Genomic DNA, 576,716 nt, shown 5'->3' on the forward strand with positions numbered 1-576,716 from the left:
GCTAGCACTCTAAAGACAAAAGGGGAAGACAACACAGGGGAATTACAACTTCGCTTTAGAAGAAACTCCAACAGGGCACACGGCCTCAAGACTCCAAAGAGGACGTGATGCTGCTTCAGCCAAGTTCCAAGTAGAAATGAGTATACCCTGCGACGCCAACATAGACACACCAGGTATATATACACCCAGACTAAATGGAGGTAGAATCTGGGTCCTAAACACAGCCTCCCATCTAGGCAGATGTCTGCATTGCCAAACGTGGAGATCACTTGCAAACCCCTGCAGGGCGACTGTCTGTCACCTCTGACACACCTTGACACCCAACCATGGTGTATTTCGCCCAAATGCCCCCTCCACACTCCTCTTAGACTGCATCTTGGTCGTGCATACATAATCTAGGAGGTAGGGGCATGTGGCCACATATACAAGTCCTGAGGTTTTACAGTTGGAATAATCCCTCTGGAAAAAGGTTTCACCTGTAGAGGAACTAGAGAAAGATTTACATGGTCTCATTCAATTACAGTGCTAGCCAAAAGTATTGGCACCCCTGCAATTCTGTCAGATAATACTCAGTTTCTTCCTGAAAATGATTGCAATCACAAATTCTTTGGTATTATTCTCTTCATTTAATTTGTCTTCAATGAAAAAAACACAAAAAGAATTGTCCTAAAGCCAAATTGGATATAATTCCACACCAAACCTAAAAAAGGGGGTGGACAAAAGTATTGTCACCCTTTGAAAAATCATGTGATGCTTCTCTAATTCGTGTAATTAACAGCACCTGTAACTTACCTGTGGCACCTAACAGGTGTTGGCAATAACTAAATCACACTTGCAGCCAGTTAACATGGATTAAAGTTGACTCAACCTCTGTCCTGTGTCCTTGTGTGTACCACATTGAGCATGGAGAAAAGAAAGAAGACCAAAGAACTGTCTGAGGACTTGAGAAACCAAATTGCGAGGAAGCATGAGCAATCTCAAGGCTACAAGTCCATCTCCAAAGACCTGAATGTTCCTGTGTCTTCCGTGCGCAGAGTCATCAAGAAGTTTAAAGCCCATGGCACTGTGGCTAACCTCCCTAGATGTGGACGGAAAAGAAAAATTGACGAGAGATTTCAATGCAAGATTGTGCGGATGGTGGATAAAGAACCTCGACTAACATCCAAACAAGTTCAAGCTGCCCTGCAGTCCGAGGGTACAACAGTGTCAACCCGTACTATCTGTCGGCGTCTGAATGAAAAGGGACTGTATGGTAGGATACCCAGGAAGACCCCACTTCTTACCCCGAGACATAAAAAAGTCAGGCTGGAGTTTGCCAAAACTTACCTGAGAAAGCCTAAAACGTTTTGGAAGAATGTTCTCTGGTCAGATGAGACAAAAGTAGAGCTTTTGGGGAAAAAGCATCAACATAGAGTGTACAGGAAAAAAAAAAGAGGCATTCAAAGAAAAGAACACGGTCCCTACAGTCAAACATGGCGGAGGTTCCCTGATGTTTTGGGGTTGCTTTGCCGCCTCTTGCACTGGACTGCTTGACCGTGTGCATGGCATTATGAAGACTGAAGACTACCAACAAATTTTGCAGCATAATGTAGGGCCCAGTGTGAGAAAGCTGGGTCTCCCTCAGAGGTCATGCGTCTTCCAGCAGGACAATGACCCAAAACACACTTCCAAAAGCACTATAAAATGGTTTTAGAGAAAGCACTGGAGACTTCTAAGGAGTCCAGACCTGAATCCCGTAGAACACCTGTGGAGAGATCTCAAAATGGCAGTTTGGAGAAGGCACCCTTCAAATATCAGGGACCTGGAGCAGTTTGCCAAAGAAGAATGGTCTACAATTCCAGCAGAGCATTGTAAGAAACTCATTGATGGTTACCGGAAGCGGTTGTTCGCAGTTATTTTGGCTAAAGGTTGTGCAACCAAGTATTAGGCTGAGGGTGCCAATGCTTTTGTCCGGCCCTTTTTTGGAGTTTTGTGTGAAATGATCAATGATTTGATTTTTGCTTCATTCTCTTTTGTGCTTTTTCCTTGCAAGCAAATTAAATGAAGAGAATAATACCAAAGAATTTGTGATTGCAATCATTTTCAGGAAGAAACTGAGTATTATCTGACAGAATTGCAAGGGTGCCAATACTTTTGGCCAGCACTGTACATGTACAACTTTCTACACATCTAAATAAACCACAGATTCTTCTATCCAGTCAAGTCCCCTTGGGTGCAGTTTTTTTTTTTAGAAACTATGCACTAAACGGTCCCTAATTGACCAACCCTTTCTGAAAGTTATTGTGGGAGTAGATCACACAGCACCCTCAGGTCCAGGTCGGCCACAAGTACATCCTAGTGTTTTCTGAGGATATTAAAGATATGGTCACTCTGATTGTCACAAGTTCCTATTACTTGTGTTATCCCATATTTTTCTTGGTCTCTTGGTTAGGTATGGAGGAATGTTTGTCTCTCTCTGTTTTTCTGCAAACAATCGTGCGGAATCCAAAATGTACTGTGGATACCTTTTTCCCTGAATCTGGTGTTTATGTCTATTGCCTGTATATTAATATCTGTGACATTAGAGCAGTTTCTTCGCAACTGTAAACATTAGCACTTGGATATTGTTTTTTTTTTTTTTTTTTAAGGAGGATGGGGTGGTGGCTATCCCACTTTAATAGTTTATGGTAGATGAGTGTCCCTAGGGTCCAAACCAGGGCTGTGGAGTCGGAGTCGGTGCCCATTTTGGTGGAGTCGGATTTGGAGTCGGTATAAAAGGGACCCACTCCGACGCCTAAAATATGTAGTAAATTGGGTACAATAGTTCAATGCAGTTTGTGAGGAATATTTTTTCATAAGAATTTGGGAAAGTTATGAAATGTCCTATAAATGTCTTTCCTATTCCTGATCTAAGGGTCTAGATTTTTAGCTGAGAAAAATGTGTCCTACTGTAAATTTATCACTTAAACATGAGCCATGTATGAGGGAGTCAGAGTCGTGAAGTCGGAGACGGTGTCATGGAAATTTAGGAGTAGGAGTCGAAGGTTTGGCTTACCGACACCACAGCCCTGGCTCCCATCCCGTACTTTCTTGATTGGTACATTCAGGAAAGGCAACTGGTAATAATTAAACTCTGATATAAATCTAAGGCCCAATCTATGGATATTGAGTTCCCTGACAAATTCAAGAAATTGTTCACTCGTCCTTGACCAGATGATAAAAATGTTGTCTATATATCTATATCATGCCCTAATATATGGTTGCCACCACTTATGATCATCGCTGAGTATTTTGGTTTCCTCCCACCAGCCCAGGAATAGATTAGCAAATGAGGGGGCACAGGGGCCCCCCATCGCAGTGCCCCTGAGCTGGAGGAAGTACTTCCTGTCAAAAGAAAGACGTTATGAGTAAGAATAAATTTTAGAAGATCCTCCATGAAGTCATTATGTCTGCTACACTCTACGGATCTCGATTTCTATAAACATCTTACTCCTCTGATATATTACTGTACAAAGCCTCGATATCTAGTAAGGCCTGCTCCCCTACATGCAAGTATACATGCTCGAGGGTCTACATGTAGGGGAGCAAGCAAAGGGAAAACCATTGCCGGAGGGATTATTCCAACTGCAGGACCTCAGGCGATACTGTGGGAACATTATACTGTGTGAGGGCATCATCCATACTGCATAAGGGGCATAATGGGGGGCATCATACATACTGCATAAGGGGCATAACGGGTGCATTACACTGTGTGGGGCATCATACATACTGCATAAGGGCATAATGGGGGAATTACACTGTGTGGGGCATCATACATCCTGCATAAGGGGCATAATGGAGGCATTACACTGTGTGGGGCATCATACATACTGCATAAGGGGCATAATGGGGGCATTACACTGTGTGGGGGCATCATACATCCTGCATAAGGGGCATAATGGAGGCATTACACTGTGGGGGGCATCATACATCCTGCATAAGGGGCATAATGGGGGCATTACACTGTGTGGGGCATCATACATACTGCATAATGGACATAATGGGGGCATTACACTGTGTGGGGCATCATACATACTGCATAAGGGGCATAATGGGGGCATTATACATACTGCAGAAGGGGCATAATGGAGGCATTACACTGTGGGGGGCATCATACATCCTGCATAAGGGGCATAATGGGCGCATTACACTGTGTGGGGGCATCATACATCCTGCATAAGGGGCATAATGGGGGCATTACACTGTGGGGGGCATCATACATCCTGCATAAGGGGCATAATGGGGGCATTACACTGTGTGGGGGCATCATACATCCTGCATAAGGCGCATAATGGGGGCATTACACTGTGTGGGGCATCATACATCCTGCATAAAGGACATAATGGGGGCATTACACTGTGTGGGGCATCATACATACTCCATAAGGGGCATAATGGGGGCATTACACTTTGTTGGGCATCATACATACTGCATAAAGGGCATAATGGGGGCATTACACTGTGTGGGGCATCATACATACTGCATAAGGGGCATAATGGGGGCATTACACTGTGTGGGGGCATCATACATACTGCAGAAGGGGCATAATGGAGGCATTACACTGTGGGGGGCATCATACATCCTGCATAAGGGGCATAATGGGGGCATTACACTGTGTGGGGGCATCATGCATCCTGCATAAGGGGCATAATGGGGGCATTACACTGTGGGGGGTATCATACATCCTGCATAAGGGGCATAATGGGGGCATTACACTGTGTGGGGGCATCATACATCCTGCATAAGGGGCATAATGGAGGCATTACACTGTGTGGGGCATCATACATCCTGCATAAGGGGCATAATGGGGGCATTACACTGTATGGGGGCATCACACTGTGGGGGGCATCACACATCCAGCATAAGGGGCATAATGGGGGCATTACACTGTGTGGGGGCATCATACATCCTGCATAAGAGGCATAATGGGGGCATTACACTGTGTGGGGGCATCATACATACTACATAAGGGGCATAATGAGGCATTACACTGTGGGGCATCATACATCCTGCATAAGAGGCATAATGGGGGAATTACACTGTGTGGGGCATCATACATCCTGCATAAGGGGCATAATGGGGGAATTACACTGTGGGGGCATCATACATCCTGCATAAGGGGCATAATGGGGGCATTACACTGTGTGGGGGCATCATACATCCTGCAGAAGGGGCATAATGGAGGCATTACATTGTGGGGGGCATCATACATCCTGCATAAGGGGCATAATGGGGGCATTACACTGTGTGGGGGCATCATACATCCTGCATAAGGGGCATAATGGGGGCATTACACTGTGGGGGGCATCATACATCCTGCATAAGGGGCATAATGGGGGCATTACACTGTGTGGGGGCATCATACATCCTGCATAAGGGGCATAATGGGGGCATTACACTGTGTGGGGCATCATACATACTGCATAAGGGGCATAATGGGGGCATTACACTGTGTGGGGCATCATACATCCTGCATAAGGGGCATAATGGGGGCATTACACTGTATGGGGGCACCACACTGTGGGGGGCATCATACATCCAGCATAAGGGGCATAATGGGGGCATTACACTGTGTGGGGGCATCATACATCCTGCATAAGAGGCATAATGGGGGCATTACACTGTGTGGGGGCATCATACATCCTGCATAAGGGGCATAATGAGGCATTACACTGTGGGGCATCATACATCCTGCATAAGGGGCATAATGGGGGCATTACACTGTGTGGGGGCATCATACATACTGCATAAGGGGCATAATGGGGGCATTACACTGTGTGGGGGCATCATACATACTGCATAATGGGGGCATTACACTGTATGGGGGCATCACACTGTGGGGGGCATCATACATCCAGCATAAGGGGCATAATGGGGGCATTACACTGTGTGGGGGCATCATACATCCTGCATAAGAGGCATAATGGGGGCATTACACTGTGTGGGGGCATCATACATCCTGCATAAGGGGCATAATGGGGGCATTACACTGTGGGGGCATCATACACACTGTATAAGGGGCATAATGGGGGCATTACACTGTGGGGCAGTAAAGGGGTCCTGTACTATGAGAACAATATGTTTCCTCCCTTCCTGTCTCTATAGTTGGGTCATATGTACCTCTTCCGACAAGCCTACAACCTGCAGTAAACACCACTGCACGACCAGCTCTACCCTCACCTACTGTATCCTCACCCATCCCTCGTAGACTGTGAGCCCTCGCGGGCAGGGTCGTCGCTCCTCCTGTACCAGTCGCTGACTCGTTTTGTTAAGATTATGTAAATGCTTTTGTTATGTATATCCCTATCACATGTAAAGCGCCATGGAATAAATGGCGCTATAATAATAAATAATAATAATAATATGTATCTATTACAGGAAACAGAACAAAAACCTTATGATTCTTATAAAGGGGCAACACAAGACCCCAAAAGAGTCTCCGTGCTGAAGGGGTTAATGCCCCCTGCGCCCAGTAATGGGGGATCTCCACATACCTCCACCTGCAGAGCCGCCACCACATATATGGCTGCTCTGTGCGCACAGGAGCTGTGATGAGGTCACAGGAGGGGAGGAGTCAGGGGTCACATGATCAGGGGCCTCAGTGGATGCAGGACTCTGCTGTGCTGGTTGTCATGGTGCTGGATGAGCTGAAGTTTATGTGTGGGGTCAGGAGGGGTTTACAGTGTGGATGTAGCAGAGCCGTGTGTGTACGAGGTGTACGGAGCGAAGCCGCGTGTGTACGAGGTGTACGGAGCGGAGCCGTGTGTGTACGAGGTGTACGGAGCGAAGCTGCGTGTGTACGAGGTGTACGGAGCGAAGCCGCGTGTGTACGAGGTGTACGGAGCGAAGCCGCGTGTGTACGAGGTGTACGGAGCGGAGCCGCGTGTGTACGAGGTGTACGGAGCAAAGTCACGTGTGTACGAGGTGTACGGAGCAGAGCCGTGTGTGTACGGAGCGGAACCGGGTGTGTACGAGGCGTACGGAGCGGAGCCGTGTGTGTACGAGGTGTACGGAGTGGAGCCGTGTGTGTACGAGGTGTATGGAGTGGAGCCGCTCGCGTACAAGGTGTACGGAAAGGAACAGCGTGTGTACTGAGCGGAGCCGTGTGTGTATGAGGTGTGCATATCTGTGCGCTGTAAGGTGGCTGCCGGACAGGTCATGGACGGGAGGTTTGTGTCCCCGAAGTACCAAGCTTCGGTGATGTAGGACCAGGAGAAGCAGGCTCCAGCACACATAGTGCTGAGAGGGAGTTAATGGGCTCGGATTAAAGGGCCGGGTTTTACGAGCAGCTGAAAAAGCTGGGGGAGAGGAACAGCGTGTGAGCGAGGTTTATGGAGCAGAGTCGTGCGTGTACGAGGTGTGCGTATCTGTGCGCTGTAAGGTTGCTGCCGGACAGGTCGTGGACGGGAGATATGTGTCCCTGAAGTACCAAGCTTCGGTGATGTAGGACCCGGAGAAGCAGGCTCCAGCACACATAGTGCTGAGAGGGAGTTAATGGGCACAGATTAATGGGCCGGGTTTTACGAGCAGCTGAAAAAGCTGGGGGAAAGGAACAGCGTGTGAGCGAGGTTTATGGAGCAGAGTCGTGCGTGTACGACGTGTGCGTATCTGTGCGCTGTAAGGTTGCTGCCGGACAGGTAGTGGACGGGAGGTATGTGTCCCTGAAGTACCAAGCTTCGGTGATGTAGGACCCGGAGAAGCAGGCTCCAGCACACATAATGCTGAGAGGGAGTTAATGGGCCCAGATTAAAGGGTCGGGTTTTAAGAGCAGCTGAAGGAGCTGGGCGGGATCAGCTGCTCACTTACCTCCAGTCCAGGTCTTGGAGGGCCTGATTTAAGACAGCTGCGCCTGTCTCAATGTGTTGTGTGTTGTGCAAGGTGAGCAGACCTTGCATGTACTCCTCAGAGTCTGCTGGAGACAGAGAAAAGTACTACATTTAAACGGCTGAAGCCGTGCTGCATATGGACGGGTTATTTTGAATTTTGTTCTATTATACCTTTTGTGCCAGAAAAAGCTGTTATGTTTTGTTTTCCTGGTTGGTTTATGGACATTTAATAAACCACCAGTTTGCTTTGGAACCTGAGGACTGCATTCCTGTGTGAACCTGCACCTACCCGAGAGCTAATCTGTCACAAATTGATGGAGAATGCGGGCACAAATCCCAAGGGGCAGTGTGACTGCTACAGGAAAACGTATATGTCCTGGGTGAAGGCCGCATGGAGGAGCTGATAAAGCAACTGGTGCAGGCGAATATGCATCAGCAGCAAGCTCAGCAGGAGACTAACACATTGATAGTACAACAGTTCCAGCTTCAACAGCAATAGATGCAGCAGTAGGAACAGATGACGCTCCTGGTGGAGGCCCTCCGTATCAGTGAAGCCGCACCACCTCCAGGCCAAAGCGACAAGACCCAGGTGAGGAAAACCGTGAGAGGGGCGTTGCAAACGATGACTCCGGGGGATGACGTTGAGGTGTTCCTGGCCGTGTTTGAGAGGGTGGCGGACCGTGAGAGACTACCACCGGAGCAGTGGGCGGAGGATCTTGTGCCATATCGGATCGGGGAACCACAGAAGGCGTATTTTGATCTGGCACTGCAGGATTCTAAGGAGTATAGCAAGTTTAAAGCTGAGATCCTGGCGCGGCTGGGCATAACCTTGCAGTCAGAGTACAACGAGTCCACCTCTGGGACTTCCACAGGGACAAACCTCCTTGGTCACAAATGTTTGATCTTCTGCACCTGGTACAGAAGTGGCTGCAGCTAGAGACTTGTTCCCCAGCCAGATGGTCGAGAGAGTGGTCATAGATTGGTTTATCCACTCTCTGCCAAAGCCGATTTAGTCCACTGTTGCCCAGGGAGATCCCCAAGATGCAGACAACCTGGTGGGCCTAGTAGAGAGGTACCGGGCGGTAGAGGGTTCCTTGGGTGGTCAAGCAGTGGTTAGGTCACCTTTCTGGGGCTCCAAAAGAAGGGGACTAAATCTTCTTCACTGGGAGTTCGTCCAAAGTCCAAGAGGCAGATGAATCGCAGCTGGGGAATCAGTCCCAATCCATCCTCTGTTGTAGTTGTCATGCCCCTGGCCATATAGCTGCTCGGTGGCCCAGGAACTCTGAGCCAATGGACTGCAGCGTAGGCCGGCATTGCTCCTACTTTGCCTACCATGCCTGTAGCGCGGTTCATCAACACGGCGAGAGCCCTCAGGCGTGCTCAGTGTTCGTGAACGGATGCAAGTGTCTGGACTGCTGGACTCAGGAAGTTTGGTAACCCTGATAAGCGCCAAACTCCCTCATTGGCTGGTTCCTGAGAAGGTGGTGGGTGTCCGGTGTATCCATGGGGACGCTAAAATATGTCCTGTTGCCCGGGTGGATGTAAATGCGGACTGTGGCACCACAGCTCAGGAAGTGGGGGTCGTTAAAGACTTGTTGCACCTGATAATAATCGGACGGGACTGTGCATTATTCTGGGACGTGGGGGAAAGTGGTGACACCTGGTTGCTCAGATGACAGCCAGAACACCCCTGAAGAAACCTCGCCGCAGGCCGTAACCGAAGAGTTTCCCATGTGTGTTTGTGGGCGATGAGGATGGGGCAGCATCCCCTGACGCCAACATCCCTGAGCTGGAGGTATCCGAGGGAAACTTTAGAACTGCCCAACTCAGGGATTTAACTCTTAAAGGGACATTTGATAATGTGTCTATACTTAACGTTGTTGCTCAAGAGCCGGGGGTGACACCAGATACCCATACTTTGCCGTCAATGGGGACTTGCTATACCGAGTCACCAAGGTGAGAGGGGAGCTCGTCGAGCAGTTGCTGGTGCCGGGAACATACAGTCGTAAGGTATTAGACATGGCCCATGCACATGTGTTAGGTGGTTGCCTGGGGGTAGAAAAAACACAGGAACTAATCCTCCAGAGGTTCTATTGACCCGGTTGTCACCGAGAAATTGTAAATTATTGTAGGTCCTGTCCCACCTGCCAGCTGACCTACCGCCTCCGGTGCCGTCACCTATCATTGAGGTGCACTTTGATCGCATAGCCATGGATCTGGTGGGGCCCCTGTTAAAGTCCCCCAGAAGGCATCAGTATATCCTGGTGGTACTCGACTATGCGACATGGTATCCGAAAGCTACCTCCAAGTGTATAGCTCGGGAGTTGGTCCATTTTTTTTCTAGAACGGGGTTACCTAAGGAGATCCTAACTGATCAAGGGACCCCATTTATGTCAAAGGTGATGAGAAAGTAGTGCAAAACTCTGCAAATCACACAACTACGGACCTCAGTCTACCATCCACAGACGGATGGCTTGGTGGAAAGGTTCAACAAAACCTTCAAGGCCATGTTAAAGAAGGTCGTAGAGAAGGACGGCCGAGACTGGGACTGCCTACTTCCGTACATTCTCTTCTCCATCAGAGAGGTATCACAGTCCCTTACTGGATTCTCCCCTTTTGAACTGTTGGATGGCTGACACCCCAAGGACTCCTGGATGTGGCAAAGGAGACCTGGGAGGCGGAGTCTATACCCTACAGGAGTGTAATCGAAGACGTGGCCCAAATGCAAGCGAGAATTGCCAGGGTGATGCCCATCGTGAAAGAGCACCTCCTCCAAGCACAAGAGGCGCAATATAGGGTGTACAATAGATCAGCACGATTGAGACTCTTCAACCCTAGGGATCGGGTACTGGTACCTACAGTGGAGAGAAAATTCCTGGCGAAGTGGCAGGGCCCCTACGAAATAGTTGAAAAGGTTGGTGAGGTCAACTATAAACTCCACCAGCCAGAGAGAAGGAAGCCCTACCAGGTGTACCACGTCAACTTGATTAAGCCATAGCGAGATAGGGAACCCGTGGAAGCTTTGTGTTTAGTGACTGAGCCTGACGCTGATGTGAAAGAGGTCAAGGTGGCAGAGTCACTGTCACGTGCCCAAAAGCAACAGTGCAAAGAGTTGCTACAGCAAAATAAAGACCTGTTTTCAGAGTTGCCAGGACTCACTCAGGTCATAGAGCAGGGGTCCTCAAACTAAGGCCCGCGGGCCACATACGGCCCGCGGAGGACTTCTATCCGGCCCGCCGGGCTGTGGGCAGAGGAGAGCGGTGTCAGCGCCCGCCCTTCCCCCCGCTTTCTCAGAGCCCCGGCAGCCCGATACTTACCTCTCCCCGTGCCTCTGCAGATCCGCTGTCTTCCTGGTCTGCGCTCCCTGTGACGTCTCAGGTCAGAGGGCGCGGTGACGTCTTCATCCCGCGCCCTCCCGAGTGCTGTCACAGGCAGCGCAGAGCGGGACAACGCCGGAGACGCTGGAGTCCGGACCTGGGCAGCAGGCAAGGAGGGAGGTGAGCAGTGGATTTTTTTTTTTTTAATGTATGGGACATAATATTAGGGGTGACATCCTGAATGGGGCATTATATGGGGGGGGGTGACATCCTGAATGGGGCATTATATGGGGGGGGGGTGACATCCTGAATGGGGCATTATATGGGGGGGGGGTGACATCCTGAATGGGGCATTATATTGGGGGGTGACATCCTGAATGGGGCATTATATTGGGGGGGGGGGGGGGGTGACATCCTGAATGGGGCATTATAAAGACAGGGGAGTGATATCTTGCACGGGGCATTATATGGTGGGGGGGTGAAATCCTGAATGGGGCATTATATGGGGGGGGGGGGGTGACATCCTGAATGGGGCATTATAAAGACAGGGGAGTGATATCCTGCATGGGTCATTATATGGGGGGGTGACATCCTGAATGGGGCATTATATGGGGGGTGACATCCTGAATGGGGCATTATAAAGACAGGGGAGTGATATCTTGTGCAGGGCATTATATGGTGGGAGAAAGGGAAATCCTGCATGGGGCATAATAAGGGGGGAACAGCCTGCATAGGGCACTATAAGGGGGAAACAGCTTGCCTATTGAGGACCTATGCTGCCTATTGGTGACATTTACCTGCCTATTGGGGACATTTACTTGCCTATTGGGGATATTTACCTGCCTATTGGGGACCTATGCTGCCTCTTTGGGACATTTACCTGCCTATTTGGGACATTTACCTGCCTATTGGGGACCTATGCTGCCTATTGGGAACATTTACCTGCCTATTGGGGACATTTACCTGCCTATTGGGGACCTATGCTGCCTATTGGGTACATTTACCTGCCTATTGGGGACCTATGCTGCCTATTGGGGATATTTACCTACCTATTGGGGATATTTACCTGCCTATTGAGAACCTATGCTGCCTATTGGGGACATTTACCTGCCTATTGAGGACCTATGCTGCCTATTGGGTACAGTTACCTACCTATTGAAATACCGGTTGATTTAACTTTACTTGTTCTTCGCTTTAAATATTGCATTTGTTCCTGTATTGTTTTTTTTTACTACAAAATAAGATATGTGCAGTGTGCATAGTAATTTGTTCATAGTTTTTTTAAAAAAAACTATATTCCGGCCCTCCAATGGTCTGAGGGACCGTGAACTGGCCCCCTGTTTAAAAAGTTTGAGGACCCCTGTCATAGAGCATGAAGTACTCACAGAGCCTCATGTTCGTGTCAACCTAAAATCATATCGGAGACCAGAGGCCTGCAGAGAGGTGATCTCGAAAGAGGTGAAGCGGATCCTGAACCTGGGAGTCATTGAGGAGTCCAAGAGTGGCTGGTCCTGTCCTATAGTCTTAGTGCCGAAAGCAGATGGAGAATCACGGTTTTGCAACGACTATAGGAAGCTGAACGAGGTCTTGAAGTTCGACGCCTACCCAATGCCTAGGTTAGATGAGCTTATTGAAAGGCTAGGACCCGCTCGCTACATCACCACCCTGGACCTCACCAAAGGATACTGGCAAATTTCCCTGTCCAAAGAGGCCAAGGAGAAGATGGCCTTCTCGATGCCAGACGGATGTTATCAATATGTCAGGATGGCGTTTGGGTTGCAGGGAGCTCCGGCCACCTTCCAGAGAGCCATGGACTGGATCTTAGCACCCCGCAAAAAGTATGCAGCAGACTACCTTGATGACATCATCATATTCAGCCAGGACTGGTAAAGTATTTTTGGAAAAGTTCAAGCCATACTTGACACCCTAAGGAAGGCGGCTTTACCATCAACCTGAAGAAATGTGCCATGGAGATTGAGGAAGCAAAGTATCAGGGCTATGTGGTTGGTAGAGAGGAAATAAAACCACAAATAAATAAGGTTGAGGCGATCCTGAACTGGCCACAGCCCCTCTCGAAGATGCAGGTCAGGGCATTTCTAGGCATCGTGGGCTACTATCGAAGATTTGTCCCTAACTTTGCCCTGATAGCAGACGGATCTGCTGAAAGGGACGAAGTCAGCTATGGCCAAGTGGTCCACGGAAGCTGAAGTGGCCTTCCAGGAATTGAAACTGGCCCTTTGTAAACAGCCAGTCTTGGTGGCACCCAACTTCTATAAAGAGTTTGTGGTCCAGATGGATGCAACGGATGTTGGGGTGGGAGAAGTCTTGTCCCAGCAGATTAACAGAAAGGAACACCCTCTAATGTACCTCAGTCGGAAACTGTCCACATGCGAGAAGAACTACTCTATAGTGGAAAAAGAATGTTTAGCCATCAAGTGGGCGTTGGACACTCTGAGATATTACCTGTTAGGTAGAAGGTTCAGGTTAGTGTCGGACCATGCCCCACTGCGGTGAATGTGAGAAAAGAAGGGGAACAATGCCCGAGTAACTAGATGGTTCCTAGCCCTTCAAGATTTTAGTTTCCAGGTAGAGCATAGGCCTGGGAAACAACATGGGAATGCTGATGCCCTGTCAAGGGTCTATTGTATGGTGGCAGAAGGTGCCAAGGCCCCCGCTTTGGGTAGAAGGGGGGTATGTAAGGTTGCTACCGGACAGGTCGTGGACGGGAGGTATGTGTCCCCGAAGTACCAAGCTTCGGTGATGTATGACCCGAAGAAGCAGGCTCCAGCACACATAGTGCTGAGAGGGAGTTAATGGGCCCTGATTAAAGTGCCGGGTTTTACAAGCAGCTGAAAAAGCTGAGGGAGAGGAACAGCTGCTCACTTACCTCCAGTCCAGGTCTTATAAGGCCTGATTTAACCCTCCGTCAGGGGCAACTGATCTGACAGGCGCAGCTCACTTAGTTTCATTTCTCTATTTTCAGTGGTTTGTCTGGGAAACACCCTCCTCCCAGTACCTTCCTAACTTTAAAGGCTGTGTGATTATGTGTATTCTCATTTATTACATTCTTATTAAGGTAACTGATCACTTTTAGAGCATTGAAATTTTAAAAAAAGGAAAATATAGCCAATTTTCTAGCCTGTGCCTGACATGCACAATGCCCCTAAACTCGTTATGAAACATATTGCCCCTGACGGAAGGTTAAGACAGCTGCACCTGTCTCAGTGTACTGTGTGTTGTGCAAGGTGAGCAGACCTTGCATGCGCTGCTCAGAGTCTTCTGGAGACAGAGAAAAGCACTACATTTAAACGGCTGAAGCCGTGCTGCATATGGACGGGTTATTTTGAGCTTTGTTCTGTTATACCTTTTTGTTCTAGAAAAAAGACTGTTATATTTTGTTTTCCTGGTTGGTTTATGGACATTTAATAAACCACCAGTTTGTTTTTGAACCTGCAGGCTGCATTCCTGTGTGAAACTGCGCCTACCCAATAGCTGATCCGTCACAGCATGTAAAAGGGGTACGAAGCGGAGCCGTGCGTGTACGAGGTGTGCATAGCTGTGCGTGTACAAGGCGTACGTAGTAGAGCTTAACGTGTACGAGGTGTACGGAGCGGAGCCGTGCGTGTACGAGGTGTACGGAGCAGAGCCATGTGTTGTGGTTACAAGGCGTTCTTTATACTCCATTTAAAGTCTGGCAGTTGTGTGTTGTTCCAAACTATTCACACTTGGTTGCTGACCAATACCATACTACAAGGCCAGTACCTAAAACCGTGGTCGTCATATATATCAGATATTACTGCGATACTAATCCAGAAATTTTTAGGGAACGTGTCAAATATTCCCTCGCCTACTGTATCCTCACCCATCCCTTGTAGATTGTGAGCCCTCGTTGGCAGGGTTCTCACTCCTCCTGTACCAGTCGGTGACTAATTTTTGTTCAAATTATTGTACTCGTTGTTTGCTATGTATACCCTTTTACACATGTAAAGCGCCAAGGAATTAGTGGCACTATAATAATTATACTCCGTTTAACCCCTTAAGGACTGAGCCACTTTTGTAGGTTAGTGACCAGGCCATTTTTTTTAAAATTCTGACCATTGTCACTTTATGAGGTAATAACTCTGGAACGCTTCAACGGATCCCCCTGATTCTGAGACTGTCTTTTTTTTTTGTGACATGTTGTACTTCACAACATTGGTAAAATTTCTTTGACATGACTTACGTTTATTTGTGAAAAAAAAAGTGGAAATTTGGCGAAAATTTCGAAAATGTCACAATTTTCATACTTTGAATTCCTATGCCTTTAAATCAGAGAGATATTTCACAAAAAAATAGTTAATAAATAACATTTCCCACATGTCTACTTTATATCAGCACAATTTTGGAACCAATTTTTTTTTTTTATTAGGTAGCTATAAGGGTTAATAGTTGACCAGCGATTTTTCCAACAAAATTTACAAAACCATTTTTTTTGGGACCACATCACATTTGAAGTCACTTTGAGGGGTCTATATAACAGAAAATACCCAAAAGTGACACCATTCTAAAAACTGCACCCCTTAAGGTGCTCAAAACAACATTCATGAAGTTTATTAGCCCTTCAGGGGCTTCACAGGAACTAATGGAATGTGAATGGGAAAAAAATGAACATTTTATTTTTTCCCACAAAAATTGTATTTTGTCCAAAATTTTGCATTTTCACAAATCTAACATGAGAAAATGGACCATGCAATTTGTTGTGCAATTACTCCTGAATACGCTGGTATCCCATATGTGGTGGAAAACTAATGTTTGGGGCACGGCAGGGCTCGGAAGGAAAGGAGCACCATTCGACTTTTGCAACAAAAAATTGGCTGGAGTCGGTAGCGGACGCCATGTTGCGTTTCAAGAGCCCCTGATGTGCCTAAATAGTGGAAACCCCCTACCAGTGACCCCATTTTGGAAACTAGACACCTCAAGGAATTTATCAAGATATGTAGTGAGCACCTTGAACCCACAGGTGCTTCACAGAAGTTTATGACGTTGAGCCGAGAAAATAAAAAATCTTATTATTACCACAAAACTTCTGTTTTATGCCCAAATTTAGCATTTTCAGAATAGGAAAAAGAGAAAATGCACCACACCATTTGTTGTGCAATTTCTCCTGAATACGCTGATACCCCATATGTGCTCCGTACGCCTCGTACACACGCGACTCCGCTCCGTACATCTCGTAAACGCGCGACTCCGCTCCGTACACCTCGTACACGCGCGGCTCCGCTCCGTACACCTCGTACACGCGCGGCTCCGCTCCGCATACCTCGTACACGCGCGGCTCCGCTCCGTACACCTCGTACACACGCGGCTCCGCTCCGTACACCTCGTACACACGCGGCTCCGCTCCGCACACCTCGTACACGCGCGGCTCCGCTCCGCACACCTCGTACACGCGCGACTCCGCTCCGCACACCTCGTACACGCGCGGCTCCGCTCCGCACACCTCGTACACACACGGCTCTGCTCCGTACACCTCGTACACGCGCGGCTCCGCTCCGCACACCTCGTACACGCGCGGCTCTGCTCCGTACACCTCGTACACACGCGGCTCTGCTCCGTATACCTCGTACACACGCGGCTCCGCTCCGTACACCTCGTACACACGCACGGCTCTGCTACATCCACACTGTAAACCCCTCCTGACCCCACACATAAACTTCAGCTCATCCAGCACCATGACAACCAGCACAGCAGAGTCCTGCATCCACTGAGGCCCCTGATCATGTGACCCCTGACTCCTCCCCTCCTGTGACCTCATCACAGCTCCTGTGCGCACAGAGCAGCCGTATATGTGGTGGCGGCTCTGCAGGTGGAGGTATGTGGAGACCCCCATTACAGGGCGCAGGGGGCATTAACCCCTTCAGCACGGAGACTCTTATAAGAATCATAAGGTTGTTGTTATGTTTCCTGTAATAGATACATACGACCCAACTATGGAGACAGAAAGGAGGAAACGTATTGTTCTCATAGTACAGGACCCCTTTACTGGCCCCACAGTGTAATGCCCCCATTATGCCCCTTATACAGGATGTATGATGCCCCACACAGTGTAATGCCCCCCATTATGCCCCTTATGCAGGATGTATGATGCCCCCACACAGTGTAATGCCCCCATTATGCCCCTTATGCAGGATGTATGATGCCCCCACACAGTGTAATGCCCCCATTATGCCCCTTATGTATGATGCCCCCCACAGTGTAATGCCCCCATTATGCCCCTTATGTATGATGCCCCCCACAGTGTAATGCCCCCATTATGCCCCTTATGCAGGATGTATGATGCCCCCCACAGTGTAATGCCCCCATTATGCCCCTTATGCAGGATGTATGATGCCCCCCACAGTGTAATGCCCCCATTATACCCCTTATGCAGGATGTATGATGCCCCCACACAGTGTGATGCCCCCATTATGCCCCTTATGCAGGATGTATGATGCCCCCACACAGTGTAATGCCCCTTATGCAGGATGTATGATGCCCCCCACAGTGTAGTGCCCCCATTATGCCCCTTATGCAGGATGTATGATGCCCCTACACAGTGTAATGCCCCCATTATGCCCCTTATGTAGTATGTATGATGCCCCACACAGTGTAATGCCCCCATTATGCCCCTTATGCAGTATGTATGATGCCCCACACAGTGTAATGCCCCCATTATGCCCCTTATGCAGGATGTATGATGCCCCACACAGTGTAATGCCCCATTATGCCCCTTATGCAGGATGTATGATGCCTCCACACAGTGCCCCCATTATGCCCCTTATGCAGGATGTATGATGCTCCCACACAGTGTAATGCCCCCATTATGCCCCTTATGCAGGATGTATGATGCCCCCCACAGTGTAATGCCCCCATTATGCCCCTTATGCAGGATGTATGATGCCCCCACACAGTGTAATTCCCCCATTATGCCCCTTATGCAGGATGTATGATGCCCCCACACAGTGTAATTCCCCCATTATGCCCCTTATGCAGGATGTATGATGCCCCCACACAGTGTAATGCCCCCGTTATGCCCCTTATGCAGGATGTATGATGCCCCCACACAGTGTAATGCCCCCATTATGCCCCTTATGCAGGATGTATGATGCCTCCCACACAGTGTAATGCCCCCATTATGCCCCTTATGCAGTATGTATGATGCCCCCACACAGTGTAATGCCCCCATTATGCCCCTTATACAGTATGTATGATACCCCCACACAGTGTAATGCCCCCATTATGCCCCTTATGCAGGATGTATGATGCCCCACACAGTGTAATGCCCCCATTATGCCCCTTATGCAGGATGTATGATGCCCCACACAGTGTAATGCCCCCATTATGCCCCTTATGCAGGATGTATGATGCCTCCACACAGTGTAATGCCCCCGTTATGCCCCTTATGCAGGATGTATGATGCCCCCACACAGTGTAATGCCCCCGTTATGCCCCTTATGCAGGATGTATGATGTCCCCACACAGTGTAATGCCCCCATTATGCCCCTTATGCAGGATGTATGATGCCTCCCACACAGTGTAATGCCCCCATTATGCCCCTTATGCAGTATGTATGATGCCCCCACACAGTGTAATGCCCCCATTATGCCCCTTATGCAGTATGTATGATGCCCCACACAGTGTAATGCCCCCGTTATGCCCCTTATGCAGTATGTATGATGCCCCCACACAGTGTAATGCCCCCATTATGCCCCTTATGCAGTATGTATGATGCCCCCACACAGTGTAATGCCCCCATTATGCCCCTTATGCAGTATGTATGATGCCCCCACACAGTGTAATGCCCCCATTATGCCCCTTATGCAGTATGTATGATGCCCCCACACAGTGCAATGCCCCCGTTATGCCCCTTATGCAGGATGTATGATTCCCCCACGCAGTGTAATGCCCCCATTATGCCTCTTATGCAGGATGTATGATGCCCCCACACAGTGTAATGCCCCCATTATGCCCCTTATGCAGGATGTATGATGCTCCCTAACAGTGTAATGCCCCCATTATGCCCCTTATGCAGGATGTATGATGCTCCCATACAGTGTAATGCCCCAATTATGCCCCTTATGCAGTATGTATGATGCTCCCACACAGTGTAATGCCCCCATTATGCCCCTTATGCAGTATGTATGATGCCCCCACACAGTGTAATGCTCCCATTATGCCCCTTATTCAGGATGTATGATGCTTCCACACAGAGTAATGCCCCCATTATGCCCCTTATGCAGTATGTATGATGCCCCCACACAGTGTAATGCCCCCATTATGCTCCTTATGCAGTATGTATGATGCCCCCACATAGTGTAATGCCCTTTATGCAGGATGTATGATACCCCCACACTGTGTAATGCCCCCATTATGCTCCTTATGCAGGATGTGTAATGCCCCCATTATGCCCCTTATGCCGGATGTATGATGCCCCCACATAGTGTAATGCCCCCATTATGCCCCTTATGCAGGATGTATGATGCCCCCACACAGTGTGATACCCCCACATAGTGTAATGCCCCATTATGCCCCTTATGCAGGATGTATGATGCCCCCACATAGTGTAATGCCCCCATTATGCCCCTTATGCAGGATGTGTGCATAGTGTGGCCCCCATGCTCCACTGACCTTAACCCCATTGAGAACCTCTGGAGCATCATCAAAAGGAGTGTCTATGATGGCGGGAGGCAGTTCACATCTAAGCAACAGCTCTGGGAGGGTATTCTATCCTCATGCAAAACAATTGTAGCAGAAACCATCCAAAACCTGACAAATTCAATGGACGAGAGAGTTCAGAAGCTCCTTTCGAACAAGGGGTCCTATGTGCAAATGTGACATCACCTAGAATAAAGTTTTGAGGTGAAAACTGTTTGATTTCAGTTTGTAATAACCTGCTAATGCTTATAATTGCAAAAATGACCATTTTTTTGTTCTTTATTAAAATGAAAAGGTTGAAAACTCTGCTGTGTATAATAATTTGGAACATGCATTTTGAGTGCAGTTTGAGTGTTTTATTTTTTTAAAAAATATACTGTTATCATAGGCAGTTTGTACAAAAACCTTTCAATTGTACTCTAATAGTTATTTGACTGGAAAATTACAATGACTGCACTTCATATAGGTAATTTGGGAAAATCTGAGAAAATATTATTTGCATAATAATTTGGAACACAGTGTAGAGGGATGTACTACATTTTGGGATATAGTCAGCAGTGGGGTGCCGCAGGGATCTGTACTAGGACCGATTCTTTTTAACCTCTTTATTAATGACCTTGGGGATGGGATTGAGAGTAAAGTGTCAGTTTTTGCTGACGACATCAAACTATGCAGAATATTAAAATCTGATCTTGACATTATGATATTGCAGAACGATCTGGATAAGATGACTGAATGGGTTAACACTTGGCGGATGAGGTTTAATGTAGAGTAATGCAACTAGGTCGGAGTAATCCTATTGCTGCATATACATTATATGGAAGTATACTTGGGACTACAGAACAGGAAAAGGACTTGGGTATTCTGTAAGTAAGCTGAGCAGCAGTACTTAATGTCAAGCAGCAGTACTTAATGTCAAGCAGCAGCCGCAAAAGCAAGCAAGATTTTAGGATGTATAAAAAGATAAGGAAGGTTGAACTGGATGCACCTACTGTAGGTCTTTATTCAACCTACATTACTATGTTGGTATGAATGTGTGTCCGAGGACACACATCTAGCTGAAACAGGGGCTAGCATTGGCTAGGCCGGGTCGTAGCGGTGACCGCGGTCATTAAGTCTCTAGATAAAATACTCCCACAGTACCTACAGCATATACAGTTACAGAAAATAAAAGGGATTAAGAAGAGAACTTACTACACCGATAGCAGAGACGATTCAGTTTAGCTGAAGGAGAGCACTTCAAATGGCCGTTTCGTGAACGGGGGTTCCTGCATACATGATGTGTATCTCTCATACATGGGCCAGGATGTGGGCTTGTCTCAGCACTTCATGATTTTATGGAATCCCCAACTTATGTGATAACGCCTCTCTGGATGATCGCAGAAGTTGTAGATTGGCACCATATTTTCCATCAGGATTTTATTTTTACTTAGAGACCAAAAATGGCATAGCTGTTGTCAGTCATGTGTCCACTGTGCATTTATGACTCATTGGCAGAGGTGCTACAGTTATGAGAAAATATGTATCCTTTTCTCTGGCTAGCCCATGTGCTGGAAATGTATTTCTAATTAATATTGGATTTATGTATATTCCAATATTCTATATTTTCATTTGGAGACATCCTGACTGCTGAAGCTGTGCTGATGAAAGGAATGTGTATGCTGGGTGACCATGGCTATTTCTAAAGAGTGTGAGATATCCCTTTTATCCCTGATAGACCTTTTCCTGTCTGAACAGATAGGTTAATCTGCACTCTTTGACTATGCACAATACACACCCTCATAGTCTTTTCCCTACAAGAAGCTCTTGCATGTTAATTAAGCTGATTCACTGTTCGGCCACATTCAATTTCTTACTGGTATTAGTTTCTTGTCTAAGTCTTGGAGACTGTCAGCTGTTTGTCTTACTGGAAAATCTTGTGAGGTGTTTACTTTAATCCTCTTACTTCACAAGGGACGGCCTGCATGTTGATTAGGCTGTTCAGCATAGTTTGGCAAGTTGAAAACGACTTTCTTGAAGGCCGACCATGCTACATGTTCTGCACCATGCAGAAGACCATCAAAGAAAGGCTGCATGCCCACTATGCGTTTTTCAAGCAGACCGATAGTACCTATGAAAAAAAGAATTGAAAATAAAAATAAAGATTATACTTGCCTTCCGGTGGCCCCCGGTCTCCTCAGCGATGCGTCCGGTGTGTTGGGCGGCTCATGGAAGGTCCTTTTAGACCATCGCGAGCCGCCCAACACACCGGTCGCATCGCTGAGGATACCGGGGGCCATCGGAAGGTAAGTATAATCTTTATTTTTTATTTTTTACCATTCTTATTCTTTTTTTTTTTTAACTATTACTTGGTCACACTATATAAATCCATGCCGGTTGCATGGATTTATATAGTGTGATCAAGTTGTCAAGCACTTTTCCAAGTGATGCTAAAATCGCTTGGAAAAGTGCTTGATAACCCGCATGCAGAAATGCATGCAAAAACGCTTGACAAACGCTTCTACCTGGCAGGAAAAACGCATGTAAAATCCGCATGCTTTTTTCCTGCCAGGGAGATGCGGAAAAAATATGCAGCATTTCTGCATCGTGGGCACTTAGCCTTACTATCATTTACTAGCTCTCGGATTTGTGGGCCAATGAAAACACCCTCTTTTATCTTGGCATCACTGATGCATGGAAACTTCTGTCGCAAGTAAGCAAAGACTTCAGTTTGCTTGTTCATTGCTTTGACAAAGTTCTTCATGAATCCCAGTTTGATGTGCAAAGGTGGAAGGAATATCATCTTTTCATCTACCAATGGTTCGTGTTTAACATTCTTCTGCCCTGGAATAAATTTATTGCGTAGTGGCCAGTCCTTCCTGATATAGTGCGAGTCTCTTGCGCGACTGTCCCATTCCCAAAGGAAACTACAGTACTTAGTGTATCCCATCTGTAAACCTAATAAAATTGCAACTACCTTGAGATCACCACATATATTCCATTTGTACCTTGAGTATTGAATGTGCATCTGCATATTCTCATAGGTCTCCTTCATACTGATCGACATGTCCGATAGGTATCGAAGAGTAGACATTGTCATTGTGTAGCAAGACAGCCTTCAAACTTAAGGCCAATGAATCAATGAACAGTCGCCATTCCCTTGGGTCATGGTCAACTCCAAGGACAGAAAACAATCCAGTAATATCACTGCAAAAAGTGAGACAGTCAGGTTGACTGAAATATTTGGTTAAATCTTCATGATGACTGCAAAATACTGAGATTTCTGTACCTGGCTGCAACAGATGCCACCCTTGCAACCTTGATCCAAGTAGTTCTGCCTGACTCTTTGATAAACCCAAATCTCTGACCAGATCGTTGAGTCTTGCTTGAGATATTAAACGTGGAGCAGTTGATATTGATGGTTCGAAATCTGAATCAGCAGCAGGTTCCATCTCTAATGAATCAACCATTATTTCATCGCCCTCTTCTATTCTCCACACCGGCGGTGGTTTTGGAACTGGCAGACTTTCATCGTGCGCCACTGGTCAAATTGCAGAAGCAAGGTTGGGATATTCAATAGACCTCCTGTTCTTAGAAGGAAAAACCGGATACATTCATCGTGCAGAAGTAACAATCGGTTATATGGTCCTTCTGCTCCCTCCCAATCATTGGAATGACAAACGGCATCTATGGTCGCACACCCTTCAGCCAAGACCTCAAACTCGTAGCGCAAGATGAGCAGCATATATGAGTAGCCCTTGCTCTGTCTTGGTCACCAATTTAGCCTCCAAAATATAACTCCTATGCCTTCTTAACAACTGCAGTTATACTCCTTTTCTGGGCTTTAAGGGTATAATCTCCACATATATAACAAAAGAGCTCATTACTATTGCGACATTGACGCGATATTCTACAACTCATTACTTATTAAACAGTTTTGCTCCTTTATGAAATTTTCTCAAAACAGAAGAAACTCATGAAGATTACAGCGTCGTTACTGCTGCTATTATATAATGCTACCAAAGTCTGACGGTTGTGTCTGGACGTGCCTGAGAGTGCACAACTAATGCAATGCATGATTGGACAGGACTAAGTGCTGTATATTATAATAAAGACAGTCCATATTATGAATTTTTATTGGTTATTTCTACAAAAAATACGCTTCTGAAATAAAAAGTTTAATATAAGTGCCAATTTATTATGTACTGTCCTTATCATTATAATCATAAACTTAAACTATCTCGGGAATGGTACATGCTACAGAAATTCTGATTTACATTTCTGAAATCAGCGCCTCAAAATACATGGACAACATATTTTAAAACAGGAAACAGAAAAAAAGTTACAATTTGTTGACCAGTGTAATTTGTACAATCCTCCACCTAAGAGTGTCAGCTCAGATTGCAAATGACAGAGGGAAGGAGGGAGGCGATTAACTTCAGAGATTTTTAATATTTTCTATGACCTATCCAGAAAAAAAAAACACCGTACATGGAGACATTAGCTTCAAATCACTCCTGTGTTGGTGTTCTTACAAGCAAACTTTTATACATGAGATCTAATTTGATAAAAAGATTACAGCCGGGGAAAGATGGAAAACTTTCATATAGATGACTAGTGGTGATGTAGTCAGTGAAGGACTCTGGCCAAATATGTTTCTGGAGTTATAGTAGAAGATGTCGTCCTCATCATGAAGTAGTTATTTCTCATGTCACGTGTAATGAATATCTCCTGCAGTATTGCTAATGCCGATTCCAATGTCGGTAAATGAGACGATAATTAACGTTATGGAAGATAAGTCTATGAGAAACTTATTCAGCTGCAGACTCCGAGGAAGAAACTGCTTGTTGTCTGTGGCCTAAAATATATAGGTTTCATTAGTACATGACAGGGTAAAAAGCAGAATGTTGTAAACCAATAAGAATACCATTGCTGCTTGGGTCCCCCACCAGTCTCTGTATTTCCTGCGTACTTGTGATTACAGCTACCGCTAATCAGTTGGCTAAGCAGTGGTCAACTTAGCCAGTGATTGGGAGCATGGAGGAGATGTCTTTTTCTGCAATTCAACTTATGTTCAAATCCATACAAGACTAGAGAATACAACATCTACACCTTCTATCTCCTGATATATTTCCCCTTATTGTGTCCAGTAATTGTATTATTACACGGAATTCTTTATGATGTTCCATCGTCTCATTGTCTTCCTATTTAGGTCACTACAATATCAGATCCTCTCAGTGGACATCTTCTATATTGACAGAATTTTTGTGAATCACCCATCAAGGATGGATATGGACAGAGACAAGATGGCGGAGAGGATATTACACCTCACCCTAGAGATCATCTTCCGGTTTACTGGAGAGGTGAGAGATTCTGATGGCGTCACATTACATCATTCTTATCTATGGGAATAACAGATGGACAGAACTGGAGAGGTGAGGACTCTGGAAATGTCTATAGTGAGATTTATTAATGTGTCTCTCCATAACCAGGATTACACAGTAGTGAAGAAGACCTCTAGTGAGCGCTGTCAGGATCCTGTGTCTGAGGGATGGGGAAGACCCCTAAGCCCAATCATAGGGCCTCCATCTCAAGCCTTGATACATGAGGACATCAATGACCAGAAGATCGTAGAACTCACCTATAAGATGATTGAGCTGCTGACTGGAGAGGTGACACTGCTGGGAATGCTGGGACATTATACAGTAACACTATTAAGGGATTGGGGGGATGACGGTATCATTGTATGTGTCAGGTTCCTATAAGGTGTCAGGATGTTGCTGTCTATTTCTCCATGGAGGAGTGGGAGTATTTAGAAGGACACAAAGATCTGTACAAGGGCGTCATGATGGAGGTTCCCCAGCCCCTCACATCACCAGGTAATAGACAGGACTAAATACACACGGCCTATAATTATCTGTATGTAAAGAATGAATTCAGTCCCTGTATGTGTTTCCTCCAGATCTATCCAGTAAGAGGACAACACCAGAGAGATGTCCCCGTCCTCTTCTTCCACAGGACTGAAAACAAGAAGATCCCAGTGTTCCTCAGGATCATCAGGTAGACGGAGAGAAGGTGTCATGAGATCTCCCCTATGATGTGTAGACGGCTGTGATGGTCTGGTGTTCAGTCTTGTTTTATCCACCAGTATTATATGTTTTATACTTGTGTAATGAGGACGGTGGAGATGGCAGGATTAGAGCTGATCATAAATGGGACTTCTCCATCTGTTTGTGACTTTTACAATATTTGTTTCAGGGTGAAGATCTGACCCATATTAATACTACAGACACATATGTGAGGGGTGATGAGTGGTGTAAAGAGGAGATTCCTACATATGACTACCCAGGTGAGTAGTGACCACTAAATGCAGAGAAGTCACAGATTCTTCTCTGTCACCAGCTATGGCTGCTTTATCGGTGATGTAGTCTGGCCATATCATAATCGTGTGATCGCCATTTTGCCGCTAGAGCATAACATTCGCCTCCATATGAAAAATGTTCTAATTACTTGGGGAAATTGTGAAAGCTCTTTTCTATGGAACTTACAATCTGAAAGATCCACCTACCCCCTGGAATTAGAAGATGCTGACCGTTACCTGCCCAGATGACAGCGTACGTAGAATGTGCTGACAAGTTAGAAAATCACTTGAAGAAAAATATTATGATGGGCCTGTAAGAGAAAGCGGAGGGTAATGATGCTGTTGGCTTCCTACAACCCTGATATCTTATTAGTTGAATCTACCTTCTCTGCCTTCTGTGCTGCTGAATGTGCCCATATGGTCCCTACAAGACCAGGTCCAGTCTTTCTGGCCAAACTTCACTTTTATGATCGACAACATTAAATGTGCAGTGACGGCCAAGTGTGAATTTCTGTACAATAACTACAGAGTTTCCCTTTATCCTGACTTTACACTTTATTTTAAAACCAACTAACTTCAAACAGGATTGTGATAAACTATACAGAAAACATTACACCTGTGCCATGATATATCTCTAAGCTGTGCCTGGCTGATGGCTGTAATATACATTTATTCCCGCCTGCAGGAGATGTGTTGGCATAGCTCGAGCCCTGGTTTCATGGATTCACTCCACGTCATAAATTCCATTATGTTTTCGATCCTAAGGAATTCAGATTACTGCACAATCTCTCCTGAAATGGGGGCACTAATACTTTCTCTACTCTTCTGGTCAGGACTCATAGTAGCTCCAATGGTCCACCATAAATGAGTGCAACTCCGTTTTAGTGTTGGAGTTCTCCCCTTATACATAGGTTGTTGTTGGGGATGTAACAGATTAAAAAAATTATTTTTTTCACAGGTTCCTTCGCACTCCGCAGACAGTTTTGTGTTCCTAATCAGGCCCCATTTTTCAAATCTGACGTGTGTCACTTTATGTGGTGATAAGTTTGGAATTCTTAACAAAGGATAATAGGAAGCAAATGGACCTTACTAATTATTTTCCAGCTTATTTATTTATTTTACTCGCTTATATACCGTCATTAATTCCACAGCGCTTTACAGACATTATCGGCACTGTTCTCATTGGGGCTGACAATCTAAATTCCCTATCAGGATGTCTTTGGAGTGTGGGAGGAAACCGGACAACCTGGAGGAAACCCACGCAAACACAGGGAGAACATACAAACTCCTTTGTTGTCATTGGTGGGATTTGAACCCTGGACCCCAGCGCTGCAAGGCTGCAATTCTATAGTCAAAGTATTGTCTGATCTCATCAGACAGTACTCACAAAGGTGAACACCACCAAATTACAAGTAAACAATTAGGAAAGGGAAAAGGGTGTGAGTAAAAGTGAAATTCTTTATTAAATAATAATATTAAAACCTAGTAAATCATACATCTCATTAGGAATGTATAATGGATCATGATTATATAAATGGAGTCATGATCCACTAAATTACTGATAGTCAGACGGTGAATCAAATTATTAATAAAATAAGCCCCTAGCCAATGTCCCTTATAATTGATGGCTGGGTTTATGCTTATAAAATGAATGCCATAGATTATATCAAGGGTGTGCTGAATTATGATAGTATCCTCAGCCAGGAGAGATTTTATTAAATAAAGGCTCAATTTGCCAGTGTGAATTCAATAGTAAAAAATTATCCTAGCCCGTTGGATACACTCCCCATATTATAAAGTGACTTCAAAAGTGTGGCAGGTCTGATAGATATAAGTGTAATGAGCCCTTGTACAGAGATTATCAGGGCACACTATTGCACCTGTCACACAATCTGTGTAATGGATCCTTAATAATTCCACTCGCATCTCCAGTAGTGCTGTCGGCAGTGAAATAACTCCAGCAATATAACAGACTTAGCCAGCTTAAGAGCACAAGCGGCTCAGCTATGCCACTGACCGTCTCTCTCACGCTGTCTGCACAAGAATTGATGGTCAGCAGGAGAAGCAAGCGATCCAACTAAGTCACGATCTCCTGGTTGTGTAGGAGATCCAACAATCTTTCTGCCGATTTAGATATCAGATGTGGCTAGCATATGCCACTATCGGCCTCTCCCACGCTGTCAACACGTGTGTGGGTATGATCAGCGTGAGAGACAATTTCAACTATGTCAACAGTCTGTCAGATCTAACAGAGCTGACAGCTAAAATGGGGTAAATCTGGTTTTATGCAGCACTCTATAGTGCGGTCAAATATGGCATAATACTGTCTGATGAAACTATCAGGGGTCATCCCTGACGCGCGTTTCGCCGGGGGTTCCGGATTTTTCTAAGGCTGCAGTGCTAACCACAGAGCCACCGTGCTGCCCATGGTGGCTCTTGATCCCACAATACCCTATATACTGTTATACACTACTGTCTGAGCACATGGCAGGTTAAGAAGGGAAGGAGCGACACTTAGCTATTTGAATGCAGATCTTGCTGGAATAGTTTGCAGACACAATGTATTGGGGTCACTGTTCATGGTCACCTGGCAGCTCAAACATGGCCACCACGAACAGGCTTGGCGCTATCTCCTTTGTTTTCTAGAGCCCAGGGATTGGTTGGCTCAACATTCTTTAACCCCTTTACATGGATCTGGAGTTACAGAGACCGCTAGGCTTGGGCCACGGTGTTACCTGCTGTTCTGTGGAGTGAGATAGTCAGGTAGCCGGGTCAGAACCAGGAGGGCAGAGAAAATACAAAATTAGAAGACACAAGAGTAGTCAGTAAATGGGCCGAGGTCACAACATGAAACAAATACACAAGCCGGGAGCTGAGCACAGAGGACTGAACCAGAGGAGAACAAGGCTGTATCTGGCAGCTTCCAGCAATATGCTTCCAGCTTTAGTAGCGTGCGGTGCTTTCCAAATGGCTGAAGCAGGGAGCAGATTACTCCAGCTGGACAGCGCACACACCCATACTGCCAGACTGGATGGTACTACAGGTCCCAGGCACCCTAATCTTAGTGGCTGGACAGAGCCTGCCCCACCCAGAGCTTCTGGTTCTGACGTCTCCTCCATCACCCGCGCAGTCTGCAGGATGAATATCTGTAGGTAGTGATTCACCGCACAATCCTTTTGGTATGCAAACAGTTTATTTCACATATGGTGATTCAGACATAAGCGCTGACCTAAAAAGGTGCAGGGATATGCGACACATATCAATTTTAATGTTTCGACCCTGTCAGAGTCTTATTCGTAATGTCGCTGTGAAAAAAGAGAAACAATACATAAATGTGAAGACACTTATATATATTTACATATATACAGAAATTATATACATGAGCCTTTCATATGCTCATCATGAATGTACTTGTAATTGTGTGACAATCTTCAGCGGCTTCTAGGACATCCGTCCTGCAGGTAAGCATTGCTGATATTCTGGCTGCATGGTTAGTCATTGGTAAAAATATGGGACAATGGAAGCAAAAAGATTAATGATTAAGTGGAGGAGCAAAGGAGCCGGAGGAGGACCAAGGAGAAGAATGATAAAGCTTAGGTGGTAAAGAAGTTAGGTATCAGGGCAGAGACATAAGGAAAATGGGTCACCAAATAGATGCGTATAAAGTTATGTTAGGTATGGGGCAGAGACATATGAGGAATATAGGTCCCCACTCAGATAAGAAATAAAGCTTAAGTAACAGGGCAGAGACATATAGGGAGTACAGGTCCCCAAACAGATCAGTATAGAGGCATGTGGCCAGGTGGCTTGCCTGACGGCTCAAAATGTGCTGGTTGGGTACCTTTAATGGAGCTGTGAACAGACGCTCCCGCACCTTCATCTTGTGCATCTGTCTCTTGTTGCAGTTGGAGGGTTTATGTATGTTTCCGTGATTACCGCCAGACCGTAAGTGCGTGCGCTCAAACTCGCCCCCCCCCCCCCCCTGGAAGTTGCGTCACAGGCAGGTGATGTGGCAGAGAGAGTGGGTCTGTTGGGGCAGGCCTGTCCTCCCGTATGGCCGTGTCACATGTGTAGCATATCCATGGCGTCTGGTGAAGACTGCGCATGCGCGTTAGGCTATATGCGATAGTTCTGTTATGGTAATTTTTTTAGAGAGGAGTAGCGCTGGCAGGTAGGCCTATTATTCCTGGTGCAAGTGGGACAGTATCCTCACACTGTCGGGGAAAGTGAATGTACAAAGTATGTATAATAATTCACTAGCGCTGGAATAAGACTGGAGATATACTAATGAGATAAAATGTACGAATGTATTAGTATTTGTTTAAAATACATTACAAAAGTAAAATCAGGGGTATAAAAAGGATAAAATATAGCCTGTCGGAGATACGGTCAAACGTGGAGGGAAGAGTGGTGGGATAGTAATTTTCCTCCTGTATTTCAGATAATTTGTCCGGTTGAGGTTGAGGTTAAGGTCCTGGTAGTAGTTTCTTTCCTTTTGAAGACAAATGGTTTAGAATGTGGTGTGCAGATAGCAGGAGTAACCGATCTTACCCGCTGGTGAGGAAGGAAGGATGGTTAGTGGTCCTCTGTGTTGGTGTATTTTCTCGGTGGTAGAGAAAGCTAAAATATTGAAAATTAGTTAATTTCAAAATTATGTCTACAGGTAAGGGTTTGGTGGTACCACACCTACCGGGAAGAAAAAGAGGATGTTGGTAGATAGCTTTTTAAGAAGCGAGTTACTATTGTCCAAGTGGTCTTTTTGGTCCGGTGACTTTTAGAATCAAAGAAACAATATAGGTAAGGTAAAATAGGTTAGAATAAAGAACATATAATTTTATTAGGAATTGTAACTTTTAATTAAATCAATTACCTCAGGAAAGAGTCCAGGGGTGACTTGGAGAGAAAAGTCCTTATTATGGCACGTTTGTGGTGTAATCCATTTTAAACCGATAAAATATACAAATTTATTAGTATATCTCCAGCCTTATTCCTGCGCTAGTGAATTATTATACATACTCAGTTCTGTTATGTTGTCATCATGGTGTATCGATGAGGGGCAAAAGTGAGGTTGATCTGGGTGGGGGAATAAAATTGTGCTGGTTGGGTCAATTGGTGCTGTGGATGAAAGGAATAATGGAGGGGGGTGGTGTAAGGAATATATGGAGTCCTGCATGAAACTAAATAGTGTGAGGCCATGCCCCTTGTATGTAATTAGGTTTGCTAGAATGATATATGGGAGCTGTGTGTAAGAGGGTGAGGAGAAGGGAGAGGGGAAGGGGTGGAGACGGAGATTCGAAGGGGAAGCCAGGGGAGAGGGGAAGGGGGTTTCTGGAACTCGCCTGGAGAGGAGGAATAGGAGAGGTTGTAGAGCTGATCTAGTGTGTCTGAAAAAAAGATAATCAAGTTAGCCAATCTATTTCATGGTTGAGACCCTCTGTCAGTGTCTGGAGGGTGTGTATCCAGAACCACTCCCGTTGTTTAAGGAGTTTAATATGGTTACCACCTCGTCTGGGTACTTGTTCGATCACCTGGAACCTGAGTTGTGATACTGCATACCTGGCGCTTGAGAAATGATGGGGTAGTGGTAACAAGGTTTTGCCACAACAAATCGTGGATTTATGGCTGGCAATATGGTCCCTGATGTGTTGAGTAGTTTCCCCTACGAATAGTAGACAACATGGGCATTTGATTACCTACACCATAAAGTCAGATTCTCTGCAGAATGAATGAGGACAGGTATGGTGAAAGAAGCAGACGTCGCAGCAGCAGATCTCAGAGGAGATGGGTCACACCATTTGCAGAAGCCCTAATATGACAAAATGGCAGAAAACCAGAGCAGTAGAAATTCTCATAAAGTGACTCCATTTTGAATATTATAACCCTCAGTGAATTAATGTATAGGAGTAGTGACTATTTTGACTGCACAACCACTTTCCGGAAATTAACACGCAGTGCATGTTGGAGCGTGAAAATTGCAAATATACTATTTTATTTCCCAACACATAGTGCCCAGATTGTGCTCCAGGAGACACACACCTTAAATTAAGTGGGTTCTTCTCCCTATAGTAATGCCGAATACATGGATGCTAAATGTGGTTTGGGCACACTGCAAGGCTCTGAAGTGAGGGGGAGATCTGACTTTGGGAGAGCGGATATTGCTGGATTGGTTTATGGAAGCCATGTTACTTTTCAAGAGCCTTTGAGACCCTAATAATGTGGAAACTTCTGTTTTTCCACTGACAGATGATGGGCCTGAGTGGGGACTTGTTTTTTGTGAGATGAGTAGAAGTTTTTCTTGGTATTATTTTCCCCTACATAACATTGTTTGGTGGCTTTTGATTCCATATTTGGGATCCAGAATGAACAAACATTTGAACACCTCGCTCTACTGGTTCATCCTATGAGGTTTTATATTAGGCTGTGAACTGTCATTGTCTTGGTAAATCATTCACTGTTTTTACATAACTTGCCATTTCTACAGACACTTTAAGTAGAAATGCTCAAAAATATAAAACTCAAGGATATTTTATTCAAAAATAATAATTTGTTTTATTCTTGGCAGATGACTGGACCAGGAGATCAGAGGGACAGCTGACATCTTCAATTTTTAAATCTGATGATCTTGAGATCCCGCAGGATACAAATGAAGTGAATGCCATTACTCCAGATATCCCATCATGCCTTCACAGCGAAGATCGGTCATCTGATTCTTTAAAACAGGTCCTGTCTTCTGATTCATTACCGACTACTAAGGAAAATCATAGTCACAAAAGAGGCATTAAGAAACAAACTGCACCTAAAGCAACAAAGCCATTTTTACATTCAGAATATGGAAATAGTCTTCTCAAAAAGTCTTTTCTTAAACATCAAAAAACGTACACAGCAGAGAATAGATTTTTTTGTTTCAAGAAGGGGAAATGTTTTAACCATAAATCAGATCTTGATAGTCACCAGAGAAGTCACACAGGGGAGAAGCTATTTTCATGTTCAGAATGTCGGAAATGTTTTACAGAGAAATCAAGGCTAACCAAACATCTGAGAACTCACACAGGGGAGAAGCCTTTTTCCTGTTCAGAATGTGGAAAATGTTTTACAAGGAAATCAAATATTATCATACATCAGAGAACCCACACAGGGGAGAAGCCTTTTTCCTGTTCAGAATGTGGAAAATGTTTTACAGGGAAATCAGATCTGAACAAACATCAGAGAACTCACACAGGAGAGAAACCATTTTCATGTTTAGAATGTGGGAAATGTTTTGCAATTAAATCAACTCTTATTGCACATCAGAGAACTCACACAGGGGAGAAGCCATTTTCATGTTCAGAATGTGGGAAATGTTTTACAGAGAGATCACATCTTATCAAACATCAGAGAACTCACACAGGGGAGAAGCCTTTTTCATGTTATGGAATAACAAATGGACAGAACTGGAGAGGTGAGGACTCTGGAAATGTCTGGAGTGAGATTTATTAATGTGTCTCTCCATAACCAGGATTACACAGTAGTGAAGAAGACCTCTAGTGAGCGCTGTCAGGACCCTGTGTCTGAGGGATGGGGCAGACCCTTGCGCCCAATGACAGGGCCTCCACCTCACCCTCTGATACATGAAGACATCAATGACCAAAAGATCCTAGAACTCACCTACAAGATGATTGAGCTGCTGACTGGAGAGGTGACACTGGTGGGAATTCTGGGACATTATACAGTAATGCTATGAAGAGATCAGGGGGATGGCTGTATCGTATGTGTCAGGTTTCTATAAGGTGTCAGGATGTCACCGTCTATTTCTCCATGGAGGGGTGGGATTATTTAGAAGGACACAAGGATCTGTACAAGGACATCATGATGGAGGTTCCCCAGCCCCTCACATCACCAGGTAATAGACAGGACTAAATACACACGGCCTATAATTATCTGTATGTAAAGAATGAATTCAGTCCCTGTATGTGTTTCCTCCAGCTCTATCCAGCAAGAGGACAACACCAGAGAGATGTCCCCATCCTCTTCTTCCACAGGACTGTAAACAAGAAGATCCCAATGTTCCTCAGGATCATCAGGTAGATGGAGGGAAGGTGTCATGAGATCTCCCCTATGATGTGTAGACGGCTGTGAAGGTCTTGTGCTCAGTCTTGTTTTATCCACCAGTATTATATGTTTTATACTTGTGTAATGAGAACGGTGGAGATGGCAGGATTAGAGCTGATCATAGATGTGACTTCTCCATCTGTCTGTGACTTTTACAATATTTGTTTCAGGGTGAAGATCTGACCCATATTCATACTACAGAGACATATGTGAGGGGTGATGAATGGTGTAAAGAGGAGATTCCTACATATGACTACCCAGGTGAGTAGTAACCACTAAATGCAGAGAAGTCACAGATTCTTCTCAGTAACCAGCTGTGGCTGCTTTATCGGTGGTGTAGTCCAGCTGTATCACAATCGTGTGATCACCATTTTGCCTCCAGACCACAACATTCTCTTCCATCCAAAACTGTTCAAATAACTGGGCATTGAAAGACCTTTTCTGTAGATCTTACAACCTGGAGGATCCACCTCCCCCCGGGATTAGAAGATGCTGACCGTTACCTGCCCAGGTTTGTGAACTACAAAGCCAAATGACAGCGTACGTAGAATGTGCTGACAAGTTAAAAAATCACTTGAAGAAAAACATTATGATGGGCCTGTAAGAGAAAGTGGAGGGTAATGATGCTGTTGGCTTCCTAGATCCCTGATATCTTATTGGATGAATCTACCTTCTCTCCCTTCTGTGCTGCTGAATGTGCTCATATGGTCCCTACAAGACCAGGTCCAGTCTTTATGACCAAACTTCACTTTTATGATTTGTTATTGTCTATAGTCACAGTTTTTGACTACAGTATTTTGTGCCCAAAATACTCAGATTTATCCCCTTCCCACAGCCAGTTTTGCGTTTCTAATCAGGCCTCATTTTTCGAATCTGATGTGTGTCACTTTTTGTGATGATAACTTTGGAATTCTTCACAAAGGATAATTGGAAACAAATGGACCTTGCAAATTATTTTCCAACTTCTCTTGAATCCGACAATACCCTATATACGGTTGTACACTACTGTCTGGGCACATGGCAGGTTAAGAAAGGAAGGAGCGACATTTAGCTATATGAATGCAGATCTTGCTGGAATAGTTTGCAGACACCATGTATTGGGGGCACTATTCATGGCCACCTGGCAGCTCAAAAGATGGCCCCCACAAACAGGCTTGGCGCTATCTACTCCATTTCTTAGTGTTATCTTACGCCCTATTCTTAGTGACTGGACAGAGCCTGCATCGCCCAGAACTTCTGGTTCTGACTTCTCCACCATTACCAGCGACGCCTGCAGAATGAATAAGGCGTCTGGTGACAGAAGCAGACTTCACGGGAGCAGTTCCCAGAGAAGATGGGACACACCATTTGCAGAATCCCTAATATAACAAAATGGCAGAAACCAGAACAGTAGAAATCCCCATAAAGTGACTCCATTTTGGAAACTATAACCCTCAGTGAATTAATCTATAGGAGTAGTGACTATTTTGACTCCACATGCACTTTCCGGAAATTAGCACGTAGTGGATGTTGGAGAATGAATCTTGTACATTTGCCATTTTATTACCCAACTCAGTGTCCAGATTGTGCTCCAGGAGACACACACCGTAAATTAAGTGGGTTCTTCTCACTATAGTAATGCCAAATACATGGATGCTAAATGTGGTTTTGGCACACTGCAAGGCTCAGAAGCGAGGGGAAGATTTGACTTTGGGAGAGCAGATATTGCTGGATTGGTTTATGGAAGCCATGTTGCTTTTCAAGAGCCTTTGAGTCACTAATAATGTGGAAACCTCTGTTTTTCCACTGACAGATGATGGACCTGAGTGGGGACTTGTTTTTTATGAGATGAGTAGAAGTTTTTATTGGTATTATTTTAGCTTACATAACATTGGTGGCTTTTTATTCCATATTTGGGAAGCAGAATGAACAAATAGTTGAACACCACGCTCTACTGGTTCATTATATGAGGTTTTCTATTAAACTGTGATCTGTCAGTGTCTTAGTGAATAATTTCATATTTTTGCATAACTTGCTGTTTTTACAGACAGTTTAAGTAGAAATGTCATAATGTATAAAATTCAACGATATTTTATTCTAAAATAATAATTGGTTTTCTTCTTGGCAGATGACTGCACCAGGAGATCAAATGGACAGCTGACATCTTCAATTTTTAAATCAGATGATTTTAAGATCCCACAATATACAATTGAAGTGAATGCCATTACTCCAGATATCCCATCATACCTTCACAGCAAACATTTGTCATCTGATCCTTTGAAACAGGTCCTGTCTTCTGATTCATTACCGACTACTAAGGAAAATCAAAGTCACAAAATAAGCATTAAAAAACGAACTGATCATAAAGAAAATGAGTCATTTTCAAGTTCAGAATATGGAAATAATTTTCCCTTCGAAAAGTCCTTTCTTAAACTTGAACAATTTCACACAGCAGAGAATAGATTTTTTTGTTCCAAGTGTGAGAAATGTTATAACCAGAAATCAGATCTTGTAAGACACCAGAGAAGTCACACAGGGGAGAAGCCATTTTTATGTTCAGAATGTGGGAAATGTTTTAAACATAAATCGAGTCTTAATTGCCACCAGAGGACCCACTCAGGGGAAAAGCCCTTTTCCTGTTCAGAATGTGGGAAATGTTTTAATAGTAAAATGATTCTTGATAGACACAAGAGAACTCACACAGGGGAAAAGCCCTTTTCCTGTTCAGAATGTAGGAAATGTTTTAATCGTAAAATAATTCTTGATAGTCACAAGAGAACCCACACAGGAGAGAAGCCATTTTCCTGTTCAAAATGTGGGAAATGTTTTACGAGGAAATCAGGTTTGATTAAGCACCAGAGAACCCACACAGGGGAGAAGCCATTTTCCTGTTCAGAATGTGGGAAATGTTTTAATCGTAAAATGATTCTTGATAGTCACAAGAGAACCCACACAGGGGAGAAGCCTTTTTCCTGTTCTAGAATGTGGGAAATGGTTTAACCAAAAATCAAATCTTAATTGCCACCAGAGAACCCACACAGGGGAGAAGCCTTTTTCATGTTCAGAATGTGGGAAATGTTTTAACAATAACTCCGATTTTGTTAATCACCAGAGAACTCACACAGGGGAGAAGCCTTTTTCCTGTTCAGAATGTGGGAAATGTTTTAACGATAAATCAGATTTTATTAAGCACCAAAGAACTCACACAGGGGAGAAGCCTTTTTCCTGTTCAGAATGTGGGAAATGTTTTGTGAAGAAATCATCACTTCTTAGTCACCAAAGTAATCACACAGACGAGAAGCCATTTTCATGTTCTTAAAGTGGGAAATGGTTTACACGGAAATCAACGCTTAATAAACATCGGAGAAGTCACACAGGGGAGAAGGCTTTTTCATGATCAGAATGTTGGATATGTTTTAACATAAAAATGTATCTTTTTAAAGGGGTTGCCCACTACTAGGACAACCACTTGTAATTCCTCATGTTTGACCTCGTTAACATAAAAACATTCATACTCGTCTTCCTTGCCAGCTCCGTTGCTGCAGTGTCAGTACTCGTGTTCCCGGGGTTCGTGAGGTTGTTACATCACACGAGCCCTGCGCCCAATCAGCGCCACCTTCACTGTCCCCACCTTGGACGTATTGAACATCAACAGGAAGCCAGGGGTTTGACTGCTCTCCGATACCCTCTTAATGTTCGATTTGTCCGAAGTTGGGGACAGTGATGTCATCTTTTACTTTTTAAAAATTACAAAAAGTAAAATGGGCCCATGCAAAAGTTTGGGCACTGTGCATGGTTGCTACCTAGTAGCCAGCCAAGAGTCTTTCAATTCTTGTTTGAGGGATTTTCATCCATTTTTCCTTGGAAAATTCTTCCAGTTCTGTGAGATTACTCGGTTGTCTTGCATGCACTGCGATTGTGAGGTCTAGCCACATATGTTCAATGGTGTTCATATCAGTGCAGTTGTTAAACCTTTATCTTGCGCCTTTTGAGGGGTAGTCTATTGTGGATTTTGAGTTCTATTTTAACCTCATCGTTCCACAGGACTTGTTTCCAAAATGCATCAGGCTTGTTTTATATGTTCTTTTGCATACTTCTGATGCTGAATTTTATGGTGAGGATGCAGGACAGGTTTTCTTCTGATGAATCTTCCATGAAGGTGATATTTGTGCATGGGTCTCTGAACAGTAGAACAATGAACCACAACTCCTGAGCCTGCTAAATCTTTCTGAAGGTTTTTTGCAGTCAAGCAGGGGTTCTGATTTGCCTCTCTAGCAATAATACTAGTAGTTCTTACTGTAATGTTGCTTGGTCTTCCAGACTTTATCTTGACCTCCACTGTTCCTGTTAACTGTCATTTCTTAACTGAGGAAAGGGCAACTTGAAAACACTATGCTATCTTCTTAAAGCCTCCTGCTTTGTGCGCCTCCACCATTTTCATTTTTGGTGTACTAGGCAGGTGCTTAGAAGTACCCATGGCTGCTGTTTTTTAGCACAAGGTTAGAAAAGGCTGGGTTTTTATAAAGCTGCGAAATTTGCGTCTCCTAGCCTTTCCTAATGACGATAGTGAACAAGCTATAACCCTGACAGTCTAATTAAGGTCTGAAACCTTGGTCAAAGTTATCTGAGCACACAAATTTTCAAGGGTGCCCAAACTTTTGCATCAACCCATTTTCATTTTTGTAATTGCTAAATTGAAAAAAAATGGACTATATACAGTATATATATTTTTGCCTAAAACACAAAGGAAATGTGTCATCTTTAACTTTAGCCCTTTAAGACATTAGAGTAACAGTCATTTTGACCAGGTGTGCACAAACGTTTGCATGCCACTGTATAGAAGTTTTTATATGGTAGATTATATTTAATTGTACATGAAGAGAAGGAGGTTGATTTCTCCTTTTCATACAAATCTCCAATTGATTTAATACCCAAAAGTTACCAATTTTTAAGTTCAAGATCTGGATTGCATTGCTCTAAAGTTTCTATAGGTGCTTTTATAGAGCGCAGTTAGCATAGAACTTATTTTGTTAGTCAGTACACCCCTTACCTCTAATGCTGCATCTACCTTCAGTGATATACAGATTTTGTTTGTTGAGGTTCAAGATGTTGTATGAATAAAAGGAAGATGGGATATTGAATGTTCCTACTAAGTGTCTTTCAATTGTTAAGTAATATAAGGGATTTCATATAGCATGCACAAACAGTTATCTTCACATGAGTATGATCAGCTCACCCACCAAAGGACCCGACATGTGTTTCACCACAGCTTCGTCTGTGGTGAAACACGTGTCGGGTCCCTTGGTAAGTGACCTGATCATACCCATGTGAAGATAACTTTGTGCATGCTAAAAAGAAAAGAGGTGCGCTGCAAACCACTCATAAAATACTAAAAGAGTGATTCCTACCTGTCGTAGAGAAAATGGTAGTCCAAATGAAGATATACGCGTGCTGCTTCCAGGGGTCCTTTGAAGAAGTCACAACTGCAACTAGAGGTGATGGACAAGGGACGGAGTCTGTAGAAAATGGGTTCAAACGGCGTATTAACGCAGGAGATAGAGGACTACAAAGACTCTCAGAGACTCGGGCTTTCAGGTACATGCAGCCGTTGCACTAGGTGGATACAGGAATTTTAAAAATTGTCTGTGTCTGACCGTGAATGGAGCATACCACAGCTCCTGGGCGGGGGAGGAAGGAAAAGACAATACAGACATTACAGCAGGGGATCGCAGAGGATTCATTTTGTGAGGTAAAATATTGTTTAAAAGCAGTCAGTGAAATGTTTTACCTCACAAAATGAATCCTCTGCGATCCCCTGCTGTAATGTCTGTATAGTCTTTTCCTTCCTCCCCCGCCCGGGAGATGTGGTATGCTCCGTTCACGGTCAGACAATTTTTAAAATGAACTTTTGTTTGTGGGAAAACCCCTTTAAGACATCGTTAATCACTATGGACCACTAATTGGTTTGTGCAAAAGGGGTTTGCTCTGCCTAAATACGTTTTTATCTTTTACTACTGAAGAAAAGTTATTTTTGAGCATTAATAGACTTGCACATTGACCTGTACTTTATGGTTACCTACACTTGTTGGCTCCATGCACACTTGTACTTATGTTTACTTTGGCTCGCTCACCCACCCATTATTGCTTTTTGTTGTTTGTCCCTTTCTGTGCCTGGATTTCTTTGAATTGTGTTGTATTATGATTTTCTTTTAACTTTATCTAATAAAATCCATGTTCTTATTACAGACATTGTTGCACCTTTGTTCCTGGCACATTCCCTTTTTTTGGGGGGTTATATGCTTGCTTTGTGCCTATGGGAACCCCGAACTCAATTATTATATTCGGGTTAGATGAGACCTATCCGATTTATTCTATTCAATGGTATCACCATCATATGTGTACTTTTATTGTTTTTATTTTCATAATATTTATTTATGAGTACGGTATATTTTTATTTTTTGGGCATTATTTTTCTTCATTTTTTTTCTTCACTTTTTGACACTTTTTTTTACTTGTTCACTATGTCCCACTATGTGACTTTCACTTTTGGCAGCCTGATTGCTTATATAGCATAGAGATGCAGCAGCATCTCTGCTATATACAGTAAAGCCTGTTAGTGCTGCATGCAGAAGTTACTTTGGTCACGCACTGCGCATGACCAAGGTAACTTCTTGTCTTCTGGTGACCTGGATGTTGTCATGACAACACCGGATCACTATGACAACATCCGGGACCCAGCAGAGACGGCGCAGGACGTGGGAGAGGAGGTAAGTAATGGTGCTTGCTCCCGGAATGCTGCGATTGACTTTGATTGCAGCATTTCGGGGGTTAACGTGACAGCAGTAATGTTTGACCGCTCCTGGCACATAGCACCGGGTGTCAGCTGTGACAATCAGCTGACATACGGCGGCGATCGCCCCGCAGCGCTTGAGGGCGGGCGCGATCGCATTATGCGTATTAGTACGTAGCTGGTCCATAAGTCCCAGGGCGCAGCTACGTACTATTACTGACGTCGTTGGAAAGGGGTTAAAGAACAGTAACTGCCAGTTGGATCATTATCAGGGTGCGTTCACACAGTGTGATTTGTTGCAGAAACTATCTGCAGCAAAGTCCTCACCAGTAGACCTGCACTAAGTTGTTCAGATCTTGCAGACAATTGTTCTGTCTTCAGCAGTACCTGTTAAACACAACAACAAAAACATCCATGATATTCGCTTATACAACCAAGGTGTTAGGTCCTCCCAGTCCTCGGTGTATTCCGGCCTTCCATATGCCCCATGCAGCCTGATTAATTGCAGAGATCATATGGGACGAAACATTTTGTACAGTTTTATTGTAAAGTGACATAAGTTTCTTTTGGCTGAGGGTCTGACTGGTGGTACCCCCACTGTTCCATAGGACAGGCTCTGGAAGAGGTCATGCTACATATTTTACAGAGGGGTAAAAATACTCCTCTTAGCAATTTTGATGAGTATGTTTAGCCAACATGATTTGCAGTAACTCAAATCTATAGTACATGGATAGGTATAAATAATACTAAGATCTCACTATTAAGGGAAACCGTATCGTATAAACAAAGCTTACAAATGGTCCTCATTAAATATTTCAAACTGCAACCCATCCTTTTCATGTGTCAGGGTGGGTTGCAGACTTAAGAAACAGCTCAAGAAATGCAACAATTGTCAGAGGAGCACCACGGGGTAATTGTTGAACAACCATACGTCACTCGGCCACTGGGCAGGGCTGTGACATGAGAACAAATATAACCTCCCCGCTGACTGAGCACAACAGGGTTTTTTTCTCTCCAGACTCAGTTCTACATGCGCAGTCCGTCGCCATTCCCTGTTGTAACGCCGTCAGGCAGACAGAGCAGAACGGGTATACAGTTAAGCATAGAGGAGGATGAAGCAGAAGAAAAACCCCTGTTGTGCTCAGTCAGCGGGGGGATTTATTTTTTCTCATGTCACAGCCCTGCTCTTTGGCTGCGTGAGGTTTGTTTGTTCATGACGCTGCTTCTCTGAAAGTTGAGACACTTCTCAAGCTGTGTTTCTTCATTCTGCAACCCATCCTGACACGTGACTAGGACAGACTGCACTCTGAAATATGTGACAAAGGCCATCTTTATGACATTGCTGGAGAACCCCTGGAGAACAGTTTTATTGTTTTGGAATATTTGAATGCTGTATCACCCCATGCATTAAAAGGAGAACAAAGAACTAGTTTGAAGGCTGCGATTAGTTATCACCTAATCTTTAACCCCGTCATGACATTTGACATACCTATACATCATGGTCGGATGGGGTTCCCGACTGATGTTGTATAGGTACGACATGGGTATCATGCGTGGCACAGAAGCTGTGACAGCGTGATCGCTGCCGGGGTCTTGGCTACATGATAGCCAAGCCACAATTCTCATAGCCAGGTGCAGTGCCTGCACCTAGTGGTTTAACCCACTAAATGCTGCGATCGATATCAATCGCAATATTTAGTAGGCTAGGAGAGGTAAGGGATTCCCTCTCCTGTCCAATCATTGCCCCCAGAATGTCATCGAGAGGGCCCTATGGTTATCAATCAACCCGAGGTCGTCATGATGACATCCAGTCTGCCAGCAACAGTGGTCTGCTTGGATCATGCCAGTAGCATGGGTAACTATCCTCCTAAACGTGCCTCTCTTGGGCTATAAGCCTACAATTTTAAGTGGGCAGGTAGAAACCAACACTAATTAAAAGCACCCTTGGGCTGATGGGTGGAGTGCAGAGTCAGAAAAGGAGGCAGTCAAAACCTCCATGGTAAACTGCAAGAAAACAAAAAACCTGACCAGCACCTCCATAGAGTGTGAACAGGTGCACGCTGCATTGACTGCATAACATATAATAAGAAAGCACAGCAGCACACTGTAAGGGTCAAGACATATGCAAACACTGAGAACAGAAGAGCTAAACTGCATTATTGCTAAATAAAATGTACTTACAAAAAATTAAGGTTCTTAGGCTTGTAGCCCAAAAGAAGCATGTTTAGGAGGATAGTTACCCATCATGCGGAGGTCACCTTGCAGTGGTTGATGGGCATACATAAATTTGCCAATTTATGTGCTAAGAACCTTCATTTTTTTGTAAGATACCAGTAGCATGGTCTAAGAGACTTATGTCAGTGTAACACTGGTGTGATGCATTGCAGTGCATACAATTCTGTGACACACCTCTGGTGTCAATATGATCACTGCACCCATAGCTGTCTTCATTGAGAGTTGTCATTTATAAATGGGATCACTTTAGGGGTGGGGGGTCTATGAAAGAGTTAAGCTAGCACCAGGACACGTTCATCCAGAGCAGACGTCCTCAGGAGAGATTTGCTGCAGGATCAGCCTAGGGTCAGCGGTGCTAATACCCAGAGTCCATGTATATGCAGTAAGTGAATAGAAGAATGGTAGCACTCACCATAGGTATGTGGGATCTGCAATCTTTATTTGGATAAAGACATAAAGGAGAAGTGGTGCAGGAGGAGTGTGGAGGAGAATGTTACTGGACTACGGCCATTTCACGTTTGATTGTGCTTCTACAGGTCCACTGTACATTATACGGATGTAGACCCGTAGAAGCTAAATCAAGCGTGAAACATCCGTAGTCCAGTAACGTTCTCCCCCGCACTCCTCCTGCACCGCTGTTCCTTTATGTCTTTATCCAAATAAATATTGCAGATCCCGCATACTTATGGTGAGTGCTACCATTCTTCTATTCACTTAAGGGGGATTCTGCTGTTCTGGGACCAAAGGAGGGGCTCTGCCAATGTGACATGGCACCCACAAACCATAACAGAGAAATCTGCACTGTAAAATGGCGTTCCTTCCCTTCTGAGCTATGCACTGTGTCTCAAAAGTAGTTTTTGACCACGTATGGGGTACTGACCTATTCAGGAGAAATTGCATAATAAATTTTATTGTTTGTTTTCTTCAATTACAAACTTAGGGCCAAAGTAACATTTTAGTGGAAAAATGGTAATATTTCTTTTGCTCAGCTCAATGTTATACAATTCTGTGAATCGCCTGAGGGTTAAAAATGCCCACTACTCCCTTAGTTGAATTCCTCTAGAGGTGTAGTTTCCAAAATGGGGTCACCTGAGGGGGTTTCTGCTGTTTTGGCATGTCAGGGGCTCTTCAAATGAGACATGGCGTCCACTATCTATTCCAGCCAAAATGGCGTCCCTTCCCTTCAGAGCCGTGCAATGCGTTAGTTTTCCACCACATATGGGTTAACAGCTTACTCAGAAGAAATTGCACAACCAATTTTGGAGTCGATTTTCTCCTGTAACTTTTATTAAAATAAAAAAATTGGGGCTAAAAACATTTTTGTGAGGAAAATGAGTTTTTTTGTTATTTTCACGGCTCATGAAGCACCTTCGGGTTCAAGGTGCTCACCACACATTGGAAAAATTAGAAATTGATGATAAACTTTTAACCCTTCTAACTTCCTAACATAAAAAAAATATGGTGCTGATGTAAAGTAGACATGTGGGAAATGTTATTTATTAACTATTTTGTGTCGCAGAACTCTTAGGTTTAATGGCATAAAAATTAAAAATTTGAAAATTGTGAAACTTTCTCCAAATTTCTGATATTTTCACAAATAAAAGCAAAAAATATCGTCCTAAATTGACCACTAACCTGAAGAACAATTTGTCAAGAAAACTCAATCTCAGAATCACTGGGATCCGCTGAAGCTCCAGAGTTATTACCTCATAAAGTGAAGCTGCTCAGGAAGGTGAAAAAACAGGCTCTGGGGAGAAAGGGTTAATAGGGCTTACAGGAGGAACCGGTCCTGAAAGCAGAAGATCCATCAAGTACCTGCCACATACAGTATTCTGTAATAGAACTAGGAGATGGCGTTGTGGGAGGACTTCTCTGGGCTTCTGTCCTTCATCCTGCAGTCGTCTGAATGGATCTAATGTGGACGGGAACCAGCTAAGCCGCATTCTGCCCACAGCTGTTACCTCACTGTTCACACCACACAGAGACCCCGAAAGAGTCTCAGTGCTGAAGGGGTTAATGTCCCCTGCGCTCAGTAATGGGGAATCTCCACATACCTCCACCTGCAGAACCGGTGGAGAAACTTCGCAGTCAGTGACATTTCCGGCATTATTTGCCCCTCACTACTGGCACAATTACCCCGCGCCGCCTTTTCTACAGTTTTATGGGGGGAATGTAACGTGGGATTTTCCTGCTTGGAGACAAACAGATGACACATGAGGTGATTATTACCAGTTACCGGATGTCTACTATATGGCGGCATATGATTGTGCTATCGACTTCATACCAGGAGCTAAAAGGCAAAAATATCATTTGTTTAACCTCTTCCAGGGAGGGAGGCCTTGAAAAACTATATTCAGAAGAGTCCGGCTAAGGGCTCATACCCATATGTGTGGAAAAAAAATTCTGTATTCTGGACCGATATACGCAGCAATACGTAGTATGCTGCGATTTTTTTCTCAGTCCGATTTCAGCTGAGAAAAAAAACACAGATGAGATGTACCTCACAGATTAACATTGGTCAGAGTGCAATCCGATTTATTATCGGATTGCTCTCGTCCGTTTTTCTTGCATAGGGCTCATACTCATCTCGTGAAAAATGGATGAGTGAAATCCGATAAAAAATCGGATTGCACTCTGACCAATGTTAATCTACGAGTCCCTGCTCATCTATGATTTTTTTCTCAGCTGGAATCTGGATGAGAAATAAATCGAAGCATGCTGCGTTTTGCCACATATATCGGACAAGACTCGCCAATGCAAGTCAATGAGTGCAAGAAAAAAAAATGGCACACGGACCATCCATATGGCATCCAATTTTTACGGATACATTACCATTCTGTACCATAGAACACTGTAAATGGTCCTGTAAATGATTGTAGAATAATAGTTGCAGAGAAATAAAATGCATTGCATACGGATGTCATACGGATGCTAGGTGTGAAAAATCGCATTGTCCTCTCATGAAAATCGCATGACACATCCTATTTTTCGGTCCAGATATCGAAACGTTTTTTTCACACATATGGGTATGAGCCCTAAGGGTCATATACGGCCATCCACCTCTCCAGTCACAGAGGGGTGGGTGAAGATCTTAGGCAGCGCATTCAGGATGCTCAGGAAGGTTTACCTATGAACAAGCTTTATGTACTGCCCTCTTTACGTGTAGATCTTCTTAATGAAGAACAGGATTCCGTTTTAGCTGGGCACGCGGGTTCGTCTGCCACTTGGAGATCTCTTTCTAGGTCCTTTTGGTGGCAGAATGCTCTTAAGGATATTGGAGAGTATGTTTGGAAATGCAAAGTCTGTTCCAAGGCTAAAGCCTCTCATCAAGCTCAGTAGGTTCTCTCTTCCCTAACGATGTTTCGTTGCAGCCCTGGACCCACTTGTCCATGGACTTTGTCAATGATTTGCTTAACTCTGGTGGTATTACTGTCGTGTGGGTGGTGGTGGAACGTTTGAGCAAAAAGGTTCTTTTGGTCCCGCTTCAAAAGTTGCCAACTGCTAGGATCTTAGCAACTTTGTTCATTTCTCATATCGTTAAATTTCATGGTGTTCCCAAAAACATAATTTTGGATTGAGGGGTTCAGTTTCTGGCTAGTTTTTGCTTCAGATTTGATAGCATGCTGTTTTTTTCTCTCAGTCTATCATACCGAGACTAATGGTCAACCAGAAGGATGAACCAGGAAATAGAGCAGTATTAGTGATGTTTTGTCTCCTCTAATCAGGAAGACTGGGTGGAATTTCTGCCCCTTATAGAGTGTGCTCTAAATAACCGTTCCTCAAAAGCTACCGGGACCTTGCCCTTTTTTTAGCTGCTGTAATCCAGTGTTTGGGAATATTTCAGGATTACAATAATCCCTGGCAGAGGAGGAGAGATTTTGTCCCCAACTAATTAAGGTCTGGAGGGAAGACAAAGGGTATTTTTTGGTAGCTAGTGGCCAGGCCAAAAGTGGTGCTAACCACAGACGTAGGAATGCTTCTATCTTTAGGGTGGGGGATTTTGTGTGGTTGTCCTATAAAATTCACATCTAGAAAGTTTGAACCTAAATTTCTGAGGTTCTTATAAAATTATTACAAATTTAAATCCTGTGACAGTTAAGTTGCAACTTCTTATTACCTGAAAAATCATAATTCTTTCCACTCTTCTCTTTTAAAAAAAAATTGAGGAGACCTCAAGACATAAATGAGGTTGATTTGGAAGGGTGTCAGGAGTATGAGGTAGAGCGAGTTCTTAGTTCCAGGTGGGTCAGGCGCTGTCTGCACTATCTCGTTAAGTGGAAAGATTATGGTCCTTACAGTAGCTCCAATCATTAATATAGGGGATCTTCCTGCGATCAGATAAACAGATTATTGGGTGGGGCTGGGGAAAACCCAGCAGTCATGGTACACATTGGTTCCAATGACAAACTTAGAGGAAGGTGGAAGGTCACAGGGAATTAGGAGAGAAGCTGAAGTACAGGACCTCTAAGGTAGTGTTTGCAGAAATACTGCCGATTCCATTAGCGTCACTAGAAAGTTAGCGGGAACTTAAGGAGATAAATAAGTGGCAGGATAAAGGGTTTGGGTTCATGGAGAACTGGGCCTACTTCTGTCGGCTACAGGCTCTACGATAGAGACAGGTTTCACCTCAACTGGGAGGGTGCAGATGTGCTGCAGTGAAAAAATGGTCAGATGGATGGAGGAGCTTTTAAACTAGGATCTGGGGGGAGGGAGGGCAGTTGTGCAAATAAGGGGATAGACTAGACAGAGAGAGAGACAGTAGGGGTCAATGAGGATTTAGGGGGCTGGGACATTCAAGGAAAGTAAGGAGGCAAGTAGGAGTAATAAATAGTTAATAGTATTAATAGTATTAAATGTCTGCTGGCAAATGCAAGAGGTCTTGCAAACAAAATTAATGAATTAAGAGACTCTAATGTCAGCCACAGATTACGATGTGGTGGGCATTATGGAAACCTGGCTGGAAAGCCATGACTGAGTGACAAACATAGAGGATTACACTACATTCAAAAGGTTAGGAAAGAAAAAAAGGTAGAGGGGTGGGTATTTTCATTAAATCCAACTTAAGACCTCAAACTCAATGATGACATGGGGGGGAGCTTCGACAATGTAGAGTCAGTATGGGTAAATGTATATGGAAATGCCAATAATGTAACGCTGCTAATTGGAGTTTGCTACAAGCCTTCTAATATAGCTGAACATGTAGAGGATGAAATGCTGCAACAAATACAAGTCATGGTCAAAGTGTTGGCTCCCTTGAAATTGATCCAGAAAATGAAGTAATTCTCCCAGAAAATTATTGCAATTACACATATTTTGTTATACATGTTTATTTCCTTTATATGTATGGGAACAACACAAAAAAAAACAGATAAAAAAAAAGGCTAAGTGAACATAATTTCACACAAAACCACCAAAACTGGGCCGGTCAAAATTGTTGGCACCTTTTGTCAAAATTGTGGGGTGTGGGTAAACAACTTCATTTCAAGCATGTGAAACTCGTTCAAACTCAATTGTGGCAAGTAACAGGTGTGGGCAACATGAAAATCACACCTGAAACCAGATAAAAAGGGAGAAGCTGATTCAATCTTTGCATTGTGTTCATGCTTGTGCCACACTAAGCATGGAGAACAGAAAGAGAAGAAGAGAACTGTTTGAGGACTTGAGAACTAAAATTGTTCTAATCTTGAAATTCTTGATATTTTTCAAGTCCATCTCCAGAGATCCGGATGTTTCTTTGGCCATGGTGCACAACATAATCAATACATTTACAACCCATGTCACTGTAGCTAATCTCCCTGGATGTGGACAGAAGAGAAAAATTGACGAAAGGTTGCAATGCAGGATAGTCCAGATGGTGAATAAGTAGCCCCACCAAAGTTCCAAAAAAATTCAAGCTGTCTTGCATGCTCAGGGTGCATCAGTGCCAACATGAACTAACCGCTAACATTTGAATTAAATGAAACGCTATGGCAGGAGAATAAGGAGGACCCCACTGCTGACACAGAGGCATAAAAAAGCTACACTGCAGTTTGCCAAAATGTACATGAGTAAGCCGAAACCCTTCTGGGGAAGCGTCTTGTGGACAGAGGAGACCAATATAGAGCTTTTCGGTAAAGCACATCGTTCTACTGTTTAAACAGAATGAAGCATACAAAGAAAAGATCACAGTAACTACAGTGGAATATGGTGGAGGTTCAAAGATGTTTTGGAGTTGTTTTGCTGCCTCTGGCATTGGGTGCCTTCACTGTGTGCAAGTCATCATGAAATCTGAAGATTACCAAAGGATTTTGTGTGGCAATGTAGTGCCTAGTGTCAGAAAGCTGGGTTTGCGTTCTAGGTCATGGGTTGCCAGCATGGCAATGACCCCAAACATACATCAAGAAGCACCCAGAAATGGATGGAAACAAAGTGCTGGAGAGTTGTGAAGTGACCGCAAATGAGCTTGGATCTAAATCCCATTGAACACCTGTGGAGAAATCTTAAAATTGCTGTTTGGAGAAAAATATTAAAATTTGAGAGTCTCCAGTAGTTGATACCTTTGGCTAACTGAAAAGATGGTAACAAGTTGCAAAATTTCAAGACTACTCAGGTCTCTTCTTCAGACATAGTATAACACAACATCTGAAGTGTCACATATTTATACACAACAGGGCACAGGAATAATGCAATAGATAAGACAAGTGGCGTGAAGCAGAACTATTAGCATGGGAGAGGGAGAAGCAGTTGTGGCCATGAATATTGGAACAGTTCATTGATAAGGAGTGTGAAAGTTTTATTGTCCTGTGATTAAGGTCTGGTCCATGATTGCGATGCCCCAAAACGGTCTGAGGAGCACATTCCTTAGTTAATGTAGAAAGACATAAATCCATATGACACATTAACTCCTGATCTGTGAGTGTGTCAAAGATTGTCATAAGTTTGTAATTCCACATTTTTCTGTCTCTCTGAGATTTGAAGTTACCTTTTAATACAAGTAATTTCATGTCCATGATGCTGTGATCAGGGATAAAAAATGTTTGGCCACAGGTAGATCTAATCTTTTTTCTTTTATTATGTGGCGATGAGAATTCATCCTTGTTCTAAGTTTTTGCCCTGTCTCCCCTACATACAGACCGCCAGCTGGACATTTGGTACATATAATTAAGTACACTACATTAGATGTGATGCAGCTGAAAGTACCTGGGATCTTGTGGTTGTCTCCTGATTTGAGTTGGGAATCTTTATCTTGTCAGTGGTCATTATAAATAGACAGGTTTTACATTTTTTCTGGCTGCAGGGAAAAGTTCCTGTAGCTGTTGGAGAGGACAGGGAGTTTCTGATAATGATGCTTCTTAGATTTGGGGGCTGGCTAAATCACAGAAGTGGGGGGTCTGGAAATACAGATTGTAATCGGCATCTTTTTGTAATAATGGTTGTAATTTCCATGCAGCTCCCATTAGCATCTCCAGATTTGGATTGTAGGTGACTACTAGAGACTCCAGATTGCTTTCTTGTTTAGTTTTGAAATGTAGGAGATGATTCCTAGATATTCTGGTGGCTCTTGCAATCTGGTTTACAATTGTTCTTGTATGGTAGTCCTCGTTCAAAAAGGCCTTTCTGAGGCCACCAAGGTGTTGATTTCAGTACAGGAGTAGTTGAGTGTTAAGTTGATGGTGGGATGAAATTGATTAAAGTGTTCATGGAACGTCTTAAGCTGTTGCTGAGATTCTGTCCAGATGATTAAGATATCGTCAATGTAACGGTAGTAGGCAAGAGGCCTGATGGGACATGAGGACAAGAAGTCACTATAAAGCTTGACCACAAAAAGATTTGCGTACTGTGGAGCCATTTTACTTCCCATTGCTGTACCAGTCTCCTGTAGATAAATGTTATCAAATTCAAATAATAGTGGGTGAGGATGAATTTTGTAAGTTTCACCACAAAGGTGAAACAATCCTCCTTGTCTGTTTTCTTTCCCTCCCAATACCTTTTCTTTCTACCACGGTTAGGTTTCTGGGAGGTTATACTTGTTCCTTTTATTTTTGGTTCTCATTAGCTTGCCTTCTGTGCCCTATATGAATGTGTCTTAGTTTCTCACTCAGGGTTTTCATATCTTCACACTTTTCTTTCCCCTTGTTGACAGTGTGTTGCGGCCTCCCCTCTGATTCCTTAGGAGGTAAGAGAAACTCCTCAACGACTTATTAGGGAGTTAGGTCTGAGGTGTTATTTTTAGTTGTGCAGCTAGGGCCTGTCTGTACAGAGACTAATTGGGTGTAGTTGCTGCATTCTTCCCTGTGTGGGTACTCTGGTGGCTATCAAGATGTGCTTTCTGGTTAAAACATTTCCCAAATTTTGAACATGAAAAATGCTTCTCTGCCCGACTCTCCTGAATCTCTTTTGCTCTTTATGATCCCAACTAGTCTCACCAAATACAAAAGGTCTTTAGTAAGCTACCTTATACAGGCTGCTAAGAATATCATTCCTCGTCACTGGAAAAGTACTTCTCCACCTACTCTGGAGGAGTGGTTCTGTGACATAGCTCTTCTAAATAGGATGGAACATTTGATTGCCCGATCCCCCACTGATTGTGATAGATACTGTGAGACTTGGAGAGACTGGATTGAATTCCAGGAATCCGATGCCTACAGTCTTACATCACACTGATGTGACCCAACCTTTTCTCTGGTGCGTTTCTTCTCTGTCCGGATTGTGCTCTGCATTGGTTCTTGCCTGGCTGCACTACGTATGGTTTCCATTGGATTTTAGTAATAATTGTAATACTGATGGCCTAAAATGTTCCCAGCCTTCCCTTTTCTTCCTATAACTTGATGTTTTATTGGACATTATACTTATATTCTATGATATACTGATGCAGATATTGTCCTGGTTATTCTCTTTTTTTTTGTATTTTTGTAATTGAAAATTATTTAACCTTTCAATAAAAATTGAATTTTGAAAATGGCTTCTCCCCTGTGTGACTTCTCTGATGTTTATTAAGAGTTGCTTTCCGCGTAAAATATTTCCCACATTCTGAACATGAAAAAGGCTTCTCCCCTGTGTGAGTTCTGTAGTGTTCAACAAGATTGCATTTCTGTTTAAAATGTTTACCACATTCTGAACATGAAAAAGGCTTATCCCCTGTGTGAGTTCTCTGGTGTATAACAAGACTGTATTTCTGTATAAAATGTTTACCACATTCTGAACATGAAAAAGGCTTCTCCCCTGTGTGAGTTCTCTGGTGTATAACAAAACTGTATTTCTGTTTAAAATGTTTACCACATTCTGAACATGAAAAAGGCTTCTCCCCTGTGTGACTTCTCTGATGTTTATTAAGAGTTGCTTTTCGTGTAAAATATTTCCCACATTCTGAACATGAAAAAGGCTTCTCCTCTGTATGAGTTATCTGGTGTATAACAAGACCGTATTTCTGTTTAAAATGTTTACCACATTCTGAACATGAAAAAGGCTTCTCCCCTGTGTGACTTCTCTGATGTTTATTAAGAGCTGCTTTTCGTGTAAAACATTTCCCACATTCTGAACATGAAAAAGGCTTCTCCCCTGTGTGAGTTCCCTGGTGTTTAACAAGATCTGATTTCTTGTTAAAATATTTCCCACACTTGGAACAAGAAAATCTATTCTCGGCTGTGTGAATTTTTTGATGTTTAGAAAAAGATTTTTCGAGAGGAAAACTATTTCCATATTCTAAAAATGTCTTCTTTTCTTTAGGAGCAGTTTGTTTTTTAATGCTTATTTTGTGACTATGATTTTCCTTAGTAGTCGGTAATGAATCAGAAGACGGGACCTGTTTCATAGGATCAGAAGACAGATCTTTGCTGTGAAGGGATGATGGTATATCTGGAGTAATGGCATTCACTTCATTTGTATCCTGTGGGATCTCAAGATCTTCTGATTTAAAAATTGAAGATGTCAGCTGTCCCTCTGATCTCCAGGTACAGTTATCTGCGAAGATAAAAATCTATTATTTTTCAATAAAATATCCTTGGATTTTATTTTTTTCATTTCTACTTAAACTGTCTATAATAATGGCAAGTTATGTACCGTATTTTTTGGACTATAAGACGCACCGGACCATAAGACGCACCTAGGTTTTAGAGGAGGAAAATAAAAAAATAAAAATTTAAGCATAAAATGTGGTCATAATGCACTTTTAAGGGGGAGGGGGGTCTTCTGCTGACACTGGTACAGGGGTAATGTCCCCCAATTCTGACAATATCCCCCATCCTGGTATATATGCCGCCCCCTTCCTTTTATACGTGGTCCCCATCCCCATCCTGGTATGCCTGGCATCCCTCCATCCTGGTATGCATGGCACCCCTCATCCTTATCCTGATATGCATGGCACCCCTCATCCCTGTCCTAGTATGCATGGCACCCCTCATCCCTGTCCTGGTATGCAAGGCACCCCTCATCCCTGTCCTGGTATGCATGGCACCCCTCATCCCTGTCCTGGTATGCATGGCACCCCTCATCCCTGTCCTGGTATGCATGGCACCCCTCATCCCTGTCCTGGTATGCATGGCACCCCTCATCCCTATCCTGGTATGCATGGCACCCATCATCCCTATCCTGGTATGCATGGCACCCTTCATCCCTGTCCTGGTATGCATGGCACCCCTCATCCCTGTCCTGTTATGCATGGCACCCCTCATCCCTGTCCTCGTATGCATGGCACCCCTCATCCCTGTCCTGGCATGCATGGAACCCCTCATCCCTGTCCTAGTATGCATGGAACCCCTCATCCCTATCCTGGTATGCATGGCACCCCTAATCCCTATCCTGGTATGCATGGCACCCATCATCCCTATCCTGGTATGCATGGCACCCCTAATCCCTGTCCTAGTATGCATGGAACCCCTCATCCCTGTCCTGGTATGCATGGCACCCCTAATCCCTGTCCTGGTATGCATGGCACCCTTAATCCCTGCCCAAATATGCATGGCACCCCTAATCCCCATCATGCTGCACATTAAAAAAAAATAAACACTCCTACTCACCTCTCTTCTCTCTCCTCCAGCGCTGCGTCCTGTCTGCCTGCACTGATCTCTCCATGTGAGCCGTGCATGACGTCACTGCCATGCGCGGCTCACAAGGAGAGATTAGCTGCTGGAAGTCACTGATTCCCACGCCGGGACTGTGTGCACGGGGAGCAGTGACTTCACTCTCCTTCATAGCCGGCACATAGCGGAGCCGCGCTGCGGCTGCTGGCTATCTCCTGTGCCCGCTCATTAAAGGGAATGAATATTCACCCCTTCCCCATGCCCATAGGCGTGGAGAGAGGTTGAATATTCATGCCCTTTAACAGCGGGCATAGGAGAAAAAAAGGAGGAAAAAAGTGCGTCTTATAGTCCGAAAAATACATTGAATTAATTATTCACCAAGACACTGACATTTCAAAATCTAATAGAAAACCTCATAGGATGAACCAGTAGAGCGTGGTTTTCAACTGTTTGTTCATTCTGCCTCTCAAATATGGAATAAAAAGCCACCAAGTTATGTAGGCAACAATAATACCAATAAAAACTTCTACTCATCTCACAAACAACAAGCCCCACTCAGGTCCATCGTCTGTAAATGAAAAAAATCATAGTTACCGGTAACAGGATTTTACAGAGCCCATGATAGCACCATCTGAGAGATGGTATCCGCCCACCCAGGACAGGAAACCTGCTGAATAAAAAAGGCGGTACCTCTCCTCCACATCAGTTTTGTTTTAGAGCATGAGAGGACCTCCAGACAGTACGTTAGTACACAACTACCACCAATAAAACATTTCTCACTATACACCCATATATAGAGAACACCATAAGTGATCAAAAAAGGGGGGGCATATAAGGGTGCTGTCATGGGCTCTGTAAAATCCCGTTACCGGTAGGTAACTATGATTTTTTCCCCCTTATCCTATGACAGCACCACCTGAGAGATTTATATAGAACAGACACCTTAGGGATGGATCACCGCTTGCAACACCTTTCTCCCAAAGGATAGATCAGCAGATGAAGAAAGATCAAGCCGGTAATGGTAAGGTAGAAGGAGATTACCATGTTGCTACCTTACATATGTTATCAATGGACACTTCCGCCTTCTCAGCCCAGGAGGCTGCACCAGCTCTGTGGAATGGCCCTTCAGGTTCTCTGAAACTGGCACATTACTAGGGGAATATGCTAAGCTAACGGTGTCCCTGATCCATCTAACTATAGTTCCCCTTGTAACTTTAAGTCCCTTACTAGCTCCCTGGAAGGAGACAAATAAGGCATCACTTCTCCTCCAAGGCCTTGTTACCTCCAAATACTGAACCAAAACCAGTCTAACATCTAGAGTATGAAGCCTCTGTTCCCCTAAATCTGTTGGGTTAGGATACAATGAGGGGAGAATGATCTCCTGTGTTCTGTGGAATTTGGAGGCCACCTTCGGAAAATAGGCAGGGTCTGGTATTAATGTAACTCCATCTACAGTGATCTGTGTAAAAGGATGATTTACTGACAGAGCTTGTAAGTCACTAACTCTACGGGCTGATGTTAGCGCTATCAGTATCACTGTGTTCAGAGTGAGAGTTCTTTCTGTCACGCTTCCTAAGTGCTCAAAAAGGAGACTTAGTCAGGGCTTCCAGGACCAGGTTTAGATCCCAGGGAGGCATTCTCAGGGTAGCAATAGGTCTGGATCTATTGCACGCCTTTTTAAACCTGATAACCCATCTATCTGCTGCCAAATTATAGTTATATAAAGCTCCAAGCGCTAATACTTGCACCTAAAGGGTACTGGTAGCCAACCCCATATCTAAGACCCTTTGAAGAAATTCCAGAATAGCTTTATAGGAATTTTAACCTTAGCTGACAAACGAAATAGATAGGAATTTTGACCATGTCCTACAATAGATCTTAGTCGTCACACTGCTTTTGAGCAGAGTAGTTACTAGACCTAGGGAAAATCCTTCCTGGATTAGTAACGACCTTTCAAACTCCAGGCCATCAAATGCCCAACCTCTGAAGATGGAAGCCTGGGCCTTGCTTGAGGAGATCTGGAGTATCTGGAAGGACCCATGGATCTGACTGGGACATCCTCTTTTTCCAGGTGAACCAGGGTCTCTTGGGCCAGAATGGGGCGATTAGTATGACCCTTGCCTGCTCCTCTCAGATCTTCCTCAAAATTGTTGGCATTAACATTAGTGGGGGGAAAGCATAGGCTAGGCCAAAGCTCCAGGGTATTTGTAATGCAACTAATGCATAGGGTCTTTCTTTTGGATTTAAGGAGCAGAAGATCCTTGTTTTTCTGTTTCGTTTGTTTGCGAAAAGATCTATTTCTGATTGACCCCGGCGATCCACAATTTGCTGGAATACTGTTGGATTCAGCTCCCATTCGCCCTGCTTCAGTATATTCTGACTCAGAAAATCTGATCTTTAGTTTTCTTTGCCTCTTATTTGCAGAGCCGAGAGCATAAATTGATGTTGTTCTGCAAACTGTAGAATCTGCTCTTTCACGAACAGGAGAGGTCAGGATCTCGTGCCCCCTGATGATTGACATAGGCGACTGTTGTCCTGTTGTCTGACATAATTCAGATGTGTTGTCCCTGTAGTTGGGAACTGAACTTCATCACTGCATTCTTTACCGCCGACAGCTCCTTCATGTTTTGAGAAGGCTTTCTCGCTGTCCGACCAGATTCCTTGTATTACACGATCTCCCAGATGTGCTCCCAGCCATCTGAGCTTGAGTCCGCTGTAATTATGTCCCTGACCTGATACGACCAGGGAACTCTCTGTGACAGGTTCTCCCGATCCAGCCACCATGCGATTGAGCTGATGGCTGTATTGGAAAGGGTCATCTTCCTGTCCAAGTGTCCCCTGAGTTGTTTCTCCGCTGCTAGGATATCTTGCTGCAGATATCGGGAGTGTATCTGAGCCCACTGGACTGCTGGGATACATGATGTCATTGTACCTAAAAGAGACATTGCTTTCCTTAGGGTCATGGATGGATTCCGGACTACTCCTGAGGCTAGGGACGTAATTTTGTTTTTCTTGTCTTCCGGTAGCAGACAAGTCTATCCCTCGGAGTCCAAGATAAGCCCTATAAAAGACGGAACCTTCCGAAGCTCCAGGCTTGACTTCTCTAGATTCAGTATCCATCCAAGATTGATCAGGCTGGCTCTGACTCTTGTCAATGCGAGTTTTCAATGCTCTCTTGATCTGCATACTACCAGGAAGTCGTCCAGATAAGGGACAACTAGAGTATCTTGTTCTCTCAAATGCGCCATGACCTCCAGAATTATCTTCGTAAAGATTCTCGGAGCCATGGAGAGGCCGAAGGGCAGAGCTGTGAACTGAAATTGCCTCACATGATTGATGATATACACAGCTACTCTCAGATACTGCTGGTATCCTGTATGGATTGGTACGTGGTAATAGGCGTCCTTCAGGTCGAGGACACTCATAACAACCCGGGAACAACACCTTTATGGCTAATATTATAGATTCCATTTTGAAGGGTCTGTAGATTAGAAAGTTGTTTAGGCCCTTCAAGTTGATTATGGTTCTAAAGGAGCCATCCGGCTTCTTTATCAGAAACAGGGGCGAATAGAATCCTTTCCCCTGCTCGCTTATTAGTCTCTCTCAGAACCTTCTTTTCCACTAGGTTTAATACCTCTTGCTCCAGGGATGTTTGCTCTCTGGGCCTCCTGGGAGACAAAATCCTGAAGGTCTGCAGGGGAATGGATCTGAATTCCAGTTTCAGTCCTGTCTTTATAATCCCTAATATCCAGGCACTGGATGTAATTTTTTCCCAGGTAGGCAGGAAGTGGGACAGTCTTCCTCCTACCTGGGGAGGCCCATCACTTAGGGGTTTTTCTGTTCTCAAAGGAAGGACCTCCGAACATGAAGCCTCCACTCCTTGTCCTTCCATCTGCCCTGGTCTCTGGAAAATTTACCTATGCTATACTTCCTTTTACAAAAGGAAGTCTTGTACTGAGGCATCAACACACTGGAAAACCTGTGTTTCTTATCTGTGGCTTTATCCAGTATGTCATCCAGAGCTTTGCCAAAAAGAAACTCCCCTTCACACGGGATTGAACACAGTTTCATCTTAGACTGTACATCACCTGACCAGCTCTTGAGCCACAGAGCTCTGCGAGCTGCGATGGATAAATTCGCTGATCTGGCGGCCAGCCTTACTGAATCTGCCGATGCGTCCGCGAGGAGGGCAGCCGCCCCCTGCATTAGTGGAAGACTAGCCAGGATTTTTTCCCTTGGAATGTCCCCTTTAATCTGGTCTTCTAGATGCTGAAACCAGACCATCATTGACCTGGCTGTGCAAGTGGCTGCGACTTCCGGTTTCAATGCTCCCGCTGGTCACTCCCAGGTTTGTTTTAATAAGGTTTCCGCTTTTTTATCAAGAGGATCCTTGAAATCTCCTAAATCCTCAAACGGCAGGGTGGATTTTTTTTAGAGAATTTTGATACTGTCACATCAATTTTTGGGGTTTTATCTCACCTGGTTGATTCTTCTTCCTCAAAAGGGTATCTTCTCTTTGAAGGTGATGGTAACTGCCCTCTCCTATCAGGCCTTTTCTATTCCCTGTCGATAAACAATCCTCTCATTGACGGGGAATGTGCGCCTCTTCTTCTGATCCAGACCCCCAATCATGATGTCCTGAACAGTACTAGGGGTCTTGGTATCGGCTATGCCCATAGATGTTCTGATGGCTTTAATCAGCTTATCCGTGTTTTGCACTGGAAAACACGGCCTACCTCCTGTATCGCTATCTGAGGAAGATGATGATGATGAGGATGACGACGAGTAGGTAGGAGAGGAAACAGACTTCCCCTTGCCCTGTAATACTACAGATTCTTCTGAGTCTGATGTATGATGTCTCAGCTTCCTACTCTTTTTACGTATAGCCAACGTCTTTAGGGAGTCCCTAACCTCCGTCTGGATTAAAGATTTTAAATCCATAGCAAAATTAGGTGTTTCCTCTGATATGGTTTCTTGGATACAACTCGGGCTAAGCTTTTTAGTATAAGTGCTGGGAGAATTAACCCCGCACAGCGCACACTCCATGTTATTCCTCTTGGCACTACACTTTTTGGGTTTTTCCTAGTAGAAAAAATACATAGAAAAAAGGGACCCATCTACTATGGTGAACTTTCACATAGATCACTCACTACTCTGCCGTTCAGGGTACCGGAGATTGAGGCTGGATCAATTCATATGATCGCTCCCGGCTGGAGGTGGTGGACTCGCGACCTGCCCTGCTCCTCTGGCTGGTCTTGCTGCCGCTTGTCCGACTGACACTGCTGCGGCCTTGATGGAGCTGCTGTTGCTGCTGAGGCTGCTTTGGTGGCTTCTGCTGCTGCTCTGGTGACTGCGGCTCTTGCCGCAGGGAGCTTCACTTCTTGACACACGCTCTGCGTGTGCGCAGCCCCATGGACCAGCATTCCGGCGCGCAACGTCAGCAGGGTGCGGCGTAAGCTAACATGCGCCCTGCGTGTGTGTAGTCCTGGTCCCGGCATTCCGGCACGCTACGTCAGCAGCGCGCGCCGGAACCTCTTGACACGTGCCCTGCATGTGCACAGCCCCGGAAGTCCCACTTGCCAGCACGCTTAGCCACAGGGTGCATAATACCACTGCACTCCCGCGTGTACCCTTGGTGGGCGGATACCCTCTTTCAGGTGGTGAAAATGGGAAAAAACAGAGGTTTCCATAAAGGCTCTTGAAAAGCAACATGGCTTCCATAACCCAATCCAGCAATATCCGATCTCCCAAAGTCAGATCTCCCCCTCACTTCTGAGTCTTGCAGTGCGCCCAAACCACATTTAGCATCTATGTATTTGACATTACTATAGTGAGAAGAACCCACTTAATTGATGGTGTGTCTCCTGGAGCACAATCTGGACACTGTGTGTTGGGCAATGAAATGGCATAATTGCAATTTTCACTCTCCAACATCCACTGCGTTCTAATATCCGGAAAGTGCCAGTAGAATCGAAATAGTCACTACCCCTTTAGATTAATTCCCTGGGGATTAAAAATTACACAATGGAGCAATGGAGTCACTTTATGTGGATTTCACTGTGCTGCCCTGCTTAGGGCAGCACGATAGCTCAGTGGTTCGTACTGCAGCCTGGGGTCCTGGGCTCAAATCCCACCAAGGACAACATCTGCAAGGAGTTTGTATGTTCTCCCCGTGTTTCTCTGGTTTCCTCCCACACTTCAAAGACATACTACTGATAGGGAATTTAGATTGTGAGCCCCAATGGGGACAGCGATGATAATGTATGTAAAGCGCTGAGGAATATGTTTGCGCTATATATATATTATATATATATATATATATATATATATAAAGAAAATAAAGATTATTACTGCTGTGGTTTTCTGTTATTATGTCACATTAGGGCTTCTGCAAATGGTGTGTCCCATCTCCTCTGGGATCTGCTCCTGTGACGTCTGCTTCTCTCACCAGGAGCCGCCTTATTCATCCTGCAGGCGGCGCTGGTGATGGAGGAGACGTCAGAACCAGAAGCTCTGGGTGGCGCAGGCTCTGTCCAGCCACTAAGATTAGGGTTGCTGGGACCTGTAGTACCATCCAGTCTGGCAGTATGGGTGTGTGTTCTGTCCAGCTGGAGTAATCTGCTCCCTGCTTCAGCCATTTGGAGAGCACCGCACCCTACTAAAGCTGGAAGCATATTGCCGGAAGCTGCCAGATACAGCCTTGTTCTCCTCTGGTTCAGTCCTCTGTGCTCAGCTCCCGGCTTGTGTATTTATTTCCTGTTGTGGCCTCGGCCCGTTTACTGACTACTCTTGTGTTTTCTGATTTTGTATTTTCTCTGCTTTCCTGGTCCTGTCCCAACTACCTGACTATTCTTCTTCCCATCTCACTCCACAGAACAGCAGGTAACACCAAGGCTCAAGCCTAGGGGTCTCGGTGTAACGCCAGATCCATGTAGAGGGGTTAAAGGGTGATGCGCAAAACTGTGAGTATAGACAATAACACATCTCCTGAAATGATCAAACTCAACAGTCTCCATCAGTAATAAATGAGTAACTAATGGTGAAACCTCTCTGGGGTAATTATAGTATGTGGCTTGGTGGCTCTTGGCAATCTAAATTATTGTAAGGTCTAATAAATATTTTCTATCACATGAGATTCAAGAAAAAATATACTTTTATTAAAGAGAACTATTTATAATAGTGCAGAGCTGAAAATGTCTTAATTTTAGATCTCGGGCATCTGGGAGAGTCAATGGAGACCTTTTTTTTAAAGGCTACCAGGGAGTTACAGACTGACGTAAGTGAGGCCGGCTGATCCAAACACAATCAAACTATCATACAGAATGAACCTGGAAAAAATAACTTATTTTTTTATTCTATGTTACATCCTCAACAACAACATATGTATGAGAGGAGAACTACAAACTAAACTGGAGTTGCACTCATTTGTGGTGGACCATTGGAGCTACTATGAGTCCTGACCAGAAGAGTAGAGAAAGTATTAGTGCCCCCATTTCAGGAGAGATTGTGCAGTAATCTGAATTCCTTAGGATTGAAAACATAATGGAATTTATGACGTGGAGTGAATCCATGAAACCAGGGCTGGAGCCAACACATCTCCTGCAGGTGTGAATAAATGTATATTACAGCCATCAGCCACGCACAGCTTAGAGATATATCATGGCACAGGTGTAATGTTTTCTGTATAGTTTATCACAATCCTGTTTGAAGTTAGTTGGTTTTAGAAGAAATTGAAAACTCAGGATAAAGGGAAACTCTGTTGTTATTGTACAGAAATTCACACTTGGCCTCACTGCACATTTAATGTTGTCGATCATAAAAGTGAAGTTCGGCCAGAAAGACTGGACCTGGTCTTGTAGGGACCATATGAGCACATTCAGCAGCACAGAAGGGAGAGAAGGTAGATTCATCCAATAAGATATCAGGGATCTAGGAAGCCAACAGCATCATTACCCTCCACTTTCTCTTACAGGCCCATCATAATATTTTTCTTCAAGTGATTTTCTCACTTGTCAGCACATTCTACGTACGCTGTCATTTGGCTTTATAGTTTACAGATCTGGGCAGGTAACGGTCAGCGTCTACTAATCCCAGGAGGTAGGTGGATCCTCCAGGTTGTAAGTTCTATAGAAAAGGGATTTCAATGTCCAAAATGATTTGAACAGTTTTGGGTGGAGGAGAATGTTGTGGTCTAGAGGCAAAATGGTGATCACACGATTGTGATACGGCCGGACTACACAACCGATAAAGCAGCCACAGCCGGTGACTGAGAAGAATCTGTGACTTCTCTGCATTTAGTGGTCACTACTCACCTGGGTAGTCATATGTAGGAATCTCCTCTTTACACAGCTCATCACCCCTCACATATGTCTCTGTAGTATTAATATGGGTCAGATCTTCACCCTGAAACAAATATTGTAAAAGTCACAGACAGATGGAGAAGTCACATCTATGATCAGCTCTAATCCTGCCATCTCGACTGTTCTCATTACAATAGTCTATAATATAACCGGGGATGCGTGTCTCTGTCTGAAGCCTCGATAGACTGCGCATGCGCGATGCGCAGTCTGGCTCCAGACAGAATCAGGCATCCAGCCATTACAGGTAAGAGGGGTGTGTATGGCTCCGGAGATCGCTGTATGCGTAGGCACTGAACGCATACCGCAATCTCCGGCGCCATACTTACCTGATCGGGAGGAGCGTTGCCGCGGCGCCTCTCTTCGTCGGAGATGGGGCAGGAGTGAGGCGTCGGATCGGCGCATGCGCATAGCGCTATAACTGAAGACACATTTACAGTGTATGTTCAGCAAAATGGCGCCAGACAGCGCAGTGCTCCGGCGACGCACTCCTCCCCCGGCCTCCGGCAGAACAGGGCGCAGAAGCGCTGGAGCACAGAGAAGAAAGGTGAGTATAACTGTTTATTTTTTTGTATGTGTGTACAGTGTGAAAGGAATGAGGGGGCCACACATATCAGGATTGGGGGGTGAGGGGACCATGCATACCAGGATTGTGGGATGAGGGGGATCATGCATACCATGATGACGGGTACCACACATATCAGGATTGCGGGGTGAGGGGACCATGCATACCAGGATTGGGGGGTGAGGGGTACCATGCATACCAGGATTGGGGGTGAGGGGTACCATGCATACCAGGATGTGGGGGTGAGGGTTGCCATGCATACCAGGATTGGGGGTGAGGGGTGCCATGCATACCAGGATTGGGGGTGAGGGGTGCCATGCATACCAGGATTTGGGGGTGAGGGGTGCCATGCATACCAGGATAGGATGGTGGGGACAGGATGGGAGCAGCACAAATACCAGCATGGGAGACCATATACCAATAAAAATGCTCGCCACCTGGGCGTAGAATGGGTTCAATAGCTAGTATAAAACATATAATACTGGTGGATAAAACAAGACTGAGCACAAAACCTTCACAGCTGTCTACACATTATAGATCTCATGACACCTTCTCTCCATCTACCTGATGATTTTGAGGAACATTGGGATCTTCTTGTTTACAGTCATGTGGAAGAAGAGGACGGGGACATCTCTCTGGTGTTGTCCTCTTACTGGATATATCTGGAGGAAACACATACAGGGAATTCATTCTTTACATACAGATAGTTATAGGCTTCAGTCCGGTCTATTACCTGGTGATGTGAGGGGCTGGGGAACCTCCATCATGACGTCCTTGTACAGATCTTTGTGTCCTTCTAAATACTCCCACTCCTCCATGGAGAAATAGACGGCGACATCCTGACATCTTATAGGAACCTGACACATACAATGATACCGTCATCCCCGATCCCTTCATAGCGTTACTGTATAATATCCCAGCATTTCCAGCAGTGTCACCTCTCCAGTCAGCAGCTCAATCATCTTGTAGGCGAGTTCTAGGATCTTCAGGTCATTAATGTCCTCATGTATCAGGGGGTGAGGTGGAGGGCTCAGTGGTCTTCCCCCTCCCTCAGACACAGGGTCCTGACAGCGCTCACTAGAGGTCTTCTTCACTACTGTGTAATCCTGGTTATGGAGAGACACATTAATAAATCTCACTACAGACATTTCCAGAGTCCTCACCTCTCCAGTTCTGTCCATCTGTTATTCCCATAGATAAGAATGAGGTAATGTGACGTCATCAGAATCTCTCACCTCTCCAGTAAGCCGGAAGAGGATCTCTAGGGTGAGGTGGAATATCCTCTCCGCCATCTTGTCTCTGTCCATATCCATCTTTGATGGGTCAATAAGGATAATTCTCTTATATAGAAGATCTTCACTGAGAGGATCCGATATTCTAGGGACCTGAATGAGAAGATGATGAGCCGATGTAACATCATAAAAATCCTGTGTAATAATAAAATTACTGGAGATAATAAGGGGAAATGTGGTGGGCCACTGGGGAGGCGCCAGATGTTGCAGAAGGGCCAGCTGGGGTATGTAGTCTCAAAGGCAGCAGATAATGATGTCACAGTAATTGAAATGGGTCTCTGGACCCCTAAACACTTCCCTAGTGTTCACAACAATTGTCAAAAGCAGAAGGTGGCACTTGTGGATGGTATAGGACCCCCAGGGGGCACTCCTGTAGTTGTGGTGTCTGGGTGCAAGTTTGGAGTGCCCGTGATGTTTGTGCAAACTCAAGCAGCCAGACACACAGGTGAACTTGTAAACATAACAATTTTACTGAAGGAGGTAACGGGGTACAGTCTCTCTTGAAGGCAAAGTTTACAGTATTTTGTGCATGTGAAAGTAATGGTTCTCTCCCCATGAGACAAGCGAGGTTATGGCCTCTCAGGGCGGCTGGAGCCGAGTCCTCTTCACTTGCTAGTAGAGGAAATGCTATGCGCAGTCCAAGAAATATTACACTGATGGAGGGACCTTCACAGAATGGCTCTCCGTGGAAACACACTAAAGTCTGGGTGTGCTCACAGTTTTTAGCCCACCGTTCCCTTTCGCAGGGGGTAGGTTTAAACAAAAAGTCGGTGGTGTGGCCGCCACGTGGATCTGGTCCCGGCTAGAAGCAAACAGTATAACCAGCGTGCAGGAGAGCACACGAACAGCGTTATCTCTCCTGACTGGAAGACGCTTGTCTTTTTTGGAAGGAGATTATGTGGAGAAAAATGTCCCCCCAGCGAGGACTGGCATGGAAACTCTTCTGTGAGAAATAGTGTCTGTCTCCTATATCTTCATTAGGCAACGTGAACCCCCCACTACTGATTTGTACCAGTGCTCAGTCAGTGTGCGAGCCCTGAGCTGGGAGACTCCTCCCAGACATTTCTATGGCAGCTTATTGTGAGGAGAATCACTTACCTTTCATATACACACATTGGCCAGTAGATGGCAGGAAAGTCCAATTTACAATGCAATGTATTATATCTCCTAACTCACAGTGCCCACACTGGAACAAGTCTACTATCACACTACAACTGTCTGATTTAGCAGCAGTAGAACGTGAACCGGGATGCCACAGAAACATATGAGGAGATATATTATTTTACAGTACCGTATTTTTCGGACTATAAGATGCACCTAGGTTTTAGAGGAAGAAAATAGAAAAAAAAAATTAAGCAAAAAATGTGTTGACATTGCTGACACTGGTATAGGGGTAATGTCCTCAAATTCTAACAATATCCCCCATCTTGGTTTATATGCCCCCCTTCCTTTTATACGTGGCCCCCATCCCCATCCTGGTATGCCTGGCATCCCTCCATCCAGGTATGCATGGCACCCCTCATCCCTATCCTGGTATGCATGGCACCCCTCATCCCTATCATGGCATGCATGGCACCCCCCATCCCTATCCTGGCATGCATGGCACCCCCCATCCCTATCCTGGCATGCATGTCACCCCTCATTCCTGCCCTGGCATGCATGTCACCCCTCATCCCTGTCCTGGCATGCATGGCACCCCCCATCCCTGTCCTGGCATGCATGGCACCCCCCATCCCTGTCCTGGCATGCATGGCACCCCCCATCCCTATCCTGGCATGCATGGCACCCCCCATCCCTATCCTGGCATGCATGGCACCCCCCATCCCTATCCTGGCATGCATGGCACCCCCCATCCCTATCCTGGCATGCATGGCAACCCCCTCATCCCTGTCCTGGTATGCATGGCACCCCCCTCATCCCTGTCCTGGCATGCATGGCACCCCCCATCCCTATCCTGGCATGCATGGCACCCCCCTCATCCCTATCCTGGCATGCATGGCACCCCACATCCCGATCCTGGCATGCATGGCACCCCCCTCATCACTGTCCTGGTGGGCATGGCACCCCCCTCATCCCTGTCCTGATATGCATGGCACCCCTCATCCCTGTCCTGATATGCATGGCACCCCTCATCCCTGTCCTGATATGCATGGCACCCCTCATCCCTGTCCTGATATGCATGGCACCCCTCATCCCTGTCCTGGTATGTATGGCCCCCTCATCCTTATCCTGGTATGTATGGCCCCCTCATCCTTATCCTGGTATGTATGGTCCCCCTCATCCTTATCCTGGTATGTATGGTCCCCCTCATCCCCATCATGCTGCACATAAAAAAATAAAAATAAACACTCCTACTCCCCTTTCTTCTCTCCTCCAGCGCTGCGTCCTGTCTGCCCCACTGATCTTGTCATGTGAGCCACGCCTGGCGTCACTACCATGCGCGGCTCACAAGGAGAGATCAGCTCCCGGAAGTCACAGTGACTTCATGCTCCTTAATAGCCGGCACACAGCTGCAGAACAGCTCCTGCTGGGAGATCGCGTGTGCAAGCTATTAAAGGGCATGAATATTCACTCCCTCTCCACGACCATGAGCATAGAGACAGGTTAAATATTCATTCACGCTCCCATGGGCGTGGGGAGCACTGAATATTAATTTTCTTTAGCAGCGGGGACAGTGTAGGCTGCTGCCTCCTGTGCCCCACTCCTCCGCCGCTACCGCTCCCCCCACACATCATATATATACCCCCTCATCCCCCAACATTCGGACTATAAGACGCATCTCCTATTTTCCTCCAAAACTTTGGAGGAAAAAAGTGCGTCTAATAGTCCGAAAAATACGGTATTTAGTTTTCTGCTTTACATCTAGTAATAAAACATATATATTTTAGGCCACAGACAACAAGCAGTTTCTTCCTTGGAGTCGGTAGCTGACCACGTTTCTCAAAGACTCATCTTCCTTATTGCTAATTCTCGTCTCGTTTACCGACACTGGAATCAGCATTAGCAATACTGCAGGAGATATTCATTACACGTGACATGAGGAATAACTACTTCATCATGAGGACGACATCTTCATCTTCTACTACAGCTCTAGAAACATATTTGGCCAGAGTCCGTCACTGACTACATCACCACTGGCAGGCTATATGAATGTTTCCCATCTTCCCTGCACTGTAATCTTCTATCACATTAGATCTCATGTCTGATTCACACACAGAAGTTTCAGGCTTTGACACATGGTAAAGTTTTTAATATTAGACAGAGTAGGACTATCCCGAATAGGTTCACCTTGCCATGGTAGCTTTCATGCTATTTTTGATCAAAAACAGTGTTACTAAGAACCCTATTTTATTTAAATGCACTTTTGGTTTTTATTTATTTATTTACAGCAGGGTTTATGATCATTTTTCTTCTTGTAGTTTTTTTCTGATTAATGGCCATTGTAAACATGCATTATGTGCTGAATGTATGCCAATTTAAACCAAGCTCAAATTCTTGTTTTTCTCATGGGCACAATAGTGGCCGGGTGGGCTGCCGCTATGGATAATACGCCTCTAACTATCCAACTATGATGTAGTAAAAATCTCATAGGTTCTGGATTTATTAGTATCTGCACCAAGAATGGGGCTAAGTGAGTATTTATTAATCAGCACTGGGGTAGTCGGTGGAGTGGATGAAACCATATTGTGGGTGTAGGGGGCAGTACTGTGGGAAAACCTCCCTAAAGTAAAATCTTAAACATTTATTAAATATATGCATTAAAAACTGGACTAACAGCAGATATGTACTTAAAACTAGCAAAATTACAAGCTGAATGGCTTGTTGTGGATGTATATAAACAGATCTAAACAATGATGCTGCTAAATAATTGATACAGTCACTACCTTACCCTATCCTGTACCTAAACAAAGCTTATACTGCCTAGCCGACGAGGTTGGCACCCTCAACAATGGTGACCCCGCTCACTGGTGGCTGTACCTCAGAAGCCCTTGTGATCCCTTGCTGTTTTTGTAAGTTTGCCCACTGACAAAGACATGAACAGTCTATAATTTTACAGGTAGGTTAATTTTAACATTGAGAGATAGAATATCCAAAAAAAAGTCAAGAAAATCACATTGTATAAATTAGATATATTTATTTGCATTTTGCAGTGAGAAATAAGTATTTGATCCCCTACAAACCATTATGAGTTCTGGATCCTACAGGCCAGTTAGACGCTCCTAATCAACTCGTTACCTGCATTAAAAACAGCTGTCTTACATAGTCACCTGTATAAAAGACTCCTGTCCACAGACTCAATCAGTCAGACTCTAACCTCTACAACATGGGCAAGACCAAAGAGCTTTCTAAGGATGTCAGTGACAAGATCATAGACCTGCAGAAAGCTGGAATGGGCTACAAAATTGTAAGTAAGACGCTGGGTGAGAAGGAGACAACTGTTGGTGCAATAGTAAGAAAATGGAAGAAATACAAAATGACTGTCAATCGACATCTATCTGGGGCACCATTCAAAATCTCACCTTGTGGGGTATCCTTGATCATGAGGAAGGTGAGAAATCAACCTAAAACTACACAGGTGAACTTGTTAATGATCTCCAAGAAAACCATTGGTAACACATTACGCCTTAAAGGTTTAAAATCTAGCAGTGCCCGCAAGGTCCCCCTGCTCAAGGAGGCACATGGCAAACTTCAGACGAACCTGCACAATGAACACCTGGATGATTCTGTGAGTTATTGGGAGAAGGTGCTGTGGTCAGATGAGACAAAAATTTAGCTCTTTGGCATTAACTCAACTCGGTGTGTTTGGAGGAAGAGAAATGCTGCCTATGACCCAAAGAACACCGTCCCCACTGTCAAGCATGGAGGTGGAAACATTATGTTCTGGGGGTGTTGCTCTGCTAAGGGCACATGACGACTTCACCGCATCAATGGGAGAATGGATGGAGCCATGTGCCATAAAATCCTGAGTGACAACCTCTTTCCCTCTGCCAGGACATTAAAATGAGTCGTGGCTGGGTCTTCCATCAAGACAATGACCCAAAACATACAGCCAAGGCAACAAAGGAGTGGCTTAAAAAGAAGCACATTAAGGTCATGGAGTGGCCTAGCCAGTCTCCAGACCTTAATCTCATTGAGAACTTATGGAGGGAGTTGACGCTCCGAGTTGCCAAGCGACAGCCTCAAAATCTGAATGGTTTAGAGATGATCTGCAAAGAGGAGTGGACAATAATTCATCCTTACATGTGAGCAAACCTCATCATCAACTACAAAAAAAGTCTGACTGCTGTGCCTGCCAACAAGGGTTTTGCCACCAAGTACTAAGTGTTGTTTGCAAGAGGAATCAAATACTTATTTGTCACTACAAAATGAAAATAAATTTATCTAATTTATACAATGTATTTTTTTTTTTTGGATATTCTATCTCTCAATGTTAAAATTAACCTACCCTTAAAATTACAGACTGTTCATGTGATTGTCAGTGGGTAAACTTACAAAAACAGCAAGGGATCAATTATTTCCTTCACTGTATCCACATTTTTCCTCAATATCTGAAATTAAATCAGAATAAACCTTTCCCATTATAGGTCAATTAGGATTACCATAATTTTTAATATTTGTCAAATGCCAGAATAATGAGAGAGAGAGAATGTTTTAAGGCATATTTATTACTTACTGCAAAGTCAAAAGTTTACATACACTAAGATTACTATGCCTTTAAACAATTTTGGACTGCCCATATGATCATACTGTTACGGGTCCGGGTGGTGGAACCTCTGTGCTGAGATATGAGGAGGGACCAGAGGGGCGTAACTGGACCCTGGCTACACGGCGGCTTAATCGACTCCGTGAACCAAGGAGGGACGGAGAAGGTGGAACAGGTGCCACACTGGGACCGACCTCCAGTGAGAGCAGGCGACTCCCACGGGACTGATGGCTAAAGCCAAGAGGCACAACAGATGAGCATGGTTGATAGACAATGCAGGTAAACGGGCAGGCTTGGCAGGCAGACTGACAGGCGGACATGGCTGATAGACAGGCAGGCAGCACTGGGACCTGAGGGCTGGAAAGAGTGTTTAGAACACAAACCACAACTTTGCACAGGCACCTCCATTTTTGAGGAGGTGCTTTAAATAGGGGCAGTCCTCCGGCCATTGGCCAGGGACTTTTTAGGACGGCGCGCGCGGCCCCTTTAAGAGTACAGTGCCCGGGGGGATCTGCGCGCGGTGCACGCACCCTGGGAAGATGCTGCGGTGAGACCAGAGGAAATAGCGGGGAACGCCGAACCATAGCCACGGTGATGAGTGGATCGACGTCTCTGCTGCGCAGGAGGCAGAGACGCCGACAACACATATCACGTGTTTGGAAGCTTCCGTGTTTTTGGCAACATCTTAGTTATTTAGAGACACACGTATGGATGTATTTTAATACACACCTGACACACACTGCTTCTTTGTGTAGCATCATGCGAAAGTCTAAAGAAATCAGCCAAGATACCAGGAAGAGAATTGTGGACTTGCACAAGTCCAGCTCATCCTTGGGTACAATTTCAAGATACCTGAAGGTGCCTCATTCATCTGTACAAACAATTATACGCAAGTACAAACAAGATGGGAATGTCCAGCCATCATACCGCTCAGGAAGTAGGCGGTTCTGTGTCCCAGAGATGAACGTGCTTTTGGTCCAACATGTGCATATCAACCCAAGGACAAAAGCGAGAGACCTTGTGAAGATGATGGCGGAAGCTGGTAAGACTGTGTCAATATCCACAGTGAAACGAGTGCTGTATCAACATGGGCTGAAAGGCCACTCTGCCAAGAAGAAGCCATTACTCCAAAAGAAACCTAAAAAAGCCAGATTAATGTTGGCAAATGCTCACAGGAACAAAGACCTTAATTTTTGGAGGCATGTCCTGTGGTTTGATTAAACTAAAATTTTGGGCATAATTACCATTGTTACATTTGGAGGAAAAAGGGAGAAGCTTTGAAGCCTAAGAACACCATCCCAACTGTGAAACACGGGGGTGACAGCATCATGTTGTGGAGTTGTCTTGCTGCAGGAGGGACTGATGCACTTCACAAAATATTTGGAATAATGAGAAAAGAATATTATTTGGCAATACTGAAGCAACATCTCAAGACATTAGCCATGAAGTTAAAGCATGGGCAAAAAGGGTCTTCCAAATGGACAATGACCCGAAGCATACTGCCAAAATGGTAACAAAGTGGATTAAGGATAACAAAGTCAATGGTTTGGAGTGGCCATCACAAAGCCCTGATCTCAGTCTTATTGAAAATTTATGGGCAAAGCTGAAAAGGCTGCGAGCAAGGCGACCTACAAACCTGGATCAGTTATACCAGTTTTGTCAGGAGGAATGGGCCCAAATTCCGACCGAACTATTGTGAGAAGCTTGTGGAAGGATATCCCAAACGTTTGACCCAAATCATTCAGTTTAACCCCTTTACGCCCCAGGGTGGTTTGCACGTTAATGACCAGGACAATTTTTACAATTCTGACCACTGTCACTTTATGAGGTAAGAACTCTGGAATGCTTCAATGGATTCCCCTGATTCCGAGACTGTTTTTTCGTGACATATTGTACTTCATGACAGTGGTAAAATTTCTTTGATATCACTTGCGTTTATTTGTGAAAAAAATGGAAATTTGGGGAAAGTTATACAATTTTCAAACTTTGAACTTTCATGCCCTTACATCAGAGAGATATGTCACACACAATAATTAATAAATAACATTTCCCATATGTCTACTTTACATCAGCACAATTTTGGAAACAATTTTTTTTTTTAGGGAGCTATAAGGGTTAAAAGTTGACCAGCGATTTCTCATTTTTACAACAAAGTTTACAAACCATTTTTTGGGGTCCCCGTCACATTTGAAGTCACTTTGAGGGGTCTTTATGACAGAAAATATCCAAAAGTGACACCATTCTAACAACTGCACCCCTCAAGGTGCTCAAAACCACATTCAAGAAGTTTATTAACCCTTCACATGCTTCACAGCAATTAATTGAACGTGAAAGGAAAAAATGAACATTTAACTTTTTTTCACTAAAATTTTACTTTAACCCCCATTTTTTTTTTATTTTTACAAGCGTACCAGGAGAAATTGGAAACCAAAAGTTATTGTGCAATTTCTCCTGAGTATGCTGATACCCCATATGTGGGGGAAAGCCATTGTTTGGGCGCACGGCAGGGCTTGGAAGGGAAGGAGCGCCATTTGACGTTTTCAATGCAAAATTCGCTGGAATTGACAGCGGACCCCATGTGCCTAAACAGTGGAAACCCCCCACAAGTGACCCCATTTTGGAAACTAGACCCCTTAAGGAACTTATTTAGAAGTGTGGTGAGCACTTTGGACCCCCAAGCGTTCCGCAAAAGTTTATGACGTAGAGTCATGAAAAAAAAATATTTTTTTTTTCCACAAAAACGATCTTTTAGCCTAAATTTTTTTTTATTTTCCCAAGGGTACCAGGAGAAAGTGGACCTCAAAATCTGTTGTCCAATTCCTCCTGAGTACGCTGATACCCCATGTGTTGGAGAAAACTACTGTTTGGGTGCACGTCAGGGCTAGGAAGCGAAGGAGTGATGCTTTGGAATGCAGACTTTGATGGAATAGTCTGCGGGCATCATGTCACGTTCTCAGAGCCCCTAATGTGCCTAAACAGTGGAAATGGCCAACAAGTGCCCCCTTTTTGGAACGGATACCCGATTTGTGAATCTTATAATGTAGTGTCATACGTCAGTTGTGTAGTGTTCGTCAGGTTGTCATACGTCAGAAATTAATTTAGTAGTCCATGGAAGTATGGTACTTTTTGAAGCATTCTTTCATGCACAGGCCAGGTTTGTCGGGGCAGGTGTCACATTGATGAATGGTGTCCTTGCGTATTCACCTTTTATAAACACACTCGGCACTTCTTTTGTGACCTTTTTTTTTAGCTGTGACCCATCTGCCCTGGGAAATGCTGGTCTGGTACAATTCGAGGACCTTCAGTTCTGGAAGTACTGGGGCCCGTTCCGTCACCACTGCAAAATATCAGGGCCTTGATAACTACCTCCTGGAACTGAAGGTACAAAGTAGAAGTCTGGCCTTTACATTGTGATAGAAGGAAAGCGTTGTGCATTGCCATCTGTACAATGTGTACGGCCAACTTCTTGTACCACACCTTGGCCTTTCTCAAAGCACTGTACGGCAGGAGGACTTGATCAGAGAGATCAACTCCCCCCGTGTACTTGTTGTACCCCACTACACAATCTGGTTTGACGACCTGTGTAGTGGAACCTTGTACAGTGCTGAGGGTGCTGCCATCACCATGTATGGTGGTCAAGAAAAGGACATCCCTCTTGTCCTTGTACTTGACCACCAGAAAGTGGTCGCTACATTGGGCTCTGCTCTCACCCCTTCTGAGCAGCTGCCCAATTAGCGTCTTTGGGAGGCCTCTTTATTTTTGCGGACAGTATCGCAGGCTGCGGTACGTAGTGCAGAGAGGGACTTGAAGAGAGGGGCACCAGTATAAAAGTTAAAGTACAAGTGATAACCTTTATCCAGCAGTGTGTGCAACGAGTCCCACACAATTTTCCCACTCACTCCCAAAACAGGGAGGCATTCAGGGGATTTAATCCGGGAGTCCTTCCCTTCATAAACTCTAAACTTGTGAGTGTACCCTGAGGTACTCTCACAAAGTTTATACAGCTTGATTCCGTACCTGGTCTTATTATTGGGCAGGTACTGCCGGAATCCAAGCCGCTCCATAAAAGCCATTAAGGACTCATCCACGCAGATGTCCCTTTGGAGCACGTACACTTCAGCAAACTTGTTGTTGAAGTGGTCGATAATCGGCCGAACTTTGAAAAGATGATCAAAGTTCGGGTCATCACGTGCAGAACACCTTGCATTATCGTTGTAATGCAAGAACTATTGGATGGCCTAAAAACATTTCCGGGTCATGACCATTTGTAACACTGGAGTGTTATACAAAACGTCAACGCTCCAATATTGCCAAAGTTCTGGCTTCTTCAGGATCCCAGGCCCCAAAACTTCATTATTTCTACTGCGTGTATAGGAGACCAGTTAGAAAATGATGAAGAGGGGTTTTGCTCCAAAAATTGATGAGCGTATAAATTAGTTTGGCCCACCATGAGGTTTACAAGATCCTCAGAGAAAAAGACTTTGAAAAAGTCTAGTTCTGTCAGGCCGTTGGTGTCAAACTTGATTCCTAATTCCGCCACAAAATCAGGAATCAGTGGCTCATAATTTTGGGGGGGGGGCGAGGTCCACACGGGGTCAGTAGTGGGGGGAGGGCGCTGGTTCATCTTTTCTCCTGGGGCGTCTGAGTGGCGGTTCAGCAGCACCTGAAGGACTCCCGCTTTCCCGGCTCCATGTTTTAAAATTGTAAAGAATAAAGGATCTTCATATTCAATCGCTTGCTGGAGTGCCACCTTCTATCAGCTAACAGGATATCAAAGGAAAAATCTTTCTTTGGGCAGAGCACCTGCTGATTAGCGATCCCTGGCTATTTGTGACTGACGCTCACTGGACGGCAAAAAGGTATGCGATTGGAATAAGATCTGTGGTCACTGATCAGCGCTCGGCCGCTGCACGAAATGCAAAAAAAAAGAAAAACGGACAACAGTCGAGCGATGAAGTGATGATCAGCACTTGGAGGCAGAAAGGGGTATGGGAAGGGGGAGAGGAGGATTGGGGTGGATGAGGAGGGATCAAAAAATCCTACTTACAGTTGTTGTCTTTCAGATGTCGTCTATCAGATGTCTTCTGGAGCAGGAGCGGCGATTGTGGTGTCACAGGCTTCTGTGGCCCAGCACGGACCACAATCGGACAGCGTGACCGCCCTCTAGAAAAAAAAAAGGTGGGAGCCAGCATCTGAAGGAGAAGGACGTATCTCAGAGAGCTCCTGTGCCAGGGAAAAATCCACTTCAATCCCCTTATTCCTTCGGGTCCTTTCTCCCTCCCTGACTCATTTATATCCACCAGAGGTTCCCCCCAACCCATCTGGCCCAGAACTGAGGCTCTAACCTGGTCCACTCATACACAGAGAGCTGAGGCCTGCTGGTGGGCCGGGACCTGCGGCCCTCCCCACGTGTGCACGACGGACCCGAGGAGCGCGATTTGGAGCAGCAAGCCGGGCGCTACCTGACTCTCCCTCTGGTATCCAGACGAGCACCGGCGGTGAGTTCCTGCTGCTAGAGGACCCGATATCCACGTAGAGCCGAGGCCGCTGTGAGCGGAGCTGCGAGAGAGGGCTCGGCACGTGTCACGCTGGGGCCTGCAGTTTTCCCTGGACTGCGACGGAGGCCACACCGCTAAACCCGGCTGGGACAAAGGGGCACAGGAGAGAGCTGCGGATCTGACTGTAAGGTACTACAGCCCCCCGTCGGCGACACCCATAGAACGGAGGGGGAGAGCCGGCGGTACTCACAGCCCGGGACTCTGCTTCTGGAGGGCCCTTGTAGTGTTGTGGTGGCTAGTGCAGTTGTCCCCCTGGGATCTGGGACGTGTCGCTCCCTTGCACCAAAGACTGTGAGCCCCTTGTGTGTACCTGTCATAGACCTGTCCGAGGTTTAACCCCGCAGCGGCCTCCACTATCTTGCCTTGTTGCACACTGACAGTGAACTGTTGGGCCCTAGAGACAGAACCCAGATCTGGCACAGACATCCCCTCCCCTCCCCCTCAAAGAAAGCTGCAGAGAAGGAAGATAAGAGAGAAAAGGAGACCCAGCTATAGAACACAGACTCTCTTCTAATCTAAATTCCGGTCTCCCCTCAATCTTATAATCTGCACAGCTTTACAGCCCAATATATACCTACCTGCCCCTCTCTGGACTGGACACAATACCTTATGTGAAGAGACCAGTTTATTTTTTCTGCCCTTTTTCTTTTCTCTCATACTTTCAAAAAAAAAAAAAAAAAAAAAAAAGGAGAGAGAGAGAGAGAGAGAGAGAGAGAGAGAGAGAGAGAGAGAGAGAGAGAGAGAGAGAGAGAGAGAGAGAGAGAGAGAGAGAGAGAGAGAGAGAGAGAGAGAGAGAGAGAGAGAGAGAGAGAGAGAGAGAGAGAGAGAGAGAGAGAGAGAGAGAGAAAACTATATGCCAATTAATGGCTGTATAATGGCAACACCTAGTGACTGAAAATTAAAACAGCAACTTCATTTCTATAATAATTTTCCAGTTGTGGATCTTTCTCTAAAGGTCTGGGGCTGGTGTGCCAAAACCGTCCACTTAATTAAACATTATTTCCTCAGCGAATAATATGTAATCTTTACAAGTAGCTCAACACTGAACTCTAAATTTAAATCTATATCTAAGGAATTTCTTGAAAAATGGTCAAAATTGGAGGCGGCCCTTCCAGAAATACAAGCACGCATCCAAAAAATTTGAAAGGGGAAATGGAGAAATTTATCAATAAAAATAACAACCCCCCTTCTAGTTCTATTTCTTCTAATAGAACATCGCCATCTTCAAAGGCCTCTAACCCATCCTCAAAGACCCTCTTAAATGAAGAGCAAAATAGTGATGCAGAAGATACTCTACAGGACACAAGACCAGTGTCTCGCTCATTTATTCATAAGGCGCTACAGTCGGCACTGGATCCACTTATTAAAGAGCTAAAGGACTTAAAACAAGAAATTACACAAGTTGGATCTAGGGTTGACTCACTAGAAACAACACAAGAGTCACTGTGCAAATTTTCAGTAGATACTTCAGACGGCCTTAAGAAATGCCAGCACTACCTAAACTCAGCTTTTGAGGCTCTCGAGGATCAAGAAAATCGTGGTCGCCGCAATAACCTTCGTATAAGAGGCCTACCTGAAACTGTCCTGCCGGAAACCATTCCCTCAACGATTAAAACTCTCTTTATTCAGATTTTAGGAGGAGAATACCGGGAGGAGATTATCATAGAAAGAGCTCACAGAGCCCTCAGAAAAAAACCTAGACCCTCTGAACCACCCAGAGATGTAATTTGTCGCCTTCTGAATTACAAAGTCAAAGAAGACATCCTTAAAAGCTCCAGAAGCCCAGAGGGTATCTTTTTCGAAGAAACTCGTATCTTAATTTTCCAAGATATCTCCCCTCAGACTCTTCAAAAGAGAAGGATTCTAAAACCGCTCACAGATGTCTTAAGGCAAAAGAAAATCCTATACTCTTGGTTGTTCCCTTTTGGTATTTCATTTTCCATCGAAGGGAAAAGACTGACCATTCACAACAGAACAGAACTAAATGAAGCCCTAATACTTTTGGACATCCCGGATACACGCATTGAAGACTGGAGCTTCGTACAAGATTTATCGACAATACAAGCTGTACTTCCTCCACCTTCATGGGAAGCAGCTCCGACTGGACGCCCGGGCAAACAAAGAAAGCGACAAGAAAAGTTAGCACCTAAGCGTCTTATCACTGATTAACTCAGTACGGGACCCATTTAGAAAACTTTACCCCAGTTTCTAAACAATCAGACCGGAAACTCTATCTGTGGGCAAACCACCCGGAGTTCCTGACACTACTCTCCTTTTTAGAGAAAAAACTAGTGTCTATACTCTATTGGGCCTTTTTGGTTTCCCCCTTCGACCTTCCGGTCCAATTTGTAATAATTTCCTTTGACAGAAGTTGCTACTAGATTGAGTTCTAGTGTTGACAATGTTCTCATTGTATTCATACAAATGTTGTACAATGTATTTTTATGTGCCTTTAACAACATAAGAATAAGGTTCACTTGTTCTCTTGACATAATAGATGTTCCTGTTGAACATCTTAATGTTTCTCTCCCCCCTAATTTTCAGTCCTCCTATCTTCTTCTCTCCTTCCCCCCCCTTCTCCTTTTTCCCCAAATAGAGCAGCCGGTCTACATAAACAGACTCTCATGGCTCCCTCCAGGAGCAGCGTACTTGCGAACAGCCAGAGCCTTCACCATCTCTTGCCCTCCTCCGTCCTCTTCACCGCCGCCTGGAGTGTTCATCCAGCTGATCAAAAAACCCACTGATCCATATTTTTGTGAGTATGTCCCGCATTAAGATTTTGTCATATAATATCAGGGGAATCAACTCCCCTTCAAAAAGAGGTCAAGTCATCAAATTTCTCAAAAAGAGCAAGGTTGATTTCTGCCTAATACAAGAAACACATTTTAGAGACGGACATATACCCTCTTTTCATAACTCACCCTTCTCTAAATGGGTACATAGTCCCTCTGACTCTGGTAAATCGAAAGGAGTTAGTATCGGAATAAGCAACCAAGTCCCATTCACCCTCTCTGATCAACTGAGAGACAATGAGGGCAGATATATCTTTCTAAAGGGCAAAATTGGTTTGACTCCCCTCACCATCGCTAACATATATGCACCAAACACCGACCAGATTAATTGGCTTATTGAAACCCTTGATATTTTACAAGATTTTACAGATGGGATCCTCGTTCTGGGAGGGGATTTAAACATTGCATTAGAACCAAACTTAGACACCTCTTCAGGGAAATCCGCTATCTCCCAGAGAGCACTTGCTAAACTTAAACATAAACTACAGAACTCGCACTTAATAGACCTCTGGAGATTAGCCAACCCCACTGTGAAAGACTACACCCACTTCTCAGCCCCCCATAGCTCTTACCAAAGGTTGGATTATTTCCTAGTTCAATCGCAATATCTAAACCAATTCATTGATCCAAAAATAGGTTCTCATATATTTTCAGATCACTCTCCAGTAGAAGTTAGTCTGAATATCACTCACTTACCAAAAAAAGAATTCAGCTGGAAGCTTAATGATTATATTCTCAAAGAAACAGATAATAGTAAAAAAATTTCCCATAAGCTTCTCGAATTCTTTGAGATTAACGACAGTGGGGAAGTCCCAACACAAACAATATGGGAAGCCCACAAAGCATTCATCAGGGGAGAATTTATCTCATTAGTAGCCCATATTAAAAAACAAAAAGGGAAAGAACAACAAGATCTGCTAAATAAAATCCAACACATAGAAAAACAACATAAACAATCTGTGCTCGTCTCCCAACTTTCCCAACTCAATGAACTAAGATCCAAATTGAGCAACCTACTAAACCTTCAGTCTGCCAAGAATTATTTATTCTCCAAGTTCAAATACTACGCTCACGGTGACAAACCGACGAGATTTATGATGGCACAAATTAAACAGAGGAAAGCAAAATCATTTATATCACGACTAAAATCAGATGCTGGATCTATTATCTATAAAACAGAGGAGATAGCATCTGAGTTCAGGAAATATTACGAGAAGTTATATAACCTGAAAACCCCCTCTCAAGATCGGTCAGAGGATCAGAGATCAAATACTCAAAAATTCCTTAAATCAATTTCATTACCACAGATCTCAGAATCCCACAAGAATACCCTCTGCGCCCCAATTACAGAAAAGGAAGTTGCAGACATAATAATCGCAGCTCCTAAGAACAAATCTCCTGGACCGGATGGTCTCTCTTCCTTTTATTATAATGAATTTGGCCAAATTCTTCGCCCTTATTTAGTAAAATTATTCAATGAAGCCCTCAATGGGATCCCTTTCCATCCTCAAACGCTATCTGCTAAAATTTCTATAATCCCTAAAGAGGGCAAAGACAGTACCTTGTGTAGTAGTTATAGGCCCATATCCCTGTTAAACACAGATCTAAAATTTTCGCTAAGATTCTTGCCAATAGGCTGAGGGCCATACTCCCAGATATTATCAATATAGATCAAGTCGGCTTCGTTCCTGGCAGAGAGGGTAAAGATAACATTCACCGTGTAATTCAAATAATACACCTTTCCCAATCTACTTCCTCACCGTTAATTCTACTGGGGACGGATGCAGAAAAGGCATTTGATCGTGTGGACTGGCTGTTTATGCGGGAAACGCTGGCAGCATTTAATATCCCCAATCAGTTTACTGAAGCAATCTTCTCAATGTATAACAAGCCAACCGCGAAAGTATTAGTCAACGATGTTATGTCTTCATCTTTTAATATTTCTAACGGCACCAGGCAGGGTTGCCCGCTTTCCCCTCTCCTTTTTATTCTAACACTAGAACCTTTATTACAAAAGCTCAGAGAGGAGGGGAGGATCGTTGGCATCAAATCAGCTGGTGCTGAACATAAAGTCGCAGCATACGCAGACGATCTACTTATCATGACCTCTAACCCGAGAGTATCTGTTCCAGTTATCCTGACATTACTCAAGGAATATGGTGCACTATCAAATTTTAAGGTGAACCTTAGCAAATCTCAAGTCTTAAATATAAATATCCCAGAACCGCAAAAAACTCAAATGGCAATTGGGTCCCCCTTTAACTGGTCCCCCCCATCAATACGTTTCTTGGGAGCTGAGATTTCTCCAAACCTACAAGAACTTTATAAGTTAAACTTCCCACCGCTATTACAGAAAATCCAGAAACTTACCCCCAACTGGAATATCTCATACATCTCCTGGTTGGGTAGGAAAAATCTCCTTAAATGTATGATTTGGCCAAAAATAACCTACCTAGTGCAAGCCCTTCCAATCCACCTACCTAATTCTTTCTTCGTTGACATACGAAAATTCCTCAGCCGTTTTTTGTGGCACAACCAAAAACCCAGACTTCCTTTACACATATTATCCCTCCCACACTCTGAAGGAGGTATAGACCTGCCAGATCTAAAGATACTTCAACAAGCCACTCATCTCCAGAGAGTCGTGGATTGGATCAGACTCCCACCACAGAAGCAATGGATTGAAGTAGAAGAAACAACCCTTAAATTCCCCCTTAGACAACTCATCCTCACGCCCCCAAGTAGTATTAGCCATACATCAATTAAAAAAAACCCTTTCACAGCCACTACTTTTAAAATCTGGTCCAACCCCCATATAAGACAAATATGCTCCCCGTTTCCCTCCCCTCTCCTACAAGTTAGAGACCTAGTTCTCTCCACTTCTCCAGCCCATAATGCCACAATACATAACTCAATTCGCAACTTGACAACACCACTCCAAAAAATTACAGATAATGGGGTAATGCCCTCCTTGGCAGAACTCAATCAAATGCTAGATACAATCTCTTTTCACCCCTTTATGTACCAGAAATTTATGTCTAACTTAAAACTAGTCTTTAAAACTCCAAATTATACTAGGGAGATGACTGATTTTGAGAAACTTATAGCTGCAAAAAAAAAACAAAAAAGAACGTTATCTGCTCTACAAAAACAATTATGCTCAGCCAGAACCCCTAAGAAACTACCATATGTAACGAAGTGGGAACAAGATCTGAATAGATCTTTCACCCCATCTGAAATTAAAAGAATACTACTAGCACCTAAAGTCTCCTCTAGATGTGTTAGAGTACAAGAGAATGGCTATAAAGTTCTCTCCAGGTGGTATATGACTCCATCAAAACTTCAGAAATTTTACAAAGGACTTGATCCTAACTGCTGGAGATGCTCTTCAGATGTGGGCACTATGCTCCACATGTGGTGGAACTGCACACTGATTAAGCCCTTCTGGACAAAAATAATTCAAACTATTAATAAAATTTTAAACTTGCAACTCTTGACCTCGCCGGAGATATGTCTTCTTTTTCTGTTCCCAGACAACATCCCTAAAATAAAATTAACCCTTCTTAGACAGCTCCTGGCCTCGGCTAAGTTACTTGTGACATCCTTATGGAAATCTGCGAAGACCCCAAATATCTCACTCTGGGAAATGAAGGTCGAACAAATATACAGGCTGGAGGAACTGGCTAGTTGGGATGAAAAAAGGCATAAACAATTCTCGTTGATATGGTGTCCCTGGCACAAATATATTACAGACCACACAATACTAACCTAAAATACTTAGATCGCTAGCCCAGTCTAACCCCAATTCCCTTCCCCCCCCCTTCCCATCATCTATATCTTTGAGTCCCCCCCCCCATCTCATCTCCCCGTTTGTCCCACTTCCCTTTAATCTTCCCCTTTTCTCCAGTTTTTTTTTCCTTTCTGAAGTTTTATTTCCTAGATATCACAATAAACCTTCTTGAATATGAAAACAAGTTATGTGACCACAATTTTGTACTATGACATGGTCAAAAGAATTGAACCTCTCTTTTATATATATATTTTTTTTTCTTTTCTGAAACGTGTCAATGTTTGGCTGAAATTTATGCAGTCTGTATAATTTCTTTTCTTATAATCTATGTGATATCGATATTTTTGAATTGTTTCATTAACAATTGTGAATATTCTTTGTTCAATTGTTAACCTTCTTTAAAAAATCTTAATAAAAAGATGTTTGAAAGAAAAAAAAAAGGTTAGTTGAAAAAAAAAGGTAAAGTAGCAAGCACGAGTGCTGATCGGTGATTTTCGTCACCGATAAACTCTCGGTGGCTGCTGGATGTCCGCATGGAGGTGGTGCAAAGTGAGGGGGGAGGAGAAAGAATTGACAGGGATGAAATAAAGTCATGAAATGCAGCGACCTTGGACGTTGTTCAGTGACGTAGTCACTGGTTAGCGCTCGGTCGCTGCAGGACACACAAAACAAACAAACAAACTGGGGGCAGGGTGGGTAAAAAGGAGTGGTTTGGGGTGGATGAGGGGAGAACAGAGATGGACTTACCAAAGTCTTCTCTGTTCTTCTTTCAGCAGCAGGTCCAGGAGTAAGATCTGCAGCAGCAGGACATGGAGCAGGAGACCGCAGCAGGATGCCAGAGCAGCAGCGACTGGAGCAGGCGAGAAGGTCTTGTGGTGTCACAGATGCTTCTGTGGCAACACAAGGCCCAGCACAGAGGTGATCATACGTGACCGCTCCGTAGAAATCCTCACCATGTGTGAGAAACTGCAGGGCGGTCAAAGGGGGAATGATAGGGTAGTGACAGCCAGGTCACAGGCCAGTCACCTCCCAGTCAGGAACTCTGATTGGTGCGATCGATGATGGCATCGATCGCACCAGAGATGGCTGGGGCCTGGGCAGCATCACAGGGGGTCACAGGGAGGTGACAAGACGGTCACCGCCCTGTGACCGCCTTGTCACCTGTGTTCAGGTACTCTGATTGGAGAGATCGATGTCATCATCGATCGCTCCAATCAGAGCTGTCTGGGGCCTCTGCTGACATCACAAGGGGTTATGGGGTGTTGACAGGTAGGTCACAAGCCGGTCACCACCCCGTGACCGCCCAGTCACCAAGCGGTGGCGCTATGATCGGTGCGATCGATGTGATTGGCGATTACACCGATCATAGCGGGTTGGGGAGAGGGCTGGGGTCTCTTCGCAACAGCCTAGGATCGAAGCTCTTATGAGCACCGATCCCAGGCTGCACATCACTGTTTCCGGCAATCTGATTGCCAGAAATAGTGAGAAATGCTGTGATTGGCTGTTCAGAATTGTAAACTAAACGGTCCCTAATTGACCGACACTTTCTGAAAGTTATTGTGGGAATAGATCACACAGCACCCTCAGGTCTGGGTTGACTACAAGTACACCCTAGTGTTTTCTGAGGATATTAAAGATATGGTCACTCTGATTGTCCTAAGTTCCTATTACTCGTGTTATCCCATCATTTTCTTGGTCTCTTGGTTAGGTATGAAGGAGTGTCTGTACCCTTGTTCCATGAATCTGGTGTTCATGTCTATTGCCCGTATATTAAAATCTGTGACATTAGAGCAGTTTCTTCTCAACCATAAAAATTGGCCCATGGATATTGTTTTTTTTTTTGTTTTGTTTTTTAGGGGGATGAGGTGGTGGCTATCCCACTTCAATAGTTTACTAGTGCTTGTAAGTATTTTGTAGATAAGTGTCCCTAGGGTCCCATCCCGCTATATCTTATTTAGAACATCCAGGAAAGGCAACTGGTAATAATTAACCTCTGATGTAAATCTAAGGCCCACTCTATTGATGTTGAGTTCCCTGACAAATTCAAGAAACTTTTCACTCGTCCTCGAGCAGATAATAAGAATGTCGTCAATATTTCTATACTATGTCCCAGTATATGGATTCCACCACTTATGATCATTATGAATATTGTGGTTTCCTCCCACTAGCCCAGGAATAGGTTAGCATACGAGGGGGCACAGGGGCTCCCCATCACAGTACCGCTGAGCTCGGGGGAAGTACTTCCTGTCAAAAAGGAAGAAGTTATGAGTAAAAGTGAATTTTAGAAGATCCTCCATGAAGTCATTATGTCTGCTACACTCTATTGATCTCGATTTCAATAAACGTCTTACTCCTCTGATATCATCCTCATGTGATATATTACTGTACAAAGCCTCGATATCTAGAAAGGCCTGCTCCCCTACATGCATGTATACATGCTCGAGGGTATACATGGAGGGGAGCAGGGAAAGGGAAGACCATTTTCCAGAAAGTTTTTTCCAACCTCAGGCGGTACTGTGGGAACATTATACTGTGTGGGGGGCATCATACATACTGCATAAGGGGCATAATGGGGGCATTACACTGTGTGGGGGCATCATATATACTGTCTAAGGGGCATAATGGGGATATTACACTTTGTGGGGGTATCATATATACTACATAAGGGGCATAAGGGGGGCATTACAGTGTGTGGGGGCATCATACATACTGCATAAGGGGCATAGTGGGGGCATTACACTGTGTGGGGGCATCATACATACTGCATAAGGGGCATAATGGGGGCATTACACTGTGTGGAGGCATCATACATACTGCATAAGGAGCATAATGGAGGCATTACACTGTGTGGGGGCATCATACATACTGCATAAGGATCATAATGGGGGCATTACACTGTGTGGGGGCATCATACATCCTGCATAAGGGGCATAATGGGGACATTACACTGTGTGGGGGCATCATACACCCTGCATAAGGGGCATAATGGGGACATTACACTGTGTGGGGGCATCATACATCCTGCATAAGGGGCATAATGAGGGCATTGCACTGTGTGGGGGCATCATACATACTGCATAAGGGGCATAATGGGGGCATTACACTGTGTGGGGGCATCATACATACTACATAATGATCATAATGGGGGCATTACACTGTGTGGGGGCATCATACATCCTGCATAAGGGGCATAATGGAGGCATTACACTGTGTGGGGACATCATACATACTGCATAAGGGGCATAATGGGGGCATTACACTGTGGGGCATCATACATACTGCATAAGGGGCATAATGGGGGCATTACACTGTGTGGGGGCATCATACATCCTGCATAAGGGGCATAATGAGGGCATTGCACTGTGTGGGGGCATCATACATACTGCATAAGGGGCATAATGGGGGCATTACACTGTGTGGGGGCATCATATATACAGCATAAGGGGCATAATGGGGGCATTACATTGTGTGGGGGCATCATACATACTGCATAAGGTGCATAATGGGGGCATTACACTGTGTGGGGGCATCATACATCCTGCATAAGAGGCATAATGGGGGCATTACACTGTGTGGGGGCATCATACATCCTGCATAAGGGGCATAATGGGGGCATTACACTGTGTGGGGGCATCATATATACAGCATAAGGGGCATAATGGGGGCATTACATTGTGTGGGGGCATCATACATACTGCATAAGGTGCATAATGGGGGCATTACACTGTGTGGGGGCATCATACATCCTGCATAAGGGGCATAATGGGGGCATTACACTGTGTGGGGGCATCATACATCCTGCATAAGAGGCATAATGGGGGCATTACACTGTGTGGGGGCATCATACATCCTGCATAAGGGGCATAATGGGGGCATTACACTGTGTAGGGGCATCATACGTCCTGCATAAGGGGCATAATGGGGGCATTACACTGTGGGGGGCATCATGCATCCTGCATAAAGGGCATAATGGGGGCATTACACTGTGTGGGGGCATCATACATCCTGCATAAGGGGCATAATGGGGGAATTACACTGTGTGGGGGCATCATACATACTGCATAAGGGGCATAATGGGGGCATTACACTGTGGGGGGCATCATGCATCCTTCATAAGGGGCATAATGGGGGCATTACACTGTGTCGGGCATCATGCATCCTGCATAAAGGGCATAATGGGGGCATTACACTGTGGGGGCATCATACATCCTGCATAAGGGGCATAATGGGGGCATTACACTGTGGGGCCAGTAAAGGGGTCCTGTACTATGAGAACAATACGTTTCCTCCCTTCCTGTCTCCATAGTTGGGTCGTATGTATCTATTACAGGAAACAGAACAAAAAACCTTATGATTCTTATAAAGGGGCAACACAAGACCCCAAAAGAGTCTCCGTGCTGAAGGGGTTAATGCCCCCTGCGCCCAGTAATGGGGGTCTCCACATACCTCCACCTGCAGAGCCGCCACCACACATATGGCTGCTCTGTGCGCACAGGACCTGTGATGAGGTCACAGGGGGGAGGAGTCAGGGGTCACATGATCAGGGGCCTCAGTGGATGCAGGACTCTGCTGTGCTGGTTGTCATGGTGCTGGATGAGCTGAAGTTTATGTGTGGGGTCAGGAGGGGTTTACAGTGTGGATGTAGCAGAGCCGCGTGTGTACGAGGTGTACGGAGCAGAGCCGCGTGTGTACGAGGTGTACGGAGCGGAGCCGTGTGTGTACGAGGTGTACGGAGCAGAGCCGCGTGTGTACGAGGTGTACGGAGCAGAGCCGCGTGTGTACGAGGTGTACGGAGCAGAGCCGTGTGTGTACGAGGTGTACGGAGCGGAGCCGTGTGTGTCCGAGGCGTACGGAGCGGAGCCGCGCGTGTACGAGGCGTACGGAGCGGAGCCGAGCGTGTACGAGGCGTACGGAGCGGAGCCGAGCGTGTACGAGGCGTACGGAGCGGAGCCGAGCGTGTACGAGGCGTACGGAGCGGAGCCGCGCGTGTACGAGGCGTACGGAGCGGAGCCGCGCGTGTACGAGGCGTACGGAGCGGAGCCGCGCGTGTACGAGGCGTACGGAGCGGAGCCGCGCGTGTACGAGGCGTACGGAGCGGAGCCGCGCGTGTACGAGGCGTTGGGAGCGGAGCGGCGCGTGTACGAGGCGTACGGAGAGGAGCCGCGCGTGTACGAGGTGTAGGGAGCAGAGCCGCGTGTTTACAAGGTGTACAGATCGGAGCTGTGTGTACGGAGCGTAGCCATGTGTGTGCAAGGTGTACGGAGCAGCCAATAGCAAAGCCCTCGAGGTGTGATGAACATACGACCCCCTAAAGTGACCCCATTTCGGACACTGTACCCACCAGGGAAGTCATCTGAGGGTGTAATGGGCGTTCTTACGTTCTTATCCCACAGGTGTCTCACTGATTTCTTTACCACTCGGTTGTGTGTAAATAATATTGCATTTGCTCAGAGCCGCAGCGAGGGGTTCAGCCAGGGGTGGACACACCGCCGATGCAGCTGCACCCGGGCCCAGAGGTGAAGGGGGGCCCATGCAGGAAGAAGCGTAGTGCTCAGGCAGTAGACCACGCAGCTGCTATGGTGCCCCTTGATTGAGGGCTGATGCTGCTTAACCCCGTCCACTCCCACCCGTAAAGATTTTTGATACCCTGGGCAGAGTGTGGACAATGAAAAAGGGGGCATGTCATGCAGGAGAGAGGCCGCTGGCCAATGAACGCTTCCTCATCAGACTACTGAGAGCGCTCATTGGCTGCTGTGTTTGTCCTGCAGGGACTTACAGGGGGTCTTCTGTCTCCTGCTGTTCCTTTCCCAGCAGCATTTCCTCAAAGAGTAGAGGGTGGGGGAGGAGAGTCCACAGCATCGGACCGCACGCAGGGGCAGGAAGCTGAAATCAGTCCTGTCTGCTGTGTCCCCTCCTCCACAGTGCGTTCTGCAGCCCTCTCCAGAAGACCCTGATATCATAAAAGATTAGTATATGAGTGCATGTATATGTGTGCAGGGCTGGCACCAGGAATTTCAGGCCCCATACTGGCAAAAACTTTTTAGGCACCCTGGAGACTCCGCCCAGGCTCCACCCCAGCTCCACCTCCACTCCTCGAACCTTCCACAGTCACACAGGCCACTCTTGGAAAAACTCCAGTTCTGCACCACATCCTTATCAATCACACATTAAGTGTATGTGCCCACGCTCAGGAGGCGCCTGCAGCCCCGAAGCTGCGGGATAGCCGTGCGGCTTCTGCCCTCATTTTATGCAATTGAGTGGTGCAAATTTTTTTTTTTGTACATGTGGAGTTTCCTCATAGAAGTTAGACTGTGGAGAAAGTCCACATGTGGACCCGCAAGAGAAATTGGCATGATGCGGGTCTGAAAGATGCGACGCATGCCAGTTTTCGTGGGTGATCCATTGGTGCACAGAGTCGCATAGTGGACATGGGATTTCTAGAAATCCTATCCACTATGCTGTAACACCTGGCCGCTGCAGGTTTGTTGCTGCATAAGCTGCAGTGTCAAACCCGCAACAGCTCCTGACCATGTGCACATACCCTAACAGTTCCCATAGAACACCAGTTCACATACAGTGCCTTATGAAACTATTTGGCCCCCTTGAACTTTTCTACGATTTGCCACATTTCTGGCTTCAAACATAAAGATATAAAATTCTAATTTTTTTCGGAAGAATCAACGTGGGACGAAAATTATTGGATATTTTAAACTTTTTAAAAAATTAAAAAAGTGGGGCATGCAATATTATTCGGCCCCTATACTTTCAGTGCAGAAAACTCACTCCAGAAGTTCAGTGAGGATCTCTGAATGATCCAATGTTGTCCTAAATGACTGGTAATGATAAATATAATCCACCTTGTGTAATCAAGTCTCCGTATAAATGCATCTGCTCTGTGATAGTCTCAGGGTTCAGAGATGCAGAGAGCATCATGAAGACCAAGGAACACACCAGGCAGGTCCGAGATACTGTTGTGGAGAAGTTTAAAGCCGGATTTGGATACAAAAAGATTTCCCAAGTTTTAAACATCTCAAGGAGCACTGTGCAAGCGATCATATTGAAATGGAAGGAGTATCAGACCACTGCAAATCTACCAAGACCCGGCCGTCCCTCTAAACTTTCATCTCGAACAAGGAGAAGACTGAACAGAGATGCAGCCAAAAGGCCCATGATGACTCTGGATGAACTGCACAGATCTACAGCTGAGGTGGGAGTCTGTCCATAGGACAACAATCAGTCGTAAACTGCACAAATCTGTCCTTTATGGAAGGGTGGCAAAAAGAAAGCCATTTCTCAAAGATATCCATAAAAAGTCTCGTTTGAAGCTTGCCACAAGCTACCTGGGAGATACACCAAACATGTGGAATAAGGTGCTCTGGTCAGATGAAACCAAAATCAAACTTTTTGGCCACAATGCAAAACGATATGTTTGGCGTAAAAGCAACACAGCTCATCACCTTCAAAACACCATCCTCACTCTCAAACATGGTGGTGGCAGGATCATGGTTTGGGCCTGCTTTTCTTCAGCAGGGACAGGGAAGATGGTTTAAATTGATGGGAAGATGGAAGGAGCCAAATACAGGACCATTCTGGAAGAAAACCTGTTGGGAGTCTGCAAAAGACCTGAGGTTGGGAAGGAGATTTATCTTCCAACAAGACAATGATCCCAAACATAAAGCAAAATCTACAATGGAATGGTTCAAAAATAAACGTATCTTGGTGTTAGAATGGCCAAGTCAAAGTCCAGACCTGAATCCAATCGAGAATCTGTGGAAAGAGCTGAAAACTGCTGTTCATAAACGCCCTCCATCCAACCTCAATGAGCTCGATCTGATTTGCAAGGAAGAATGGGCAAGAATTTCAGCCTCTCGATGTGCAAAACGGATAGAGACATACCCCAAGCGACTTGCAGCTGTAATCGCAGCAAAAGGTGGAGCTACAAAGTATTAACTCAAAGGGGCCAAATAATATTTCACGCCCCACTTTTCAGTTTTTAATTTTTTTAAAAAGTTTAAAATATCCAATAAATTTCGTTCCACTTCACGATTGTGTCCCACTTGTTGATTCTTCCCCAAAAAATTTGAATTTTATATCTTTATGTTTGAAGCCAGAAATGTGGCAAAAGGTAGAAAAGTTCAAGGGGGCCAAATACTTTCACAAGGCACTGCACATAGCAGCAGCTTTTGTTTTGGCCAAAAGATTTTGTAAGCTGCCGCCACGACAAGGTAGACTCTTCTGGCAGGGCCCTACTCTACTCTAACCTATTAAACATTTCTTAAAATATCCAGTACTCTATCTAGGTATTTTTCTTTATTTTTCTTTAAGGGAATGTGTCACATACATTTTTTCAAATAATATCACATACAAAGGGACAAAAACCGTCACACCGTGGCCGGACCACATATTACCACCACATAGTGACCGAACACCACATACAAGGAAGAAATACCACCACACCATGACCAGACCACATATTACTACATACAAGTAATACTATATACAAGGAACATAGAATTAAACCTCATACTCTTGTTCGTGCATATTTGTGTCCCACCCTGTATATAAACTGTTTATTGCAGGAAATTTGTGTGAAAACTACCGATGTTAGGAAATACACCCGCATCTGATCTGGTGCAAAGCAGAATATCCTGGCAAAGGATCATAGAGCTGCAGATATACCGAGCATTATCAATCATTAACGGGAGGCAAATAGATGCATCATTGTAAAACAGACGAAAACAAGTATGTACAAAACACTGGTGAGATTACTGTAGAACATTGCAATGGTGAATCAGATTAGATGGAGCGTACAAATCCATGCTATCCAGGAGTTGGATGTATAACAGATCAATTGCAATGGGATATGTCTGCATAGTCTGATGCAAAACTTGATCGTGAGGCTATAGGTATAGCAAGCATTTCTATCTGTATCAATGAAAAACAGATTGTCATGGAAATATTGAAAATCTTTTCTTCTCCCCTGTCATAGATATTAAGAAGTCTCTCTCCCAGACTCCTCTTCCCTCCTCCCCTATAGTAATTGTCCACGGGAGAAGAGCTGATACTTTGGCCAGTTGCCTCTATGCAAATCAACACACACATGAGAAGGGCCTTGTAAGCAAATGCTGGCCCAAAAGTTGCTACCAAACCCAATTAACATAGGCTTGTGATAGATTTACAGCTAACTGAGAAGGTTGTATTCCCAGTGCTTCAAAGGGAATGTAACAAAGGCCTGCAGACGGCCCAAAGCCAATATGGAATAACTAAAGTTCCATAAGTCCGATAATAATGGGGCCTATATTTTGGATGGCAGGGTCAGCTAAGGAATAATATGGATATTTTCCTGTCTCTGTAAGCCTCTCTGGGGAGCTGTGCCGCAAAAGTAACAAAATAGCAGATGGCAGCTATACCGTGTGTGGTCTCTGGAGAAAGGTAAAATCATAACAGAACATATGGAGTCACTTTTGGGCCTCTACGATCAACCCACGATAAGTTATCGCAAAAAACAGATATGTAATAAGAATATAAAGGCTGGAGACTAGCCCCTGTGATGTCATCACAGGGGGTATGTGGGCAGGTCTCCCCTTAGGCATAAAAGAATCCACAGAGGATAGATCAGCACTTATGTTGGAAGTTACATATTTTGTGTAGCACGGGTCACATTCGCTGAACAGGATCGGAGTGCTTCCCTCCAACTATACTGAGACGCCCCTGCGAGCTGTATAGAGTAAGTTGAGAATTGGAAGACAATAGTAATGTGTTGCCTGACAAAGGTTTTCTATAGAGTGTCGTGTCCACTTTATGAGATGTTACTATCCCTGTCAGGAAAATATCCAGAAATGGAGTGGAAATCAAAGGTTCACTGACAGTGAATTTTAAATTTAAGGAATAGGAATTCAAATACAAAACAAAGTGTGACACTAACTGGGGTTCACCTCTCCATACCAAAAGTACATCATCAACATATCTACCAAACCAAAAAATGGATTATCATCAGAAAAAATGTAAATTTCTTCCCACCATGACATGTACAGCATAGCCAAAGATGATGAGAATTTGGAGTCCATGGGGGCTCCAAGTACTTGTAAATAATATTTAGAATCAAACATAAAATTTTTGTGGGACAACAAATATTTTATGTTATAATGAGCCTTTTTAAATTCACAGAATATCCACTATATTTATTTAAATGGTGTTGAACGGCAATGATGGCCAATGCATGAGGGATGGAGGAATACAGGTTGACAACATTGCTGGTGACAAACCTATATTCTTCCTGCCACACGAACCTGTCAAAAACCCTCAGGACAGACGTAGTATCTTTCACATAGCCTGGTGTTTGAATAACCAGAGGATACAAGTGTTCACCAGCCATTGGCTTAAATTCTCATTCAATGAACCCATACCCAAGATAATAGGGCGAAGGGGGGGGGGGGGAGAGATACCCTTGTGTGTTTTGGGGAGCCCATGAAAAATGGGATAATCAGGTAACAGCCAGCGCTGAATTTTGTTATTAAACACCGACAAATAAATGCCTTCCTCCAGAATAGTGGACAACATTGTTTTATACAAATTGATAGGATTCATAGAGAGCACCGGAGCAGATTTACAATATCAACAGTTCCAATACCACATACTCCGGGGGAACAAAACATTTTGTGTCCATACGTAATAATGATCTCACACATTTTTCTTTCTTTGGTCTTGAAAAAGTTAATTATCCGGTAAGGGGTGGAAAGAGACAGAAACACCTTAATATGCGTGAAGCCTTCTGGATCTGACCTGTAAATACTAAATACCCTTCGGGTAATGAATTTCCGCAATGACCTGTTTTACATCTATTGATGAAATTCATACTGGTTTATTCCCAGCAGACATCTACTGTCATGGCCAAAAGTATTGAGAATGAGACAAATAGTAATTTTTCCAAAGTTTACTGCTTCATTTTTTGTAATGGCAATTTGCATATACTCCTGAATGTCAAAGAGTGATCAGCTTAACAGCAATTACTGTACTTGCAAAGTCAATATTTGCCCAGAAAATGAACTTTAACCCCCAAAACACATTTCAACATCATTGCAGTCCTGCCTTAAAAGGAACAGCTAACATCGTTTTAGTGATTGATCCATTAACACAGGTGTGGGTGTTGATGAGGACAGGGCTGGCGATCAATCAGTCATGATTAAGTAAGAATGACATCACTGGACACTTTAAAAGGAGGCTGGTTCTTGGTATCATTGTTTCTCTTCAGTTAACCATGGTCATCTCTAAAGAAACATGTGCAGCTATCATTGCACTGCACAAAAATGGCCTAACAGGGAAGAGTATCGCAGCTACAAAGATTGCACCTCAGTCAACAATCTATCGCATCATCAAGAACTTCAAGGAGAGAGCTTCCATTGTTGTCAAAAAGGCTCCAGGGCGCCCAAGAAAGACCAGCAAGCGCCAGGACCGTATCTTAAAACTGTTTCAGCTGCGGGATCGGACTACCAGCAGTGCCGAGCTTGTTCAGGAATGGCAGCAGGCTGGTGTGAGTGCTTCTGCACGCACTGTGAGGTGGAGACTCTTTGAGCCAGGGCTGGTTTCAAGGAGGGCAGCAAAGAAGCCACTTCTCTCCAGAAAAAACATCAGGGACCGACTGATATTCTGCAAAAGGTACGGGGCGAGGACTGGGGCAAAGTCATTTTCTCTGATGAATCCCCTTTTCGATTGTTTGGGACATCTGGAAAACAGCTTATTCGGAGAAGAAGAGGTGACCACTACCACCAGTCTTGTCTCATGCCAACTGTAAAGCATCCTGAAACCATTCATGTGTGGGGTTGCTTCTCAGCCAAGGGAATCGGCTCACTCACAGTCTTGCCTAAAAACACAGCCATGAATAAAGAATGGTACCAGAATGTCCTCCAAGAGCAACTTCTCCCAACCGTCCAAGAGCAGTTTGGCGCCCAACAATGCCTTTTCCAGCATGATGGAGCACCTTGCCATAAAGCAAAGGTGATAACTAAATGGCTCATGGAACAAAACATAGAGATTTTGGGTCCATGGCCTGGAAACTCCCCAGATCTTAATCCCATTGAGAACTTGTGGTCAATCATCAAGAGACGGGTGGACAAACAAAAACCAACAAATTCTGGCAAAATGCAAGCATTGATTATGCAAGAATGGACTGCTATCAGTCAGGATTTGGTCCAAAAGTTGATTGAGAACATGCCAGGGAGAATTACAGAGGTCTTGAAGAAGAAGGGGCAACACTGCAAATATTGACTTGCTGCATTAACTCATTCTGTCAATATAACCTATTGGTACTCATAATATGATTGCAATTATATTTCTGTATGTGATATAAACATCAGACAAACACTAATAAAAACCAGAGGCCAGCAGATCATGTGAAAATATAATTTTGGGGTCATTCTCAAAACTTTTGGCCATGACTGTATATGGTGACATTCCAGGTTTTCTGAATTTATTTTGTGTTTTTCCAGTTATTATTTGCCGGTGTACTTATTTGCCTTTCTGTATATTGCGCTATCATCGCTGATTCATCTTCGCAGAACGCACATAAATGATGCAAATATCTTAAAGATTTTTCAGCAATGACGGAGTATTTCCAATGCAATGTTCTGCAGCTTATTTATCTTCCATTTCTCATATATTTATTTTTGTCAGTTTTTTCGCAATATAATTATTTGTTTTTCGTTGATACAGATAGAAATTCCCGCTACATCCACAGCTTCACGATTCAGTTCTGCATCAGATATTTGTTTTTGTCAGTTGTATTTTAATGTAATTACCTGTTTTTCGTTGATACAGATAGAAATGCTTGCTCCATCTATAGCCTCACGATCAGGTTCTCCATCAGACTCTATGCAGACGTCTCCCTTTGCCATTGATCTGTTATACATTCAGCTCTTGGATATCATGGATTTGTACGCTCCATCTAATCTGATTCGCCATTACAATGCTCCACAGTAATCTGATTCACCATTACAATGCTCCACAGTAATCTGATTCGCCATTACAATGCTCCACAGTAATCTCACCAGTGTTCTGTACTTGTTCTCGTCTGTTTTACAATGATGCATCTATTTGCCTCCCGGTGATATGACAGATAATGCTCGGTATATCTGCGGCTCTATGATCCTTTGCCAGGATATTATACTTTGCACCAGATCAGATGCGGGTGGATTTCCTTGTAAATCTTCTACTATGTAATCAATTTTGATTAGCATAATTTTTTCCCCTTTATATGTTCATTGTTATAGGTTTATAGTTTCTCCATATTGGTTATTGTGCATATTATTTTATATTATTTTTTACGCGTGTCAGATCGATAAGAACAATATTTCTATTCACAATTTAGACATTGATGCGTTTTCTCTGTTTATTGGACATTGTTATTGCGATGCTCTATACTGAATCTATCATCCATCTCATGTATACATGTTCCTGTCCCTCTATAATCAGTATATCCTCCCACCTTCCGTTGCTATAGTTGATGGCATTTGTGATGTTCTGACCCTGTGATCTCACACCTGTACACTTAATCCCGGTGTTGTGTTCCTATATGGGATAATCCCCTGGCAGCTAACACTGGTGGTCTTCACACAAATGTCCTGCAATAAACAGTTTATATACAGAGGGGGATACGGATATGCATGAATAAGAGCATGAGGTCTAATTCTATCTTATTTTTCACCATCATGGTGTTTTGCATTTCTGGCTTGTTGTGTGACGCTTGTAATGATCACCTTGTCTGTATTTGATCTCGTTGCCTTCAGTGTGAACTGTGGCCGGGATTTTCTTCACACCTTTTGCATGTCTAATTGATTTCTCATTTCGTGTCATGTGACTCCATTGTGCTTGTATATATATATATATGACTTCATTGTCCTTTTCTCATCTGCTATAACTATGGGCGCAACCCTAACGCCAGAAACGCATAAGAATTTTACATTTTTTGTTTTTTTTTTAAATGATCCAATACATTTTTTTCATATTTTACCTGTTGGAGTGCTGATTTTCTCCTTTTCGTTTTCTTCATATGTCTGTGCTCACCAGCCGGACCGGCACCCTTCAGTGGACTATCTTCACCCTGTTTGGATTCAGCGTTGCAGCTCCCTAACCCTCCCTCCTGTTTCTTCACAATATTGTAACACGTATCCTAGGCCTCGATGTTCTCCATACAAACTTGCTGTTAGAATTGTTAAGACGGGAGAAAAAGGTCTGAGGAACGCAGACCGGAAAGGTCTGAAATATATAAAGAAGATCTGGTAAAATGTCCATTTTGATCACACTAATACGACCAAACCAGAACAAGGGTTTCAAGTTATAATTCATTTGATTTTTAACCATTTGTTCAAGGATGGGGGATATAATTTAAAAGATACAGATCATTCAAGTTCCCCAGAATTTGTATACCCAGGTACTTAATTGTGTCTTTCTGCCACTTAAAGGGGAAGTTAGAAATTAGTTATTGTGTCAGTTCAGGGTTAAAAGTTATGTTCATGGCTTCTGTTTTAGAGTAGTTGGCTTTAAAATTGCTTACATGGCCGAGTTATTCGAATTCCTTTATTATAGAGGGAAATGAGATCATTGGGTTTGAAACATAGAGCAACAGGTCGTCTGCATGTAGAGCTAGTTTATAGTGATGTGAGTCTATAGTAACTCCATTAATATCTGGATTTGTGTGTAATGCTACCGCTAAATGTTCCATCACCAATGTGTATAGGAGAGGTGATAAGGGACACTCTTGTCTCGTCCCCTTTTTAATAGAAAATGTGTCATATAGAAGGCCGTTTACCCTATCGCTTTAGGGTCAGTGTAGAAGGATAGAATTTTAGATAACAAGAAAGAGTCCAACCTAATTTGTGGCAGGGTGCTCTTCAAGAAAGTCCAATGCACTGTGTCAAACGCTTTTTTAGCGTAGGCGGAAACAATGCACATTGGGAGCCCCTGTTTTTTGCATGTGAAATTAACAACGTTTTATTTTTATTATCACGAGCTTCTCTGCCCTTAATGAAGCCAACCTGATCGTTGCTAACAATTGAGGGTAGATAGTGGGAGAGCCGTGTTGTAATCACTTTAGAGAATATTTTGACGTCTACATTATTTAATGATATTGGATGAATATTAGGGCAGGTATTTGGTCTTTTTCCAGGCTTTGATAAAACCGTTATATGAGCCTTAAGTGATTGGGGGGCAAAAGGGGGAGTCTTCTGAGATATTATTGAACACTAATGGTAATAACTGGGGGGAAAACATCTTATAAAATCTATTATTGAATCCATCTGGCCCAGGGCTCTTCCCGATAGGAGAGACCGATAAATCATTCCCTATCTCTTGTTCAGTGAAAGCTTTGTCTAGTACCTCCTGCTCAGGGGTCTGTAAGGAAGGAACGGCAGTGTCCTTAATATACTTGTCATTTTTAGTTTCAAGAATATTAGGTGGCATGTCGTGGTATTGTCCATGAATATTATATAGCGAACTATAAAAGCAACTAAATGCTTCCGCTAGGTGCCATAAAGGAGTATAGTTTGTGTACTTTCCAATCCCTAGAATATTTTTACCCCTATCCCACACCTTATATATTAACTTTAGTGTACGACATTCTAAGTAATTTTCTCGAGGAGGCCCTATATCTAGTACTGAGAATGGAAGCTTCCAGTTTGTACCTTCCATAAGTAAATGCCCTGAAATTACACAACATTTGCGAGTACCCCATCCATGAAACTACTTTAGCTCCCTTCTAGCGTTAAGCCGGTCTGCATATACCTGGAGGGAAGCAGATCATTTATGTTGTTTGTCAAGGAGATCAATCCGCTCAAGCAAATGAGACTTTAGCTGTTCTCTCCTTTTTTTTAGCTTTTATCTATGTTTTATTATTATACTTCGCAGGACACATGTGAGTGCTTACCATTTAAATGGTAAGGCAGTTTCATCATGCTCATATATTTGAAGGAGTCTATAGTCTCAAGAAGGTCTGAGACACAGAGTGAGTCTTTCAGCAGATTATCATTTAGGTTCCAACATCTGAAGCCTTTGTGGAGTCCGGCATAGTCAGATCTATAATACAGCGGGAGATGCGTGTCTGTCTGAAGCCTTTATAGACAGCGCAAGCGCGACAAGCCTGCGCAGTCCGGCTCCAGACAGAAGCAGGCATGGAGCAGTTACAGGTAAGAGAAGCGTATATGGCGCCGGAGATCACAGTATGCGTAGACACTGAACGCATACCGCGATCTCCGGCGCCGTACTTACATACTTACCTGACCGGGAGGAGCGTTGCCGCGGCGGCTCTCTTCGCCGGAGACCGGGGCAGGAGTGAAGGTGTCGGAATCAGCACATGCACGTAGCGCTATTTGCAGTGTCTTCAGCAAAATGGTGCCAGACAGCGCGGTATGGGCATGCGCGTACTCTGGCGCCGCACTCCTCCCCCAGCCTCCGGCAAAACAGAACACCGCAGTGCTGGAGCACAGAGAAGAAAGGTGAGATTAAGTGTTTATTTTTTTGCATGTGTGCAACGTGAAAGGGATGAGGGGTGCCATACATACCAGGATTGGGGGGCGAGGGGGCAACACATATCAGGATTGGGGGATGAGGGGTACCAAGCATACCAGGATTGGGGGATGAGGGGTACCATGCATACCAGGATGAGGAATGGGGTGCCATGCATACCAGGATGAGGGGTACCACACATAGCAGGATTGGGGGGGTGAGGGGGTGCCATACATACCAGTATAGGGATGAGGAGTGTCATGCATACAAGGATTGGCGGGTGAGGGGACCATGCATACCAGGATTGGGGGGTGAGGGGTGCCATGCATACCAGAATAGGGATGAGGGGTACCATACATACCAGGATAGGGATGGGGTACCATGCATACCAGGATAGGGATGGGGTACCATGCATACCAGGATAGGGACGAGAGGTACCCTATATACCAGGATAGGAATGCGGGGTACCATGCATACCAGGATAGGGATGGGGTACCATACATACCAGGATAGGAATTCGGGGGTTACCATGCATACCAGGATGAAGGGTACCATGCATACGAGAATAAGGATGAGGGGTACCATACATACCAGTATAGGGATGAGGGGTGCCATACATACCAGGATAGGGGATGGGGTGGCATGCATACCAGGATAGGGATGAGGAAGCCATATATACCATGATTGGGGATGAGGCGTGCCATGCATACCAGGATAAGGGATTGGGTGCCATGTATACCAGGATAGGGATGAGGAAGCCATACAAACCAGAATTGGGATGAGGGGTGCCATGTATACCAGGATGAGGGATGTGGTGTCATGCATACCAGGATAGGAATGCGGGGTACCATGCATACCAGGATAGGGATGAGGGGTACCATGCATACCAGAATGAGGGGTACCATGCATACCAGAATAGGGATGAGGGGTGACATACATACCAGTATAGGGATGAGGGGTGACATACATACCAGGATAGGGGATGGGGTGCCATGCATACCAGGATAGGGATGAGGGAGCCATATATACCAGGATTGGGGATGAAGCGTGCATTGCATACCAGGATAAGGGATTGGGTGCCATGCATACCAGGTTTCTGGGATGAGGCCATACATACCAGAATTGGGATGAGGGGTGCCATGTATACCAGGATGAAAGATGAGGTGCCATGCATACTAGGATGAGAGGCACCATACATACCAGAATAGGGATGATGGTACCATGCATACCAGGATAGGAATGAGAGGCACCATGCATACCAGGATGAGGGGTGGGGTGCCATGCATACCAGGATTGGGGGATGAGTGGTGCCATGCATACCAGGATGAGGGATTGGGTAACATACATACCAGGATTGGAATGAGGGGTGCAATGTATACCAGGATGAGGGGTACCATACATACCAGAATAGGGATGAGGGGTACCATGCATACCAGGATAGGAATGAGAGGCACCATGCATACCAGGATGAGGGATGGGGTGCCATGCATACCAGGATTGGGGGATGAGTGGTGCCATGCATACCAGGATGAGGGATTGGGTAACATACATACCAGGATTGGGATGAGGGGTGCAATGTATACCAGATTTGGAATGAGGGGTGCTATGCATACCAGGATTGGGGGATGAGGAGGCCATACATACCAGGATTGGGGGATAAGGGGTGCCATACATACCAGGATGAGGGATGGGGTGCCATGCATACCAGGATTGGGGGATTAGTGGTGCCATGCATACCAGGATGAGGGATTGGGTACCATAATACCAGGATTGGGATGAGGGGTGCAATGTATACCAGATTTGGAATGAGAGCTGCCATGCATACCAAGATTGGGGATGAGGGGTGCCATGCATACCAAGATTGGGGATGAGGGGTGCCATGCATACCAAGAATGGGGATGAGGGGTGCCATGCATACCAGGATTGGGGATGAGGGGTGCCATGCATACCAGGATTGGGGATGAGGGGTGCCATGCATACCAGGATTGAGAATGAGGGGTGCCATGCATACCAGGATGGGGATGAGGGGTGCCATGGATATCAGGATGGGGATGAGGGGTGCCATGCATACCAGAATGGGATGGTGGGGACAGGATGGGGGCAGCAGAAATACCAGGAGGGGGGCAGCATATACCAGCATGGGAGACCATATACCAATAAAAATGCTCGCCACCCAGGCATAGAACGGGTTCAATAGCTAGTTACAATATACAGGAGCATGATCTGACCATACAGCAGTTCCTACCTGAGATGTAGGTTGCCATGTAGGCAAGTGACGGCTAATTAAGAAAAGGACTATATGGCTATGCATATTGTGTAAAGGAGAATAATAGGTATAATCCTTTACGTCTGGATGTAGTATCTTCCATACATCAACTGGTTGAGACCAAAGCACAATTAGCAAAGCTTTTGTTTGTGTTTTAGATTGGTGACTCCAGCCCCGGGACACATAAAAAGAAGGATCCAAGACAAAATTAACCCCTTTACAACCCAAGGTGGTTTGCACGTTAATGACCAGGCCAATTTTTACAATTCTGACCACTGTCACTTTATGAGGTAATTACTCTGGAACGCTTCAACGGATCCCCGATTCTGAGACTGTTTTTTCGTGACATATTGTACTTCATGATTGTGGTAAAATTTCTTCAATATCACTTGCGTTTATTTGTGAAAAAAATGGAAATTGGGCGAAAATTTTGCAATTTTCAAAATTTGAATTTTTATGCCCTTAAATCAGAGAGATACAGTACAGACCAAAAGTTTGGACACACCTCATTTAAAGATTTTTCTGTATTTTCATGACTATGAAAAGTGTACATTCACACTGAAGGCATCAAAACTATGAATTAACACATATGGAATTATATACTTTACAAGCAAGTGTGAAACAACTGAAAATATGTCTTATATTCGAGATTCTTCAAAGTAGCCACCTTTTGCTTTGATGACTGCTTTGCACACTCTTGGCATTCTCTCGATGAGCTTCAAGAGGTAGTCACCGGAAATGGTCTTCCAACAATCTTGAAGGCGTTCCCAGAGATGCTTAGCACTTGTTGGCCCTTTTGCCTTCACTCTGCGGTCCAGCTCACCCCAAACCATCTCGATTCTGTTCAGGTCTGGTGACTGTGGAGGCCAGGTCATCTGGCGTAGCACCCCATCACTCTCCTTCTTGGTCTAATAGCCCTTACACAGCCTGGAGGTGTGTTTGGGGTCATTGTCCTGTTGAAAAATAAATGATGGTCCAACTAAACGCAAACCGGATGTAATAGCATGCCGCTGCAAGATGCTGTGGTAGCCATGCTGGTTCAGTATGCCTTAAATTTTGAATAAATCCCCAACAGTGTCACCAGCAAAGCACCCCCACACCATCACACCTCCTCCTCCATGCTTCACGGTGGGAACCAGGCATGTAGAGTCCATCCGTTCACCTTTTCTGCGTCGCACAAAGACACGGTGGTTGGAACCAAAGATCTCAAATTTGGACTCATCAGACCAAAGCACAGATTTCCACTGGTCTAATGTCCATTCCTTATGTTCTTTAGCCTAAACAAGTCTCTTCTGCTTGTTGCCTGTCCTTAGCAGTGGTTTCCTAGCAGCTATTTTACCATGAAGGCCTGCTGCACAAAGTCTCCTCTTAACAGTTGTTGAAGAGATGTGTCTGCTGCTAGAACTCTGTGTGGCATTGACCTGGTCTCTAATCTGAGCTGCTGTTAACCTGCGATTTCTGAGGCTGGTGACTCGGATAAACTTATCCTCAGAAGCAGAGGTGACTCTTGGTCTTCCTTTCCTGTGGCGGTCCTCACGTGAGCCAGTTTCTTTGTAGCGCTTGATGGTTTTTGCAACTGCACTTGGGGACACTTTCAAAGTTTGCCCAATTTTTCGTAAAGGTGAACGGATGGACTCTACATGCCTGGTTCCCACCGTGAAGCATGGAGGAGGAGGTGTGATGGTGCTTTTCTGGTGACACTGTTGGGGATTTATTCAAAATTTAAGGCATACTGAACCAGCATGGCTACCACAGCACCTTGCAGTGGCATGCTATTTCATCCAGTTTGCGTTTAGTTGGACCATCATTTATTTTTCAACAGGACAATGATCCCAAATACACCTCCATGCTGTGTAAGGGCTATTTGACCAAGAAGGAGAGTTATGGGGTTCTACGCCAGATGACCTGGCCTCCACAGTCACCAGACCTCTACCCAATTGAGATGGTTTGGGGTGAGCTGGACCGCAGAGTGAAGGCAAAAGGGCCAACAAGTGCTAAGCATCTCTGGGAACTCCTTCAAGATTGTTGGAAGACCATTTCCAGTGACTACCACTTGAAGCTCATCAAGAGAATGCCAAGAGTGTGCAAAGCTGTCATCAAAGCAAAAGGTGGTTACTTTGAAGAACCTAGAATATAAGACATATTTTCAGTTGTTTCACACTTTTTTGTTAAGTATATAATTCCACGTGTTAATTCATAGTTTTGATGCCTTAAGTGTGAATGTACATTTTTCATAGTCATGAAAATACAGAAAAAATGTTAAATGAGAAGGTGTGTCCAAACTTTTTGTCTGTACTGTATGTGAGCAATTATATGCGTTTTTCATTGAAATCACCAGGACCCAACTCCCCTGCTTTCCTCACAATGGCCTCTTTTACATTGAAAAAATGTATGCGACAGATAATGTCCCTTGGACACTCAGGATCTGGGCCATGATTGCCTATTGTACGGTGCGCTTTTTCAATCTCCAGCTCCTTATCAATAGGATCACCAAGGATATTATTGAATAATGATCGCAGTGTTGGCATAATCACTTGTGCATTGATGCTTTCAGGTATACCCCTTATCCAGATATTATTGTGATTTTCTTCATCATCAACCATATTAAACAGATGGTTTATTTACTGGCTGTGAAGATCCAGTGTTAGTTTCTGAGCATTATGATGGCCTCTAACTTGGACGACATTATCCTCTAATCTCGGTACCTTGTCAGTAAGCTGTGACCGGATAGAAGTGAGGGGACGTATTTCAGTATTGTATGTGGCCTCCAGCCTCTGAATATATTGCTCCATATCTTCTTTAGTAGGGATAGACACAATCTGATATACAAATAAGTTATGTTGTTCCCCACATCAGAATAACCTGTGGCTGGGGGGTAAATGTCCCTGTGAAGCAAGCACTGCTCAGTATGTGGGCTTTGGTGAGAGTACAGGGAGATTTGTGGAGCTGTTTTCTTGTGAGGCCTACATTAAGAGAGAAGTTGGTGCAGGACTTACAGTCCGGAGCTGTCAGGCATCATGATGGTTAAGACTGCTTCTTTTTCCACGCTGAGGTGAGGCAGTAATAACTCCAGAGCAGGAAGATAAGACCTTCCATAAGAAACGCTGCATACCAGACATGCTGACAGAGGTGGAGGACCTCAGATGAACCTGTGATCTCTTCTTTCTTTCCCATATCGAAAGTCATGTTTGAGGCTGTAAATTGCTTATAATTCCCCCAGGAACACGGTCTGAAGAGAGTGCTTTCAGTGTGTGCATTCTCTTGATGCTGTGTCCAGGCCATGTCCTTCCTGTTGATGTACAATACGTCTGAAGTTGGCGTTGATTGGCAGCAGGATTGTGTGATGTAACAATCTTGTGTGATGTAACAGCCTTACGGAAACGCAAGTTGTGACACCAATGGAACGGCGCCAGAACAGTAAGTGCTCAATTTCGGGAAGTGAAGTGACAGGTATACAGCTTACACAGAAAGACTGGAGAAAAGGGAACTACATCAATCAGATGTCAAGAAATGAAACGAAATGGATATATGAAATGGACTCTTTGAAACCAAGAGGTCTCAACTGCGATGTAGAATTGTTTGCCTTTTATTAACTACACCTGCCAATCGTTACTCTCTGATTGAGAGGATACTTAAACAGGACCAGGAGACCAAAGGCTATCCCTGATGAAGGATACCGCGTATCCGAAACGCGTAGGAAAAGCCTTTTTGGTCCTCTCTGCTGCTGGTAGCACGTGATCGCTACCCGTGACGTCACACAAGGCCCTGCACGAAGGTCCTCGCTCTCTTTCAGCGTGTCCTCCAGGAAGCGCTCGCTGCACGCTGCATCGTGGTGTCGGAGTCTCCGGCCGGGACCCAGACACCTCTCTTCTCCTGCATCTCGTTCTCTCTCCTCTCACCCAGCAAGAAACCAGCGGAAGATAAGTACGTTCTCCGCAACTGAGTGACCAGAACCACTGGATACCACAAGACGACCATCAGACGCCCTGGCTTTACATTAAGGTACTGAACTGTATCACCAACGGGTGTTGAACCTTGAACCCTAAGGACACATAGAGGATTCTCCTCTTATATACTTCACCCCCTAATTCCCTTCCCATTATACATGCTTTTGAACTCATGTTTATTAAATAACCCTTTTTTTCACTAGCTACCTGCACCAGCCACCAGCTGGCAGCTCAACCCACAGCTACTCCCTCTGGTTTTAGGGTTCATCTGACGGGGATTACCACCTACCACACAGGTTGCTGCTCTACCTCTACAGAACTAAAATACCCAGATCAGGTTTCTATGCATCCACCAGCTTACCTGAACTGTACCAGGTAAACCCCTGTTCATTTATTAAGAGCCCCATATACTTCATAATTTTAATTATAATCCTAATTTCTATTTATCGATCCAAACCACAGGCTCTACCAGCTTTTTTAACCCAAATTAAGCTTCCATAACCCCACAGAAGCATATACTCATCAACGGAGGACACATCCCTGGGTATCTAATTAATATCTAGGATTACGCTCTTTTATGTAAGCCATCAATATAGAGGTATCTATAGTAAGATATAACTGGTAATTAAATATAAAATTCTTTTTATTACAGTAATCGCTTCAATATTTTATCTAATAAGAAGATCTATTATTCCGCTCCTATTCTCCTCCTCATCTTCCAATAAGATGCTCCTGCCATCCCAGGTAAATACATGCACAGTAGTTCTACAGAAAATCAACCAACTTATACAGGTCAGTAATTACAGTCCTTATCTATCCCACTACAGGTCCCAAACAGCTCTGGATCCCTGGAGGAACTACCCAATGCTCTATTTTTAACCCTTGTTTTAATGCTAATATGTAGCGATAACATTTTTACTATTGGTTCACAAAATAAAAATAAAAATATTAATATTCATCAACATTTGTATATTCTTCCATTACTACCCCCAGTAATCCTTACCTACTCCTCTCAGTACATCAGCGCAGTGGTTTTATATATTTTTGGTTTTAGTTTCTATAGTGGTCTATGGTGACACATACCATCTGCAGCAGATATACTGAGCTTACCTATCAGCGCCCCTGATTTTATATTTAATTCCCCTACTTCAGAACAGTAAGTGAGTATGAGTGTTTTTATTTTAACAAGGCCAAACATGAGGAATGAGAAGGAGTTGTCCTAGTAGTGGACAACCCCTTTATGAAGATACAATTTTCGGTTAAAAATGTAAAAGGCTTCTCTGAAGTTTGTTAAGAGTTGATTTCCGTGTAAAACATTTCCCACATTAAGAACATGAAAATGGCTTCTCGTCTGTGTGAGTTCTCTGGTGACTAAGAAGTGACGATTTCTTCACAAAACATTTCTCACATTCTGAACAGGAAAAAGGCTTCTCCCCTGTGTGAGTTCTCTGGTGATTAACCAAACCTGATTTCCAGCTAAAATACTTCCCACATTCTGAACAGGAAAAAGGCTTCTCCCCTGTGTGATTTCTCTGGTGATTAACCAAATCTGATTTCCAGCTAAAACATTTCCCACATTCTGAACAGCAAAAAGGCTTCTCTCCTGTGTGAGTTCTGTTGTGCTTAACCAAATCTGATTTCTGGATAAAACATTTCCCACATTCTGAACAGGAAAAAGGCTTCTCCCCTGTGTGACTTTTCTGGTGATTAACCAAAACTGATTTCCGGCTAAAACATTTCCCACATTTTGAACAGGAAAAAGGCTTCTCCCCTGTGTGAATTCTCTTGTGCTCAACCAAAACTGATTTCCAGCTAAAATATTTTCCACATTCTGAACAGAAAAAAGGCTTCTCCCCTGTGTGAATTCTCTGGTGCTTAACCAAACCTGATTTCTGGCTAAAACATTTTTCACATTCTGAACAGAAAAAAGGCTTCTCCCCTGTGTGAGTCCTCTGGTGATTAACCAAATCTGATTTCTGGTTAAAACATTTCCCACATTCTGAACAGCAAAAAGGCTTCTCCCCTGTGTGAGTTCTCTGATATTTGATTAAACTTGATTTGTCTGTAAAACATTTTTCACTTTCTGAACAAGAAAATGGCTTCTCCTCTGTGTGAGTTCTCTGGTGATTAACAAGATTTGATTTCTGGTTAAAAAATTTCCCACACTTGAAACAAAAAAATCTATTCTTCGCTTTGTGAATTTTTTGATGTTTAAGAAAAGACTTTTCGAGGGAAAAACTATTTCCATATTCTGAACATGAAAATGGCTTCTTTGCTTTAGGAGCAGTTTGTTTTTTAATGCTTATTTTGTGACTTTGACTTTCCTTAGTAGTCGGTAATGAATTAGAAGACAGGACCTGTTTCAAAGGATCAGATGACAGATCTTTGCTGTGAAGGGATGATGGGATATCTGGAGTAATGGCATTCACTTCAATTGTATTTTGTGTGATCTCAAGATAATCTGATTTAAAAATTGAAGATGTCAGCTGTCCCTCTGATCTCCTGGTACAGTCATCTGCCAAGAATAAAACCAATTATTTATGAATAACATATCCTTAAAATTTATATTGTTGAATATTTTTACTTAAACTCTCCGTAAAAATGTATTTTATGTAAAAGTATCATTATCTACCAAGAAAAGATCACAGAAAAATCAGCCTTACCAACACCAAATCAGATAACAAATGCATTAGCATTTTAGTGTTGGTTGGGTGTACTGGGGTGTCTGTCCATATGGGGTGCACTTATATAGTGCTGGGCACCCCTCCTGATCTAATAGTATGGGCATCATTAGGCTAAGCCAGACACTGTGCATCACGCCTACCTGTGTGACTGGCGTCCTATGCAAGCTTCATCTGTGTGCATCTTTAATACAAGGCAACCACCCTCTCCATGAATTGGTACGATTGTGAGTGGTTGCTCCATAAGTATTTTTCAGCTGCGCTGCCCCCACCTTTATCATGGGGGTCTGCGGCATCCTGCTAGTGCATTTGTTATATGATTTGGTGTTGGTAAGGCTGTATCTTTTTCTGTGATTTTCTGGAGTCACTTTATGGGGATTTCTACTGCTCTGGTTTTCTGCAATTTGGTCACATTAGGGCTTCTGCAAATGGTGTGTCCCATCTCCTCTGGGATCTGCTCCTGCGACGTCTGCTTCTCTCACCAGGAGCCGCCTTATTCATCCTGCAGGTGGCGCTGGTGATGTAGGAGACATCAGAACCAGAAGCTCTGGGCGGCGCAGTCTCTGTCCAGCCACTAAGATTAGGGTGCCTGGGACCAGTAGTACCATCCAGTCTGGCAGTATGGGTGTGTGTGCTGTCCAGCTGGAGTAATCTGCTCCCTGCTTCAGCCAATTGGAAAGCACCGCACCCTACTAAAGCTGGAAGCATATTGCTGGAAGCTGCCAGATACAGCCTTGTTCTCCTCTAGTTCAGTCCTCTGTGCTCAGCTAACGGCTTTTCTCTGACCTCCATGTTCTGACCCGGCTATCTGACTATTCTTCTTGCCATCTCACACCACAGAACAGCAGGTAACACTGTGGCACAATCTTAGACAGAGACCCCCTAAGTCCAAATCCATGTAGAGGGGTTAAAGGATGATGAGCAAGGCAAACCCGGGGATCTGGAAAATGGAGTAGATAGTGCCAAGCCTGTTTGTGGTGGCCATCTTTTGAGCTGCCAGGTGACAACGAACAGTGTCCCCAATACATTGTGTCTGCAAACTATTCCAGCAAGATCTGCATTCAAATAGCTAAATGTCGCTCCTTCCTTTCTTAACCTGCCATGTGCCCAGATAGTAGTGTACAACCGTATATAGGGGATTGTCGGATTCAAGAATAGGTGGAAAATAATTTGTAAGGTTCATTTGTTTCCTATTATCCTTTGTGAAGAATTCCAAAGCTATCACCATATAAAGTGACACACATCAGATATAAAAAATGGGCCCTGATAGGAACAGAAAACTGGCTGCAGGAAGAGGTTAAATCAGAGTATTTTGGGAACTAACCACTGTAGTCAAAAACTGTGAGTATAGACAATAACACATCTACTGAAATGATCAAACTCAACAGTCTTCATCAGTAAGTAGTAACTAGTGGTGAAACCTCTCTGGGGTAATTAGAGTATGGGGCTCGGTGGCTCTTGGCAATCTAAACTATCGTAAGGGACAATATTTTCTGTCAGATGAGTTTCAAGAAGAAATATTAGACATTCAAAGAAAACTTTTTATAATACTGCAGAACTGAGGCGTCTTAAATTTAGCTTAGAGATATGTCATGGCACAGGTCTAATGTTTTTTCTGTAGTTTATCACAATCTGGTTTGAAGTTAGTCGGTTTTATAAGAAATTGAAAAGTCAGGATAAAGGGAAACTCTGTTGTTATTGTACAGAAATTCACACTTGGCCTCACTGCACATTTAATGTTGTAGATCATAAAAGTGAAGTTTGGCCAGAAAGACTGGACCTGGTCTTGTAGGGACCATATGAGCACATTCAGCAGCGCAGAAGGGAGAGAAGGTAGATTCATCCAATAAGATATCAGGGTTCTAGGAAGCCAACACCATCATTACCCTCCGCTTTCTCTTACAGGCCCATCATAATGTTTTTTTCAAGTGATTTTCTGGCTTTGTGGTTTACAGATCTGGGCAGGTAACAGTCAGCGTCTCCTAAATCACAGTGAGTAGGTGGATCCTCCAGGTTGTAAGTTCTATGGAAAAGGGTTTCAATGCCCATAATTATTTGAACAGTTTTGGGTGGAAGAGAATGTTGTGGTCTAGAGGCAAAATGGTGATCACATGATTGTGATACAGCCGGACTACACCACCGATAAAGCAGCCACAGCCGGTGACTGAGAAGAATCTGTGACTTCTCTGCATTTAGTGGTTACTACTCACCTGGGTAGTCATATGTGGGAATCTCCTCTTTACACCACTCATCACCCCTCACATATGTCTCTGTAGTATTAGTATGGGTCAGATCTTCACCCTGAAACAAATATTGTAAAAGTCACAGACAGATGGAGAAGTCCCATCTATGATCAGCTCTAATCCTGCCATCTCCACCGTTCTCATTACACAAGTATAAAACATATAATACTGGTGGATAAAACAAGACTGAACACAAGACCTTCACAGCCGTCTACACATCATAGGGGAGATCTCATGACACCTTCTCTCCATCTACCTGATGATCCTGAGGAACATTGGGATCTTCTTGTTTACAGTCCTGTGGAAGAAGAGGACGGGGACATCTCTCTGGTGTTGTCCTCTTACTGGATAGATCTGGAGGAAACACATACAGGGACTGAATTCATTCTTTACATATAGATAATTATGGGCCGTGTGTATTTAGTCCTGTCTATTACCTGGTGATGTGAGGGGCTGGGGAACCTCCATCATGACGTCTTTGCACAAATCTTTGTGTCCTTCTAAATACTCCCACTCCTCCATGGAGAAATAGACAGCGACATCCTGACACCTTATAGGAACCTGACACATACAATGATACCGTCACCACCCCGATCCTTTCATAGCATTACTGTGTAATGTCCCAGCATTCCCAGCAGTGTCACCTCTCCAGTCAGCAGCTCAATCATCTTGTAGGTGAGTTCTAGGATCTTCTGGTCATTGATGTCCTCATGTATCAGGGGGTGAGATGGAGGCCCTGTGATTGAGCTCAGGGGTCTTTCCCATCCCTCAGACACAGGGTCCTGACAGCGCTCACTAGAGGTCTTCTTCACTACTGTGTAATCCTGGTTATGGAGAGACACATTAATAAATCTCCCTCCAGACATTTCCAGAGTCCTCACCTCTCCAGTTCTGTCCATCTGTTATTCCCATAGATAAGAATGATGTAATGTGACGTCATCAGAATCTCTCACCTCTCCAGTAATCCGGAAGAGGATCTCTAGGGTGAGGTGTAATATCCTCTCTGCCATCTTGTCTCTGTCCATATTCATCTTTGATGGGTCCATAAGGAAAATTCTCTAATATAGAAGATCTTCACTGAGAGGATCTGATATTGTGTAATAATACAATTACTGGAGATAATAAGGGGAAACATATGAGGACATATATTATTTTACAGTATTTAGTTTTCTGCTTTACATCTAGTAATAAAATCTATACATTTTAGGCCACAGACAGCAAGCAGTTCCTTCCTTGGAGTCTGTAGCTGAACACGTTTCTCAAAGACTCATCTTCCATAGCGCTAATTCTTGTCTCATTTATCAACACTGCAATCGGCATTAGCAATACTGCAGGAGATATTCATTACACGTGACATGAGAAATAACTACTTCATGATGAGGACGACATCTTCATCTTCTACTACGGCTCTAGAAACATATTTAGCCAGAGTTCTTCACTGACTACTAGTGTTGAGCGATACCTTCCGATATCAGGAAATATCGTATCGGATTGAATCGGACCGATACCCAAAAAGTATCGGATATCGCCAATTCCGATACCGGAAACCAATGCAAGTCAATGGGACACAAATATCGGAATGAAAATAAACCCTTTCTTTCCTTGTAGTTTAATTCTACATGAAGTAAAACAACTAAGAATAATGTAGAATGTATTACGCGAAAAGCCGGCAATTCATCAGCGGCATACACCGGTACCCGACAATTTACAACAGAAAGAATAGAGCTTCACACATAGATTAGATAGATAGAAACATGTCAGTCACATATATACGAAGTACAGTGACAGTGTTGCTTACTGTACTTGTCATTTAGTGTAAAGGATTTATTTAAAAAAATATTAGTGTTTTCATGCACCGTCTCTTTAAAAAAGCCGGCCGGCAATTCAGCAGCGGTACCCGACAATTTAGAATAGAAGGAATAGAGAATCATACATAGATTAGATAGATAGAAACATGTCAGTCACATATATATGAAGTACAGTGACAGTGTTGATTACTGTACTTGTCATTTAGTGTTAAAATAAAGGATTTATTAAAAAAAAAATTGGCGTGGGGTTCCCCTTAATTTTAGGCTCTAGCGGAGGTTAAGCAGACAGCTGGGGCAGATGTTTGAAGCCTGGGAAGGGGGTAATACCCACAGAGCTTCCCAGGCTACTAATATCAGCCCCCAGCTGAATACCTAGCCTTTACTAGCTATTAAAATGGGGGACCCCCCAAAAAAATTACGTGGGGTCCCCCCTAATTTAATAGCTAGCAAAGGCTAGGCAGACAGCTGGGGGCTGATATTAATAGCCCAGGAAGGGTGTCATGAATATTGGCCCCCTCCCAGGCTAGAAACACCAGCCGTCAGCCGCCCCAGAAATGGCGCATCCATAGGATGCGCCAATTCTGGCACTTAGCCTCGCTCTTCCCAATGAACTCAGCTCACCTCATGCACGTCACTGACAGCGTGGGAGAATTCTCACGCTGAGGCGCTGAGTGCAGGAGAATTTACCCACGCTGTCAGTGACGTGCATGAGGTGAGCTGAGTTCATTGGAAATGACCTCGGCTCATCTTTATGCCGTCACAGTGAGACACTGAGGAGCGCAATCATGCCTGCGCTTCTCAGTGTCTGCGGGATGACAGGCTGGATGGCAGCGTTCTGCTGCGGTCCAGCCTGGCATCTCGATGTAGCAGAGCTGAAGCTGTCGTGGGAACCATGGAAAGGTAAGGATGAGGTTGGTTTATTATTTTTCTTTTATTGCAGGAGATCGTTGGCTTCAGCTGGAATGGGCGTGATGGTAAGTATGGTTTAATTTAGAACAATAAAGAATTGTGTGTTTATTTCAATTAAAGGACTTTTTTCTGGGTGTTTGTGTTTTTTTTAAATACTTTACTAGAAATTCATGGTGGTCATGTCTAATATTGGCGTGACCCCATGAATTTCGGGCTTAGGGCCAGCTGATAATGCCAAGCTGGCCTTAACCCCTTTATTACCCAGTGAGCCACCGCACCAGGGCCCTGGATGAGTTGGGTACTGCGCCAGAAGATGGCGCTTCTATGAACGCGCCATTTTCCGGGGTGGCTGCGGGCTGCAATTTGCAGCGCGGGTGGCCCAGAAAGCTTGGGCCTCCCTGCGCTGCGGATTCCAGCCCCCAGCTGCCTAGTTGTACCTGGCTGGACACAAAAATAGGGCGAAGCTGCACGTATTTTTTTTTTTTTAAATTATTTCATGAAATTCATGAAATAATTAAGAAAAAAAGGGCTTCCCTATATTGTGGTGTCCAACCAGGTACAAATAGGCAGCTGGTGGTTGGGGGCAGCCCGTTCCTGCCTGCTGTACCTGGCTGGACACAAATATAGGGCGAAGCCCCACATCAATTTTTTATTTCATGAATTTCCTGAAATAATTAAAAAAAAATTGACGTGGGGCTTCGCACTATATTTGTGTCCAGCCAGGTACAGCAGGCAGGAACGGGCTGCCCCCAACCACCAGCTGCCTATTTGTACCTGGTTGGACACAACAATATAGGGAAGCCCTTTTTTTCTTTATTATTCCATGAATTTCATGAAATAATTTAAAAAAAAAATACGTGGAGCTTCTCCCTATTTTTGTGTCCAGCCAGGTACAACTAGGCAGCTGGGGGCTGGAATCCGCAGCGCAGGGAGGCCCAAGCTTTCTGCCCCCCCCCGGCTGCAAATTGCAGTCCGCAGCCACCCTGGAAAATGGCGCATTCATAGAAGCTGGATGCTGTACCTGGCTGGCATACAAAAATATGGCAAAGCCCACGTCAAAATTTTTGGGAAAAATTAATTAAAAAATAAATAAATAATAATTTAGGGACTGCATCTTTATTAACTCCTCAAATGTCATTTAGTGTTAAAATAAAGGATTTATTTTAAAAAAAATTGTCGTGGGATCCCCCATAATTTTAGTCTCTAGCGGAGGTTAAGCAGACGGCTGGGGCAGATGTTTGAAGCCTGGGAAGGGGGTAATACCCATGGAGCTTCCCAGACTACCAATATCAGCCCCCAGCTGAATACCTAGCCTTTACTAGCTATTAAAATGGGTGACCCCCCCAAAAAAAATGACGTGGGGTCCCCCCCATTTTAATAGCTAGCAAAGGCTAGGCAGACAGCTGGGGGCTGATATTAATAGCCCAGGAAGGGTGCCATGAATATTGGCCCCCTCCCAGGCTAGAAACACCAGCCGTCAGCCGCCCCAGAAATGGTGCATCCATAGGATGCGCCAATTCTGGCACTTAGCCTCGCTCTTCCACGCTGCCCTAGTGCGGTGGCAGGGGGTAATAGTGGTGGGGTTCATGTCAGCGCCAGCTGCCATGAAGCCCAGGTTAGTAATGATGGGCGTCTATAAGACACCCCCCATTACTAACCTACAAAGTGTTAAAAAGAAAAAAAACACACTACACCCAGAAAAAAAATAATTTATTTGAACTAAAACACACCATTTTATTTAATTCTTAGTTTACTAAAAAAAAAATAGTTACCTATCCACGTTCCTGCGCTGATCTCCCATGCACAGCTGTCACATCTGGAGATGGTGACAGCTGTGCATGGCTGCTGTAAGCTCACAATGCCGGGAACACGTCCGCTCCCGGCAGCGGGAGCCACTGACTGAGGTCACTGGAGTGCATTCAGGCAGCGCATCTCCGGAGACCTCCTTTACGGCACTGCTGTACCGTGGGAATTTCTCACGATACAGCAGGGCCGTAAAGGAGCTAACCGGAGCAGCGCTGCCTGAACTCCAGCGAACCCGCTTATGCAATGACGGGGCTGCTTTACGGCCCCGTCATTCTAGCGGCGGCAGCGGTTCAGAGCGGTCACACTCTATGTGGGTGCTCTAAACTGGAGATCTTCGTGGGACACTCGTGGACTACTATGGAGGGGTAAGGATAAGGTTGTGGTTTATTATTTTATTACAGGAGATCGATGGCTTCGGGGAATTAGGTGTCTAGGTGAGTATAGGTGTGTTTTTTTATTTTATTTTAGGTGGCGATCGGCGGGGACAGGTAATGTATAAACTAATTTATTGTAGGTAACCACTGGCCACCAATGACATGTATTTAAAATTTATTGGGGACACAGTAGGGCAATTTAAATAGCAGGATCAGGCTGATGGGAACTACTGCTCCCATCGAGCTGATCCTGCTGGCACGAGTGGACGGGGGACAGACATAGGCCGATGGGAGTAGTAGTGTCACATCGGCCTATGTCTGCCTGAACGCCCACACCCCCAGACATCGCACAGACACCGCGCACACATCGCACAGACATCGCACAGACACCCCGCACAGACACCCCGCACAGACACCCCGCACAGACACCCCGCACAGACACCCCGCACACACTCGCAGACACACGCACAGACACCCGAACACACCAATCATGACGGGCTGATGGTCTGGGAGGTGAGGCTGACCTGTGCGGCCGTGGGAAAGTTCATGTGAGTTCATGCAATGCAGTCAAGCATGAACTCACATGAACCCTCTGAGGGCACCGCGGCTACTTCAAATGAACAGCTGATCGGCATCACCTGATACCTCAGTCTTTTCACTGCCGACTTCCCCGCCCGGGTCCTTCGCTCCCCGCTCCTTGGTGCTGCGCTCCCCGCCCGGTCCTAACTTACGATCAGGATGGGAGGTGGCGAGGGGAGCGGAGGATCGGGGTGGGAGGCTGCGGGGAAGCAGTATGGGGCTGTGTGATTGTTTAAAAGCCGACGGCTTTTTACCGCCCGCCGGCTTTTAAACAATCAGGAGAATTCTCCCACGCTGGGATGGCATTCTGATGACAGGCTGGATCTCAGCTGAGCGCTGCCATCCAGCTTGTCATCCTTCAGAGACACTGCAGAGCGCAGGCATTATGGGAACTTCCGATTCCGGTATTCGATATTGTAGAAGTATCGGAATTAAGTATCGGAATTCCGATACCCGATATTTCAGTATCGGAATGCTCAACACTACTGACTACATCTCCACTGGCCGTCTATATGAATGTTTCCCGTCTTCCCCGGACTGTAATCTTCTATCACGTTAGATCTCATGTCTGATTCACACACAGAAGTTTGATACATGGTAAGGTTTTTTTATTAAACAGAGTAGGACTATCCCGCATGTGTTCATTTTACCATGGTGGGATAGCTTTCATGCTATTTTTGATCAAAAACAGTGTTACTAAGAACCCTATTTTATTTAAATGCACTTTTGGCTTTTATTTATTTATTTACAGCAGGGTTTATGATCATTTTTCTTCTTATAGGTTTTTTTTCTGATTTATGGCCATAGTAAACATGCATTTATGTGCTGCATGGATACCAACTTAAACCAAGCTCAAATTCTGTGTTTTTTTCACGGGCACCATAGTGGCTGTGTGGGTTGCTGCTATGGATGATACGCCTCTAACTATCCAACTATCATATGGTAAAAATCTCATAGGTCCTGGATTTATTAGTATCTGCATGAAGAATGGGGCTAAGTGAGTATTTATTAAAGGGAATCCACTCCCCACGGCCAGCAAGCATCAGAATCTTCACTGAATAAAAAGCCATTTCACAGCAAACAGACCTCTAATATGAGGCATACAGGTATGTATAGATTCACATTTATATCACCTGTATGCCAATATTAGAGGTCAGATAAGTCCCAGGGGGGTGACAGGTTCCCTTTCATCAGCCGTGGGGTAATCATAAAACCAGATAAGTATCAAGGTATTCTAAGGTGGTTAATGGTTGTGTAGTCAATGGGAGGCATGTGTCACAGAAATGGCTGGTCTCTGTGATGTAACCCGGAGTGTTTCTCTAGGGCAGATAAGCACTAAGAGGATCGTTTGGTGCACCTGGGAGACGGGTTACGGGTAGCTAGGAGAGAATGGGCGGGTCCAGCTACCCACATACCTCACCTCTGGGTGTGGTTAACAGCCTATAAAATGGAGGCAGTTGTTTGGCACATGGTCTGTGTGTTTGGAGGGAGAAGGCCTCCTGTGTATGTTTGTCTTCAGACCAAGCCAGGACATTGGACGCTACCCCAGCTTGTGTGCCACACAGGCCTGGCTGAGCAGAGACCTGCTAAGGACATTTACTTTGTTTGCCTGATCTAAAGGCTATTTTCTTTTCTGTTTGGCTTCTGGGTTTATGAAGCAATAAACCCACATGAACTTTTAAAGGAACATGCCTCCTGTTTTCCTCCCGTCACACCCAAGTGAGTAAAACCTCCACAATTAGTGTTAGACTTGCGGGTAGCATTACCAGCAGAGACGTGTGACTGCTACAGGATGGACTTCATACCCTGGGTGAAGTCTGTCGCAAGCCAGCAAGCATCGCCAGACAAAATGGAGGACCTGCTGAAACACCTGGTCCAGTCGCAGCAGCATCAACAGGAGACCAACAGGCTGTAGTTACAGAAGATCCAGCAGCACTAGCAGGAACAACATCAGCAGATGCAGCTTCTGGCAACCGCCATCCAGGACAGGATGAGCGCTCCAACTCCAGGTCCGACTGATGACTCCCATGTCCGGAAGGCGGCATGACGAGCTTTGCAGAAAATGACCCTGGGGGATGACGTTGAGACCTTCCTGATGGTGTTTCAAAGGGTCACCGAGAGGGAGAAATTTCCACAAGAGCAGTGGGCAGAGGTACTGTCACCATACTTCACTTGGAGAGCCCCAGAAGTAAGCGTACTATGGTTTAGCTTTGCAGGACGCCCTATTTAGGTTTGCATAGTACGCCCTATTTAGCTTTGCATAGCACGCCCAAAAGGCGTACTATGATTTAGCTTTGCAGGATGCCAAAGAGTATGGCAAGCTAAAAAGTGAAATTCTCGCACGCTTGCGGTTGACAATGACTATCAGGGCACAGTAGGTTCGTATCACTGGAACAAACCACCTCCATCCAAAATGTTTGACCTGCAGCACCTGGTCCAGAAGTGGCTGCAGCCAGAGTCCTCAATGCCTGCGCAGATGGTAGAGTGGGTGTTGATGGATCGGATTGTGCACTCCCTGCCGAGGCCCATACAGCCTTGGGTTGCCCAGGGTGATCCCTGGTATGCGGATGAACTGGTCGGACTGATCGAGAGATACCAGGGAGTTGAAGGTTCCTTGGGAAGGCAGCCCACTACATACTGGAGTCCCCAACAGGGGGTGGAGGCCCAAAAGGTGGTGGGACTTCCAAGGTCCAAATGGACGAGGGAGGTGGTGCCCAAGGTCCATACAGGTGATGTTGTTTGTTGGAGGTGCCACGGCCCAGGCCATATAGCCGCCCCTTGTCCCCTGACCCTTGAGCCGATGGACTGCAGCATAGGACAACGTTGTTCATATTATGCTTATCCGACTGCAGTGTGAACTGTCCACCCACCGAGGGGCTACAAGCATGCCACGTGAAGGTGAACAGATGGGAGGTAACGGCACTGCTAGACTCTGGGAGCCTGGTGACCCTTATGAGGGCCACCCTTCCTCTCCAAATTATCCCGGGGAAAAAAGTCGGCGTTCAGTGCATTCATGGTGATGCTAAAGACTACCCTACGGGCCAGAGTGGACATTGAAATGGCCCACGGTACAGAGTCCCACGAGGTCGGAGTCGTTCAGGACTTGTTGCACCTTATTATTATAGGCTGGGACTTTTGCTTGTTTTGGGATCTGTGCGGGAAGGGTTCTGGGTTCGCTGGCTCAGATCAGATAAGAAAAAAAATTAACCCTTATGGAGGTATCACCACACCCCCAGAGTCAGCCAGGTTTCCTTTTGGTGTCCTTGTGGGGGATGAGGAGGTAGTGCTCCCTGAGTCTGCCATTCCAGAGTTAGGGGTGACCAGCGAGAATTTGGGGTCTGCCCGACATAGGGACCCAATTCTGAAGGAAGCCTTTAATAATGTCACTACTATAAATGGGGTTGCACAGGAGTCGGGGCTGACACAAGGTTTCCCCATTTTATGATGAGTAAGGAGTTGTTGTACCGGGTCAAGAAAGTGAGGGAGGAGAGTGTGGAGCAGTTAATAGTGCCGGGCCCCTTTAGACGGAAGGTGTTGGACATGGCCCATTCACATGACTTGGGGGGACATCTGGAAGTGGAAAAAACGCAGGAACGGATCGTGCAAAGGTTCTGTTGGTGAACATTGGACATAATTTCAAAAAACATCACAGTAAAAGTTAATACCTTACCAACACCAGGTCAGATTGCCAATGCACTGCAAGATGCAGCAAGCCTACATGATAAAGGCAGGGCCAGCACATGTACAAAATACTGAAGTAGACAGCTACTCACTAACCTACCAAACTCATGGAGGGGGTGGCTGTGTAGTATTATTCATGCACACCGATGGATTCTGCATAGGGCGGGTGCCAGTCACACATATGTGTGAAGCACAGTGCAAAAAAGATGAAAAATAGTGAAGATAAATACACAATCAATAGGCTGCAAGCCAGACAATGTGCATCACTCATATCTGTGTGACTGGCACCCGTCCTATGCAGACTCCATCGGTGTGCATGTATAATACTACACAGCCACTCCCTCCATGAAATGGTAGGTTAGTGAGTGACTGTCTGCATCAGTATTTTGCACATGTGCTGGCCCCGCCTTTATCATTGAGGCTTGCTGCATCCTGCAGTGCATTGGTAATCTGACCTGGTGTTGGTAAGGCATTATCTTTTAGGCTATGTGCCCACGATGCAGAAATGCTCCGGATTTTTTCCTGAGCGTTTCTGCATCTCCCTGGCAGAAAAAATGCATGCAGATTGTACGGAAGTGAAGAGTTCTACACATGCATATCCGCATGCGGGTTGTCAAGCGCTTTCCAAGCGATTTTAGCATCACTTGGAAAGTGCTTGACAACTTGGTAACATTATATAAATCCATGCAACAGGTATGGATTTATATAGGGTGACTGAAAGAATGGTAAATAATAAAAAAATAATTACATACTTACCTTCTGATGGCCCCCGGTGTCTTTATCCGATGCGTCCTGGCTTGCCGGCAGCTCGCGGTAGACTAAAGGACCTGCCGACGTCAGAGGTGGCATGACCCGTCACATGATTAATTGACGTCATGGCAGGTCCTTTTCAGACCATCGCGAGCTGCCGGCAAGCTGAGACGCATCGTTAAGGACACCGGGGGCCATCAGAAGGTAAGTATAATGTATATTTTTTATTCTTTTTTTTTTTTTTACAGGTTCTATGGTACCTGGGTCCGGAGGAGAGTCTCCTCTTCTCCAAACCTGGGTACAATCCACACATTGAAACGCATGGATTCCGCATCTGCAGATGCAATGATGCGGATTCCATGCGTTCCAATGCAAGTCGATGGCGGTGAAAACGCCGCGCTAACGCTAAATAATTGGTAGTGCTGCGGATTTTTCCGCAATGATAATCCGCAGCGGAAATTTCCGCAGCATGTGCACAGCACATGGGATTATCATTGGGGAACATGGCAGACCTTCTACCAAGCGTTTTTTAAGCGTTTCTGCAGTGGAATTGCCGCTGCGGAAACGCTTAAAAAAAGGATAGTGGGAATACAGCCTTACTGTGATGTTTTTTGAAATTATGTCCAATGTTCACCATTTTTAATGTTTAGTGTTAGGACTCGCAAGTATGAGGACCCTTGACGTTTGGGCTTGCGAGCGTGTGTATTTTGGCCAAAATATCGACCAATACCTCATGTGGTGTATTTATCTTATACTCTATTTTTCATCTTTTTTGCACATTTTTTTGCAGGATGCGGCCAGGCCTCTTTAGTGTTGGCTGGGTGAATTGGGGCGTCTGTCTTGTGGCGGTGCACGTATATAGTGCTGGGCAGTCCGCCTGATCTAATAGTATGGGCGTCATCAACAAGCTGCAAGCCAGAAACTGTGCATCGCACATATCTGTGTGACTGGCGCCCTATGCAAACTCCATCGGTGTGCATGTATAATACTACACAGCCACCCCCTCCATGAATTGGTAGGTTAGTGAGTGGCTGTCTGCATCAGTATTTTGCACATGGGCTGGCCCCGCCTTTATCATGGAGGCTTGCTGCATCTGGTGTTGGTAAGGCATTATCTTTTACAAAGGTTCTATTGGCCTGGATGTCACCGGGAAATATTTAAGTATTGCAGGTCTTGCACTAAGTGCCAGTTAACCGCCCCCACCTCTCACTTTTGAAGTCCCCTCGTGCCATTGCCCATTATTGAAGTGCCGTTCAAGAGAATTGCTATGGACTTGGTCAGTCCCCTGGTTGAATCTGCTCATGGGCATCAATTTATATTGGTTATCCTGGACTATGCCACATGGTATCCTGAAGTGATTCCACTGAGAAACTCCTCCGCAAAGAATATATCCCGTGAGTTGGTCCACGTTTTTCCCCAACAGGCTTAGCAAAGGGAGATACTCACCGACCAGGAAATTCCCTCTATGAGTAAGGTGATGAGGGAGTTATGCAAAGCCCTCCAAATCTCCCAACTGAGGACTGCAGTATACCATCCTCAGACAGATAGCCTAGTCAAAAGGTTTAACAAGACTCTGAAGAGTATACTGAGGAAGGACATAGAAAGGGACAGGCCTCTACAGGGTTCTCGCCATTCGAACTTTTGTATGGCCGACATTCGCGGGGTCTTCTGGATGTCACAAAGGAAATCTGGGAAACCAAATTCACGCCCCACAGGAGCGTCATCGAGCACGTTGCTCTGATGCAGGAGAGGATTGTGCATGTGATGCCCATCGTAAAAGAACATCTCCCCCAGGCAATAGAAGCTTATGCCAGAGTCTACAACCGGTCAGCCAGAGTGAGGCAATTCAATCTGGGAGACCGGAGTCCTCACGCTAATTCCTACGGTGGAAATTAAGTTCTTGGCCAAGTGGCAAGGGCCATATAAGATGGTGGAAAAAGTGGGTGAAGTGAACTACAAGGTTCATCAACGGGGACGACGTAAGCCGTACCAGATATACCACATCAACCTCATCAAGCCGTGGCAAGACAGAGAGGCTGTGGAAGCACCATGCTTTCTGGGCAAGCTAAAAGGTGACGTTGGAGGAGTCGCAATAGCGGAAACGCTAACGAAGGCCAAGAAACAGCAGTGTCGGGAGTTGATGCAGAAGAACAGGGATCTGTTCTCGGAATTGCCGGGCTGCACAAGGGTCATAGAACACAAGGTTCTGACGGAGCCACATGTGCGGGTGAACTTGAAGCCCTATCTGATACCTGAGGCCCGACGAGAGTTGATATCCAAAGAGGTAGCTTGTATGCTGAAGCTCAGTGTCACTGAAGAATTCAAGAGCAGTTGGTCGAGCCTGATCGTCTTGGTCCCAAATCCCAATGGTGAGTGGAGATTCTGCAACGACTATCGGAAGTTGAATGAGGTTTCCAAATTTGATGCATATCCAATGCCACGCGTCGTCGAGCTGATCAAGAGGCTTGGGCCAGAAAGGCACATAACCACCTTGGATTTGACGAAGGGATATTGGCAGATCCCCATGGCACAGGTAGCCAAAGAGAAGACTGCGTTTTCTACGCCGGACGGATGCTTCCAGTATGCTCGGATGCCGTTTGGACTGCAGGGGGCCCCTGCAAAATTCCAGAGAGCTATGGATAGCATCATTGTATCCCATAAGAAATATGCCGCAACATACCTGGACAATACTATCTTCAGTCCAGACTGGGAGAGTCATCTGGAAAAGATTCAGGCTGTGTTTGATGCTCTGAGGAAGGTGGGGTTTTCAATAAACTCGAAGAAATGTGGCATGGGGAAATAAGAAGCCAAGTACTTCGGATATGTAGTGGGTAGAGTAGAGATAAAACCCCAAAATACTAAAGCAGAAGCAATCCAAAATTGGCTGAGACAGGTGTCGAAAAAGCAAGTCAGAGCCTTCCTGTGAATCGTGGGATACTACAGGAAATTCATCCCAAACTTCGCCATGATGGCCACACCTCTGACTGACCTCCTTAAAGGGACAAAATCAGCCAAGGCCAAGTGTACTGCAGAGGCGGAGACATCCTTTCAAAAGATGAAACTGGCTCTGTGTAGGCAACCGGTCCTGGTTGCCACGGACTTCAAAAAAGAGTTTATACTCCAGACAGATGCCTCAGATGTCGGGTTAGCAGCAGTCCTTTCCCAGGAGATACAAGGGGAGGAGCACCCTGTCCTCTACCTGAGTAGAAAGATGTCCTCCTGCGAGAAAAATTAGGTAATAGAGAAGGAACGCTTGGCTATAAAGTGTGCGGTGGACACCTTACCGTACTATCTGTTAGGTCGAAAATTTAGATTATTATCTGATTATGCTCCATTCAGATGGATGAGGAAAAAAAGTGAAAAAATGCCAGTCACCCTCGGGTTTTTAGCCCTACAGGACTCCTACTTCCCTGTAGAACATAGAGCAGGGAAGCTACATGGTAATGCCGATGATCTCTCGAAAATCCCCTGTCTGGTAGTAAAAGGTGTCAAGCCCACGGCTTTAGGCAGAGGGGGGGGGTATGTAAGGTGGCTAATGGTCGCATAGTCAATGTGAGGTATGTGTCACAGAGATGGCTGGTCTCTGTGATGTAACCCGGAGTGTTTCTCTAGGGCACATAAGTACTAAGAGGATAGTTTGGCGCACCTGGGAGCCGGGTTACGGGTAGCTAGGAGAGAATGGGCAGGTCCAGCTACCCAGATACCTCACCTTTGGGTGTGGTTAACAGCCTATAAAATGAAGGCTGTTGTTTGGCACATGGTCTGTGTGTTTGGAGGTAGAAGGCCTACTGTGTATGTTTGTCTTCAGACCAAGCCAGGACATTGGACGCTACCCCAGCTTGTGTGCCACACAGGCCTGGCTGAGCAGAGACCTGCTAAGGACATTTACTTTGTTTGCCTGATCTAAAGGCTATTTGCTTTTCTGTTTGGCTTCTGGGTTTATGAAGTAATAAACCCACATGAAATTTTAAAGGAACATGCCTCTTGTTTTCCTCCCATTGTGCCCCAGTGAGTAAAACCCCTACAATATGTATAAAGGAAAGGGTATGGTACTCACAGAATGTTTCAATAATCCGCCTCAATGCATTTTCCCAACAGGTTCATCAGGAGGCTTGATACAGGGATGATAATTTATGATGTTCAGCATAGTGTGCCTAATAGCCAGGTGTCCATGTCCATGTTTAAATATCCCACTTCATCCAAAACCCCTCCCAGACTAGGAGGCCCATTCCCATTCCTAGAGGTGAATTGTCACAGGATATACAGAATAGAGTCTGTCTACAATAATATACTGCGCCTACGCTACTTCTCATGAGCTAGAGGTTCGATAATGTCCATCACCTAGTGTGCATGTCGGGAAGTGACGTGCTTTATGCTGAAACACCAGATAAACTGATTGCCGCCGCGTCACTCGTACCTGTGACTGCGCATGCAAGCAGTTATCATTCCATCTAGGATCATTGTCCACAAATGTGCATGCCCAGATGTCTGCGTTCCACACCAGAGCGCATATGGTATTGGATTGCATTACACCAACAGAAAAATCCTCTCTCTGAGATCAGTATCATGGGAGACTAAAAACAAGTATTGCACATCCTCCCATCATGCAATAGGCATGTGGATCTACTTTATCACTACAAAATATATGGGATGGTGGCCCACAGTATACTCCTAAATGGTCATATTTGATCCCTATTGCATAATTAGAGATACACAAGGAACACCACACTTGTTAGTTACTAAATAGTATAATTGGGATATAACTGATAAGAAATAATTCTGATATAGAAGCTCAGATCTCTTGATGAAGTAAAACAACAGGGAACTGAGTAGCAATGGGTAGAGTATAAAATCCTAAAATGTAATCCAGAATGGGGCTGTATTCATACAAAACAGGCATAGGAAATTTGCTCATTCAGTCACTTAGGGGCTAGTGAATCCAGTCTGGAAATCCACTCACTTTCCTTTTTGAGGATACATCTATTGAGATCACCACCTCTCACATTGGGTTTAACCACCTCAATGATGCAAAAGGAGATGTCTCTTGTTTCACCTCAATGTGCACTGTTCATGTGTCTCACTAATGGGGTGTCCCGATGTCACGCCAGGTGTGAGGGCAACACAGAGGAGAAAGGGAGCCCAGATACTAGGGAAAAGGGGGAAGAGGTGACCTCCTAATCTGGACTAGCATCACCCTGTCTCCCCCTAATATCCCTATACAGTCTCAGCAGCTGTCGCCCATCACATGCCTCGCCCAACTATCCCTGGCATAAGGCTATAGCTGGGGGTGGAAGGAGATGAGCACTAGTCAACCCCCGCTAGCACTATAAAGACAAAAGGGGAAGACAACACAAGGGAATTACAACTTCGCTTTAGAAGAAACTCCAACAGGGCACACGGCCTCAACACTCCAAAGAGAACGTGATGCTGCTTCAGCCAAGTTCCAAGTAGAAATGAGTATACCCAGCGACGCCAACATAGACACACCAGGTATATATACACCCAGACTAAATGGAGGGAGAATCTGGGTCCTAAACACAGCCTCCCATCTAGGCAGCTGTCTGCATTGCCAAACGTGGAGATCTCCTGCAAACCCCTGCAGGGTGACTGTCTGTCACCTCTGACACACCCGTGACACCCAACCATGGCGTATTTCACCCAAATGCCCTCTCCACACTCCTCTTAGACTGCCTCTTGGTCGTGCATACATAATCTAGGAGGTAGGAGCATGTGGCCACATATACAAGTCCTGAGGTATTACAGTTGGAATAATCCCTCTGGAAAAAGGTTTCACCTGTAGAGGAACTCAAGAAAGATTTACATGGTCTCATCCAATTACATGTGCAACTTTCTACACATCTAAAGAAACCACAAATTCTTCTATCCAGCCAAGTCCCCTTGGGTGCAGTTTTTTCAGAAACTATGCGCTAAACGGTCCCTAATTGACCAACCCTTTCTGAAAGTTATTGTGGGAGTAGATCACACAGAACCCTCAGGTCCAGGTCGGCCACAAGTACATCCTAGTGTTTTCTGAGGATATTAAAGATATGGTCACTCTGATTGTCACAAATTCCTATTACTTGTGTTATCCCATATTTTTCTTGGTGTCTTGGTTAGGTATGGAGGAGTGTCCGTCTCTCCTGTTTTTCTGCAAACAATCGTGCGGAATCCAAAATGTACTGTGGGTACCTTTTTCCCTGAATCAGGTGTTTATGTCTATTGCCTGTTATTCATATCTGTGACATTAGAGCAGTTTCTTCTCAACTGTAAACATTGGCCCTTGGATATTGTTTTTTTTTTTTTTTTAAGTAGAATGCGGTGGTGGCTATGCCACTTTAATAGTTTATGGTAGATGAGTGTCCCTAGGGTCCAAACAAGGGCTGTGGAGTCAGTGCCCATTTTGGTGGAGTTGGAGTCGGTATAAAATTGACCCACTCCGGCGCCTAAAATATGTAATAAATTGGGTACAGTCGTTCAATGCAGTTTGTGAGGAATATTTTTTCATAAGAATTTGGGAAAGTTATGAAATGTCCTATAAATGTCTTTCCTATTCCTGATCTAAGGGTCTAGACTTTTAGCTGAGAAAAATTTGTCCTACTGTAAACTTATCACTTAAACATGAGCCATGTATGAGGGAGTCGGAGTCGTGAAGTCGGAGACAGTGTCATGGAAATTTAGGAGTAGGAGTCGAAGGTTTGGCTTACCGACTCCACAGCCCTGGCTCCCATCCCGTACTTTCTTGATTGGTACATCAAGGAAAGGCAACTGGTAATAATTAAACTCTGATATAAATCTAAGGCCCACTCTATGGATATTAAGTTCCAAATTCAAGAAACTGTTCACTCGTCCCTGACCGGATGATAAAAATGTTGTCAATATATCTATATCATGCCCCAATATATGGATGCCACCACTTATAATCATCCCTGAGTATGTTGGTTTCCTCCTACCAGCCCAGGAATAGATTAGCAGATGAGGGGGTACAGGGGCTCCCCATCGCAGTACCCCTGAGCTGGAGGAAGTACTTCCTGTCAAAAAGAAAGACGTTATGAGTAAGAGTGAATTTTACAAGATCCTCCATGAAGTCATTATGTCTGCTACACTCTACTGATCTCAATTTCTATAAACATCTTACTCCTCTGATACCATCCTCATGCGGTATATTACTGTACAAAGCCTCGAGATCTAGTAAGGCCTGCTCCCCTACATGCATGTATACATGCTCGAGGGTCTACATGTAGGGGAGCAGGCAGAGGGAAAACCAACTACAGCGGGATTATTCCAACTGTAAAACCTCAGGACGTATTCCACTGCAGGACCTCAGGCGGTACTGTGGGAACATTATACTGTGTGAGGGCATCATCCGTACTGCATAAGGGGCATAATGGGGGGCACTACACTGTGGGGGCATCATACATCCTGCATAAGGGGCATAATGGGGGCATTACACTGTGTGGGGGCATCATACATCCTGTATAAGGGGCATAATGGGGGCATTACACTGTGTGGGGCATCATACAAAATACATAAGGGGCATAATGGGGGCATTACACTGTGTGGGGGCATCATACACCCTGCATAAGGGGCATAATGGGGGCATAAAACTGTGGGGGGCATCATACATACTGCAAAAGGGGCATAATGGGGGCATTACACTGTGTGGGGGCATCATACATCCTGCATAAGGGGCATAATGGGGGGCACATACATCCTGCATAAGGGGCATAATGGGGGCATTACACTGTGTGGTGGCATCATACATACTGCATAAGGGGCATAATGGGGGCATTACACTGTGTGGGGGCATCATACATACTGCATAAGGGGCATAATGGGGGCATTACACTGTGTGGGGGCATCATACATCCTGCATAAGGGGCATAATGGGGGCATTACACTGTGGGGGACATCATACATACTGCATAAGGGGCATCATACATCCTGCATAAGGGGCATAATGGAGGCATTACACTGTGGGGGCCATCATACATCCTGCAAAAGGGGCATAATGGGGGCATTACACTGTGTGGGGGCATCATACATCCTGCATAAGGGGCATAATGGGGGCATTACACTGTGTGGGGGCATCATACATCCCGGATAAGGGGCATAATGGGTGCATTACACTGTGTGGGGGCATCATACATCCCGGATAAGGGGCATAATGGGGGCATTACACTGTGGGGGGCATCATACATCCTGCATAAGGGGCATTACACTGTGTGGGAGCATCATACATCCTGCATAAGGGGCATAATGGCGGCATTACACTGTGTGGTGGCATCATACATACTGCATAAGGGGCATAATGGGGGCATCATACATCCTGCATAAGGGGCATAATGGGGGCATTACACTGTGGGGGACATCATACATACTGCATAAGGGGCATCATACATCCTGCATAAGGGGCATAATGGAGGCATTACACTGTGGGGGCCATCATACATCCTGCAAAAGGGGCATAATGGGGGCATTACACTGTGTGGGGGCATCATACATACTGCATAAGGGACATAATGGGGGCATTACACTGTCTGGGGGCAGCATACATCCTGGATTTGGGGCATAATGGGGGCATTACACTGTGTGGGGGCATCATACATCCTGGATAAGGGGAATAATGGGGGCATCATACATCCTGGATAAGGGGCATAATGGGGGCATTACACTGTGTGGGGGCATCATACATCCCGGATAAGGGGCATAATGGGTGCATTACACTGTGTGGGGGCATCATACATCCCGGATAAGGGGCATAATGGGGGCATTACACTGTGGGGGGCATCATACATCCTGCATAAGGGGCATTACACTGTGTGGGAGCATCATACATCCTGCATAAGGGGCATAATGGGGGCATTACACTGTGTGGGGGCATCATACATCCTGCAAAAGGGGCATAACGGGGGCATTACACTGTGTGGAGGCATCATACATCCTGCATAAGGGGCATAATGGGGGCATACACTGTGTGGGGGCATCATACATCCTACATAAGGGGCATAATGGGGGCATTACAATGTGTGGGGGCATCATACATCCTGCATAAGGGGCATTACACTGTGTGGGGGCATCATGCATCCTGGATAAGGGGCATAATGGGGGCATTACACTGTGTGGGGGCATCATACATCCTGCATAAGGGGCATAATGGGGGCATTACACATCCTGCATAAGGGGCATAATGGGGGCATTACACTGTGTGGGGGCATCATACATCCTGCATAAGGGGCATAATGGGGGCATTACACATCCTGCATAAGGGGCATAATGGGGGCATTACACTGTGGGGGGCATCATACATACTGCATAAGGGGCATAATGGGGGCATCATACATCCTGCAAAAGGGGCATAAAGGGGGGCATTACACTGTGGGGGGGCATCATACATACTGCATAAGGAGCATAATGGGGGCATTACACTGTGTGGGGGCATCATACATACTGCATAAGGGGCATAATGGGGGCATTACACTGTGTGGGGGCATCATACATACTGCATAAGGGGCATAATGGGGGCATTACACTGTGTGGGGGCATCATACATACTGCATAAGGGGCATAATGGGGGCATTACACTGTGTGGGGGCATCATACATACTGCATAAGGGGCATTACACTGTGTGGGGGCATCATACATACTGCATAAGGGGCATAATGTGGGCATTACACTGTGGGGGGCATCATACATACTGGATAAGGGTATAGTAAGAGACAGAAACTCAGATGCAAACAACACAGTGAAGATAAATCTAATCCCAATGGACCCATGTTATTGCATATAGGACTAATAAAGAGAACGGGCCATCATCTTGTAACAATAAAGATAAGGGGGGATTGTTCGTCTGTGAAGCAGAGAAACAAAAAGATGGCCACACAAGTTCAAAATTGTAAAGAAGTAAGAAAATTCCTTTATTAACACATGTAGTAAACACAAATTACAAAGATAAATGCGGACGACAGAGTAGACACAGAGTGCTGGATCCACATGAATAAAACAATGTTAAAAACTGTGACACAGCGCCCGAAAGGTCAGCCTATATAGCAAGTGGAAATATAAGGGGGACAGCGACAGGGTCACATGTATTAATAAATATATACCACCCATCATGAATACCTTTTACAAATAGTACCCCCAAAACAATAATATCCCATCACAATCAAAATACCCAGAAACAAAAGGGTTAAAACCCTTATACAGATGGAAGTAATACAACCAATTGGTCATAAATAAGCTAAAATAGCTATGTACCTGGGTAAGGCCACCAGACAGGCTCTGCTACCATCACCCCGACGCACGTTTCGGTAGGAAAACCTTTTTCAAGGGGTAATACTGCACACCAACTATCCACCTTTTATACCCCCACATCCATATCTGCAGCGTGCACATGTTGCACAGTAAAGCGGAAGTGCCATGTAACTGACTTCCTGTTTCACTCACTGCATGTAACTGACTTCCTGCCTCACTCACAGCGTCTCCATGGAGAGGCGTCAACAGCCCTGTCATGTGGCTCCAGGCTCCACCCCCTCGCTTCACATGATCAAGCCCAAGTAACTGACTTCCTGTCTCACTCACTGCTTGTAACTGACTTCCTGCCACATTCACTACGTCTCCATGGCGAGGCATAAACAGCCCTATCATGTGGCTCCAAGTTCCACCCCCTCACTTCACATGATCAAGCCCGAGTAACTGGCTTCCTGTCTCACTCACTGCATGTGACTAACTTCCTGCCACATTCACTGCGTATCCATGGAGAGGCATCAACAGCCCTGTCATGTGGCTCCAAGTTCCGCCCCCTCGCTTCACATGATCAAGCCCAAGGTGCCACCCCCATGATCATGGGATATAAACACCACCGCTGCCCGGCCAAAAATGACGCGGAAACTCCGCCGCACCACAGGCGCACAGCGGCGTCGGCATCACAAGGACGTCGAGAGCCACTGGGTGCATGCGCGAAGCGGAGGGACCGCGTACCGGCCAGACAGCGATGGCGTGCACCGGAGTCACCACCAAGGCACCTGACAGCTGGCAGAAGACAAAGAAAGGGAACGAAAGAAGAAAGATTTAAAGGAGAAGGAGGAGAGGACAAAATTGACTCAGGTGGAACATAGGAGGCAGACAAGAAAGGGAGCAAATAGGAAATGTGTATACAAATAAGTACAGCAATCAAAAGTATTACCATAATAGATGGAAGACATATGTATATCCAAAACTGTTAACCTATATCCATATCAGTACATACAATATAGAGTACATAAATATCAATCCCATTAGAGCATTGTGCAATACAATCTTCTGCAGATTCGTCTCATTAGAAAAAATAATACATTGATGTAACAGCAAAAACCACATATATCTCTCAATATATGCTATATCGGTGAATTATGCAATCATCTTCTCATGGTGTCTGCAAGACTACATCATCACCATCCTCCATGGAATCCAGGTAGATAGCTGCATGATGTCAAACAATGGAGAACCGGGAGGTAAGGGCAACTCACTCATCACTGGTAACAGGGCAGACAATATGTCACGGGCAACAATCTAGTGGAGAGTCAATGTGTAGCATTAAAATAAGAACAATGATAAAATCTGAAATGCAAAAAAGAATATAAAAACAACTGAGGACATCACATGCAGACCGGAAATTAAAGAAATGGGACGAAGCTAATACTCTCGTTCAACCCCTTCGGTTGCAGGGTTTTAAGTGCCCATATCCATTTAGACTCCAGCTGGGCCAACCTCTGGGTCACTCGACCACCACGGATACCTACAACTATATTGTCTATACCTCTCACACTCAGCCCAGTGGAGTCACATCCATGGTATAATTTGAAGTGGCGTGGGATGGTCTTGAGGGTGGATGCATCAGTGTGGCCAAGTGCCGCCTCTATGCCCAGTACGTGTTCCCTTACCCGTGTTTTAAACTGACGAGTAGTCATGCCCACATAGATGAGACCACACGAACAGGTTGCATGGTATATCACGTACCGTGTTTGGCAGGTGATGTAACTAGTGATCGGAAGTCTATTACCATCAGAGTCCCAAAATTCATTACTTCGATCAATGTTGGGACAGGCGACACACCGGCCACATGGACTACATACACGCCGTACACCACCCACACCACTCAAAAAAGTCTGTCGGGGTACCCCCTCATAATGACTCCGCACGAGATGATCCCCTAAATTTTTAGCGCGTCTGAAAGTTATGCATGGTTTTTCAGACACATATCTCGTTAGAATCGGGTCATTCATGAGCACCGGCCATGCTTTCTCCAGTGCTCTCCTCATAGCCGGTGCTTGAGTGTGGTACTTAGTGATGAACCTAACGATCTCAGTGTTGGTATCATCTCTTGACCCATATAAGAGGTCATCTCGTGCAGAGTATTTAGCCCTATTAAAGGCCTTTTTCACAGATCTACGGCTATAACCACGGGCATAAAACCTCTCCATTAACTCCCTGGACTGAGTGAGAAAATCACTGTCCGTTGAGCAGAGCCGTCTTAAACGCAGAAATTGGCCCACCGGAACCGACCTTATCATGTGTTGTGGGTGGGATGACGATGCATGCAGCAATGTATTGGTGGATGTGGGTTTCCTGAATATATTGGTCTTAATGCTCTGATTCGCTTCTCTATTAAGAGTCACGTCCAGAAATTCTGCCCTGTTGGGATCACACTGATATGTAACGTGGATATTTACATTATTGCAATTGAGTTTGTCCATAAATTCAATTAAGCATTGCTGTGAGCCCTGCCAGATCAGGAAGATGTCGTCGATGTAGCGTGCCCAAAAGAGGACACGGTCCATCGACGACCCTAGATCTGACAGGGAGAGGTCTCTCTCCCACAGCCCCAGGAAGAGGTTACCGAAACGTGCGTCGGGGTGACGGTAGCAGAGCCTGTCTGGTGGCCTTACCCAGGTACATAGCTATTTTAGCTTATTTATGACCAATTGGTTGTATTACTTCCATCTGTATAAGGGTTTTAACCCTTTTGTTTCTGGGTATTTTGATTGTGATGGGATATTATTGTTTTGGGGGTACTATCTGTAAAAGGTATTCATGATGGGTGGTATATATTTATTAATACATGTGACCCTGTCGCTGTCCCCCTTATATTTCCACTTGCTATATAGGCTGACCTTTCGGGCGCTGTGTCACAGTTTTTAACATTGTTTTATTCATGTGGATCCAGCACTCTGTGTCTACTCTGTCGTCCGCATTTATCTTTGTAATTTGTGTTTACTACATGTGTTAATAAAGGAATTTTCTTACTTCTTTACAATTTTGAACTTGTGTGGCCATCTTTTTGTTTTTCTGCTTCACAGAGGAACAATCCCCCCTTATACTGCATAAGGGGCATAATGGGGGCATTACACTGTGGGAGGCATCATACATCCTGCATAAGGGGCATAATGGGGGCATTACACTGTGTCGGGGCATCATACATCCTGCATAAGGGGCATAATGGCGGCATTACACTGTGTGGGGGCATCATACATACTGCATAAGGGGCATAATGGGGGCATTACACTGTGGGGGCATCATACATACTGCATAAGGAGCATAATCAGGGCATTACACTGTGGGGGCATCATACATCCTGTATAAGGGGCATAATGGGGGCATTACACTGTGGGGGGCATCATACATCCTGCATAAGGGGCATAATGGGGGCATTACACTGTGTGGGGGGCATCATACATCCTGCATAAGGGGCATAATGGGGGCATTACACTGTGGGGGCATCATACATCCTGCATAAGGGGTATAATGGGGGCATTACACTGTGTGGGGCATCATACATCCTGCATAAGGGGCATAATGGGGCATTACACTGTGGGGCAGTAAAGGGGTCCTGTACTATGAGAACAATACGTTTCCTCCCTTCCTGTCTCCATAGTTGGGTCGTATGTATCTATTACAGGAAACAGAACAAAAACCTTATGATTCTCATAAAGGAGCAACACAAGACCCCAAAAGAGTCTCGGTGCTGAAGGGGTTAATGCCCCCTGCGCCCAGTAATGGGGTCTCCACATACCTCCACCTGCAGAGCCGCCACCACATATATGGCTGCTCTGTGGCACAGGAGCTGTGATGAGGTCACAGGAGGGGAGGAGTCAGGGGTCACATGATCAGGGCCTCAGTGGATGCAGGACTCTGCTGTGCTGGTTGTCATGGTGCTGGATGAGCTGAAGTTTATGTGTGGGGTCAGGAGGGGTTTACAGTGTGGATGTAGCAGAGCCGCGTGTGTACGAGGTGTACGGAGCAGAGCCGTGTGTGTACGAGGTGTACGGAGCGGAGCCGCGTGTGTACGAGGTGTACGGAGCAGAGCCGCGTGTGTACGAGGTGTACGGAGCAGAGCCGCGTGTGTACGAGGTGTACGGAGCGGAGCCGCATGTGTACAAGGTGTACGGAGCAGAGCCGCGTGTGTACGAGGTGTACGGAGCAGAGCCGCGTGTGTACGAGGTGTACGGAGCGGAGCCGCGTGTGTACGAGGTGTACGGAGCGGAGCCGCGTGTGTACGAGGTGTACGGAGCAGAGCCGCGTGTGTACGAGGTGTACGGAGCAGAGCCGCGTGTGTACGAGGTGTACGGAGCAGAGCCGCGTGTGTACAAGGTGTACGGAGCAGAGTCGTGTGTGTACGAGGTGTACGGAGCAGAGCCGCGTGTTTACGAGGTGTACGGAGCGGAGCCGCGTGTGTACGAGGTGTACGGAGCAGAGCCGCGCGTGTACGAGGTGTACGGAGCGGAGCCGTGTGTACGAGGCGTACGGAGCGGAGCCGCGTGTGTACGAGGTGTACGGAGCAGAGCCGCGTGTGTACGAGGCGTACGGAGCAGAGCCGCGTGTGTACGAGGCATACGGAGCAGAGCCGCGTGTGTACGAGGCATACGGAGCAGAGCCGCGTGTGTACGAGGTGTACGGAGCAGAGCCGTGTGTGTACGAGGCATACGGAGCAGAGCCGTGTGTGTACGAGGTGTATGGAGAGGAGCCGCGTGTACGAGGTGTACGGAGCGGAGCCGCGCGTGTACGAGGTGTACGGAGCGGAGCCGCGCGTGTACGAGGTGTACGGAGCGGAGCCGTGTGTGTACGAGGTGTACGGAGCGGAGCCGCGCGTGTACGAGGTGTACGGAGCAGAGCCGCGTGTGTACGAGGTGTACGGAGCAGAGCCGCGTGTGTACGAGGTGTACGGAGCAGAGCCGTGTGTGTACGAGGTGTACGGAGAGGAGCCGCGTGTGCGAGGTGTACGGAGCGGAGCCGCGCGTGTACGAGGTGTACGGAGCGGAGCCGCGCGTGTGCGAGGTGTACGGAGCGGAGCCGCGCGTGTGCGAGGTGTACGGAGCGGAGCCGCGCGTGTGCGAGGCGTACGGAGCGGAGCCGCGCGTGTACGAGGTGTACGAGGCGTACGGAGCGGAGCCTGGTGTACGAGGCGTACGGAGCGGAGCCGGGCGTGTACGAGGCGTACGGAGCGGAGCCGGGTGTACGAGGCGTACGGAGCGGAGCCGGGCGTGTACGAGGCCTGCGGAGCGGAGCCGGGAGTGTACGAGGCGTGCGGAGCGGATGCTGCCCCTCTCCAGGAGCGATCACAGCAGCACGGCATGAGACGTTCTTGTATTACACGGACTGTCCTGACAGAACACAGCTCGTCAGGACATAGCCCCGACCTCCAGCGACAGCCGGACAGTCCCATTGGATCTGGGACGGTTGGGAGGTTTCTGTATATAAGTTGTGTGCGATAATTGTAGAATTATTAATGTCTTAGCATAAAAGGATGTACCTGAGTGTTTGTGCCGGGGTCCACATGCATGGAGGGGTTGAGGCGGTGCTGGCTGTATTATGCAGACGGCATCTGCCTGTAACAGTAGTAACCAGAAACTACTAGAAACTCTGCACCAAAATGAAGCAAATCCTTATTCTGGGAGCTTCGCCTTGTACGTAACACCCCCGGATCCGGTACAAGCCGGGCAGATGGTCTCATTCATGTCATTTTCTGCTTAAGGTTCTGCGGTTTTCTGGCCAACTATGAAAAAGAAAAAGCGTAAAACAATATTTGTTTCTGCTGCATTGACATAAGTACAATCTTTCAGTATATATAAATCTATTACACGTCGGGTCAATGCTGTAAAGGACAGTAAAGTGCCATGGTTGTGGTTGTGGTTTTTGGGTCTCTCTAGTTCCCTCCCAAAAATGCAATCAGAAACTTGTAACTACTGATCTCTCCACAAGAAGAAGCCGACAACTCCATCAATGGGATCATTTTATAAAATTAGGTCTTCGTAAGATGAAAATGGTCTCACAAACCACATTTTTTTTTAAATGTTCATAAAAAAAAACCCCAAACAGACAAAAATAATAACCTTACTTTGCTTTTTCCCCCATTTTTCAATACTTTATGTGCTAAATTGAATGTTCTCATTCCAGACAACAACTAGTCCCACAAAACACAAGCCCTCCGTCTATGTGAATGAAAAAACAAAGTTATATTTTTTGGGAAAAAGGGGAGGAAAAAAACAAAAAATTGTTCTTGTCAGAATAATGTAATTGCTATATATATATTTTTTAAAAATTGAATAACTTTACCCCAAAATTGTGATCTGTTATAATATTATCATTCTTCATGCGAGATTAATCATTAGTCTGTAGATAAATCCAAACATCTGGAAGATGTAGAACAATATATCTGTGATTCTCTTCTGCCAGGATAAGCGCCTCCTTTCTGTGATTGAGAAAACGCTTGAAAGATTCAGAAAGTCCAATGAGTTTTTGGAGCTTATTGTAAAGGGCCTTAATGACGACCTGGGAAAGAAACCACCAGAAACAAAGGATCCAACCAGGTAAGTTCTAATTATCCCATCTGATAAAATGATCAGCTTTATTTCCATGGGATTGTTCTGTAGAAGAGATGGGACCTGCAGCATTTTGATCCTGAACTTCACTATGTAGAGATGTAGCAAAGCTTAATGTGACAATTCACACAGCGCAGTGATAAACTGTCTCAGAAGGTTAGCTCTCATAACAGAATTAACATCACTTATAGTGGAACTAAACTTACAATTTGTTTTCAGAATTGTGAAAATTATGGCACTTTGCAAAGCACTTCATTAGTTTCTTTGGTGTCATATCCATAAAATGATGATATTAAAGTGGCTTCCAGACCCTGCTTTTCCCCAGTGCATGAGCGTTGCTGGGGTCCTAAGAGATCAGGGACCCCAGCCCCAAAGTACATGTTTCCCCATATAACCTCCCTGCCACTTAAAAGAGGATTTATACATATATAATTACAGTATACCACTGTTACTAATCTAAAATACACTATACAAAGACCAATATTACCAAAATTACTACTATACAAGGCCAAAATGATCCTGCTACACAATGTCCTCTACCATCACCACCACACAGTGAGTCCATATATGAAAGAAAACCCCGCAGGGTAAAAGACCATCAAAGGAGTCCAGGAGTATAAAATCTATCATATTTATTCAGCAATAGAAGAATAGGATGATGGGGGAAGGGACACAACACATATGTGATTGTTAGACATGTAAGCGAAAAAAAGCAAGGCACGCAAGGAAGGGGCCATTCCAGGTATAATGGCTGTCTATAGTATCATCATGGGTATACTAAAATATCCCAAAATAGACACCGCATATATTCCACTGGGGGCAACAGTCATCATATGCAGGTGCATCTCACTAAATTACAATATCATCAAAAAGTTAATTTATTTCAAATCTTCAATACAAAAAGTGAAACTCCTATATTATATAGAGTCATTACACACAGAGAGATCTATTTCAGGTGTTTATTTCTGTTAATGTTGACGATTATGGCTTACAGCCAATGAAAACACAAAAGTCATTATCTCAGTAAATTAGAATAATTAACAAAAAACACCTGCAACGGCTTCTTAAGTGTTTAAAAATGACCCATAGTCTGTTTCAGTAGGCTCCACAATCATGGGGAAGACTGCTGACTTGACAAATGCCAAGAAGGCAGTCATTGACACCATCCACAAGGTCCCAGAGTTCCAATTTTCCTTTGGAAATCAAGGTCCCAGAGTCTGGAGGAAGAGTGAAGAGGCCACAATCCAAGCTGCTTGAGGTCTAGTGTGAAGTCTCCACAATCAGTGATGGTTTGGGGAGCCATGTCATCTGCTGGTGTAGGTCCACTGTGTTTTATCAACACCAAAGTCAGCGCAGCCGTCTACCAGGAAATTTTACAGCACTTCATGCTTCCCTCTGCCAACAAGCTTTTTGGAGATGGAAATTTCATTCTCCAGCAGGACTTGGCACCTGTCCACACTGCCAAAAGTACCAATAACTGGTTTAAAAACAACAGTATCACTCTGCTCAATTGGTCAGCAAACTCACATGACCTTAACCCCATAGAGAATCTATTATAGAGAATCTATGGGGTATTGTCAAGAGGAAGATAAGAGACACCAAACCCAACAATGCAGACGAGCTGAAGGCTGCTATCAAAGCAACCTGGGCTTCCATAACACCTCAGCAGTGCCACAGGCTGATCGCCTCCATGCCACGCCGCATTGATGCAGTAATTGATGCAAAAGGAGCCCTGACCAAGTATTGAGGGCATTTACTGAACATACATTTCAGTAGGCCAACATTTCGGATTTTAAAAACATTTTTCAAGCTGATGTTATAAAGTATTTTAATTTATTGAGATAATGACTTTTGTGATTTCATTGGCTATAAGCCATAATCAATGGCGTACCGCCAATGGTGGCAGGCCACACCACTGCTATGGGGCCCATGAGCCTCGGGGGAGCGAGGAGGATAGGTGAGTATTGGGGGGGGTGGGAGGTTGCCGCGGCGGAGGAGCGGGCACACGCAGTAGCGGCTCTGCTGTAGCTACCACGTGTGCCCGCTGCTAAAGGGACATGAATATTCCCTCTTCTCCACATCCATGGGCGTGGAGAAGAGGGAATATTCATTCTCTTTAGTAGCGGGCACGGAGGAGCGCTGAGCCGTGGCTCCTGCTTACAGTGCCCGCTACTAAAGAGAATGCATATTCACGCTTGTCAACGCTCATAGTCCCGGCGTTGAGAGGAGTGAATATGCCGGCAGCAGCAGCAGCTCACCTTGGCAACTGAGAGCGCGCGCTGCTCAGATACCAACATGAGCTGCTGGCAGACAGAACACAGCATCTCTGGAGCAGAGGTGAGGAAGGAAGGTGAGTATAAGTGTTTATTTTTTGTGTGTGCAGTGATGGGGCCACACATACCAGGATTGGGGAGTGAGGAGGACATACATACCAGGATTGGGGGGTGAGGAGGCCATACATACCAGGATTGAGGGATGAGGGGGCTATGCATACCAGGATTGGGGGATGAGGGGGCCACACATACCAGGATTGGGGGATGAGAAGGCCACACATACCATTTTTGACCCCATTTTTGGCGATCAGATATTTCCCTGGATCTCTTGTATCCTGCTGCATATTGCTGTATATAACGTAGGCTTACGTCATGTGAACAATGGCCAAATAGCTGTTGGCTGAGAACTCGTCCTATATGATAAAATCTGCGATGGAGGTTCCTAATATGGCTTCCAACGAAGATGTGAAATCATCCAAATGTGTATAAGAACTAGCGAGTGATAAAGGAGACAATGGCTGGTAGGTAATAAGTCATTACCTGTCTGCCAATATCTTCTGGAAGACTTCAAGATATCATGTATTACATATTACATATTATTCTGAAAGAGCACCATGTAATACCACATGTGTCCTGGAGAGGCCACTACGTCCAGCAAAACACAGCTGATTGCTGAGGGGGTTCACTGCCAGACCCCCGACTATCAACTGACCGCCTGCAAGTCCTCATTTGGGGACAGGAGCTGTTCACACTTGGCATATTTTGTGATTCATGAGGGGAGGACAGTAGCCGGATATAGACTTTCTCTATAAAGTCAGATTAAAGGGGTTTTCAGGAATGTTTTTATGTAATATATAGGAGGTTCCCAGTGGTAGAGAAAACACACAGAGCTTTACTTTCTCCTGCTGCTCCAGCTCTGGATCTTCAGCGCTTCCTGTGCTCTATTGTGACAGGCTGCAGGGGTGATGGCTCAACTTCAGCACACATCATTGCTGCAGCCAATCACTGAGCTTAGAAGCTCTGTCAGCATGGGCCACTGAGCCAAGTGATTAGCTGCAGAGCTGCAGTCATGATGTCACCCTTGAAGCCAGTGACTAAAGATCAGCGGCAGCGGTGAAGTGCTGGAGCTGGAGCAGGAGGTAGTAAAGCTTCATCTGTTCTACTTAAGTGACGATTTATAGGATTTATATTTAAGTGATGAAAAAAAATTCAGAAATTTGTAAAAATAATTTGCTTGTGTCGCCACTTTCCGAGATCTGAAAGCCGCGGCGTTTTCATGTTTCGGGAATGGGGCTGCGTGAGGGCTGGTTTTTTGCACCACAAACTGATGGTTATATTGATATCATTTTGGGGTATATACAATGTTTTGATTGTCTGTTATTATATATTTTTTTCTTGTTGCAACAAATGAAAATCTGTAATTCTGGCATTTTATGTAATGTTCTAGTTACGCCGTTTACTAAATGGATTCATTTATTTTATATTTTGATGGATCTGACTTTTACAAACGCAGCGATACCAAATATGTGTATTTTTTAAATGTTTTATATTTCTTAATTTTTAATGGTGGGAAAACTGGGATGATTTGAACTTTTATACTTTTTTCATTTTTTTTTTACTTTTCACTGTATTTGTTCGTCTCTTTAGGGGGCTTGAACCTGCAATCATCTGATTGCTTGTGCTATATACAGCATTGCTATATATAGCAGAAATCACGGTCTCCTATGAACACTAGCAACAGGCTGGCTGTCACAGGAATACAGTGATGACAGACAGTGTGCAGTGATGAGGCCCCACATACCGGGATTGGGGGGTGAGGAGGCCACACATACCAGGATTCGGGGATGAGGAGGCCACGCATACCAGGATTGGGGGATGAGGGGGCCACACATACCAGGATTGGGGGATGAGGGGGGCACGCATACCAGGATTGGGGGATGAGGGGGGGCACGCATACCAGGATTGGGGGATAAGGGGTGCCATGCATACCAGGATTGGGGATGAGTGGGGCCATATATACCAGGAATGGGGGATGAAGAGGCCATGCATACCAGGATTGGAGGATGAAGAGGCCATACATACCAGGATTGGGGGATGAGGAGACCATTCATATTAAGATTGGGGGATGAGGAGACCATGCATACCAGGATTGGGGGATGAGGGGGGGCCATGCTTGCCAGGATTGGGGGATGAGGGGTGCTATGCATACCAGGATTGGTGGATGAGGGGTGGCCATGCATACCAGGATTGGGGGATGGGGGGGCATGCATACCAGGATTGGGGGATGAGGGGTGCCATATGTACCAAGATTGGGGGATGAGGGGTGCCATACATACCAGGATGGTGAAATTTTCCAGTAGCTGCTGCATTTCCCACCCTAGGCTTATACTCAACTCAATACGTTTTCCCAGTTTTTTTGTGGTAAAATTAGGGGCCTCGGCTTATACTCGGGTCGTCTTTTTTAAAACATACGGTATTTTAAAATCAGTGAGTACGTGGTGCCCATAATACTGCAGGACTGTGTGGTGCATTATACTATATGGGGGCTGCATTTTACCCTTTGGGGTGTGAAATATACTGTATGGAGGACTATGGGGAGTGCATTATATTCTCTTGAGCACCATGGGAAGTTCATTATACTATATGGAGGATTATGGGGGGTGCATTATACTATATGGAGGATTTTGGAGGGTGCATTATACTATATGGAGGATTATGGGTGGCATATTATACTATATGGAAGTCTATGTGGGGCCATTATGATATTTTGAGGGCTATGTGGGGGGCTGTTATACTGTATGAAAGCAATTATACGATGTGAAGGTTTGTGTGGGGTCCATCATACTGTTTGGAGGGCTGTGTGGGGCCATTATACTGTTTGGAGGGCTAGTGTGGGCCATTATACTGTATGTAGGCCCATTATACTGTATGGGGGGCTGTGTGGGAGTCACAGTTGGGGGAATCATACTGTGTTAGGGTCACCATACTTTGCCTTGGTAGTTGAAGTGGGGTACAATAAGGTCATTATACTGTTCATGTAGAGGCTAATGTGGAGGAATGCACCATGGGGGTATCATACTGTGTTTGGGGGGCACTTTTATTGGTGTCATACTGCATGGGGGCAATGAAAGAGGGATCTAGGACTTCAGTAGGAGGAAAATTAGAAAAACGAAGTAAAGGCTGGAAAGTTGTGAGATCGGCTCTTCTGTGACACAGACAAATATTCATTTATTTTTTTTGGTGGGGGGGGGCCAATTAGAACTTCTGCTATGGGGCCCCATGATTTCTATGTGCGCCCCTGGCCATAATCATCAACATTAACAGAAATAAACACTTGAAATAGATCACTTTGATTGTAATGACTTTATATAATATATGAGTTTCATTTTCAGCATTGAAGAACTAAAATAAATAAACTTTTTGATGATTTTCTAATTTAGTTAGATGCACCTGTATATATAAGGGGTGTGGGTGCCATCATACTATAAGGGGCTATGGGAGTCATCATGCTATATATAAGGGGCAGTGGGGCCATCATATTATATAAAATGGGGAGTGGGTGCCAGAATACAGTTTATAAGGGGCTGTGGGGCCATCATACAGTATAAAGGGAGCTGTAGGGGCCATAATATAGTGTACAAGTGGGTGTGGGGGCCATCATACAGTATATATTGGGCTGCGGGGGCCATCATACAGTACTGTATATATGGGGCTGTGAGGGCCATTATACAGGATATAGGGAGTTGTAGGGACCATCATGCCAGTTATAAGGAGTTGTAGAGACCATCATACAGTGCATAGGGAGCTGTGGGGACCATTATGCAGTGCATAGGGAGCTGTGGGGACCATTATGCAGTGCATAGGGAGCTGTGGGGACCATCATACAGTGCATAGGGAGATGTGGGGACCATCATACAGGGCATAGGAAGCTGTGAGGACCATTATGTAGTGCATAGAGAGCTGTGGGGACCATTATGCAGTGCATAGGGAGCTGTGGGGACCATCATACAGTGCATAGGGAGATGTGGGGACCATCATACAGGGCATAGGAAGCTGTGAGGACCATTATGTAGTGCATAGAGAGCTGTCGGGACCATTATGCAGTGCATAGGGAGCTGTGGGGACCATCATACAGTGTATAAGGAGCTCTGGGGAGCATCATACAGTGTATAAGGAGCCGTGGGGACCATCATACAGTGCATAAGGCGCTGCGGAGACCATCATACAGTGCGTAGAGAGCTGTGGGGACCATCAGACAATGCATAGGGAGCTGTGGAGACCATCATACAGTGCCTAAGGAGCTGTGGAGATCATCATACAGTGCATAGGGAGCTGTGGGGACCATTATGCAGTGCATAGGGAGCTGTGGGGACCATTATGCAGTGCATAGGGAGATGTGGGGACCATCATACAGGACATAGAGAGCTGTGGGGACCATTATGCAGAGCATAGGGAGCTGTGGGGACCATCATACAGAGCATAGGGAGCTGTGGGGACCATTATGCTGTGCGTAGGGAGCTGTGGGGACCATTATGCAGTGCATAGGGAGTTGTGGGGACCATCATACAGAGCATAGGGAGCTGTGGGGACTATCATACGGTACATAAGGAGCTGTGGGGACCATCATACAGTGTATAAGGAGCTCTGGGGACCATCATACAGTGTATAAGGAGCCGTGAGGACCATCATACAGTGTATAAGGAGCCGTGGGGACCATCATACAGTGCCTAAGGAGCCGTGGGGACCATCATACAGTGCCTAAGGAGCTGTGGGGACCATCATACAGTGCATAGGGAGATGTGGGGACCATCATACAGGGCATAGGGAGCTGTGGGGACCATTATGCAGTGCATAGGGAGCTGTGGGGACCATCATACCGAGTGTAAGGAGCTGCAGGGACCATCATACAGTACATAAGGAGCCGTGGGGACCATCATACAATGTATAAGGAGCCCTGGGGACCATCATTCAGTGCATAAGGAGCTGCGGGGACCATCATACAGTGCGTAGAGAGCTATGAGGACCATCATACACTGCATAGGGAGCTGTAGAGACCATCATACAATGCATAGGGAGCTGTGAAGACCATCATACAGTGTATAGGGCACTGTGGGGACCATCATACAGAGCATAGGGAGCTGTGGGGACCATCATACAGAGCATAGGGAGCTGTGGGGACCATCATACAGAGCATAGGGAGCTGTGGGGACCATTATACAGTGTCTAGGGAGCTGTGGGGACCATCGTACAGTATCTAAGGAGCTGTGGGGACCATCATACAGTGCATAGTGAGCTGTGGGGACCATCATACAGTGCATAGGGAGCTGTGGGTTCCATCATACAGGGCATAGGGAGCTGTGGGGACCATCATACAGACTATAGAGAGCTGTGGGGAGCATTATGCAATGCATAGGGAGCTGTGGGGACCATCATACTGTGGATGGGGGAGCTGTGGGGATCATCATACAGTATCTAAGGAGCTCTGCGGACAATCATACAGTGTGTAGGAAGTTGTGGGGACTATCATACAGTGTCTAGGGTGCTGTGGGGACCATCGTACAGTATCTAAGGAGCTGTGGGGACCATCATACAGTGCATAGGGAGATGTGGGGACCATCATACAGGGCATAGGGAGCTGTGGGGACCATTATGCAGTGCATAGGGAACTGTGGGGACCATCATACCGAGTGTAAGGAGCTGCAGGGACCATCATACAGTACATAAGGAGCCGTGGGGACCATCATACAATGTATAAGGAGCCCTGGGGACTATCATTCAGTGCATAAGGAGCTGCGGGGACCATCATACAGTGCGTAGAGAGCTATGAGGACCATCATACACTGCATAGGGAGCTGTAGAGACCATCATACAATGCATAGGGAGCTGTGAAGACCATCATACAGTGTATAGGGCACTGTGGGGACCATCATACAGAGCATAGGGAGCTGTGGGGACCATCATACAGAGCATAGGGAGCTGTGGGGACCATCATACAGAGCATAGGGAGCTGTGGGGACCATCATACAGTGTCTAGGGAGCTGTGGGGACCATCGTACAGTATCTAAGGAGCTGTGGGGACCATCATACAGTGCATAGTCAGCTGTGGGGACCATCATACAGTGCATAGGGAGCTGTGGGTTCCATCATACAGGGCATAGGGAGCTGTGGGGACCATCATACAGACTATAGAGAGCTGTGGGGAGCATTATGCAATGCATAGGGAGCTGTGGGGACCATCATACAGTGCATGGGGGAGCTGTGGGGATCATCATACAGTATCTAAGGAGCTCTGGGGACAATCATACAGTGTGTAGGAAGTTGTGGGGACTATCATACAGTGTCTAGGGTGCTGTTGGGACCATCGTACAGTATCTAAGGAGCTGTGGGGACCATCATACAGTGTGTAGGGAGCTGTGGGGACCATCATACAGTGTATAGGGAGCTGTGGGGACCATCATACAGAGCATAGGGAGCTGTGGGGACCATGATACCAGTGCATAGGGAGCTATGGGGACCATCATACAGTGCATAGTGAGCTGTGGGGACCATCATACAGTGCATGGGGGAGCTGTGGGGATCATCATACAGTATCTAAGGAGCTCTGGGGACAATCATACAGTGTGTAGGAAGTTGTGGGGACTATCATACAGTGTCTAGGGTGCTGTGGGGACCATCGTACAGTATCTAAGGAGCTGTGGGGACCATCATACAGTGTGTAGGGAGCTGTGGGGACCATCATACAGTGTATAGGGAGCTGTGGGGACCATCATACCGAGCATAGGGAGCTGTGGGGACCATGATATCAGTGCATAGGGAGCTGTCGGGACCATCATACAGTGCATAGTGAGCTGTGGGGACCATCATACAGTGCATGGGGGAGCTGTGGGGATCATCATACAGTATCTAAGGAGCTGTGTGGACAATCATACAGTGTGTAGGAAGCTGTGGGGACTATCATACAGTGTCTAGGGAGCTGTGGGGACCATCGTACAGTGTGTAGGGAGCTGTGGGGACCATCATACAGTGCGTAGAGAGCTATGAGGACCATCATACACTGCATAGGGAGCTGTGGAGACCATCATACAATGCATAGGGAGCAGTGAAGACCATCATACAGTGTATAGGGCACTGTGGGGACCATCATACAGAGCGTAGGGAGCTGTGGGGACCATCATACAGAGCATAGGGAGCTGTGGGGACCATCATACAGAGCATAGGGAGCTGTGGGGACCATCATACATTGTCTAGGGAGCTGTGGGGACCATCTTACAGTATCTAAGGAGCTGTGGGGACCATCATACAGTGCATATTGAGCTATGGGGACCATCATACCGAGCGTAGATAGCTGTGGGGACCATCATACAGTGCATAGGGAGCTGTGGGTTCCATCATACAGAGCGTAGATAGCTGTGGGGACCATTATACAGTGCATAGGGAGCTGTGGGTTCCATCATACAGGGCATAGGGAGCTGTGGGGACCATTATGCAATGCATAGGGAGCTGTGGGGACCATCATACAGTGCATGGGAGAGCTGTGGGGATCATCATGCAGTATCTAAGGAGCTGTGGGGACCATCATACAGTGTGTAGGGAGCTGTGGGAACCATCATACAGTGTATAGGGAGCTGTGGGGACCATCATACAGAGCATAGGGAGCTGTGGGGACCATGATACCAGTGCATAGGGAGCTGTGGGGACCATCATACAGTGCATAGTGAGCTGTGGGGACCATCATACAGTGCATGGGGGAGCTGTGGGGATCATCATACAGTATCTAAGGAGCTGTGGGGACAATCATATGACTCGCCCCCTGGGCCGTGGGGCACTTGGATCCGGGCAATAGGGGAACGATGGGAGTAGTAGTGGCAACCCGGTTCCGTGGCTCAGGGTGGTCAGGCCTGTGGTAGTCCGTTATGTGCTATTGATTATGTCCGACTACGCCACCCGTGGATTTGCGGTCATTAGGAACCGCCGCTGCAAGGCAGACCGCTGGGGCTGATGATGTATGCAGCTGGGATGGTGTGACTCCCCACGGGAAGAGTGCGGCCCCAGGGCAGTGTAGTGGATGTTGGGAGTGGTGGTAGTGAGAGACCCAGTGCTGATAGTGCTGGAGGAGCAAGGAGCACGCAGACAACAGGTTGCAGTCCAGGGTCTTTACTAGAACTGGTAAATTGACCCACAAACAGTCCCAGCTAGGAGGGGACCTGGATGTCTGAGAGCAACGGCGAAATTGGCCCTGGTCAGGGTGAGGGTGTAGGCCTACCATGCTTTCTGCGCTCCTTCTGGCTATCTCCTCCTGATAGGGTAACAGCCCACGTTTCCGAGCTTTCCGTGTATTCTCGCCTGTATGGCCTGCGACGTGGGTTCCTTTCTGCTCCCAGCCTTGTACGGCTTTACTGGTCCCTTCGGTTGTGGCAGGGCCTCCAGGCTTCTTAAGCCAAGGAATATACAGTCCCTTGCGGACTGGTTCTCTGCTGGGGGATGTGGAATCCTTCCAGCCTCAGACACCAAAGTCTGGTAGATTAAGTCTGTTATCTGCCAAGACAGGCTCTCTTCGCCTCTTGTCTCTGGCTTGTGGCTCTCCTCCTGCCACACTTCCTCTTAGGTTACAATGCAACTGTCTGTCCCTGCTCTGCTGAGACACGTCTCAGTCCTGAGACAGGTCATCTGGTTCTCCCTAACCCTGCCCCCAGTACCAGCTTTTATAGGGGCAGCCAGCTCCCCCTACTGGCCTGAGACAGGAGGCATTGCATGCTAATGTTCCCCTGACTAGAGAACCTCCCCCTTGCTCTCAGACACAGCTTTAATTACACTTGTGGCATCCAGGCCAGGGTGACACATTCCCCCCTAGTGAAATTTAGTACTCCGGGACTAAACAATAAACAAAGACAATATGCATAACCACAAAACATTAATAGACAGATGACGCACAAATTGAGTTCTTTAGGTCACGGTGTGGCCTGTGACCGGGTGTCCATATCACCAGTACAACGGGGAACCTTAACCAGGTGGGGGTCTGTCCTACCCCAAGTCCTTTACAGTCTTAGTTCATTCCTTGTTTAGGCTCCAAACGCAGTCCATAGAAGGTCCCGGTTATAAAAAGTCCATAACCTTTGAGTCCTTACGGTAGCTGCAAGAAACTGAAACACGCTATTAATAATCATGCAGGTAACTTGGCAAACATTTCAACATTTTGCAACAGGGTTATTTACAATTTTAGTACACTCTATATTTTCCAGCGAGCGGGTATTTGCCCCTTTGTGCTCCTGGTTGACCTCCTTAACCCACTGTCTGGTGGTGGACCAACCTGGCTTTCCCCACTAGCGTTAGGGGTACAGCTACCAGCTGGGTGTACAGGTAGGGCAGGCAGCTGTCTGCGGGTTCTTTGGCTTACCGCAGGCATGGCAGGCTCACTGTCAGCAGAGGGTTGACTCTCCTGAGCTGCTGGTACAGGCTCTTCTGCCTCTGGAACCGCTTGCTCCTCTTCACCTTCCGGCTCTGGTGTTGGTTGTTGCTGTGCCGGTTGCAGGAATTGCAGGACGGGTACCACTATGGCATCATTTATGCGAGTCCAGGACTGAGGGAACTCTCCGAGAACAGTGCTGATCATTTCTTCCTTGTCCTCTGCGGGTTCAAGGTCACTCTGATCCTCTTCTGCACTACGGAGTTGCTCGGGGCATCTTTTGAGGTGGTCTCTGGAGACGGTACTAGTGGTTTCTCCTCCGTCCTTGGTGATCACGCACACCTTCGGGTTGTCGGGATCAGACTGCAGTACTGTGTAGGGTTCCCTTTCCCACTGGTCGTCCAACTTATGTAGCCTTCTCTTCCGCTTCAGTACCTGCTCACCAGGTTCCAGGGGACCAGCAGGGGCGTGTTGGTTGAAGAGTTTTTCTTGCCTTTCTCTCACCTGGGCCAGGCTCCTCTCCACACTCTCCTGTACCTTCTTGTACTGCATTTGCCTTTCCGTATCCCAGTCCGCATCCGGGGAGGTGTCCTCAGGTATTAGGACTTCCATCTCCAGGTCTACGGGCAGCTTACCCGGTCTGGGTCGCATCAGGTAAGCCGGGGTGCAGTTTGTAGCATTCACCGGGATATTGTTGTATAGGTCTATTAGGTCCGGCAGTTTTTCTGGCCACAGGCTACGTTCCTCCAGGGGCAACGTCTTCAGGAGATCAATGACTATATTGTTCATCTTCTCACGCATCCCGTTGGTTTGTGGGTGGTAAGGCGTTGTACGAATTTTCTTACAGCCATAGAGGTTGCAGAACTCCTGGAAGATTTCAGCCTCGAACGCTGGACCCTGGTCTGTCAGGACCTGTTCCGGATACCCGTGTGGACGGCAGAAGTATTGCTGGAAGGCTCTGGCCGCTGTTTGGGCTGTCAAGTCCTTTACCGGGACCACCACTAGAAAACGGGAATAGTGGTCCACGATTGTCAGGGCATAGATGTATCCTGACCGGCTGGGAGCCAATTTGACGTGGTCCAGAGCTACCAGCTCAAGAGGCTGCGTGGTGACGATGGGCCTCAAGGGTGTCTTCTGGCTGGTGCGGTCCTTCCTCCTTAGGTGACAAGGGCCACAGCCTCTGCACCATTTTTCTACAGCTCCTCTCATGCCGACCCAAAAGAACCTTCCTCTTAACAGGAACTCCAGTTTCTTCCAACCGAAGTGTCCCGCTCTGTCATGGTAAGCCCCCAGGACCATAGCTGCATCCCACCTTGGGACCACGACTTGCCAGGTCAGCTCGTGCGTCCGGTGGTTGACAATCCTTCTGCACAACTTGCCTTCGTAGAGGAACAGCTTGCTCTTCTCCTTCCATAGCTGCTTGGCTTCCTCTGGGGCATCTGGATCTAGGCGGGCGTCTTCCCGGGTCAGCAGATCTTTCACCAGGCGGACTGCAGGGTCACTATCTTGGGTCTCGGCCCAGCTGTGGTGAGGTAGGGGATTCATCATCACAGTTGTTAGATCCTCCTCCTTCACGCGGTGAGAGTGTTGAGCGGCTCCATACCGGTGAAACGCGGGGAGTTCTACCTCCTCCAGCTCTTCTGGGTCTTCGTCACCTTCAGGTAAGTGAGGCATTCTTGATAGGGCGTCCGCGTTGGCGTTGGTTTTGCCTGCCCGGTACTTGATCACGAAGTCATAGTTGGAGAGACGGGCCATCCACCGCTGTTCCAGGACACCCAGTCTTGCATTGTCCAGGTGTGTCAACGGGTTGTTGTCCGTGTACACGGTGAACTTTGCGGAGGCCAGGTAATGCTTGAAGCGTTCCGTCACGGCCCACACCACCGCCAAGAATTCTAGCTTGAAGGAGCTGTAATTCTCCGGGTTCCTCTCGGTGGGCCTCAGCTTCCGACTGGCGTATGCGATCACCCGTTCTCTGCCCTATTGGTTTTGGGACAGTACGGCTCCCAGTCCCACATTACTGGCATCAGTGTGGAGAATGAAAGGCTGGCCATAATCAGGGTAGGCCAGGATCTCATCCCTAGTGAGGGCCAACTTTAGCTGGCGGAAGGGCTCCTGTTCCGGTTTATCCCACTTGAAGGGTGGCTTTTGACTTCTGGACTTGGACTGTCCGATCAGGAGGTCCTGCATAGGAGCTGCCATCTTAGTGAACCCGGGGATTAACCTTCGGTAGTAGCCTACCAACCCGAGAAACTTTCTCACATCTTTGATGTTCGAGGGGCTTGGCCAGCTCTTGATTGCCGTGACCTTGTCAGGGTCGGGGGCCACTCCTTCCGCGCTTACCACGTGCCCTAGGTACTGGACCTTTGGTTTCAGCAGGTGACACTTCGATGGTTTAACCTTCAGGCCATAGCCTGCCAGGGCTTCGAACACCTCGGCCAGGTGCTTTAGATGGTCCTCGTAGGTCTTCGAATAGACGATCACGTCGTCCAGGTAAAGGAGGACCGTCTCGAAGTTTCGGTGCCCTAGACAGCATTCCATCAGCCGCTGGAAGGTCCCTGGTGCGTTGCAGAGCCCGAAAGGCATACAGTTGAATTCACTCAGTCCCATCGGGGTGGTGAAGGCGGTCTTCTCCTTGTCAGCCTCTGCCACAGGAACCTGCCAGTACCCGCTAGTAAGGTCCAAAGTAGAAAAGAAGTTAGCAGATTTTAGTGCGGCTAAAGACTCCTCTATTCTAGGCAGCGGATATGCGTCTTTGTGGGTGATACGGTTGATTTGTCTATAGTCCACGCACATTCTCATGGTGCCATCTTTCTTTTTGACCAGAACCAAGGGGGCTGCCCAGGGGCTACAGCTATCTCTAATGACCCCAGCTTCCTTCATTTCTCTTAGCATGCCCTTTGCGTTCTGATAATGTGCAGGGGGTACAGGTCGGTGTCTTTCTTTTATCGGTGGGTGGCTCCCTGTGGGGATGTGGTGTTCTATCCCTTTTACTCTGCCGAAGTCTAGCGGGTGCTTACTAAAGACTCTCTCGTACTCCTGTACCACCCGGTAGACTCCTTGTTTTTGGTGCAGGGGAGTGGAGTCAGCACCCACGTGGAGTTTCTGGCACCAGTCCTCCTTTTGTTAATGGGAGCCATTACCCTCCGCCTGTGGAGATGGAGGCAAGGGTTCCACGGCCCTGATAGCTTTGTGTTCGACAACAAACAGTTTGGCGAGTGTAGCGTACCTGGGTAAGTGTACCTCCCTCTCCCCAATGTTGAGGATACGGACGGGCACCCTCCCATGACGGACATCAACCACCCCCCGGGCTGTCAAAATGGTGGGCCTGCTGTCTGAGTACACGGGTTCTACCATGGCTTGGTAGTTTCTACCTCTCAACCCGATTGCAGTCCGACACCAGATCATCATTTCAGTTTTGGGAGGCATGGAAATGGGGAATGGGTCACTCAGTCTTACGCTACCGATCTCACCACCAGACAGTTCTACCTGCTGCCGTCTCATCAGGGCTTTTATCTCCTTGTTGAGGACTCTCTGTTGGCTGGAACTAGCATTTACCGCCACCTGTTGTAGAATTACAATTACCTCTGAAAGACAATTTTCAATTACGTTAGTACCCACAGTTATTTTAGGGTGACTTTCATGACGGTCAATGTCCACAATAATTACTCCCTGTGCCGGTAGTTCAACTTTACCAATTTTAATGGTCATCTCCTTGAACCCCATCTGCGGCACGGGTAAGCCATTACTGGCGATGATGCTCAAGTTACTGTCTGGATACCGTGTGATATCAGCATCAGTCCAATACTGCTTAAAAAGTACATAAGGGATAGTGGTTACTTGCGACCCAGTATCCAGCAAGGTGCTCATGGGGATACTGTCCAGCACCACGGGTAAAACCGGGCGCCCCCCAACGTACTTATTACGCCAATTGTAAGGGCCTGGTGATCTTATGCCTGGGGGTTGGCCCTCTGCCCCAGGTTGGACCCGTTTAAATTACAGTACCTGGAAATGTGTCCGGGCTGGTTGCATCGACGGCAAATGGGCTGTCCATCCTCTGCGTAGCGGTCTGTGGGCCTCCCTCGGAACGACGGGATCCTTCTTTGTTGACGCCACGGGACATCCTCCGGACTTGAAGCCAGCTCGATGGGTCTTGACGGGTCCACTTGCAACGTCTGGACGGTCCTGGTCAACGCCGCGACGCTCCTGGACTTGGTGGTGCAGGTCTTTCAACGGGGCTTGGTTCAGGGCCTGTGCATCAGCCCCCACGGGGTCCATAGAGGAGGGCGCCGCCTCCTGGTGGTAGGTGAGAGCAGGGCGCCGGGGGTTTATAGCGCCACTGGTTGCAGATTCACGGAGCACCCTTATGGCCCTGTCCTTAAATTGGGCAAAGGTCAGATCAGGGTTCTGAAAGAACATGAGGCGCAGCTGGGCCCGGTGGGCGCTGGACAGCAGTCCTTCTATGAATTGTTCTGTTAGCAGCTTATCCGTTTCCTGCACACTGCCAGGGTCAGTTTGTTGGATAGCCCTTAGGGCTTCCTGCAGATTTAGGGCATAGTCTCTGATGCTGTCCTGTGCCCGCTGCTTACATCCATAGAACCTCATTTTAATTTCAGCGGAGGTACGTGTGTCAAAGGTACCCCGCAGCCGGGCCAGAATACCCTTCACAGTCCTTTTCTCCTCAGTGGGCCATGATTTTACCTCCCTTTGGGCTGCGCCAGTTAACTGCCCTGTCAATATGCTGACCTTCTGCTCCTCTGTCAGGGGGTAAACCTGGAATAAACTGTACAGCCTTTCTTTAAAGTCAGTTAGGGCATGGGGCTCCCCTGAGTACTTGGGCAGCCAGGCCGCTCCAGGGATGTAGGGCAGGGAAAAGGGCATCACCGCTGCTGCAGCTGCGTTGGTGGTAGTGGGCGCTTCTGTGTCCGACATCTTCCTCCCCCCTAGTTAAGCGTGGCCTACCTTCCGACGATCCTCTTCTGTAGGCCGCGGCTCCGCTGCTGCTGCTATGGACGAGGACCTGGCGTCGCGTCCTGATGACGTCAGCGTCGCTCTCTCTCCCTTGCAGGACCTTGCGCAGCGTCGGTGCGTGGGGCGGAGCTTCGGATCTCGCGCGGTTTTGACGTCCACGCCCCTCTTCTTCCCGCGCGGCGTCCTGAAGATGGCGTCCGATGGCGGGAAGCAGCCGCGGATGGCGGGAAGACGGCAGAAGACGGCGGGAAACGGTCCAAGATGGCGTCCGATGGCGGGAATCGGCTCCGGATGGCGGGAAACGACTCCGGACGGCGGGAAACGGTCCAAGATGGCGTCTGATGGCGGGAATCGGCTCCGGATTGCGGGAAACTTCGCCACAGGTAAGTTTACAAAAGTCTTTTTCAGGCACGCAGTACCCGGTGGTTGCGGGCACGAAATCCTGCCGACTACGCCAAATCTGACTCGCCCCCTGGGCCGTGGGGCACTCGGATCCGGGCAATAGGGGAACGATGGGAGTAGTAGTGGCAACCCGGTTCCGTGGCTCAGGGTGGTCAGGCCAGTGGTAGTCCGTTATGTGCTATTGATTATGTCCGACTACGCCACCCGTGGATTTGCGGTCATTAGGAACCGCCGCTGCAAGGCAGACCGCTGGGGCTGATGATATATGCAGCTGGGATGGTGTGACTCCCCACGGGAAGAGTGCGGCCCCAGGGCAGTGTATTGGATGTTGGGAGTGGTGGTAGTGAGAGTCCCAGTGCTGATAGTGCTGGAGGAGCAAGGAGCACGCAGACAACAGGTTGCAGTCCAGGGTCTTTACTAGAACAGGTAAATTGACCCACAAACAGTCCCAGCTAGGAGGGGACCTGGATGTCTGAGAGCAACGGGGAAATTGGCCCTGGTCAGGGTGAGGGTGTAGGCCTACCGTGCTTTCTGCGCTCTTTCTGGCTATCTCCTCCTGATAGGGTAACAGCCCACGTTTCCGAGCTTTCCGTGTATTCTCGCCTGTATGGCCTGCGACGTGGGTTCCTTTCTGCTCCCAGCCTTGTACGGCTTTACTGGTCCCTTCGGTTGTGGCAGGGCCTCCAGGCTTCTTAAGCCAAGGAATATACAGTCCCTTGCGGACTGGTTCTCTGCTGGGGGATGTGGAATCCTTCCAGCCTCAGACACCAAAGTCTGGTAGATTAAGTCTGTTATCTGCCAAGACAGGCTCTCTTCGCCTCTTGTCTCTGGCTTGTGGCTCTCCTCCTGCCACACTTCCTCTTAGGTTACAATGCAACTGTCTGTCCCTGCTCTGCTGAGACACGTCTCAGTCCTGAGACAGGTCATCTGGTTCTCCCTAACCCTGCCCCCAGTACCAGCTTTTATAGGGGCAGCCAGCTCCCCCTACTGGCCTGAGACAGGAGGCATTGCATGCTAATGTTCCCCTGACTAGAGAACCTCCCCCTTGCTCTCAGACACAGCTTTAATTACACTTGTGGCATCCAGGCCAGGGTGACACACATACAGTGTGTAGGAAGTTGTGGGGACTATCATACAGTGTCTAGGGAGCTGTGGGGACCATCGTACAGTATCTAAGGAGCTGTGGGGACCATCATACAGTGTGTAGGGAGCTGTGGGGACCATCATACAGTGTATATGGAGCTGTGGGGACCATCATACAGAGCATAGGGAGCTGTGGGGACCATCATACAGTGTCTAGGGAGCTGTGGGGACCATCGTACAGTATCTAAGGAGCTGTGGGGACCATCATACAGAGCGTAGATAGCTGTGGGGACCATCATACAGTGCATAGGGAACTGTGGGTTCCATCATACAGGGCATAGGGAGCTGTGGGGACCATCATACAGTGCATAGGGAGCTGTGGGGACCATCATACAGAGCATAGGGAGCTGTGGGGACCATGATACCAGTGCATAGGGAGCTGTGGGGACAATCATACAGTGCATAGGGAGCTGTGGAGACCATCATACAGAGCGTAGGGAGCTGTGGGGACCATGATACAGTGCATAGGGACCTGTGGGGACCATTATGCAGTGCAAACGGAGCTGTGGGGACCATTATACAGGGTATAGGGAGCTATGGGGATCATCATGCAGTGCGTAGGGAGCTGTGGGGAACATCATACAGTGCGTAGGGAGCTGTGGGGACCATCATACAGTGTGTAGGGAGCTGTGGGGACCATCATACAGTGTCTAGGGGGCTGTGGGGAACATCATGCAGTGTATAGGGATCTGTGGGGACGATCATACAGTGCATAGGGAGCTGTGGGGACCATTATGCAGTGCATACAGAGCTGTGGGTACCATCATACAGGGTATAGGGAGCTATGGGGATCATCATACAGTGCGTAGGGAGCTGTGGGGACCATCATACAGTGTCTAGGGAGCTGTGGGGACCATCATGCAGTGTATAGGGATCTGTGGGGACCATCATACAGTGCATTGGGAGCTGTGGGGACCATCATACAGTGCATAGTGAGCTGTGGAACTATCATACAATATACAGGGTGCTGTGGGTGCACTCAGGACATTATTTCTTTTAAATGGGTGCATCATCAGAAATTTCTTCTTTCACCACCCCGAAATCATCGTCCATAGACTTGAAGAAGAACTTTGTAGTTGGGTGTAGTTTGATTGTGGCTTTAAGGGGGCTTTATTACTTAAAGGGGATTCTCAACGGTATTTGTTGCTTGGAGGGAACACTTCAGATACTGAAACTTTCATAAGAGCATATCTGGCATTATTACTTGCTAGGTAGCACAGTGGGGTCTTTACTACTTTCTATGGGGCGCTATTATTTTTATCGGTCCCCTCTATCTGGCACAGTCTTTGTAGCATTAATTGGTGGAGGGTAATCATAGTAATGACATCATTTTTGAAGTATTGAGGTTCCTATTCCACGTCGGAAGAGCAAGCAGCATGGGGAGGTTGTGCAGGGTGGGAATAGATGGGGACGGTGCTGGAAATGTGAGAAGTCAGATGGTCTTTGTACGGTGTGTTTTTTATGTAGAGGCAATGGTCATATCATAATACTATGTACTCACTGTGTAGTGTTGATGGTAGAGGGCATTGTGTAGCGGGATTATTATTGCCTTGTATAGAAGTCATTTTGGGAATATTGGTCTTTCAGTTGTGTATTTTAGGTTAGCAACAATGGTGTACTGTAATTATATATGTATAGGTCCTCTTTTAAGTGGCGGGGAGGTTGTATGGGGAAACACCTACTTTGGGGCTTTGGCCCCTGATCTTTTAGGACCCTAGCAACGTCCCGACATACAAGGGATATCGGGGGGCACAAAGTGTTCTGGCCGTTTCCTTTACAGTATGAAGCATTTTCCACACAGTATCCTTCCTCTGTAATATACTCCAGGACTGGTGAGGCGCACTGTCGCTCCCTATTTCGCCATAACTCGGCCTCAGCACTGCAGTGATGATCAGCAGGTCTGCTTACTTGTTCTTCGGTTTCGCGCACTATGTCTTCCACTACTGGCGCCCTTGAACCCTTGCACTCGTGACTCCCACTAGTACATCATATTCAGTGCTGCTTTGGGGTCCGTAACTCTGCGTCCAATCCAAGGACCTTTCTCTGTAAGGCCACTCTGTCTCATCGATCCAAAAAAGTCGGGCGCACTTCATGGCCGCTTATATAGAATCAATGGAGCAGCATTTTAGCATGCGGACCACCGTTCCAATCTAAAGGGGATGAAGGTTCCTGTAGATTGGAGCTTGTTTTCATTGGACAACCCCTTTAATTTTTCACCCACTGTTTCTGCATTTCAGTCTATTTTTTGGTAAATATTCGATGACCTGGTGTAATTTGTGATGTGTTGTTCTTCACCTGAGGTTGTATTGACCTCATTTTATAACTTCTAAGGACCAGAGTTTTTTTTTAATATATCCTGAATAGAGCACAATAGAATTGTATGGAAAACATTATTGTGTTCTTCACAATTCAAGGCAACGTGTCCTTATGAGATCTTTTTCTTGAAGGTATATGGCCCTCAGGTTCTTTATCACCATGCAATCTGAAGAGCCAACTTAGACTAAGAGTGGCCACCACTGGGCATACACCATGGTGCAGCAAGGGCTAGCAATCTGTCCCTCCAATTGTGTGGGTACTTATTGCTTAGGGAATGTCAGTCCAATTCTTCTTTTTAAGAGGGTTCACTGTCTGGGCATCTCTGTGCCCGAAGAATATTAACCTGGTGTTACTGTATTACTGCTGTTCCAAGTGGCAAGCACATGGTTCTCTTAGAGACAGGACCCTTGTTTAACCCCAAGTAGACTTGAATTGGAAAGGCCACTGGTCTGGACCAGGACTCTGGTTGTGTCCGGTGATGGTGGCATGCACGGTTTCTATGTACGTGTCTGTGTGTAGTCAGAAAAGCATTTCGGTGGTGGCCTAATAACTGCAAGGACCGGCGGAGGTGTTGGAGAAAGGTAAACGAGTGGCTGCAGAACGGTTGGTAAATGTGGCCACTTCATGCGAATATTGGCCACTGATGACTGAGGCCTCCCTCCTGGTTTGGTCCTGGAGCCCCCCGGCCACTTGTTGGACATCTTTCCTGTTTTTTACTGTTACACAAGACCCTGTGTCTCCTGTATTCTGCGGCTGCGTCCCGCTCTTCAGTCTTCTTTCTGTAGCATGGTGTGTACGACGTCCTGGATACAATGTTACTGCTCCATCACAGACTGAACCCCAGAACAATTGTCATGGAATTTGGTACCAGAGTTCTCTCTGTTTATGGAGCCCCCATATTTTGTGATTACTCTTATCATTCTCACTGTGTAAGGTGAAATCCAGGAAAAAAAACACACAAAACAATATATATATATATATAATTAATTTTTTTATTGAAATAGCAATAAGCAACATTGTAATGAAAATATTACTGGTCCTTTAAGAAATTAAACTATGGTCACAGTCACTCTCAGATTGGCCCCGGTGGAGACCACAAAACGAGCTGCTTTCATTGGGGACCACCTGAGAATCATTGGGACCCAAAGATCCAGAAGAAGGCAAAGAAACCCCCCAAAAGAATTCTGATTCAGGGGGGAAAAAAATTCCTTCCTGACCCCATTTCTGGCGATCGGATATTTCCCTGGATCTGGTGTATCCTGCTGCATATTGCTGTATATAACATAGGCTTACGTCATGTGAACAATGGCCAAATAGCTGTTGGCTGAGAACTCGTCCTGTATGATAAAATCTGCGATGGAGGTTCCTAATACGGCTTCCAACGAAGATGTGACATCATCCAAATGTGTATAAGAACTAGCGAGTGATAAAGGAGACAATGGCTGGTAGGTAATAAGTCATTACCTGTCTGCCAATATCTTCTTCTGGAAGACTTCAAGATATCATGTATTATATATTACATATTATTCTGAAAGAGCACCATGTAATACCACATGTGTCCTGGAGAGGCCGCTACGTCCAGCAAAACAGCTGATTGCTGAGGGTGGTCACTGCCAGACCCCCGACTATCAACTGATCGCCTGCAAGTCCTCATTTGGGGACAGGAGTTGTTCACACTTGGCATATTTTGTGATTCATGAGGGGAGGACAGTAGCCGGATATAGACTTTTTCTATAAAGTCAGATTAAAGGGGTTTTCAGGAATGTTTTTATGTAATATATAGGAGGGTCCCAGTGGTAGAGAAAACACACAGAGCTTTACTTTCTCCTGCTGCTCCAGCTCTGGATCTTCAGCGCTTCCTGTGCTCTATTGTGACAGGCTGCAGCGGTGATGGCTCAACTTCAGCACACATCATTGCTGCAGCCAATCACTGAGCTTAGAAGCTCTGTCAGCATGGCCCACTGAGCCAAGTGATCGGCTGCAGAGCTGCAGTCATGATGTCACCCTTGAAGCCAGTGACTAAAGATCAGCGGCAGCGGTGAAGTGCTGGAACTGGAGCAGGAGGTAGTAAAGCTTCATCTCTTCTACTTAAGTGACGATTTATATCATTTATTTTTAAGTGATGAAAAATAATTTGCTTGTGTCGCCACTTTCCGAGATCCGGAAGCCGCGGCGTTTTCATGTTTCGGGAATGGGGCTGCGTGAGGGCTAGTTTTTTGCACCACAAACTGATGGTTATATTGATATCATTTTGGGGTATATACAATGTTTTGATTGTCTGTTATTATATATTTTTTTCTTGTTCAACAAATGAAAATCTGTAATTCTGGCATTTTATGTAATGTTCTAGTTACGCCGTTTACTAAATGGATTCATTTATTTTATATTTTGATGGATCTGACTTTTACAAACGCAGCGATACCAAATATGTGTATTTTTTAAATGTTTTATATTTCTTAATTTTTAATGGGGGGAAAACTGGGATGATTTGAACTTTTATACTTTTTCCATTTTTTTTGTTACTTTTCACTGTATTTGTTCGTCTCTTTAGGGGGCTTGAACCTGCGATCATCTGATTGCTTGTGCTATATACTGCATTGCTATATATAGCAGAAATCACGGTCTCCTATGAACACTAGCAACAGGCTGGCTGTCACAGGAATCCAGTGATGACAGACACAGGGATCTTCAGTGATCAAGTCACGGGTGCGCCAATGAAGAGATGGAATGGTGCACCCCCTGCTGGCGCACATTAAATGCCGCTGTCACACACTGATAGCAAGATTTAATAGGCTAACTGTCGTGGGCAGAGCTCCGCTCAACCTGCGACTGTTAGAGGCATATGATTGCTGAATAACACAGCCATCATCTGCCGAGAAAGATGCAGACTCGGCGTGTGAGCCTGCAAGAAATGCGGGGAGCAGAATTATGACGGATATAGTCCTTCATAAGTCCTTCATAAGTTAAGATGCATTTCTGAGTTAAAGAGTGACCGTCATTAACTGTATTTTCTAGACTATATGACGCACTTTTTAACAACAAAAAATCTTGCTCAGTATTGTGTGCGTCCTATAGACCAGAAGCATCGTCCTATCAAGTATGCTTATCATGTGTCTGGCACCTGCCGGAGCAGATTTCAGCTGATCGTGGGGGTGCCAGGTGTCAGACCCTCCGATCTCATACTGATCAGCTATCTTACAGATAGGTCATCAATTCTTAAGTGCCAAATAACCATCACACAACCACCCCTTTTATTGATCGGGCCATAGAGACACACCCCTTCATTGCTGGGGGCACAGACACATATCCCTTTGGTGCTGAGGTCACACAAACAGACACAGACACACACCTTCAGTGCTGGGGCCACACACACAGCCCTTCAGTGCTGTATTTCATGGGACATGTACACGTGTGCCAAACACACGTTCACACACCCCTTCTGTGCTGCAGTGTTGAGGAAACAAGCACACACCCCATTAGTGCAGGGACACCCAAACCATCACACATCCACCCATTTATTGATGGGGTCACAGAGACACCCCTTCATTTCTGGGATCACAGACACACATCCCTTTGGTGCTGAGGTCACACAAACAGACACACACTTTCAGTGCTGGGGCCACACACACAGCCCTTCAGTGTTGCATTTCTGGAGACATGTACATGTGTGCCAAACACACGTGCACACACCCCTTCAGTGCTGCAGTGCTGAGGACACAAACACACACCCCATTAGTGCAGGTACTCACAAACCATCACACAGCCACCCCTTTATTGATGGGGCCATAGAGACACAGCCCTTCATTGCTGGGGTCACAGACACACATCCCTTTGGTGCTGAGGTCACACAAACAGACACAGACACACACCTTCAGTGCTGGAGCCACACACACAGCCCTTCAGTGCTGCATTTCAGGGGACATGTACACGTGTGCCAAACACACGTGCACACACCCCTTCAGTGTTTCAGTGATGAGGAAACAAGCACACACCCCATTAGTGCAGGGACACGCAAACCATCACACAGCCTCCCCGTTATTGATGGGGCCATTTAGACACACATCTTTATTGCCGGGGTCACAGACACACATCCCTTTGGTGCTGAGGTCACACAAACAGACACAGACACACACCTTCAGTGCTGGGGCCACACACATAGCCCTTCAGTGCTGCATTTCAGGGGACATGTACACTTGTGCCAAACACACGTGCATACACCCCTTCAGTGCTGCAGTGTTGAGGACACAAACACACACCCCATTAGTGCAGGGACACACAAACCATCACATAACCACCCCTTTTATTGATGGGGCCATAGAGACACACCCCTTCATTGCTGGGGTCACAGACACACATCCCTTTGGTGCTGAGGTCACACAAACAGACACAGACACACACCTTCAGTGCTGGGGCCACACACACAGCCCTTCAGTGCTGCATTTCTGGAGACATGTACACGTTTGCCAAACACACGTGCACACACCCCTTCAGTGCTGCAGTGTTGAGGAAACAAGCACACACCCCATTACTGCAGGGACACGCAAACCATCACACAGCCACCCCGTTATTGATGGGGTCACAGACACACACATCTTCAGTGCTGGGGTCACAGGCACACATCCCTTTGGTGCTGAGGTCACACAAACAGACACAGACACACACCTTCAGTGCTGGAGCCACACACACAGCCCTTCAGTGCTGCATTTCAGAGGATATGTACACGTGTGCCAAACACACGTGCACACACCCCTTCAGTGCTGCAGTGTTGAGGAAACAAGCACACACCCCATTAGTGCAGGGACACGCAAACCATCACACAGCCACCCCGTTATTGATGGGGTCACAGAGACACCCCTTCATTTCTGGGATCACAGACAGACATCCCTTTGGTGCTGAGGTCACACAAACAGACACAGACACACACTTTCAGTGCTGGGGCCACACACACAGCCCTTCAGTGCTGCATTTCTGGAGACATGTACATGTGTGCCAAACACACGTGCACACACCCCTTCAGTGCTGCAGTGTTGAGGACACAAACACACACCCCATTAGTGCAGGGACACACAAACCATTACACTGCCATCCCTTTATTGGTGGGGTCACAGGCACACACCCCTTTATTGGTGGGGTCACAGACACACATCCCTTTATTGGTGGGGTCACAGACACACATCCCTTTTTTGGTGGGGTCACAGACACACATCCTTGTAGTGCTGGGGTCACAGACACACTTCCCTTTAGATCTGGGGTCACACAAACCTTCAATGCTGTGCCTACACTCAGTCACATGCACGCACACCTACCTTCTTGCTGAATCCCAAAAAGTCTTCTCAGTTGATAATTGCCGGACGTATGATAGTTACTCCACAGATCTCAGAACAGCCTTGAGGAAGGTCAGGAAGAAAGAAAACAATGCAGCTAATAATCATCTGGAAATATCATGGGGATGAGGACACAGTCCATACAGCACACACTGCAGATCTCTTCCTGATCTTGCTCTGCTGTTTGTGCTGTGACACAATGCTGTGCAGCCAGTCCTCCTCCCTTTCCGAAGTGACCCGATCCCCAGCGTTCAGTGATGAGCTACTTACCTGGACTGGTCCTCTTCAAGCTGTGACACAAGATGGCTCAGGAATAGAACTTTGTACATTCTGTAGCAGTTATGATGTCATGTGAGGTCTATGATGTCATGTTCTCGGTGCTGTCATGTGCTTTGTGATGTCATCATAACGGACACTGCTGTTTTATGTATCAAGTTTACACTTCAGGAAAAAAATTACTAAACAAAAAAGTCACAGACTGCAAATATCCCACAGCCCCATGTTATAATTCATGACAGGTATTTAAATGAACCTTTATTTTAATCCATATAACCTACTGCTATATGAAAAAAACCTCGAGACATGAACTGGAATTTAAATTGTCGTGCATGCAGCATGTAAGAGCATATTCACACATGGCCACTAACCATAAAAAAACTAAGACAGAAATACAATACACAAACACCCTGCAGTAAATAAATAAATCGCAATAGTGCATGAAAATAATAAAGCGTACTTAGTTAACATAATTTTGATCTAAATAATGCGAAAGCCATCCTGCCTCGTCACGGCGACCCTTATGGGACAGTCCTAACTCTAATATTTAAAACTTTACCGTTATTTGTGTATTGTGTTTCTGTCTTTGTCTTCTACTGCTATGTGAGTTACAGGAAAACACTGGACTAAAATCACTGACTGCGGTGGAATCCCCAACAAAATGTACATTTTATTTCCTTAAATAACATTTTCCTATACACACCTTACCTAATAATCGTGACATTTTGTGGAGCGTGCCAAATATTACCCTCCATTTAAAGTCTGCCAGCTGTGTTTTGTTGAACCTATTCACACTTGGTCGCAGACCAATACCACACTACAAGACCAGTGCCTAAAACCGTGATTTATACAGCTGACATGTGCCCCCAACAGCCGCGGGTGGAATCGCGATCCACTTGCGGCTGTTAAACATGTTAAATGCTGCTGTCTGTAGCGTCGGCGTCCCTGCTAGTGTTGAGCCACCCCCGTAGTGTTCGAGTTCGGTTCGTCGAACACCCGTGTGTTCGCCGAACTGTTCGTCGAACTGTTCGTCGAACACCTTCGAACACCGTTAAAACCAATGGCAGGCAAACAAAAACACATAGAAACACATAGAAAACACCTTCAAAGGTGTCCAAAAGCTGACAAACTGCTCAGAAGACATAACTAACACATGGAAAAGTGACAAGTACATATAGTCATGCGAAAATAAAAGAGGTGGAGGAGTAAAAGGAGGGGTAGACACAGATATAGGCATGTCATGCCCTTCTAAAATCCAAAAAGTGAGAAGCCGACACGGCCAGTCCGCTCCTGCCCGTGCCACCTCCGTGTCGCCGGGTTTGTGCCAGAGCCGCGGTGAACCCTGACGGCCAGCCCCCCTCTCCCAATACTGGTGCCTGTCCGCTGGTGGGTCGAGCGAGCCCCCCTGTGGTGGAGGCAGCTCTAAGCTTTTTAATTTAAATTGTCTCTCTAATTTGAATGAATACACTTTAAATCCATTTACAAGGATCTATTGGAGGGCAAGTCTCATGCCAGCAGCCGCGTAATTCCAGCTCCAGTAGCGTCCACTAAAGCTGCTGCAGTTAAAAAGCTTTTATAAGGATCGAGCTCGGCTGTCCACCGCAAGGCATCCTACTGCCAGTCCCAGCCCCTATGCCTTGGGGTGCCTCCTGATGCTCTTCACTAAGTATCCCATGGTCCCGAAGCATTTCCTTTGAAAAAATTAAGTGTCTAAACTACAGGTGGTGCAGCTTGCTTAACAGCCGGGATAATCCGCTGACTAGCAGACACTGCTACTAGGCACAAAGTATTTCCTGGGCTAGATGCAGTTAAAAATTTGTAATTAGATACTCTCGTTGGATGCTGAGAAAGCATTCCATAGAGTCTCCTGGCACGCCATATATGATTCTCTTAAAAAGCTTGGGGTAGGGGTCTAGGGGACCCTTTTATAGCCAAAATCACGGCCCTGTATTGCAATACGTCACCTAGGCTGAAGATAAATGGAACTGTAGCACCCTGAGGGCTCGGTTGCTACAGACGTATTGCACCTCACCCAGAGGTGTGATATCTCACTCTCAGGTAAGGATGGAGTGTGGATCAGGACCCGACACCTGCATGCATTACACCACATTGCCGTGGGGCAGGGCGACCAATATGCCCCTGAGATGGGCACGACAGTCCCTGTCCCTGGCTGGAGTGGGGGGAGGGAACACTGAGGAAGGGGAACCCTGTAGTGCAGGAGCAGGGAGGAAGCAGTTCCTGGGTGCATTGAGAAGGGAGTATAAAAGGTGGGCACCATCTTAGTTCAGTGCAGAGAAGTCTGAGCAGAAGTGGGAGGGAGCAGGGGCTCTGCATGAGCTCTGCTCCGGAGGCGGGCCTAGTAACAGAGGCCCAGGCCTGGAAGAGGGAGAAGGAAGGAAGAGGAGCGGAGAAGGCTCCAGGAACGAGGAATGAAGGGATCCCAGGGGTGCGGACGGGTGAGTCGCCACCGCACGCCCGAATCCACCTGCGTGGAGGGGTCAGGCCAAAGGGGGAGACCGGTCCCCGAACTAGTGGAGGCAGGAAACGACCCTCAGCTAGAAACCGGAGGCTCTGACATTTTTTGTGGCGCAGCCCCTCGCTACACCCGCTAGGAAGGCACCACATAGGGTCAGGGAAACTGGCGCCAAGTTTACCAAGAGGAGGCCCGAGGCAGCCGGACAGAAGTGTTGGTAAGAAAGGCCAGACAAAGGACACACAAAGGGGGTGAGCACAGTACGACGTGGGCAGCCGTTACCTGCAGACGTGGTCTGGATAATAAGAACTGTGAGTAAAGGCCCTGAACTGCATCACTGACTCCGTGTCATTACTGCTGCTGCCCTGCACCATCACCCCCATCCTCCGCATACACTGCCCTGAGGCTATACTCCTCCCGTGGGGAGTTATGCTACGCTCTGCTGCACCCACAACACCAGCCTCAGCGGTCTGCCCTGTAGCGGCGGTTCACTCTGACCGCAATCCACGGGTGGCGTAGTCGGACATTTAAACATCAAAACCACATAAATAGTTCTGCCACTGGTTTGACCGCCCTGAGCCACGGAACCGGGTCGCCGCCACGAAGACTACAACCACCAGCATCCACCAAAAAGGGTCCGGCTCCGGGTGTCCCAAGGCCCAGGGGGTGCGTCAGAACATTTTCATCACCTTTCACAATCACCAATGGGACAAGGCAGTGATGTCCTCTGTCCCCTCTCTTATACATCCTAGTGACGGAGCACCTGCTCTCATCAATTCGCCATAACCCCAATATTAGGTGGATTGAGGTGGGAGGCACCGAGTACAAGTGCTCTCTATTTGCGGATGATGTCCTAGTATATATCACTCAATCACATATATCCATCCCTGCTGTTATGGCTGAAATAGATCACTTTGTTACATGGTAAAATTTTAAAATCAATGCAGCGAAGTCTGAGGCCCTCGATGTCTCCCTCCCCAAATCCATATAGGATTCCATCCAGTCCAACTTTCCCTTTGCCTGGCCCTCACAGGGTATCAAATACTTAGGAATTCCTATTCATAGAGACCTCTCCCATCTATGTTATCTTAATTTTGGGCCCTTTATTGAACAACTCCATACAGACCACGGTTGGCAAGTTAGAACTGTAAGATTCACTACGTGAACCACTGGTGTTTTGTGGAAAAGCACATGTACACTGCGTTCCAAATTATTATGCAAAAAGTGTTTAGGAGTGATAAGGGAAGAATTTGTTTGTTTGTCAGTTAAACTCATTGATGGTGATGTGTGTCAGGGCTCTTTATATCACTGTAAGCAATTGCAGACACCTGTGCTAATTAGTTTGGCAGGTGTGTCCAATGAAAGGCAAGACTACTTAAGAAGGCTCTCTCACATTATTAAGCAGCCTACATTTTCTGCCAAAATGGGAAAGAAAAAGGATGTGTCGGCTGCTGAGAAGCAACAAATTGTGGAGTGTTTAGGTCAAGGCATGACTACAATCAACATTGTGCGATGATCAGGATGAAGTGTCTTGGCAATCAAGAAGTATGTAGCTGATTCACAGTACACACGTCTGCGTGCTGATAAGGGCAAATTGAGGACTCTTTCCTACAGGCAATTACGTCAGGTTGAAAGAGCAGCGGCAAAAAAGCCTTGTCATAGCAGCAGACAAGTTTTTGAAGCTGCTTGTGCCTCCAACGTCCCCCGAAAAACAAGATGCAGGGTCCTTCAGAGGTTTGCAGCTGTGCATGCGCCATCCTGTCGACCTCCTCTATCCACTTCACACAAGCAGAAACGGCTCCAGTGGGCCAAACATTACATGAAGACTGATTTCAAAACTGTTTTGTTCACGGATGAGTGCCGTGCAGCGCTCGATGGTCCAGATGGATGGAGTGGAGGATGGCTGGTTGATGGACACCCCACGCAAACACGGCTACAGCGCCAACAAGGAGGAGGTAGAGTAATGTTTTGGGCTGGAATCATGGGGAGAGAGATTGTCGGCCCCTTTAGGATCCCTGAAGGCGCTAAAGATGAACTCCATAATGTATGTGGATTTTCTCAAACAGCACTTCCTGCCATGGTTCAAGAAGAAGAACCGTGTATTTCACAGCAAGATCATTTTTCTGCATGATAATGCACCATCTCATGCTGCACATAAAACATCTGCATCTCTGGCTGATATGGGCATAAAAGGGGACACAAACTTATGGTGTGACCCCCATGCTCCCCTGACCTCTACCCCATTCAGAACCTTTGGAGCATCATTAAAAGGAGTGTCTGTGATGGCGGGAGGCAGTTCACATCTAAGCAACAGCTCTGGGAGGGTATTCTGTCCTCATGCAAAACAATTGAAGCAGAAACCATCCAAAACCTGACAAATTCAATGGACGAGAGAGTTCAGAAGCTCCTTTCGAACAAGGGGTCCTATGTGAAAATGTAACATCACCTAGAATAAAGTTTTGAGTTGAAAACTGTTTGATTTCAGTTTCTAACAACCTGCTAATGCTTATAATTTCAAAAATGACCATTTTTTTGGTCTTTATTAAAATGAAAAGGTTGATCGAAAAGTTTGGGGGATCTAAGAGTGTGGCAACCCAGTAGTCATGATTACTTCGAATTCTGACAATATGAGGGTCATGCTGCAGGTAGTGCAGCAAGAAGGCACTTATGTGCCTTGCGCATCTCGGAGCCCCAAAATTATTTTCCGGGCTAGATGCAGCTAAAAATTATTTTTAATTTTAAATCTGGTGAAGCTTTAGTATAGATGGCCTAATAGGATCAGTGCTGCACACTGCTACAAAGCCCAAATTATTTTCCAGTCAAGATACAGATAAACATGATTAGTAATTTGAAAGCTTAAAACGGTTGGTAGGGTGATTTTAACCAATCATCAAGCTTTTACTCTCCCCAGGATGACACAGGGGTAGAAAAGTCGTTTCGGATCCATGATTTGTTCATCTTTATGAACGTGAGTCTGTCTACATTATCAGTGGAGAGCCGCGTGCGCTTATCTGTCAGCACACCACCAGCAGCGCTGAACACACGTTCAGACAGAATGCTGGCTGCGGGGCATGACAAGATCTCCAAGGCGTAAGTGGCTAGCTCCGGCCATTTATCCAGATTAGAAGCCCAAAAAGAGCAAGGGTCCAGTGACACAGTCGTGGCTTCAATGTTTACTTGGAGATACTCCTGTACCATCGTCTCTAGGCGTTGACTATGTGTCAGACTTCTTGTCTCCTGTGGCCTTGCAAAGGATGGGCTAAAAAAGTGGTGAAATGATTCCGCAAAATTGATGTTACCAGCAGATACTGTGGTTCTGTTACGGTTTGAGTGCTGAACACTTGACGGTCCCACGGTTGGCAAGTTGGAACTGTGAGATTCACTACGTGCACCACTGGTATTTTGTGGAAAAGCACATGTAAGATTCTGCAACAGTCTCTGCTGATACTCCTGCATGCGTGCATCCCTTTCTATGGCAGGAATAATTTCTGCAAATTTACTTTTGTAACGGGGATCTAAAAGTGTGGCAACCCAGTAGTCAGGATTATTTCTAATTCTCACAATTCGAGGGTCATGTTGCAGGTAGTGCAGCAAGAAGGCACTCATGTGTGTTGCGCATCCAGGAGCACCAAGTCCCTGTTGTGTTGGTGGCGAGGTAACAATCATGCTTCCTTCCTCTGTCCTCTCCCCCCAACCTCGCACAACAGAAATGTGATCAAGGTCTCCCTCATCTGATGAGTCTTCCATCAGTTCGTCCTCCACTTCTTCCTGGGCTCCTGCACCTTCCTCACTAGTTTGGCTGCTACCATGCGCCCTGGTAAAACCATCTCCCCCACCCTCACATGCCTGCCGCCTTGGTGCTGCCGACCGTCTGGACCTTGCAGATGTTAGCCCTTCCGCATACAACTCCTCCTCCTCTACTTCCTCCACCTCCTCTTGTGCCACCACCTGACTCCGAATTCTGTTTAACATGTGCTCCAGCATGTAAATCACCGGAATAGTCATGCTGATAATGGCATCGTCAGCACTAAACATCTTCGTCGCCATTTCAAAACTGTGCAGAAGGGTGCATAGGTCCCTGATCTGAGACCACTCCTCCAGCGTGATTTGCCCCACCTCTGAATCTCGTTGGCCCAGGCTATACGTCAGAACGTATTGCACCAGGGCTTGTCGGTGCTGCCACAGTCGCTGCAACATGTGCAGAGTTGAATTCCACCGGGTAGGCACATCGCATTTTAGCCGGTGAAGTGGCAGGCCCAACGACTTCTGTAGAGATGTAAGTCGCTGAGCTGCGGGATGCGAACGGCGGAAGTGAGCACACAGCGACCGTGCCCTCTGCAGAAGGCCATCTAGTCTGGGATAGTGGGCTAAAAATTGCTGGACAATCAGGTTCAACACGTGAGCCATACAAGGCACGTGTGTGACATTGCCCCGGCGAAGGGCCGCACCCAGGTTTGCAGCATTGTCGCACACGGCCTTCCCTGGTTTCAGGTCCAGTGGAGACAACCATTCATGAAATTGGTTCTCCAGAGCTGACCACAACTCCTCAGCTGTGTGACTCACATTTCCCAGACATTTCAATGTAAAAACCGCCTGACGACGTTGAGCCCTACTGCCAGCATAGTAAGGAGGTGTGCAGGATCCCTTCTGCGCAGTTAGAAAGCTTGTGGCATGACCAGACAGGCTTTGGGTGCAGGTGGAAGACCGAGAGGAGGTTGAGGAGGCAGAAGCAGTGGAGGAACTTTGACATAAAGAGGATTGACGCACAACTCGTGGGGACGGCAAGACTTGGACAGCAGCCCCTTGTCCTGCTGTCACCATAGTTACCCAGTGCCCAGTCAGCGACATGTAACGCCCCTGTCCATGCCTACTCGTCCAAGTGTCTGTGGTGAAATGCACCCTGTCACACACAGAGTTTCTCAAAGAAGCGGTGATGTTGTGTGCGACATGCTGGTGGAGCGCAGGCACACCTTTCTTTGAGAAGTAGTGCCGACTGGGCATCTGGTACTGGGGCACTGCGACGGACATAAGGTCTCGAAAATCCTCTGTGTCCACCAGGCGGAAAGGCAGCATTTCTGTAGCCAAGAGCTTGCAGATGGTGAAATTCAACCTCTTAGCTTTCTCATGGCTAGGAGGAAATGGTCTTTTACTTGTCCACATCTGAGGGACCGAGGGCTGGCTATTGTGCTTAGACGGGGTTGATAAGGGTGTCCCCGGCAAACTGCCGGTCTGTGAGGAAGATGCAGGCGGACATGTTAGGTTGCCTTGATCCAAAGGTGGTGCTATCGATGTCGGACAGCGCTCAACACCAGCTGGTGTTACCACCTCCAAAGAAAATGATGACCTGCCAATCACGCTGGCTGTTGCGGGTAAAGAGGTGGCAGGTCTGCGCCCCAAAATAGTTGTGACTGCTGTCCCCCCAGTCACAGAGGATGAAGAGGCCGCGGATGCACAAGATATGGCAGACGGTGGTTGGCCCGGCCGGCTAGGCCGCATTGTAGCTTCCCACTGCAACTTATGCTTCATGTCCATGTGCCGGTTCATGCATGAAGTACTCAAACTATGTATTTTTTGGCCTCTACTTAGCTTTTGCTGACAAATGTTACAGATAACACGAGTTGGGTCATCTTTATCGATCTGAAAAAATGCCCAGGCTATGCAAGGCTTAGCACCCATGCGACCTGAAAAGCCACCACGACTTGTGGTGAGAGGCAGAGTTGTGTTTGAGGATGCAGTTGTTGACGTGCTTCCAGTACTACGTCTCTGTCCAGGAAGGCGCAACCTGACCTCGTCGTCACTAGCATCTTCCTCCACCTCCTCTGCTGACCTCATCTCTTGGCTGACTGTGGGTTGACAGTAAGTGGGATCTCCGACCTCATCATCATCACCCTGTGCGTTATCACACCCGTCGTCCTCAGAGCCAACCTGTTCCTGCCCTGACAAAAAACTAAAGTTGTCGCTCCAATCAGGTATTTGAGTCTTATCATCGTCTTCCTCATTGTCTCCACCAACAGGAGTTACAGTTTGGGAATGAGGGTCTACATTATGGTCAGAACCTTCTGCGTCTGGTCCTGGATCCGACTCATAAAGATTCTGGGCATCAGTGCAGATCATTTCCTCGTCTGGATTCACAGAAGCGCTGGAGTCGACCTCTGATTCCCAGGCTATAGTATGAGTAAACAGCTCTGCAGACTCAACCATCTGTTCTACCTCATACTCAGACGGGCAGCTGGAGATTTGGGAGCTGTGAGGAAGCAAGTGCGATTTGGGTGACACCTTTGAGGACTGGAGTATTTGTGATGTTGAAGTTGATGTGGAGGAGAGCCCACTTAAAGGAGCACTTGATATCCGTTGAAGCACCTGCTGTTTTTGTGCCTCATCTGGAATTTGTAGCGATTGGCGTGGCCGTAAGAAAGGGATCTTATCACATTGTCCGCTAAAAGAAGTAGACATTTTAGTTTGGCTGGAAGATGTTACTGTTGCTTTAACACCTACCCCACGGACACAACCTTTTTTCCCCTTCCCAACACGCCTATTCCCCTTTCCACCAGCAGCAGGCCTTTTTCCACTCATTTTGGTGGTTAACTAATTCACAACTCTGGAGTTGTTTGCACAAAAAAACAATGGATGGTAACCGAGCAGAGCTGAGTGGCCAAACTGTGGTATTAGGCCAAAACTATTGGCTGGGTTAGATTCAGAAAAAAATTATTTTGAATTTGCAACCTGATGGAGGTCTGTATAGATGGATTAATAGAACAAGACCCACACACAGCTAGAAGCCCAATATTTTTTCAGAGGTAGATGCAGGAAAAAAATATATTCAGTTTGCAACCTGATGGAGGTCAGTATAGATGGACTAATACAACAAGTCCCACACACAGCTAGAAGCCCAATATTTTTTCAGAGGTAGATGCAGAAAAAAATATATTCAGTTTGCAACCTGATGGAGGTCAGTATAGATGGACTAATACAACAAGTCCCACACACAGCTAGAAGCCCAAATATTTTTTCAGAGGTACTGTAGATGCAGATAAAAATTAGTTTTAATTTGCAACCTGATGGAGGTCAGTATAGATGGACTAATAGAGAAAGTCCGACACACTACTAGAAGGCCAAATATTTTTTCAGAGCTAGATGCAGAAAAAAATTATATTCAGTTTGCAACCTGATGGAGGTCAGTATAGATGGACTAATAGAGAAAGTCCGACACACTACTAGAAGGCCAAATATTTTTTCAGAGCTAGATGCAGAAAAAAATTATATTCAGTTTGCAACCTGATGGAGGTCAGTATAGATGGATTAATAGAACAAGACCCACACACAGCTAGAAGCCCAATATTTTTTCAGAGGTAGATGCAGGAAAAAAATATATTCAGTTTGCAACCTGATGGAGGTCAGTATAGATGGACTAATACAACAAGTCCCACACACAGCTAGAAGCCCAAATATTTTTTCAGAGGTACTGTAGATGCAGATAAAAATTAGTTTTAATTTGCAACCTGATGGAGGTCAGTATAGATGGACTAATAGAATGATGCTATGCCCAAAAGATTTTACTTCACTAGGTGCAGTAAAAAAATTGGTATTCTATACACAGGTGGTATATTTTGCAACACAGATAGGCTACTCCACTGACTAACACACTCTGCAATAGGCCAAAAAGGATTAGCTTTGCTAGATTCAGCCAAATGCTGTGAAAAAAACTTGCACAGCACTGGCACAGACCTGCCTGGCAAAAACTGATAGGAACTGATGTAATCTAGTCCTGAAAAGGACTCCAATTACAATTAGTCTTTACTCCCAACCTATCTATTTAAGAGCACAGACCTCCCTGATAAAAGTCGTAGGAAATGCTGTAACCTAGTCCTTAAAAGGACTGCAATCACAACTATTCCCTACTCCCAAGCTATCTGTATATTTGTGCGAAAATTGGCTTGAAATTAACAAGGTATAGCGCACACAGCAACAGCGGTGCCGTCTAACACGCAGCTGCAGCAGTGAGAAAATGGTGGCGACGGGGAAAATGGCTTGGTCTTATAGGGCAAGGACATGTGACATACACTGCCAATGACACATGCCCTTGCTTGTGTGAAAAAAAGCACTTCGCTCCGTGTGTGCGCTGCTGATAGGCTGACAGATTGCACCTCCCCACTGCAAATGCGGGAAAGAGAAAAAAAAATGGAGATCTTCATTGTTCCTGCAGAGATCCATCCCCTGCCCCTCCCCCCACCCCGCTGTACACTCAAACTGCGTATTAACATTAATTTTCATCATTACTGAGAAAAAATCCAGTTATGATTTTGGTGCACGAACAGTTATCGAACATAACCTCGAACAGCCGAATTTTTCTCAAATTGTTCGTGTTCGCCGAACGGCTCGAACACCGCCCAAAACAGCTCGAATTTGAGATTGGCGAACAGTTCGAGTAGAACAACGCTCATCTCTAGTCTTTACTACTTTCTATGGGACGCTATTATTTTTATAGGTCCCCTCTATCTGGCACACAGTCTTTGTAGCATTAATTGGTGGAGGGTAATCATAGTAATGACATAATTTTTGAAGTATTGAGGTTCCTATTCCACATCGGAAGAGCAGGCAGCATGGGGAGGTTGTGCAGGGTGGGAATAGATGGGGACGGTGCTGAAAATGTGAGAAGTCAGATGGTCTTTGTACAGGGTGTTTTTTTATGTAGAGGCAATGGTCATATCATAATACTATGTACTCACTGTGTAGTGTTGATAGTAGAGGGCATTGTGTAGTGGGATTATTATTGCCTTGTATAGAAGTCATTTTGGGAATATTGGTCTGTAATTATATATGTATAGGTCCTCTTTTAAGTGGCGGGGAGGTTGTATGGGGAAACACCTGCTTTGGGGCTTTGGCCCCTGATCTTTTAGGACCTCAGCAACGTCCCGGCATACAAGGGATATGGGGCACAAAGTGTTCTGGAGGTTTCCTTTACAGTATGAAGCATTTTCCACACAGTATCCTTCCTGTGTAATATACTCCAGAACTGGTGAGGCGCACTGTCGCTCCCTATTTCGCCATAACTCGGCCTCAGCACTGCAGTGCTGATCAGCAGGTCTGCTTACTTGTTCTTCGGTTTCGCGCACTATGTCTTCCACTACTGGCGCCCTTGAACCCTTGCACTCGTGACTCCCACTAGTACAGGGGTCTCAAACTCGATAGAGTAAATGGGCCGCACTTAAAAAAAAATGTAAGCTGGCGGGCCGCATTCCTTTCAAATTTAATACAGTACAAAATTATAGTTAAACAATTATTTATTTGAACTACTATAACAATTCTACATTACTGTACTATAATACTGCTAGGTTTAAGCTTAATGGAAATTTGCCGGCTTACTCCACATGCTTATTTTAACAATCCAGTTTTCCACTTCAAGTGTCGCAGAATTCAGTCTGGCTGCTCAGTTGTCAGCGTTTGCCAGATACGAGAATGTCAAGATTGGGCTTGAAATCATGAGCGTCGGCCAATCGCAATGTTGCATGAAGATGTTCATCTGTAAGTCTTGACCATAATGCTGATTTGTTCAGCTTCATTGAAGAGAAAAACAGTTCGCATACATATGTACTTCCGAACATGGCCATGATCCTGGCAGCGGCTTTAAGAAGATTTGGAAATTTTTCTCGTGCGACAAACCTATAGAGATCTGGAACAGCAATGTCCATATACTTCTGTTTAAGAACAGCGTCGCATTGCAAGTCCACAATCTCCATCTGCAGATCTTCTGAAACACAAGCAATGTCTACCGCAAACGGAGTGGCGAAGAGTGTAAATTCAGCTTCAAGATCCTGAAACTCATGAAACCGTCTATCAAACTCTTGTAGTAACTGAGAAATTATATTGGAAGAGTAGTTCAAGCGTTCTGGTTCAGCTCGTACCAGCGACTGCATAGCTGAGAAATGAGCCAAATTGCCAGACTGCAGCTGCTGGGCCACAAAGACAGCTACATCTGATTGCTTTTATACCAGCAAACATCATTGTAATCATCTGCTTTAGGCCCCGGAGCTTCAGGTTGAGTGCGTTGAGGTGTTCTGTGACATCTGTTAGAAACGCTAAGTCAGATAGAAAAGCTGGGAAGGAAAGTTGGAAAGCGTCTTTATCTTTCAGCGCCATAAAAATCTACCTCCTGTCTCAAAGCTAAACATCTTTTCAACCCTCTTCCCCGACTCAACCATCTGACCTCGGTATGCTACAGCAAGTCTCCATATTCACTGTCCATATCAGACAGGAATGAAGTGAACGGCCTATGGTTAAGACCTCTTGCCCGTATAAAGTTACCAGTCTTAAGCACAAAGTCCATAACTTCTTTCATTTGTACACTTTTTCCGCACAGCGCCTCCTGGTGCAGAATGCAGTGTATAGCACTGAAAGGACCTGACAATGAACGCTGGCTTCGTTTTGCTTTCAATAATCCCACAACACCAATGTTTTCAGAACACATTGCTGGTGCCCCATCCGCTACCACAGACACCAGTTTATCCCATGGCGGTCCTGCTGGGTTAATACAACCTTCAAGCTCTTTAAAAATGTCCCGACCGGTCGTTGTGCCTTTCATTGGTAATAAATCCAATAATTCCTCGGTTATGTTTAGGTTTTCATCAACCCCACGAATGAACACAGCACAGTATGGAGTATCTGTTACCCTCAGTAAATGGTGGTGAATGTTTTGCTCTCATGTTACTGAGTACAAAACTCGCTTTTCCAGAAGCTTCACTTCACCTGTTAATACTTGGGAAGAAGTTTGGCTGTTTTTGAAGAGACGCTTTCATCTGCTGAAGCTTTTCCTCTCTGTTTGCCAGACATTGCTCCATGCTGTCCTCCATGCTGCGTCATGTAATGTCCACGCACATTGTAGTCCTTAAGCTGCGACAAATGAAGACAAATCAGACTCCGGGCTCTCTCTCCGACCTCTGTGACAAAATATAAGTTTTCCTACTTTTCCTGAAATATTCGTTTTTCATCAGCAATCTTGCGCTTTTTTGATGACGATGCCATTTATGATGTTAAACAGGTGCTTTGTGTATTGAAAAATATGTCTGTTAGCAACTCCGTCCTGCTCCCATAGAAATTCATCATAGTCTGCGGGCGTATGCAGAGTATGGACTATAATGGTGCTGGCCGAGTGAACATGCGCTCTGTCGTGCATCGCCTACTTGAGGCAGACACTCGGACATAGTAGACTTCGTCCAGTAGGTGTATACGCCCGAAAATGATGCAGGACAGAGCACACGTTGACTCTGTCAGCACCATTATATATTCTATGATCCTCGTTGGCACATATGTCCAAATCCCATTTTATATTGGTTCGGACATTAGCCCCGACGGGACCAACACACATGGGCAAGAACACAATGTGAAAGGGGCGTCAGCAATATATGAGGCTGCTGTGTTCTGCCCATACATTGCTTAGTTCACTGCCAGAGCAGTTTTCAACTGATAAAGGGGTGTGCCGGGCGCCCGCACCCCACTGATCTCATATCACTGATTTATTCAATGAAGTGGCCATTTAATCATTAAAGGGGTTGTCAGACAATTTTATTTTGATGGCCTATCATTAGAACAGGTGATCGATATCTGATCGGTGGGATGCAACATCCAGCTCCCCCCACTGATCAGCAGTTCCCGGTGCCCGTGGTATGTGCTCACTTGCGGAGCGGAACTTCACAGCTCCATCAACTGCATAGTGGGCACGGCTGGGCACTTCATATCCACTCTTATTGAGGCGTAGATTTGCATTACCCAGTTGCAGCCATTATAAAGGATAGGCCATCAATATAAAAGCAATGGACAATCCCTTTAAGTCCTGCAGAATCTCTTTATGTAGCTTCTCACCATAGCAATGCCATACATGTCAATATTAAAGAGAACCTGTAATGTCAGAAAACGCTATTTACCTGGTGATATAGAGTCAATCTGCAGGTAAATATCTTTACAATGCTACATGGCCGTCTTACTGTAAGTGCAGCTGCCAGGAAAGAATTAACTTATTTCCTCCCGGGAGCTATGGGCTTTCAGTCATAGAAGTTACATTCATCGCTCACAGCACTGCTCACTATACTGTAAGCACGCCCCAGAACTTTTGATTTTCTCCGCACAGATGCGCTGCACACTGAGCTGGCAATCCAAGTGCTGGAGCGTGCTTACAGCTACTACTCATAGTGTAGTAAGCCGGCTTAAGCAACTCCTTGCATGACTGAAAGCTGATGGCTCTTGAAAGAAATATAGTTCAGTTTCCCAGTAGCTGAACTTTTAGTAAAGCTGCCAGGAAACGTCGTAACACTATTTACCTGCAGATTATTCCTGTATCTGACATTTTCAGCTATACCATTTTTGGTATATGGCTTTTTGATAATTTTTTATTCTACTTTCTGTCAGTATGATGGAAAAGCTACATTTTTGGTGCATTTATTATTTTTTTATTCATCATAAGGCTATGATCACACATTACGTTTTTGCAGTGTTTTTTTCTGCAACCAAAATTTGCTCTTGCTTATAAGTGCTCTTTCACATGTCAGTATCTCCAATGCTGGAGACATTGATACAGGTAGACCCATTCAAATGAATTGGTCTGTGCACATCTCAGTGTGTTTCCACAGACCGTGTGTCCATGTGCTCCACATACTGACATGTCTGTTTTTTTGCAGATGCACGATCCGCAAAATGTACCACACGGATGACATCCGTGTGACACGTACCGGTGCCTGGGAATCAGCGCTACAGTTAGCGCTGTTCCCAAGCGCTGGGTGCTGAATGCTGCCCTCATCATGGTTCCCTGCCGGCGCTGCGATCAGCACCAGCAGGGACAATGATGACGGTAGTAGTGTCTGATCTTGCAGTTTCCAACTATAAAAATAATAAAATCCATATACTCACCTCTCCTAGGTGTCCCCGCTGTAATCCTCTGACCGATGTTGCCAAGGAGCAGGGGAGAATGAGCGGCTCCGGAGCTGTGCTCAGTGAGTAACAGGATACGGCTTCTGACCTCAGCTCTGGAGCCACTCATTCTCCCCGACTCCTCGGTATCAGAGGATTACAGCGGGGGACACCTAGAAGAAGTGAGTATATGGATTTTATTGTTTTATTCTTTGTTTTACACAGGGACACAGCAGGAGCAGACACTACTACTACCCTCATCCTTGTCCCTGCTGGTGCTGATTGCAGCGCAGGCAAGGAATCATGATGAGTGCAGCATTCAGCACCCGGCGCTTGGGAACAGCGTTAGCTGTACGCTGATTCCCTGGTGCCAGTATGTGTGATCCTGATGCAGCACATGGGCCGCACACGGATGCAACATGTAAAGCGGATATCTCCGGTAACGGAAATATATGCGAAACCGGCCTAAAAAACAGGTTTTGTGGCGTTTTTTGGTGGAGATTATAGGAATCTACAGTACGTTTAATAAAGTCAGTTTTATTCACCAAAAAACCTGCAAAATCAGTGTTTTGCCACTTTCTTATTGCTATGGGTGAAAAACGCTGCAAAAACGCTTTTGTTCAATGTCCCCATTGGGGCATACGTTCGAACCCTACAAGAAAACGGGATACGGATATTTGTGCCTACAGGGCCATAGACTGTAATGATGCCGGCAGAGCAAACGTGTGCTCTGCATAATTTTCTGGAGTGCACGCCTACAGGAGGTGGACAGTCAGACATAATAGACTGCATCTGAATGTCTGCTTCCAGTATGTGTACACTTCCGAAAATGATGCCAGCAGAATGCACGTTCGCTCTGTCGGCACCATTACAGTATATGGCCCCATAGGCACATATGTCTGAATCCCGTTTTGTGGGGGGGTCCGGACGTATGCCCCGATGGGGACATTGAGTGTAATGTGAAAGCACAGTAAGCCAGGGATATGGTACAGATTTATACCACAAATGTGTAATTTTTTTTTTTCACTTTCAAGTTTAGTAGCAGAATACTTTTATTTCATACTTTATTTAGATTTTTTTTACGTAGCTTTTAACTTTTACTTTACAGTCACTGATCTAATATCCTGCAATACTTCTGTACTGCAGAATATTAGGTCTGTCTGTCTTATATTGACAGTTCACATGTAGGACCCTGCATATTCCAGGCCCCAAAGATGGCTAACCCAAAGGCCATTAGTTGGCCTCAGGTTACCATAGGCTTAAGAGTAAGCCCCTCCCCTGAAATAGCCATCTAGATGCCGCTGTCACAATTGATGGCGGTATCTAAAGGGTTAAACGGCAGCGATCGGTGTTAATACCAATCGTGGCCATTAAAGTAGGTTGTCAGCTGTGATGTACAGCTTACCTCAGCGGATGATAGTGTCGGCTCTGCATGTGAGCCGGCGCTATCATCTTGCTGTACACGCACAGCCACAGCGTATGTCACCTGCAAAATCCAGCAATGGGGGGGAAAGTCACGCCTCCGCTCTCTGTGCACTGGCGTGATGTCATCACCCAGCGCCAGAGGGATGTCATAACGCAGGGCCACAGCCACTACAGAGCGGCGCACTCATCCTCTCTGCTAGGGTGAGACTTGTGGTGCACCGCGGGCTGCAGATGCCTGCCTCAGGGGACGCATGTGGCCCGCGGGCCGCGTGTTTGAGACCATTGCTTTAGATGGTAAGAAATCTACATATATGGTCATTTTGGAGATAGAAAGTCTGATGTGGAAGCTCCTTTAACATTAGTATTAATTGTAATAATTTAGATGATCTTTAATAAGATATTTTATTGTAATATCTATTTACTACAATATTATCCATGATCTGTGACATGGTTTCATTAACCAATTAAAATAAATTAATTATTTTAGATAAAACCCTCAACCTTTCAAATTTTAATATTTAGTTCTTATATAGATATATTTCCTATGATTAAGACAATTAACTATGGTACAATGATAATCTTTTAATATCCTATGTACAGGGTGGGCCATTTATATGGATACACCTAAATAAAATGGGAATGGTTGGTGATATCAACTTCCTGTTTGTGGCACATTAGTATATAGGAGGGGAAAAACTTTTCCAGATGGGTGGTGACCATGGCGGCCATTTTGAAGTTGGCCATTTTGGATCCAACTTTTTTTTTTCAATGGGAAGAGGGTCATGTGACACATTAAACTTATTGAGAATTTCATAAGAAAAACAATGGTGTGCTTGGTTTTAACGTAACTTTATTCTTTCATGAGTTATTACAAGTTTCTCTTTGTTTACAGCCATTGACATGTCACAGAGGTTAACACGTGAGGAGCGGATAGAAATTGTGTTGATGTTTGGTGAATGCAGTACCCGGGTCATTGCAGCAGATTTCAATGCAAGACACCCTATGAGACCACCCATCTCCCATGCTACATTTAGCAAATTGTTGCCAAATTTCATGAAACAGGTTCAGTGTTGGATTTGCCAAAATGTGGATGCAAGAAAACTGTCACTAATGAAGAAACATCAGTGGCTGTCCTACCTTCATTCAGCAAGAGCCCACAGCGTAGCACTCGTCGCATGTCACCTGAGAGTGGCATCAGTCAAACATCCCTTCGGTGGATATTAGCTACTCACAAATGGCACCATTACAAAATCCAGCTGCTGCAGCATCTCAACGAGGATGACCCAGATCGGCGCACTGAATTTGCAGAATGGGCAAAACAAAAATTGGAACAGGATCCTCAGTTTACACAGAACATTATGTTCAATGATGAGGCAAACTTTTTTTGTGAATGGTGAACAAAACCACCGCTATTGGTCTGACACTAGCGCACAGTTCATAGATCCCTCCAAGACTGTTGGAACACAAAAATTGATGGTATTGTGTGGTATATGGGGTACAAAGATAGTGGGGCCATTCTTCATCAATGGAAACCTCAATGCCACTGGATATCTGAAATTGCTACATGATGATGTGTTGCTCTCTTTATGCACTGAAGATGGCACGTTCCCTGAGTTTTTCCAACAAGATGGTGCACGATCACATTATGAGTGTCAGGTCCGAGCATTCCTACATGAACAGTTTCCTGGAAAGTGGATTGCTCGTCGTGGGTCAGTTGAATTGCCACCAAGGTATCCCGATCTGACCCCCTTACACTTTTATCTTTGAGGTCATCTGAAGGCAATTGTCTATGCTGTGAAGATACGAGATGTGGAGCATCTGAAACAACGGATACTGGAAGCCTGTGCTAGCATTTCTTCTTCGGTGTTGCTATCAGTGTGTCAAGAGTGGGAGAAGAGGGTTGCATTGACAATCCAACACAATGGGCAGCACTTTGAACACATTTTATAAGTGGTCATAAACTTGTATAACTCATGAAAGAATAAAGTTATGTTAAAACCAAGCACACCATTGTTTTTCTTATAAAATGCTCAATAAGTTTGATGTGTCACATGACCCTATTCCCATTGAAAAAAATAAAGTTTGGATCAAAATGGCTGACTTCAAAATGGCCGCCATGGTCACCACTCATCTGGAAAAGTTTTCCCCCTCCCATATACTAATGTGCCACAAACAGGAAGTTAATATCACCAACCATTCCCATTTTATTTAGGTGTATCATATAAATGGCCCACCCTGTATATTTTTTAGATGTCACAATTTTATCAAACTCCCGGAACATCGAGCATTTAGATCTCCATGAAGTGATTGTCTTTTTTTCTCAGAGTATAAAACTCCACTCATTGTAATTCCAGTCACTACTGTTTTACCTTCTGAGAGAATCCATGTAGCAAGCACGGGATTCCTCTGATGTTCCCCGTCCTCTATTACCTACAGTCCCTGATAACGAAGGCTTGTAGTAAAAAGAAAGATCTCCCTGACCGGATCCCCCCGTGACGTCACCACTGCCCTAGGTGACCCCTCAGCAGATGAAATCCTTCCAAGTTAAGCACATAGCCATATATTTACTCCAGCGGCCATATTCATGGACAGAGGTAAACCACGCTCTCTCCCCATATTTCACCATCACATTGTATGAGAAACTAAGTAATTAAAAAAGGAAGCGTGGAAATAATTTATAATGATATTTATTTTCCCTCTAATAAAATTATACAGGAATTGATAAAACACACTGATATCAGTATAATGACACAAAATAATATTCTGACATATGAAACACGACAAATGGACTGTAACAAATATAATAAACTAAAATAATATTTAGAGGAATTCGGATAAGAGCATTTGAGCTCATCAAAAAGACATTAAATAAAATAAAACAAGAATTTTTTGACATACAATGAACTACAAGTTCTTTACACACTTTTCTCCGACCCTTGGATTTGCTTTTCTTTTTAATCTTCTGTTAATTCCTAAATACACATAGCGGCTTAACGAGTAAAGAACACAGGACACAGTGGTTTTCCCTATAGAGACATAGGTTCTAACCCAACTCCTGCTATTAGAATAAGTGAATACATACATTTATTTTAGTGAGCATTTGAACTTATATATATACAGTTTTTAAATAATTTCGAATAGGTCTATAGTATATGAATTGTGATACATTTTTAGGAGGAATTTCTTTGTATAATTGAAATACACACAATTTTGTTATTTTCCGATGTAATCGTTTGCCAATCCAGTGAACTTTGACACAACTCAGACAGTCATGTGTTGATTTGGTGTCTTAATTCAAACCTCAAGCCTTCACATTGTCTTGCACGATTTTGTCTGTATGTGGTTGTCTCCTGAAGAAGAAGTGCTTGTCACTTTGAAACTCCTTGAATAAAAACAGCAATTTAATAAACCTTTCTGAATTGATGTCTTCAATAAACCAGCAGCGTGGGAAGTATCCACAAATATCTCCAGATCCGGATATTCAATGATATACCCTGCCAAGTTAAGGGTGGTAGCCCGAGGTACTGTGCACTTTATTCAAGATTCATAAACCCTTCACTGGCTGGATATGAATGAGAGGATCAAATATAAATACACCGGGATCACATTCGGGATGTTACAAGTTGAAGATCCTGTGGTATAAACACTAATTCTTCAAAAACCCAGTGATCCGTGAGTATATGGGAAGAAGTGTGTCCCTGCTTGTTGGACAGTTCTTTACAAATGTTGTTTTTTCTTCAGGTCCTATTATGATTATATCACAGTCCTTATGTATAATTGGGGTTGAATTATCTCCCAAGGAGACTTACATTCTAGTCAAGATTCTCTCATATGTTCAACAGTGACTGAGCCGCCATTTTTTTCTACTTTAATAGCGACAGCTATGGAAATACTTTGCCCAGTCTCTCACCCGGAGAAAGGTGTTTTATATCTGACTATTATGGTTGGGGTTTTATGGGTGGAGGTCTTTTTTTATTTTTTGGGGTATGTTTTATATTGTTGACAATCTTGTAATATGCGCTTAACTAGCTATGTAAAACGGAAATGCTCTGCTGATAGGATATTGGAGACGACATATAATACATTATGGTGGGGTCAGTGAAAATAAGTAGCTGTAATGTAAGGGGTCTTTCTTCTAGTGTTAAAAGACAGGTGATCTTTCAGTATCTTCAAATGGAAAAACCTGCCTTGATTTGTCTGCAAGAAACACATCTTACCTCTGAGAAACTTCATCTACTAAACAAGTAGTGGTTACAGCCGACTATCACTCCACGCACTATATTAGTACAACCGTTAAAGGGAAGGTGCCATCAAAAAATTATTTTTTCAACAAGTGAAAAAATGTAAAGTATTAATGTTATATTTTTTTTCAAAAATATTATCGTTTGTTTTTAATTAAATAAAATATGAAAAATAATTTTAAAAGGTTTGGTATTTCCACTTTTAAACACTGGGGGTAGCAGCTGCTGAGATTTGCCATGAAAACCTAGTGTACAACTAGCTCACATTACGGACTGCAGTAAATTGGGGCTGGATCTGCTCTTCTGTGTGTGATGTCGCTCCTCTCCTCCCTTTCTGGGTGTTTGTAACAGGATGGAGTTTAGGATCACAGTGTGGAGCCATTTTGTTGATGACTGCCAGTGATATTGATGAGTATAGTGTCACTGAAGATGGCTGGCAGCAACGATTCTGTTAGATGGTGCTGCTAGATGTATCATAAGCTGGGATTAGATACGCGGAGTGTATCATGTGTGATTAGATACAGGTCTCAATGTAGTGTTTCACATGCAGCTGATGTGGGGCCTGTCAGCCGGTTGAGGGGAGGGGCCCAGCTCCAGTTTCCCCGCCCATCCTCACAAATTGAACTGTATCGACTTGTTGCCGATACAGTTGAAAGCAATGTTGAGTGAGAGAGCGTGACGCTCAAATCAATCCCCCTCTGCGTCTTACATCACTGATGCAGCCACTGACAGCGGGCGCGATGACGTGACTACATGGAGTCCACTGTGCTGAGATGTGCGGGCCCCTCGCTACAGAGACCGGGGTAGCGGGAGAACAATGAGTTCATTATAGTGTATAGAGACCGATGGGGGGTGCATTCTACTCTGTGGAGGCCAATGGGGAGTGCATTCTACTCTGTGGAGGCCGATAGGGAGTATCGTGCATGATAATGGAATTGAATACATTGGTCTGGGGAACAACGCAAATGATGATGGGATTAGATACACCGCTCTGTCGAGTATCGTGTATGATGATTTGATTAGATACACGGGTCTGGGGAGTATCACACATGCAGGGATTAGATAGCTTTTCACTTTATACTGTATTTTTTACTTGAAGTTTCGATCATCTGATCTCTACTATACATAGCAAATTACACATGCGCTCATACATACAGGAAAATAGAAAAATTCTCACACACAGGAAAATATGCACGCTCACACACACTGAAAAATGCACACGCACGCTCACACACTGAAAAATACACATGCACGCTCATACACACAGGAAAAAACACATGCACGCTCATGCACACAGAAAAATACACATGTGGTGTAATACATTACCCCGCTCTGTCCACTCCTATGGGAGCAGTGGTGTAATATGTGACCCAGCTCCGTCCACTTCTATAGGTGCAAGGGTGTAATAAGATAGAATAGATAAATGTCCTGTAAATATATAATTTCACATGCCCCTACATATAATAAACTTGCACTCTTTAGTGCCTTTCATGTGGCACTAAAAGGCGTTTACCCTCCCTGCGTGTATGGCCTTCATCATCCTCCCTGGATGTATGGCCTCCATCCTCCTCCCTGCATGTATGGCCCCCATCCTCCTCCCAGCGTGTATGGCCCCCATCCTCCTCCCAGCGTGTATGGCCCCCATCATCCGCCCCTTCCCTGCGTGTATGGCCCCCATTCTCCTATCTGTGTGTATGGCACCCATCCTCCTTCCGGCATGTATGGCCCCCATCATCCCGGCATATATGGCCCCTATCCTCTTCCTCCCTGCATGTATGGCCCCCATCATCCACCTCCCTGCGTGTATGGCCCCCATCATCCACTTCCCTGGGTATATGGCCACCATCATCTTCCTCCATGCGTGTATGGCCTCCATCCTCCTCCCGGCATGTATGGCCCCTATCCTCTTTCTCCCGGCATGTATGGCCTCTATCATTTTCCTCCGGCGTGTATGCCTCTATCATTTTCCTCCCAGCGTGTATAGCCTCCCTGTGTGTATGGCCCCCATCATCCACCCTTCTGCGTGTATGGCCCCCATCATCCACCTCCCTGCGTGTATGGCCCCCATCATCCACCTCCATGCCTGTATGGCCCCCATCATCCACCTTCATGTGTGTAAGGCCCCCATCCTCCTCCTAGCATCTATGACCCCCATCCTCTTCCTCCTGGCGTGCATGGCCTCCATTATCATCCTCCCGGCATGCATGGCCTCCATTATCATCCTCCCGGCATGCATGGCCCATCAACTTCCTCTCGGCGTGCATGGCCCCCGTCATCCTCCCGGCGTGTATGGACCCCATCTCCCTGCGTGTAAGTGTCCTGCTCAGACACTTACACCCCCACCAAATTAAAATGGCAGCCCCCAGTGGCTTAAATAAAAATTTATAAATAAAAAAACTAATAAAGTGGTACATTTAATTTTGTATTAAAAATAATTGAATCAATAATTATTAATATAAAATTAAAAATCGTGGCTCCTCTTTAAGACACTCCCAATATGAGCATCTTAATAGATAATAGATGCAGAGGATCAGTACGTATGTTTGTTCTGTAAGTTATTACTAAATCTCTATTAATAATCTATCTACATACCACCACCATATTCCAGGAGAATCATACACAAAATTCTCACTATTATTTCTGGCTTCTCACAAATCCCCTATATTATAATAGAGGACATTAATAATATACCGGACTCTCTCTGGGATAGAGGGAGGCATGAATCTAAGAGGGTAGAAGGCAATTGTACCCCTTTTGGTCACTTAAGGAGACAGCTGTAATTGCTCTTTGGAGAGCCCGTCATCCTAATGTATACCAATACTCCTGCTTCTCGTCCACATTCTCCTCTTTGTGGAGAATGGATTTGTCTCTTGGAAATGAACGGATGCCGGGTCTTATATCTGACATCAGCTCCTGCCCAGAGCGCTATCCCATCATTCTCCTCTGTGTCTCCCTAAGCTTAATCTCCCAATGCAGTACAGACCCACAGGGAAATTAACCCCTTTTGGTTGCAAGTTATAGACCTTAAGGGGAAAATTGAAGGGAAACTAAAGGAGTATCTTGTGATTAATAAAAATACAACTTCTATCTTTATATGTATGGGAAGCCATGAAGGCCGACCTTAGAGGAATATTTATAACAGAAATCTCAGCAGCTGAATCTCGGACTAAGCAGCAGGATCCATTGGTGTTTCAGGAATTGGGAGATGCAGAGAGTGCGATGATTACAGATCCAACGCCGGCTGCGCAAAACAGAAAGCAGCTCAGGACCTGCTGGATCAGGGAACATTGCAGCTGCAGGAAGAAAGAAGATGTTCCACAGGATGCAATATTGTGAAGAGGGGGATAAAACAGGTCACTTATATCTGTGATAGCTGCCACCCAGAGGGACTCCGCCTTTATATCCAGTCTGCAGACTAGGGAGGGTAATGTGCTACTGTCCACAGTGGACATACTGAAAGTGTTGGAGGAATACTATGCAAAGTTGTATACTTCTAAGTTTCAACCCTCAGAAGAACAGACCCAGACCTTCCTAGATAAAGCTCAGCTCTCGGTCCTTTCCTTAGACTCTTGGAATTTATTAGATTAACTACTTGATGTAGAAGAGCTAGAATCTGCACTGAGCTCAATGACCAACGATAAAGCACCGGGAATGGACGGTCTTCCAGTGGAAGTATATAAGAGATATAAGGAAGTATTACTAACAATATTGTTGGAGGTATGCAATTCGAAGGGGGATCATTGCCACATCCATGCAGGAAGCCATAATTAAAGTGTTACCTAAACAAGGCAAGGCCTCCAGCTTGCCGGCATCCTATAGACTCATCTCTCTTTTAACCGTAGACGTCAAACTTCTTTCTAACAGACTTTCAAAAGTAATCTCAATAATACACCCCGATCAGTCTGGGTTTATGCCAAATAAGTCCACAGCGATCTCAGAAGGCTTTATATTAATATACAAGCAAAGACTGATAATATTGGTCAGAGGGGGATCCTGTCTTTGGACTCCGCTAAGGCCTTTGACAGTGTAGAATGGCCATATTTGTGGGCTACATTGCGGCAGATTGGCTTTGGTGACAAATGTATATAATGGGTGCAATTGCTTTATTCGGACTCAAAGGCTAAAATAAGTGAATGTCTCTATGGCTAATCGATTTTTGTTGCACAGAAGTACAAGACAAGGGTGCCCCCTGTCTCTCTTATTGTTTTCAATAGCAACTGAACCTCTTGTGGCAGTAATTAGTAAAATGTCTCAGATAAATGGATTTAAACATGGGACCAAGGAAGAGAAGGTGGCATTGTTTGCCGATGATTTACGATTATAAGCTGACTTATTCCTTCCAAAGACCATACTAAGGACTAGGAAGCACTTATTACGGGTGGAGAAATGGCCATTCAGGAAAACAGGAAAAAGGAAAATTCAAAAAAATGGGGATGATCACCATAATTACAATAAAACGGCGAGGTTCCAGCAGAATGACTGATCCGACTGTTAGGCCACGGTCAGAATTTTCCCTCGGGAGTGGGAGCCAAAACCAGGTGAAGAACAATCAGAGAAAAGGTTTAATAGAAACAAGTCACCAATTCTACATTTATCACCTACTCCTGGTTTTGGCTCCCACTCCTGAGAAAAAATACTGACCAAATACTAATAATGGGGGAGTGGCCTTAAAGGCAAACTTAGTAAGAAGTAAGAATGAAGTCGCAACAAAACACTTAAAATTTGAGATTGATTTGTCCTTTCTGTCTGACCATTGGTTTCAGGGTGGTAGGCACAGGAAAATAAATGAATTCCCAGGTTATTACAAAAAGCTCTGCAGAATTTGGAGACAAATTGCACTCCCCTATCAAACACAATGTTAAGAGGGATCCCATGTAGTCTTACTTTATGAGAAATAAAAAACCTGGAGAATGTCTCTGCATTAGGTAATCCTCTGACAAAGGAACAAAATGAGCCCGTTTAATGAATCAGTCAACAGCCACCCAAAGACATTCTTCCCACCAGAGGCAAATCTGTGATGAAATCCATGGACAGATGAGTTCACTGTCTTTCTGGAATTGCAATGGAGCCAATACTCCAACCGGACAGTTTTGACAGACTTTAGCGTGTGCGCAAACTTCACAAGCGGATACAAAATCTTTAATATAATTATTCATAGATGGCCACCAAAAAAGCCTAGTAATAGCTTTCTGCATAGCTGTGAACCGCGGATGACCACTCATGCTGAAATCATGAAACTCCTGCAACAGACGCAATCTTAAGGCCCCGTCACACTAAGCGACGCTACAGCGATCCCGACAATGATACGACCTGTCAGGGATCGTTGCTGCGTCGCTATGTGGTCGCTGATGAGATGTCAAACAGTCAGATCTTTCCAACGACGCAGCAACGATGCGGCGACCCGTAACGATCTGTATAACGATGCACGCCTATGTGTTTCTGTGACTGGGTCGTTAACAAGGTCGTTGGTAAGGTGTCAAACACACCAATGCATGGTACCCAGCTGGGCTTCAACGATCAAAGAAATGTCCAGACCATTCCGACACGACCAGCGATCTCAGACCAGGGGCCTGGTCGCTGCTAACTGTCAGACGTAGCGAGATCGCTACTGAGGTCGCTGTTGCGTCACAAAACTTGTGACTCAGCAGCGATCTCGCTTAGTGTGACGGGGGATTTAGGTACCCAAATACAAATAATTTGGACCTAGGCGTGGCGAAAGGAGCAAACGATTGGACTTTACGGATCTCCGCTTCAACCTCCAAGGATATCACAGAAACCACAATGCCCTCAGGGAGAATGAAGATTTTGGAGGAGAAACAGAACTAAAACTGCTTGGACCCCGGCCTGAAAGTGATAGAGAAATTGAATCTAGAGAAAAATAAGGACCCTCTGGCCTGTCTAGAAGTTAGCCATTTAGCTCATTCAATAAACGCTAAATTCTTCTGGTCAGTGACCACAGTGATTTGATGAACTTCTCCCTCCAGAAAATGTCTTCAAACCTTAAAGGCTAATTTAACACCGAGTAACTCACAATTCCCAACAGCAGAATTTCTTTCAGCAGATGAAAATTTTCTTGATAAAAAACCACATGGCCGCAAATTGGTCAGAGTCTTGGAATATTGACATAAAACGGCCCCTACCCCGACCTCCGAAACATCCACCTCCACAATGAATGGTCCTTGGAGATGGGGTTGGATTAGAACAGGAGCAGACATAAAACACTCCTTCAATTTTTCAAAAGCCTTCAAAGCATCCGGTGGCCAAACCTGGATATCTGCCCCCTTAAGTGTGAAGTCAGTAATCTGAGGAAAAAAAACCTAAAGAATTTCCTATAATAGTTGGCGAATCCTACAAAATTTTGCAACACTTTCAGGTCACTAGGTTGGACCCAATCTATTATGGCTTTCACCTTCCCAGGATCCATCGTAAACCCATCAGCTAATAAAATGACCCGGGAATGAAACTTCCTGAACAGAAAAAAAAACATTTCTCAATTGTAACAAAGAAAGAATTCTCCCTCAACCTTTCTAATACAACACGGACATGTTCCTGGTGAGAATCCAAATCAGGAGAGAAAATTCTATATCATCAAGATAAATCACAAGAAATCTCCCAAAGTAATCAGAGAAAAATCATTCAGAGAGTTGTGAAATCCTGTTGGTGCATTGGAGAATCCAAATGGCAGAACAAGATTATCGAATAAAACCTCCACACCGTACACCTCGTACACACACGGCTCCGCTCCGTACACATCGTACACACGCGGCTCCGCTCCGCACACCTCGTGCACACAAGGATCTGTTCCGTTCACCTCGTACACACACGGCTCCGCTCCGCACACTTCGTTCACACGCGGTTCCGCTCCGTACACCTCGTACACACGCGGCTCCGCTCCGTACACCTCGTACACACGCGGCTCCGCTCCGTACACCTCGTACACATGTGGCTCCGATCCGTACACCTCGTACACACGAGGCTCCGATCCGTACACCTCGTACACACGCGGCTCCGCTCCGTACACCTCGTACACACGCGGCTCCGCTCCGTACACACGCGGCTCCGCTCCGTACACCTCGTGCACACGCGGCTCCGCTCCGTACACACACGGCTCCGCTCCGCACACCTCGTGCACACACGGATCTATTCCGTTCACCTTGTACACACACAGATCCGCTCCGCACACCTCGAACACACACGGTTCTGCTCTGTACACCTTGCACAAACGCGGCTCTGCTCCGTACACCTCGTACACACGCGGCTCCACTCCGTACGCTTCTTACACACGGGGCTCCGCTCCGTACACCTCGTACACACACGGCTCCGCACGCCTCATACACACGGCTCCGCTCCGTACACCTCGTACACACACGGCTCCGCTGCGTACACCTCGTACACACACGGCTCCACTCCGTACACTTCGTACACACACGGCTCCGCTGCGTACACCTCCTACACACACGGCTCTGCTCCGTACGCCCCGTACACACGCGGCTCCACTCCATACACCTCGTACACGCGCGGCTCCGCTATGTACACCTCGTACACGTGCGGCTCCGCTCCGTACACCTCGTACACGCGCGGCTCCGCTCCGTACACCTCGTACACACGCGGCTCCGCTCCGTACACCTCGTACACACGCGGCTCCGCTCCGTACACACGCGGCTCCGCTCCGTACACCTCGTACACACGCGGCTCCGCTCCGTACACACACGGCTCCGCACACCTCGAACACACACGGTTCTCCTCCGTACACCTTGCACAAACGCGGCTCTGCTCTGTACACCTCGTACACACGCGGCTCCACTCCGTAAGCTTCTTACACACGGGGCTCCGCTCCGTACACCTCGTACACACACGGCTCCGCACGCCTCGTACACACGGCTCCGCTCCGTACACACACGGCTCCGCTCCGTACACCTCGTACACACGCTGCTCTGCTCCGTACACCTCGTACCCACGCGGCTCCGCTCCGTACACCTCGTACACACGCTGCTCTGCTCCGTACACCTCGTACACACGCGGCTCTGCTCCGTACACCTTGTACACACGCTGCTCTGCTCCGTACACCTCGTACACATGCGGCTCCGCACACCTCGTACACACGCTGCTCTGCTCCGTACACCTCGTACACGCGCTGCTCTGCTCCGTACACCTCGTACACGCGCGGCTCTGCTCCGCACGCCTCGTACACGCGCGGCTCTGCTCCGCACGCCTCGTACACGCGCGGCTCCGCACCGTACGCCTCGTACACGCGCGGCTCCGCTCCGTACGCCTCGTACACGCGCGGCTCTGCTCCGTACGCCTCGTACACGCGCGGCTCCCCTCCGTACGCCTCGTACACGCGCGGCTCCCCTCCGTACGCCTCGTACACGCGCGGCTCCGCTCCGTACGCCTCGTACACGCGCGGCTCCGCTCCGTACGCCTCGTACACGCGCGGCTCCGCTCCGTACGCCTCGTACACGCGCTGCTCCGCTCCGTACGCCTCGTACACGCGCGGCTCCGCTCCGTACGCCTCGTACACGCGCGGCTCCGCTCCGTACGCCTCGTACACGCGCGGCTCCGCTCCGTACGCCTCGTACACGCGCGGCTCCGCTCCGTACGCCTCGTACACGCGCGGCTCCGCTCCGTACGCCTCGTACACGCGCGGCTCCGCTCCGTACGCCTCGTACACGCGCGGCTCCGCTCCGTACGCCTCGTACACGCGCGGCTCCGCTCCGTACGCCTCGTACACGCGCGGCTCCGCTCCGCACGCCTCGTACACGCGCGGCTCCGCTCCGCACGCCTCGTACACGCGCGGCTCCGCTCCGTACGCCTCGTACACGCGCGGCTCCGCTCCGTACGCCTCGTACACGCGCGGCTCCGCTCCGTACACCTCGTACACACGCAGCTCCGCTCCGTACTCCTCGTACACACGCGGCTCTGCTCCGTACACCTCGTACACACGCGGCTCTGCTTCGTACACACGCGGCTCTGCTCCGTACACCTCGTACACACGCGGCTCGGCTCCGTACACCTCGTACACACGCGGCTCTGCTCCGTACACCTCGTACACACGCGGTTCTGCTCCGTACACACGCGGTTCTGCTCCGTACACCTCGTACACACGCGGCTCTGCTCCGTACACCTCGTACACACGGCTCTGCTGCGTACACCTCGTACACGCGCGGCTCTGCTGCGTACACCTCGTACACACGCGGCTCTGCTCCGTACACACGCGGCTCTGCTCCGTACACCTCGTACACACGCGGCTCTGCTCCGTACACCTCGTACACACGGCTCTGCTGCGTACACCTCGCACACACGAGGCTCTGCTCCGTACGCCTCGTACACACACGGCTCTGCTCCGTACACCTCGTACACACACGGCTCTGCTCCGTACACCTCGTACACACGCGGCTCTAATCCGTACACCTCGTACACACACGGCTCCGCTCCGTACACCTCGTACACACGCGGCTCCGCTCCGTACGCCTCGTACACGCGCGGCTCCGCTCCGTACACCTCGTACACACTCGGCTCTGCTCCGTACACCTCGTACACGCGCGGCTCCGCTCCATACACCTCGTACACACGCGGCTCCGCTCCGTACGCCTCGTACACACACGGCTCTGCTACATCCACACTGTAAACCCCTCCTGACCCCACACATAAACTTCAGCTCATCCAGCACCATGACAACCAGCACAGCAGAGTCCTGCATCCACTGAGGCCCCTGATCATGTGACCCCTGACTCTTTTGGGGTCTTGTGTTGCCCCTTTATAAGAATCATAAGGTTTTTGTTCTGTTTCCTGTAATAGATACATACGACCCAACTATGGAGACAGGAAGGGGGGAAACGTATTGTTCTCATAGTACAGGACCCCTTTACTGCCCCACAGTGTAATGCCCCCATTATGCCCCTTATGCAGGATGTATGATGCCCCCACACAGTGTAATGCCCCCATTATGCCCCTTATGCAGGATGTATGATGCCCCCACACAGTGTAATGCCCCCATTATGCCCCTTATGCAGGATGTATGATGCCCCCACACAGTGTAATGCCCCCATTATGCCCCTTATGCAGGATGTATGATGCCCCCACAGTGTAATGCCCCCATTATGCCCCTTTTGCAGGATGTATGATGCCCCCACACAGTGTAATGCCCCCATTATGCCCCTTATGCAGGATGTATGATGCCTCCCACAGTGTAATGCCCCCATTATGCTCCTTATACAGTATGTATGATGCCCCCCCACAGTGTAATGCCCCCATTATGCCCCTTATGCAGGATGTATGATGCCCCCACACAGTGTAATAACCCCCATTATGCCCCTTATGCAGTATGTATGATGCCCCCCCACAGTGTAATGCCCCCATTATGCCCCTTATGCAGGATGTATGATGCCCCCACACAGTGTAATGCCCCCATTATGCCCCTTATGCAGTATGTATGATGCCCCCACACAGTGTAATGCCCCCATTATGCCCCTTATGCAGTATGTAGGATGCCCCCCACACAGTTTAATGCCCCCATTATGCCCCTTATACAGTATGTATGATGCCCCCACACAGTGTAATGCCCCCATTATGCCCCTTATATAGGATGTATGATGCCCCCACACAGTGTAATGCCCCTTATGCAGTATGTATGATGCCCCACACAGTGTAATGCCCCCATTATGCCCCTTATGCAGTATGTATGATGCCCCCACACAGTGTAATGCCCCCATTATGCTCCTTATGCAGTATGCATGATGCCCCACACAGTGTAATGTCCCCATTATGCCCCTTATGCAGTATGTATGATGCCCCCACACAGTGTAATGCCCCCATTATGCCCCTTATGCAGTATGTATGATGCCCCCACACAGTGTAATGCCCCCATTATGCCCCTTATGCAGTATGTATGATGCCCCCACACAGTGTAATGCCCCTTATGCAGTATGTATGATGACCCCACACAGTGTAATGCCCCCAGTATGCCCCTTATGCAGGATGTATGATGCCCCCACACAGTGTAATGCCCCCAGTATGCCCCTTTTGCAGGATGTATGATGACCCCACACAGTGTAATGTTCCCATAGTACCGCCATCCCCCCATACAGTATAATCAGAGGTATAGCTAAGGTCTGATGTGACCCGTTGCGAGATTTCGACCACCCCCCATCCTGATATATACAGTGGGTAAGGAAAGTATTCCGACCGCTTTACTTTTTTCGCTCTTTGTTTCATTGCAGCCATTTGGTAAATTCTAAAAAGTTCATTTTTTTCTCATTAAAGTACACTCTGCACCCCATTTTGTCTGAAAAAACAGAAATGTAGAAATTTTTGCAAATTTATTAAAAAAGAAAAACTGAAATATCCCATGGTCATAAGTATTCAGACCCTTTGCTCAGACACTCATATTTAAGTCACATGCTGTCCATTTCCTTGTGATCCTCCTTGAGATGGTTCTACTCCTTCATTGGAGTCCAGCTGTGTTTAATTAAACTGATAGGACTTGATTTGGAAAGTCACATACCAGTCTATATAAGACCTGACAGCTCACAGTGCATGTCAGACAAAATGAGAATCATGAGCTCAAAAGGAACTGCCCAAGGAGCTCAGAGACAGAATTGTGGCAAGGCACAGATCTGGCCAAGGTTACAAAAGAATTTCTGCATTACTCAAGGTTCCTAAGAGCACAGTGGCCTCCATATTCCTTAAATAGAAGAAGTTTGGGACCACCAGAAGTCTTCCTAGACCTGGCCGTCCAGCCAAACTGAGCAATCGTGGGAGAAGAGCCTTGTTGAGAGAGGTAAAGAAGAACCCCAAGATCACTGTGGCTGAGCTCCAGAGATGCAGTAGGGAGATGGGAGAAAGTTCCACAAAGTCAACGATCACTGCAGCGCTCCACCAGTCGGGCCTTTATGACAGAGTGGCCTGACGGAAGCCTCTCCTCAGTGCAAGACATATGAAAGCCCGCATAGAGTTTGAACAAAAACACATGAAGAACTCCCAGACTATAAGAAATAAGATTCTCTGGTCTGATGAGATGAAGATAGAACTTTTTGGTGATAATTCTAAGCGGTATGTGTGGAGAAAACCAGGCACTGCTCATCACCTGCTAAATACAATCACAACAGTGAAACATGGTGGTGGCAGCATCATGCTATGGGGGTGTTTTTCAGCTGCAGGGACAGGACGACTGCTTGCAATTGAAGAAAACATGAATGCGGGCCAAGTACAGACATATCCTGGATGAAAACCTCTTCCAGAGTGCTCTGGACCTCAGACTTGGCTTAAGGTTTACCTTCCAACAAGACAATGACCCTAAGCACACAGCTAAAATAACGAAGGAGTGGCTTCAGAACAACTCTGTGACCATTCTTGACTGGCCCAGCCAGAGCCCTGACCTAAACCCAATTGAGCATCTTTGGAGAGACCTGAAAATGGCTGTCTACCAACTCTCACCGTCCAACCTGACGGAACTGGAGAGGATCTGCAAGGAAGAATGGCAGAGGATCCCCAAATCCAGGTGTGAAAAACTTGTTGCATCATTCCCAAGAATACTCATGGCTGTACTAGCTCAAAAGGGTGCTTCTACTCAATACTGAGCAAAGGGTCTGAATACTTATGACCATGTAATATTTCAGTTTTTCTTTTTTAATAAATTTGCAAAAATTTCTACATTTCTGTTTTTTTTCAGTCAACATGGGGTGCAGAGTGTACTTTAACCCCTTAAAAGCCCAGGGCGTACTAATATGCACCTGTGCCCTAGGCTTTAAGAGCCAGGTACGTATTAGTACGCCCTGTTGATTTCGCCCACACAGCCTGGGTGTCAGCTGATTGTCACAGCTGACACCCGGTGCTATGTGCTAGGAGCGGTCCCGCAACGCTGTGATTGAAGACGATCGCAGCATTGCGAGGGCAAGGGGAGGTGATCGCCGATACTCACCTCTCCTGTCGGCGTCCAACGCTGTCTGCCGCGGCTTCCCGGGTGTTGCCATGACAACCCAATGTCGTCATAACATCTGGGTCACCAGACAGCAGGAGGATACTTTGGTCATGCGCAGTGCATGACCAAATTATCTTCTGCATCTGCAGCGCTGACAGCATGGTGCTCCATCCCTATGCTATACAGGCGATCAGGGTAAAAAAGTGAAAGTCCCATAGTGGGAAAAAGTATAAAAGTAAAAAAAAAGTGTTAAAAAATGGAAAAAAAAAAAAGAAAAAAATTGTAAAAATATTTAAAAAATGAAAAAAAAGAATCCACCAAAAATAAAAATATAATGTACCCAACAATAAAAGTTCACATATTTGGTATCGCTGCATCCGGAACGACCTGACCTATAAAACTGTCCCACTAGTTAACCCCTTTATTGAACACGGTAGAAAAAATAAATAAAAAACAAAGCAAAAAACAATGCTTTATCATCATACCGCAAAAACAAAATATGGAATAACACGCGATCAAAAAGACGAATATAAATAAAAATGGTACCGATGAAAACGTCATCTTGTCCCGCAAAAAACAAGCTGCCATACACCTCTATCAGCCGAAAAATAAAAAAGTTATAGCTCTCAGAATAAAGCGATGCCAAAAGAATGTTATTTCTATAAAATAGCTTTTATTGTGTAAAAGCGCCAAAACATAGCAAAAATCTATAAATGTGGTACCGCTGTAAACGTACTGACCCGAAGAATAAAGCTGCCTTATCAATTTTACCACATTCGGAACGGCATAAAATAATGAAAAAAAAAAAAAAAATTCCTGAATTGTTGTTTTTTGCTTATTCTGCCTCCCAAAAATCGGAATAGAAAGCGATCAAAAAATGTCACATGCCTGAAAATGGTACCAATAAAAACATCAACTCATCCCGCAAAAAACAAGCCATCACATGACTCTGTCGGCCAAAATATGAAAAAATTATAGCTCTCAAAATATGGCGATGCAAAAACTAGATTTTGCAAAAAAATGCGTCTTTTAGTGTGTGACAGCTGTCAATCATAAAAACCCGATATGATTCTGGTATCGCTGTAATCGCACCGACCCGAAGAATAAAGTCGTCTAATCACTTATACTGCTTAAGGAACGGCGTAAAAAAATAAACTCTAGGGTTAGGGTTGGGGTTGTATTAGGGTTGGGGTTAAGGTTGGTTCTTTTTTTCAAAAGTAAAAAAAAAAAAAAGATGACGATATGGCAACTAGTGTTGAGCACAAGTGCTCGCTACTTGAGTTTGCATTGGGTGCTCAGGTATGCACTGAGTATCGCGGGTGCTCGAGTGACATGTTCGAGTCTCCGCCCCATATGCTTCGCGGCCAAAAAAACATTGCGGGAATTGCCTGTCATGCACGAACCCTGCATGTTTTTTTTGGGGTGTCTAATAACCGTGAAACGGGCGGGGACTCGAACATGTCACTCGAGCACGCTTGATACATGGTGCATACCTGAGTACCCGATGGAAACTCAAGTAGCGAGCACTTGCGCTCAAGACTAATGACAGCTTATTCAATATGATGACCTAATGTTATCAAATTCTGTGTCGTACCTCTGGGTTCAAAATGTTCATTATACCCCTTTGTAGTTTCCAAAATGGGGTCACTTGTGGGGGGTTTCCTCTATTTAGGCACCCTACTATTTAGGCGTCCACTCTCAATTCCAGCCAATTTTGCGTTCAAAAGGCCACGCAGTGCTCCTTCCCTTCTGAACTGTGCCGTGCACCCAAACACTGTATTTTCCCCACATATTGGTGTACTCAGGAGAAATTGCACAACAGTTTTTGGGGTCCATTTTCACCTCTTACCCTTGTGAAAATAAAAAAATTGGGGCTAAAACATCATTTTTGTGGAAAAAGTTTGATTTTTTTATTTTCACGGCTCCATGTTATAAACTTCTGTAAAGCACTTGGGGGTTCAGGGTGCTCACCACACATCTAGATAAGTTCCCCGAGGGGTCTAGTTTCCAAAATGGTGTCAATTGTGGGGGTTTCCACTGTTTAGGCACATCAGGGGCACATCCGCTAATTATTCAAGAAAATTTTACATTCAAAAAGTCAAAGGTGATCCTTCCCTTCCGAACCCTGCCGTATGCCCAAGCAGTGGTTTTCCCCCACATATGGGGTATCGGTTTACTCAGGAGAGATTGCACAACAAGTTGCATCATGCAATTTCTCCTGTTACCCTTGTGAAAATGCAAAAATGGGGTCTGAAAAACATTTTTGTGGGAAAAATGTGAACATTTTATTTTTACGGCTCAATGTTATAAACTTCTGTGAAGCACCTGAGGGTTCAAGGTGCTCACCACACAATTCTAGATAAGTTCCCTGAGGGGTCTAGTTTCCAAAATGGTGTCACTTGTGCCTAAACAGTGGAAACCCCCCACATCAGGGGCTCCCCAAACGCAACATGGCGTCCGCTAATTATTCAAGCAAATTTTACATTCAAAAAGTCAAATGGCGCTCCTTCCCTTCCTGCCATGAGCCAAAATAGTGTTTTTTCCCCACATATGGGGTATCTGTGTGCTCAAGGGAAATTGCACAACAAATTTTGGGGTCTATTTTTTCCTGTTACCCTTGCGAAAATAAAAAAAATTGGGTCTAAAGTAACATTTTTGTGAAAAAAGTTTAATGTTAATTTTTTTCTTCCACATTCCAAAAATTCCTGTGAAGCACTTGAAGGGTTAATAAACTTCTTGAATGTGGTTTTGAGCACCTTAAGGGGTGCAGTTTTTAGAATGGTGTCACTTTTGGGTATTTTCTGTCATAAAGACCCCTCAAATTGACTTCAAAAGTGATGTGGTCCCTAAAAAAATGGTTTTGTAACTTTTGTTGGAAAAATGAGAAATCGCTGGTCAACTTTTAACCCTTATAGCTTCCTAATGAAAAAAAAAAATTTGGTTCCAAAATTGTGCAGATGTAAAGTAGACATGTGGGAAATGTTATTTATTAGCTATTTTGTTTGACATATCTCTCGGATTTAAGGGCATGAAAATTCAAATTTTGAAACTTGAAAAATTTTCGACATTTCCATTTTTTTCACAAATAAACGCAAGTGATATCAAAGAAATTTTACCACAATCATGAAGTACAATATGTCACGAAAAAACAATCTCAGAATCAGGGGGATCCGTTGAAGCGTTCCAGAGTAATTACCTCATAAAGTGACAGTGGTCAGAATTCTAAAAATTGGCCTGGTCATTAACGTGCAAACCACCTCGGGTTGTAAAGGGGTTAATGAGAAAAAAATGAACTTTTTAGAATTTACGAAATGGCTGCAATGAAGCAAAGAGTGAACACTTTAAAGGGGTCTGAATACTTTCCTTACCCACTGTATATGTATGTCCCTTATCATTGGCCCCAACCTGGTATATGTCCCCTGTTCTCCTCTGTTCTTTAGTGTATAGAAAAAAATAAACTATTACACTCACCAGGGGCGAACATAGAAGTGATGGGGCCCCATAACAGAAGTATAATGCACTCCCCATAATCCTCCATACAGTATAATGCACAGCCTATAGTCATCCATGTAGTATAATGCACAGCCCATAGTCATCCATGTAGTATAATGCACAGCCCATAGTCCGTACATGTAGTATAATGCACTCCCCATAATCCTCCATACAGTATAATGCACAGCCCATACTCATCCATGTAGTATAACGCACAGCCCATAGTCCGTACATGTAGTATAATGCATAGTCCATACATATAGTATAATGCACAGCCCATAGTCCATACATGTAGTATAATGCACAGCCCATAGTCCGTACATGTAGTATAATGCACAGCCCATAGTCCATACATGTAGTATAATGCACAGCCCATAGTCCATACATGTAGTATAATGCGCAGCCCATAGTCCATACATGTAGTATAATGCACAGCCCATGGTCCACACATGTAGTATAATGCACAGCCCATAGTCCACACATGTAGTATAATGCGCAGCCCATGGTCCACACATGTAGTATAATGCGCAGCCCATGGTCCACACATGTAGTATAATGCACAGCCCATGGTCCACACATGTAATATAATGCACAGCCCATGGTCCACACATGTAGTATAATGCACAGCCCATGGTCCACACATGTAGTATAATGCACAGCCCATGGTCCACACATGTAGTATAATGCACAGCCCATGGTCCACACATGTAGTATAATGCACAGCCCATGGTCCACACATGTAGTATAATGCACAGCCCATGGTCCACACATGTAGTATAATGCACAGCCCATAGTCCGTACATGTAGTATAATGCACAGCCCATGGTCCACACATGTAGTATAATGCGCAGCCCATGGTCCACACATGTAGTATAATGCACAGCCCATAGTCCGTACATGTAGTATAATGCACAGCCCATAGTCCGTACATGTAGTATAATGCACAGCCCATAGTCCGTACATGTAGTATAATGCGCAGCCCATAGTCCATACATGTAGTATAATGCGCAGCCCATAGTCCGTACATGTAGTATAATGCGCAGCCCATAGTTCGTGCATGTAGTATAATGCACAGCCCATAGTCCATACATGTAGTATAATGCACAGCCCATAGTCCGTACATGTAGTATAATGCACAGCCCATAGTCCGTACATGTAGTATAATGCGCAGCCCATAGTCCATACATGTAGTATAATGCGCAGCCCATAGTCCGTACATGTAGTATAATGCGCAGCCCATAGTTCGTGCATGTAGTATAATGCACAGCCCATAGTCCATACATGTAGTATAATGCACAGCCCATAGTCCGTACATGTAGTATAATGCGCAGCCCATAGTTCGTGCATGTAGTATAATGCGCAGCCCATAGTCCGTACATGTAGTATAATGCGCAGCCCATAGTTCGTGCATGTAGTATAATGCGCAGCCCATAGTCCGTACACGTAGTATAATGCGCAGCCCATAGTCCGTACACGTAGTATAATGCGCAGCCCATAGTCCGTACATGTAGTATAATGCGCAGCCCATAGTCCGTACATGTAGTATACACTGTGTTCCAAATTATTATGCAAATAATATTTTCTCAGATTTTCCCAAATTACCTATATGAATTGCCGTCATTGTAATTTTCCAGTCAAATAACTATTAGAGTACAATTGAAAGGTTTTTGTACAAACTGCCTATGATAACAGTATATTTTTAAAAAAATAAAAAACTCAAACTGCACTCAAAATGCATGTTCCAAATTATTATGCACAGCAGAGTTTTCAACCTTTTCATTTTAATAAAGAACAGAAAAATTGTCATTTTTAAAATTATAAGCATTAGCAGGTTATTACAAACTGAAATCAAACAGTTTTCAACTCAAAACTTTATTCTAGGTGATGTTACATTTGCACATAGGACCGCTTGTTCGAAAGGAGCTTCTGAACTCTCTCGTACATTGAATTTGTCAGGTTTTGGATGGTTTCTGCTTTAATTGTTTTGCATGAGGACAGAATACCCTCCCTGTTGCTTAGATGTGAACTGCCTCCCGCCATCATAGACACTCCTTTTGATGATGCTCCAGAGGTTCCCAATGGGGTTGAGGTCAGGGGAGCATGGGTGCCACACCATAAGTTTGTCCCCTTTTATGCCCATAGCAGCCCGAGATGCAGATGTGTTATGTGCAGCATGAGACGGGGCATTATCATGCATGAAATGATCTCGATGGTCCAGATGGATGGAGTGGAGGATGGCTGGTTGATGGACACCCCATGCAAACATGGCTATGGCGCTAACAAGGAGGAGGTGGAGTAATGTTTTGGGCTGGAATCATGGGGAGAGAGATTGTCGGCCCTTTTAGGAACCCTGAAGGGGTAAAGATGAACTCTATAATGTATGTTGAGTTTCTCAAACAGCACTTCCTGCCATGGTTCAAGAAGAAGAACCGTGCATTCCGCAGCAAGATCATTTTCATGCATGATAATGCCCCGTCTCATGCTGCACATAACACATCTGCATCTCTGACTGCTGTGGGCATAAAAGGGGACAAACTTATGGTGTGGCCCCCATGCTCCCCTGACCTCAACCCCATTGAGAACCTCTGGAGCATCATCAAAAGGAGTGTCTATGATGGCGGGAGGCAGTTCACATCTAAGCAACAGCTCTGGGAGGGTATTCTGTCCTCATGCAAAACAATTAAAGCAGAAACCATCCAAAACCTGACAAATTCAATGGACGAGAGAGTTCAGAAGCTCCTTTCGAACAAGGGGTCCTATGTGCAAATGTAACATCACCTAGAATAAAGTTTTGAGTTGAAAACTGTTTGATTTCAGTTTGTAATAACCTGCTAATGCTTATAATTTCAAAAATGACCATTTTTTTGTTCTTAATTAAAATGAAAAGGTTGAAAACTCTGCTGTGCATAATAATTTGGAACATGCATTTTGAGTGCAGTTTGAGTATTTTATTTTTTTAAAAATATACTGTTATCATAGGCAGTTTGTACAAAAACCTTTCAATTGTACTCTAATAGTTATTTGACTGGAAAATTACAATGACTGCAATTCATATAGGTAATTTGGGAAAATCTGAGAAAATATTATTTGCATAATAATTTGGAACACAGTGTAATGCTCAGCCCATAGTCCGTACATGTAGTATAATGCGCAGCCCATAGTTCGTACATGTAGTATAATGCACAGCCCATAGTCCGTACATGTAGTATAATGCACAGCCCATAGTTCGTACATGTAGTATAATGCACAGCCCATAGTCCGTACATGTAGTATAATGCGCAGCCCATAGTTCGTACATGTAGTATAATGCACAGCCCATAGTCCGTACATGTAGTATAATGCACAGCCCATAGTCATACATGTAGTATAATGCGCAGGCCATAGTCCGTACATGTAGTATAATGCGCAGCCCATAGTTCGTACATGTAGTATAATGCGCAGCCCGTAGTCCGTACATGTAGTATAATGCGCAGCCCGTAGTCATACATGTAGTATAATGCGCAGCCCATAGTCCGTACATGTATTATAATGCACAGCCCATAGTCCGTACATGTAGTATAATGCGCAGCCCATAGTCCGTACATGTAGTATAATGCGCAGCCCATAGTCCGTACATGTAGTATAATGCACAGCCCATGGTCCGTACATGTAGTATAATGCTCAGCCCATAGTCCGTACATGTAGTATAATGCACAGCCCATAGTCCGTACATGTAGTGTAATGCGCAGCCCATAGTCCGTACATGTAGTATAATGCGCAGCCCATAGTCCGTACATGTAGTATAATGTGCAGCCCATAGTCCGTACATGTAGTATAATGCGCAGCCCATAGTCCGTACATGTAGTATAATACGCAGCCCATAGTCCGTACATGTAGTATAATGCGCAGCCCATAGTCCGTACATGTAGTATAATGCGCAGCCCATAGTCCGTACATGTAGTATAATGCGCAGCCCATAGTCCGTACATGTAGTATAATGCGCAGCCCATAGTCCGTACATGTAGTATAATGCGCAGCCCATAGTCCGTACATGTAGTATAATGCGCAGCCCATAGTCCGTACATGTAGTATAATGCGCAGCCCATAGTCCGTACATGTAGTATAATGCGCAGCCCATAGTCCGTACATGTAGTATAATGCGCAGCCCATAGTCCGTACATGTAGTATAATGCGCAGCCCATAGTCCGTACATGTAGTATAATGCGCAGCCCATAGTCCGTACATGTAGTATAATGCGCAGCCCATAGTCCGTACATGTAGTATAATGCGCAGCCCATAGTCCGTACATGTAGTATAATGCGCAGCCCATAGTCCATACATGTAGTATAATGCGCAGCCCATAGTCCGTACATGTAGTATAATGCGCAGCCCGTAGTCCGTACATGTAGTATAATGCGCAGCCCGTAGTCCGTACATGTAGTATAATGCGCAGCCCATAGTCATACATGTATTATAATGCGCAGCCCATAGTCCGTACATGTAGTATAATGCGCAGCCCATAGTCCGTACATGTAGTATAATGCGCAGCCCATAGTCCGTACATGTAGTATAATGCGCAGCCCATAGTCCGTACATGTAGTATAATGCGCAGCCCATAGTCCGTACATGTAGTATAATGCGCAGCCCATAGTCCGTACATGTAGTATAATGCGCAGCCCATAGTCCGTACATGTAGTATAATGCGCAGCCCATAGTCCGTACATGTAGTATAATGCGCAGCCCATAGTCCGTACATGTATTATAATGCGCAGCCCATAGTCCGTACATGTAGTATAATGCGCAGCCCATAGTCCGTACATGTAGTATAATGCGCAGCCCATAGTCCGTACATGTAGTATAATGCACAGCCCATCCTCTTACATGTAGTATAATGCACAGCCCATAGTCCGTACATGTAGTATAATGCACAGCCCATAGTCCGTACATGTAGTATAATGCACAGCCCATCCTCTTACATGTAGTATAATGCGCAGCCCATACTCCGTACATGTAGTATAATGCGCAGCCCATAGTCCGTACATGTAGTATAATGCGCAGCCCATAGTCCGTACATGTAGTATAATGCGCAGCCCATAGTCCGTACATGTAGTATAATGCGCAGCCCATAGTCCGTACATGTATTATAATGCGCAGCCCATAGTCCGTACATGTAGTATAATGCGCAGCCCATAGTCCGTACATGTAGTATAATGCACAGCCCACAGTCATCCATGTAGTATAATGCACAGCCCATAGTCCGTACATGTAGTATAATGCACAGCCCATAGTCCGTACATGTAGTATAATGCACAGCCCATAGTCCGTACATGTAGTGTAATGCGCAGCCCATAGTCCGTACATGTAGTATAATGCACAGCCCATGGTCCGTACATGTAGTATAATGCACAGCCCATGGTCCGTACATGTAGTATAATGCACAGCCCATCCTCTTACATGTAGTATAATGCACAGCTCATACTCTTACATGTAGTATTATGGCCAAGGGCACCGTGTACTCGCTGATTTAAAAAATACCAAAACATTATACTCGCCTTCTCTCCGCTCCTTCGCCGCGCGGTGTCTTTTTCTGGAGCTGCCGCTGACTTCAGCTGGAAGTGACAGGAGAGGATGATGTCACTTCCATGCGCCCCTAATGACGTACATGCCGATGTCAGCTGCTGGCCTCTGATTGGTCGGCAGCGTGTATTGTGGCACTAAGCTGAATGTCAGTCCGAGAACACACATCCAGCTGCAGCAGGGGTTGGTGTTGGCTGGGCCCGGTCACAGGAGCGACTGCGGTCATTAAGCCTCTCAATAGAATGCTCTCATAGTACCTCTATTTCCCCACACTGTATAATGTTCTCACAGTACCGCCATCTTCCCACACACTGTATAATGTTCTCACAGTACCGCCATCTTCCCACATACAGTATAATGTTCCCACAGTACCGCCATCTTCCCACATACAGTATAATGTTCCCACAGTACCGCCATCTACCCACATACAGTATAATGTTCTCACAGTACCGCCGTCTTCCCACATACAGTATAATGTTCCCACAGTACCGCCATCTACCCACATACACTATAATGTTCCCACAGTACCGCCATCTACCCACATAAAGTATAATGTTGTCACAGTCCCGCCAACCCCAATTTTATTTTATGTATTAACACTTGGTTTTCTTTTTTTGGTGTTTTTCATGTAATATATGGAAGCCGACAGGAAAATGCTTTTAGAAACATAATATCCAGAAAAGAAAAACACTGTACAAGGAGACATTAGCATCAAATAACTCCTGTCTTGGTGTTCTTACAAACAAGCTCCTATAAATGAGATCTAACGTGATAAAAGATTACAACCTGGGAAAGACGGGAAACATTCATGTGGACAGTCGGTGATGATGTAGTTAGTGACGGACTCTGGCCAAATTTGTTTCTAGAGCCGTATTAGAAGATGAAGATGTCGTCCTCATCATGAAGTTGTTATTTCTCATGTCACGTGTAATGTATATGACGAGAATTAGTGTTATGGAAGATGAGTCTATGAGAAATGTATTCAGCTGCAGACTCCGAGGAACAAACTGCTTGTTGTCTGTGGCTTAAAATATATAGGTTTTATTAGTACGTCAGGGACAAAAGCAGAATGTTGTAAAAATAATAAAAATACCATTGCTGCTTGGGTTTCTGGGTGATTCTTACTGAAGCAGTGGCCAACTTAGCCAGTGATTGGAAGTATAGAGGAGATGTCTTAGTCAGCAATTCAACTTATGTTCCAGTCCATAAAAGACTAGAGAATACAACATCTACACGTTCTATCTCCTGATATATTTCCCTTATTGTCTCCAGTAATTGTATTAATACACAGAATTCTTTATGATGTTATATCGGCTCATCTTCTCATTCAGCTCTCTACAATATCAGATCCTCTCAGTGGAGATCTTCTATATTAAGAGAATTTTTCTAAATCACCTATCAAGGATGGATATGGACAGAGACAAGATGGCGGAGAGGTTATTACACCTCACCCTAGAGATCCTCTTCCGGCTTACTGGAGAGGTGAGAGATTCTGATGATGTCACATTACATCATTCTTATCTATGGGAATAACAGATGGACAGAACTGGAGAGGTGAGGACTCTGGAAACGTCTGTAGTGAGATTTATTAATGTGTCTCTCCATTATCAGTATTACACAGTAGTGAAGAAGACCTCTAGTGAGCGCTGTCAGGACCCTGTGTCTGAGGGATGGGGAAGACCTCTGAGCCCAATCACAGGACCTCAGTCTCACTTCCTGATACATGAGGACATCAATGACCAGAAGATCCTAGAACTCATCTACAAGATGATTGAGCTGCTGACTGGAGAGGTGACACTGCTGGGAATGCTGGGACATTATACAGTAACACTATGAAGGGATCGGGGGATGACGATATCATTGTATGTGTCAGGTTCCTATAAGGTGTCAGGATGTCGCTGTCTATTTCTCCATGGAGGAGTGGGAGTATTTAGAAGGATACAAAGATCTGTACAAGGACGTCATGATGGAGGTTCCCCAGCCCCTCACATCACCAGGTAATAGACAGGACTAAATACACACGACCTATAATTATCTGTATGTAAAGAATGTATTCAGTCCCTGTATGTGTTTCCTCCAGATCTATCCAGTAAGAGGACAACACCAGAGAGATGTCCCCGTCCTCTTCTTCCACAGGACTGTAAACAAGAAGATCCCAATGTTCCTCAGGATCATCAGGTAGATGGAGAGAAGGTGTCATGAGATCTCCCCTATGATGTGTAGACGGCTGTGAAGGTCTTGTGCTCAGTCTTGTTTTATCCCCCAGTATTATGTGTTTTCTATTTGTGTAATGAGAATGGTGGAGATGGCAGGATTAGAGCTGATCATAGATGTGACTTCTCCATGTTTACAATGTTTGTTTCAGTGTGAAGATCTGACCCATATTAATACTATAGAGACATATGTGAGGGGTGATGAGCAGTGTAAGAAGGAGATTCCTACATATGACCGCCCAGGTGAGTAGTAACCACTAAATGCAGAGAAGTCACAGATTCTTCTCAGTCACCGGCTGTGGCTGCTTTATCGGTGGTGTAGTCTGGCAGTATCACAATCGTGTGATCACCATTTTACCGCTAGGCCACAACATTTTCCTCCATCCGAAAATGTTCACATTACTTTGTGTAATTGTAAAAGACCTTTTCTGTAGAATTTACAATCTGGAGGATCCACCTCCCCCTGGGATTAGGAGACGCTGACCATTACCTGCCCAGATCTGTAAACTGCAAAGCCAAATGGCAGCGTACGTAGAATGTGCTGACAAGTGAGAAAATCAAAATTATGATGGACCTGTAAGAGAAAGCGGAGGGTAATGATGCTGTTGGCTTCCTAGATCCCTGATATATTATTGGATAAATCTACCTTCTCTCCCTTCTGTGCTGCTGAATGTGCTCATATGGTCCCTATAAGACCAGGTCCAGTCTTTCTGGCCAAACTTCACTTTTTTGATTGACAACATTAAATGTGCAGTGAGGCCAAGTGTGAATTTCTGTACAATAACAACAGAGTTTCCCTTTATCCTGACTTTTCAATTTATTTTTAAACCAACTAACTTCAAACAAGATTGCGATAAACTACATAAAAAAAATCACACCTGTGCCATGATATATCTCTAAGCTGTGCGTGGCTGACGGCTGTATTATAGATTTATTCACGCCTGCAGGAGATGTGTTGGCATGGCTCGAGCCCTGGTTTCATGGCTTCACTCCACGTCATAAATTCCATTATGTTTTCAATCCTAAGGAATTCAGATTACTGCACAATCTCTCCTGAAATGGGGGCGCTAATACTTTCTCTACTTTCCTGGTCAGGACTCCTAGTAGCTCCAATGGTCCACCATAAATGAGTGCAACTCCGGTTTAGTGTTGGAGCTCTCCCTTATATATACGTTGTTGTTGAGGATGTAACATATCTTTTATTCCGTCTTTTTTTACAGGTTCACTTTGTTTGATTGTGGTGGGATCGGCCTGCCTCACTTATGTGAGTCTGTAACTCCCTGGTAGTCTTTGAAAGAAGGTCTCCATTACCTCTTCCCAATGCCCGAGGTCTAAATATAAGACACCTCAGCTCTGCACTATTATAAAAAGTTCTGTTTCAGTGTGTAATATTTCTTCTTGAAACTCATCTGACAAAAAATATTGTCCCTTACGATAGTTTAGATTGCCAAGAGCCACCGAGCCCCATACTCTAATTACCTCAGAGAGGTTTCACCACTAGTTACTCATTTATTACTGATGAAGACTGTTGAGTTTGATCATTTCAGTAGATGTGTTATTGTCTATAGTCACAGTTTTTGACTGCAGCAGTTAGTTCCCAAAATACTCTGATTTAACCCCTTCCTGCAGTTTTGTGTTCCTAATCAGGGCCCATTTTTCAAATCTGACGTGTGTCATTTTATGTGGTGAAAATTTTGGAATTCTTCACAAAGGATAATAGGAAACAAATGGATCTTACAAATTATTTACCAACTTCTCTTGAATCCAACAATCTCCTATATACGGTTGTACACTACTGTCTGGGCACATGGCAGGTTAAGAAGGGAAGGAGCGACATTTAGCTATTTGAATGCAGATCTTGCTGGAATATATTTCAGACCCAATGTATTGGGGGCACTGTTCATGGTCACCTGGAAGATCAAAAGATGGCTACCACAAACAGGCTTGGTGCTATATACTCCATTTTCCTGATTTCAGGGATTGCCTTGCTCATCACCCTTTAACCCCAAGAAGAATAGTCAGGTAGCCGGGTCATAACCAGGAGGACAGAGAAAATACAAAATCAGAAGACACAAGAGTAGTCAGTAAACGGGCCGGGGTCACAACAGGAAACAAATACACAAGTCGGGAGCTGAGCACAGAGGACTGAACCAGAGGAGGACAGGGCTGTATCTGGCAGCTTCCGGCAATATGCTTCCAGCTTTAGTAGGGTGTGGTGCTCTCCAAATGGCTGAAGTAGGAAGCAGATTACTCCAGCTGGACAGCACACACACCCATACTGCCAGACTGGATGGTACTACAGGTCCCAGACACCCTAATCTTAGTGTTTGGACAGAGCCTGTGCTGCCCAGAGCTTCTGCTTCTGACGTCTCCTCCATCACCAGCGCCGCCTGCAGAATGATTAAGGCGGCGCCTGGTGACAGAAGCAGACGTCACAGGAGCAGATCCCAGGGGATATTGGACACACTATTTACAGAAGCCTTAAAGAAGTTGTCCAGTACGTTTTACAATTGCCTAATGTCCCCCAATGTATTTACCCTGTGCCCATAAGAATTTTTGTAATTACCTTCTGCTATCCTTGCCTGTGAGCGGCCAGAGATAGTGCCGCTCACAGGCAAGAAGGACTGCAGAAGGTAATTCCAAAAGGACTTATGGGCACAGGGTAAATACATTGGGGGACATTGGGGCAATTGTAAAAAGTACTGGTCAGCTTCTTTAATATAACAAAGTGACTCCATTTTGGAAATTATAACCCACAGTGAATTAATCTATAGACGTAGCGATTAATTTGATTCCACAGGCACTTTCCGGAAATTAGCACGCAATGGATGGTGGAGAGTGAAAATTGCACATTGGCCATTTTATTACCCAACACTTAGTGCCCAGATTGTGCTCCAGGAGACACACACCGTAAATTAAGTGGGTTCTTTTTACTATAGTAATGCCAAATACATGGATGATAAATGTGGTTTGGGCGCACTGCAAGGCTCAGAAGCGAGGGGGAGATTTGACTTTGGGAGAGCGGATTTTGCTGGATTGATTTATTGATGAGAAGAAGTTTTTATTGGTATAATTTTTGCCTACATAACATTTTTTGATGGCTTCTTATTCCATATTTTGGAGGCAGAATGAACAAACAGTTGGACACCACGCTCTACTGGTTCATCCTATGAGGTTTTCACGTTTCGCTGTCATTCTGTCAATAACTTGCCATTTCTGCAGATGTTTTAAGTGGAAATGTTCAAAAATATAAATTTCAGGGATATTTTATTCAAAATTAATAATTGTTTTTTTCTTGGCAGATGACTGTACCAGAAGATCAGAGGAACAGCTGACATCTTCAATTTTTAAATCTGATGATCTTGAGATCCCACAGGATACAATTGAAGAGAATGCCATTACTCCAGATATGCCATCATCCCTTCACAGCAAAGATCTATCATCTAGTCCTATGAAACAGATCCTGTCCTCTGATTCATTACCGACTACTAAGGAAAATCAAAATAAAAAAATAAGCATTAAAAAACGAACTGCTCATAAAGGAACAAAGTCATTTTCATGTTCAGAAAATGGAAATAGTTTTACCCTTGAAAAGTATTTTCTTAAACATCAAAAAATACACACAGCGGACAATAGATTTTTTTGTTCCAAATATGGGAAATGTTTTAACCAGAAATCAGATTTTGTCAAGCACCAGAGAATTCGCATAGGGGAAAAGCCTTTTTCCTGTTCAGAATGTGGAAAATGTTTTAACGATAAATCAGCTTTGGTTAAGCACAAGAGAACTCACACAGCGGAGAAGCCTTTTACCTGTTCAGAATGTGGAAAATGTTTCAAACAGAAAGTACATCTTAATATCCACCAGAGAACTCACACAGGGGAGAAGCCTTTTTCATGTTCAGAATGTGGGAAATGTTTTAAGGATAAATCCACTTTGGTTAAGCACCAGAGAATTCACACAGGGGAGAAGCCTTTTTCATGTTCAGAATGTGGGAAATGTTTTAACCATAAATCAGATTTTGTCAAGCACCAAAGAACCCACACAGGGGAGAAGCCTTTTTCATGTTCAGAATGTGGGAAATGTTTTAAGGATAAATCATCTTTGGTTAAGCACCAGAGAACTCACACAGGGGAGAAGCCTTTTTCATGTTCAGAATGTGGGAAATGTTTTAACCATAAATCACCTCTGGTTAAGCACCAGAGAACTCACACAGGGGAGAAGCCTTTTTCATGTTCAGAATGTGGGAAATGTTTTAACCATAAATCAGCTTTGGTTAAGCACCAGAGAACTCACACAGGGGAGAAGCCTTTTTCATGTTCAGAATGTGGGAAATGTTTTAACCAGAAATCAGATTTGATTAAGCACCAGAGAACCCACACAGGGGAGAAGCCTTTTTCATGTTCAGAATGTGGGAAATGTTTTAACTATAAATCCACTTTGGTTAAGCACCAGAGAATTCACACAGGGGAGAAGCCTTTTGCATGTTCAGAATGTGGGAAATGTTTTAACCAGAAATCAGATTTTGTCAAGCACCAAAGAACCCACACAGGCGAGAAGCCTTTTTCATGTTCTGAATGTGGGAAATGTTTTAACCAGAAATCAGATTTGATTAGGCACCAGAGAACCCACACAGTGGAGAAGCCTTTTTCTTAGTCTTTTTTTTTAATCCAATACATTTTTGAGATTTTTTTCATTAGTTTTTTTTTTTTTTTTTTTTTACAAAGCAAGAAACCAGTACATACAATAATAAAATAACATACCATAGGGATCACATACATTCATCTCTCCTATATATCCTTTCAGCTTGCCCATTACTGCCTGATGATTGCAGTTCTTATATCTTTTAATTAACATTCCACATTCTTGAAATCTCTTACAGTTGTTCTCAAAAGTTTACATACCCCAGCAGAATTTTTCCATTCTTTGCCTTGTTTCAGAGAATATGAATGATAACAAAAAAAAACTTTTTCTCCACTCATGGTTATTGGTTGGATGAAGCCATTTATTGTCAAACTACTGTGTTTTCTCTTTTTAAATCTTAATGACAACCAAAAACATCCAAATGACCCTGATCAAAAGTTCACATACCCCAGTTCTTAATTCTGTGTATTGCCCCCTCTAATATCAATGACAGCTCGAAGTCTTTTGTGGTAGTTGTAGATGAGGTTCTTTAATTTCTCAGATGGTAAAGCTGCCCATTCTTCTTGGCAAAAAGCCTCCAGTTCCTGCAAATTCCTGGGCTGTCTAGCATGAACTACGCGCTTGAGATCTCCCCAGAGTAGCTCAATGATATTGAGGTCAGGAGACTGAGATGATCACTCCAGAACCTTCACTTTGTTCTGCTGTAGCCAATGACAGGTCGACTTGGCCTTGTGTCTTGGATCATTGTTATGTTGGAACGTCCAAGTACGTCCCATGCGCAGCTTCCGGGCTGATGAGTGCAAATTTGCCTCCAGTATTTGCTGATAATGTGCGCCATTCATCTTTCTTTCAACTTTTACCAAGTTTCCTGTGCCATTGTAGCTCACACATCCCCAAAACATCAGCGATCCACCTCCGTGCTTTACTGTAGGAATGATGTTCCTTTTTATTATAGGCCTTGTTGACCTCTCTCCAAATGTAACGTTTATGGTTGTGCCTAAAAAGTTCAATTTTGGTCTCATCATTCCAAATTACCTTGTTCCAGAAAGTTTTGAGGCTTGTCTCTTTGCTGTTTGGCGTATTCCAGGTGAGATACTTTGTGGCATTTGCACAGTAATGGCTTTCTTCTGGCGTCTCGACCATGCAGCCCATTTTTCTTCAAGTGCCTCCTTATTGTGCTTCTTGAAACTGCCACACCGCTAGTTTACAGAGAGTCCTGATGTTCAGCTGATGTTATTTGTGGGTTTTTCTTTGCATCCCGAACAATTTTCCTGGCAGTTGTGGCCAAAATTTTTGTTGGTCTACCTGACTGTGGTTTGGTTATTACAAAGCCCCTGATTTTCCATTTGTTAATCATAGTTTGAATGCTGCTGACTGGCATTATCAATTCCTTGGATATTTTTTTGTATCCCTTTCCTGTGTTGTACAGTTCAACTACCTTTTCCCATAGATCAGTTGACAATTCTTTTGCTTTCCCCATGACTCACAATCCAGAAACGTCAGTGGCTGGATGAAAGATGCAAGAGTTTCTCTGGATCCCAGAAACTCACTCAGCTTTTATGCACACTGATTACAAGCAAACAGGTCACAGGTGAGGATGTTACCTTTAGTAGCCATTCAAACCCATTTGGGTCAAATTCTGTGCATGTTATCAGGCCATAATCACCACGGTATGTGAACTTTTGATCAGGGTCATTTGGATGTTTTTGGTTGTCATTAAGATATAAAAAGAGAAAACACAGTAGTTTGACAATAAATGGCTTCACCCAACCAAGAACCATGAGTGGAAAAAAAGTTTTTTTGTTATCATTCATATTCTCTGAAGCAAGGCCAAAAAAATGAAAAAATTCTGCTGGGGTATGTAAACTTTTGAGCACAACTGTATGTATATGTGTGTGTATGTAAGTATAAGCTATGTTATGCTTTATAACAGTCGGTGCTGCACTGACACCAGTTAGGTAGATCATGCACTGCACACGACCTAAATAACTTGTTTGCTCTGGTCACCCAGGTGTTATGATGACATCGAGTCACCATGGCTATGAGTGGCCCCTGAGGTGTGGGCTAACTAATTTCTGATGACATATGGGACATCACCGCTTTCAGGAGACATTATTTAATAAATTATGGGGTTCAGTTTCACCTATTAACCCTTGTGTACCTGACAAATTTGTAGCAGATACAAAAATTGCATTTTTAGCACTAAAATGCCATATTTCCATGACTCTATGTTATAAAATTCTGTAAGGCACCTATGGGTTCAAATTACTCACTACACCCCTAGATGAGTTCCTTAGGCAGTGAAGTTTCCAATATGGGGTCACCTGGGGTGGGGTCCTGCCACCTCAGGGGCTCAGCTAATGGAGCCCACAATCTATTCAAATGAAATCTGATTTTTACAAGCCAAAACCCAAAGCAGAAACACCGAACATGAGGTTATAGAAGGCATTAGTGATGAGTGAGTATGTTTTGTTAACCCTTTCGCCGAGTATACTCGGCCGAGCACCGAGTATTTATAGAATGCTCGGGCTTTAAGTTTTCGTCGCTCCGTGAACATGATTTGCGACTGTTTGACAGATTTAATACATATGAGGAATGCTGGAAAAACAGGCATTTCTCACATGTATTAAATTTGTCAGTCGCAAATCATGTTCACGGAGCGACGAAAACTTAAAGCCCGAGCATTCTATAAATACTCGGTCCTCGGCCAAGTATACTCGGCGAAAGGGTTAACCGAACATACTCGCTCATCAATAGAAGGCATATTACCTAAGTGGTCCAGGGTACAGAGTGTGGCGCAAACTCGGTACCTTAGACCACTTAGAGCAGAAGTATAAGGCATATTACCTATCTTGTCTGCTTGTCTACAAGTTTTGACCTGGCCCTCATGTTGAACACGTCCTCTAACATCTAACCAGCATCTTCTGGGCACTTCTCTCCACAGCCGGTCATTAAGCCCCTTTTTTATATATAATGCTGTCCGCCATTGATCTGGTGTTGTGTCCATTGTGTCCCCTCCCCCTTCCCCCTCTTTGGAATACTCCGTACCTTACATTACACTTCCTTCATTAGTCATTGACTCTGTGTCTTTACCAGAGGGATTCATTCCCTGGTCCCACCAGTTGGCTCACCGCCTGTGTAAGGCCACTTTATATCTATAATCCTCTTATGCTATACAATAAAGCTCACCTATATGTTATTATTTTTAGGCTACCCCAGGTTCTTTGACATGCTACACTAGGCATATTGCTTTATACACTTGGCCTCATTCTACTTGTACATACTTGCTCCTTTGTGGTTCAGGATACATGTGTGTGTATGTATGTATATATTTAACTATTTGTGTATTACTCCTGCAAAACTAAAAAAAATTGGGTCTAAAGTAAAATTTTTGTGAAAAAAAGTTAAATGTTCATTATTTTCTTCCACATTCCATTAGTTCCTGTGAAGCACCTGAAGGGTTAATAAACTTAATGAATGTGGTTTTGAGTACCTTGAGGGGTGCAGTTTTTAGAATGGTGTCACTTTTGGGTATTTTCTATCATATAGACCCCTCAAAGTCACTTCAAATGTGATGTGGTCCCTAACAAAATGGGTTTGTACATTTTGTTGGAAGATGAGAAATCTCTGGTCAACTTTTAACCCTTATAACCTCCTAACAAAAAAAAATTTGGTTCAAAAATTGTGCTGATGTAAACCAGACATGTGAGAAATGTTATTTATTAACTATTTTGTATGACATATCGCTCTGATTTAAAGGCATACATGGTGGGGGCCGTAACCCCAACAACCCAGCAGCAGGACCGTTACCTCCTCCTTTGTGCAAGGAGGAACAGGAGGAGCACTGCCAGAGCCCTGCAAAATGACCTCCAGCAGGCCACAAATGTGCATGTGTGCACAAATGGTTAGAAACCGACTCCATGAGGGTGGTATGAGGACCCGACATCCACAGATGGGGGTTGTGCTCACAGCCCAACACCGTGCAGGACGCTTAGCATTTGCCACAGAACACCAGAATTGGCAAAGTCGCCATGGCGCCCTGTGCTCTTCACAGATGAAAGCAGCTTCACACTGAGCACATGTGACAGACGTGACAGAGTCTGGAGACGCCATGGAGAGCGATCTGCTGCCTGCAACATCCTTCAGCATGACCGGTTTGGCTTGGGTCAGTAATGTTGTGGGGTGGCATTTCTTTGGAAGGCCACACAGCCCTCCATGTGCTCGCCACGGGAAGCCTGACTGCGATTAGGTACTGAGGTGAGATCCTCAGACCCTTTGTGAGACCATATGCTGGTGCGGTTGGCCCTGGGTTCCTCCTAATGCAGGACAATGCCAGACCTCATGTGGCTGGAGTGTGTCAGCAGTTCCTGCAAGATGAAGGTATTGAAGCTATGGACTGTCCCGCCAGTTCCCCAGACCTGGATCCGATTGAGCACATCTGGGACATCATGTTTTGCTCCATTTACCAACATCACATTGCACCACATACTGTCCAGGAGTAGGCGGATGCTTTAGTCCAGGTCTGGGAGGAGATCCCACAGGAAACCATCCGCAACCTCATCAGGAGCATGCCCAGGCGTTGTAGGGAGGTCATACTGGCACGTGGAGGCCACACACAATACTGAGCCTCACTTTGACTTGTTTTAAGGACATTACGTCAAAGTTGGATCAGCCTGTAGTGTGTTTTTCCACTTTAAATTTGGGGGTGACTCCAAAACCAGGCCTCCATTGGTTAATAAATTTGATTTCCTTTGATGATTTTCATGTGATTTTGTTGTCAGCACATTCAACTTTGTACAGAACAAAGTATTCAATGAGGATATTTCATTCATTCAGATCTAGGATGTGTTATTTGAGTGTTCCCTTTATTTTTTTGAGCAGTGTATTTTGTGAAGACCTGGGGACTCCTGTGGGCATAATACCACTCAGACAACACACGGTGAGGGTAAAACAGTGTGGCAATATTTTATTGAACCACAAAACAGGAAATAAACAGATAGAACCTGTGACAGAGTGTCCGCCCCCCAGCCAGTTTTCATGGACCATGCTGTAATCAGGCCTATGTCATCATTTTCTGTCCTGCATCTGGTGGGGGCATGTGTGTCTGACTTCTGGGGGCTTCCCTTAAATACACAAGTCTGCAGACCTGCTGGAGACTGGAGTTGTAGAAGATTCTTCATTCTTTGAATTGCCTGGACTAAATGTTTAAGGGGGTGGGGTGTGGGTATCTCTACCCAACCAGGGGGCTGATCCCAAGAGAAGGAGAACAATAAGATACATGTTTGGAGTTAGTTGGTGCTGTGCGAAGGGCAAGGATCTGTTGCTGAGGCCAGATCCTGGTGCCGTATATGGACTATTGGAAATCCGTGTATGAACGATTGGAGATCAGTTGCCACGTGGGATTGTGATGTCTTGCCACTCTGCTGGATTTGAGGACTTAGTCTGAGACTGTTGTTGTATTTTCTTTGGCGTTGGATCACTGGGTGGCGCCCCGGTGCCCAACGCGTGTCGCCACTACACGTGGCTTCATAGACCCCTGATGAAGCCACGTGTAGTGGCGACACGTGTTGGACACTGAATGCCCGCCTGCATCATCCCAGCATAGGATTTTATGCTCAGGGAGGTGATTGATCGTAGCGCTATTATGTGCAGGAGGGATACTTACAGCATGAAAGGGTTTTGTATTTATTTATACCCTGAATAGTATTTTTTGTGGTATGTGAGTATATAGTACTTGCCAGCTCGAATATTCTATATGGGCTTCATTTATGCTTGGGACTTTTTGTATTTTTCAATATATACTCTGCTGTAGTAGGTACATACTTCCCTCTTCATCTTTCTGGACTATAGTACACCTCCTTGAATACTAATGTCAGGCAGTCATAGCTAATATGCATGTGTACGATATTGATCACCAGGGATAATACTGGCACTTGTTGTATTATGGTACTGCTTGTTCTGTTGTAACTAGGGATGTTTTTTTGGAGCAGGTGGGCTTCAAATTAGTGGGTAACCCCACTATATTGATTTTACTTGTGTTTTAACTATTTGGGTTTTTTGATGTTGTTTGTATGTATTTATATCTGTAATGAATAAAATTTATTGTAACTCATTATAACGTATGATTTATTGAAGTATTGTTGGGTGATCACTGCTTCATAGCACACCTCTTTTCCTCTTTTCACGTGTATTTATGTGGTGTGCAGCATATTGATCCCCTTTTTGATTTGGATGGTGCCCTCCATAGTTTAGTGTTTATACATTGGCTCATCTTCTCATTCAGATCTCTACAATATCGGATCCTCTCAGTGAAGATCTCCTATATAAGAGACACAGACAAGATGGCGGAGAGGATATTACACCTCACCCTAGAGATCCTCTTCCGGCTTACTGGAGAGGTGAGAGATTCTGATGACGTCACATTACATCATTCTTACCTATGGGAATAACAGATGGACAGAACTGGAGAGGTGAGGACTCTGGAAATCTCTGTAGTGAGATTTATTACTTTGTCTCTCCATAACCAGGATTACACAGTAGTGAAGAAGACCTCTAGTGAGCGCTGTCAGGACCCTGTGTCTGAGGGATGGGGAAGACCCCTGAGCCCAATCACAGGACCTCCATCTCACTCCCTGATACATGAGGACATCAATGACCAGAAGATCCTAGAACTCACCTACAAGATGATTGAGCTGCTGACTGGAGAGGTGACACTGCTGGGAATACTGGGACATTATACAGTAACGCTATGAAGGGATCGGGGAGATGACTGTATCATTGTATGTGTCAGGTTCCTATAAGGTGTCAGGATGTCGCTGTCTATTTCTCCATGGAGGAGTGGGAGTATTTAGAAGGACACAAAGATCTGTACAAGGACGTCATGATGGAGGTTCCCCAGCCCCTCACATCACCAGGTAATAGACAGGACTAAATACACACAGCCTATAATTATCTGTATGTAAAGAATGAATTCAGCCCCTGTATGTGTTTCCTCCAGATCTATCCAGTAAGAGGACAACACCAGAGAAATGTCCCCGTCCTCTTCTTCCACATGACTGTAAACAAGAAGATCCCAATGTTCCTCAGGATCATCAGGTAGATGGAGAGAAGGTGTCATGAGATCTCCCCTATGATGTGTAAATGTCTGTGAAGGTCTTGTGCTCAGTCTTGTTTTATCCACCAGTATTATATGTTTTATACTACTGTAATGAGAACGGTGGAGATGGCAGGATTAGAGCTGATCATAGATGTGATTTCTTCTCTCTCAGATTTTTTTTTTGGTTTCAGGGTGAAGATCTGACCAATATTAATATTACAGAGACATATGTGAGGGGTTATGAGTGGTGTAAAGAGGAAATTCCTACATATGACTACCCAGGTTAGTGCTGACCACTAAATGTAGAGAAGTCACTGATTATTCTCAGTCATCGGCTGTGGTTGATTTATCATTAGTGTAGGGTCTGCTGTATCACAATCGTGTGATCACCATTTTGCCTCTAAACCACAACATTCTCCTCCACCCAAAACTTTTCAAATGACTTTGGGATTTGAAAGCCCTTTTCTATAGAACTTAAAACCTGGACAATCCACCTACGCTCTGGGATTTTAAGACGCTGACCGTTATCTGCCCAGATCTGTAATTTACAAAGCCAAGTGACAGCATACGTAGAATGTGCTGACAAGTTAGAAAATTACTTGAAATAAAATTATGATGGGCATCTTAGAGAAAGCGAAGGGTAATGATGATGCTGTTGGCTTTCTAGAATACTGATATCTTATTGGATGAATCTACATTGTCTCTTGGTCATGAGTGCCTTGACACAAGGAATGCGACACTTTTAGCCAATGTCCTGGATACGTCTGTGTGTGGTGGCTCTTGTAGCAATGACTCCAGCAGCAGTCCACTCCTTGTGAATCTCCCCCAAATTTTTGAATGGCTTATTCTTAACAATCCTTTCAAGACTGCGGTTATCCTGGTTACTTGTCCTCCTTTTCTACCACACTTTTTCCTTCCACTCTGTGAATAGCCAGCTTCTTTAGCAATGACCTTTTGTGGCTTACCCTCCTTGTGGAGTGTGTCAATGACTGCCTTCTGGACATCTGTAAAGTCAGCAGTCTTCCCCATGATTGTGGAGCCTACTGAAACAGACTAAGGGACCTTTTTAAACGCTTATGAAGCCTTTGCTGGTGTTTTTTGTTAATTACTCTAATTTACTGAGATAATGACTAATGACTTTTGTGTTTTCATTGGCTTTAAGCCATAATCATCAACATTAACAGAAATAAACACTTGAAATAGATCAGTTTGTTTGTAATGACTCTATATAATATGAGTTTCACTTGTATTGAAGAACTGAAATAAATTAACTTTTTGATATTCTAGTTTAGTGAGAAGTACTTGTATGCCTCTGTAGCAGTCAGAGTTGAAAGAGAGAATCAAAGAGACTTCAGGACATCAGCTTGGTAGCATGGCTCCATCTAGAGAGACACAGATTTGAATTCTACATGATTCCGGCCTAAGGGTACATTGCCCTGACTGGAAGGATACGGATCTGCTCCACTGACCATCACAGAGACCATGGATACATTTGAGGAGACCAGGTTAAGTCACCTGGCCCCATGGATATGTTGTTTGGGGTTGCCAGGTGGGACCCTCCGGTCGCCTGGAACCCATGGAGACTTTCGGAGAAACCAGATTGGGACCCGCCAGTCATCTGGCCCCATGGAAATTCTCCGAGACCAGGGTGGGGCCCTCAGGTCTCCTGGCCTTATTCCTCAATGAAATGTCAGCTTCCTAAGCTTGCCGCTACCTCTTCTGTGTGGGGGCCCACCTAAAGCGGAGTGCCACTGGTTGAGATAGTTGGCCCTGGATGTTCCAAAGTCGCAGGTGTTCTACTCCGAGGCGGGCCAGCGGAAGAGTGAGACTGTAATTTTGCACTACCTTGGGTATTCCTGGGACTGTTCTATGTGTTTATTGTTTGTTTAGTAGTTCAACAAAGTATTGCCACGCTGTTTTACCCTCACTCTGTGTTGTCTGGGTAGTATTGTGCCCACGGAAGACCCCAGGTCTTCACAGTTTCTTATTAGACTATGAACTGTCACTGTTTTGGTGAAATGTTCAAAAATATAAAATTCAAGGATATTTTTAGTTCAAAACTAATAATTGGTTTTATTCTTGGCAGATGACTGTACCAGGAGATCAGAGGGACAGCTCACATCTTCAATTTTTAAATCAGATGTTCTTGAGATCCCACAGAATACAATTGCAGTGAATGCTATTACTCCAGATATACCATCATTCCTTCACAACAAAGATCTGTCATCTGATCCTTTGAAACAGGTCCTGTCTTCTGATTTATTACCAACTACTAAGGAAAATCAAAGTCACACAAGGGAGAAGCCTTTTTATGTTCAGAATGTAGGAAATTGTTTACATTGAAATCTAGTTTTATCAGACATCAGAGAACTCACACAGGGGAGAAGCCTTTTTCCTGTTCAGAATGTGGGAAATGTTTTAACCAGAAAGGGCATCTTGATAGCCACCAGAGAACCCACACAGGGGAGAAGCCTTTTTCATGTTCAGAATGTGGCAAATGTTTTAACCAGAAATCAGATGTTGTTATACACCAGAGAACCCACAGAGGGGAGAAGCCTTTTTCCTGTTCAGAATGTGGGAAATGTTTTAATGATAAATCATATTTTGTAAAGCACCAGAGAACTCACATAGGGCAGAAACCTTTTTCCTGTTCAGAATGTGGGAAATGTTTTAACCAGAAAAATAATCTTGTAATACACCAGATAATTCACACAGGAGAGAAGCCTTATTCATGTTCAGAATGTGGGAAATGTTTTAACCAGAAAAATAATCTTGTAATACACCAGATAATTCACACAGGGGTGAAGCCTTTTTCATGCTCAGAATGTGGAAAATGTTTTACCCACAAATCAAATTTTGTAAAGCACCAGAGAACCCAAACAGGGGAGAAGCCTTATTCCTATTCAAAATGTGGGAAATGTTTTAACCAGAAAACAGATGTTGTTATATACCAGAGAAGTCACACAGGGGAGAAGCCCTTTTCATGTTCAGAATGTTGAAATTGTTTTAACTGAAAATTGTATCTTCTTAAAGGAGTTGTCAACTACTAGGACAACCCTTTGTCATTCATGTTTGACCTCGTTAGAATAAAAACACTCATAATCACCTTCAGTGTCAGTGCCGTTCTACTTGTGTTGAGACTCACATTTCCGCGGCTTATGTGAGGTTGAACATCAACAGGAAGCCAGGGCTGCAGCTGCTCTCCGACTTCCTCTTACTGTCCCCACCTTCGAACAAACCGAACATTAACGCCAGCACTGATTGGGCGCCAGGCTCCCAACAACCTTACATGAGCCTTGGGAACATAAATGCTGACACCGCTGGATTGGGAAGTTTGTCTAATTTTTTTTATTTTAACAGGATCAAACATAAGGAATGAGGAGGGGTTGTCAAAGTAGTGGGCAACTCCGTTAAACATGAAAAATCCCACATAGAAGCTAGTCATTATCATACTTCGAGTGTAAAAAATTATTTTCTGGAAAATCGTATTCTGTTAACCATCAAAAACAACAAAGACGGGGAGAGAAACTATATATGTTATTGACAAACTGTACAAAAACAGGTAACACACGGTTGTATAATTAAATGAGAAAGATATTACTTTAAAACTGACTGTATTTTTGGAATATAAGACACACTTTTAGCAAGAAAAAATCTTGCTAATAATTGAATGTGTCTTGTAGACTGAAGGCAGATTCCTGTGACGGAGGAGAACAATGACACAGCGTCCTTCCTGACCACTGAAAGAACTGCTCTGTCTCCTTCATCCCCACACTTATCTAACTGCTTGGTGCAGAGCAAGAGAGGAAGGTACCTGCACAGAGGCTGCACGTCCTGCTTGAGCAGCCGAAGAACCTTCCACCCGACTAGCTCAAGGACCTTTCAAATCATGTAATCAGTCAATTGACCTTGAAGGAACAACAAAATTGCATCATGTATATACAGTGTATGTGTATGCAAATGTGCAGAGTCACCTCTGCTTCTGAGGATAAGTTTATCCGAGTCACCAACCTCAGAAATCGCAGGTTAACAGCAGCTCGGATTAGAGACCAGGTCAATGCCACGCACAGTTCTAGCTGCAGACACCTCTCTTCAACAACTGTTTAGAGGAGACTATGTGCAGCAGGCCTTCATGGTAAAATAGCTGCTAGGAAACCACTGCTAAGGACAGGCAACAAGCAGAAGAGACTTGTTTGGGCTAAAGAACACAAGGAATGGACATTAGACCAGTGGAAATCTGTGCTTTGGTCTGATGAGTCCAAATTTGAGATCTTTGGTTCCAACCACCGTGTCTTTGTGCGACGCAGAACAGGTGAACGGATGGACTCTACATGCCTGGTTCCCACCGTGAAGCATGGAGGAGGAGGTGTGATGGTGTGGGGGTGCTTTGCTGGTAACACTGTTGGGGATTTATTAAAAATTGAAGGCATACTGAACCAGCATGGCTACCACAGCATCTTGCGGCGGCATGCTATTCCATCCGGTTTGCATTTAGTAGGACCATCATTTATTTTTCAACAGGACAATGACCCCAAACACACCTCCAGGCTGTGTAAGGGCTATTTGACCAAGGAGGAGAGTGATGGGGTGCTACACCAGATGACCTGGCCTCCACAATCACCAGACCTGAACCCAATCGAGATGGTTTGGGGTGAACTGGACCGCAGAGTGAAGGCAAAAGGGCCAACAAGTGCTAAGCATCTCTGGGAACTCCTTCAAGATTGTTGGAAGACCATTTCCGGTGACTACCTCTTGAAGCTCATCAAGAGAATGCCAAGAGTGTGCAAAGCAGCCATCAAAGCAAAAGGTGGCTACTTTGAAGAACCTAGAATATAAGACATATTTTCAGTTGTTTCACACTTTTTTGTTAAGTATATAATTCCACATGTGTTAATTCATAGTTTTGATGCCTTCAGTGTGAATAAGATCACATAGTCTTGATTCCATGTAAAAAGGGAATAATTATACCGGCTAACACAAAAAACCCTTTGTCTATTTATCTTAAAAGGTAATCTTTAATAGTCATACTTGACACATATAACCTACAACAAGTGCCCATAAAAAGTGACCTAGTGCAGGTAGAACTGTTCATTTATCATGATTATTTTTATGATTATTTTGTCTCTTTTTACACACCTTATTGCTGACGACGATAGTCTTCCACTACTGGATATATAATTTTATAGGTGTGAACTTAGGCAAAAACAGCCTATACACAACAAGTCACTAAACTTAAAAATAGCAGGAGAAAATTGTTGTAGATGGCGCTTATTCATGCATATCTATTATTTTCCAAGCTACATCAATATATCACATATATATATCAAGGGTGCAGCCTTATACCAGTAGTCCTTAATCAAATATATTCACATATTCCAGTATAATATTCCTATAGTTAGCAATGCTAAACCCACTCACAATTTGCATTTATGTGGTAAACTGATACTCCATTCCAAATACTTTTTCATGATAATGACATGATCAAAAATAGGACTCTCTGCAGGACGATCTTCTCCTGATGAACCATCAAACAACGGGGAAACGCGTCGAGGAGTTTGGAGGAATGATGAGGGCAACCTGAATACTTATATAAGATAAGTCCTATTTTTGATCATGTCATTATCATGAAAAAGTATTTGGAATGGAGTATCAGTTTACCACATAAATGCAAATTGTGAGTGGGTTTAGCATTGCTAACTATAGGAATATTATACTGGAATATGTGAATATATTTGATTAAGGACTACTGGTATAAGGCTGCACCCTTGATATATATATGTGATATATTGATGTAGCTTGGAAAATAATAGATATGCATTCATAAGCCCCATCTACAACAACTTTCTCCTGCTATTTTTAAGTTTAGTGACTTGTTGTGTATAGGCTGTTTTTGCCTAAGTTCACACCTATAAAATTATATGTCCAGTAGTGGAAGACTATCGTCGTCAGCAATAAGGTGTGTAAAAAGAGACAAAATAATCATAAAAATAAACATGATAAATGAACAGTTCTACCTGCACTAGGTCACTTTTTATGGGCACTTGTTGTATGTTATATGTGTCAAGTATGACTATTAAAGATTACCTTTTAAGATAAATAGACAAAGGGTTTTTTGTGTTAGCTGCCTTCAGTGTGAATGTACAATTTTCATAGTCATGAAAATACAGAAAAATATTTAAATGAGAAGGTGTGTCCAAACTTTTGGTCTGTACTGTAGTTTCCTCTTTTATTATGTATAACACCCTCCCTTATTACATACCATCCTCTCTAGTTATATATGGTGCCGTCTCTTATTATATAGCTTCCTCTGCTGTTATGTATAGTGCTGTCCCTTACATAGCGTATTCTTGTTGTTTTTGTCTGTCACAGCGCCCTTTTTTATTAAACAGTCCTCTCTTGTTAGATATAAAATGATGGCTGATGGAGCAGCCGGTGATCAGAAGACCAGTCCATCAGCTCCTCCATAAGAAAAGAAGCTTTCCCATGATCCATCAGCCATCATTGCATTATATATCTAACAAAAGAAGATGGTATGTAATAAAGACAGGGGGCTATAGATAATCCGCTTTGTAAGGGACGGTGCTGAACATACCAAGAGAAGGCACCGTGTAATAAGGGAAGGCAATATACTGTACATAATAAAGGAGACTATGTAAGAGGTATATACTCGTATGTGTGTGTAGCTATATATACATTTGTAGCTTTGTCGCTATAAAAGGAGGGGGGGGGGCAGATACATTACACTTCGGTTTAATTAAGATGAATAGTATAACACTCAGGAACGTCGGCTGATCTCTCAATCCGCACCAGAGGATTCCGGTCGACAAGCGCTCCGGGTCAGAGGCAAGCAGCAGCACAAAGAAGGCTGTCCGGTGAAACAGGATGGCGGATGTGAGAAAACAAGAAGAGATGAAGGGAAAATGGGTGAGCGGCATCATATAATAAGATGCATTAAACTAAGGAGAATGGATCAAACGCTTACAATGTGTATTGGAAAGCATTTCATGTGCACTGAGCTGTTAGGAATAAATAGATTATTGTCACATCTTTGTGATAAACTATACTAAGTGAAGGGCTACGTGCTAATCTTTAATCTATACTTAAAATATATCCAATGATACCAGAAAAATGTGTTGCATATGCTGCCAATCGAATATGAGCTCTTTGTATATATGAATTGTGAAAAAAGTGCTGAATATCTCAAAAATAAATGAATAACTGCTCATTGCAAAAACTATTTTAAAATAAATAGATAATTGATTAAAGAGATCATCTGTCTTTTGTTGATCCTGGAATATTATTAATCATGTTAAAATCTCGATGAATTAGTTCATAAATATAGATAAAAAGGGATAAATAAAAAAGGGGGGAGGGGTTGATCCAAGGATTAATTAAAAACTGATAAGTGGGAATAAAAATTATTAAAGGAATATATCTGTGATTTCAATGTAAAAAGTTAGAGATGCGGTAAGAAGTAAATGCAAAACTGAAAAATATAGAAATAATTGCAGTATTTCATATGAATATAAACCAATATAATATATAGGTAAAGGTTCCAAAAACAGTGTTTCCTACCTTTTGTTATCTTCTGGCACTAATGATCTGTTCCATATGAAAATTATGTCTATATCCGAATGATGATCCATTTGTTCGCTCCTAAATTAACTGCCCTGCAGAGCTTTCCATGCTGCTCAATAGAGATCCTGGCAAATATCCTGCAGAGTGTTGCACTATGCTAAATCAAGATCATGGCAAAATGCCAGAAAAAGTACATCCCGTTATGCCAGGTACTGGATTGTGTGTCCCAATCTTAGGTGCACTCGTGGGGTGTATGTGTCTACAATCCACGTGGTGGAGAAGGAGCTGAGTGATATGAATGCGGTGCCGTCTGGCCACCGTATATTGCACAGTGATTCCAACAGGCTGCTGCCTTTGCAGGTAAGTGACATCACTCAGGCAATGAATTCCGGAGTGAGTACAGTTCTTACGCGTTTCAGCGGTTACGACCGCCTTCATCAGAGATGGTGCCTGTTACCTATGGCGGTGTTTATATAGGTGCCTGTCAGGGAAATATTGTCAGGAAAATGTTCTTCCATATTTGCCTGACATAGATGTTCACCCCCTCCCTTATTCCCCTTTTTCTCAGCACAAAAGCCCCAATTAACACAGTCCAGAGATGACAATCTACAGTGTATTCCTGCAAATTATCACCCACAGCCAAAATAGCTTACACAAACAACTGGCAGCCAAGAGGTGCCACCAAGCTACTTAGGATGCAATTAGTGTCAAGATCACAGTGATTTGTGTGTGATGGGGAAGGTTTGCTTTCCCCGAACTTAAAAAAGAAACCTCCAGCCACTTTGTCTCCGATATGAAATATTGTATGTTCCATAATTCTAGCGGGACCCATATTTTTAGTGATAGCAGCAGCCCAGGAATGTATCCATAGTTTTCCATGGCTGTAAGCAAAATCAGGGAGATGTAGCGCAAAAACACCAGAATAGCAGACTGCAGCTATGCGATGTGTAGTCTGTAAATGAATGTAAAATCATAATAGAAAATATGACTAATATATCACTTTTGGGCTTCTGGGATCAACGCTTGCAGAAGTTAGCGTTTTTAATAAAAATGTACAGGCTGGAGACCGGCCCACATGATGTCACCAAAGGGGGCGTGTGGACATATCTCCCCTTAGGTATAAGAGAACACATGGACAATACAAGAGCACTTATTGCCAGGGGAGTATAAGGATTATAAGCACTTGGTCGTGTTCGATAATGCTCAACTCAAGCTGAGGAGCCCCTCCTCCACCTATATTGAATCGTCGCAGTGTTCTGTTTCTTTTGTCCTGTAATCGTTCCCTCCCCCAAAGCCACATACGCTACCAAAACGCAGGCGTCCGCCCAGGTCTGCATTATACACTGCTCAAAAAAATAAAGGGAACACTTAAACAACAGAATATAACTCCAAATAAATCAAACTTCTGTGAAATCAAACTGTCCACTTAGGAAGCAACACTGATTGACAATCAATTTCACATGCTGTTGTGCAAATGGAATAGACAATAGATGTAAATTATTGGCAATTATCAAGACCCCCTCAATAAAGGAGTGGTTCTGCAGGTGGGGACCACAGACCACATCTCAGTACCAATGCTTTCTGGCTGATGTTTTGGTCACTTTTGAATGTTGGTTGTGCTTTCACACTCGTGGTAGCTTGAGACGGACTCTACAACAAGAAGTTGCTCAGATAGTGCAGCTCATCCAGGATGGCACATCAATGCAAGCTGTGGCAAGAAGGTTGGCTGTGTCCAGAGGCTGGAGGCGCTACCAGGAGACAGGCCAGTACACCAGGAGACGTGGAGGGGGCCGTAGGACCACTACCTCCGCCTTTGTGGAAGGAGGAACAGGAGGAGTACTGCCAGAGCCCTCCAGCATGCCACAATGACCTTCAGCAGTCCACAAATGTGCATGTGTCTGCACAAACGGTTAGAAACTGACTCCATGAGGGTGGTATGAGGGCCCGACGTCCACCGATGGGGGTTGTGCTCACAGCCCAACACCGTGCAGGACGCTTGGCATTTGCCACAGAACACCAGGATTGGCAAAGTCGCCACTGGTGCCCTGTGCTCTTCGCAGATTAAAGCAGGTTCACACTGAGCACATGTGACAGACGTGACAGAGTCTGGAGACACCGTGGAGAGCGATCTGCTGCTTGCAACATCCTTCAGCATGACCGGTTTGGCAGTGGGTCAGTAATGGTGAGTGGTGGCATTTCTTTGGAGGGCCACACAGCCCTCCATGTGCTCGCCAGAGGTAGCCTGACTGCCATTTGGTACCGAGATGAGATCCTCAGACCCCTTGTGAGACCATATGCTGGTGCGGTTGGCCCTGCGTTCCTCTTAATGCAGGACAATGCCAGACCTCATGTGGCTGGAGTGTGTCAGCAGTTCCTGCAAGATGAAGGTATTGAAGCTATGGACTGGCCCGCCCGTTCCCCAGACCTGAATCCGATTGAGCACATCTGGGACATCATGTCTCGCTCCATCCACCAACGTCATGTTGCACCAAAGACTGTCCAGGAGTTAGCGGATGCTTTAGTCCAGGTCTGGGAGGTGATCCCACAGGAGACCATCCACAACCTCATCAGGAGCATGCCCAGGTGTTGTAGGGAGGTCATACAGGCACATGGAGGCCACACACAATACTGAGCCTCATTTTGACTTGTTTTAAGGACAAAACATCAAAGTTGGATCAGCCTGTAGTGTGTTTTTCCACTTTAATTTTGGGGGTGACTCCAAATCCAGGCCTCCATTGATTAATAAATTTGATTTCCATTGATGATTTTTATGTGATTTTGATGTTAATAATCAGTCTATCATGCAGCCAGCAGCAACCGTGCGGGGCGTACACCCATAATCCCGGAGCTGGAATTCGGAGGTGTGACGCCATACGCTTTCTGTGTGCTCGCCGATGCCCAAGGAGTGAGTAGTTTGGATTGTGTGCTCCCGATTCCGGACGAAACACTGATAGCGTGACGGCACGGTGAGATATTGCGTGATCTCCCCGTTGTCGTCCCTGTGGGTGATCCCTGACAGTGCCTGTTACCTATGGCTGTGTTTATATACACATGTGGTCAAAATTGTTGGTACCCCTTGTTTAATGAAAGAAAATCCCACAATTGTCACAGAAATAACTTGAATCTGACCAAAGTAATAATAAATTAAAAATCTATGAAAATGAACAAATGAAAGTCAGACATTGCTTTTCAACCCTGCTTCCACAGAATTTAAAAAAAAATGTAACTGATGAAATAGGCCTGGACAGAAATGATGGTACTCTTAACTTAATATTTTGTTGAACAACCTTTAGAGGCAATCACTGCAATCAAACGATTCCTGTAACTGTCAAGGAGACTTCTGCACCTCTCGACAGGTATTTTGGCCCACTCCTCATGAGCAAACCTCTCCAGTTGTCTCGTGTTTGAAGGTTGCCTTTTCCAGACGCCATGTTTCAGCTCTCTCCAAAGATGCTCAATAGGATTTAGGTCAGGGCTCATAGAAGGCCACTTCAGAATAGTCCAATGTTTTCCTCTTAGCCATTCTTGGGTGTTTTTAGCTGTGTGTTTTTGGTCATTATCCTGTTGCAAGACCGATGACCTGCGACTGAGACCAAGCTTTCTGACACTGGGCAGCACATTTCTATATAGCATCCCTTGATAGTCTTAAGATTTCATTGTACCCTGCACAGATTCAAGACACCCTGTGCCAGATGCAGCAAAGCAGCCCCAGAACATAATCGAGCCTCAACTATGTTTCACAGTAGGGAGTGTTCTTTTCTTGATATGCCTAATTTTTCGGTCTGTGAACATAGAGCTGATATACCTTGCCAAAAACTTCCATTTTTGTCTCATCTGTCCATAGGACATTCTCCCAAAAGCTTTGTGACTTGTCTACATGTAGTTTGGCAAATTCCAGTCTGGCTTTTTTATGATTTTTTTTTCAACAATGGTGTTCTCCTTGGACGTCTCCCATGAAGTCCACTTTGGATAAAACAACGACGGATGGGGCGATCTGACACTGATGTTCCTTGAGCTTGAAATTCACCTTTAATCTCTTTAGAAGTTATCCTGGGCTTTTTTTTTTACCATTCCTATTATCCGTCTCTTTGAGTTGTCATCAATTTTCCTCCTGCGGCCACGTCCAGGGAGGTTGGCTACAGTCCCATGGATCTTAAATTTCTGAATAATATGTGCAACTGTAGTCACAGAAACATCAAGCTGCTTGGGGATGGTCTGATAACCTTTACCTTTAACATGCTTGTCTATAATTTTCTTTCTAATCTCCTGAGACAACTCTTTCCTTTGCTTCCTCTGGTCCATGTTGAGTGTGTCACACACCATGTCACCAAACAGCACAGTGAGTATCTGTAGCCCTATATACTGCCCCACTGACTGATTACAAGATTGTAGACACCTGTGATGCTAATTAGTGGACACAACTTGATTTAACATGTCCCTTTTGTCACATTATCTTCAGGGGTATCATCATTTCTGTCCAGGCCTATTTCATGAGTTTAATTTTTTTTTTAAATTCCGTGGAAGCAGAAAAGCAATGTCTGACTTTCATTTGTTCATTTTCAAAGATTTTTAATGTATTATTACTTTTGTCAGATTCAAGTTATTTCTGTGACCATTGTGGGTTTTTCTTTCATTAAACGAGGGGTACCAACAATTTTGACAACGTGTGTAGGTGCCTGTTACTTATGGCAGTGTTTATATACTATATAGAAAAGCTCCTAATTTATGCTTCCGACAAGGTTTTTGGAGATGGAAATTTCATTCTCCAGCAGGACTTGGCCCCTGTCCACACTGCCAAAAGTACCAATACCTGGTTTAAAAACAACAGTATCACTGTGCTTGATGGGCCGCAAACTCACCTGACCTTAACCCCATAGAGAATCTATTATAGAGAATCTATGGGGTATTGTCAAGAAGAAGATAAGAGACACCAAACCCAACAAAGCAGACGAGCTGAAGTCTGCTATCAAAGCAACCTGGGCTTCCATAACACCTCAGCAGTGCCACAGGCTGATCCCTCCATGCCACATTGCCGCATTGATGCAGTAATTGATCCAAAAGGAGCCCGAACAAGTATTGAGGGCATTTACTAAACATACATTTCAGTAGGACAACATTTCGGATTTTAAAAACATTTTTCAAGCTGTTGTTATAAAGTATTCTAATTTACTGAGATAATGACGTTTGTGTTTTCATTGGCTGTAAGCCATAATCATCAACATTAACAGAAATAAACGCTTGAAATAGATCTCTCTGTCTGTAATGACTCTATATAATAGATCCCTCTGTGTGTAATAACTCTATATAATAGATCCCTCTGTGTGTAATGACTCTATATAATAGATCCCTCTGTGTGTAATGACTCTATATAATAAATCCCTCTGTGTGTAATGACTCTATATAATAGATCCCTCTGTGTGTAATGACTCTATATAATAGATCCCTCTGTGTGTAATGACTCTATATAATAGATCCCTCTGTGTGTAATGACTCTATATAATAGATCCCTCTGTGTGTAATGACTCTATATAATAGATCCCTCTGTGTGTAATGACTCTATATAATAGACCCCTCTGTGTGTAATGACTCTATATAATAGATCCCTCTGTGTAATGACTCTATATAATAGATCACTGTGTGTGTAATGACTATATAATAGATCCCTCTGTGTGTAATGACTCTATATAATAGATCACTCTGTGTAATGACTCTATATAATAGATCACTCTGTGTGTAATGACTCTATATAATAGATCCCTCTGTGTGTAATGACTCTATATAATAGACCCCTCTGTGTGTAATGACTCTATATAATAGATCCCTCTGTGTAATGACTCTATATAATAGATCACTGTGTGTGTAATGACTCTATATAATAGATCCCTCTGTGTAATGACTCTATATAATAGATCACTGTGTGTGTAATGACTCTATATAATAGATCCCTCTGTGTGTAATGACTCTATATAATAGATTACTCTGTGTAATGACTCTATATAATAGATCCCTCTGTGTGTAATGACTCTATATAATAAATCCCTCCGTGTAATGACTCTATATAATAGATCCCTCTGTGTGTAATGACTCTATATAATAGATCCCTCTGTGTGTAATGACTCTATATAATAGATCCCTCTGTGTGTAATGACTATATAATAGATCCCTCTGTGTGTAATGACTCTATATAATAGATCCCTCTGTGTGTAATGACTCTATATAATAGATCCCTCTGTGTGTAATGACTCTATATAATAGATCCCTCTGTGTAATGACTCTATATAATAGATCCCTCTGTGTGTAATGACTCTATATAATAGATCCCTCTGTGTGTAATGACTCTATATAATAGATCCCTCTGTGTGTAATGACTCTATATAACAGATCCCTCTGTGTAATGACTCTATATAATAGATCCCTCTGTGTGTAATGACTCTATATAATAGATCCCTCTGTGTGTAATGACTCTATATAATAGATCCCTCTGTGTGTAATGACTGTATATAATAGATCCCTCTGTGTAATGACTCTATATAATAGATCCCTCTGTGTGTAATGACTCTATATAATAGATCCCTCTGTGTGTAATGACTCTATATAATAGATCCCTCTGTGTGTAATGACTGTATATAATAGATCCCTCTGTGTGTAATGACTCTATATAATAGATCCCTCTGTGTGTAATGACTCTATATAATAGATCCCTCTGTGTAATGACTCTATATAATAGATCCCTCTGTGTGTAATGACTCTATATAATAGATCCCTCTGTGTGTAATGACTCTATATAATAGATCCCTCTGTGTGTAATTACTCTATATAATATAGGAGTTCCACTTTTTGTATTGAAGAACTGAAATAAATAAACTTTTTGATGTTATTTTAATTTAGTGAGATGCACCTGTATGTACCATACTAAAAGCCTAAAGAAAATAGGGGAAAGGGGGGAGGGAGAATAAAGAATCCTAAAGAATAAAATATAAAGTACACGTGCGGTCTGGTTATCTAGTACGTGTTTTGCATAAGATGAGACATCGGTGTATTCACTGGGACTTTTTGATACAAATTTAAGGATTTCGTCCTTTATTTTCTTATCAGGATCTGAGGAAGTGTCTTCAGAATTATCGCTTTCTTCATCCACAGGCAAATGACAGTAAACGCTATTTGAATGAAACTCACTATATGATTGATTAGGTGATATGGATTCCGTCTTCATAAATGGCGGTATAGGACTCCTCGTATACTGGTCCTCTCTATTGCCATCACAGACTTTGTAATCCCGTGTCCGCAGTCACTATTACTGAATGAACCGGTTTAGGGGACGTAGATGTGATGTAAAGTTGTTTCCTATTGTTATCTGTGTCCCTGAGAAAGGTGTTGTCCTCTGCCTGTGTTCACATTCTGCACTTTGCCCGGCTCTGGCTTTACATGTGGCTTATCAATATTCACCTCACTCATTGACTGCAGGGAAGAGCTGAGACATACCTGTGCTGGAGCCAGAATTGCTGGTGACCTGTCCTGTATGTCTGTGGGAGGACAATAGTAACATAGTTTTTAAGGTTGAAGGAAGACTAAGTCCATCTAGTTCAACCCATAGCCTAACATGTAATGTCCTAGGTCTGTGTGTTCCTCTATGTATTATCAGGATCAGCGCCAACACTCAGCTGTTTTCCAGCTGCCGCCATCGATAGAAAACACCTGAGTGAGGACAGCAGAGGCGCAGGGACTTCCAGCAGCTCAGGGGGAGGAGTCCTGAGGAGATAATTTGCATATTCCCACTGCATTTTGGGGTAAGTGAAGAGTCTCCGCGAGCTCAAAGAACACTGGATTTTGACTGTTGGAGCTGAAAAGAGGACATCGGTAAACCAGGGGAGGAGTCCTGAGGAGATAATTTGCATATTCCCACTGCATTTTGGGGTAAGTGAAGAGTCTCCGCGAGCTCAAAGAACACTGGATTTTGACTGTTGGAGCTGAAAAGAGGACATCGGTAAACCAGGGGAGGAGTCCTGAGGAGATAATTTGCATATTCCCACTGCATTTTGGGGTAAGTGAAGAGTCTCCGCGAGCTCAAAGAACACTGGAGTTTGGCTGTTGGAGCTGAAAAGAGGACATCGGTAAACCGCGCGCCGGCAGGCGCGCGCATTTTGAAGCTTTTTTCTTAAGCTTTTTTCACTGTTTTCAGAACATTAACAATAAGAACATGGAAGAGTCCAGGAGCCATTTGGTGAGCTGCATATCCTGCTACATGTTCACAGACTTGCCAGTGGAAAAGCCAAACTTCACATGCCAGAAATGCAGCTTGTGTCCCTGTTGGAGGAAAAGTTGCGAAATCTAGAAGAGAGGTTAACTACCTTGAAAATCATTAAGGAAGGTGAAGAGTTCTTAGACAGAGCAGAATTATCTCTTCATGATTCAGAAAGAGAAGAAATTCGAACTGCACCTGAGGAAACAGAGGAATGGAAGCATGTGACCCACAGAAGCAGGAGGATCGAGAGGCAGTCAGCACCCATACTGCTCAGGAACCAGTACCAGGCTCTCACGCAGGAGAACCATGAAGAAATACAGCAAAATAAGACTTTGCCAGCAATGAATAACCTTGTAAGCCCTCAGAATCCTCCTGGATGGAGAAAGAAGAATGTTGTGAAGAAAAAACGGAGAGTGGTGGTCATGGGGGATTCCCTGTTAAGAGGAATAGAGGCCGCTATCTGCAGACCAGACATAACCTCAAGAGAAATGTGCTGTCTTCCAGGAGCAAAAATTAAAGATGTGTCTGACAGGATATCAAGACTCTTCAGACCTACAGATCACTACCCATTCCTGCTAATACATGTGGGGACAAATGACACCGCAAGAAAGGACCTGGAAACCATCTGCAGTGACTTTGAAGACTTAGGCAAGAAAGTGAAAGAATTGGGAGCGCAGGAGGTCTTCTCATCCATCCTCCCAGTGGATGGCCATGGAACAATGAGGTGGAATAAGATTCTACAGGTGAACAACTGGCTACGTCGATGGTGCCGTCAACAAGGATTTGGATTTCTGGATCACGGAATGAATTACCTATACGATGGACTACTTGCTAGAGATGGGGTGCACCTTACGAAGACTGGAAAACATGTATTTGGAAGTCGCCTTGCTACACTCATCAGAAAAGCTTTAAACTAGAACAATGTGGGAAGGGAAGCAAAAGGCCAGAAAAAGCCATACAGCTGACAAATACTATTGAGATCTCTGCTACTGGAAGTGGAAAGGAAGAACAAAGACAAAACAATTTAAATAATAAAAATATGGGAGGAAGAGAAACGAATCACAAACTAAAATGTTTTTATACAAATGCACAAAGCATGGGCAACAAACAAGGAGAATTGGAACTACTAATGCAGGAAAAGGAATATGATGTCATTGGAATCACTGAAACTTGGTGGGACGATGCACATGATTGGAATAAAAGGCTAAAAGGATACAACTTATTTGCAAGAAACAGACTTGATAAACGAGGAGGAGGTGTTGCATTGTATGTTAGAAAAGCGTATATCTGCACAGAGACTGAAGCTTCAGAGACTGGGAGTTCTGTGGAAACTGTTTGGGTAAGAATACAAGGAGAGAACAATGGGAAAGGACACCATTGTAGGCATTTACTACAGGCCACCTGGGCAAGCTGAAGATATGGATGAACTCTTTATGTATCAAATGACCAAGTTCTCCAAAAAATATGACGTAGTGGTCATGGGAGATTTCAACTATCCAGACATTTGTTGGGAATCTCTCTCAAGTAAAACTAACAGGTCAAGCAAATTCTTATCCTCTCTTGCTGACAACTTTATCTTCCAAAAGGTAGGGGAGAAAACAAGGGGATCTGCTACTTTGGATCTAATCCTTATAAACAGGGAGGAAATGGTTGAGGAGGTAAAGGTGGCTGGGACCTTAGGAGGCAGCGATCATGCTATTATAGAATTTTGGATAACTAGAGGAGGAAGACATGTGAAGACTCAGACTTCAAGGTTAGATTTTAGAAAGGCAGATTTTAAGAGACTCAGAAAGAGAATAGGAGGGATCCAATGGCTGGATGTCCTTAAGGACAAAAATGTCCAGGAAGGATGGGAAAATTTTAAAAATGAGATTCTCAAAGCACAATCGTTAACAATCCCGAAAAGTAGGAAGAATGGGAAGCATTTAAGGAAACCAGGATGGATGAACACAGACCTTAAACACATGCTAAAAAGAAAAAAAGAAATGTTTATTAAATGGAAAGAGGGAGGCATATCTAAAGAAGATTATAATGCAGTCTGCAGATCCTGCAGGGCACGTATCAGGTTAGCTAAAGCTGACAATGAATTAAGGCTTGCAAGAGATGTCAAAAGCAATAAAAAAGGATTTTGGGGGTATGTCAAAAGTAAAAGAAAACTCAAAGATGCTATAGGATTTTTACAGGATGAAAATGGAGAAATGGTAAGAGAGGATGTTGAGAAGGCCGAACTTTTTAATTCCTATTTTGCATCTGTTTTCTCTCAGAAAGAAAATGTAACATCAACTGATCTTCACTGTCCTTTTAAAGGAATAGAGGAATCCAAGTTATCTGTAAACAGAAAGATTGTGAGGGAATATTTAGCTAACATAAATGAGTTCAAGTCTCCAGGTCCAGATGAATTACACCCCAGAGTACTGAAGGAGATCGTAGAAGAAATTTTAGAACCACTCTCCATAATCTTTGAAAATTCTTGGAGAACAGGAGAAGTCCCAGAAGACTGGAGAAGAGCAAATGTTGTTCCTATCTTCAAAAAGGGGAAGAAGGTGGACCCAGGGAACTATAGGCCGGTGAGTCTGACTTCTATACCAGGAAAGATATTTGAACAAATTATTAAACAACATGTATGTAAGTACATGGATAAGAATGAAGTGATTAACCAGAGTCAGCATGGGTTTGTAACTAACAAGTCATGTCAGACTAACTTAATTTCCTTCTATGACAGAATCACTGACTGGGTGGATCAGGGAAATGCTGTAGATATAGTATATCTTGACTTCAGCAAAGCATTTGACAAAGTATCTCACACCATCCTTATTGAAAAAATGACCAAGTATGCAATGGACCAGGCAACTGTTAGGTGGATTCATAACTGGCTAAGTGATCGGACTCAAAGGGTGGTTGTAAATGGCTTCACATCCAGCTGGATGAATGTCTCAAGTGGGGTACCACAGGGCTCCGTCCTGGGACCTGTATTGTTCAACATCTTTATCAATGATTTAGATGAAGGAATTGAGGGTAAACTGATTAAATTTGCTGATGACACAAAGCTAGGAGGGATAGCTAATACTAGAGAAGAGAGAGAGAGGATTCAAAAAGACCTAAATAAACTGGAGCAGTGGGCAGCAACCAACAGAATGGTTTTTAACAGGGAAAAATGCAAAGTACTACATCTGGGCAATAAAAATGAAAAAAGCATATACAGAATGGGAGGAATAGAGCTAAGCAACAGTACATGTGAAAAAGACTTAGGTATACTAATAGATCATAGACTGAACATGAGTCAACAGTGTGATGCAGCAGCAAAAAAGGCAAATACAATTCTGGGATGTATTAACAGAAGCATACACTCTAGATCACGTGAAGTCATTATCGGTCTTTACTCCTCTTTGGTCAGACCTCATCTGGAATACTGTGTACAGTTTTGGGCACCACATTTTAAAAAAGACATAGACAAACTGGAGCAAGTTCAGAGAAGAGCGACCAAAATTGACTGGTCTGCAAACCATGTCCTATGAGGAACGGTTGCAGGATTTGGGAATGTTTAGCTTGCAAAAAAGAAGACTGAGAGGAGACTTAATAGCTGTCTACAAATATGTCAAGGGCTGTCACATTGTAGAAGGATCATCTTTATTCTCATTTGCACAAGGAAAGACTAGAAGCAATGGGATGAAACTAAATGGGAGGAGACACAGATTAGATATTAGAAAAAACTTTTTGACAGTTAGGGTGATTAATGAGTGGAACAGGCTGCCACGAGAGGTGGTGAGTTCCCCTTCAATGGACGTCTTCAAACAGAGGCTGGACAGACATCTGTCTGAGATGATCTAGTGAATCCTGCTTTGAGCAGGGGGTTGGACCAGATGACCCAGGAGGTCCCTTCCAACTCTACCATTCTATGATTCTATGATTCTATGATTCTAGGGACTTCCAGCAGCGCAGGGACTTCCAGCAGCGCAGGGACTTCCAGCAGCGCAGGGACTTCACACTTCGCAGCGGCTGTTAGTCAGCTGGATGAGATCTGGCAGGCTGACAGGTGGAGGGATCCAACCTGCATGGGAGAGGGCACCATGCATGCTCGGCCTCTAGAGAGGGCTATAAGAACGGATATAGATACCAGTAATGCTATCGCCTAGGGGGCGCCATACTGACCATCAGAGGGACATATATTTTGAATGTGGCATCATTTATAATAGGTTTAATTTACAAAAGCATTTCTTTACATGATGTCCACAGGATTACCTATATGTTCTATGGTGGCACCACCCCTTTAAGGAGACAGCCGTAATTGCTCTTTGGAGAGTCCGTCCTCCTAATGTATACCAATACTCCTGCTTCTCGTCCACATTCTCCTCTTTGTGGAGAATGGATTTGTCTCTTGGAAATTAATGGATGCAGGGTCTTATATCTGACATCAGCTCCTGCCCAGAGCGCTATCCCATCATTCTCCTCTGTGTCTCCCTAAGCTTAATCCCCCAATGCAGTACAGACCCACAGGGAAATTAACCCCTTTTAGTTGCAAGTTATGGATCTTGAGGGGAAAATTGAAGGGAAACTAAAGGAGAATCTTGTGATTAATAAAAATACAACTTATTTTTTCTATGTATGGGAAGCCATTAAGGCCGACCTTAGAGGAATATTTATAACAGAAATCTCAGCAGCTGAATCTCGGACTAAGCAGCAGGATCCATTGGTGTTTCAGGAATTGGGAGATGCAGAGAGTGCGATGATTACAGATCCAACGCCGGCTGCGCAAAACAGGCTGAAAGCAGCTCCGGACATGAGGAATCAGGGAACATTGCAGCTGCCGGAAGGAAGAAGCTGCTTCACAAGATGCAATATTGTGAAGAGGGGGATAAAGCAGGTCACTTATATCTGTGATAGCTGCCGCCCAGAGGGACTCCGCCTTTATATCCAGTCTGCAGACTAGGGAGGGTAATGTGCTACTGTCCACAGTGGACATACTGAAAGTGTTGGAGGAATACTTTGCAAAGCTTTATACTTCTCAGGTTCAACCCTCAGAAGAACATACCCAGACCTTCCTAGATAAAGCTCAGCTCCCGATCCTTCCTTAAGACTCTCGCAATTTATTAGATGAATCGCTTTGATGTAGAAGAGCTGGAATGGGAACTGAGCTCAATGGCCAACGATAAAGCACCGGGAATGGACGGTCTTCCTGTGGAAGTATATAAGAGATATAAGGAAGTATTACTACCAATATTATTGGAGGTATGCAATTCGAAGGGGGATCATTGCCCATGCACAAAGCCATAATTAAAGTGTTACCTAAACAAGGCAAGACCCCCAGCTTGCCGGCATCCTATAGACTCATCTCTCTTTTAACCGTAGACGTCAAACTTCTTTCTAACAGACTTTCAAAAGTAATCTCAATAATACACCCCGATCAGTCTGGGTTTATGTCAAATAAGTCCACAGCAATCAATCTCAGAAGGCTTTATATTAATATACAAGCAAAGACTGATAATATTGGTCAGAGGGGGATCCTGTCTTTGGTCCCAGCTAAGGCCTTTGACAGTGTAGAATGGCCATATTTGTGGGCTACATTGCTGCAGATGGGCTTTGGTGACAAATTTATATAATGGGTGCAATTGCTTTATTCGGACTCAAAGGCCAAAATAAGAGTGAATGGCTCTAAGACTAATCGATTTTTGTTGCACAGAGGTACAAGACAAGGGTGCCCCTGTCTCTCTTATTGTTTTCAATAGCAACTGAACCTCTTGCGGCAGCAATTAGTAAAATGTCTGAGATAAATGGATTTAAATATGGGACCAAGGAAGAGAAGGTGGCATTGTTTGCCGATGATTTACGATTATTCCTTGGGGATGCTCGGGGGTCTCTGGAGAGCATGATGGCGACTATCTCTAGCTGACTTATTCCTTCCAAAGACCATACTAAGGACTAGGGAGCACTTATTATGGGTGGAGAAATGGCCATTCGGGCAAACAGGAAAAAGAAAGGAAAATTCAAAATAATGGGGATGATCACCATAATTACAATAAAACGGCGAGGTTCCAGCAGACTGACTGATCCGACTGTTAGGCCACGGCTCCACTGTCAGTATTTGGTCAGTATTTTTCCTCAGGAGTAGGAGCCAAAACCAGGTGAGGAACAATCAGAGAAAAGATATAATAGAAACAAGTCACCAATTCTGCATTTATCACCCACTCCTGGTTTTGGCTCCCACTCCTGAGAAAAAATACTGACCGAATACTGCCCAAATACTAATAGTGGGGCGGTGGCCTTAAAGGCAAACCCAGCAAAGAGTAAGAATGAAGTCACAACAAAACACTGAGCTGCAACAAAACACCTTAAAATTAGTTTCAGAGATTGATTAGTCCTTTCTGTCTGACCATTGGTTTCAGGGTGGTAGGCACAGGAAAATAAATTAATTCCCAGTTTATTACAAAAAGCTCTGCAGAATTTGGAGACAAATTGCACTCCCCTATCAAACACAATGTTAAGAGGGATCCCATGTAGTCTTACTTTATGAGAAATAAAAAACATGGAGAATGTCTCTGCATTAGGTAATCCTCTGACAAAGGAACAAAATGAGCCCGTTTAATGAATCAGTCAACGACCACCCAAAGACAGTCTTCCCACCAGAGGCAAATCTGTGATGAAATCCATGGACAGATGACTTCACTGTCTTTCTGGAATTGCAATGGAGCCAATACTCCACCTGGACTGTTATGACAGACTTTAGCGTGTGCGCAAACTTCACAAGCAGATACAAAATCTTTAATATAATTATTCATAGATGGCCACCAAAAAAGCCTAATAATAGCTTTCTGCATAGCTGTGAACCACGGATGACCACTCATGATTAAATCATGAAACTCCTGCAACAGACGCAATCTTAGGTACACAACTACAAATAATTTGGACCTGGGTGTGACGAAAGGAGCAAACGATTGGACTTTACGGATCTCAGCTTCAACCTCCAAGGATATCACAGAAACCACAATGCCCTCAGGGAGAATGGAGGTTTTGGAGGAGAAACAGAACTAAAACTGCTTGGACCCCGGCCTGAAAGTGATAGAGAAATTGAATCTAGAGAAAAATAAGGACCCTCTGGCCTGTCTAGAAGTTAGCCATTTAGCTGATTCAATATACGCTAAATTCTTCTGGTCAGTGACCACAGTGATTTGATGAACTTCTCCCTCCAGAAAATGTCTTCAAACCTTAAAGGCTAATATAACAGTGAGTAACTCACAATTCCCAACAGCAGAATTTCTTTCAGCAGATGAAAATTTTCTTGATAAAAAACCACATGGCTGCAAATTGGTCAGAGTCTTGGAACATTAAAATAAAACGGCCCCTACCCCGACCTCCGAAACATCCACCTCCACAATGATTGGTTCTTGGAGATGGGGTTGGATTAGAACAGGAGCAGACAGGGGTGGATTAAGAGTAGCAAGGGCCCCGGGCAGTTTAGAAGGCGCGGGCCCCCTCCACACACCTGATTTATCACGTGACATGTCACATGATCCCCTGTGATAGATCATGTGATAGTTCACGGGAAATTAATTTGGCATAATATTAATTGTGCTGCCTCATCTGAGAGCAGCACAATATTGGGGCAGATACCCTGATTCCAGCGATGTGTCACTTTTTCAGCTGCTTGTTGCCATTTTGAGAAAATCACCGTTTTATCTGCTGCAGATCTAGCAGCTCTCTGAATGCTGCGCTCTGTATAGCCCCACCCACACCACTGATTGGCAGCTTTCTGCCCATGCTCAGTGTACACAGAAATCTACTGATCAGTGATGGGGGTGGGGTCCTACAGAACTTACTAGTCATCTAGTGATAATTACCTTCTGACAAATCAATGATTTTATCAAAGCAACACTAAGCAGCCCAGTAAGTGACACATTACTGGAATCAGTGCCTCTAACCCTACATTATGCTGCTCTCAGATTAGGTGGCAAAAACCTGATGACAGATTCCCTTTAAAGGAGCTGTAAAGACAAAAAAGTTTGTATTAAAAAAAATACAAGCCATTTGTTAAATTAACTTTTTTCATTGTTAATTCACATTAGACTGTATCTTCAACACTTTTGTCAGCAGGTCTTATTACAGACTCTGAATAGGGCAGCTCTCTCCCTCTCCCTCAGCAGAAAGTCACAACATGGTTAAAAAACGGGATCTTTTATGATTTTCTCATAATAAATAAAAAAGGACATGCAAGTCCTCCAAACTATTTTCCGTTTCTCTATAGACGAGGTCCTAAATCTTTCTTGTTCTTTAGTTGATCACATGTCAAAAAGGCAAAGCATTTACTATGAACTCGCCTAAAAAAATATACACTTGGAGAGTAATATCATCATCTGCATGTAAATATTCCTTGACTCTAAGGGCTCGCTCACACTGTCGTATAACACGGCCGAATGCTATGTGATGTTTTATCGGATAGGACTCGGCCCTATGTTATACTATGGGACAGTGCGATTATTGGCATGAGAAAATAATCTCATTCGATATTCGGACCATGTGCACCCATACAAGTCTATGGGTGCACGGAAAACATTGGACTGCACTCGGATGTCATCCAAGTGCAGTCCGATGAACACTCACAGAGACTATGGAGAAGATGGAGAAAGTAAGTTCTCCATCTTCTCCATATCTGTGCTGCGAGAGAATCGGATCACACTCAGTTGAAGCTCTGACAGAGTTTGAGCCCAGTGTCATTAGCATAATTGGCCCTATTCTCTTGCATGAGAGAATATATGGCTTAGTGAGTGGACCCTAAAACTGAATAGTAGTGACGGACAGGCACCTCACAAGCGGGATCCATGTAGCTCTCAGATGTCATGTAGGTAGGGCTTCATTCCATGGGGTAGGGCTTAATTTCAAGGTATATAAAAAAAAATGGACTTTAACTAAAAATTAAATGAACACAAAAAGCACTAATTGAATTATTTTTTTCGTATTTATGTTTGCAGCCCCTTTAAAAACCCTTTGAGGACCAAGGCACATATATGTCCCATAGTTTTAAACTGGAAAAAAATTTGATTGAATAAAATTTAAGGTCCTCAAAGGTTTAAGTAGGTCATAAATTCATATGAATACTTGCTCATACAATTGCACATGCCAAAAGATGAAGAAGAACAGAATCAAAAATATGACATTAAGTGGAGCACTTACAGGTATTCAAGGTGAAAGAGACCAGCAAAGGCATCGTCTCGAATGACAGTAAATGAGTTAGAATTCAGCAAGCTGAAAATGAAGACAGCAGGTTAGAAGCGAACCAGACTTTATGGTGCTCAGAATTAGTCAAGCAGAATTTATTGACTGCTCTTGCAAAGCACTGAGACTCCCGCTGTGTATAGATGGCGCCGTGCGGCCTCCCGCTGTGTATAGATGGCGCCGTGCGGCCTCCCGCTGTGTATAGATGGCGCCGTGCGGCCTCCCGCTGTGTATAGATGGCGCCGTGCGGCCTCCCGCTGTGTATAGATGGCGCCGTGCGGCCTCCCGCTGTGTATAGATTGCGCCGTGCGGCCTCCCGCTGTGTATAGATGGCACCGTATAGATGGCTACGTGCGGCCTCCTGCTGAGTATAGATGGCACCGTATAGATGGCACCGTATAGATGGCGCCGTGCGGCCTCCCGCTGTGTATAGATGGCGCCGTGCGGCCTCCCGCTGTGTATAGATGGCGCCGTGCGGCCTCCCGCTGTGTATAGATGGCGCCGTGCGGCCTCCCGCTGTGTATAGATTGCGCCGTGCGGCCTCCCGCTGTGTATAGATGGCACCGTATAGACGGCTACGTGCGGCCTCCTGCTGAGTATACGTGTATAGATGGCTACGTGCGGCCTCCTGCTGAGTATAGATGCCGCACGGCGCTCCCCCCAGAAACAGCAGGAGGCCGCACAGCGCCATCTATACTCAGCAGGAGACCGCACGTAGCCATCTATACACAGCAGGAGGCCGCACGGCGACTTCTATACTCAGCGGGGGCCGCACGTAGCCATCTATACACAGCGGGGGGCGCACGTAGCCATCTATACACAGCGGGGGGCTGCACGGCGCCGTCTATAAACAGCGGGGGGCCGCACGTAGCCATCTATACACAGCGGGAGGCTGCACGGAGCCCCCCCAGAGACATCAGGAGGCCGCACGGCGCCAACTATACTCAGCAGGAGGCCGCATGCAGTCATACACACACACAAACATGTACAGACATGCATAAACACATTTGAAACACAAAAATACATACAAACAGACATCACACAATGACATCTGCCCACACACACACACACACACACAAACAGACAGACATCACACACACACCTGCCCACACACACACACACCTGCCCACACACACACACCTGCCCACATACACATCTGTGTGTGTGTATGTATAGTGTGTGTGTATAATGTGTGTGTATGTATAGTGTGTGTGTATGTATAGTGTGTGTGTGTGTGTGTGTATCATTTGTGTGTGTGTATTTTTTTTTTAAGTTAAAAACAAGTAAAATGCTTGTGGCATCAATATCAAGACTCCAGATATAAGGGCCTATTCACACTGAATTTTGCAATGCATTCATCTCCTCTTTCCAGGCTTCTATCTAAATCCCTGAAAAATGGCATTCAGATGTGCCTTGACATAGCCATTGATTTGAACAAAGGCAAACCGAGGCTAAAGTCTGAATCTTTAGGCTCCATTTTCTCTGCTTTCAGATGTCTCATTTCAGACAGCACAATCCTGAATTTCAGGGATTCAGTTGTAAGCCTTGTGTAAAGACCTGAATGCAGAGCTGAATGTAGTGTGAATAGGTCGTTACATCCTACACCACCTCAGGGGATTGTTGTTATGGAGTATTGCCCCTGGGTGGCCGCAGTTATGACCACCACCAGGGCTCGCGGTCACCCACCGTAACTTTGGTATTCTGGGGAGCTGGTATAATGAATATCTGAGAAGAGCCCTGCCCTAGAGAAGCAAGAACATTGGACAACCAAGAGGTGGTGGCCTCAAGTCAGGTGTAGTGTTCAACAGGGCAAGACTTTCTAACCTGCCCACACACACACACACACACACACCTGCCCACACACACACACACCTGCCCACACACATACACACCTGCCCACACACACACACACACACACACACACACACCTGCCCACACACACACACACCTGCCCACACACACACACACCTGCCCACACACACACACCTGCCCACACACACACACACACCTGCCCACACACACACACACACACACCTGCCCACACACATACACACCTGCCCACACACACACACACCTGCCCACACACACACCTGCCCACACACAAATCTGCCCACACAGACACCTGCCCACAAACACACACACACACACCCATATACACACACCTGCCCACACACACACCTGCCCACACACACACACACCTGCCCACACACACACACACCTGCCCACACAGAGACCTGCCCACACAGAAACCTGCCCACACACACACACACATATACACACACACACATATACACACACACACACACACACCTGCCCACACAGACACACACACATATACACACACACACATATACACACACACACACACACCTGCCCACACAGACACCTGCCCCCACAGACACCTGCCCACAAACACACACACAACTACCCACACACACATCTGCCCACACACACATATACACACACACGTATACACACACAGACACACCTGCCCACACACACACACACCTGCCCACAAACACACACACACCTGCCCACACACACATCTGCCCACACACACACACACTCACCATCCCCCGGCTCAATTCCTCCTGCCTGCTCTCTCTCTTTTCCGGTGCAGCACTGCAGGCCGGGGCGCACTGCGTGACGTCACAGCTAGGAGGCACAGCCGCGCACAGGGCCATGTCTCCTAGCAGTGATGCGGCCGGGCCAGCACAGGGAAGTTAACTGCTGCAGTGCTGGCCGAGCCGATGAAGAAGTAGCGGCGGCCGCTGCTGGGGGAGCGGTCCGGGCCCCCCCCTCCCGCCACTGCTACCGCTATGTGCCGCGGTGGCCCGCACATATAATGAGGGCAATCCGGCATTAGACACCCCGCCTGGAGCCGCGGGCCCCCTGCAGGCTCGGGGCCCTGGGCGGTCGCCCGGATTGCCCTCATTATAATCCGCCTATGGATATAGGGCATGGAAAACGGCATCACAGCTGCAGCGGCTACGCTGGTGGTAGAGGGTCCCTCCGCGTCCGACATCTTCCTCCCCCCTAGTTAACCGTGGCCTACCTTCTGGCGATCCTCTTCTGTAGGCCGCGGCTCCGCTCGCGATGCTCTGGGCGAGGACCTTGCGTTGCTCGGTGATGACGTCGGCATCCGCTGGATCTCCTTCCAGGACCTTGAGCAGCGTCTCAGCGTAGGGCGGGGCTTCAGGTCTCGCGCGTTTTTGGACGTCCACGCCCCTCTTCTTCCCGCGCGGCGACCCGAAGATGGCGCCCGATGGCGGGAAACGGCTCCGATTGGCGGGAAATGGCCCCGAATGGCGGGAAACTTCACTCAGATATGTATACAGTCTTTTCCAGGCACGCAATACCCGTTTGTGGTGGGTTGGTCACAATTCTGCCGACTACGCCAAAGCTGACTCGCCCCCTGGGCCGTGGGGTACCCGGAACCGGGCCTTCTAGTGTACGGTGCTGATGGGGGTAGTAGTGGCAACCCGATCCCGTGGCTCAGGGTGGTCAGATCAAATGGTGGCAGTCTATTTATCAGTGTTTTGAATGTCCGACTACGCCACCCGTGGATTGCGGTTGGAGATAACCTCCGCTGCAAGGCAGACCGCTGAGGCTGGTGTTGGTGTGCAGCACAGGGGTAGGATAACTCCCCACGGGAAGAGTGTAGCCTCAGGGCAGTGTAGGTGGATGTTGGGGGTGATAGTGCAGGCCGCAATAGTAAGAGTTCAGAGTCTGCTTCAAACAGTTCAGGGTGTTTATTGTAGATATTATTAATGACCCAACAGTACCGGTTAGGAATGGGCCTGGGTGTCTGAGAGCATTCGGGCGAGCCCCACTGGTCAGGGTGAGTGTGTAGGCCTACCGTTCTCTCTATGCTCTTTCTGACTATCCCCCTTTTCGTGGTGTAATAGCCCACGTCCCTGAGCTGGCCGTGTACTTCTCTCCTGTATGGCTTACGACTCAGGCCTTGGGTACCTGTTGCTTGCTCCTCGATGTACTGGTCCCTCTGTGTGGCGGAGCCTCCAGGCTTCTTAGGCCAAGGGACCTGAAATCCCTCGCAGGTTGGTTCTCTGCTGCTGGGCTTGTAACCCTGACAGCCTCGGACCCCAATGTCCGGTAGATTGGTTCTCTGCCAGGACCGGCTCTTGTCGCCTCTGTCCCTGGCTTGCAGTTTCTCCTCTGCCTCACGGACTCCTCAGCTACAGCTGAACTGTCTCTTCTTCTCTGGGACTAGTCTCACTCCTGAGCTAGGTCGTCCAGTTTCTCTAACCCTGCCCCCAGTTCCAGCTTTTATAGGGGCAGCCAGCTCCCCCTGCTGGCCTGGGACAGGAGGTGCTGTATGCTAATTGTCCCTAACCAGGGGACCTCCCTCCTGCTTTCAGAAACAGATTATTGTTTGTGGCATCCAGGCCTGGGGTGACACACACACACTGCTCTATATTTAGTATGATGCCCCCACTCCTCCATATATATAGCATGATGGTCCCACTGCTCCATATACAGGTGCATCTCACTAAATTAGAATATCATCAAAAAGTTAATTTATTTCAGTTCTTCAATACAAAAAGCTGTCTTTCAGCTCATCTGCATTGTTGGGTCTGGTGTCTCTCATCTTCCTCTTGACAATACCCCATAGATTCTCTATAATAGATTCTCTATGGGGTTAAGGTCAGGCGAGTTTGCTGCCAATCAAGCACAGTGATACTGTTGTGTGTAAAGCAGGTATTGGTACTTTTGGCCGTGTGGACAGGGGCCAAGTCCTTCTGGAGAATGACATTTCCATCTCCAAAAAGCTTGTCGGCAGAGGGAAGCATGAAGTGCTGTAAAATGTCCTGGTAGCCGGCTGTGCTGACTTTGGTCTTGATAAAACACAGTGGACCTACACCAGCAGATGACATGGCCCCCCAAACAATCACTGATTGTGGAGCCTTCACACTAGACCTCAAGCAGCTTGGATTGTGGACTCTCCACTCTTCCTCCAGACTCTGGGACCTTGATTTCCAAATGAAAATTGCAACTCTAGGACCTTGTGGAGTGTGTCAATGCCTGCCTTCTGGACATCTGTCAAGTCAGCAGTCTTCCTCATGATTGTGGAGCATACTGAAACAGTATTGAAGAACTGGAATAAATTAACTTTTTGAAGATATTCTAATTTAGTGAGATGCACCTGTATATACTATGATGGTCCCACTGTCCCACATACATATAGTGTAATGGCCCCACTACTCCATATGTAGTATGATGGACCCACTACCCCAGATATATAGTAGGATGGCTCCACTGCCCGATCATTTAAAAAAATAAAGTTTATTCTCACTTAATCCTGATTCCCTACATCACGGCCTCTGTCTCCTCTTCCATGGCGGGACAGCAGAGCAGAGCGATGCAATGATGTCATCGAGCCACCTGCGTGAGTATGCTGACATCTTATTAACTGCAGGCCTATGGCGATCTGTGGCATATGAAAGAGATAGTGATAGGGCAGGGAGCTTGTGTCCCACTGCTTTATCATGTGACGCCTCTGCATAAGAGACATTAGGGCTAAATTAGCTACGTCACAGAAGACACTGGAGCTGGAGTATATAGAATAGGAGACACTGGGGCTGGCGTATATTCATCACAGGATACATTGGGGCTAGAGCATATACATCACAGAAGAAGCTGGAGTATATAGAATAGGAGACACTGGGGCTGGAGTATATAGAATAGGAGACACTGGGGCTGGAGTATATAGAATAGGAGACACTGGGGTTGGCGTATATTCATCACAGGAAAACATTGGGGCTAGAGCATATACATCACAGAAGAAGCTGGAGTATATAGAATAGGAGACACTAGGGCTGGAGTATATAGAATAGGAGACACTGGGGCTGGCGCATATACAGTTCTGCTCAAAAGTTTACATACCCCGGCAGAATTTTTCCTTTCTTGGCCTTGTTTCAGAGAAAATGAATGATAACAAAAACACTTTTTCTCCACTCATGGTTATTGGTTGGGTGAAGCCATTTACTGTCACATTTCTGTGTTTTCTCTTTTTAAATCTTAATGACAACTAGTGATGAGCGAGCATGCTCGCTACTGCTCGGTGCTTGCCCGAGTATCTCACTGCTCGAGATGCTCTGCGCTCACCGAGTATTTCCGGGTTGGTTGGGGGGGAAGTCGGGTCCCCTCCCTGCATGTTTGGCGCTCTTTACAGAGCCAATGAACATGCAGGGATTGGTTGTTGGCATTACAGTGATTGGCTGGCCGCACAGCGTCATCAGGTCTATATCTGACCTGGCGCCGCCATGCTCATCACAGTCACTCCGGATCAGACAGTGTACGGAGAGCTGCTGCTGCGTTAGGGAGAGATTTGATCGTGCATTAGGTAGTGTAGTGAGAAAAACCGCACATTACACATATCCATCTCAACAAACAGTCCTTCTGAGGACTAATCCATCAGGCAGGCAGTGTATATAGGCAGGCAGGCAGTGTATATAGCAGACTGCAGTGCATATAGCACAAGAGGCTCCATTCTAATTCTGCCTTCTGCTGCTGTTAGATATTTCTATACAAAGGCCCAGGTCTCAGGGGAGAGGAATACTTTTCTTTGGATCTTAATCCTCATTATTTGCTTATAAAGCAATCCAGAGAACACCGTTTTTCTGCGCCATTTGCTTGTTGGCACTGCAGAATACAGCCAGGTCCTTTCCATATTAGAGCGCTAGAAATCCAGCTATTTAAAACTGTGTTTTCTCCGTCACACGGATCACATATACGTTGTCAGAAAATACTGCCATTTCTGGCCTCCATTTTTTCAGTGTGTCAGTGAAGCAATTCACAGCAGTTTGCTGTTCACACTACTTACTTACAGGCCAGGTATTTAAAACTCTGTTTTCTCCATCACACCGATCACATATAACTTCGCTTCAAACTCAGTCATTTGTAGTGAGCGTGGAAGATACTATCCTCCATTTAAAATGGGCAAGGCACGTGGCAAGGGACGGGGAACTGGACGTGATGGTAATGGTGCAGGCAGAGGCCGAGGACAAGACCGTGGGCAAGCCGAAATTGTGCCACAACAAACACCCACATCTTCTCGCCTGACCTTCCTGTCCCAATTTCTAGGGGACCGCAGCACACCACTATTGAACCCAGATCAGTGTCAAAAGGTTGTTGGTTGGATAGCGGATAATGCTTCCAGTCACTTAGCCACCACCACCACCACCCTGTCTTCCACATGGTCAAGTCTCAGTAGCCATGAGTCTAGACCTCATATTCCTCACCCTGATCCTCCTTCCTCCCACCATGCCGAGTACCCAGAGACAACTGGTCCCACACTTGGACAATCTGAAGAGCTGTTCACTTTTCCATTTATAAATTGGGGCCTCTCGCCCGGTCCACTTGAAGCGGGGCAAGAGGAGATCACGTGTAGCGATGCCCAAATATTTGAGCAGCCACGGTCACACGAAGGCGACGGTGGGAAACTGTCACAAGAGGTGGACGATGATGAGACACAATTGGCAGAAAGTCAGGAATAGTACCAGGGTACAGAAGTGGGAGACGAGGTGGTGGATGATATAGTAACTGACCCAACCTGGCAGGAGGACATGCAGAGCAAGGACAGCAGCACACAGGGGGAGGGAGGCAGAGCACCCCAACAGGCAGGAAGAAGCAGTGTGGTGGCCGCAGACAGAAGGCAGGCTACCGTTTCCCGTAACACCAACACGAAGGAAGTTGCCACTACAACTGTTAGGTCTTCCCGAGTCTGGTTGTTTTTTAAAGACTCTGCCGATAACTCCAAAAAGGCCATTTGCATCACGAGCCAGACCAGCATCAGCAGGGGTGGCAAAACGACCAGCCTGACCACCACCAGCATGATCAGGCACATGGCAGCAAAGCACTCGACTTTGTGGGCCGAACACCAGGGTCCAGGAACAGTGTCTACAGGTGGCACCATTGCTTCTTCTGCTGTTGTGCATGCAAGTCAATCCCCTGTCCATAGTGCATGCAAAGATGCCTCCTGCCCTGCACCTGTCATTGCACAATCTCAAGTAGCAGCATCAGGAAGCACGTCCATGTCCTTGTCCCAGCGCAGCCTTCAGTTATTCATACTCCAGTCCTTGGAATGCAAGCGCAAATATGCAGCCAACATCCCACAGGCCACACTACTAAATTCTCACAATTCACGACTACTTGGCTCAAAATGTTGCCTTTTAGGCTTGTGGAGACAGAAGCATTCCGCAACCTGATGGCGGCGGCCGTCCCTCGGTACTCTGTCCCCAGCCGCCACTATTTCTCCCAGTGTGCCATCCCCACAGGGACGGTACATCTCGCTGATGGCACACTGGGTTAACATAGTGGAAGCCGGGACCCAGTCGGACCTTGGGATGGAACACGTCCTCCCGACGCCAAGGATTGCAGGCCCTAGGTCAATCAGGGTTGCCCCCATGGTCTACAGCTCCTGAACCTCATGCTCCTCAGCCTCCTCCTCCTCCTCAGTAGTGTTGAGCCACCCCCGTAGTGTTCGAGTTTGGTTCGGTTCGTCGAACACCCGTGTGTTCGCCGAACTGTTCGTCGAACTGTTCGTCGAACACCTTCGAACACCGTTAAAACCAATGGCAGGCAAACAAAAACACATAGAAACACATAGAAAACACCTTCAAAGGTGTCCAAAAGCTGACAAACTGCTCAGAAGACACAACTAACACATGGAAAAGTGACAAGTACATATAGTCATGCGAAAAGAAAAGAGGTGGAGGAGTAAAAGGAGGGGGAGACACAGATATAGGCATGTCATGCCCTTCTAAAATCCAAAAAGTGAGAAGCCGACACGTTCAGTCCGCTCCTGCCCGTGCCACCTCCGTGTCGCCGGGTTTGTGCCAGAGCCGCGGTGAACCCTGACGGCCAGCCCCCCTCTCCCAATACTGGTGCCTGTCCGCTGGTGGGTCGAGCGAGCCCCCCTGTGGTGGAGGCAGCTCTAAGCTTTTTAATTTAAATTGTCTCTCTAATTTGAATGAATACACTTTAAATCCATTTACAAGGATCTATTGGAGGGCAAGTCTCATGCCAGCAGCCTCGTAATTCCAGCTCCAGTAGCGTCCACTAAAGCTGCTGCAGTTAAAAAGCTTTTATAAGGATCGAGCTCGGCTGTCCACCGCAAGGAATCCTACTGCCAGTCCCAGCCCCTATGCCTTGGGGTGCCTCCTGATGCTCTTCACTGAGTATCCCGTGGTCCCGAAGCATTTCCTTTGAAAAAATTAAGTGTCCAAACTACAGGTGGTGTAGCTTGCTTAACAGCCGGGATAATCCGCTGACTAGCAGACACTGCTACTAGGCACAAAGTATTTCCTGGGCTAGATGCAGTTAAAAATTTGTAATTAGATACTCTCGTTGGATGCTGAGAAAGCATTCCATAGAGTCTCCTGGCACGCCATATATGATTCTCTTAAAAAGCTTGGGGTAGGGGTCTAGGGGACCCTTTTATAGCCAAAATCACGGCCCTGTATCACAATACGTCACCTAGGCTGAAGATAAATGGAACTGTAGCACCCTGAGGGCTCGGTTGCTACAGAGGTATTGCACCTCACCCAGAGGTGTGATATCTCACTCTCAGGTAAGGATGGAGTGTGGATCAGGACCCGACACCTGCATGCATTACACCACATTGCCGTGGGGCAGGGCGACCAATATGCCTCTGAGATGGGCACGACAGTCCCTGTCCCTGGCTGGAGTGGGGGGAGGGAACACTGAGGAAGGGGAACCCTGTAGTGCAGGAGCAGGGAGGAAGCAGTTCCTGGGTGCATTGAGAAGGGAGTATAAAAGGTGGGCACCATCTTAGTTCAATGCAGAGAAGTCTGAGCAGAAGTGGCAGGGAGCAGGGGCTCTGCATGAGCTCTGCTCCGGAGGCGGGCCTAGTAACAGAGGCCCAGGTCTGGAAGAGGGAGAAGGAAGGAAGAGGAGCGGAGAAGGCTCCAGGAACGAGGAATGAAGGGATCCCAGGGGTGCGGACGGGCGAGTCGCCACCGCACGCCCAAATCCACCTGCGTGGAGGGGTCAGGCCAAAGGGGGAGACCGGTCCCCGAAACTAGTGGAGGCAGGAAACGACCCTCAGCTAAAAACCGGAGGCTGTGACATTTTATGTGGCGCAACCCCTCGCTACACCCGCTAGGAAGGCACCACATAGGGTCAGGGAAACTGGCGCCAAGTTTACCAAGAGGAGGCCCGAGGCAGCCGGACAGAAGGGTTGGTAAGAAAGGCCAGACAAAGGACACACAAAGAGGGTCCTGTGAAGCGCTCCAAAGTTATCTGGGAGTTGTCTGAGCCCCTCACCTGGTGAGCACAGTACGACGTGGCAGCCGTTACCTGCAGACGTGGTCTGGATAATAAGAACTGTGAGTAAAGGCCCTGGACTGCATCACTGACTCCGTGTCGTTACTGCTGCTGCCCTGCACCATCACCCCCATCCTCCGCATACACTGCCCTGAGGCTATACTCCTCCCGTGGGGAGTTATGCTACGCTCTGCTGCACCCACAACACCAGCCTCAGCGGTCTGCCCTGGAGCGGCGGTTCACTCTGACCGCAATCCACGAGTGGCGTAGTCGGACATTTAAACATCAAAACCATATAAATAGTTCCGCCACTGGTTTGACCACCCTGAGCCACGGAACCGGGTCGCCGCCACGAAGACTACAACCACCAGCATCCACCAAAAAGGGTCCGGCTCCGGTTGTCCCAAGGCCCAGGGGGTGCGTCAGAACATTTTCATCACCTTTCATAATCACCAATGGGACAAGGCAGGGATGTCCTCTGTCCCCTCTCTTATACATCCTAGTGACGGAGCACCTGCTCTCATCAATTCGCCATAACCCCAATATTAGGTGGATTGAGGTGGGAGGCACCGAGTACAAGTGCTCTCTATTTGCTGATGATGTCCTAGTATATCAATAGCAAAAAGAACTTCGGCACTCCATACATGAAAATATAAGAAATATTGTATCTAGACTAATGTCATTTTGAAAAATGAAGGTTTTTTGCGCATAATTTGGCCAATTTATGTGTGCCCATCAACCACGACAAGGTCACCTTCGTATGATGGGATGTCCTAGTATATATCACTCAATCACATATATCCATCCATGCTGTTATGGCTGAAATAGATCACTTTGTTACATGGTCAAATTTTAAAATCAATGCAGCGAAGTCTGAGGCCCTCGATGTCTCCCTCCCCAAATCCATATAGGATTCCATCCAGTCCAACTTTCTCTTTGCCTGGCCCTCACAGGGTATCAAATACTTAGGAATTCCTATTCATAGAGACCTCTCCCATCTATGTTATCTTAATTTTGGGCCCTTTATTGAACAACTCCATACAGACCACGGTTGGCAAGTTAGAACTGTAAGATTCACTACGTGAACCACTGGTGTTTTGTGGAAAAGCACATGTACACTGTGTTCCAAATTATTATGCAAAAAGTGTTTAGGAGTGATAAGGGAAGAATAATAATAATAATAATAATAATAATAATAGTTTATTTTTATAGCGCCAACATATTCCGCAGCACTTTACAAATTTTAGGGGGGACTTATACAGACAATACAGAATAAGCATATCTCATATCGAAAGGAGTGAGGGCCCTGCTCGCGAGCTTACAGTCTATGAGGAAGTGGGGGAGACACAAAAGGTAAAAAGTACATATATTGTGTAATGCAGCCTTGATATACTGAATAGGATAAATAATAATACATGGACTGGTCGCCAGCCAGTATGTGTGCAGTCCTGACAGAGGCTTTTATGTGCATGGTTGGTTTGAACCCGAAGTTGAAGAAGATTTTAATATGGGGGAAAGCTGGGATGGACAGAGTGTGTTTAGGTGATACGCCAGTCTAAAGAAATTTGTTTTTAGGGTTCGCTTGAAACTGTGGGTATTGGGAATTAATCGAACTGTCCTGGGTAGTGCATTCCAGAGAATTGGTGCAGCACGCGAGAAATCTTGGAGACGGGAGTGGGAAGTTCGGATTATGGAGAATTTTAGTTTCAAGTCATTTGCAGAACGGAGGGCACGTGTAGGGTGGTAGACTGAGACAAGGGAGGAGATGTAGGGGGGTACTGAAGCATGGAGCGCTTTATGGGTAAGCGTGATAAGTTTAAAACGAACTCTATATTGGATGGGCAACCAATGCAATGACTAGCACAGGGAAGAGGCATCTGAGTAGCGGTTGGCGAGGAATATGATCCTGGCTGCTGCGTTCAGGACGGATTGGAGAGGGGAGAGTTTAGTAAGAGGGAGACCGATTAGTAGAGCGTTGCAATAGTCAAGACGAGAATGAATAAGAGCGACAGTAAGAGTTTTTGCCGAGTCAAAGGTGAGAAAAGTCCTGATTCTTGAGATGTTTTTGAGGTGTAGATGACATGAACGAGCGAGTGATTTGATGTGAGGAGTGAAAGAAAGATCTGAATCAAAAATGACCCCAAGACAGCGGGCTTGTAGCTGGGGAGTAATGGTTGAGCCACAAACGGAGATGGCAATATCGGGCACAGGTAGATTAATGGAGGGAGGAAATACGAGTAGTTCAGTTTTTGACAGATTCAGTTTTAGGTAGAGGGAGGACATAATGTTAGACACAGCAGAAAGACAATCACTGGTCTTTTGAAGTAATGCAGGGGTGATGTCCGGAGCAGAGGTGTATAATTGGGTGTCATCAGCATAGAGATGGTACTGAAAACCGAATCTACTGATTGTTTGTCCAAGGGAAGAATTTGTTTGTTTGTCAGTTAAACTCATTGATGGTGATGTGTGTCAGGGCTCTTTATATCACTGTAAGCAATTGCAGACACCTGTGCTAATTAGTTTGGCAGGTGTGTCCAATGAAAGGCAAGACTACTTAAGAAGGCTGTCTCACATTATTAAGCAGCCTACATTTTCTGCCAAAATGGGAAAGAAAAAGGATGTGTCGGCTGCTGAGAAGCAACAAATTGTGGAGTGTTTAGGTCAAGGCATGACTACAATCAACATTGTGCGATGATCAGGATGAAGTGTCTTGGCAATCAAGAAGTATGTAGCTGATTCACAGTACACACGTGTGCGTGCTGATAAGGGCAAATTGAGGACTCTTTCCTACAGGCAATTACTTCAGGTTAAAAGAGCAGGGGCAAAAAAGCCTTGTCATAGCAGCAGACAAGTTTTTGAAGCTGCTGGTGCCTCCAACGTCCCCCGAACAACAAGATGCAGGGTCCTTCAGAGGTTTGCAGCTGTGCATACGCCATCCTGTCGACCTCCTCTATCCACTTCACACAAGCAGAAATGGCTCCAGTGGGCCAAACATTACATGAAGACTGATTTCAAAACTGTTTTGTTCACGGATGAGTGCCGTGCAGCGCTCGATGGTCCAGATGGATGGAGTGGAGGATGGCTGGTTGATGGACACCCCACGCAAACACGGCTACAGCGCCAACAAGGAGGAGGTGGAGTAATGTTTTGGGCTGGAATCATGGGGAGAGAGATTGTCGGCCCCTTTAGGATCCCTGAAGGCGCTAAAGATGAACTCCATAATGTATGTGGATTTTCTCAAACAGCACTTCCTGCCATGGTTCAAGAAGAAGAACCGTGTATTTCACAGCAAGATCATTTTTTTGCATGATAATGCACCATCTCATGCTGCACATAAAACATCTGCATCTCTGGCTGATATGGGCATAAAAGGGGACAAACTTATGGTGTGACCCCCATGCCCCCCTGACCTCTACCCCATTCAGAACCTCTGGAGCATCATCAAAAGGAGTGTCTATGATGGCGGGAGGCAGTTCACATCTAAGCAACAGCTCTGGGAGGGTATTCTGTCCTCATGCAAAACAATTGAAGCAGAAACCATCCAAAACCTGACAAATTCAATGGACGAGAGAGTTCAGAAGCTCCTTTCGAACAAGGGGTCCTATGTGAAAATGTAACATCACCTAGAATAAAGTTTTGAGTTGAAAACTGTTTGATTTCAGTTTCTAATAACCTGCTAATGCTTATAATTTCAAAAATGACCATTTTTTTGGTCTTTATTAAAATGAAAAGGTTGATCGAAAAGTTTGGGGGATCTAAGAGTGTGGCAACCCAGTAGTCATGATTACTTCAAATTCTGACAATATGAGGGTCATGTTGCAGGTAGTGCAGCAAGAAGGCACTTATGTGTCTTGCGCATCTCGGAGCCCCAAAATTATTTTCCGGGCTAGATGCAGCTAAAAATTATTATTAATTTTAAATCTGGTGGAGCTTAGTATAGATGGCCTAATAGGATCAGTGCTGCACACTGCTACAAAGCCATACAAGGCCATACAAGGCACGTGTGTGACATTGTCCCGGCGAAGGGCCGCACCCAGGTTTGCAGCATTGTCGCACACGGCCTTCCCTGGTTTCAGGTCCAGTGGAGACAACCATTCATGAAATTGGTTCTCCAGAGCTGACCACAACTCCTCAGCTGTGTGACTCACATTTCCCAGACATTTCAAAGTAAAAACCGCCTGATGACGTTGAGCCCTACTGCCAGCATAGTAAGGAGGTGTGCAGGATCCCTTCTGCGCAGTTAGAAAGCTTGTGGCATGACCAGACAGGCTTTGGGTGCAGGTGGAAGACCGAGAGGAGGTTGAGGAGGCAGAAGCAGTGGAGGAACTTTGACATAAAGAGGATTGACGCACAACTCGTGGGGACGGCAAGACTTGGACAGCAGCCCCTTGTCCTGCTGTCACCATAGTTACCCAGTGCCCAGTCAGCGACATGTAACGCCCCTGTCCATGCCTACTCGTCCAAGTGTCTGTGGTGAAATGCACCCTGTCACACACAGAGTTTCTCAAAGAAGCGGTGATGTTGTGTGCGACATGCTGGTGGAGCGCAGGCACACCTTTGTTTGAGAAGTAGTGCCGACTGGGCATCTGGTACTGGGGCACTGCGACGGACATAAGGTCTCGAAAATCCTCTGTGTCCACCAGGCGGAAAGGCAGCATTTCTGTAGCCAAGAGCTTGCAGATGGTGAAATTCAACCTCTTAGCTTTCTCATGGCTAGGAGGAAATGGTCTTTTACTTGTCCACATCTGAGGGACCGAGGGCTGGCTATTGTGCTTAGACGGGGTTGATAAGGGTGTCCCCGGCAAACTGCCGGTCTGTGAGGAAGATGCAGGCGGACATGTTAGGTTGCCTTGATCCAAAGGTGGTGCTATCGATGTCGGACAGCGCTCAACACCAGCTGGTGTTACCACCTCCAAAGAAAATGATGACCTGCCAATCACGCTGGCTGTTGCGGGTAAAGAGGTGGCAGGTCTGCGCCCCAAAACAGGTGTGACTGCTGTCCCCCCAGTCACAGAGGATGAAGAGACCGCGGATGCACAAGATATGGCAGACGGTGGTTGGCCCGGCCGGCTAGGCCGCATTGTAGCACACTGAGCTTCCCACTGCAACTTATGCTTCATGTCCATGTGCCAGTTCATGCATGAAGTACTCAAACTATGTATTTTTTGGCCTCTACTTAGCTTTTGCTGACAAATGTTACAGATAACACGAGTTGGGTCATCTTTATCGATCTGAAAAAATGCCCAGGCTATGCAAGGCTTAGCACCCATGCGACCTGAAGAGCCACCAAAACTTGTGGTGAGAGGCAGAGTTGTGTTTGAGAATGCAGTTGTTGACGTGCTTCCAGTACTACGTCTCTGTCCAGGAAGGCACAACCTGACCTCGTCGTCACTAGCATCTTCCTCCACCTCCTCTGCTGACCTCATCTCTTGGCTGACTGTGGGTTGACAGTAAGTGGGATCTCCAACCTCATCATCATCACCCTGTGCGTTATCACACCCGTCGTCCTCAGAGCCAACCTGTTCCTGCCCTGACAAAAAACGAAAGTTGTCGCTCCAATCAGGTATTTGAGTCTCATCATCGTCTTCCTCATTGTCTCCACCAACAGGAGTTACAGTTTGGGAATGAGGGTCTACATTATGGTCAGAACCTTCTGCGTCTGGTCCTGGATCCGACTCATAAAGATTCTGGGCATCAGTGCAGATCATTTCCTCGTCTGGATTCACAGAAGCGCTGGAGTCGACCTCTGATTCCCAGGCTATAGTATGAGTAAACAGCTGTGCAGACTCAACCATCTGTGTTACCCCATACTCAGACGGGCAGCTGGAGACTTGGGAGGTGTGAGGAAGCAAGTGCGATTGGGGTGACACCTTTGAGGACTGGAGTATTTGTGATGTTGAAGTTGATGTGGAGGAGAGCCCACTTAAAGGAGCACTTGATATCCGTTGAAGCACCTGCTGTTTTTGTGCCTCATCTGGAATTTGTAGCGATTGGCGTGGCCGTAAGAAAGGGATCTTATCACATTGTCCGCTAAAAGAAGTAGACATTTTGGTTTGGCTGGAAGATGGTCTTTCTTCTGCAGATGTTACTGTTGCTTTAACACCTACCCCACGGACACAACCTTTTTTCCCCTTCCCAACACGCCTATTCCCCTTTCCACCAGCAGCAGGCCTTTTTCCACTCATTTTGGTGGTTAACTAATTCACAACTCTGGAGTTGTTTGCACAAAAAAACAATGGATGGGAACAGAGCAGAGCTGAGTGGCCAAACTGTGGTATTAGGCCAAAACTATTGGCTGGGTTAGATGCAGAAAAAAATGATATTCAATTTGCAACCTGATGGAGGTCAGTATAGATGGACTAATAGAACAAGTCCCACACACAGCTAGAAGCCCAAATATTTTTTCAGAGGTAGATGCAGAAAAAAATTGTATTCAGTTTGCAACCTGATGGAGGTCAGTATAGATGGACTAATAGAACAAGTCCCACACACAGCTAGAAGCCCAAATATTTTTTCAGAGGTAGATGCAGAAAAAAAATATATTCAGTTTGCAACCTGATGGAGGTCAGTATAGATGGACTAATAGAGAAAGTCCCACACACTGCTAGAAGGCCAAATATTTTTTCAGAGCTAGATGCAGACAAAAAATTATTTTGAATTTGCAACCTGATGGAGGTCAGTATAGGTGGACTAATAGAACAAGTCCCACACACTGCTAGATGGCCAAATATTTTTTCAGAGGTAGATGCAGAAAAAAATTATATTCAGTTTGCAACCTGATGGAGGTCTGTATAGATGGACTAATAGAACAAGTCCCACACACAGGTAGAAGCCCAAATATTTTTTCAGAGGTAGATGCAGAAAAAAATTATATTCAGTTTGCAACCTGATGGAGGTCAGTATAGATGGACTAATAGAACAAGTCCCACACACAGCTAGAAGCCCAAATATTTTTTCAGAGGTAGATGCAGAAAAAAATTATATTCAGTTTGCAACCTGATGGAGGTCTGTATAGATGGATTAATAGAACAAGTCCCACACACAGCTAGAAGCCCAATATTTTTTCAGAGGTAGATGCAGAAAAAAAATATATTCAGTTTGCAACCTGATGGAGGTCAGTATAGATGGACTAATAGAGAAAGTCCCACACACTGCTAGAAGGCCAAATATTTTTTCAGAGCTAGATGCAGACAAAAAATTATTTTTAATTTGCAACCTGACGGAGGTCAGTATAGATGGACTAATAGAGAAAGTCCCACACACTGCTAGAAGGCGAAATATTTTTTCAGAGCTAGATGCAGAAAAAAATTATATTCAGTTTGCAACCTGATGGAGGTCAGTATAGATGGACTAATAGAACAAGTCCCACACACAGCTAGAAGGCGAAATATTTTTTCAGAGCTAGATGCAGACAAAAAATTATTTTGAATTTGCAACCTGATGGAGGTCAGTATAGATGGACTAATAGAGAAAGTCCCACACACTGCTAGAAGACCAAATATTTTTTCAGAGCTAGATGCAGATATAAATTATTTTTAATTTGCAACCTGATGCAGGTCAGTATAGATGGACTAATAGAACAAGTCCCACACACTGCTAGAAGGACAAATATTTTTTCAGAGGTAGATGCAGAAAAAAATTATATTCAGTTTGCAACCTGATGGAGGTCAGTGTAGATGGACTAATAGAACAAGTCCCACACACAGCTAGAAGCCCAAATATTTTTTCAGAGGTAGATGCAGAAAAAAAATATATTCAGTTTGCAACCTGATGGAGGTCAGTATAGATGGACTAATAGAGAAAGTCCCACACACTGCTAGAAGGCCAAATATTTTTTCAGAGCTAGATGCAGACAAAAAATTATTTTGAATTTGCAACCTGATGGAGGTCAGTATAGATGGACTAATAGAGAAAGTCCCACACACTGCTAGAAGGCCAAATATTTTTTCAGAGCTAGATGCAGACAAAAAATTATTTTTAATTTGCAACCTGATGGAGGTCAGTATAGATGGACTAATAGAGAAAGTCCCACACACTGCTAGAAGGCCAAATATTTTTTCAGAGCTAGATACAGAAAAAAATTATATTCAGTTTGCAACCTGATGGAGGTCAGTATAGATGGACTAATAGAACAAGTCCCACACACAGCTAGAAGCCTAAATATTTTTTCAGAGGTAGATGCAGATAAAAATTATTTTTAATTTGCAACCTGATGGAGGTCAGTATATATGGACTAATAGAGAAAGTCCCACACACTGCTAGAAGGCCAAATATTTTTTCAGAGCTAGATGCAGACAAAAAATTATTTTTAATGTTATGGGACCCGTGCTTGTGGAAGGCGGAGGCGATACCGGGAAATATAGTGGCGGCTGGGGACCGAGTATGGACACCCGGCCGCCGCCGGCATGAGGTTATGAAAAGCTTCCGCCTCCACGAGCCTAAAAGGCCACATTTCAAGTGCAAGCAGCTGTCAAAAATTTGGCAGTATAGTATTGCAGCCTGTAGGTGGGTGGCTGCTGGCATTCTTGTGCTTGCATTCCAAGGAATGGGGTAGGGACAACTGAACACTGCAGTGGGACAAGGACGTGGACGGTGATTGTTGCAAGTCTGCAACGACAGGTGCATGGCGGGAGGCATCTTCGCATGTTCCAAGGATCACTTATGATAGGCACACATTTAGGCAGTGACCTGGGAGTCAGAGATATTTCCAGAGGTCTTCCCCTTGCTGTTCCCATGTCTTTTCAGCACTGTATGCATGTGTCTGATGATGTGTCACACACCACATGGCCAGATAAGGTTGTAAAATGTTAAAATGACATTTCCTGGTGAATGCATTTGTCTTGGTTGAAAGCAATGCAAAAGTGCAAAAACGTGTCAAAAATGCTACGTGTGAACATAGCCCAAGGTGTGTAGGAGTATTTTTGTTTTTGTTTATTTATTTTGCCTTATATACAAGTCATCACCCTGGAAAGGATGTTCCTTACGCCGTAAAAGTGGCGTAATACTCTGACGACGTTGTTGACAGCAGTGATCTGGGAGTCAGAGATGCTTCCAGGGGTCTTCCCCATGCTGTTCCCATGTCATTTGAGCACAGTTCCCATCGATTTGGGCAATTTTTAGACCCTCTGCAGACCGCCGTGGGGAGCCACCTGAAAAATGCTCAAGTTTCCCCTAGACTTATATTGGGCTCATTGCTCGGGTTGAGCACCCGAGTATTTCAATTTGCTCGACCCAAGCAACGAGTACTCGAGCATTTTAGTGCTCGCTCATCACTAATGACAACCAAAAACATCCAAATAATCCTGATCAAAAAGTTCACATACCCTGGTGATTTTGGCCTGATAACATGCACAGAATTTGACACAAATGGGTTTGAATGGCTACTAAAGGTAACATCCTCACCTATGACCTGTTTGCTTGTAATCAGTGTGTGTGCATAAAGCTGAGTGAGTTTCTGGGATCCAGCCACTGACGTTTCTGGATTTTGAGATGGGGAAAGCAAAAGAATTATCAACGGATCTACGGGAAAAGGTAGTTGAACTGTATAACACAGGAAAGGGAGGCAAAAAGAGTATAACACAGGAAAGGGATACAAAAAGATATCCCAGGAATTGATAATGCCAGTCTGCAGTGTTCAAACTGTGATTAACAAATGGAAAATCAGATGCTCTGTAAAAACCAAACCGCAGTCAGGTAGACCAACAAAAATTTCAGCCACAACTGCCAAGAAAATTGTTCGGGATGCAAAGAAAAACCTACAAATAACATCAGCTGAGAACACACTTAGGGGTGTACTCACTTTTGTTGCCAGCGGTTTAGACATTAATGGCTGTGTGTTGAGTTATTTTGCAGGCACACCAAATTTACAGTTAAACAAGCTGTACACTGACTACTGTACATTGTATCAAAGTGTCACATCTTCAGTGTTGTCCCATCAAAAATATATATATGTATTCCGGCCCATTTTTGGAGTTTTGTGTGAAATTATGTCCAATTTGCCTTTTTTTTCTCAGTTTTTTTGTGTTGTTCCAATAAACACAAAGGAAATAAACATGCGTGTAATAAAACATGTGTAATTTTCTGAAACAATTTCAAGGGTGCCAGCACTTTCCGCCATGACTGTATATGCAGGTAGAGTCCTTAACCCCTTTACAACCCAAAGTGGTTTGCACGTTAATGACCAGGCCAATTTTTACAATTCTGACCACTGTCACTTTATGAGGTAATTACTCTGGAACGCTTCAACGGATCCCCCTGGTTCTGAGAATATTTTTTCATGACATATTGTACTTTATGATTGTGGTAAAATTTCTTCGATATCACTTGTGTTTATTTGTGAAAAAAACAGATATTTGGCAAAAATTTGGAAAATTTTGCAATTTTCAAAATTTGAATTTTTATCCCCTTAAATCGGAGAGATATGTCACACAAAAAAAGTTAATAAATAACATTTCCCATATGTCTACTTTACATCAGCACAATTTTGGAACCCAAATTTATTTTTATTAGGGAGCTATAAGGGTTAAAATTGACCAGCGATTTCTCATTTTTCCAACAAAATTTACAAAACCATTTTATTAGGGACCGCATCACATTTGAAGTCACTTTGAGGGGTCTTTATGACTGAAAATACCCAAAAGTGACACCATTCTTAAAACTGCACCCCTCAGTGAATCGGGTTATCATGGCAACATCCGGGAAGCCGCGGCACACATTGCTGGACGCCGGCAGGAGAGGTGACTATCCCGATCACCTCCCCTTGCCCCCGCAATGCTGCGAACGACTTCGATCGCAGCATTGCGGGGGTTAATGTGCGGGACCTCTCCCAGCACATAGCACCGGGTGTCAGCTGTGACAATCAGTTGACACCCGGCGGCGATCACACCCGCACAGCCTGTGTGCACGATCGCAAAGATGTACTAATACGTATCAGGCTCTTAAGTCCCAGGGCGCAGATACGTATCAGTACGTCTTGGGCTTTAAAGAAGTTAAAATTATGTGAAAATGGGAAAAGTCACAAAACTTTGCAACTTTTCAAGAGCTTTATGCCAGTTTTCTGGCAAAACACTGGTGAATCGGGTTCATAATCTCTAATCCTTTCAGCTCCCTTTAATTAGACTACTTTCAACAAACTAATTATAAGTATTGGGTCTGTTTTTTTTAATGCTTTTAAAATAATTGTAAATATTTTCAATTCCCTTTTGTTATAAGGATTTCCCAAAAATTAGCTAATCATATGTTGTCCTGCATTCGTGACAGTGATTGACTGCGCGGTCACTTGGAAGTTTACATTGGCATCACTACAGGGCCGGTAAAGAAGGACTGTCAGGGACCCCCAGAGTGTGGTAAAATGCGCCAACTAATTCATAATTCATTTAATTCTCACACAATATACTAAGTTAGTGTAAGGCTACAAAAAAGCAACAAAACTTGGTGCTAAAAAAATTGAGCATAACTTTTTGAAAAATGAGCCAGGTTATGCCAAATCTTACATATTTTGTGACTTTGTGATCAGTTATCAACACAAATATTTTACTCAAATTACCAGATCGATGGATAAGCATTGGGACTTTTCCCTAAATCTCTCCAAAACATTATCGCTTATAGAAGACCACCCTCATATCCAGATCAGATTTTCTGTGAGAGATGCCCAGATTCACAATATAGTATGCATACTGGCCATCTATGAGAAGTCCACCCCAATGGAAGTCCAGTTATTAAAGAGGATTTTACTGTTTATATAAGGGGCAGACAATGACAGTGAAGGGCCCTTAATCAGGACTTCTGATCTGGGCCCCCCACCCTCCATCAGGCACCACCTACATATACATTTCCATGTATATTTATATTAGGCACACATATAAAATTTGCACATGCTAATACTCTATACACATTTTAACGTATGCATATACATAGTGCACACAAACATAAAATACGGACATACACATAAGATGCACATACACAGTATAGAGTCCCGGTAGTCCTCATAGTTTTAAGCATGGACCCTGGCAAATTGTAGACGGACTTTTATTGTTCATGGGCTTTAAGGGAAAGAGGCTTCCTTTGTGGAGGACACTCATGAATGCCATTCATTTGCAGTGTACACCGTGTCGTGTCATGGAAAACACTCACCCTAGTTTGGCTTTCTACTTCTTCAGCTAATAGCAATGAATTTGCCTGTCGATTTTCTTCTCATCAGAAGATGCTTTTGTTTAGATGTTAACTTCCATCTGACTGATAAGAAAAGCTTTGCTGATCTTCTTGTAGACTTCACATTTTTTGTAAAGAAATTATTTTCTTTCTCAGAAATGTCTTGTGACATTTCTCTTCTATGTGGTGCCACTTACCCTTCTCATCAGAGGACGCTTTTGTTTAGGTGTTAACTTCCATAGTCGGCCTGGACGTCTCTGTAAGATGGTTGCAGTTCCATCTTTGTTATAGTTTTGCATCACTTTTGCTACAGTATTCTGACTGATAAGTAAAGTTTTGCTGATCTTCTTGTAGACTTCACATTTATTGCAAAGAAATTATTTTCTTTCTCAGGTTTTGTGACATTTCCCTTCTATGTGGTGCCATTGCTGATAGCATGAAATGGGAAGGAGTTTTCTTTATTAAGTAACTTCCTTTTACAGACACCTGTCTGCTGGACATCTGTTTAATGAATAATTACACTTACCTGTGGTTCAGTTCTTGTTAATTAGAATTTTGTTGTCTAAACTTAGCTTTTCTCTTAAGACTGTTACTGGGATGTTCTCATTTTTGAAACATGATCTTGAATGAGTTTGTTAAGAAAATTACTTTTTTGGGGTCTGCAAAATACCAAATCTTGTTTGCATTCAATGGCTCAAATTTGCGAGAGTATTTTGTAGTATGGTATCCCATATAAAATGATGATTCTGAAAGGAAACTACAGGTTTGCTGACAAATCTATTTGGGTGTACTGATTTATGCTAAACACTGTATATATATATATATATATATATATATATATATAAACCTTATAAGTTTGGTATCACAGTAATCGTACTACTGACTCTGAATCATTTTGTCAGTTTGTTTTTACAACACAATACACACTGTAAAATGAAGGAACCCAAACCTGGCATTTGTTCTCATTTTTCAACACATTATATGATAAAATGGATGGTGTTGTTCAAAACTACAACACTAAGCGTCAGCACACTGTGATTTGCTGATCTGTAAGATGCGTTCTTTGTGCTGTGAAAATACACAGCTGTGATATCTCACCAAATATTCATAGTGGGAACTTAAAATTATGTTTTTCTGCCATGATTAAAGATGGTTTGGATGTATGAAACATGTTGACCTTTTATTTCTATCTTTGTGGAATTAAGGCTGCATGAACCAGTCACCAACCACTATCTGTATATGTACAAATATTAAGTGCTACTTAGTGCTGTAGGAAAAACTTAGAATAGTGAGGTGATTTGATAGTCCTGCCACAAATAATCTGTTTCTACTGCACACTTAAAATCTCTGATAGTGGGAATGAACCTGATTGCCTGCAGTAGTCCACTCCTGAGAGCTGGTGCAGCAGAGAAAATGTCTTGAGCATGAGAGTGGGAGGTCCTGATTATGGAGGATGTTAATATTAGCTCATTGGAGTGTAGATATGGTAGAGATGCAGGACTGTGCAGCAGTGTGGAGAGGTTTGTGGATGAGTGTAATGACTGGTACAGGGTGGAGGCACCAGTGTAACTGCTGGACAGAAATATGAGACTGACTGCTGCATTAAGGATAATGAGAAATACATTTAGTGAGAAGAAGAGCAATTAGTGAGTTACAAGTATTTGTGAATTCAAGACAAAAAGGAATCAGAGCAACAGTAACAGATTTTACTTTTTTTTAATTAATAATGGGATGAATAAAATCGTGAACATTATCAATGGACTAAATCAAAGTCAGGAAGATAGCCGAGGTCAGATACCAGGTGATGATTAAATGACAAGTCAGACGAGCAGTATGAATACCGCGGAGCCCGATGACAGAGGCGTTACTGAAACTTGTCCAGGTTGACCAGTCAGAAGGCCACAGGTAGATGGTGAAGGTCCTTCTATACAGCTCCAGCAGTGATGGTGGATCTGCTGGACTTCAGGGCGCTGGATGCTTAGGTGTCCCGTCTTTTAGATGGTTTTAGGGCAACAGTGACAGCATGCAAATGCGCGAGCAGCCCTGGATAATCCACGCCGGCAGGATGATAAGATCCGGCGGAAGATGGAACCTATGACAAGAGAAATAAATATAATGTAAGTGATGGGACTCCATATTACATGATAATGCTGTGCAGTCACTGTGGCCGGACTGCAGAGGAATATTATCATACAGAGGTCAGGGGTCATTGTCAGCAATCATACATGTGACAATCCCATCACTGACAGATGACATCTACTCCACATGAATTATTCTCACTGACATCACACAACATGGAGTTGATTCTCACACTTACCTCGTCTCTTTTTCCCATTTTTTCCATTTTCTGAGTTTTGTTGCTCCATACTCAGATTTATTGCCGATTTTCTTTCTTCATGAGATGGAAATTCTGATGAAAAATTTAAAAAAAAAATCAATAACAATATCTTCTTATAGGATCTGCTTTGTCATAATATGGATAACATAAGAGACCTATAGTGTTGTATAAAAACCATGTGGGAATATTTGAGCCTTGAAGTCAACATTCACATTGCTGGTGCTGTAGACATGTACATACCTGGCAATGCGGACGAGGGTGGCAAGATGGTAACAGCATCGTCTGTATTACATACAGGAACAGATACTTTCTGCCTGTTTGAAGAAGAAAAACATGTAAATCTCAAGTAAACTCCGTATAAAAGGGGTTGTCTCACTAGAAGAACACCGACTATAAGGACTAGTAGGACATATGACTGTCATAGTGGGGAAGGTCTTCTGCTCAAGACTACCTTTTATAGAGAGCTGAGAGGAAAACAACTACCAAGAATGGCCGGCATTTCATACTACATCTCTCCTACAGTGAGGGCAGCACTAAAAGTGCATGACCGGCCACAATTATGGGCTGTTATCTCCAACAATTCCGAAAGCTGAAAGCACAATGACCCATAACCATGGGGCGGTGGATGCTGCATTTGATATTATGGTATTTATGTCCTATATTTGATGTTGTGCACATATATCAGCCTGGAGCTCCCAGTAATGACTCCATAATCTACTCACATTTCTGAGATGTTTGTGTTGGATTCTGGTGTACACTCTGGAGGGGCCTTGGGATCCTCGTTGTTCACCATCCCGTTAGTTGTGGTAGAGTGCTAAATGTGGATAACAATAAGTTATTAAATATATATACTTTTTAATTTTGTAGATCCTTTTTTGTACATATTTTGGATTTATCGATCACATACTTACTTTAGAAAGCCTCTCAGAAGATGATGATGCAAATATTCGGAAGATAAAGTTCTCATCGTCCTCACTTGTGCCCTCCTTATCCTCTGAGATCAGATGGTTGTTTTCATCAGAGTGATCTACAAGACATAGGTAAAGAAGGATTGTTAGAGGGTGTCAGTATAACACAGTCGCTATATCTCACTAGGTTACTAGATGATACAACGTAATATACAGAATACATGAAAAAAAACTCCTGTACAAAATTAGGGAAATAGGGATACAGTACGAACCCATGGTCAACATAGCTGAGATCCATGAAACATGGATAACATAGTAGACCAGAAAAACCATGTGGAAATATTTGAGCCTTGAAGTCAACATTCACATTGTTGGTGCTGTAGACATGTACATACCTGGCAATGGGGACGAGGGTGGCAAGATGGTAACAGCATCGTCTGTATTACATACAGGAACAGATTCTTTCTGCCTGTTTGAAGAAGAAAAACATGTAAATCGTAAGTAAACACAGTATAAAATGGGTTGTCTCACTATAAGAACACTGACTATAAGGCCTAATAGGACATATGACTGTCATAGTGGGGAAGGTTTTCTGCTCCAAACTACCTTCCATGGATCAGAACACAACTACCAAGAATGTCTGGCAAGTAATACTACAGCTCTCCTACAGAGTAGGCAGTGCTAAAAATGCATGACCTGCCACAATTATGGGCTGTTATCTTCTGCATTTTCTGAAGCCAAAAGTACAATGACCGTTAACCATGAAGCGGTGAATGCTGCATTTGATATTCTGTTATTTATGTCCTATATTTGGTGTTGTGTACATAGATCAGCCTGGAACTCCCAGTAATGACCCTTTCTAATCTACTCACATTTCTGAGATGTTTGTGTTGGTTTCTTGTGTATACTCTGGAGGGGCATTGGGATCCTCATTGTTCACCATCCTGGTAGCGATGGTACAGAGCTAAATACGGATAAAAATAAGATATAAAATATTTTTTTTATGTACTTTTAGAGTTTTTTTTATTTTTTTTTACATATTTTGGATTTATTAATCACATACTTACTTTACAAAGCTTTTCAGAAGATGACGTAAAATTTTGGAAGTCAAGGCTCTCATTGTTCTCACTTGTGCCTTCCTCATCCTTTGAGACCAGATGTTTGTTTATATCAGAATGATCTACAAGAAATAGGTAATGAAGTATTATTAGAGGTTGTCAGTATAACACAGTCACTATTTATCACTAATATTAATGGGAACAGATGATCACATATTAGGGAAGATGAGACAAACAGTCGCTTAGTCTAGATGACGTCTCCTTCTACTTACTGATAAATAAGCTGGTGTCTGCGTCTGAAACAAGCTGAGGAACATACTCCAGCTCCTGGCTCAGAATGTTGTCAAAGTCCAAGTCACTCAGGAATGGATGAACCTTGATCTCAAATGCTCCTCCTAGAAAAAGAAAAACAAAAGTGATGCGGACATAGTCAGGGATGGCTCCATAGCTGAACAGTTTATCATATTCTGAACTAATGACAAAACTGAGCCGACATGAAGGAAATAAACTGAAAGTCTTAGTGTGGAGAACTAGAAATACAGTAGATGAGCTGATAGAGAAATACTGATCTTCATGGACATGAGCGATATGTCCTTGGTCTAATAAGGGAATATTAATACTAGTATATCTGTTACCTGTCCCAAGTCTACGCACAGGATTTCTTCTGAGCAGCTCAGTGATGAGATTCTGAGCATCCAGGGGTGGAGCGCGATCACAATTCCAAATTAGTTCTCCTGTTACATAGAAAATTACAGAAAATAAAACCTCTTTACTGGACTGTAACATAAAGCAAAGGAAATAACTAAACAAATGTAACCAATCAACGCAATGATCGGATTATTCTACTCACCAATGACAACCCTTTTATAAAGCTCAGTGAGGGAATCAGCATCAAATGGTACACATCCCAGCAGGAATTTATACAGGATGATCCCCAATGACCACCAGTCAACAGGTCTTCCATAGCCTTCTTTCAGGATGATCTCTGGGGCTATGTAACATGGGGTGCCACAGAACTGGAAACCAACAGAACATAGAGATGAGAATCGATGAAACAATTATTATGACAAGATATCATCGTTAAAACACAATGCAGAAGATAAAATATTAGTGGAAAAGTTCTCTAGAAAGGAAGATCGTAGAGAAGAGACAATAGTGTGATGAGATTTGCAAATAACAAGCTAAGTTCTTGTAGGTGATGCTGACCTCACGGTCCTGGAACTCTCTGGAGATGTCCACTGCTAATTCCTTGTAGGTGTTGGTTTTCGGTATCATTAGACCAACTTTAGAAATCCCAAAATCGGTAACTTTAATATGTCCAGTAGATGTAATCAGGAGGCTGCAAAAGAGAAGATGGTTGTAGCCTCACAGACTGAATGATAATAAATGACAACTTTCCCCACTTTATTATACTACGGGGGCACTTACTTATCCGGCTTCAGGTCTCTGTGCACCACACCGTAACTATGCAGGTATTCCACGGCAAGTACCGCCTCTGCAAAGTACAAGCGGGCCATGGGGACAGAGAAAGGACCCCTGGTGCTTAGAAGGGTCCCACAGTCTCCACCTATAGAAGAAAGGAAATATGACCGGTGAGGGGTTTATACAGAAGATAACCATGATATACCACGAGCAGATAACCATGATGTATAATGAGCAGTGAGCGGAAACATCCTGGGGAGATCACACAGATAGTGGCGTACATAGAAATCACAAGACCCCATATCAAAAGTTGTAATTGCCCCCCACCCTAAAAAGTAAAAAAGAAATATATTTATATCCCTGTTGAAGCAGCTTGGTGTTCTCACCAGCAATACAACTTTTATGGCCATTTTAGAGTATGATGCTCCCAAAAATGCCCACACCCACACTCAATGAGTATGGTATCCCCACAGTGAATCCTCCTAAGGAGGCCACCACTTAGAAGGAGGCCAGCCACAACCCCCTACTCGGTGTGATGGCACCCACAGCAACCCTCCCACTCAGGATAATGGTTCCCACAGTCCCTCACACAATATAATGGTCCGCATAACTCCCCACTCAGTATGATGTCCCCACACAGAATGGGGGCCTCCATACAGAGTGAGGACCCCCACAGCACCCCACTTAATATGATGACCTCCACTCAGCATTCACAGTCCCCCCATATCTAGTCATACGGCCCCCTTTCAGTATTTTGGCCCCTACTAGCCACCTACTCAGTATTTTTGCCCCCACCAGCCCCACCTCCTTGAAGAAGCAAATACCGCTGAAATTGTGATGACAGGTGGAGGGATGCTGCCCACTGCCGAGCGTCGACAGACCCCCTCCGACTGATGAGCCCCATAGCGCCCCTGCACCAAGATCAATGAATTTACGAGTATCTTGGTAATAGATAACCTATATTAAATGCTCTGTGGGGATGTAACCAACAATGTCCTAATGATATGAGCAGTGATAAGATGAAAGCAGACATGGGCTGAATATAATACAATAGATGTGTCTTACCTCCTACATACTCCATGACCATACACAGGTGAGATCTAGTTGGAAAGGAGCAGAGCATGGAGACCACAAAGGGACAGTCAGCAAATGTTAAGATGTCCCTCTCCAGAAAGGCCCATTCCAATCTCTGTGCAGTATTTAGGTTCCGCTTAGCCATTTTCTTCATAGCAAAGGTCTGGTGTGAGTCTTTATGATGCACTAAGTAGACGGCCCTGGAGAGAAGGAGAATCCATCGGTTATAATAAATCCTTATTAATAATCCATCTATAGAAATCATTATATGTTTAATACTGGTATCCAAGGGGTAACATTTCTCCTTGCGGAGAGTGACATGTTAAGCTTGTCAAGGTGAGGAGACTTTTAAGCCTCAATGATCCTCTGGGAAATATGCAAATTGTCTCTTCAGAGAGGAAGAGAACTAGAACTCTAGTGCCACCTATAGGAAGTAGTAATCCTAAAAGTCAATATCGACCCTTTAACGAGCCTTATCACATGACATGGAATAATAGCCATAACCAAAATCTCAATTTTCGGACACTATGTTTTGGGGTACAAGCACTCATCAGTGCAAAGTGTGAGATATGGTTTGGCTGGGTGAGAGGCATCTGACCGGGATCCAAGCGGTAACGTTTCTCCTTGCGGAAAAAGCCATGTTAACATGTCAAGGTGAGGAGACTTTTAAGCTGCAATGCTCTTCTGGGAAATATGCAAATTGTCTCTTTTCAGAGAGGAAGAGAACTAGTACCCTAGTGCCACCTATAGGAAGTAGCAATCCTATTTCCCAGAGGAGCATTGCGGCTTAAAAGTCTCCTCATGTCCGCAAGGAGAAAAGTCAACCCCTTGGATACCGGTCCGACACCTCTCACCCCGTCAAACTATATCTCACACTTTGCACTGAAGAGGGGCAGTACCCCAGAACACAGTTCCTGCAAATTGAGATTTTGGTTTTGGCTATTATCCTAAGTCATGTGACAAGGCTTGTTAAAGGGTCGATATCGACTTTTAGGATTGCTACTTCCTATAGGTGGAGTTCTAGTTTGCTTCCTCTCTGAAGAGACAATTTGCATATGTTTAATACTAGAAGTCTGGCCGCCACTATAAATTCACATCTAGAAATACATAAAATAGCACTACATAGATCACCTATGGGAGGTCTCCACAATGCCACTTCTGCCGGAGCCATCACCCAGGTCACATTATAGATACGAGAATCTATCGAAATTCTCTTTGGGCAGATTCGCTATAACTGACCAAATACAATTTAGTGCAAATAAAATTGGTCCAAAATGAATGTGCTCCAGGGCTCTCTTCTGCTGCTGAGGCCAGTGATTGGGCCCACATGGTCATGGTGGAGGGTGTAGATGTCATTGACGTCAATATGGTGTCACCCTTCATGTGACCATGTGTAGCCAACTTCTCTGATCAGCTTCATAATGGAGCCCCCCCATCAAAACAAAGATCAGAGTGGAGAGCAGAAAAGCTCAGGTGGAGGAGGCAGCATAAGAACAGATGAGGGTCTAGCACAGGCGAATGTAATAATATTATATTATTATATATTATATTATATGTAATTATATTATTTAAATCGCTTTCCTTACAGTTTGATTTGCTACAGATCATATAATTTCCCTATGATAACACTGAATGGCAGAGTGCAGGGGCAGAAGCATTGTCATAGGGAACCCTGAGAAATGTGGATTATGGCAACAGAAATCTCACCCAAAATTTCCACTGCTGATGAGTTTGGAAGTTGCATAGTCGCTCATATGCGGCTTTCTCGCCGGAACCAATGAATCCATCACGCTCTATAAAAGAATAAGAAATAATACTGATTTATTGAAGATGAAGGAAAAAAGTTACAGATGCAAAAACTTCTCCCCCCATATTATGTCCCAGATGATTTACACTGATATGATGTTGGGAGGATACAAACCGGACGCTCGGCAGACCCGGCGCTAGCACCCAGCACACCCAGGCAAGTGCCGGGGCCCTGAGTAGGCGAGGGGCCCACTTGCTGTCGGGCACCCTGGCGCGCTATGGGACCGGAGAGCAGAGGAGAGCGGTGCCAGCGCCAGCTAGTGGACCTTGCCCCCCCCAATGCTTGCCCAGGGCCACGGCCGGCACAATACTTACCTCTCCACAGCTGGTGAGCAGTGAAGTGAGCATTTGATTTTTTTTTTTTTATGTATGGAGGTATGGGGCATTATATGGGGGGGAGAAGTGACATCCTGAATGGGGCATTATATGGGGGGGAGGTAGGGACATCCTGCGTGGGGTATTATATGGGGGCGGGGGGAGTGACATCCTGCATGGGGCATTATATGGGGGGGGAGTGACATCCTGCATGGGGCATTATATGGGGTGAGAGGTGACATCCTACATGAGGCATTATATGGGGGGAACATCCTGCATGGGGCATTATATAGGGGGGTGACTTCCTGCATGGGGTATTATATGAGGGGGAGAAGTGACATCCTGCATGGGTCATTATATGGGGGGGAAGTGACATACAGCATAGGGCTTTATATGGGGTGAGAGGTGACATTCTGCATGGGGCATTATATGGGGGGTGACATCCTGCATGGGGCATTATATGGGGGTGTGACATCCTGCATGGGGTATTATATGGGGGGAGAAGTGACATCCTGCATGGGGCATTATATGGGGTGAGAGGTGACATCCTGCAATGGGCAATATATGGGGTGAGAGGTGACATCCTACATGGGGCAGTATGTGTTGGGGGGACATCCTGCATGGGGCATTATATGGGTGGGTGACATCCTGCATGGGGCATTATATGGGGGGTGACATCCTGCATGGGCCATTATGTGGGGTGGGACATCCTGCATGGAGCATTATGTGGAGGGGACATCCTGCATGGGGAATTATATGGGGGGTGACATCCTGCATGGGCCATTATGTGGGGGGCACAGCCTGCATGGGGCATTATGTGGGGGGCACAGCCTGCATGGGGCATTATGTGGGAGGGACATTCTGCATGGGGAATTATATGGGGGGTGACATCCTGCATGGGCCATTATGTGGGAGGGGGACATCCTGCATGGGGCATTATGTGGGGGGGGGCACAGCCTGCATGGGGCATTATGTGGGGGGTCAAAGCCTACATGGGGCATTATGTGGGGGTCACAGCCTGCATGGAGCATTATGTGGGGGGTCAAAGCCTGCATGGGGCATTATGTGGGGGGCACAGCCTGCATGGGGCATTATGTGGGGGATCACAGCCTGCATGGGGCATTATATGGGGGCACAGCCTGCGTGGAGCATTTTATGGGGTCCATTATTCTATATGGAGCAATATATGGAGCTCATAATACGGTATAGAGGACTATGTGGTGCCATTATACTGTGTGGAGGACATTACTGTCCGGTCTGCACTGTGAGCTGTGAGGATTCGCCGCTTTCTGAGTTATTGTGGAATTTACAATAGATATCGCTCATGTAATGTAAGAAGTGAAATCTTCGGGCTTGTACTATATATATATATATATATATATATATATATATATATATATTATCTGCGGTATCTGTGCATTATGAATCGTGGTATGTGTTAAAGGGGCCACTGAGACTCTTTCGCCCAGGGCCCACGAAATCCTGGAGCTGCCCTGCAACGGTCATCATACATTACTATAACATTCTGGATAATGTGGGAGATCACACAGAGGAGGACTTACAGGTAATCTGTCACCAGGTGTTTGCTATGTATTCTGAAAGCACCATGATGTAGGGGCAGAGACCCTGATTCCAGTGATGTGTTACTTACTAGGCTGTGTGTGGCTGTTTCAATAAAATCAGTAGATTATCACTAGAAGACTATCTGTCTAGCCAGGTAGTCCTATTGCTCTGTACCCCTGCCTCCACCACTGATTAGCAGCTTTCTGCCTATGCACAGTGTACACAGAAAGCTGCCAATCAATGGTGTGGGCGGGGTTATACAAGACTCAGCATTCAGAGCTCTGCAGCAGAAAAAATAGTGATTTTATCACAACTGTTCCACCGAGTAAAGTAATCAACACATGGAATCAGGGTCTCTGTCCCTGCATCATGCTTCTCTCAGACCAAATAGCATAAACCAGGTGACAGATTCCCTGTAATTCACATGTAATTAACACCATAGGGTCATCTACACTTAGAATAGAGACGTCCCATGGTTGTATGGGGGATAATACTGGACGAGTCATTCACACCCCATGATCTGATGACACACACGCATCCCCCTCTATGATACTTACGGATTCTTGGATCTCCGGGATCTCACTAATTCCATTGTTAGGATTCGACAGCTCAGTTGTTTCTAAAATAATGATGAAGAAATGAAATGTATTAGAGGATATTATTCCTACATAGATAATACAGCAATATAACGGAGAAATGACAAGATGTCTGTAAATGGGATTAATACTCGTTATATGGGGATTCTAAATATGAGAATATACGGGGAATCCATAGATAAATGTAATGTAAATGATGGAGGAACCCCTTCATAAATAACAAAAGACTGACCATCACTTCCGAAAAGAAAATGGGTGTGAACAGGTGCATACTAAGAGTAGCCATCCAAATACATAACTAACAAAGTTGCACTCTGTAACGCTATAGCATGTAAACATGAAATAAATGAAATTTGAATTGCATTACTGCTGTAGAAAATAGGATAAAAGGAAGATACTTAGCGCATAATTTGGCCAATTCATGCATGGCCAGCAGCCACGGCAAGGCGACCTTCTTTTTCTGGGTGCATGCCCAGTAGCCACGGCAAGGTGACCTTTTTTTTTGCTGGGTGCATGCCCAGCAGTCACGGCAAGACGACCTTCTTTTGCTGGATTCATGCCCAGAAGTCACGACAAGGCGACCTTCTTTTGCTGGGTGCATGCCAAGCAGTCACGACAAGGCGACCTTCTTTTGCTGGGTGCATGCCTAGGAGCCACGGCAAGGCGACCTTCTTTTGCTGGGTGCATGCCCAGCAGTCACGGCAAGGCGACCTTTCTTGCTGGGAACCTATCTCCACCCATCAGCCCGGGGTGGTTTTAATTACAACAGGATCCTACCTACCCATATAAATGTAGGCTTCAGCCTAGGAGAGGATTAACATTAGGAGAGGATTCCAACAAAAAGATCGCCTTGTCATTGGCTGCTGGGCATTCATGAATTGGCCAAATTATGTGCTCAGTATCTTAGTTTTTTCCCATTTTGTAGAGCAGTAATGCAATTTAAATTTAATTTATTTCATGTTACTTGCTATAGCACTGCAGAATGGACCCTCCATCACATGAATGAGGAAGCCCCCACCCACGCTGCACATATGAGTGATGGTAAGAGAGCTGAAACATAGGAGAGATTTGCAAATTAGCCTGGAAGTGCACTGGGGGCGTGTCACTGCACTTGGATTTCTTCTTTCACGCCCCCAGCGCACTTCCATTCTGATTTGTATATGGTGTCTACTTTACATTTCTCCTGACTGGCACATTGGATTTCTACAAACAATTATTATTAGGGGACAATGGCCTATACCGTCACACCACTACTTCTATATGTAACAATGTGCTGCCAGGTTCCCATTACACAGAGTAGAGAGTAAATCTAACATTATCCTCCGTCCTCTGTAATATCTGGACATTCCTTGTAGAAGGTCGGGTGATCGCTCACCTGTAATCAGATCGCTGTTCAGCTCCGGCTGACTCCTATTAGGGTCAGGGGTTTTTGGGGTCACATTTTGCCCATATTTGGCGTCGCCTCCTGTTGTTTCCTGATAGATATAATATATATAATTAATATGTGGAAGATTTCACTAAATCACCAAATACATAAATCATGAAGGACTAAACCAACATTTACAGATGCACCAATTGTAACGATACAAATCCCGCGCCATCTTCAGACCTTTTCTCAGAAAGTCTCCTCAGATACGGTGGATTAAGATACGTCTATTAATATTGATCCTTACCGGGCGTTCCAATGAGCGTTCTAGTATAGACAGGACTTTTTCGGCCAGTTCTTTAAAGACAGCCAAATCTTCAGTCTGAGATCTTTCTTCAGCCTATAAAGAAGGAAAAATGGAAAGGAGAATTTTGAGATGAGAGTGGTCAGAATGGAGGCGGAAATTGTATGTGACATCGGTTCTCTGTCTGCAGATACAATGACTACATACTGTATTTGGGGACTCGTTGTGTTTTACCGTATTTTTTGGACTATAAGATGCCTTTTTTTCCAAAATTTTTGACCTCCCTTCTAACACTCTCACACCCTTCCAATCTATCCTAAACTCTGCTGTCTGACTAATCCACCTGTCCCCCCGCTATTCCCTGGCTTTTCCCCTCGCTCCGCCAATCCCTTCACTGGCTCCACATTACCCAGAGACTCCAGTTCAAGACCCTAACCTTGGCATGCAAAGCCACCCACAACCTGTCTCCTCCATATATCTGTGACCTAGTCTCCCAGTACTTACCTGCACGCAACCTCCGATCCTCACAAGATCTTCTTCTCTACTCCCCTCTTATCCCCTCTTCCCACAATCGCATACAAGATTTCTGCCGTGCATCCCCCCTACTCTGGTAGTCTCCACCCCAGCATATCAGACAGATTATTAATAATAATAATTGTCTGAATGTAGCTTACCAGGGGGGTGGCTGTGGTGGAGTGAGGTCACAGGAGGTAGGGTCACTGCTTTAGGAAGCCGGCAGTAGAAGTGGGGCGCTGCTGCGGGCCCCGAGCTGGGAGGAGCGGGGTATCCAGGAGGTGCGAGGCTGCGGGCCCTGGGCTTCAAGGAAATGTTAGCGGTGATTTAGGAGGGGAGTCCCCGCTCTGCCCATTGAATTTCTGGCGGTGGGCTTCAGGCAAATGGCCGCTGGAGGCAGTGCATGTGCAGATTTAGATCTCGGCTCAATGACGAGCTGAGATCTCAATCTGCGTATTGGCCATCTCCAGCAGCCTACTTCTTGAAGCCCACTGCAGAGAAATCAATAAGCAGAGCAGGGCCTCCCCTCCTGAATTACCGCTAACATTTCCTTGAAGCCCAGGGCCCGCAGCCTCGCACCTTCTGGACACCCCGCTCCTCCCAGCTTGGGGCCCGCAGCAGCACCCCACTCTTACTGCCGACTTCCTACAGCAGCGACTCTGCTCCTGTGACCTTGCTCCACTGCCACCACCCCCCTCAGTAAGCAACCGAAAATTCGAACTATAAGACAGACCCCCATTTTATTATAATAAATGTTTTTCCTATTTTCCTCCCAAAAATTTTTGGTGCGTCTTATGGTCTGCAAAATACGATATATTAGAAGAAAAAGCTTCTATCCCTCCATTATTATCTATTAATATTGAGATGTTCTGTGCAGAGTGTCCGCCACTTACCTGGTGTAGTAATGTCCTGATGTTCTGAAGTAAATCCGTCAGATAGTCTGACGTTAGACGACGTTGTCGGTGTTTGGTCAGGCAATCCTTTACTAGCTCCATCACCAGCCGGTGAGTGAAGCTGAGGACGCCATCGGGTGGTAGAAGCACACTGTTAGGACGATTGATCATAAGGATCATCAATAGTGCTTTTACCTGAGGAATGTCCAAAACAATTCCAGCCATAGTGAAAAACTGCAAGTGCTATCAGTCACTATAGAGCCAAGAAAGGCACGGGTGAGCTTATGTGCATTGTATATATAGCGCCTGTGAGCAGTGATGTCACCATCACCTGTGATGTCATCACGGAATCTTGTGATAGAATCTTCACGGAGCAGCTCTGCGCAAATAGAATGCGGCCTGGTATTATATAAAGTGAAAACACCATACAATTAAATACCCATGTTATCATGACCGTTCTATTTTATATCCAATTAGAACACAACCAGGATAAAGGTATGTTCACAAGTTGGATTTTGGCAGCATTTTTTTCTACCCCAAAAATCAAAGGTGGCAGGAAAAACGCTGCTTAAAATTCAGGTGTTTTTACTTGTGTTTTTTTTTCTATTCATTTGAATGGGTGAAAAATGCTGCAAAACCTCTGAAAGACTTGACAAGCTGCAGATTTAAAAAAAATGCAAAAAAACCAGCATGTGAATGAGATTTCAGAAATGTCATTCACTAAGATGGTACTGTAAAAAACAGCATTTTTGCTGCAGAAGAAAAAACTGTGAATACACCCTAAAGATACCCTCAGTCATATTATGGGAAATATTGTATATTTCGCATTTATTATCTCACGTGTTTTTCTTCACCATAGAACTTTTAAGGCTGTGTGCCCACTATGCGTTTTTTAGGCGTTTCTGCAGCGTAACTTCCGCCGCGGAAACACTTAAAAAACGCTTGGTGATAGGTCTGCAATGGTCCCCAATGATAATCCGCATGTGCTGTGCACATGCCGCGGAGATTTCCGCTGCGGATTATCATTGCGGAAAAATCCGCAGCTCGTCCTTTAATTTTGCAGAGTCGCTGCGATTTAGCCGCCATTGACTTGCATTGGAACGCATAACATCCGCATGACTACAAATACACATGTGGATATTATGCAACTCAATGCGTGGATGGTACCCGGGTCTGGAGATGAAGAGACTCTCCTCCAGACCCGGGTACCATAGTACCTGTAGTTAAAATAGAATTAAAATAAAAAATAAACATATACTTACCTTCTGATGGCCCCTGTCTGCTCCCGGCGGTGCTGCTGGCTCTTCGGCTGCTCGCGGTGGTAAAAGGACCTTCCATAACGCCATTTAGTCATGTGACAGGTCACGCGACCACTGACATCGGCGGTCGCGTGACCTGTCACATGACTAAATGACGTCATGGAAGGTCCTTTTACAGCACCGTGATCCGCCGAAGACACAGGACGCATCGGAGAAGGAGATCGAGGACCATCGGAAGATAAGTATAATGGGTTTTTTTTATTTTTCACCATTATTATTCTTTTTTTTTATTATTGATGCTGCATTTGCAGCATTGTAACTTGGTCACACTATATAAATCCATGCCGGTTGCATGGAATTATATAGTGTGACCAAGTTGTCAAGCACTTTTCCAAGTGATGCTAAAATCACTTGGCAAAGCGCTTGACAACCCAGGGAGATACAGAAACGCTTAGGAAAAATCCGCAGCATTTCTGCATCGTGGTCATATATCCTAACTCATTGGCGAACTGTTATACAAGGCTATATTCACACTAGACGTTTTATTAGTGGGCTTTTTTATGCAAATTTTCAGCCGCTTTTTACAGTACCAACAAAGTCTATGAGATTTCCGAAATCTCATGCACACAGCTTGCTTATTTGTCCTCAGTATTTTGTGCTTTCCATGGCTTTTTGCAATAGAGTATGTCACTTGTTTCAGCGTTTTTCACCCATTTAAAAAAAAGGGTGGTGGAAAAAAATGCTGAAAAAAAGCCTAGTGTGAACATTTTGCTGCTTTTTTAGTGAAAAAAGCAAGTATGTGACACACAATTTATTCTTGTGATTTTCCCAAGTTTAAACCATCTTGTCTTGGTCACCTGAGATAGCAGCTTGGATTATTACAGTTTAATTAAATTAGTGATGCCTACAAAGTAAACATTGGTTGAGCTAGGTGTGAGATTGAACAACACGTGTGGCCCAGGGAGGTGTGAAAATGAACAATGCCTGAGCAACTCAATGGCAAACCATAATGTGAAAGTAAATAGTGTCCTACAAATTCAATGCACTGCCATGGTCTTAGATAAACCATTCCAGACCAATTCACCCCCCTGTTAGATTTGTAATGTGTACTTTTTCATGAACATATGTCTTGCAATGGTGACCTGTTTTCATGTGTCTATGGTGGAAGCAAAGCTGAACTTTGGGATCCTGAAAAACGCACCAAAAATGCACCAAGAACCACAGCAAAAAACACACCAAAACCTGCGTTTTTGACGCTGCTTCTTTCCTGCCAAGAGATTATGTTTTGCTGCAGAAAAAAAAACACCTAGTGTGAATATAGCCTAAGACTTACTCTGCCAGCATTAAAAGTCAATATTCTGTATACAAATAGGACTCCAATCCAGGTATTCAGTTTATCATAAACATGCCTGAGTTAATCTGCCAAATACACATAGTATGCTTTCTCATAGGTGAAATATAAATCCTGTTAAAGGTCCAAGTTGCAGCAGTTAAGTAGAACAAAACAGACCTCTTCATTCTTTGTAGGTGGAAAAACTTTCGAAATTGTCAGTGTATCAAGTACTTATACTCCTGACTGTATATAGTATAATTGCCGCACTGCTACATACAGGTGCTTCTCAGAAAATTAGAATATCATCAAAAAGTGAATTTATTTCAGTTCTTCAATCCAAAAAGTGAAACTCATATATTATACAGAGTCATTACAAACAGAGTGATCTGTTTTAAGTGTTTATTTCTGCTAATGTTGATGATTATGGCTTACAGCCAATGAAAACACAAAAGTCATTATCTCAGTAAATTAGAATTAACAAGAAACACCTGCAAAGGCTTCCTAAGCATTTAAAAAGGTCCCTTAGTCAGTTTCAGTAGGCTCCACAATCATGGGCAAGACTGCTGACTTGACAGATGTCCAGAAGGCAGTCATTGACACACTCCTCAAGGAGGGTAAGCCACAAAACGTCATTGCTAAAGAAGCAGCTGTTGACAGAGTGCTGTATCCGAGCATATTAATGGACGTGGAAGGAAAAAGTGTGGTAGAAAAAGGTGCACAAGCAACTGGGATAACCGCAGCCTTGAAAGGATTGCTAAGAAAAGGCCATTCAAAAATTTGGGGGAGATTCACAAGGAGTGGACTGCTGCTGGAGTCACTGCTTCAAGAGCCACCACACACAGACGTATCCAGGACATGGGCTACAAGTGACGCATTGCTTGTGTCAAGCCCCTCATGACCAATAGACAACGCCAGAAGCGTCTTACCTGGGCCAAAGAGAAAAAGACCTGGACTGTTCTCAGTGGCCCAAGGTGTTGTTTTCAGATGAAAAGTAAATTTTACATTTCATTTGGAAATCAAGGTCCCAGAGTCTGGAGGAAGAGTGGAGAGGCCACAATCCAAGCTGCTGGAGGTCTAGTGTGAAGTTTCCACAATCAGTGATGGTTTGGGGGGCCATGTCATCTGCTGGTGGAGGTCCACTGTGTTTTATCAAGACCAAAGTCAGCGCAGCCGTCTACCAGGACATTTTACAGCACTTCATGCTTCCCTCTGCCCACAAGCTTTATGGAGATGGAAATGTCATTCTCCAGCAGGACTTGGCCCCTGTCCACACTGCCAAAAGTACCAATACCTGGTTTACACACAACAGTATCACTGTGCTTGATTGGCAGCAAACTCGCCTGACCTTAACCCCATAGAGAATCTATTATAGAGAATCTATGGGGTATTGTCAAGAGGAAGATGAGACCCCAGACCCCACAATACAGACGAGCTGAAGGCTGCTATCAAAGCCACCTGGGCCTCCATAACACCTCAGCAGTGCCACAGGCTGATCGCCTCCATGCCACATTGCCGCATTGATGCAGTAATTGATGCACAAGGAGCCCGAACAAGTATTGAGGGCATTTACTAAACATACATTTCAGTAGGCCAACTTTTCGGATTTTAAAAACATTTTTCAAGCTGTTGTTATGAAGTATTCTAATTTACTGAGATAATGACGTTTGTGTTTTCATTGGCTGTAAGCCATAATCATCAACATTAACAGAAATAAACACTTAAAATAGATCCCTCTGTGTGTAATGACTCTATATAATAGATCCCTCTGTGTAATGACTCTATATAATAGATCCCTCTGTGTGTAATGACTCTATATAATAGATCCCTCTGTGTGTAATGACTCTATATAATAGATCCCTCTGTGTAATGACTGTATATAATAGATCCCTCTGTGTGTAATAACTCTATATAATAGATCCTTCTGTGTGTAATAACTCTATATAATAGATCCCTCTGTGTAATGACTCTATATAATAGATCCCTCTGTGTGTAATGACTCTATATAATAGATCCCTCTGTGTGTAATGACTCTACATAATAGATCCATCTGTGTGTAATGACTCTATATAATAGATCCCTCTGTGTGTAATGACTGTATAAAATAGATCCCTCTATGTGTAATGACTCTATATAATAGATCCCTCTGTGTAATGACTCTATATAATAGATCACTCTGTGTGTAATGACTCTATATAATAGATCCCTCTGTGTGTAATGACTCTATATAATAGATCCCTCTGTGTACTGACTCTATATAATAGATCCCTCTGTGTGTAATGACTCTATATAATAGATTCCTCTGTGTGTAATGACTCTATATAATAGATCCCTCTGTGTGTAATGACTATATAATAGATCCCTCTGTGTGTAATGACTCTATATAATAGATCCATCTGTGTGTAATGACTCTATATAATAGATCCCTCTGTGTAATGACTCTATATAATAGATCACTCTGTGTGTAATGACTCTATATAATATAGGAGTTTCACTTTTTGCATTGAAGAACTGAAATAAACTAACTTTTGATGATATTCTAATTTTGTGAGAAGCACCTGTATATAGTATGAAGCCCCACTGCCCCATATGTGTATGTATAATTTGATGCACATGACTCGCCCCCTTGGGCCGTGGGGTACACGGAACCGGCCCTTCTAGTGTACGGTGCTGATGGGGGTAGTAGTGGCAACCCGATCCCGTGGCTCAGGGTGGTCAGACCAAATGGTGGCAGTCTATTTATCAGTGTTTTGAATGTCCGACTACGCCACCCGTGGATTGCGGTCAGGGATAACCGCCGCTGCGAGGCAGACTGCTGAGGCTGGTGTTGGTGTGCAGCACAGGTGTAGGATAACTCCCCACGGGAAGAGTGTAGCCTCAGGGCAGTGTAGGTGGATGTTGGGGGTGATAGTGCAGGCTGCAATAGTAAGAGTTCAGAGTCCGCTTCAAACAGTTCAGGGTCTTTATTGTAGATATTATTAATGACCCAACAGTACCGGTTAGGAATGGGCCTGGGTGTCTGAGAGCATTCGGGCGAGCCCCACTGGTCAGGGTGAGTGTGTAGGCCTACCGTTCTCTCTATGCTCTTTCTGACTATCCCCCTTTTCGTGGTGTAATAGCCCACGTCCCTGAGCTGGCTGTGTACTTCTCGCCTGTATGGCATGCGACTAGGGCCTTGGGTACCTGTTGCTTGCTCCTCGCTGTACTGGTCCCTCTGTGTGGCGGAGCCTCCAGGCTTCTTAGGCCAAGGGACCTGAAATCCCTCGCAGGTTGGTTCTCTGCTGCTGGGCTTGTAACCCTGACAGCCCCGGACCCCAATGTCCGGTAGATTGGTTCTCTTCCAGGACCGGCTCTCGTCGCCTCTGTCCCTGGCTTGCAGTTTCTCCTCTGCCTTATGGACTCCTCAGCTACAGCTGAACTGTCCCTCCTTCTCTGGGACTAGTCTCACTCCTGAGCTAGGTCTTCCAGTTCTCTCTAACCCTGCCCCCAGTTCCAGCTTTTATAGGGGCAGCCAGCTCCCCCTGCTGGCCTGGGACAGGAGGTGCTGTATGCTAATTGTCCCTAACCAGGGGACCTCCCTCCTGCTCTCAGACACAGATTATTGTTTGTGGCATCCAGGCCTGGGGTGACACATTCTCCCCTAGTAAAATTTAGTTCTCCAGACTAAACAGGAAACACAAATACAGGGTATAAATGACAACATAACATATATACAAGTATATTTTGTCCTTGAGGTCACGGCGCTTCCGTGTGATAGATCATGTGATAGTTTACGGGAAATTAATTTGGCATAATATTAATTGTGCTGCCTCATCTGAGAGCAGCACAATATTGGGGCAGATACCCTGATTCCAGCGATGTGTCACTTTTTCAGCTGCTTGTTGTCATTTTGAGAAAATCACCGTTTTATCTTCTGCAGATCTAGCAGCTCTCTGAATGCTGCGCTCTGTATAGCCCCACCCACACCACTGATTGGCAGCTTTCTGCCCATGCTCAGTGTACACAGAAATCTACTGATCAGTGATGGGGGTGGGGTCCTACAGAACTTACTAGTCATCTAGTGATAATTACCTTCTGAGAAATCAATGATTTTATCAAAACAACACTAAGCAGCCCAGTAAGTGACACATTACTGGAATCAGTGCCTCTAACCCTACATTATGCTGCTCTCAGATTAGGTGGCAAAAACCTGATGACAGATTCCCTTTAAAGGAGCTGTAAAGACAAAAAAGTTTGTATTAAAAAAAATACAAGCCATTTGTTAAATTAACTTCTTTTCATTGTTAATTCACATTAGACTGTATCTTCAACACTTTTGTCAGTAGGTCTTATTACAGACTCTGAATAGGGCAGCTCTCTCCCTCTCCCTCAGCAGAAAGTCACAGCATGGTTAAAAAACGGGATCTTTTATGATTTTCTCATAATAAATAAAAAAGGACATGCAAGTCCTCCAAACTATTTTCCGTTTCTCTATAGGGGAGGTCCTAAATCTTTCTTGTTCTTTAGTTGATCACATGTCAAAAATGCAAAGCATTTACTATGAACTTGCCTAAAAAAATATACACTTGGAGAGTAATATCATCATCTGCATGTAAATATTCCTTGACTCTAAGGGCTCGCTCACACTGTCGTATAACACGGCCGAATGCTATGTTATGTTTTATCGGATAGGACTCGGCCCTATGTTATACTATGGGACAGTGCGATTATTGGCATGAGAAAATAATCTCATTCGATATTCGGACCATGTGCACCCATACAAGTCTATAGGTGCACGTAAAACATTGGACTGCACTCGGATGTCTTCCAAGTGCAGTCCGATGAACACTCACAGAGACTATGGAGAAGATGGAGAAATTAAGTTCTCCATCTTCTCCATATCTGTGCTGCGAGAGAATCGGATCACACTCAGTTGAAGCTCTGACAGAGTTTGAGCCCAGTGTCATTAGCATAATTGGCCCTATTCTCTTGCATGAGAGAATATATGGCTTAGTGAGTGGACCCTAAAACTGAATAGTAGTGACGGACAGGCACCTCACAAGCGGGATCCATGTAGCTCTCAGATGTCATGTAGGTAGGGCTTCATTCCATTGGGTAGGGCTTAATTTCAAGGTATATAAAAAAAATGGACTTCAAATAAAAATTAAATGAACACAAAAAGCACTAATTGAATTATTTTTTTCGTATTTATGTTTGCAGCCCCTTAAAAAACCCTTTGAGGACCAAGGCACATATATGTCCCATAGTTTTAAACTGGAAAAAATTTGATTGAATAAAATTTAAGGTCCTCGAAGGTTTAAGTAGGTCATAAATTCATATGAATACTTGCTCATACAATTGCACATGCCAAAAGATGAAGAAGAACAGAATCAAAAATATGACATTAAGTGGAGCACTTATAGGTATTCAAGGTGAAAGAGACCAGCAAAGGCATCGTCTCGAATGACAGTAAAGGAGTTAGAATTCAGCAAGCTGAAAATGAAGACAGCAGGTTAGAAGCGAACCAGACTTTATGGTGCTCAGAATTAGTCAAGCAGAATTTATTGACTGCTCTTGCAAAGCACTGAGACTCCCGCTGTGTATAGATAGCGCCATGCGGCCTCCCGCTGTGTATAGATGGCGCCGTGCGGCCTCCCGCTGTGTATAGATGGCACCGTATAGATGGCTACGTGCGGCCTCCTGCTGAGTATACGTGTATAGATGGCTACGTGCGGCCTCCTGCTGAGTATAGATGCCGCACGGCGCTCCCCCCAGAGACAGCAGGAGGCCGCACAGCGCCATCTATACTCAGCGGGAGACCGCACGTAGCCATCTATACACAGCAGGGGGCCGCACGGCGACATCTATACTCAGTGGGGGGCCGCACGTAGCCATCTATACACAGCGGGGGGCGCACGTAGCCATCTATACACAGCGGGAGGCCGCACGGCGCCCCCCCAGAGACATCAGGAGGCCGCACGGCACCAACTATACTCAGCAGGAGGCCGCATGCAGTCATGCACACACACAAACATATACAGACACGCATAAACACATTTGAAACACAAAAATACATACAAACAGACATCACACAATGACATCTGCCCACCCACACACACACAAACAGACAGACATCACACACACACACACACACCTGCCCACACACACACACATGCGCACACACACACACACCTGCCCACACACACATGCCCACACACACCTGCCCACACACACATGCCCACACACACATCTGTGTGTGTGTATGTATAGTGTGTGTGTGTGTGTGTGTATAATTTGTGTGTGTGTATTTTTTTTTTAAGTTAAAAACAAGTAAAATGCTTGTGGCATCAATATCAAGACTCCAGATATAAGGGCCTATTCACACTGAATTTTGCAATGCATTCATCTCCTCTTTCCAGGCTTCTATCTAAATCCCTGAAAAATGGCATTCAGATGTGCCTTGACATAGCCATTGATTTGAACAAAGGCAAACCGAGGCTAAAGTCTGAATCTTTAGGCTCCATTTGCTCTGCTTTCAGATGTCTCATTTCAGACAGCACAATCCTGAATTTCAGGGATTCAGTTGTAAGCCTTGTGTAAAGACCTGAATGCAGCGCTGAATGTAGTGTGAATAGGTCCTTACATCCTACACCACCTCAGGGGATTGTTGTTATGCAGTATTGCCCCTGGGTGGCCGCAGTTATGACCACCACCAGGGCTCGCGGTCACCCACCCTAGCTTTGGTATTCTGTGGAGCTGGTATAATGAATATCTGAGAAGAGCCCTAGAGAAGCAAGAACATTGGACAACCAAGAGATGGTGGCCTCAAGTCAGGTGTAGTGTTCAACAGGGCAAGACTTTCTAACCTGCCCACACACACACACACACACACACACATCTGCCCACACACACACCTGCCCACACACACAAACACCTGCCCACACACACACACACACACACATCTGCCCACACACACACACACATCTGCCCACACACACACACACCTGCCCACACACACCTGCCCACACACACACCTGCCCACACACACACACACACCTGCCCACACACACACACCTGCCCACACACACACACACCTGCCCCCACACACACACCTGCCCACACACACACACCTGCCCACACACACACCTGCCCACACACACACACATCTGCCCACACACACACACATCTGCCCACACACACACACACACACACCTGCCCACACACATCTGCCCACACACACACACACACCTGCCCACACACACCTGCCCACGCACAAACACCCACCCACACATCTGCCCACACACACATCTGCCCACACACATATCTGCCCACACACACACACACACACACACACACTCACCATCCCCCGGCTCCATTCCTCCTGCCTGCTCTCTCTCTTCTCCGGTGCAGCACTGCAGGCCGGGCGCGCACTGCGTGACGTCAGAGCTAGGAGACACGGCCGCGCACAGGGCCGTATCTACTAGCAGTGACGCGGCCGGGCCAGCACAGGGAAGTTAACTGCTGCAGTGCTGGCCCGGCCGATGAAGATGTAGCGGCGGCCGCTGCTGGGGGAGCGGTCCGGGGCCCCCCCTCCCGCCACTGCTACCGGTATGTGCCGCGGCGGGCCGCACATATAATGAGGGCAATCCGGCATTAGACACCCCGCCTGGAGCCGCGGGCCCCCTGCAGGCTCGGGGCCCCGGGCGGTCGCCCGGATTGCCCTCATTATAATCCGCCTATGCACACAGGGGAGAAGCCTTTCTCATGCTCAGAATGTGGAAAATGTTTTACACACATGACTAGTTTTATCAGACATCAGAGAATTCACACAGGGGTGAAGCCTTTTTCATTTTCAGAATGTGGGAAATGTTTTGTGAAGAAATCATCTCTTCTTAGTCACCAGAGCAGTCACACAGGGTAGAAGCCTTTTTCTTAATGTGGGAAATGTTTTCCTTGAAAATAAACTCTTAATAAACTTTAGAGAAGTCACACAGGGGAAAAGCCTTTTCCACGTCCAGAATGTTGGAAATGTTTTAACTGAAAATTGTACAATCTTAAAGGGGTTGTTCACTACTAGGACAACCCGTGTCATTCCTCATGTTTAGCCTAGAGAAAATAAAAACACTCATACTCAGCTCCCATGCCAGCGCCGTTCCAGCGGTGCCGGGACTCACATTCCCGGGGTTGTTATATCACATGAGCCCTGCACCCAGTCAATGCTGACTTCACTGTCACCACCTTCGGACATATTGAACATCAACAGGAAGCCAGGGCTGCAGCTGCTCTCAGATTTCCTCATGATGTTCGATTTTTCTGAAGGTGGAGACAGTGATTCCAGCACTTACTGGGCTCACATGACGTAACAACCTCACATGAGCCCCGGGAACGCACGTGCCGACACCGCTGGAATGGCGCCGGCATCGGAGGTTTGATACAAATCTTACAGACTGTTTGATAAAGAAAATATAACATATAATAAAACATCATATTTACAGGATTTAAAAAAGCACCCCCAACCCTCCCCACCAGAACCCCCCATTTTCGTCCCTTACCCATCTGATTTTGCATAAGACTATCGTCCCTTCTTGAGGTAGAAATACTAAATGTATCATGAATTGCACAACATTCTATCCATCCTATTATGTTGCTATTATAGAACTAGCATATCAAATATTATGTCTCTGACCAACTCATCCAACACCACACTTGAGCATTTAACCCAATTCCCCCACTGTTTCCCAAATTTAGCTGTGGCCCATTTTTATATAGACCCGTTTTTCCATTAGAATAGTACTGTTGAAAGCTCCCACTACTTCTTCTATTAAGGGAGCTTTGCTTGCCAACCAATGCCTACATACAGTCTTTCCCGTATGATATAGAATCTTGGCTATTGGCAATTGTATTGGAGGCGAATCCCTAACCTCCGCCACATACCCAGCACACATACCTTGGGAGCTAGAGGAATAGGAGTATTAAAAACCTCTGAGATCAGTTTACCAATATCTCCCCACAGCCCAGCTAATGATACAGGATCAGAGCATATGGACTAAATCTGCCCCTTCCTCACCTCCATGGACACCGATCATCTGCCCTAATGCCCATTCTAGTGTTCTAGGAGTTCTATAGGCTCTGTGTATAAGAAATAATTGAGATCTTCTTTGGGTCCACTTTATAGATAATTTTCCTGGTGACTCCAGGCTTTCCTCCCACTCCTCCTGAGTGACTAATCTCACATCCCTCTCCCATTTAGGTTTAATTGTAGCCAGAAGATCTCCCACAATCTTTAATAGCAGAGAATTATACATCAGAGAGATAAGATCTCTCATGTTCTTTGCATTTATTACTGAGTCCAGTATCCCATTAAGAGAAATGGTCAAATCTGAGATAGACTCCTGAGCTCTGACGGCGTGCCGCAATTGTAAATATCTGAAAAATTCAGAGTTATCCCAATTAAAAGTTTGCTTTAAATATTCGGATGAGCAAAAGTGCCCTGCCACGTATAATTGGTGTAGATATTTCATTCCCTTACTTTTCCATGTCCCAAAGCCCTCCGACCTTTTGTAATTCTTTCAAATAGGGGTTGGTCCACATAGAAGTATATTTCGAGTACACATCCATTCTCAACCATTTCTTGCAGGGCCACCAAATTTTATACATAAGAGTTAGAGTTGGAAAACCTCTCGAATCGCCCTTGAACTTTTTCATCTCTAGGATATCTACAAAATTGTAACAAATGCAGTTTAAAAGCTACTGGGGGGGAGAGGGTGCGTCGCTGCTGGTTCCATGCTCAGACAGGCCCACCCGGAGAAACTGCTACTCTAAACTATCACTGTGTGCAGTGCGCCGATCTGGTTAAACTGCAGTGGAGCAGGGACACATGATCTCTCTGCACTTCCGCTTCACATTCTGTAGACTGCAGGTCGATTTAACGATTAATCCTGTGGTCTACAGAAAAGTAGGGAGATACACAGACAAAGTGGATTCTACATGCCCCAGCATGATGATATCACCCTATTGGTCCTCTCATGCCTTGGTCCGGTCTGCCGGCGGACTTTTGGGAACCATGGTTGAATATAAGATGTTTGTTTTTATTTTAATAGAGCTCAAGGGTGGACTACTAGGGGCCATCCACACAGTGTGAGGTGACTACTGGAGCCATCATACATTGTGGGGGGAAGACTGAGCTCCAGCCATACAGTGTAAGGGGCTACTGGACTACTGGGGGCCATCCATGCAGTGTGTGGAAAGACTGGGGGCCATCCATAGTGTAGGGGGACTAATGATCTACAGGGAGCTATCCATACAGTGAGGGGGACTACTTGGGACCATCCACACAGTGTAGGGGGAAACTGGGGGCCGTCCATACAGTGTGGAGGGAATACTGGGGACCACTTACAGTGTGGCGGAACTACTGGGGGCCATCATACAGTGTGGGGGACTATTGGGGATCATCATATAGTGTAGGGGACTACTGGGGGCCATTTACAGTGTGTAGGGACTACTGGGGCCCATCATACTGTGTGTAGGGAGCTGTGGGCCCAAAATGTTGTGTATGTGGGAGCTGTGGGGGCCATGATGCTGTATAGAGGGGAAATATAATGGGGAGACTTGGAACATTATTACATTTTAAGTGTGCACTTAAGATGCATAATTGTTATAGGGGCACACCGGCTATTGTGACTGTCAAATGTGCCCACTGGAGGCATTATTATTTTCTATGGGAAAAATGTGGCCACTGTTTTCGGGGGCACAGTTTTACCATCTAAGGGCACAAAGAAGGCGTTTTACTTTGTAAAAGGCACATTGGTGGGCATTATTATGTGGGCACTAAGAGGATCAGGAATAGGGACACAGCAGTGGTTCAGGATTGGGGTGACAGCGGGATGAGGAGTTTGTGCAGGTTGGGAATAGATGGGGACGGTGCTGATGGTGTGAGAAGTCAAATGTTTCTTTGTTGTAATCTCTGCAGTCGTTGCTAGAGAAGTCGTGATATCGGCCCGGACCAAATGGAAAAGACGGGAAAAGTGAATGACCCAATCAGAAAGAAAACGTCAGCTGTGAGTTAATTTAATATAACATATACAGTACAGACCAAAAGTTTGGACACACCTTCTCATTTAAACCATTTCCGGTGACTACCTCTTGAAGCTCATCAAGAGAATGCCAAGTGTGTGCAAAGCAGTCATCAAAGCAAAAGGTGGCTACTTTGAAGAACCTAGAGTATAAGACATATTTTCAGTTGTTTCACACTTTTTTGTTAAGTATATAATTCCACATGTGTTAATTCATAGTTTTGATGCCTTCAGTGTGAATGTACAATTTTAAAAGTCATGAAAATACAGAAAAATCTTTAAATTAGGTGTGTCCAAACTTTTGGTCTGTACTGTATATACAGTTGAAACCAGAAGTTTACATACGCTATATAAAAAAACTCATATGTATGTTTTTCTCACTATCTGAAATTAAATCAGAATAAACCTTTCCCGTTTTAGGTCAATTAGGATTACAATAATTTTCAATGTTTGCAAAATGCCAGAATAATGAGAGAGAGAATGTTTAAGGAATTTTTATTACTTACTGCAAAGTCAAAAGTTTACATACATTTCATTAGTATTTGGTACCACTACCCTTAAACTGAATGACTTGGGTCAAACGTTTGGGATATCCTTCCACAAGCTTCTCACAATAGTTGGTTGGAATTTGGGCCCATTCCTCCAGACAAAACTGGTGTAGCTGATCCAGGTCTGTAGGTCGTCTTGCTCGCAGCCTTTTCAGCTTTGCCCATAAATTTTCAATAGGATTGAGATCAGGACTTTTGTGATGGCCACTCCAAAACATTGACTTTGTTACCAATAAGCCACTTTGTTACCATTTTGGCAGCATGCTTCGGGTCATTGTCCATGTGAAAGACCCATCTCCGCCCAAACTTTAACTTCCTGGCTGATGTCTTGAGATATTGTTTCAGTATTGCCACATAATCTTTTTTTCTCATGATGTCATTGTGACAACACAGCTTTTCGTCTTAATTATGCCAGACATACTTTCTGATGGCAAGAGCAATATACCTTTATTTTTATGCTGACTTTTTAACCTGTGATCTTCTGTGGTTGGTTAACACAGACTATTGTTTGAATAATCCCGATTGTTGACACTTGAGTTAAGATGATATACAACTTATTGTCTGCAAATTTTGCAAGATAGGGTGAGCAATACTGTTTGATAATATGCTGATTACATATTATACCAGCTAAAGGGAGTTGTTGATTTGCCGAGCAATAGAGGACAAACTATTCAAGTTGATTAAATGCTCAAACATGAGCTCTTTCCACCTTCATCCCTGACCTTTGACTTGTGAATGATGGCTGCAAGGACAATTGTGATCTATAAAAAGGGGGTCTCTATCTCTATTCGGTGAGCATGTCAGCTTAGGGGACTTCGGCCCCAGCTGGAGGAATACAGATCGGCTCCATTGACCATTGCTGAACCCTCAGAGATGTCTTAAGGAATCCAGATTAGGACAAACAGGTCACCTGGCCCCAGACCTCACTGCCCTCGGCTAGTTTCCTAAGCTTGTCATTACCTCCTCTCTTTGGGGGCCCGCAAAAAGCGGTGTGCCACTGGTGGGGGTTGTCAGCCCTGGAGGCCCCAAAATCGCGACTGTTCTATCCCAGATGGGCCAGTGGAAGGGTGAGGACTCTGTAATTTTTACCATCTTGGGTACTTGCTGAGACTGTTCTATGTGTTTATTGCCCTATTTTGTGGTTCATTAAAGTATTGCCACACTGTTTAACCCTCACCCTGTGTTGTCTGAGTAGTGTTACTGTTACAACTCTCCTGTTAGGTTTTTTTTAGTTTGCTGGTCACATGACCATTTTGCCTATTTAATCCGGCTCCGCCCTCCTGGCTTTGCTGGACTTCATTGTATTTACTACTGTTGAGCTAGCTTGTTGCTCTATTGCCGTTCTCTGTTAGTTTTGCTAGGTCTTCTGACCTCTATGCTTTTTGTTGTGTGTTTGTCTTTGACTGCTACTATCTCTGCTAGGAGGTGTCCAACTAAATCCCAGTCCTTAGATCTTGTAGGGATCCCTCCCCCACATCTATAGGTCTGCGTTCAGACTAGCCGAGGACTTTAGCGGGTCTGATCGCAGGATCAGGTTCCCCGTTACATCGTAGGGATCTAGTTTAGTTCTATTGTAGGGACAGATCTCTTCTCTTTCCTTAGTCTCTGTAGCAGATCATAACAGTAAGTCCAGCCTGTAAAGAAAAAAAAAAAAAAAAAAAAAATTTCTCTAAGGAAAGACCTCCAGTTTTCCATCATGGTCTCGGTGCAAGATTTGGCTCAACGCTTGCAGGGACTCTCTCTGGAGGTGACCAAGCTCCAACAACACGTGAGTAGCTGTTCTGGAGCGCATTTTGTTGAACCTAAGGTACGTCTGCCTGATCTATTTTTTGGCGAACAACAAGATTTTTTTTCTTTTAAAAATGCTTGTCTATTATATTTTCGTTTGAGACCCGGATCCTCTGGTGATGAATCACAGCGCATAGGGTTCATAATGTCACTTTTGCGCAAAGATCCTCAGGGATGGGCCTTTTCTCTCCAACCTAGTGATCCGTGCTTTAGATCAGTGGATAGTTTTTTTTCTGCTTTGGGTTTGTTGTACGATGATCCTGATCGTGTCTCATCTGCTGAGTCTGAATTAAGACGTTTGAGGCAGGGAACAGGTAATGTGGAAAAATATTGTTCTCACTTCCGTCGGTGGTCTGCCCAGGTGGGGTGGAACGATTCTGCTTTGAAAAGCTTGTTTCTTGCAGGGCTATGTGAAAGGGTAAAGGATTTACTGATTGCTTATCCCACACCTGGAAACTTGCAGGAGGCAATGCAATTAGCTATACGGGTGGACAGGAGACTGCGTGAAAGGGTTAATGTGAGCAAATCCTCTGCTATGTCAGCTTTGAGTTCTGAGAGGTTCGGTGCTGACAATGGAGAGCCGATGGAAATTGGGGCGATGGCACCCCGCTCTCAGGAAAAAGACCGCCGATTTTCTGAAGGCTTGTGTTTCTATTGCGGAAGCTCTGGTCATTTTATTAAAAGCTGTGTGCTTCGTATGAAGAAAGAAAAAAAAATGGTCAGTCATGCCCGTATTGCCTGTTTAAATTCTAAGGGAGTATTCCTATCTGCCACTACTGCTGCTCAGGATGAATTAATTGAATTTCGGGTATTTGTGGATTGTGGATCTACTCTGAATGTGATTGATGGGGGATTCTTGGAAAAACTTAAATTAGAACCTAAAACTTTGTCATCCCCTATTGCTGTGGTTTCTGTTGATGGCTCTCCCTTGAAGAGTGTTACTCACAAGGTCTGTGAATTTCCCCTCACTATTAATGGTATTCATCAAGAGAATTTGGATTTGGTGGTATTGGATAATTTGCCTTCTCCAGTAATATTGGGGTTACCCTGGTTGAAATTGCACAATCCTGTGCTGGATTGGTCTACCAATGAAATTAAGTCCTGGAGCCATAAATGTTATGACAAGTGTTGTAACGGGCGCATTGCTGCTGTGGATAGAGGGGAATTGCCTGTACCTATTCAGGATTTTTGGAGAGTCTTTTCTGAGGAGGAGTCGCAGGTTTTGCCTCGCCATAGAGACTATGATTGTACCATTGAATTTGTCCCTGGAGCGACTCTTCCTAAGAGTCGTTTATTTAATCTTACTATTCCTGAGAGAAAGGCTTTGGAGGAATACATACAGACAAGCTTGGCCGCCGGTCACATTAGGCCTTCCAAGTCTCCTGTGGCTGTTGGTTTTTTATTTGTAAAAAAAAAAGATGGCGGTTTACGTCCTTGTCTGGACTTTCGTGAGATTAATAAAATTACTGTACGCAATCCTTACCCACTGCCATTGATTCCCGATTTATTTAACCAGTTAGTGAGGGCCAAGTGGTTCTCTAAAATTGATCTCCGGGGGGCATACAATTTGTTGCGCATGAAGGAGAGTGATGAATGGAAGACTGCTTTTAACACTCCTGTGGGTCATTTTGAGAATTTGGTTATGCCTTTTGGTCTTACCAATGCTCCAGCATTTTTTCAGAATCTTATTAATGATATCCTTAGACCTTTAATCGGCAAAAATGTGGTTGTGTATTTGGATGACATTTTGATTTATTCGCCGGATCTGGAGTCTCATTGGCGGAGCGTACGTGAGGTATTACAGTTATTAATGGACAATTCACTTTTTGCTAAGCTGGAGAAATGTGAGTTCGCTGTACAGAGAATTAGTTTTTTGGGCTACATTGTCTCCAGTGAGGGTTTTGAGATGGACCCGGTGAAAGTTCAAGCTGTGCAGGAATGGCCTAGGCCTAATGGTTTGAAATCGATACAGAGGTTTTTGGGTTTCGCCAATTATTACAGAAAATTCATAAAAAATTTTTCTATTATTGTCAAACCGCTGACCGATCTCACCAGGAAAGGCGCTAATGCAGTTCAGTGGACTTCTGAGGCCATTGAAGCTTTTGTGTTTTTAAAGGAGAGGTTCACCTCTGCTCCCATCCTTATGCAGCCTGATGTGACTAAGCCGTTTTTGGTTGAGGTTGATGCTTCTTCGGTGGGGGTTGGTGCGGTGTTGTCTCAGGAAAACAAGGATGGAGTACATCCCTGTGCTTTTTTTTTCAAAAAAATTTTCCGAGACTGAACTTAATTACGATATTGGTAATCGGGAATTGCTGGCGATTAAACTCGCATTTGAACACTGGCGCCAACTCTTGCAAGGTGCTGAATTTCCCGTTCAGGTTTTCACTGATCATAAAAATCTGATCTCTCTTGATGCTGCCAAGCGCTTGAATGCCCGTCAGGCTAGGTGGGCACTTTTTTTCTCGCGGTTTAATTTTTCTGTTACTTACATCCCGGGTACCAAGAATGTTAAAGCGGATGCTTTGTCTCGCAGCTTTTCTCCCATGGTCGGTGTTGAGGAGGAGGAGGAGACCATTTTACAAGAAGGTGTTGTGATTGCTGCTTTGGACTCCGTTTTGGAGGATGAGATTCTTAAAGCACAGGAGAATGCCCCATCTAACACTCCCCATGGGAGGTTGTTTGTGCCTAAGACTTTTAGGAGAGATTTGTTTGTTGAGTGTCATGAGTCTCGGTTGGCAGGTCATCCAGGAATTTCTGAGACCAAGAGACTTGTGTGTCGCAGTTTTTGGTGGCCTGGATGGCAGAAGAAAGTCATTAAGTGGGTGCGCCAATGTACTGTGTGTGCAAGATCCAAGTCTTCACATGCTCCTGCTGCGGGGTTGCTTTGCCCTCTGGAGGTTCCTAGTGCACCTTGGACACATCTGGCTATGGACTTTATTACTGACCTTCCTCCCTCTGAAGGTTTCACGGTCATCTGGGTGGTCGTGGACCGTTTTAGCAAGATGTGTCACTTGGTTCCCTTCATCAAACTGCCTTGCGCTAAGACACTCGCTAAGGCCTTTGTCAAGGAGATTGTCAGACTACATGGTGTTCCTACTGACATTGTTTCTGATAGGGAACCTCAGTTCGTGGCTCGTTTTTGGCGTGCCTTTTGTGACAGGTTGGGAGTTCATTTGTCGTTTTCATCCGGATACCATCCTGAGTCTAATGGCCAGACAGAAAGGAAGAACCAGGATGTTGAGCAGTTCTTGCGTTGTTTTGTGGCAGACAATCAAGAGGGGTGGTCTGAGTTTCTGCCACTTGCTGAATTTGCTCTTAACAACCATACATCCTCTTCTGCTGGGTGTTCGCCTTTTTTTTGTTGTTCTGGGAGACATCCGTCTTTTGGGTCATTTTCCAAACTGGTTTCGGCTGTGCCTGAGGAGGAGAGTTTTTAAGGTGATTTGGAGAGAGTTTGGACGGATGTGCGTGGTTATCTTCAGGAGGCTAACAAAAAATCTAAGAGGTACTTTGATAGGAAACGGCAAGAGGTTTTGTTTGCTGTTGGTGACATGGTTTGGTTGTCCTCTAAGAATCTGCGATTCAGGATTCCTTCTAAAAAATTGGGTCCCAAGTTCGTAGGGCCTTTTAAGGTACTTCAGATAGTTAACCAATCTGCTGTTAGGCTGGAGGTTCCTACGTCCTGGAGGATTAATCCGGTGTTTCATGTTTCTCTGTTGAAAAAAGCTGATGTGTCGGATGGTGACGCCTCTGCCACTGTTCCTCCGGTGGTGGAGGACGGGGAATATGAAATTTCCCGCATCCTAAATTCTAGACGGTATAGAGGGAGTTTGCAGTATCTCGTCGCTTGGAAGGGTTTCGGACCTGAGGATAACTCATGGGTGAGGGCGGATGATGTTTCTGCCCCCAGAGTTGTCCGAGCGTTTCACAGGAGGTTTCCTGGTAAGCCTGGGCCTAGGGGATCCGGAGGATCCTCTTAGAAGAGGGGGTACTGTTACAACTCTCCTGTTAGTTTTTTTTTAGTTTGCTGGTCACATGACCATTTTGCCTATTTAATCAGGCTCCGCCCTCCTGGCTTTGCTGGACTTCATTTGTATTTACTACTGTTGAGCTAGCTTGTTGCTCTATTGCCGTACTCTGTTAGTTTTGCTAGGTCTTATGACCTCTTTGCTTTTTGTTGTGTGTTTGTCTTTGACTGCTACTATCTCTGCTAGGAGGTGTCCAACTAAATCCCAGTCCTTAGATCTTGTAGGGATCCCTCCCCCACATCTATAGGTCTGCGTTCAGACTAGCCGAGGACTTTAGCGGGTCTGATCGCAGGATCAGGTTCCCCGCTACATCGTAGGGATCAAGTTTAGTTCTATTGTAGGGACAGATCTCCTACCTTTCCTTAGTCTCTGTAGCAGATCATAACAGTTACGCCCACAGAAGACCCCGGGTCTTCACGACCATCTATTTTGTGAAGTACACCAGTCCCTCCTGCAGCAAAACAACCCCACAACATGATGCTTCCACCCCCGTGTTTCACAGTTAGGATGGTGTTTTAGGCTTACAAGCTTCTCCCTTTCTCCTCCAAACGTACCTATAGTCATTATGCCCAAAAAGTTAAATTTTAGTTTCAGCAGACAACAGGACATGTCTCCAAAAATTAAGGTCTATGTTCCTGTGTGCATTTGCAAACATTAATCTGGCTTTTTTATGTTTCTTTTAGAGTAATGACTTCTTCCTGGCAGAGTGGCCTTTCAGCCCATGTTGATACACTACTCATTTCACTGTGGATATTGACACAATCTTAACAGATTCCGCCATCATTTTCACAATGTCTTTTGCTTTTGTCCTTATGTTGATATGCAAATATCGGAAAAAAGCATGTTCATATCTGGGACATAGAACCCATCTTCTTCCTCAGCGGTATAATGGCTGGACATTCCCATCTTTTTTGTACTTGCGTATAATTGTTTGTACAGATGAACGAGGCACCTTCAGGTATCTTGAAATTGTACCCAAGGATGTGCCAGACTTCTGCAAGTCCACAATTCTCTTCCTGATATCTTGGCTGATTTCTTTAGACTTTCCCATGATGTTACACAAAGAAGCAGTGTGTTTCAGGTGTGCTTTTAAAAACATCAATAGGTGTGTCTCTAATTAACTCAGATGTTGCCCAAAAAAAAAAAGAAGCTTCCAAACGCTTGACATCATCATATGGGCAGTCCAGAATTGTTTAAAGGCATAAGGATCTTAGTGTATATAAACTTTTGACTTTGCAGTAAGTAATAAAAATGCCTTAAAACATTCTCTCTCTCTCTCATTATTTGGGCATTTGGCAAATATTAAAAATGATGTTAATTCTAATTTACCTAAAACGGGAAAGGTTTATTCTGATTTCATGTCAGATATTGAGTAAAACATGCAGATGTGTCTTTTTATATAGTGTATGTAAACTTTTGGTTTCAAATGTATATATCCAGGGGTGGGTTAAGGATAGCCAGGCCCCGGGCAGTTCAGACTGTGTGGACCCCCGACGGGTCACGTGACGGGTCATCATATACCTGAAACAGATTATTTCTGAAAAAAAATAGCTGCTGAGTGAAACTATAACCAAAAAAAACCCATCAATTAATACACAATTTACCTACAGTTAAAAGTGTTTAAGCCATAGTATTGAACAGACCAATTGTAATATGTAACAAGTCTCTTTCCAGTTGTCACAAGCTTTTCATATCGATAGTGCAGCACAAACACAGAATACTGTAGAAAACATTTACAGCATCACATTTCCATCACAATAGAAACATCAGTCATTATATCAATAATAAAGTGTCAAATGTATAATGTAAAATAAATCTATATATATTTCATAAAGCTGCCTGGACCATAAACTGTAGAAAGTGTCCTCTCACTAAGCCTAAGCTCAAGCACACAGATAGTTTGGGGTTTGTTACTTGTTACATTTTATAGGTTAATTTGACCTTCAACCAAGGGGACTTAGTAGAGATTTGTCTCTGGACGCGTTACCCTTTTCCCCTGTATGATGCTGACCAATCATAAACTGGAGGCAACATGGAGGGAAAAGAAGAAAACACCCCCAGATTAGGTAAGACCTGACCTTTCCTGTGTAATAGAAGACTCGTGTTTGAAGCACTACTCCAGGAACTTCGTTTAGTTGCACCATTCCAGCACTGAAATAAAAACAAAACACTAGACCGTAGCTTTAACCAGGTCACAAAACTCTCACTAGCGGTGATTACTGTGCAGGGGAGGAGAGCGGAGGTGTGTGATTCCATGTACTGCTCTGTATCTATCCCAGGCTGTGTGGAGTAATGTCCTGGGACCTGGGGTAAACGCTGAGCGCTGTATGTGACACGTGCTGATCGGACACTGCAGCTCTCATCTCAGCCCTGTCCTGCTGCTGTGAGACTAGAGCTGTGGTGTGCGATCGGCATTTATCCCAGGTACCGGGAAGTTATTCCCCAAAGCCTGGGATGGATGCGGAGCAGTATATGGAATCTCACATCTCTGCATAGTAATCGCTGGAAGTGAGATTTTTTTTTTAACTAGTTAGACGTGTATTATATCAGATACAGAGAAAGCCAGTTCTGATATTCTCTGGGGGTGTGCTCTTTATCCTCTGCCTGACACCTCTTGCATATTAATGGACAATGTCATACAGGGGAAAAGTAAATGCCCCCTTAGTTGAAGGGGAAATTGGTGTAAAGTTTACAAGTTAATATCTCTGCAATGGAGATGAGAAATAAAAGAAACCATGTATTATTCATATCTTCAGACACTTGAATGTAAAGTAACTAGTTCCTCTTTAAAGGGAATCGTTTAATAATATGAACCTGGCTCAAACCACATATATAGACATGCAGATCCTTGAAACCTAAATCCAATGACACCTTTATATCTTTTATCTGCTGCTGCATACCAAAGAAATCAGTTTTGTAACTGGACTTGAAATATGATAACTAATGGGTGAGTGGTCTGGTGGGCGTTGTTTTCCTTAGTCTAATTGTTCCACAGTCCCACTAATCATGTTATCATGCCCTGTGGGTTTGAGTGACATTATTTGCAAGAGCGGTGCCATCAACAGCTCTCTGTAAATTTCAGCATCGCTGATAATGCACAATAAGCCAGGTGTGCTTCATGGGAACACTGAGCATGCCGGGTATGCAGCATGGACGCAGGACACAGCCAGCTGCGGAATTTGCAGAGAACCATCTGTGAAGGCTGGCTGTGTCCTGTCATCATTGCCTGCAGTTAATACACTGTGCCCCGATAAAGTTGGGGTGCATACGCCTGGCTGACTGCGCAATGTCAAAGAGCCAGTGGTAACAACGCTCTTGTAACTAATGTGACTCATGCTCACAGGGGTATAACGTGATTAGTGGGACAATTAGTCTGGGAAAACAACACCCCCACAGCTAGTCCCCCAGTACTTAGCAAATTGCAAGCCCTGTTATAAAACTGATTTTATGCATAGGCAGCAATTAATAAGCCCAAAAAAAGCCTTGTAAGAAGGGTATAAAGGGATCAATAAATACGTGGTTACAGATTGGAGATCCTGACCGATTCCCTTTAAAGTAAAAATTTCTTGGAAATTAATAGACATGAATATTAGTGATGGGCGAGCACTAAAATGCTCGGGTGCTCGTTGCTCGGGTCAAGCACATTGGAATACTCGGGTGCTCGACCTGAGCAACGAGCCCAATGTAAGTCTATGGGTAACTTGAGCGTTTTTAGGTGGCTCACCCCCAGCGGTCTGCAGAGGGCCTAAAAATTGCCCAAATCGATGGGAGCAGTGTTCAAATAACATGGGAACAGCATGGAGAAGACCCCTTGAGGCATTTCTGACTCCCAGGTCACTGCTGTCAACAATGTTGTCAGAGTTATTACGCCACTTTTACGGACTCACAATAAAACATACAAAAAAAGGAAGCCAAAATGGATTTTCCTGGGAAATATGTTAAGGAACATCCTTTCCAGGGTAATGACTTGTATATAAGGCAAAATAGATAACCATAAACAAAAATACTCCTCCACACCATAGGCTATGTTCACACATAGCGTTTTTGATGCGTTTTTGCACTTTTGTATTGCTTTCAACCTTGACATATGCATTCACCAGTAAATGTCATTTTAACATTTTACAACCTTTTCTGGCCATGTGGTGTGTGAGACATGATCAGACACATCCTGCTTCATTTATAAAGGAGGGACTCTGAAAGTCACAAAGCCTATTCTTAGAGAGCCATCAGCCGGCTATGCTTTGTTGTTCCCATTACTAAAGAGTGGGTCTCCTATACTGTTATTACGTATGCAGTGAGTGGCAGGGCTGCCCAAAATTTGGACGCACCCCAATACCCCTTTGAAAATTTGGACGCACCCCAATACCCCTTTGAAGCGACTTAGAGGAGGGCCTCCTGAAAACAATGTTCCCATTATTAGGAAGTGTGTCTCCCATACTGTTTACCTATGCAGTGAATGCAAGGGTTGTCAAAAATTTGGAGGCACTCCAATGCCCCTTGGAAGAGACGCGGAGGTCAGAAGGCCTCCTCAAAACAATGTTACCATTATTAAAAAGTGGGTTTCCCATTGTGTTTGTCTATGCAGTGAATGCAAGGGCTGCCAAAAATTGGGAGGCACTCCAATGCCTCTTGGAAGAGACGTGGAGGAGGGCCTCATAAAAAAATGTTCCCTTTAGAATGGAGCGGGTCTTCTATACTTGTAATGCCCATGCACTAAGTGTATGAGTGTATGGGCTGACAAACATTTACCCCTGGGGGCTATACATGAACATACTGTATAAAAAATTTTTTTTACGAGCATCATAAACACCCTTTAAAAAAATTGGGTGGGTGTTGCATCATGGACCACGGTCACACAGGTGATATGTGGTGGAGGAGGAGGACAAGAGCAAATAGCCAAAATCAGGAAGCGTATACCCATGTGTGGGTGTGAAAAGGTGCATGGGAATACACCTCCCAAAAAAAGACACTGGATTTGAGTTTATGTTACGCTGCTATCATTCGGTGGTGTTGAGAAGTCTGGCCCAATCCAGCCCTTGTTCATTTTTATAAGAATTAGCCTGTCAGCATTTTCAGTTGGCGGATGCGCTTATCAGTTATAATTCCACCAGAGGCACTAAAAACCCACTCTGATAAAACGTTAGCGGCAGGCAGGCCAGGACCTCCAAGGCGTAGAGAGCCAGTTCATTCCACGTGTCCAGCTTGGATACCCAATAAATATAAGGCACAGAGGAATCACGGAGGAGGTTGGTACGGTTGGCAAGGTACTTCCTCAGCATTTTCCCAAACTTTGCACTCCTTCTGAGAGTAACTGTGCGATGGGAGGGGCTGAGAAAACTCTCCCAGAACTTTGACCGTGTTCCCCTGCCTCTGTTGGAGTTGTGTCTCTCTCGACTGTACTCCTTGGTTGTCCAACGAACTGTGACCTCTGCTGCCAGCGTTTTCAGATGGGAATTTTTTTAATAGTTACGCAACAAGGGCCTTCTGGTACTGCCCCATTTTTGTAGACCTGTAAGCCTCAGGAATAAGAGATAGAAAGTTCTCCTTGTAGCGTGGGTCTAGAAGTGTCACCAACCAGTAATGACTGTAACCAAAAATTTTGAGAACGCGAGGGTCACGGGAAAGGCAGCATAACATAAACTCAGCCATGCGTGCCAGATTGCTAACAGGCAAGACTTCCATGTCCTCACCAAGAGGACGACTGACCATGCTCTCCTCCTCCCTGTCCTCAGGCCATCCACGCTGAACTGACAGTATGACAGTTGTACAGGTAGTACCGTCTATAGCGCATGAAACTAGCTCCTGTTCTTCCTCCTCCTCTTCCTCATTGTCACCCAATCCACGTTGGGAGGAGATGAGGCTGGGCTCTGTGTAATCACGCTGTATGGTTCCTTGCTCCATCTTATCGTGCTCCGCCTTCAATGCATCCTCTTTGATTGTGAGCAGAGAGTGTTTCAGAAGACAGAGAAGCGGGATGGTGAAGCTAATTATGGTGTCATTGCGCTCACCATCTTGGTGGAGTCCTCAAAGTTTTGGAGGATGGTACAGATGTCTGACATCCATTTCCACTCCTGAGGTCTTATGCGTGGAGTCTGAACTGAATACCAACGGCCTTGTTGATGCAGGTAGTCAACAACTGCCCTCTTCTCCTCACAAATCCTTCCCAACATCTGCAGTGTAGAGTTCCAACGCGTTGGGACATCACACACCAATCAGTGAGCCGGAAGCTGCAAACGCTGCTGAAGCACGGTAAGGGCGGCGGAAGCTGTAGCTGACTTTCTAAAATGGGCAAACAGGCGGCGTACTTTGACAAGCAGATCCGGCAGTTCCGGGTAGCTTTTGAGAAACCGCTGAAACACAAGGTTAAGCACATGGACCAGGAATGGTACATGTGTGAGCTCGCCTCAGAGCCGCCACCAGGTTCCGGCCATTGTCACACACGACCATGCCTGGCTGTAGGTTCAGCAGTGTCAGCCACAGATCTGCCTGCTCTTTCAGAGCGCTCCACAACTCTTCAGCATTGTGCGGTTTGTCACCTAAGCATATTAGCTTCAGAACAGCCTGTTGCCGCTTGGCCGAGGCAGTGCTTCCAGCTTGTGACTGATGTGATCATTTCGGAGATGGAGGCTGAAGAGTAGGAGGTGGCTGAGGTGCAGGAGCTGTAGACTGTGGGGGCAACCCTGATTGACCTAGGGCCCACAATCCTCGGCGTCGGGAGGATGTGTTCCGTCCCAAGGTCTGGCTGGGTCCCGGCTTCCACTATGTTAACCCAGTGTGCCATCAGCGACATGTACTGTCCCTGCCCACAAGCACTTTTCCACGCGTCTGTGGTTAGGTGAACTTTCCCTGTATCTGCATTGTTGAGGGCACTGCTAATGTTGTGGGACACGTGCTTGTGGGGACGGCACACCGCGAAAAATAGTGGCGGCTGGGGACCGAGTACCGAGGGACGGCCACTGCAATCAGGTTGCGTAAAGCTTCCTTCTCCATGAGCCTAAAAGGCAACATTTTGAGCGCAAGCAGTCGTGAAATGTGGGAATTTAGTAGTGTGGCCTGTGGGGCGTCGGCTGCGTATTTGCGTATTTGGACAACTGAACGCTGCGCTGTGACAAGGACATGCTTGCTGATAGTGCTAGTTGAGAGTGTGCAACGACAGGTGCAGGGCAGGAGGCATCTTCGTATGGCATGTGCCATGGGCAGGGGATTGGCTTGCACGCACAACAGCAGAAGAAGCAGTGGTGTCACCCGCAGACACTGTTCCTGGACCCTGGGATTCGGTCCACAAAGTCGGGTGCTTTGCTGCCATGTGCCTGATCATGCTGGTGGTGGTCAGGCTGGTAGTTTTGCTACCCCTGCTGATGCTGGCCAGGCAGGTGGTGCAAATGGCCTTTTTGGGGTTATCGGCAGAGTATTTAAAAAACAACCAGACTCGGGAAGACTTAACAGTTGTACTGGCAACTTCAGTCGTGTTGTTGTTACGTGTGGTTGCCCGCCTTCTGTTTGTGGTCACCACACTGCTTCTTCCTGCCTGTTGGGGTGCTCGGCCTCCCGCCTCCTGTGTTCTGCTGTCCTTGCTCTGCATGTCCTCCTGCCAGGTTAGGTCAGTTACTATATCATTCACCACCTTGTCTTCCACTTCCTCACCCCGGTCTTCCTTCTGACTTTCTGGCAATTGTGTCTCATCATCGTCCACCTCTTGTGACACTTTCCCACCGTCACCTTCATACGACCGTGGCTGCTCAAATATTTGGGCATCGCAACATGTGATCTCCTCTTGCCCCGTTTCAAGTGGACCAGGCGAGACGCCCGAATCTATAAATGGAAAAGTGAACAGCTCTTCGGCGTGTCCAAGTGTGGGATCAGTTGTCTCTGGGCACTCGGTATGGTGGGTGGAAAGGAGGTTCAGGGTGAGGAATATGCGGTCCAGACTCACAGCTACTGAGACTTCACCGTGTGGAAGACAGGGTGGTGGTGGTGGCTAAGTGACGGAAGCATTATCTGCTATCCAACCAAGAGCCTTTTCACACTGATCTGTGTTCAATAGTGGTGTATTGCGGTCCCCTATTAATTGGGACAGGAAGGTCGAGCAAGAAGATGTGGGCATTTGTTGTGGCACAATTTCAGCTTGCCCTCAGCCTCGGCATGCACCATCACGTCCAGTTCCCTGTCCCTTGTCACGTGCCTTGCCCATTTTAAATGGAGGACAATATCTTCCACGCTCACTACAAATAGCTGAATTTGGAGCCAACTTATATGTGATCCGTGTGACGGACAAACCACAGTTTTAAATAGCCGGCCTGTAGGTAACTATTTTTAAACAACGTTGACCTCGTGTCAATAAGTTCACTGACACACTGCAACAAAATTTCAATGGAGGCCAGAAATGGCAGTATTTTCAGCGCAATTATATGTGATCCGTGTGACGGACAAACCACAGTTTTAAATAGCTGTATTTTTAGCGCTTTAATATGGAAAGGACCTGGCTGTATTCTGCAGTGCCAACAAGCAAATGGGGCAGATAAACGGTGTTCTCTGGATTGCTTTTTAAGCAAATAATCAGGATTAAGATAAAAAATAAATTATTCCTGGCCCCTGATACCTGGGCCTATTTCTACAAATATCTGTAAAAGGACAAGCAGACAGAACTGGAATGGACCCTCTTGCTATGTGCACTGCAGTCTGCTATATACCCGGCCTGCCTGCTTAGCATGGCGGCGCCAGGTCTGATATAGACCTGATGACGCTGTGCGGCCAGCCAATCCCTGTAATGCAACAACCAACATGGCTGCGGCATTACAGTGTGTGGCAGAAAATCCCTGCATGTTGATTGGCGATCTAAAGTGCGCCACACATGCAGGGTGGGGACCCGAGCTCCCGCCGAGCAACCCTGGAAAGTGTCACAAGAGCAGTGAGATGCTCAGGCATGCACCGAGCAGTAGCGAGCATGCTCGCTCATCACTAGTTACGGTTCATTACAACATTCCACGCTAAAGCGACAGAATTACGTGACTGTCTTATCAAATCATGGCCCATCTTAATGGCTGACCCTATATTGGCAAAATATCTACCAGAGAGACAACAAATCACCTTCAGAAAGGCAAAAAATCTCTGTGATCACCTTATGAGAAGCCACTATTATCCTACCACTCCCCCTAATTTTTTGAAAAGACCACCTCCACTAAATGTATGTGTACCATGTGGTAGATGTGTGGCGTGTCCTAATGTCGAACATGCTAACTCTTTCACAGATTCCCAGGGCTCTAGGACCTATTACATCACCAAACCGATAACTTGTACCTCTAAAGCGGTGGACTATTATGCGATATGCCTGTGTCCTAAAATCTATGTAAGGTTCACAACTAGACAACTTAAGACAACAATACGTGAACACGTCCTAGGTATTGAAGCGGCGGTAAAGGAAACTGATATTTCTACGTTAAAAACTATTCCCAAGCATTTTAGAATACACCATAAGTGTGACGCATCTAAACTTAAAGTTCGGGGTATTGACATGATCACCACTAATATTAGGGACGGTAGAGTGAGCCAACTATTAGCCCAGAAAGAGAGCAGATGGATTTGGACTTTAAAAACACTCCATCCATTGGGCTAGAACGAAAATATTAGTTATGCCCCATTTCTCTGATCACCTATATCCACATTGTTTTAACTTTTTCCTATTTCTTTAGTGTTCCTCCATGAGAGTTTGTCGTCTTTTTCTACCAAATATTCATAAAGGCATTACATGGTGATTGGCATGTTTGTATACGTGATCTCTCCATTTCTATGTCAATGACGTTCATGACTTCCATTCTGCTATTGGATAACATGGACATAATTGCTGGCACTGTATTGTCTCTCAAGATCTGTAACTTTTTTCTGTGTGTGCATTTTTTGTCCATACAGTTATTATTGGATATCTTTCGCATTTATAGATCGATATTTTGAGAGATATTTTCTTATATCTTATTATGCATTTACAGTATACTATGATCTCATATAATTATGTTATACTTCATGCGTTTCTTAAAGATATACTTTATTTGTTTCGTCATGTCCAATTAACTTCTCTGACATATATAATTGGCTATCGCCTATACCCCTTAGATATATATATACATTTGTGCTATGCTATTATTGACAGTTTACCCCATTATGCTAGTTTCTTTTTCTCTCTGGTTGTATTTGACTATATATGTCTGTGGACTGGGCGGTACGCATGTCTTCACTGTTCTCTGTGGTGTCCTCGCTGGTCGTATCAATATTTGCTCCATGACGAGCGGTCACGTGGTTCCCCATGTGCTTGCGGCATCATGGATCATATGATGCGGTAGCCGTGGATGCCGCGGTGATTGCCATGTGTCATGCCACGCCCTCCCTACACCCATTGGCGGACTACACCCCCCCTTTTCCATTGGCTCAAGGGTTTCTAAACCCTACCCACCTTCATTGACGCCACCCCCTGACGAAGGCAGCCGTGCTGAAACGCGCATCAGGGTGAGCGCCATTGAGGAGCGTGTTCACATCCACTGTGGCTGTAAGTATTCTATAGGATTTATGCTACACTCTTTTTGCTGCCGTTCTTTAATCTTTTTTCCTACTTAGGTGCATTTTCTAGGCTTTAATATGTATTAGGATATACTTTTACCCTGTAGCCTAAGAGGTCACTTATAAAGATCTGCTGTCCCCGGTATGAGCTATCTAGATTAGTACCTATATATAGACAGCGGTATGACTAACCTCTTATATAGCAACTACTTCTGACCTACCTCATAAGCACCTGCACTTTTATTGAATGCTTCACTGCATTTTAACAATATATTCTTATTTTTTTGGCAGCCCAATTATGTATTTACATCAGAAAATAATCATGTTAATTTGTCTCATGCTCCTCATTAGTGCTCCTCCATTGTTTTACTATTAACTGTCTCTGATTCATATTTTTTTCCTGTATAAATTATAATTAATACAATTTTGTAATTTTTTCACTATTATATGGGACTCTGACTTGAAGTTTTTTCCTCTTGTTTATTATGTATGGAGAACTATGTGGGGCCCATTATTCTGTATGGAGGACTATGTGGGGCCCATTATTCTGTATGGAGGACTATGTGGGGCCCATTATACTGTACACTGGTTGGCCCACGACTTTGTCAAAGTTTTTCATTTTGGCCCTCTGCATGTTTTGAGCTTTACATCCCTGATGTAGTCAGTCTGGGTAAATGTACATGGAAATGGCAATAATGCAAAGCTGCTAATTGGACTTTGCTACAAGCCTCCTAATATAGCTGAACACGTAGAGGATGATATGCTGCAACAAATTAAAAAGGCAACAAAAACATGTCATCGTCAAAAGTGTTGGCTCCCTTGAAATTGTTCCAGAAAATGAAGTAATTCTCCCAGAAAATTATTGAAATTACACTTTTTGTTATACACGTTTATTTCCTTTGTATGTATTGGAACAACACAAGAAAACAGAAAAAAAGGCAAATTGAACATAATTTCACACAAAATAGGTAGGACAAAATAGGTGACACCTTGCCAAAATTGTGGGTAAACAACTTTGTTTCAAGCATGTGAAGCTTGTTCAAACGCAATTTTGGCAAGTAACAGGTGTGGGCAATATGAAAATCACAACTAAAACCAGATAAAGGAAGAAGTTGATTCAATCTTTGCATTGTGTGCATATGAGTGGCACACTAAGCATGGAGAAAACAGAAAACGGAGAAGAGAACTGTCTGAGGACTTGAGAACCAAAATTGTTGAAAAATATCAACAATTTCAAGGTTATAAGTCCATCTTTAGAGATCGGCATGTTCCTTTGTCCAAGGTGTACAGCATAATCAATAAATTTACAACCCATACAGTCAAATATGGGGGAGGTTCAAAGGTGTTTTGGGGTTGCTTTGCTGCCTCCGACTGTGTGCAAGGCATCATGAAATCTGAAGATTAGCAAAGGATTTTGGGTCACAATATAGTGCCTAGTGTCAGAAAGCTGGGTTTGCGTCCTAGGTAGTGTTGAGCGAGCATGTTCTATTAACCCTTTCGCCGAGTATGCTCGGGCCGAGCTCCGAGTATTTACAGCTGCTCCGTGATATGTTTGAATCACTCCCATGTGCATGATTTGCAACTGTTTGACAGCTTTATTACATGTGAGGAATGTCCATTTCTTACACATTCCTCACATGTAATAAAGCTGCCAAACAGTCGCAAATCATGGACACTGGAGCGATTCAAACATAACACTGAGCAGCTGTAAATACTCGGAGCTCACCCGAGCATACTCGGAACAGAACATACTCGCTCAACACTAGTCCTAGGTCATGGATCTTACTGCATGACAATGAGCCCAAATATACTTCAAGAAGCACCCAGAAAATGGATGGAAACAAAGTGCTGGAGAGTTCAAACAAGCAATGAGTCTTGATCTAAATCCCATTGAACACCTGTGGAGAGATCTTAAAATTGCTGTATGGAGAAAAATATTAAAATTTGAGAGTCCTCAGTGGTTGATACCATTTTTTCAGTTAGCCATTAGTCAGTAAGCTTTCGAGACTACTCAGATCTCTTCAGCAGACATAGTATAACACAAAATCTGAAGAGTCACATATTTATACACAACAGGGCACAGGAATAATGCAATAGATAAGACAAGTGAAGTGAAGCAGAACTATCAGTATGGGAGAGGGATAAGCAGTTGTGGCCGTAAAAATGTGTGGACACAAGTAGATTTATTCTTTTTTTCGTTTTTTTGTGTGGTGATGAGAATTCATCCTTGTTTTAAATTTTTGCCCTGTCTTCCCTACATACAGACCCCCAGTTGGACATTTGGAACATATAATTAAGTTCATTGTGATGCAGCTGAAAGTACCTGGGATCTTGTGGTCCTGATGTGAGTTGGGAATCTTTATCTTGTCCGTGGTCTTTATAAATGGACGGGTTTTACATTTACAGTTGGTGAGGATGAATCCTGTAAGTTTCACCACAAAGGTGAAACTATCCTCCCGGTCAGTTTGCTTTCCCTCCCAGTACCTTTTAATTCTAACAATGTTAGGTTTCTGGGAGATTATACTTGTTCCTTTTATTTTTGGTTCTCCTTAGCTTGCCTTCTTTGCCCTATATGAATGTGTTTTTCTTTCTCATTCAGGGTTTTCATATTTTACTTCATACTTTCCTTTCCCCTTGTTGACAGTGTGTTGCAGTGTCCCCTCTGGTTCCTCAGGAGGTATGAGAAACTCATCAACGACTTATTAGGGAGTTAGGTCTGTGGTGACGTTTTTAGTTGTACAGCTAGGGCATTTCTTGTCTGTACAGAGACTAGTTGGGTGTAGTTGCGGCATTCTCCCGTGTGGGTTCTCCGATGGTTATCAAGATGCGCTTTCTGTTTAAAACATTTCCCACATTTTGAACATGAAAAAGGCTTCTTCCCTGTGTGAGTTCTCTGATGTTTATTAAGATGTGAATTCTGTCCAAAACATTTCCCACAATCTGAACATGAAAAAGGCTTTGCCCCTGTGTGGGTTCTCTGATGGTTGATAAGATTTGATTTCTCTGTAAAATATTTCCCACATTCTGAACATGAAAATGGCTTCTCTCCTGTGTGAGTTCTCTGATGGTTGATAAGAGTTGATTTCTCAGAAAAACATTTTCCACATTCTGAACATGGAAAAGGCTTCTCCCCTGTGTGAGTTCTCTGATGTTTGAAAAGATTTGATTTCTTTGCAAAACATTTCCCACATTCTGAACATGAAAATGGCTTCTCCCCTGTGTGAGTTCTCTGATGCATATTAAGATATGATTTCTGGTTAAAACATTTTCCACATTCTGAACATGGAAAAGGCTTCTCCCCTGTGTGAGTTCTCACATGTTTGATAAGAGTAGATTTCTTTGCAAAATATTTCCCACATTCTGAACATGAAAATGGCTTCTTCCCTGTGTGAGTTCTCTGATGTTTATTAAGATGTGAATTCTGTCCAAAACATTTCCCACATTTTGAACATGAAAAAGGCTTCTTCCCTGTGTGAGTTCTCTGATGTTTATTAAGATGTGAATTCTGTCCAAAACATTTCCCACAATCTGAACATGAAAAAGGCTTTGCCCCTGTGTGGGTTCTCTGATGGTTGATAAGATTTGATTTCTCTGTAAAATATTTCCCACATTCTGAACATGAAAATGGCTTCTCTCCTGTGTGAGTTCTCTGATGGTTGATAAGAGTTGATTTCTCAGAAAAACATTTTCCACATTCTGAACATGGAAAAGGCTTCTCCCCTGTGTGAGTTCTCTGATGTTTGAAAAGATTTGATTTCTTTGCAAAACATTTCCCACATTCTGAACATGAAAATGGCTTCTCCCCTGTGTGAGTTCTCTGATGCATATTAAGATATGATTTCTGGTTAAAACATTTTCCACATTCTGAACATGGAAAAGGCTTCTCCCCTGTGTGAGTTCTCACATGTTTGATAAGAGTAGATTTCTTTGCAAAATATTTCCCACATTCTGAACATGAAAATGGCTTCTCCCCTGTGTGAGTTCTCTGATGTATAATAAGATTTGATTTCTGTACAAAACTTTTCCCACAATCTGAACATGAAAAACGCTTCTCCTCTGTGTGGGTTCTCTGGTGTTTAAGAAAACTAGATTTATGGTTAAAACATTTTACACATTCTGAACATGGAAAAGGCTTCTCCCCTGTGTGAGTTCTCTGATGTTTGATAAGAGTAGATTTCTCTGTAAAACATTTCCCACATTCTGAACATGAAAAAGGCTTCTCAACTGTGTGAGTTATCTGGTGCCTAACAAGACTTGATATCTGATTAAAATATCTCCCACACTTGGAGCAAGAAAATCTATTCTTCGCTGTGTGAATTTTTTGATGTTTAAAAAAAGACTTTTTGAGAAGAAAACTATTTCTATATTCTGAATGTGAAAATGGCTTCTTTGCATTAGGAGCAGTTTGTTTTTTAATGCTTATTTTGTGACTTTGATTTTCCTTAGTAGTCGGTAATGAATCAGAAGACGAGACCTGTTTCAAAGGATCAGATGGCAGATCTTTGCTGTGAAGGGATGATGGTAAATCTGGAGTAATGGCATTCACTTCAATTGCATCCTGTGGAATCTGAAAATTATCTGATTTGAAAATTGAAGATGTCAGCTGTCCCTCTGATCTCCTGGTACAGTCATCTGCCAAGAATAAAAACAATCATCATTTTTTAATAAAGAATCCTTGAATTTTATATTTTTGAACATTTCTACTTAAACGGTCCATTAAAAAAGGCAAGTTATATAAAAAAATTCACTTATTCACCAAGACAATGACCATCTAATAGAAAACCTCATAGGATGAAGCAGTGGAGCGTGGTGTTCAACTGTTTGTTCATTCTGGCTCCCAAATATGGAGTAAAAGGCGCAGGCTCTGTCCAGCCACTAAGATTAGGGTGCCTGGGACCTGTAGTACCATCCAGTCTGGCAGTATGGGTGTGTGTGCTGTCCAGCTGGAATAATCTGCTCCCTGCTTCAGCCATTTGGAAAGCACCACACCCTACTAAAGGTGGAAGCATATTGCTGGAAGCTGCCAGATACAGCCTTGTTCTCCTCTGGTTCAGTCCTCTGTGCTCAGCTCCCGGCTTGTGGATTTGTTTCCTGTTGTGACCTCGGCCCGTTTACTGACTACTCGTGTCTTCTGATTTTGTATTTTCTCTGCCCTCCTGGTTCTGACCCGGCTACCTGACTATTCTTCTTTCCATCTCACTCCAAAGAATAGCAGGTAACACCGTGGCCCAAGCCTAGGGGTCTCTGTGTAGGTTCAGATCCATGTAGAGGGGTTAAAGGGTGATGATCAAAGTAATTTGTGAAATCTGTAAACAGGGTAGATAGTGACAAGCCTGTTCGTGGTAGCCATCTTTTGAGCATTCCTAATATCTAAATGGCGCTCCTTCCCTTCTTAACCTGCCATGTGCCCAGACAGTAGTGTACAACCGTATATAGGGGATTGTCAGATTCAAAAGAAGTTGGAAAATAATTTGTAAGGTCCATTTGTTTCCTATTATCCTTTGTGAAGAATTCCAAAGTTATCACCACATAAAGTGACACACGTCAGATTTGAAAAATGGGGCCTGATTAGAAACATAAAACTGCGGGAAGGGGTTAAATCAGAGGATTACAGAAGTTAAAAACTGTGACTATAGACAATAAAACATCGACTGAAATGATCAAACTGAACAGTCTTCATCAGAGAAAAATGAGTAACTAGTGGTGAAACCTCTCTGGGGTAATTGGAGTATGGGGCTCGGTGGCTCTTGGCAATCTAAACTATCATAAGAACCAATATTTTCTGTCAGATGAGTGTCAAGAAGAAATATTAGACATTTAAAGTGAACTTTTTTATAATACTGCATTTGGAAGAGGTAATGGAGATCTTTTTGAAAAACTACCAGGGAGTTATAGAGTCACATAAGTGAGGCCGGCCGATCCCACCACAATGAAACTATCATAGAGAGGGAATTTGTAAAAAAAAGAAAGAATATAAAAACATGTAACATCCCCAACAACAACGTATGTATGAAGGGAGAAATCCAACACTAAACTGGAGTTGCACTCATTTATGGTGGACCATTTGGCTCGAACAAGCCGGAACCCCGAACACGAACCTGAATTTGAAATGCCGAACAAATTCGCTCAATACTATTTATGATGTGGAGTGAATCCATGAAACCAGGGCTCAAGCCAACACATCTCCTGCAGGCGTGAAAAAATGTATATTACAGCCATCAGCCACGCACAGCTTAGAGATATATCATGGCACAGGTGTAATGTTTTCTGTATAGTTTATCACAATCCAGTTTGCAGTTAGTTGGTTTTAAAATAAATTGAACAGTCAGGATAAAGGGAAACTCTACTGTTATTGTACAGAAATTCACACTTGGCCTCACTGCACATTTAATGTTGTCGATCATAAAAGTGAAGTTTGGCCAAAAAGACTGGACCTGGTCTTGTAGGGACCATATGAGCACATTCAGCAGCACAGAAGGTAGATTCATCCAATAAGATATCAGGGATCTAGGAAGCCAACACCATCATTACCCTCCGCTTTCTCTTACAGGCCCATCATTATATTTTTCTTCAAGGGATTTTCTCACTAGTCAGCACATTCTACGTACGCTGTCATTTGGCTTTGTAGTTTACAGACCTGGGCAGGTAACGGTCAGCGTCTCCTAATCCCAGGGGGTAGGTGGATCCTCCAGGTTGTAAGTGCTACAGAAAAGGGCTTTCACAATTACACAAAGTAATCTGAATATTTTCGGACGGAGGAGAATGTTGTGGTCTAGCGGCAAAATGGTGATCACACGATTGTGATATGGCTGGACTACATCACCGATAAAGCAGCCACAGCCAGTGACTGAGAAGAATCTGTGACTTCTCTGCATTTAGTGGTTACTACTCACCTGGGTAGTCATATGTAGGAATCTCCTCTTTACACCGCTCATCACCCCTCACATATGTCTCTGTAGTATTAATATGGGTCAGATCTTCACCCTGAAACAAATATTATAAAAGTCAAAGACAGATGAAGAAGTCACATCTATGATCAGCTCTAATCCTGTTATCTCCACCGTTCTCATAACACAAATTTAAAACATAATAATGGTGGATAAAACAAGACTGAAGACAGGACCTTTACAGCCGTCTACACATCATAGGGGAAATCTCATGACATCTTCTCTCCATCTACCTGAAGAACATTGGTATCTTCTTGTTTACAGTCCTGTGGAAGAAGAGGATGGGGACATCTCTCTGGTGTTGTCCTCTTACTGGATAGATCTGGAGGAAACACATACAAGGACTGAATTCATTTTTTACATACAGATAATTATAGGCCGTGTGTATTTAGTCCTGTCTATTACCTGGTGATGTGAAGGGCTGGGGAACCTCCATCATGACGTCCTTGTACAGATCTTTGTGTCCTTCTAAATACTCCCACTCCTCCATGGAGAAATAGACAGCGACATCCTGACATCTTATAGGAACCTGACACATACAATGATACCGTCATCCCCCAGATCCCTTCATAGCATTACTGTATAATATCCCAGCATTCCCAGCAGTGTCACCTCTCCAGTCAGCAGCTCAATCATCTTGTAGGTGAGTTCTAGGATCTTCTGGTCATTGATGTCCTCATGTATCAGAGGGTGAGGTGGAGGCCCTGTGATTGGGCTCAGGGGTCTTCCCCATTCCTCAGACACAGGGTCCTGACAGCGCTCACTAGAGGTCTTCTTCACTACTGTGTAATCCTGGTTATGGAGAGACACATTAATAAATCTCCCTCCAGACATTTCCAGAGTCCTCACCTCTCCAGTTCTGTTCATCTGTTATTCCCATAGATAAGAATGATGTAATGGGACGTCATCAAAATCTCTCACCTCTCCAGTAAGACGGAAGAGGATCTCTAGGGCGAGGTGTAATATCCTCTCCGCCATCTTGTCCATCATTTTCCTGGATAAATCAGGAAAATTTTCTTATATAGATGATCTTCACTGAGAGGATCCGGTTTTTAGAGATCTGAATGAGAAAAAGATAAGCTGATGGATAAGGCCATTTTTCACAGCTTACTAATTCTCCTATACATAAAGATGGAAATATTCTTTGACCTGATCTTCGCCCGGCTCTGTTCAATACATGATTTTACTAACTCTCCTCTTCCACTCTCTGATCACAACCTTCTTTCATTCTCTGTCAAGAACTGTCACCCTGCTCAAGACACCCCCACTTTCCACACTTATACAAATATACATGCCATTAACACCCAGAAATTTATGAAAATGTTGCAATCATCATTGGCCCCAATCTCCTCCCTCTCATGCCCTGACTTTGCACTGAAGCATTATAACGAAACATTGCAATGCGCCCTGGATGAAGCCGCACCTCCTACACAGAGAACAACTCGGCATAGACGGCGACAACCCTGGAACACACTGCAAATACACTTTCTCCAGTGGTGCTCCAGGTGTGCCGAACGGCTGTGGACAAAATCTAATCTGGCCGAAGATTTCCTCCATTATAAATTTATGCTTAAAACCTATAACTCCACCCTTCACCTCTCCAAACAAACCTACTTTAACAACCTCGTCATCTCATGGTCCAATAATCCTAAACACCTGTTTGACACTTTTCACTCTCTCCTTAATCAAACAGCACAGGCCTCAAACATCAACCTCAGCACTGACGATCAGGCCAATTATTTAAAAGAAAAAAAATGACCATATCCGATAGGAAATTTTCTCTCAATCCCCAAATGTTATGCATACTCCTCCCTCCCACACTGCATCTTGCTAATTTTCTGACTTCAAACCAGTCACGAAAGAAGAAGTGAAAAGGCTCCTTTCTTCCTCTCGCTCTACCACCTGCACCAGTGACCCTATTCCCTCACATCTCCTTCAGTCCCTTTCTCCAGCTGTCACTACTCACCTAACTAAAATATTAAACCTCTACCTTTCATCTATTATTTTTCCCTCCTTTTTTAAACACGCCAGCATACATCCATTACTTAAAAAAACATCCCTCGACGAGAACTGTGCTGCTAACTACAGACCTGTTTCCAATCTTCCCTTTATCTCTAAACTACTCGAACAAGTGGTCCACTCCTGTCTAATCCGCTATCTCTCAGATAACTAACATTCTACTGAAACTGCACTCACTAAAGTTTCTAATGATCAACTAACAGTAAAATCTAATGGTCACTACTCCCTGCTGATTCTCCTGGATCTCTCTGCAGCATTCGACACTGTGGATCTACCTCTCTGACCTCTCCTTCACTGTGTCTTTTGTTGGCTTCTCTTCTTCTCCCCTTCCCCTTATTCTCGGGGTTCCTCAAGGATCAGTCCTAGACGCCCTTCTTTTCTACTTATACACCGCTTCTATTGGACAAACAATTAGCAAATTCGGTTTTCAGTACCATCTCTATGCTGATGACACCTAATTAGACACCTCTTCTCTGGACATCACTCCTGCATTATTACAAAATACCAGTGATTGTCTTTCCGCTGTCTCTAACACTATGCCCTCCCTCTATCTAAAATTGAATCTGTCAAAAACTGGACTCCTCTTATTTCCTCCCTCCACTAACCTATCTATGCCCGATATTGCCATTTCTGTTTGTGGCTCCATCATTACTCGCCAGCAACATGCCCGCTGTCTTGGGGTCATACTTGATTCAGATCTTTCCTTCACTCCTCACATCAAATCACTTGCTCGCTCGTGTCTTCTATACCTCAAAAACATCTCTAGAATTAGAAATTTTCTTTCCTTTGACTCTTACTGTAGCTCTTACTCATTCTCGTCTGGACTATTGCAACTCTTTACTTATCGGTCTCACCTACCGATACAACGATGTCTCTTCCCTGTGCCAGTCATTGCACTGATTGCTCATCCAATACAGAGTTCAATATAAACTTAGTGCTCTTACCCACAAAGCTATCCACGATTCAGCACCACTCTACATCTCCTCCCTCGTCTCATTCTAGCAGAACGAAGGGCACTGGTAGGGTGGTAATGACTTAAAGCTGAAATCCTCAGTAAGCCGCACCTCCCACTCCCGTCTCCAAGATTTCTCGCATGCTGCACCAATTCTTTGGAATGCACTACCCAGGACAATTTGATTAATTCCCAATACCCACAGTTTTAAGCGTGCCGTAAAAACCCATTTATTTAGACTGGCCTATCACCTCAACATACTTATCTAACTGTCCCAGTTTTGGCCCATATTAAAATTTTCTTCAAAATCATGCTCATACCATCCATGCACTGCATAGCCTCTGTCTGTACTGTACACATACTGGCTGGCGATCAGTTCATGTAGTGTTATGTACTTACCCTATTTAGTATATTAAGGCTGTATTATACAATATATGTACATTTTACCTTTTGTGTCTCCCCTATTTCCTTATAGACTGTAAGCTTGTGAGCAGGGCCCTCACTCCTTTTAATATCTGAGTTATGCTTATTCTGTAAAGTCTGTATTGTCTGTGTAAGTCCCCCCTAAAATTGTAAAGTGCTGTGGAATATGTTGGCGCTATAAAAATTATTATAATTAAATTCAGATGTAAATCTCAGGCCCACTCTATTGATGTTGAGTTCCCTGACAAATTCAAAAGATTGTTCACTCGTCCCCGACCAGATGATAAAAATGTCATCAATATATTTGTACCATACCCCAATATATGGCTGCCATCACTTATGACCATCCCTGAATATTGTGGATTCCTCCCACCAGTCCAGGGATAAGTTAGCATATGAGGGGGCACAGAGGCTCCCCATCGCAGTACCCCTGAGCTGGTGGAAGTACTTCCCGTCAAAAAGAAAGAAGTTATGAGTAAGAGTGAATTTTAGAAGATCCTCCATGAAGTCATTATGTCTGCTACACTCTATTGACCTGGATTTCAGGAAATATCTTACTCCTCTGATACCATCCTCATGCGGTATATTACTGTACAAAGCCTCGATATCTAGTAAGGCCTGGTCCCCTACATGCATGTATACATGCTCGAGGGTCTACATGTAGGGGAGCAGGCAAAGGGAAAACCAACTCTAGAGGGATTATTCCAACTTCAGGACCTCAGGCGATACTATGGGAACATTACACTGTGTAGGGGCATCATACATCCTGCATAAGGGGGATAATGGGGGCATTACACTGTGTGGGGGCATCATACATCCTGCATAAGGAGCATAATGGGGGCATTACACTGTGTGGGGGCATCATACATCCTGCATAAGGGGCATAATGGGGGCATTACACTGTGGGGGCATCATACATCCTGCATAAGGGGCATAATGGGGGCATTACACTGTGTGGGGGCATCATACATCCTCCATAAGGGGCATAATGGGGGCATTACACTGTGGGGGCATCATACATCCTACATAAAGGGCATAATGGGGGAACATTACACTGTGTGGGGGCATCATACATCCTGCATAAGGGGCATAATGGGGGCAGTACACTGTGTGGGGGGCATCATACATACTGCATAAGGGGCATAATGGGGGCATTACACTGTGTGGGGGCATCATACATACTGCATAAGGGGCAAAATGGGGGCATTACACTGTGGGGGGCATCATACATACTGCATAAGGGGCATAATGGGGGCATTACACTGTGGGGGGCATCGTACATACTGCATAAGGGGCATAATGGGGACATTACACTGTGTGGGGGCATCATACATCCTGCATAAGGGGCATAATGGGGGCATTACACTGTGTGGGGCATCATACATCCTGTATAAGGGGCATAATGGGGGCATTACACTGGGGCATCATACATCCTGCATAAGGGGCATAATGGGGGCATTACACTGGGGCATCATACATCCTGCATAAGGGGCATAATGGGGGCATTACACTGTGTGGGGGCATCATACATACTGCATAAGGGGCATAATGGGGGCATTACACTGTGGGGGCATCTTACATACCGCATAAGGGGCATAATGGGGGCATTACACTGTGGGGGCATCTTACATACTGCATAAGGGGCATAATGGGGGCATTACACTGTGGGGGGCATCATACATACTGCATAAGGGGCATAATGGGGGCATTACACTGTGTGGGGGCATCATACATCCTGCATAAGGGGCATAATGGGGGCATTACACTGTGGGGGCATCTTACATACTGCATAAGGGGCATAATGGGGGCATTACACTGTGGGGGCATCGTACATACTACATAAGGGGCATTATGGGGGCATTACACTGTGTGGGGGCATCATACATACTGCATAAGGGGCATAATGGGGGCATTACACTGTGTGGGGGTATCATACATCCTGCATAAGGGGCATAATGGGGGCATTACACTGTGGGGCCAGTAAAGGGGTCCTGTACTATGAGAACAATACGTTTCCTCCCTTCCTGTCTCCATAGTTGGGTCGTATGTATCTATTATAGGAAACAGAACAAAAACCTTGATTCTTATAAAGGGGCAACACAAGACCCCAAAAGAGTCTCCGTGCTGAAGGGGTTAATGCCCCCTGCCTCCAGTAATGGGGGAACTCCACATACCTCCACCTGCAGAGCCGCCACCACATATATGGCTGCTCTGTGCGCACAGGAGCTGTGATGAGGTCACAGGAGGGGAGGAGTCAGGGGTCACATGATCAGGGGCCTCAGTGGATGCAGGACTCTGCTGTGCTGGTTGTCATGGTGCTGGATGAGCTGAAGTTTATGTGTGGGGTCAGGAGGGGTTTACAGTGTGGATGTAGCAGAGCCGTGTGTGTACGAGGTGTACGGAGCGGAGCCGCGTGTGTACGAGGTGTACGGAGCAGAGCCGTGTGTGTACGAGGTGTGCGGAGCGTAGCCGTGTGTGTACGAGGTGTACGGAGCAGAGCCGCGTATGTACGAGGTGTACGGAGCGGAGCCACGTGTCTACGAGGTGTACGGAGCAGAGCCGCGTGTGTACGAGGTGTACGGAGCAGAGCCGCGTGTGTACGAGGTGTACGGAGCGGAGCCGCGTGTGTACGAGGTGTACGGAGCAGAGCCGCGTGTGTACGAGGTGTACGGAGCAGAGCCGCGTGTGTACGAGGTGTACGGAGCAGAGCCGCGTGTGTACGAGGTGTACGGAGCGGAGCCGCGTGTGTACGAGGTGTACGGAGCGGAGCCACGTATGTACGAGGTGTACGGAGCGGAGCCGCGTGTGTACGAGGTGTACGGAGCAGAGCCGCGTGTGTACGAGGTGTACGGAGCAGAGCCGCGTGTGTACGAGGTGTACGGAGCAGAGCCGCGTGTGTACGAGGTGTACGGAGCAGAGCCGCGTGTGTACGAGGTGTACGGAGCAGAGCCGCGTGTGTACGAGGTGTACGGAGCAGAGCCGCGTGTGTACGAGGTGTACGGAGCAGAGCCGCGTGTGTACGAGGTGTACGGAGCAGAGCCGCGTGTGTACGAGGTGTACGGAGCAGAGCCGCGTGTGTACGAGGTGTACGGAGCAGAGCCGCGTGTATACGAGGTGTACGGAGCAGAGCCGCGTGTGTACGAGGTGTACGGAGCAGAGCCGCATGTGTACGAGGTGTACGGAGCGGAGCCGCATGTGTACGAGGTGTACGGAGCGGAGCCGTGTGTACGAGGTGTATGGAGCGGAGCCGTGTGTACGAGGTGTATGGAGCGGAGCCGCATGTGTACGAGGTGTACAGAGCGGAGCCGTGTGTACGAGGTGTACGGAGCAGAGCCGCATATGTACGAGGTGTACGGAGCGGAGCCGTGTGTACGAGGTGTATGGAGCGGAGCCGCATGTGTACGAGGTGTACTGAGCGGAGCCTTGTTTGTACGAGGTGTACTGAGCGGAGCCGCGTGTGTACGAGGTGTACTGAGCGGAGCCGCGTGTGTACGAGGTGTACTGAGTGGAGCCGCATGTGTACGGAGCGGAGCCGCGCGTGTACGAGGTGTACGGAGCGGAGCCGTGTGTACGAGGTGTACGGAGCAGAGCCGCATATGTACGAGGTGTACGGAGCGGAGCCGTGTGTACGAGGTGTATGGAGCGGAGCCGCATGTGTACGAGGTGTACTGAGCGGAGCCTTGTTTGTACGAGGTGTACTGAGCGGAGCCGCGTGTGTACGAGGTGTACTGAGCGGAGCCGCGTGTGTACGAGGTGTACTGAGCGGAGCCGCGTGTGTACGAGGTGTACTGAGCGGAGCCGCGTGTGTACGAGGTGTACTGAGTGGAGCCGCGTGTGTACGGAGCGGAGCCGCGCGTGTACGAGGTGTACGGAGCGGAGCCGTGTGTACGAGGTGTACGGAGCAGAGCCGCGTGTGTACGAGGTGTACGGAGCAGAGCCGCGTGTGTGCGAGGTGTACGGAGCAGAGCCGCGCGTGTACGAGGTATACGGAGCGCAGCCGCGCGTGTACGATGCGTACGGAGCGGAGCCGCGCGTGTACGAGGCGTGCGGAGCCGTGTGTGTACGAGGTGTACGGAGCAGAGCCGCATATGTACGAGGTGTACGGAGCAGAGCCGCATATGTACGAGGTGTACGGAGCGGAGCCGCATGTGTACGAGGTGTACGGAGCGGAGCCGCGCGTGTACGAGGTGTACGGAGCGGAGCCGCGTGTACGAGATGTACGGAGCAGAGCCGCGTGTGTACGAGGTGTACGGAGCAGAGCCGCGTGTGTACGAGGTGTACGGAGCAGAGCCGCGTGTGTACGAGGTGTACGGAGCAGAGCCGCGTGTGTACGAGGTGTACGGAGCGGAGCCGCATGTGTACGAGGTGTACGGAGCGGAGCCGTGTGTACGAGGTGTATGGAGCGGAGCCGCATGTGTACGAGGTGTACAGAGCGGAGCCATGTGTGTACGAGGTGTACGGAGCAGAGCCGCATATGTACGAGGTGTACGGAGCAGAGCCGCATATGTACGAGGTGTACGGATCGGAGCTGCGTGTACGAGGTGTACTGAGCGGAGCCTTGTTTGTACGAGGTGTACTGAGCGGAGCCGCGTGTGTACGAGGTGTACTGAGCGGAGCCGCGTGTGTACGAGGTGTACTGAGTGGAGCCGCGTGTGTACGAGGTGTACTGAGTGGAGCCGCGTGTGTACGGAGCGGAGCCGTGTGTACGAGGTGTACGGAGCAGAGCCGCGTGTGTACGAGGTGTACGGAGCAGAGCCGCGTGTGTGCGAGGTGTACGGAGCAGAGCCGCGCGTGTACGAGGTATACGGAGCACAGCCGCGCGTGTACGATGCGTACGGAGCGGAGCCGCGCGTGTACGAGGCGTGCGGAGCCGTGTGTGTACGAGGTGTACGCGGAGCGGAGCCGCGCGTGTACGAGGCGTACGGAGTGGAGCCGCGTGTGTACGAGGTGTACGGAGCAGAGCCGTGTGTGTACGAGGTGTACGGAGCAGAGCCGCGTGTGTACGAGGTGTACGGAGCAGAGCCGCGTGTGTACGAGGTGTACGGAGCAGAGCCGCGTGTGTACGAGGTGTACGGAGCAGAGCCGCGTCTGTATGAGGTGTACGGAGCAGAGCCGCGTCTGTATGAGGTGTACGGAGCAGAGCCGCGTCTGTATGAGGTGTACGGAGCAGAGCCGCGTCTGTATGAGGTGTACGGAGCAGAGCCGCGTCTGTATGAGGTGTACGGAGCAGAGCCGCATGTGTACGAGGTGTACGGGGTGTGCGGAGCCGCGTGTGTACGAGGTGTACGAGGCAGAGCAGTGTGTGTACGAGATGTACGGAGCGGAGCCGCGCGTGTACGGAGCGGAGCTGGGCATGTACGAGGTGTATGGAGCAGAGCCGCGTGTGTCCGAGGTGTACGGAACGGAGCCGCATGTGTACGAGGTGTACGGAGCGGAGCCGTGTGTATACGAGGTGTACGGAGCGGAGCCGCATGTGTACGAGGTGTACGGAGCGGAGCCGCGTGTGTACGAGGTGTATTGAGTGGAGCCGCGCGTGTACGGAGCGGAGCCGCGTGTGTACGAGGTGTACGGAGCAGAGCCGTGTGTATACGAGGTGTACGGAGCGGAGCCGCATGTGTACGAGGTGTACGGAGCGGAGCCGCGTGTGTACGAGGTGTATTGAGTGGAGCCGCGCGTGTACGGAGCGGAGCCGCGTGTGTACGAGGTGTACGGAGCAGAGCCGTGTGTGTACGAGGTGTACGGAGCAGAGACGCGTGTGTACGAGGTGTACGGAGCAGAGCCGCGTGTGTACGAGGTGTACGGAGCAGAGCCGCGTGTGTACGAGGTGTACGGAGCAGAGCCGCGTGTGTACGAGGTGTACGGAGCAGAGCCGCGTGTGTACGAGGTGTACGGAGCAGAGCCGCGTGTGTACGAGGTGTACGGAGCAGAGCCGCGTGTGTACGAGGTGTACGGAGCAGAGCCGCGTGTGTACGAGGTGTACGGAGCAGAGCCGCGTGTGTACGAGGTGTACGGAGCGGAGCCGCGTGTGTACGAGGTGTACGGAGCGGAGCCGCGTGTGTACGAGGTGTACGGAGCGGAGCCGCGTCTGTATGAGGTGTACGGAGCGGAGCCGCGTGTGTACGAGGTGTACGGAGCGGAGCCGCGTGTGTACGAGGTGTACGGGGCGGAGCAGTGTGTGTACGAGATGTACTGAGCGGAGCCGCGTGTGTACGAAATATACGGAGCGGAGCCGCGCGTGTACGGAGCGGAGCCGGGCATGTACGAGGTGTATGGAGCGGTGCCGCGTGTGTACGAGGTGTACGGAGCAGAGCCGTGTGTGTACGAGGTGTACGGAGCAGAGCCGCGTGTGTACGAGGTGTACGGAGCAGAGCCGCGTGTGTACGAGGTGTACGGAGCAGAGCCGCGTGTGTACGAGGTGTACGGAGCAGAGCCGCGTGTGTACGAGGTGTACGGAGCAGAGCCGCGTGTGTACGAGGTGTACGGAGCAGAGCCGCGTGTGTACGAGGTGTACGGAGCAGAGCCGCGTGTGTACGAGGTGTACGGAGCAGAGCCGCGTGTGTACGAGGTGTACGGAGCAGAGCCGCGTGTGTACGAGGTGTACGGAGCAGAGCCGCGTCTGTATGAGGTGTACGGAGCGGAGCCGCGTGTGTACGAGGTGTACGGAGCGGAGCTGCGTGTGTACGAGGTGTACGGGGCGGAGCAGTGTGTGTACGAGGTGTACGGGGCGGAGCAGTGTGTGTACGAGATGTACTGAGCGGAGCCGCGTGTGTACGAAATATACGGAGCGGAGCCGGGCATGTACGAGGTGTATGGAGCGGTGCCGCGTGTGTCCGAGGTGTACGGAGCGGTGCCGCGTGTGTCCGAGGTGTACGGAGGAGAGCCGCGCGTGTACGAGGTGTGCGGAGCCGCGCGTGTACGAGGTGTACGGAGCGGAGCCGCGCGTGTACGAGGTGTACGGAGCGGAACCGCGCGTGTACGAGGTGTACGGAGCGGAACCGCGCGTGTACGAGGTGTACGGAGCGGAACCGCGCGTGTACGAGGTGTACGGAGCGGAACCGCGCGTGTACGAGGTGTACGGAGCGGAACCGCGCGTGTACGAGGTGTACGGAGCGGAACCGCGCGTGTACGAGGTGTACGGAGCGGAACCGCGCGTGTACGAGGTGTACGGAGCGGAACCGCGCGTGTACGAGGTGTACGGAGCGGAACCGCGCGTGTACGAGGTGTACGGAGCGGAGCCGCGCGTGTACGAGGTGTACGGAGCGGAGCCGCGCGTGTACGAGGTGTACGGAGCGGAGCCGCGCGTGTACGAGGTGTACGGAGCGGAGCCGCGCGTGTACGAGGTGTACGGAGCGGAGCCGCGCGTGTACGAGGTGTACGGAGCGGAGCCGCGCGTGTACGAGGTGTACGGAGCGGAGCCGCGCGTGTACGAGGTGTACGGAGCGGAGCCGCGCGTGTACGAGGTGTACGGAGCGGAGCCGCGCGTGTACGAGGTGTACGGAGCGGAGCCGCGCGTGTACGAGGTGTACGGAGCGGAGCCGCGCGTGTACGAGGTGTACGGAGCGGAGCCGCGCGTGTACGAGGTGTACGGAGCGGAGCCGCGCGTGTACGAGGTGTACGGAGCGGAGCCGCGCGTGTACGAGGTGTACGGAGCGGAGCCGCGCGTGTACGAGGTGTACGGAGCGGAGCCTCCTGTGTACGAGGTGTACGGAGCGGAGCCGCATGTGTACGAGGTGTACGGAGCGGAGCCGTGTGTACGAGGTGTACGGGGCGGAGCAGTGTGTTTACGAGGTGTACGGGGCGGAGCAGTGTGTGTACAAGATGTACGGAGCGGAGCCGCGTGTGTACGAAATATACGGAGCGGAACCGCACCTGTACAGAGCGGAGCCGGGCATGTACGAGGTGTACGGAGCGGAGCCGCGTGTGTCCGAGGTGTATGGAACGGAGCCGCATGTGTACGGAGCAGAGCCGTGTGTGTACGAGGTGTACGGAGCGGAGCCGCGCGTCTACGAGGTGTACGGAGCGGAGCCGCATGTGTACAAGGTGTACGGAGCGGAGCCGTGTGTGTACAAAGTGTACGGAGCCACGCGTGTGTACGAGGTGTACGGAGAGGAGCCGCGTGTGTACGAGGTGTACGGAGCAGAGCCATGTGTGTATGAGGTCTACAGAGTGAAGCCGCGTGTGTACGAGGTGTACGGAGCAGAGTCGTGTGTGTATGAGGTGTACGGAGCGGAGCCGCGTGTGTACGGAGCGGAGCCGCGCGTGTACGAGGTGTACGGAGCATAGCTGCGCGTGTACGAGGTGTACGGAGTGGATCCGCGTGTGTACTAGGTGTACGGAGCGGAGCCGCGTGTGTACGAGGTGTACGGAGTAGAGCCGTATGTGTACGAGGTGTACGGAGCGGAGCCGTGTGTACGAGGTGTACGGAGCGGAGCCGCATGTGTACGAGGTGTACTGAGTTGAGCCGCGTGTGTACTTAGCGGAGCCGCGCGTATATGAGGTGTACGGAGCAGAGCCGCGTGTGTACGAGGTGTACGGAGCAGAGCCGCGTGTGTACGAGGTGTACGGAATGGAGCCGCATGTGTATGAGGTGTACGGAGCAGAGCCGTGTGTGTACGAGGTGTACGGAGCAGAGCCGCGTGTGTACGAGGTGTACGGAGCAGAGCCGCGTGTGTACGAGGTGTACGGAGCAGAGCCGCGTGTGTACGAGGTGTACGGAGCAGAGCCGCGTGTGTACGAGGTGTTCGGAGCAGAGCCGCGTCTGTATGAGGTGTACGGAGCAGAGCCGCGTGTGTACGAGGTGTACGAGGCAGAGCAGTGTGTGTACGAGATGTACGGAGCGGAGCCACGCGTGTACGGAGCGGAGCTGGGTATGTACGAGGTGTATGGAGCAGAGTCGCGTGTGTCCGAGGTGTACGGAACGGAGCCGCATGTGTACAAGGTGTATGGAGCGGAGCCGTGTGTATACAAGGTGTACGGAGCAGAGTCGTGTGTACGAGGTGTACGGAGCGGAGCCGCGCGTCTACGAGGTGTACGGAGCGGAGCCGCATGTGTACAAGGTGTACGGAGCGGAGCCGTGTGTGTACAAAGTGTACGGAGCCACGCGTGTGTACGAGGTGTACGGAGAGGAGCCGCGTGTGTACGAGGTGTACGGAGCAGAGCCATGTGTGTATGAGGTCTACAGAGTGAAGCCGCGTGTGTACGAGGTGTACGGAGCAGAGTCGTGTGTGTATGAGGTGTACGGAGTGGAGCCGCGTGTGTACGGAGCGGAGCCGCGCGTGTACGAGGTGTACGGAGCATAGCTGCGCGTGTACGAGGTGTACGGAGTGGATCCGCGTGTGTACTAGGTGTACGGAGCGGAGCCGCGCGTGTACGAGGTGTACGGAGCGGAGCCGCGCGTGTACGAGGTGTACGGAGCGGAGCAGCGTGTGTACGAGGTGTACGGAGTAGAGCCGTATGTGTACGAGGTGTACGGAGCGGAGCCGTGTGTACGAGGTGTACGGAGCGGAGCCGCATGTGTACGAGGTGTACTGAGTTGAGCCGCGTGTGTACTTAGCGGAGCCGCGCGTGTATGAGGTGTACGGAGCAGAGCCGCGTGTGTACGAGGTGTACGGAGCAGAGCCGCGTGTGTACGAGGTGTACGGAATGGAGCCGCATGTGTATGAGGTGTACGGAGCAGAGCCGTGTGTGTACGAGGTGTACGGAGCAGAGCCGCGTGTGTACGAGGTGTACGGAGCAGAGCCGCGTGTGTACGAGGTGTACGGAGCAGAGCCGCGTGTGTACGAGGTGTACGGAGCAGAGCCGCGTGTGTACGAGGTGTTCGGAGCAGAGCCGCGTCTGTATGAGGTGTACGGAGCAGAGCCGCGTGTGTACGAGGTGTACGGAGCAGAGCCGCGTGTGTACGAGGTGTACGAGGCAGAGCAGTGTGTGTACGAGATGTACGGAGCGGAGCCACGCGTGTACGGAGCGGAGCTGGGTATGTACGAGGTGTATGGAGCAGAGCCGCGTGTGTCCGAGGTGTACGGAACGGAGCCGCATGTGTACAAGGTGTACGGAGCGGAGCCGTGTGTATACAAGGTGTACGGAGCAGAGTCGTGTGTACGAGGTGTACGGAGCGGAGCCGCATGTGTACGAGGTGTACGGAGCGGAGCCGCGTGTGTACGAGGTGTATTGAGTGGAGCCGCGCGTGTACGGAGCGGAGCCGCATGTGTACGAGGTGTACGGAGCAGAGCCGCGTGTGTACGAGGTGTACGGAGGAGAGCCGCGTGTGTACGAGGTGTACGGAGCAGAGCCGCGTGTGTACGAGGTGTACGGAGCAGAGCCGCGTGTGTACGAGGTGTACGGAGCAGAGCCGCGTGTGTACGAGGTGTACGGAGCAGAGCCGCGTGTGTACGAGGTGTACGGAGCAGAGCCGCGTGTGTACGAGGTGTACGGAGCAGAGCCGCGTGTGTACGAGGTGTACGGAGCAGAGCCGCGTGTGTACGAGGTGTACGGAGCAGAGCCGCGTGTGTACGAGGTGTACGGAGCAGAGCCGCGTGTGTACGAGGTGTACGGAGCAGAGCCGCGTGTGTACGAGGTGTACGGAGCAGAGCCGCGTGTGTACGAGGTGTACGGAGCAGAGCCGCGTGTGTACGAGGTGTACGGAGCAGAGCCGCGTGTGTACGAGGTGTACGGAGCAGAGCCGCGTGTGTACGAGGTGTACGGAGCAGAGCCGCGTGTGTACGAGGTGTACGGAGCAGAGCCGCGTGTGTACGAGGTGTACGGAGCAGAGCCGCGTGTGTACGAGGTGTACGGAGCAGAGCCGCGTGTGTACGAGGTGTACGGAGCAGAGCCGCGTGTGTACGAGGTGTACGGAGCAGAGCCGCGTGTGTACGAGGTGTACGGAGCAGAGCCGCGTGTGTACGAGGTGTACGGAGCAGAGCCGCGTGTGTACGAGGTGTACGGAGCAGAGCCGCGTGTGTACGAGGTGTACGGAGCAGAGCCGCGTGTGTACGAGGTGTACGGAGCAGAGCCGCGTGTGTACGAGGTGTACGGAGCAGAGCCGCGTGTGTACGAGGTGTACGGAGCAGAGCCGCGTGTGTACGAGGTGTACGGAGCAGAGCCGCGTGTGTACGAGGTGTACGGAGCAGAGCCGCGTGTGTACGAGGTGTACGGAGCAGAGACGCGTGTGTACGAGGTGTACGGAGCAGAGACGCGTGTGTACGAGGTGTACGGAGCAGAGCCGCGTCTGTATGAAGTGTACGGAGCGGAGCCGCATGTGTACGAGGTGTACGGAGCGGAGCCGCGTGTGTACGAGGTGTACGGTGCGGAGCAGTGTGTGTACGAGATGTACGGAGCGGAGCCGCGTGTGTACGAAATATACGGAGCGGAGCCGCGCGTGTACGGAGCGGAGCCGGGCATGTACGAGGTGTATGGAGCGGAGCCGCGTGTGTCCGAGGTGTACGGAACGGAGCCGCATGTGTACGAGGTGTACAGAGCAGAGCCGCGTGTGTACGAGGTGTACGGAGCAGAGCAGCGTGTGTACAAGGTGTATGGAGCAGAGCCGCGCGTCTACGAGGTGTACGGAGCAGAGCCGCGCGTGTACGAGGTGTACGGAGCGGAGCCGCGCGTGTACGAGGTGTACGGAGCGGAGCCGCGCGTGTACGAGGTGTACGGAGCGGAGCCGCCCGTGTACGAGGTGTACGGAGCGGAGCCGCATGTGTACGAGGTGTACGGGGCGGAGCCGTGTGTACGAGGTGTACGGGGCGGAGCCGTGTGTACGAGGTGTACGGGGCGGAGCAGTGTGTGTACAAGATGTACGGAGCGGAACCGCGTGTGTACGAAATATACGGAGCAGAGCCGCACCTGTACAGAGCGGAGCCGGGCATGTACGAGGTGTACGGAGCGGAGCCGCGTGTGTCCGAGGTGTATGGAACGGAGCCGCATGTGTAAGAGGTGTACGGAGCAGAGCCGTGTGTGTACGAGGTGTACGGAGCGGAGCCGCGCATCTACGATGTGTACGGAGCGGAGCCGCATGTGTACGAGGTGTACGGAGCGGAGCCGTGTGTGTACAAGGTGTACGGAGAGGAGCCGTGTGTGTACAAGGTGTACGGAGAGGAGCCCTGTGTGTATGAGGTCTACGGAGTGGAGCCGCGTGTGTCCGAGGTGTATGGAACGGAGCCGCATGTGTAAGAGGTGTACGGAGCAGAGCCGTGTGTGTACGAGGTGTACGGAGCGGAGCCGCGCATCTACGATGTGTACGGAGCGGAGCCGCATGTGTACGAGGTGTACGGAGCGGAGCCGTGTGTGTACAAGGTGTACGGAGAGGAGCCGTGTGTGTACAAGGTGTACGGAGAGGAGCCCTGTGTGTATGAGGTCTACGGAGTGGAGCCGCGTGTGTACGAGGTGTACGGAGCAGAGCCGTGTGTGTATGAGGTGTACGGAGTGGAGCCGCGTGTGTACGGAGCGGAGCCGCGCGTGTACGAGGTGTACGGAGCATAGCTGCGTGTGTACGAGGTGTACGGAGCTGAGCCGCGTGTGTAAGAGGTGTACGGAGCTGAGCCGCGTGTGTACGAGGTGTACGGAGCTGAGCCGCGTGTGTACGAGGTGTACGGGGCGGAGCAGCGTGTGTACGAGATGTACGGAGCGGAACCGCGCGTGTACGAGGTGTGCGGAGCGGAACCGCGTGTGTACGAGGTGTGCGGAGCGGAGCCGCGTGTGTCTATGACGTGTACGGAGCAGAGCCGAGTGTGTACGAGGTGTACGGAGCAGAGCCGCGTGTGTACGAGGTGTACGGAGCAGAGCCGCGTCTGTATGAGGTGTACGGAGCGGATCCGCATGTGTACGAGGTGTACGGAGCGGAGCCGCGTGTGTACGAAATATACGGAGCGGAGCCGCACGTGTACAGAGCGGAGCCGGGCATGTACGAGGTGTACGGAGCGGAGCCGCGTGTGTACGAGGTGTACGGAGTAGAGCCGTATGTGTACGAGGTGTACGGAGCGGAGCCGTGTGTACGAGGTGTACGGAGCGGAGCCGCATGTGTACGAGGTGTACGGAGCGGAGCCGCGTGTGTACGAGGTGTACTTAGCGGAGCCGCGCGTGTATGAGGTGTACGGAGCAGAGCCGCGCGTGTATGAGGTGTACGGAGCAGAGCCGCGTGTGTATGAGGTGTACGGAGCAGAGCCGCGTGTGTACGAGGTGTACGGAGCAGAGCCGCGTGTGTACGAGGTGTACGGAGCAGAGCCGCGTGTGTACGAGGTGTACGGAGCAGAGCCGCGTGTGTACGAGGTGTACGGAGCAGAGCCGCGTGTGTACGAGGTGTACGGAGCAGAGCCGCGTGTGTACGAGGTGTACGGAGCAGAGCCGCGTGTGTACGAGGTGTACGGAGCAGAGCCGCGTGTGTACGAGGTGTACGGAGCGGAGCCGCGTGTGTACGAGGTGTACGGAGCGGAGCCGCGCGTGTACGAGGTGTACGGAGCGGAGCCGCGCGTGTACGAGGTGTACGGAGCAGAGCCGCGCGTGTACGAGGTGTACGGAGCAGAGCCGCGCGTGTACGAGGTGTACGGAGCAGAGCCGCGCGTGTACGAGGTGTACGGAGCAGAGCCGCGTGTGTACGAGGTGTACGGAGCAGAGCCGCGTGTGTACGAGGTGTACGGAGCAGAGCCGCGTGTGTACGAGGTGTACGGAGCAGAGCCGCGTGTGTACGAGGTGTACGGAGCAGAGCCGCGTGTGTACGAGGTGTACGGAGCAGAGCCGCGTGTGTACGAGGTGTACGGAGCAGAGCCGCGTGTGTACGAGGTGTACGGAGCAGAGCCGCGTGTGTACGAGGTGTACGGAGCAGAGCCGCGTGTGTACGAGGTGTACGGAGCAGAGCCGCGTGTGTACGAGGTGTACGGAGCAGAGCCGCGTGTGTACGAGGTGTACGGAGCAGAGCCGCCTGTGTACGAGGTGTACGGAGCAGAGCCGCCTGTGTACGAGGTGTACGAGGCAGAGCAGTGTGTGTACGAGATGTACGGAGCGGAGCCACGCGTGTACGGAGCGGAGCTGGGCATGTACGAGGTGTATGGAGCAGAGCCGCGTGTGTCCGAGGTGTACGGAACGGAGCCGTATGTGTACGGGGTGTACGGAGCGGAGCCGTGTGTACGAGGTGTACGGAGCGGAGCCGCATGTGTACGAGGTGTACGGAGCGGAGCCGCGTGTGTACGAGGTGTACTGAGTGGAGCCCCGTGTGTACTTAGCGGAGCCGCGCGTGTATGAGGTGTACGGAGCAGAGCCGCGTGTGTACGAGGTGTACGGAGCAGAGCCGCGTGTGTACGAGGTGTACGGAGCAGAGCCGAGTGTGTATGAGGTGTACGGAATGGAGCCGCGTGTGTACGAGGTGTACGGAATGGAGCCGCGTGTGTACGAGGTGTACGGAGCAGAGCCGCGTGTGTACGAGGTGTACGGAGCAGAGCCGCGTGTGTACGAGGTGTACGGAGCAGAGCCGCGTGTGTACGAGGTGTACGGAGCAGAGCCGCGTGTGTACGAGGTGTACGGAGCAGAGCCGCGTGTGTACGAGGTGTACGGAGCAGAGCCGCGTGTGTACGAGGTGTACGGAGCAGAGCCGCGTGTGTACGAGGTGTACGGAGCAGAGCCGCGTGTGTACGAGGTGTACGGAGCAGAGCCGCGTGTGTACGAGGTGTACGGAGCAGAGCCGCGTGTGTACGAGGTGTACGGAGCAGAGCCGCGTGTGTACGAGGTGTACGGAGCAGAGCCGCGTGTGTACGAGGTGTACGGAGCAGAGCCGCGTGTGTACGAGGTGTACGAGGTGTACGGAGCAGAGCCGCGTGTGTACGAGGTGTACGGAGCAGAGCCGCGTGTGTACGAGGTGTACGGAGCAGAGCCGCGTGTGTACGAGGTGTACGGAGCAGAGCCGCGTGTGTACGAGGTGTACGGAGCAGAGCCGCGTGTGTACGAGGTGTACGGAGCAGAGCCGCGTGTGTACGAGGTGTACGGAGCAGAGACGCGTGTGTACGAGGTGTACGGAGCAGAGACGCGTGTGTACGAGGTGTACGGAGCAGAGACGCGTGTGTACGAGGTGTACGGAGCAGAGCCGCGTGTGTGCGAGGTGTACGGAGCAGAGCCGCGTGTGTGCGAGGTGTACGGAGCAGAGCCGCGTGTGTGCGAGGTGTACGGAGCAGAGCCGCGTGTGTGCGAGGTGTACGGAGCAGAGCCGCGCGTGTATGAGATGTACGGAGCGGAGCCGCGCGTGTTCGAGGTGTACGGAGCGGAGCCGCGCGTGTACGAGGTGTACGGAGCAGAGCCGCATGTGTACGAGGTGTACGGAGCAGAGCCGCATGTGTACGAGGTGTACGGGGCGGAGCAGTGTGTTTACGAGGTGTACGGGGCGGAGCAGTGTGTGTACAAGATGTACGGAGCGGAGCCGCGTGTGTACGAAATATACGGAGCGGAGCCGCACCTGTACAGAGCGGAGCCGGGCATGTACGAGGTGTACGGAGCGGAGCCGCGTGTGTCCGAGGTGTATGGAACGGAGCCGCATGTGTACGAGGTGTACGGAGCAGAGCCGTGTGTGTACGATGTGTACGGAGCGGAGCCGCGCATCTACGAGGTGTACGGAGCGGAGCCGCATGTGTACGAGGTGTACGGAGCGGAGCCGCATGTGTACGAGGTGTACGGAGCGGAGCCGCATGTGTACGAGGTGTACGGAGCGGAGCCGCATGTGTACGAGGTGTACGGAGCGGAGCCGCATGTGTACGAGGTGTACGGAGCGGAGCCGCATGTGTACGAGGTGTACGGAGCGGAGCCGCATGTGTACGAGGTGTACGGAGCGGAGCCGCATGTGTACGAGGTGTACGGAGCGGAGCCGCATGTGTACGAGGTGTACGGAGCGGAGCCGCATGTGTACGAGGTGTACGGAGCGGAGCCGCATGTGTACGAGGTGTACGGAGCGGAGCCGCATGTGTACGAGGTGTACGGAGCCACGCGTGTGTACGAGGTGTACGGAGAGGAGCCGCGTGTGTACGAGGTGTACGGAGCAGAGCCATGTGTGTATGAGGTCTACGGAGTGGAGCCGCGTGTGTACGAGGTGTACGGAGCAGAGCCGTGTGTGTATGAGGTCTACAGAGTGGAGCCGCGTGTGTACGAGGTGTACGGAGCAGAGCCGTGTGTGTATGAGGTGTACGGAGTGGAGCCGCGTGTGTACGGAGCGGAGCCGCGCGTGTACGAGGTGTACGGAGCATAGCTGCGTGTGTACGAGGTGTACGGAGTAGAGCCGTATGTGTACGAGGTGCACGGAGCGGAGCCGTGTGTACGGAGCGGAGCCGCATGTGTACGAGGTGTACGGAGCGGAGCCGCATGTGTACGAGGTGTACGGAGCGGAGCCGCATGTGTACGAGGTGTACGGAGCGGAGCCGCATGTGTACGAGGTGTACTGAGTGGAGCCGCGTGTGTACTTAGCGGAGCCGCGCATGTATGAGGTGTACGGAGCAGAGCCGCGTGTGTATGAGGTGTACGGAATGGAGCCGCATGTGTACGAGGTGTACGGAGCAGAGCCGTGTGTGTACGAGGTGTACGGAGCAGAGCCGCGTGTGTACGAGGTGTACGGAGCAGAGCCGCGTGTGTACGAGGTGTACGGAGTAGAGCCGTGTGTGTATGAGGTGTACGGAGTGGAGCCGCGTGTGTACGGAGCGGAGCCGCGCGTGTACGAGGTGTACGGAGCATAGCTGCGTGTGTACGAGGTGTACGGAGTAGAGCCGTATGTGTACGAGGTGTACGGAGCGGAGCCGTGTGTACGAGGTGTACGGAGCGGAGCCGCATGTGTACGAGGTGTACGGAGCGGAGCCGCATGTGTACGAGGTGTACGGAGCGGAGCCGCATGTGTACGAGGTGTACGGAGCGGAGCCGCATGTGTACGAGGTGTACTGAGTGGAGCCGCGTGTGTACTTAGCGGAGCCGCGCATGTATGAGGTGTACGGAGCAGAGCCGCGTGTGTATGAGGTGTACGGAATGGAGCCGCATGTGTACGAGGTGTACGGAGCAGAGCCGTGTGTGTACGAGGTGTACGGAATGGAGCCGCATGTGTACGAGGTGTACGGAGCAGAGCCGTGTGTGTACGAGGTGTACGGAGCAGAGCCGCGTGTGTACGAGGTGTACGGAGCAGAGCCGCGTGTGTACGAGGTGTACGGAGTAGAGCCGTGTGTGTATGAGGTGTACGGAGTGGAGCCGCGTGTGTACGGAGCGGAGCCGCGCGTGTACGAGGTGTACGGAGCATAGCTGCGTGTGTACGAGGTGTACGGAGTAGAGCCGTATGTGTACGAGGTGTACGGAGCGGAGCCGTGTGTACGAGGTGTACGGAGCTGAGCCGCATGTGTACGAGGTGTACGGAGCGGAGCCGCATGTGTACGAGGTGTACGGAGCGGAGCCGCATGTGTACGAGGTGTACGGAGCGGAGCCGCATGTGTACGAGGTGTACGGAGCGGAGCCGCATGTGTACGAGGTGTACGGAGCGGAGCCGCATGTGTACGAGGTGTACGGAGCGGAGCCGTGTGTACGAGGTGTACGGAGCGGAGCCGCATGTGTACGAGGTGTACGGAGCGGAGCCGCATGTGTACGAGGTGTACGGAGCGGAGCCGCATGTGTACGAGGTGTACTGAGTGGAGCCGCGTGTGTACTTAGCGGAGCCGCGCATGTATGAGGTGTACGGAATGGAGCCGCGTGTGTACGAGGTGTACGGAGCAGAGCCGCGTGTGTACGAGGTGTACGGAGCAGAGCCGCGTGTGTACGAGGTGTACGGAGCAGAGCCGCGTGTGTACGAGGTGTACGGAGCAGAGCCGCGTGTGTACGAGGTGTACGGAGCAGAGCCGCGTGTGTACGAGGTGTACGGAGCAGAGCCGCGTGTGTACGAGGTGTACGGAGCAGAGCCGCGTGTGTACGAGGTGTACGGAGCAGAGCCGCGTGTGTACGAGGTGTACGGAGCAGAGCCGCGTGTGTACGAGGTGTACGGAGCAGAGCCGCGTGTGTACGAGGTGTACGGAGCAGAGCCGCGTGTGTACGAGGTGTACGGAGCAGAGCCGCGTGTGTACGAGGTGTACGGAGCAGAGCCGCGTGTGTACGAGGTGTACGGAGCAGAGCCGCGTGTGTACGAGGTGTACGGAGCAGAGCCGCGTGTGTACGAGGTGTACGGAGCAGAGCCGCGTGTGTACGAGGTGTACGGAGCGGAGCCGCGTGTGTACGAGGTGTACGGAGCGGAGCCGCATGTGTACGAGGTGTACGGAGCAGAGCCGCGTGTGTACGAGGTGTACGAGGCAGAGCAGTGTGTGTAGGAGATGTACGGAGCGGAGCCACGCGTGTACGGAGCGGAGCTGGGCATGTACGAGGTGTATGGAGCAGAGCCGCGTGTGTCCGAGGTGTACGGAACGGAGCCGCATGTGTACGAGGTGTATGGAGCGGAGCCGTGTGTATACGAGGTGTACGGAGCGGAGTCGTGTGTACGAGGTGTACGAAGCGGAGCCGCATGTGTACGAGGTGTACGGAGCGGAGCCGCGTGTGTACGAGGTGTATTGAGTGGAGCCGCGCGTGTACGGAGCGGGGCCGCGTGTGTACGAGGTGTACGGAGCAGAGACGCGTGTGTACGAGGTGTACGGAGCAGAGACGCGTGTGTACGAGGTGTACGGAGCAGAGACGCGTGTGTACGAGGTGTACGGAGCAGAGACGCGTGTGTACGAGGTGTACGGAGCAGAGACGCGTGTGTACGAGGTGTACGGAGCAGAGACGCGTGTGTACGAGGTGTACGGAGCAGAGCCGCGTCTGTATGAGGTGTACGGAGCGGAGCCGCATGTGTACGAGGTGTACGGAGCGGAGCCGCGTGTGTACGAGGTGTACGGGGCGGAGCAGTGTGTGTACGAGATGTACAGAGCGGAGCCGCGTGTGTACGAAATATACGGAGCGGAGCCGCGCGTGTACAAGGTGTACGGAGCAGAGCCGCGTGTGTCCGAGGTGTATGGAACGGAGCCGCATGTGTACGAGGTGTACGGAGCAGAGCCGCGTGTGTACGAGGTGTACGGAGCAGAGCCGCGTGTGTACAAGGTGTACGGAGCAGAGCCGCGTGTGTACAAGGTGTACGGAGCAGAGCCGCGCGTGTACAAGGTGTACGGAGCAGAGCCGCGCGTGTACAAGGTGTACGGAGCAGAGCCGCGCGTGTACAAGGTGTACGGAGCAGAGCCGCGCGTGTACAAGGTGTACGGAGCGGAGCCGCGCGTGTACGAGGTGTACGGAGCGGAGCCGCGCGTGTACGAGGTGTACGGAGCGGAGCCGCGCGTGTACGAGGTGTACGGAGCGGAGCCGCATGTGTACGAGGTGTACGGAGCAGAGCCGCATGTGTACGAGGTGTACGGAGCGGATCCGTGTGTACGAGGCGTACGGGGCGGAGCAGTGTGTACGAGGCGTACGGGGCGGAGCAGTGTGTACGAGGCGTACGGGGCGGAGCAGTGTGTTTACGAGGTGTACGGGGCGGAGCAGTGTGTGTACAAGATGTACGGAGCGGAGCCGCGTGTGTACGAAATATACGGAGCGGAGCCGCACCTGTACAGAGCGGAGCCGGGCATGTACGAGGTGTACGGAGCGGAGCCACGTGTGTCCGAGGTGTATGGAACGGAGCCGCATGTGTACGAGGTGTACGGAGCAGAGCCGTGTGTGTACGAGGTGTACGGAGCGGAGCCGCGCATCTACGAGGTGTACGGAGCGGAGCCGCATGTGTACGAGGTGTACGGAGCGGAGCCGTGTGTGTACAAGGTGTACGGAGCCACGCGTGTGTACGAGGTGTACGGAGAGGAGCTGCGTGTGTACGAGGTGTACGGAGCAGAGCCATGTGTGTATGAGGTCTACAGAGTGGAGCCGCGTGTGTACGAGGTGTACGGAGCAGAGCCGTGTGTGTATGAGGTGTACGGAGTGGAGCCGCGTGTGTACGGAGCGGAGCCGCGCATGTACGAGGCGTACGGAGCATAGCTGCATGTGTACGAGGTGTACGGAGCGGAGCCGCGTGTGTACGAGGTGTACGGGGCGGAGCAGCGTGTGTACGAGGTGTACGGAGCGGAGCCGCGCGTGTACGAGGTGTGCGGAGCGGAACCGCGTGTGTCTATGACGTGTACGGAGCAGAGCCGCGTGTGTACGAGGTGTACGGAGCAGAGCCGCGTGTGTAAGAGGTGTACGGAGCAGAGCCGCGTCTGTATGAGGTGTACGGAGCGGATCCGCATGTGTACGAGGTGTACGGAGCGGAGCCGCGTGTGCGAGGTGTACGGGGCGGAGCAGTGTGTGTACAAGATGTACGGAGCGGAGCCGCGTGTGTACGAAATATACGGAGCGGAGCCGCACGTGTACAGTGCGGAGCCGGGCATGTACGAGGTGTACGGAGCGGAGCCGCGTGTGTCCGAGGTGTATGGAACGGAGCCGCATGTGTACGAGGTGTACGGAGCAGAGCCGTGTGTGTACGAGGTGTACGGAGCGGAGCGTGTACGAGGTGTACGGAGCGGAGCCGCATGTGTACGAGGTGTACGGAGCGGAGCCGTGTGTGTACAAGGTGTACGGAGCCACGCGTGTGTACGAGGTGTACGGAGAGGAGCCGCATGTGTACGAGGTGTACGGAGCAGAGCCGTGTGTGTATGAGGTCTACGGAGTGGAGCCGCGTGTGTACGAGGTGTACGGAGCAGAGCCGTGTGTGTATGAGGTGTACGGAGTGGAGCCGCGTGTGTACGGAGCGGAGCCGTGTGTGTATGAGGTGTACGGAGTGGAGCCGCGTGTGTACGGAGCGGAGCCGCGCGTGTACGAGGTGTACGGAGCGGAGCCGCGCGTGTACGAGGTGTACGGAGAGGAGCCGCACGTGTACGAGGTGTACGGAGCGGAGCCGCACGTGTACGAGGTGTACGGAGCGGAGCCGCACGTGTACGAGGTGTACGGAGCGGAGCCGCATGTGTACGAGGTGTACGGAGCAGAGCCGCATGTGTACGAGGTGTACGGGGCGGAGCAGTGTGTGTACAAGATGTATGGAGCGGAGCCGCGTGTGTACGAAATATACGGAGCGGAGCCGCACGTGTACAGAGCGGAGCCGGGCATGTACGAGGTGTACGGAGCGGAGCCGCGTGTGTCCGAGGTGTACGGAGCAGATCCGCATGTATACGAGGTGTACGGGGTGGAGCAGTGTGTGTACGAGATGTATGGCGCGGAGCCGCGTGTGTACAAGATGTACAGAGCAGAGCTGCGTGTGTATGAGGTGTACGGAGCGGAGCCGCGTGTGTACGAGGAGTACGGGGCGGAGCAGCGTGTGTACGAGATGTAGAGGGCGGAGCAGCGTGTGTACGAGATGTAGAGGGCGGAGCAGCGTGTGTACGAGATGTACGGAGCGGAGCCGCGCGTGTACGAGATGTACGGAGCGGAGCCGCGCGTGTACGAGGTGTGCGGAGCTGAGCCGCGCGTGTCTGTGAGGTGTACGGAGCAGAGCCGCGTGTGTACGAGGTGTACGGAGCAGAGCCGCGTCTGTATGAGGTGTACGGAGCGGAGCCGCATATGTACGAGGTGTACGGGGCGGAGCAGTGTGTGTACGAGATGTACGGAGCAGAGCCGTGTGTGTACGAAATATACGGAGCGGAGCCACGCGTGTACGGAGCGGAGCCGGGCATGTACGAGGTGTACGGAGCGGAGCCGCGTGTGTCCGAGGTGTACGGAACGGAGCCCCATGTGTACGAGGTGTACGGAGCAGAGCCACGCGTGTACGAGGTGTACGGAGCGGAGCCGCGCGTGTACGAGGTGTACGGAGCGGAGCTGCATGTGTACGAGGTGTACGGATCGGAGCCGTGTGTGTACAAGGTGTACGGAGCCACGCGTGTGTACGGAGAGGAGCCGTGTGTGTACGAGGTGTACGGAGCGGAGCCGCGTGTGTACGAGGTGTACGGAGCGGAGCCGCGTGTGTACGAGGTGTACGGAGCGGAGCCGCGTGTGTACGAGGTGTACGGAGCGGAACCGCGTGTGTCTATGACGTGTACGGAGCAGAGCCGAGTGTGTACGAGGTGTACGGAGCAGAGCCGCGTGTGTACGAGGTGTACGGAGCAGAGCCGCGTGTGTACGAGGTGTACGGAGCAGAGCCGCGTATGCGAGGTGTACGGGGTGGAGCAGTGTGTGTACGAGATGTACGGAGCGGAGCCGTGTGTGTACGAAATATACGGAGCGGAGCCGCGCGTGTACGGAGCGGAGCCGGGCATGTACGAGGTGTACGGAGCGGAGTCGCGTGTGTCCGAGGTGTACGGAACGGAGCCGTGTGTGTACGAGGTGTACGGAGCGGAGCCGCGCGTGTACGAGGTGTACGGAGCGGAGCCGCGCGTGTACGAGGTGTACGGAGCGGAGCCGCACGTGTACGAGGTGTACGGAGCGGAGCCGCATGTGTACGAGGTGTACGGAGCAGAGCCGCATGTGTACGAGGTGTACGGGGTGGAGCAGTGTGTGTACGAGATGTACGGAGCGGAGCCGCGTGTGTACGAAATATACGGAGCGGAGCCGCGCGTGTACGGAGCGGAGCCGGGCATGTACGAGGTGTACGGAGCGGAGTCGCGTGTGTCCGAGGTGTACGGAACGGAGCCGTGTGTGTACGAGGTGTACGGAGCGGAGCCGCGCGTGTACGAGGTGTACGGAGCGGAGCCGCGCGTGTACGAGGTGTACGGAGCGGAGCCGCATGTGTACGAGGTGTACGGAGCGGAGCCGTGTGTGTACAAGGTGTACGGAGCAGAGCCGTGTGTGTACGAGGTGTACGGAGCGGAGCCGCGTGTGTACGGAGCGGAGCCGCGCGTGTACGAGGTGTACGGAGCGGAGCCGCGCATGTACGAGGTGTACGGAGCGGAGCCGCATGTGTACGGGGTGGAGCAGTGTGTGTATAAGATGTACGGAGCGGAGCCGCGTGTGTACGAAATATACAGAGCGGAGCTGCGTGTGTACGAAGTGTACGGAGCGGAGCCGTGTGTGTACGAGGTGTACAGGGCGGAGCAGCGTGTGTACGAGATGTACGGAGTGGAGCCGCGCGTGTATGAGGTGTGCGGAGCAGAGCCGCGCGTGTATGAGGTGTGCGGAGCAGAGCCGCGTGTGTACGAGGTGTACGGAGCGGAACCGCGTGTGTCTATGAGGTGTACGGAGCGGAGCCGCGTGTGTACGAGATGTACGGAGCGGAGCCTCGTGTGTACGAGGTGTGCGGAGCCGTGTGTGTACGAGGTGTACGGAGCGGAGCTGTGTGTGTATGGAGCGGAGCCGTGTGTGTACGAGGTGTACGGAGCAGAGCCGCGCATGTACGAGGCGTATGGAGCGGAGCCGCCCGTGTACGAGGTGTACGGAGCAGAGACGTCTGTGTACGAGGTGTACGGAGCGGAGACGTCTGTGTACGAGGTGTACGGAGCGGAGACGTCTGTGTACGAGGTGTACGGAGCGGAGCCGCGTGTGTACAAGGTGTATGGAGCGGAGCCGCACATCTATGAGGTGTACGGAGCGGAGCCGCGTGTGTACGAGGTGTATGGAGCAGAGCCGTGTATGTATGGAGCGGAGCCGCGTGTGTACGAGGTGTACGGAGTGGAGCCGTGTGTGCACGAGGTTTTTCCCTCATATCTTTACCATTTGGCGGTGTGACAATAATATTACATTTGTTCACCCACCATGCCGGCAGGTCCTATATTAGCCGGCAGGTCCTATATTAGGCCACTCCACCCACCGCTCTCTGCTGAATGTTGGTTCCTGGGCAGTTCACTCTGCTAGTGTCCAGTTTGTTGCTCCTGTTATACCTCGCACTCGTGTCTCTGACTCTTCCACCAGCTGCTGCGGTCCTGGGGACTACCATTGAGTAGTACCCGATGTCTACCAGCAGCCCATCCTATCCTCTCCACCAGAGGCTCTAGTGAAGACCTGGTAGACACCTAGTTATGCCCTACAGGGTAAGCTCGGCCCGTGGCCCTGTGGGTCCACATCCACCAGCGTTACACCAAGTAACCGTGTGTACAATTACGGTGGCACAGCCTAATCATAGGTATAGGGGAACCTCCGCAGATGACTGCGCTGTTACTGAAAATCCCTATACAAAGATTAAGCCCACATTCACATGTTCAGTATTTGCTCAGTATTTTACAATAAAATTTGTAAGCCAAAACCTATTCTTTATAGTTCATCTCTCTTTGCAAATCCCTTCACTGGCTCCCAATTGCCCAGCATATCCAGTTCAATCTACTAACACTGACCTACAAAGCCATCTATAATCTTTCTCCTCTGTTCATCTCTGAACTAATCTCCCAATATATTCCCTCATGTAATCTCCGGTCTTCCCAAGATCTCCTTTTCTCCTCCACACTTATTCATTCCTCACCCAATCGCCTCCAAGACTTCTCCCGAATTTCCCCCATCTTCTGGAATTCTGCGCCTCAACAAGTCCGATTATCTGCCACATTCGGATCCTTCAGACGGAACCTGAAAACCCATGTCTTCAAGAAAGCTTACAACTTGCAATGACCACGCTGCCGCCTCACCACCACCAGAGCTGCTGCAACCCCCCAACCTACTGTCTCCTTCCCCACCATCCTATAAATGTAAGCCCGCGAGGGCAGGGTCCTCTTCCCTCTGTACCAGTCTATCATTGTTAGGTCATTTACTGTAAGTGATATCTGTATTTCGTGTGTAACCCTTTCTCATGCACCATGGAATCAATGGCGCTATATAAAATAATAATATTTCAGTCTTGTGATTTTCCTGGATATTTAAGACCATTTAAGCGGACCCGTATAGACATTAATCTACGTATCCCTCTTATTCTATTGTTTTTTTATGCATATAAGAATTGTTCATGGGTACACACTTAATATATGTTTGCATGTGTAACTTTAGGTACATATTCTATATATATGTGTACAGTTATTATATTTCACATTGCACTTTATTTTTCATGCACATAGACAACTAATTCTGTCATAATATGTGCTTTTGTGTATATACAGAACAGACCAAACGTTTGGACACACCTCATTTAAAGATTTTCCTGTATTTTCATGACTATGAAAATTGTACATTCACACTGAAGGCATCACAACTATGAATTAACACATGTGGAATTATATACTTAACAAAAAAGTGTGAAACAACTGAAAATATGTCTTATATTCTAGGTTCTTCAAAGTAGCCACCTTTTGCTTTGATGACTGCTTTGCACATTTTTCCTTATTCTGGGACTTGTGGGGGAAGGGAACTGGACTAAGTAGCATGGGGAAAATCCAGGTCCTTGAAGAAGAACCCCGGACGAAGTCTCAGATGGAGGAGTTCCCACTGTGCGTCCTTGTCGGTGATGAGGGTGAGATGGTGACCGAGGAGGCCGACCTCCCTGCGTTAGATATGTCCAGAGAGAACTTTTGGACTGCTCAAGTTCGAGACCTGACCTTAAAAGGGGCGTTCCTACCAGGTTACTGTATGTAATGGGGTTGCCCAAGAGCCAGGGGCCGACACCAGATTCCCCCACTTTGCAGTGCAGGGGGAGTTGCTATATCGGGTGGCCAAACTGAGGGGCGGTGAGATAGTGGAACAGCTGTTAGTGCCGGGGCCATACAGACGGCGGGTGCTACATATGGCCCATTCACATGTTCTGCGGGGACACCTAGGGGTCGAGAAAACTCAGGAGAGGATATTGAGAAGGTTTTATTGGCCAGGGTGTTATCGAAAAGTTCAAAACTATTGTAGGTCCTGCCCCACCTGCCAAATAACCGCTCCCTCCTTCCACTTCCGTAGCCCCTTAGTCCAACTACCTGTGATAGAGGTTCCCTTTGAGAGGATTGCCATGGACCTCGTGGGCCCCTTAGTTAAATCAGCTCGGGGCCACCAATATATCCTGGTCATCATGGACTATGCGACTCGGTATCCGGAAGCGGTTCCCCTAAGGAACATGTCCAGTAAAAGTATAGCCCGAGAGCTGGTCCATATTTTTGCTTGGACAGGTCTACCAAAAGAGATTCTGACAGACCAAGGAACCCCCTTCATGAGCAAGGTGATGAAGGAGCTTTGCAGAGTCCTTCAGATAACTCAGCTTCGGACCTCGGTTTATCATCCACAGATGGCCGGCCTAGTAGAACGCTTCAACAAGACCTTAAAGGCGATGCTCAAGAAGGTTGTTGAAATGGATGGGCGAGACTGGGACTACCTGCTCCCATTTCTGCTTTTCTCGGTCAGAGAAGTTCCTCAAGCCTCCACTGGCTTCTCTCCATTTGAGCTCCTATATGGGCGGCATCCAAGAGGTCTCCTACACATCGCCAAGGAAACTTGGGAGGCTGAAGTCACACCACACCGGAGTATCATCGAACATGTCGCCCAGTTACAGGGGAGAATGTCAAAGGTGATGCCCATCGTGAAGGAACATCTCCTCCAGGCGCAGGAAGCCCAGGCGAGGGTCTATAACCGGTTGGCGAGACTAAGACAGTTCCAGCCCGGGGACCGTGTTTTGGTGCTGATCCCTACCGTTGAGAGCAAGTTCCTCGCCAAATGGCAAGGTCCATACGAGGTGGTGGAGAAAGTCAGCGAGGTTAATTATAAAGTCCACCAGCCTGGCCGAAGAAAGCCGCATCAAATATATCATGTAAATTTGCTCAAGCCGTGGCGGGACCGTGAACCTGTGGAAACTCCTTGCCTGGGAGCCGCACCAGAAGGCAAGGTGGAGGAGGTCACTATTGCAGAGACTCTATCACCGGCCCAGAAGCAACAGTGTCGAGAATTACTACAGCGGAATCGGGAGCTGTTCTCAGAGTTGCCGGGGCATACTCAAGTGGTAGAGCATGATGTGCTGACAGAGCCGCACGTACGAGTGAATCTGAAGCCGTATCAGATTCCAGAAGGACGCCGGGAGGTGATCTCGGCCGAGGTGAAGAGGATGTTAGACCTCAGAGTAATAGAGGAGTTAAAGAGTGGGTGGTTGAGCCCAATCGTCCTCGTGCCGAAACCCAATGGAGAGTGGAGGTTTTGTAATGACTACTGCAGACTGAATGAGGTATCCAAGTGTGACGCGTACCCGATGCCCCGTGTCGACAAACTCATCGAGAGGCTTGGACCGGCGAGGTACATCACCACTCTTGACCTGACGAAGGGCTACTGGCAGATCCCCATGTCCCAAATGGCTAAGGAGAAGACGGCTTTCTCAACACCTGATGGGTGTTTTCAATACACGCAGATGCCATTCGGACTACAGGGGGCCCCAGCCACTTTCCAGGGGGCTATGGATCGGATCCTAGCCCCACATAAGAAGTATGCCGCAGCCTACCTCGACGACATTGAGGTCTTTAGCCCAGACTGGGCTAGTCACCTACCTAAACTACAGGCCGTTCTGGACGCGCTAAGGAAGGCAGGATTTACCATAAATCCGAGAAAGTGTGCCATCGGAAAGGAGGAGGCCAAGTACCTGGGCTATGTTGTTGGGAGAGGCGAAATAAAGCCGCAAATCAAGAAAGTGGAGGCAATTCAAACCTGGCCGCAACCACTCTCGAAGAAGCAGGTGAGAGCATTCCTGGGAATGGTGGGATACTACCGGAGGTTTATCCCGAATTTCACTATGATTGCCGCGCCACTAACGAATCTTCTAAAAGGCACCAAATCAATCATGGTGAAATGGACGGAAGAAACGGAGACCGCGTTTCAACAGTTGAAGCTAACACTGTGCAAGCAGCCGGTCCTGGTCTTCAAGAAAGAATTTGTAGTCCAGAGGGACGCTTCAGAGGTTGGTCTAGGGGCTGTACTCTCCCAAGAGATAAATGGGGAAGAACATCCCATTCTCTATCTAAGCCGAAAGCTGTCCTCCTGCGAGAAGAACTACGCCATAGTAGAGAAAGAGTGTTTAGCCATAAAATGGGCCGTGGATACACTGAAATATTACCTACTAGGCTGGAAGTTTAAATTAGTATCAGACCATGCCCCGTTGAGATGGTTGAGGGAGAAGAGGGGTAAAAATGCCAGGGTAACTAGATGGTTCCTAGGACTTCAAGAGTTTAACTTTCACGTGGAGCATAGGCCCGGGAAGTTACATGGGAATGCAGATGCCCTCTCTAGGATTCCCTGCCTGGTGTCAGAAGGTGCCCAAACCCCCGGCTTTGGGCAGAGGGGGGGAATATGTGACAGTGTCACTGGTTTTATATGTGAGGGGAGGTATGTATCACTCAGGATGCTCTCCTGTGTGAACTAAGACCTACTTTATTTTTCTGCCAGCATGTTATATGCTGGTAGATTTACTCTGTTAAAGGGTGTGCGGTTTTATGGGAATGGCAAAGAGGGCGGGACACCATTCCCCCTACCTCCCCTCAAGGTGTGGCTGAGCAATGTGTAAAAGCTCAGTCCTGTTTTTTTTCCCTGTGAAGTGTGGTCTGGAGAGGGAAGTCTCCAGACAGTATTGTGGAAGCTGCAGAGCTTGTTACCTGTGCAGTTTATGCTACCGAGATCGGGCGGAACCCGCTCAACTATGGATGGAGCTATACTTTGTTTTGTTTTTCCATTTAACCCAGAGGGGTCTTGTTTATTTTTTCTGCGAAACCCTGCACGAGTTTATGCCAGACAATAAACCAGCAGAAAGGTAACCTTAGAACGTGTGTCCTGAGTCTGCCTCCTGGAGAGCCGAGCGAGTCGTCTTGCCACAGTATATATATATTTTATTGTCTTTATCAATAAATGTTATATTTTATACTGCCCTAGTTCCTGTGTCACATATGTAGGTTATTATAGTTGCAGATACATGAACGTCTGATTATAGCACTATACTGACTTTGAGTAATTATCCAATAACTAGTGATCAGCAAATGATCTTTGGATAAGGGGTTAACCGAGCACGCTCAAGTATAACTGAGTATCTTTGGCGTGCTCGTATATCATGTTCGAGTCCCTGTGTCTGCATGATTTGCAGATGTTAGACAGCCTCAACACATGCAGGGATTCCCTGTTTATTGGGGAATCCTCACGTGTTGAAGCTGTTTAACAGCCGCAAATCATGCAGACACAGGGACTCGAACACAATATACGAGCACTCCGATGATACTCAGTTATGCTCGAGTGCGCTCTGTTAACCCCTTATCCGAGCACGTTCCCTCATCACTACCGATAACAAGATGCGGCCGGACAATCGCAGTAATGCCAGTAGAAAACATGGCTACAGCACTACAGTGTATGGCAGGCAATGCCCGAATGTATACTGGCCGTATAACAGACACAAGACATACGGGGGGCGGTCTAGAACTCCCCCGATACTCGTAATGGAGAGATAATCACCAGTATCTACATTACTGTGCTGGAACCAGGAGAGGAATAATGGCGCTGTGTGAGGACTTCTCTGGGCTTCTGTCCTTCATCCTGCAGTCGTCTGAATGGATCTAATGTGGACGGGAACCAGCTAAGCCGCATTCTGTCCACAGCTGTTACCTCACTGTTCACACCACACAGAGACCCCAAAAGAGTCTCCGTGCTGAAGGGGTTAATGCCCAGTAATGGGGAATCTCCACATACCTCCACCTGCAGAGCCGCCACCACATATATGACTGTTCTGTGCACACAGGACCTGTGATGAGGTCACAGGAGGGGAGGAGTCAGGGGTCACATGATCAGGGGCCTCAGTGGCTGCAGGACTCTGCTGTGCTGGTTGTCATGGTGCTGGATGAAGTTGTCTACTAGATAGATAAAGTGTCTCTCCATAACCAGGATTACACAGTAGTGAAGAAGACCTCTAGTGGGCGCTGTCAGGACCCTGTGTCTGAGGGATGGGGAAGACCCCTGAGCCCAATAACAGCGCCTCCACCTCACCCCCTGATACATGAGGACATCAATGACCAGAAGATCCTAGAACTCACCTACAAGATGATTGAGCTGCTGACTGGAGAGGTGACATTGCTGGGAATGCTGGGACATTATACAGTAACGCTATGAAGGGATCGGGGGATGACAGTATCATTGTATGTGTCAGGTTCCTATAAGGTGTCAGGATGTCGCTGTCTATTTCTCCATGGAGGAGTGGGAGTATTTAGAAGGACACAAAGATCTGTACAAGGACGTCATGATGGAGGTTCCCCAGCCCCTCACATCACCAGGTAATAGACAGGACTAAATACACACGGCCTATAATTATCTGTATGTAAAAAATGAATTCAGTCTGTTATGCACACGCCCGGACTGACTGGCGTGTGCGTGATTAGTGATCCCACTGTACCATGAACCGAAGAGTGCCTGGAGGGGCATAACTAAGTATCAACCCGATCCGACCAAGGTCGCACGGCGGCTCAGTCGACTCCGTGCACCAGTGAGGAACCGAGCAGAGGGACCAGGTGCTACTCCAGGTCAGACCCCGGACACAGCTGTTGACCCACACTGGGGAATGCAGGAACAGGCAGGTTAGGCTGACATGCAGATAGGTGGGTATTGGCAGGCACGGCTGGTATGCAGACAGGTGGGTTCTGGCAAGCACGGCTGCTATGCAGACAGGTGGGTACTGGCAAGCACGGCTGGTATCCAGACAGGTGGGTACTGGCAAGCACGGCTGGTATGCAGACAGGTGGTTACTGGCAAGCATGGCTGGTATGCAGACAGGTGGTTACTGGCAAGCACGGCTAGACTGCAGACAGGGAGGTACTGGCAAGCACGGCTGGAGTGCAGACAGGGAGGTACTGGCAAGCTCGGCTGGCGTGCAGACAGGTGGATACTAGCAGGTTGGAGCGCAGGCTGGATAGGGTCCAGTACAGACTGGGATACAGGAACAGAGCCGCAGATGCGGTAGACAAGCAGAGTAAAGCGAAACCGCCGGAGCGGTGGACAAGGTAGCAGATCTGGTGAAGAAGAAGAAGAAACTGCTGACTGTCCTGAAAATATGGGGACTGGACACCCCTTGTACCTTAGCAGTCCCCTAGGATACACCATGCAGGATCTCCAGACCTGAGCGGGCACTAGATCTCTTGGCTCTGGACGACCTGTGAGTAAACCAGTCAGCACCTGGAATGTGAACTTCTTCATGTGTAATGCTCCAATCTGGAGCTTAATTTGTACAGACATATTTTGACTGTTTCTGCGTAGGGCTCGTCCTTCCGCTGACAATGCCCAAACTGACTTCTGGAGTTTTCGGACTGGAATCAAACACTGACTCTTCAAGGCTTTAAGCCCGAAACTTCCGGTTAATCCGAGGCTTTCACTTGCCATGGAGACAGTCATGGTCATCTGTGGAGAGGAAACACTAACGCCAAGGGCAGCCTCTCCTACAGGCCTAATGTCTTGGGATTCCCCAACCTTCGCTGGACAAAGACCGTCAGGGGGTCCCAAACAACTGCAGAGGGACCGCAATCCAATTTTGTGACTGAGTTCCGGCCTCTGCTTAGCCTGACGAACATGGTCAACCTTCATGGATTCAGTGCGGATAGCTGCCTCTGCGGGCTTGGGAACAGGAGGTCTTTGGGAGGACAGAACCTGGCGTGATGGTTTACCTCTATGCCTTGCACGTCTGGACTGCCTCTTGAGGTTGGGAAGAGAAGTATTCTGTGGAGCATAGTCATCCTGTGTGGATTCTGGGTGGGCAGCTGTCTCTTCGGGCTGGAGAACTGGTAGGCTACCTACACACATTACTCATCGGGGCTGCTCCGGGATATTGGGAAGGGAAGCTTTAGCAGAGGCTTCAGGATTAGGGTCATCGAAGACCATTAGAAAGGCCACCAGGAAGGCCTGCAGGTCAGAGATGATAGGATCCCATGCTTCCCATAGGGGGGCGATCTATTTCAAGGCATCACCCGCTAGGTAGGACATCATAAATGCTACTTTAACCCGATCGGTAGGAAAATAGTGAGAATAGAACTTGAAATGCAGCATGCATTGCTCCACAAACACACGGCTTCGTTTTGGATCCCCATAGTACCGTGGCAGATCCGCAGGAACGAGTGTTGATAGCTCCATTTGGGCTGGTGCGTAAATCGCCTGGACCTCAGCTTGTGGAAAAAATTTTTCTTGGTGCACGTATTCGCCAGACAAGGATTCAAATGTCTCTGAGAGCGAAGGGCCGTGGGGCTCAACGGGAACCATGGCATGAGAAAACTGTTATGCACACGCCCGGACTGACTGGCGTGTGCGTGATTAGTGATCCCACTGTACCATGGGTACCATGAGTGCCTGGAGGGGCGTAACTAAGTATCAACCCGATCCGACCAAGGTCGCACGGCGGCTCAGTCGACTCCGTGCACCAGGGAGGAACCGAGCAGAGGGACCAGGTGCTACTCCAGGTCAGACCCCGGACATGGCTGTTGACCCACACCGGGGAATGCAGTACAGGCAGGTTAGGCTGGCATACAGACAGGTGGGTATTGGCAAACACGGCTGGTATGCAGACAGGTGGGTACTGGCAAGCACGGCTGGTATGCAGACAGGTGGGTACTGGCAAGCACGGCTGGTATGCAGACAGGTGATTACTGGCAAGCATGGCTGGTATGCAGACAGGTGGTTACTGGCAAGCACGGCTGGTATGCAGACAGGTGGGTACTGGCAAGCTCGGCTGGAATGCAGACAGGGAGGTACTGGCAAGCATGGCTGGAGTGCAGGCAGGGAGGTACTGGCAGGCACGGCTGGTGTGCAGACAGGTGGACACTAGCAGGTTGGAGCGTAGGTTGGATAGGGTCCAGTACAGATTGGGATACAAGAACAGAGCCGCAGATGCGGTAGAGAAGCAGAGTAAAGCGAAACTGCCGGAGCAGTGGACAAGGCAGAGCAGAGCGAAACCGCCGGAGTGGTGGACAAGGCAGAGCAGAGCGAAACCGCTGGTGCGGTGAGAAAGTAGAGCAGAGCGAAACCGCAGGTGCAGTGGACAAGGTAGAGCAGAGTGAAACCGCTGGAGCGGTGGACAAGGTAGAGCAGAGCGAAACCGCCGGAGCAATGGACAAGGCAGAGCAGAGAGAAACCGCAGGTGCGGTGAGCAAACTGAGCATAGCGAAACCGCAGGTGCGGTGGACAAGGTAGAGCAGAGCGACACCGCCGGAGTGGTGGACAAGGTAGAGCAGAACAGGGCAGAAGGTGCAGGCAGAGAGGACAGGGCTCTGTTCACATGGAACAGACTGGAAAATACAGGAAGATGCTTAGAACACAGGAGGTAGATACGGAGGAAGGGAAAAGGGACAAGCAGAACCAGATACACACAAGGTACTTACAATGAAGTAGCTAGTGGACTCTAAACTCACAAACAGAAGTACAGAGACAACGAGTTGGAGTTAGGTGCAGGTTCAGACACTGCAGGAAAAGGGAAGGTACGGACATAGAGAGAAACAGGTAACAGGTTAGGAGACAGTTCAGACAAGAACTGACACTGGAACGAGATACAGGAACGAGCCTGGGTACTCAGCCCCCAGGAAGGCAGAAACAAACTAGAAGTCACAGGTAACAGTCCGGGGTATACAGCCCCCAGGGTGGCGGAAACAGACTAGCAGTCACAGATACAGGTAACAGAATCAGACAAGATGCAGAACAGGACCTGGCAACTCAGAGGCAAGGAGCACACTGATTGTTAGTGTTGCTCAGGCACCTCCTTCTGGGTGGGGGGGTTTAAATATCCAGTGACTCACAGCAATAGGCTGGGTACGCTTTAGGAGTGCGCCCACAGCAGCTATAAGAATCAGAAAGTAACTGGGCCACCGCCCTAAGCAATCAGACAAGACACATGCACACAGCATGTACTGGAGCAAGGTTTGCAGGCTGGACTGATCTGTAAGATTGCGGTCTTGTATGGTGAGAGGTGGTGCACTATGCAAGCACTGACGAGTGACTCTGACAAGTGATTCTGACGAGTGATTTTGACAAGTGATTTTGACGAGTGATTCTGACAAGTGATTTTGATGAATGATTCTGACGAGTGATTCTGACGAATGATTCTGATGAATGATTCTGAAGAGTGATTCTGAAGAGTGATTCTGACGAATGATTCTGAAGAGTGATTCTGAAGAGTGATTCTGACGAATGATTCTGACGAGTGATTCTGACAACTGATTCTGAGGAGTGATTCTGACAAGTGATTTTGACGAATGATTCTGACGAGTGATTTTGACGAGTGACTTTTACAACTGTAATAATAATAATAATAATAATAATATTAAAAAAAAAAAGTACCTGTTCGCTGATGGGACTTGAACACAAAAGTCTATGTCCCAAAGCCAGCGCACTAACCACTAAGCTATTAACTTAGCTGTAAAAACCTATGAGTTCTATTTGGTTATATGATTTTCAGTGCAAACTTGTCTAAAACTAATTGGGACTTATGCACAGACTGCAAGCAAGCCAAATTCAAATCATGTTTGATTCTGATGTGTGAGTCTGATGTGTGACTTTCTTCAAACATCAGAATCATAATGACTTTTAGTCACCCTGAGTATTTTCATGGTTAATCTCATAAGACAAGAAAAGCTGCCAGCTACAATCACTTGACTGGATAGTTCAATGGTAAGGCAACAGTCTCTGAAACTACTTTGTCAGAGATCAAATCCTGACAGGCATAAGATTTTTTTTATTTTAATTATTCCTATTAAGCACACAAACTACAGGGGTGTTTTACTTTTAATATCTGACGTTCTGATTGTCATCCTGACGTGTTAAGAGTTTCGGACACGCTGTCTATTTGTATGGTAAATTACATAGCCAAACTAAATTGGGAGGCAAGAATTTACTACATATCTATTTCCAAGTGACTTTATATTTGCATAACTTCTTAAAGGGGTCTAATGATAAAATGTTTTTATTGTAAATTTTTATTTCCATCCACCCAAGTACTGGCTGCAAACTCCCAATTTACTTTTGCTATCTAATTTACCATGCAAATAGACAGCGTGTCCGAAACTCTTAACACATCAGGATGACAATCAAAACGTCAGATATTAAAAGTAAAACACCCCTGTAGTTTGTGTGCTAAATAGGCATAATTTAAAAAAAAAATAAAAATCTTATTCCTGTCAGGATTTCAACTCTGACAAAGTAGTTTCAGAGGCTGATGCCTTACCATTGCACTATCAAGTCAAGTGATAGTAGCTGCCAGCTTTTCTTGTCTTATAAGATTAACCATGAAAATACTCAGGGTGAATAAAAGTCATTATGATTCTGATGTTTGAAGAAAGTCACACATCAGACTCACACATCAGAATCAAACATCATTTGAATTTGGCTTGCTTGCAGTCTGTGCATAAGTCCTAATGAGTTTTAGACAAGTTTGCACTGAAAATCATATAACCAAATAGAACTCATAGGTTTTTACAGCTAAGTTAATAGCTTATTGGTTAGTGTGCTGGCTTTGGAACACAGACTTTTGGGTTCAAGTCCTATTAGCGAACAGGTACTGTTTTTTTTATTATTATTATTACAGTTGTAAAAGTCACTCGTCAGAATCATTCGTCAAAATCACTTGTCAGAATCACTTGTCAGACAGGGTATTTAGCCTCAAACTGACATCATTCTGATGTTTGATTTTGATATCTGATCATGTCCTAAAATGGACACTGTACTACAGAGACATATGTGAGGGGTGATGAGCGGTGTAAAGAGGAGATTCCTACATGTGACTACACAGGTGAGTAGTAACCACTAAATGCAAAGAAGTCACTGATTCTTCTCTTGGAAATATATATATGATGCGCCACATCAAAGGTAATTTGTATCTAATAAAATATAAGCTGGGTGACAGTTCTTTGTAAAACAACAACGATAAAGGATAAGACAAAATTACTTGGAGGGTGAGGGCTTTTTAGCTCCTTTACTTTAACCGGACAAAACCATCGGTCTGGAGGGATTTTTATACCATATAGATGTTTTTTTAGACTTAGATGCTTTTTAAAAACAAATAACATAAATAATGATGTAAATATGTAAGGCGCTTTCATGAATCTCCAGTAGATTGACAATTGAGATCAGAAGCAAATATTTAGCTCTTTTGGTCAGAACGGAACATGCATTATGGTTGTAGGTTTATTTTCTCCCATTCGATTAAAACTTGTGAACATTCGTCTTTTTTCATTCGTATTAACTATGTAAATATGTCAGATATTATTATTGTGCGATAACATGGAGATATATAGGCAAACAACAGAAGATTCCTAGGAGCATGGAAGGGCAGTGCTATGGGTGTCGCTGCTCATCTTCCTTCTGCTGCAGATTTGCTTCTGTTGAATCTGCTCAAAATATTCATCTGAAAGAGATTAAATGCTGGAAATATCTTCTGGTTTATCCAGCCTCAGAAAGCCTTTAATAATTAATAATAATAATAATTTTTATTTATATAGCGCCAGCATATTCCGCAGCACTGTACAATTAAGCGGGGACATGTACAGATACTAAATTCAATACAATTTAAGGACAGTTTAAACAGTTACATCAGGAGTGAGGTCCCTGCTCGCAAGCTTACATTCTACAAGGAAATGGTGGACACACTGGGTGAAAAGTGATTTGTTATTTCAGGTCAGGCAATTATAATAAATAGGGATATTCATGTAAAGCTGTATGATCCGGTCATCAGCCCATATGTTTAAGTGCAATACTCAAGTATTGAGTGCAGTTATCTTGTGCATGGAGAGTGTGGAGACAGATGAAGAGAAGGGAACAGATTCTGAATGATATTTAGAAGGAGGGAACAGGGGAAAGTTAATTTACTGAGTAGTTAAGGTGTTAGGATTGTTTAAAGAGATGGGTTTTTAATGCGCGCTTGAAGATGTGGTGGCTAGGCATCAGTCGGTTCGTCTGGGGTAGATTCCAGAGAACTAGCGCAGCATGGTAGAAGTCTTGGAGACGGAGATGCGAGGTTCTGATTATGGGGGATATTAGTCTTAGGTCATTTGTAGAACGGAGGGCACGTGTAGGGCGATAGATAGAGACGAGAGAGGAGATATAAGACGGTGCAGAACTGTGGAGAGCTTTGTGGGTGAGAGCGATGAGTTTATATTGGACCCTGTAGTCAATGGGCAACCAGTGTAATGACTGCCACAAGATGGAGGCATCAGTGAAATGACTGGACAGAAATACGACCCTGGCTGCCGCATTCAGGACGGATTAGAGAGGAGAAAGTTTGGTAAGAGGGAGACCGATCAGAAGAAAGTTGCAGTAGTCCAAACGAGAGTGAATCAGAGCGACTGTAAGACTTTTAGCAGTTTCCGAAGGGGTCGGATTCTGGAGATGTTTTTAAGATGCAGTTGACAAGAGCGAGTGAGTGATCGGATATAGGGAGAAAAGGAAAGGTTAGTGTCGAATATGACCCCAAGGCATCGGGCGTGCTGCTTGGGAGTTATGGTTGAACCCTCCAAGGTAATTTCGGTGTGAGGTAGAGTTGGGTTAGTAGAGGGGAGAAACACAAAAAGGTCAGTTTTGGTGAGATTCAGTTTAAAATAGAGAGAGGACATGATGTTAGAGACAGCAGACAGACAATCCTTGATATTTTGTATTAGGGTAGGGGTGATGTTAGGGGGAGAAGTGTATAATTGGGTGTCATCAGCATAGAGATGATAATGAAACCCAAATCTGCTGATAGTTTGTCCAATAGGGGCAGTGTATAGAGTTAAGAGGAGGGGGCCTCTTCTCTCTGTACGTCTGTTTAAAGGGGGCTTTTAAACAGATGTATAGTGGGGAGAATAAGTATTTGATACACTACTAATTTTGCAAGTTTTCCCACCTACAAAGAATGGAGAGGTCTGTAATTTTTATCGTAGGTATACTTCACCTGTGAGAGACAGAATCTAAAAATAAAAACCAGAAAATCGCATTGTATGATTTTTAAACAATTAAATTGCATTTTGTTGCATAAAACAAGTATTTGATCACCTACCAATAAGCTAGAATTCTGGCTCTCACAGACCTGTTAGTTTTTCTTTATGAAACTGCGCTCATTACCTGTATTAACTGCAGCTGTTTGAACTCATTACCTGTATAAAAGACACCTATCCACACACTCAACCAATCACACTCCAACCTCACCACCATGGCCAAGAATAAAGAGCAGTCTAAGGACACCAGGGACAAAATTTTAGATCTGCACAAGGCTGGGATGGGCTACAGGACAATAGGCAAGCAGCTTGGTGAGAAGGCAACAACTGTGGGTACAATTATTAGAAAATGGAAGAAACACAAGATGCCTTTCAATATTCCTTGATCTGGGCCTCCATACAAGATCTCGCCTCATGGGGTAAGAATGATTTTGAGAAAAGTCAGGAATCAGCTCAGAACTACAAGGGAGGACGTGATCAATGACCTGAAGAGAGCTGGGACCACAGTCTGAAACATTACCGTTAATAACACACTACGCCATCATGGATTAAAATCCTGCAGGCCACGCAAGATCCCCCTGCACATGCTAGCACATGTCTGGGAAACATCATTCTTTGGGGTTGCTTTTCTGCAGAGGGGACAGGACAACTGCACCGTATTGAAGGGAGGATGGATGGGGTTATGTATCGTGAGATTTTAGCCGACAACCTCCTTTCCTCAGTAAAAGCATTGAAGATGGGACGTGGTTGGGTCTGCCAGCATGACTTGATCTGAAACACACAGCCAGGGCAACTATGGAGTGGCTCCGTAAGAAACATTTCAATGTCCTGGAGTGTCCTAGCCAGTCTCCAGACCTGAACTCAATATAAAATCTTTGGAGGGAGCTGAAACTCATGTTGCCCAGCGACAGCCCCGAAACCAGAAAGATCTGGAGAAAATCTGAATGGAGGAGTGGGCCACAATCCCCGCTGCAGTGTGTGCAAACCTGGCCAAGAATTACAGGAAACGTCTGACCTCTGTAATTGCAAACAAAGGTTTCTGTACCAAATATTAAGTTCTGTTTTTCTATTGTATCAAATACTTATTTCATGTAATAAAATGCTAATTAATTATGTAAAAATCATACAATGTGATTTTCTGGATTTTTTTTTATATTCTGTCTCTCACAGGTGAAGTGTACCTGGGAAATACAAGGAGGCCTTGTGTAGTAAGGTTGTAAGTCCATACTCTCAGTTTTGCACCGATTACCGCTGACCAATTCTTATTATTCTCTCTTTTCATGTTGTGTACATTATAATATTTAAGCCATATGACAAGAGCCTTGGGGCAGGGCCTTCATAACCCTTATCCCTTTTGCTGTATGAGGAGAAATTACTGGAAACCTCCGAGTATAGACCACTACTTTCAGAATGAGTTCCATCATTTAGACTGAATATAATTAGTTTGTCTCCTCTCTTTGTGCTAACCAGCAAACAAATGCAGGACAATTGTGACCTCTCCGAGCACAGGAGGCGCTTAGTTCAGTTTATTCAATAGTTCCATTAGGAAAGAAAATCCTCAGCTCTCACCGAATGTTGCAAATTATCCATTTTTTTTTTACTTAAAAGCCAGGAGTCGATTATAAGGGAAGGAAACATATGAAAAGTCCCCTTTTTATCCACTCCTAACTTTTTCTACATTCCCTTTTACAATTTTCCACTGAGGATTTAACTAGAAAAGACTGACGATGGGCAACACTGATATATGAGCCTACGAAAATGGTTTTGATTAATGAAAAATAAACTGCAAGAAAGCAGCATGGGGCGAAGTGTCATCTTCTGTTTTTGTTTTAAAGCCTACTGTTAGATTGTGGTCAGCGTTGCATCACTGTTTTTGTTAAAAAGCTAATTTTTCTGTATGCTTTGTAGTTTGGATGAAAACTTTTACATATTAAGGTTCTAAAATATCAGTAGCAGAGGCGTAGCTAGGGGTTTTGGTTCAGGGGGGGCGAAACTTCTGAGTAGGCCCCTAACCAGGTAATCCTGATTATAACTATGGTGGCGCACCCTAATAGTGGATGTAGGAGAACCTCAGCAGATGACAGCGCTGTTACTAAAAATAATCTCTGCACTGATATTACCACCATATGGTGACATATATTGATAGATGCCAGTCCTGCAGAACATATAAGAGATCACAGTACAGTTATATATGGTGACTTACAGCTGACGTTCTTTCTGATTAAATTGTTCACTTTTCTCGTCTTTTCCATCTGGTCCAGACTGACACGACGACTTCTTCATCCAGGACTCAGAGTCTCAGGTCTGCAGAGATCACAACAAAGATACATTTGACTCCTTACATTTCAGGCACCGTCCCCCATCTATTCCGAACCTGCACAAACACCTCTTCCTGCTGATACCCCAATACTGAACCGCTGCTGCTGTATGTGTCCCTATAACTGCACCTGCTGTGTGCTCTCTAGATGGTAAAACAAACCTCTAAAATATAGTAATGCCGTATGCAAGTGCCCTAGAAAACATTGCCAACATTTTGCCCCTAGAATGTTATAGTGCCCTCTGTGTGCCCCTCTCACTGTTATAATAACCTGAGTTCCCCTATAACGATAAGTGCCCACTTAAGATTTAATAATGTCCTGAGTCTCCCCCCATATACAGCCCCCTCTACACAGTATGATGCTCTATTATACACAGTATAATTCCCCCTTACTGTATAGTACCCCCCACAGTATACTGACATCTTAGTAGCCTCCAAACTGATGTCTCCGACACTGTATGATGGCCCCCACACTGTGCAAAGACCCAACATTATCTCCCACACTGTATGATGGCCCCCACACTGTGCAAATACCCTACATGTACGACCCAAATGTAATCCCCACACTGTATAAATAGCCCTCACATAGTATAATGCCCCTCCCATAGGCAGAGTCTGTAGTATAATGTTCCCCCTCATAGGCAGAGTCTGTAGTATAATGTTCCCCCTCATAGGCAGAGTCTGTAGTATAGTGTTTCCCCCCCATAGGCAGAGTCTGTAGTATAATGTCCCCCCCCCATAGGCAGAGTCTGTAGTATAATGTTTCCCCCCCATAGGCAGAGTCTGTAGTATAATGTTTCCCCCCCATAGGCAGAGTCTGTAGTATAATGTCCCACCCCCATAGGCAGAGTCTGTAGTATAATTCCCCCCCCCCCCTCATAAGCTGAGTCTGTGGAATAATGTTTCTCCCCCCACCCCATAGGCAGAGTCTGTAGTATAATGTTCCCCCTCATAGGCAGAGTCTGTAGTATAATGTTCCCCCTCATAGGCAGAGTCTGTAGTATAGTGTTTCCCCCCCATAGGCAGAGTCTGTAGTATAATGTCCCCCCCCCCCATAGGCAGAGTCTGTAGTATAATGTTTCCCCCCCATAGGCAGAGTCTGTAGTATAATGTTTCCCCCCCATATGCAGAGTCTGTAGTATAATGTCCCACCCCCATAGGCAGAGTCTGTAGTATAATTCCCCCCCCCTCATAAGCTGAGTCTGTGGAATAATGTTTCTCCCCCCACCCCATAGGCAGAGTCTGTAGTATAATGTTCCCCCTCATAGGCAGAGTCTGTAGTATAATGTCCCCCCCCCATAGGCAGAGTCTGTGGTATAATGTTTCTCCCCCCACCCCATAGGCAGAGTCTGTAGTATAATGTTCCCCCTCATAGGCAGAGTCTGTAGTATAATGTCCCCCCCCCCCATAGGCAGAGTCTGCAGTATAATGTTCCCCCTCATAGGCAGAGTCTGTAGTATAATGTCCCCCCCCCCCATAGGCAGAGTCTGTGGTATAATGTTTCTCCCCCCACCCCATAGGCAGAGTCTGTAGAATAATGTTGCCCCCCTCTCACCCCCCGGCAAAAAATGACTAAGCAAATACTCACCTCTCCTCCTCGTTCCTTCACTGCTCCGAGTGCCGCTCCTGGCACGCACATCTTCAGAACAGCGGCCGGACGCCAAGTGATGAAGTCACTGATGTCAGACGCAGAGGGGACTGATGAGAGAGGGAGCATCGCGAGAGGGAGCCATATACATGTTTGGAATGGGGAAAATGTTTTGACTGGAAATCAAAATTTATTCAACATAAGAGAAGTCACACAGGGGAGAAGACAATTTGTTGTGAAGATTGTGGGAAATGCTTTAGCGAACGATCTTTTCTTTTTAGAGAAGCAACACAGGAGCAAAAACGTTTTCATTCTCACAATGTGGAAAATGCTTTAAATAGAAATGAGGCCTTGTAAAACATAAGAGAAGTCACACAGGGGAGAAGCCGTATTCATGTTCAGAATGTGATAAATGCTATAGTGATAAATCGTTTGCATGGATTTATATAGTGTGACCTAGTTGTCAAGTACTTTCCAAGTGATGCTAAAATGCTTGGAAAAGCGCTTGATAACCCGCATGCAGAAATGCATGCAAAGACGCTGCAAAGACGCCTCATAAACGCTTCTACCTGGTGGGAAAAACACATGTAAAATCCGCATGCGTTTTTCCTGACAGGGAGAAGCGTAAAAAATATGCAGCATTTCTGCATCGTGGGCACATAGCCTTAATAACTATTAAAAAACTCAAATATATCAGAGAAAACTTTCATCTACCCTATTCGGAGAGTGTTTTAATCAAAGCCAGCGCTAATTCTGCATCAGAAATCTTTTACCGGAAAACATTTCCAAATCCTGAATGTTTTACTCACAAATCAAATCTCCATTAAAAATAAATGGATTCACTCAGTGACAGCATTTTTTCAAGCTGTTTTATGTATTAAAATGATAATAGACATTCAATTTATAGTCATAATAAATCATTGATGAGAAAGGAAAAGATATAACATTGGTCAAGAACGTAAAGAATTGTCTCCTTTCAGAAAATCCTCGTCCTATGCTGCCGTTTGTTATAAAATAACCATCCACTCTTCACTCACCTTCTCTGGGTCCAACACTGAGTTTCTGGCTCTGCTCCCGGTGACCGGTATTGGATGCTGTGTTGACTTCATGGCAAAAGTGTGGCACCCAATCAGTGAGCTCAGCGACTCTGCCTGTGGAAACTGAACCGTCCCATTCAGAGTTGCTGAGTTCTCTGATTGGCCGCCGCGCTGTCGACGTTGAGTCAGTGCCACAGCCAATACCAGACACCAGGAGCAGGGGTAAAGATTTAGCGCTGGATCCTGGGATGGTGAGTAACGAGTGGTTGGTTATTTTCTAACAAACCCCAGTTGTAGATGAAGATTTTCTAAAAGGGGATAACCCCTATAAAAATGTATATAAAGGGGGCGTGGCCAGCTATGGATCTGTGAGGACACACACATCAGAGCTCCTCCACATCAGTTGTGAAAAGATCTGATTAACCGGCTCTACAAGGCATGGGAAAAGCCAAAAAAGGCAGGAGTACTGTCTCTGCATCACCAACAGCCATTGTGCAGGGAAATATCCAAGCTTATCTCCTGCGCAGCAGCTTATCAGCACCTGTAACAGCTACCACAACAACAGAGACCTGGACACACGGAGGTAATAACCAATCAGTTCCTGCCTCACCCTCCCAAATGCTTGCTTTGGAGACTCACTCCAGCCACAGTATGAACTCTGCTGAAGATCGTGGCTTCTGCAGGGTAATCACTACTGCAGTTACATCTCCTACAAGTACACGTTATGTCCAAGATGGCGCTGGCCTCCTGTGTGGAGTCAGAGACAGACAGGCACAGAGGGGGCAGGGCACAGGAGGGACTGAATGCAGACCAGCCCCTACACAGCGATACAGTGGAAAGTGAAAGTGGAGTCTGTGCATCTGAAACAGAACAGGATCTGGCAGCTCCTCATAGAAGAATAATTAACCCTATCCCTCCTGATAACATACCTCCACAGAGGGCCTTTTTGAGTCAACTATCCACACAGGGAAATACAGCTGGCTTAGAAAAAGCATTTAATCACAGCTCAGTGTGTGCTCAGGATCATATATTAACCCCTTTGGAGCCTGCTCAGAATCTCATGGATCTCTCTTCAGAGCCTCTAACAGGGGTTCCACAACTTCTAAGAACACAAACCGAACAATCCATGGTTGATGCCACTAAATATCCTACTTCCATAGAACCCTCAATTGCACCACAACCAGCACCATCGTGGGCCGCGAGCTCACGACCAGTGACTTTGGCTGACATTCAAACACTTTTGCAATCTTTCCCAACTAAAGAGGATATGACCTCATTTGCTAAATACATTGTTGAGGAGTGCAAACAGGAATTTGCAAAACTGCAATCTGATGTGGTTACCCTGACAACGAGAGTGGACACCATAGAACAGAACATGACTATTACCTCTGCCACTATCACAGCGCTCCAAGATACAATACACGTCCAATCTGCCCATATCATCAACCTCCAATCTCACCTGGACGACTTGGAGAACCGCGGAAGACGAAACAATCTACGCATCAGGGGCTTGCCGGAATCGGTGGTTACTGCGGACTTACCCTCCACTCTTAATCACATATTCAATAAAATACTAGGGGCCCCTCCTTCCTCCGTGATAGAGCTAGACAGAGCTCACAGGGCATTACGCCCTATGGACTTAGACCCCAATAAACCAAGAGATGTCATCTGTCAAGTCCACTACTACAAAGCTAAGGAGGAGATCCTGCTCAAATCCAGGGACAGTTCTGCAACAATGTACAAAGGCAAGCAGTTGATGATCCTCCCTGACTTGTCTAGGCGGACATTATCAATGAGAGCAGCTTTGAAACCACTCACAGACGCACTCAGGGAACGGGATATCCCCTACCGTTGGGGTTTCCCGTTCTCCCTTCAAGTTAGACACAATGGACGCTCGGAGAGACTACTCACCCCGGGAGACCTGCCGAGTTTTTAAAACAACTCAATCTCCCACAAATATCGATCCCACAATGGTTCCAGTTTTTCACACTGTCTTCGGCTTTAGAGGACGGCAGAACTCGCCGTGGGCGGGACAGAGAGGCTTCATCTTCTATTAATCTCCCCCAGAGAGTCACCAAGCGCTCCCAGCGACCGACGCAGATGCCCAGAAAAGGACCCTGAACCTGGAGGCCCGTGTTTAGTGGTGTACTTCATTTGAACTGCTTGTTAGTGTTAAGATAGCCTAACGTCTTCTCCTGAAAGGAGTCAGGAGGGAAAAACGGGTAGCTCCACTGGGGAGCACATACAAATATCTGATTAAATGTATAGGTCTTAATGCCTTAACTTTGCTAGCACCTATCAACAGAATATTCACCTAGATTTGTTGACCCCACTGTAACCCCGTGGGAGTTTAATGGTTTTGCCTTTCAGTAAGTTTCAGTAATGTTTTTCATAGTCGGTTGGTTAGTCTTTTTTTCCTGCAACGCAATTCTCAAAAGGAGTGTTAGTGTTCACGATGCTTAGCTGTCACTTTCCCCCTGAAGGGACACCGCCAGGCGATCGGGTACCCCCATACGCTTGGTTCTACTTAAAATGGTTACTTATACCCCGAACAGTAGTTCTTTACTTACTGTTTCTTTTGTTATGTTTGTTTCACCCTGTTGTCTTTTTCCCACAGTTGCTTCAAATGTCCATCGATGCTTGCAATCATTTCACTCTGAGGGGAGCGGACCGCCAAGAGATTCAACCCAATGGCGACACTTAAGTATGCCTCCTTCAATGTGAAGGGGTTTAACATCCCGGAAAAAAGGGCCCAAATTCTTAGACTACTTCACAAAAAAAAGGTACAGATTGCGTGCTTACAGGAAACACACTTTAAAGAACATCATACCCCTACCCCTAAAAACAAATATTATACCCACTGGCACCTGTGTAATAACACCCAATCTAAGAGTAAGGGAATTGCTATTCTCATTCACAAAAGCCTGACACACGAGTTTGTCGAATGCATTAAAGATCCAAATGCAAGGTATATGCTCCTAATTTTAAAAATTGAAGGCAGACTTTTCACAATCATCAATGCTTATACCCCTAACCAGGGTCAAACTCAGTTCATTCTCGACCTAATAGACAAAGCCATTCCCATTGTCCAGGGTACCGTCATTCTGTGTGGAGACCTCAATTTAACACTAGATCCTACATTATATAATTCAACAGGAAAAAGCTATCAAAAAAGTAAAGAGGGCATTTCTCCAACTACAGCTCTGTGACGTTTGACGCCTCACACACCCGACTGTCAAAGATTATACCTTTTATTCCTCCCCTCATGATTCTTACAGCAGAATTGACTTTATCCTGCTGCAACACCGAGCCCTATCTTGGCAGCTGGAGACGGAGATAGGGACTATGCTTTGGTCTGACCATGCTCCCATATTTTGTTCTCTCGTTATTCCCAGTCTACCCAAGCTTTCAGGGTCGTGAAAACTAAACGAATCCTTGTTACTGGACCCGGTGTGCACCCAGGATGTAACCAACACAATATCAAACTTTGAGGAAGACCACAAATTTGACGTATCTCTTCCAAACCATTCCCGTGGTAATTCCCTCAAATTTTTGGAAAAGACTGCGCAGTAGCTTTTGAAGATTTATCTGGGCAAGTGGGCGTCCACGCATTCGGGGAGATGTTCTGATCAGACACAAACAAAAGGGGGGCCTTAGCCTTCCGGATTGTAGAAGGTATTACATGGCAGCAGTACACGCTAGAATCCAGGACTTCTTCCATCATTCGGAGGGGAAGTTATGGGTCAAAATAGCTCAATCCATTTGTCCTAAAGCTCTTACCACTCTCCCATGGTGCGCCCATTTAACTGTCCCCTCTCTTGGCCTTATGTCATATAGTACTTATGCCACTGCTCTGGCTTTGAGATCCCATAAAAAAAGCTTATCCTTAATCGACCCCCAGGGCCCCTTGCTCCCGATTTCAGATAATCCGGATTTCCCACCAGGACTATCTGCAAATAGATTTCTCGGTTCAAACAAATCCCATCCGATATTCTTTTCTCATGTCATCTCCAACACTTCGCTGCTCCCCCTCAATGACTTGTTACAGGGAAGAGCCACTTCCCCGAAGGCTAATTTTGAATATAGTCAATTGCAACACTTCTATTCAACTGTGAAGAAGCGCACACATCTTCATAGAGATCTCACAAACTTTGAAAAATTGTGCCTATCATTGTCACCCCCTACACACTCCATCTCCCTACTGTATAATCTCCTCATTGCCCAGGTAGCTGACAATAGGCCAGGATTCTGCGGTGCATGGGAAAGGGAACTGGGGAAGTCCTTCTCTGACTCACAATGGGATAAATGTTTCTTCCTAACACATAAAACCTCAATAGGGTCCAAAGCTCAGGAAACCTCCTTCAAAATTATCTCTAGATGGTACCGGGTACCAGCAGTCCTTCATAGATGGTACCCAGTGGTCTCAGACAGATGTTGGAGATGTGGGGAGGGGGAAGGGACAATGTCACACATATGGTGGGGATGCCCTATAATAAATGCATTTTGGGCAAAGGTGGTTCCCATGATTGAGAAAATAACTGGTTTGACTATCCCTAATACGCCAGAAGCCCTCCTTTTATCAATGTTACCAATAAGTAAACGTAGTTATAAAAGGTCATCAATAGGCTACCTAATACAGGCGGCTAAGAATGTCATTTCACGACACTGTAAAAGCAGAGACCCACCCACTGTGGAGGAATGGTTTGCGGAGATCTCCCTCCTTAATAGGATGGAGCATCTGATTGCCATCTCACCGGCTGATGTTGATAGACACTGTGTGACTGGGATTGGATGGATTTCCAAAACTCTGACGCCTACCATCTAGCCCCCAACTAAAGTTATCCGGGATGTCGTCACAACAATGATCATAATCACACTCTATTGATTGGTGGTCTGCCCTGGTCCGCTCCCTCTCTCTCTATCTTTCATATGGAAAAATACATGCTTGATCTGGTTATTGATGGAAAACCCTCCCTGTACCCCCCCAATGTACTGTAGTTATGCATAGATTTATAGTTACGTTACCCCTTTTACTATGTATATTGTATTTTCTTGTACTTTTTCAACACAAAGAATAAAAAAAACTTGAATTTGAAAAAAATGTATATAAAAAAGTATTTGCCTTTTTGTAGTTTCTTTCAGTTTTACTTTTTTTGTCGCATGTAAATGTTTGTGATCATCCAACTATTTTTACCATAAAATAAAGTTTAAACAAGTAACTACAAAATGCAGCTTCTAATAGATCATTCCATTTACTGAAGTTCAAAGATTTATACAAACCCTAAAAATCCACCTTGTAAAAAAAGAATAATTGCTTTTCTAAACAAATAATTGATCGTGCTATCCATTACAGTAACAGATGCAAACCATTAACTTGCGATAACCTGTGATGAATTTTTTTACATCAATATGGAGGAATTTCGGCCACATGTCTTTGCAGAATTGTTTTTATTCGGATACATTGGAAGGTTCTCAAGCATAAACTGCCCGTTGAAAGTCTTACCACAGCATCTCAATGAAGTTCAAGTTAGGACTTTGACTAAGCCACTCCAACACCTTAGTTTTGTTTCTTTTTAGTCATTCAGAGAGAGACCAATTTCTGTGAATTTGTGATAGGGTTCAGAATACATATTTCCGTCAATTCTGGTAACTCGGCAACTTCTTGTAGAAGCAGCTGCACACCATCACATCACCTCATATGTCTCATTTTCTCCAGGTGTTCTCTGTTCTGGAGATTGCCCAGCTACTTAACTGAGCTGTCTGCCATTGATCCCTGCCAGATGTAGTTTGTGCTTCCTGGTGAGTGTTTGCCTGGTTCTGTTGTGCTGAGTTCTGATCTTCCGCTGCCTGACCCTTTGTTATGACTATCCCTTCGTTTTGTCCATTTGCCTTGATCCGCTCTCTCCTGGTATTTTGACCCCGGACCATGACCTGACTTATGTCTTTGTCTACTCCCTATGGTTTTCTATGAGCTCTCTTGGTACTGACACCGCGACGTCTGACTTCTCTACCTCACGGTCTGTCCGTAAGTAGTGACTAGCGTCACAAAACCTTTATGTTCTTTTTGGTCAGCCACGGTTTGAAACTCACCCATGCAATTTCTGCCCATCATCTTTCTTATTGTGAAATTAAGGACATTTTACATTAACTGAGGAGAGAAACGAGGCCTTTAGTTCTTCAGATGCTCATCTTGGTTGTTTTGTGACATTCTGGATAAGTTCTCTGTGAAATTTTGGTAGGTTGGATCCTCCAAGGAAAATTCAACATGGTTCCAATTTTTTTTTCCATCTCACCATCACTTTAATTCACTAGAATCCCCAGGGGCAGGCTGGGCCAGGTGGCAGAGGGGCAATTGCCCCCGTGACCGGTCCTCCAGCAGCGGTTTTGGGCCGCCCGGCCGTCAGCCATCACCTCAGCCAGGCGACCCAACCTGTGCCACCTGACTGCAATACTGCTGCGGCAACTCTCCTCTGCACGCACCCTCCCGCGTGGCCTGACAGGAGCCGCGGCGCTAGTGAAAGGGGGATGGCTCGTCGGCCCACAGGTAAGTAGAGATCAGCGCTGGAATGGCAGAGGTGAGTATTTATTTATTTTTTTTAATCTGGGGCCAATATAAAAATACACTATGCAGGGCCATATATACAATACCGAGCACTCTGCAGCGGCATATATACAGTATGGAGCACTATGCCGGGCCATATATACAGTACAGAGCACTATGCAGGGCCATATATACAATACCGAGCACTTTGCAGCGGCATATGTACAGTATGGAGCACTATGCAGGACCATATATACAATACGGAGCACTATGCCGGGCCATATATACAGTACAGAGCACTATGCGGGGCCCTGTATACAGTATGAAGCACTATGCAGGGCCATATATACAATACGGAGCACTATGCAGCGGCATATATACAGTATGGAGCACTATGCCGGGCCATATATACAGCACGGAGCACTATGCAGGACCATATATACAATACGGAGCACTCTGCAGCGGCATATATACAGTATGGAGCACTATGCCAGGCCATATATACAGCACGGAGCACTATGCAGGACCATATATACAATACGGAGCACTATGCCGGGCCATATATACAGTACAGAGCACTATGCGGGGCCCTGTATACAGTATGAAGCACTATGCAGGGCCATATATACAATACGGAGCACTATGCAGGGCCATATATATAGTACGGAGCACTATGCAGGGCCATATATACAGTACAGAGCACTATGCGGGGCCATATATACAATACAGAGCACTATGTAGGGCCATATATACAGTACAGAGCACTATGCAGGGCCATATATACAGTATGAAGCACTATGCAGGGCCATATATACAGTACGGAGCACTATGCAGGGGCATATATAAAATATGCCGCACAATGCAGGGCCATATATACAGTATGAAGCACTATGCGGGGCCATGTATACAGTAAGGAGCACTATGCAGGGCCATATATACAGTACGGAGCACTATGCGGGGCCCTATATACAGTATGAAGCACTATGCAGGGCCATATGTACAATACGGAGCACTAAACAGGGCCATATATACAGTACAGAGCACCATGTAGAGCCATATATACAGTACAGAGCACTATGCAGGGGCATATATAAAATATGCCGCACAATGCAGGGCCATATATACAGTATGAAGCACTATGCGGGGCCATGTATACAGTAAGGAGCACTATGCAGGGCCATATATACAGTACGGAGCACTATGCAGGGCCATATATACAGTATGAAGCACTATGCAGGGCCATATATACAATACAGAGCACTAAACAGGGCCATATATACAGTACAGAGCACCATGTAGAGCCATATATACAGTACAGAGCACTATGTGGGGCCCTGTATACAGTACGGAGTAAATTTACTCAGCCTCAGAGCCAACACCTCGGTCAATATTTTGATGTCTGTGGGTAGTAAAAATATTGGCCTATAAGAATCAGGTACAAGTGGATCCTTTTTCTGCTTCAGTAATGCTACAATAATGGCTTCATGCAATGAGCTTGGTAAGCTATTGGCATCAGCAGCTTCATGGAAAGTGTGTAATACAAGTAAAATTCACTCGAGTGAGGCCCTGAATATTCTGTCTTACTATGACAAAGCAATCTGATCTAAACAGATGCAATATGCACCTCAGTATATGGAGCTTCGAACAAGCCAGGATGCATTGAGGTAGAAGCTGTTGTACCGTTTACCCTCCGTTTGCGACTTCCATCCATTGGTAAGGGACACGGCAGAAATTGAGTCCTTTTTCGGCAACAGTGTAATTGGCAATCACCGTTTCTGGATCTAACACCACCAGACTTCTTCCTTTTGGGGTATACTCAAAGGAAGTTTATCAGAACAAGCCTTGCACTTCGGAAGATTTGGAGGAAAATATCCAACGATAACTTACTGCTATACCCCCGATATTCTTGCCGATGCCTTCAGGAACATGAAACACATCTTTGAAATGTGTCTGGCGAAAAACGAGTATCACTTCCAGCATGGCAACTGACGCAATCAATTATACATACGTCATGGCATGTAGCATATTTTTTTTTATTCAGATTACTTCATCCTAATGGGAATTACAACAGAATACATTGTTCTACATATTTTCAAAAGTTGTCAGGTTCATTTATGAAATGAGCCATTTGTTAATGATTTTGACCTCCTGAATTCAATTCTCACAATGAGAATTTTTAGTTGTCTCTTGTTTCTCTGAAATCAAAGAGTTTTCCTTTTATGGCTACATATAATGAAAGCATAAAAGTTTCAGTACTTTGAAACATTATTATTTTTGCAAATATAAAAATGCAGAATATTTTGCTATGCCAATCTTCTGATATTTATGTAGAGGAAACTTAGTAACAATTCAAATAACTAAAACCTGTCTAAACACTATTGCGAATTATTGACAGATACAGGAATTGCACTACAACATTTGCTCCTCATTCAGTGACCACTTTTTCTTGCTTGTCTCTTGTACTCCTACACTGGATCATCTTTTACAATTGTATTACAGTAATGTTCAAGCATTGATGGCTTCCATTTTTCTTGATATCTTTTCTCCATAGCCGTAATATCTTGGTGAAATCTCTCACCGTGCTCTTCAGTCACTGCTCCACAGTTTGGTGGAAAAAAATCTAGATGCGAATGTAAGAAATTAATTTTTAAGGGCATGTTATAGCCAAGATCATTATATGTTTTGAGGAGAATTTCTCCCAATTTTTCATAGTTATCTACTCTGGAGTTTCCCAAAAAATTAGTTACCACTAATGTGAATGCTACCCATGCAGTCTTTTCATTGTCCTGCAATGGACAAACTGCTCATCTTGAAGCTTACGAATCTGAGGTCCAATAAAGAGTCCTTCCTTTATCTTTGCTTCTCTCAACCTTAGAAATGTATCAATGAGATACTTTTATGCTTTTGCATTTTTATCTATTGCCTTTACAAAGTTCTTCATTAGGCCCAACGTAATATGCAATGGTGGCAACAAAATCTTATCTAGGTCAAGAAGTGCTGGATGCAGGACATTTTTACTCCCTGGCTGAAGTGACTGTTGGAAAGGCAAGTCTTTTATTGTAGTGATATTCTCTTGCACGACTATTTCACTCAGAAAGAAGCAGTACTTTGTGTATCCAACCTGGAGACCAAGTTAGAGGGCAACCACCTTTAAGTCACCACAGAGGGGCTGCAAATGTTGGTCATAGTTCAGGCACCTCAACAGCTGTTTCATGTTGTTATAGGTTTCTTTCATGTGGACTGCATAACCTAATGGAATTGAAGGTAGCGGATGTTTTGGACGTTCGATGAAGAGCCTCCACTCCTCTGAATTATGACTTATCTTCAGAGCTTCCATTAAACTGTTCATGTTGTTACATAGACTGAAAAAAGATAATTAGCTCATATCACCTGATACTCACAGGAATCCCAGGCTCACGGATTAGTGTCCAGCATACACTTGCAAGGATATATAAGGAAGGTAAAATCCGGTGCCACATGCGATAAATCCTTTTATTCCAAAATTAAAAATCACAACATGTCACTAGGAGCGGAACAACTGGACGCGTTTCGACGACACAGTCCCTTATTCGTCAGTATCTTTTTATTTGCTAGTGTTTGTCTGAGAACGACGCTTACCACATATATGGCAGCCTCAGGCCACAGGAGATTGCAGAAGGCATCCGATCTCATTTCCTATGCTGTGGCTGCCATAGCAGTAGGGGAGCAAGGCACCATTTAATTGTATTATCACTGTATGTTCCAAAATGATACATAGCACTTCAATAACACTTGAAAGTTCACCAGTCTGTGACATAAAATGTCAAAGACAAAGAAAAGCTATATGATTATAATAAAATTTTAATTTTATTAAATTACATAATAAAAATTATAAAAGTGCAGACCATTAGATTGTGACTTTATCAGATTAGTAATATGCAGAAGTATATGTAAAATAAGAAAGAATTAATAAATTCTTAAATGCTAGTGCAATATATTATCCCTATATCTTAATAATCACCCGCAGTTTATATATCATTATTTAACCACTATTCCTATTTCATCACAGTTAAGCACCGCATAGGATCCTTATCAGGTAAACTTATTTCACTTGAATGAACATAGGGAATAGGAAATTTGTATACAAGTCAGTCCCCTTTTCCCCCCGACGCGCGTTTCAGCGCTCTGGCTTCTTCCTTGCGGGCGTGGGGGGCATGGCCTGGTTAAATATGTCACTGGACCAATCAGCTACAGATACGTTTTTACTCAATCAACCAATAGAAAATGGCATCTGACGTCATGAAGTGGGTGGTGTCGTTGGCGCATAACACTCCTGTGCCGCCCTATAAGGAAGTGATCTCCTTCATGTGCGAGGTGAACCACAAGCAGGATATGCTAGTGGTTACTATGATACGCACTGAGTTTGGTCTATGAGGTCCTCAGGAGACGCATGCGCACTACCGCCCATTATTACTTAGATGGTTCTCTGCGCTGTTTTTATATATGTTTGGATATTGAAGGGAGTAGTAGGGGGAAATAAAATAATTATATGTAGGAAAATGTTTGAATTACCAAAATAATCCAGACTATTTAGTATTTTTTGAATACTATATATGTGTTCAGATTACTATAAATTTTATACATTGTTATAGCCTATACCTATCACTAGGAAAACTGTACAACAAAAAGAGCCCATGGGAGAAGAATATTATTATACTTATTGTTTGGATAAGTGAAATTAGTGTAGGAAAAATAATTTGCCCAAATGTGTGAAAAGAAATTGTGACTAAGCATGTATGATGGAAATGTCACGTGTTAAGCAGCAAATATGGAGAGGTGATGCTGAGAAATTGTAAGGAAAGAGCAAAAATATACAGACATGTAGAAGTGATGAAACGGGAATAGTGGATCAATAGAGAAAAGACTTTATATGATTTATAAACTGCGGGTAATTATTAACATCCAGGGAGAATATACAGTGCTGGCCAAAAGTATTGGCACCCCTGCAATTCTGTCAGATAATACTCAGTTTCTTCCTGAAAATGATTGCAATCACAAATTCTTTGGTGGTATTCTCTTCATTTAATTTGTCTTCAATGAAAAAAACACAAAAAGAATTGTCCTAAAGCCAAATTGGATATAATTCCACACCAAACCTAAAAAAGGGTGTGGACAAAAGTATTGGCACCCTTTGAAAAATCATGTGATGCTTCTCTAATTCGTGTAATTAACAGCACCTGTAACTTACCTGTGGCACCTAACAGGTGTTGGCAATAACTAAATCAAACTTGCAGCCAGTTAACATGGGTTAAAGTTGACTCAACCTCTGTCCTGTGTCCTTGTGTGTACCACATTGAGCATGGAGAAAAGAAAGAAGACCAAAGAACTGTCTCAGGACTTGAGAAACCAAATTGTGAGGAAGCATGAGCAATCTCAAGGCTACAAGTCCATCTCCAAAGACCTGAATGTTCCTGTGTCTTCCGTGCGCAGTGTCATCAAGAAGTTTAAAGCCCATGGCACTGTGGCTGACCTCCCAAGATGTGGACGGAAAAGAAAAATTTATGAGAGATTTCAACGCAAGATTGTGCGGATGGTGGATAAAGAACCTCGACTAACATCCAAACAAGTTCAAGCTGCCCTGCAGTCCGAGGGTACAACAGTGTCAACCCGTACTATCCGTCGACGTCTGAATGAAAAGGGACTGTATGGTAGGATACCCAGGAAGACCCCACTTCTTACCCCAAGACATAAAAAAGCCAGGCTGGAGTTTGCCAAAACTTACCTGAGAAAGCCTAAAACATTTTGGAAGAATGTTCTCTGGTCAGATGAGACAAAAGTAGAGCTTTTTGGGAAAAAGCATCAACATAGAGTGTACAGGGAAAAAAAAGAGGCATTCAAAGAAAAGAACACGGTCCCTACAGTCAAACATGGCAGAGGTTCCCTGATGTTTTGGGGTTGCTTTGCTGCCTCTGGCACTGGACTGCTTGACCGTGTGCATGGCATTATGAAGTCTGAAGACTACCAACAAATTTTGCAGCATAAGGTAGGGCCCAGTGTGAGAAAGCTGGGTCTCCCTCAGAGGTCATGGGTCTTCCAGCAGGACAATGACCCAAAACACACTTCCAAAAGCACTATAAAATGGTTTTAGAGAAAGCACTGGAGACTTCTAAGGTGGCCAGCAGTGAGTCCAGACCTAAACCCCATAGAAGACCTGTGGAGAGATCTCAAAATGGCAGTTTGGAGAAGGCACCCTTCAAATATCAGGGACCTGGAGCAGTTTGCCAAAGAAGAATGGTCTACAATTCCAGCAGAGCATTGTAAGAAACTCATTGATGGTTACCGGAAGCGGTTGTTCGCAGTTATTTTGGCTAAAGGTTGTGCAACCAAGTATTAGGCTGAGGGTGTCAATACTTTTGTCCGGCCTTTTTTTGGAGGTTTTTTTTGGAGTTTTGTGTGAAATGATCAATGATTTGATTTTTGCTTCATTCTCTTTTGTGTTTTTTCCTTGCAAGCAAATTAAATGAAGAGAATTATACCAAAGAATTTGTGATTGCAATCATTTTCAGGAAGAAACTGAGTATTATCTGACAGAATTGCAGGGGTGCCAATACTTTTGGCCAGCACTGTATTACACTAGCACTTAATCAGTTATTAATTCTTTCCTATTACACATATACTTCGGTATATTACTAATCTGATAGTCACAATCTAATGCTCTGCACTTTCCTGAGGTTTCCTTGTTTTTACATGATTTTTTGTAATCTTTTAAAAATATTTAAATTTGAGAGTCCTCAGTGGTTAATACCTTTTAATGACTAACTGAAAAGATAGTAACAGGTTGAAAGCTGGCTAACACAGTACAAAAAAATATATATATATATATCGGGCCACCATCTAATGTGTGTGTGTATGTATGTATATATATATATATATATATATATATATATATACAGTGCCTACAAGTAGTATTCAACCCCCTGCAGATTTAGCTGGTTGACACATGCGGAATTAACTTGGCATTGTGACATTTGTACTGTAGATCAGCCTGGAAGTGGGAAATGCACTGCAGCAAATTTTTTTTTTTTTTAAACGTAAAAAGTTAATTCAGAGTGTCATTTATTATTCAACCCCTCAAACCACAAGAATTAAAGTATTAAGAAGTAGTTCAGGCACCAAGAATAATGAGCTTCACATGTGTGGATTAAAGATCTCTTTTGCCAGCCTTTTCTGACTATTTAAGACCCTCCCCAAACTTGTGAAGAGCACTCAGACATGGTCAACATGGGAAAGACAAAGGAGCATTCCAAGGCCATCAGAGACAAGATCGTGGAGGGTCACAAGGCTGGCAAGGGGTACAAAACCCTTTTCAAGGAGTTGGGCCTACCTGTCTCCACTGTTGGGAGCATCATCCGTAAGTGGAAGGCTTATGGAACTACTGTTAGCCTTCCACGGCCAGGACAGCCTTTGAAAGTGTCCTCCCGTGCCGAGGCCAGGCTTGTCCGAAGAGTCAAGGCTAACCCAAGGACAACAAGGAAGGAGCTCCGGGAAGATCTCATGGCAGTGGGGACATTGGTTTCAGTCAATACCATAAGTAACGTACTCCACCGCAATGGTCTCCGTTCCAGACGAGCCCGTAAGGTACCTTTACTTTCAAAGCGTCATGTCAAGGCTCGTCTACAGTTTGCTCATGATCACTTGGAGGACTCTGAGACAGACTGGTTCAAGGTTCTATGGTCTGATGAGATCAAGATCGAGATCTTTGGTGCCAACCACACACGTGACCTTTGGAGACTGGATGGCACTGCATACGACCCCAAGAATACCATCCCTACAGTCAAGCATGGTGGTGGCAGCATCATGCTGTGGGGCTGTTTCTCTGCCAAGGGGCCTGGCCATCTGGTCCGCATCCATGGGAAGATGGATAGCACGGCCTACCTGGAGATTTTGGCCAAGAACCTCCGCTCCTCCATCAAGGATCTTAAGATGGGTCATAATTTCATCTTCCAACAAGACAACGTCCCAAAGCACACAGCCAAGAAAACCAAGGCCTGGTTCAATAGGGAAAAAGTCAAGGTGTTGGCGTGGCCTAGTCAGTCTCCTGACCTTAACCCAATTGAAAACTTGTGGAAGGAGCTCAAGAATAAAGTCCACATGAGACACCCAAAGACCCTAGATAACTTGGAGAAGATCTGCATGGAGGAGTGGGCCAAGATAACTCCACAGACCTGTGCCGGCCTGATCAGGTCTTATAAAAGACGATTATTAGCTGTAATTGCAAACAATGGTTATTCCACAAAATATTAAACATAGGTGTTGAATAATAATTGACCCACACTTTTATGTTTAAAATTTAATAAAATTCAACTGAGCAACATAACGTTTTGGTTTGTAAGATTTATGCTTCTGTTCATAAAATCTACTCTCGTTTGCAGTTTGAAGGCTCTAACTTATTTGCATCTTATCAAACCAGCTAAATCTGCAGGGGGTTGAATACTACTTGTAGGCACTGTGTATATATATATATATATATATATATATACAGTATATAATATATATTTTATACTAGATGGTGGCCCGATTCTAACTCATCGGGTATTCTAGAATATGTATGCGGCCTACCGGGCGCGACTAATCAGCGAAGCAGTATTTAAATGGGTTGTGCACTACTTTAAATTAGCCCCCCAATGTATCCCCCCGGGGCCCCTAATGAATTTTGTAATTACGTCATGTTGTCAATACTGCTTGTGACAACATCGCTGACCACGCACAGCCAGGACGTAATTCCCCCGGCTGCAGCCAGCTCTTGCTTTCGCTTACATCACGACTATTTGCGGCTGCAGCCAGGGGTCTCCTGTTCCACGTACCACAGTGAATGACGGGCTGTGGGCGGGGTTATCCCCCATCGTGTCACACCCAGCATCCACCGCGCGCTCTGTCAATGAATGCGCGTGCGGTGGATGCCGGGTGTGACGGGATGGGGGATAACCCCGCCCACAGTCCATCACTCACCGTGGAAAGCGAAACAGGAGACCCCTTGGCTGCAGCTGCAAATAGTCGCGACCAATCAGCGAACCGTGTTAGTGAGGACCGGGTAGCGGCGCTGCCTGTTCGGGTACTTCCGCTGCGAGCAGCCGGGAGATGACTGGCTAGCACCCGGCTGCATCGCCGCTGACCTCCATGCGGCTACCGTCAGGAGATCAGCGGCTAGGACCGCTGATTTCCCGACGGCAAGTGTGAAGGGAGGACCGGGGAGCAAGGCCGCCGGTCGGTGTACTTCTGTTGCGAGCAGCCGGGAGATGACCGGCTAGCACCGGTCATCTCCCGGCTGCGTCGCCGCTGATCTCCCGACGGTGGCCTGCGTGTTTCAAATCCGGCGCCAATTCGCGGCCGGGCTGCGCCAGTCGCTGATTTGTCGCGGCCGCGACCATTCAGAGAAGCGGTGTTTTAAATTTCGCGCCAATCAGTAGAGCACTGTTTAAATTTGGCGGCAATATTGCTGATTGGTCGCGACCAATCAGTGAACCGTGTTAGTGTGGACCGGGGAGAGGCGCTGCCTGTGCGGGTACTTCCGCTGCTAGCGCCGGTCATCTCCCGGCTGCATCGCCGCTGACCTCCATGCGGCTACCGTCGGGAGCTCAGCGGCTAGGGTCTCTGATCTTCTGACGGCAAGTGTGAAGGGAGGACCGGGGAGCGGCGCTGCCTAGGCCGCCAGTCGGGGTACTTCTGCTGCGAGCAGCCGGGAGATGACCCGCTAGTGCCGGTCATCTCCCGGCTGCATCGCCGCTGACCTCCGTGCGGCAGATGAGCCGCTAACTGCCGCCATCTTGTTCTGAAATCCCGCATCACTGATTGGCCGCTGCCGGACCAATCAGCGACGCGGGATTTCCTGGACGGACAGACAGACGGGATAAGCCGATTATATAGTAGATATTTATTTTTCCCTGTATTGTAATTTAATAAAATTAGAATTTCATTGTAATCCTAAAGCTTTTCTTTGTGATATTTTATGTCCCAGACTTATGAACTTGTCATTTCATTGTAGCCCAGCGCTAATCAACACTGGGAAATCCTGGCAGCGGCACCGACTGACCGGACAAACCCTTCACAGCAGAGACGAGCCGACTCCATCTAGAAACCACGGACGATTCTCATCCCTATTGTTCTTCAGTCCATGTGTCGTCATTATGTCCGGATTTATCAGCAATGTACAAAAGGTAATAGGGTAAAGAATGTATATAGGGTCAGTATGTATATATTCTGTACTGTATGTATATAGGGTCAGTATGTATATATTTTGTACTGTATGTATATAGGGTCAGTATGTATATATTCTGTACTGTATGTGTATAGGGTCAGTATGTATATATTCTGTACTGTATGTATATAGGGTCAGTATGTATATATTCTGTACTGTATGTATATAGGATCAGTATGTACTGTATATAGTCTGTACTGTATGTGTATAGGGTCAGTATGTATATATTCTGTACTGAATGTGTATAGGATCAGTATGTATATATTCTGTACTGTATGTGTATAGCGTCAGTATGTATATATTCTGTACTGTATGTGTATAGGGTCAGTATGTATACATTCTGTACTGTATGTATATAGGGTCAGTATGTATATATTCTGTACTGTATAGGATCAGTATGTATATATTCTGTACTGTATGTGTATAGTGTCAGTATGTATATATTCTGTACTGTATGTGTATAGGGTCAGTATGTATACATTCTGTACTGTATGTATATAGGGTCAGTATGTATATATTCTGTACTGTATAGGATCAGTATGTATATATTCTGTACTGTATGTATATAGGGTCAGTATGTATATATTCTGTACTGTATATATATATATATATAGGGTCAGTATGTATATATTCTGTACTGTATGTGTATAGGGTCAGTATGTATATATTCTGTACTGTATGTATATAGGGTCAGTATGTATATATTCTGTACTGTATATATATAGGGTCAGTATGTATATATTCTGTACTGTATGTATATAGGGTCAGTATGTATACTATACTGTATGTGTATAGGGTCAGTATGTATATATTCTGTACTGCATGTGTATAGGGTTAGTATGTATATATTCTGTACTGTATGTGTATAGGGTCAGTATGTACAGTACAGACCAAAAGTTTGGACACACCTTCTCAATTAAAGATTTTTCTATATTTTCATGAGTATGAAAATTGTACATTCACACTGAAGGCATCAAAACTATGAATTAACACATGTGGAATTATATACTTAACAAAAAAGTGTGAAACAACTGAAAATATGTCTTATATTCTAGGTTCTTCAAAGTAGCCACCTTTTGCTTTGATGACTGCTTTGCACACTCTTGGCATTCTCTTGATGAGCTTCAAGAGGTAGTCACCGGAAATGGTCTTCCAATAATCTTGAAGGAGTTCCCAGAGATGCTTAGCACTTGTTGGCCCTTTTCCTTCACTCTGCGGTCCAGCTCACTCCAAACCATCTCGATTGGGTTCAGGTCTGGTGACTCTGGAGGCCAGGTCATCTGGCGTAGCACCCCATCACTCTCCCTCTTGGTCAAATAGCCCTTACACAGCCTGGAGGTGTGTTTGGGATCATTGTCCTGTTGAAAAATAAATGATGGTCCAACTAAACGCAAACCGGATGGAATAGCATGCCGCTGCAAGATGCTGTGGTAGCCATGCTGGTTCAGTATGCCTTCAATTTTGAATAAATCCCCAACAGTGTCATCAGCAAAGCACCCCCACACCATCACACCTCCTCCTCCATGCTTCACGGTGGGAACCAGGCATGTAGAGTCCATCCGTTCACCTTTTCTGCGTCGCACAATGACACGGTGGTTGGAACCAAAGATCTCAAATTTGGACTCATCAGACCAAAGCACAGATTTCCACTGGTCTAATGTCCATTCCTTGTGTTCTTTAGCCCAAACAAGTCTCTTCTGCTTGTTGCCTGTCCTTAGCAGTGGTTTCCTAGCAGCTATTTTACCATGAAGGCCTGCTGCACAAAGTCTCCTCTTAACAGTTGTTGTAGAGATGTGTCTGCTGCTAGAACTCTGTGTGGCTTTGACCTGGTCTCTAATCTGAGCTGCTGTTAACCTGCAATTTCTGAGGTTGGTGACTCGGATAAACTTATCCTCAGAAGCAGAGGTGACTCTTCTTCTTCCTTTCCTGGGGCGGTCCTCATGTGAGCCAGTTTCTTTGTAGCGCTTGATGGTTTTTGCAACTGCACTTGGGGAAACTTTCAAAGTTTGCCCAATTTTTCGGACTGACTGACCTTCATTTCTTAAAGTAATGATGGCCACTCGTTTTTCTTTACTTAGCTGCTTTTTTCTTGCCATAATACAAATTCTAACAGTTTATTCAGTAGGACTATCAGCTGTGTATCCACCTGACTTCTGCACAACACAACTGATGGTCCCAACCCCATTTATAAGGCAAGAAATCCCACTTATTAAACCTGACAGGGCACACCTGTGAAGTGAAAACCATTTCCGGTGACTACCTCTTGAAGCTCATCAAGAGAATGCCAAGAGTGTGCAAAGCAGTCATCAAAGCAAAAGGTGGCTACTTTGAAGAACCTAGAATATAAGACATATTTTCAGTTGTTTCACACTTTTTTGTTAAGTATATAATTCCACATGTGTTAATTCATAGTTTTGATGCCTTCAGTGTGAATGTACAATTTTCAAAGTCATGAAAATACAGAAAAATCTTTAAATGAGAAGGTGTGTCCAAACTTTTGGTCTGTACTGTATATATTCTGTACTGTATGTGTATAGGGTCAGTATGTATATATTCTGTACTGTATGTGTATAGGGTTAGTATGTATATATTCTGTGCTGTATGTGTATAGGGTCAGTATGTATATATTCTGTACTGTATGTATATAGGGTCAGTATGCATATATTCTGTACTGTATGTATATAGGGTCAGTATGTATATATTCTGTACTGTATAGGATCAGTATGTATATATTCTGTACTGTATGTGTATAGTGTCAGTATGTATATATTCTGTACGGTATGTGTATAGGGTCAGTATGTATACATTCTGTACTGTATGTATATAGGGTCAGTATGTATATATTCTGTACTGTATAGGATCAGTATGTATATATTCTGTACTGTATGTATATAGGGTCAGTATGTATATATTCTGTACTGTATATATATATATAGGGTCAGTATGTATATATTCTGTACTGTATGTATATAGGGTCAGTATGTATACTATACTGTATGTGTATAGGGTCAGTATGTATATATTCTGTACTGTATGTGTATAGGGTTAGTATGTATATATTCTGTACTGTATGTGTATAGGGTCAGTATGTATATATTCTGTACTGTATGTGTATAGGGTCAGTATGTATATATTCTGTACTGTATGTATATAGGGTCAGTATGTATATATTCTGTACTGTATGTATATAGGGTCAGTATGTATATATTCTGCACTGTATGTGTATAGGGTCAGTATGGATATATTTTGTACTGTATGTATATAGGGTCAGTATGTATATATTCTGTACTGTATGTACATTTATAGAGATAAGTACACGCGCGGCGGCTCCGCTCCGTACACCTCTCACACACAAGGCTCCGCTCCGTACACTTCGCACACGCGCGGCTCCGCTCCGTACACTTCGCACACGCGCGGCTCCGCTCCGTACACCTCGCACACGCGCGGCTCCGCTCCGTACGCCTCGCACACACGCGGCTCCGCTCCGTACGCCTCGTACACGCGCGGCTCCGCTCCGTACGCCTCGTACACGCGTGGCTCCGCTCCGTACGCCTCGTACACGCGCGGCTCCGCTCCGTACGCCTCGTACACGCGCGGCTCCGCTCCGCACGCCTCGTACACGCGCGACTCCGCTCCGCACGCCTCGTACACGCGCGGCTCCTCTCCGCACGCCTCGTACACGCGCGGCTCCGCTCCGTACGCCTCGTACACGCGCGTCTCCGCTCCGTAAGCCTCGTACACGCGCAGCTCCGCTCCGTACGCCTCGTACACGCGCGGCTCCGCTCCGTACGCCTCGTACACGCGCGGCTCTGCTCCGTACGCCTCGTACACGTGTGGCTCCGCTCCGTACGCCTCGTACACGCGCGGCTCCGCTCCGTACGCCTCGTACACCTCGTACACGCGCGGCTCCGCTCCGTACGCCTCGTACACGCGCGGCTCCGCTCCGTACGCCTCGCACACGCGCGGCTCCGCTCCGTACGCCTCGCACACGCGCGGCTCCGCTCCGTACGCCTCGTACACGCGCGGCTCCGCTCCGTACGCCTCGTACACGCGCGGCTCCGCTCCGTACGCCTCGTACACGCGCGGCTCCGCTCCGTAAGCCTCGTACACGCACGGCTCCGCTCCGTACACCTCGTACACGTGCGGCTCCGCTCCGTACACCTCGTACACGCGCGGCTCCGCTCCGTACACCTCGTACACTCGCGACTCCGCTCCGTACGCGTCGTACACGCGCGGCTCCGCTCCGTACGCCTCGTACACGCGCGACTCCGCTCCGTACGCCTCGTACACACGCGGCTCCGCTCCGTACACCTCGTACACGCGCGGCTCCGCTCCGTACACCTCGTACACACGCGGCTCCGCTCCGTACACCTCGTACACACGCGGCTCTGCTCCGCACGCCTCGTACACGCGCGGCTCTGCTCCGTACACCTCGTACACACACGGCTCCGCTCCGTACACCTCGTACACGCGCGGCTCCGCTCCGTACACCTCGTACACGCGCGGCTCTGCTCCGTACACCTCGTACACACGCGGCTCCGCTCCGTACACCTCGTACACGCGCGGCTCTGCTCCGTACACCTTGTACACGCGCGGCTCTGCTCCGTACACCTTGTACACGCGCGGCTCTGCTCCGTACACCTCGTACACATGCGGCTCCGCTCCGTACACCTCGTACACACACGGCTCTGCTCCGTACACCTCGTACACACGCGGCTCTGCTCCGTACACCTCGTACACACACGGCTCTGCTCCGTACACCTCATACACACACGGCTCCGCTCCGTACACCTCGTACACGCGCGGCTCTGCTCCGTACACCTCGTACACACACGGCTCCGCTCCGTACACCTCGTACACACACGGCTCCGCTCCGTACACCTCGTACACACACGGCTCCGCTCCGTACGCCTCGTACGCGCGCGGCTCTGCTCCGTACGCCTCGTACACGCGCGGCTCCGCTCCGTACGCCTCGTACACGCGCGGCTCCGCTCCGTACGCCTCGTACACGCGCGGCTCCGCTCCGTACGCCTCGTACACGCGCGGCTCCGCTCCGTAAGCCTCGTACACGCACGGCTCCGCTCCGTACACCTCGTACACGTGCGGCTCCGCTCCGTACACCTCGTACACGCGCGGCTCCGCTCCGTACACCTCGTACACTCGCGACTCCGCTCCGTACGCGTCGTACACGCGCGGCTCCGCTCCGTACGCCTCGTACACGCGCGACTCCGCTCCGTACGCCTCGTACACACACGGCTCCGCTCCGTACACCTCGTACACGCGCGGCTCCGCTCCGTACACCTCGTACACACGCGGCTCCGCTCCGTACACCTCGTACACACGCGGCTCTGCTCCGCACGCCTCGTACACGCGCGGCTCTGCTCCGTACACCTCGTACACACACGGCTCCGCTCCGTACACCTCGTACACACGCGGCTCCGCTCCGTACACGCGCGGCTCTGCTCCGTACACCTCGTACACACGCGGCTCCGCTCCGTACACCTCGTACACGCGCGGCTCTGCTCCGTACACCTTGTACACGCGCGGCTCTGCTCCGTACACCTTGTACACGCGCGGCTCTGCTCCGTACACCTCGTACACATGCGGCTCCGCTCCGTACACCTCGTACACACACGGCTCTGCTCCGTACACCTCGTACACACGCGGCTCTGCTCCGTACACCTCGTACACACACGGCTCTGCTCCGTACACCTCGTACACACGCGGCTCCGCTCCGTACACCTCGTACACGCGCGGCTCTGCTCCGTACACCTCGTACACACGCGGCTCTGCTACATCCACACTGTAAACCCCTCCTGACCCCACACATAAACTTCAGCTCATCCAGCACCATGACAACCAGCACAGCAGAGTCCTGCATCCACTGAGGCCCCTGATCATGTGACCCCTGACTCCTCCCCTCCTGTGACCTCATCACAGCTCCTGTGCGCACAGAGCAGCCATATATGTGGTGGCGGCTCTGCAGGTGGAGGTATGTGGAGACCCCCATTACTGGGCGCAGGGGGCATTAACCCCTTCAGCACGGAGACTCTTTTGGGGTCTTGTGTTACCCCTTTATAAGAATCATAAGGTTTTTGTTCTGTTTCCTGTAATAGATACATACGACCCAACTATGGAGACAGGAAGGGAGGAAACGTATTGTTCTCATAGTACAGGACCCCTTTACTGGCCCCACAGTGTAATGCCCCCATTATGCCCCTTATGCAGGATGTATGATGCCCCCCACACAGTGTAATGCCCCCATTATGCCCCTTATGCAGGATGTATGATGCCCCTTATGCAGTATGTATGATGCACCCACACAGTGTAATGCCCCCATGATGCCTCTTATGCAGGATGTATGATGCCCCCCACACAGTGTAATGCCCCCATTATGCCCCTTATACAGTATGTATGATGCCCCCCACACAGTGTAATGCCCCCATGATGCCTCTTATGCAGGATGTTTGATGCCCCCCACACAGTGTAATGCCCCCATGATGCCTCTTATGCAGGATGTATAATGCCCCCCACACAGTGTAATGCCCCCATTATGCCCCTTATACAGTATGTATGATGCCCCCCACACAGTGTAATGCCCCCATTATGCCCCTTATGCATGATGTATGATGCCCCCACACAGTGTAATGCCCCCATGATGCCTCTTATGCAGGATGTATGATGCCCCCACAGTGTAATGCCCCCATTATGCCCCTTATGCAGTATGTATGATGCCCCCACACAGTGTAATGCCCCCATTATGCCCCTTATGCAGTATGTATGATGCCCCCCACACAGTGTAATGCCCCCATTATGCCCCTTATGCAGTATGTATGATGCCCCCCACACAGTGTAATGCCCCCATTATGCCCCTTATGCATGATGTATGATGCCCCCACACAGTGTAATGCCCCCATTATACCCCTTATGCAGTATGTATGATGCCCCCATGATGCCTCTTATGCAGGATGTATGATGCCCCCACAGTGTAATGCCCCCATTATGCCCCTTATGCAGTATGTATGATGCCCCCACACAGTGTAATGCCCCCATTATGCCCCTTATGTAGGATGTATGATGCCCCCCACACAGTGTAATGCCCCCATTATGCCTCTTATGCAGTATGTATGATGCCCCCACACAGTGTAATGCCCCCATTATGCCCCTTATGCAGGATGTATGATGCCCCCCCACACAGGGTTTCGCCCCCATTATGCAGTGTGATGATGCCCCCCCCACACAGTGTAATGCCCCCATTATGCCCCTTATGCAGTATGTATGATGCCCCCCACACAGTGTAATGCCCCCATTATGCCCCTTATGCAGTATGTATGATGCCCCCACAGTGTAATGCCCCCATTATGCCCCTTATGCAGGATGTATGATGCCCCCCCACACAGTGTAATGCCCCCATTATGCCCCTTATGCAGGATGTATGATGCCCCCACGCAGTGTAATGCCCCCATTATGCCCTTTATGCAGGATGCATGATGCCCCCACACAGTGTAATGCCCCCATTATGCCCCTTATGCAGTGTGTATGATGCCCCCACACAGTTTAATGCCCCCATTATGCCCCTTATGCAGTGTGTATGACCCCCCCCCCCCACAGTATAATGTTCCCCCAGTACCGCCTGAGGTCCTGCAGTTGGAATAATCCCTCTGGAGAATGTTTTTTCCTTTCCCTGCTCCCCTCCATATAGACCCTCGAGCATGTATACATGCATGTAGGGGACTAGGCAAGGGAAACCACGAATATATAGCCAATGTAGTAGAAAAATAGAAAATAGCTTTATTAGAAAAATTTATATAGGAAAATACTACAAGTCATACGGGACTCCAGTGGCAAAACATATGACACAAAATCACATATAGAAAATTAAAACATAATTAAAAACAAACAACAAGGGTCATCCCCTTGAAAAAGGCAGGAGTGCCGAAACGTGCGTCGGGGAGCCACACGGTGTGCAGCTTCCTCATCCTATAAGGTGAATCATGTTTCTTTTTCGTTGCTAGTAATATGTCTTTTCTTCTTTTGGGGCTGATAATATTGATGCTGGGGAGCTGATGGAAGTATGGGTTATGATGTGTGAGGCCTTGTTTGTGGCCATGTATATTGTATTATAATATCCTTCTTCCACGCCTATCTATACATATATATATATTCAACCCATTCCCCTCTTTTGGTTTTTGTGAGGGAAACGCAATAAAAGATAAATGTTACATGATGGATTTGGAATCTGCACCCTATGGTGATACCTGTTGTTTGTTTTTAATTATGTTTTAATTTTCTATATGTGATTTTGTGTCATATGTTTTGCCACTGGAGTCCCGTATGACTTGTAGTATTTTCCTATATAAATTTTTCTAATAAAGCTATTTTCTATTTTTCTACTACATTGGCTATATATTCGTGGTTTCCCTTGCCTAGGCACCTCGTTCTATATGTTTTTTCCACGAATGGCCCGTGATATATGGTTTTATGAGTTGGTTGCAATATGGAAATTATATAGTTATTTATGATACTTTTGCAAAACAACCATATACTCGGTTCTAATCTTCCCTCTGATGCATGTAGGGGAGCAGGCCTTACTAGATATTGAGGCTTTGTACAGTAATATTCCGCATGAGGATGATATCAGAGGAGTAAGACATTTCTTGAATTGAGATCAATAGAGTGTAGCAGACATAATGACTTCATGGAGGATCTTCTAAAATTCACTCTTATTCATAACTTCTTTCTTTTTGATAGGAAGTATTTCCACCAGCTCAGGGGTACTGCGATGGGGAGCCTCTGTGCTCCCTTATATGCTAACCTATCCCTGGACTGGTGGGAGGAATCCTCAATATTCAGGGATGGCATCCATATATTGGGGTATGGTACAAATATATTGACTGCATTTTTATCACCTGGTCAGGGACGAGTGAACAATCTTTTTAATTTGTCGGGGAACTCAACATCAATAGAGTGGGCCTTAGATTTACATCTGAATTTATTATAATAATAATTTTTATAGCGACAACATATTCCACAGCACTTTACAATTTTAAGGGGGACTTATATTGACAATACAGACTTTACAGAATAAGCATAACTCAGATATTAAAAGGAGTGAGGGCCCTGCTCACAAGCTTACAGTCTATAAGGTAATAGGGGAGACACAAAAGGTAAAATGTACATATATTGTATAATACAGCCTTAATATACTAAATAGGGTAAGTACATAACACCACATGAACTGGTCGCCAGCCAGTATGTGTACAGTACAGACAGAGGCTATTCAGTGCATGAATGGGATGAGCATGATTTTGAAGAAAATTTTAATATGGGCCAAACTGGGACAGTTAGATAAGTGTGTTGAGGTGATAGGCCAGTATAAAGAAATGGTTTTTTAGGGCACGCTTTAAACTGTGGGTATTGGGAATTAATCAAATTGTCCTGGGTAGTGCATTCCAAAGAATTGGAGCAGCATGCGAGAAATCTTGGAGACTGGAGTGGGAGGTTCGGATTACGGAGGATTTTAGTTTTAAGTCATTAGCAGAACTGAGGGCACGGGTAGGGTGGTAGACTGAGACGAGGGAGGTGATGTAGGGCGTTGCTGAATCATCAAGAGTTTTGTGGGTAAGAGCGATAAGTTTATATTGAACTCTGTATTGGATGGGCAATCAGTGCAATGACTGGCACAGGGAAGAGACATCGTTGTATCGGTTGGTGAGGAATATGACCCTGACTCCTGCGTTCAGGACGGATTGGAGAGCGGAAAGTTTATAAAGGGGGAGATCGATAAGTAAAGAGTTGCAATAGTCCAGACGAGAATGAATAAGAGCTACATAAGAGTTTTTACAGAGTCAAAGGTAAGAAAATTTCTGATTCTAGAGATGTTTTTAAGGTGTAGATGACACGAGCGAGCGAGTGATTTGATGTGAGGAGTGAAGGAAAGATCTGAATCAAGCTTGACCCCAAGACAGCCGGCATGTTGCTGGCGAGTAATGATGGAGTCACAAACAGAAATGGCAATATCAGGCATAGATAGGTTAGTGGAGGGAGGAAATAGGAGTAGTTTAGTTTTTGACAGATTAAATTTTAGATAGAGGGAGGACATAGTGTTAGAGACAGCGGAAAGACAATCACTGGTATTTTGTAATAATGCAGGGGTGATGTCCGGAGAAGAGGTGTATAATTGGGTGTCATCAGCATAGAGATGGTACTAAAAACCGAATCTACTGATTGTTTGTCCAATAGGAGCGATATATAAGTAGAAAAGAAGGGCTTCTAGGACTGATCCTTGAGGAACCCCGCCAATAAGGGGGAGGGGAGAAGAAGAGGAGCCAGCAAAAGACACAGTGAAGGAGCGGTCAGAGAGGTAGATCCACAGTGTCGAATGCTGCAGAGAGATCCAGGAGAATCAGCAGGGAGTAGTGACCATTAGATTTGGCTGTTAGTAGATCATTAGAAACTTTAGTGAGTTCAGTTTCAGTAGAATGTAAACAGCGGAAACCAGATTGTAAAGGGTCAAGAAGGGAGTTATCTGAGAGATAGCGTATTATACAAGAGTGGACCAGTCGTTCCAGGAGTTTAGATATAAAGGGAAGATTGGAAACAGGTCTGTAGTTAGCAGCACAGTTCTGGTCGAGGGATGTTTTTTTAAGTAATGGATGTATGCTGGAGTGTTTAAAAAAGGAGGGAAAAATACAAGATGAGAGGTAGAGGTTGAATATTTTAGTTAGGTGAGTGGTGACATCTGGAGAAAGGGACTGAAGGAGATGTGAAGGAATAGGGTCACTGGTGCAGGTGGTAGAGCGAGAGGAAGTAAGGAGCCTTGTCACTTCATGTTCCGTGACTGGTTCGAAGTCAGAAAATGATCAAGATACAATGTGGGAGGGAGTAGCATGCATTACATTTGGGGATTGAGAGAAAATTTCCTGTCGGATATGGTCAATTTTTTCTTTGAAATAATTGTCCAGATCGTCAGTGCTGAGGTTTTTGGTTGGGGCATGTGCTGTTTGATTAAGGAGAGAATGAAAAGTGTCAAACAGGTGTTTAGGATTATTGGGCCATGAGATGATGAGGTTGTTAGGCTGCGTGCACACAATGCTTTTTTCATGCGTTTCCGCTGCGGAAACGCATCAAAAACGCATGGTAATCCGCACCCCATGGTCCCCAATGGCATTCCGCAATGTCAATGCACATGCTGCGGATTTTTCCGCAACGTTTCTGCAGCGCTCATAAATCCACAGCATGTTCATTAATTTTGCGGAAGCGCAGCGGAAGCCATGCCATTGACTTGCATTGAGACGCATAGAATCCGTGTCTGTACATTTGTACAAGCGGATAATATGCGTTTCAATGTGCGGATGGTACCCAGTTCTGGAGGAGAGAAGACTCTCATCCAGACCTGGGTACCATTGTACCTGTAAAAAAAAGAATAAAAAATAAAGTTTATATTCACCTGTCCGGCGGCCCCTGCAGCGCTTCTCCTTCCAGGACCTGAGATGACGTCGCAGTCATGTGACCGCAGGCTGTCTCGCGAGATGCCGGCAAGCCAGGAAGGAACCAGGAAGGAGCGCGACAGCACACACGGCGGCATCGGAGGTAAGTATAGCTTTATTTTTTTATTTTTACGGTCACACTGTATAAATCCATGCCGTTTGCATGGATTTATACAGTGTGACCTAGTTGTCAAGCACTTTCCAAGTGATGCTATCGCCTGGAAAGTGCTTGTCAGTCCGCATGCGGAAACACATGCGTTAATGCATGTGAATCCGCATGTATTCTGCAGGAAAAACGCATGCACAATCTGCATTATTTTTTCCGCCAGGGAGATGCATAAATGCTGCAGAAATTTTCTGCTTCATTTCTGCATCGTGGGCACATAGCCTCAAAGTAGGTTTGTTTGGAGAGGTGAAGGGCGGAGTTATAGGTTTTAAGCATAAATTTATAATGGAGGAAATCTTCAGCCAGATTAGATTTTGTCCACAGCCGTTCGGCACACCTGGAGCCCCGCTGGAGAAAACGTGTTTGCAGCGTGTTCCAAGGTTGTCGCCGTCTGTGCCGAGTTGTTCTCTGTGTAGAAGGTGCGCCTTCATCCAGGGCACATTGCAATGTTTCGTTATAATGCTTCAGTGCAGAGTCAGGGCATGAGAGGGTGGAGATTGGGGCCAATGATGATTGCAACGTTTTCATAAATTTCTGGGTGTTAATGCCATGTATATTTCTATAAGTGTGGAAAGTGAGGGTGTCTTGAGCAGGGTGACAGTTCTTGACAGAGAATGAAAGAAGGTTGTGATCAGAGAGTGGAAGAGGAGAGTTAGTAAAGTCATGTATTGAACAGAGCCGGGTGAAGATCAGGTCAAAGAGTATTTCCATCTTCATGTGTAGGAGAATTAGTAAGCTGTGAAAGGCCGAAGGAGGAAGTTAGCGATAAAAGATGAGCGGCAGATGGGAAGAGGGAATCGCCTATTGGGATGTTAAAATCTCCCATGATGAGGGTGGGGATGTCATAGGATAGAAATTTTGGAAGCCAAGTGGCAAAGTGATCCACAAACTGAAGGGAGTGGCCCGGAGGGCGATACACAGCCGCCACTCGCAGGGAGAAGGGCCAGTAGAGTCTGACTGTGTGGGCCTCAAAAGAAGGGATGAAAAATGAGGGTACTGAGGATATAACCTGAAAAGTACATTTTATTTAAAGGAGCAGACCAACACCAATTATTACCAGTTGCCTTTCCTGCATGTACTGATCAAGAAGGATTGTAACGGGACCCTAGGGACACTCATCTACCAGAAACCTTCAAGCACTAATAAACTACTGAAGTGGGATAACCACCACCCCCATCCCCATAAAAAGAGGAAAATCCAAGGGACAATTTTTATGGTTGAGAAGGTACTGCTCGACTGTCACAGATTTTAATATACAGGCAACAGACCTGAACACCAGATTAAGGGATGAAGGGTACTCGTGGTACATTTTGGATTCCGCATCATCGTTTGCAGAAAAATGGTCTTATCCATCAGCTTATCTTTTCCTCATTCAGGTCTCTACAATACCGGATCCTCTCAGTGAAGATCGTCTATATAAGAAAATTTTCCTGATTTATCCAGGAAAATGATGGACAAGATGGTGGAGAGGATATTACACCTCACCCTAGAGATCCTCTTCCGGCTTACTGGAGAGGTGAGCGATTCTGATGACGTCACATTACAGCATTCTTGGAAATAACAGATGGACAGAACTAGAGAGGTGAGGACTCTGGAAATGTCTGTAGTGAGATTTATTAATGTGACTCTCCATAACCAGAGATTAATCACGGGGCCTCCACCTCAACCCCTAATACATGAGGACATCAATGACCAGAAGATCCTAGAACTCGCCTACAAGATAATTGAGCTGCTGACTGGAGAGGTGACACTGCTGGGAATGCTGGGACATTATACAGTAACGCTGTGAAGGGATCGGGGGGATGACGGTATCATTGTATGTGTCAGGTTCCTATAAGATGTCAGGATGTCGCCGTCTATTTCTCCATGGAGGAGTGGGAGTATTTAGAAGGACACAAAGATCTGTACAAGGACATCATGATGGAGGTTCCCCAGCCCCTCACATCACCAGGTAATAGACAGGACTAAATACACACGGCCTATAATTATCTGTATGTAAAGAATGAATTCAGTCCCTGTATGTGTTTCCTCCAGATCTATCCAGTAAGAGGACAACACCAGAGAGATGTCCCCGTCGTCTTCTTCCACAGGACTGTAAACAAGAAAATCCAAATGTTCCTCAGGTAGATAGAGAGAAGGTGTCATGAGATCTCCCCTATGATGTGTAGACGGCTGTAAATGTCATGTCTTCAGTTCTGTTTTATCCATCATTATTATGTTTTATATTTGTGTAATGAGAACGGTGGAGATGACAGGATTAGAGCTGATCATAGATGTGACTTCTCCATCTGTCAGTGACTTTTACAATATTTGTTTCAGGGTGAAGATCTGACCCATATTAATACTACAGAGACATATGTGAGGGGTGATGAGCGGTGTAAAGAGGAGATTCCTACATATGACTACACAGGTGAGCAGTAACCACTGAATACAGAGAAGTCCCTGTCTGTGGCTGCTTTATCAGTGGTGTAGTCGTATCACAATCGTGTGATCACCATTTTGCCGCTAGACTCCAACATTCTCCTCCGTTCGAAAATATTCAAATTACTTTGTGTAATTGTGAAAGACCTTTTCTATAGAACTTACAACCTGAAGGATCCACCTACCCCCTGGGATTAGGAGACGCTGACCGTTACCTGCCCATGTCTGTAAACTATAAAGCCAAATGACAGCGTACGTAGAATGTGCTGACAAATTAAAAAATCACTTGAAGAAAAATATGATGGGCCTGTAAGAGAAAGCGGAGGGTAATGATGCTGTTGGCTTCCTAGATCCCTGATATCTTATTAGATGAATCTACCTTCTCTCCCTTCTGTGCTGCTGAATGTGCTCATATGGTCCCTACAAGACCAGGTCCAGTCTTTCTGACCAAACTTCACTTTTATGATCGACAACATTAAATGTGCAGTGAGGGCCAAGTGTGAATTTCTGTACAATAAGAACAGAGTTTCCCTTTATCCTGACTTTTCAATTTCTTTTGAAACCAACTAACTTCAAACAGGATTGTCATAAACTACACAGAAAACATTACACCTGCGCCATGATATATCTCTAAGCTGTGCGTGGCTGATGGCTGTAATATACATTTGTTCATGCCTGCAGGAGATGTGTTGGCATGGCTCCAGCCCTGGTTTCATGGATCCACTCCACATCATAAATAGTATTGAGCGAATTTGTTCGGCATTTCAAATTCGGGTTAGTTTTCGGGGTTCCGGCTTGTTCGCGCCAAATGGTCCACCATAAATGAGTGCAACTCCAGTTTAGTGTTGGATTTCTCCCCTCATAAATACGTGGTTGTTGGGGATGTTACATGTTTATATATTCTTTATTTTTTTTACATATTTTTATTTTTTTCACTCTCTATGATAGTTTCATTCTGGTGGGATCGGCCGGCCTCACTTATGTGAGTCTGTAACTCCCTGGTCGTCTTTCAAAAAGATCTCCATTACCTCTTCCAAATGCCTGAGATCTAAATTTAAAACACCTCAGCTCTTCAGTATTATAAAAAAGTTCTCTTTGAATGTCTAATATTTCTTCTTGACACTCATCTGCCAGAAAATATTGGCCCTTAGCGATAGTTTAGATTAAGAAGAGCCCCCGAGCCCCATACTCTAATTACCCCAGAGAGGTTTCACCACTAGTTACTCATTTTTCTCTGATGAAGACTGTTCAGTTTGGTCATTTCAGTAGATGTTATTGTCTATAGTCACAGTTTTTGACTTCAGTAATCCTCTGCTTTAACCCCTTCCCGCAGTCAGTATTATGTTTCTAATCAGGCCCCATTTTTCAAATTTGACTTGTGTCACTTTATGTGGTGATAATTTTGGAATTCTTCACAAAGGATAATAGGAAACAAATGGACCTTACAAATTATTTTCCAACTTCTTTTGAATCTGACAATACCCTATATACGGTTGTACACTACTGTCTGGGCACATGGGAGGTTGAGAAGGGAAGGAGCGCCATTTAGCTATTAGGAATGCTCAAAAGATGGCTACCACGAACAGGCTTATAACTATCTACCCTGTTTACAGATTTCACAAATTACTTTGCTCATCACCCTTTAACTCTTCTACATGGATCTGAACCTACACAGAGACCCCTAGGCTTGGGCCATGGTGTTACCTGCTATTCGGTGGAGTGAGATGGAAAGAAGAATAGTCAGGTAGCCGGGTCAGAACCAAGAGGATAGAGAAAATACAAAATCAGAAGACACCAGTAGTCAGTAAACGGGCCGAGGTCACAACAGGAAACAAATACACAGGCCGGGAGCTGAGCACAGAGGACTGAACCAGAGGAGAACAAGGCTGTATCTGGCAGCTTCCAGCAATATGCTTCCAGCTTTAGTAGGGTGCGGTGCTTTCCAAATTGCTGAAGCAGGGAGCAGATTACTCCAGCTGGACTGCACACACACACCCATACTGTCAGACTCGATGGTACTACAGGTACCAGCAAACCTAATCTTAGTAGCTGGACAGAGCCTGCGCCTTTTACTCCATATTTGGGAGGCAGAATGAACAAACAGTTGAACACCACGCTCCTGGTCCATCCTATGAGGTTTTCTATTAGACAGTCATTGTCCTGGTGAATAAGTGAATTTTTTAATATAACTTGCCTTTTTTACAGACAATTTAAGTAGAAATGTTCAAAAATATAAAATTCAAGGATTTTTTTATTAAAAAATAATAAATAGTTTTATTATTGGCAGATGTCTGTACCAGGAGATCAGAGGGACAGCTGACATCTTCAATTTTCAAATCGGATAATTTTCAGATCCCACAGCATACAATTGAAGTGAATGCCATTACTCCAGATATACCATCATCCCTTCACAGCAAAGATCTGTCATCTGATCCTTTGAAACAGATCCTGTCTTCTGATTCATTACCGACTACTATGGAAAATCAAAGTCACAAAATAAGCATTAAAAAACAAACTGCTCCCAATGCAAAGAAGACATTTTCACATTCAGAATATAGAAATAATTTTCCTCTCAAAAAGTCTTTTCTTAAACATCAAAAAATTCACACAGCGAAGAATAGATTTTCTTGCTCCAAGTGTGGGAGATGTTTTAATCAGAAAACAAGTCTCGTTAGGCACCAGAGAATTCACACAGGAGAGAAGCCATTTTCCTGTTCAGAATGTGAGAAATGCTTTATAGACAAATCAACTGTTATCAATCATCAGAGAACTCACACAGGAGAGAAGCCATTTTCATGTTCAGATTGTGGGAAATGTTTTGTACATAAATCAAATCTTTTCAAACATCAGAGAACTCACACCGGGGACAAGCCTTTTCCATGTTCAGAATGTGGAAAATGTTTTACAGAGAAATCAACTCTTATCAAACATCAGAGAACTCACACAGGAGAGAAGCCATTTTCATGTTCAGATTGTGGGAAATGTTTTGTACAGAAATCAAATCTTAATATACATCAGAGAACTCACACAGGGGAGAAGCCATTTTCATGTTCAGAATGTGGGAAATGTTTTGCAAAGAAATCAACTCTTATCAACCATCAGAGAACACACACAGGAGAGAAGCCATTTTCATGTTCAGAATGTGGGAAATATTTTACAGCGAAATCTACTCTTATCAAACATCAGAGAACTCACACAGGGGAGAAGCCTTTTCCATGTTCAGAATGTGGAAAATGTTTTAACCATAAATCTAGTTTTCTTAAGCACCAGAGAACCCACACAGTGGAGAAGCCTTTTTCATGTTCAGAATGTGAGAAATGCTTTATAGACAAATCAACTCTTATCAATCATCAGAGAACTCACACAGGAGAGAAGCCATTTTCATGTTCAGATTGTGGGAAATGTTTTGTACATAAATCAAATCTTAATATACATCAGAGAACACACACAGGAGAGAAGCCATTTTCATGTTCAGAATGTGGGAAATATTTTACAGCGAAATCTACTCTTATCAAACATCAGAGAACTCACACAGGGGAGAAGCCTTTTCCATGTTCAGAATGTGGAAAATGTTTTAACCATAAATCTAGTTTTCTTAAGCACCAGAGAACCCACACAGTGGAGAAGCCTTTTTCATGTTCAGATTGTGGGAAATGTTTTGTACAGAAATCATATCTTAATAAACATCAGAGAACTCACACAGGGGAGAAGCCTGTTTTATGTTCAAAATGTGGGAAATGTTTTAAACAGAAAGCGCATCTTGATAACCACCGGAGAACCCACACAGGGGAGAATGCTGCAACTTCACCCAACTAGTCTCTGTACAGACAAGAAAGGCCCTATCTGTACAACTAAAACGCCACCACAGACCTAACTCCCTAATAAGTCGTTGAGGAGTTTTTCATACCTCCTGAGGAACCAGAGGGGAGGCCGCAACACAGTATCCACAAGGGGAAAGGAAAGTATGAAGTAAAATACGAAAACCCTGAATGAGAAACAAAAACACATTCATATAGGGCAAAGAAGGCAAGCTAAGGAGAACCAAAAATAAAAGGAACAAGTATAATCTCCCAGAAACCTAACATTGTTAGAATGAAAAGATACTGGGAGGGAAAGCAAACTGACCGGGAGGATAGTTTCACCTTTGTGGTGAAACTTACAAAATTCATCCTCACCAACTGTATATGTCAAACCCGTCCATTTATAATGACCATGGACAAGATAAAGATTCCCAACTCACATCAGGACCACAAGATCCCAGCTACTTTCAGCTGCATCACATCTAATGTAATGTACTTAATTATATGTAGCAAATGTCCAACTGGGGGTCTGTATGTAGGGGAGGCAAGGCAAAAACTTAGATGAATTCTCATCGCCACACAAAAAAAGAAAAAAAGAATAGATCTACTTGTGGCCACACAGTTTTACGGCCACAACTGCTTATCCTTTTCCGAAACTGATAGTTCTGCTTCACGTCACTTGTCTTATCTATTGCATTATTCCTGTGCCCTGTTATGTATAAATATGTGACTCTTCAGATTTTGTGTTATACTTTGTCTGATGAAGAGACCTGAGTAGTCTCGAAAGCTTACTGACTAATGGCTAACTGAAGAGATTACCACTGAGGACTCTCAAATTTTAATATTTTTCTCCATACAGCAATTTTAAGATCTCTCCACAGGTGTTCAATGAGATTTAGATCCAGACTCATTGCTGGGCAGAACTATCCAGCACTTTGTTTCCATCCATTTTCTGGGTGCTTCTTGAAGTATGTTTGGGCTCATTTTCATGCTGGAAGACCCATGACCTAGGACGCAAACTCCGCTTTCTGACACTAGGCACTATATTGTGACCCAAAATCCTTTGCTGATCTTCAGATTTCCTGATGCCTTGCACACAGTCAGAGGCAGCAAAGCAACCCCAAAATACCTTTGAACCTCCACCATATTTGACTGTATGGGTTGTAAATTTATTGATTATCTGTGCACCTTGGACAAAGGAACATGTGGATCTCTAAAGATGGACTTATAACCTTGAAATTGTTGATATTTTTCAACAATTTTGGTTCTCAAGTCCTCAGACAGTTCTCTTCTCCTTTTTCTGTTTTCTCCATGCTTAGTGTGCCACACATATGTACACAATGCAAAGATTGAATCCATTTCTCCCATTTTTATCTGGTTTTAGTTGTGATTTTCATATTGCCCACACCTGTTACTTGCCACAATTGCGTTTGAACAAGCTTCACATGCTTGAAACAAAGTTGTTTACCCACAATTTTGGCAAGATGCCAACAATTTTGTCCGCCCTATTTTGTGTGAAATTATGTTCAATTTCCCTTTTTTTCTCTGTTTTCTTGTGTTGTTCCAATGCATGCAAAGGAAATAAACGTGTATAACAAAACGTGTAATTTCAATAATTTTCTGGGAGAATTACTTCATTTTCTGGAACAATTTCAAGGGATCCTACACTTCTGACCATGACTTGTTTTTGTTGTCTTTTTAATTTGTTGCAGCATATTATCCTCTTCGTGTTCAGCTATATTAGGAGGCTTGTAGCAAAGTCCAATTAGCAGCTTTGCATTATTGCCATTTTCATGTACATTTACCCATACTGATTTTACATCAGGGATGTAAAGCTTAAAACATGCAGAGGGCCAAAATGAAAAACTTTGACAAAGTCGTGGGCCGACCAGAATACAGTATAATGGGCCCCACATAGTCCTCCATACAGAATAATGGGCCCTACATAGTCCTCCATACAGAATAATGGGCCCTGCATAGTCCTCCATACAGTATAATGGGCCCCACATAGTCCTCCATACAGTATAATGGGCCCCACATAGTCCTCCATACAGAATAATGGGCCCCACATAGTCCTCCATACATAAGAAACAAGAGGGAAAAACTTTGAGTCAGCGTCCCATATAATAGTGAAAAAATTACAAAATTGTATTAATTATAATTTATACAGGAAAAAAATATGAATTGCAGAAACAGAGACAGTTAATAGTAAAACAATAGAGGAGCACTAATGAGGAGCATGAGACAAATTAACATGATTATTTTCTGATGTAAATACATAATTGGGCTGCCAAAAAAATAAGAATATATTGTTAAAATGCAATGAAGCATTCAATAAAAGTGCAGGTGCTTATGAGGTAGGTCAGAAGCAGTTGCTATATAAGAGGTTAGTCATACCGCTGTCTATATATAGGTACTAATATAGATAGCTCATACCGAAGATAGCAGATCTTTATTAGTGGTATCAGTGCCCTGACCCCTTAGGCTACAGGGTAAAAGTATATCCTAATACATATTAAAGCCTAGAAAATGCACCTAAGTAGGAAAAAAGATTAAAGAACGGCAGCAAAAGATCCTAGTTACTTACCGGTAACGGGATTTTACAGAGCCCATGACAGCACCACCTGAGAGAGGGTATCCGCCCACCAAGGACAGGAACCTACTGAATAAAAAGGCGGTACCTCTCCTCCGCATCAGTTTTGTTTCAGAGCATGAGAGGGCCTCCGAAGACAGGTTAATACATAACCACCACCTCAATATTTGTACTAAACACCTTAAAAAGTGCACACCACAGTGATAAAGGGGAGGGAATTAATAGGGTGCTGTCATGGGCTCTGTAAAATCCCGTTACCAGTAAGTAACTAGGATCTTTTCCCCTTCTCCCATGACAGCACCACCTGAGAGATTTATAGAGATCAAATACCAGAGGGAGGGATCACCGTTTGCAACACCTTCCTACCAAAGGACAGATCAGTAGAAGAGGAAAGGTCAAGACGGTAATGTCTGTAAAATGTAGCGGGGGATGACCAAGTTGCCGCCTTACATATGATGTCGATGGGCACATCCGCCTTCTCAGCCCAGGAAGCAGCTACCGCTCTGGTGGAATGGGCCTTCAGGTTCTCTGGAACCGGCAGATTGCTAGAAGAGTAGGCTAAGGTAATAGTATCCCTGACCCATCTAGCTATGGTCCCCCTTGTAACCTTAAGTCCTTTCCTAGCCCCCTGAAAGGATATAAAAAAGGCGTCACTCTTTCTCCAGGCTTTTGTCACTTCCAAATACCGGACTAACACCCTCCTAACATCTAAGGTGTGAAGCTTATGTTCCTCAGAATCCCTAGGATTAGGATAGAAGGAAGGGAGAGTGATTACTTGCATCCTATGGAATTTGGAGGCTACTTTTGGAAGATAGGCCGGGTCTGGTCTTAAGATTACTCTATCCGTACATACTTGAGTGAATGGATTGTTAACGGATAGTGCGTGCAAGTCACTGACTCTACGAGCTGATGTCAGGGCTACCAGTAGAGCAGTCTTTAAAGTTAAGATTTTTTCTGAAACCTTCTCTAAGGGCTCGAAGGGAGGTTTGGTTAATGCTTCCAGAACTAAATTAAGGTCCCAAGGAGGCATTCTTGGAATAGGAATAGGTCTGGATCTATGACAAGCTTTAATAAATCTAATGATCCATCTATTTGCTGCCAAGTCATAATTATACAGTGCCCCCAGAGCTGATACCTGCACCTTTAAGAGTACTGGTGGCTAGTCCCATATTTAACCCCTTCTGGAGGAATTCTAGTATGGCCTCAATAGGAATCCTCCCTTTGGCGGACTGACCCGAGGTAGACAAGAACTTAGCCCAGGTTCTACCATAGATTCTAGTTGTTATCGGCTTTCTACTTGCCAGAAGGGTAGTAACAAGATCCGGAGAAAACCCCTTTTGCGTCAATAGCGACCTCTCAAAATCCAGGCCGTCAAATGCAGGCCTGCTCTTTGGGGATGACAGACTGGGCCCTGCCTGAGGAGATCCGGGATGTCCGGAAGAACCCATGGATCTGCTTGGGACATTCTCTTCATCCAAGTGAACCATGGTCTCTTGGGCCAGAACGGGGCGATCACTATAACCCTCGCCCGTTCCTCTCGGATCTTCCTCAGGATAGTAGGGATCAGTACTAAAGGGGGAAAGGCATAAGCTAGAGTAAAATCCCATGGAATCTGCAGCGCGTCCACCGCAAACGCCCCCTCTTTTGGATTCAGGGAGCAAAAGGTTTCGGTCTTCCGATTGTGTCTGTTTGCAAATAGGTCTATCTGGGGCTGTCCCCACCGACCCACAATCTGCTGAAAAACGGCTGGATTCAACTCCCACTCTCCTTGTTTCAAGGTGTGACGACTCAAGAAATCGGCCTTTATGTTCTCTTCCCCTTTTATATGCAGCGCCGAGAGCGTGACCAGCCGACTCTCGGCAAACCTGAAGATCTGATCCGCTACTAACATCAGAGGGAGAGACCTGGTACCCCCCTGATGATTGATGTAGCCGACTGTTGATCTGTTGTCTGACATTATCCTGACGTGAGGACTCTGAAGAGCAGAACTGAATTCTTTTAGAGCGTTTCTCGCTGCCAACAGCTCTTTCGTGTTGGAAGAGAGACTTGTCTCGCTGTCCGACCAGAGGCCTTGTACAGAACGATCCCTTAGGTGAGCTCCCCAACCTTCTGCACTTGCATCTGTTGTAATTGTATCCGACACCTGGAAGGTCCAAGGAACCCCCAAAGATAGGTTGACCGGAGATGTCCACCAGTCCAGGGAGTTGATCACGACATCTGGAAGAGACATCTTACCATTCAGACGACCTTTGAGCCGCCTGTCCGCTGCCAGAATCTCCTGTTGAAGACATCTGGAATGGTACTGGGCCCACTGAACCGCCGGGATGCAAGATGCCATTGTACCCAACAGAGACATTGCACTCCTCAGGGTCATGGTCGGATTGCTGATAACCTGAGATATTAGGGATCTGATCTTCAGCTTCTTTTCCTCTGGCAGAAGACAGGTTTGGTTTTCTGAGTCCAGAATGAGACCCAGGAAAGACTGAACCCTCTTTGGTTCCAGCCTTGACTTCTCCAGATTTAATAGCCAACCTAGGCGTCTTAGACTGGCCATGACGTCCGCCAGGGCTAGAGCACAGAGTTGACTTGATCTGCCCACTACTAAGAAGTCGTCCAGATAAGGGATGACCAGAATATCTCTTTCCCTCAAGTGCGCTGTGACCTCCAGAATAATTTTTGTGAAGACTCTTGGCGCCATGGAAATGCCAAAGGGAAGAGCTGCGAACTGAAAATGCCTTACGTGCCTGCCGACTTGTACAGCTACTCTTAGAAACTGTTGATGATGTGGCAAAATCGGGACGTGGTAGTAGGCGTCCTTCAGATCGAGGACGCACATAAAACAGTCCGGAAATAACATCTTTATGGCCGATTTTATTGTTTCCATCTTGAACGGCCTGTAGACTAAATGGTCGTTCAGCCTCTTTAAGTTCGCAATGGTCCTGAAGGAGCCGTCCGGCTTCTTTATTAGGAAGAGAGTCGAATAGAATCCTCTTCCTTGCTCGGGTGCAGGTGTTTCCACCAGAACTCCTTTCCTGAGCAGAGAGAGAACTTCCTGCTGTAAGGCTATCTGTTCCGCTAAACCCCTGGGGGCTGATATTTTGACAGTGTTCTTGGGCCTGCTTTTGAACTCTAATGTGAGCCCCCTCCTGATTATCCCTAAGTTCCAAGGATCCTGGGGGGAACTGTCACTTAGGGGCTTTCTTATTCTCGGAGGAGGGACCCCCGAACATGAAGCCTCTGTTATACGGCTTTCTGTCTTTCCAGCTTCCTTGGTCTCTGGGAGCTTTACTGCGGCTGTATTTTCTCTTCCGAAAGGAGCTGTTAAACCGGGAACCAGACACCGTGGGAAATCCATGTTTTTTGTCTGCGGCTTTATCTAGGATGTCATCTAGACCTTTGCCAAACAAGAAGTCCCCCTCACAAGGGATTGAGCACAGTTTAGACTTTGACTGCACATCCCCTGGCCAGCTCTTGAGCCATAGCGCCCTACGGGCTGCATTAGAGAGGTTTGCAGACCGGGCAGCCAGCCTAACTGAATCTGCCGATGCATCTGCCAGGAATGCAGCCGCTCCCTGCACAAGAGGAAGGTCCGATAGAATTTTCTCCCTGGACACATTCCCCCTGATCTGGTCTTCCAATTGTTGAAGCCAGATCATCATAGATCTAGCGGTGCAGGTGGCTGCTACTGCCGGTTTAAGGGCCCCTGCTGACGAATCCCAGGCTTGTTTAAGGAAGGACTCTGCTTTTTTATCCAGCGGGTCTTTTAAGGCTCCTAAATCCTCAAAGGGCAGAGTGGATTTTTTTGAAGATTTTGAAATGGCCACGTCAATCTTAGGGGTTTTGTCCCATTTAGCCGCATCCTCATCCTCAAAGGGGTACCTCCGCTTGGAGGATGACGGCAGCTGACCCTTCCTCTCCGGTTTCTTCCATTCCCTTTCTATTAGTGATTTAATCCTGTCATTGACTGGGAATGAGCGTCTCCTCCTTTGGTCTAAGCCCCCGAACATAACATCCTGGACTGTTCTGGGCACCTTGGTATCGGTAATACCCATAGTCCCTCTGACGGCTTTAACTAGTCTCTCAGTATTATCAACCGAAAAACAAGGTCTGCCCCCCCCATCATCATCCGAAGACTCCGATGATTATGAGGAGAGATTAGAGGAGGAAGGCAGTTCTCTTGTAAAACGGGACTCCACTGATTCCTCTGATTCTGAAGAAACTAGTTTTCGTTTATTCTTTTTGCGTGAGGTTAAGCCTCTTAAAGACTCTCTGACCTCTGTTTGGATTAGATCCTTTAATTCTAAAGAAAACCTGGGGGACTCCTCTGCAATGGTTTTCTGAATACAGTCCGAGCAAAGGTTTTTGGCATAGGAGGTGGGAAGACCAATTTTGCATAAAGCACACTCCCTGTTTTTACTTTTAGCACTACACTTCTTCGCCTCCTGCCCCAAGAAATGAAAGGAGAAGAAGGAGGAAAAGAGAGAGAAGAGCACATTATTCAGGGTGAGACTTTCACGAAGATCACTCACCACGCTGCCGTTCAGACTAGGGTACCGGAGGCGGTGGTTGCCGTTCACATGAGGGCTCCCATCTGGCGGAGGTGGACTGACGAAGTCTTTTCTGACCAGTCTTGCCGGAACTCGCACACCCTCCACTGCTGTGACTTTGTCGATGGGAAGATTCTCGATGCTCCATTTGCTTAAGCTGCTTGCGCTGCTTTGATGGCTGCGGCTGCTGCTGTACCTCCTGTGGCGGTGACAGCTGCTGCCCAGGTGACTGCGGCTCCTCATTCATCATGGCGGGGATGCAGACACCGCCATCTTGATTGCTCCCCATCCTTAAAAGCAGTAGGGCTCCACCTCCTTTAGGCTCCTCCCCTTCCGGCAGCGTGCTCATTCCAAAAAAAAAATGTATTTATTTATTTTTTTAAATTTAAATTCAGCCAGCTGGCGCGCTACACCGCAGATACACTCCCTTCTGCGCGCGCGCAGCCCAGCGGCACCTGGCATGCTTGCAGCGGGATAACGGCTTTCCACCCGCGCATGCGCAGACCCGGCTTCCGGAGCACTCCGTGATAGGGCGCTCCAGCACCCCGCACGTGCTCAGCCCGGACTTCCGGCGCGCTCCGTCACAGGGTGCGACGCGCCCCCACGTGCGCAGACCCGGAAGACCTGCCGGCCGGCGCGCTCAGCTCGTCTTGCGAGGCGCAGACCCGGCCGCAGGCCCCGGCGCACGCGGGGAGGAATTCAAAAAACAGCACCTCCTCCCCACACGCAGACCCGGGCAGCAGCCAGATGGGCTGGGAACAGGGACCATCTGCTGCTTCCACGGCCTCCAGGCCGCACCGTCCATAACCCAGGTACGTGAGGTACCACCTGGTGAGGCTCCCATCAGGGACAGAAACCAAAACTGATGCGGAGGAGAGGTACCGCCTTTTTATTCAGTAGGTTCCTGTCCTTGGTGGGCGGATACCCTCTCTCAGGTGGTGCTGTCATGGGAGAAGGGGAGAAAGAGTGTATCATGAATCCTATAGAATACTTACAGCCACAGTGGATGTGAACACGGTCCTCAATGGCACTCACCCTAATGCGCGTTTCAGCACGGCTGCCTTCGTCAGGAGGTGGCGTCAATGAAGGTGGGTAGGGTTTAGAAACCCTTGAGCCAATAGAAAAGGGGGTGTGTAGTCTCTCCGCCAATGGGTGTGGGGAGGGTGTGGCATGACACATGGCAATCACCACTACACCGCCGCATCCACGGCAAACGCGTCATGTGATCCATGACGCCGCAAGCAAATGGGGAACCACGTGACCGCGCATCATGTAGCACATATTGATACGGTCAGTGAGGACACCACAGAGAACAGTGAAGCCATGCGTACCGCCCAGTCCACAGACATATATAGTCAAATACAACCGGAGAGAAAAAGAAACTAGCATAATGGGGTAAACTGTCAATAGCATATCCCAAATGTGTATATATATATCTAAGGGGTATAGGCGATAGCCAATTATATATAAGTCAGAGTTATATATAAATAAGTTAATTGACCATGACAAAATAAATATAGTATATCTTTAAGAAAAGCATGAAGTATAACATGATTATATGAGATCATAGTATAAATGAATAATCAGATATAAGAAAATATCTCTCAAAATATTGATCTATAAATGCGAAATATATACAATAATAACTGTATGGACAAAAAATGCGCACACAGAAAAAAGTTACAGATCTTGAGAGACAATACAGCGCCAGCAATTATGTCCATGTTATCCAATAGCAGAATGGAAGTCCTCAACATCATTGACGGATAGAAATGGAGATACAGTATCACGTATACAAACATGCCAATCGCCATGTAATGCCTTTATGAATATTTGGTAGAAAAAGACGACGAACTCTCATGGAGGAACACTAAAGAAATAGAAAAAAGTTAAAATACAAACAAACTACCCAACCATACTAGATAAAAAGGTAAGACGAAATAGCTAAAACAATGTGGATATAGGTGATCAGAGAAATGGGGCATAACTAATATTTTCGTTCAAGCCCAATGGGTGGAGTGTTTTTAAAGTCCAAAACCATGTGCTCTCTTTCTGGGCTAATAGTTGGCTCATTCTGCCAACCCTAATATTAGTGGTGATCATGTCAATAATAGAGATAAGCGGTGTTCGACTCGAACTGTTCGCCAATCTCAAATTCGAGCTGTTTTGGGCGGTGTTCGAGCCTTTCGGCGAACACGAACAATTTGAAAAAAATTCGGCTGTTCGAGTTTATGTTCGATAACTGTTCGTGCACCAAAATCATAACTGGATTTTTTCTCAGTAATGCTGAAAATTAATGTTAATACGCAGTTTGAGTGTACAGCGGGGCGGGGATGGATCTCTGCAGAAATAATGAAGATCTTCGCCACCATTTTCTCACTGCTGCAGCTGCATGTTAGACGGTACCGCTGTTGCTGTGTGCGCTATACTTTGTTAATTTCAAGCCAATTTTCGCACAAATCTACAGATAGCTTGGGAGTAGGGAATAGTTGTGATTGCAGTCCTTTTGAGGACTAGGTTACATCATTTCCTACGACTTTTATCAGGCAGGTCTGTGCTCTTAAATAGATAGGTTGGGAGTAAAGACTAATTGTAATTGCAGTCCTTTTGAGGGCTAGGTTACATCAGTTCCTATCACTTTTTGCCAGGCAGGTCTGTGCCAGTGCTGTGCAAGTTTTTTTCACAGCATTTGGCTAAATCTAGCAAAGCAAATCCTTTTTGGCCTTTTGCAGTGTGTGTTAGTCAGTGGAGTAGCCTATCTCTGTTGCAAGCAAACCACCTGTGTATAGAATACAAATTTTTTTACTGCACGTAGTGAAGTAAAACCTTTTGGGCATAGCATCATTCTATTAGTCCATGTATACTAACCTCCACCAGGTTGCAAATTCAAAATAATTTTTATCTGCATCTAGCTCTGAAAAACTATTTCGGCTTGTAGCAGTGTGTGGGACTTGTTCTATTAGTCCATCTATACTAATCTCCACCAGGTTGCAAATTCAATATAATTTTTATCTGCATCTAGCTCTGAAAAAATATTTCGGCTTGTAGCAGTGTGTGGGACTTGTTCTATTAGTCCATCTATACTAACCTCCACCAGGTTGCAAATTCAAAATAATTTTTATCTGCATCTAGCTCTAAAAAAATATTTCGGCTTGTAGCAGTGTGTGGGACTTGTTCTATTAGTCCATCTATACTAACCTCCACCAGGTGCAAATTTAATATAATTTTTATCTGCATCTAGCTCTGAAAAAATATTTCGGCTTGTAGCAGTGTGTGGGACTTGTTCTATTAGTCCATCTATACTAACCTCCACCAGGTTGCAAATTCAATATAATTTTTATCTGCATCTAGCTCTGAAAAAATATTTCGGCTTGTAGCAGTGTGTGGGACTTGTTCTATTAGTCCATCTATACTAACCTCCACCAGGTTGCAAATTCAATATAATTTTTATCTGCATCTAGCTCTGAAAAAATATTTCGGCTTGTAGCAGTGTGTGGGACTTGTTCTATTAGTCCATCTATACTAACCTCCACCAGGTTGCAAATTCAAAATAATTTTTTTCTGCATCTAACCCAGCCAATACTTTTGGGCTAATAACACAGTTTGGCCACTCAACTCTGCTCGGTTCCCATCTATTGTTTTTTGTGCAAACAACTCCAGAGTTGTCAATTAGTTAACCACCAAAATGAGTGGAAAAAGGCCTGCTGCTGGTGGAAAGGGGAATAGGCGTGTTGGGAAGGGAAAAAAGGTTGTGTCCGTGGGGTAGGTGTTAAAGCAACAGTAACATCGGCAGAAGAAAGACCATCTTCCAGCCAAACTAAGATGTCTACTTCTTTTAGGGACAATGTGATAAGATCCCTTTCTTACGGCCACGCCAATCGCTACAAATTCCAGATGAGGCACAAAAACAGCAGGTGCTTCAACGGATATCAAGCGCTCCTTTAACCCCTTAATAACATCTGACGTACTAATACGCGTCTGTGCCCTGGGACTTAAGAGCCAGACCCGTATTAGTACGTCATCGCGATCGCGCGCGCACACAGGCTGTGCGGGCGCGATCGCCGCCGGGTGTCAGCTGATTGTCACAGCTGACACCCGGTACTATGTGCAGGGAGCGGTCCTGCACCGTTCCCAGCACATTAACCCCCGCGATGCTGCGATCGAAGTCGATCGCGGCATTGCGGGGGCAAGGGGAGGTGATCGGCGATACTCACCTCCTCTTCCGGCTTCCAGCGCAGTCTGCAAAGGCTTCCCGGGTGTTGCCATCCAGCTCAATCAGCCGAAAAATAAAAAACTTATAGCTCTCAGAATAAAGCGATACAAAAAAATATTTTTTTCTATAAAATAGCTTTTATTGTGTATAAGCGCCAAAACATAGAAAAATGATACAAATGTGGTACCGCTGTAAACGTACTGACCCGAAGAATAAAGCTACCTCATCAATTTTACCACACGCGGAACAGAATAAAAAAACAAAAAAAAAACAATTCCTGAATTGTTGGTTTTTGTTTATTCTGCCTCCCAAAAATCGGAATAGAAAGCGATCAAAAAATGTCACGTGCCTGAAAATGGCACCAATAACAACGTCAAGTCATCCCGCAAAAAACGAGCCGTCACATGACTGCCAAAATCTGGAAAATTATAGCTCTCAAAATATGGCGATGCAAAAACTAGATTTTACAAAAAATGCGTCTTTTAGTGTGTGACAGCTGTCAGTCATAAAAACCCCATATGATTCTGGCATTGCTGTAATCACACCGACCCGAAGAATAAAGTCGTCTAATCACTTATACCGCACAAGGAACGGCGTCAAAAATAAACTCTTGGGTTAGGATTGGGCTAGGGTTAGGGCTGGGTTTGGGGCTAGGGTTGTGCTGGGGCTAGGGTTGTGCTAGGGTTAGGGCTGGGGTTGGGATTTTTTTCAAAAGTAAGAAAAAAAGATGACGATATGGCGACTAGTGTTGAGAGCAAGTGCTCGCTACTTGAGTTTGCATCGGGTGCTCTGGTATGCATTGAGTATCGTGGGTATTTGAGTGACATGCTCGAGTCTCTGCCCCATATGCTTCGCAGTCAAAAACTTTACGGGGATTGCCTGCCATGCACGAGCGATCCCCGCATGTTTTTTTTGGGTGTCTAATAACCGTGAAACATGCGGAGCAGGGACTCGAGCATGTCACTCGAGCACACGCTGTACATGGTGCATACCTGAGTACCCGATGCAAACTCAAGTAGCGAGCACTTGCGCTCAAGAATAATGACAACTTATTCAATATGATGACCTAATGTAAACAAATTCTGTGCCGTACCTCTGGGTTCAAAATGTTCACTATACACCTTAATAAAATCCTTTAGGGGTATAGTTTCCAAAATGGGGACACTTGGGGGGGAGCTCCACTGTTTAGGCACATCACGGGCTCTCCAAACGCGACATGGTGTCCGCTAACAAATTGAATGGAAAATTGGCTCAAATTGTTAGCGGACACCACATTGCGTTTGGAGAGCCCCTCTGTGCCCAAACTTTGGAGCTCCCCCACAAGTGACCCCATTTTGGAAACTAGACCCCCCAAGGCACCTATCTAGATGCATAGTGAGCACTTGGAATCCCCAGGTGCTTCACAAATTGATTCGTAAAAATGAAAAAGTGAAAAAAAAACCACTTTTTCATTTTTATGAATCAATTTGTGAAGCACCTGGGGTTCCAAGTGCTCACTATGAATCTAGATAGGTGCCTTGGGGGGTCTAGTTTCCAAAATGGGGTCACTTGTGGGGGAGCTCCAATGTTTGGGCACGCAGGGACTCTCTAAATGCAACATGGTATCCGCTAACAAATTGAATGGAAAATCGGCTCAAATTGTTAGCGGACACCACATTGCGTTTGGAGAGCCGCTCTGTGCCCAAACTTTGGAGCTCCCCCACAAGTGACCCCATTTTGGAAACTAGACCCCCCAAGGCACCTTTCTAGATGCATAGTGAGCACTTGGAACCCCCAGGTGCTTCACAAATTGATTCGTAATAATGAAAAAGTGAAAAAAAAAACACTTTTTCATTTTTATGAATCAATTTGTGAAGCACCTGGGTTTCCAAGTGCTCACTATGAATCTAGATAGGTGCCTTGGGGGGTCTAGTTTCCAAAATGGGGTCACTTGTGGGGGAGCTCCAATGTTTGGGCACACAGGGACTCTCCAAATGCAACATGATATCCGCTAACAAATTGTCGGCTCAAATTGTTAGCGGATATCATGTTGCATTTGGAGAGTCCCTGTGTGCCCAAACATTGGAGCTCCCCCACAAGTGACCCCATTTTGGAAACTAGACCCCCCAAGGCACCTATCTAGATGAATAGTGAGCACTTGGAACCCCAGGTGCTTCACAAATTGATTCATAAAAATGAAAAAGTGTTTTTTTTTTCACTTTTTCATTATTACGAATCAATTTGTGAAGCACCTGGGGGTTCCAAGTGCTCACTATGCATCTAGAAAGGTGCCTTGGCGGGTCTAGTTTCCAAAATGGGGTCACTTGTGGGGGGGCTCCAAAGTTTGGGCACAGAGGGGCTCTCCAAACGCAATGTGGTGTCCGCTAACAATTTGAGCCGATTTTCCATTCAATTTGTTAGCGGATACCATGTTGCATTTAGAGAGTCCCTGTGTGCCCAAACATTGGAGCTCCCCCACAAGTGACCCCATTTTGGAAACTAGACCCCCCAAGGCACCTATCTAGATGCATAGTGAGCACTTGGAACCCCTAGGTGCTTCACAAATTGATTCGTAAAAATGAAAAAGTGTTTTTTTTTTCACTTTTTCATTATTACGAATCAATTTGTGAAGCACCTGGGGGTTCCAAGTGCTCACTATGCATCTAGAAAGGTGCCTTGGGGGGTCTAGTTTCCAAAATGGGGTCACTTGTGGGGGAGCTCCAAAGTTTGGGCACAGAGGGGCTCTCCAAACGCAATGTGGTGTCCGCTAACAATTTGAGCCGATTTTCCATTCAATTTGTTAGCGGATACCATGTTGCGTTTAGAGAGTCCCTGTGTGCCCAAACATTGGAGCTCCCCCACAAGTGACCCCATTTTGGAAACTAGACCCCCCAAGGCACCTATCTAGATGTATAGTGAGCACTTGGAACCCCTAGGTGCTTCACAAATTGATTCGTAAAAATGAAAAAGTGTTTTTTTTTTCACTTTTTCATTATTACGAATCAATTTGTGAAGCACCTGGGGGTTCCAAGTGCTCACTATGCATCTAGAAAGGTGCCTTGGGGGGGTCTAGTTTCCAAAATGGGGTCACTTGTGGGAGAGCTCCAAAATTTGGGCACAGAGGGGCTCTCCAAACGCAATGTGGTGTCCGCTAACAATTTGAGCCGATTTTCCATTCAATTTGTTAGCGGATACCATGTTGCGTTTAGAGAGTCCCTGTGTGCCCAAACATTGGAGCTCCCCCACAAGTGACCCCATTTTGGAAACTAGACCCCCCAAGGCACCTATCTAGATGCATAGTGAGCACTTGGAACCCCTAGGTGCTTCACAAATTGATTCGTAACAATGAAAAAGTGTTTTTTTTTCACTTTTTCATTTTTACGAATCAATTTGTGAAGCACCTGGGGGTTGCAACTGCTCACTATGCATCTAGATAGGTGCCTTGGGGGGTCTAGTTTCCAAAATGGGGTCACTTGTGGGGGAGCTCCAATGTTTGGGCACACAGGGGCTCTCTAAACGCAACATGGTGTCCGCTAATTATTCAAGCAAATTTTACAATCAAAAAGTCAAATGGCGCTCCTTCCCTTCCGAGCCCTACAGTGCGCCCAAACAGTGTTTTTTCCCCAAATATTGGGTATCTGCGTGCCCAGGGGAAATTGCACAACAAATTTTGCGGTCCATTTTTGCTTGTTACCCCTGTGAAAATAAAAAAAATTGGGTCTAAAGTAACATTTTTGTGAAAAAAGTTAAATGTTCATTTTTTTCTTCCACATTCAAAAAATTCCTGTGAAGCACCTGAAGGGTTAATAAAGTTCTTGAATGTGGTTTTGAGCACCTTGAGGGGTGCAGTTTTTAGAATGGTGTCACTTTTGGGTATTTTCTGTCATAAAGACCTCTCAAAGTGACTTCAAATGTGATGTGGTCCCTAAAAAAATGGTTTTGTAAATTTTGTTGGAAAAATGAGAAATCGCTGGTCAACTTTTAACCCTTATAGCTCCCTAAGAAAAAAAAATTTTGGTTCCAAAATTGTGCTGATGTAAAGTAGACATGTGGGAAATGTTATTTATTAACTCTTTTGTGTGACATATCGCTCTGATTTCAGGGCTTAAAAATTCAAATTTTGAAAATTGCAAAATTTTCAAAATTTTCGCCAAATTTCCGTTTTTTTCACAAATAAACGAAAGTGATATCGAAGAAATTTTTCCACAATCATGAAGTACAATATGTCACGAAAAAACAATCTCAGAATCAGGGGGATCCGTTGAAGCGTTCCAGAGTAATTACCTCATAAAGTGACAGTGGTCAGAATTGTAAAAATTGGCCCGGTCATTAACGTGCAAACCACTCGCGGGGCTTAAGGGGTTAAGTGGGCTCTCCTCCACCTCAACTTCAACATCACAAATACTCCAGTCCTCAGAGGTGTCACCCCAATCGCACTTGCTTCCTCACAGCTCCCAAGTCTCTAGCTGCCCGTCTGAGTATGGGGTAGAACAGATGGTTGAGTCTGCAGAGCTGTTTACTCATACTATAGCCTGGGAATCAGAAGTCGGCTCCAGAGCTTCTGTGAATCCAGACGAGGAAATGATCTGCACTGATGCCCAGAATCTTTATGAGTTGGATCCAGGACCAGACGCAGAAGGTTCTGACCATAATCTAGACCCTCGTTCCCAAACTGTAACTCCTGTTGGTGGAGACAATGAGGAAGACGATGATGAGACTCAAATACCTGATTGGAGCGACAACTTTAGTTTTTTGTCAGGGCAGTAACAGGTTGGCTCTGAGGATGACGGGCGTGATAACACACAGGGTGATGATGATGAGGTTGGAGATCCCACTTACTGTCAACCCACAGTCAGCCAGTCGATGAGGTCAGCAGAGGAGGTGGAGGAGGATGCTAGTGACGACGAGGTCAGGTTGCGCCTTCCTGGACAGAGACGTAGTACTGGAAGCACGTCAACAACTGCATCCTCAAACACAACTCTGCCTCTGACCACAAGTCGTGGTGGCTCTTCAGGTCGCATGGGTGCTAAGCATTGCATAGCCTGGGTATTTTTTCAGATCGATAAGGATGACCCAACTCGTGTTATCTGTAACATTTGTCAGCAAAAGCTAAGTAGAGGCCAAAAAATACATAGTTTGAGTACTTCATGCATGAACCGGCACATGGATATGAAGCATAAGTTGCAGTGGGAAGCTCACTGTGCTACAATACGGCCTAACCGGCCAGGCCAACCACCGTCTGCCACATCTTGTGCATCCACGGCCTCTTCATCCACTGTGACTGGGGGGACAGCAGTCACACCTGTTTTGGGACGCAGACCTGCCACCTCTTTACCCGCAACAGCCAGCGTGATTGGCAGGTCATCATTTTCTTTGGAGGTGGAAACACCAGCTGGTGTTCAGCGCTGTCCGACATCGATAGCACCACCTCTGGATAGGCAACCTAACATGTCCGCCTGCATCTTCCTCACAGACCGGCAGTTTGCCGGGGACACCCTTCTCAACCCCGTCTAAGCACAACAGCCAGCCCTCGGTCCCTCAGATGTGGACAAGTAAAAGACCATTTCCTCCTAGCCATGAGAAAGCTAAGAGGTTGAATTTCACCATCTGCAAGCTCTTGGCTACAGAAATGCTGCCTTTCCGCCTGGTGGACACAGAGGATTTTCGAGACCTTATGTCCATCGCAGTGCCCCAGTACCAGATGCCTAGTCGGCACTACTTCTCAAAGAAAGGTGTGCCTGCTCTCCACCAGCATGTCGCACACAACATCACCGCTTCTTTGAGAAACTCTGTGTGTGACAGGGTGCATTTCACCACAGACACTTGGATGAGTAGGCATGGACAGGGGCGTTACATGTCGCTGACTGGGCACTGGGTAACTATGGTGACAGCAGGACAAGGGGATGCTGTCCAAGTCTTGCAGTCCCCACGAGTTGTGCGTCAATCCTCTTTATCTTGAAGTTCCTCCACTGCTTCTGCCTCCTCAACCTCCTCTCGGTCCTCCACCTGCACCCAAAGCCTGTCTGGTCATGCCACAAGCTTTCTAACTGTGCAGAAGTGATCCTGCACACCTCCTTACTATGCTGGCAGCAGGGCTCAACGTCATCAGGCGGTTTTTACTTTGAAATGTCTGGGAAATGTGAGTCACACAGCTGAGGAGTTGTGGTCAGCTCTGGAGAACCAGTTTCATGAATGGTTGTCTCCACTGGACCTGAAACCAGGGAAGGCCGTGCGCGACAATGCTGCAAACCTGGGTGCGGCCCTTCGCCGGGGCAATGTCACACACGTGCCTTGTATGGCTCACGTGTTGAACCTGGTTGTCCAGCAATTTGTAGCCCACTATCCCGGACTAGATGGCCTTCTGCAGAGGGCACGGTCGCTGTGTGCTCACTTCCGCCGTTCGCATCCCGCAGCTCAGCGACTTACATCTCTACAGAAGTCGTTGGGCCTGCCACTTCACCGGCTAAAATGCGATGTGCCTACCCGGTGGAATTCAACTCTGCACATGTTGCAGTGACTGTGGCAGCACCGACAAGCCCTGGTGCAATACGTTCTGACGTATAGCCTGGGCCAACGAGATCCAGAGGTGGGGCAAATCACGCTGGAGGAGTGGTCTCAGATCAGGGACCTATGCACCCTTCTGCACAGTTTTGAAATGGCGACGAAGATGTTTAGTGCTGACGATGCCATTATCAGCATGACTATTCCGGTGATTTACATGCTGCAGCACATGTTAAACAGAATTCGGAGTCAGGTGGTGGCACAAGAGGAGGTGGAGGAAGTAGAGGAGGAGGAGTTGTATGCGGAAGGGCTAACATCTGCAAGGTCCAGACGGTCGGCAGCACCAAGGCGGCAGGCATGTGAGGGTGGGGGAGATGGATTTACCAGGGAGCATGGTAGCAGCCAAACTAGTGAGGAAGGTGCAGGAGCCCAGGAAGAAGTGGAGGACGAACTGATAGAAGACTCATCAGATGAGGGAGACCTTGATCACATTTCTGTTGTGCGAGGTTGGGGGGAGAGGGCAGAGGAAGGAAGCATGATTGTTACCTCGCCACCAACACAACAGGGACTTGGTGCTCCTGGATGCGCAAGACACATGAGTGCCTTCTTGCTGCACTACCTGCAACATGACCCTCGAATTGTGAGAATTAGAAATAATCCTGACTACTGGGTTGCCACACTGTTAGATCCCCGGTACAAAAGTAAATTTGCAGAAATTATTCCTGCCATAGAAAGAGATGCACGCATGCAGGAGTATCAGCAGAGACTGTTGCAGAATCTTACATGTGCTTTTCCCCAAAACACTAGTGGTGCACGTAGTGAATCTCACAGTTCCAACTTGCCAACCGTGGGACCGTCGAGTGTTCAGCACTCAAAACGTAACAGAACCACAGTATCTGCTGGTAACATAAATTTTGCGGAATCATTTCACCACTTTTTTAGCCCATCCTTTGCAAGGCCACAGGAGACAAGAAGTCTGACACATAGTCAACGCCTAGAGACGATGGTACAGGAGTATCTCCAAGTAAACATTGAAGCCATGACTGTGTCACTGGACCCTTGCTCTTTTTGGGCTTCCAATCTGGATAAATGGCCGGAGCTCGCCACTTACGCCTTGGAGATCTTGTCATGCCCCGCAGCCAGCGTTCTGTCTGAACGTGTGTTCAGCGCTGCTGGTGGTGTGCTGACAGATAAGCGCACGCGGCTCTCCACTGATAATGTAGACAGACTCACGTTCATAAAGATGAACAAATCATGGATCCGAAATGACTTTTCTACCCCTGTGTCATCCTGGGGAGAGTAAAAGCTTGATGATTTGTTAAAATCACCTCACCAACCGTTTTAAGCTTTCAAATTACTAATCTTGTTTATCTGTATCTTGGCTGGAAAATAATTTGGGCCTTGTAGCAGTTTGCAGTACTGATTCTATTAGGCCATCTATACTAAACTCCACCAGATTTAAAATTACTAATCATGTTTATTTGTATCTTGGCTGGAAAATAGTTTGGGCCTTGTAGCAGTGTGCAGTACTGATTCTATTAGGCCATCTATACTAAACTCCACCAGATTTAAAATTACTAATCATGTTTATCTGTATCTTGGCTGGAAAATAATTTGGGCCTTGTAGCAGTTTGCAGTACTGATTCTATTAGGCCATCTATACTAAACTCCACCAGATTTAAAATTACTAATCATGTTTATCTGTATCTTGGCTGGAAAATAATTTGGGCCTTGTAGCAGTTTGCAGTACTGATTCTATTAGGCCATCTATACTAAGCTCCACCAGCTTTCAAATTAATAATAATTTTTAGCTGCATCTAGCCCGGAAAATAATTTTGGGGCTCCTAGATGCGTAAGACACATGAGTGCCTTCTTGCTGCACTACCTGCAACATGACCCTCAGATTGTCAGAATTCGAAGTAATCCTGACTACTGGGTTGCCACACTCTTAGATCCCCCACACTCTTCGATCAACCTTTTCATTTTAATAAAGACAAAAAAAATGGTCATTTTTTAAATTATAAGCATTAGCAGGTTATTAGAATCTGAAATCAAACAGTTTTCAACTCAAAACTTTATTCTAGGTGATATTACATTTGCACCTAGGACCCCTTGTTCGAAAGGAGCTTCTGAACTCTCTCGTCCATTGAATTTGTCAGGTTTTGGATGGTTTCTGCTTCAATTGTTTTGCATGAGGACAGAATACCCTCCCAGAGCTGTTGCTTAGATGTGAACTGCCTCCCGCCATCATAGACACTCCTTTTGATGATGCTCCAGAGGTTCTCAATGGGGTTGAGGTCAGGGGAGCATGGGGGTCACACCATAAGTTTGTCCCCTTTTATGCACATATCAGCCAGAGATGCAGATGTGTTATGTGCAGCATGAGACGGTGCATTATCATGCATGAAAATGATCTTGCTGCGGAATACACGGTTCTTCTTCTTGAACCATGGCAGGAAGTGCTGTTTGAGAAACTCCACATACTTTATGGAGTTCATCTTTACCCCTTCAGGGATCCTAAAGGGGCCAACAATCTCTCTCCCCATGATTCCAGCCCGAATCATTACTCCACCTCCTCCTTGTTGGCGCTGTAGCCGTGTTTGCATGGGGTGTCCATCAACCAGCCATCCTCCACTCCATCCATCTGGACCATCGAGCTTTGCACGGCACTCATCGGTGAACAAAACAGTTTTGAAGTCAGTCTTCATGTATTGTTTGGCCCACTGGAGCCGTTTCTGCTTGTGTACAGTGGATAGAGGAGGTTGACAGGATGGCTTACGCACAGCTGCAAACCTCTGAAGGACCCTGCATCTTGTTGTTCGGGGGACGTTGGAGGCACCAGCAGCTTCAAAAACTTGTCTGCTGCTATGACAAGGCTTTTTTGCCGCTGCTCTTTTAACCTGACGTAATTGCCTGTAGGAAAGAGTCCTCAATTTTCCCTTATCAGCACGCACACGTGTGTACTGTGAATCAGCTACATTCTTCTTGATTGTGCGATGATCAGGATGAAGTGTCTTGGCAATGTTGATTGTAGTCATGCCTTGACCTAAACACTCCACAATTTGTTGCTTCTCAGCAGCCGACACATCCTTTTTCTTTCCCATTTTGCCAGAAAATTTAGGCTGCTTAATAATGTGGGACAGCCTTCTTAAGTAGTCTTGCCTTTCATTGGACACACCTGCCAAACTAATTAGCACAGGTGTCTGCAATTGCTTACAGTGATATAAAGAGCCCTGACACACATCACCATCAATGAGTTTAACTGACGAACAAAAAAATTCTTACCTTATCACTCTTAAACACTTTTTGCATAATAATTTGGAACACAGTGTACATGTGCTTTTCCACAAAACACCAGTGGTTCACGTAGTGAATCTTACAGTTCTAACTTGCCAACCGTGGTCTGTATGGAGTTGTTCAATAAAGGGCCCAAAATTAAGATAACATAGACGGGAGAGGTCTCTATGAATACGAATTCCTAAGTATTTGATACCCTGTGAGGGCCAGGCAAAGGGAAAGTTGGACTGGATGGAATTCTGTATGGATTTGGGGAGGGAGACATCGAGGGCCTCAGACTTCGCTGCATTGATTTTAAAATTTGACCATGTAACAAAGTGATCTATTTCCGCCATAACAGCAGGGATGGATATATGTGATTGAGTGATATATACTAGGACATCATCAGCAAATGCAGAGCACTTGTACTCTGTGCTTCCCACCTCAATCCACCTAATATTGGGGTTATGGCAAATTGATGAGAGCAGGTGCTCCGTCACTAGGATGTATAAGAGAGGCGACAGAGGACATCCCTGCCTTGTCCCATTGGTGATTATGAAAGGTGATGAAAATGTTCCATTTATCTTCAGCCTAGGTGACGTATTGCGATACAGGGCTGTGATTTTGGCTATAAAAGGGTCCCCTAGACCCCTACACCAAGCTTTTTAAGAGAATAATATATGGCGCGCCAGGAGACTCTATGGAATGCTTTCTCAGCATCCAACGAGAGTATCTAATTACAAATTTTTAACTGCATCTAGCCCAGGAAATACTTTGTGCCTAGTAGCAGTGTCTGCTAGTCAGCGGATTATCCCAGCTGTTAAGCAAGCTACACCACCTGTAGTTTGGACACTTAATTTTTTCAAAGGAAATGGTTCGGGCCCCCGGGACACTCAGTGAAGTGCATCGGGGAGGCACCCCAAGGCACAGGGGCTGGGACTGGCGGTAGGACGCCTTGCGGTGGACCGCCAAGCTCGATCCTTATAAAATCTTTTTAACTGCAGCAGCTTTAGTGGATGCTACTGGAGCTGGAATTACGCTGCTGCTGGCATGAGACTTGCCCTCCAATAGATCCTTGTAAAAGGGTTTAAAGTGTACTCATTCAAATTAGAGAGACAATTTAAATTAAAAAGATTTGACCTGCCTCCACCGCAGGGGGGCTCGCTCGACCCACCAGTGGACAGGCACCAGTATTGGGAGAGGGGGGCTGGTCGTCAGGGTCCACCGCGGCTTTGGCACAAACCCGGCGACACGGAGGTCACACGGGCAGGAACGGATTGGCCGTGTCGGCTTCGCACTTTTTTGGTTTTAGAAGGGCATGACATGCCTATATCTGTGTCTCCCCCTCCTTTTACTCCTCCACCTCTTTTCTTTTCGCATGACTATATGTACTTGTCACTTTTCCATGTGTTAGTTGTGTCTTCTGAGCAGTTTGTCAGCCTTTGGACACCTTTGAAGGTGTTTTCTATGTGTTTCTATGTGTTTTTGTTTGCCTGCCATTGGTTTTAAAGGTGTTCGATGAACATTTCGACGAACAGTTCGGCGAACATACGGGTGTTCGACGAACCGAACCGAACTCGAACACTATGGGGGTGGCTCAACACTAGTCAATAACCCTAACTTTAAGTTTAGATGCGTCACACTTATGGTGTATTCTAAAATGGTTGGGAATAGTTTTTAACGTAGAAATATCAGTTTAATTTACCGCCTCTTCAATACCTAGGACGTGTTCACGTATTCTTGTCTTAAGTTGTCTAGTTGTGAGCCTTACATAGATTTTAGTACACAGGCATGTCGGATAATAGACCACCTCTTTAGAGGTGCAAGTTATCGGTTTGGTGATGTAATAGGTCCTAGAGCCCTGGGAATCTGTGAAAGAGTTAGCATGTTCAGCATTATGACACGCCACACATCTACCACATGGTACACATCCATTTACTGGAGGTAGTCTTTTCAAAAAATTAGGGGGAGTGGTAGGATAACAGTGGCTTCTCATAAGATGATCACAGAGATTTTTTGCTTTTCTGAAGGTGATTTGCTGTCTCTCTGGTACATATTTTGCCAATATGGGGTCAGCCATTAAGATGGGCCATGATTTGTTAAGACAGTCACGTAATTAAGTCACTTTAGAGTGGAATGTTGTAGTGAACCGTAACTAGTGATGAGCGAGCATGCTCGCTACTGCTCGGTGCTCGCCCGAGCATCTCACTGCTTGAGATTCTTGGCACTCGCCGAGTATTTCCGGGGTTGCTCGGCGAGAGCTCGGGTCCCCTCCCTGCATGTTAGAGCGTTAGAGCGCCAATCAACATGCAGGGATTGTCTGCCACACACTAATGCTGCAGCCATGTTGGTTGTGGCATTACAGTGATTGGCTGGCCGCACAGCGGCATCAGGTCTACATCAGACCTGGCACCGCCATGCTAGGCAGGCAGGCAGGCAGGGTATATAGCGGACTGCAGTGCACATAGCAAGAGGGTCCATTCCACTTCTGTCTGCTGGTGCTTTTACATATATTTGAAGAAATAGGCCCAGGTATCAGGGGCAGGAATATTTTTTTTTTTATCTTAATCCTGATTATTTGCTTAAAAAGCAATCCAGAGAACACCGTTTATCTGCGCCATTTGCTTGTTGGCACTGCAGAATACAGCCAGGTCCTTTCCATATTAAAGCGCTAAAAATCCAGCTATTTAAAACTGTGGTTTGTCCGTCACACTGATCACATACAGTGCCTATAAGTAGTATTCAACCCCCTGCAGATTTAGCTGGTTGACACATGCGGAATTAACTTGGCATTGTGACATTTGTACTGTAGATCAGCCTGGAAGTGGGAAATGCACTGCAGCAAATATTGTTTTTTTTTTTTAAAATAAAACGTTAAAAGTTAATTCAGAGTGTCATTTATTATTCAACCCCTCAAACCACAAGAATTCTGTTTGGTCCCCCTAAAGTATTAAGAAGTAGTTCAGGCACCAAGAATAATGAGCTTCACATGTGTGGATTAAAGATCTCTTTTGCCAGCCTTTTCTGACTATTTAAGACCCTCCCCAAACTTGTGAACAGCACTCAGACATGGTCAACATGGGAAAGACAGAGGAGCATTCCAAGGCCATCAGAGACAAGATCGTGGAGGGTCACAAGGCTGGCAAGGGGTACAAAACCCTTTCCAAGGAGTTGGGCCTACCTGTCTCCACTGTTGGGAGCATCATCCGTAAGTGGAAGGCTTATGGAACTACTGTTAGCCTTCCACGGCCTGGACAGCCTTTGAAAGTGTCCTCCCGTGCCGAGGCCAGGCTTGTCCGAAGAGTCAAGGCTAACCCAAGGACAAAAAGGAAGGAGCTCCGGGAAGATCTCATGGCAGTGGGGACATTGGTTTCAGTCAATACCATAAGTAACGTACTCCACCGCAATGGTCTCCGTTCCAGACGAGCCCGTAAGGTACCTTTACTTTCAAAGCGTCATGTCAAGGCTCGTCTATAGTTTGCTCATGATCACTTGGAGGACTCTGAGACAGACTGGTTCAAGGTTCTATGGTCTGATGAGACCAAGATCGAGATCTTTGGTGCCAACCACACATGTGACGTTTGGAGACTGGATGGCACTGCATACGACCCCAAGAATACCATCCCTACAGTCAAGCATGGTGGTGGCAGCATCATGCTGTGGGGCTGTTTCTCAGCCAAGGGGCCTGGCCATCTGGTCAGCATCCATGGGAAGATGGATAGCACGGCCTACCTGGAGATTTTGGCCAAGAACCTCCTCTCCTCCATCAAGGATCTTAAGATGGGTCGTAATTTCATCTTCCAACAAGACAACGACCCAAAGCACACAGCCAAGAAAATCAAGGCCTGGTTCAAGAGGGAAAAAGTCAAGGTGTTGGAGTGGCCTAGTCAGTCTCCTGACCTTAACCCAATTGAAAACTTGTGGAAGGAGCTCAAGAATAAAGTCCACATGAGACACCCAAAGAACCTAGATAACTTGGAGAAGATCTGCATGGAGGAGTGGGCCAAGATAACTCCACAGACCTGTGCCGGCCTGATCAGGTCTTATAAAAGATGATTATTAGCTGTAATTTCAAACAAGGGTTATTCCGCAAAATATTAAACATAGGGGTTGTATAATAATTGACCCACACTTTTATGTTTAAAATTTAATAAAATTCAACTGAGCAACATAACTTTTTGGTTTGTAAGATTTATGCTTCTGTTCATCAATCCTACTCTCGTTTGCAGTTTGAAGGCTCTAACTTATTTGCATCTTATCAAACCAGCTAAATCTGCAGGGGGTTGAATACTACTTGTAGGCACTGTATAAGTTCGCTCCAAATTCAGCCATTTGTAGTGAGCGTGGAAGATATTGTCCTCCATTTAGAATGGGCAAGGGACGGGGAACTGGACGTGATGGTGATGGTGTATGCAGAGGCCGAGGCCATGGGCAAGCTGAAATTGTGCCACAACAAACACCCACATATTCTCGCTCGACCTTCCTGTCCCAATTAATAGGGGACTGCAGTACCCCACTATTGAACACAGAGCAATGTGAAAAGGTTATTGGTTGGATAGCAGATAATGCTTCCAGTCACTTAGCCACCACCACCCTGTCTTCCACACGGTCAAGTCTCAGTAGCCGTGAGTCTGGACTGCATATTCCTCACCCTGATCCTCCTTCCTCCCACCATGCCAAGTGCCCAGAGACAACTGATCCCACACTTGGGCACTCCGAAGAGCTGTTCACTTTTCCATTTATAGATTTGGGCATCTCGCCTGGTCCACTTGAAGCGGCACCAGAGGAGATCGCATGTGGCAAGGCCCAAATATTTGAGCAGCCTTGGTCATATGAAGGCGACGGTGGGAAAGTGTCACAAGAGGTGGACGATGATGAGACACAATTGCCAGAAAGTCAGGAGGAGGACCAGGATTCGGAAGTGGAAGATGAGGTGGTGGATGATATAGTAACTGACCCAACCTGGCAGGAGGACATGCAGAGCGAGGACAGCAGCACACAGGGGGAGGGAGGCAGAGCACTCCAACAGGCAGGAAGACGCAGTGTGGTGGCCATAGACAGAAGGTGGGCAACCGTTCCCCGTAACACTAGCACAACGGAAGTTGCCAGTGCAACTGCTAAGTCTTCCCAAGTCTGGTTGTTTTTTAACGACTCTGCCAATGACCCCAAAAAAGGCCATTTGCACCACATGCCAGGCCAGCATCAGCAGGAGTAGGATAACTACCAGCCTGACCACCACCAGAATGATCAGGCACATGGCAGCAAAGCACCTGACTTTGTGGCCAAACCCCAGGGTCCAGGAACAGTGTCTGAGGGTGACACCACTGCTTCTTCTGCTGTTGTGCGTGCAAGCCAATACCCTGTCCATAGTGCATGTGAAGATGCCTCCTGCCCTGCCAACGCCCCACAGGCCACACCCCTAAATTCCCACATTTCACGACTGCTTGCGCTCGAAATGTTGCCTTTCAGTCTCTTGGGGATGGAAGCTTTCTGCAACCTGATGGCGGCGGCCGTGCCTCAGTACTCGGTCCCCAGCTGCCACTATTTCTCCCGGTGTGCCATCACGTGTCCCACAACATTAGCAGTGCCCTCAACAATGCAGTTACAGGGAAAGTCCACCTAACCACAGACACGTGGACAAGTGCTTGTGGGCAGGAATGGTACATCTCGCTGACGGCACACTGGGTTAACATAATGGAACCCGGGACCCAGTTAGACCTTGGGATGGAACACATCCTCCCGACACAGAGGATTGCGGGCCCTAGGTCAATCAGGGGTGCCCCCACAGTCTACAGCTCCTGAACCTCATCCTCCTCAGTCTCCTCCTACTCTTCAGCCTCTATCTCTGAAATGACCACATCAGTCACAAGCTGGAAGCACTGCCTCGGCCAAGCAACAACAGGCTGTGCTGAAGCTAATATGCTTAGGTGACAAAGCGCACAATGCTGAAGAGTTGTGGACAGCTCTGAAAGAGCAGGCAGATCTGTGGCTGACACTGCTGAACCTACAGCCAGGTATGGTCCTGTGTGACAATGGCCGGAAGCTGGTGGCGGCTCTGAGGCGAGGCGGGCTCACATATGTACCGTGCCTGGCCCATGTGCTTAAACTCGTGGTTTCTCAAATCCTACCTGGAGCTGCCGGATCTGCTTGTACGCCGCCTGTGTGCCCATTTTAGAAAGTCAGCTACAGCTTCCGCCGCCCTTGCCTTACTTCAGCAGCATTTGCAGCTTCCAGCTCACTGACTGGTGTATGATGTCCAAACGCATTGGAACTCTACATTGCAGATCTTGGGAATTATTTGTGAGCAGAAGAGGGCAGTTGTTGACTACCAGTATCAACATGGCCATCGATATTCAGTTCAGACTTCACACAAGACCTCAGGAGTGTACATGGATGTTAGAAATCTGTATCATCCTCCAAAACTTTGAGGGCTCCACCAAGATGGTAAGCGGTGATGACGCCATAATTAGCGTCACCATCCCGGTTCTCTGTCTTATGAAATGCTCTCTGCTCATAATCAAAGAGGATGCATTCCAGGGGAAGCACGATGAGATGGAGCAAGGAACCATACAGGGTGATTACACACAGCCCAGCCTCATCTCATCCCAACGTGGATTAGGTGACAATGAGGAAGAGGAGGAGGAACAGGAGCTAGTTTCCTGCGCTATAGATGGTACTACCTGTACAAGGACAGGGAGGAGGAGGAGGAGAGCATGGCCAGTCTTGCCTGTTAGCAATTTGGCAAGCATGCCTGAGTTTATGTTACGCTGCCTTTCCCATGACCCTCGCATTCTAAAAATTTTGGGTGACAGTCATTACTGGTTGGTGACAATTCTAGACCCACGATACAAGGAGAACTTGATATCTCTTATTCCTGAGGCAGACAGGTCTACAAAAATGGGGCAGTACCAGAAGGCCCTTGTTGCAGAACTATTAAAAAAATTCCCATCTGAAAACGCTGGCGGCAGAGGTCACAGTTCGTTGGACAACCAAGGAGTACAACTGAGAGAAACACAATTCCAATCCAGCAGAGGCAGAGGAACACTGTCAAAGTTCTGGGAGAGTTTTCTCAGCCCCTCCCATCGCACAGGCCCTGAGGAGCGGGTTACGCTCACAAGGAGTGCAAAGTTTGGGAAGATGGTGAGGGAGTACCTTGCTGACCATACCAACGTCCTCCGTGATTCCTCTGTGCCTTATATTTATTGGGTATCCAAGCTGGACACGTAGAATGAACTGGCTCTCTACGTCTTGAAGGTCCTGGCCTGCCTGCCACTAGCGTTTTATCAGAGACCGGTTTTTAGTGCAGCTGGTCGAATTATAACTGATCAGTGCATCTGCCTGTCAACTGAAAATGCTGACAGGCTGATTCTTATAAAAATGAACAAGGGCTGGATTGGGCCAGACTTGTCAACACCACCGAATGATAGCAGCGTAACATAAACTCAAATCCAGTGTCTTTTTTTGGGAAGTGTATTCCTATGCATCTCTTCACACCCACACATGGGTATATGCTTCCTGATTTTGGCTATTTGCTCTTGTCCTCATCCTCCACCTCATCCTCATCCTCCACCACCATATCACCAGGTTGACTGTTGTCCGTGATGCAACACCCACATAATTTTTTTAAAGGGTGTTTATGATGTCCGTAAAAAAAATTTTTTATACAGTATGTTCATGTATACCCCTCCAGGGATAAATGTTTGTTAACCCATACACTTAGTGCATGGGCATTACAAGTATAGGAGACCCGCTCCTTTCTAATGGGAACATTTTTTTATGAGACCCTCCGCCACATCTTTTCCAAGGTGCATTGGAGTGCCTCCCAATTTTTGACAGACCTTGCATTCACTGCATATGCTAACAGTATGGGAGACTCACTTCCTAATAATGGAAAAAAAATTTCATGAGGCCCTCTTTGTCTATTCCAAGGGGCATTGGAGTGCCTCTCAATTTTTGGCAGCCCTTGCATTCACTGCATAGGCCAATGCTATGAGAGACCCACTTCCTAATAATGGGAACATTTTTTCATGAGGCCCTCTACGTCTCTTCCAAGGGGCATTGGAGTGCCTCCCAATTTTTGTCAGCCCTTGCATTCACTGCATAAGCCAACATTATGGGAGACCCACTTCCTAATAATGGAAACATTTTTTCATGAGGCCCTCTACGTCTCTCCATGGGGCATTTTATTGCCTCCCAATTTTTGGCAGCCCTTGCATTCACTGCATAGGCCAAAACTTTGGGAGACCCACTTCCTAATAATGGGACCATTTTTTCATGAGGCCCTCAACGTCTCTTCCAAGGGGCATTTTATTGACTCCCAATTTTTGGCAGCCCTTGCATTCACTGCATAGGCCAAAACTTTGGGAGATCCACTTCCTAATAATGGGAACATTTTTTCATGAGGCCCTCTACGTTTTTTCCAAGGGGCATTGGATTGCCTCCCAGTTTTTGGCAGCCCTTGCATTCACTGCATAGGCAAACAGTATAGGAGACCCACTTCCTAATAATGGGAACATTGTTTTCAGGAGACCCTCTGACCTCCACGTCTCTTCCAAGGGGCATTGGAGTGCCTCCAAATTTTTGGCAACCCTTGCATTCACTGCATAGGCAAACACAATGGGAGACCCACTTCCTAATAATGGGAACATTTTTTTTTTCAGGAGGCCCTCCTCTACATCTCTTCCAAGGGGCATTGGAGTAGGTCCAAATTTTTTTCCGGCAGCCCTTGCATTCACTGCATAGGCAAACAGTATGGGAGACCCACTTCCTAATGATGGGAACATTGTTTTCAAGAGGCCCTCCTCTAAGTCTCTTCAAAGGGGTATTCGGGTGTGTCCTAATTTTGGGCAGCCCTGCCACTCACTATGTAGAAAATTAGCGTGCACACTGTCTAATTTAGTTGAGATGCAGATGCAATGGACTGGTAGTGTCCGTAGATTGCATAGAAATTAATTCATCGCACACTCTTTGAAATTTGCTATTTGATGTAAGTTTATTCACACAGGAAAAAAAGAAGAAACAATACAATGGTGAAGGCAACAATAAGTAGACGTTTCGGCCACACAGGCCTTATTGATTACGTCGCTACTGCAAGAAAGACAATAACAAGATGAGGATATAGAATTGATAAAATAAGCCATACATAAAAAATACAATTCAAATGGACAAAAGATTCCAAATAATGGGAAAGTAGGTATCGGAATGGGTGGTATAGGTAAAAAAGGGAAAGGAGGGATAGTAGGGGAGGGAGGGGAGGGAAGAGGGGGGAGGAGGGGGAGGGGGAGCGGAATTACAGATATACACACAAATAGTTAAAACATTTATAGGCAGTCATGGAGTACCAGGGGGAGCCCAGATGTTATCTACAGGGGTAGGGGGTTTCCTTACTTGTATCTGATTTAGACCATAGGTCAAAGGAAAACACCAGAGTATACGGATAGATGATCCAGTTAGAAGCTGTAATGATGAGGGGATACGTGTCAGTGTCATTAAGCACTTGGTTGGGCACATAAGTTCATGGATATGAATACCTTCACAGTAGTACCAGAATTCATCAGCCTGTGGAGAGCTGGAATAGAGGTAGTATCTGTTATTCATAATGCCAATAGTGGAAAAACTGAAGGCGTTGGCTGAGAAGAGTATATACCTGTAGATCCTGCGTCATGAACGTCTCTCAGGTGGGGGTCCCACGTGTGGTGGCTGCGGAGGGTGCAAGAGCGGCGTTCCCACGCTGTGCTATAGGCAGTGTGAGGACCAGGCTGCCTTATGAATGCAGCGCCGCGCGCTGCCGGAAGTGCGTCATAAGGGGGCGTGTCCCGGAAATGACGCGCCGCGGCTTGGTCATGTGACGGAGACTGTCATAGGTAGCCATGGTGATGATACACAGAGCGCTGTGTGGTGGGCCGTTCTATTAGTGGGAAAAATTTCTGGAACGCCATTACCCCACCAAACTCCTCCAACAAGAAAGAATCTGGGCCTTGGACCCGATACCTCCACATCCACCCACCACAAAAACCGAACGGATACCATTCGTCCACACGTACCACCCCTTCATGCCAAAAATACACGCTACCATCAAAAAACATTGGCCTCTTCTGTCCAAAGTTTATCCTGAGATCCTGGCTTTCACGACCCCTGCCCTCATGTGCACTAGGAGATCACCCAACATTAAGGACAAAATTGTCAGAGCAGATCTCGGTAGCACACGGACACTCCCATCACAACGTTTCCTCAGTACACATCGTAACGGGACATTTCCTTATCTAAATTGTGCAGCCTGCTCTAATATCATTAAATCTGACACTGTCACACACCCCAGGACAGGCAAAAGTTATCCCATTAAGGGATTCTTCACATGCGACTCAAATTTCGTTATCTATGTAATCAAGTGCCCCCCTTGGTGTCCTCTACGTAGGGGAGATGACACAACATACACGAGATCGAATTGCAAGTCACAAATCCACCATCCGGTGTAGCAAAAATTGGCTTCCATTACCTGACCATTTCTCAAAAGCGAAACATACCGTGGCCCAACTCTGCTTCCAGGTCATCGAGCATGTGGCCAGACCTAGACGGGGGGGTAACCACATTAGTCTGCTAAAACAACGGGAATCCTACTGGATCTATACTTTGCAAACCATCTCTCCTAGAGGACTCAACAGGGAAATAGACTGGATTTACTAACTTATTCCTTCCTTTACAGACCCACTGAATCATCCTGACCTATTAGGTGAGTTGACTCTACCCTACAATACAGTGACATCCACACTGGCTCTACCCCCCCATTACATACTTATTTTTGCCTCCCTATTGAGGACCCTCTAACCATATGCCCCTACATCACACCTCTAGATCCCCAGGGGATCAGCTAATACTTACGGGTACTACCATATTTCCTTTCCCATATAGCCTATCCCTAACCGCATCCTACCTCTTATGTGAGCATTTCACTATCCCTGTCTAAACTTTCCCACAGGTCCATTTACTTGCAGTGCCCAGCGTTATCATCCCACCCTTTCATTCATAGAATGTCTTACACATACGCCGTCATTACACAGCGCTCTGTTTAGTATCGCCATGACTACCTGTGATAGCTTCCCCCAAGTGACCTGCCGCGGCGCGTCACTGCCAAGTACACGCCCAACGCTATGTCAGCATCTCACCTCCCCACTCATAGAACGGCCCACCACACAGCGCTCTGTGTACCATCACCATGGCTACCTTTGACAGTCTCCGTCACATGACCAAGCCGCGGCACGTCATTTCCGGGACACACCCCCTTATGACGCACTTCCGGCAGTGCGCGGCGCTGCATAAGGCAGCCTGGTCCTCACACTGCCTATAGCACAGCGTGGGAATGCCGCTCTTGCACCCTCCGCAGCCACCACACGTGGGACCTCCACCTGAGAGACGTCCATGACGCAGGATCTACAGGTATATACTCTTCTCAGCCAACGCCTTCAGTTTTTCCACTATTGGCATTATGTATAACAAATACTACCTCTATTCCAGCTCTCCACAGGCTGATGAATTCTGGTACCATTGTGAAGGTATTCATATCCATGAACTTATGTGCCCAACCAAGTGCTTAATGACACTGACATGTATCCCCTCATCATTACAGATTCTAACTGGATCATCTATCCGTATACTCTGGTATCTTCCTTTGACTTATGGTCTAAATCAGATACAAGTAAGGAAAACCCCTACCCCTGTAGATAACACCTGGGCTCCCCCTGGTACTCCATGACTGCCTATAAATGTTTTAACTATTTGTGTGTGTAAAATACCTGGCGGCGTCCTTGCATAGTGGTCCATCTCCCACTGTGCAAGAGCGTGCACTTGATCTCCAGTCCAGAATGTCTCTCTGGCTTCCCTCCATGCTGTCTGTTTGTGTCTGTTTCTGCTGCTTAAGGGCGGCGCCCGATCACTTCCTGCTTTTTGTACCTGCTGTGGGTCACACCCCTTGTGCGTCCTCAGCCTATTGCTGTCTGTCACCTGGTATTTAACCCAGCTGCCCCAATCAATCCCTGCCTGAGCATTGTGTTTCATTCAGTGTGTGCTTTCACTCTGAAGGTGCCAGGTCCCGTTCTGTGTTCTCTTGTCTGCCTATCCTGGAGGCTGTATTTCCAGGCCTGTCTGAACACGCTCCTAGCCTGTTCCTCCCGCCTTCTAGGGGCCGATTACCTAGACCCGCTCCTGTATCTTGTCTGTCCTGTCTGAACACGCTCCTAGCCTGTTCCTCCTGCCTTCTAGGGGCCGATTACCTAGACCCGCTCCTGTATCTTGTCTGTCCTGTCTGAACACGCTCCTTGCCTGTTCGTCCCGCCTCTCTGGGGGCCGTATTCCCAGACCCGCTCCTGTATCCCGCTGCAGTGTCGGTCTCCTCCGTACACTCAGTTCCAGTCTGTACTCTCTCCTATCTTTTACCTGTTTTTTCTCTATGTCCGTTCCTTTCCTTTTTCTGCAGAGTCTGAACTCGTACCTAACTCCTGCTTGTTGTCTCTGTACTCCCGTTTGTGAGTTTGTGGTCCACTCGCTACTTCACTGCAAGTACCCTGTGGGTATCTGGCTCTGTCTTTCCCTTCCTGTCTGTTCCGTGTGAACAGAGCCCTGTCCGTCCTGCTCTGACTCTTTGCTCACTGCTCCGGCAGTCTCGCTCAGCCCTGACCCTTTGCTCACCGCTCCTGGCGGTCTCGTCCTGCTCTGCTCTTGCTCACCGCTCCAGGCGGTCTCGTCCTGCTCTGCTCTTGCTCACCGCTGCAGGCGGTCTCGTCCTGCTCTGCTCTTGCTCACCGCTCCAGGCGGTCTCGTCCTGCTCTGCCCTTGCTCACCGCTCCAGGCGGTCTCGTCCTGCTCTGCTCTTGCTCACCGCTCCAGGCGGTCTCGTCCTGCTCTGCTCTTGCTCACCGCTCCAGGCGGTCTCGTCCTGCTCTGCTCTTGCTCACCGCTCCAGGCGGTCTCGTCCTGCTCTGCTCTTGCTCACCGCTCCAGGCGGTCTCGTCCTGCCCTGCTCTTGCTCACCGCTCCAGGCGGTCTCGTCCTGCCCTGCTCTTGCTCACCGCTCCAGGCGGTCTCGTCCTGCCCTGCTCTCGCTCACCTCTCTGGGCGGCCTCACTCTGCTGTGTTTGTCCGCCACATCTGTGGTTCTGTTCCAGAGTCCCAGTGTGTACTGGGTCCTATCCCGCCTGTGTTCCTACCTGCTAGTGCCTTCCTGTCTGCACTCTAGCCGTGCTTGCCTGTACCCCCCTGCCTGCATACCTGCCTGCCTGCATACCAGTCGTGCCTGCCTATTCCCACCAGTCTGTGTGCCAGCCTAACCAGTCTGTTCCTGTATTCCCCTGTGTGGGTCAACAGCCGTGTCCGGGGTCTGTCCTGGAGTAGCACCTGGTCCCTCTGCTCGGTTCCTCCTTGGTGCACTGGCGTCGTATGCCGTCGTGCGACCCTGGTCAGATCGGGTGAATACCTAGTTACGCCCCTCCAGGCATTCACTCTCCGGCACGGTCCAGTGGAATCACACGCACATGCCGCTCAGCCCGGGCGTGTGCATTACAGCATGCTCAGGCCATGGTTCCCGTTGAGCCCCACGGCCTTCGCTCTCTGAGATGTTTTCCAGCGAATACGTGCATTAAAAATAAATTAATTAATTTTTTTTTCCTTAGCTGAGTTCCAGGCGAATTACGCACCCATCCAGATGGATCTATCAGCTCTCGTTCCTGCGGATCCGCCACGTTACTATGGGGATCCAAGACAGAGTCATGCATTTGTGGAGCAATGCATGCTACACTTCAAGTTCTACCCTCTATGTTTTCCCACAGATCGGGTTAAGGTGGGATTCATGATGTCTTACCTAGCGGGTGATGCCTTGAATTGGATCATTCCCCTATGGGACGCACAGGATCCTATCGTCCTAGACATAATGGCCTTCCTGGTGGCCTTTCTAATGGTCTTCGATGATCCTAACCCGGAGGCTCCTGCTGAAGCTTCACTTCCCAGTATCCCGGAGCAGCCCCGATGGGTAATGTGTGTGGGTAGCGCAATAGTCCTCCAGCCCAATGAGACTACTGCCCACCCAGAATCTTCACAGGGTGACTACACTCTCCGGAATACTTCTCCCAACCTCAAGAGGCAGTCCAGACGTGCTAGACGTAGAGGCAAGCCGTCACGCCAGGGTCTGTCCTCCCTGAGACCTCCTGACCCCAACCTTGAAGTCCCTACTGAAGCTTTATCTCCCTGTATCCCGGAGAAGCCCCAACGGGTAATGTGCGTGGGTAGTGCACCAGTTCTCCTGCCCGAAGAGACTGATGCCCACCCAGAATTCACACCGGAGGACCCCCTGTTGCCTCCTGATTCCCCCGGGATACCACTTGAGGACAATTGGAGAGAGACTTCCCTATACCCTGCACCTGATACCTCGCCCGCTTCGTCCAGTGAGTCCGACCTAGTGTTCCCCGAAGCAGAGGTTACCCCTGAGTCTCTACACCCCTCCGATCAGGCGGAGGATCTCCAGTTGTCTCCTGAACCCTTCGGGGTGCTACCTGGTAGCGAATGGACAGAGACTTTCCTATACTCAGTACCTGATACCTCGGCTGCTTCATCCAATGAGTCCGACCTAGTGTACTCTGAAGCAGAGGTTACCCATGAGTCTCTACACCCCTCTGACCAGACGGAGGACCTCCAGTTGTCTCCAGAACCCTTCGGGGTGCCACCTGGTGGTGAATGGACAGAGACTTTCCAATACTCGGTACCCGATACCTCGCCTGCTTCGTCCAGTGAGTCCGACCTAGTGTACTCTGAAGCAGATGTTTTCCCTGAGCCTCTTCACTCTTCTGACCCGGCAGAGGACCTCCAGTTGTTTCCTGACTCCTCCGGGGTACCACCAGATAACAAAGAGACAGTGACTTTTTCTCACCCTGTACCTGATAACCCGTCTATTTCTTCCTGTGAATTTGACAAGATGTACCTCGAAGCAGAGATTACCCCCAAGTCTCTGCTCCCCTCCAACCCGGTGGAGGACTTCCAGTTGTCTCCTGTACCCTCTGGGGTGCCACCTGAAAATATGTGGAGAGAGACTTCCTTGTGTGCTGTTCCTGGTACTCCACCCGTTTCGTCTGTTGCTGAGGATGGCTGGATAAGAGGTAGCATCCTAGCTAACCTGATGAGACCAGTTTTTCCTGTGGACAGTGGAAGTGATCTCCTTGAAGTGAAGGATTGGCCCTTGAATTCCCTGCGGAAGATTCTGGCAGGCCTGAAGAAGAGGGGGCGTAAGGGGGGGGGGTACTGTAACATACCTGGAGGCGTCCTTGCATAGTGGTCCATCTCCCACTGTGCAAGAGCGTGCACTTGATCTCCAGTCCAGAATGTCTCTCTGGCTTCCCTCCATGCTGTCTGTTTGTGTCTGTTTCTGCTGCTTAAGGGCGGCGCCCGATCACTTCCTGCTTTTTGTACCTGCTGTGGGTCACACCCCTTGTGCGTCCTCAGCCTATTGCTGTCTGTCACCTGGTATTTAACCCAGCTGCCCCAATCAATCCCTGCCTGAGCATTGTGTTTCATTCAGTGTGTGCTTTCACTCTGAAGGTGCCAGGTCCCGTTCTGTGTTCTCTTGTCTGCCTATCCTGGAGGCTGTATTTCTAGGCCTGTCTGAACACGCTCCTAGCCTGTTCCTCCCGCCTTCTAGGGGCCGATTACCTAGACCCGCTCCTGTATCTTGTCTGTCCTGTCTGAACACGCTCCTAGCCTGTTCCTCCTGCCTTCTAGGGGCCGATTACCTAGACCCGCTCCTGTATCTTGTCTGTCCTGTCTGAACACGCTCCTTGCCTGTTCGTCCCGCCTCTCTGGGGGCCGTATTTCCAGACCCGCTCCTGTATCCCGCTGCAGTGTCGGTCTCCTCCGTACACTCAGTTCCAGTCTGTACTCTCTCCTATCTTTTACCTGTTTTTTCTCTATGTCCGTTCCTTTCTTTTTTCTGCAGAGTCTGAACTCGTACCTAACTCCTGCTTGTTGTCTCTGTACTCCCGTTTGTGAGTTTGTGGTCCACTCGCTACTTCACTGCAAGTACCCTGTGGGTATCTGGCTCTGCCTTTCCCTTCCTGTCTGTTCCGTGTGAACAGAGCCCTGTCCGTCCTGCTCTGACTCCTTGCTCACTGCTCCGGCAGTCTCGCTCAGCCCTGACCCTTTGCTCACCGCTCCTGGCGGTCTCGTCCTGCTCTGCTCTTGCTCACCGCTCCAGGCGGTCTCGTCCTGCTCTGCTCTTGCTCACCGCTCCAGGCGGTCTCGTCCTGCTCTGCTCTTGCTCACCGCTCCAGGCGGTCTCGTCCTGCTCTGCTCTTGCTCACCGCTCCAGGCGGTCTCGTCCTGCTCTGCTCTTGCTCACCGCTCCAGGCGGTCTCATCCTGCCCTGCTCTTGCTCACCACTCCAGGCGGTCTCGTCCTGCCCTGCTCTTGCTCACCGCTCCAGGCGGTCTCGTCCTGCCCTGCTCTCGCTCACCTCTCTGAGTGGCCTCACTCTGCTGTGTTTGTCCGCCACATCTGTGGATCTGTTCCAGAGTCCCAGTGTGTACTGGGTCCTATCCCGCCTGTGTTCCTACCTGCTAGTGCCTTCCTGTCTGCACTCTAGCCGTGCTTGTCTGTACCCCCCTGCCTGCATACCTGCCTGCCTGCATACCAGTCGTGCCTGCCTATTCCCACCAGTCTGTGTGCCAGCCTAACCAGTCTGTTCCTGTATTCCCCTGTGTGGGTCAACAGCTGTGTCCGGGGTCTGTCCTGGAGTAGCACCTGGTCCCTCTGCTCGGTTCCTCCTTGGTGCACTGGCGTCATATGCCGTCGTGCGACCCTGGTCGGATCGGGTAAATACCTAGTTACGCCCCTCCAGGCATTCACTCTCCGGCACGGTCCAGTGGAATCACACGCACACGCCGCTCAGCCCGGGCGTGTGCATTACAGTGTGTATATCTGTAATTCCGCTCCCCCTCCCCCCTCTTCCCCCCCCTCCCTCCCCTACTATCCCTCCTTTCCCTTTTTTACCTATACCACCCATTCCGATACCTACTTTCCCATTATTTGGAATCTTTTGTCCATTTGAATTGTATTTTTATGTATGGCTTATTTTATCAATTCTTTATCCTCATCTTCTTATTGTCTTTCTTGCAGTAGCGACGTAATGAATAAGGCCTGTGTGGCCGAAACGTCTACTTATTGTCACCTTCACCATTGTATTGTTTCTTGTTTTTTTCCTGTGTGAATAAACTTACACCAAATAGCAAATTTCAAAGAGTGTGCGATGAATTAATTTCTATGCTGCCACTCAATATAACAGTATAGGAGTCCCACTCTTTAGTAATGGGAACAACAAAGCATAGCCGGCTGATGGCTCTCTAAGTATAGCGAGGGCCGACTGCTGGCCCTTTAAGAATAGTAAGGGCCGCCTGATGGCCCTATAAAAATAGGCTTTGTGACTTTCAGAGTCCCGCCTTCATAAATGAAACAGGATGTGTCTGATCATGTCTCACACACCACATGGCCAGATAAGGTTGTAAAATGTTAAAATGACATTTCCCGGTGAATGCATTAGTCACGGTTGAAAGCAATGCAAAAGTGCAAAAACGCATCAAAAACGCTACGTGTGAACATAGCCCAAGGTGTGGAGGAGTATTTTTGTTTTTCGTTATTTATTTTGCCTTATATACAAGTTATTACCCTGGAAAGGATGTTCCTTAACATATTTTCCAAGAAAATCCATTTTGGTTTAGTTTTTGTATGTTTTATTGTGAGTCCGTAAAAGTGGCGTAATACCTCTGACAACATTGTTGACAGCAGTGACGGGGGAGTCAGAAATGCTTCCAGGGGTCTTCCCCATGCTGTTCCCATGTCATTTTAGCACTGTTCCCATGTCATTTTAGCACTGTTCCCATCGATTTTGGCAATTTTTAGGCCTCTGCAGACCGCCGGGGGGAGCCACCTTAAAAACATTACATTGGGCTCGTTGCTCGGGTCGCGCACCCGAGCATTTTAGTGCTCGCCCATCACTAACCGTAATGTATTGTCGTTTTTGGCTGGTTTTATATTATAGAGGGTTTTATATTATAGAAGGATTTATGACGGGTGGTATATTTAGCTCGGTGAAATGCTTTCTTCACAGAGCGATGGCTATACCCTCTTTCTCTAAATCTAATTATGAGATCTTCTGCTCCTCCATACAATATAATGGGCCCCACAAAGTCCTCCATTCAGAATAATGGCCCCACATGTGATGGTTCTGGTGTCACGGGTCAAATATAATCACCAAGAGTTGGACATGTGTGCTTTATATTGTTGAATCTCCCCCCCCATGTCATCACTGAGCTTGAGGTCTTAAATTGGTTTTAACGAAAATACCCACCCCTCTACCTATTTTTCTTTCCTATCCGTTTGAATATAGTGTAACCCTCTATGTTTCTTACCCAGTCATGGCTTTCATCCAGCCAGGTTTCTGTAATGCCTGACATAAGAGTCTCTAATTCATTCATTTTGTTTTCAAGCCTTCTTCCAATTGCCTGCAGACATTTAATACTATTAGCACATTTATTACTGCTACTCGCCTCCTTATTTTCCTTGAATGTCCCAGCCCCCCTAAATCCTCATTAACCCCTATTGTCTCACTCTCTCTGTCTAATCTTCCCCCTTATTTGCACAGCTACCCTCCCTCCCCCAGATCCTAGTTTGAAAGCTCCTCCATTCATCCATCTGACCATTTTTTCCCCCAGCACAGCTGCATTCTCCCCATTGAGGTGCAGCCTGTCCCTATTGTAGAGCCTGTAGCTGACAGAGAAGTCAGCCCCATTCTCCATGAACCTAAACCCTTTCCTCCTGATGTTTAATTATCTCCTTAAGGGCTCTTTCTCTTTTCAGTATTTCCAGTACGAGTGGTGACAGTTTCCAGACGTACTGGAGACACTGACACACGCAGACTCATTCAAATCAATGGTTCTGTGTACACCTCAGTGTATTTTCACGGACCACGCTCCACACGGAGACAAGTCCTTTTTTTAACGTTATAGGGCTAACATAAAAACAATTTGTTTCAATTTCAGCCAGGTGTTTAGACCATGATTGTTTTAAAAGTTTGGCCTAATCTTGTCAGCATTTTGTGAGAGGTGAAGTTGGAATACTATGAGAGTGGTGGTGTTTTGCAAGTGTGGTGAGAATTTGATGCAGAATGGCCCCCAGGGTGGACACAGCACGGCTAATATCTCTCGTGGAGCAGCACCATGAGCTTTGGGACACCAGAACAGAGGGATACCATGACAGACGGAGAATAGAGTGGGCTTGGCTCGCTGTAGCTGCACAGCTCTTCCCAAGACCAGGATGGGCCACATATTCACCAGCCAAGCAGGCAAAGTTTGGTAAGTTATCCCATAGCAGTTCCTTTATCATACCAAAATGTATTTTTAAATGCATATACTGTTCATTGTGCTGTGTGCTTTGTAATTTAAAAGGGCTGAACCACACAGACATTACCAGACGTGTACATTGTTTTTACTTTGTTAAAAATAACATATAGACCTAATTATTCATATATTACTGTGTGAACTGTTTTTCATTCCCAATTGTTTAGTTTACAGTATGGTTGTTAGTAACAAGCCTAGCGTAAGCATGTATTACACATGCATTGTGTGTCCGTGGCCTGATTTGTAGCTTGTATTTATGCATCTCATTAGGCCAGTGTTATTTCCAGTCTTTTCCTACAACACATTAAATAATTTGTTAGTTAATATGAGAAAAAATCTCAAAAGTAGCTGCAATGTGGAAATCCATAATATGTGGAGAAGTGTTTGGCCAAATCCCTTATAATTTTACAAAGTGTAATATTGTTTGGCATTCCCTTCCATGGCCTTGTAACTTTCTGCCATTACTTTTGATTTTTCTGCTTATTGTATTGCTCCATATGTGTATTGGATTTGATGCCTTACAATTTGGACCCTTGTGGGTAAATTTGCACATAAATTATCCAATGTCTTAACTGAATGTTGTAAGGCGACTGAAAGTTTTTTTGCATTTTTGGTTTTAGGAGCCATAAGATCTGTTCTACATTACATTACATGTATAAACCATTAGGTGGCCATGTGCCATGTGCCGGCTGGTATTGTTCTCCATGTAAATGCCAATGTTTACATAACTCTACCCCTTTGTGTGAATGTTTTTTGGGTGTTATCTCCAACGTTCCTGTAAACACTGACTATTTATTGCCACTGGCAAGGCCACACATATAATGCATTACTGCACCCACTATTTTTATTTTAGCCTACCTACCCTGAGTCCCTCAACCAAGTTTTCACTTTACAAAACTTACAAATGCTTACATTTATGATGTTATCCCAAAATATAATTTAATGCTGGCATCATCCCTTAAATTGGCCCCACAGAAGTAAGTTCCAATACTGTTAAAATGTAAAATGATTTTTCTTTGGAAATGCCTAATTGTTCATTTATCAATTGAATTATCTGTGCAAAACTATTTTTTTTAAAAAATTGAAAATAGTATATTAGGAAACTTTTAAAACCAACTTTAAACACTTACACTCATATTTGTTTCACTATTGTCTTTCAGTTGATTTTGTAAAGCGGCGATGGCGCTCAGCGAGGGATCAGTTCAGACGAGAATTTCTTCCACTACCCACGACATCAGGTGCCACTAGAAAAAGGCGATATGTCTACTACAAGAATTTAGCTTTTCTGAAGCCAATAATGGAACCAGTAAGTGACTGTGTTTGTATTTTATTATTTAAGGCAGAACATAATCTGATGTGTTAACTTGTTATTTTCAAAAATGTATATTATCTAGATCAGAAAGACACATACAGATCAAGTGCCTAATGAAATACATATGTATAAAGTTAGAAGTACACACAGTCCAATTGTGATCTTCATAATGGTAAAGGCCTTTACACTGACGCTTTAGCTTCATATGTTCTTATCATTTTAAAGATGCCAACACTTATGTTTATCTACATTTTATTATACCTACAATAATATCTTGGCAATGTAATTTCTCATAGAACTGATGACAACCTGGATGACTCAGATGAATCTACAAGAGCAGAACCATCCGCAACATGTACATCAGCATCCGAGACAGATCCCCCCCAGCTGACCAGAATCCACAAGCTCAGGCTGAAGAAGTGTCTGATGCTGCTGAAGGCTCCACTGATCCTGCTCCAGTAAGCACACAAGAAAGTTCACAACCATCAAGCCAAACACAAAATGCACCAGAAACACAGTCATCCACACCGATTTGTCCAAGGATTATTGCCACCAACGTCCGAGGAAGAAGAACCAAATGTCTGGAAGAGCTGCGTATGCTGCCATAGGTGGTTGATGCTCAGGTTCTTGCGATCATCAATACCCTCACACCAGAAACATCAGTTGATCACTTTTGTAGGTCACTGTCTCCATGTCTTGCAAAAGTTTCAGAGGAATGGCAAGAACAGGTACGGGCTGCAATACTGACCCTCATTGATGCTAGCCAGGGACAACAGGTGCCAAACCAGATTCTTTCACCAATTGAACAATGGTGAGCTGGCCACCATGAAACTCGGCTGTCATCTGCTACTTCCAGTACACATGGCCAAAATGTTGCTACACTATCTTCTGGGCCGGTAAATCTAACTGCTACTCAACCCTATCAGCACATGCATGCACCCTCTGCTGTCTCATAAAACCACGAATACACCCATCATTATCAGCACATGGCTGCTCCCTCTTCCGTTTCGCCAAACACCGCCTACACCCATCAGTACCAGCACATGCCTGGCCCTTCTTCTGTCCGTCCAACACCTCCCTACAACCAGCAACATTCACATCTGACTACCCTCATGCCTGTGGAGGCTACTGGTGGGCCAACATTTGAGCCTCAGCCCTACACTCAACAATTTTGACTTCACAAGCCTCTGCCAAGATCACAACAAGCTAATCCATCTCAAACATGTCAGCCACATTACAACCACACAAAACTATGCACAATCTGGTGTGGCAGCTCACCAATACGCAGCCCCTCAAAATTACTCACAGTAATTGCCACTCGGGCCTTATTTAAGCATGTATAATTGCACTAACCTCACAACACAATGTGTGTGATGTTGTATACAGAGTGTGAACTTAAAGTTTCTGTGCTCACTGACGATATATGCAGCAATAAGAAGAAATGTGTGCTAACGATGGTCCACTAAGCAGACATGGAATAATTTATGGCAAGAGATTGACTAAAAACAACAATAAAAGTACAACATCAGAATGTGTTTTTGTTTTTATATGTAAAACAGGATGAAATCACATAAATCTTACAAAATTAAAAAATAAAGATGAGGCTTCTTTTTATAAAAAAAAAAGATTTTTAATCAAACAACGGTAAACTTATAGAAAATTGAAAAATTAGGTATTTTTTATTTTGTCTGGGAAAGAGGAAGCCTTTGCGAAGGGTGTGTAACATTTTCCACAAACAAAAATAAGCTCGCAACCCAAGTGAAGGATCCTCATTGTCTTGTGAGTCCCTAACTAACGTTTCTCTCAATTTGGAAAAAAAGCCAATTCAAATAATCAAACCCTACAATTCTATCTAATGATGGCATGCTTTGAATCACTCCTTTTGGCATGGGACACTACCATCTGGTGACATAAAATAATCACAAAAAAGATTCCTGACTCGAAGGCCAGAAGTACCTGCTTGTGGACCACGCGGAATGTCCTGTGGTCTTGGCACGCCTAACATTGTCACATCCTCAACATCTTCCAAGAATGCTTCATGTGTTCTTGCAAAATTATGCAAGCGGATGCTTGGCTTTATGGCTGACTTAACATTGGCTGGATGGATTTGTATAGCACTGTCAAATATACGCCACTTAGAGGTTAACAATTCAAAAGCACACTCAACAAATCGACGGGCTTTCGTCAATCATATGTTAATAGTGTTGTTTACATTTAAGAAATTTATACTTGGAGATTAACCCCTTAATAACATCTGACGTACTAATACGCGTCTGTGCCCTGGGACTTAAGACCCAGACCCGTATTAGTACGTCATGGCGATCGCGCGCGCACACAGGCTGTGCGGGCGCGATCGCCGCCGGGTGTCAGCTGATTGTCACAGCTGACACCCGGTACTATGTGCAGGGAGCGGTCCTGCACCGCTCCCAGCACATTAACCCCCGCTATGCTGCGATCGAAGTCAATCGAAATCGATCGCGGCATTGCGGGGGCAAGGGGAGGTGATCGGCGATACTCACCTCCTCTTCCGGCTTCCAGCGCAGTCTGCAAAGGCTTCCCGGGTGTTGCCATGACGACCCGATGTCGTCATGATAACATCCGGATCACCAGAGAGCAGGAAGATTGCTTGGACATGCGCAGTGCATCTCCAAGCAATCTTCACACTGTGCACTTCTGACAGCCTTCATGGCATAGGGATGGTGCTCCATTCCTGTGCCATGCAGGCGATCAGAAAAAAAAAAGTGAAAGTCCCAGAGTGGGACAAAGTAATAAAGTGTATAAACTGTGTGAAAGTGGAAAAAAAAAAAAATGTGCAAAAATATTATAAAAAAATAATACACCAAAAATAAAAATATAATGTACCCATCAATAAATATTATTATAAAAATTTTTTTAAAAAAACAATAAAAGTACACATATTTGGTATCGCCGCGTCCGGAACAACCTGACCTATAAAACTGTCCCACTAGTTAACCCCTTCAGTGAACACGGTAAAAAAAAAAAAAAAAAAACTAAGCAAAAAACAATGCTTTATCACCATACCGCCAAACAAAAAGTGGAATAACACGCGATCAAAAAGACGCATATAAATAAAAATGATACCGCTGAAAACGTCATCTCGTCCCGCAAAAAACAAGCCGCCATACAGCTCCATCAGCCGAAAAATAAAAAAGTTATAGCTCTCAGAATAAAGCGATGCTAAAAAATATTTTTTTCTATAAAATAGCTTTTATTGTGTATAAGCGCCAAAACATAGAAAAATGATACAAATGTGGTACCGCCGTAAACGTACTGACCCAAAGAATAAAGCTACCTCATCAATTTTACCACACGCGGAACAGAATTAAAAAAAAAAAAAAAAAACAATTCCTGAATTGTTGGTTTTTGTTTATTCCGCCTCCCAAAAATCGGAATAGAAAGCGATCAAAAAATGTCACGTGCCTGAAAATGGCACCAATAACAACGTCAAGTCATCCCGCAAAAAACGAGCCGTCACATGACTGTCTGCCAAAATCTGGAAAAATTATAGCTCTCAAAATATGGCGATGCAAAAACTAGATTTTACAAAAAATGCGTCTTTTAGTGTGTCACAGCTGTCAGTCATAAAAACCCCATATGATTCTGGCATTGCTGTAATCACACCGACCCGAAGAATAAAGTCGTCTAATGACTTATACCGCACAAGGAACGGCGTCAAAAATAAACTCTTGGGTTAGGATTGGGCTAGGGTTAGGGCTGGGTTTGGGGCTAGGGTTGTGCTGGGGCTAGGGTTGTGCTGGGGCTAGGGTTGTGCTGGGGCTAGGGTTGTGCTAGGGCTAGGGTTGTGCTAGGGCTAGGGTTGTGCTAGGGCTAGGGTTGTGCTAGGGTTAGGGTTGTGCTAGGGTTAGGGCTGGGGTTGAGATTTTTTTCAAAAGTAAGAAAAAAAGATGACGATATGGCGACTAGTGTTGAGAGCAAGTGCTCGCTACTTGAGTTTGCATCGGGTGCTCTGGTATGCATTGAGTATCGTGGGTATTTGAGTGACATGCTCAAGTCTCTGCCCCATATGCTTCGCGGCCAAAAAACTTTACGGGGATTACCTGCCATGCACGAGCGATCCCCGCATGGTTTTTTTGGGTGTCTAATAACCGTGAAACATGCGAAGCAGGGACTCGAGCATGTCACTCCAGCACACACTGTACATGGTGCATACCTGAGTACCCGATGCAAACTCAAGTAGCGAGCACTTGCGCTCAAGAATAATGACGGCTCAATTTGTTAGCGGATATCATGTTGCATTTGGAGAGTCCCTGTGTGCCCAAACATTGGAGCTCCCCCACAAGTGACCCCATTTTGGAAACTAGACCCCCCCAAGGCACCTATCTAGATTCATAGTGAGCACTTGGAACCCCAGGTGCTTCACAAATTGATTCATAAAAATGAAAAAGTGTTTTTTTTTTCACTTTTTCATTTTTACGAATCAATTTGTGAAGCACCTGGGGGTTCCAAGTGCTCACTATGCATCTAGAAAGGTGCCTTGGGGGGTCTAGTTTCCAAAATGGGGTCACTTGTGGGGGAGCTCCAATGTTTGGGCACGCAGGGACTCTCTAAATGCAACATGGTATCCGCTAACAAATTGAATGGAAAATCGGCTCAAATTGTTAGCGGACACCACATTGCGTTTGGAGAGCCCCTCTGTGCCCAAACTTTGGAGCTCCCCCACAAGTGACCCCATTTTGGAAACTAGACCCCCCAAGGCACCTTTCTAGATGCATAGTGAGCACTTGGAACCCCCAGGTGCTTCACAAATTGATTCGTAATAATGAAAAAGTGAAAAAAAAAACACTTTTTCATTTTTATGAATCAATTTGTGAAGCACCTGGGGTTCCAAGTGCTCACTATGAATCTAGATAGGTGCCTTGGGGGGTCTAGTTTCCAAAATGGGGTCACTTGTGGGGGAGCTCCAATGTTTGGGCACACAGGGACTCTCCAAATGCAACATGATATCCGCTAACAAATTGTCGGCTCAAATTGTTAGCGGATATCATGTTGCATTTGGAGAGTCCCTGTGTGCCCAAACATTGGAGCTCCCCCACAAGTGACCCCATTTTGGAAACTAGACCCCCCAAGGCACCTATCTAGATGCATAGTGAGCACTTGGAACCCCAGGTGCTTCACAAATTGATTCATAAAAATGAAAAAGTGTTTTTTTTTTCACTTTTTCATTATTACGAATCAATTTGTGAAGCACCTGGGGGTTCCAAGTGCTCACTATGCATCTAGAAAGGTGCCTTGGGGGGTCTAGTTTCCAAAATGGGGTCACTTGTGGGGGAGCTCCAAAGTTTGGGCACAGAGGGGCTCTCCAAACGCAATGTGGTGTCCGCTAACAATTTGAGCCGATTTTCTATTCAATTTGTTAGCGGATACCATGTTGCATTTAGAGAGTCCCTGTGTGCCCAAACATTGGAGCTCCCCCACAAGTGACCCCATTTTGGAAACTAGACCCCCCAAGGCACCTATCTAGATGCATAGTGAGCACTTGGAACCCCTAGGTGCTTCACAAATTGATTCGTAAAAATGAAAAAGTGTTTTTTTTTTCACTTTTTCATTATTACGAATCAATTTGTGAAGCACCTGGGGGTTCCAAGTGCTCACTATGCATCTAGAAAGGTGCCTTGGGGGGTCTAGTTTCCAAAATGGGGTCACTTGTGGGGGAGCTCCAAAGTTTGGGCACACAGGGGCTCTCCAAACACAACATGGCGTCCGCTAATTATTCAAGCAAATTTTACAATCAAAAAGTCAAATGGCGCTCCTTCCCTTCCGAGCCCTGCCGTGCGCCCAAACAGTGTTTCTTCCCCAAATATTGGGTATCTGCGTGCCCAGGGGAAATTGCACAACAAATTTTGGGGTCCATTTTTTCTTGTTACCCCCGTGAAAATAAAAAAAATTGGGTCTAAAGTAACATTTTTGTGAAAAAAGTTAAATGTTCATTTTTTTCTTCCACATTCAAAAAATTCCTGTGAAGCACCTGAAGGGTTAATAAAGTTCTTGAATGTGGTTTTGAGCACCTTGAGGGGTGCAGTTTTTAGAATGGTGTCACTTTTGGGTATTTTCTGTCATAAAGACCTCTCCAAGTGACTTCAAATGTGATGTGGTCTCTAAAAAAATGGTTTTATAAATTTTGTTGGAAAAATGAGAAATCGCTGGTCAACTTTTAACCCTTATAGCTCCCTAACAAAAAAAAATTTTGGTTCCAAAATTGTGCTGATGTAAAGTAGACATGTGGAAATGTTATTTATTAACTCTTTTGTGTGACATATCGCTCTGATTTCAGGGCTTAAAAATTCAAATTTTGAAAATTGCAAAATTTTCAAAATTTTCGCCAAATTTCCGTTTTTTTCACAAATAAACGCAAGTGATATCGAAGAAATTTTTCCACAATCATGAAGTACAATATGTCACGAAAAAACAATCTCAGAATCAGGGGGATCCGTTGAAGCGTTCCAGAGTAATTACCTCATAAAGTGACAGTGGTCAGAATTGTAAAAATTGGCCCGGTCATTAACGTGCAAACCACCCGCGGGGCTTAAGGGGTTAATAAAACATGGGCAGCACTTATAAATAATGAGCAATGGCCAACATAGTTAAGGGGTTAGCAAAAAATGAGTGTGAAACAAACTTACCTCAGGGTTACTAGAAATCGCTCCTCTGGAGAAATGCTTAGTCTCATGCAGATGTTTTGTCTAAATAGGAAAGGACGTAAATCCCCCAAAAGTTTCTCAAAACAACACATGGACAGGCGACAGAAAGCCACAAACTTTGCAGGATATTTGCGAAGTTCATTATACAATGTATGAAAATTACGACATGCCCCATGTTGCAAGAGGAGAGGGTGAACCCATAGTATTTTGTGACGCCGTGGTTCTTCACCAAGCATATGGTGGCGAACCCCAAAACGACGGGACAGAAGCCAGGCCAACCACAACAACGCCTCATTGGAAACAGACATATTTGGCAAAACACAAAACTACTAACACACGAGACAAAGCATGTGAGCTAATTGTGTTTGTGGTAAAACCATGTAATTAAAGGAATAACCCCTTTTTTCCAAACAAAATTTAACTTTACAATACGTATTCACGCGGAAAGCAAACGGATGGCACACTGATGTGTATGTAAAAAACAGAGACACGGAAAGCGAACGGATACAACGCGGATATGGATAGCTTCGGTACTATTTTTTCCAATTCCGGAAAAAAACAGACGTGTGAAACTGGCCTAAAACACTTTATTTGAAATACAACAGACTCATTCTTCAATCATTTAAATTAACCAATATACTCACCCCAGGTCTGATGGTAATCCAAGGGTTAGAGAGATGTCCCATGTTTCATTTTTCAAATATATTTATTTAGCTCCAAAAAGCATTCATTGCTGGACAAAAATGCATAAAAAACGCATCAAAGATCAAATATAAGACCGAATCTTTTTATGAATAATGTGACTTTTTGTTCCCAGTTTAGTATGATTTCTAACAAATATGCCATGGAGATTATTCTTCTTAATATTGATTTTTTACAACAAGAGTCCCACAAGTTATCCCTAATTATTGTTGAGACTGAAGAGAAATTGAAGGCTTTACTGAAAGGTGAAGAGTGGGAGTTAAAGAGACAGTAACAACACGCATCCAACGACTGCGTACAGAGTTGGAGGATGTAAAGCGCCGCAAATAAAATCGAGATATAGAGGATTACCAGAATGGTCATATATACAATTGGCAGAAAGAGGGGGCTACCTCTTGGAATAGAAGAGGTTATGATCATAAGAATCTAAAAATGAGACATAATAATTTAAGGACTTACCCATATGTATGTGATAATATTATTGTCCCGAGATCCGGATACAACACAGCATATGAAAAAGTACCAAAAAGGTGAGGAGGCAAGCGGCATCGGAAACAACAAAAGAGAGAAAAGAGACAGGAGCAAGCAACGACAGCAAAGGCAAATTATGACACAGAAAAGGACATGAATTCGTGGTAAATATATCAAGTAAAGAGTTATCAGAATCACAAATGGCGCTTCTGAATAAAGGTTTGACTTTTAGTCCAACCAAACACGTGAATTGGTTTCAGTTAGAGCTGGATCTTCAGAAGTTCGTTAGAAATATTAAGTTAAAGAATTGATTTACCAATAATGTTGTGGTTCCCAAAGTATGTGATAGTGAGCTCAGTCTACAGGAAGAGCTTATAACTAAAAAGCATACCTTTACACCACCAGGGAATGTGTCGGTTATAGAGGCATTTATAGAAGGGGCACACAGAGATATAGAGGTACTCAAAAATAATGTAAATAGGAATACAAGAACTCCTAATCTAGGAGTAGAGGAATTGAAGGCTCTAGATGCCCTTGTCCATGACGACATCATAATAAAATCAGCTGATAAAGGTGGGGCTGTCGTCATCATGGACAAGGGCCATGTATATTAATGAAATTAGAAGACAATTAAGCAATGGGGAGGTATATAAGAAAATGGAGAGGGATCCCAAGTTTGAATTTATGCGTATTTTGAGAAATATCTTGCTAGAAGCATTGGATAAAGAAATCATTAACAATGATTTGTATGAATATTTATGGATGGAGCATCTGACCACACCCGTACTATACGTGTTGCCAAAAATCCATAAGTGCTTACAAAGCACACCGAGGTGACTGATCCTGTCGGGATTCGTTGAGCAGTAGAATTGGGACATACCTAGATAAAATTTTGTATATACGAGACACTTTGGATTTCATCTTGAAATTACAAAATGTTGAACTTAAAGGAGAGGTGATGTTGGCCTCGTTTGATGTGGTTTCCCTTTACACATCTATTGATAATGAAAGCGGGATTGAGGCAATCAGACACAAGTTGCGGACAACTGAGTACACTAGTGAGAGCCAGAAGTTCTTTATAGAATTATTAAAATTTGTACTGTATCATAATTATTTTCTTTTTGGAAATGATTTTTTTGTCCAATTACGTGGTACTGCGATGGGGGCCAATATGGCGCTGGCTTACGCCAATATTGTGATGGCATCCCTGGAGGAGAACCTCGTCTATGTGTCGCACCACGTCGGGAAAGTTCTGGAGTGGTGGTGATACATAGACGACGTCTTCCTCCTGTGGACTGGTACTGAAATAGAGTTGGAAGAGTTCCACATTTATTTAAATAAAATTGATGAAACCATGAAATTCACTTTGGTGAGCTCTAAAGAAAAAATACAATTTTTGGATGTTCTTGTTTCACAAAAAAATGGGTGTCTGCAAACCTCCCTTTATACCAAACCTACGGATCATAATGTTATGTTAAAATTTAATAGCCATTATCCAAAATAGACTATACAATCCTTGCCATATAGCCAATATTTGAGGATTAAAAGAATTGAAAATGAGGAGAGTGGTTTGGAAACAAATTTTAAAACATTAACAAAAAAAATTGAGGACAGAGGTTATCCAAAAAAATTATTGGAACAACAAATAGCTAAAGTTCAACAAGTTGAAAGGAGGGATTTGATTCAATCAAAAAAGGAGAGGGAGGATATAGGTAGGATACCTCTTGTCACAACACATGGTGAGGAAAATGGGGAGGTAGCTAAAATGATTAAAAATCATTGGAGAATGTTAGGAAATTGCCTGACAAATGTACCAGAATTTAAAAATCCTCCATTATTCTCTTATAAAAGGGCACAAAATATCAAAGACAAGTTGGTCCATTCAGACATTGGAACATTAAAAACTATGACACAGACATTCATTACAGGTAGGGGCAAAAAGGGATGTTACCCCTGTCTCTCATTTATACATTGTAACTCAATGCTGAAGGGTGAAAAGTTTACTCATCCAAAAATGGGAGTTATATATAACATCAGACATTATTTGATTCTGATCATGTGATATATCTATTGTAATGCCCTTGTTCACTTTGGTATGTTGGGGAGACAACATGTGATTTTAAAACCCATATCAATCACCATAGATATGCAATAATGAAAAAACGGATGGACCTCCCGGTATCGAAACATTTTGTAGCAGCTGGTCATGTAGAAAAACAATTAAAATTAAGGATAATAGATGTAGTCTTACCCCAAAGGAGAGGGGGAGATAGAGTTAAGCTATTAAAGAATGAGAATGGAATAGAGGTTAAATACACCCAATGGATTGAATGTGGAATTCAATACTACAGTGATAACTTACAATTCAATCCAACAATTCAGTAGTGTCTGTTTCTTTTAAATGATGAAATCAGTGAACGTTTTATAAATTAGATTTTGTTCCCTTTCTTGTAGATCAACACCTCCATGAATAAAGATGGTGAAATGGACGACTCATCCAGCATCAGTATTTACATGATTAATGATATTCTTTATGAAGGTGTAATGTGAAAAATGATTTCATTCATGAATATGTAGATATATTTAATGAAGGTCCCAGAATGATTATCCTTGCTACGCTAAGGGAGGTGGAATTACATATAGGGAGCCAATATACATATATACAAAGGAAAGAGGATGGGGCTTTCACACAGCTCTGACTCTGACCTGGTGCCTGGATTCCTAGGACGTACCCAGAAATGGGGAAATCCCTAGATATAAAATGGGGGCCTTAATATGGATCCCTAAAAAAAAGTAGCAGTATAGTATTAATAAGACCAGCCATGCGGTTCATAAATATATAAAAGGCATTGGTTATGCTAAAAAGCAGTAAACTGAAGTGCTGGCACTCTGGGACACATCTTCCACATTCCAAGATGGCGACCGGAATTTCAAAATGCAGCATGCGCATGTGCGGGTGTGATGCCGTCGGAGGATTTTCTATTGGTTTCTGCATGTATGACAGAGCGGACATGCGCGGTGATATCACAGGACGCCGAGGACAACGCGGCGCAGCATGCCTTATCTTCATGTTTATGACTGTTGCTGGGTGAGTCGCCCTTAAATAATTATGGAATTGAACTAAACAATTATCAGCACAAAGTACTTTACACTGTGTTCCAAATTATTATGCAAATAATATTTTCTCAGATTTTCCCAAATTACCTATATGAATTGCAGTCATTGTAATTTTCCAGTCAAATAACTATTAGAGTACAATTGAAAGGTTTTTGTACCAACTGCCTATGATAACAGTATATTTTTAAAACAATAAAAAACTCAAGCTGCACTCAAAATGCATGTTCCAAATTATTATGCACAGCAGAGTTTTCAACCTTTTCATTTTAATAAAGAACAAAAAAATGGTCATTTTTGAAATTATAAGCATTAGCAGGTTATTACACACTGAAATCAAACAGTTTTCAACTCAAAACTTTATTCTAGGTGATGTTACATTTTCACATAGGACCGCTTGTTCGAAAGGAGCTTCTGAACTCTCTCGTCCATTGAATTTGTCAGGTTTTGGATGGTTTCTGCTACAATTGTTTTGCATGAGGAAAGAATACCCTCCCAGAGCTGTTGCTTAGATGTGAACTGCCTCCCGCCATCATAGACACTCCTTTTGATGATGCTCCAGAGGTTCTCAATGGGGTTGAGGTCAGGGGAGCATGGGGGTCACACCATAAGTTTGTCCCCTTTTATGCCCATATCAGCCAGAGATGCAGATGTTTTATGTGCAGCATGAGACGGGGCATTATCATGCATGAAAATGATCTTGCTGCGAAATACACGGTTCTTCTTCTTGAACCATGGCAGGAAGTGCTGTTTGAGAAACTCCACATACATTATGGAGTTCATCTTTACCCCTTCAGGGATCTTAAGGGGGCCGACAATCTCTCTCCCCATGATTCCAGCCCAAAACATTACTCCACCTCCTCCTTGTTGGCGCCGTAGCCGTGTTTGCATGGGGTATCCATCAACCAGCCATCCTCCACTCCATCCATCTGGCATCATATCCATAAAATGATGATATTAAAGTGGCCTCCAGACCCTGCTTTTCCCCAGTGCAGGAGCGTTGCTGGGGTCCTAAGAGATCAGGGACCCCAGCCCCAAAGTACATGTTTCCCCATATAACCTCCCTGCCACTTAAAAGAGGATTTATACATATATAATTACAGTATACCACTGCTGCTAATCTAAAATACACTATACAAAGACCAATATTCCCAAAATTACTGCTATACAAGGCCAAAATGATCCTGCTACACAATGTCCTCTACCATCACCACCACACAGTGAGTCCATATATGAGAGAAAACCCCGCAGGGTAAAAGACCATCAAAGGAGTCCAGGGAGTATAAAATCTATCATATCTATTCAGCAATAGAAAAATAGGATGATGGGGGAAGGGACACAACACATATGTGATTGTTAGACATGTAAGCGAAAAAAAGCAAAGCACGCAAGGAAGGGGCCATTCCAGGTATAATGGCTGTCTATAGTATCATCATGGGTATACTAAAATATCCCAAAATAGACACCGCATATATTCCACTGGGGGCAACAGTCATCATATGCAGGTGCATCTCACTAAATTAGAATATCATCAAAAAGTTAATTTATTTGAGTTTTTCAATACAAAAAGTGAAACTCCTATATTATATAGAGTCATTACAAACAGAGGGATCTATTTCAAGTGTTTATTTCTGTTAATGTTGATGATTATGGCTTACAGCCAATGAAAACACTAAAGTCATTATCTCAGTAAATTAGAATAATTAACAAAAAACACCTGCAATGGCTTCCTAAGTGTTTAAAAATGTCCCATAGTCTGTTTCAGTAGGCTCCACAATCATGGGGAAGACTGCTGACTTGACAAATGCCAAGAAGGCAGTCATTGACACCATCCACAAGGTCCCAGAGTTCCAATTTTCCTTTAGAAATCAAGGTCCCAGAGTCTGGAGGAAGAGTGGAGAGGCCGCAATCCAAGCTGCTGGAGGTCTAGTGTGAAGTTTCCACAATCAGTGATGGTTTGGGGAGCCATGTCATCTGCTGGTGGAGGTCCACTGTGTTTTATTAAGACCAAAGTCAGCGCAGCCGTCTACCAGGAAATTTTACAGCACTTCATGCTTCCCTCTGCCGAGAAGCTTTTTGGAGATGGAAATTTCATTCTCCAGCCGGACTTGGCACCTGTCCACACTGCCAAAAGTACCAATACCTGGTTTAAAAACAACAGTATCACTGTGCTTGATTGGCAGCAAACTCATATGACCTTAACCCCACAGAGAATCTATTATAGAGAATCTATGGGGTATTGTCAAGAGGAAGATAAGAGATACCAAACCCAACAAAGCAGACGAGCTGAAGACAGCTATCAAAGCCACCTGGGCTTCCATAACACCTCAGCAGTGCCACAGGCTGGTCGCCTCCATGCCACGCCACATTGATACAGTAATTGATGCAAAAGGAGCCCCGCTATAATATATGAGTTTCACTTTTTGTATTGAAGAACTGCAAGGAGGATAGGTGAGTATTGGGGGGGTGGGAGGTTGCGGCAGCGGAGGAGCGGGCACACGCAGTAGCGGCTGCTGTAGCTACCACGTGTGCCCGCTGCTAAAGAGACATGAATATTCCCTCTTCTCCACTTCCATGGGCGTGGAGAAGAGGGAATATTCATTCTCTTTAGTAGCAGGCAAGGAGGAGCTCTGAGCCATGGCTCCTGCTTACAGTGCCCGCTACTAAAGAGAATGCATATTCACGCTTGTCAACGCTCATAGTCCCGGCGTGGAGAGGAGTGAATATGCTGGCAGCAGCAGCAGCTCACCTCGACAACTGAGAGCGCGCGCTGCTCAGATACCAACATGAGCTGCTGGCTGACAGAACACAGCAGCTCTGGAGCAGAGGTGAGGAAGGAAGGTGAGTATAAGTGTTTATTTTTTGTGTGTGCAGTGATGGGGCCACACATACCAGGATTGGGGGGTGAGGAGACCATACATACCAGGATTGGGGGAAGAGGGGGCCATGCATACCAGGATTGGGGGATGAGGGGGCCACACATACCAGGATTGGGGGGTGAGGAGGCCATACATACCAGGATTGGGGGATGAGGGGGCCATGCATACCAGGATTGGGGGGTGAGGAGGCCATACATACCAGGATTGGGGGATGAGGGGGCCATGCATACCAGGATTGGTGATGAGCGAGCCATACATACCAGGATGGTGAAATTTTCCAGTAGCTGCTGCATTTCCTGCCCTAGGCTTATACTCAACTCAATACGTTTTCCCATTTTTTTTGTGGTAAAATTAGGGGCCTCGGCTTATACTCGGGTCGTCTTATATAAAACATACGGTATTTTACAATCAGTGAGTACGTGGTGCCCATATTACTGCAGGACTGTGTGGTGCATTATACTATATGGGGGCTGCATTTTACCCTTTGGGGTGTGAAATATACTGTATGGAGGACTATGGGGAGTGCATTATATTCTATCGAGGACCATGGGAAGTTCATTATAATATATGGAGGATTATGGGGGGTGCATTATACTATATGGAGGATTTTGGAGGGTGCATTATACTATATGGAGGATTATGGGTGGCATATTATACTATATGGAAGTCTATGTGGGGCAATTATGATATTTTGAGGGCTATGTGGGGGGCCGTTATACTGTATGAAAGCAATTATACGGTGTGAAGGTTTGTGTGGGGTCCATCATACTGTTTGGAGGGCTGTGTGGGGCCATTATACTGTTTGGAGGGCTAGTGTGGGCCATTATACTGTATGTAGGCCCATTATACTGTATGGAGGGCTGTTTGGGAGTCACAGTTGGGGGAATCATACTGTGTTAGGGTCACCATACTTTGCCTTGGGAGTTGAAGTGGGATACAATAAGGTCATTATACTGTGCATGTAAAGGCTAATGTGGAGGAATGCACCATGGGGGTATCATACTGTGTTTGGGGGGCACTTTTATTGGCATCATACTTCATGGGGGCAATGAAAGAGGGATCTAGGACTTCAGTAGGAGGAAAATTAGAAAAACTAAGTAAAGGCTGGAAAGTTGTGAGATCGGCTCTTCTGTGACACAGAAAAATATTTCTTTATTTTTTTGGTGTGGGGGGGGTCCCCATGCTATGGGGTCTCATGATTTCTATGTGCGCCCCTGGCCACAATCATCAACATTAACAGAAATAAACACTTGAAATAGATCACTTTGATTGTAATGACTTTATATAATATATGAGTTTCATTTTAAGCATTGAAGAACTAAAATAAATAAACTTTTGATGATATTCTAATTTAGTGAGATGCACCTGTATATATAAGGGGTGTGGGTGCCATCATACTATAAGGGGCTATGGGAGTCATCATGCTATATATAAGGGGCAGTGGGGCCATCATATTATATAAAATGGGGAGTGGGTGCCAGAATACAGTTTATAAGGGGCTGTGGGGCCATCATACAGTATAAAGGGAGCTGTAGGGGCCATAACATAGTGTACAAGTGGGTGTGGGGCCATCATACAGTATATATTGGGCTGCGGGGGCTATCATACAGTACTGTATATATGGGGCTGTGAGGGCCATTATACGGGATATAGGGAGTTGTAGAGACCATCAGACAATGGACAGGGAGCTGTGGAGACCATCATACAGTGCATAGGGAACTGTGAGGACGATTATGCAGGGCATAGGGAGCTGTGGGGACCATTATGCTGTGCATAGGGGGCTGTGGGGACCATTATGCTGTGCATAGGGAGCTGTGGGGACCATTATGCAGGGCATAGGGAGCTGTGGGGACCATCATACAGTGTCTAGGGAGCTGTGGGGACCATCATACAGGGCATAGGGAGCTGTGGGGACCATTATGCAGTGCGTAGGGAGCTGTGGGAACCATTATGCAGTGCATAGGGAGCTGTGGATACCATCATACAATGCATAGGGAGATGTGGAGACCATCATACAGTGCATAGGGAGCTGTGGGGACCATTATGCAGGGCATAGGGAGCTGTGGGGACCATCAGACAATGCATACGGAGCCGTGGAGACCATCATACAGGGCATAGGGAGCTGTGGGGACCATTATGCAGTGCGTAGGGAGCTGTGGGGACCCTTATGCAGTGCGTAGGGAGCTGTGGGGACCATTATGCAGTGCAGAGGGAGCTGTGGGGACCATTATGCAGTTCATAGGGAGTTGTGGGGACCATCATACAGTGCATAGGGAGATGTGGGGACCATCATACAGGGCATAGGGAGATGTGGGGACCATCATACAGGGCATACGGAGCTGTGGGGACCATTATGCAGTGCACAGGGAGCTGTGAAGACCATCATACAGTGCATAGGGCACTGTGGGAACCATCATACAGAGCGTAGGGAGCTGTGGGGACCATCATACAGAGCATAGGGAGCTGTGGGGACCATCATACAGAGCATAGGGAGCTGTGGGGACCATCATACAGAGCATAGGGCACTGTGGGAACCATCATACAGAGCGTAGGGAGCTGTGGGGACCATCATACAGAGCATAGGGAACTGTGGGGACCATCATACAGTGTCTAGGGAGCTGTGGGGACCCTCATACAGTATCTATGGAGTTGTGGGGACAATCATACAGTGTGTAGGGAGCTGTGGGGATCATCATACAGTGTCTAGGGAGCTGTGGGGACCATTGTACAGTATCTAAGGAGCTGTGGGGACCATCATACAGTGTATAGGGAGCTGTGGGGACCATCATACAGTGTCTAGGGAGCTGTGGGGTCCATCATGCAGTGTATAGGGATCTGTGGGGACCATCATACAGTGCATAGGGAGCTGTGGGGACCATCATACAGTGTGTAGAGAGCTGTGTGGACCATCATACAGTGCATAGGGATCTGTGGGGACCATTATACAGGGTATAGGGAGCTGTGGGGACCATCATACAGTGTGTAGTGAGCTGAGGGACTATCATACAATATACAGGGTGCTATGGGGGCGCTCAGGACTTTATTTCTTTTAAATGGGTGCATCATCAGAAATTTCTTCTTTCACCACCCCGAAATCATCGTCCATAGACTTGAAGAAGAACTTTGTAGTTGTGTGTAGTTTGATTGTGGCTTTAAGGGGGCATTATTACTTAAAGGGGATACTCAATGGTATTTGTTGCTTGGAGGGAACACTTCAGATATTGAAACTTTTATAAGAGCATATCTGGCATTATTACTTGCTAGGTAGCACAGTGGGGTCTTTACTACTTTCTATAGGACGCTATTATTTTTATAGGTCCCCTCTATCTGGCACACAGTCTTTGTAGCATTAATTGGTGGAGGGTAATCATAGTAATGACATAATTTTTGAAGTATTGAGGTTCCTATTCCACGTCGGAAGAGCAGGCAGCATGGGGAGGTGGTGCAGGGTGGGAATAGATGGGGACGGTGCTGGAAATGTGAGAAGTCAGATGGTCTTTGTACAGTGTGTTTTTTATGTAGAGGCAATGGTCATATCATAATACTATGTACTCACTGTGTAGTGTTGATGGTAGAGGGCATTTTGTAGCGGGATTATTATTGCCTTGTATAGAAGTAATTTTGGGAATATTGGTCTTTCAGTTGTGTATTTTAGGTTAGCAACAATGGTGTACTGTAATTATATATGTATAGGTCCTCTTTTAAGTGGCGGGGAGGTTGTATGGGGAAACATCTACTTTGGGGCTTTGGCCCCTGATCTTTTAGGACCCTAGCAACGTCCCGGCATACAAGGGATATCGGGGGGCACAAAGTGTTCTGGACGTTTCCTTTACAGTATGAAGCATTTTCCACACAGTATCCTTCCTGTGTAATATACTCCAGGACTGGTGGGGCGCACTGTCGCTCCCTATTTCCCCATAACTCGGCCTCGGCACTGCAGTGCTGATCAGCAGGTCTGCTTACTTGTTCTTCGGTTTCGCGCACTATGTCTTCCACTACTGGCGCCCTTGAACCCTTGCACTCGTGACTCCCACTAGTACATCATATTCAGTGCTGCTTTGGGGTCCGTAACTCGGCGTCCAATCCAAGGACCCTTCTCTGTAAGGCCACTCTGTCTCATCGGTCCAAAAAAGTCGGGCGCACTTCATGGCCGCCTCATATAGAATGAATGGAGCAGCATTTTAGCATGCGGACCACCGTTCCAATCTAAAGGGGTTGACGGTTCCTGTAGATTGGAGCTTGTTTTCATTGGACAACCCCTTTAATTTTTCACACACTGTTTCTGCATTTAAGTCTATTTTTTGGTAAATATTAGATGACCTGGTGTCATTTGTGATGTGTTGTTGTTCACCTGAGGTTGTATTGACCTCATTTTATAACTTCTAAGGACCAGACTTTTTTTTAATATATCCTGAATAGAACACAATAGAATTGTATGGAAAACATTATTGTGTTCTTCACAATTCAAGGCAACGTGTCCTTATGAGATCTTTTTCTTGAAGGTATATGGCCCTCAGGTTCTTTATCACCATGCAATCTGAAGAGCCAACTTAGACTAAGAGTGGCCACCACTGGGCATACACCATGGTGCAGCAAGGGCTAGCAATCTGTCCCTCCAATTGTGTGGGTACTTATTGCTTAGGGAATGTCAGTCCAATTCTTCTTTTTAAGAGGGTTCACTGTCTGTGCATCTCTGTGCCCGAAGAATATTAACCTGGTGTTACTGTATTACTGCTGGTCCAAGTGGCAAGCACATGGTTCTCTTAGAGATAGGACCCTTGTTTAAACCCAAGTAGACTTGAATTGGAAAGGCCACTGGTCTGGACCAGGACTCTGGTTGTGTACGGTGATGGCGGCATGCACGGTGTCTATGTACGTGTCTGTGTGTAGTCAGAAAAGAATTTCAGTGGTGGCCTAATAACTGCAAGGACCGACGGAGGTGTTGGACAAAGGTAAACGAGTGGCTGCAGAGCGGTTGGTAAATGTGGCCACTTCATGCGAATATTGGCCACTGATGGCTGAGGCCGCCATCCTGGTTTGGTCCTGGAGCCCATCGGCCGCTTGTTGAACATCTTTCCTGTTTTTTACTGTTACACAAGACCCTGTGTCTCCTGTATTCTGCGGCTACGTCCCGTTCTTCAGTCTTCTTTCTGTAGCATGGTGTGTACGACGTCATGGATACAATGTTACTGCTCCATCACAGACTGAACCCCAGAACAATTCTCATGGAATTTGGTACCAGAGTTCTCTCTGTGTATGGAGCCCCCATATTTTGTGATTACTCTTATCATTCTCACTGTGTAAGGTGAAATCCAGGAAAAAAAAACACACAAAACAATATATATATAGAATTAATTTTTTTATTGAAATAGCAATAAGCAACATTGTAATGAAAATATTACTGGTCCTTTAAGAAATTAAACTATGGTCACAGTCACTCTCAGATTGGCCCCGGTGGAGACCACAAAACGAGCTGCGGTCATTGGGGACCACCTGAGAGTCATTGGGACCCAAAGATCCAGAAGAAGGCAAAGAAACCCCCCAAAAGAATTCTGATTCAGGGGGGAAAAAAATTCCTTCCTGACCCCATTTCTGGCGATTGGATATTTCCCTGGATCTCGTGTATCCTGCTGCATATTGCTGTATATAACATAGGCTTACGTCATGTGAACAATGGCCAAATAGCTGTTGGCTGAGAACTCGTCCTGTATGATAAAATCTGCGATGGAGGTTCCTAATACGGCTTCCAACGAAGATGTGACATCATCCAAATGTGTATAAGAACTAGCGAGTGATAAAGGAGACAATGGCTGGTAGGTAATAAGTCATTACCTGTCTGCCAATATCTTCTTCTGGAAGACTTCAAGATATCATGTATTACATATTACATATTATTCTGAAAGAGCACCATGTAATACCACATGTGTCCTGGAGAGACCGCTACGTCCAGCAAAACACAGCTGATTGCAGAGGGGGTTCACTGCCGGACCCCCGACTATCAACTGATCGCCTGCAAGTCCTCATTTGGGGACAGGAGCTGTTCACACTTGGCATATTTTGTGATTCATGAGGGGAGGACAGTAGCCGGATATAGACTTTTTCTATAAAGTCAGATTAAAGGGGTTTTCAGGAATGTTTTTATGTAATATATAGGAGGTTCCCAGTGGTGGAGAAAACACACAGAGCTTTACTTTCTCCTGCTGCTCCAGCTCTGGATCTTCAGCGCTTCCTGTGCTCTATTGTGACAGGCTGCAGCGGTGATGGCTCAACTTCAGCACACATCATTGCTGCAGCCAATCACTGAGCTTAGAAGCTCTGTCAGCATGGCCCACTGAGCCAAGTGATTGGCTGCAGAGCTGCAGTCATGATGTCACCCTTGAAGCCAGTGACTAAAGATCAGTGGCAGCGGTGAAGTGCTGGAGCTGGAGCAGGAGGTAGTAAAGCTTCATCTCTTCTACTTAAGTGACGATTTATAGGATTTATATTTAAGTGATGAAAAAAAAATTCAGAAATTTGCAAAAAAAAATAATAAAAATAATTTGCTTGTGTCGCCACTTTCCGAGATCTGAAAGCCGCGGCGTTTCCATGTTTCGGGAATGGGGCTGCGTGAGGGCTAGTTTTTTGCACCACAAACTGATGGTTATATTGATATCATTTTGGGGTATATACAATGTTTTGATTGTCTGTTATTATATATTTTTTCTTGTTCCAACAAATATAAATCTGTAATTCTGGCATTTTATGTAATGTTCTAGTTACGCCGTTTACTAAATGGATTCATTTATTTTATATTTTGATGGATCTGACTTTTACAAACGCAGCGATACCAAATATGTGTATTTTTTAAATGTTTTATATTTCTTAATTTTTAATGGGGGGAAAACTGGGATGATTTGAACTTTTATACTTTTTTCATTTTTTTTTTACTTTTCACTGTATTTGTTCGTCTCTTTAGGGGGCTTGAACCTGCGATCATCTGATTGCTTGTGCTATATACAGCATTGCTATATATAGCAGAAATCACAGTCTCCTATGAACACTAGCAACAGGCTGGCTGTCACAGGAATACAGTGATGACAGACACAGGGATCTTCAGTGATCAAGTCACGGGTGCGCCAATGAAGAGATGGAATGGTGCACCCCCTGCTGGCGCACATTAAATGCCGCAGTCACACACTGATAGCAAGATTTAATAGGCTAACTGTCGTGGGCAGAGCTCCGCTCAACCTGCGACTGTTAGAGGCATATGATTGCTGAATAACACAGCCATCATCTGCCGAGAAAGATGCAGACTCGGCGTGTGAGCCTGCAAGAAATGCGGGGAGCAGAATTATGACGGATATAGTCCTTCATAAGTTAAGATGCATTTCTTAGTTAAAGAGTGACCGTCATTAACTGTATTTTCTAGACTATATGACGCACTTTTTAACAACAAAAAATCTTGCTCAGTATTGTGTGCGTCCTATAGACCAGAAGCAGCGTCCTATCAAGTATGCTTATCATGTGTCTGGCACCTGCCGGAGCAGATTTCAGCTGATCGTGGGGGCGCCAGGTGTCAGACCCTCCGATCTCATACTGATGAGCTGTCTTACAGATAGGTCATCAATTCTTAAGTCCCAAATAACCCTTTAAGGGGACTGGGAATGAAATCACCACCAAGGCACCAACAGAATAATAAATATGTCCTTGTATAAACTGTTGGTTCATTATAAGCTCATTTTCTACACAATGCAGAAATGAATGATTTATACAGGGGCATCTTTATAAACTCATTACACAGTGGTATTTCACAATGATGGTGGTTTAGGGGCCTGAAATGAAGTGATGGGTTACCTTTAATACATCCATGAACATTCACACATATTCACACTCACCTCAACACACACATACATACACACACAGACACAAATACACACTCACCTCTATACACATACAATAAACACACGTGCACACACCCCTTCAGTGCTGCAGTGCTCGGTAGACAAACACACAGACCAGGGACACACAAACCATCACACAGCCACCCCGTTATTGATGGGGTCACAGACTCACACATCTTCAGTGCTGGGGTCACAGACACACATCCCTTTGGTGCTGAGGTCACACAAACAGACACAGACACACACCTTCAGTGCTGGAGCCACACACACAGCCCTTCAGTGCTGCATTTCAGGGGACATGTACACGTGTGCCAAACACACGTGCACACACCCCTTCAGTGTTGCAGTGATGAGGAAACAAGCACACACCCCATTAGTGCAGGGACACGCAAACCATCACACAGCCTCCCCTTTATTGATGGGGCCATAGAGACACACATCTTTATTGCTGGGGTCACAGACACACATTCCTTTGGTGCTGAGGTCACACAAACAGACACAGACACACACCTTCAGTGCTGGGGCCAAACACACAGCCCTTCAGTGCTGCATTTCAGGGGACATGTACACTTGCACCAAACACGCGAGCACAAGCCCCTTCAGTGCTGCAGTGTTGACGAAACAAGCACACACCCCATTAGTGCAGGGGCACGCAAACCATCACACAGCCTCCCCGTTATTGATGGGGCCATAGAGACACACATCTTTATTGCTGGCGTCACAGACACACATCCCTTTGGTGCTGAGGTCACACAAACAGACACAGACACACACCTTCAGTGCTGGAGCCACACACACAGCCCTTCATTGCTGCATTTCAGGGAACAAGTACACGTGTGCCAAACACACGTGCACACACCTATTCAGTGTTGCAGTGATGAGGAAACAAGCACACACCCCATTAGTGCAGGGACATGCAAACCATCACACAGCCTCCCCGTTATTGATGGGGCCATAGAGACACACATCTTTATTGCTGGGGTCACAGACACAAATCCCTTTGGTGCTGAGGTCACACAAACTGACACAGACACACACCTTCAGTGCTGGGGCCACACACACAGCCCTTCAGTGCTGCATTTCAGGGGACATGTACACATGTGCCAAACACACGTGCACACACCCCTTCAGTGCTGCAGTGTTGAGGACACAAACACACACCCCATTAGTGCAGGGACACACAAACCATCACACAACCACCCCTTTATTGATGGGGCCATAGAGACACAGCCCTTCATTGCTGGGGTCACAGACACACATCCCTTTGGTGCTGAGGTCACACAAACAGACACAGACACACACCTTCAGTGCTGAGGCCACACACACAGCCCTTCAGTGCTGCATTTCAGGGGACATGTACACGTGTACTAAACACACGTGTACACACCCCTTCAGTGTTGCAGTGTTGAGGACACAAACACACACCCCATTAGTGCAGGGACACGCAAACCATCACACAGCCTCCCCGATATTGATGGGGCCATAGAGACACACATCTTTACTGCTGGGGTCACAGACACACATCCCTTTTATGCTGAGGTCACACAAACAGACACAGACACACACCTTCAGTGCTGGGGCCACACACACAGCCCTTCAGTGCTGCATTTCAGGGGACATGTACACATGTGCCAAACACACATGCACACACCCCTTCAGTGCTGCAGTGTTGAGGACACAAACACACACCCCATTAGTGCAGGGACACACAAACCATCACACAACCAACCCTTTATTGATGGGGCCATAGAGACACACCCCTTCATTGCTGGGGTCACAGACACACATCCCTTTGGTGCTGAGGTCACACAAACAGACACACACCTTCAGTGCTGGGGACACACACACAGCCCTTCAGTGCTGCATTTCAGGGGACATGTACACATGTGCCAAACACACGTGCACACACCCCTTCAGTGCTGCAGTGTTGAGGACACAAACACACACCCCATTAGTGCAGGGACACGCAAACCATCACACATCCACCCCTTTATTGATGGGGTCACATAGACACCCCTTCATTTCTGGGGTCACAGACACACATCCCTTTGGTGCTGAGGTCACACAAACAGACACAGACACACGCCTTCAGTGCTGGAGCCACACACACAGCCCTTCAGTGCTGCATTTCAGGGGACATGTACATGTGTGGCAAACACACGTGCACACACCCCTTCAGTGTTGCAGTGATGAGGAAACAAGCACACACCCCATTAGTGCAGGGACACGCAGACCATCAGACAGCCTCCCCGCTATTGATGGGGCCATAGAGACACACATCTTTATTGCTGGGGTCACAGACACACATCCCTTTGGTGCTGAGGTCACACAAACAGACACAGACACACACCTTCATTGCTGGGGCCACACACACAGCCCTTCAGCGCTGCATTTCATGAGACATGTACACTTGTGCCAAACACACGTGCACACACCCCTTCAGTGCTGCAGTGTTGAGGACACAAACACCCACCCCATTAGTGCAGGGACACACAAACCATCACACAACCACCCCTTTTATTGATGGGGCCATAGAGACACACCCCTTCATTGCTGGGGTCACAGACACACATCCCTTTGGTGCTGAGGTCACACAAACAGACACAGACACACACCTTCAGTGCTGGGGCCACACACACAGACCTTCAGTGCTGCATTTCAGGGGACATGTACACGTGTGCCAAACACACGTTCACACACCCCTTCTGTGCTGCAGTGTTGAGGAAACAAGCACACACCCCATTAGTGCAGGGACACACAAACCATCACACATCCACCCCTTTATTGATGGGGTCACAGAGACACCCCTTCATTTCTGGGATCACAGACACACATCCCTTTGGTGCTGAGGTCACACAAACAGACACAGACACACACTTTCAGTGCTGGGGAAACACACACAGCCCTTCAGTGTTGCATTTCTGGAGACATGTACATGTGTGCCAAACACACGTGCACACACCCCTTCAGTGCTGCAGTGTTGAGGACACAAACACACACCCCATTAGTGCAGGGACACATAAACCATCACACAGCCACCCCTTTATTGATGGGGCCATAGAGACACAGCCCTTCATTGCTGGGGTCACAGACACACATCCCTTTGGTGCTGAGGTCACACAAACTGACACAGACACACACCTTCAGTGCTGGAGCCACACACACAGCCCTTCAGTGCTGCATTTCAGGGGACATGTACACGTGTGCCATATACACGTGCACACACCCCTTCAGTGCTGCAGTGTTGAGGACACAAACACACACCCCATTAGTGCAGGGACACACAAACCATCACACAGCCACCCCTTTATTGATGGGGCCATAGAGACACAGCCCTTCATTGCTGGGGTCACAGACACACATCCCTTTGGTGCTGAGGTCACACAAACAGACACAGACACACACCTTCAGTGCTGAGGCCACACACACAGCCCTTCAGTGCAGCATTTCAGGGGACATGTACACGTGTACCAAACACACGTGTACACACCCCTTCAGTGTTGCAGTGTTGAGGACACAAACACACACCCCATTAGTGCAGGGACACGCAAACCATCACACAGCCTCCCCGATATTGATGGGGCCATAGAGACACACATCTTTACTGCTGGGGTCACAGACACACATCCCTTTGGTGCTGAGGTCACACAAACAGACACACACCTTCAGTGCTGGGGCCACACACACACCCCTTCAGTGCTGCATTTCAGGGGACATGTACATGTGTGCCAAACACACGTGCACACACCCCTTCAGTGCTGCAGTGTTGAGGACACAAACACACACCCCATTAGTGCAGGGACACGCAAACCATCACACATCCACCCCTTTATTGATGGGGTCACATAGACACCCCTTCATTTCTGGGGTCACAGACACACATCCCTTTGGTGCTGAGGTCACACAAACAGACACAGACACACGCCTTCAGTGCTGGAGCCACACACACAGCCCTTCAGTGCTGCATTTCAGGGGACATGTACATGTGTGGCAAACACACGTGCACACACCCCTTCAGTGTTGCAGTGATGAGGAAATAAGCACACACCCCATTAGTGCAGGGACACGCAGACCATCAGACAGCCTCCCCGTTATTGATGGGGCCATAGAGACACACATCTTTATTGCTGGGGTCACAGACACACATCCCTTTGGTACTGAGGTCACACAGACACAGACACACACCTTCAGTGCTGGGGCCACACACACAGCCCTTCAGCGCTGCATTTCATGAGACATGTACACTTGTGCCAAACACACGTGCACACACCCCTTCAGTGCTGCAGTGTTGAGGACACAAACACCCACCCCATTAGTGCAGGGACACACAAACCATCACACAACCACCCCTTTTATTGATGGGACCATAGAGACACACCCCTTCATTGCTGGGGTCACAGACACACATCCGTTTGGTGCTGAGGTCACACAAACAGACACAGACACACACCTTCAGTGCTGGGGCCACACACACAGCCCTTCAGTGCTGCATTTCAGGGGACATGACCACGTGTGCCAAACACACGTTCGCACACCCCTTCTGTGCTGCAGTGTTGAGGAAACAAGCACACACCCCATTAGTGCAGGGACACGCAAACCATCACACATCCACCCCTTTATTGATGGGGTCACAGAGACACCCCTTCATTTCTGGGATCACAAACACACATCCCTTTGGTGCTGAGGTCACACAAACAGACACAGACACACACCTTCAGTGCTGGGGCCACACACACAGCCCTTCAGTGCTACATTTCTGGAGACATGTACATGTGTGCCAAACACACGTGCACACACCCCTTCAGTGCTGCAGTGTTGAGGACACAAACACACACCCCATTAGTGCAGGGACACACAAACCATCACACAGCCACCCCTTTATTGATGGGGCCATAGAGACACAGCCCTTCATTGCTGGGGTCACAGACACACATCCCTTTGGTGCTGAGGTCACACAAACTGACACAGACACACACCTTCAGTGCTGGAGCCACACACACAGTCCTTCAGTGCTGCATTTCAGGGGACATAAACACGTGTGCCATATACACGTGCACACACCCCTTCAGTGTTGCAGTGATGAGGAAACAAGCACACACCCCATTAGTGCAGGGACACGCAAACCATCACACAGCCTCCCCGTTATTGATGGGGCCATAGAGACACACATCTTTATTGCCGGGGTCACAGACACACATCCCTTTGGTGCTGAGGTCACACAAACAGAAACAGACACACACCTTCAGTGCTGGGGCCACACACACAGCCCTTCAGTGCTACATTTCAGAGGAAATGTACACTTGTGCCAAACACACGTGCACACACCCCTTCAGTGCTGCAGTGGTGAGGACACAAACACACACCCCATTAGCGCAGGGACACGCAAACCATCACACAACCACCCCTTTTATTGATGGGCCATAGAGACACACCCCTTCATTGCTGGGGTCACAGACACACATCCCTTTGGTGCTGAGGTCACACAAACAGACACAGACACACACCTTCAGTGCTGGGGCCACACACACAGCCCTTCAGTGCTCCATTTCAGGGGACATGTAGACGTGTGCCAAACACACGTGCACACACCCCTTCAGTGTTGCAGTGATGAGGAAACAAGCACACACCACATTAGTGCAGGGACACGCAAACCATCACACAGCCTCCCCGTAATTGATGGGGCCATAGAGACACACATCTTTATTGCTGGGGTCACAGACTCACATCCCTTTGGTGCTGAGGTCACACAAACAGACACAGACACACACCTTCAGTGCTAGAGCCACACACATAACCCTTCAGTGCTGCATTTCAGGGGACATGTACATGTGTACCAAACACACGTGCACACACCCCTTCAGTGCTGCAGTGTTGAGGACACAAACACACACCCCATTAGTGCAGGGACACACAAACCATCACACAACCATCCCTTTTATTGATGGGGCCATAGAGACACACCTCTTCATTGCTGGGGTCACAGACACACATCCCTTTGGTGCTGAGGTCACACAAACAGACACAGACACACACCTTCAGTGCTGGGGCCACACACACAGCCCTTCAGTGCTGCATTTCATGGGACATGTACACGTGTGCCAAACACACGTTTACACACCCCTTCTGTGCTGCAGTGTTGAGGAAACAAGCACACACCCCATTAGTGCAGGGACACGCAAACCATCACACATCCACCCCTTTATTGATGGGGTCACAGAGACACCCCTTCATTTCTGGGATCACAGACACACATGCCTTTGGTGCTGAGGTCACACAAACAGACACAGACACACACTTTCATTGCTGGGGCCACACACACAGCCCTTCAGTGTTGCATTTCTGGAGACATGTACATGTGTGCCAAAAACACGTGCACACACCACTTCAGTGCTGCAGTGTTGAGGACACAAACACACACCCCATTAGTGCAGGGACACACAAACCATCACACAGCCACCCCTTTATTGATGGGGCCATAGAGACTCAGCCCTTCATTGCTGGAGTCACAGACACACATCCCTTTGGTGCTGAGGTCACACAAACAGACACAGACATACACCTTCAGTGCTGGAGCCACACACACAGCCCTTCAGTGCTGCATTTCAGGGGACATGTAGACGTGTGCCAAAGACACGTGCACACACCCCTTCAGTGTTGCAGTGATGAGGAAACAAGCACACACCCCATTAGTGCAGGGACACGCAAACCATCACACAGCCTCCCCGTTATTGATGGGGCCATAGAGACACACATCTTTATTGCCGGGGTCACAGACACACATCCCTTTGGTGCTGAGGTCACACAAACAGACACAGACACACACCTTCAGTGCTGGGGCCACACACATAGCCCTTCAGTGCTGAATTTCAGGGGACATGTACACTTGTGCGAAACACACGTGCACACACCCCTTCAGTGCTGCAGTGTTGAGGACACAAACATACACCCCATTAGTGCAGGGACACACAAACCATCACACAACCATCCCTTTTATTGATGGGGCCATAGAGACACACCCCTTCATTGCTGGGGTCACAGACACACATCCCTTTGGTGCTGAGGTAACACAAACAGACACAGACACACACCTTCAGTGCTGGGGCCACACACACAGCCCTTCAGTGCTGCATTTTATGGGACATGTACACGTGTGCCAAACACACGTTCACACACCCCTTCTGTGCTGCAGTGTTGAGGAAACAAGCACACACCCCATTAGTGCAGGGACACACAAACCATCACACATCCACCCCTTTATTGATGGGGTCACAGTGACACCCCTTCATTTCTGGGATCACAGACACACATCCCTTTGGTGCTGAGGTCACACAAACAGGCACAGACACACACTTTCAGTGCTGGGGCCACACACACAGCCCTTCAGTGTTGCATTTCTGGAGACATGTACATGTGTGCCAAACACACGTGCACACACCCCTTCAGTGCTGCAGTGTTGAGGACACAAACACACACCCCATTAGTGCAGGGACACACAAACCATCACACAGCCACCCCTTTATTGATGGGGCCATAGAGACACAGCCCTTCATTGCTGGGGTCACAGACACACATCCCTTTGGTGCTGAGGTCACACAAACAGACACAGACACACACCTTCAGTGCTGGAGCCACACACACAGCCCTTCAGTGCTGCATTTCAAGGGACATGTACACGTGTGCCAAACACACGTGCACACACCCCTTCAGTGTTGCAGTGATGAGGAAACAAGCACACACCCCATTAGTGCAGGGACACGCAAACCATCACACAGCCTCCCCGTTATTGATGGGGCCATAGAGACACACATCTTTATTGCCGGGGTCACAGACACCCATCCCTTTGGTGCTGAGGTCACACAAACAGACACAGACACACACCTTCAGTGCTGGGGCTACACACATAGCCCTTCAGTGCTGCATTTCAGGGGACATGAACACTTGTGCCAAACACACGTGCACACACCCCTTCAGTGCTGCAGTGTTGAGGACACAAACACACACCCCATTAGTGCAGGGACACACAAACCATCACACAACCACCCCTTTTATTGATGGGGCCATAGAGACACGCCTCTTCATTGCTGGGGTCACAGACACACATCCCTTTGGTGCTGAGGTCACACAAACAGACACAGACACACACTTTCAGTGCTGGAGCCACACACACAGCCCTTCAGTGCTGCATTTCAGGGGACATGTACACGTCTGCCAAACACACGTGCACACACCCCTTCAGTGTTGCAGTGATGAGGAAACAAGCACACACCCCATTAGTGCAGGGACACGCAAACCATCACACAGCTTCCCCGTTATGGATGGGGTCACAGAGACACCCCTTCATTTCTGGGGTCACAGACACACATCCCTTTGGTGCTGAGGTCACACAAACAGACACAGACACACACCTTCAGTGCTGGGGCTACACACATAGCCCTTCAGTGCTGCATTTCAGGGGACATGAACACTTGTGCCAAACACACGTGCACACACCCCTTCAGTGCTGCAGTGTTGAGGACACAAACACACACCCCATTAGTGCAGGGACACACAAACCATCACACAACCACCCCTTTTATTGATGGGGCCATAGAGACACGCCTCTTCATTGCTGGGGTCACAGACACACATCCCTTTGGTGCTGAGGTCACACAAACAGACACAGACACACACGTTCAGTGCTGGGGCCACACACACAGCCCTTCAGTGCTGCATTTCTGGAGACATGTACATGTGTGCCAAACACACGTGCACACACCCCTTCAGTGTTGCAGTGTTGAGGACACAAACACACACCCCATTAGTGCAGGGACACACAAACCATCACACTGCCACCCCTTTATTGGTGGGGTAACAGGCACACATCCCTTTATTGGTGGGGTCACAGACACACATCCCTTTATTGGTGGGGTCACAGACACACATCCCTTTATTGGTGGGGTCACAGACACACATCCTTGTAGTGCTGGGGTCACAGACACACTTCCCTTTAGATCTGGGGTCACACAAACCTTCAATGCTGTGCCTACACACACACTCACATGCACGCACACCTACCTTCTTGCTGAATCCCAAAAAGTCTTCTCAGTTGATAATTGCCGGACGTATGATAGTTACTCCACAGATCTCAGAACAGCCTTGAGGAAGGGCAGGAAGAAAGAAAACAATGCAGCTAATAATCATCTGGAAATATCATGGGGATGAGGACATAGTCCATACAGCACACACTGCAGTTCTCTTCCTGATCTTACTCTGCTGTTTGTGCTGTGACACAATGCTGTGCAGCCAGTCCTCCTCCCTTTCCGATGTGAGCCGATCCCCAGCGTTCAGTGATGAGCTACTTACCTGGACTGGTCCTCTTCAAGCTGTGACACAAGATGGCTCAGGAATAGAACTTTGTACATTCTGTAGCAGTTATGATGTCATGTGAGGTCTATGATGTCATGTTCTCGGTGCTGTCATGTGCTTTGTGATGTCATCATAACGGACACTGCTGTTTTATGTATCAAGTTTACACTTCAGGAAATAAATTACTAAACAAAAAAGTCACAGACTGCAAATATCCCACAGCCCCATGTTATAATTCATGACAGCTATTTAAATGAACCTTTATTTTAATCCATATAACCTACTGCTATATGAAAAAAACCTCGATACCTGAACTGGAATTTAAATTGTCGTGCATGCAGCATGTAAGAGCATGTTCACACATGGCCACTAACCAGAAAAAAACTAAGACAGAAATACAATACTCAAACACCCTGCAGTAAATAAATAAATCGCAATAGTGCATGAAAATAATAAAGCGTACTTAGTTAACATAATTTTGATCTAAATAATGCGAAAGCCATCCCGCCTCGTAACGGTGACCCTTATGGGACAGTCCTAACTCTAATATTTAAAACTTTACCGTTATTTGTGCATTGTGTTTCTGTCTTTGTCTTCTACTGCTATGTGAGTTACAGGAAAACACTGGACTAAAATCACTGACTGCGGTGGATTCCCCAATAAAATGTACATTTTATTTCCTTAAATAACATTTTCCTATACACACCTTACCTAATAATCGTGACAATTTGTGGAGCGTGCCAAATATTACCCTCCATTTAAAGTCTGCCAGCTGTGTTTTGTTGAACCTATTCACACTTGGTCGCAGACCAATACCATACTACAAGACCAGTGCCTAAAACCGTGATTTATACAGCTGACATGTGCCCCCAACAGCCGCGGGTGGAATCGCGATCCACTTGCGGCTGTTAACATGTTAAATGCTGCTGTCTGTCTTCCCCTCACCTCTCCGCTCCGTGCCCGGCAGCTTCCTCCCGCTCTGCTGGCAGCGCGCGCTGCTTCCCGGCCTCTGTGCTTAGGGCACGCGCGCGCGCGCTCTCCCTCTCTTAAAGGGGCCGTGCGCACCGTCCTAAGGAGTCCCCGGCCAATGGCCGGAGGACCGCACCATATATAAGGCACCTCCTCCAAAATGGAGGTGCCCAAGCAATGTTGTTGCAAAGCCTTTCAACTCTGCTTCAGCCCTCAGTTCCCGTTACCAGATACCTGCCAGTTACCTGCCAGATCTCTGCTTGATACCTACCTGATTCCTGTCTATCTGCTTGCATTCCTGCGGTCCGACAGTCTGCCTTCCAACACCTGTCAGTCTGTCTATGGATCTGCCCGCCCGCTCACCTGCTACCTGCCTGCTAGCCTACCTGGAGGCTCTGCCGTCACTTGCCGTGACCACCTGCCTGTCCAGAGACTCTTGCCCGCTCACCTGGGAGCGCTCACCTGCTACCTGCCTGCTAGCCTATCTAGAGACTCTTATCCTGCTGTCACTTGCCGTGACCACCTGCCTGTCTAGAGACTCTTACCCTGCTGTCACTTGCCGTGACCATCCGCCTGTCAAGAGACTGTCCCCGTCACTTGCCGTGACCTCCTGCCCTTCTACCCAGAGACTGTCCCTGTCACTTGCCGTGACTACCTGCCCGCCTTCCCTGGGAGCCACCCGCTTCCTTACAAGGACTGCCCCTTTGCATAGTTGCTCTGAGGTTCCACCTCCCAGACCCGTTACACTGTCAATCTCTGACAGCGGCATTTAACAGCACCGCGCCGGAAGCGCGTCACTTACCCCGCCCATCTGTGACCCCGTCACGTAATCGCGGGTCACTGATGGGTGGGCATGACAACCCTGGGTCTGCAGCAGACCCCAGTGATTGTCATGTACTGACTTTATGAGCGCCACCTAATGGTCGGCGCTCATAGCACAGGAGCATTTCTGATACATAGAGCTGATCTGCTCATCCCCTGTATGTAGCAGAGGTGATTGGACAGTTGCTGCTTCTAGCCTCCTAATGAGACTATAGAAGCAAGCAAAAAGTGTAAAAAAAAAAAAATGTTTTTAAAAATATAAAAAAAAATTAAAAATATATAAAAGTTTAAATCACCCCCCTTTCGCCCCATTCCAAATAAAATTCTAAAAATGCCACCCACATACACATATTTGGTATTGCCGTGTTCAGAATCGCCCGATCTATCAATATAACAAAAGAATTAATCCAGTCGGTAAACGGCGTAACGAGAAAAAAATTCTAAACGCCAGAATTACGTTTTTTGGTCGCCGCATCATTGCAATAAAATGCAATAACGGGCGATCAAAACATCGGATCTACCCCAAAATGGTATCAATAAAAACTTCAGCTCGGCGTGCAAAAAATAAACCAGATCCCAAAAATGGAGACGCTACGGGTCTTGTAAAATGGTTCCATTTTATTTTTTAATTATGGCACTTTGCAAAGCACTTCATTAGTTTCTTTGGCGTCATATCCGTAAAATGATCATATTAAAGTGGCCTCCAGACCCTGCTTTTCCCCAGTGCAGGAGCATTGCTGGGGTCCTAAGAGATCAGGGACCCCAGCCCCAAAGTACATGTTTCCCCATATAACCTCCCTGTCACTTAAAAGAGGATTTATACATATATAATTACAGTATACCACTGTTACTAATCTAAAATACACTATACAAAGACCAATATTCCCAAAATTACTACTATACAAGGCCAAAATGATCCTGCTACACAATGTCCTCTACCATCACCACCACACAGTGAGTCCATATATGAGAGAAAACCCCGCAGGGTAAAAGACCATCAAAGGAGTCCAGGAGTATAAAATCTATCATGTTTATTCAGCAATAGAAAAATAGGATGATGGGGGAAGGGACACAACACATATGTGATTGTTAGACATGTAAGCCAAAAAAAGCAAGGCACGCATGGAAGGGGCCATTCCAGGTATAATGGCTGTCTATAGTATCATCATGGGTATACTAAAATATCCCAAAATAGACACCGCATATATTCCACTGGGGGCAACAGTCATCATATGCAGGTGCATCTCACTAAATTACAATATCATCAAAAAGTTAATTTATTTGAGTTCTTCAATACAAAAAGTGAAACTCCTATATTATATAGAGTCATTACAGACAGAGAGATCTATTTCAAGTGTTTATTTCTGTTAATGTTGACGATTATGGCTTACAGCCAATGAAAACACAAAAGTCATTATCTCAGTAAATTAGAATAATTAACAAAAATCACCTGCAACGGCTTCCTAAGTGTTTAAAAATGTCCCATAGTCTGTTTCAGTAGGCTCCACAATCATGGGGAAGACTGCTGACTTTACAAATGCCAAGAAGGCAGTCATTGACACCATCCACAAGGTCCCAGAGTTCCTATTTTCCTTTGGAAATCAAGTCCCAGAGTCTGGAGGAAGAGTGGAGAGGCCACAATCCAAGCTGCTGGAGGTCTAGTGTGAAGTTTCCACAATCAGTGATGGTTTGGGGAGCCATGTCATCTGCTGGTGTAGGTCCACTGTGTTTTATCAAGACCAAAGTCAGCGCAGCCGTCTACCAGGACATTTTACAGCACTTCATGCTTCCCTCTGACGACAAGCTTTTTGGAGATGGAAATTTCATTCTCCAGCAGGACTTGGCCCCTGTCCACACGGCCAAAAGTACCAATACCTGGTTTAAAGACAACAGCATCACTCTGCTTAATTGGCCAGCAAATTCACCTGAACTTAACCCCATAGAGAAACTATGGGGTATTGTCAAGAGGAAGATGAGACACCAGACCCAACAATGCTGTCGAGCTGAAGGCTGCTATCAAAGCCACCTGGGCTTCCATAACACCTCAGCAGTGCCACAGCCTGATCGCCTCCATGCCACGCCGCACTATGCAGTAATTGATGCAAAAGGAGCCTGACCAAGTATTGAGGGCATTTACTGAACATACATTTCAGTAGGCCAACATTTCGGATTTTAAAAACATTTTTCAAGCTGATGTTATAAAGTATTTTAATTTACTGAGATAATGACTTTTGTGATTTCATTGGCTGTAAGCCATAATCAGTGGCGTACCGCCAATGGTGGCAGGCCCCACCACTGCTATGGGGCCCGTGAGCCTCGGGGGAGCGAGGAGGATAGGAGAGTATTGGGGGTGTGGGAGGTTGCGGCGGCGGAGGAGCGGGCACACGCAGTAGCGGCTGCTGTAGCTACCACGTGTGCCCGCTGCTAAAGGGACATGAATATTCCCTCTTCTCCACTTCCATGGGCGTGGAGAAGAGGAAATATTCATTCTCTTTAGTAGGGGGCACGGAGGAGCGCTGAGCCGTGGCTCCTGCTTACAGTGCCCGCTACCAAAGAGAATGCATATTCACGCTTGTCAACGCTCATAGTCCCGGCGTGGAGAGGAGTGAATATGCTGGCAGCGGCAGCAGCTCACCTAGGCAACTGAGAGCGCGCGCTGCTCAGATACCAACATGAGCTGCTGGCAGACAGAACACAGCAGCTCTGGAGCAGAGGTGAGGAAGGAAGGTGAGTATAAGTGTTTATTTTTTGTGTGTGCTGTGATGGGGCCACACATACCAGGATTGGGGAGTGAGGAGGCCATACATACCAAGATTGGGGGATGAGGGGGCCATGCATACCAGGATTGGAGGATAAGAGGGCCATACATACCAGGATTGGGGGATGAGGGGGCTATGCATACCAGGATTGGGGGATGAGGGGGCTATGCATACCAGGATTGGGGGATGAGGGGGCCATGCATACCAGGATTGGGGGGATCAGGAGGCCACACATACCATTCCTGACCCCATTTCTGGTGATTGGATATTTCCCTGGATCTCGTGTATCCTGCTGCATATTGCTGTATATAACATAGGTTTACTTTATGTGAACAATGGCCAAATAGCTGTTGGTTGAAAACTCGTCCTATATGATAAAATCTGCGATGGAGGTTCCTAATACGGCTTCCAACGAAGATGTGACATCATCCAAATGTGTATAAGAACTAGCGAGTGATAAAGGAGACAATGGCTGGTAGGTAATAAGTCATTACCTGTCTGCCAATATCTTCTTCTGGAAGACTTTAAGATATCATGTATTACATACTACATATTATTTTGAAAGAGCACCATGTAATACCACATGTGTCCTGGAGAGGCCACTACGTCCAGCAAAACACAGCTGATTGCTGAGGGTGTCACTGCCAGACCCCCACTATCAACTGATCGCCTGCAAGTCCTCATTTGGGGACAGGAGCTGTTCACACTTGGCATATTTTGTGATTCATGAGGGGAGGACAGTAGCCGGATATAGACTTTTTCTATAAAGTCAGATTAAAGGGGTTTTCAGGAATGTTTTTATGTAATATATAGGAGGTTCCCAGTGGTAGAGAAAACACACAGAGCTTTACTTTCTCCTGCTGCTCCAGCTCTGGATCTTCAGCGCTTCCTGTGCTCTATTGTGACAGGCTGCAGGGGTGATGGCTCAACTTCAGCACACATCATTGCTGCAGCCAATCACTGAGCTTAGAAGCTCTGTCAGCGTGGCCACTGAGCCAAGTGATTGGCTGCAGAGCTGCAGTCATGATGTCACCCTTGAAGCCAGTGACTAAAGATCAGCGGCAGCGGTGAAGTGCTGGAGCTGGAGCAGGAGGTAGTAAAGCTTCATCTCTTCTACTTAAGTGACGATTTATAGGATTTATATTTAAGTGATGAAAAAAAATTCTGAAATTTGTAAAAAAAATAATAAAAATAATTTGCTTGTGTCGCCACTTTCCGAGATCCGAAAGCCGCGGTGTTTCCATGTTTCGGGAATGGGGCTGCGTGAGGGCTAGTTTTTTGCACCACAAACTGATGGTTATGTTGATATCATTTTGGGGTATATACAATGTTTTGATTGCCTGTTATTATTTATTTTTTTCTTGTTGCAACGACTGAAAATCTGTAATTCTGGCATTTTATTTAATGTTCTAGTTACGCCGTTTACTAAATGGATTAATTTATTTTATATTTTGATGGATCTGACTTTTACAAACGCAGCGATACCAAATATGTGTATTTTTTAAAATGTTTTATAATTCTTAATTTTTAATGGGGGGAAAACTGGGATGATTTGAACTTTTATACTTTTTTGATTTTTTTTTTTACTTTTCACTGTATTTGTTCGTCTCTTTAGGGGGCTTGAACCTGCAATCATCTGATTGCTTGTGCTATATACAGCACTGCTATATATAGCAGAAATCACGGTCTCCTATGAGCACTAGCAACAGGCTGGCTGTCACAGGAATACAGTGATGACAGACAGTGTGCAGCGATGGGGCCACACATACCAGGATTGGGGGGGTGAGGAGGCCCCACATACCAGGATTTGGGGATGAGGGGGCCATGCATACCAGGATTGGGGGTTGAGGGGTCCACACACACCAGGGGATTGGGGGATGAGAAGGCCACACATACCAGGATTGGGGGATGAGGAGGCCACACATTCCAGGATTGGGGAATGAGGAGGCCACACATAACGGGATTGGGGGAAGAGGAGGCCACACATACCAAGATTGGGGGATGAGGAGGCCACACATACCAGGATTGGGGGATGAGGAGGCCACACATACCAGGATTGGGGGATGAGGAGGCCACACATACCAGGATTGGGGGATGAGGGGGCCACGCATACCAGGATTGGGGGATGAGGGGTGCCATATGTACCAGGATTGGGGGATGATGGGTGCCATACATACCAGGATTGGTGATGAGGGGTGCCATACATACCAGGATGGTGAAATTTTCCAGTAGCTGCTGCCTTTCCTACCCTAGGCTTATACTCAACTCAATACTTTTTCCCAGTTTTTTTGTGGTAAAATTAGGGGCCTCGGCTTATACTCGGGTCGTCATATTTAAAACATACAGTATTTTAAAATCAGTGAGTACGTGGTGCCCACTATACTGCAGGACTGTGTGGTGCATTATACTATATGGGGGCTGCATTTTACCCTTTGGGGTGTGAATTATACTGTATGGAGGACTATGGGGAGTGCATTATATTCTATCAAGGACCATGGGAAGTTCATTATACTATATGGAGGATTATGGGGGGTGCATTATACTATATGGAGGATTTTGGAGGGTGCATTATACTATATGGAGGATTATGGGTGGCATATTATACTATATGGAAGTCTATGTGGGGACTCTATGATATTTTGAGGGCTATGTGGGGGGCCGTTATACTGTATGAAAGCAATTATACGGTGTGAAGGTTTGTGTGGGGTCCATCATACTGTTTGGAGGGCTGTGTGGGGCCATTATACTGTTTGGAGGGCTAGTGTGGGCCATTATACTGTATGTAGGCCCATTATACTGTATGGAGGGCTGTGTGGGAGTCACAGTGGGGGGAATCATACTGTGTTAGGGTCACCATACTTTGCCTTGGGAGTTGAAGTGGGGTACAATAAGGTCATTATACTGTTCATATAGAGGCTAATGTGGAGGAGTGCACCATGGGGGTATCATACTGTGTTTGGGGGGCACTTTTATTGGCATAATACTTCATGGGGGCAATGAAAGAGGGATCTAGGACTTCAGTAGCAGGAAAATTAGAAAAAACGAAGTAAAGGCTGGAAAGTTGTGAGATCGGCTCTTCTGTGACACAGACAAATATTTCTTTATTTTTTTGGTGAGGGGGTCCAATTAGAGCTTCTGCTATGGGGCCTCATGATTTCTATGTGCGCCCCTGGCCATAATTATCCACATTAACAGAAATAAACACTTGAAATAGATCACTTTGATTGTAATGACTTTATAGAATATATGAGTTTCATTTTCAGCATTGAAGAACTAAAATAAATAAACTTTTTGATGATATTCTAATTCAGTGAGATGCACCTGTATATATAAGGGGTGTGGGTGCCATCATACTATAAGGGGCTATGGGAGTCATCATGCTATATATGAGGGGCAGTGGGACCATCATATTATATAAAATGGGGAGTGGGTGCCAGAATACAGTTTATAAGGGGCTGTGGGGCCATCATACAGTAAAAAGGGAACTGTAGGGGCCATAATATAGTGTACAAGTGGGTGTGGGGGCCATCATACAGTATATATTGGTCTGCGGGGGCCATCATACAGTACTGTATATATGGGGCTGTGAGGGCCATTATACAGGATATAGGAAGTTGTAGGGACCATCATGCCAGTTATAAGGAGTTGTAGAGACCATCATACAGTGCATAGGGAGCTGTGGGGACCATCATACAGTGCATAGGGAGCTGTGGAGACCATCATACAGTGCATAGGGAGCTGTGGGGACCATCATACAGGGCATAGGGAGCTGTGGGGACCATCAGACAATGCATAGGGAGCTGTGGAGACCATCATACAGGGCATAGGGAGCTGTGGGGACCATCATACAGGGCATAGGGAGCTGTGGGGACCATCAGACAATGCATAGGGAGCTGTGGAGACCGTCATACAGTGCATAGGGAGCTGTGGGGACCATTATGCAGTGCATAGAGAGCTGTGGGGACCATTATGCAGTGCATAGGGAGCTGTGGGGACCATTATACAGTGCATAGGGAGATGTGGGGACCATCATACTGGGCATAGGGAGCTGTGGGGACCATTATGCAGTGCATAGGGAGCTGTGGGGACCATTATGCAGTGCATAGGGAGCTGTGGGGACCATTATACAGAGCGTAGATAGCTGTGGGGACCATCCTACAGTGCATAGGGAGCTGTGGGTTCCATCATGCAGAGCGTAGATAGCTGTGGGGACCATCATACAGTGCATAGGTAGCTGTGGGGACCATGATACAGTGCATAAGGAACTGTGGGTACCATCATACAGGGCATAGGGAGCTGTGGGGACCATTATGCAGTGCATACGGAGCTGTGGGGACCATCATACAGGGTATAGGGAGCTATGGGGATTATCATACAGTGTATAGGGATCTGTGGGGACCATCATATAGTGCGTAGGGAGCTGTGGGGACCATCATATAGTGCATACGGAGCTGTGGGGAACATCATACAGTACGTAGGGAGCTGTGGGGACCATCATGCAGTGCATAGGGAGCTGTGGGGACCATCATACAGTGTGTAGTGAGCTGTGGGACTATCATACAATATACAGGGTGCTATGGGGGCACTCAGGATATTATTTCTTTTAAATGGGTGCATCATCAGAATTTTCTTCTTTCACCACCCCAAAATCATCGTCCATAGACTTGAAGAAGAACTTTGTAGTTGGGTGTAGTTTGATTGTGGCTTTAAGGGGGCATTATTACTTAAAGGGGATACTCAACGGTATTTGTTGCTTGGAGGGAACACTTCAGATATTGAAACTTTCATAAGAGCATATCTGGCATTATTACTTGCTAGGTAGCACAGTGGGGTCTTTACTACTTTCTATGGGACGCTATTATTTTTATAGGTCCCCTCTATCTGGCACACAGTCTTTGTAGCATTAATTGGTGGAGGGTAATCATAGTAATGACATAATTTTTGAAGTATTGAGGTTCCTATTCCACGTCGGAGGAGCAGGCAGCATGGGGAGGTTGTGCAGGGTGGGAATAGATGGGGACGGTGCTGGAAATGTGAGAAGTCAGATGGTCTTTGTACAGTGTTTTTTATGTAGAGGCAATGGTCATATCATAATACTATGTACTCACTGTGTAGTGTTGATGGTAGAGGGCATTATTATTGCCTTGTATAGAAGTAATTTTGGGAATATTGGTCTTTCAGTTGTGTATTTTAGGTTAGCAACAATGGTGTACTGTAATTATATATGTATAGGTCCTCTTTTAAGTGGCGGGGAGGTTGTATGGGGAAACACCTACTTTGGGGCTTTGGCCCCTGATCTTTTAGGACCCTAGCAACGTCCCGGCATACAAGGGATATCGGGGGGCACAAAGTGTTCTGGAGGTTTCCTTTACAGTATGAAGCATTTTCCACACAGTATCCTTCCTCTGTAATATACTCCAGGACTGGTGAGGCGCACTGTCGCTCCCTATTTCGCCATAACTCGGCCTCAGCTCTGCAGTGCTGATCAGCAGGTCTGCTTACTTGTTCTTCGGTTTCGCGCACTATGTCTTCCACTACTGGCGCCCTTGAACCCTTGCACTCGTGACACCCACTAGTATATCATATTCAGTGCTGCTTTGGGGTCCGTAACTCGGCGTCCAATCCAAGGACCCTTCTCTGTAAGGCCACTCTGTCTCATCGGTCCAAAAAAGTTGGGCTCACTTCATGGCCGCCTCATATAGAATGAATGGAGCAGCATTTTAGCATGCGGACCACCGTTCCAATCTAAAGGGGATGACGGTTCCTGTAGATTGGAGCTTGTTTTCATTGGACAACCCCTTTAATTTTTCACACCCTGTTTCTGCATTTAAGTCTATTTTTTGGTAAGTATTCGATGACCTGGTGTAGTTTGTGATATGTTGTTGTTCACCTGAGGTTGTATTGACCTCATTTTATAACTTCTAAGGACCAGACTTTCTTTAATATATCCTGAATAGAACACAATAGAATTGTATGGAAAACATTAGTGTGTTCTTCACAATTCAAGGCGACGTGTCCTTATGAGATCCTTTTCTTGAAGGTATATGGCCCTCAGGTTCTTTATCACCATGCAATCTGAAGAGCCAACTTAGACTAAGAGTGGCCACCACTGGGCATACACCATGGTGCAGCAAGGGCTAGCAATCTGTCCCTCCAATTGTGTGGGTACTTATTGCTTAGGGAATGTCAGTCCAATTCTTCTTTTTAAGAGGGTTCACTGTCTGTGCATCTCTGTGCCCGAAGAATATTAACCTGGTGTTACTGTATTACTGCTGTTCCAAGTGGCCTGCACATGGTTCTCTTAGAGACAGGACCCTTGTTTAAACCCAAGTAGACTTGAATTGGAAAGGCCACTGGTCTGGACCAGGACTCTGGTTGTGGACGGTGATGGCGGCATGCACGGTTTCTATGTACGTGTCTGTGTGTAGTCAGAAGAGAATTTCAGTGGTGGCCTAATAACTGCAAGGAGCGACGGAGGTGCTGGACAAAGGTAAACGAGTGGCTGCAGAACGGTTGGTAAATGTGGCCACCTCATCGGAATATTGGCCACTGATGACTGAGGCCTCCCTCCTGGTTGGGTCCTGGAGCCCCCCGGCCACTTGTTGGACATTTTTCCTGTTTTTTACTGTTACACAAGACCCTGTGTCTCCTGTATTCTGCGGCTGCGTCCCGTTCTTCAGTCTTCTTTCTGTAGCATGGTGTGTACGACGTCCTGGATACAATGTTACTGCTCCATCACAGACTGAACCCCAGAACAATTGTCATGGAATTTGGTACCAGAGTTCTCTGTGTATGGAGCCCCCATATTTTGTGATTACTCTTATCATTCTCACTGTGGAAGGGGAAATCCAGGAAAAAAACACACAAAACAATATATATATATATAATTAATTTTTTTATTGAAATAGCAATAAGCAACATTGTAATGAAAATATTACTGGTCCTTTAAGAAATTAAACTATGGTCACAGTCACTCTCAGATTGGCCCCGGTGGAGACCACAAAACGAGCTGCGGTCATTGGGGACCACCTGAGAGTCATTGGGACCCAAAGATCCAGAAGAAGGCAAAGAAACCCCCCAAAAGAATTCTGATTCAGGGGGGAAAAAAATTCCTTCCTGACCCCATTTCTGGCGATCGGATATTTCCCTGGATCTGGTGTATCCTGCTGCATATTGCTGTATATAACATAGGCTTACGTCATGTGAACAATGGCCAAATAGCTGTTGGCTGAGAACTCGTCCTGTATGATAAAATCTGCGATGGAGGTTCCTAATACGGCTTCCAACGAAGATGTGACATCATCCAAATGTGTATAAGAACTAGCGAGTGATAAAGGAGACAATGGCTGGTAGGTAATAAGTCATTACCTGTCTGCCAATATCTTCTTCTGGAAGACTTCAAGATATCATGTATTACATATTACATATTATTCTGAAAGAGCACCATGTAATACCAAATGTGTCCTGGAGAGGCCGCTACGTCCAGCAAAACACAGCTGATTGCTGAGGGGGTTCACTGCCGGACCCCCGACTATCAACTGATCGCCTGCAAGTCCTCATTTGGGGACAGGAGTTGTTCACACTTGGCATATTTTGTGATTCATGAGGGGAGGACAGTAGCCGGATATAGACTTTTTCTATAAAGTCAGATTAAAGGGGTTTTCAGGAATGTTTTTATGTAATATATAGGAGGTTCCCAGTGGTAGAGAAAACACACAGAGCTTTACTTTCTCCTGCTGCTCCAGCTCTGGATCTTCAGCGCTTCCTGTGCTCTATTGTGACAGGCTGCAGGGGTGATGGCTCAACTTCAGCACACATCATTGCTGCAGCCAATCACTGAGCTTAGAAGCTCTGTCAGCGTGGCCACTGAGCCAAGTGATTGGCTGCAGAGCTGCAGTCATGATGTCACCCTTGAAGCCAGTGACTAAAGATCAGCGGCAGCGGTGAAGTGCTGGAGCTGGAGCAGGAGGTAGTAAAGCTTCATCTCTTCTACTTAAGTGACGATTTATAGGATTTATATTTAAGTGATGAAAAAAAATTCTGAAATTTGTAAAAAAAATAATAAAAATAATTTGCTTGTGTCGCCACTTTCCGAGATCTGAAAGCCGCGGCGTTTCCATGTTTCGGGAATGGGGCTGCGTGAGGGCTGGTTTTTTGCACCCCAAACTGATGGTTATATTGATATCATTTTGGGGTATATACAATGTTTTGATTGCCTGTTATTATTTATTTTTTTCTTGTTGCAACGACTGAAAATCTGTAATTCTGGCATTTTATTTAATGTTCTAGTTACGCCGTTTACTAAATGGATTAATTTATTTTATATTTTGATGGATCTGACTTTTACAAACGCAGCGATACCAAATATGTGTATTTTTTAAAATGTTTTATAATTCTTAATTTTTAATGGGGGGAAAACTGGGATGATTTGAACTTTTATACTTTTTTGATTTTTTTTTTTACTTTTCACTGTATTTGTTCGTCTCTTTAGGGGGCTTGAACCTGCAATCATCTGATTGCTTGTGCTATATACAGCACTGCTATATATAGCAGAAATCACGGTCTCCTATGAGCACTAGCAACAGGCTGGCTGTCACAGGAATACAGTGATGACAGACAGTGTGCAGCGATGGGGCCACACATACCAGGATTGGGGGGGTGAGGAGGCCCCACATACCAGGATTTGGGGATGAGGGGGCCATGCATACCAGGATTGGGGGTTGAGGGGTCCACACACACCAGGGGATTGGGGGATGAGAAGGCCACACATACCAGGATTGGGGGATGAGGAGGCCACACATTCCAGGATTGGGGAATGAGGAGGCCACACATAACGGGATTGGGGGAAGAGGAGGCCACACATACCAAGATTGGGGGATGAGGAGGCCACACATACCAGGATTGGGGGATGAGGAGGCCACACATACCAGGATTGGGGGATGAGGAGGCCACACATACCAGGATTGGGGGATGAGGGGGCCACGCATACCAGGATTGGGGGATGAGGGGTGCCATATGTACCAGGATTGGGGGATGATGGGTGCCATACATACCAGGATTGGTGATGAGGGGTGCCATACATACCAGGATGGTGAAATTTTCCAGTAGCTGCTGCCTTTCCTACCCTAGGCTTATACTCAACTCAATACTTTTTCCCAGTTTTTTTGTGGTAAAATTAGGGGCCTCGGCTTATACTCGGGTCGTCATATTTAAAACATACAGTATTTTAAAATCAGTGAGTACGTGGTGCCCACTATACTGCAGGACTGTGTGGTGCATTATACTATATGGGGGCTGCATTTTACCCTTTGGGGTGTGAATTATACTGTATGGAGGACTATGGGGAGTGCATTATATTCTATCAAGGACCATGGGAAGTTCATTATACTATATGGAGGATTATGGGGGGTGCATTATACTATATGGAGGATTTTGGAGGGTGCATTATACTATATGGAGGATTATGGGTGGCATATTATACTATATGGAAGTCTATGTGGGGACTCTATGATATTTTGAGGGCTATGTGGGGGGCCGTTATACTGTATGAAAGCAATTATACGGTGTGAAGGTTTGTGTGGGGTCCATCATACTGTTTGGAGGGCTGTGTGGGGCCATTATACTGTTTGGAGGGCTAGTGTGGGCCATTATACTGTATGTAGGCCCATTATACTGTATGGAGGGCTGTGTGGGAGTCACAGTGGGGGGAATCATACTGTGTTAGGGTCACCATACTTTGCCTTGGGAGTTGAAGTGGGGTACAATAAGGTCATTATACTGTTCATATAGAGGCTAATGTGGAGGAGTGCACCATGGGGGTATCATACTGTGTTTGGGGGGCACTTTTATTGGCATAATACTTCATGGGGGCAATGAAAGAGGGATCTAGGACTTCAGTAGCAGGAAAATTAGAAAAAACGAAGTAAAGGCTGGAAAGTTGTGAGATCGGCTCTTCTGTGACACAGACAAATATTTCTTTATTTTTTTGGTGAGGGGGTCCAATTAGAGCTTCTGCTATGGGGCCTCATGATTTCTATGTGCGCCCCTGGCCATAATTATCCACATTAACAGAAATAAACACTTGAAATAGATCACTTTGATTGTAATGACTTTATAGAATATATGAGTTTCATTTTCAGCATTGAAGAACTAAAATAAATAAACTTTTTGATGATATTCTAATTCAGTGAGATGCACCTGTATATATAAGGGGTGTGGGTGCCATCATACTATAAGGGGCTATGGGAGTCATCATGCTATATATGAGGGGCAGTGGGACCATCATATTATATAAAATGGGGAGTGGGTGCCAGAATACAGTTTATAAGGGGCTGTGGGGCCATCATACAGTAAAAAGGGAACTGTAGGGGCCATAATATAGTGTACAAGTGGGTGTGGGGGCCATCATACAGTATATATTGGTCTGCGGGGGCCATCATACAGTACTGTATATATGGGGCTGTGAGGGCCATTATACAGGATATAGGAAGTTGTAGGGACCATCATGCCAGTTATAAGGAGTTGTAGAGACCATCATACAGTGCATAGGGAGCTGTGGGGACCATCATACAGTGCATAGGGAGCTGTGGAGACCATCATACAGTGCATAGGGAGCTGTGGGGACCATCATACAGGGCATAGGGAGCTGTGGGGACCATCAGACAATGCATAGGGAGCTGTGGAGACCATCATACAGGGCATAGGGAGCTGTGGGGACCATCATACAGGGCATAGGGAGCTGTGGGGACCATCAGACAATGCATAGGGAGCTGTGGAGACCGTCATACAGTGCATAGGGAGCTGTGGGGACCATTATGCAGTGCATAGAGAGCTGTGGGGACCATTATGCAGTGCATAGGGAGCTGTGGGGACCATTATACAGTGCATAGGGAGATGTGGGGACCATCATACTGGGCATAGGGAGCTGTGGGGACCATTATGCAGTGCATAGGGAGCTGTGGGGACCATTATGCAGTGCATAGGGAGCTGTGGGGACCATTATACAGAGCGTAGATAGCTGTGGGGACCATCCTACAGTGCATAGGGAGCTGTGGGTTCCATCATGCAGAGCGTAGATAGCTGTGGGGACCATCATACAGTGCATAGGTAGCTGTGGGGACCATGATACAGTGCATAAGGAACTGTGGGTACCATCATACAGGGCATAGGGAGCTGTGGGGACCATTATGCAGTGCATACGGAGCTGTGGGGACCATCATACAGGGTATAGGGAGCTATGGGGATTATCATACAGTGTATAGGGATCTGTGGGGACCATCATATAGTGCGTAGGGAGCTGTGGGGACCATCATATAGTGCATACGGAGCTGTGGGGAACATCATACAGTACGTAGGGAGCTGTGGGGACCATCATGCAGTGCATAGGGAGCTGTGGGGACCATCATACAGTGTGTAGTGAGCTGTGGGACTATCATACAATATACAGGGTGCTATGGGGGCACTCAGGATATTATTTCTTTTAAATGGGTGCATCATCAGAATTTTCTTCTTTCACCACCCCAAAATCATCGTCCATAGACTTGAAGAAGAACTTTGTAGTTGGGTGTAGTTTGATTGTGGCTTTAAGGGGGCATTATTACTTAAAGGGGATACTCAACGGTATTTGTTGCTTGGAGGGAACACTTCAGATATTGAAACTTTCATAAGAGCATATCTGGCATTATTACTTGCTAGGTAGCACAGTGGGGTCTTTACTACTTTCTATGGGACGCTATTATTTTTATAGGTCCCCTCTATCTGGCACACAGTCTTTGTAGCATTAATTGGTGGAGGGTAATCATAGTAATGACATAATTTTTGAAGTATTGAGGTTCCTATTCCACGTCGGAGGAGCAGGCAGCATGGGGAGGTTGTGCAGGGTGGGAATAGATGGGGACGGTGCTGGAAATGTGAGAAGTCAGATGGTCTTTGTACAGTGTTTTTTATGTAGAGGCAATGGTCATATCATAATACTATGTACTCACTGTGTAGTGTTGATGGTAGAGGGCATTATTATTGCCTTGTATAGAAGTAATTTTGGGAATATTGGTCTTTCAGTTGTGTATTTTAGGTTAGCAACAATGGTGTACTGTAATTATATATGTATAGGTCCTCTTTTAAGTGGCGGGGAGGTTGTATGGGGAAACACCTACTTTGGGGCTTTGGCCCCTGATCTTTTAGGACCCTAGCAACGTCCCGGCATACAAGGGATATCGGGGGGCACAAAGTGTTCTGGAGGTTTCCTTTACAGTATGAAGCATTTTCCACACAGTATCCTTCCTCTGTAATATACTCCAGGACTGGTGAGGCGCACTGTCGCTCCCTATTTCGCCATAACTCGGCCTCAGCTCTGCAGTGCTGATCAGCAGGTCTGCTTACTTGTTCTTCGGTTTCGCGCACTATGTCTTCCACTACTGGCGCCCTTGAACCCTTGCACTCGTGACACCCACTAGTATATCATATTCAGTGCTGCTTTGGGGTCCGTAACTCGGCGTCCAATCCAAGGACCCTTCTCTGTAAGGCCACTCTGTCTCATCGGTCCAAAAAAGTTGGGCTCACTTCATGGCCGCCTCATATAGAATGAATGGAGCAGCATTTTAGCATGCGGACCACCGTTCCAATCTAAAGGGGATGACGGTTCCTGTAGATTGGAGCTTGTTTTCATTGGACAACCCCTTTAATTTTTCACACCCTGTTTCTGCATTTAAGTCTATTTTTTGGTAAGTATTCGATGACCTGGTGTAGTTTGTGATATGTTGTTGTTCACCTGAGGTTGTATTGACCTCATTTTATAACTTCTAAGGACCAGACTTTCTTTAATATATCCTGAATAGAACACAATAGAATTGTATGGAAAACATTAGTGTGTTCTTCACAATTCAAGGCGACGTGTCCTTATGAGATCCTTTTCTTGAAGGTATATGGCCCTCAGGTTCTTTATCACCATGCAATCTGAAGAGCCAACTTAGACTAAGAGTGGCCACCACTGGGCATACACCATGGTGCAGCAAGGGCTAGCAATCTGTCCCTCCAATTGTGTGGGTACTTATTGCTTAGGGAATGTCAGTCCAATTCTTCTTTTTAAGAGGGTTCACTGTCTGTGCATCTCTGTGCCCGAAGAATATTAACCTGGTGTTACTGTATTACTGCTGTTCCAAGTGGCCTGCACATGGTTCTCTTAGAGACAGGACCCTTGTTTAAACCCAAGTAGACTTGAATTGGAAAGGCCACTGGTCTGGACCAGGACTCTGGTTGTGGACGGTGATGGCGGCATGCACGGTTTCTATGTACGTGTCTGTGTGTAGTCAGAAGAGAATTTCAGTGGTGGCCTAATAACTGCAAGGAGCGACGGAGGTGCTGGACAAAGGTAAACGAGTGGCTGCAGAACGGTTGGTAAATGTGGCCACCTCATGGGAATATTGGCCACTGATGACTGAGGCCTCCCTCCTGGTTGGGTCCTGGAGCCCCCCGGCCACTTGTTGGACATTTTTCCTGTTTTTTACTGTTACACAAGACCCTGTGTCTCCTGTATTCTGCGGCTGCGTCCCGTTCTTCAGTCTTCTTTCTGTAGCATGGTGTGTACGACGTCCTGGATACAATGTTACTGCTCCATCACAGACTGAACCCCAGAACAATTGTCATGGAATTTGGTACCAGAGTTCTCTGTGTATGGAGCCCCCATATTTTGTGATTACTCTTATCATTCTCACTGTGGAAGGGGAAATCCAGGAAAAAAACACACAAAACAATATATATATATATAATTAATTTTTTTATTGAAATAGCAATAAGCAACATTGTAATGAAAATATTACTGGTCCTTTAAGAAATTAAACTATGGTCACAGTCACTCTCAGATTGGCCCCGGTGGAGACCACAAAACGAGCTGCGGTCATTGGGGACCACCTGAGAGTCATTGGGACCCAAAGATCCAGAAGAAGGCAAAGAAACCCCCCAAAAGAATTCTGATTCAGGGGGGAAAAAAATTCCTTCCTGACCCCATTTCTGGCGATCGGATATTTCCCTGGATCTGGTGTATCCTGCTGCATATTGCTGTATATAACATAGGCTTACGTCATGTGAACAATGGCCAAATAGCTGTTGGCTGAGAACTCGTCCTGTATGATAAAATCTGCGATGGAGGTTCCTAATACGGCTTCCAACGAAGATGTGACATCATCCAAATGTGTATAAGAACTAGCGAGTGATAAAGGAGACAATGGCTGGTAGGTAATAAGTCATTACCTGTCTGCCAATATCTTCTTCTGGAAGACTTCAAGATATCATGTATTACATATTACATATTATTCTGAAAGAGCACCATGTAATACCAAATGTGTCCTGGAGAGGCCGCTACGTCCAGCAAAACACAGCTGATTGCTGAGGGGGTTCACTGCCGGACCCCCGACTATCAACTGATCGCCTGCAAGTCCTCATTTGGGGACAGGAGTTGTTCACACTTGGCATATTTTGTGATTCATGAGGGGAGGACAGTAGCCGGATAGAGACTTTTTCTATAAAGTCAGATTAAAGGGGTTTTCAGGAATGTTGTTATGTAATATATAGGAGGTTCCCAGTGGTAGAGAAAACACACAGAGCTTTACTTTCTCCTGCTGCTCCAGCTCTGGATCTTCAGCGCTTCCTGTGCTCTATTGTGACAGGCTGCAGGGGTGATGGCTCAACTTCAGCACACATCATTGCTGCAGCCAATCACTGAGCTTAGAAGCTCTGTCAGCATGGCCCACTGAGCCAAGTGATCGGCTGCAGAGCTGCAGTCATGATGTCACCCTTGAAGCCAGTGACTAAAGATCAGCGGCAGCGGTGAAGTGCTGGAGCTGGAGCAGGAGGTAGTAAAGCTTCATCTCTTCTACTTAAGTGACGATTTATAGGATTTATATTTAAGTGATGAAAAGAAAAATTCAGAAATTTGTAAATAATAATAATAATAATTTGCTTGTGTCGCCACTTTCCGAGATCTGAAAGCCGCGGCGTTTTCATGTTTCGGGAATGGGGCTGCGTGAGTTCTGTTTTTTTGCACCACAAACTGATGGTTATATTGATATCATTTTGGGGTATATACAATGTTTTCATTGCCTGTTATTATATATTTTTTTCTTGTTGCAACGACTGAAAATCTGTAATTCTGGCATTTTATGTAATGTTCTAGTTACGCCGTTTACTAAATGGATTAATTTATTTTATATTTTGATGGATCTGACTTTTACAAACGCAGCGATACCAAATATGTGTATTTTTTAAATGTTTTATATTTCTTAATTTTTAATGGGGGGAAAACTGGGATGATTTGAACTTTTATACTTTTTTCATTTTTTTTTACTTTTCACTGTATTTCTTCGTCTCTTTAGGGGGCTTGAACCTGCGATCATCTGATTGCTTGTGCTATATACAGCATTGCTATATATAGCAGAAATCACGGTCTCCTATGAACACTAGCAACAGGCTGGCTGTCACAGGAATCCAGTGATGACAGACACAGGGATCTTCAGTGATCAAGTCACGGGTGCGCCAATGAAGAGATGGAATGGTGCACCCCCTGCTGGCGCACATTAAATGCCGCTGTCACAGACTGATAGCAAGATTTAATAGGCTAACTGTCGTGGGCAGAGCTCCGCTCAACCTGCGACTGTTACAGGCATATGATGGCTGAATAACACAGCCATCATCTGCCGAGAAAGATGCAGACTCGGCGTGTGAGCCTGCAAGAAATGCAGGGAGCAGAATTATGACGGATATAGTCCTTCATAAGTTAAGATGCATTTCTTAGTTAAAGAGTGACCGTCATTAACTGTATTTTCTAGACTATATGACGCACTTTTTAACAACAAAAATCTTGCTCAGTATTGTGTGCGTCCTATAGACCAGAAGCAGCGTCCTATCAAGTATGCTTATCATGTGTCTGGCACCTGCCGGAGCAGATTTCAGCTGATCGTGGGGGCGCCAGGTGTCAGACCCTCCGATCTCATACTGATGAGCGATCTTACAGATAGGTCATCAATTCTTAAGTCCCAAATAACCCTTTAAGGGGACTGGGAATGAAATCACCACCAAGGCACCAACAGAATAATAAATATGTCCTTGTATAAACTGTTGGTTCATTATAAGCTCGTTTTCTACACAATGTAGAAATGAATGATTTATACAGGGGCATCTTTATAAACTCATTACACAGTGGTATTTCACAATGGTGGTGGTTTAGGGGCCTGAAATGAAGTGATGGGTTACCTTTAATACATCCATGAACATTCACACACATACACACTCACCTCAACACACACATACATACACACACAGACACAAATACACACTCACCTCTATACACATACAATAAACACACGTGCACACACCCCTTCAGTGCTGCAGTGCTCAGTACACAAACACACAGACCGTTAGTCCAGGGACACACAAACCATCACACAGCCACCCCTTTATTGAAGGGGTCACAGATACACACCCCTTCAGTGCTGGGGTCACAGACACACATCCCTTTGGTACTGAGGTCACACAAACAGACACCAACACACACCTTCAGTGCTGGAGCCACACACACAGCCCTTCAGTGCTGCATTTCAGGGGACATGTACACATGTGCCAAACACACGTGCACACACACCTTCAGTGCTGCAGTGTTGAAGACAGAAACACACTCCCCATTAGAGCAGGGACACACAAACCATCACACAGCCACCCCTTTATTGATGGGGCCATAGAGACACACCCCTTCATTGCTGGGTTCACAGACACACATCCCTTTGGTGCTGAGGTCACACAAACAGACACAGACACACACCTTCAGTGCTGGGGCCACATACACAGCCCTTCAGTGCTGCATTTCAGGGGACATGTACACGTGTGCCAAACACACGTGCACACACCCCTTCAGTGCTGCAGTGTTGAGGACACAAGCACACACCCCATTAGTGCAGGGACACACAAACCATCACATATCCACCCCTTTATTGATGGGGTGACAGAGACACCCCTTCATTTCTGGGGTCACAGACACACATCCCTTTTGGTGCTGAGGTCACACAAACAGACACAGACACACACCTTCAGTGCTGGGGCCACACACACAGCCCTTCAGTGCTACATTTCTGGAGACATGTACATGTGTGCCAAACACACGTGCACACTCCCCTTCAGTGCTGCAGTGTTGAGGACACAAACACACACCCCATTAGTGCAGGGACACACAAACCATCACACAGCCACCCCTTTATTAATGGGGCCATAGAGACACAGCCCTTCATTGCTGGGGTCACAGACACACATCCCTTTGGTGCTGAGGTCACACAAACAGACACAGACACACACCTTCAGTGCTGGGGCCACACACACAGCCCTTCAGTGCTGAATTTCAGGGAACATGTACACGTGTGCCAAACACACGTGCACACACCCCTTCAGTGTTGCAGTGATGAGGAAACAAGCACACACCCCATTAGTGCAGGGACACACAAACCATCGCACAGCCATCCCGTTATTGATGCGGTCATAGAGACACACATCTTTATTGCTGGGGTCACAGACACACATCCCTTTGGTGCTGAGGTCACACAAACAGACACAGACACGCACTTTCAGTGCTGGGGCCACACACACAGCCCTTAAGTGCCGCATTTCTGGAGACATGTACATGTGTGCCAAACACACATGCACACACCCCTTCAGTGCTGCAGTGTTGAGGACACAAACACACACCCCATTAGTGCAGGGACACACAAACCATCACACAGCCACCCCTTTATTGATGGGGCCATAGAGACACAACCCCTTCATTGCTGGGGTCACAGACACACATCCCTTTGGTGCTGAGGTCACACAAACAGACACACACCTTCAGTGCTGGGGCCACCCACACAGTCCTTCAGTGCTGCATTTCAGGGGACATGTACACGTGTGCCAAACACACGTGCACACACCCCTTTAGTGCTGCGGTGTTGAGGAAACAAGCACACACCTCCTTAGTGCAGGGACACGCAAACCATCACACAGCCTCCCCGTTATTGATGGGGCTATAGAGACACACATCTTTATTGCTGGGGTCACAGACACACATCCCTTTGGTGCTGAGGTCACACAAACAGACACAGACACACACCTTCAGTGCTGGAGCCACATGCACAGCCCTTCAGTGCTGCATTTCAGGGAACATGTACACGTGTGCCAAACACACGTGCACACACCCCTTCAGTGCTGCAGTGTTGAGGACACAAACACACACCCCATTAGTGCAGGGACACACAAACCATCACACATCCACCCCTTTATTGATGGGGTCACAGAGACACCCCTTCATTTCTGGGGTCACAGACACACATCCCTTTGGTGCTGAGTTCACACAAACAGACACAAACACACACCTTCAGTGCTGGGGCCACACACACAGCCCTTCAGTGCTACATTTCTGGAGACATATACATGTGTGCCAAACACACGTGCACACTCCCCTTCAGTGCTGCAGTGTTGAGGACACAAACACACACCCCATTAGTGCAGGGACACACAAACCATCACACAGCCACCCCTTTATTAATGGGGCCATAGAGACACAGCCCTTCATTGCTGGGGTCACAGACACACATCCCTTTGGTGCTGAGGTCACACAAACAGACACAGACACACACCTTCAGTGCTGGGGCCACACACACAGCCCTTCAGTGCTGCATTTCTGGAGACATGTACATGTGTGCCAAACACACGTGCACACTCCCATTCAGTGCTGCAGTGTTGAGGACACAAACACACACCCCATTAGTGCAGGGACACACAAACCATCACACAGCCACCCCTTTATTAATGGGGCCATAGAGACACAGCCCTTCATTGCTGGGGTCACAGACACACATCCCTTTGGTGCTGAGGTCACACAAACAGACACAGACACACACCTTCAGTGCTGGGGCCACACACACAGCCCTTCAGTGCTGAATTTCAGGGAACATGTACACGTGTGCCAAACACACGTGCACACACCCCTTCAGTGTTGCAGTGATGAGGAAACAAGCACACACCCCATTAGTGCAGGGACACACAAATCATCGCACAGCCACCCCGTTATTGATGCGGTCATAGAGACACACATCTTTATTGCTGGGGTCACAGACACACATCCCTTTGGTGCTGAGGTCACACAAACAGACACAGACACGCACTTTCACTGCTGGGGCCACACACACAGCCCTTAAGTGCCGCATTTCTGGAGACATGCACATGTGTGCCAAACACACATGCACACACCCCTTCAGTGCTGCAGTGTTGAGGACACAAACACACACCCCATTAGTGCAGGGACACACAAACCATCACACAGCCACCCCTTTATTGATGGGGCCATAGAGACACAACCCCTTCATTGCTGGGGTCACAGACACACATCCCTTTGGTGCTGAGGTCACACAAACAGACACACACCTTCAGTGCTGGGGCCACCCACACAGTCCTTCAGTGCTGCATTTCAGGGGACATGTACACGTGTGCCAAACACACGTGCACACACCCCTTTAGTGCTGCGGTGTTGAGGAAACAAGCACACACCTCCTTAGTGCAGGGACACGCAAACCATCACACAGCCTCCCCGTTATTGATGGGGCTATAGAGACACACATCTTTATTGCTGGGGTCACAGACACACATCCCTTTGGTGCTGAGGTCACACAAACAGACACAGACACACACCTTCAGTGCTGGGGCCACATGCACAGCCCTTCAGTGCTGCATTTCAGGGAACATGTACACGTGTGCCAAACACACGTGCACACACCCCTTCAGTGCTGCAGTGTTGAGGACACAAACACACACCCCATTAGTGCAGGGACACACAAACCATCACACATCCACCCCTTTATTGATGGGGTGACAGAGACACCCCTTCATTTCTGGGGTCACAGACACACATCCCTTTGGTGCTGAGGTCACACAAACAGACACAAACACACACCTTCAGTGCTGGGGCCACACACACAGCCCTTCAGTGCTACATTTCTGGAGACATATACATGTGTGCCAAACACACGTGCACACTCCCCTTCAGTGCTGCAGTGTTGAGGACACAAACACACACCCCATTAGTGCAGGGACACACAAACCATCACACAGCCACCCCTTTATTAATGGGGCCATAGAGACACAGCCCTTCATTGCTGGGGTCACAGACACACATCCCTTTGGTGCTGAGGTCACACAAACAGACACAGACACACACCTTCAGTGCTGGGGCCACACACACAGCCCTTCAGTGCTGCATTTTAGGGAACATGTACACGTGTGCCAAACACACGTGCACACACCCCTTCAGTGTTGCAGTGATGAGGAAACAAGCACACACCCCATTAGTGCAGGGACACACAAACCATCGCACAGCCACCCCGTTATTGATGGGGCCATAGAGACACACATCTTTATTGCTGGGGTCACAGACACACATCCCTTTGGTGCTGAGGTCACACAAACAGACACAGACACACACTTTCAGTTTCTGGGGCCACACACACAGCCCTGAAGTGCCGTATTTCTGGAGACATGTACATGTGTGCCAAACACACATGCACACAACCCTTCAGTGCTGCAGTGTTGAGGACACAAACACACACCCCATTAGTGCAGGGACACACAAACCATCACACAGCCACCCCTTTATTGATGGGGTCACAGAGACACCCCTTCATTTCTGGGGTCACAGACACACATCCCTTTGGTGCTGAGGTCACACAAACAGACACAGACACACACTTTCCGTGCTGGGGCCACACACACAGCCCTTAAGTGCTGCATTTCTGGAGACATGTACATGTGTGCCAAACACACGTGCACACACCCCTTCAGTGCTGCAGTGCTGAAGACACAAACACACACCCCATTAGTGCAGGGACACACAAACCATTACACAGCCACCCCTTTATTGATGGGGCCATAGAGACACAACCCCTCCATTGCTGGGGTCACAGACACACATCCCTTTGGTGCGGAGGTCACACAAACAGACACACACCTTCAGTGCTGGGGCCACCCACACAGTCCTTCAGTGCTGCATTTCAGGGGATATGTACACGTGTGCCAAACACACGTGCACACACCCCTTTAGTGCTGCGGTGTTGAGGAAACAAGCACACACCTCATTAGTGCAGGGACACGCAAACCATCACACAGCCTCCCCGTTATTGATGGGGCCATAGAGACACACATCTTTATTGCTGGGGTCACAGACACACATCCCTTTGGTGCTGAGGTCACACAAACAGACACACACCATCAGTGCTGGGGCCACACACACACCCTTCAGTGCTACATTTCTGGAGACATGTACATGTGTGCCAAACACACGTGCACACTCCCTTTCAGTGCTGCAGTGTTGAGGACACAAACACACACCCCATTAGTGCAGGGACACACAAACCATCACACATGCACCCCCTTATTGATGGGGTCACAGAGACACCCCTTCATTTCTGGAGTCACAGACACACATCCCTTTGGTATTGAGGTCACACAAACAGACACAGACACACACCTTCAGTGCTGGGGCCACACACACAGCCCTTCAGTGCTGCATTTCAGGTAACATGTACACGTGTGCCAAACACACGTGCACACACCCCTTGTTGCAGTGATGAGGAAACAAGCACACACCCCATTAGTGCAGGGACACACAAACCATCACACAGCCACCCCGTTATTGATGGGGCCATAGAGACACACATCTTTATTGCTGGGGTCACAGACACACATCCCTTTGGTGCTGAGGTCACACAAACAGACACACACCTTCAGTGCTGGGGCCACACACACATTCCTTCAGTGCTGCATTTCAGGGGATATGTACACGTGTGCCAAACACACGTGCACACACCCCTTTAGTGCTGCGGTGTTGAGAACACAAACACACACCCCATTAGTGCAGGGACACACAAACCATCACATATGCACCCCTTTATTGATGGGGTCACAGAGACACCCCTTCATTTCTGGGGTCACAGACACACATCCCTTTGGTGCTGAGGTCACACAAACAGACACAGACACACACCTTCAGTGCTGGGGCCACACACACAGCCCTTCAGTGCTACATTTCTGGAGACATGTACATGTGTGCCAAACACACGTGCACACTCCCCTTCAGTGCTGCAGTGTTGAGGACACAAACACACACCCCATTAGTGCAGGGACACACAAACCATCACACAGCCACCCCTTTATTAATGGGGCCATAGAGACACAGCCCTTCATTGCTGGGGTCACAGACACACATCCGTTTGGTGCTGAGGTCACACAAACAGACACAGACACACACCTTCAGTGCTGGAGCCACACACACAGCCCTTCAGTGCTGCATTTCAGGGGAGATGTACACGTGTGCCAAACACACGTGCACACACCCCTTCAGTGTTGCAGTGTTGAGGACACAAACACACACCCCATTAGTGCAGGGACACACAAACCATCACACATGCACCCCTTTATTGATGGGGTCACAGAGACACCCCTTCATTTCTGGGGTCACAGACACACATCCCTTTGGTGCTGAGGTCACACAAACAGACACAGACACACACCTTCAGTGCTGGAGCCACACACACAGCCCTTCAGTGCTGCATTTCAGGGGAGATGTACATGTGTGCCAAACACACGTGCACATTCCCCTTCAGTGCTGCAGTGTTGAGGACACAAACACACACCCCATTAGTGCAGGGACACACAAACCATCACACAGCCACCCCTTTATTAATGGGGCCATAGAGACACAGCCCTTCATTTCTGGGGTCACAGACACACATCCCTTTGGTGCTGAGGTCACACAGACAGACACACACCTTCAGTGCTGGGGCCACCCACACAGCCCTTCAGTGCTGCATTTCAGGGGAAATATACACGTGTGCCAAACACACCTGCACACACCCCTTCAGTGCTGCAGTGTTGAGGAAACAAGCACACACCCCATTAGTGCAGGGACACGCAAACCATCACACAGCCTCCCCGTTATTGATGGGGCCATAGAGACACACATCTTTATTGCTGGGGTCACAGACACACATCCCTTTGGTGCTGAGGTCACACAAACAGACACAGACACACACCTTCAGTGCTGGAGCCACACACACAGCCCTTCAGTACTGCATTTCAGGGGAGATGTACAATTGTGCCAAACACACGTGCACACACCCCTTCAGTGTTGCAGTGTTGACACAAACACACACCCCATTAGTGCAGGGACACACAAACCATCACATATGCACCCCTTTATTGATGCGGTCACAGAGACACCCCTTCATTTCTGGGGTCACAGACACACATCCCTTTGGTGCTGAGGTCACACAAACAGACACAGACACACACCTTCAGTGCTGGGGCCACACACACAGCCCTTCAGTGCTACATTTCTGAAGACATGTACATGTGTGCCAAACACACGTGCACACTCCCCTTCAGTGCTGCAGTGTTGAGGACACAAACACACACCCCATTAGTGCAGTGACACACAAACCATCACACAGCCACCCCTTTATTAATGGGGCCATAGAGACACAGCCCTTCATTGCTGGGGTCACAGACACACATCCCTTTGGTGCTGAGGTCACACAAACAGACACAGACACACACCTTCAGTGCTGGAGCCACACACACAGCCCTTCAGTGCTGCATTTCAGGGGAGATGTACACGTGTGCCAAACACACTTGCACACACCCCTTCAGTGTTGCAGTGTTGAGGACGCAAACACACACCCCATTAGTGCAGGGACACACAAACCATCACACATGCACCCCTTTATTGATGGGGTCACAGAGACACCCCTTCATTTCTGGGGTCACAGACACATCCCTTTGGTGCTGAGGTCACACAAACAGACACAGACACACACCTTCAGTGCTGGGGCCACACACACAGCCCTTCAGTGCTACATTTCTGGAGACATGTACATGTGTGCCAAACACACGTGCACACTCCCCTTCAGTGCTGCAGTGTTGAGGACACAAACACACACCCCATTAGTGCAGGGACACACAAACCATCACACAGCCACCCCTTTATTAATGGGGCCATAGAGACACAGCCCTTCATTGCTGGGGTCACAGACACACATCCCTTTGGTGCTGAGGTCACACAAACAGACACAGACACACACCTTCAGTGCTGGAGCCACACACACAGCCCTTCAGTGCTGCATTTCAGGGGAGATGTACACGTGTGCCAAACACACGTGCACACACCCCTTCAGTGTTGCAGTGTTGAGGAAACAAGCACACACCCCATTAGTGCAGGGACACGCAAACCATCACACAGCCTCCCCGTTATTGATGGGGCCCTAGAGACGCACATCTTTATTGCTGGGGTCACAGACACACATCCCTTTAGTGCTGAGGTCAAACAAACAGACACAGACACACACCTTCAGTGCTGGGCCACACACACAGCCCTTCAGTGCTGCATTTCAGGGGAGATGTACACATGTGCCAAACACACGTGCACACACCCCTTCAGTGCTGCAGTGTTGAGGACACAAACACACACCCCATTAGTGCAGGGACACACAAACCATCACACAGCCACACCTTTATTAATGGGGCCATAGAGACACAACCCCTTCATTGCTGGGGTCACAAACACACATCCCTTTGGTGCTGAGGTCACACAATCAGACACACACCTTCAGTGCTGGGGCCACCCACACAGCCCTTCAGTGCTGCATTTCAGGGGAAATATACACGTGTGCCAAACACACGTGCACACACCCCTTCAGTGCTGCAGTGTTGAGGAAACAAGCACACACCCCATTAGTGCAGGGACACGCAAACCATCACACAGCCTCCCCGTTATTGATGGGGCCATAGAGACACACATCTTTATTGCTGGGGTCACAGACACACATTCCTTTGGTGCTGAGGTCACACAAACAGACACAGTCACACACCTTCAGTGCTGGGGCCACACACACATCCCTTCAGTGCTGCATTTCAGGGACATGTACACATGTGCCAAACACACGTGCACACACCCCTTTAGTGCTACGGTGTTGAGAAAACAAACACACACCCCATTAGTGCAGGGACACACAAACCATCACACAGCCACCCCTTTATTGGTGGGGTCATAGGCACACATCCCTTTATTGGTGGGGTCAGAGACACACATCCCTTTATTGGTGGGATCACAGACACACATCCTTTTAGTGCTGGGGTCACAGACACACTTCCCTTTAGATCTGGGGTCACACAAACCTTCAATGCTGTGCCTACACACACAGTCACATGCACGCACACCTACCTTCTTGCTGAATCCCAAAAAGTCTACCCACTTGATAATTGCCAGACGTATGATAGTTACTCCACAGATCTCAGAACAGCCTTGAGGAAGGTCAGGAAGAAAGAAAACAATGCAGCTGATAATCATCTGGAAATATCATGGGGATGAGGACACAGTCCATACAGCACACACTGCAGATCTCTTCCTGATCCTACTCTGCTGTTTGTGCTGTGACACAATGCTGTGCAGCCAGTCCTCCTCCCTTTCCGATGTGACCCGATCCCCAGCGTTCAGTGATGAGCTACTTACCTGGACTGGTCCTCGTCAAGCTGTGACACAAGATGGCTCAGGAATAGAACTTTGTACATTCTGTAGCAGTTATGATGTCATGTGAGGTCTATGATGTCATGTTCTCGGTGCTGTCATGTGCTTTGTGATGTCATCATAACGGACACTGCTGTTTTATGTATCAAGTTTACACTTCAGGAAATAAATTACTAAACAAAAAAGTCACAGACTGCAAATATCCCACAGCCCCATGTTATAATTCATGACAGCTATTTAAATGAACCTTTATTTTAATCCATATAATCTACTGCTATATGAAAAACACTCGAGACCTGAACTGGAATTTTAATTGTCGTGCATGCAGCATGTAAGAGCATGTTCACACATGGCCACTAGCCAGAAAAAAAACGAAGACAGAAATACAATACACAAACACCCTGCAGTAAATAAATAAATCGCAATAGTGCATGAAAATAATAAAGCGTACTTAGTTAACATAATTTTGATTGAAATAATGCGAAAGCCATCCCGCATCGTCACGGCGACCCTTATGGGACAGTCCTAACTCTAATATTTAAAACTTTACCGATGGCTTTCACATTATTTTGATCACAATTCTGTTAACTAAGTCCCCTTTGTTATTTTCATGCACTATTGCGGTTTATTTTACTGCAGGGGATTTGTGTATTGTGTTTCTGTCTTTGTCTTCTACTGCTATGTGAGTTACAGGAAAACACTGGACTAAAATCACTGACTGCGGTGGAATCCCCAATAAAATGTACATTTTATTTCCTTAAATAACATTTTCCTATACACACCTTACCTAATAACCGTGACATTTTGTGGAGCGTGCCAAATACTACTCTCCATTTAAAGTCTGCCAGCTGTGTTTTCTTGAACCTATTCACACTTGGTCGCAGACCAATACCACACTACAAGGCCAGTGCCTAAAACCGTGGTCATCAGACGTGATCCCATATTACTGCCGTAAACATCCTGAAATTTTTGGGAACTGTCAAATATTATACTCCATTTAACCCCTTTAAAGCATGGGGCGTAATAGTACGCACTAGGCTATCACCCCCGGTTCAGTGAGGGCTCCAGCGCTGAGCCCCCACTGAACCGGGCACATGTCGACTGATTTATACAGCTGACATGTGCCCCCAACAGCCGCGGGTGGAATCGCAATCCACCCGCGGCTGTTAACATGTTAAATGCCGCTGTCAATCTCTGACAGCGGCATTTAACAGCGCTGCGCCGGAAGCGCATCACTTACCCCGCCCATCGGTGACCCCGTCACGTAATCGCGGGTCACTGATGGGTGGGCATGACAACTCTGGGTCTGCAGCAGACCCCAGTGATTGTCATGTACTGATGCTATGAGCGCCACCTAGTGGTCGGTGCTCATAGCACAGGAGCATTTCTGCTACATAGAGCTGATCTGCTCATCACCTCTATGTAGCAGAGGTGATTGGACAGTTGCTGCTTCTAGTCTCCTAATGAGACTATAGAAGCAAGCAAAAAGTGTACAAAAAAAATGTTTTTGAAAATATTAAAAAAAAATAAAAAATATATAAAAGTTTAAATCAGCCCCCTTTCGTCCCATTCAAAATAAAATTCTAAAAATACCACCCACATACACATATTTCGTATCGCCGTGTTCAGAATCGCCCGATCTATCAATATAAAAAAGAATTAATCCGATCGGTAAACGGCGTAACGAGAAAAAAATTCTAAACGCCAGAATTATGTTTTTTGGTCGCCGCAACATTGCAATAAAATGCAATAACGGGTGATCAAAACATCGGATCTACCCCAAAATGGTATCAATAAAAACTTCAGCTCGGTGTGCAAAAAATAAACCTGGTCCCAGATCCCGAAAAATGGAGACGCTACGGGTCTTGTAAAATTGCGCCATTTTATTTTTTTAATTATGGCACTTTGCAAAGCACTTCATTAGTTTCTTTGGCGTCATATCCATAAAATGATGATATTAAAGTGGCCTCCAGACCCTGCTTTTCCCCAGTGCAGGAGCGTTGCTGGGGTCCTAAGAGATCAGGGACCCCAGCCCCAAAGTACATGTTTCCCCATATAACCTCCCTGCCACTTAAAAGAGGATTTATACATATATAATTACAGTATACCACTGTTACTAATCTAAAATACACTATACAAAGATCAATATTCCCAAAATTACTACTATACAAGGCCAAAATGATCCTGCTACACAATGTCCTCTACCATCACCACCACACAGTGAGTCCATATATGAAAGAAAACCCCGCAGGGTAAAAGACCATCAAAGGAGTCCAAGGAGTATAAAATCTATCATATTTATTCAGCAATAGAAAAATAGGATGATGGGGGAAGAGACGCAACACATATGTGATTGTTAGACATGTAAGCCAAAAAAAGCAAGGCACGCAAGGAAGGGGCCATTCCAGGCATAATGGCTGTCTATAGTATCATCATGGGTATACTAAAATATCCCAAAATAGACACCGCACATATTCCACTGGGAGCAACAGTCATCATATGCAGGTGCATCTCACTAAATTAGAATATCATCAAAAAGTTAATTTATTTGAGTTCTTCAATACAAAAAGTGAAACTCCTATATTATATAGAGTCATTACACACAGAGAGATCTATTTCAAGTGTTTATTTCTTTTAATGTTGACGATTATGGCTTACAGCCAATGAAAACACAAAAGTCATTATCTCAGTAAATTAGAATAATTAACATAAAACACCTGCAACGGCTTCCTAAGTGTTTAAAAATGTCCCATAGTCTGTTTCAGTAGGCTCCACAATCATGGGGAAAACTGCTGACTTGACAAATGCCAAGAAGGCAGTCATTGACACCATCCACAAGGTCCCAGAGTTCCAATTTTCCTTTGGAAATCAAGGTCCCAGAGTCTGGAGTAAGAGTGCAGAGGCACATAATCCAAGCTGCTTGAGGTCTAGTGTGAAGTTTCCACAATCAGTGATGGTTTGGGGAGCCATGTCATCTGCTGGTGTAGGTCCACTGTGTTTTATCAACACCAAAGTCAGCGCAGCCGTCTACCAGGAAATTTTACAGCACTTCATGCTTCCCTCTGCTGACAAGCTTTTTGGAGATGGAAATTTTATTCTCCAGCAGGACTTGGCACCTGTCCACACTGCCAAAAGTACCAATACCTGGTTTACACAACAGTATCACTGTGCTTGATTGGTCAGCAAACTCACATGACCTTAACCCCATAGAGAATCTATTATAGAGAATCTATGGGGTATTGTCAAGAGGAAGATAAGAGACACCAAACCAACAAAGCAGACGAGCTGAAGGCTGCTATCAAAGCCACCTGGGCTTCCATAACACCTCAGCAGTGCCACAGGCTGATCTACTCCATGCCACGCCGCATTGATGCAGTAATTGATGCAAAAGGAGCCTGACCAAGTATTGAGGGCATTTACTGAACATACATTTCAGTAGGCCAACATTTCGGATTTTAAAAACATTTTTCAAGCTGATGTTATAAAGTATTTTAATTTACTGAGATAATGACTTTTGTGATTTCATTGGCTATAAGCCATAATGAGTGGCGTACCGCCAATGGTGGCTGGCCACACCACTGCTATGGGGCCCGTGAGCCTCGGGGGAGCGAGGAGGATAGGTGAGTATTGGGGGGTGGGAGGTTCCGGCGGCGGAGGAGCAGGCACACTCAGTAGCGGCTGCTGTAGCTACCACGTGTGCCCGCTGCTAAAGGGACATGAATATTACCTCTTCTCCACTTCCATGGGCGTGGAGAAGAGGAAATATTCATTCTCTTTAGTAGCGGGCACGGAGGAGCGCTGACCCGTTCACCTGTTGGCATATTCACTCCTCTCCACGCCGGGACTATGAGCATTGACAAGCGTGAATATGCATTCTCTTTAGTAGCAGGCACTGTAAGCAGGAGCCACGGCTCAGCGCTCCTCCGTGCCCGCTACTAAAGAGAATGAATATTCCCTCTTCTCCACGCCCATGGAAGTGGAGAAGAGGTAATATTCATGTCCCTTTAGCAGCGGGCACACGTGGTAGCTACAGCAGCCGCTACTGAGTCTGCCCGCTCCTCCGCCGCCGCAACCTCCCACCCCCCAATACTCACCTATCCTCCTCGCTCCCCCGAGGCTCACGTGCTACATAGCAGTGGTGTGGCCTGAGGGTGTTCACTGCCAGATCCCCGACTATCAACTGATCGCCTGCAAGTCCTCATTTGGGGACAGAAGTTGTTCACACTTGGCATATTTTGTGATTCATGAGGGGAGGACAGTAGCCGGATATAGACTTTTTCTATAAAGTCAGATTAAAGGGGTTTTCAGGAATGAGGGGTGCCATATGTACCAGGATTGGGGGATGAGGGGTGCCATACACACCAGGATTGGTGATGAGGGAGCCATACATACCAGGATTGGGGGATGAGGGGGCCACACATAACAGGATTGGGGGATGAGGGGTACCATATGTACCAGGATTGAGGGATGAGGGGTGCCATACATACCAGGATTGGTGATGATGGAGCCATACATACCAGGATGGTGACATTTTACAGTAGCTGCTGCATTTCCTACCCTTGGCTTATACTCAACTCAATACGTTTTCCCAGTTTTTTTGTGGTAAAATTAGGGGCCTCAGCTTATACTCGGGTCGTCTTATTTAAAACATACGGTATTTTAAAATCAGTGAGTACGTGGTGCCCATAATACTGCAGGACTGTGTGGTGCATTATACTATATGGGGGCTGCATTTTACCCTTTGGGGTGTGAAATATACTGTATGGAGGACTATGGGGAGTGCATTATACTATATGGAGGATTATGGGGGGTGCATTATACTATATGGAGGATTTTGGAGGGTGCATTATACTATATGGAGGATTATGGGTGGCATATTATACTATATGGAAGTCTATGTGGGGTCGTTATGATATTTTGAGGGCTATGTGGGGGGCCGTTATACTGTATGAAAGCAATTATACGGTGTGAAGGTTTGTGTGGGGTCCATCATACTGTTTGGAGGGCTAGTGTGGGCCATTATACTGTATGTAGGCCCATTATACTGTATGGAGGGCTGTGTGGGAATCACAGTTGGGGGAATCATACTGTGTTAGGGTCACCATACTTTGCCTTGGGAGTTGAAGTGGGGTACAATAAGGTCATTATACTGTTCATGTAGAGGCTAATGTGGAGGAATGCACCATGGGGTATCATACTGTGTTTGGGGGCACTTTTATTGGCATCATACTTCATGGGGGCAATGAAAGAGGGATCTAGGACTTCAGTAGGAGGAACATTAGAAAAACGAAGTAAAGGCTGGAAAGTTGTGAGATCGGCTCTTCTGTGACACAGACAAATATTCATTTATTTTTTTGGTGGGGGGGGGTCCAATTAGAGCTTCTGCTATGCGGTCTCATGATTTCTATGTGCGCCCCTGGCCATAATCATCAACATTAACAGAAATAAACACGTGAAATAGATCACTTTGATTGTAATGACTTTATAGAATATATGAGTTTCATTTTCAGCATTGAAGAACTAAAATAAATAAACTTTTTAATGATATTCTAATTTAGTGAGATGCACCTGTATATATAAGGGGTGTGAGTGTCATCATACTATAAGGGGCTATGAGAGTCATCATGCTATATATAAGGGGCAGTGGGGCCATCATATTATATAAAATGGGGAGTGGGTGCCAGAATACAGTTTATAAGGGGCCGTGGGGCCATCATACAGTATAAAGGGAGCTGTAAGGGCCATAATTTAGTGTACAAGTGGGTGTGGGGGCCATCATACAGTATATATTGGGCTGCGGGGGCCATCATACAGTACTGTATATATGGGGCTGTGAGGGCCATTATACAGGATATAGGTAGTTGTAGGGACAATCATGCCAGTTATAAGGAGTTATAGAGACCATCATACAGTGCATAAGGAGCTGGGGGGACCATCAGACAATGCATAGGGAGCTGTGGGGACCATCATACAGTGCATAGGGAGCTGTGGAGACCATCATACAGTGCATAGGGAGCTTTGGGGACCATTATGCAGTGCATAGGGAGCGTGGGGACCATTATGCAGTGCGTAGGCAGCTGTGGGGACCATTATGCAGTGCATAGGGAGCTGTGGGGACCATTATGCAGTGCATAGGGAGCTGTGGGGACCATTATGCAGTGTGTAGGCAGCTGTGGGGACCATTATGCAGTGCATATGGAGCTGTGGGGACCATTATGCAGTGCATAGGGAGTTGTAGGGACCATCATACAGAGCGTAGGGAGCCGTGGGGAGTATCATACAGTACTTAAGGAGCCGTGGGGACCATCATACAGTGTATAAGGAGCCGTGGGGACCATCATACAGTGTATAAGTAGCCGTGGGGACCATCATACAGTGTATAAGGAGCCGTGAGGACCATCATACAGTGCATAAGGAGCTGCAGGGACCATCATACAATGCGTAAAGAGCTGTGGGGACCATCAGAAAATGCATAGGGAGCTGTGGAAACCATCATACAGTGCCTGAGGAGCTGTGGGGACCATCATACAGTGCATAGGGAGATGTGGGGACCATCATACCGAACGTAGGGAGCTGCGGGGACCATCATACAGTACATAAGGAGCCATGGGGACCATCATACAGTGTATAAGGAGCCATGGGGACCATCATTCAGTGCATGAGGAGCTGCGGGGACCATCATACAGTGCGTAGAGAGCTATGAGGACAATCATACAATGCATAGGGAGCTGTGGAGACCATCATACAATGCATAGGGAGCTGTGAAGACCATCATACAGTGCATAGGGCACTGTGGGGACCATCATACAGAGCATAGGGAGCTGTGGGGACCATCATACAGAGCATAGGGAGCTGTGGGGACCATCATACAGTGTCTAGGGAGCTGTGGGGACACTCATACAGTATCTAAGGAGCTGTGGGGACCATCATACAGTGTGTAGGGAGCTGTGGGGACCATCATACAGTGTATAGGGAAGTATGAGGACCATCATACAGTATCTAAGGAGCAAGGAGCTGTGGGGACCATCATACAGTGCATAGTGAGCTGTGGGGACCATCATACAGAGCGTAGATAGCTGTGGGGACCATCATACAGTGCATAGGGAGCTGTGGGTTCCATAATACAGAGCTTAGATAGCTGTGGGGACCATCATACAGTGCATAGGGAGCTGTGGGTTCCATCATACAGAGCATAGGGAGCTGTGGGGACCCTCATACAGAGCATAGAGAGCTGTGGGGACCATTATGCAATGCATAGGGAGCTGTGGGGACCATCATACAGTGCATGGGGGAGCTGTGGGGATCATCATACAGTGTCTAGGTAGCTGTGGGGACCATCGTACAGTGTCTAAGGAGCTGTGGGGACCATCATACAGTGTCTAGGGAGCTGTGGGGACCATCATACAGTGTATAGGGAGCTGTGGGGACCATCATACAGAGCGTAGGGAGCTGTGGGGACCATGATACCAGTGCATATGGAGCTGTGGGTACCATCATACAGTGCATAGGGAGCTGTGGGGACCATCATACAGTGCATAGGGAGCTGTGGGGACCATCATACAGAGCGTAGGGAGCTGTGGGGACCATCATACAGTGCATATGGAACTGTGGGTACCATCATACAGGGCATAGGGAGCTGTGGGGACCATTATGCAGTGCATACGGAGCTGTGGGGACCATCATACAGGGTATAGGGAGCTGTGGGGACCATGATACAGTGCATATGGAACTGTGGGTACCATCATACAGGGCATAGGGAGCTGTGGGGACCATTATGCAGTGCATACGGAGCTGTGGGGACCATTATGCAGTGCATACGGAGCTGTTGGGACCATCATACAGTGCTTAGGGAGCTGTGGGGATGTCACGCTGTCTCTGTATACTGGAGGTAGGAGGCCTAAGCTGACCCTAAGCTGGGGCCCTGACTAATCCCTCAACCTGGAGGTACTGTTAAAGGTACAGAGGTCCAGGCCGCCAGCGTAACCCCTACCTCCTGAAGATCCCTGCACCTCAGTAATCTAGTCCTGAGAAGGACCCCGATCACAACCAAAGGGAACAAGAAATAATATGCCCAAACACAGTATTTAGACGAACGAGACAGTACAAGGGAAAAACCAAAACCACCTTGCATACAAACAACTTCTCAACTACAACAGAGGGAAAACCAACGGGAAAGGAGATAAATGATAAAGCGAGGAAAGGGAAAAAACACTTCCAAATACACTTATCTCAGCAACTCCAAACACCACGATCCGCTCTGTCAGTCTGAATGAAATGCTTTCACCGACACTTCCCAAACAGACCAGCAGGCATTTGAAGGAGACTCACTACAGCAGCATTGATTGCAGCTGGGCGAGGCTGGACCTCGTCTAGCACAGAGAGAGAGAGAATTAACTCCCTCACTGCCGAAAACACAAAGCACCAAAAAGTCAGCTGCGAGAAGTCAGGCTGTGTAATCGTGACGATCTTCGTGGCAACACACCCGTGACAGTACCCCCCCTTCTACGAGGGGCCTCCGGACCCTCAGGGCCAGGTTTATCCGGGTGAGTCGTGTGGAAGGCCCGAACTAATCGGTCAGCGTTAATATCCGACGCAGGAACCCACATCCTCTCCTCAGGACCATACCCCTTCCAATGAACCAGGTACTGAAGGGACCGGCGATTAAAGCGTGAATCAATGACCCTCGATACCTGGAACTCCAAGTTACCATTGACAACCACTGGAGGGGGAGGTAAAAGTGACGGTACCACCGGCGCCACATACCTCTTAAGTAATGATCTGTGAAACACGTTGTGAATTTTAAACGTAGGGGGGAGGTCAAGACGGAATGCCACCGGATTAATAATAGAACTGATTCTGTACGGCCCGATGAACCTGGGACCCAGTTTCCAGGAGGGAACCTTAAGTTTTATATTCCTGGTAGACAACCATACCCGATCGTTCACACTTAGGTCCGGACCAGACACTCTCCTCCTATCAGCCATACGTTTGTATCGGTTCCCCATAGTATTCAGACTCTTCAGCACCCCTCTCCATACTGAAGCGAGTGATGAGGAAAATCGTTCCTCCTCAGGAACCCCCGAAGAGCCCCCCCCACTGAAAGTACAAAACTGGGGGTGAAAACCATATGCCCCAAAAAACGGGGACTTACCAGTGGACTCGCTCCGCCTATTATTAAGAGCAAACTCTGCCAGAGGTAAGAAAGAAGCCCAGTCCTCCTGGTTCTCTGACACAAAACACCGGAGATATGTCTCCAAGCTCTGGTTCATACGTTCCGTCTGACCATTGGTCTGAGGATGAAAAGCCGATGAGAACGACAAATGCATACCCCGCCGTGCACAAAACGCCTTCCAGAACTTAGACACAAACTGAGACCCCCGATCAGACACCACCTCGGAGGGTACCCCGTGAAGCCTCACAATCTCCCCAATGAACACCTGCGCAAGAGTTTTAGCATTAGGGAGAGCCGGAAGAGCGATAAAATGTGCCATCTTGCTGAACCTGTCCACTACAACGAGTATGACCGTTTTACCCGAAGACGGAGGGAGGTCCGTAATAAAGTCCATAGACAGATGAGTCCAAGGACGCCCCGGGATCTTCAAAGGTAAGAGGGCCCCAGACGGACGGGTATGTGAGGTCTTAGAGCGCGCACAAACCCCACAGGACGCGACAAAAGTTACCACCTCCTTATGTAAGTTAGGCCACCAAAACCGACGCGAGAGGAGATCCACAGTTGCTTTACTCCCCGGGGTGTCCTGCAAAAACTGAGTTATGGTGTGCCTCGATCACCTTCTGTCGCAACTGATCTGGAACAAACAGTCTCCCTGGAGGTCCAACAGGGGCGTCCCCCTGAGCCTCCAATACCTCCTCCTCCAGCTCAGAGCATACTGCCGAGACCACCACCCCCTCCTGAAGGATAGGAATCGGGTCATCCGTATTCCCGGCCCCAGGGAAACTACGAGATAAGGCATCCGCCTTTACATTTTTTGACCCAGGACAATATGTAACGACAAAATTAAACCTGGTAAAAAACAATGACCACCTAGCTTGTCTGGGATTCAGACGTTTCGCGGACTCCAGATATAGCAGGTTCTTGTGATCGGTGATGACGGTGACCGGATGGACTGCCCCCTCCAAAAAATGGCGCCACTCCTCAAAAGCTAACTTAATGGCCAAGAGTTCCCTATTGCCGACATCGTAATTCCTCTCAGCGGACGACAATTTTTTAGAGAAAAAGGCGCACGGATGCCACTTACCAGGGGACGAACCCTGTGACAATACTGCTCCCACCCCTACCTCGGAAGCGTCTACCTCTACAATGAATGGCTGAGACGCATCAGGTTGAATGAGTATGGGCGCCGAGGCAAAACATTTTTTCAAAGAGGAGAATGCTTGACAAGCCTTGTCAGACCACCTAGAAAAATCCGTCCCCTTTTTAGTCATGTCAGTGAGAGGCTTAACCATGGACGAGAAATTACGAATGAACTTTCGGTAATAATTAGCAAACCCCAGGAAACGTTGTAGTGCCTTAAGATTCTCTGGCCGATCCCACTCAAGAACTGCCCGCACTTTCCCAGGGTCCATACGAAAACCGGACGCTGAAACCAGGAAGCCTAAAAACTGGAGTTCCTGTACGGCGAACACACACTTTTCCCACTTGGCATACAGTTTATTATCCCGCAAAATCTGTAACACCTGCCTAACGTGCTCCTGATGAGACACCAGATCCGGCGAGTAAATTAGGATATCATCCAGATATATGACAACAAACTGTCCCACCAAGCGGCGAAAAATGTCATTAACAAAGTGTTGGAACACCGCCGGGGCATTAGTCAGACCGAATGGCATGACAAGGTTCTCATAATGCCCCTCTGGAGTGTTAAACGCCGTCTTCCACTCATCCCCCTCCTTCATCCTAATCAGATTGTACGCCCCCCTGAGATCCAACTTAGAGAACCATTTGGCGCCCACGATCTGATTAAAGAGATCGGGAATAAGTGGGAGCGGATACGGATCTCGGACCGTAATCCGATTAAGTTCACGGAAATCCAGGCAAGGGCGTAGGCCTCCATCTTTCTTCTTAACAAAGAAGAACCCCGCAGCCACCGGTGAAGATGAAGGTCTAATATGCCCCTTAGCCAGACTTTCTGAGATATAATCCTTCATGGCCTGCCTCTCAGGACCAGAAAGGTTATACAACCTAGCTTTAGGTAACTTGGCCTCAGGGAGCAGTTTTACAGAACAGTCATACACGCGATGAGGAGGTAGTTCCTGACACCCATTCTCCGAGAATACATCCTCAAAGTCCGCCAGAAATGGAGGTAAAACCCAAGGAGTAACCGCACCAATGACCGTGTTCATGCAGTTTTTATTACAGAATTTACTCCATTGGCTTATCTCCCTGGTTTGCCAATTAATAACCGGGTTATGCTTAGCTAACCAAGGAAGGCCCAACACAATAGGAGTGGGAAGACCCTCCAACACGTAGCAAGACAACAGTTCTTTATGTATTGCCCCCACTTGAAGTTTTACGTCATGCACAGCTTGCAAAAAACTTCCCTGCCCGAGAGGCCTGGCATCGATCGAGAATATGGGAATGGGTTTAGCCAACTCACTCAACCGCATACCTTGAACCCGGGCAAACCGAGCATCAACCAGATTAGCCCCGGCCCCACTATCCAGAAGAACAGAAATCCTCTCAGTTCTCGTACCCACCACCACCTCCGCCGGTACGAGAAACTGAGACGAACCTAGGGACGAAATACCTACTCCCAGATTGCCGTCCACCACACAACCTGGGATCAACAGTTTTCCGACGACTCTTCACTCTGCAAGGGACGGGATGGACACCCCCCAATAAAATGTCCCTTTCTCCCGCAGAAGAAACACCTTCCTGCCTTATGGCGCACCACCGGTCCCCTCCCCCGAAATGATGTCCCTCCTAATTGCATAGGCTCCTCAGGACTGACCAGGGGAACCACCATATGAGGGGACCTTGTAGGAGGTGGAGTCATCACAGGGGGTAGAGTTATCCCGCACCTCTCCCGAAGCCGTCTGTCCACGCGAATAGCAAGGGCCATAGCGGCTTCCAGAGACACGGGAGAGTCATACTGTGCCAACACATCCTGCAATTTGTCGGATAAACCATGACAAAACTGGCTCCTAACAGAATTCCTCCGCCGGACGATCTCCCTGCTGGATCCTACGTAACTTAGACTCAGCAAGGGAGATCCGATCTGGGTCATCATATACGAGTCCCAGGGCAGCGAAAAACCTATCCACTGACTGGAGAGCCAGGGAACCCGGGGGAAGAGAGAACGCCCAAGATTGTGGGTCCCCTTGTAGGAGCGAGATGACAATTCCCACCCTTTGTTCTTCACTCCCCGATGACCGAGGCCGCAGCCGAAAGTACAATTTACATGCCTCCCGGAAAACAAAAAACTTGTCCCGCCCCCCAGTGAACCTATCAGGGAGAGCTACTTTAGGTTCTGGTCCGGCTTGCTCCTGAGGATGCCAAACCTTGGACCTAACGTCCGCCAGCTCCATGGACAAACTCTGCAATTGCCGAGCTAGACCGGCTACTGGATCCATGGTAGCTGGAGAAAAACTAAGCTGGTCGGTGAAAATGTCACGCTGTCTCTGTATACTGGAGGTAGGAGGCCTAAGCTGACCCTAAGCTGGGGCCCTGACTAATCCCTCAACCTGGAGGTACTGTTAAAGGTACAGAGGTCCAGGCCGCCAGCGTAACCCCTACCTCCTGAAGATCCCTGCACCTCAGTAATCTAGTCCTGAGAAGGACCCCGATCACAACCAAAGGGAACAAGAAATAATATGCCCAAACACAGTATTTAGACGAACGAGACAGTACAAGGGAAAAACCAAAACCACCTTGCATACAAACAACTTCTCAACTACAACAGAGGGAAAACCAACGGGAAAGGAGATAAATGATAAAGCGAGGAAAGGGAAAAAACACTTCCAAATACACTTATCTCAGCAACTCCAAACACCACGATCCGCTCTGTCAGTCTGAATGAAATGCTTTCACCGACACTTCCCAAACAGACCAGCAGGCATTTGAAGGAGACTCACTACAGCAGCATTGATTGCAGCTGGGCGAGGCTGGACCTCGTCTAGCACAGAGAGAGAGAGAATTAACTCCCTCACTGCCGAAAACACAAAGCACCAAAAAGTCAGCTGCGAGAAGTCAGGCTGTGTAATCGTGACGATCTTCGTGGCAACACACCCGTGACAGGGGACCATCATACAGTGCATAGGGAGCTGTGGGGACCATCATACAGTGTGTAGTGAGCTGTTGGACTATCATACAATATACAGGGTGCTATGGGGGCACTAAGGACATTATTTATTTTAAATGGGTGCATCATCAGAAATTTCTTCTTTCACCTCCCAGAAATCATCGTCCATAGACTTGAAGAAGAACTTTGTAGTTGGGTGTAGTTTGATTGTGGCTTTAAGGGGGCATTATTACTTATAGGGGATACTCAATGGTATTTGTTGCTTGGAGGGAACACTTCAGATATTGAAACTTTCATAAGAGCATATCTGGCATTATTACTTGCTAGGTAGCACAGTGGGGTCTTTACTACTTTCTATGGGATGCTATTATTTTTATAGGTCCCCTCTATCTGGCACACAGTCTTTGTAGCATTAATTGGTGGAGGGTAATCATAGTAATGACATAATTTTTGAAGTATTGAGGTTCCTATTCCACGTGGGAAGAGCAGGCAGCATGGGGAGGTTGTGCAGGGTGGGAATAGATGGGGACGGTGCTGGAAATGTGAGAAGTCAGATGGTCTTTGTACAGTGTTTTTCATGTAGAGGCAATGGTCATATCATAATACTATGTACTCACTGTGTAGTGTTGATGGTAGTGGGCATTGTGTAGCGGGATTATTATTGCATTGTGTAGAAGTAATTTTGGGAATATTGGTCTTTCAGTTGTGTATTTTAGGTTAGCATCAATGGTGTACTGTAATTATATATGTATAGGTCCTCTTTTAAGTGACGGGGAGGTTGTATGGGGAAACGCCTACTTTGGGGCTTTGGCCCCTGATCTTTTAGGACCCTAGCAACGTCCCGGCATACAAGGGATATCGGGGGGCACAAATTGTTCTGGAGGTTTCCTTTACAGTATGAAGCATTTTCCACACAGTATCCTTCCTCTGTAATATACTCCAGGACTGGTGAGGCGCACTGTCGCTCCCTATTTTGCCATAACTCGGCCCCAGCACTGCAGTGCTGATCAGCAGGTCTGCTTACTTGTTCTTCGGTTTCGCGCACTATGTCTTCCACTACTGGCGCCCATGAACCCTTGCACTCGTGACTTCCACTAGTACATGGGTCTCAAACTCGATAGAGTAAATGGGCCGCACTTAAAAAAAATTGTAAGCTGGCGGGCCGCATTCCTTTCAAATTCAATACAGTACAAAATTATTGTTAAACAATTATTTATTTGAACTGCTATAACAATTCTACATTACTGTACTATAATACTGCTAGGTTTAAACTTAATGGAAATTTGCCGGCTTACTCCACGTGCTTATTTTAACAATCCAGTTTTCCACTTCAAGTGTCGCAGAATTCAGTCTGGCTGCTCAGTTGGCAGCATTTGCCAGATACGAGAATGTCAAGATTGGGCTTGAAATCATGAGTGTCGGCCAATCGCAATGTTCACGAAGATGTTCATCTGTAAGTCTTGACCATAATGGTGATTTGTTAAGCTTCATTGAAGAGAAAAACTGTTCGTATACAGTACAGACCAAAAGTTTGGACACACCTTCTCATTTAAAGATTTTTCTGTATTTTCATGACTATGAAAATTGTACATTCACACTAAAGGCATCAAAACTATGAATTAACACATGTGGAATTATATACTTAACAAAAAAGTGTGAAACAACTGAAAATATGTCTTATATTTTAGGTTCTTCAAAGTAGCCACCTTTTGCTTTGATGACTGCTTTGCACACTCTTGGCATTCTCTTGATGAGCTTCAAGAGGTAGTCACCGAAAATGGTTTTCACTTCACAGGTGTGCCCTGTCAGGTTTAATAAGTGGGATTTCTTGCCTTATAAATGGGGTTGGGACCATCAGTTGTGTTGTGCAGAAGTCTGGTGGATACACAGCTGATAGTCCTACTGAATAAACTGTTAAAATTTGTATTATGGCAAGAAAAAAGCAGCTAAGTAAAGAAAAATGAGTGGCCATCATTACTTTAAGAAATGAAGATCAGACAGTCCGAAAAATTGGAAAAACTTTGAAAGTGTCCCCGAGTGCAGTTGCTAAAACCATCAAGCGCTACAAAGAAACTGGCTCACATGAGGACCGCCCCAGGAAAGGAAGACCAAGAGTCACCTCTGCTTCTGAGGATAAGTTTATCCGAGTCACCAGCCTCAGAAATCGCAGGTTAACAGCAGCTCAGATTAGAGACCAGGTCAATGCCACACAGAGTTCTAGCAGCAGACACATCTCTACAACAACTGTTAAGAGCAGACTTTGTGCAGTATGCCTTCATGGTAAAATAGCTGCTAGGAACCCACTGCTAAGGACAGGCAACAAGCAGAAGAGACTTGTTTGGGCTAAAGTACACAAGGAATGGACATTAGACCAGTAGAAATCTGTGCTTTGGTCTGATGAGTCCAAATTTGAGATCTTTGGTTCCAACCACCGTGTCTTTGTGCGACTCAGAAAAGGTGAACGGATGGACTCTACGTGCCTGGTTCCCACCGTGAAGCATGGAGGAGCAGGTGTGATGGTGTGGGGGAGCTTTGCTGGTGACACTGTTGGGGATTTATTCAAAATTGAAGGCATACTGAACCAGCATGGCTACCACAGCATCTTGCAGCGGCATGCTATTCCATGCAGTTTGCGTTTAGTTGGACCATCATTTATTTTTCAACAGGACAATGACCCCAAACACATCTCCAGGCTGTGTAAGGGCTATTTAACCAAGAAGGTGAGTGATGTGGTGCTACGCCAGATGACCTGGCCTCCACAGTCACCAGACCTGAACCCAATCGAGATGGTTTGGGGTGAGCTGGACCACAGAGTGAAGGCAAAAGGGCCAACAAGTGCTAAGCATCTCTGGGAACTCCTTCAAGATTGTTGGAAGACCATTTCCGGTGACTACCTCTTGAAGCTCATCAAGAGAATGCCAAGAGTGTGCAAAGCAGTCATCAAAGCAAAAGGTGGCTACTTTGAAGAACCTAGAATATAAGACATATTTTCAGTTGTTTCACACTTTTTTGTTAAGTATATAATTCCACATGTGTTAATTCATAGTTTTGATGCCTTCAGAGTGAATGTACAATTTTCAAAGTCATGAAAATACAGAAAAATCTTTAAATGAGAAGGTGTGTCCAAACTTTTCGTCTGTACTGTACGTATGTACTTCCGAACATGGCCATGATCCTGGCAGCGGCTTTAAGAAGATTTGGAAATTTTTCTCGTGCGACAAACAGCAATGTCCATATACTTCTGTTTAAGAACAGCGTCGCATTGCAAGTCCACAATCTCCATCTGCTGATCTTCTGAAACACAAGCAATGTCTACCGCAAACGGAGTGGCAAAGAGTGTAAATTCAGCTTCAAGATCCTGAAACCCATGAAAACGTCTATCAAACTCTTGTAGTAACTGAGAAATTATATTGGAAGAGTAGTTCAAGCGTTCGGGTTCCGCTCGTACCAGCGACTGCACAGCTGAGAAATGAGCCAAATTGCCAGACTGCAGCTGCTGGGCCACATAGACAGCTACATCTGATTGCTTTTATACCAGCAATCATCATTGTAATCATCTGCTTTGGGCCCTGGAGCTTCAAGTTGAGTGCGTTGAGGTGTTCTGTGACATCTGTTAGAAACACTAAGTCAGATAGAAAAGCTGGGAAGGAAAGTTGGAAAGCGTCTTTATCTTTCAGCGCCATAAAAATCTATCTCCTGTCTCAAAGCAAAAAATCTTTCCAACCCTCTTCACCGACTCAACCATCTGACCTCGGTATGCTACAGCAAGTCTCCATATTCACTGTCCAGATCAGACAGGAATGAAGTGAACCGCCTATGGTTAAGACCTCTTGCCTGTATAAAGTTACCAGTCTTAACACAAAGTCCATAACTTCTTTCATTTGTAGACTTTTTCCGCACAGCGCCCCCTGATGCAGAATGCAGTGTATAGCACTGAAAGGACCTGACAATGAACGCTGGCTTCGTTTTGCTTTCAATAATCCCACAACACCAATGTTTTCAGGACACATTGCTGGTGCCCCATCCGCTACCACAGACACCAGTTTATCCCATGGCGGTCCTGCTGGGTTAATACAACCTTCAAGCTCTTTAAAAATGTCCCGACCGGTCGTTGTGCCTTTCATTGGTGATAAATCCAATAATTCCTCGGTTATGTTTAGGTTTTCATCAACCCCACGAATGAACACAGCACAGTATGGAGTATCTGTTACCTTCAGTAAATGGTGGTGAATGATTTGCTCTCATGTTACTGAGTACAAAACTCGCTTTTCCAGAAGCTTCACTTGACCCGTTAATACTTGGGAAGAAGTTTGGCTGTTTTTGAAGAGACGCTTTCATCTGCTGAAGCTTTTCCTCTCTGTTTGTCAGACATTGCTCCATACTGTCCTCCATGCTGCGTCATGTAATGACAACGCACATTGTAGTCCTTAAGCTGCGACAAATGAAGACAAATCAGACTCTGGGCTCTCTCCGACCTCTGTGACAAAATATAAGTTTTCCCACTTTTCCTGAAATATTCGTTTTTCATCAGCAATCTTGCTCTTTTTTGATGACGATGCCATTTATGATGTTAAACAGGTGCTCTGTGTATTGAAAAATATGTCTGTTAGCAACTCCGTCCTGCTCCCATAGAAATTCATCATAGTCTGCGGGCGTATGCAGAGTATGGACTATAATGGTGCTGGCCGAGTGAACATGTGCTCTGTCGTGCATCGCCTACTTGAGGCAGACACTCGGACATAGTAGACTGCGTCCAGTAGGTGTATACGCCCGAAAATGATGCAGGACAGAGCACACGTTGAGTCTGTCAGCACCATTATATATTCTATGGCCTCGTCGGCACATACGTCCAAATCCCATTTTATATTGGTTCGGACATAAGCCCCGACGGGACCAACGAACATGGGGAAGAACACAATGTGAAAGGGGCCTCAGCAATATATGAGGCTGCTGTGTTCTGCCCATACATTGCTTAGTTCACTGCCAGAGCAGTTTTCAACTGCTAAAGGGGTGTGCCGGGCGCCCGCACCCCACTGATCTCATATCACTGATTTATTCAATGAAGTGGCCATTTAATCATTAAAGGGGTTGTCAGACAATTTTATTTTGATGGCCTATCATTAGGACAGGTGATCGATATCTGATCAGTGGGATGCAACATCCAGCTCCCCCCACTGATCACCAGTTCCCGGTGCCCGTGGTATGTGCTCACTTGCGGAGGGAACTACACAGCTCCATCAACTGCATAGTGGGCACGGCTGGGCACTTCATATCCACTCTTATTGAATAGGCGTAGATTTGCATTATCCAGTTGCAGCCATTATAAAGGATAGCCCATCAATATAAAAGCAATGGACAATCCCTTTAAGTCCTGCAGAATCTCTTTATGTAGTTTCTCACCATAGCAATGCCATACATGTCAATATTAAAGAGAACCTGTAATGTCAGAAAACGCTATTTACCTGGTGATATAGAGTCAATCTGCAGGTAAATATCTTTACAATGCTACATGGCCATCTTACTGTAAGTGCAGCTACCAGGATAGAATTAACTTATTTCCTCCCGGGAGCTATGGGCTTTCAGTCATAGGAGAAGCTACATTCATCGCTCACAGCACTGCGCACTATACTGTAAGCACGCCCCAGAACTTTTGATTTTCTCCGCACAGATGTGCTGCACACTGAGCTGGCAATCCAAGTGCTGGAGCGTGCTTACAGCAACTACTCATAGTGTAGTAAGCCGGCTTAAGCACCTCCTTGCATGACTGAAAGTCGATGGCTCTTGAAAGAAATATAGTTCAGTTTCCCAGTAGCTGAACTTTTAGTAAAGCTGCCAAGAAACATTGTAACACTATTTACCTGCAGATTATTCCTCTCTCTGACGTTTTCAGCTATACCATTTTTGGTATATGGCTTTTTGATAATTTTTTATTCTACTTTCTGTCAGTATGATGGAAAAGCTACATTTTTGGGGCATTTATTATTTTTTACTCATCATAAGGCTATGATCACACATTACATTTTTGCAGTGTTTTTTTCTGCAACCAAAATTTGCTCTTGCTTATAAGGGCTCTTTCACATGTCAGTATCTCCAGTGCTGGAGACATCCATGTGTCATCCGTGTGACACGTACCGGTGTCTGGGAATCAGCGCTACAGTTAGCGCTGTTCCCAAGCGCTGGGTGCTGAATGCTGCCCTCATCATGGTTCCCTGCCGGTGCTGCGATCAGCACCAGCAGGGACAATGATGAGGGTAGTAGTGTCTGATCTCGCAGTGTCCACCTATAAAAATAATAAAATCCATATACTCACCTCTCCTAGGTGTCCCCCGCTGTAATCCTCTGACCGATGCTGCCAAGGAGCAGGGGAGAATGAGCGGCTCCGGAGCTGCGCTCAGTGAGTGACAGGACACGGCTTCTGAGCTCAGCTCTGGAGCCACTCAATTCTCCCCGGCTCCTCGGTATCAGAGGATTACAGCGGGGGACACCTAGGAGAGGTGAAAATATGGATTTTATTGTTTTATTCTTAGTTTTACACAGGGACACAGCGGGAGCAGACACTACCACTACCCTCATCCTTGTCCTTGCTGGTGCTGATTGCAGCGCAGGCAAGGAATCATGATGAGGTCAGCGTTCAGCACCAGGCGCTTGGGAACAGCGCTAGCTGTACGCTGATTCCCTGGTGCCGGTATGTGTGATCCTGATGCAGCACATGGGCCGCACACGGATGCAACATGTAAAACGGATATCTCCGGTAATATATGCAAAACCGGCCTAAAAAACAGGTTTTGTGGCGTTTTTTGGGGAGATTATAGGAATCTACAGTACGTTTAATAAAGTCAGTTTTATTCACCAAAAAAACTGCAAAATCAGTGTTTTCCCACTTTCTTATTGCTATGGGTGAAAAACGCTGCAAAAACGTTTTTGTTCAATGTCCCCGTTGGGGCATACGTTCGAACCCTACAAGAAAACGGGATACAGATATTTGTGCCTACAGGGCCATAGACTGTAATGATGCCGGCAGAGCAAACGTGCGCTGTGCATAATTTTCGGGAGTGCACGCCTACAGGAGGCGGACACTCAGACATAATAGATGTGCGCTTCCAGTATGTGTACACTTCCGAAAATGATGCCAGCAGAACGCACGTTCGCTCTGTCGGCACCATTACAGTATATGGCCCCATAGGCACATATGTCTGAATCCCTTTTTGTGGGGGGGTCCGGACGTATGCCCCGATGGGGACATTGAGCGTAATGTGAAAGCACAGTAAGCCAGGGATATGGTGCAGATTTATACCACAAATGTGTACTTTTTTTTTTTCACTTTCAAGTTTAGTAGCAGAATACTTTTATTTCATATTTTATTTAGATTATTTTTATGTAGCTTTAAACTATTACTTTATAGTAACTGATCTAATATCCTGCAATACTTCTGTACTGCAGAATATTAGGTCTGTCTGTCTGTCTTATATTGACAGTTCACATGTAGGACCCTGCATATTCCAGGCCCCAAAGATGGCTAACCCAAAGGCCATTACTTGGCCTCAGGTTACCATAGGCTTAAGAGTAAGCCCCTCCCCTGAAATAGCCATCTAGATGCCGCTGTCACAATTGATGGCGGTATCTAAAGGGTTAAACGGCCGCGATTGGTGTTAATACCAATCGTGGCCGTTAAAGTAGGTTGTCAGCTGTGATGTACAGCTTACCTCAGCGGATGATAGTGTCGGCTCTGCATGTGAGCCAGCGCTATCATCTTGCTGTACACGTACAGCCACAGCATACAGTACAGACCAAAAGTTTGGACACACCTTCTCATTTAAAGATTTTTCTGTATTTTCATGACTATGAAAATTGTATATTCACACTGAAGGCATCAAAACTATGAATTAACACATGTGGAATTATATACTTAACAAAAAAGTGTGAAACAACTGAAAATATGTCTTATATTCTAGGTTCTTCAAAGTAGCCACCTTTTGCTTTGATGACTGCTTTGCACACTATTGGCATTCTCTTGATGAGCTTCAAGAGGTAGTCACCGGAAATGGTTTTCACTTCACAGGTGTGCCCTGTCAGGTTTAATAAGTGGGATTTCTTGCCTTATAAATGGGGTTGGGACCATCAGTTGTGTTGTACAGAAGTCAGGTGGATACACAGCTGATAGTCCTACTGAATAGACTGTTAGAATTTGTATTATGGCAAGAAAAAAGCAGCTAAGTAAAGAAAAACGAGTGGCCATCATTACTTTAAGAAAAGAAGGTCAGTCAGTCCGAAAAATTGGGAAAACTATGAAAGTGTCCCCAAGTGCAGTTGCAAAAACCATCAAGTGCTACAAAGAAACTGGCTCACATGAGGACCGCCCCAGGAAAGGAAGACCAAGAGTCACCTCTGCTGCTGAGGATAAGTTTATCCGAGTCACCAGCCTCAGAAATCGCAGGTTAACAGCAGCTCAGATTAGAGACCAGGTCAATGTCACACAGAGTTCTAGCAGCAGACACATCTCTTCAACAACTGTTAAGAGGAGACTTTGTGCAGCAGGCCTTCATGGTAAAATAGCTGCTAGGAAACCACTGCTAAGGACAGGCAACAAGCAGAAGAGACAAGTTTGGGCTAAAGAACACAAGGAATGGACATTAGACCAGTGGAAATCTGTGCTTTGGTCTGATGAGTCCAAATTTGAGATCTTTGGTTCCAACCACCATGTCTTTGTGCGACGCAGGAAAGGTGAACGGATGGACTCTACATGCCTGGTTCCCACCGTGAAGCATGGAGGAGGAGGTGTGATGGTGTGGGGGTGCTTTGCTGGTGACACTGTTGGGGATTTATTTAAAATTGAAGGCATACTGAACCAGCATGGCTACCACAGCATCTTGCAGCGGCATGCTTTTCCATCCGGTTTGCACTTAGTTGGACCATCTTTTATTTTTCAACAGGACAATGACCCCAAACACACCTCCAGGCTGTGTAAGGGCTATATGACCAAGAAGGAGAGTGATGGGGTGCTACGCCAGATGACCTGGCCTCCACAGTTACCAGACCTGAACCCAATCGAGATGGTTTGGGGTGAGCTGGACCGCAGAGTGAAGGCAAAAGGGCCAACAAGTGCTAAGCATCTCTGGGAACTCCTTCAAGATTGTTGGAAGACCATTTCCGGTAACTACCTCTTGAAGCTCATCAAGAGAATGCCAAGAGAGTGCAAAGCAGTCATCAAAGCAAAAGGTGGCTACTTTGAAGAACCTAGAATATAAGACATATTTTCAGTTGTTTAACACTTTTTTGTTAAGTATATAATTCCACATGTGTTAATTCATAGTTTTGATGTCCTTCAGTGTGAATGTACAATTTTCATAGTCATGAAAATACAGAAAAATCTTTAAATGAGAAGGTGTGATCAAACCTTTGGTCTCTACTGTATGTCACCTGCAAAATCCAGCAATGGAGGAGAAAGTCACGCCTCCCTCTCTGTGCACTGGCGTGATGTCATCACGCAGCGCCAGAGGGATGTCATAACGCAGGACCACAGCCACTACGGAGCGTAGCACTCCTCCTCTCTGCTAGGGTCAGACATGTGGTGTACCGCGAGCCGCTGATGCCTGCCTCAGGGGCCGCATGCGGCCCGCGGGCCGCGCTTTTGAGACCATTGAGTTAGCCGGATGTAACGCACAGACAAACACATACCCTCTAGTTGTATGTTACTTTATCTACTTACAAGGGTAACGGACACATATAGGCCATTATGCTCTGCGGTGTGGAACACATAACTATGGGAATGCGCAGTCACGGGTACGAGTGGCGCGGCAGCAATCAGTTTATCTGGCGTTTCAGTGTAAAGCACGTCACTTCCGGACATGCACACTAGGGGATGGACATTATAGGACCTCTAGCTCATGAGAAGTAGCGCAGGCGCAGTACATTATTGTAGACAGACTCCATTCTATATGTCCTATGACAATTCACCTTTAGGAATGGGAATTGGTCTCCTAGTCTGGGGAGGGGTTTTTGGATGAAGTGGGATATTTATACATGGACACCTGGCTATTAGGCACACTATACTGAACATCATGAATTGTTATCCCTGTATCAAGCCTCCTGATGAACCTGTTGAGGAAACACGTTGAGGTGGATTATTGAAACATTCTCTGATGAGTACCATACCCTTTCCTTTATATTTACCCTGAGATATATCTGGTTTTATTTAATGTATCAGTGTATTTTTTGATATACACTACCGTTCAAAAGTTTGGGGTCATTTAGAAATTTCATTGTTTTTGAAAGAAAAGCACATTTTTGTTCTATAAAACTAACATTAAATGAATCAGAAATACACTCTATACATTGTTAATGTGGTAAATGACTATTCTAGCTGCAAACATCTTGTTTTTATTGCAATATCTACATAGGTGTATAGTGGCCCATTTCCAACAACCACCACTCCAGTGTTTTAATGGTACATTGTGTTTGCTAACTGTGTAAAAAGGCTAATGGATGTTTAGAAAACCCTAGAAAACCCTTGCACAAGTATATTAGTCCAGCTGAAAAAGGTTTGGCTGATTTGAGAAGCTATAAAATTGACCTTCCTTTGAGCTAGTTGAGAATCTGGAGCATTACATTTGTTCTATGAAACTGTCAAAATGGCCAGAAAAAGAGAACTTTCATGTGAAACTCGACAGTCTATTCTTGTTCTTACAAATTAAGGCTATTCCATGCGAGAAGTTGCCAAGAAACTGAAGATTTCCTACAACTGTGTGTACTACTCCCTTCAGAGGAGAGCACAAACAGGCTCTAACCGGAGTAGAAAGAGAAGTGAGAGGCCCCGCTGCACAACTGAGCAACAAGACAAGTACATTAGAGTCTCTAGTTTGAGAAATCGACGCCTCACAGCTCCTCAACTGGCAGCTTCATTAAATAGTACACGCAAAACGTCAGTGTCAATGTCTACAGTGAAGAGGCGACTCCGGGATGTTGGCCTTCAGGGCAAAGTGGCAAAGAAAAAGCCATATCTGAGAGTGGCTAATAAAAGGAAAAGCTTAATATGGGCAAAAGAACACAGACATTGGACAGAGGAAGATTGGAAAAAAGTTTTATGGACAGACAAATCAACATTTAAGGTGTTTGGATCACACAGAACATTTGTGAGACGCAGAACAACTGAAAAGATGCTGGAAGAGTGCCTGACGCCATCTGTCAAGCATGGTGGAGGTAATGTGATGGTCTGGAGTTGCTTTGGTGCTGGTAAAGTGGGAGATTTGTTCAAGGTAAATTGGATTTTGAATAAGGAAGGCTATCACTCCATTTTGCAACGCCATGCTATACCTTGTGGACAGCGCTTGATTGGAGCCAATTTCATCCGACAACAGGACAATGACCCAAAGCACACCTCCAAATTATGCATGAACTATTTAGGGAAGAAGCAGGCAGCTGGTATTCTATCTGTAATGGAGTGGCCAGCGCAGTCACCAGATCTCAACTCCATTGAGCTGTTGTGGGAGCAGCTTGACCATATGGTACGCGAAAAGTGCCCATCAAGCCAATCCAACTTGTGGGAGGGTCTTCAGGAAGCATTGGGGGGAAATTTCTCAAGATTACCTCAGTAAATTAACAGCTAGAATGCCAAAGGTCTGCAATGCTGTAATTGCTGCAAAGGGAGGATTCTGTGACAAAAGCAAAGTTTGAAGGAGAAAATTATTATTTTTAATAAAAATCATTATTTCTAACCTTGTCAATGTCTGGACTATATTTTCTAATCATTTTGCAACTCATTTGATAAATAAAAGTATGAGATTTCATGGAAAACACAAAATTGTCTGGTTGACCCCAAACTTTTGAACGGTAGTGTATATCACAGTTAACTAGGGCTTCTGAGGTACAGCCACCAGTGTGAGGGGGCGCCATTATCGTCCCTTAGGGTGCCAACCTCCGCAGCTAGGCAGTATCAGCTTTATTTAGGTATGGGGTAGGGTAAGGTAGTGACTGTATCAATTATTCAGCAGCATCATTGTTTACATCTGTTTATATACATCCACAGAAAGCCATTGAGCTTGTAATTTTGCTAGTATATATGTGGCACCCCAGGGGTCTGGTCTCCACAGTAACAGCAATGTTATGTCTGAGAGCAGGTGGGAGGTCTCTTGGTCAGGAATCCTATGCATGCCACACCTCCTGCCCAGTCCTGGGAGGGGAAGAACTTCCCCTATATAAACCTGGGGCTGAGGCAGGGTTAGAAAGTTCAGAGGGAGAGTTCAGCCAGGAGGGCTGACAGGGAGCTGTGGCTCCGGCTGGGCCCAGCTCCTGGGCCATGCCAGAAGTAGAGACAGAGAAGAGAAGCAGCTATGGGAAGAAACAACAGGAGCTCTGTGGGAGCAGTGTTACAAGGAGTCAGGGGCTGGCAGCTGCAGAGCTCGCCCTGACTGAGAAGATTTCTTACCGGACCCGGAGTCCGAGGCTGTGGGGACTAACTCCTACCCAGCAGCAGAATCCGTCAGGCAGGGGATTCCAGGTCCTCTGGCCAAGAAACCCGAAGGCACGGTCACACGCATGGGACCAGCACCGCCGTCGTGGAGCGGAAGCTACTAGAAGGCCCCGAGTCACCGGCCATACGGGTGAGCACCACACGGTACACTCAGGGACGTGGGCTACTTATACCCGCCTCTAGCAAGGTAGCCAGAAGAGTACAGTTAGTTTGGGAGGCCTACAACTCCGCCTGGCCAGGGGAGATCCCATCTGCTCAAGGACTGACCAGGCCCCAATCGCTAGCCAGTACTCCGGGAGGGTCTATCGTTGTCACCAGTAAAGACCCTGAACTACACCGTACCGTCTCTGAGTGGTTCCTGCTACCCCCATCATCCACGTCGGCTGCCCTGAGGCCATACCCCTCCCGTTGGGGGTTATACTATCACGCTGCACAATCCTACCACCGGCCTCAGCGGTCTGCCCTGCAGCAGCAGCTCCTTAGCTGTACTCAACGGGTGGCGTAGTCGTCCAACATCTACCGCTGATACAGCGCCACTTAGTCTGACTCCCTGGGCACGGACCGGATCACCGCCACGAGACTACAACCCTCAAAAGATCCGGCTCCGGGTAAGCTCCCGCGTGCGCACCGCAGCGCGACACAGGCCCAGGGGCGCGTCAACTTTTGGCGTAGTCGGCAGGATTTCGTGCCCGCAACCACCTTGTACTGCGTGCCTGAAAAAGACTGTTCAAACTTACCTGTGGTGAAGATTCCCGCCATCCGGCGCCATCTTCCGCTTCCTTCCCGCCATCGGTGGAGTTTTCCCGCCATCCGGCGCCATCTTCAGCCTTCTTCCCGCCATACGTGGAGTTTTCCCGCCATTGGACGCCATCTTGAGGACGCCGCGCGGGAAGAAGAGGGCCGTGGACTCCGAAAGCGCGCGAGAACTGAAGCCCCGCCTCACGTCCGGACGTTGCGTAAGGTCCTGGAAGGAGCCCAGCAGACGCCGACGTCACAGGAGCGCGACGGAAGGTCCTCAACCCTGACGATCCACTGCGGAGCCGCGGCCTACGGAAGAGGATCATCGCAAGGTAGGCCACGGTCCACTAGGGGGGAGAAGGATGTCGGATACGGAGGAGAGCTTCACCGCTTCAACCCCCGCCAGCGCCACCGCTGTTGCGGTCATGCCTTTCACCATGCCCTATATCCCGGGGGAAGCCTGGCTACCCCAGTACTCAGGGGAGTCACATACCCTGCATGACTTTAGAGAAAAGCTGGATAGCCTCTTCCAGGTGTACCCCCTCACAGAGGAGCAAAAAGTGAGCATCCTGGTGGCCCAATTAACCGGGGCAGCCCAAAGGGAGGTAAAGTCCTGGCCACCTGGGGGGAGGACTGTCGCAGAGATACTAACCCAGCTAACCGAGGAGGAGCTGCAGTACTACCAATACGAGGAAAGCCAAGAGGACCCGGACGGGTCTGAGGACTACCCTCAGGAGGGAGCACAAAGAGGACATAGCTACTGAAGGGAAGTAGCGTGAATAAAGAGCTGTAAATAGTTACCCGTAAGGGTACAAGGACTGCTGCTAATTAAAATATGGTCCCCGTTGGGATTAGTGAATTGTTCCCCATGTGCCCCTATCTTAAACCAGGCTGAGGACTGTGAGCAGCCATTCCTTATCCCCACTGGCCGAGGACTGAGAGCGGCCATATCCTGTAAATAATTATGTGTTTCTAGTAATTTATGGGAGTCTTTGGTGGATTTGCTGGGAATCCTTTATACATAGTTGGAGCGTAACCCAGGACGGACTAAAGACTGTTAAGGACTCGGGGCAGGACAGACCCCTACCTGGTTACGTCTCCCTGTTTTGGTGAAATGGACATCTTGCTTTTCTTCAAAGACTGCACCCGGTTGCGGACACGCCGTAACCATCTTTATGTGTTTTTCTTATTGTATTATTATTGTTTATACCTTGTTATGTTTTTCTAAAAATATGTTTAGTCCCGGAGTACTAAATTTCACTAAGGGGGAATGTGGCACCCCAGGGGTCTGGTCTCCACAGTAACAGCAATGTTATGTCTGAGAGCAGGTGGGAGGTCTCTTGGTCAGGAATCCTATGCATGCCACACCTCCTGCCCAGTCCTGGGAGGGGAAGAACTTCCCCTATATAAACCTGGGGCTGAGGCAGGGTTAGAAAGTTCAGAGGGAGAGTTCAGCCAGGAGGGCTGACAGGGAGCTGTGGCTCCGGCTGGGCCCAGCTCCTGGGCCATGCCAGAAGTAGAGACAGAGAAGAGAAGCAGCTATGGGAAGAAACAACAGGAGCTCTGTGGGAGCAGTGTTACAAGGAGTCAGGGGCTGGCAGCTGCAGAGCTCGCCCTGACTGAGAAGATTTCTTACCGGACCCGGAGTCCGAGGCTGTGGGGACTAACTCCTACCCAGCAGCAGAATCCGTCAGGCAGGGGATTCCAGGTCCTCTGGCCAAGAAACCCGAAGGCACGGTCACACGCATGGGACCAGCACCGCCGTCGTGGAGCGGAAGCTACTAGAAGGCCCCGAGTCACCGGCCATACGGGTGAGCACCACACGGTACACTCAGGGACGTGGGCTACTTATACCCGCCTCTAGCAAGGTAGCCAGAAGAGTACAGTTAGTTTGGGAGGCCTACAACTCCGCCTGGCCAGGGGAGATCCCATCTGCTCAAGGACTGACCAGGCCCCAATCGCTAGCCAGTACTCCGGGAGGGTCTATCGTTGTCACCAGTAAAGACCCTGAACTACACCGTACCGTCTCTGAGTGGTTCCTGCTACCCCCATCATCCACGTCGGCTGCCCTGAGGCCATACCCCTCCCGTTGGGGGTTATACTATCACGCTGCACAATCCTACCACCGGCCTCAGCGGTCTGCCCTGCAGCAGCAGCTCCTTAGCTGTACTCAACGGGTGGCGTAGTCGTCCAACATCTACCGCTGATACAGCGCCATTTAGTCTGACTCCCTGGGCACGGACCGGATCACCGCCACGAGACTACAACCCTCAAAAGATCCGGCTCCGGGTAAGCTCCCGCGTGCGCAACGCAGCGCGACACAGGCCCAGGGGCGCGTCATATATATATATATATATATATATATATTTATATAATAATGTTGTTAGTCCAGTTTTCAATGCATATATGTAAAAAAGGTTTAAGACTTCATTTTAGAGGGGTTTTCCCACAGTATTGTCCCCTACACACACAATATGGTACCATCCACCCTACCGAGTACCCCACAGCTAATGAATGAATTCTCACTTAGCCCCATTCTTGGTGCAGATACTTATGAACCCATTACCTATGAGATATTTACCACACAATAGGTAGCAGGGCCGTATCATCCATAGTGGCAGCCCTTGCGGCCTGTATGGTGCCCATGAATTGAGACAGCTCCGCACCGAGCACGCTCTCCTTACCCATCATCACAATTTCAGTGATATCCACATTCCCGTGACGGTGATACCATTGAATAGAATAGTAAATCAGGGAGTTGAAAGCTCGCCGATCCGCCATCCAGCCTTCACCTGTGAGTCTGAGACTCCGTGCACTGCAGGCGCAATGGCGTCACTACATCACACCTGTAGTATGGAGCCTCAGTACTCACACTGCACAGACCGGAGCAGCGCATCTCAGGAAAGGGGTTGGTTGAGTAATGTGTGTGGTTTTGTTTTTTTTTTTGTTTGTTTTTTAATATCAGTAATTGGGGGGCAATCATACTTTGTAGTGTCTGTGGGGGCAATCATCCTTCTGGGAGCCCTCATTCTGGGCTAGATGGGGACACATGAGAACAATTTTCTGGTGATGAGTCAGATCAGGGATAAGTAAGTGAGTTCAGTCAGTTCATTCAGTCCATCTGGTTGCAGACTTGAATTGATATGGTGTTGTGTGCAGGAGGGAGACATCAAATAGTATGTTCTGAAGGAAAGCAAAGATATGGCAGTGTGAATCTGGATTCCAGGCAGGGAGCATAGTGGAGACAAAGAGCAGGACAAGGTCCTTAACTCGGGCCAGGAGGCCTACTTAGATGGTACAGAACTTTGCCCTGAGTGGACAGTAGGCCTATTTAAAGAAGATTAAGTTAAGGAAGGATTCCATATCTTAAGCAATCAATTGTCTATACTAGAGAGGAAGCCACAGTATGGAAAGCTGAAGATCCAGTGACATAGAAAGGAGTATGTAGCCCTCATCGAATGGACTTTCACATTACTAGTGAGGAGTCGTACCGATGCACCTCAGCCAGTGAGGTCCTCACAAATCAACTGGGAGCTGAGAGTAGGTCTGAGGGCCCATAGCGACACATCTCAACCTGTATGGTCCCCACAAGGGATGATGGGCCTTCCCATAATAGTTTACTGGACTGTTGTAGCTTGTAACAAAGTTATGTACCGCTACATGAAACCGTAAAGTTCCTGACTCTGCATAATGCAGAAGAAGCATTCATAAAGTGTTGAAAAGTTTAGTTTTGAACTTTGGTCTCCCTCATTGGTCAGGGCCTGCCAAGTACAAAAGCAGCATGCGGTCTGCAGAGTTGGAGATATGACAAATATATATGTGTGTGTGTCTGTGTATATATATACTGCTCAAAAAAATAAAGGTAACACTCAAATAACACATCCTAGATCTGAATGAATGAAATATTCTCATTGAATACTTTGTTCTGTATAAAGTTGAATGTGCTGACAACAAAATCACACAAAAATCATCAATGGAAATCAAATTTATTAACCAATGGAGGCCTGGATTTGGAGTCGGCCCCAAAATTAATGTGGAAAAGCACACTACAGGCTGATCCAACTTTGATGTAATGTCCTTAAAACAAGTCAAAATGAGGCTCAGTATTGTGTGTGGCCTCCACGTGCCTGTATGACCTCCCTACAGCGCCTGGGCTTGCTCCTGATGAGGTTGCGGATGGTCTCCTGTGGGATCTCCTCCCAGAGCTGGACTAAAGCATCCGCCAACTCCTGGACAGTCTGTGGTGCATTGGTGGATGGAGCGAGACATGATGTCCCAGATGTGCTCAATCGGATTCAGGTCTGGGGAACGGGCGGGCCAGTCCATAGCTTCAATGCCTTCATCTTGCAGGAACTGCTGACACACTCCATCCACATGAGGTCTGGCATTGTCCTGCATTAGGAGGAACCAAAGGCTAACCGCACCAGCATATGGTCTCACAAGGGGTCTGAGGATCTCATCTCGGTACCTAATGGCAGTCAGGCTACCTCTGGCGAGCATATGGAGGGCTGTGCGGCCCTCCAAAGAAATGCCACCCCACACCATTACTGACCCACTGCCAAACCGGTCATGCTGAAGGATGTTGCAGGCAGCAGATCGCTCTCCATGGCGTCTCCAGACTCTGTCACGTCTGTCACATGTGCTCAGTGTGAACCTGCTTTCATCTGTGAAGAGCACATGGCGCCAGTGGCGACTTTGCCAATCCTGGTGTTCTGTGGCAAATGCCAAGTGTCCTGCACGGTTTTGGGCTGTGAGTCAGTTTCTAACCGTTTGTGCAAACACATGCACATTTGTGGCCTGCTGGAGGTCATTTTGCAGGGCTCTGGCAGTGCTCCTCCTGTTCCTCCTTGCACAAAGGCGGAGGTAGTGGTCTTGCTGCTGGGTTGTTGCCCTCCTACGGCCCCCTCCATGTCTCCTGGTGTACTATCCGGTCTCCTTTATTGAGGGTGTCTTGATAGAACATTTTTCAAGATGATAATGCATCCTGCCATAGAGCAAAAACTGTGAAAACATTCCTTGAAAGAAGACACATAAGGTCAATGTCATGTCCTGCAAATAGTCCAGATTTCAATCCAATTGAAAATCTTTGGTGGAAGTTGAAGAAAATGGTTCATGACAAGGCTCCAACCTGCAAAGCTGATCTGGCAACAGCAATCAGAGAAAGTTGGAGCCAGATTGATGAAGAGTACTGTTTGTCACTCATTAAGTCCATGCCTCAGAGACTGCAAGCTGTTATTAAAGCCAGAGGTGGTGCAACAAAATACTAGTGATGTATTGGAGTGTTCTTTTGTGTGTTTGTTTTTCATGATTCCATAATTTTTTCCCTCTGCTTGGTCTGAAAAAAATTACCCTTACTGAGTACCACATTTTTAATCTTGATTCATTTTAGTGTTTCTTAACCCCTTTAAAGCCCATGACGTATTAATACACGTCAGTGCCCTGGGCTTTAAGAGCCTGACCCGTATTAGTACGTCATGGCGATCGCGCGCGCGCACACAGGCTGTGCGGGCGCGATCGCCGCCGGGTGTCAGCTGATTGTCACAGCTGACACCTGGTACTATGTGCAGGGAGCACCGCTCCCGGCACATTAACCCCCGCAATGCTGCAATCGAAGTCGATCGCAGCATTGCGGTGGCTAAGGGGAGGTGATCGGTATACTCACCTCCTCTTCCGGCTTCCAGCGCTGTCCGCCGCGGCTTCCCCGATGTTGCCATGACGACCCGATGTCGTCATGACAACATCCTGGTCACCAGACAGCAGGAAGATTTTTTGGTCATGCGCAGTACATGACCAAACTATCTTCTCACTGTGCAGCGCTGACAGCCTGCATAGCACAGGGATGGTGCTCCATCCCTATGCTATGCCGGCGATCAGAATAAAAAAAGTGAAAGTCCCATAGTGGGACAAAGTAAACAAATAAAAAAACTGTCAGAAAGTGAAAAAAAATGTTTTTAAATTTTTTAAAAAAAATTAAAATAAAATAATCCACCAAAAATAAAAATATAATGTACCCATCAATAAATATTATTATGAAAATAAAAAAAAACAATAAAAGTACACATTTGGTATCGCCGCGTCCGAACGACCTGACCTATAAAATTGTCCCACTAGTTAACCCCTTCAGTGAACACGGTAAAAAAAAAAAATAAAGCATTGTTTTTTGCTTCATTTTTTATCATCATACCGCCAAACAAAAAATGGAATAACACGCGATCAAAAAGACGAATATAAATAAAAATGGTACTGCTGAAAACGTCATCTTGTCCTGCAAAAAACAAGCCGCCATACAGCTCCATCATCACCCGAAAAATCAAAAAGTTATAGCTCTCAGAATAAAGCGATGCAAAAAAATATTTTTTTTCTATAAAATAGCTTTTATTGTGTAAAAGCGCCATAACATAGAAAAACAATATAAATGTTGTACCGCTGTAAATGTACTGACCCGAAGAATAAAGCTCCCTTATCAATTTTACCACACGCGGAGTAGAATAAAATTTTTTTAAAAGAAAACAATTCCCGAATTGTTGGTTTTTGTTTATTCTGCCTCCCAAAAGCTGGAATAGAAAGCAATCAGAAAATGTCACGTGCCTCAAAATGACACCAATAAAAACGTCAACTCATCCCGCAAAAAACAAGCCATCACATGACTCTGTCGGCCAAAATATGGAAAAATTATAGCTCTCAAAATATGGCGATGCAAAAACTAGATTTTACAAAATATGTGTCTTTTAGTGTGTGACAGCTGTCAGTCATAAAAACCCGATATCATTCTGGTATCTCTGTAGTCGCACCGACCCGAAGAATAAGGTCGTCTAATCACTTATACCGCAGTAGGAACGGCGTAAAAAATAAACGCTAGGGCTAGGGTTGGGGTTAGGGTTGTGCTAATGTTGGGGTTAGGGTTGATTTTTAAAAAAAATAAAAAATAAGATGACGATATGGCAACTAGTGTTGAACGCAAGTGCTCGCTACTTGAGTTTGCATCGGGTACTTGGGTATGCATTGAGTATCGCTGGTGCTCGAGTCTCCGCCCCATATGCTTCGCGGCCAAAGAAACCTCGCGGGGATTGCCTGCCATGCACGAGCGATCCCCGCATGTTTTTTTTGGAGTGTCTAATAACCGTGAAACATGCGGGCGGGGACTCGAGCATTTCACTTGAGCACCCGTGATTAGTATTGAGCGAACATGCTCGACACTGCTCGGTACTCGCCCGAGCATCACGCTACTCGGGATGTTCGGCGAGCACCGAGCATTTCCGTGTTACTCGGGCGGGAGCTCGGGTCTCTGCCCTGCATGTTTGGCGCTCTTTACAGAGCCAATGAACATGCAGGGATTGCCAGCCAGTCACTGTAATGCTGCAGCCATGTTGGTTGTGGGCATTACAGTGATTGGCTGGCCGCACAGTGTCACCTCGAGTATTTAAAACGGGGTGCCGCCATCTTGGACACAGTCGCTCCGGATCAGACAGTGTAGGGACAGCGCTGCTGATTTAGGGAGAGATATAAACTGCGAAATAGTTAATGTAGGGTCTGTAAAGGCTGCCAGAACAAACAAACAGTCCTTTTCAGGACTAATATCCATCCCAGATACCAGGCAGGCTGGCTGTATAGGAGACACAGTGGTTATACCAGCAAACGCTGCATTACAGTACTGTGTGCTCCTGTTTCTGAAATTGCTGGACTTAGCACCAGGTGTCGGGGGCCAGGAAAAATCCTTTTTTTTCATCTAAATCCTCCATTTTTTACCTCCTTCACACTGTACAAATACCCGTCTTATTAACCTTTTGGTGTGTCCCCTCCCCCCCCCCCAAAAAAAGCGTGTCTCTGATTTTTCAGACACAAATATAACTGTTGAAAATAGTCTGGTGTAGGCTAGAGAAACAGAAGTGTTGTTTTGCACTTCCACGGTTCAAACCTCTGTATTATCCATTTTGGGCCATTTGTATCTAAAAAAAAACAGTTTGAGTGTGTCGCTCACTGTTCAGCCGCAAATATCTCTATTTAAAAAAGTGTGGTATACCCCAGTAAACAATAACTGTGGTTTTGCCATCCCACGGTAAAAAATCTCTATTATTCAGCTTTTGGTAGTTTTTTCCGTAAAGAGAAACAGTAGTGTCTCCTGACTGTTGTGACACAAAAATATATCTGTTGAAAATAGTCCTGTGTAGGCCCGACATCCCAGTGTGGTTTCGCAGTTCCACGGGTCAAATCGCTGTACTATCCAGTTTTGGGCCTTTGGTATCTAAATAAAAAGCATTTTTAGTGTGTCGCTCACTATTCAGCCGCAAATATCTCTATTTAAAAAAGTGTGGTATACCCCAGTAAACAATAACTGTGGTTTTGCCATCCCACGGTAAAAAATCTCTATTATTCAGCTTTTGGTAGTTTTTTTCCGTAAAGAAAAACAGTAGTGTCTCCTGACTGTTGTGACACAAAAATATATCTGTTGAAAATAGTCTTGTGTAGGCCCGACATCCCAGTGTGGTTTCGCAGTTCCACGGGTCAAATCGCTGTACTATCCAGTTTTGGGCCTTTGGTATCTAAAAAAAAAGCAGTTTGAGTGTGTCGCTCACTGTTCAGCCGCAAATATCTCTATTTAAAAAAGTGTGGTATACCCCAGTAAACAATAACTGTGGTTTTCCTCTTCCACGGTTCTAATCTACTCTTTATTACCCTTTTTCCATTGATAGTGCAAGTGTAAGCTATTTTACTTCATTTACAATGGGCAAGGCGCGTGGCAAGGGGTGTTTAAGTGGACGTTCTGGTGATGGTTCGTGCAGAGGATGGGGCCGTGGCCAAGGTGAAAATGTGCCACAACCAACAGCCACATCTTCTCGCTCCCACTTCTTGACCGAATTACTAGGGAAGCACAGAACAACACCAGTATTGAGAACTGATCTGTGTGAACAGGTTATTAATTGGATAGCAGATAATACTTCCAGTTACCTGGGCACCACCACCTCCGGTCTGTCTTCCACACGGTCAACTCTTAGTAGCCGTGAGTCTCGACCGCATACTCCTCCTCACCCTGATGCTCCTTCCTCCCACCATGCCGAGTGTCGTCAGACAGCAAGTGATCCCACACTTGGACACTCTGAAGAGCTGTTCACTGGTCCATTTCCATATTTGGGCCCCTCGCCTGATACGCTTGAAGTGGTGGAAGAGGAGATCCCATGTTGCGATGCCCAAATATTTGAACAGCCACGGCCACAGGAAGTCGACGTTGGCAATCTGTCACAAGAGGTGGACGATGACGAGACACAATTGCCAGGAAGTGAGGAGGAGGATCGTGGTGCGCAAGTGGAAGAGGAGGAGGTGGTGGATGATCTAGTAACTGACCCAACGTGGAAGGAGGACATGCAGAGTGAGGCCAGCAGCACACAGGGGGAGGGAGGCAGAGTACCCCAACAGGCAGGAAGAAGCAGTGTGGTGGCCGCAGACAGAAGGCAGGCAACCGTTCCCCGTAACACCAACACGAGGGACCTTGCCAGTACAAGCGGTAGGTCTTCCAGAGTCTGGAATTTTTTTAAAGACTCTGCTGATAACCCCAAAAAGGCCATATGTTCCACCTGCCATGCCAGCATCAGCAGGGGTGACAAAACTACCAGCCTGACCACCACCAGCATGATCAGGCACATGGCAGCAAAGCACCCGACTTTGTGGGGCGAAACCCAGGGTCCACGACCAGTGTCAGCGGGTGTCACCACTGCTTCTTCCACTGTTGTGCGTGCAATATAACCCCCTGTTGTGTGTGCAAGGCAATCCCCTGTCCATACTGCATGTAAAGATGCCCCCTCCTCTCAGTCTTCACTTGTTATGGCAGTTTCTCAAGAAACAGCATCCACGTCCACGTCCCACCGCAGCGTTCAATTGTCCATATCCCAGACCTTTGAACGAAAGCGGAAATTCGCAGCTAACGCCCCACAGGCCACAGTCCTAAATTCGCACATTTCACGACTGCTTGCATTGGAAATGCTGCCTTTTAGGCTGGTGGAGACGGAATCCTTCCGCAATCTTATGGCGGTGGCCGTCCCTCGGTACTCGGTCCCCAGCCGACACTATTTTGCCCGGTGTGCCATCCCCGCGCTACACAAGCACGTGTCCCAAAGCATCTGCCGTGCCCTCAACAACGCAGTTACTGGGAGAGTCCACCTGACAACGGACACGTGGACAAGTGCTTGTGGCCAGGGACGGTACATCTCTCTGACGGCACACTGGGTAAACATAGTGGAAGCCGGGACCCAGTCGGACCTTGGGACGGAACACATCCTCCCCACACCGAGGATTGCGGGCCCTATGTCAGTCAGAGTTGCCCCCACAGTGTAAAGCTCCTGCGCATCCTCCTCCTCCTCCTCCTCCTCATGTTCAGCCTCCATCTCAGATATCACCACATCAGTTACAAGCTGGAAGCATTGCAGTACTGCCTCCGCCAAGCGGCAACAGGCTGTGCTGAAACTCATAAGCTTAGGTGATAAACCTCACACTGCTTGTGAGTTGTGGACAGCTGTGAAAGAGCAGGCAGATCTGTGGCTCACACCGCTGAACCTACATCCAGGCATGGTCGTGTGTAACAATGGCCGTAACCTGGTGGCGGCTCTGAGGAGAGGTGAGATCACACACGTATCATGCCTGGCTCATGTGCTTAACCTCGTGGTTCAGCGGTTTCTTAAATCGTACCCCGAGTTGCCAGATCTGCTCGTGAAAGTACGCTGCCTGTCAGCTCATTTTCGCAAGTCGGCTACAGCTTCCGCCGCCCTTGCTGTGTTGCAGCAGCGTTTGCAACTTCCGGCACACCGACTGGTGTGTGATGTCCCCACACGTTGGAACTCTACCCTCCACATGTTGCAAAGGATTTGTGAGCAGAAGAGAGCAGTTGTGGAGTACCAGCTGCAACAAGACCGTCGATATTCAGGTCAGACTCCACACATAAGACCTCAGGAGTGGACCTGGATGTCTGACATATGTACCATCCTGACCAACTTTGAGGAGGCCACCAAGATGGTGAGTGGCGATGACGCCATCATTAGTGTCAGCATCCCACTTGTCTGTCTTTTGCAACGCTCTCTGCAGAGAATTAAAGAGGAGACATTGCAGCCAGAGTATGATGAGATGGATCAAGAAGCCGTAGTGGGCGATTACACACAGCCCAGCCTCATCTCATCCCAACGTGCATTGGGGGACAATGAGGGAGAGGAGGAGGAGGAGGAGGAAGAACAGGAGCTGCTATCATGCGTTGTAGACGGTAGTACCTGTACAAGTGTCATACCGTCGGTTCAGCGTGGGTGGCCTGAGGACAGGGGGGAGGAGGAAGAGGAGGAGGAGAGCATGGTCAGTCGTCATCTTGGTGAGGACACGGAAATCTTGCCCGTTACCAGTCCGGCACGCATGGCTGACTTTATGTTACGCTGCCTTAACCGTGACCCTCGCGTTGTCAAAATGTTGGGTGACAGTCATTACTGGTTGGTGACACTTGTAGACCCCCGCTACAAGGAGAACTTTCACTCTCTTATTCCTGAGGTGGAGAGGTCTACAAAAATGGGGCAATACCAGAAGGCCCTTGCTGCAGAACTCTTAAAAAAATTCCCATCTGAACACGCTAGCGGCAGAGGTCACAGTTCGTTGCCCAACCAAGGCGTACAGGCGAGAGAGATGCAACTCCAATCCAGCAGAGGCAGGGGAACACTGTCAACGTTCTGGGACAGTTTTCTGACACCCACCCAGCTTACAGGCCCTGAGGCGCGGGGTACTCTCACAAGGAGTGGAAAGTTTCAAAAGATGGTGAGGGAGTACCTTGCCGATCGTACCAGCGTCCTCCGTGAATCCTCTGTGCCTTTTAATTATTGGGTATCCAAGCTGGACACTTGGAATGAACTCGCTCTGTACGCCTTGGAGGTCCTGGCCTGCCCTGCCGCTAGCGTGTTATCGGAGCGTGTTTTTAGTGCCGCTGGGGGAATTATAACTGATAAGCGCACTCGCTTGTCAACTGACAATGCTGACAAGCTGACCCTTATCAAAATGAACAAGGGCTGGATTGGGCCAGACTTCTCATCACCACCAAATGACAGCAGAGTAACATAAAGTCAAATCCACTGTGTTATTTCGGGAGGTGTATTCACATGCACCGCTTCACACCCACACATGGGTATACGCTTCCTCGTTTCGTCTGTTTAAACTTCTTCTCCTTATCCTCAGCCTCCACCACCACTATACCACCCGGGTGCCAGCATTGCAAGTTCCTTCGTCCTTATTTTTGGCAGCTTTTGCTGGGAAAGCATAAGCAAATACTATGGGACACCCACTCCCCAATAATGGGACTTATGTTTGTAATATGCTGTACTGCATGGCTCTTGTAAGGGGCATTGCAAGTTGCTCCGTCCTAATTTTTGGCAGCTTTTGCTTGGAAAGCATAAGCAAATACCATGGGACACCCACTCCCCAATAATGGGACTTATGTTTGTAATATGCTGTACTGCATGTGACGCGCCCCCTGGACCGTGTGTACACGTGTGTGGGATACCCGGTGCCGGGTCTCTGGGGTCTGTAGTCTCCGTGGCGGTGACCCGGTCCCTTGGCTCAGGCTGGTCAAACCAGTGGCAGTCTTTCTTAGGTTTTGAGGTTAATTGTCCGACTGCGCCACACGTGGATTGCGGTCAGGGAGTACCACCGCTGCGAGGCAGACCGCTGAGGCTGGTGTTCTGTGCGCAGCATAGAATGGGATAACTCCCCTCAGGAGGAGTATAGCCTCAGGGCAGTGAGTGTGGATGATGGGGGTGATGGTGCACGAGCGCAGCAGGAATGACTCAGAGTCTTTGCAGTGCAGTTCAGGGTCTTTACTGATGATTATAAGGTAGACCCTCCTAGCATAAGAGGCCTGGTCAGTCTGTGAGCAAGCAGGAGTTCCCCTGGCCAGGTGGAGTTGTAGGCCTCCCCGTCTGTCTGCACTCTTCCTGGCTACCTTGCTGTAAGCGGGTAGAAGTAGCCCACGTCCCTGAGTGTACCGTGTAGTGCTCACCCGTATGGCTGGTGACTTGGGGCCTTCTGTTAGCCTCCGCTCCACGACGGCGGTGCTGGTCCTTTGCTTGTAACTGAGCCTCCGGGCTTCTATGGCCAGAGGACCTGAAATCCCCTGCCGGCTGGTTTCTGCTGCTGGATATATAAGTCCTCACAGCTTCAGACTCCTGTGTCCGGTTCCTATTGTCTTCTGCCAGGGCGAGCTCTGCTCAGCTTCCAGCCCCTGGTCTTTAGCTCCTAGCTCCTACAGAGCTCCTTGCTGTTACTTTCCCTTGCTCTCACTCTGACTCTGACTGTTCTCTGACTCACTCAACCCCGCCCCAGATCCAGTTTATAAGGGCAGAATTTTCCCCTCCCAGGATTGGGGCAGGAGGATGTTGCATGTTTAAGGGATCCTGACCAGGAAACCTCCCACTTGCTCTCCGACGTAATATCTCTATTACTGTGGTGACCAGACCCCTGGGGTGCCACACATGGCTCTTGTAAGGGGCATTGCAGTTCCTCATAATTTTTGGAAAGCCTTCCATTCACTGCTTAGGCCAACAGTGCACGGGAGACCCAGTTGCTATAAATGGAAAAAAAGGTTTAGTTAACGCCCTCTGACCTCCATGTCATTTCCAAGGGGCATTGGAGTGGCTCGAAATTTTTGGTAGGCATTGCACTCACTGTATTCCCTATAACTGTGTAGCCGAACCGCTCCCTTTGTTACAGAAACATATCCTACAAGACATATCTGGTTGACTGGCCTGATATTGATGTGAATGGTCCCTGTTCCTCCTGCTCTTTCTCGTTTGCCACTACCTCATCCATCATTTATCACCTGAAGCTTTGTTTTAACAGGAGTCATAGAACTTGGATAGTAGCAGGAAAACATCCAGCAATCCTCGGAGGAGGTAGGATATGCGCCAAAACGCTGACCACCTCAGGCCTAGCCGCTACTACATACATGCGCTTGCATTACAACAAAACAAAGCAGATGCTAACTTCTATCATCCTCATCATGCTCCTCACCTTGGCACTCTCAACTCCCCTGATGGAGAAGCCAGGGCCCACCGGAGGAGTCTGATAGTCCGGTGGGCTCGGCCAATGCTGCCCTAAAGCAGGTCAGGCTAAGAAAAGTGTGGGAAAGGTTACCGGGACAAATAGGGGTGGCTGGGGACTGAGTATGGACACCCGGCCACCCCCTGGAGGCTGGGGAGCAAGCGGGGACACCCGGCCACCAGGCGGCTGGGGACTGAGTATGGATACCAGGCCGCCGACACAGCCATGGCGTGGTGGCCAGATTCCGCCTCCACATGCCTAAAAGGCCCAATTTAAAGTGCAAGCAAGCAAGCAGTATGGTTGCAGCCTGGGGGTGGGTGGGTGGCAGGCTGCATACTTGCGCTTGCATTGCAAGGAATGGGAGAGGTACAATTGAACACTGCCCTGGGACAAGGACTTGAATGGGGATAGTTGCAAGTCTGCAACGACAGGTGCAAGGTGGGAGGCATCTTCGCATGTACCATGAACAGGGGTTTGGCATGCACACACTACAGCGGAATAGGCTCTCCTTCCCACTAAATGCACTGGGGAGGGCACAGGTAATGTTTTGGTATACGCGCTTAATCTTATGTATAAGGCACACCAGGACAAATATGGGCGACTGAGTATGGATACCTCGCTGCCGAAGCAGCCATGAGGTAGTGGCCATCTTCGGCCTCCTCCAAACTAAAAGGCCCCATTTCAAGTGCAAGCTAGCAGTATGGAATTGCAGTCTAGGGGTGGGTGGGTGGCAGGCTGCACACTTGCACTTGCATTAAAAGAAAACATAGCAGATGCTAACTTCTGTCATCATCATGCTCCTCACCTTGGCACTCTCAACTCCACCGATGGAGAAGTCAGGGCCCACCGGAGGAGTCTGGTTCTCTGGTGGGCTCGTCCAATGCTGCCTAAAGCAGGCCGGGCTAAGAAAAGTGTGTGGGGGGATGTTCCAAGGAGAAATAGGGGCGGCTGGGGACCGTTTATGGACACCCGGCTGCGCCCAGGCGGCTGGGGACCATGTGTGGACACCCGGCCGCGGGGCGGCTGGGGACCGAGTATGGACACCCGGCCGCCGGGCGGCTGGGGACTGAGTATGGATTCCAGGCCGCCAACACAGCCATGACGTGGTGGCCAGATTCCGCCTCCACATGCCTAAAAGGCCCAATTTCAAGTTCAAGCAAGCAAGCAGTATGGTATTGCAGCCTGGGGGTGGGTGGGTGGCAGGCTGCATACTTGAGCTTGTATTGCAAGGAATGGGGGAGGTACAATTGAACACTGCCCTGGGACTAGAACTTGCATGGGGATAGTTGCAAGTCTGCATCTTCTGATGCGGTAAGGATCACTTATGATGGGCACACTTTTAGACAGTGACCTGGGAGTCAGAGATGCTTCCAAGGGTCTTACCCATGCTGTTCCCTTGTCTTTTCAGCACTTTATGCATGTGTCACACAGCACATGGCCAGATAAGGTTGTAAAATGTTAAAATGACATTTCACGGTGAATGCATTTGTCATAGTTGAAAGCAATACAAAAGTGCAAAAACGCATAAAAAATGCTACTTGTGAACATAGCCGAAGGTGTGGAGGAGTATTTTTGGTTTTGGTCATTTATTTTAACTTATACACAAGTCTTTACCCTGGAAAGGATGTTCCTTAACATATTTCACAGGAAAAAAGTTTCACTTTCGTTTTTGAACGTTTTATTGTGAGCCTGTAAAAGTGGCTTAATACCTCTGACCACGTTGTTGACAGCAGTGACCTGGGGGTCAGAAATGCTTCCTGGGGTGATCCCCATGCTGTCCCCATGTCATTTGAGCACTGTCACTATCGTTTTGGGCACTTGTTAGGCTTTTAAAAGACTGCCGGGGGTGCCACCGCAAAAATGCTCGAGTCTCCCATAGACTAACATTGGGCTCGTTGCTCGGGTCGAGCACCCGAGTATCACGGCGAGCTCGGCCCGAGCTTCGAGCACCCGAGCATTTTAGTGCTCGCTCAACACTACCCGTGATACATGGTGCATACCCGAGTACCCGATGCAAACTCAAGTAGTGAGCACTTGCACTCAAGACTAATGACAACTTATTCAATATGATGACCTAATGTCTTCAAATTCTGTGTCGTACCTCTGGGTTCAAAATGTTCACTATAACCCTTGATAAAATCCTTGAGGGGTGTAGTTTCCAAAATGGGGTCACTTGTGGGGGGTTTCCACTATTTAGGCACATCAGGGGCTCTCCAAACGCGACATGGCGTCCACTCTCGATTCCAGCTGATTTTGCGTTCAAAAAGTCACACAGTGCTCCTTCCCTTCTGAACTCTGCCGTGCGCCCAAACACTGTATTTTCCCCACATATGGGGTATTGGCGTACTCAGGAGAAATTGCACAAAAGTTTTTGGTGTCCATTTTCTCCTCTTACCCTTGTGAAAATAAAATAATTGGGTCTAAAACATCATTTTTGTGGAAAAAGTTTGATTTTTTTTTATTTTCACAGCTCCATGTTATAAACTTCTGTAAAGGACTTGGGGGTTCAAGGTGCTCACCACACATCTAGATAAGTTCCCTGAGGGGTCTAGTTTCCAAAATGGTGTCACTTGTGGGGGGTTTCCACTGTTTAGGCACATCAGGGGCACATCCGCTAATTATTCAAGCTAATTTTACAATCAAAAAGTCAAATGGCGCTCCTTCCCTTCCGAACCCTGCCGTGCGCCCAAACAGTGGTTTTCCACCACATATGGGGTATCGGTTAACTCAGGAGAAATTGCACAACAAATTGCATAGTTCTGTTACCCTTATGAAAATGCAAAAGTGGGGTCTGAAAAACATTTTTTGTGGGAAAAATGTGAAAATTTTATTTTTACGGCTAAATGTTATAAACTTCTGTGAAGCACCTTGGGGTTCAAGGTGCTCATCACACATCTAGATAAGTTCCCTGAGGGGTCTAGTTTCCAAAATGGTGTCACTTGTGGGGGTTTCCACTGTTTAGGCACATCAGGGGCTCCCCAAATGCAACATGCCGTCCACTAATTATTCAAGCAAATTTTACATTCAAAAAGTCAAATGGCGCTCCGTCCCTTCCGAACCCTGCCGTGCACCCAAACAGTGTTTTTTCCCCACATATGGGGTATCTGCATGCCCAGGGTAAATTGCATAATAAATTTTGGGGTCCATTTTTTCCTGTTACCCCTGCGAAAATAAAAAAAATTGGGTCTAAAGTAACATTTTTGTGAAAAAAGTTAAATATTAATTTTTTTCTTCCACATTCCAAAAATTCCTGTGAAGCACCTGAAGGGTTAATAAAGTTTTTGAATGTGGTTTTGAGCACCTTGAGGGGTGCAGTTTTTATAATGGTGTCACTTTTGGGTATTTTCAGTCATAAAGACCCCTCAAAGTGACTTCAAATGTGATGTGGTCCCTAAAAAAATGGTTTTGTAAATTTTGTTGGAAAAATGAGAAATCGCTGGTCAACTTTTAACCCTTATAGCTCCCCAATAAAAAAAAATTTGGTTCCAAAATTGTGCTGATGTAAAGTAGACAAGTGGGAAATGTTATTTATTAACTATTTTGTGTTTCATATCTCTCTGATTTAAGGGCATAAAAATTCAAATTTTGAAAATAGATAAATTTTCAAAATTTTCGCCAAATTTCCGTTTTTTTCACAAAAAAGTAATATTGAAGAAATTTTACCACAATCATGAAGTACAATATGTCACGAAAAAATAATCTCAGAATCAGGGGGATCCGTTGAAGCGTTCCAGAGTAATTACCTCATAAAGTGACGGTGGTCAGAATTATAAAAATTGGCCTGGTCATTACTGTGCAAACAACCCTCGGGGGTAAAGGGGTTAAAAATGATGGTAATCCTAATTGACCTAAAACGGGAAAGGTTTATTCTGATTTCATGTCAGATATTGAGTAAAACATGCAGATGTGTCTTTTTATATAGTGTATGTAAATTTCTGGTTTCAAATGTATATATCCAGAGGTGGGTTACGGATAGCCAGGCCCCGGGCAGTTCAGACTGTGTGGACCCCCGACGGGTCACTTGACGGGTCATCATATACCTGAAACAGATTATTTCTGAAAAAAATAGCTGCTGAAACTATAACCAAAAAAACCAATCAATTAATACAAAATTTACCTACAGTTAAAGGATTGTTTAAGCCATAGTATTGAACAGACCAATTGTAATATGTAACAAGTCTCTTTCCAATTGTCACAAGCTTTTCATCTCGATAGTGCAGCACAAACACAGAATACTGTAGAAAACATTTACAGCATCACATTTCCATCACAATAGAAACATCAGTCATTATATCAATAATAAAGTGTCAAATGTATAATGTAAAATAAATCTATATATATTTCATAAAGCCGCCAGGACCATAAACTGTAGAAAGTGTCCTCTCACTAAGCCTAAGCTCAAGCACAGCAGATAGTTTGGGGTTTGTTGCTTGTTACATTTTATAGGTTAATTTGACCTTCACCCAAGGGGACTTAGTAGAGATTTGTCTCTGGCAGCGTTACCCTTTTCCCCTGTATGATGCTGACCAATCATAAACTGGAGGCAACATGGAGGGAAAAGAAGAAAACACCCCCAGATTAGGTAAGACCTGACCTTTTCTGTGTAATAGAAGACTTGTGTTTGAAGCACTACTCCAGGAACTTCGTTTAGTTGCACCATTCCAGCACTGAAATAAAAAACAAAACACTAGACCGTAGCTTTAACCAGGTCACAAAACTGTCACTAGCGGTGATTACTGTGCAGGGGAGGAGAGCGGAGGTGTGTGATTCCATGTACTGCTCTGCATCTATCCCAGGCTGTGTGGAGTAATGTCCTGGGACCTGGGGTAAACGCTGAGCGCTGTATGTGACACGTGCTGATCGGACACTGCAGCTCTCATCTCAGCCCTGTCCTGCTGCTGTGAGACTAGAGCTGTGGTGTGCGATCAGCATTTATCCCAGGTACCGGGAAGTTATTCCCAAAGCCTGGGACGGATGCAGAGCAGTATATGGAATCTCACATCTCTGCATAGTAATCGCTGGAAGTGAGATTTTTTTTTAACTAGTTAGACGTGTATTATATCAGATACAGAGAAATCCTGTTCTGATATTCTCTGGGGGTGTGCTCTCTATCCTCTGCATGACACCTCCTGCATATTATTGGACAACGTCATACAGGGGAAAAGTAAACGCCCCCTTAGTTGAAGGGGAAATTGGAGTAAAGTTTACAAGTAAATATCTCTGCAATGGAGATGAGAAATAAAAGAAACCATGTTTTATTCATATCTTCAGACACTTGAATGTAAAGTAACTAGTTCCTCTTTAAAGGGAATCGTTTAATAATACGAACCTGGCCCAAACCACATATATAGGCATGCAGGTCCTTGAAACCTAAATCCAATGACACCTTTATATCTTTTATCTGTTGCTGCATACTCAAGAAATCAGTTTTGTAACTGGGCAATATGATAACTAGTGGGTGAGTGGTCTGGTGGGCGTTGTTTTCCTTAGACTAATTGTTCCACAATCCCACTAATCATGTTATCATGCCCTGTGGGTTTGAGTGACATTATTTGCAAGAACGGTGCCACTAACAGCTCTTTGTAAATTTCAGCATCTCTGATAGTGCCCATAAGCCAGGTGTGCACCTTGGCTTCATCGGAACACTGAGCGTGCGTGGTATGCAGCACGGACGCAGGACACAGCCAGCTGCGGAATTTGTAGAGAACAGTCTGTGAAGGCTGGCTGTGTCCTGTCATCATTGCCTGCAGTTAATACACAGTGCCCCAATAAAGTTGGGGTGCATACGCCTGACTTACTGCGCAATGTCAAAGAGCCAGTGGTAACAATGCTCTTGTAAATAATCTGACTCATGATCACAGGGGTATAACGTGATTAGTGGGACAATTAGTCTGGGGAAAACAACACCCCCACAACTAGTCCCCCACTACTTAGCAAATTGCAAGTGATTTTATGCATAGGCAGCAATTAATAAGCCCAAAAAAAGCCTTGTAAGAAAGGTATAAAGGGATCAATAAATACGTGGCTACAGATTGGAAATCCTGACCAGTTCCCTTTAACCCCTTTACAACCCAAGGTGGTTTGCACGTTAATGACCAGGCTAATTTTTACAATTCTGACCACTGTCACTTTATGAGGTAATTACTCTGGAACGCTTCAACGGATCCCCCTGGTTCTGAGATTGTTTTTTCATGACATATTGTACTTCATGATTGTGGTAAAATTTCTTCGATATCACTTGCGTTTATTTGTAACAAAAAACTGAAATTTGACAAAAATGTTGAAAATTTTGCAATTTTCAAATTTTTAATTCTTATGCCCTCAAATCAGAAAAAATGACATGTGGGAAATAACATTTGTCACATGTCTACTTAACATTAGCACAATTTTGGAACCAAATTTTTTTTTTTATTAGAGAGCTATAAGGGATAAAAGTTAACCAGCGATTTCTCATTTTTACAACAAAATTTAGAAAACCATTTTTTTAGGGACCACATCACATTTGAAGTCACTTTGAGGGGTCTTTATGACAGAAAATACCCAAAAGTAAGACCACTCTAAAATCTGCACACCCAAGGTGCTCAAAACCACATTCAAGAACTTTATTAACCCTTCAGGTGCTTCACAGCAATTTTTGGAATATGGAAAAAAAAATTAATATTTAACTTTTTTCACAAAAATGTTACTTTAGACCCAATTTTTTTTATTTTCGCAGGGGTAACAGGAAGAAATGGACCCCAAAATTTGTTGTGCAATTTCCTCTGAGCATGCAGATACCCCATATGTGGGGAAAACCACAGTTAGGGTGCACGGCAGGGTTCGGAAGGGAAGGGGCGCCATTTGACTTCTTGAATGTAAAATTTGATTGAATAATTAGCGGACGCCATGTTGCGTTTGGAGAGCCCCTGATGTGCCTAAACAGTGGAAACCCCCCACAAGTGATGCCATTTTGGAAACTAGACCCCTCAGGGAACTTAGCTAGATGTGTGGTGAGCACCTTGAACCCCCAGGTACTCCACAGAAGTTTAGAACATGCAGCCGTGAAAATAAAATTTTCACATTTTTCCCACAAAAATATATTTCAGCCCCCAGTTTTGCATTTTCATAAGAGTAACAGGAGACATTGCACCATGCAACTTGTTGTGCAATCTCTCCTGAGTAAGCCGATCCCCCATATGTAGGGGAAAACCACTGCTTGGGCATACGGCAGGGTTTGGAAGGGAAGGAGCACCATTTGACTTTTTGAATGTAAAATTTGATGAATAATTACCGGATGTGCCCCTGATGTGCCTAAACAGCGGAAAACCCCAACAAGTAACACCATTTTGGAAACTAGACCCCTAGGGAACTTATCTAGATGTGTGGTGAGCACCTTGAACCCCAAAGTGCTTTACAGAAGTTTATAACATGGAGCCATGAAAATAAAAAAATCAAACTTTTTCCACAAAAATGATGTTTTAGCCCCAATTTTTTTTTTTTTCACAAGGGTTAGAGGAGAAAATGGACACCAAAAACTTTTGTGCAATGTCTCCTGAGTATGCCAATACCCTATATGTGGGGAAAATATAGTGTTTGGGCACACGGCAGAGTTCAGAAGGGAAGGAGCACTGTGTGACTTTTTGAACGCAAAATTGGCTGGAATTGAGAGCGAAGCCATGTCGCGTTTGGAGAGCCCCTGATGTGCCTAAATAGTGGAAACCACCCACAAGAGACCGCATTTTGGAATCTACACCCCTCAAGGATTTTATCAAGGGGTATAGTGAACATTTTGAACCCAGAGGTATGACACAGAATTTGATAACATTAGGTCATCATTGAATAAGTTGTCATTAGTCTTGAGCGCAAGTGCTCGCTACTTGAGTTTGCATCGGGAACTCGGGTATGCACCATGTATCGCGTGTGCTCGAGTGACATGCTGGAGTCCCCGCCCGCATGTTTCACGGTTATTAGACACCCAAAAAAAAACATGCGGGGATCGTTCGTGCATGGCAGGCAACCCCCGCAAGGTTTTTTTGGCCGCAAAGCATATGGGGCGGAGACTCGAGCATGTCACTCGAGAACCCGCGATACTCGGTGCATACCCGAGCACCTGATGCAAGCTTAAGTAGCGAGCATTTACGCTCAACACTAGTTGCCATATCGTCATCTTTTTTTTTTTTTTACTTTTGAAAAAAATCCCTAGCCCAACCCAAACCCTAATCCTAACCCTAACCCTAGCACAACCCTAACCCTAGAGTTTATTTTTTACGCCGTTCCTCGTGCGGTATAAGTGATTAGACGACTTTATTCTTCGGGTCGGTGCGACTACAGCGATACCAGAAACATATCGGGTTTTTATGATTGACAGCTGTTACACACTAAAAGACGCATTTTTCGGTAAAGTCTAGGTTTTGCATCGCCATATTTTGAGAGCTATAATTTTTCCATATTTTGGCCGACAGAGTCATGTGACAGCTTGTTTTTTGCGGGATGAGTTGACGTTGTTATTGGTGCCATTTTCAGGCACGTGCCATTTTTTGATCGCTTTTTATTCCGATTTTTGGGAGGCAGAATAAACAAAAACCAACAATTCAGGAATTGTTTTTTGTTTTTTTTTAATTTTATGCTGTTCAGCGTGTGGTAAAATTGATAAGGTAGCTTTATTCTTCGGGTCAGTACGTTTACAGCGGTACCACATTTATATTGTTTTTTTATGTTTTGACGCTTTTACACAATAAAACTATTTTATAGAAAAAATTATTTTTTTGCATCGCTTTATTCTGAGAGCTATAACTTTTTTAATTTTCGGATAATGGAGCTGTATGGCGGCTTATTTTTTGCGGGACAAGATGACGTTTTCAGTGGTATCATTTTTATTTATATTCGTCTTTTTGATCGTGTGTTATTCCATTTTTTGTTCGGAAGTATGATGATTAAGCATTGTTTTTTGCTTCGTTTTTTATTTTTATTTTTTACCGTGTTCACTAAAGGGGTTAACTAGTAGGACAGTTTTATAGGTCAGTTCGTTCCGGATGCGGCGATATCAAATATGTGTACTTTTATTGTTTTGTTGTTGTTTTTTTTCATAATAATATTTATTGATGGGTACATTATATTTTTATTTTTGGGGGATTATTTTTATTTTTTTATTTTTTATATTTTCTACAATTTTTTTTTTTCATTTTTAATACTTTTTCTACTTATATAATTTGTCCCACTATGGGACTTTCACATTTTTTACTCTGATCGCCTGTATAGCATAGGGATGGAGCACCATCCCTGTGATATACAGGCTGTCAGCGCTGCAGATGCAAAAGATACTTTGGTCTTGCACTGCGCATGCCCAGAGTATCTTCCTGTTGTCTGGTGACCCGGATGTTGTCATGACGACATCGGGTCATCATGGCAACATCCGGGAAGCCGCAGCAGACAGAATTGGACGCCAGCAGGAGAGGTGAGTATCGCGATCACCACCCCTTGCCCCCCGCAATGCTGCGATCGACTTCGATCACAGCATTGCGGGGGTTATTGTGCCGGGAGCCGTGCGGGACCGCTCCCTGCACATAGCACCGGGTGTCAGCTATGACAATCAGCTAACAACCGGCGGCGATCTCGCCCGCACAGCCTGTGTGCGGGCGAAATCAACAGGGCATACTAATACGTACCTGGCTCTTAAAGCCCAGGGTGCAGGTACGTATTAGTACACCTTGGGCTTTTAAGGGGTTAAAGTTAACATTTCTTGGAAATTAATAGACCTGAATATTAGTGATGGGCGAGCACTAAAATGCTCGGGTGCTCGTTGCTCGGGTCAAGCAAATTGGGATGCTCGGGTGCTCAACCCGAGCAATGAGCCCAATGTAAGTCTATGGGAAACTCGAGCATTTTTCAGGCGGCTTCCCCCGGTGGTCTGCAAAGGGCCTAAAAATTGCCCAAATCGATGGGAACAGTGCTCAAATGGCATGGGAACAGCATGGGGAAGACCCCTGGAAGCATTTCTGACTCCCAGGTCACTGCTGTGAGCAACGTTGTCAGAGGTATTACGCCACTTTTACAGACTTACAATAAAACATACAAAAAAAAACAAAATGGATTTTCCTGGGAAATATGTTAAGGAACATCCTTTCCAGGGTAATGACTTGTATATAAGGCAAAATAAATAACCAAAACCAAAAATACTCCTCCACACCTTGGGCTATGTTCACAAGTAGTGTTTTTGATGCGTTTTTGCACTTTTGGACTGCTTTCAACCGTGACAAATGCATTCACCGGGAAATGTCATTTTAACATTTTACAACCTTATCTGGCCATGTGGTGTGTGAGACATGATCAGGCACATCCTGTTTCATTTATGAAGGAGGGACTCTGAAGGTCACAAAGCCTATTTTTATAGGGCCATCAGGTGGCCTTTACTATTCTTAGAGAGCCATCAGCTGGCTATGCTTTGTTGTTCCCATTACTAAAGAGTGGGTTTCTTATACTGTTATTGCAGGGCTGCCCAAATTTTGAACGCACCCCAATACCCCTTTGAAGAGACTTAGAGGAGGGCCTCCTGAAAATAATGTTCCCATTATTAGGAAGTGGGTCACCCATACTGTTTGCCTATGCAGTGAATGCAAGGGCTGCCAAAAATGTGTACCTACTCCAATGCCCCTTGGAAGAGACGTAGAGGAGGGCCTCCTGAAAAAAATGTTCCCATTATTAGGAAGTGGGTCTCCCATTGTGTTTGCCTATCCAGTGAATGCAAGGGTTGCCAAAAAATTGAAGGCACTCCAATGCCCCTTGGAAGAGACGTGGAGGTCAGAGGGCCTCCTGAAAACAATGTTCCCATTATTAGGAAGTGAACCTCCCATTATGTTTGCCTATGCAGTGAATGCAAGGGTTCAGAAAAATTGGGAGGCACTCCAATGCCCCTTGGAAGAGATGTAGAGGGCCTCATGAAAAAATGTTCTCATTATTAGGAAGTGGGTCTCCCATAGTGTTGGCCTATGCAGTGAATGCAAGGGCTGCCAAATATTGGGAGGCAATCGAATGCCCCTTGGAAGAGACGTAGAGGGCCTCATGAAAAAATGTTCCCATTATTAGGAAGTAGGTCTTCCATAGTGTTGGCCTATGCAGTGAATGCAAGGGCTGCCAAAAATTGGGAGGCACTCCAATGCACCTTGGAAAAGGCGTGGAGGAGGGCCTCATAAAAAATGTTCCAATTAGAAAAGAGCGGGTCTCCTATACTTGTAACGCCCATGCACTAAGTGTATGGGTTGACAAACATTTACCCTTGGGGGGTATACATGAACATACTGTATAAATTTTTTTTTTACGGGCATCATAAACACCCTTTAAAAAATTATGTGGGTGCTGCATCATGGACCACGGTCACCCTGGTGATATGGTGGTGGAGGATGAGAAGGAGGAGGACAAGAGCAAATAGCCAAAATCAGGAAGCGTATACCCATATGTGGGTCTGAAAAGATGCATGGGAATACACCTTCCAAAAAAAGACACTGGATTTAAGTTTATGTTACGCGTCTATCATTCGGTGGTGTTGAGAAGTCTGGCCCAATTCAGCCCTTGTTAATTTTTATAAGAGTCAGCCTGTCAGCATTTTCAGTTGGCAGGCAGATGTGCTTATCAGTTATAATTCCACCAGCGGCACTAAAAACCCGCTCTGATAAAACGCTAGCGGCAGGGCAGGCCAGGACCTCCAAGGCATAGAGAGCCAGTTCATTCCACGTGTCCAGCTTGGATACCCAGTAATTATAAGGCCCAGCGGAATCACGGAGGACGTTGGTATGGTCGGCAAGGTACTCCTTCAGCATCTTCCCAAACTGTGCACTTCTTGTGAGAGTAACCCGCACCTCAGGGCCTGTGCGATGGGAGGGGTTGAGACAGCTCTCCCAGAACTTTGACAGTGTTCCCCTGCCTCTGCTGGATTGGAGTTGTGTCTCTCTCAGCTGTACTCCTTGGTTGTCCAACGAACTGTGACCTCTGCCATAAGCGTTTTCAGATGAAATTTTTTTTAATAGTTCCGCAGCAAGGGCCTTCTGGTACTGCCCCATTTTTGTAGACCTGTCCGCCTCAGGAATAAGAGATATAAAGTTCTCCTTGTAGCTTGGGTCTAGAAGTGTCACCACCCAGTAATGACTGTCACCCAAAATTTTGAGAACGCGAGGGTCATGGGAAAGGTAGCGTAACATAAACTCAGCCATGCGTGCCTGACTGCTAACAGTCAAGACTTCCGTGTTCTCACCAAGAGGACGACTGACCATGCTCTCCTCCTCCTCTCTGTCCTCAGGCCATCCATGCTGAACAGACGGTATGACAGTTGTGCAGGTAGTAATGTCTATAGCGCGTGAAACTAGCTCCTGTTCTTCCTACTCCTCCTCCTCTTCCTCATTGTCACCCAATCCACGTTGGGACGAAATGAGGCTGGGCTGTGTGTAATCACCCTGTATGGTTCCTTGCTCCATCTCAACGTGCTGCACCTACAATGCATTCTCTTTGATTGTGAGCAGATAGCGTTTCAGAATACAGAGAAGTGGGATCGTGATGCTAATTATGGCGTCATCGCTGCTCACCATCTTGGTGGAGTCCTCAAAGTTTTGGAGGATGGTACAGATGTCTGACATGCATGTCCACTCCTGAGGTCTTATGTGTGGAGTCTGAATTCCGACAGCCTTGTTGATGCTGGTAGTCAACAACTGCCCTCTTCTGCTAACAAATCCTTCCCAACATCTGCAGTGTAGAGTTCCAATGTGTTGGGACATCACACACCAGTCAGTGATCTGGAAGTTGCAAACACTGCTGAAGCACGGCAAGGGCGGCGGAAGCTGTAGCTGACTTTCTAAAATGGGCACACAGGCGGCGTACTTTGACAAGCAGATCCGGAAGCTCCGGGTAGCTTTTGAGAAACCGCTGAACCATGAGATTAAAACACATGGGCCAGGCATGGTACATTTGTGAGCTCGCCTCGCCTCAGAGCCACCACCAGGTTCCGGCCATTGTCACACACGACCATGCCTGGCTGTAGGTTCAGCAGTGTCAGCCACAGATCTGCCTGCTCTTTCAGAGCTGTCCACAACTCTTCACCATTGTGCGGTTTGTCACCTAAGCATATTAGCTTCAGCACAACCTGTTGCCGCTTGGCCGAGGCAGTGCTTCCAGCTTGTGACTGATGTGGTCATTTCGGAGATGGAGGCTGGGGAGGATGAGGTGAAGGAGCTGTAGACTGTGGGCGCAACCCTGATTGACCTAGGGCCCGCAATCCCCGGCGTTGGGAGGATGCATTCCTTCCCAAGTAGAGATGAGCGGTGTTCGACTAGAACTGTTCGCCAATCTCAAATTCAAGCTGTTTTGGGCGGTGTTCGAGTGGTTCGACGAACGCGAACGATTTGCAAAAAATTCAGCTGTTCGAGGTTATGTTCGATAACTGTTCGTGCACCAAAAGTGTGTCCTGCATGTCTGGCGCTATTTAGAGCACCAATCATGCAGGGATTATCTGCCACTCACTGTAATGCCACAGCCATGGTGGTTGTGGCATTACAGTGGTTGCTCAAATCGATGGGAACAGTGCTCACAGTGAAACATGAAAAGCCGGCAATTCAGCAGCGGCATACACCGGTATCCGACAATTTAGAACAGAAAGAATAGAGTATCACACATAGATTAGATAGATAGAAACATGTCAGTCACATTTATAAGAAGTACAGTGACAATGTTGGTTACTGTACTTGTCATTTAGTGTTAAAGGATTTATTAAAAAAAATAATAGTATTTTCATGCATGTTTCCTTTAAAAAAGCCGGCCGGCAATTCAGCAGCGGTACCCAACAATTTATAACGGAAAGAATAGAGTATCACACATAGATTAGATAGGTAGAAACATGTCAGTCACATATATAAGAAGTACAGTGATAGTGTTGATTACTGTACTTGTCATTTAGTGTTAAAGGATTTATTAAAAAAAAAACTGGCGTGGGGTTCCCCGTAATTTTAGTCTCTAGCGGAGGTTAAGCAGACGGCTGGGGCAGATGTTTGAAGCCTGGGAAGGGGGTAATACCCAAGGAGCTTCCCAGGCTACTAATATCAGCCCCCCCTGCTGCAAATTGCAGTCCGCAGCCACCCCAGAAAATGCCGCGTTCATGAAAGCGCCATCTTCTGGCGCTGTACCCAACTCATCCAGGGCCCGGGTGCGGTGGCTCACTGGGTAATAAAGGGGTTAGGGCCAGCTAGGCATTATCAGCTGGCCCTAAGCCCGAAATTCATGGGGTCACGCCAATATTAGACATGACCGCCATGAATTTCTAGTAAAGTATTTAAAAAAACACAACACCCAGAATAAAGTCCTTTAATTGAAATAAACACACAATTTTTTAATGTTCTAAATTAAACCATACTTACCACCATGCCCATTCCAGCTGAAGCCAATGATCTCCTGCAATAAAAGTAAAATAATAAAGCAACATCATCCTTACCTTTCCATGGTTCCCACGACAGCTTCAGCTCTGCTACATTGACATGACAGGCTGGATGGCAGCCGAAAGCTGCCATCCAGCTTGCCACGCCACAGACACTGAGAAGCGCAGGCATGCTTGCGCTCCTCAGTGTCTGGCTGTGACGGCATCCAGATGAGCCGAGGTCATGTCCAATGAACTCGGCTCACCTCATGCACGTCACTGACAGCGTGGGAAAATTGTCCTGCGCTCAGTGCTTGAGCAGGAGAATTCTCCCAGGCTGGGATGGCATTGAGATGACAGGCTGGATGGCAGCTGAGCGCTGCCATCCAGCATGCCGTCCTTCATAGACACTGCAGAGTGCAGGCAATTCTCCCACGCTGTCAGTGACATGCATGAGGTGAGCTGAGTTCATTGGACATGAGCTCACCTCATGCACGTCACTGACAGCGTGGGAAAATTCTCCTGCGCTCAGCGCTTCAGTAGGAGAATTCTCTCACGCTGTCAGTGACGTGCATGAGGTGAGCTGAGTTCATTGGACATGACCTCGGCTCATCTTTATGCCGTCACAGTGAGACACTGAGGAGCACAAGCATGCCTGCGCTTCTCAGTGTCTGCGGCATGGCAAGCTGGATGGCAGCTTTCGGCTGCGATCCAGCCTGTCTTGTGAATGTAGCAGAGCTGAAGCTGTCGTGGGAACCATGGAAAGGTAAGGATGATGTTGCTTTATTATTTTACTTTTATTGCAGAAGACATTGGCTTCAGCTGGAATGGGCGTGATGGTAAGTATGGTTTAATTTAGAACAATAAAGAATTGTGTGTTTATTTCAATTAAAGGACTTTATTCTGGGTGTTTGTGTTTTTTTTAAACTTTGACTATGGGGTTAGTAATGGGGGTGTCTTATAGACACCTCTCCATTACTAACCTGGGCTTGATGTCAGCTGGCATTATAAGCTGACATCAACCCCAACCCTATTACCCCACTGCCACCGCTACAGGGCAGTGGGAAGAGCGAGGATAAGTGCCAGAATTGGCGCATCCTATGGATGCGCCATTTCTGGGGCGGCTGACGGCTGGTGTTTATAGCCCGGGAGAGGGCCAATATTCATGGCACCCTTCCAGGGCTATTAATATCAGCCCCCAGCTGTCTGCCTAGCCTTTGCTAGCTATTAAAATTGGGGGGACAGCACGTCATTTTTTTGGGGGTCCCCCATTTTAATAGCTAGTAAAGGCTAGGTATTCAGCTAGGGGCTGATATTAGTAGCCTGGGAAGCTCTGTGGGTACTACCCCCTTCCCTTCCCAGGCTTCAAACATCTGCCCCAGCCGTCTGCTTAACCTCCGCTAGAGACTAAAATTACTGGGAACCACACGCCAATTTTTGTTTTAATAAATTCTTTATTTTAACACTAAATGACAAGTACAGTAATCAACACTATCACTGTACTTCTTATATATGTGACTGACATGTTTCTATCTATCTAATCTATGTGTGATGCTCTATTCTTTCTGTTATAATTTGCCGGGTACCGAAGCTGAATTGCCGGCGGCTTTTTTAAAGAGACGGTGCATGAAAACACTATTATTTTTTTTAATAAATCCTTTAACACTAAATGACAAGCACAGTAAGCAACACTGTCACTGTACTTCTTATATATGTGACTGACATGTTTCTATCTATCTAATCTATGTGTGATGCTTTATTCTTTCTGTTCTAAATTGTCGGGTACCGGTGTATGCCGCTGCTGAATTGCCGGCTGGCTTTTTTAAAGAGAGTGTCTTCTGAGCAGTTTGTCAGCTTTTGGACACCTTTGAAGGTGTTTTCTATGTGTTTTTGTTTGCCTGCCATTGGTTTTAACGGTGTTCGAAGGTGTTCGACGAACAGTTCGACGAACATACGGGTGTTCGACGAACCGAACTCGAACACTATGGGGGTGGCTCAACACTAGTCCCAAGGTCCGACTGGGTCCCTGCTTCCACTATGTTAACCCAGTGTGCAGTCAGCGAGATGTACCATCCTTGCCCACAAGCACTTGTCCACGTGTCCATGGTTAGGTGGACTTTCCCTGTAACTGCATTTTTGAGGGCATGGCTAATGTTGTGGGACACTTGCTTATGTAATGCGGATAGCACACCGGGAGAAATAGTGGCGACTGGGGACCGAGTACCGAGGGACGGCTAACGCCATCAGGTTGTGGAAAGCTTCTGTCGCCACGAGCCTAAAAGGCAACATTTCGAGCAAAAGCAGTCACGAAATGTGGGAATTTAGTAGTGTGGCCTGTGGGGCGTTGGCTGCGTATTTGCGCTGGACAACTGAACGCTGCGCTGGGACAAGGACATGCTTGATGATGGTGCTAGTTGAGAGTGTGCAACGACATCTGCAGGGCAGGAGGCATCTTCACATGCACTATGGACAGAGGATTTGTTTGCACTCACAACAGCAGAAGAAGCTGTGGTGTCACCCGCAGACAATGTTCCTGGACCCTGGGGTTCAACCCACAAAGTCGGGTGCTTTGCTGCCTTGTGCCTGATCATGCTGGTGGTGGTCAGGCTGGTAGCTTTGCTACCCCTGCGGATGCTGGCCTGGCAGGTGGTGCAAATGGCTTTTTTGGTGTTATCGGCAGAGTCTTTAAAAAACAACCAGACTCGGGAAGACCTAACAGTTGTACTGGCAACTTCTGTCGTGTTGGTGTTATGGGGAACAATTGCCCGCCTTCTGTCTGTGACCACCACACTGCTTCTTCCTGCCTGTTGGGAGGCTCTGCCCCCCTCCCCCTATGTGCTGCTATCCTTGCTCTGCATGTCCTCCTGCCAGGTTGGGTCAATTACTATATCATGCACCACTTTGTCTTCCACTTCCGCACCCTGGTCCTCCTCCTGACTTTCTGGCAATTGTGTCTCATCATCGTCCACCTCTTGTGACACTTACCTACTGTCGCCTTTGTATGACCGTGGCTGCTCAAATATTTGGGCATTGCTACATGCGATCTTCTCTTGCCCAGCTTCAAGTGGACCAGGTGAGGCGCCCGAATCTATAAATGGAAAAGTGAACAGCTCTTCAGCATGTCCAAGTGTGCAATTAGTTGTCTCTGGGCACTCGGCATGGTGGGAGGAAGGAGGATCAGTGTGAGGAATATGCGCTCCAGATTCATGACTACTGACACTTGACCATGTGGAAGGCAGGGTGGTGGTGGCTAAGTGACTGGAAAAATTATCAGCTATCCAACCAATAGCCTTTTCACACTGCTCTGTGTTCAATAGTGATATACTGCGGTCCCTATTAATTGGGACAGGAAGGTCGAGCGAGAAGATGTGGGTGTTTGTTGTGGCACAATTTCAGCTTGCCCAAGGCCTTGGCCTCTGCATGCACCATTACCATCATGTCCAGTTCCTCATCCATTGCCACGTGCCTTGCCCATTTTAAAGGGAGGACAATATCTTCCATGCTCACTACAAATGGCTGAATTTGGAGCAAACTTATATGTGATCTGTGTGACGGACAAACCACAGTTTTAACTAGCTGGCCTGTAGGTAACTATTTTTAACAGTGCCGACCTCGCGTCAATAAGTTCACTGACACACTGAAACAAAATTTCAATGGAGGCCAGAAATGGCAGTATTTTCAGCACAATTATATGTGATCCGTGTGACGGAAAAACCACAGTTTTAAATAGGTGGATTTTTAGCACTGTAATATGGAAAGGACCTGGCTGTATTCTGCAGTGCCATCAAGCAAATGGAGCAGATAAAAGGTGTTCTCTGGATTGCTTTTTAAGCAAATAATCAGGATTAAGATAAAAAAAAAATTATTCCTGGCCCCTGAGCCTATTTCAACAAATATCTGTAAAAGCACCAGCAGACAAGAACTGGAATGGACTCTCTTGCTAGGTGCACTGCAGTCTGCTATATACCCTGCCTGCCTGCCTAGCATGGCGGCGCCAGGTCTGATATAGACCTGATGACGCTGTGCGGCCAGCCAATCACTGTAATGCCACAACCAACATGGCTGGGGCATTATAGTGTGTGGCAGACAATCCCTGCATGTTGACTGGCACTCTAAAGAGCGCCAAACATGCAGGGAGGGGACCCGAGCTCCCGCCGAACGACCCCGGAAATACTTGGCGAGTGCCGAGCAGTAGCGAGCATGCTCGCTCATCACTAGTTACGGTTCATTACCACATTCCACTCTAAAGCGACAGAATTACGTGACTGTCTTATTAAATCATGGCCCATCTTAATGGCTGACCCCATATTGGCAAAATATCTACCAGAGAGAGAACAAATCACCTTCAGAAAGGCAAAAAATCTCTGTGATCATCTTACGAGAAGCCACTATTATCCTACCACTCCCCCTAATTTTCTGGAAAGACCACCTCCAGTAAATGGATGTGTACCATGTGGTAGATGTGTGTGTGTCCTAATGTCAAACATGCTAACTCTTTCACAGATTCCCAGGGCTCTAGGACCTATTACACCACCAAACCGATAACTTGTACCTCTAAAGCGGTGGTCTATTATGCAACATGCCTGTGTCCTAAAATCTATGTAAGGCTCACAACTAGACAACTTAAGACAAGAATATGTGAAGGTAGAGTGAGGCAACTATTAGCCCAGAAAGAGAGCAGATGGATGTGGACTTTAAAAACACTCCATCCATTGGGCTTGAAAGAAAATATTAGTTATGCCCCATTTCTCTGATCACCTATATCCACATTGTTTTATTTGTCTTACCTTTTTATCAAGTATGATTGGGTAGTTTTTTTGTATTTTAACTTTTTTCTATTTCTTTAGTGTTAGAATCATAGAATGGTAGAGTTGGAGGGGTCTGTACGTTTGGTCTGTACTGTATATATATACAGTACAGACCAAAAGTTTGGACACACCTTATCATTTAAAGATTTTTCTGTATTTTCATGACTATGAAAATTGTACATTCACACTGAAGGCATCAAAACTATGAATTAACACATGTGGAATTATATACTTAACAAAAAAGTGTGAAACAACTGAAAATATGTCTTATATTCTAGGTTCTTCAAAGTACCACCTTTTGCTTTGGTGACTGCTTTGCACACTCTTGGCATTCTCTTGATGAGCTTCAAGAGGTAGTCACCGGAAATGGTCTTCCAACAATATTGAAATAGTTCCCAGAGATGCTTAGCACTTGTTGGCCCTTTTGCTTTCACTCTGCGGTCCAGCTCACCCCAAACCATCTCGATTGGGTTCAGGTCTGGTGACTGTGGAGGCCAGGTCATCTGGTGTAGCACCCCATCACTCTCTATCTTGGTCAAATAGCCCTTACACAGCCTGGAGGTGTGTTTGGGGTCATTGTCCTGTTGAAAAATAAATGATGGTCCAACTAAACGCAAACCGGATGGAATAGCATGCTGCTGCAAGATGCTGTGGTAGCCATGCTGGTTCAGTATGCCTTCAATTTTGAATAAATGTCCAACAGTGTCACCAGCAAAGCACCCCCACACCATCACACCTCCTCCTCCATGCTTCACGGTGGGAAGGAGGCATGTAGAGTCCATCCGTTCACCTTTTCTGCGTCGCACAAAGACACGGTGGTTGGAACCAAAGATGTCAAATTTGGACTCATCAGACCAAAGAACAGATTTCCACTGGTCTAATGTCCATTCCTTGTGTTCTTTAGCCCAAACAAGTCTCTTCTGCTTGTTGCCTGTCCTTAGCAGTGGTTTCTTAGCAGCTATTTTACCATGAAGGCCTGCTGCACAAAGTCTCCTCTTAACAGTTGTTGTAGAGATGTGTCTGCTGCTAGAACTCTGTGTGGCATTGACCTGGTCTCTAATCTGAGCTGCTGTTAACCTGCGATTTCTGAGGCTGGTGACTCGGATAAACTTATCCTCAGAAGCAGAGGTGACTCTTGGTCTTCCTTTCCTGGGGCGGTCCTCATGTGAGCCAGTTTCTTTGTAGCTCTTGATGGTTTTTGCAACTGCACATGGGGACACTTTCAAAGTTTGCCCAATTTTTCGGACTGACTGACCTTCATTTCTTAAAGTAATGACGGCCACTCGTTTTCTTTACTTAGCTGCTTTTTTCTTGCCATAATACAAATTCTAACAGTCTATTCAGTAGGACTATCAGCTGTGTATCCACCTGACTTCTGCTCAACACAACTGATGGTCCCAACTCCATTTATAAGGCAAGAAATCCCACTTATTAAACCTGAGAGGGCACACCTGTGAATTTAGAACCATTTCCGGTGACTACTTCTTGAAGCTCATCAAGAGAATGCCAAGAGTGTGCAAAGCAGTCATCAAAGCAAAAGGTGGATACTTTGAAGAACCTAGAATATAAGACATATTTTCAGTTGTTTCACACTTTTTTGTTAAGTATATAATTCCACATGTGTTAATTCATAGTTTTGATGCCTTCAGTGTGAATGTACAATTTTCAAAGTCATGAAAATACAGAAAAATCTTTAAATGAGAAGGTGTGTCAAAACTTTTGGTCTGTACTGTATATATATATACAGTACATATATATACAGTACAGACCAAAAGTTTGGACACACCTTCTCATTTAAAGATTTTTCTGTATTTTCATGACTTTGAAAATTGTACATTCACACTGAAGGCATCAAAACTATGAATTAACACATGTGGAATTATATACTTAACAAAAAAGTGTGAAACAACTGAAAATATGTCTTATATTATAGGTTCTTCAAAGTAGCCACCTTTTGCTTTGAGAACTGCTTTGCACACTCTTGGCATTCTCTTGATGAGCTTCAAGAGTTAGTCACCGGAAATGATTTTCACTTCACAGGTGTGCCCTGTCAGGTTTAATAAGTGGGATTTCTTGCCTTATAAATCGGGTTGGGACCATCAGTTGTGTTGTGCAGAAGTCAGGTGGATACACAGCTGATAGTCCTACTGAATAGACTGTTAGAATTTGTATTATGGTAAGAAAAAAGCAGCTAAGTAAAGAAAAATGAGTGGCCATCATTACTTTAAAAAATGAAGGTCAGTCAGTCCGAAAAATTGGGCAAACTTTGAATGTGTCCCCAAGTGCAGTTGCAAAAACCATCAAGCGCTACAAAGAAATTGTCTCACATGAGGACCGCCCCAAGAAACAAAGACCAAGAGTCACCTCTGCTTCAGAGGATAAGTTTATCCGAGTCACCAGCCTCAGAAATCGCAGGTTAACAGCAGCTCAGATTAGAGACCAGGTCAATGCCACACAGAGTTCTAGCAGCAGACAAATCTCTTCAACAACTGTTAAGAGGAGACTTTGTGCAGCAGGCCTTCATGGTAAAATAGCTACTAGGAAACCACTGCTAAGGACAAGCAACACGCAGAAGAGACTTGTTTGGGCTAAAGAACACAAGGAATGGACATTAGAACAGTGGAAATCTGTGCTTTGGTCTGATGAGTCCAAATTTGAGATCTTTGGTTCCAACCACCGTGTCTTTGTGCGACACAGAAAAGGTGAACGGATGGACTCTACATGCCTGGTTCCCACCATGAAGCATGGAGGAGGAGGTGTGATGGTGTGGGGGTGCTTTTCTGGTGACACTGTTGGGAATTTATTCAAAATTTAAGGCATACTGAACCAGCATGGCTACCACAGCATCTTTCGGCGGCATGCTATTCCATCCGGTTTGCGTTTAGTTGGACCATCATTTATTTTTCAACAGGACAATGGCCCCAAACACACCTCCACGCTGTGTAAGGGCCATTTGACCAAGAAGGAGAGTGATGGGATGTTACGCCAGATGACCTGGCCTCCACAGTCACCAGAACGGAACCCAGTTGAGATGGTTTGGGGTGAGCTGGACCGCAGCGTGAAGGCAAAAGGGCCAACAAGTCCTAAGCAGCTCTGGGAACTCCTTCAAAATTGTTGGAAGACCATTTCCGGTGACTACCTCTTGAAGCTCATCAAGAGAATGCCAAGAGTGTGCAAAGCAGTCATCAAAGCAAAAGGTGGCTACTTTGAAGAACCTAGAATATAAGACATATTTTCAGTTGTTTAACACTTTTTTGTTAAGCATATAATTTCACATGTGTTAATTCATAGTTTTGATGCCTTCTGTGTGAATGTATAATTTTCAAAGTCATGAAAATACAGAAAAATCTTTAAATGAGAATGTGTGTCCAAACTTTTGGTCTGTACTGTATATATATACACACATTTGAGATGTGCTATTATTGACAGTTTACCCCATTATGCTAGTTTCTTTTTCTCTCCAGTTGTCTTTGACTATTTATGTCTGTGGACTGAGCGGTACGCATGGCTTCACTGTTCTCTGTGGTGTCCTCACTGGCCATATCAATATGTGTTCCATGACGCGCGGTCACGTGGTTCCCCACGTGCTTGCAGCGTCATGGATCACATGACGCGGTTGCCGTGGATGCGGCGGTGTAGCGGTGATTGCCATGTGTCATGCCACACCCTCCCCACACCCATTGGCGGAGACTACACCCCCCCTTTTCTATAGGCTCAAGGGTTTCTAAACCCTACCCACCTTCATTGACGCCACCTCCTGACGAAGGCAGCCGTGCCAAAACGCGCACCAGGGTGAGCGCCATTGAGGAGCGTGTTCACATCCACTGTGGCTGTAAGTATTCTATAGGATTCATGCTACTCTTTTTGCTGCCGTTCTTTAATCTTTTTTCCTACTTAGGTGCATTTCCTAGGCTTTAATATGTATTAGGATATACACTGCTCAAAAAAATAAAGGGAACACTTAAACAACAGAATATAACTCCAAGTAAATCAAACTTCTGTGAAATCAAACTGTCCACTTAGGAAGCAACACTGATTGACAATCAATTTCACATGCTGTTGTGCAAATGGAATAGACAATAGATGGAAATTATTGGCTATTATCAAGACACCCTCAATAATGGAGTGGTTCTGCAGGTGGGGACCACAGATCACATCTCAGTACCAATGCTTTCTGGCTGCTGTTTTGGTCACTTTTGAATGTTGGTTGTGCTTTCACACTCGTGGTAGCATGAGACAGATTCTACAACCCACAGAAGTTGCTCAGGTAGTGCAGCTCATGCAGGATGGCACATCAATAAGAGCTGTGGCAAGAAGGTTTGCTGTGTCTGCCAGCGTAGTGTCCAGAGGCTGGAGCCGCTACCAGGAGACAGGCCGGTACACCAGGAGACGTGGAGGGGGCCATAGGAGGGCAACAACTCAGCAGAAGAACTGCTACCTCCGCCTTTGTGCAAAGAGGAACAGGAGGAGCACTTCCAGAGCCCTGCAAAATGACCTCCAGCAGGCCACAAATGTGCATTTGTCTGCACAAATGGTTAGAAACAGACTCCATGAAGGTTCGACGTCCACAAATGGAGGTTGTGCTCACATCCCAACACCGTGCAGGATGCTTGGCATTTGCCACAGAACACCAGGATTGGTAAAGTCGCCACTGGCGCCCTGTGCTCTTCACAGATGAAAGCAGGTTCACACTGAGCACATGTGACAGACGTGACAGAGTCTGGAGATGCCGTGGAGCGCGATCTGCTGCCTGCAACATCCTTCAGCATGACTGGTTTGGCATTGGGTTAGTAATGGTGTGGGGTGGCATTTCTTTGGAGGGCCGCACAGCCCTCCATGTATTCGCCAGAGGTAGCCTGACTGCCATTAGGTACCGAGATGAGATCCTCAGACCCCTAGTGAGACCATATGCTGGTGCGGTTGGCCCTGGGTTTCTCTGAGTGCAGGACAATGCCAGACCTCATGTGGCTGGAGTGTGTCTGCAGTTCCTGCAAGATGAAGACATTGAAGCTATGGACTGGCCGCCCGTTCCCCAGACCTGAATCCGATTGAGCGCATCTGGGACATCATGTCTCGCTCCATCCACCGTCACGTTGCACCATAGACTGTCCAGGAGTTGGCGGATGCTTTAGTCCAGGTCTGGGAGGAGATCCCACAGGAGACCATCTGCAACCTCATCAGGAGCATGCCCAGGCGTTGTAGGGAGGTCATACAGGCACGTGGAGGCCACACACAATACTGAGCCTCATTTTGACTTGTTTTAAGGACATTACATCAAAGTTGGATCAGCCTGTAGTGTGTTTTTCCACTTTAATTTTGGGGGTGACTCCAAATCCAGGCCTCCATTGGTTAATAAATTTGATTTCCATTGATGATTTTTGTGTGATTTTGTTGTCAGCACATTCAACTTTATACAGAACAAAGTATTCAATGAGAATATTTCATTCATTCAGATCTAGGATGTGTTATTTGAGTGTTCCCTTTATTTTTTTGAGCAGTGTACTTTTACCCTGTAGCCTAAGGGGTCAGGGCACTGATACCACTTATAAAGATCTGCTACCCCCGGTATGAGCTATCTATATTAGTACTTATATATAGACAGCGGTATGACTAACCTCTTATATAGCAACTACTTCTGACCTACCTCATAAGCACCTGCACTTTTATTGAATGCTTCACTGCATTTTAACAATATATTCTTATTTTTTTGGCAGCCCAATTATGTATTTACATCAGAAAAGAATCATGTTAATTTGTCTCATGCTCCTCATTAGTGATCCTCCATTGTTTTACTATTAACTGTCTCTGTGATTCATATTTTTTTCCTGTATAAATTATAATTAATACAATTTTGTAATTTTTTCACTATTATATGGGACTCTGACTCAAAGTTTTTTCCTCTTGTTTCCTATGTATGGAGGACTATGTGGGGCCATTATTCTGTATGGAGGACTATGTGGGGCCCATTATTCTGTATGGAGGACTATGTGGGGCCCATTATATTCTGTATGGAGGACTATGTGGGGCCCATTATACTGTATGGAGAACTATGTGGGGCCCATTATTCTGTATGGAGGACAATGTGGGGCTCATTATACTGTATAGAGAACTATGTGGGGCCCATTATTCTGTATGGAGGACTATGTGGGGCCCATTATTCTGTATGGAGGACTATGTGGGGCCATTATTCTGTATGGAGGACTATGTGGGGTCCATTATTCTGTAAGGAGGACTATGTGGGGCCCATTATTCTGTATGGAGGACTATGTGGGGCCATTATACTGTATGGAGAACTATGTGAGGCCCATTATTCTGTATGGAGGACTATGTGGGGCCCATTATACTGTACACTGGTTGGGCCATGACTTTGTCAAAGTTTTTCATTTTGGCCCTCTGCATGTTTTGAGTTTTACATCCCTGATGTAAAATCAGTATGCGTAATGTACATGGAAATGGCAATAATGGAAAGTTGCTAATTGGACTTTGCTACAAGTCTCCTAATATAGCTGAACACATAGAGGATGATATGCTGCAACAAATTAAAAGGGCAACAAAAACAAGTCATGGTCAAAAGTATTGGCTCCCTTGAAATTGTTCCAGAAAATTAAGTAATTCTCCCAGAAAATTATTGCAATTACATGTTTTGTTATACACATTTATTTCCTTGGCATGTATTGGAACAACACAAGAAAACAGAGAAAAAAGGCAAATTGAACATAATTTCACACAAAACCACATAAAATAGGTCGGACAAAATTATTGACACCTTGTCAAAATTGTGGCTAAACAACTTTGTTTCAAGCATGTGAAGCTTGTTCAAATGCAATTTTTGCAAGTAACAGGTGTGGGCAATATGAAAATCACAACTAAAACGAGATAAAAAAGGGAGAAGTTGATTCAATCTTTGCATTGTGTGCACATGTGGGCCACACTAAGCATGAAGAAAACAGAAAAAGAAGAAGAGAACTGTCTGAGGACTTGAGAACCAAAATTGTTGAAAAATATCAATAATTTCAAGGTTATAAGTCCATCTTTAGAGATCCGCATGTTCCTTTGTCAAGGGGGGAAGCATAATCAATAAATTTACAGCCCATACATTCAAATATGGTGGAGGTTCAAAGGTGTTTTGAGGTTGTTTAGCTGCCTCTGACTGTGTGCAAGGCATCATGAAATCTGAAGATTAGCAAAGGATTTTGGGTCACAATGTAGTGCCTAGTGTCAGAAAGCTGGGTTTGCGTCCTAGGTCATGGGTCATCCAGCAGGACAATGACCCCAAACATACTTCAAGAAGCACCCAGAAAATGGATGGAAACAAAGTGCTGGAGAGTTCTGACCAGCAAGGAGTCTGGGTCTAAATCCCATTGAACACCTGTGGAGAGATCTTAAAATTGCTGTATTGAGAAAAATATTAAAATTTGAGAGTCCTCAGTGGTTGATACCATCTTTTGAGTTAGCCATTAGTCAGTAAGCTTTCGAGACTACTCAGGTCTTTCATCAGACAAAGTATAACACAAAATCTGAAGAGTCACATATTTATACACTACAGGGCACAGGAATAATGCAATAGATAAGACAAGTGATGTTAAGCAGAACTATCAGTTTCGGAAAGGGATAACCACTTGTAGCCGTAAAAATGTGTAGCCACAAGTAGATCTATTCTTTTTTTGTTTGGCGATGAGAATTCATCCTTGTTCTAAGTTTTTCACCTGTCTCCCCTACATACCGACCCCAGTTGGACATTTGGTAGATATAATTAAGTACATTACATTGGATGTGATGCAGCTGAAAGTACCTGGGATCTTGTGGTCCTGATGGGAGTTGGGAATCTTTATCTTGCCCGTGGTCATTATAAATGGACAGGTTTTACAGTTACAGTTGGTGAGGATGAATTTTGTAAGTTTCACCACAAAGGTGAAACTATCCTCCCGGTCAGTTTGCTTTCCCTCCCAGTACCTTTTCATTCTAAGGCTGCGTGCCCACGTAGCGTTTTTCAAGCGTATATGCTGCGGAATTTCCGCAGCGCAAACACTTGGGAAACGCTAGGTAATCCGCACCCCATGGTCCCCAAGGGGATTCCGCAAGTTCTATGCACATGCTGCGGATTTTTCCGCAGCGTTTATGCTGCGCTCAAAAATCCGCAGCATGTTCATTAATTTTGCGTTTCCGCAAACGGAATTGCCTTTTGCAATGCATTAAAAGGCAATTCCGCATGTGGAAAACGCGCGATAAACACGCGATAAACGCGTGCGGAATTCCGCATGCGTTTTTCCGGGAGAGGACTTGCAGAAATGAAGCAGAAATTTTCTGCTTCATTTCTGCAACGTGGGCACATAGCCTAACAATGTTAGGTTTCTGGGAGATTATACTTGTTCCTTTTATTTTTGGTTCTCCCTAGCTTGCCTTATTTGCCCTATATGAATGTGTTTTTGTTTCTCATTCAGGTGTTTCGTATTTTACTTCATACTTTCCTTTCCCCGTGTTGACAGTGTGTTGCAGCCTCCCCTCTGGTTCCTCAGGAGGTATGAGAAACTCCTCAACGACTTATTAGGGAGTTAGGTCTGTGGTGGCGTTTTTAGTTGTGCAGTTAGGGCCTTTCTTGTCTGTACAGAGACTAGTTGGGTGTAGTTGCGGTATTCTCCCCAGTGTGGGTTCTCTGGTGCTTATCAAAATCAGATTTCTTGTTAAAACATTTTCCCAATTCTGAACATGGAAAAGGCTTCTCCCCTGTGTGAGTTCTCTGATGGTTGATAAGAGTTGATTTCTCTGTAAAACATTTCCCACATTCTGAACATGAAAAAGGCTTCTCCCCTGTGTGAGTTCGCTGATGTGCGATAAGATTTGATTTCGCTGTAAAATATTTCCCACATTCTGAACATGAAAATGGCTTCTCTCCTGTGTGAGTTCTCTGATGGTTGATGAGAGTTGATTTCTGTGTAAAACATTTTCCACATTTTGAACATGGAAAAGGCTTGTCCCCTGTGTGAGTTCTCTGATGTATATTGAGATATGATTTCTGTACAAAACATTTCCCACAATCTGAACATGAAAAAAGCTTCTCCACTGTGTGGATTCTCTGGTGCGTAAGAAAACTAGATTTCTGGTTAAAACATTTTCCACATTCTGAACATGGAAAAGGCTTCTCCCCTGTGTGAGTTCTCTGATGTATATTAAGACATGATTTCTGTACAAAACATTTCCCACAATCTGAACATGAAAAAGGCTTCTCCCCTATGTGAGTTCTCTGGTGCGTAAGAAAACTAGATCTCTTGATAAAACATTTTCCATATTCTGAACATGGAAAAGGCTTCTCCCCTGTGTGAGTTCGCTGATGTGCGATAAGATTTGATTTCGCTGTAAAATATTTCCCACATTCTGAACATGAAAATGGCTTCTCTCCTGTGTGAGTTCTCTGATGGTTGATGAGAGTTGATTTCTGTGTAAAACATTTTCCACATTCTGAACATGGAAAAGGCTTGTCCCCTGTGTGAGTTCTCTGATGTATATTGAGATATGATTTCTGTACAAAACATTTCCCACAGTCTGAACATGAAAAAGGCTTCTCCACTGTGTGGATTCTCTGGTGCGTAAAAAAACTAGATTTCTGGTTAAAACATTTTCCACATTCTGAACATGGAAAAGGCTTCTCCCCTGTGTGAGTTCTCTGATGTTTGATAAGGGTAGATTTCTCTGTAAAACATTTCCCACATTCTGAGCATGAAAAAGGCTTCTCTCCTGTGTGAGTTTTGTGATGTTTGTTAAGATTTGATTTCACTGTAAAATATTTCCCACATTCTGAACATGGAAAAGGCTTGTCCCCTGTGTGAGTTCTCTGATGTATATTAAGATACGATTTCTGTACAAAACATTTCCCACAATCTGAACATGAAAAAGGCTTCTCCCCTGTGTGAGTTCTCTGGTGCGTAAGAAAACTAGATTTCTTGTTAAAACATTTTCCACATTCTGAACATGGAAAAGGCTTCTCCCCTATGTGAGTTCTCTGATGCTCGATAAGAGTAGATTTCTCTGTAAAACAGTTCCTACATTTTGAACATGGAAAAGGCTTCTCCACTGTGTGAGTTCTCTGATGTTTGAGAAGAGTAGATTTCACTGTAAAATATTTCCCACATTCTGAACATGAAAATGGCTTCTCTCCTGTGTGAGTTCTCTGGTGCCTAACAAGACTTGATTTCTGATTAAAACATCTCCCACACTTGGAGCAAGAAAATCTATTATTCGTTTTTTGATGTTTAAGAAAAGACTTTTTGAGGAGAAAACTATTTATATATTCTGACTGTGAAAATGGCTTCTTTGCTTTAGGAGCAATTTGTTTTATAATGCTTATTTTCTGACTTTGATTTTCCTTAGTAGTCGGTAATGAATCAGAAGACAGGATCTGTTTCAAAGGATCAGATGTCAGATCTTTGCTGTGAAGGGATGATGGTATATCTGGAGAAATGTCATTCATTATAATTGTATCCTGTGGGATCTGAAAATTATCTGATTTGAAAATTGAAGATGTCAGCTGTCCCTCTGATCTCCTGGTACAGTCATCTGCCAAAAATAAAACCAATTATTATTTTTTAATAAAAAATCATTGAATTTTATATTTTTGACATTTCTACTTAAATTGTCTGTAAAGAAGGCAAGTTATATAAAAAAAAATTACTTATTCACAAGCACAATGACCATCTAATAGAAAACCTCATAGGATGAAGCAGTGGAGCGTGGTGTTCAACTGTTTGTTCATTCTGCCTCTCAAATATGGAGTTAAAGGTACAGGCTCTGTCCAGCCACTAAGATTAGGGTTGCTGGGACCAGTAGTACCATCGAGTCTGACAGTATGGGTGTGTGTGCTGTCCAGCTGGAGTAATCTGCTCCCTGCTTCAGCCATTTGGAGAGCACCACACCCTACTAAAGCTGGAAGCATATTGCCGGAAGCTGCCAGATACAGCCTTGTTCTCCTCTGGTTCAGTCCTCTGTGCTCAGCTTCCGGCTTGTGTATTTGCTTCCTGTTGTGACCCCGGCCCGTTTACTGACTACTCTTGTGTCTTCTGATTTTGTATTTTCTCTGCCCTCCTGCTTATGACCCGGTTACCTGACTATTCGTCTTGGGGTTAAAGGGTGATGAGAAAGGCAATCCCTGGGATCTGGAGTAAATAGCGCCAAGACTGTTTGTGGTGGTCATCTTTTGAGCTGCCAGGTGACCCCAATACATTTTGTCTGCAAACTATTCCAGCAAGATCTGCATTCAAATAGCTAAATGTCGCTCCTTCCCTTCTTAACCTGCCATGTGCCCAGACAGTAGTGTACAACCGTATATAGGGGATTGTCAGATTCAAGAGAAGTTGGAAAATAATTTGTAAGGTCCATTTGTTTCCTATTATCCTTTGTGAAGAATTCCAAAGTTATCACCACATAAAGTGGTGTCCTACTTAGGAACACAAAACTGGCTGCAGGAAGAGGTTAAATCAGAGTATTTTAAGCACTAACTACTGTACTCAAAAACTGTGACTATAGGCAATAACACATCTACTGAAATGATCAAACTCAACAGTCTCCATCAGGAAGTAGTGAGTAACTAGTGATGAAACCTCTCTGGGGTAATTGGAGTATGGGGCTCGGTGGCTCTTGGCAATCTAAACTATCGTAAGGACCAATATTTTCTGTCAGATGAGTTTCAAGAAGAAATATTAGACATTGAAGGAGAACTTTTTATAATAGTGCAGAGCTGAGGTGTCTTAAATTTAGCCCTCGGGCATTGGGAAGACGTAATGGAGACCTTCTTTTAAAGACTACCAGGGAGTTACAGAGTCACATAAGTGATTTAGGCCGATCCCACCACAATAAAGCTATCATACAAAATGAACCTGTAAAAAAAAGAAAGAATAAAAGATATGTTACATCCCCAACAACAATGTATGTATCAGGGGAGAGAACTTCAAACCTAAACCGGAGTCGCACTCATTTATGGTGGACCATTGGAGCTACTTTGAGTCCTGAACAGAGAAGAGAAAGTATTAGTGCCCCCATTTCAGGAGAGATTGTGCAATAATCCGAATTTCTTAGGCTTGAAAACATAATGTAATTTATGACGTGGAGTGAATCCATGAAACCAGGGCTCGAGCCATGCCAACACATCTGCAGGCGTGAATAAATGTGTATTACAGCCATCAGCCGCGCACAGCTTAGAGATATATCATGGCACAGGTGTAATGTTTTCTGTATAGTTTATCACAATCCTGTTTGAAGTTAGTTGGTATGAAAAGAAATTGAAAAGTCAGGATAAAGGGAAACTCTGCTGTTATTGTACAGAAATTCACACTTGGCCCTCACTGCACATTTAATGTTGTCAATCGTAAAAGCGAAGTTTGGCCAGAAAGACTGGACCTGGTCTTGTAGGGACCATATGAGCTCATTCAGCAGCACAGAAGGGAGAGAAGGTAGATTCATCCTATAAGATATCAGGGAGCTAGGAAGCCAACAGAATCATTACCCTCCACTTTCTCTTCAACTGATTTTCTACCTTGTCAGCACATTCTACGTACGCTGTCATTTGGTTTTGTAGTTTACAGATCTGGGAAGGTAACGGTCAGCGTCTTCTAATCCCAGGGGGTAGGTGGATCCTCCAGGTTGTAAGTTCTACAGAAAAGGTCTTTCACAATTACACAAACTAATGTGAACAGTTTTGGATGGAAGAGAATGTTGTGGTCTAGAGGTAAAATGGTGATCACACGATTGTGACACAACAGGACTACACCATCGATAAAGCAGCCACAGCCGGTGACTGAGAAGAATCTGTGACTTCTCTGTATTTAGTGGTTACTACTCACCTGGGTAGTCATATGTAGGAATTTCCTCTTTACACCGCTCATCACCCCTCACATATGTCTCTGTAGTATTAATATGGGTCAGATCTTCACCCTGAAACAAATACTATAAAAGTCACAGACAGATGGAGAAGTCACATCTATGATCAGCTCTAATCCTGCCATCTCCACCGATCTCATTACACAAGTATAAAACATATAATAATGGTGGATAAAACAAGACTGAACACAAGACCTTCACAGCCGTGTACACATCATAGGGGAGATCTCATGACACCTTCTCTCCATCTACCTGATGATCCTGAGGAACATTGGGATCTTCTTGTTTACAGTCCTGTGGAAGAAGAGGATGGGGACATCTCTCTGGTGTTGTCCTCTTACTGGATAGATCTGGAGGAAACACATACAGGGACTGAATTTATTCTTTACATACAGATAATTATAGGCCGTGTGTATTTAGTCCTGTCTATTACCTGGTGATGTGAGGGGCTGGGGAACCTTCATCATGACGTCCTTGTACAGATCTTTGTGTCCTTCTAAATACTCCCAATCCTCCATGGAGAAATAGACGGCGACATCCTGACACCTTATAGGAACCTGACACATACAATGATAAGGTCATCCCCCCGATCCCTCCATAGCGTTACTGTATAATGTCCCAGCATTCCCAGTAGTGTCACCTCTCCAGTCAGCAGCTCAATCATCTTGTAGGTGAGTTCTAGTATCTTCTGGTCATTGATGTCCTCATGTATCAGGGGGTGAGGTGGAGGCCCCGTGATTGGGCTCAGGGGTCTTCTCCATCCCTCAGACACAAGGTCCTGACAGCGCTCACTAGAGGTCTTTTTCACTACTGTGTAATCTCTGGTTATAGAGAGACACATTAATAAATCTCACTCCAGACATTTCCAGAGTCCTCACCTCTCCAGTTCTGTCCATCTGTTATTCCCATAGATAAGAATGATGTAATGTGACGTCATCAGAATCTCTCACCTCTCCAGTAAGCCGGAAGAGGATCTCTAGGGTGAGGTGTAATATCCTCTCCACCATCTTCTTTCTGTCTCTATCCATTCTTCTCTAGGAAAATTATATAGATAAATTATTATTATCTCATATTGTATCAGACGGTAATGGGAAAGCTGAAAGGATATACAGGAGAGATGAATGTATGTCATCCCTATGGTATGTTATTTTATTATTGTATGTACTGGTTTCTTGTTTTGCAAAAAAAAAACTAATGAAAAAATCTCAATAAAAATGTATTGGATTAAAAAAGAAGAATAGGAAAAAGGCTTCTCCCCTGTGTGATTTCTCTGGTGATCAACAAAAACTGATTTCTGGTTAAAACATTTTCCACATTTGAAACAAAAAAATCTGTTCTCCGCTGTGTGTATTTTTTGATGTTTAAGAAAATACTTTTCAAGGGTAAAACTATTTCCATATTCTGAATGTGATAATGGCTTCTTTGCTTTAGGAGCAGTTTGTTTAATGCTTATTTTGTGACTTTGATTTTCC

At 46.0% G+C, this 576,716-nt stretch overlaps 2 protein-coding genes and 1 long non-coding RNA gene across 6 annotated transcripts; 2 read left to right on the top strand and 1 right to left on the bottom strand.

The window, feature by feature from the left end:
* Positions 1-16,974: 16,974 nt before the first annotated feature.
* Positions 16,975-400,520, top strand: LOC141194353 (uncharacterized). 4 transcript variants are annotated; one of them, XM_073662260.1, is made up of 7 exons: positions 16,975-17,012; positions 394,794-394,933; positions 395,057-395,161; positions 395,245-395,368; positions 395,452-395,540; positions 395,737-395,827; positions 398,126-400,520. In XM_073662260.1, the coding sequence occupies exons 2-7, from the start codon at positions 394,865-394,867 to the stop codon at positions 399,652-399,654; spliced, it is 2,007 nt and encodes a 668-aa protein (XP_073518361.1). In that variant the 5' UTR covers positions 16,975-17,012; positions 394,794-394,864; the 3' UTR covers positions 399,655-400,520. The 4 variants fall into 4 exon arrangements, with proteins under 4 accessions (XP_073518361.1, XP_073518360.1, XP_073518363.1 ...); XM_073662261.1 differs by lacking the exon at positions 16,975-17,012 and adding an exon at positions 387,693-387,754; XM_073662259.1 differs by lacking the exon at positions 16,975-17,012 and adding an exon at positions 381,554-381,721 and having other exon boundaries at positions 394,794-395,161.
* Positions 25,322-25,874, top strand: LOC141194337 (uncharacterized). The gene is made up of 3 exons (XR_012267093.1): positions 25,322-25,485; positions 25,569-25,692; positions 25,776-25,874. It is a non-coding gene; the product is annotated as an uncharacterized lncRNA (long non-coding RNA).
* On the bottom strand, positions 312,837-319,963 carry LOC141194348 (uncharacterized). Its single transcript, XM_073662249.1, has 6 exons — positions 319,831-319,963; positions 319,522-319,701; positions 319,315-319,438; positions 319,143-319,231; positions 318,856-318,946; positions 312,837-316,594 (listed from the first exon to the last, which is right to left on the bottom strand). The coding sequence occupies exons 1-6, from the start codon at positions 319,897-319,899 to the stop codon at positions 314,673-314,675; spliced, it is 2,475 nt and encodes an 824-aa protein (XP_073518350.1). The 5' UTR covers positions 319,900-319,963; the 3' UTR covers positions 312,837-314,672.
* Positions 400,521-576,716: the final 176,196 nt, after the last annotated feature.

Source organism: Phyllobates terribilis, unplaced genomic scaffold (assembly GCF_046119375.1).
Source record: "Phyllobates terribilis strain yellow unplaced genomic scaffold, ASM4611937v1 Scaffold_69__1_contigs__length_7402412, whole genome shotgun sequence".
Taxonomy (NCBI): Eukaryota; Metazoa; Chordata; class Amphibia; order Anura; family Dendrobatidae; genus Phyllobates; species Phyllobates terribilis.

What these genes read in the sequence shown, in the direction of transcription:
- LOC141194348 (XM_073662249.1), bottom strand. Translation starts at nt 319,899, where the DNA reads ATGATGGACAAGATGGCGGAGAGGATATTACACCTCGCCCTAGAGATC. An exon ending in TCTTCCGTCTTACTGGAGAG is followed by an intron (nt 319,702 to 319,830) that starts GTGAGAGATTTT and finishes CTCCATAACCAG; the next exon opens with GATTACACAGTAGTGAAGAA. An exon ending in CCAGCCCTTCACATCACCAG is followed by an intron (nt 319,232 to 319,314) that starts GTAATAGACAGG and finishes TGTTTCCTCCAG; the next exon opens with ATCTATCCAGTAAGAGGACA.
- LOC141194353 (XM_073662259.1), top strand. Translation starts at nt 394,982, where the DNA reads ATGGACAGAACTAGAGAGGTGAGGACTCTGGAAATGTCTGTAGTGAGA. An exon ending in AAAATCCAAATGTTCCTCAG is followed by an intron (nt 395,541 to 395,736) that starts GTAGATAGAGAG and finishes TATTTGTTTCAG; the next exon opens with GGTGAAGATCTGACCCATAT. An exon ending in TCCTACATATGACTACACAG is followed by an intron (nt 395,828 to 398,125) that starts GTGAGCAGTAAC and finishes TATTATTGGCAG; the next exon opens with ATGTCTGTACCAGGAGATCA.